The sequence below is a fragment of the Polypterus senegalus genome, chromosome 12 (genome assembly GCF_016835505.1).
Source record: "Polypterus senegalus isolate Bchr_013 chromosome 12, ASM1683550v1, whole genome shotgun sequence".
NCBI lineage: Eukaryota > Metazoa > Chordata > Cladistia > Polypteriformes > Polypteridae > Polypterus > Polypterus senegalus.
The window spans coordinates 124146940-124723655 of NC_053165.1; the positions used below are offsets into that span (position 1 = coordinate 124146940).

Below are 576716 nucleotides of genomic sequence, written 5' to 3' on the forward strand. Positions count from 1 at the left end.
GCAAGTTATTGATCAATCAGGCCCAGCTATGTTCAGACTTTCAGATGAATCAAAGTAGAATGCCATCTGACTCTGCAAAGTAACACTTCCACCCACCCAGAGTACTGAACCCAGGATGTGGATGGACCTTCCATCAACAGATTCAGACAAACCACCTACTAGGCCTGTTGATGTTCATTCTCAACCAGTACCTCAGCAATTATATCACTTTTAAGGGTTAAAAATTTTTTGTAATGAGTTGTTCAAAATACTGATTTTCAATTTGATGGATATTTGTTGTTTATCACGGGAAAGGGAAAAATGTAACATCCAGACTATTAGCACTACAGTTTGCCAATTGTTGATGACTCCGATTCAAAGGTCTAGGGAGGGAGATTTTGAATAAATGTAAAAATTGGCATGTGTGAAACTGCTGTCGGAGTTTCTCTCATTCTCTATATAACAGCAATATAATTAAAACTTCTGCTTTTGTATATACCAATATATTGTATTTATATATAGTACTTTTAGACATTCTAACCTATTTTTTTGAATGAATAAAATCTTCATTCACATTTACTAATACCACAGCTGAGCAGACACATAACAAGATTTTGCTTTTTCTAGTACTTTTTATCCCTGTTTAAAATTTCCACCTGTAAACACTGTCCATGCCTGAAGGACAAATGGAGTCCAGATTAACAGTTTGGAAGCCAGCCAGGCAATCCCAATTAACTTTACAAAACAAAAAAATGTTAACCTGCAGTCTCAAACACACAAAACCTTGCCAATCCAGCCTTCTCAATAAAAATGTATGTGAAGATTCTCATTCATCCAGGTGAAATTATCTGGTAGTTGAGTCAACTGGACTTCTTTCTTGTTAGGTAGGCACGTTTCACTGCTCATCCAAGCAGCTTCTTCAGTCTAAGTAATGTTGTTAGAGACCACAAATTTATCCATCAGGATAGCGTGTCGGAGAAACTCAAAAGCTCAAGTTCACAAAGTCCCACAGTGCCCAAAATAAAAAAGAAGTTGTCAGATATCAAAGTCGCCGTGAAAAGGAGTGTCATATGAAAGCTTATTAGGGTACAGAGAAAAAAAAAGGCACACAGTGGGGAAAAAGCACGAAATGTCAACTTCAGTCTCGAAATTTCCACTTTAATCACGTAGTTTATTTTGTCATTAAAGTAGAACATCATAAACTTCATCTTAAAATCGTTTAATTAACCCAGTTTCTCAAATAACATCGTAATTAAAGTAGCACGTTAAATGCTTTGTTTTGTATGTGTTCTTCTATGTGCTCTATGTGTGTGAATCACTATGTGCTTCTTAAACCGGCTCTCTTCCTTCAACAGGACACAGAATCCATTACTTTCGTGATATTACAGCTCTCTGAATAACTAAAATACTGAGACGTATACGTGATATCATTTTCATGATGACAGGAGTTAAAGCACATTATTAAACATGGGTTTCACGGTGGCACAGTGATTGTGCGCGACCTTCGACAAAATAATTTATTGCAGCAGTACTCAGGAGCGACTCTAGTCTCGTGCTGGCCCTGGGCAGAGAAAGAATCGGTGGCCCCTTCGCCCACCAATGTCAATATGGTATCTTATGCACGGTGGATGGCCACGTCCGTTGCGGACACTGCATAGCCACCTCTTGCTCATGACACAAGCGCTTAACTTTTGCCGAAATTTGCCGCTGCGTTTTTAGCTGTGTTTTTATTTTCTCTTTCTGTTTTATATTCAATATATATTGGCTTGGCGGCCCTGTGCAGGTGCAGTTTGCACATGCCTAAGGCTGCCCCTGCAGTACTGTCTCTTTCAAACGTACTAACCCCCAATTCTTGTCCTTTTTCTTTCTCCAAGTAACCAATCACCACATAATCAGCCCTGTAATAGACGTTAAGCCATCTGTAAGCTTATAATGCAGATTCTTCAAAACTTTTAAGGAACATTGAAATATCTTCGTAGTACATGTTTAATTATTCTATCATTTATGCCAGTCTCAGTGAAGCATACAGTGCGAGGCAGGAACAATCGTGAGCGGAGCGCCAGATCCTTGCTAGCATAGCAACACCGTGTCCTTTAATTATTAACAATATAGATTATTTAAATGAAGTTAAAGTTTTATCTGTATAATATAATAAACATATTTTGCTGCATTTCATCTTAAAAATGATATTGTCATCATATGTAAATACACTCTTTATAAAGTGGCTCAGGTTGTGGAATAGTATAACTGTACTGCAAGTTTACAGTGAGGACTGATTGCGTTTACAGTTCTTGGGATGAAACTGTTTCTAACCGTGAGGTCCGTACAAAAAAGGTTTGAAGTGTTTTTCATATGAGAAGCTGTTCAAATAGGAAGCATGGCTGAGGCAGTGTGTGCTTGATGCTGTATACCAATAATTCTCTTTCCGATCAGCTTCTCTGAGTGGTACAGGGAGAGTAATATGGAAAAAGATGATCCGCTGTGGCAACCCCTAATGGGAGCAGCTGAAAGAAGAAAAAGAAAGTGCAGTGAGAGTAACAACGCTAAAGCAGCTATGGTATTTAGAATAGTTTGACCATTCTGTGGACCATTATATTGTTACAGGTTAATTACAATCTGATGCATTAAACTAATAAATAATATGCGGTTAATTTCAGTGTATTTATAAAACCGCATGAGGAAAAGAAAGGATAACCACACAGGAACAGTAGCACTGTTTTGCCTCTGGGTGCCACCAGTCTGCAAAACTGAGCGGAGAACTTGCGTACGACAGGGTATAAGGTACCGTGGAAATGTGCGTGGCTTTACGGCAAGTTTAGGTTTTATACATCGCGATTTGAACGTGGAAATGTTCTTACGCAACATTTCTGTGCATACGCACCGTTTATACATGAGGCACCTGGAATATACATTGGAGATACCAAACAGCCACTACACAGGAGGATGGCCCAGCACAGAAGGAGTAACACCTCAGGGCCGGAATCATCTGTGTACCTCCATTTGAAAGACAAAGGACATTCATTTGAGAACATTAACGTCCAGATATCGGATAGAGAAGACAATTGGTTTGAGAGAGGGGTGAGGGAAATCAACAACCTCTCACTCAACAAAGGTGGAGGCCTTAGGCATAACCTGTCTTCAATCTATCATGCTGCCCTTTCATCCATCCCCAGGAAAATCAGGCCCAATTCACACCTCCACCAGGTGGACCACTCTTAACGACCCACTCTATGGGGGTAGGAGGGGCTGTTAAAATGTGTGAATATTGCATTTACCCACACCTTCCCCTTCCTTTGTTTTGCTCAACGCGTCTATTCAGGGCAGGTGTGAAGTGAAACTAACCTGGAGGATAAATTTGTGGTTTCTAACAACGTTCCTCAGACTGAAGAAGCTGCTTGCATGAGCAGTGAAACGTATCTATCTAACAAGAAAGAAGTCCAGTTGCCATGACTCAACTACCAGATTATCTCAATAACAATGGCTTAAGGTAATAGCTTGGGAGCTGTGTATTGGCTGACATCTGGGTCCACATTGGGGCGCTACTCTTTTGGAGATGCCCCTTTTATTCTTTTCCAACCAGAAAGGGGGGGGGGCTTTCTCTGGGCACCATGGGTGGGATCAGTTGTTGTTGAGGGATTGGGGAGATATAGGTGGAAGAGAAACAACAGCGACAGTTCAGTCTCTCCATTCAGGGTGGTATCACTTACCTTATCTGAGTATAGTACATGCATTGTCAAATTTGCTTAATCCATTGGCCAGATGCAGCAATGGGGGTGAGATTTGGGGGTTCATTAGTCAACATCAAATCATTGAACTGAGTGAACTACACATCACTTCAATCAATATCCTTTATGAAGTAGACTTACTTCTTAGATACAGTTTGCATGCAAGTCCTTACACATTATCTTTATGGCACTAATAATGCTTTGGTTGTTAGCAAGGTTAATTTAGTTAACAAAAACTAAAATCAAAACTGAATCTATTATTAAAAAACATTTTCGTAAACTGAAATAAAATAACAAAACCAAAATGAAAAAGTAAAACTAAATGAAACTATTAAAGTAGCTGGAAAGACTAACTGAAATAAAATAATAATTTACTAAAATATTTTTAGTTTTCATTTTTGAATGAATATTCTTGCCGTTAGTCTTTAACCCTTGTAAGTTTTAACTTACCCGCATATATTCATCCCGTGAATGGCAGATGGTGACGGAGCAAGCTGAATGAGGGTGCATAAAGCGTGAGAAATAGAAAGCGATTTACATGCTGCCCTTCTTTGTCCATCCATCCATTATCCTATATACAGGGTCACGGGAGTCTGCCAGAGCCAATCCCAGCCAACACAGGGCGCAAAGACAGGAAACAAACCCTGGGCAGAGCGCCAGCCCACTGCAGGGCGCACACACCCACACACTAGGGACAATTTAGAATTGCCAATGCACCTAACCTGCATGTCTTTGGACTGTGGGAGGAAACTAGATTACCCGGAGAACATGCAAACTCCACACAAGAAGGACCCAGGAAGCAAACCCGGGTCTCCTAACTGCAAGGCAGCAGCGCTACCACTGCGCCACGTGCCACCTGCCTTTCTTTGTGCTTGTTGTATATCAAGATGTAATTCAAACTGCTGAAATCAGAATGTGCTGGTCAACAAAACGTTTACCATATGGACAGAAAAATCACGAGTAAGTAGCGTTTCAGTTTATTTCTCAGGTGTCTGCTTTTTGTTGACAGCAACTCACCTGCCACTTCGCACAGGAGAAATTGCTTTTACTTTCTCATATATGAAGGATAGAGAAAGTATAGTAATCATGAAAAAATTCAACCTCGATATTTTTATGAATCTTGATGTTATAGACTAACAAACAATGTGTCCAACAATTCTGTGTTTTGGAATTGTGTGTGTACGCGTGCGCGTGTATGTGTGTCTGTCTGTGTGTGTAAACACAATAACTCGAAATCGCAATTAGAAGGATGAAATTCGGTACTCGGTTGTTACACCACAATTGTAGATCTGTATTAACTTTTGGGCCAAATCCATCACCCGGAAGTGATACTTTACCTGAACACATACTTGATTTTTTTTTTTTTATTTATACTTCTGCAGAGTCCAATTTATTCAAGTTTACTTTTATAATAATTGTTCAATATATTAATTTGATCTGTTGTTGCTAATTCCTTAATGTACATAATATAAAAATATAATCATTGTCTTGCGGTTTACTCCACAACTATATACAAGAAAGTTGAGGGGAGACCACTCCCTGTTTTTGAAAATAAAACAGCACTGATCGAGAGACTGACTAGGTCATCATACAAGATCAGCATATTGTTGCTGACCAATCACTTTTGCTTTAAAAACATTATTTAACAACAAAGCGATACAAACAAAGGTAAAGAGTCTGACAAGTGATGAAAAACTACTAATGTTTTTTTGTATTTATTCCATATTTATTAATTTATCTGTTTTAGTTCATATTCACAATTTAAAATACCTGATATAATGAAAGTGATCCATTAGCAGAATTATATTTTAAAATATGTCTCCCTTTTTTCAATGTTTTTCTCTCTTTCTCAAAACAGATAGTTGAAATATCATATTCTTTTTGTTCTTAACATCAGCTTTACAATACATATTGCATACCAGGGATTTCTCCTGCCTTGCATCCAAATCTGCTTCAGTAGGCTCCAGGTTTCCTGCAATCCTACTCTGGATAAACAGGTTTAGATAATGTATATGTTGTTCTTAATCTCAGACGCTATCTCTGTTACCTGCTCTTGCCCTGCTCATTATGGGTTTACTGTTCTTATGGTGGGCTATTCAAGACTCACCACCCCTAACCTCGATACTACATACTTGTTGTTCTTTGTTTCCCTCAATACAGCTAGGTGGGGTCTGCACACTGATTCAAGTCTAAGGGCCTCGTTCTTCCTAAGCCCCTATGATTTTCATGAGAAAGCATTTTAAAAATTATAAAATTGTTCATATTCAGTGTCTAGTTTTGATTATGCTTGTTTTTATGAGACAAAAACAAAACCAGATAGTAAACCAGGCAGTATAGTAAGCTTCCACTAATTTTAAACTCATATCCAAATCTGTTAAGTGTACAGTTCTGTCTGATTGTGACACAAAACTAACTCCTTAGGCACTCCATGTCATAATTACTAAAACTAAACCTGAAACTAATATATATAAAAATAAAATAGAAATGTTTTTGTGAAATAAAAAAAAAAAACCTAAAACTTAAAATACATGATAAAGTAAAACTAAACTGAATTTCCAGTAAGGTCAAAACAAATATAGAAATAAAAACTAATATAAAAAGGCAAAACTATAATAACCTTGGTTGTTAGTGATAATATTGTTTAATTCAATGTTTAAATCCACTTTAAATGAAATTTTACAACTACTCAGTCACTTACTGTGGTGATTTTAGAAATGTTTTAGACATACAGGTTCTGACTATATCATGTTTATATATTTTATAAGAAGTCCTAACATTTTATAGTTTTCTTTAAATATTTCTGCTTTTTATTATAGTGAAGAAACACTCATTTTCTACTAAGTAGTTTGTAAAAATTATATTAAACTGACAATCTAAAGAAATTAATAAGGCTCTTAATACATGTGTATATAGTGATCTTACTTAAAATATTACTATAATATATTTTCTCACTTTTCTCACTCATTTTTTACTTTTTTACTTTTCAAGTAAAGGTTTATGAAGTAAGTAGTATGCTGACAGAGTAGTAACAATGACCTGAGTGTGACTTTGGTGCAATGCAAAAATACTTGTATAACAAATATGTTTTTCTTTAAATAAAACTTAAATAACATGAATACTTTGTCTTCATTCCCTCTGTGTGTTATCATTAGGAGTCCCAAACACAGCGTAATGGGTGCCAGGCCTCCCATTAAAGAAATGTCTTAATTTAATCAATCTGTCCAAATTAATTCACCCCAAATGCATCAATTTTCAAAAATCTTAACTGCAACTAGAAAGACGCTAAAAATGGGAAGCTGGATTAAATAATTGGGAAAGTCCCAAAATAGAGCAAAATAGAGCAAAAAAAACCAGAAGAAGGGTAACCATAAACCTTTAACTTACAGGAACAGGGCAAACAAAGAATAAAAAAAAAAAATGGATTTATTAGAAAGAATTGAAAAATACAACCAACTTGTTCAAAACAGCCAAAATAGATGAGAAGGAGTTGCCTAAAACACAGTACTACAGCAAACAAGTCCCAATACTAAATCCAAAAATCGCAATCCTATAACCAAGATTTAAGTTCAAGTTCAGTTTATTTGTCATTGCACTCATATCTAAAACAAAAGTGGGGCAAAATTTCATTTTTTGAGACCAGAAAAATAAACAAAAAGGGAAAGGAAATGTTACAAAAAAGTAAAACCACAAAAAATAAACATACAAAGCCACTGCTAAATTCACAAAGTCCAACCAATACCTGAGTTACAAACATAAATAATCAATTAAATACTACAGTCAAAAATAAAAAAAAGTTATGTGCATAAAAACTGGTTTGCTATGTGTATGTTACCGAGAGTTTAAAAGTGTTATTGCCTGTGGGAAGAAGCTATTGTACATTCTGGCTGTTCTTAATTTTATGGAGCGATATCTCCATAAATCACCAGCTGGCAAGAGATCGAACAGTCCATGAGAGGGGTGTAAGGAGTCACGCAGAAAGAAGAGGGCTTTCTTCTTGCATCTATACTTAAAAATGTCCTCAATGGAGGGCAGAGACACCCCAATAACCCTCTCATCCATCCTCACCACATGTTGCAGGTTCTCCCTGCCAGACATACTGCTATTTCCATACCAAGATGTAATGCAGCTTGTCAGGATACACTCAATAGTGCCCCCATAGAAGGTGGTGAGGATGAGAGGGGGGATTCTCACTTGCTTCAGCCTCCTAAGGAAGTGCAACCTCTGCTGAGTGTTCATGGCCTGGTGTGTGGTATTAAGAGTCCAGGTGAGATCCTCAGAGATGTAGACACTCAAGATTTTTGTGCTGCTGACTCTCTCCACAGGAAAGCCACTGACACACAATGGGAAATGTTCAGCCTTTGCTCTGAAATCCACAAGCAACTTTTTTTTCTTGTTGACATTAAGGGACACGTTGTCCCCACACCAGCTCACTAACTGTTCCAATTCTGCTCTGTAAGATATTTCGTCTTCATTACAGATAAGTCCTACTACTGTTGTATCACTTGCAAACTTAATAAGCTGATTTGTCCTGGATTTGGCAGTACACTCATGTGTTACCAGAGTGAATAGCAATGGGTTGAGGGTGCAGTCCTGAGGGGCCCCGTAGTCAGATTGATGATGCACTATATCTTAGTGGCAACATATACTGTAACTGTCTGTTGTCTTTCTGACAAGAAGTCCAAGTTCCAGTTACAAAGTGAGGTGTTCAATGCTAGCAAAGAAAGTTTCACTATTAGCTGTTGTGGGATGATTATATAACATTAAAGGGTGAACTAAAGTCAATAAAGAAAATCCTGGCATAGCTATTCTTTTCCTCCAAATGATATAGTAAGATGTGTAAATGTGATTGTCTCATCTGTGGACTGATTCGTACAATACACGAACTGTAAGGGATCCAGTGAAGGTGACCCATGATTAGTCATTTGAAATACTTCATTATGACAGAGGTTAGTGCCATAGGCCGGTAGTCATATACTGTACTATGTAGGTACAACAATCTTTTTCTTGGAAGATGTTAAAGATGTCTGTGAAACACCTGCTAACTCAGCGGCCCAGTCTTCTAACACCCGACCAGGTATGTTATCAGATTCCACAGCTTTATGTGGGTTGACACTGCTCAGTGTCCTCCTCATGTCAGCAATACAAGTCTAACCCCTTGCTTACCATCAGGGGGGATGCTTTTCTTCCCTGATGTATGATTCAATGCCTCAACCTGCCACAGAACTCATTTAGCCTTTCAGGGAGGGAGGCATTGATGACCTCATCCTGTGGTGTTATTTTATAGTTCACTATGGCCCGAATCCCCTGCCACAAGCGTCTTGTGTCTCTGGAGTCACAAAATCTACCCTTAATTTCTCCTGTGTACTCCAGCTTAACCTTCTTGATGGCTCAGGAGAGGTCAGTTCTTGCCAACCTGAGGGCTACATTGTCCTCTGATATGAAGGCAGCATCTCTGACTCTCAGCCTTCTCCATACCTCTGATGTCATCTATGGCTTACAGTCCTTCTTCAAAAAACACAAGCATAATGATCTGCTGATTTAAGCTACAAACCTGAGGCCTTAAACAAGCCAAGATCAATTAAAGTGACAGTATATACTAAAAATAATAAATGATAAATTAAAGTATAAAAATAACATTAAAACATGAAAAATAATTCAGAACTAACAAAACAATAAAACATAAAATACACAAATTCAAACTAATGCATAACACTCTAGATATTTCTGGGTTGTGGAGCACTCCCAGTTTCATCAGATATACACATTTTTATATTATTTCATTATTTTCATCAGATTTACACTTACATCTGCATCATGGTAGGATAAAACTTGACATAACTTTCAGGAAGCTGTTCACTTGGCATCCATTTTATTATTCATCGTTGTCTATCCAATGGCATAGTACTCCCTGTGCTGCTGGTAATTGCAGTTCTTTTAAGTACTGCTGCATCAAGCCTTTTCTACTTGATTTAACACATTCTCCATGCTTAGCATCTCCATGGTCATCACTAATGTACTATATATGTGCAGCTGCTTGATCCGCTTTTTACTCCTACACATTTCTGTCAATAAGTCTGCATTTTTAGTTTATAAGCGTATTGAGTGTTATTTTCATCTGAATAGGGTGTTCTTTCTAAGAAAGCTGGGAGTGAACTTTATAAAATGAGAGACATAAAATGCCACTTTACAGAAAGCATTCTGTTTAATATTTACCAGTTTGGTGCTCCTACTATGTTGACATTAGCACTCAGATACAAATAATGTAAATGTAGTAAAATAATAATGCTAACATTCTGAAACCTGCTTAATCCTATTCAGGTTCTGGTACCTAACCTATGTTTATTGTAAGAGCAATTATGTGCATTTGAATTAAACAGTGCCTTCTGTGATCCTGGGAAATGTAAACTCACTACCAAATAAGATCGACGAACTGGCTGTGCTGGTGAAAATTGTCAGAACCTACAGAGAATGCAGCTTGCTGTATTTTAGTGAAACGTGGCTAACGTCTCCCATCCCAGATGCTAACGTGGAGCTACCCAGGTTTAGCACAGTTAGAGCGGACAGAGACGCAAGTACCTGCGGAAAGAAGAAAGGAGGAGGACTCGCTATCTATGTCAATACAAAGTGGTGCAACTCAGGACATGTAAACGTTAAAATCTCCACTTGCTGCAGGGACATCAAACTGTTGGCCGTAAGTCTGCACCCCTATTACTTGCCCAGAGAGTTTGGACACGTGATTGCTGTTATTGTTTACATCCCCCCTCAAGCGAACGCGGAGATGGCGAGTGACATCATCCATTCCGCAGTTGCTAAGTTACAAACGCAGCACCCTGAGGCACTTGTGCTAATCGCTGGAGACTTTAACCATGTAACGCTGGACAAAACATTACCTGCCTTCTGCCAGTATGTGGATTGTAACACTCGGGGAAACAGGACTATCGACCTACTGTATGCAAACGTTAAAGATGCATACAGCACCACCCCACTGCCGGCGCTTGGGAAAGCAGATCATAACCTGGTTCTGCTTTAGCCACAATACAATCCAAGAGTGAGGGCGCTACCTACAACTACACGCTCATTCAGGAAGTGGTCCCCTGAGGCAGAGCAGGCTCTGAGAGACTGCTTTGGAACTACAGACTGGGATATATTGCTTGGGTCACATAGTGAGAACATTGAAGAGGCTGTTGAATGCACAACTGATTACATCAACTTCTGTATGGACATTGTAGTTCCAGTAAGAACAGTATGCTGCTATGCTAACAACAAGCCATGGGTTACAAGTGACATCAAGGGCCTTTTGAACCAGAAGAAAAGGGCTTTTAAAGGTGGTGATCAGCATGATCTCAAGTGCGTGCAGAAGGAACTCCGAGTCCAGCTGAGGGCGAAAGAGCAGTACAGGAGAAAGCTGGAGCAGAAGTTGCAGAACAACAGCATGAAGGAAGTGTGGGATGGGATGAAGATTATCACTGGCTGCAGCTCGAAGCGGGGTGCCGCCATCGAGACAGATGTGGAGAGAGCAAACCAAATGAACAACTTCTTTAATAGGTTTGATCACAGTAACCCACTCTCACCTCGGAGTACTGCATCCTCCAACCATCCTTCTGCTGATACCAGCATAGGTGAGACATCCCCACCCACAATTACAGCAGCCCATGTGAGCAGAAAGCTGAAAAGACTTTGTGCCAGCAAAGCAGCGGGTCCAGATGGTGTATCGCCACGACTGCTGAAGGCCTGTGCGTTGGAACTGGGGAGTCCTCTACAGCGCATCTTCAACCTGAGCCTGGAACAGGGGAGAGTCCCAAGGCTTTGGAAAACATCTTGTATCACCCCTGTCCCAAAGGTATCATGTCCTAGTGAGCTGAATGACTTCCGGCCTGTTGCTCTGACGTCACATCTGATGAAGACCATGGAGCGGCTGCTGCTTCACCACCTGAGGCTACAGGTCCGCCACGCCTTTGACCCTCTGCAGTTCGCATACCAGGAGAAGGTGGGAGCGGAGGATGTCATCATCTATTTGCTACACCGATCCCTCTCCCACCTGGACAGAGGCAGTGGTGCTGTAAGAATTATGTTTTTGGACTTCTCTAGCGCCTTCAACACCATCCAACATCTGCTCCTTAGAGACAAGCTGACTGAGATGGGAGTAGACTCAGGCTAGAAAACGATGTACAGGCTAGAAAACGATGTTGGGCTTACAGGCCCCGTGCTCGCTTGGTTCAGTTCTTATTTATCAAATCGATTCCAGTATGTACAGAAATGTGCAGACAGTACTCCATCATTATACACAGAAGTTCAATATGGTGCTCTGCAGGGCTCAGTACTGGGACCTTTACTGTTTTCACTTTACATGCTTCCACTGGGATCTCTCATTAGGAAACATAATGTTAATTTTCACTCGTATGCAGATGACATCCAGTTATACCTTTCATTTAAATCAAATTAAGTTTCTCCGATGCTGTCTTTAATTAGTTGTGTTAGTGAATTAAAGGAATGGATGAATGAGAACTACTTGTCTTTAAATACAGATAAAACAGAGATGTTAATTGTTGGAGGGAATGACGCTGATCACAGCAATATTTTGTCGTCATTTAACTCAGTTGGAATCCCAATTAATTTTACTGAATCAGCCCACAATTTAAGAGTTTTCTTTGACTCTAGCATGTCATTTAAAGCGCATATTACAAAGTCGTCCAAAACATGTTTTTTCCATCTTAAAAATGTTAGGAAATTAAGGCGCTTTCTAAATAAACAGGATTGTGAGAAATTAATTCATGCATTTATCTCTAGTAGGATTGACTACTGCAATGCGGTGTTCACTGGCTGTTCAAACTGTTCTCTATACAGCCTCCAGTTAATCCAAAATGTGGCTGCAAGAATTATTACAAGAACAAGAAAATATGAACACATAACTCCAGTTCTTAAATCTTTACACTGGCTCCCAGTTAAGTTTAGGGCAGATTTCAAAATCCTCCTTTTAACATATAAAGCATTAAATGGCCAAGGTCCGGCTTATTTGTCTGAACTTATCATGACTTACAAACCTGAGCGCACATTAAGATCTCAAGATGCCGGTCTGCTTAGGATTCCAAGGATTAATAAAATAACAGTGGGAGGTCGAGTTTTTAGTTACAGGGCCCCTAAACTGTGGAATGGTCTTCCTGCTTCTATAAGAGATGCCCCTTCAGTCTCAGCCTTTAAATCCCGGCTGAAGACTCACTACTTCAGTTTAGCATATCCTGACTAGAGCTGCTGATTAACTGTACATTCTGCATCTCTGTTGTTAGTCATTAGCACTATAACAAAGTAACATGATAATTATATTTGAATACTAACCCTCACCTATTCTGTTTCTTTTCTCGGTACCCAAATGTGGCAATTGGTGCCACGGCCCACCTGCCAAGTTGTTTGCCTGCATATGGTAAAGTCATCCCTGATGGAGGATCACAGGAATCATGGGAAAGAGGGGTCCTTTCATCGGAGCAACGTTTCAGCCGTGGCATGACCAAATGGGGAGGAAGCTAGATGGATGAGGTCTCCAGGACTCTTAAAATATCCAAACCTAATTATGTCATATCATCTACTGTTAAACCGTACTTCTAAAATTTTTATTATTATGCTGCCTTAAGGAATTGTTCTGTTCTGCATATTGTATTGTATTGACCCCCTACTTTTGACACCCACTGCACGCCCAACCTACCTGGAAAGGGGTCTCTCTTTGAACTGCCTTTCCCGAGGTTTCTTCCATTTTTCCCCACAAGGTTTTTATTGGGAGTTTTTCCTTGTCTTCTCAGAGAGTCAAGGCTGGGGGGCTGTCAAAAGGCAGGGCCTGTTAAAGCCCATTGCGGCACTTCCTGTGTGATTTTGGGCTATACAAAAATAAACTGTATTGTATTGTATTGTATAGACTCACACCTGGTGGCATGGATCGTGGACTTTCTTACAGACAGACCTCAATATGTGCGTCTTGGGAACTGCAGGTCTGACATTGTGTTCAGCAATACAGGGGCGCCGCAGGGGACTGTACTTTCTCTGGTCCTGTTCAATCTATATACATCAGACTTCCAATATGACTCGGAGTCCTGCCACGTGCAAAAGTTTACTGATGACACTGCTATTGTGGGCAGCATTAGGTGTGGGCAGGAGGAGGAGTACAGGAAGTTAATCAAAGACTTTGTTAAATGGTGCGACTCAAACCACTTACACCTTAACACCAACAAGACCAAGGAGCTGGTGGTGGATTTTAGGAGGCCCAGGCCCCTCATGGACCCTGTGATCATCAGAGGTGACTGTGTGCAGAGGGTGCAGACCTTTAAAAATCTGGGAGTGCAGCTGGATGACAAATTGGACTGGACTGCCAATACTGATGCTCTATGTAAGAAAGGTCAGAGCAGACTATACTTTCTGAGAAGGTTGGCATCCTTCAACATCTGCAGTAAGATGCTGCAGATGTTCTACCAGACGGTTGTGGCGAGTGCCCTCTTCTACGCAGTGGTGTGCTGGGGTGGCAGCATAAAGATGAAAGACGCCTCACGCCTAGACAAACTTGTTAAGAAGGCAGGCTCTATTGTAGGATTAAAGTTGGACAGTTTAACATCTGTGGCAAAGAGACGGGCACTAAGCAAACTCCTGTCAATCATAAATAATCCACTGCATCCACTTAACAGTGTCATCTCCAGACAGAGGAGTAGCTTCAGTGACAGACTTTTGTCACTGTCCTGCTCCACTGACAGACTAAAGAGATCGTTCCTCCCCCACACTATGCGACTCTTCAATTCCACCCGGGGGAGTAAATGCTAACATTAATTTTATTTAAATTTTTTTCATTTTTATTACTATTTAATTTAATATTGTTTCTTTGTATCAGTATACTGCTGCTGGATTATGTGAATTTCCCCTTGGGATTAATAAAGTATCTATCTATCTATCTATCTATCTATTTAAAAATCAATTGATCATATTTTAAACATATTTCTCCTTCAACTGGCATCCTCACCACTTTAAAAATGGAGAGTGAGCTTATTTTCACAGCTGGGACAGTTTCCCCATACAATACAATAAAATACAATTTATTTTTTGTATAGCCCAAAATCACACAAGAAGTGCTACAATGGCCTTTAACAGGCTTTGCCTCTTGACAGCCCCCCGGCCTTGATTCTCTAAGAAGACAAGAAAAAACTCCAAAAAAAAAAACTCTTGTAGGGAAAAAAATGGAAGAAACCTTGGGAAAAGCAGTTCAAAGAGAGATCCCTTTCCTGGTAGGTTGGGCGTGCAGTGGGTGTCAAAAAGAAGGTGGTCAATACAATACAGTACAATATACAGAACAGAACAAATCCTCAATACAGTATAAAAATAAAAATTTCAGAAGTACAGAGTAGTATTTAACAATAGATGACATCACATAGGGCGGCACAGTGGCGCAGTGGGTAGCGCTGCTGACTCGCAGTTAGGACACCCGGGTTCGCTTCCTGGGTCCACCCTGCGTGGAGTTTGCATGTTCTCTCCGTGTCTGCATGGGTTTCCTCCGGGTGCTCCAGTTTCCTCCCACAGTCCAAAGACATGCAAGTTAGGTGCATTGGCAATCCTAAATTGTCCCTAGTGTGTGCTTGGTGTGTGTGTGTCCTGCGGTGGGCTGGCGCCCCACCAGGGGTTTGTTTCCTGCCTTGTGCCCTGTGTTGGCTGGGATTGGCTCCAGCAGACCCCCGTGACCCTGTAGTTCGGAAGTAGCGGGTTTGATAATGGATGGATGGCTGGATGATATCACATAATATGATTTGGATTTGTTTAGAGTCCTGGAGACCTCATTGATCAAGCTACCTCACCCATTTGGCCATTCCACAGCTGAAATAGAGCTAATCCGACGAAAAGACCCCTCTTTCCCACGATTCCTGCGATCCTTCATCAGGGATGACTTTACCTTAGGCAGGCTAAACAATTTGGCAGGTGGCCCGTGGCACCAAGTGCCACATTTGATACCGAGAAGAGAAACAGAATAGATGAGGGTTAGTATCAAATTATACCTATCATGTTACTTATGTTTTAGTGCTAATGACTAACAACAGTTAGCAATCTGTACAGTTAATCAGCAGTTAGTCAGGATATGCTAAACTGAAGTTATGAGTCTTCAGCCGGGATTTAAAAGCTGAGACCGAAGAAGCACCTCTTATAGTAGCAGGCAGACCATTCCACAATTTAGGGGCCCTGTAACTAAAAGCTCGACCTACCTCTGTTATTTTATTAAATCTTGGAATCATAAGTAGACCGGAATCTTGAGATCTTAATGTGCGTTTTCATTTGTAAATCATGATAAGTTCAGACAAGTAAGCCGGACCTTGGCCATTTAATGCTTTATATGTTAAAAGGAGGATTTTGAAATCTGCCCTAAACTTAACCGAGAGCCAGTGTACTGTAAGTATTTAAGAACTGGAGTTACTTGTTCATATTTTCTTTTTCTTGTAATAATTCTTGCAGCAGCATTTTGGATTAATTGGAGGCTGTATAAAGAACAGTTTGAACATGCACTGAACACTGCATTGCAGTAGTCAATCCTACTGGAAATAAATGCATGAATTAATTGCTCAGAATCCTGTTTATTTAGAAAGCGCCTTAATTTCCCAACATTTTTAAGATGGAAGAAACATGATTTGGACATCTTTGTAATATGTGCTTTAAATGACATGCTAGAGTCAAAGATAACTCCTAGATTGCTGGCTGATTCAGTAAAATTAATGGTGATGAATGAGCTAAATGATGACAGAATATTGTTGTGATCAGCGTCATTCCCTCCAACAATTGACATCTCTGTTTTATCTGTGTTTAAAGACAAGTAGTTCTTATCCATCCAGTCCTTTAATTCACTAACACAACTAATTGAAGACAACATCGGAGAAACATTCATTTGATCTAAATGAAAGGTATAACTGGATGTCATCTGCATACGAGTGAAAATTAACATTATGTTTCCTAATGATAGATCCCAGTGGAAGCATGTAAATTCAGAATAGTAAAGGTCCCAGTACTGAGCCCTGCGGGACACCATATCTCACTTCTGTGTATAATGATGGAGTATCGTCAGCACATTTCTGTACATATTGGAATCGATTTGATAAATAAGAACTGAACCAAGCGAGCACAGTGCCTGTACGCCCAACATCATTTTCTAGCCTGTGCAGTAAAATAGAATGGTCAATGGTGTCAAATGCTGCACTTAAGTCTAACAACATAGTTACAGTGGAGTTTCCTTCATATGAGGATATCAGAATTTCGTTTACAACCCGCATTAGTGCCGTTTCTGTACTATGACCAGTGCGGAAACCAGACTGAAATTTCTCAAATAAATTGTAATGCGTAAGGTGTGACTGAAGCTGATTGGCGACTACTTTTTCTAGTATTTTAGAAAGAAAGGGTAAATTTGAAATAGGCCTATAATTATTTAGCATGTGTGGGTCTAGGTCTGACTTTTTAATTAATGGTTTAATAACTGACACTTTTAGTGCATCAGGTACTGTGCCATGCAATAATGAACTGTTGCAGCGTTTCTCAACCTTTAAGTATTTGCGACCCGAGTTTTCATAACAGTTTTAATCGCGCCCCCCCCCCAACATTTTTTTTAATATGGAGATGCATATTTTATTTTACCTACTTAACTTTTATCGACATTTATCTAACTCTATATTTATTGTTCTAGTATCAGAATGTAGTTTAAGTTAATTTGTTTTGGTTTCAACACGTTTTTTTTCATATTTTTGATTCTTGTTTTCTTTTTTTCACATCTTTGTGCCCCCCTTTTGTTACTTTGTGCCCCACCCCACAGATTGAGAAGCACTGAACTATTTATAATGCTTAGAATAAGTGCTGCAAGAACATCCATTGAACTTTTTACTAGTTTTGTTGCCACTGGATCTAGGGAACAAGTAGTGGGCTTCATTTTAGAAATTAAAGTTAAGCTTCCTGCTCAGTTACAGGATTAAAATTACTAAAGTGCTGAATGCAAAGTGAGACAGGGTCTGCTAAGCTAGTATTTGGTTTGTACTGTGATGCTGAGATCTGGTATCTTATATTTTTAATTTTCTCATTGAAGAAGTTCATAAAGTCTGTACTGCTAATATCTGTTGGTATTTTGCATTGTAGATCTGAATTTCCATTTTTTAATTAAGCCACTGTTCTAAACAGTACCCAAGGATTTTTATTATTGCTATCTATTATTGTAGAATAGTATTCTGAGTGAGCTTTAAAGAGAGATTTTTTATATTTTTTAACAGTCTCTGTCAATGCAATTTGAAAGACATGTAGCTTTGTTGTTCTCCATCTGCGGTCCAATTTCGACACTCTAATTTAAAACCTTGAGTGTTTTCATCAAACCAGGGAGAGTTTCTATGTGCTTTGATCACTTTTGTTTTAAGGGGAGCCACTGTGTCCAAAGCACCTCTCAAGGTCACATTGTAATGTGATGTTAGCTGTTCTAAATTGTTTTCCACGTTTACATTTGATGTTAACTGATCTAAATGGTTTTCCACAATTACACTCGACTTACTCAAAGTATCTATAAATTTTGAAGCAGAATTACAATCTAGATGTCGCACTGTCTTTGTTTTAATCTGTGAGTGCATTGGCAAGGGCAAGACTAAATCAAATGTAATTAAGTAGTGATCGGAAATAACTTCATTTAATGGAGTAATATTTAAATTTTGAATTTCAACTTTGTAAGTTATAATTAAATCTAATGTGTGGTTATGATTATGAGTTGGACCTTTGACAATCTGACAAAATCCTACTGAATTTAACAAATAAGTAAAACATTTGCTAAAAGTGTCAGTTTCCACATCAATGTGTACATTAAAATCCCCCATCAGTACTATGTGATCATAATTTATAGCCAAATCAGATAGAAGGTTGCTAAATTCAGTCATGAACAATGAATATGGCCCTGGTGGTCTGTAGACTAGCACTATAATTGTGTTGGAATCTGTTTTAATATTTAAAATGAATACCTCAAAGGATGTAAAGTCGCCTAAATGTTTAGACGTGATTTGCATTTTGTTACAATGAATTATTCCAAGGCCTCCTCCTCAACCAGAATCTCTAGACTTATGAAGGAACGAGTATCCATCTGGTGATGCCTCAGCTAGGGGAACAGTGTCACATTTACTAAGCCAGGTTTCAGTAAGAAGACACAGATCAGATTTTGTACTTAATATAATATCATTTACCAAAACAGCTTTAGTGCCAAGAGAGGAATGTTCAATAAACAGCATTTAAAACTGCATGCTTCTTTCTGAACTGGTGATATATTTTTTGTTTTAACTTGAAGTAAATTTCTATTACAGATGCCCCTGGTGGTTTATCTGGTTTTATCCCTTGGTCTAATTATATACCTTATTTTTTTTTTTTATACACCTTTATTTTCAGATAATTTAAGGTTTGCACCAAGACTAAATTTACTGGATGCTCCACAACAGGGATTATGGGTAACGGCTCAGGATAGTACCAGGTGGGATAAACAACAGCCTGTGATTTAAGATCACATGGCTGCGGCCTGGATGGTGCTCTAATCAGTCAACCAGTCAGTTTTGTTGCCATATTTTGGGATAATACATAAGATCCCCTCCAGTTAGGATGAAGACCATCTCTTTTGAAAAATCCAGGCCTTTCCCAAAAATCATTCCAATTGTTCACAAACGCTATGCTTTTATTTGCACACCAGGTTTCTATATAATCTTGGTAAGGGGCCAGATACAACTAAATTCCAACATTTTTTTTTTAGCTTTGGTGCATAGAGAAATGAAGTTCCTCTTTAATATCCCGGATTGCTGTAAATAAATATCATTATTTATAAATATTATTTATAAATATTCGATACAACTGGGGCATTAAACCAACATATCTTGGCAGCACTGGAAGAACATATAATGGGATCAAAATGTAATCGACAATGAACCTAACTGTCAAGTCTTTGGGGATGTGGAGAGAAAATCGGAGTACCTGGAGGAAAACTTTTGTATGGGCAGAATATACAAACTCCACAAGAACAATAGCTGGGCATAGAATTCAAACCCAGGCCATTGGTATTATGATTTGGGGGCCACAGACATAGTGAAAAGGGATGTGATACCACCAATAAGCTGCACCTTACCTCAGACTGACAGCCCCCAAACTACTTCCCCTGGAACAAGCTGGCTTTAAGGTCCAAAAAAGATCTTAAAAGTTCAGAAAATATATAAAAATGTCCTACAAATTAAAGGGTATTCATAATCTTATGCACTGTTGCGACAACACAAAACAAAGTATCTTTGTAATTTGAAAATTGATTGAATAAATCAATACAGGAGAAAGTAGGGTGAAATAACACCTTTTATTGGCTAATTAAATAGATTACAAATGCAAGCTTTCGAGGCAGCTAAGGCCCCTTCATTAGGCAAGGTGTAACCTACTTTCTCCTGTATCAATCTATGGCTAACACAGTACAATACTCTATTGCTCTGAATAAATCAAAAAAGGAACTAAAATAGCAAAAAAAAAAAAAAAATTGCAATCCAGGACAAAAGCAGTCGCAAAATGCAATCAAAATTGCAAAATTCAAGAACATAAATAATAATCCACAAAAATGAAATACATCAAAAGAAAACCATACTCACATTAACATCCTACAACTATTATTGACCCAGTGTTGACCTCAATATAAAGGCAGAGGGAGAACCCAGCAGTATGGATGTCAGAGTGACCGCAACTCCTGAAGTTCCAACCACAAAACTGAAAGGGTAGTGAAACATTTAAAGGCAAAGTACATATATTACACAAATATAAGAGAAATAACATAAAAAACATGAAAAACAATAATTAAACAGAAAATAAGAATTATTAAAAATACATACTACCTTCATGAAAGAGAAAGTGCCAGAAATACACACAACACTAATAATTATAACTACTATTTTTCTATTTCTTTCTTTGAAAAAAACTACTTTTGTGTAAGTTAAGGAGATAAGGAGAAAACATGTTGTGAATTTCCTCTTTTAAATTTCTAAAAAGTTCCAATTTTTATGTGATAATGAAGATATTATTAATCATTTTACTAATGGAATGTCTACTACAAGTGTAAACATTTCAAAAAAAGTTCAGATTTTTGATGTCTTTTCAGAGTGGAAATAACTTACATAAGCTATTCCATTTTAGCTATTTTCTGTAATGGAGCTCTTTAAAAGTGTTGTCACAAAGACTCTGTGGAATGGACTGTTTTGCAAGTTACCTTGATGTTTGACATTTTGTCTTTCAATGCCCATTGAAACAAAGTATGTCATTAAAACAAACTATGAACATAATGTGAACTTATTCACAATGTTTTTTTCCCAAATTATCCTCATTATTATTAGTAGATAGCAATAAATATTGTGCACAAATGGCAAGTCCATAATGTTCTAAATAAAACAAAAAACCCAAATTAATTATTTTTTAAAGCAAATGCCTAAGATGCCTTTCACAATTAAAATTTTACCTTTTATTCAATCTAAACCCCTTACACTTATTGGTATTGTATATACTGCTGTGTCTGCTTTTCATCTAAAATGGCAGGTACACATTTTAAATTAAAAGTAACAGTAGTCATAAAATACACATTGGCCCTATGAATAGATATGATAGGGACTGAAAATTTGAAATGGAATAAGTGTCCAGGCTTGTCACATCATTCTATATCCCTTTAGTGATGTGTTCTTGCTTTCTCAGTCTGATTATTTTGTGAACTCTTTATTTTACTTCTCCCAACCTGTTTTTTTATAGCTTTTAACATATACATCTTTGCATAGCTTTAAAATCAATAAAAGTCTAAATAGTGCATATTGTAATTTAACTTATTTTTCTGTTTTAACACTAGAATCCCTGAAGCCTATGAAAAAACTCGTTATCCTGGGCCACTTCAAATTCCTTTGTACCTCTCTATTAACGTCTTTCCTTTTGCAAATGTGTCGATCAGTGCAAGCAGCAAGCAGCGTACTATCCCATCCCCCCATCGCCGCAGCTCAACTCAGGGAAAAAGTTCTCCCAGCTCAAGTCTTGTTTATTGTGGTGTGAGGTGCCTGGGTAAATAATATATTGCTATTTGTAACAATTGGAACACATGCATTTCATGCGTGTTCCTTGTCTATAATGATCTATTATAGATATAGGATGACCTTAATTTCTATTGGAAATTAAGGTCAGAGCTATATTATCTTAAGTTAAGACTATAAAATGACAACAAAAGTTCAGAAGAAATGTCTCCATGACTGAACAGTTAACTTTGTGAGCTGGAATGTTAAACATCTGAATCTTGAATTAAAGAGAAAGTATTCTCTCACCTAACAGGTCTAAACGCTAAAATAGTATCTTTATAGAAGACCCTCTTATTAAGCAAGGATCAGTTTCGGATGCACAGAGATTAGACTGGCCAAATATTCCATTCCAGCTTTACAAAGAAAACTAGAGGTATGGGAATTCTTATACATAGAACAATTTCATTTGTAGTATCAGATGTAGTATCTGATCCTGAAGGCAGATATATGATCATCATAGGTAATTTATTTAGCTGTAAAGTTATTTTGATAAATATCTTCTCATCCAATGTGGACGATAGTAAGTTCATCCAAAACTTATTTGCATCCATTCCCAATGTGAACACTCATAAAATTATAATGGTTGGGGACCTTAATTGTGTTTTAAAACCAGACCTAGATAGGTCTCCTGTCACAGCTTCTCTCCTCTCTTTCCCACAGAATTAAATTTGAAAGCAAATAGGTATCAGAGCTAATCAGTGAAATTATCAGAATAGATCAAGAACATGCCAGGTGTCCAAATGAGGCACTTCATAGGAAAAGACGGACTCTGCATTTAGAACTCAACCTCTTGACAATTAATTAAACAGAATTAATTTTTAAATCAAGATACAATTACTATGAACATGGAGAGAAAGCTAATAAGATCTTAGCTCAACAAATCCACAAGCAGGAAGTTTGCAATGCAATCCCAGCAATTACCAACACAAAACACGGAGACAAAATCATTTACCATAAAAATATAATGCACACATTTAGAGGCTAATATAAGTCCTTATATTCTACTGAGTTTAAGGAAGACAAGACACAACCTAATGCATTCCTGGATGGCTACCCTGCTGAATTTTATGAAATATTCTACCTCAAACTTTTTGCCAAGCATTAATTACCGTCTTTCCTAAGCAACATAAGGACTTATTACAATGTGTATCATACAGACCAATTTCACTTCTAAATAATGATGTTAAGATACTCTCCAAAATCCTAGCTAGAAGGATTGAAAAAGTGCTTCCATTGGTAATAGCACAAGACCAAACTGGATTTATTAAAGGCAGACATTTAGCTTCCAATCTTCGACACCTGTTTATTGTAATATATTCACCCACAAAGTGTAATACCCCAGAAATATTATTAACGTTGGATGCAAAAAAGCATTTGATATGGTTGAATAGAACTACCTTTTCATAACATTGGAGAAATTTGAGATTGGCCAGAACATTTGTGCATGGTTCAAACTACTGTATATCAGTCCAGAAGCTTCAGTTTGTATTAATCATTTAACATTATTTCAGACTACTTCAAACCAGAATGTGGTACTAGACAAGGATGTCCTTGTCACCACTGCTTTCTTAAATCGCCATTGAACCACTGGCAGTTCTATTCTTTTGTTATTCAGTTCAGTCTCACTGAAGAACGTCTTTTAAGCAAACAACTTAAATTTGCCGAGCCTTGACTGGGACTCAGACACAGGTCATTTCCTTCTTCAGTTCGATCCCATTTCCATGATAAGTTGTGTTATTTCTGTGGTAATGAAGGTTGCATCTGGTGATGTCCTTTGCACAACAATCTATATATTGATCAAATGCAAATGATCTTATGACTGTGTATTTGCATAAAGATTTTTGGTTAAGATTTGGTTTTAATAAAAGATATGGTTCAGTTTCTGGTTTTGACCATTGCATGCTGAGGGTGCCAATAAGGAAGCACAGACATCCTGGCTGGGATAAATGAAGGCTTCATACCCGGCCAAACTCACAATATAAGGCCATAATGAAAGGACCAGACAAATGGGCTTACCAGGAGCAGATCATTCCCACACACAACAGACGGCAGTGTTCCTCAGGACTAAACTTGATTAGGACACCCTCAGGGTGTCATGGGGAGTGGAGTCCAGAAATGCAGCCCTTTTCGGGTTTTTAGGGGCCAACAGATGGTACTACCAGGGAGAAACTGCCCTGGTTTCCATATAACTCAGAACTGCTCTGGACAACTTGGACAGGAGGGAGGAAACAATTCCCAGGTCAACCTTAAAATAAAGCCCACTCCCTCATTTTGGTGGAGTCTGGGTCGGCAGGCAGTGGGCAACACTCTTGGAGAGAGAAGTAGAATTGTCCTTGGTATATACTTTGGTGGTGTTCTTGTTGGAGTCAAATATAAACCCCTTATTTGAGCCAAAAGGTTATCTGGGCATTTTTGTGTATATGGTTTCTGGTTCAGTGATGCCCCCTTATGGTTACATTGGTGTAGACAGCAGGATTTCCTGGCCATTGGTTGGCAAGGTCCTGGGAAATAATTTTTGTAATCAAAACCCAGGCCATAATCCCACACATCTGATACCTGGGACTAGAAATGGCCAAAAGAATTACCAGAACCCACCAGGAACCGGTTTCCGTTAGGCAACTGGTCACAGTTGGGGGATCTTCACAATGTATTAAGACAGCTGGCCAACATACTGGGCTCAAGACTGGGATATGTATACACAGGAAAAATACCTTGCTGGAGGGATGGATGGTCTCTTCGATGGAGCATTACTTTTCACAAACAGAAATGAATTACATACTGTTGAAAGTGTCTCTAACCATGAAAACACCAAGCCTGTGTACATTTAATGCTGCATTAAACTTTGCAAATATCATCTTTCGTTTCTCATTACCATGCATGAACTGAATGATGATGCTTTTTACATTTGCTTATGCCTTCTTAAAAAGCTCCTTGTAGTTAGCATGCAGATTAAAAATGTGTCTGAATTGAGCTGATGGTGTTATTGTGTTCCCTGAATGCAGAGGTGTGGTCACAATAAAAAGGAATAATGGGTCAATTTTTAAAGAGGATTATTATAGTCTGAGATTTTATTGGGCTAGTCAGTTTATTTCAGGGATCTAAATTAAATTTATGCTTTTGTTTTATAGGTCTGTGTTGGTAAGATTATGGTTTGCTTACATTGTCAAAGTAGGCTAATGTTTAAGCTCCCAGCTCAAATACAGATCCCTCTTTATAAGTAGCCTATAGTATACCAATCCTTAAATGCACCTGAAACTGTCTTTTCAACCCAATCCATCCCCATAGTTGCCATATATGATCCTGTAGTAATAAAAGCCTTGATAACCTTACAGACATATAGTATAACTGAGAAAGGGATAAAAGGTTGGAGTCTCCAAGCTTAAGCAGGTAAAATGAACTATAGCATCATTATGTGAATTTCCCCTTGGGATTAATAAAGTATCTATCTATCTATATATCTATCATTATGCTCAATCTCTATGAACCTGAAGGCTTCCCTCTAGACACAAACTATCTGTTGATATAAGTTTAAAAGATTTTTAATACTTGATATTGGTAATTTCTGCTCTCATATCAGCAAAGTGTTTCTGCCTAATCACATACATAGAATTCATTTGATCAATGAAGAAATTCTTGATCATCTCCCAAACAGAGTAACTCAGAACTGTCAACATCTATAGCCGGTCTCAAGGATTACTGTGGTATGTCAAAGGCCACTAACTGCTTTCTAAAGCCTTAAAAGACACTCCATACTGTAGCTAGGTAAGTGAAGTTCTACAATCCTGAAACAGTTAAATTAGTAAAGAAGAGGACCATTAAACTGGAGAAGCCAAAATGTTTTGGGTGTTCAGTGCTAACACTCCATGCCACTATTAACTAATGTACTAATATCCTTCATACTAATTTTCTTTTAGTTAAACTGGAAAGGCTCAGCTATTTTGATCTTTCTTCATAATTCATCTACTGTGGCCCTGGAATCAGCCTAGTTGCTCTTCTCTGGACTTTTCCTGGTGCTGCTATTTGTTTTTGGTAGCCTGGAGACCAAAACTGTACACAATACTCCAGAAGAGGCCTCACTCGTGTGTTACAAAGCTTGAACGTAACCCGCTTGAACTTGAACTCTACACAGTGTGTTATATAGCCTAAAATTCTGTTAGTCTTCTAAAAGGCTTTTGTGTTGGACAATTTATAGTGTTGAGTCAGCTACGACTCCTAAATCCTTCTCATAAGGTGTGTTTTTGATTTTCAGACATCCCATTGTGTATTCAAACAAACATTTTTAATTCCTACGTGTAATATTTTACATTCACTGACATTAAATTTCATCTGCCACAAATCTGCACAAACCTGTATGCTGTCCAAGTCCCTCTGTAATGATTCAACTGATTCCAAATTATCTGCCAATCCATCTATCTTGGCATCATCATAACTTAATCAACATGTTACCTATCTACCTGTCCCAATTGTTATATTTATGTATTTATTTAATTATGATATATATTATATTATATGGGCGGCACGGTGGTGCAGTGGGTAGCGCTGCTGCCTTGCAGTTAGGAGACCCGGGTTCACTTCCCGGGTCCTCCCTGCGTGGAGTTTGCATGTTCTCCCCGTATCTGTGTGGGTTTCTTCCGGGTACTCCAGTTTCCTCCTACAATCTAAAGACATGCAGGTTAAATACATTGGCGATTCTAAATTGTGCTTGGTGTGTGTACGTGCCCTGTGGTGGGCTGGTCCTGCCTAGGGTTTGTTTCCTGCCTTGCGCTCCCTATTGGCTGGGATTGGCTTCAGCAGACCCTGTAGTTAGGATATAGCAGGATGGATGGAATTATATTATATATATTACAGCAGCAGCCCTAGCACTGACACCCATGGAACACCACTCTTAACATCAGCTATTTCTGATGAGGTTCCTCACACCATAAACCTCTGCTTCATGTGTCTCAACCAATTTTCCACCCATCTACAAACATTACTCTGAACTTGCACTTCTTTTAGTATGAAGCCCAATGTCTCACCTGGCACCTTATCAGATGCTTTCTGAAAGTCCAGATAAATATCATATGCTCCACTTTGATTATAACCTTTTGTTGTTTCCTCATAGAATTCCAGCATTTCAGCAAAACATGACCTCCCTCTTTTGAACCCATGTTGACTGATCAGTCCTGTTCTTGCCATGTGATGCTCAATCTTATCTTTAATAATTCCTTATATTAATTTTCCTCTCATGCACGTTAAGTTTACTGGCCTATAGTTGCTTGGAAATGCCTAATTACCCTTTTTATATAACGGGATATTTGCCATTTTCCAGTCCTTTGGAATTTCTCCAGTGTGCACTGACTTCCTAAAAATATGTGTCAAGGATTTATACATGTACACACTAACTACCTTATGAACTCAAGGGTAAATATTATCTGGTCCTGGAGATTTGTTTGATTTCAGCCTATTTAACCTAAGCAGTACTTCTCCCGCTACAATTTCTAAATCACTCAGTACCTCTTTAGAAGTCCCTTATACTGATGGGAGGTTATCTGCTTCCTATCTTGTGAGTACCTCAGAAAAATGCAAGTGCACCCGCTATTCTATTGTCTGTATTTTCACATTCCCTTTTACTAATTCTGATGCACTTCACCTTCTCCTTAACTATTGTTTCACTACTAAAATACTGAAAGAATGTATTTGGGTTACCTTTTGTCTTATCTGCTATATTCCTCCCTAATTGTTTTTTAGTCTCCCTAATAACCTTCTTAATGGTTGCCATCATTTTCTCATATTACCTGCGATTCACATTGGAGTTATTATTTCTTATATGCCTTGCACAGCTGTTTTTTTTCCTTTGTATGTTCTTATTAAACTCTTAATTAACCTAATGCAGAGTTTTCTTTCAAAATTTCTGACTAATTCCATATTCAGGTATGTACCTGCCCTGCATTACATGCATGAATGCACTGCACTAAAACATTTTTAAACCTGCTCCACTACTCATAGACTGTATCCACACTTCTTATCCCAGTCTATTCTCCGTAGACTTTGTTGCTTCTCCTCAAGATTTGCCCTTCCAAAGTTAAACTTAACAGTTTTAGTCTGTTGTATTCACACTCTTCCAAAACACTGAGAATTATACTACTGTATATTACTGTATGGTCACTTTACCCTAGTGGTTCAATCACTTCTACACTCTCAATTCTATCCTGATTTTTACAAAATAGTAAATGTAAACAGGCTTCACCCCGTGTTGAAACTTTAACACAGGGGTTCTCAATGTTGGTCCTGGGGGCCCACTGTGGCTGCAGGTGTTTGTTCCAAACAGCTTCTATTTTTAATTGGACTCCTGGGCTAATTAAGTAAACTGTTATTTTCCATATTCTGTGTTTTGGGAAAATATATACAGTAGATTAGAAAACTAAGTCTGAAAAAGTTTAAACGAAGTTTTTATATTAAAATGTACCAAGCAGTTATATGGGTATAATGAATTTTTGTTTCTTTTTAACAATATTTTCATCTTGATTTTCTATTTTTGCTGGGTGTTCCAATTGTTTAATTAATTCATTATTTTCTAATTAGTGGGTCTAATGCAAAACTAACTGCAGCCTTTGATTATTCAATGTTGTTTGCCTGGCTGTCTGCTTTGCTGGTTGTCATTAGTAAGAATGAAGGGAGCAAACTGCACAGAGAAAGGGCAAAATGAAATCAACAAAAGGGAGGTAGGCATTTAAATCTCTAGCAAAAATAGAAATGTTCCTAAATGTCTTATAAATGTAAAAATCATGCTGTGGTGCTTTCTTAATGTAGAATAAGAAATGAGAAAAAAAAAATACCAGCTAATTAATCAAGATCAGTGTTATCAGGTTTTGTCACTGATTATGAATCTGGTTGGAACGGGACCAACTTTGAGAACCCCTGCTTTAACATACTGTGTTAAAAAACTGTCACTGATTACTTTTAAAATTCATGCCTGTACTTCAGGTCTAAAAGAGCACCAGTCCAGTCATGAAAGCAAAAGCCTTACAAATTACAGAATACATCCATTTTTCAAGTATTATCAAGTATTGATATGCATCTTCAGATATATGCATATTCAAACAATGTGTATGCATGTCATTTTTGGAAATAATTGTGAGATTCAGGTATTTTAAAAGAGGACCAACCATGTATTTCACTTCACTGCTGCTGCAGCAATCTTTTCTTTAACATATCCTTTTCACTTAAAAATATCCGCTACTGTCACTGTTAATAACACATTTTGATATTGCCGTTGACGTGTAAATTGCTATCTCTGTCCTGTAGACAACTACATTTACAGACAAAGGCCACACTTAAAATCACTCACATTTTTTCACTACGTACACGTCATAAAGAAGATCATAGAAATCTGAAAAACTGCCAGCGCTTTAGTCTAGGACCATGGAAAGCAGCTGCATCATGGAGATGATTGAGGATACAGAGACTGGTGAAGGACACATATTACAGGAGATGGCACCAGCAATGGTTTTCAGTCATAGTTTAAAAATCATTCACTTAATTTAAAAAGGTTATGAATCACTACTCAAAACTACTTCTTCATATGGGCTCGAATTAATGTTAAGAAATAAAGGATGGACTGATGCGTGTGTAACAGCTGAGTGTCACCCATTCCTTATATAACATTGGCAATGAGGGTGGAGCCTTCTGTAGCCCGGCCTATCCACTACCTGGTGAAATGATCTCGCCAGCTGGAGTCCTTTGAGACATATACCATAATCCTTGACTTCATAAATGTGAGTACATGCAAATAAAGCACTTCTGATACATTGCCTTGGGACAGACGGATGATGCATTCTCTAAGAATAAGATTATGCTGCTGCCGCAAACCTTTTGTCTTTTCACTTTGCTGCAGCTAAGAGTATCATTGTGAGACAGATTCTATTTCTATTGCAACTTGGTGAGTTGGTGCACCAGTATTTAGCACACATGCATGGACTGCTAAATTTTTGTAATTTCAGCAGAATGCAAGATTAATTCATAAGAGACCAACTCGCATAGCATTCCAGCTGCAGTTGCAGCAAAGGCGTCTAGTAGCCTCTGAAGATCTGATGCTTGCCAAAGCAATTGATCTGATGTTTCAAACCAAATCCACTGTGGAACTTGCATCATCACTATCAAGCTCTTCTCATTCAGTGCTACCTGCTGACATGTGACAAATAGCTTGCACATTTTGTGCAGAGTGCTGATGCTTCAGAGGATGGATCTAATGTGCACCACACACTGCAGGTTCAAGGATGACCACATAAGAACTGTGGCTCCTCTTCATACATTATAAGAGCTCAAAACTGACTGGCACGTGGGCATAGTTATTGTCGCTGTGGGACACAAAATAGCTTTGCAAAAGTCTATTCTTCAGTTCCTGCTTTCCTTCTACATTTTTAGGAGGTTCTGCTATGCCAGCTGCCACAACAATATACTCCATGAATTCTCCATCTTCCGCTTTTAAAATATGTACTGTGGAACTGGGCAATGTACAGTATGTATTCCATTGCTGTTGGATACTGGGGCTGCAGTCTACCTGCTTAATATGGTCACAGTTGAATGTTTTTTCTACATTTGATCCAGCATTGGGATTTTCTTATAGGACTCTACTGAATGTGCTATCCTCACTGTTGGTTCTCCTTGTGAGCAAGAACAGCCCAATTTGTTTGCTTTGCTGGACTGCACTGCACTCCAGCTTTCACCCATCTGCCTGTGGTAAGATGCCCTACTGGCATTACCAGTAAGTAAATAAAATTAGTTAAGCGTCCTCTGCTGGGTAAAGAGGGAGGCTTTTGTATGAGGAAAAAAGGTACAAAGAAAGGAAACTTACCTTTTTTCATTTATATAGTGTAGAAAGACGTCTTCGTTGACGATATTAGCGTCTTTTGGGGAGTGTCACAGCGGGTCTCATGTAGACTGGAGAGACAGCCTTGCCATTGACCGGCCGGGATGGCATTGTCGGTACTCCACTCCTGCACGCGTTTCCCGCGACCTCATTAACTCTAAAAGAGTAAAAGAAAGTGCAAAGCGTCATAGTATTAGTTTACCGCGGTCTAGTAAAGGGATCCCGTATTCGTAGTTGTCTGGGCTGTAGCTCAGGGGAAGTAGAAAAAATGGAAAAGTGCTTACGTTCACTTAAGGCATGAAGTGCAGTCCGTGTCTGAAAAGCCGGCACAGCTATACGCGCGCCGGCTGCTTGATTTTTATAGTAATTGTGTGGGAAAGTAGACACCTCTTTTCGCAAATGTGTTCACGTCATCGCGTACCTCGGGAGGGATGACGTACGGCTGTTTAATTGGTCGGCGCAGTGGCGCTGAATACAAAAGGGAGTCGTGGCCTCTAGAGGGGGTCCTTTCTGACTAGTTCGTTTTGGAGGAAGGTACTGTACTTGGTAGATCTGCGTCTTAGAAGTTACCAAGCATTACGGCTTGTGCATTGTTTTTGTAAATATTTTTTCATATAAATATCTCTTGATTAACTTTGGTGGAGGTATTTATTGGGTTGTGGTTAGTGGTGCACTGTTTATTTTTGTATATACACTTTTTCTATATTTTTGAATATTTTTGGGTGAATCCTGTATTATACACTGTTTGGAGGAGCAGCTTCCTGACTTGGATCACTGTGGAGGAAGACAGCTTCACATTTTGTTTTTGTGTATATATTTGGATTTCACTAGTTTGTGTGTATTTTACTTTTCTTTTGGGACTTTCAAGCAGCACTGTAAATATTGTATACAGTCATTTCTGGGCTCCATTTAATTACTGCTTTTGTGTGTCCTTTGCGCATTGGACTGTGTTTAATATATATAATTCCGCAGGACATTATTTTTGATTATTTTCTTTAAGTGCACCTGTAAATAAAACCTCACTTTATTTTTCAAAAAACCCAACCCTTTTTGTGTCTGTGTCTCCCTGTCTTACACCATCATCCTGGTCACGCTCGGTCCCACATACTAGACACCTAGAGTGTAGGCTGGTGATTCCAATTCCCACTACAAGGGGTGTCACATTTTGGTGGCAGCGGTGGGATCCGACCAGAGGTGGTAAAACGTGAGACAGTATTTTTGATTTTGGAGTACGGATGAAGACAGTTTTGGCAGTATGGCTCCAAAGAAGCTTCAAGGAGTTGGTACTCCTGACTGCAATACAGGAGTGGTCTCCGGAGCAGCACAGGCAGGGGAAGAAGTCCAAGTCACTGGGGATATCCGTACAGTGGAGACACTCTTGTGACAATTCATCACTCTGCAGGAGGACAAGGACCAGCGATTGGAACAGCAATTCAAAAGTCTGCAGCACCAGTTCACCCAGCTACAGGGACAGGTGAATTTGGTTCAACAGTCGCAGTCCTCCAACCCGGATGAATCTGTTGAAAGAAGTAGAGGAGCCTCAGCAAGAACATGGGAATACCCTCGTCTGATGCCCTTCCAGGAGCCCGAGGACATAGAACATTACCTTTCAACATTCGAAAGGGTGGCTACCGTGTGTGACTGGCGAAGAGCAGATTGGGCAATCCATCTTGTTCCTTGACTTACAGGAGGGGCCAGGGCGGCATTTTTGGCCATGCCAGTAGAGGAGTCCCTGATCTATGACTCATTAAAAGCTGCCATTCTGAGAAGTACGAGATCAGCACCGAAGCGTACAGGGTGAGGTTCCGTTCCCTCGAATGGGAGGAAGGTCAGTCTCCTAAAGAACTTCTGACACTGTTGAAAGAATTGTGCACTAAATGGTTACAACCCCAGAAACACTCAATAGACCAGATAATTGACTTTATTTTGTTAGAACAACTTTTGCAGGTATTTGATATTAAAATCCGTACATGGGTAGAGGAGCATCGGCCAAAGACTTCCAAAGAAGCAGCGGAGCTGGCTGAGGTATTCCTGGCTGCCCATCGTCCAAGGAACCTGCGGAAGGAGGATAAAGTCATTCAGAGGCCCAGAACCACAGCTAAGCCCACAGGTATGTCTCAGGGTGAAATGGGTCGTGGTCCTACAAGATTAGTCAACCCACCTGCAAAGCCAGATTATAGGGAGGGTTGGTTGTGTCATGGTTGTGGACAGAAAGGCCATCTAATTAAGTTTTGTCCAAACAAACGTAAGGAGGCAAAATTTTGTTTTGTTCCATGCCCCCTACCTGAGAAGAAGACACCTTTAAGAATAGGGAGAAAATTCTAAGGGTTACTATGGCAGGTAAACTGTACCCTGCATTAATAGATACAGGAAGCACCCAGTCTCTGGTGAGGAAAGACTGTTTGGTCGACCAAGTGGTACAGTCAGGTCAGCAGGTAGTATTGAGGTGTGTCCATGGTGAAGAAGTCACCTATCCTCTTGTCCGGGTGAACCTGGAGATTCAAGGTTTGGGATATGAGTTGCCCATGGGCGTATTAGACAACATGCCTTACCCAATTCTACTAGGGTTGGACGTGCCGGGGATCGAAGATCTCTTACAGAGTACTCTGCAGGCGGAGACTCTGATGGTCACAAGGGCCCAGGCGGCAAGGCTAAAGCAAGATGCCCAGGATGGCTGGGATGTGCTGCCATTTGGGGAAGCTGACAAGACAGGCACGGTCCGTAAAGCCCGTAGTCAGAGAAGGCGTGAGAAGCTCTGGGGCGTTCCCCAGAAGCAGGGTGAGCTCATATTGCCTTTGGATCTCACAGGAAACAGTAGCAACTTACCAAGTGATGTGGCTTCCACTCTGCGGGACGACCCCAGTCTGCTTTGACAAGGCCACAAGGGGTTCGCAGTCTAAGACAGGAGAGAAATTTATTATTAAAGATGACCTCCTGTATCATCAAGATGACCATGGGCAGAGATTGGTGTTGCCATCTAGTCTGAGGGCAAAAGTGTTACAGATTAGCCATAGCATTCCCTGGTCAGGTCATTTGGGGCAAGTAAAAACATCTGATAGGCTAGCACGGCATTTCTATTGGCCAGGATGGACTAAAGACGTAACAAATTATATAAAAGCATGTGCAGAGTGTCAGAAAGTTGGACCAGTGAAGAGAGGAGACAAAGTTCCACTAATACCTTTGCCTGTAGTGGAAGAGCCTTTTTCCAGAATAGCGGTTGATATTGTGGGTCCTGTCGAACGTAGCCGCACTGGACATAAATATATTCTGGTAGTGTGCGACTACGCAACCCGGTTCCCAGAAGCCTTTCCCCTGAAGAAGACAAATGCAAGTAACATTGTGAGGGCTCTAATACAGCTATTTGCCAGAGTGGGGATCCCAAGAGAAATGTTAACTGACCAGGGGTCCAATCTAACAGCAAAATTGATAAGACAGGTGAATAGTTTGTTAGGAATTCGGGGTTTAAGGACCACACCCTATCACCCGCAGACGGATGGGCTAGTGGAGCGATTTAATGCCACCTTAAAACAGATGCTGAGGAAATTTGTTAGCGTGACTGGATCAGATTGGGATCAGTGGCTACCATACCTGTTGTTTGCTTACCGGGAGGTTCCGAGGCATCTACTGGATTCTCTCCGTTTGAGCTATTGTATGGTCAGCATGTTCAAGGACCCCTTTCTGTGCTAAAGGAAACCCTAGAGGGAGATAGAGACAGAACTGAGTCACAAAATGTGCTAACATTTGTCCTTAAGTTGCAGGAAAAATTCGCCAACCTGTCGCAGTTTGTTAAAGCAAATATGGAAAACGCACAAGCCAAGCAGAAAGCGTGGTATGACAAGGCAGTCAGAGACCGAAAACTTACAGTTGGACAGAAGGTACTGTTATTATTGCCTACTTCAGAGAGCAGTCTTTTAGCCAAGTGGCAAGGGCCATACACAGTAGTTGCTCAAAAAGGTCCTGTCACTTATGAGATTGATATGCCTGATCACCCTAGGAAATTAAGGCAAACTTTTCATATTAATATGCTGAAGCCATGGCAGGAATATACTAACCCTTCAAGTCAGCTATTGATTCGTAGCGTTCCGGAGGAAGAGGAATCAGAGGAGCAGTACTTGCCATCGTGCAGAGAAGTCCAAGAAGGATCATCATTGGAACATCTAGAAGAGACAAAAAGAGCAGAAGTACAACAATTGATTCCAGAGGGTCTGTTTGGATCTTTGCCTGGTAAGACTCCTCTTATACATCATGATATTCGCCTTACATCCCCAGGTCCTGTGAGAACATCCTACTGTAGGATTCCTGCACGCCTACAAGAGGTTTTCAGAGGAGCTGGAACAGATGAAAGATTTAGGCATCATCGAACCTTCAGTAAGTGACTGGTGTAGTCCTGTGGTACTCGTTCCTAAAAAGAATGGACAGATGAGATTCTGTGTGGATTACAGTAAGCTTAACGCCATCTCAGCTTTTGATACCTACCCAATGCCTAGAGTGGACGAGCTGGTAGAGCAGCTAGGTCCAGCAAAATATTTAACAACAATTGATCTTTGCAAAGGTTATTGGCAGGTCCCACTCACCGATGAGGCAAAACCACTTACCGCTTTCAGGGCTCCCGGAGGTTTGTACCAGTTCACGGTCATGCCATTTGGGTTGCATGGAGCGCGCGAACTTCCAGCGCCTCATGGACAAAGTGCTGCAAGGAGCAGAGAGGTATGCTAGAGCCTACATAGATGATGTGGTAGTATACAGTAAGACCTGGGAGGAGCATCTAAAACACCTGGCGGATGTGTTTGAAAGGTTAAAAACAGCTGGGCTTGTGGTTAACCCTGAAAAAACAGTCATTGCCAAAGAGGAAGTGCAATACCTTGGGTACACCATAGGGGGCGGTTTGATCCGACCCCAAATTGACAAAATGGCCGCTATAAAGGATCGTCCGTGTCCTGGAACAAAGAAGCAGGTCCGGTCATTCCTTGGTTTGGTGGGGTGGTACAGAAGATTTATCCCCAATTTTCGGATATTGCAGCACCCTCACCGACCTGCTTAAAGGATCTGCACCACGAATCGTCAAATGGACAGAGTCATGTGAAAATGCCTTTCAATCTCTGAAAAAAATATTTTGTACGAATGTTGTATTGCATTGTCCTGACTTTGCGAAACCTTTTACTTTGCAGGTTGATGCCTCGGGGAAGGTTTGGGAGCAGCCTTGATGCAGGGAGAGGGTGACGAAGAGGCCAATTTTGTTTATTAGTAGGAAGCTGTTTGACCGAGAGAAGAAGTACGCTACCTTAGAGAAAGAAGGATTAGCAATAAAATGGGCTGTAGATAGCCTTAAGTATTATCTACTGTCCAACGAATTTATTGTGGAGAGCGACCACTGAGCATTGCAGTGGATCCAAAACATGAGGCATTCTAATGCTCGTGTGGCCCGCTGGTATTTGGCTCTCCAGCCATACAGGTTTCAGATACGTTATGTTGGCAGATTATTTATCCCGCACATATGACCTGAAATCTTGAGGGGGAGGGTGTGTGGTAATATGTCCTACTGGCATTACCAGTAAGAAAATACAATTAGTTTAGCGTCCTCTGCTGTGTAAAGAGGGAGGCTTTTGTTTGGAGGAAAAAATGTATAAAGAAAGGAAACTTACCTTTTTTCATTTATATAGTGTAGAAAGACGTCTTCGTTGACGATATTAGTGCCTTTTGGGGGAGTGTCACAGCGGGTCTCATGTAGACTGGAGAGACAGCCTTACCATTGACCGGTCGAGATGGCATTGTCGGTACTCCACTCCTGCACGTGTTTCCCGCGACCTCATTAACTCTAAAAGAGTAAAAGAAAGTGCAAAGCGTCGTAGTATTAGTTTACCGCAGTCTAGTAAAGGGATCCCGTATTCGTAGTTGTCTGGGCTGTAGCTCAGGGGAAGCAGAAAAAAATGGAAAAGTGCTTACGTTCACTTAAGGCATGAAGTGCAGTCCGCGTCTGAAAAGCCGGCACAGCTATACGTGCGCGCGCGCCGGCTGCTTGATTTTTATAGTAATTGTGTGGGAAAGTAGACACCTCTTTTCACAAATGTGTTCACGTCTTCGCGTACCTCGGGAAGGATGACGTACGGCTGTTTAATTGGTCGGCGCAGTGGCGCTGAATACAAAAGGGAGTCGTGGCCTCTAGAGGGGGTCCTTTCTGACTAGTTCATTTTGGAGGAAGGTACTGTACTTGGTAGATCTGCGTCTTAGAAGTTACAAGCATTACGGCTTGTGCTTTGTTTTTGTAAATATTTTTTCATATAAATATCTCTGGATTAACTTTGGTGGAGGTATTTATTGGGTTGTGGTTAGTGGTGCACTGTTTATTTTTGTATATACACTTTTTCTATATTTTTGCATATTTTTGGGTGAATCCTGTCTTATACACTGGAGGAGCAGCTTCCTGACTTGGATCACTGTGGAGGAAGACGGCTTCACATTTTGTTTTTGTGCATATATTTGGATTTCACTAGTTTGTGTGTATTACTTTTTCTTTTGGGACTTCAAGCAGCACTGTAAATACTGTATATAGTCATTTTGGGCTCCATTTAATTACTGCTTTTGAGTGTCCTTTGCGGTATTGGACTGTGTAATAATATATATAAATCCCGCAGGACATTGTTTTGATTATTTTCTTTAATTGCACCTGTAAATAAAACCTCACTTTTTTTTTTCAAAAAACCCAACCCTTTTTTGTGGGTGTGTCTCCCTGTCTTACACCATCATCCTGGTCACGCTCGGTCCCACATACTAGACACCTAGAGTGTAGGCTGGTGATTCCAATTCCCACTACACGGGGTGTCACACTGCCCTTTGTTAACTCCTCAGTCCATCAAGTTATCCATCCACTATGCCATATTCCTTTGAGGAAGCACATCACAATGTGATACTTTAGTGTACTTTGCTCAGTTTGTATTTAGTTCTTTGCAGGTACCGTTCTTATAATAAAAAAAAAGCACTTGTTCACTTACTGTTGTTTTCCCTCTGGTACACATGGAAGTGGCCACATCCTGTGGAATGGATGGGGTGGCACATGTTTCCATTTGAGGTGCCATTAGGTGGAGACATGTGTCTGCTACCTATTGTGTTTCATACTGGTGCTCTTTTGGTGCAATTGGGGTGTTTAGGAGTTGTGGTACTGCATAGTAAGTATCTGATATATGACGGACAATGGCCACAGATATAAAAAAAAGTAAAGGCCAATATGAAGAACGTCCAACAGTTGCAGAAGGCCTGGTATGATAAGGCTATAAAGAAACAGTGCTGCTGTTGGGACTTTTGTTATTGCTCACTAATGAAAACAGTGTATTGGTTAATTGGCAAGGGCCGTATGAGGTGGTGGATTAGAAAGGTCCTGTTACTTATGAAATCTTTATGCCAGACAGGGCCTAAGAAACAGAAGCAACTCTTCCATATAAATATGTTGAAGGAACAGCATGAAAGAACTGATCCTTCTTTGCAGTTTTTTATTCATAGAGAAATGCATAAGGAGAAAAACAAGGCCCAGTACCTTCTGTTGTGTGAGTAGAAGACTCCTGCATTGCATTTATTAAAACATTTGGAAAAAGAAAGGATCGGCACCCAGAAGGTTATTCCAACTGGACTTTTTGGCAATACACTTGGTAGGAGTAAACTAATTGAACATGAAATACGTTTTACATCTTTAGGGTTGTGGGGAACAGCCCGGACACAGACAGGCAGACACTGATGGTTTACACCCAAACACACGTTTATTCATATTTACTATATACAAAGTACCACGCACAACCCAGTGCCCCTGCACCAATCACCTTTAGTCCAGGACTCTTTCTTCAATGCCTCTCCTTCTGACCGCCTCCGCTCCTCTCCTCCAGGCTTTGCCCTTTTGCACCCGACTTCAGCTAACGAATGGAGGGAGGCGACCCCTTTTTATCTTCACCCGGCCGTGCTCCAGGTGCCGTTTGATTGGTGTGGCGGAAGTGCTGCACGAGCACCCGGAAGCACTCTGGGTGTCCCTGGTTTTCCTTCTCTCGGCACCTCCGGGTGTGGTAGAAGTGCTAACATCCAGGGCTCTTCGGGCATTTGGGTGCCCCCAGGTGGTGACCACGGGGCACTATAGGATCATGGTCTGGAGGAGGCGTAGCCCCTCTTCCAGTCTTTCCAGGTGTCCCAGCTGTGTACTGCCCCCAGCCGCTTGCCACAAGGGTGTATAAGAACTACTGGATGCAGAATACCAGCTAGGCCCCACAAAAGGTTTTGGGATGAGCAGATGTACAGTAAAAAGTAGGCATTTCTGAACCTTTGACCAGCGAATGGTGTGGTCCTATTTTAGTGATTCCAAAAAAAAAGGGAACATTGAGGTTTTGCAATGATTTTTCTTTGACACTTATCCAATGCCAAGGCTAGAAGAGTTTATAGATAGATTAGGAAATGCAAAATATTTGACAATGTTAGAACTGTGCAAGGGATATAGGTAGATTCCACTCTCTGAGGCATCAAAACCTCCAACTCCATTTAAAAGACCAGTTGGATTGTACCATTTCACGGTAATCCTGTTTGGACTGCACGGTGCAGGTGCAAATTTGGAGGGACTCATGCATGAGGCGTTACAAGGAGCAGAGGCATATACTGGGACTTATATTGATGACATGGTGATTTTAAGCAAGATGTGGGAGAAGCACCTTGATTACTTAAGTGACATTTTCAAAAGTGTAAAAGCAGCAGGGCTTGTGGTTAATCCAGCAAAGAGTGTGCTTGCATAAAGAGAGGTGTACTACTTGGGTTATACAGTGGGAGGAGGAATTATCAAGCCCCACCCAGAAACAAAATTGCTGCTATTAAAGCCTGTCCTTAACCCTCAACTAAAAAGCAGCTAAGATAATTTCTGGGTTTGGCTGGGTGGTACAGACAAGTTGTATCATATTTCGCACACAAAGCTGTATCTCTAACAGAAATTAAGAAGAATATCCTCAATAATCTGCAGTGGATAGAAGAGAAAAACTTACTTTTAAGAATGTACAATTAATTATTTTATTATAGGGCACTGTCCTTGTAATAAAAGAAAAAAAGGCACTTGTTCACTTAAAAATTTGGTTCCCAGGTGCACACGGGGAGTGGCCGCATGTTGTCGGACTTGGAATGGACAGGGTGGCACATGTTTCCATTCAAAGAGCCCTCAGGTGGAGATGTGTGCCTCCTACCCATCATGCTTCATCCCGGTGTTCTTCTGATGTAACCATGGTGTCTGTCTACCTTACTGTCCCACTGACTCTCGGTCCTGATATTTCACAGTCATTGAGTTCCTGCTAGATCCTAAGGTAGGGACACTGGAGTATAGCAAATCCTTTGGCCTTCCATGAGAATGTTGTTTCAGATCTTCCAGAAACTGGGATTATAGAACAACTCATTATTGTAAGAAAAAAATCTGAAGGTCTTTGTGTCTGCATTAACATAAGAGTGGTCAATAAAGCAATAACCCCTGACAAAACCCCTTGCCAAAAGTGAAAGAGCTTACTTTAATGTTCCATGACTTGACCTTGTTCAGGGTAATCTCCAGGGGCCTCATGCATGACACTGTGCGTAGAATTCACACTAAAACATGGCATACGGACAAAAGTGGAAATGTGCATATGCACAAAAAAATTCAGATGCACAAAACCATGCATAAGCCAACTTCCATGCACTTCCGCTACATAAATCCTGGTCAGCGTGAAAAGTAACACTCATGCACGTGCCTGTCGAAATAAAAAAGAAGTGGTCACATATCAAAGTCACCATAAAAAGGCAAGTTGTTGCACACTGTCTGAGTGTCATACGGAAGCATATTAGGGTACAGAGAAAAGAAAAAAATGGGGATAAAGTGAAAAAAAGGTCAAAATGTCCTCTTCAATCTTGTAGTTTATTTTGTCATTAAAGTACAGTAGAACGTCCTAAACTTAATCTTAAAATCAATGTTTAATTTAATAGAGTTTCTCAGATCCCATCAAAGCTAAAGTAGTACGTTAAATGCTTTGTATTGTATGTGCTCTTCTATGTGCTCTATGTGTGTGAATCACTATGTTATTCTTAAACGGGCTTTCTCGTACACTGACAGGACACAGAATATATTACATTCATGATATGTCAGCTCTCTGAACAAGTTAAATACTAAGATGTAAACTTGATATAATTTTCATAATGATAGGGATTAAAGCATGCATAAAGCATGGGGCATGGTGGCACAGTAGTAGGGATGAGTTACAGCCCCATCCAGAGGTTGTTCCTGCCCCCTGCAAGGTGCTTGCTGCGCAATGCACAACCCTCAATTTAATAATTTATTGTAGCAGTACTGTCTCTTTCAAACATACTAACCCCCGATTCCTGTCCTTCCTTTTCTTTCTCCCAGTAATCAATCGCCACACAATAAGTTCAGTAATAAGTGTCAAGCCATCTGTAAGCTTAGAATGCTGATTCTTCAAAACCTTTAAGAAATACTGAAATATCTTCATGGTACATGTTTAATTATTCAATCCATCTGTCCATCCAGGATCATGCCAGTCCCAGCAAGTATACAGTGCAAGACAGGACCAATCCCTGAACGGGGTGCCAGCTCATTGCTACCGTTGCGCCATTGTGCCCACAGATTTATTATTGACAGTATATGTTATTAAATAAGGTTAACAAGTTATTTGCATAATGTAATATACATACTTTAATGTATTTCATCTTAAAATTGATATCAAGAGCTCCAAGTAGATGGCTCTTGGAAATCTAAATCGACTTAGAAGCCAGTCGTCATCATCATCCATCAATACATGCCCTCTTCTATTGAATTGAATTGAATTCCTTTGTTATTGTATGGTACAATGAGATTCAATATGCAAATCTCCATAAACTTAATTTACTATAAAATGATAAAATAACAGTAATAATAATAATATTAATAATAATAATAATAATAATAATAATAATAATAATAATAATAATAATATGATACAAAAAATGAAAAATATACACCATGTGCAAAATATGCAGACAGTGAAATGGTTCATAAAGTGGCTCAGGTTGTGCAATATTACAACTGTTGTGCAAGTTTTCAGTGAGGTAATTGTACTTATAAGTACAAACAGTTCTACCGAAAGCACCTGATGGAATGATTGAGTGCATTTGGAGCTCTTGGGATGAAACTGTTTAGCACTTTATTTTTATTATTCAGTTTTATTCTCTCAGTGACATTCACATGGCACAATGAACTCTCCCTCTCTGAGTTGATGCCGTTTATCTTCATTCTTTTCACAAGAGCAGCGATGACCACAGTTGGTACTGTTATTAATGCCTGCTCAAAACTATTTGTTGTACTGGTAATCAAAGATATGTTCTGTGACCACTATCAGACAGGACAAAGGCAGGACCGTAACAACAGACAGCTTCTTCATAGCACTTTCACTGCAATGGAACTCTGCTTGGCACCATAAAGTAAAATGGGACTTCCATGTGCAGGTAAAGTCACTTTGGTATGCGAACAATTTGCCATGCTCGTATTTAGAACTGGCATTGTCATGCTGACAGTGTATGCACCCAAAAAGAAGAAGCCTTTGATTTCAGTCTGTAACAGCTGGTGTAAAGTTTTACTACCTGTAAAAGATATCACTGAAGGGGTGTAAGCTGACACACAAATGCTGGTGAATAATGTTTGCTTAGTATCTTGTTGTCAATTGAATTTTTTGTTATTCAGTTTCATTCTTGAATAAAAGCACACTTGTTTCGTTATACCTCTGAGAAAGTATTTATTTATATTCCAGTAACCACTTAAATGAGATCGAATCTGTCTCTGCCTCTCTTGCGCACACACATACACATTCAAACATGAAAACGTGACTATTTGAAAACGCTATGCCATTTGAACATGAGTTCGCTCTTGCCCATACTCTGCATTATGGTACATGATACTGAAAATGCAGACAGACTTCTTAAAGTACAGCGTTAACCTTTGCAAGTTGCCAAAATTTACACCGGGTGTTATAGACTCAAATCAAATGTATGTTTTTATTATATTATAGTAATAATAATAGCAGCTCCTACTCAAAACACGGAGCGACATGTCTCAAACCAGCAACCTTTCGGTTACAAGGCAGCAGCTCATACCTCTACACCATCCAGGAATATATACTAGCTTTCTGTCAATTGACATTTGAGCTTGGGTTTGTAACTCAGCAACATGTAAATAAGAATGATTATATTCATTTTTTTTTACTTTGGTTATATTCTTGAATAAAAGTGCACATGTTTATTTGATATTTGGACTAAAGCTTTCACACATTATTCACTTTACGTTATCATTAGTATAACATGGAAAAAGTTTCTGCTTGAGGTATGTGCTCAGCATTTCTTACATTTCTTGCATTTCCTTTCATCCTACGCTTACCCAGATCTTTGTAGACACGTAACACACATGAATATGCATGTGTATATTCGAAATAACAATATACCATATTCTTTACCCTATACAACTCCAGGCACATCACACACAGATAAGGAGTCTTGGTTAAGCTGAGAGAAGTTTTTTCCCAAGGTGAGCTCCATCAAGGAGCTTAGCAGGCTGCTTGCTGCTTGTGCTGATCAACACAGTTACAAACAAAAGACGCTGATGGAGAGGTGTGAAGGAATTTAAGGTGTGCTGGGATTACACTTTTTTTGTAGGCTTCAGGGATTCTAGTTTTAATACAAACTACCGTCATTACACTAAAAATGCAATTACCCTTCATTCTATCAGAATATGGAGCTAATATAGGAAGCACTTTAAGACAGAAAAGCTTTTATCTGTTGCTCCTCTACATAACAAAAACCTTTTTCCACCCTCTCAAACATATACACTATTTAATGTCTGGAAAATGTCTGGAATTAAAATGCTTAGAGATTAGTGCATAGATAATGTCTTCTCATCCTAAGAACAATTATGTTGCAAATACAACTTCTCATCAACACAATTCTTTCACTACTTTCAAACTAGAAACTTTGCTAAACAGAACATGCCTAGTTTTCCTCACCTACCACCTTGTTTTATTTCAGAAGAATTATTGATCAGTATTTAAGACTCAGATAGCATCTCTACAATTTATAAGACTATTTTAAAGTCTCTTCCTTTCAAAGACCCACAATACATTGGGGAAAGCATCTGTCACTTAATATTTTAGAATAGGAGTAGTAGGCAGCCATGCACAGAATACACTCGAGCTCCATATGTGCAAAGCATCAATCATTCAACTTAGAACCTTTTATTGAGTGCATTTATCTCATGTAAAATCTTCCAGGGCAAGATTCAACCTGTGAACATTGCAGTCTTGCTCCAGCCTCACTGGGCCTCATGTTATGGGTATGCACCAAATTAACAACATTTTGGAGAAAAATCTTCGCATGTCTATCAGACAGCCTTGGTGTCACAATCACTCCTAACCCATTAACAGATGTGTTTGGTGTATTCCCAGAGAGCCTTAAAGTGGAGAAGGATGAACCAATTGTAATTGCCTTTACTTCACTACTAGCACATAGACTTATCTTGCTTACCTGGAAGACTGCTAACCCACCTCTTTTAAGTCATTGGGTACCTGATGTTATATAATATTTAAAATTGGAAAAAATAAAATTCTCACTTGGAGGATTTGTTCAGAACTTTTTTTAAAACCTGGCAGGATCTAATTATTAACATTTTAGATTAAGCATTTATATTGGGGAGACTCATTTCTTTCTTTATTACTCTCAAAGGTTGTAATCTGGCTATTGTATTTTCCTCTCTAATCAATAACTGTTTAGAATAAACTTCCATTTTGGGGAAAAGGATACTTTTCTTTTCTTGCTCCTTTTATAGATTAGGTTCAGTTTTTGGCTTCTCTCTCTTCCTCTTATGTGGGGGTTGAATTTTGCTTTGATTTGTTAAATTTGACTTGACTATATGAGATGGTATATGTTTCTAATTAAAATCAATAAAATGAAAAAAGTGCCTAAACATTACAACTGAACACCAGCAAAACCAAGGAGCTGGTGGTGGATTGTAGGAGGATCAGGCCCCTCATGGATCCTGTGATCATCAGAGGTGACAGTGTGCAGAGGGTGCAGACCTATAAATAGCTGGGAGCGTAGCTGGATGATAAATTGGACTGAACTGCCAATACTGATGTTCTGTGTAAGAAAGGACAGAGATGACTATACTTCCTTAGAAGGCTGGCGTCTTTCAACATTTGCCATAAGATGCTGCAGATGTTCTATCAGATGGTTGTGGCGAGCGCCCTCTTCTACGTGGCGGTGTGCTGGGGAGGCAGCATAAAGAAGAGGGATGCCTCACACCGGGACAAACTGGTGAGGAAGGTAGGCTCTATTGTAAGCACGGAGCTGGACAGTTTGACATCCATGGCAGATCAACGGGCACTGAGCAGGCTCCTGTCAATCATGGAGAATCCACTGCAACCACTGAACAGTATCATCTCCAAACAGAGATGCAACTTCAGCGACAGACTGCTGTTACTGCCCTGCTCCACTGACAGACTGAGGAGATCGTTCCTCTCCCACACTATGCGACTCTTCAGTTCCACCCGGCGGGGTAAACGTTAACATTATACAAAGTTATTGTCTGTCTCTTATATCTTCATTGTTATCACTCTTTAATTTAATATTGTTCTTTATCAGTATGCTGCTGCTGGAGTATGTGAATTTCTCCTTGGGATTAATAAAGTATCTATCTATCTATCTATCTATCTATCTATCTATCTATCTATCTATCTATCTATCTATCTATCTATCTATTGTAGCAGTAGGGGGCGCTATAGCTCCCTTGAACCCTCAGGTACCACGCCAAACACCAGGTAAAAGTCCAATAATTATTATTTTTATTATAATAATTATGTGCACAAATCACCCACCAATCCACACTACTCATACAATACTTTAATTATTCTACAATCCTCCTCTCCCAGATACTTAGCCACCCTTCCTCCCAGCTCAGCTCACTCGTCTGGATTTCCCATCGTGCTTTTATATCTCCTGACCCGGAAGTGAATCCACCATGAGTCCATGAGATTCCCTATCACTTCCGGGTCAAATACAAAGTCCTTTTCTTCACCCCGGAAGCACGTCATTCCTACTGCTCATGTGACCAGGACGTACTTCCAGGTTATAGCACTCCCCAAGACTCCTGGTGGTCCCCATGGTATCCAGCAGGGCTGTTTATAAAAACTAAAAGGTCCATGAGGTCCTGCTGGTGGCTTGCAGGTGTGGGCTGGAATATATGGCCGGCCATCCTTCACACTATCTATCTATCTATCTATCTATCTATCTATTGTGGCCCCCGGCCGGGGCTGGAGCCCGCCGGGGCGCAGGAGGACGTGAGGAGGGCTTGTGCCTCCTCCAGACCGCGAGGGGGCGTCCGTCCTGGTTTTGTTGGGGGCCACGTGTTGAGGGCATGGAAGCCCTTCCCTGTAGGGGCCCGTGGTCACCGCCAGGCGGCGCCCCGATGCCGGTTTATCCCGTGCGGTTGCCGGTTGGGGCTGGAGCCCGGCCGGGACGCCTTGGAGGACCGGAGGAGGGCGAGTGCCTCCTCCAGACGGAGTGGGGGCGTCCGTCCTGGTTAGGCAAGGGGCCTCGGGTACAGGGCTTTGAAGCCCAGCCCTGTAGGGACCCGTGGCCACCGCCAGGCGGCGCCCCGGTGCCTAATTATCCGGGGCCGGCACTTCCGCCACACCAGGAAGTGCCGGGGGGAAGACTTTGTGTGGCACCCGGAGAGCTGCCAGGAAGACAGCCGACACTTCCGCCACGCTTGGGCGTGGCTAGAGGCAGAAGCACCTGGGGCTCATCCGGGGCATTATTTAGGGCCTCCCTCCAGTGATTGGTGGAAGTCGGGTGGAAGTGGACTGAGCAAGAGGAAGGACTGGAGGCGGCCAGGAAGGCACAAGAGACTGTGGGCCTGGACTTTGGGGAATTCGGTGCAAGAAGGCACTGGGGGTGCACGTGAGCCATTTCTGTAAATAATATAGTGTAAATAAAAGTGTGTTGGGTGAAACAAGGTTGTCCGTCTGTCTGTGCCGGGGCCAGCGTTCACACTATCTATCTATCTATCTATCTATCTATCTATCTATCTATCTATCTATCTATCTATCTATCTATCTATCTATCTATCTATCTATCTATCTATCTATCTATCTATCTATCTATCTGTTCACAGTAAGACAATTGTCAGACCATTACTGAGAAAATAATATCTAGATCCAAGAATGTTTAATAGTTATAGTCCAATTTAAAACATGCTAATTCTTGCTTCAGTAATCTTTACATTGCACCTCATCTTTTATCAAGTTTAGTTTGGGTTTTGCATTTGCACATGTTGCTGTGTTGTCACAGACATTCTAAAGTTGATGGTAATGCGATGGTTATTATAATGAATATGTTGAAATTATTGAACACTCTAGTTTCTAACACAGGCTTGAAGATTATACATGGCTATCAGGCATTGTACTGCATGGCTTAGTTCACACCTATAAATGTCATTTCAGTATGTGTAGAAATATGACAGCACTACTCTTTCATTGTGTTCTGAAGTTGATTGCTATCAGGTGTCCCTTAGGGCTCAGCTATAACTTTCGTTCAAACCAAATAACACTTCTGCTATGGTGTCTGTTTATGGTGATTATTATACTGTATGATCAGAAATAAAAAAAATGCAGACGAGAAATTAAATGAAGTAAGAATTAGATAAATTGTTTTCTGAAACATTAATTGGTTATATTTTTTTGTTGTTTCGTTTTGCTGTGTATTTGTAATATGTGGTGTTATTATTGAATGTTATAATGTAATTTAAATAATTCATTGTGGACTTTAAGCGAGAAGCAGCTTTCTAAAAATAAGCCATTATAACTTCTCAAAGGTTTAGCAATGTTGATAACTTATAAGAATTTCTACTAAGTGCTTTGATGGGTAGGTGGGAGCTGAAAAGTGTAGGACATGTAAGAGGCATTGTTTTAATTTGTATGAGCGTATCTCTCTAGGTAGTAAGCCTGGACTGGAAGACAGGTTTAAGAAGGCAGTTTATGACTTGATTATCTGAGTATTACCTTTATTTCTTATTTATGAAAGCTACATCTGTGCAATTATTTAAACTATGGGAAATCCTGACAGGAACAAAAGTATGCTAGTTTTGATGAGAAGGTGGGCTAGACTGGAGAACAGAAACAGGCCACAGCTGAACTGAGCTGGAATAAAGTGTTGAGACCGCCTGAGCTGAGTCATTGGGGATGACACACTCACTAGTCCAAAAGATGTCAAGGACTGGATAAACATGGTCTATAAGAGCATGCTCCGTCTCTCTCTTTGCCATTTTCCATCTTGAGAAAGCCATCACTCTCAACGGCCATATTCAGACTGGCCATGCTGCCTATTTCTTCCACTCCATCCAAAGGCAAAGCTCTCATCGAGCCAGAGCTCAATCAAGATAATAAGACAGAGAGTCGCCTGGTAACCTATTATTAGGTTGTATTATTTTACCAACACTCCTTTTACCTTGTTATTTTGGGCATATTAACCAAAATGCATAAATAAATGTATAACTTTCAATTTTGACTTTTGCCTGTTCTGGTAATCCATCTAATTGCCTGGGGTTACAGATGTAAAAAAAGGGGGAAGTCTTCAACTATAGTAGCAGTCAAACAGACAATGCAGTAAGAGTATGGGATTTGGAACATTCTCTAATGGTCTACGTAATAAAAAGCATAAAGGGGCAAATAAGGTCACTTTAGGATACCACCATGACAATAGAGTGTCCTTAAGTTATTGTTTCAATTAGATGAAATATTGCATGACGGCTAATTATTTGTGTTTGAATAAAGAAACACTAAAAATGCTATTAATTAGTGAAAATAATAAAGGCAACAGCAACATACTGTCACTTTTTAATTCAAAAGGCCTAAACATTAGCTTTTCTAACAGTACAGTAAAACATATAGGAAAATGAAGATGTTTTCTTAGTATACAGGGTATAGAGAAGATAATTTGTTCTTTCATTTCTAGTGGAATCGACTAATTTACTTGCTTCTTTACTGACTGTTCAGTAATTCTGTGTGTAACTCTAAGTTAATTCAAAAACTAGAAACTACTGTTTCAACTGACTTTTATTTAGTTTAGGCCGATTTCAACGTTTTTTTTTTTTCTAACATGTCAATGTAAACATACCAGAACATCTTCACAATGTTAAAGTGCTTACCCCAACCCCACCAACAAAAGGATTCAACATTGAAAGGATTTTGTGTGAGTTTTACCACATTTTCTCATTGGCAGCTATCAAATTGTAGAATGCCCAGAGGAGCTGGGTGGTCATTTGGCATGGCTCATCAGAACTGTGACTTCTCATGACTGACCATGGACAAACCTATTTTCTAAATAATGTTTTTGCCTGGAGATTTGTTTTAATATATTCAATTAATTAACTGATTGCTTTTTTTGTTGTTCATCATTAAAATGCTGTAATTTACGGTATGTTTACAGTATGTAATTTCCATGTTTATATCTGTAAAAATGATATGGTTTGCAATTTACCATTAATACACTATAGTTGCACAGAATCTTAAGTGCTCTTAGCCTGTATACAGAGTGCTATATGACAATTAATTGAATTGAAGTTTACCATAAAATGCCTTATATTCATCTGTTATTAGTGATCATTTGTATGATAAATCATGACTACATCCTGTATCCTTTTGCTTTTACAACTGTCAATACAACATATGAAAGCAATGATCTACAATTTCCTTTGAAAGAAATACCCTCTGGTAGATTTCAAGCTTGCTTTCAAATGACAACATTTTCTTAAATAGTAAGATTTTTGCTACAAATTGCTCCTGATAATGGTAAAATGCTTTAGGCCAAAATTCTAAATTAATTAATGAATGTATCTAAAACCCATTAAAATGGAGACTGGAGCATTCCATTATTTATACCATTATTTCAAGCAGGCATACCTTTATCCTTAATGTTTAATTAAGAATAAATATTCAGAAATTCTTCAGTGTAGGCTGTCCAATAATATAAATTCTAAGTTCCCATCTGGCACGCCCAGCATTTCTCCCTACCATGAGGCTTTCCCAGTACCCCTGGGGCAAAGATGCTGCCCTTACAGTCACTTCATTAATGTTGGTCTTGTACTAAGAGCTGTCATATTGTAAAGACAATGTGATTATTCATCACCTGTGAAAAATCAAGGCTGCTCTGTGTGACCAGTCCTGTGGCTGCATTAATGGTTTCCTGTTTTATATGTCAGTGACAGTCATGTTTTTGGCCCATTAGCAAAGCTAACATATTAGTCCAACTTATTCTAAGTCAGTGAAAAAAAGTCACCTTGGGTTATTCTACAGAGGTTATAATAAAGCTTTTTCACTTTCAAACCTGCAAACAGAAAAAGTGTAAGGTCTTAAAATGTAAAATAAAACTTTACATTTTTATTGTATAAAAACATTTTATTTTATTCGCCCATATTCTTAACAAAAAAAATAACTTTACATGCAATTACATCTTTCTTTCTAATACATATCAAAATCATTTTTTAATAGAAACTTTTTTCCCATTGCTATCAGGCAATTCAGTGCTTCCAAATAATGTACTTGCTAAGTTCATTTTTATTTGTTTATTGATTGTCTGTATTAGCTGTCCTTTGAGTCTGTACCCTTAATTTTTATGTTCTGGTGCTGTATGCATCTAAATTTCACAATGGGATTTAATAAAGTTTATCTAATCTAATCTAATATCTAAATGTTCAGTAAACCTTTGTGTGTTTGTGTGGCATTGGAGGCAAGAGCAAGAATATGTATATGTCCTTACTGTTTTGGTTTACAGTAATCCCTCCTCGATCGCGGGGGTTGCGTTCCAGAACCCCCCGCGATAGGTGAAAATCCGTGAAGTAGAAACCATATGTTTGTATGGTTATTTTTATATATTTTAAGCCCTTATAAACTCTCCCACACTGTTTATAAATATTCCCCGCACAGGTATACAGCATAAACCCTTTGTATTCTCTTAGATATTAGGTAAGATTAATTGAAATTATGTATGTAAACACAGTTTATATACAGTAAAACCTAAACATTATTTTAAAGATATCGAGCGTCTCCGATATCACATATGTTACAGACATTACGATAGACAGGCCACCAGCAATAAATACGTACAATGCAAGAAAAATTGTATACAGTAAATGTGTGTACAGTGACACTAAACGTACTGTGACAGATAGGGGGTGCTCTCGCTCCCTTGAACCCCTGTCCACGACTCCAGACACCAGGTAAAAGTCCCAATAATGACTTTATTCAATTGCCACAGTGCACAAAGCACCCTCTTCTCTACTATACTCATATAATAAACACAAATTACTAACAGTACACAATCCTCCACTCCCAGACGCGTTGCCACCCTTCCACCCAGCTCAGCCCGCCGACTGGGAGCTCACACAATCCTTTTATATTCCCTGACCCGGAAGTGTTCCAATCCCCAGTCCATGTGACTCTCAATCCCTTCCGGGTCAGGCACAAGTCCTTTTCTTCACCCCGGAAGCCTGTCATTCCCCTTGTCCACGTGTGCTTCCGGGTCATAGGGAAAATACCCGTTATTCCTCCCTGCAGCGTCTCCTAGTGGCCCCCATGGTATCCAGCAGGGCTGCATATAAAAACTACATTGTCCATGATGCCCTGCTGGTCTTCTGGGGACCTCCATACTTCAATTAGGACTCCACCTGGCGGCTTGGGGGTATTGGCCGGTATAAACGACCGGCCATCCACAACAGTATGCACATGTACTAAGTCCTTTAAGTAGAAAATTAATTATGGTTACTCACCAACAATGAGTAACAACAACGACGACTTGTCCGATAACAATGAGTTTAATTTTACTGCCCAAAAAAGGAGAGCGTTACAGCCCTTCGAAAGGAGCCTCTTCAGGTGACTATGTAGCACCGCTGTTGTTCTTCTTCAATCCAAATCCCTAAAGCAGATTCCATCCGGACTACTGCCTTATTACGTCCACTTACAACTCGTTTTGCGCCCTGATTAAAAGGAAACTGCGGCCATAGATCATATATTCTTTTCCTCCTTTTTAAATAAAAAAAATTGTGGACTCATTGATGCCGTAATTGCGTCCTACAGTGGTGTAGCTTTTCCCTTCCTTCAACATATCCAAAACTTTTACCTTTTCGGCAATTGTTAACATCTTCCGTTGGCGCTTGGGCATGGCCCCAGAAGCAGGGGGGAAGAAGGGAAACTCCAAGGTCCATGATGCCCTGCTGGAATTCGGGGCATCTCCACTTTGCAGGGAGGGCTCCACCTGGCAGCTTGGGGTATTGGCCGGGATAAGCTGCCGGCCATACTCCACAATACTCCCCCTTTAGTGAAGAACCATGGTTCAAAGCATCAAGCCCCCCGAGGGTTGTCTTCCTCCAGGAGAAGATTCTGGTCGGACCTTGGTCATTCCGTGTAAAGTATTCCCTGGAGAACCTAGGGGGAACATCATAATAATGAGACACTTTATCCCCCATTCTCCAAGGACAGTTTTGGCAAATATGGCCCGGCCATTGGCAATTATAGCACTGCCTCTGTCCTCCTACTATTTTTTCTCTCTGCGGAACTGGAAACACCTTGGAAAGTCTAGCTCCACCCCTTTTTCCGCTGAGGAGGTTTCCATAGCCACCTATGAGCTCTCCGCTCCCTTTTCTATTTTATTAGGAGACCCCCGTTTCTCATTTGGGATCTCCTTTTTACTCTTGGGCTTGTCCACAGTGTGAGTCTCTCTATGTGGCAGAGAGAGACCCTTTACTGTTTGAACCCCTTTTGATTTGTAACTGACTGGTGGCGGCGTCTTCAGAACCGCATCATTCCGGGTTGTAGGGCTCGCAGAGAATTGGCACCCGCTACTAATCATTCGCGGGCCCAGTTCACTCTGCGTCCCTCTATTATGTACAGTACAGGTCTCGCTTACCTGTACCACCGAATCCATCATTATGGGAGGCTCCCGGCCTAATCGCCGCAAGTAATCTTCTACTTTTTTTAAAGGCGTTCGGCCGTCGCTCCCAGTTCCTCAATGATCTTCTTGATCACTGTCAGTATCTGCAAGAAACTGCTCATGGGCTTGATTAGATTTTCCAGCTCCCGCGAGTCCGTAATATTAATTAAAATGGGCCGGAGGTGGGCTCAAGCCATCATCTGCCCTACCTCCCAGCCGGGAGCCAATGAGCACGCCCGCTACTGGCACGTGCTCGGTTGGGTTGCGCACAGGCTTCTGGGAATTGGAATTCTTTTTCTCTGAGGACTGGGTCGCCATCTTTGGCTGACGGCGATCCACCTGTATTACTTTGTCGGCGAACCGATCAGTCATTTACCGGCCCTCCTTACCTTTTCGTGGGGTGAGCAGTACTTCGCTCTCTTCCCCCTTCTCCTTTGAAAAGGCCAAGTCCATTTTTTCTTGGGCGCAGCCGTAAGCAGCAGGATGCAGACCTCCTCTTTCCCACAATCCTTCGGGATGGGTCACATGTCCCTCACCAGCACCCGACATGCGGAAGTCCTTTGATTTGTTTGTCTTTGTGCTCGTCGGCTCAAATGAGAGCGCACCACCGTCTTCGGGAGTTTCTCCTGTCTCCTGCAGAGCCTCCGGATGATCTTCTCTGAGGTATGTGCACAAGACAAAATGTGTTATTTTAAAGATGTTATCAATTAGTTCGTCGGCACATACCTTGTTGTAGTTATTCTCATATAGAGACCTCTCCTGACCCGTGTAGCCGCTCCGAAGGTCATCCCGAGTGTCAACCATGATGAGCGTGGGACTTCCGCTTGGGCTGTTGCTCTGCTTGGCCTTCTTTTTCCACATAACGGACATGGTGAACGTGGGTTCTGCCGATTTTTCTCTGCGTGTCATGACGCTGTTTTCTTGGGGTATCTGTTCACAGAAATTTTTCCCCAGGTCCTCTGCCAAACCGACAGCCAGAGAATCCTGCCAGCTATGCCACTGTGACAGATAGGGGGCGCTGTCGTCCCCTTGAACCCTCAGACCAGAAGCCAGACACCAGATAAAAGAGCAATAATTAATTTTATCTATACTAATAAAAGGCAAAGCCCTCACTCACTCACTCACTGACTCACTCACTCACTCACTGACTCATCACTAATTCTCCAACTTCCCGTGTGGGTGGAAGGCTGAAATTTGGCAGGTTCATTCCTTACAGCTTCCTTACAAAAGTTGGGCAGGTTTTATATCGAAATTCTACGCGTAATGGTCATAACTGGAAGCAGTTTTTCTCCATTTACTGTAATGGAGATGAGCTTCAACGCCGTGGGGGCGGAGTTTCGTGTGACATCATCACGCCTCCCACGTAATCACGCAGCACATAGAAAACCAGGAAGACCTCAAAAAAGCGCTTAAGAAAACATATAATTGAGATGGCAGCGAAACAATAAGAAGCGAGCGAGTGACATATACAACCATATTGATGAGTTCTGCTACTTCGGAAACAAAGCACGATGTAAACCTACACTTTAAATTAAGTTTATAGACAGGCTGCCGCTGGCGTTTGTAATTTAGTGCCTGCCCATATAAGGCCGTCCGTCAGCGGCAATCCAATAGCAAACTCCCACTAAATATTCACGGGTTAAGGACTGTGCTTATGCAGAGGAAGATGAGATGGTCAGCGTGGTGTTTGGCACAAACTCAGCGAAACTGCGAGAGAAAGTTTTAAGTGCCAGGACTAAGGTAACATTAAATAAAGCTATGGACATAGCACGAGATGGCACCAGCACAGCTGGGAACCTTCGATGCAAGTACACCGAGTGGCTCACGTGAACTGACGCAGTGCACAGATAAAAGGCAACAGTTCCAAAGAGCTGAACAAAACCGAATTACACAATTGAAAAGGCAGCAAAAAATATGAAGCGTCTGATAAGCATATTCATAAATGCAGCTACTGTGGAAACAAAGCACACGGTGGAAAAAGTCAATGTCCCGCTAAAGGAAGACAGTGTAAAAAAAACCCGTGCATGCAGTGTGTCAGGTCTCAGATAAAGAAGAAGACGAGCTGTTTATTGATGCAGTAAGAAACGAATCGATGAATGAAACCTGTCATCTTTACAACGATTGACAAACACGGAATGTAACTTGAACACAACACATCCTACAAATACGAACCTGATTGAAAGAAATAATGATAATCAAATCCTTGATGACAGCAACACTCAGTAACACTCACAAAACAAATACTGTATATTGAAAGTCATGTTACGTTATTTTTAAAATGTTCCCTTTTCTTTTTCTACCTTTTTAACACACTACTTCTCCGCTGCGATACGCGGGTATATATATATATATTTATATATATATATCCCGCTCTACATACTCGAATAATGGATACTTTATTCGCCATCAATGATTGTTTTGGTAAAGCCATACTCAGTGTATTCATTAGATGAACGGTAAAAAAGTAAGAGCGAGGAGGATGACTCATTGAGGCATGCAGGCTGTAGTCTTGCGTCAACTCTATCTGAATTGCGATCACATTTGAAAAATATATCTTTTCAAGTTCTATTTAGCCCATATGTGTCAAACTCAAGGGCGCGGCCACATCCGCCCGGCGTGTAATTATATCCGCCCGAGATCATTTTATATACTGTATTATTGTTATTAAAGCCCGCGTATATGAAGCGCTGGTAACACAATAAACTACAGATCCCATAATGCAGCGCTTCAGCTGCCTTGCCGAACACTTACCACGTTAATCAAGTCTACCTTATGATGTTGCAAGTTATTGCGAAGCTAGAGTTATTGCGCACTGAGTTTGCACGGCGCTTTGGTGACTTTGAAGAACAAAAAAAGTCCGTCTACATGCGGCTCGAACCTTGTGCATGTTTGGTAGCACATATCTGTGTGAGAAGCTCTTCTCAGTGATAAAGACTAACAAAACAGCACACAGGAGTCGCCTCACTGATGAGCACCTGCAATCCATCCTGAGAATCTCCACAACACAGAACCTCACACCAAACAGAAACGAACTTGTGGCCAAAAAAAGATGCCAGGCGTCCAGCTCTAAAATGACATATGAGCAAAGACAACTGAATGATTTGATTTGTTATTGCACGTAAGAGCGGAGTCAACCGTTTTAACAAACAGCGTATTGCACTGATACTGAAATAGCTGTGTGTGTATATATGTAGATATGTATGTATATGTATATATATGTTTATATGTGTGTGTGTATGTATGTATATATATATATATATATTTATTTCTGTGTATATATGTGTGTGTATGTATGTGTGTGTATATATGTGTGTGTATATATGTAGATATATATATGTATGTATATATGTGTATATGTATAGATATGTATATATAGATATGTTTATGTGTGTGTGTGTAATATATATATATATATATATATATATATATATATATATATATATATATATATATATATATATATATATGACAACAACACTCATCACTCACAACAGTGACAAAACAATTACATTGACAATCAGGTTACGTTATTTTCAAAATGTTTCCTTTTCTTTTCATTGCTTCTTTAACACACTACTTCTCCGCCATGGCTGGTATTTTGTTATACTATATAAAAGAAAAAGGCAACTTTCCTTTCTTTACACCTTTTTTCCTTTTATCCCAAACCAAAGCCTTTCTCTCTTAACACTGCAGAGGACACAAAACTAATTTTCTTTAAATGCCGGTAAGGCACATTACCAGAGGCACAAATTTGAATATTCACATAGAAAATGTAATTTCAATGTACCTGTACTTCTTAAAACGTTAATGTTTTACTGTTTAATAACTTATAGACTATAATTTATTATTTTTCCCTTGCACTCAGTGACCAAACCTATACACACACATATAGACACATACAAACATACACACAAGTATATGTATGTGTATATATATATACACACACACACACATACATATATACATACACACATGTATATAATTTGTGTGTGTGTATGTATGTATGTGTGTATATATATGATGTAGATAGGTATGTATGTGCAGTGTGTGCATATGTAGATATGTATATAGATATGTAGATATGAAGATATATATATATATGTGTATATATATATATATATGTATATATATATGTATATATATGTGTATATATATATATATATGTATGTATGTATGTATGTGTGTGTGTGTGTGTGTGTGTGTGTGTGTGTATATATATACAGCAGCAATCCAAGCTGTGAGAAAACAGTAAAAAGGAGGCGTGTCAGACGTCGTGGTACATTTTCTGATGCAGCTACCAAAAACAACTTCGTGACGCTGCCGCCAAATACACAAAACAATTACTTTGACAATCATGTTACATTATTTTTAAAATGTTTCCTTTTCTTTCTCTTTCCTTCTTTAACACACTACTTCTCCGCTGCCAAGCGCGGGTATATATATATATATAGATAGATAGAGAAATATATATATAGATAGATATGAGAACAACACTCATATCAATGACAAAACAATTACATTAACAACCATGTTACGTTAGTTTTAAAATTTTTCCTTTTCTTTTTCGTACCTTCTTTAACACACTACTTCTCCGCTGCGAAGCGCGGGTATTCTGCTATATATATACTGTATAGATAGATAGAGATATATATAGATAGATAGAGATATATATATAGATAGATAGATAGATAGAGATATATATAGATAGATAGATAGATAGATAGATAGAGATATATATATATAGATAGATATGAGAACAACATAGATAGATAGATAGATAGATAGATATGAGAACAACACTCATATCAATGACAAAACAATTACATTAACAATCATGTTACGTTATTTTTAAAATTTTTCCTTTTCTTTTTCGTACCTTCTTTAAAACACTACTTCTCCGCTGCGAAGCGCGGGTATTCTGCTAGTTTGGGCAATAAAGTGCACAAATCACCCTCCACTCCACTCTACTCATAAACAATCACAATAATCAATACAATAATCAAATTCTCCACTCCCAGATGTATTGTCTCCCTTCCTCCCAACTCAGCTCAACCTGCTGGGGTTTCCCATTGTCCTTTTAAAGTTCTCGACCCGGAAGTGCTTCTGATCCTTCAGTCTATGTGATTACCCAATTGTGATTACATCCGGTTCAGGTGAAAACTCCACCCGGATTACTACAGCCGGAAGTACTTTATTTCTTCCGTCCTCATGACTGTGACTACTTCCGGGCTGTATGGAAAATATAAGTCTTTGGGCCTCCCTGCAGTGTCCCCTGGTGGCCCCGACATTATCCAGCAGGGCTGTGCATTAAAACTCCAAATACCATGATGCCCTGCTGGAATTCGGGGCATCTCCACGTTTCAGGGAGGGCTCCACCTGGCGGCTTGGGGGTATTGGCCGGGATAAGCTGCCATCCATAGTCCACACACCCTAACCTGCTGCACATCTTTCCCAGCTTGGTCCCTCTGTCTAGGTAATCGGTACAAGTCCTTTTCTCCCCTGTGGCTGGGTTACATTAGAACAATTTTTTATCCCTGTGCTGATTGGTTTAAATAAAAAAATACAATGATATGGAGATTTGTTGTATTATATCCATACTCTGTCATTCTTACTCAGTTGGTTGAAGTAAATTGGTATACTGTACTAAGGCCAATTCCTTTAAACATGGAATAATACAGATAGCCATTTTTAATTACATTTGAGTAGGTGATTCAAGAAATTTCTTTCTTTACTTAGCATTGTCCACAACACTGCAACAGTACTTCACCCAGATAAGCAAATTCTTTTTTTATGGCCAATAGTCCGAGGTGTGTAACTGAATTGCTTAGGAGCCTTTAATGTAATAGAAATAATCACAGTATTGCAAGCAGAAAACACTCTCCTGATCATCACCCTAATTCCACCTCTTCCCAACTAACTTTGGCTGCACTACTTTGCTGTTAAGTTAATTTCTTGCCCACTCACATTTCAAGCCCAATGGGGTAACATCTTGATAAGGCTGGTTAAAGCCTAATTACCAAATGTGTTCTATAAAAAAAAATTTGAAAACCTGTTTTTAATTGATGTTAATGGGACAGCCATTTGTTAATATTTCTTTTTCTTAAATCGTTATCTCTTTGTTTTCTTTAGTTTTGTTATACACTTTATAAATCATGCTATTAAAAGAAAAATACAATTCAGTAAACAACAATTATCCCTGTGCCTAAGAAAACAAAAGTGGACTATATGACTACAGACTCAGTCTTGCACTCACTCCAGTAATGATAAAATGCTTATGATCTATATATAGTTCTGTATTTAGTAATTAATATAATCTATACTTGTATTTTAACTGAGAATTGTTCACAGTGCTCTGCATCTGCCCTTAGTGAAGAGCACTGTACTAAAATAAGTTGTATTGTATTGCATTAAATTGACTGGTTCTGGGACACTACACACACTATTCTAGAAAGTCATGATTACCTCCAGTTTGGATAGTGTCACAATGAGTTTACAGAGAATACCATACCCCTTGCACTTCATACCATTCAGATCTGAATAATAAAAGCTTTTATGCCAGTGCCCTGTTTATAGACTACAATGAAACATTTTAGACTGTTGCATTGTCAAGGCTAATAACCACATCCCCCAATTTAGGACTTTGTAGTAGCCTCTGCAACTGGATTTGTAACCTCATAAACCAACAAATCTCAGCATGTGCAGGTTGGCAGCATCACAACCTTTATTAATATAAACACTCCACAGGGCAGTGTGTTAAGCCCCCTTCTAAGCACATTGCTGACCTCTGACTGTGTTACCAGAAACAGCTACAACTCCATTATTCAATTTGCTGATGACATCACCATCACAGGCTTGATCACCAACAGTAATGAGATAGTTTACAGAGATAAGGTCAACTAGGCTGATTCAGTGGTGCTAGCACCTCTAATGTCAGCAAAACTAAAGCATTGATCATAGACTTTAGAAAGCATAGCGCAGATTACACTTATATCTTCTGAACATCAGAAGATATGCAGTTAAAAGACAGAGGAGAATATTTTCTGGAGTTGTTATCATGGATGAACTGAAGTGGGCAAAAGAAATGTTGTCTCTTGTAAAAAAAAAGCTTACTAGCGTCTCTACTTCCACAGATATATGAGGTCAGTGGAGCCCTTCCTCACTGGTTATATTACATGCTGAGGCGGCACCTACTCGGCTCAAGATTGTAAAGCACTGCAGAAAGTGGTGAAGGCAGCACAGAATGTTACCTGGAATACAGATGGCTTCTCTTTATGACATACAACACACTCACTGTCTTAGAAATAGGAACAGTGTAAAATCTCTGCATTTTGGCACAGCTGCTTTTCTCATTCTTCTCTTCTAGCAAACAGTACTGGATCATTGGCAGTCACCCCAGTACATTTAGGGACCTAATCAGCTGATCCAAAAACTCTATGCACTAGGACTTGCCCTGTCCATATGCAACTGGTTACTGGATTTTCTCACAAACCGCCCCCAGTCTGTCAGAATGGGCAAACACATCCTCCACCCTTACTCTGAGCACTGCTGTGCCGCAAGGATGTGTACTAAGTCCCCTTCTCTAAGCACTCTTCACCCATGACTGTCAAACCATCCACCAATCAAACATTATTGTTAAGTTTGTGGATGATATTACTGTCATTGGGCTTGTAACAGAGAACAATGAAGCTGCATTTAGGGAAGAGGTTCAGAATCTGACAGTATGATGCAACACCAACAACCTGGTCTTAAAAACAAAAAAGACCAAAGAATTTATTCTGGACTTTAAGACCACTAAAAAGACCAATCACAGTCCGATAACAATCAATGCAGATGCTGTGGAGAGAGTTTCTGGCTTTAGGTTTCTAGGAGTCACCATCTCAGAGGACCTGTCCTGGGCTGACAACAACTTGGCTATAATATGCAAAGCTCAACAATGCCTCTATTTTCTTTGGAAGCTAAGGAGAGCTGACCTCTCCCAGAAGCTTATGGTTAATTTCTATAGATGCACTATAGAGAGCATCTTAACTAACTGTATGATGGCCTGGTATAACAGCTGCACCAAGGCTGCTAAAGAAGCCCTGCAGCAGGTCATAAAAACAGCAGAGGCCATTATTGGGACTGAACTGCCATCACTCGAACTCTTGTATAAGACTCGCTGTGTGAGAAGGACCAAAAACATTCTCAAGGACAAAACTCATCCTGGAAATTCTTTGTTTGAGCTCCTCCCATCAGGAAGATGCTTTAGGTCAATCCGTGTACACACAAACAGACTAAAAAATAGCGTTTTCCCCATCTGCCATAAACTTTCTGAACTCTGAATCTCCTCAGTCTGAGATCATTTTTAATTGAACATGTGCAATAAGCTATATTGGTAATGTGATACAATATATAATATGTAATGTATTATTCATTAACAGGTGCAATAACAATTTATGCTGCTGTACTTTGAGCAATAATAATTTGCTCTGGTTACTTGATCACTTAACACTGTATACGACATATTTGGAATTATTTGACTTGGGCTAATTTTTTTTTGTTTCTTATCTCCCAGGGCTGAATATTTTTCCAAAAACTAACATTTTTTAAAAAAGAACACAAAGCAATTGTTTAACATATTAAATCAACAAAAAATATTTACTTTTGACAAATGTTACTGTCTTGCATGTTGTATGAGCCTGCATACTCTATGATTTCACATACATATCACATACATTTTACACAGCAAAGTCCTGCAAAGTCTAATCTCGCTCAAAGCAGCCAATTTCAGTCATTGCCACATTGCACTGCTTACAATTGTGTTGCTTTGGTGCCTGCTTTTTAATTGTCTGTTGCTGCACTTTCTCACATATATTGTTAGTGTGTACTGTAGAGAGACAAGTCACCCTTTTGCCATCGTGCCATTCCACTGCCACCAAGTTTTCTGCCCGCATGAAAACCGTATTGTCACCTCTTTTCATCTTCTGAAACTTTATGAACTTTATGCATGGCATTATAGCCATGGGATCCCCATGGGATTTGCTTCTGTTTATTACAGAAGTGAATAAAACTTTGCAGCAGCACGTACCTATCACCATGCTGCATAACCTGTCCAAAGCCATCAGGGGACAAAGCACGTTTGGACCAATGCTCCCTGAAGTTATATCACCAGTTCTGTCCCATCTCTATTTGTAATACCACAGCACACTTCATCTCGTCTTTTGTTGTGTGTTTACACTTTGAAAAACGAGAATGCGATGCAAATGCAGCCCGCGATTCAAAAAATTTCTCTGCCTACCTGTTTATCTCGTCTGACGGTAGCTGAAAAGCAGCCATGCCGTCTTGTGAAGTCCAGCAGCCAGATCGGCTATCAACGGATCAATGTCTGTGTATTTATACCACGCAAACCTTGCCGTAGATGCATCGGCAGCGCGAAGGCGCTGAACTGGCAGCAGATCCGCTGGTGCGGCATCGGCTGGTGTTTGATCAGCTGATGCCGGCTTCTCACTCTCTTGCTCGATCTCCTGATCACTGTCAATAAAATCCGATTCTGAAAAATCAGAGTCCGACTCCGCGATAATGCGCAAAACATTGTCTGCCGAGTGTTTTCTTTTCTGCACTCACTTCGCTCCCTTGTCACATGTCGATGTCATCTTGCCATTGTTTACATTTCGCAACCCACGCACACGCTAGGATTAGTTGCCGAGTCAACGAGTCTAGCATTCCTCCAAGCACAGAGGGAATGCCTGTGACGTGACAGTGAGATTTGTCGCCATAAACAGCTGATTATCGCCCTCTATCCCTGGATGTCGACTTTAGTCGACATGCGCCCTCAACCCGCCCTGTCGACAAAAGTCGACATCCGCCCTAAAAGAGTTAAATGCACCTTGGGGCTGTCACAAAAAGTAATTTTGTTGTGTTACACAATGACAATAAAGTGCTTAAACAATTCATAATAAGGGAAAAGTATAAGAATTTGAGTATTTTAAATTAACTGTGAAAATTTGTAGTGCTTGCAAATACATATTGCATATACTGTACAGTATGTATATAATTGTATATCCAGTATATGTTATGTGCAATATGTAATATTTCTAATTATTTTTGAATTATATTTTTTTAATTTTTGTTTTCAGTAAAATAAGCACGTAATAATTTCATTGTACTATATACACGACAATAAACTTGGCTTTGAACTTAACCTTATCCCAGATAGATTTTAAATAGCTTGAGTTAATCTAAGCTATAAAATTGTACTTTATACAATTTTAATATCCAAATTACACTGTGCATAGATTTGATAAGAATCTTGTTGATCACCAAACTCTATTCCTTATCTGAGATTGTAACTGAAATTTGCTGTACTAGTAGTTGCTAAAGATTTTCCTTTAGTGCACTCCTTGAAATAAGTTGATAGAATCTGGAAACATTGTTTATATTGTTATGATTACAAGGAAGTATAGTTCTAAGCCTAGATATTAATTGATTTTTGAAGCATACTTGTTCAAAGGATGTATATATATTGTTTATGTTGTGATCTTTAAATGTCCAAATTCCTAGTTACCCCTGTGAATAAAGAAGGGTTTTTTGTTATAATAATTATTAATTTATTGAGCTAATGTAAAAGGCTAAATTCCCCCCCCCTTGCTAAAAATAAAGTTTGTTCTATCTATCTATCTATCTATCTATCTATCTATCTATCTATCAAAGGCAGTAATATATGATTATTGTGCATGGAAGCAGCTGAGAAGAATATGTAAGCTTTAAAGTATCGCATACAATTATATCATATTTTCGGGCAATGACATATCACCAAATTGCTTGGAAAAAGGTAGTATGACTGGAGCACAAAGCAATGCATACAGAGAAAGGACTTACAATTTCCTTTCCATGTTTATCTAGGCAGATGTGGTTTGCTGCCCTTTATTTTTTTCCATAGTCTTTTAAGATGTACAGTATATTTGTGACCCAGTAATAAAAATGGAAATTACCACAGGTAGTGTCACACTCTCCTCTGCTCACTTTTTAGTATGTGCCATTTTCATATCCCAAAGGAATTAAGTTAAATTTGTATCAAACTTTAAAAAAATGATTTCTTCAACATTGTACAGAGGTCGAGGACAGTACCCCTTGGACTGGCAAACTGGGGTGGTGGTCCCTATCTCTAAGAAAGAAGACCAGAGGATGTGTTACAACATTAAGGGGATCACATTCCTCAGTCTCACTGGCAAGACCTGTGCCAGGGCTTTGGAAAGGCTGCTGGTCAAGCCTTGAATTTAGGAGGTACAATTTGATTTCATCCCAGGTGTTGAACACTGTACCAGCTTTTTACCTGAGTTATATTGGGTTTAAGGGAGTATGCCTATCTAGTCTACATGTGATTTATGGACTTGGAAAACACATACAGTCGCATCATCTAGGGTGTCCTGTACAGGGTTTTTTGAGAGTATGGGCTACCCAAACAGCTGTTGTGGGCTATTCGGTCCCTGCACAACTGGAGAAAAGGCTTAGTTTGCATTGTTAACAATAAGTCAGATTTGGTGCTGGTGGGTGTGGAACTCTGCCAGGACTTCCCTTTGTCATTGATTATGTTCATAATTTTTATGGGCAGCATTTCTAGGCACAGCCAAAAAGTTGAAATTGTTCAGTTCTGCGGCCTCAGGATAGCATCTCTGATTGTTAATAATGATGTGGTCCTTCTGTCTTCATGAAGGCTGTAATCTTAAACACACACTGGAACATTTTGCAGGTGAGTGTGAAGTGGTTAGAATGAGGATCAGAAAGTCTGAGGTCGTAGTTCTCAGCTAGAAAAGTGTCCCTCTCTGGGTTAGACATAAGGTGTTGCCTCTAATGGAGGAGTTTTAAGTATCTCAGAATCTTGATTAGGTGTGAGGGAAGAAAGGAATGGGAGATCAACAAATGGATTGGAGCAGCATCCACAGTTATGCAGATGTTGCACCAGTCAGTGGAGGCGAAGAGGGAACTAAGCTGAAAGGTGAAGCTCTCATTACCAGTCGATCTACTGTATGTTTCTATCCTCACAACATTGGAAAGTGACTAAAAGAATTAGATTGAGGATCAAGTGGCAGAAATTAGTTATTTTCCCTTGGCGATTGGGCTTAGACTTTGAGATGGGTGAGAAACAACGACATTTAGGAGGAGCAAAAAATATGGCTACTGGTCCTCCGCACTGAAACAAGTAGAGAAGGGTTCGGTCTTCTGATTTGAACACTTCCTGGATGCCTCCATGGGGAGATTTTTCAGGCAGATCCAGGGCACATAGGAGATATCATATCTCTTGGCTGGCCTAAGAAGCACTTCAGTTTTCCCCAGAGAAGTTGGTGATGGTGGTGGGAAAAAGGGAATGGATGGATGGATGTAAGGATTTTTATTATATACAGATAATACAACAACATTTACTTATATAGCACATTTTCATACAATAATGTACTGTAGTTTAAAGTGCTTTGCAAAATTACAAAAAAGTTACAAGAAAAGGAAAACAATTAAGATTAGGCAATAACATTAAACAATAAGCAAAAACAAAACAAGGTAAGGTCAGATGGCATGGAGGACAGAAAAACAAAAAAAACTGTAGTTACTCTGGAGAAAAAAAAAACAAAACCTGCAGGAGTTCAAAGCCCAAAAGTCTGCCCAGTCCTGACTAGGCATTCTACCTAATATTTTGCTAAACCAAACCTCTTAGGTGTCATCCTTCACATTAGAGAACTTGATGAATCTCAGGGGGTTGCATGGTGCCTTGATCAGGTGGTGGTGGTGGCACAGATTGCGGGATCCCTGAAGAATATGATAATTCTATGCCCATATGCCCATTACTCTATTAGGAATACAACTGAAACGTAGCTAAGAAAAAGCCAAATTAAAATAATGAGTTTTTAGCAGTTTTTTAAAAATGTTCCACAGTATTAGTCAGGTGAATTTTTATAGGTAAAGTATCCCAGATATTTGGTACATAACAGGAAAATGCCTCCTCACCACTTCTTTTAAGGTTATAACTTAGAATGTAGGAGAACAAGCATTCTAAAATTTAGGATCAAGCGAGATTATTTAAGGCTTTATAACCATTAGTGGTATTTTAAAGTCAACTCTGAATGACAAAGGTAATCAATGTAATGTCTATAAAACTGGTGGGATGTGCTCACATTTTCTTTTTCTAGTTAAGATTCTGGCTGCTGCATTCTGTACTAATTGCAAATCTCTGTCCTAGATGGTCCTGTTAAGAGTACTTTATAGTAATTTAGTCGACTAAAAACAAAATTGTCAATTCATTTTTCAGGGTCATCTAAATTTTTAAGAGGTCTACCTTTTGCTATACTCCTTAAATTGAAAAATTTAATTTTAGTAATTTGGTTAATGTGTGATTTAAAGTTTAGGTCAGGGATCAAGTTTATTTCTAATATCCTTGATATATTCATGTTTGCCAATCACAAACGTTTCTGTTTTTTCCTTATTTAGTTTGAGAATGTTACTAGTCATCCATTCTGAAATACTGCTAAGAGATCAGAGAGCCAAGAACATCAGGATCATCAGGAACAATAGATAAATACAGCTGTCATCTGCGCAACTGTGGTAGCTCACCTTGTACTTTGAAATAATGTGACCTGATGGAGGTATGTAGATGGAAAATAGCAGCTGAGACAGAAAAGATTTCTGTGGTACATTATACATAGTATCATGTATCCCCAAAGTACAATCACCACAACTAACAAAGGATTTTCTACCTGTTAAGTAAGACTGAAATCAATTTATTAGACGGGTCGATCTATTCCATTGAAAACATGTCACTCACTTAAAAGGGTATGCTGAGTTAGATTAATTGGGGGGGGGGTTGTACTATATTATTTATTTTGTGTTTAAAAAATATTGTAAAAGTTTAACAAGTTTCAATGGTAGTTTTTAGGAGGCATTCCATTGAGTGAGCTATATACAGTGGGATGCAAAAGTTTGGGCAACCTTAATAGTCATTATTTTCCTGTATAAATCGTTGGTTGTTACGATAAAAAATGTCAGTTAAATATATCATATAGGAGACACACACAGTGATATTTGAGAAGTGAAATGAAGTTTATTGGATTTACAGAAAGTGTGCAATAATTGTTCAAACAAAATCAGGCAGGTGCATAAATTTGGGCACCACAAAAAAGAAATGAAATCAATATTTAGTAGATCCGCCTTTTGCAGAAATTACAGCCTCTAAACGCTTCTAGGTTCCAATGAGAGTCTGGATTGTGCTTGAAGGTATTTTGGACCATTCCTCTTTACAAAACATCTCTAGTTCATTCAGGTTTGATGACTTCCAAGCATGGACAGCTCTCTTTAACTCACACCACAGATTTTCAATTATATTCATGTCTGGGGACTGAGATGGCCATTCCAGAACGTTGTACTTGTTCCTCTGCATGAATGCCTTAATGGATTTTGAGCAGTGTTTCGGGTCGTTGTCTTGTTGAAGGATCCAGCCCCAGCTTCAGCTTTGTCACTGATTCCTGGACATTGGTCTCCAGAATCTGCTGATACTGAGTGGAATCCATGCGTCCCTCAACTTTGACAAGATTCCCAGTCCCTTCACTGGCCACACAGCCCCACTGCATGATGGAACCACCACCATATTTTACTGTAGGTAGCAGGTGTTTTTCTTGGAATGCTGTGTTCTTTTTCCTCCATGCATAACGCCCCTTGTTATGCCCAAATAACTAAATTTTAGTTTCATCAGTCCACAGCACCTTATTCCAAAATGAAGCTGGCTTGTCCAAATGTGCTTGAGTATACCTCAAGCGGCTCTGTTTGTGCTGTGGGCGGAGAAAAGGCTTCCTCTGCATCACTCTCGCATACAGCATCTCCTTGTGTAAAGTGCGCAGAATGGTTGAACGATGCACAGTGACTCCATCTGCTGCAAGATGATGTTGTAGGACTTTGACTGTTCTCACCATTCGTCGCTTCTGTCTATCCGAAATCATTCTTGGTCTGCCACTTCGAGCCTTAACTTGAACTGAGCCTGTGGTCTTCCATTTCCTCAGTATGTTCCTAACTGTGGAAACAGACAGCTTAAATCTCTGGGACAGCTTTCTGTATCCTTCCCCTAAACCATGATGGTGAACAATCTTTGTCTTCAGGTCATTTGAGAGTTGTTTTGTGACCCCCATGTTGCTACTCTTCAGAGAAAATTAAAGGAGGAGGGAAACTTACAATTGACCCCCTTAAATACTCTTTCTCAATATATGATCCACCTGTGTATGTAGGTCAGGGGTCACTGAGCTTACCAAGCCAATTTGAGTTCCAATAATTACAGTAATCCCTCCTCGATCGCGGGGGTTGCGTTCCAGACCCAAACCACCCACAAACCCCGCGATAGGTGAAAATCCGCGAAGTAGAAACCATATGTTTGTATGGTTATTTTTATATATTTTAAGCCCTTATAAACTCTCCCACCCTGTTAACATTATTAGAGCCCTCTAGACATCAAACGTTTAAACTGTGCTCCATTACAGGACAGAGATGAAAAGTTCTTTCTCACAATTAAAAGAAAGCAAACATATCTTATCTTCAAAGGAGCACCGTCATAAAGGAGCACCGTCAGGAGCAGAGAATGTCAGAGAGAGCGCTTGCTAAGAAAGCAAACAATCAAAAAATCAATACGTACTTTTAAGTATACAGAAGCACCGTGATAAAGCGGCATTTTGTAGAGGAGCGTCCGTGTCCTCTGTGCAAACAGCCCCTCTGCTCACACCCCCTCCGTCAGGCAGAGAGAGTGAGAAAGATAGAGAGAAGCAAACAAGCACCGCGCGGGAAGCATATCTTACAGCATTGAGGAGTTTTAGTTAATATATAATACATGCTCTGATTGGGTAGCTTCTAAGCCAACAGCCAATAGCATCCCTTGTATGAAATCAACTGGGCAATCAAACTGAGGGAGCATGTAACATAAATTAAAAGACCCACTGTCTGCAGAAAGCGGCGAACCAGCGAAAAATCTGTGATATATATTTAGATGTGCTTACATTTAAAATCTGCGATAGAGTGAAGCTGCGAAAGTCGAAGCGCGATATAGTGAGGGATTACTGTAGTTCTAAAAGTTTTGGAATCAATAAAATGACAACGGTGCCCAAATTTATGCACCTGCCTGATTTTGTTTCAACAATTATTGCACACTTTCTGTAAATCCAATAAACTTCATTTCAATTCTCAAATATCACTGTGTGTCTCCCCTATATGATATATTTAACTGACATTTTTTATCTTAACAACTAACGATTTATACAGAAAAATAATGACTATTAACAAGGTTGCCCAAACTTTTGCATCCCACTGTATATCCTAGTGCATGCAGCCCGCATGACAGATCCTAGTTAGCACTGAACTTGTACAAAATGATTACTATCATTTGTGATTGAATCATTCTGCATCTTCGGCATTACTTATTGATTTTTCTTACTTCTACCTTCTGACAAAAGGGCGTTTTCCCATGGCATTACGGTACACAAGGCCGCCATATAAATATTCAATATATATTGAATATAAAACAGAAAGAGAAAATAACAGCATAGCTGACAGCTATGTGGCCGAAAAACATTGTGTTTCTTGTTAATTAGTACACTGTATTTACTAATGTTGCTAGAGTCGGAGCAGTAAGCTATATGTAGTATTATAACGTTCTGCCGTAATGAGAATATCATGGGCCGCCACTTGGTTTTTTTTCAAGTTATGGACATGCGCATATAGAAGCGTGTCATGAGCATGAGGCAGCTATGCAGTGTCTGTAATGGACATGGCCATCCGTCGTGCATAAGATACCATATTGACATTGGCGGGCAAAGGGGCCACCGATTCTTTCTTTGCCCAGGGATGCCACAAGCCTACAGCCGCCCCTAATAGGCTAAAACTACTGGCTGGGCTGCTGATACTGGCCTCTGGGCAGAACTGACCATCACGAGTAGTAATAGCCCGCATATATTCACATTTTTTTGCTCTAGTTTTATGTAATTTTGTGCTAGTATTGTAACAAACAGTTAGTGGAGACTACAGCTGAAGATCTGAAGTGGACACAAGAAGTTGGTGAGTTGTTTATTAACATATTTTTGTGATTTTGAGTTTGTAAAATTAGTATAGGTCAGGTGGCTTTTTGCATATCGGCTTATTTTACAATATAAACTTTGAAGTAAACTTAGTAAAGTAAAATTTCATTTTTGGAGCATTTGTTTTCCAACTAGAATTACTGAGCAATGAATTCAGTGAGCGTTTTCGTGATTTCAGTTCACACGAACAGGACTTTGCTCTGTTTTCTTACAACATTGAGAATATGCCTGAGAAAATCCAAATGGAATTGATTGAATTGCAGTCAGATTCTACTGTATTCTGAAGGCAAAATACAATGAAGTTGGTGTGCTAAGCTTGTATGCTAACTTGCCACCCTCATAAGTGCAGATCCGTAAGTTGGCATCGAGAGTACTATGTTCGGAAGCACTTACCTTTGTGAGAAATTGTTTTCATTAATGAAAGCTACCGAAACCCCACATCGCTCAAGACTTACTGTCGAGCACCTTTTATCCCTCAAAAAGTTGCAGCTGCACAAGATTTCAAGCCTGATATTGACGAACTGGTTCATAACAAGAGATGCCAAGTGTTGGCACAAAAGTAATAGATCTCACACTGTAATACTCCTATATAAGCAATGAATATAATATAATAATATAAGGACCTAGCTAACAGGCTAAGACTCTAATTGTACGCTGTTGTATGGAGAGTGTATGGAAATAAATTGCTTTTCTTTAAACTTTAAGTGTTACATTTTTTAAAGTTTTCAGTATTGGAAAGAAAGCTACAGTAACTTTGTATAATAGTATAATAGTATTTGTTACAGTGCGGCTCGCTGATACACGTATGGCAGTCGAAGCGGCCCACCAATGGTAGTGAGTTTGACATGCCTGTCCTAGAGTGTCTTGGTCTGGAGGTGAGTTACGCTTTTCTGAAGGTTGAAAATGCTCCCTACATAAAAAATGTACTTGGGATCATCCTCTTTAATAAAACCCCTGTGTGTGTCTAGGTGTCCGTGTGTGTGTCTTCTGATGAAGTGCGCATGCGCAGGACCACACGGTACGCTTTCAGTCTCTTCCTGTGCATTCCCACACACACAGGTGCGTGCGCAAGAGAGAGACACACACACACACAGGCGCGCGAGAGACAGACACACACACAGGCGTGTGTGAGACAGACAACAGGTGCACGCGAGATAGACAAACACACACAGGAGTAAGCGAGACAGACACATACACACACAGGCGTGCGCGAGAGAGAGACAGACAAACACACACACACACAGGCGAGAGAGACACACAGACGCAGAGGTGTGCGCTTAAGAGAGAGACACACACACAAACGCGAGAGACAGACACACACACATGCAGGCCCGCGACAAAGACACACACACACACAGGCATGCCCGTGCATTGTTGCAATGTTACTTTTCTTGGTTGATTATTAAATTACAGAGTTTTCAAATGTTCATTTTTTTCCCTGTGCTTAAAACTCATTAAAAAAAGTGTTTTTAGCGAGTGGGTCGTAAGGCTATAGCGCGAACTCTTGCAGTGTTTTTCTCTGTTGTTCAAGGTTTTCTTAGTGTTATTCAATGTTTTTACATTTAGTTTACTATTATGCTGTGCATTCAATGGTATAATTAACTATATTTGTGCTTAAAAACTTAAAAAAATATACATTTTCGTACAGTTCATACAGTCTGGAACGGAGTATTTGTATTTACTGTGGCACCCGGCTGGGGCAGGAGCCCGGCCGGGACGCCCAGGAGGACCAGAGGAGGGCTTGTACCTCCTCCAGACCGCGAGGGGGCGTCCGTCCTGGTTACGCTGGTGGCCTCGGGTAGAGGGCATGGAAGCCCAGCCCTGTAGGGGCCCGTGGTCACCGCCAGGCGGCGCCCCACTTCCAGACCATCATCTGCCACATCTGGCCGAGGCAGGAGCCCGGCCGGGATGCCCAGGAGGACCGGAGGAGGGCCTGTACCTCCACCAGACCACGTGGGGGTGTCCGCCCTGGTTTTGTTGGTGGCCTCAGGTAAGGGGCATGGAAGCCCAGCCCTGTAGGGGCCCGTGGCCACCGCCAGTCGGCGCCCCGCTGTCTGAACAGCCCTGGAGCCCAGCACTTCCGCCACACCAGGAAGTGCTGGGGGGAAGACGACAGGGGACACCCGAACGGCTTATGGGTGCGCAGCCGGCACTTCCGCCACACAAGGGCGTGCCTGCGGAGGAGTGCCGGGAACCAGCTGGAGCCCATCCGGGTTCCCATAAAAGGGGCCACCTCTCAGCAGTCGTGGCGAGAGTCGGGAGGAAGCAAGACGGAGCTGGAGTGAGGACTGGAGGCGGCCAGGAGAGAAAGACAAAAGGACTGTGTGGCCTGGACATTTGGGGGATCGGTGCTGGAGGCACTGGGGTTGGTAGTGCACGATTAAAGACTTGTAAATATTGTAAATAAACGGTGTGTTGGGTGATAAACAAGATGTCCATCTGTCTGTGTCCGGGCCAGCGTTCACATTACATACAATCCTATGGGGGAAATTAATTAGTTTCATGACCAAATCGAGTTTTGGAACGAATTATGGTTGTGAACCGAGGTTCCACTGTATTACTGTCAAACAAAATTACAGGCATTTTACGGAAATACAAACCAGTATTACTGAGAGATAAAATTAAAGGCACACAATACAGTGACGCATATTACAGCCACATACAAGGTCCCTTGCCATTTAATATAGACTGTTCCTACTAATGTTTATGCACTACTGTTCTAGCGCCCGTTATTGTAACGGGCTTAATGTCTAGTATATAATACTTAACTTTGTGTCTTTTGTACTCTGATTACAGTTTACATATAAGAAGTCTTATTTCTAATACTCAGGACTTTTAATATGTTTAACTAGTTTGGGACTTTACATAACAGGTCAAATCCTATTATAGCAAATTCTGAGTCAATGCTCCACTGAGCAGCCGCGTAGGTAGTTGTGTTGTGTGCAGATACAGTTCTATTCTGTATTCATAGCTGTATTTCTGAAGAACACCAGTGGCTCAGAATCACTGTTGTGGCAGACCAGGGGCTTCATGTATAGCAGTGTGCGTAGAATTCACGCTAAAACATGACGTACAGACAAAGGTGGAAATGTGTGTGCACACAAAAAAATTCAGAGGCACAAAACAAAAAATGTCTACAGAACACAACACATTCTGCTCCAACAAAAATGTGCTTATAATGAATACCTTCAATGTTGCATTCTGAAATCTCAGATACTGGACTTTGTTATTTTCTACCAGCCAAATTGATCTCTGATTCCATCTCAGGCACAAGCAATTTATAGACAGAATTTTGCCACCTGCACCTACACACTTTAATTGACGTCATATGAATACTGAAATGATGTCAAGTATACATCTCAGTATTTAAATCTTACAGAGAACTGTAATATCACCAATGTAATGGATTCTGTGTCCTGTCGGAGGAAGAGAACGCCCGTTTAATAAACACGTCGTGATTCACACACATAAAGCACATAGAAGAACATATACAAAACAAAGCATTTAACCTTCTACTTTAGTTACGATGGTAGTTGAGAAACTAGTGAATTAAACGATTTTAAGATGAAGTTTATGATGTTCTACTTTAATGACAAAATTAACTACGTGATTAAAGTGGAAGGGGCGGCACGGTGGCGCAGTGGTAGCGCTGCTGCCTCGCAGTTAGGAGACCCGGGTTCACTTCCCGGGTCCTCCCTGCGTGGAGTTTGCATGTTCTCCCGTGTTCGTGGGTTTCCTCCGGGCTCTCCGGTTTCCTCCCACAATCCGAAGACATGCAGGTTAGGTGGATTGGCGATTCTAGATTGGGCTTGGTGTGTGGGTGTGTGGGTGTGTTTGTGTGTGTCCTGCGGTGGTTTGGCACCCTGCCCTGGATTGGTTCCTGCCTTGTGCCCTGTGTTGGCTGGGATTGGCTCCGGCAGACCCCCGTGACCCTATTCGGATTCAGCGGGTTAGGAAATGGATGGATGGATGGATGGATTAAAGTGGAAATTTCAAGATTAAAGTTGACATTTCCAGCTTTTTTCCCACCGTGGCCTTATTTTTTTTTTTTCTTTTCTCTGTACCCTAATAAGCTTTCATATGACACTCAGACGGTGGGCTATGACTCGCCTTTTCTCAGCGACTTTAACATCTGACTTCTTTTTTATTTTGGGCACTGTGCAACTTTGTGAACTTGAGCTTTCAAGTTTCTCCAACACTCTATGTCACTCTATCAACTTCCTTTTGTTGTTTATACCACTGTTTAAACCAACAAATGGTATGTTTTTCCTTGCCTCCACTTGGTATTTGCTGAAATTCTTCTATTTTTCCCCCGTGCTTTTGCCATTGCCTTTTCACAGATTGTTGAGCTTAAGGGCTATTTATATTGATTTGCATATTCAAAGAGGTGCAATTCTGGGAGGAGTTGGGCAGTGGCAGCAGGCACGTGCATGTGCGTTACTTTTCACGCTGACAGGGATTTATGTAGCAGAAGAACATGGAAGTTGGCGTATGCACAGATTTATGCATCTGGATTTTTTTGTGCATACGAACATTTTTGCTTTTGTGCATACACCATGTTTTAGTGTGAATTCTACCCACAGCATTATGCATGAGGCCCCAGGACTCTGACTGTATCTGGCTTGTCTTACTGCTTTTCTACAATCTGGCTGTGGTTGTACAATTAGCTGATGGACATACATTGCTGTTTTTTATTTACGTTAATAAGCTTGGTTTTGATGTGTTTGAAGAAATCTGTACCCTCATTTGTGACAGTTCTGTATTTAGTGAGTGGTTTAATTAATCTATTCTTCCTTTTTGCCATTTAGTTTGTACTGTTGTATTGGCGATCATTACTTGTGTTCTGTTTTGTGCATTGTATTTACCACATTATTTGTCACCGATTGCACGCGCAACCTTCCTTGGAAGGAGGTCTTTCTGTAATTTTAATTAATTTAAAAGCTTATGTCTCTCCTTTGCTTCTTGCTACATTTCCAAAGGCTGCTCAGAAAATAGAGGCAAGTCTTGTGTCTTTTTTACCACAAACTTGGTGTTGTGTTTTCAATTCAGGTCACTGGATACTTGTAACCTATGAAAGCTGAAGTAATATTTTTGCTTCAAATCCACTGACCCATGATGAAGCTGTTTATTTCAGTCTCCTACAGCCTACAATGAGTTGTTTTTTCATAGTTATATTCTTGGAAAGGTTACTGTCACTGCACCATTCTGTCAGATCTGCCTCCTCCTTCCTTTATGCAGTTATATTGTCATTACTAATTAGCCTAATCACTGTAGCATAATGAGAAAATGAAAGTTGTTTGTGAATGAAGAATGTGCAACATTGTCACATAATTATGTGTCTGGTCCGTGTGCTGTCGTTTATTACTAGACTCTGTGCAAGATATTGCTTATTTGTGGTTGTAAATAATGATAACACAGCTTCAAGGCAATAGTGGATTCCCAGATGAGCTTGAGCTAGAGTTGCCACAGTTACATGAAGAAGAATGGATAAAAAGGTCACATGAGTAAGTCTGGGGTGAAGTTTAAAAAAGAAAAGAAATATAAGAAAAAGTGAACAAATACAATAAATTTTTCTTTATGAACAGAAAAACTGGATCATCACCGGCCGAATGATATTGCAAGGGCAGGAATAACCCTATCAAAGAATCACAAGCCTTTGAAGGAGAGTTTTTTTATTCACCATTTGAATGTCAGTGATGGAAACTTAGAAAATAAGTGGTGAACGTTCATGGAATCTGAGTTATAAATTTACAGGTTTATGCATTCAGGAATGTGCTAAGTAACTCCCTTATTTATTGCTTTTTCCAGCGGTTTTCACAAACCTAACAAAATATTATTACTGTCATGGTTAAGAATAATATTATTGTGTGTGCTGGGGGTTGGGTGTTCAACTCTTTGGAAGGGTTTGAGATTTTATTGTGTATGGTTTGAGGTTACTATTCAGATTTTTTGTCTTATGTTAAATAATAACCAACCTGCTATTTTTAATTCTTAGTGTTACATTTATTTTGGTATTCTGCTTAAGTTAATAGGGAAGGAACAACATACAGTGGCCTGCCTTCCAAAAAACTACTACTCAACTTACACAGTAAAGTGTAGCCAGTTAGCCCAATTGGGAGGCCAAAATTTACAAATGATACTAGCCTTAAATAACCTTGAGGAGTTTCAATGGTTAAAATCTGCAGATTTATCTACATATTTAACTTATTCCTGCCAATTAGGAAATTCACTATCCAATTGTAAATTGACTTGTACATTTCAGAAACATTAAAGAGGAAGCACTTATGCTGAAGGTCTCATTGTAACCAGAAAATATCATCCTCACCAATATGGCCCATTATTCCACATATTCAAGAGCAATGGGATGAACCTGGGGGATGGCATCATAGACTGATCTTGAAATACTTGATAGACTAATGGGACTGAATCTAAGGGTTCCAGAATAGAGTTGGTAATATGGACCATTATGAGTGCTCTGAGAGTGTCTAATGGAAATTGCACTATGTCCAAAATATTTTTAACTTTTTACATTCCACTATGTTTTTCTAGCTATATTTGTACACATTTGTGGTGGTTTAAAAATAGTAAGCAGTTCATAATAATAATAATACATTTTATTTATATAGCGCCTTTCCCATGCTCAAGGCACTTACAGAATATAAGAAAGAACAGCAGGGTATACAGTATATAGCATTGTACAAACCAAATAAATAAATAAAGAAGATTACAACAGTGAATTTAGAGAAAAAAAGGAGAAAAAAAAGCATAACAGACAACATAATTGATGGTCTAGCACACACACATACAGGTTACAAGAGCATCTTGACATAGAGGTAAACTGAGATAAGGGTAATAAAATCAGGTAGAGCTAAAAGCCTTCCTGAACAGATGAGTTTTGAGTTGTTTCTTAAAAGAATTCATGGAGTCAGCTGATCTAGTTAATTTCGGTAGGTCAATCCAGAGTCTGGGCGCTATACAGCTGAAGGCCATGTCACCCATCGAGTGTAGATTAGTGTGGGGCACAACAAGATTGTCAGAATCAGAGGACCTTAGTGGGCAGGCGGGCAGGCACATAGTGATGGAGGAGGTCACTGATGTAGTTTGGCGCCAGGTTATTTAAGGCTTTGTAGGTTATTAGTAGGATTTTATATTCGATTCTGTAAGACACGGGGAGCCAGTGAAGACGGAGCAGGATGGGTGTTATGTGCTTGCTGCTGCTGGTTCGAGTGAGGAATCTTGCAGCTGAGTTTTGAATAAGCTGGAGCTGTGACATAAGATTAGAAAGGGCACCTGCCAGCAGCGAGTTACAATAATCGATGCAGGATGTGATAAAAGCATGGACAAGTTTCTCAGCATTAGAAAAGGAGAGGAAGGAGCGAACACAGGATATGTTACGGAGGTGAAAGTAAGAAACTTTTTGAATGTGATTTATGTGGGTGGAATAAGAGAGGGAGGAATCAAAAATGACACCAAAATTCTTTGCAGTAGAGGCAGGTCTGATGAGATCACCGCCAACATGGACTGGGAAAGAGCTCATTTTATTAAGTTGCATTTTAGTCCCAATTTGTTGCAATTTAATTTTAAAGAGTTCTGCTCCATCCAGGTTTTAATTTCACTAAGGCAGGTTGTGAGCTGAGAAAGTTCTGATGAAGTTCCACTTTTAACATTGAAGTAGAGTTGAGTATCATCTGCATAAAAATGATAACCCAGTCCATAGCTACAGATAATATGGCCAAGTGGAAGCATATAAATACAGAAGAGAAGAGGTGCCGAGCTGGATCTGCTGTTGTCAAGACTAACAAACTCTTGCCTATCAGTCAGATAGGACTTGAACCACTGGAAGGCAGTGCCAGAGATACCCAGCATGTTCTCCATTCTGGATAATAGAATGTCATGTCTGACAGTGTCAAATGCTGCACTGAGGTCTAAAAGAATTAATAGGCTGGTTTGTCCAGTATGCTGCCATAAGCAAATCATTGGTTACTCGTAGAAGAGCAGTTTCACAGCTGTGTTGCACCCTAAAACCAGATTGAAAGGGTTCCATCAAGTTATTATTGGTTAAGTAATTGGTGAGCTAGTAGGCTACAACACGCTCAAGAACTTTTGACAGGAAAGGTAAATGGGAAATAGGCCGGAAATTGTTAAGAATGTCAGCATCAAGACACAACTTTTTTAACATCGGGGTTATAGAAGCAATTTTAAAAGTGAGTGGCACAGAGCCAGTGTCAAGGGATGAGTTTATTATTGTTGTAGCAGTTGGGATTATGGCATGAAGGCAGGATTTAAGTAGTGTGGTGGGGATGGGGACCAGCACACAAGTAGTCAGCCTCATCTTACAAAGCAGGTTATTAACAAACGCAGATGTGACTGGTGAGAACTTAGAGAAGGAGCTGGATGTAGTGGGAAAACAGGGAGAGATATAAACAGTGTGACAGATAGGGGGCATTGTCGCCCCCTTGAACCCTCAGACAATACATCAGACACCAGGTAAAATTCCAATAATGTGTTTTATTAACAAAATAATGTGCAGAAAGCACCCTCCTCTCCACAATACTCATTAACCACAATACAAATCAATACAATAAAAAATCCTCTACTCCCAGACGTGTTGCCACCCTGCCACCCAGCTCAGCTCCATGTCTGGGATCTCCCACAGTCCTTTATAGTACGTGACCCGGAAGTGCTTCCGAACCGGTCAGATCAAAAGTCTTCTTTTCATCCCGGAAGTATGTCATTTCTCCTGTCCATGTGACTAGGACGTACTTCCGGGTTATAGGGCACGTACGAGTCTGTAGGCCTCCCTGCAGCATCCTCTGTTGGCCCCCAAGGTGTCCAGCAGGGCTGTAAAGGAAAACTCCACTGTCCATGATTCCCTGCTGGCATTCGGAGCACCTCCATGCTGCAGGGAGGGCTCCACCTGGTGGCCTGGGAGTATTGGCTGGGATGACTGGCCGGCCATAGTCCACAACAGATGATGTATTTATGTTAGTTGAATTATTTAGATCTTTAATTTTGTTACGGAAAAAGTGGAGGAATTCCTCACAAACTTCAGTAGAAGAGGTAGTTGGGCCAGATGCGGGTTTGAGTAGTTTATTAACTACGGAGAACAAAACCTTTTGGTTATAGTGGCCATTTTCTGTTATTCTACCATAGTGGGTGTTCTTAGCAGCAGTTAGTGCTTCTCTGTTATCTCTTTGGTGGTCAGAGAAAGTCTGGATGTGCATGGTGAGGCCAGACTTACATGACATTCTCTCAAGGCATCGGCCAGCTGCTTTCATAGATCACAATTCTGAATTATACCAAGGAGCTGAACGTTTAAAGGAAACCTCCTTATGTTTTAAAGGAGCTGTTTTATCTAATGCTGAATGAAGGGCTGTTATAGTGGTCAAGAAGACTGAAGACAGTAAAAGGTGAGGACAGTAAAATATCAGAAATGAATCTAGAAATGATAGAGGGACAGGTATTTTTAAGGTTTCTGTAAGAAATTTGTTGTTTACAGGTAAGAGGAGGGAAAGGCAGTGAGACAGTGAAAAATACTGCTTTATGGTCAGCGAGTCCCAAATCAATGCTGTAAATGTTGGCAACAGATAGTCCAGAAGTGCAGATCAGATCCAGTAAATGACCACCAGAGTCGGTGGGAAAATTAACACGTTGTGTCAAGTCAAAACAGTCCAGTAAGGACAGGAATTCATTTTCAGTTTAGATGTAGTACTGTCAATATGGATGTTGAAATCACCGAGAAGGATAATTCTCTGAGAATAAGAGCTTAGGTGGGTTAAAACTTCAAATAGATCAGATAAGAAGGATGCATTGTATTTTGGGGGACAATAAAGAACAATGAGTGAGACAGGACCTGATTCCGTTATTAGAGCCAGGCACTCAAAAGACTGGACAGTAATTGGGATTTGTTTGATATTTAAGTCTGCTCTTATAATTAATGCAAACGCACCTCCTTGTCTAGTGCTGTGAGGTTCTGTATAGAAAGTGAAACCAGGTGGAGTCACCTCCGTGAGAGACCTAAATTTGTTCGGTTTTTGCCAAGTCTCCATTAAACACAGTATATCAAGTTTGGTGTCAGTGATGAGTTCTGATAATCAGAAATTCTATCCAAACATCAAGAAAGGTGATCTGTTGTTCTTGTACTACTAGTGGATTTTATTTTATCTGTGATTAACTGTGTGAAGGATTTTCAGTTTTCCCTATATCATTTCTGTTGTTATCATGTACACCCACAACATGGAATAAACAGGAAACTTAGCACAAATAAACAAGCCAACAATACCAAACAAGCAGAAAGGATAAAACACAAATCAATTATTTAGTATAGAAAATTTCAGTAATCATGCAGTTAATATACATAGAAACAAACACACACACACATATATGTATATATACCAGTAATGGTGGACTGCACAATAGCGTGCAGTGAATACACTTGACTTGATCATTCCTAGTCTTCATCCTCTCTCTGTACATTTGTCATTCGTTTGCTCAGATGTTGATGCGGTTGCTACTTCCTGAGCAGCTCTTCTTTTCTCCATCCTAGCCGCCTGCTTCTTCTCCTCTTCCGTTGGCATCTTTTCACGTTAAAACTGATTAAGTCAGTGTTTGTGTTGCAACTATTTAGTACGTTTTTCTTAATTTTTCACTTAAAGCTGGTACTTAAGTCTTCAATCTGCCTCAAGATTGATTTAAGATATGAAGAGGTAGAGGAAGTGACGACAAAGGTGGTAGGGAATGAGAACAGCGCCCGTACGCATGTGCTGCACAGCCACCCTGCTGCCCGCTACCGAGAGTTGATTCTAAAATTAAATAAAATAAAAAGAGGAATAACCTTGGAGGTCAATCATCACCCCGAAAGCGGATAGTGGACATCACATAGTATATGTGTACCAAATTGCAGGTCAATAGGGAAAACGGTTTGTGAGCTACAGGTGATTTAAAATCCTGGACAGACAAATGAACAGCCACAGTAGCATATTATGTTAGAAGATATATATATTGTAACAGGCACTATATAGCACCTGACCCGACACAGATTGGACACTGGAGGCACGTGTAAAATAAAAGGCTTTTTATTCTTCTTCAGCTGGAGGGCACGTCTTCCCTGTACTCCCCCAGCCACAACACAGTCCCAAACACCAGTATAGCACAAGCACTCTTCTCTGGCACCACCACTACTCCCTCGCAACCTTGTCCTCCTCCACCCGACTCTGGCCGATGAGTGGTGGTTACTGGCTCCCTTTTATAGGTCACCTGGAAGTGCTCCAGGTGTTTGATCACCAAGATCCAGCGGCACTTCCAGGTGTGATGAAGCTGTTGCCCACACGGGCTCAGGAGTCCCAAAAACAGCACCCCTTGGTGGTACCTGCGGGACCCAACAGAGCTGCCCCCAACTCCAATTCCCAGGGGGCCCTGTGGGAAACTGAGGCACTACACCAGCCCAGGGGGGCGGCCATCTAGCGTCCAGGGGGAGGTATTGCACTGTCCAGGGCTGCTCCCCCTGAATACAGTGTGCAGGGGCGTCCCGACTGGGCATGGACGCCAGGCGCCGGTCACAATAAATATATATATATATATATATATATATATATATATATATATATATATATATATATATATATATATATATATATATAAATATATATATATATATACAGTGAGACCTCAATTATCCATCAGTCGATTAATTGTCAGTCTCCATTAACAGTCAGAACCAAAAAAAAAAAACCATTGAACACGTCATTGTATGCCGGTTACTGTATTACAACTACTGTGCAGTACGCTGTGAGCTTTGCATATTGGAATAACTTTCCCTTGTGCTAGCAAGTAGTATTCGTCCCCAGCACCACAGTGTCAGTTAAGTACCTTCAGTTTTAATAAAGTTTTGTAACTTTTCTCTTTTGTTATAATTAATCTGCCATACATTGTTATGGCTGGTTAAATTTATGTATGTGGCATTGGAATTGTCACAAAAATTGAAATTATTAAACATTTATGAAAGGGCGAAAGTGTTTCAAGTTTGTTCAATTTACAGAGTAGGAAGTAGAGTAGTGAATGATATAAAGCATGATGCCGACAAAATTGAAAAATGTGTTGAAAATGGAAACCACTGACGGTAATGTTATTCTGTGTTAATGACAGTGTTCTTCTGTGTTTTGATTTTCTTTTTAAATTCTGTTATATTATGTTTTGTTAATATATTGTGACGTGCAGGCAGCTTGTGATGTGCTGTACAGGAGCAGAAAGGATGGAATGAATGCTGTAAGTGATGGGAATTGGTGAAGGGCTTCTGTTCTGTAAGGGGTTTACACACCTCTCAGAAGATGAGTGACAGGAGTTTTGTGTAGGGAGTCAAGAGTGCTTGTGATATAGAGAAAAAAAGAATTTAAGTGGTTGGAGTTAAACTGATTGTTAGAGAAAGCTTTCTTTTATTGTTTTGGAGGTGTGCTCTATAACCCATAACCCAGATGGCAGTGTATAAGACAGGGCACTGTTTGGTACAGAACAAAAACTTCAAATAAAACATAGAAAACTCCAGTACCTCTAAATTGTATCTGCTTATTACACTGGTCGTTACAATATTATATGAATTCATTAATTTTGTTAAAACTGTATTATATTTTGCTAATATAGTCCTGTTGAACTGTGGAACGGCGTTGGAAAAAAGATGGCCTGATTGTTTCTAAACAGATTTTTAGGACTTCTCTATTCAACTTCCAGGTTGCAGTTAAGAAAGCTAAACATGATTTCTTCGCTGATTTAGTTTCCGGTCATTCTAAGAATCCTAGGGTCTTATTTAATTCAATTAATGTGGCCATTCGCCCTCATTCTGTGATGGGATTAAATAACACTGTTCTTTCATGTGAGCAATTTCTTTCATTCTTTGTCAGTAAAATTGATAGAATTTGCTGTGGTATTGTTCCAACTGACTATGAATTTCCTACTGTTAATCATGGTATTTTATTTGAATCTTTTGATCCTGTCTCACTTTCACAGCTAAAAAGAACTATTGACACCCTTAAACCAGCTCCCAGTCCTCTTGATATTGTACCACCAGCCTCTTAGTGGAAGCCTTTGATATTTTGGGTCCGTCTTTACTAGCAATTATCAATGATTCTATTAGTGCGGGGGTTGTGCCCTCACTTTTTAAACATGCTGCAGTGCGTCCCGGTCTAAATAAGGCAGAATTAGATCCTGGAGTTTTAGCCAATTTTCGCCCGATTTCCCAATTGCCATTTCTGGCTAAAATATTACAAAGAATTATTTATAATCAATTGGTTGATCACCTTAATTCCAATAATTTATTTGAGATCTACCAATCAGGCTTTAGGCATTATCATGGTGTTGAAATGGCCCTGCTTAAAGTCCATTTTGGGTCCTATCTTATTCTCTATACACCTTCACCCTATTGGAGCTATTTTTTTTAGGAAATTTAACATTTCTTTTCACTGCTATGCTGATGATACTCAGGTTTATATTCCCATCTGCAACTCTGCAATAAATCAACTGCACAACTGTCTTTCTGAACTAAGATCCTGGATGGCTAATAATTTTCTTGATCTGAATCAAAATAAAACGGAGGTGCTTATAGTGGGTCCATCAACTAAATCCCAAATTGGTCTTGGACTTCTCGACTCTTTCTCTGTCTTTTGCAAACCTCAAGTCCGCAATCTAGGTGTTGTCTTTGACAGTAACCTCTCTTTTGAGAAACAAATTAATTCTGTAGTCAAGAGTTGCTTTTTCCAGCTTCGTCTATTAGGTAAGATCAAGCCTTTTTTGTCTTCTAGGGATCTTGAGAAAGCTACTCATGCTTTTATCTTTTCTCGCCTTGATTACTGCAACTTGCTGTAGTCTGGGATTAACTGATACACAGGTTACAGTTGGTCCAGAATGCTGCCGCATGCTTTCTTGTTGGAGCAAAAAAGTCTGATTCTGTTTGTCCAATATTAGCTTCTTTACACTGGCTGCTCGTCAGTTTTCGAATTGATTTTAAAATCTTGTTGCTAGTTTTTAAATCTTTACATGGGCTTGCTCCTGCCTATTTCTCCAAATTGTGTGTTTTACACCAGCCATCCAGAGTGCTTAGATTTTCTGGTCAGTTGTCTCTTGTTGTCCCTCGTACCAAGTGTAAAACTAAGGGGGACAGGGCTTTTACAGCTGCTGCTCCTTTCCTGTGGAACTCTTTACCTCGTTACATAAAGGAGTCGTGTACTGTTCAAAACAATATTAAAGACTCATTTCTATTCACTTGCATTCCGTGACCTTCAGTAATACTGATGGTTTCCTTATTGTGGTTATGTAACATTACTTTGAATTATTATTTATTTCTATTTATGTTATTCATGTTAATTGTATGTTTTTCTTTAATTCTATTACTGTAAAGCACTTTGTCCACAGCATTCCTATGTTGTTTTAAATGTGCTATATAAATAAAGTTGACATTGACATTATATATATTTATATATGATACAGAATCTGACGAAAAATACAAAGGGTACACAACACATGTTTTGCCATGATTGGGATTTGAAAGCTGTACGCACGTTTGCATCCCCTTACGGGTATTGAACCTCAGAGGTGAGCGCCTGAAGTGATGCCTCTGACGCTGTCCCATGGTGGCTGGATCACTTATTTGGCAGGGTGAAGAGCAGAGGATTACATTCTTTTTTTGTTAAGTCTGAATCGCAATCTGATTATTAGGTGGTTCTCTACCAGTTAACACTTGTGATTGGTCAGCCAGTTGGCAAACATCCACCACATCCTCTCAAGTTGCGAGAAGCAGCTCATAGATATGTGATGGATCCCTGTAAGGCTTTACCAACTACCAGCTGTACATACTATAAGTGTTACCTAGTAGGTAACCACCTAATAATCAGATTGCAAATTCAGACTTAAAAAAAAGAATATATATACTTATTATTATAAAAAGAAATCCATTTTACATAGGAGTAATACATGCAAAAATCACAACTGACAACTAATAATGAAATTCAATAAGAACCATGTAATAGTTAAACAAATCCACCATTAACATCTAATTACAGTGCAACAGTATTCAAATCCTCTTAAAAGTCATATTTTTTTACATGACAAAAGATTTGTACACATTTATCCATTTAGCATTGTCACAATCTGATTAAATAAGAAAAGGAGGACTTGCAGCTGCCAGGGCCTTTTCTAGTTTATTTTGTTTACTCAGTCTCATATAAATGGAGCACTGTCATTGGCTCTGCTATTTCTGTGCCATGGAGCTCCCTTTCTCCTTCTTTTATTCTCCACTTCTGTCCCCTTTAAAAGGTTTGTCCTCCCCTAACAATTAGAAACCTCCCCTTCCTGAAGACAAGGTTAGAATGTACTACCTTCAAGTTACACAGTCCTCCCCACCACCACCCCCGAGCTCCTTGTCCCCGAGGAAGCACAATATCACTGAGACGGGCTGGCAGCTGTCGCCATCGATGAGGTTATTTTGTTCACAGAGGTTGGTGGGGCGGCCTATTGCCTGTGTTTCTGGTCCACAGAGCAGGCTTCCTCCTTCTTTTACCCTCCACTTCTGCCCCCCCCGAAGAGGTGTGTCTACCCCTTACAATTAGAAATTCCCAAAAGAATTACTTACAATTCCCAAAGACAAGGTTCGAAAGTACTGCCTGCACGTTACAGTATTTTTAATTTGAACTCTTATGCTGTAACAATACATTTTCAAAGTCAACATAAACCATTTTCTGTAGATATTTAATGGAAGAAGAAAAACTCAGAAGTTAGTGATTGCATAAGTATTTAAACCTCCATGGTCTGGAATCTCCAGGTTTACACAAATGACAAAGTAATCACAAATGACACACAAGTGACAGTCATTTGACCATAATTAAACATAATTATGTGGCGCTTGTGAGTCCTTTATATCTCTCCTAATATAAAAAAGCATCCTCAGCAAAAGCCATAGCCCGTAAAAATTAAGACAAAGGAGCATTCTGTTGATGTTAGAAACAAAGTCATTGTAATGCACAAGACAGGAAATGGCTACAAAAATATTGAATAGTTTGAATGTCCTGTTAAATCTCAGAAAGTGGAAGGTACATCACAGCATCCAGACTCTTACTAGGATGGGCACAACTAAACATCACAACAAGATATCGATTGCTGAGAAGGGATACTAAAAATCCAACTGTCACTCTCAGATGTCTGTAATGCTCTATGGCTGAAACTGTAGTGAAGTGTATGGGTCCACAATTTTAAAAGCTCTCCCTAAAATAGGTCTCTACAGGAGTGTAAGCAGGGCTGGATTAAGACCTTTAGAGGTCTTGAGCACTTAATAGATTTTGGTACTTCCATACTGTATATATGGGCTTCACTCAGTTGGTGACTGATCTGGAAAGCTGACATGATCAAGGCAAGAACATAAGCCTCATTGGACAATATGGCAATCACCACATTCTAATTTTGTTGTATTCTCAAGATTAATATACAGTATATCATTAACCTTTTAATAATTTTATTATTGTATATAGAGGTTAAATTCCATTATAGCGGATGCCAAAGTAACAAAATTTCCAGAATAACAAATACTTTATGTAGGCCCAGACAAAAGTATAGAACATCATGTTAAATCAATCTCATTTGAATGAGATAATCTTAGTATAACAAACTTTTTTTCAACCAAAATGCTACAGAAGATAATAATGTGATGCAAAAAATACTTAATGTTGCTCCTTCACTTTCCACCCTGACGCTCCAGAATGCTCTGTAAACAATAAGTCTGGTAAACAATAAACAAAGGACAAAGCCAATAGTTGTCCTCTGCAGGATCAGGGTTTGTCACACAATGTTTAACATTTAACACTGGGCTTTGACCTGGTCTTCCTCACACTCATGTGATCTCTCTTCTCCAGTCCACATCTGCCACAGCGGTGATTCTGAGCCACTGGTGTTTTTCTAATCTGAAGATGGGAGCTAAAGAAGGACAATCGCCATGCTGCGGCTCCCAACAGCTCCTGTTCTGAATAAAGTCTTGAGACTGTACCTGCCTTCTCTATACAGTAATAAAGTACCTGTATTTTCCTTGAAAACCCTGAACTCTTCTTCCTGTCTCTTGTGCAACTCTGTGACCCAAACTTGACAACACCTGTATAAAAAACAGCGCTTTTTAAACTGCAAAAAATATTTTATTTTAAAATGAGATGTTAGATGTAACTTTTTTTTTTAGAGAGATACAGGTATTTAAAGCACAGAATGAAAATGAGATGTTAGATGTCTAACTTTTTTATTATAAATACGGGTATGAACACAGAATGAAAGCGAGGTGTTAGATTTTTTTTTTAAAAATTAGAAATACAAGTATGATTACAGAAGAAAAGTGAGACTTTAGATTTATTTTTTTATATAGAAATACAAACATGAATACAGAATGAAAACGAGACACTAGATGTAATTTTTTTAATAGTGAAAATATAGAATGAAAACAAGACACTAGATGAAGACACAATTTCAAAATGCTTTCTGCAGGTAATTTTTCTTCATTCCAGAATCAACTTTTTCCAGAATAGTTAATTTTTCTTTCAGTGTAAACTGACTCAATTTCTCACTTTTTTTTTGTTTATCTCAAAGAAAACTTTGAGAAGCACTTTGAAAATTGAACAGTACAGTATCTGCACATGATACAACTACCTACATGAGCGATAGGTGGAACACTGACTCAGAATTTGGCTATGTGTATGATGTCGCACCTACAAATGCTTGCCGAGCCTTCCTGAGACCAGACATTTCGCAACAGACTGTCTCTCTCTTTGAGACAACCTGTTGCAGGGCACGTGGTATCCCTGATCCTGCAGAGGACAACCAATTGCTTTGCCCTTGGTTTACTGTTTACCTGATGCAGCAGAGCAACTAAGGAGCTGTTCTTGTGCCGTTGCTGTTAGACATGGCTAATTGCCAGAGGCCATGGTCAAAATACTATATATATAGTTCCCATATTCATTATAGCAAAATTTCCATTATAACAAAATGTTTTTACGGTCCTGTTTTTTTATTTTGGGATTCCACCTATATATATATATATATATATATATATATATATATACAGTATATGTTATTTTTTAATTTAATGTGGGGGACCCTTTTGCGGAACCTGGTTCAGCTGTACCATTTCCCATTTTTCACCATGTGATCCACAGTAAATCTGGCAATTGAAACTTTCTGTGGTCACCACTTCCCCTGATGCCCTAAGCATGTGCTTATTTTACTTAAGGATTAATCCAGCCCTAGAGGGTAGCAAGAAAAAAGCCATTACTTAAGAAGGTCCACATAAAAGCATGTATGGCATTTTCTACAAAGCATGAGAAAGATCCAATGGGAGAAAATTTCATGGTCAGATGATACCAAAATAATAACTTTTTGGCTAGACTTTAAAGAGGTTTGTGTGACATAAAACTAACATTGTCCACACCTCAAGAAACACCATATAGTAAAATGTGGGCTTGGCATCATCATGTATGAGGATGTTTTTCATGTGCTGGGACTGGGAATCTGGTCAGAGTTGAAGGGGCAATGGATGGAAAAAATACCACACAATATTGCAGGAAGATTTGTTCCAGTCTGGTTGAAGATGTATCTATCAGCATGACAATTATCCTAAACATAAGGCCAAAGCAACCCAGGAATGGCTTAGAAACAGAAAGGTGAATGTTATGGAATGGCCAAATCGTTCCCTGATCTTAGGTCTATTGACAATCTGTGGCACTACAGTATTTGAACTGCTGTACAGAGGCACCCTCTCACCAACTCAGATATTCTCTATAAATTCTGCCAAGAAGAATGGGGAAAAATTACTCCTGAACAATGTGCACGACTGGTACATACTTACCCCAAAATAATTAAGGCTGTTATTGCAGCAAAAGGGTTCTCAACAAAGCATTAATATGTAGGGCTTGAATACTTATACAAACACTAACTTTTAGTTTTTATTCTTCAGTTAAATACTTACAGAAAATAGTTTATTTTGACTTTGGAAATAGATTGTTACAGTTCACATTAAAATAATGAATGGATAAATATGTGTACAAATCTTTTGTCATGCAGAAACTTATGATGACTTTCAAGGGGATTGAATACTTTTGCATGCCACTGTATATGTGGTTCCAATAAACTGAAAGCTCTATTCAAATAACCACATGTTGATATTATGTAATCATAACAGAAAAAGAAGCCTTTAAAACATCATTGATCTAAGTTTCTGTCACTGCATTCATATGCTTTTCTGGATCCTTTGTTTTTGCTAGAAAACTATTTTTTATTTTGAGTTTCGTTGCAATAAAGCCTGATGTATTGAGCACATAGAACTTGGTAAGACTGGCAAAAGTTTTAACAGCACTTCCAGGAGGAGAAGCTACAAGTAATACTAAAGCCATAATTAACACAGACAAACACATGGAGTTTTCAGTAGTAAATTTGGTTAAAGCACTATTAACAAATGAAAAAGAGAGTATTAGAAAAAAAATTTTCAAGACCTGGAGCTAAACTGAAATCATCCAATCAGATGTGATGAATACACAAGCAAGCTTTATTGTTGTTCCTGTTTTTATTTATACAGTACAATCCACTTGCACAAAGGCCAGCATATTCAAAATAGAGAAAGATTAAGGACATTTGCTCATTTTCTGCATTATTTTCTTGAGCAGGAATATGCAATTAGGTTACAACTGATGCTTTGATGACTTGTCTCTGGGCAGTTTTGCTCCAGAGTCCAGCAGAGGATCATCATCCTTAGATATATATTACTAAGCAGTTACTACCTTGTGAAAACAAATATTCAGTAGTGGAGTTGGAGTGCTTAGCTGTAAAATAGGCAGTTTAAAGTACTTGTCGGGGAAAGAATTAATTGTAGAAATAGATCATTCGGCATTACAGTGGTTGGAAAAGATGAAAAATTGTAATAGTTGAATTATGCAGTAGTATTCATACATACAACTATGTAAATATTCTGCAGTATCAGCCTGGGAAAATTTGTTTATTTGAAGATTATTTGCCAAGATCTGGTTGTGTAAATTTATAACAGAATACTCTTAAAGAGTGGGGTATGTGATGGACTAAAATCACAACTAATATTACTGATTTATGGGTTAATTGGTTAAATTTTGTTACAGCATTATTGTTATGAATTAGGCACTTTAAGAGTTTTTTCACTCTTAAAATATTCTTTAGAACTATGTATTATATGGGAATTTTGGCTGCTTTTTCTCCAGCACCTTCTATGGGAGTTCTTCATAGTTATGTTTTCAGAATATAGTGATTAATTATTCATGATGCAGCGAAAATATTTTAATTTAAAAATCAACTGTTACCGGCATGTGGCTCCTGGTTACAATGGAAGTTTGAAAGCATGAAACCGCACCTTGCATTATCAGCACAACCTTTTAAATCCAACACAAAGATCCATTCAGATTGGGATAAAATTTCTGCCAAATGAAGCATTTATTCTTTTTCTACTTTCTCGTTTACGATTCTACCATTTCTCTCTCTGACTTTGATTTCTTGTTTAGAAAATTAGAACAGTCTAGACGAGAACAGGCCATTCAACCCAACAAAGCTCTCCAGACTTATCCATCTAATTCTTCCAAAATAACATAAAGTCTTGTTTCGTAAGTCCCTAAAGTTATACTGTCTACCATACTACTTTGTAGCTTACTCATGTGCCTATGCTTCTCTGTGTAAAGACAAACTTCCTAATGTATGTGTGAAATTTACTTTTAACAAGTTTCCAACTGTGTCCTCATGTTCTTGATAAACTCATTTTAAAGTAACAGTCTCGAAACAATGTAGTAGTTTCCTTCAATTTATCAATTTTAAACAGTTCAATCATGTCTCCTCATAATATTATTTTACTTAAACTGAAAAGGCTCAGCTCTTTTAATCTTCATAATTTATCCCTTTAGCCCTGGAATCAACCTAGTTGCTTTTCTCCGGAGGCCAAAACTGTACACGGTATTCCAGGTGAGGTCTAACCAGTATGTTTTAAAGCTTTAAAGTAAACCTCTTTGGACTTGTACTCTACACATTGTGCTAAATAACCTTACATTCTGTTAGCCTTACTTACTGGCTTCTGAACACACGCAGTTGATAGTTTTGAGTCCACCATGACTCGTAAATCCTTCTCATATGGTGTACTTTTGATTTTTAGACCTTCCATTGTGTATTCAAACTTAAAGTTTTTACTTTGTACATGTAATACTTTACATTTGCTTACATTAAATTTCATCTGACACAAATCTGCCCAAGCCTATATGCTGTCCAAGTCCCTATGTGATGATTTAACAGATTCTGGATTATCAGTCAATCAACCTGCCTTGGTATTCTCTATAAACTTAATTAGCATTTTACTTATATTCCTATTCAAATCATGTATATATATTAAAAATAGCAGTGGTCCTAGGGCTGACCCTTGTGGAAAACCACTCTTAATGTCATCCAAGTCTGATAAGGTTCCTTGCACCATAACCATTTGCTTCCTGTTTCTGAGCTAATTCTGTACCCATCTACAAAGTCTACCCTGAACTCCCACTTTTAGTTTAATGGACAGCCTCTAATGTGACACCTTAATAAATACTTTCTTAAAGTCAAGATAAATAATTTTATATTGATTACAGTGGTGTGAAAAACTATTTGCCCCCTTCCTGATTTCTTATTCTTTTGCATGTTTGTCACACAAAATGTTTCTGATCATCAAACACATTTAACCATTAGTCAAATATAACACAAGTAAACACAAAATGCAGTTTTTAAATGATGGTTTTTATTATTTAGGAGAAAAAATCCAAACCTACATGGCCCTGTGTGAAAAGTAATTGCCCCCTGAACCTAATAACTGGTTGGGCCACCCTTAGCAGCAATAACTGCAATCAAGCGTTTGTGATAACTTGCAATGAGTCTTTACAGCCTGGAGGAATTTTGGCCCACTCATCTTTGCAGAATTGTTGTAATTCAGCTTTATTTGAGGGTTTTCTAGCATGAACCGCCTTTTTAAGGTCATGCCATAGCATCTCAATTGGATTCAGGTCAGGACTTTGACTAGGCCACTCCAAAGTCTTCATTTTGTTTATCTTCAGCCATTCAGAGGTGGATTTGCTGGTGTGTTTTGGGTCATTGTCCTGTTGCAGCACCCAAGATCGCTTCAGGCTGAGTTGACGAACGGATGGCCGGACATTCTCCTTCAGGATTTTTTGGTAGACAGTAGAATTCATGGTTCCATCTATCACAGCAAGCCTTCCAGGTCCTGAAGCAGCAAAACAACCCCAGACCATCACACTACCACCACCATATTTTACTGTTGGTATGATGTTCTTTTTCTGAAATGCTGTGTTCCTTTTACGCCAGATGTAACGGGACATTTGCCTTCCAAAAGTTCAACTTTTGTCTCATCAGTCCACAAGGTATTTTCCCAAAAGTCTTGGCAATCATTGAGATGTTTCTTAGCAAAATTGAGATGAGCCCTAATGTTCTTTTTGCTTAACAGTGGTTTGCGTCTTGGAAATCTGCCATGCAGGCCGTTTTTGCCCAGTCTCTTTCTTATGGTGGAGTCAAGTGAGGCCTGCAGTTCTTTAGACGTTGTCCTGGGGTCTTTTGTGACCTCTCGGATGAGTCGTCTCTGCGCTCTTGGGGTAATTTTGGTCGGCCGGCCACTCCTGGGAAGGTTCACCACTGTTCCATGTTTTTGCCATTTGTGGATAATGGCTCTCACTGTGGTTCGCTGGAGTCCCAAAGCTTTAGAAATGGCTTTATAACCTTTACTAGACTGATAGATCTCAATTACTTCTGTTCTCATTTGTTCCTGAATTTCTTTGGATCTTGGCATGATGTCTAGCTTTTGAGGTGCTTTTGGTCTACTTCTCTGTGTCAGGCAGCTCCTATTTAAGTGATTTCTTTATTGAAACAGGTGTGGCAGTAATCAGGCCTGGGGGTGGCTACGGAAATTGAACTCAGGTGTGATACACCACAGTTAGGTTATTTTTAACAAGGGGCAATTACTTTTCACACAGGGCCATGTAGGTTTGGATTTTTTCTCCCTAAATAATAAAAACCATCATTTAAAAACTGCATTTTGTGTTTACTTGTGTTATATTTGACTAATGGTTAAATGTGTTTGATGATCAGAAACATTTTGTGTGACAAACATGCAAAAGAATAAGAAATCAGGAAGGGGGCAAATAGTTTTTCACACCACTGTATATCCTTTTGTTGCTTCGACTTAGAATTCCAGAATGTTGGCAAAACATGGCATCCCTCTTCTGAATCAATGTTTAGTAAAACTCCCATTTTTGCCATGTGTTGCTCAATTTTATCCTTAGCAATTCATTCCATTAATTAACTTGTGATGCATGTTAAGCTTACTAGCTTATAGTTGGTTGGATCTACCTGGTCATCCTTCTATTTAACAGTGTAATATTTGCCATTTTCTAGTCCTTCAGAATTTCCCCAGCGCACAGTGACTTCCTAAAAATTGTGTCCAAGGGTTTATATATGTACTCACTTGCTTACTTAAAACACAGGGATAAATATCATCTGGTCCTGCTGATTTGATTGATTTCAGCCTATTTAATCTAAGCAGTTCTTATCCCTCTACAATTTCCAAATCACTCAGCACCTCATTAGTCTCTTTAACCATTGGAAGGTGACATGTGAAGACATCAGTAAAAATTAGAGCATCTGCTATTTCACTGTCTGTATTTTTTAATTCCCCTTTACTATTCTCCTCCTATTTGACTGTACTCTTACTATTAAAATGCTGAAAGAATCTTTTTGGGTCATCTTTCACCTTTATTGTTGTATTCCTCTCTAAATGCCATTTATCCTTGCTAAACACACCATACTAGACTCTGTCCCTAGAGCAAACCTGCACTTAATGATTGAGTCCACAACTATTACTACCTCTCTCTATTTAGGAACTTGTTTTGAGTTAGCCCGTTGGGTCTTCTCATGCCTGCCTTTCATCCATCCATCCATCCATCCATCCTCTTCCGCTTATCTGAGGTCGGGTCGTGGGGTCAGCAGCTTGACCAGAGATGCCCAGACTTCCCTCTCCCCGGCCACTTCTAGCTCTTCCGGGGGAATCCTGAGGTGTTCCCAGGCCAGCCAGGAAACATAGTCTCTTCAGCATGCCCTGGGTCTTCCCTGGGGCCTCCTCCTGGTTGGAAGTGCCCGGAACACCTCGCCAGGGAGGCGTCCAGGAGGCATCCTGATCAGATGCCCGAGCCACCTCATCTGACTCCTCTCCACCTCCGAATTTTCATCATCCAGCTTCCTTTACCTTGCACCTTGTGGCCGTGACTCACCTATCTCTACCTGTCTGGTCTGGGGCCTCCTCCAGCACCAGCTTAATGGTGCACAGTATCCCTCTAAAGAACATCTGGGGCAGGTCCGCCAATTCTCTACTACAATGCAGACCAGGCATCTCCTCCAGTTCAGCAAGCCTGAGCTTGTGGTGTTGGATTAGTAGGCATCTCATGCAGATATAGTCCTCATAGAAGACTGGTTCCTCCAAAACATTTCTCTGAAAAGTCCAAAATCCAACAGGACATGCATTGTACTAGTGTCATTATTAAAATTTGGCTTTGAACTGACAAAACTACTCAACCAAAAAATGTAAAAAAAAAGATTGAAGAACTGCTACAGTTATTGAACATCTTCTGGCCCCTTAAGCTCCTGTAATAATCTTCCTCTTAATTGCCTGCTGTTTGTCTTTCTCTGAGATTAACTTTACCTTTCTCTCTCTGTTCTCTTAACTTTGCACCCCTTCTTTACTTCAAAGCTACCCACTCACACTATTTGTAACCCTTCAAATTAACCAACCCTTCGCCTTCTTAATTGTTATAGTTTCCTGACTGCTAAGAATTATACAATCTAATACATTTTTTACACACTTTTTCCTTTTACTAAGAAAAACTTGCTTACTGAATATCTGCTGGTAGTTAATTTGTTATTGTTGTCTGCATTCACCTACAGCCACTTGTACCTGATTGGTGCTTTAATTCTAGCCTCCTGCCTACATACTTCTGTTTACCCCTCAGAAGTCAACTGCTACCTGTACTTAAAATAAATACTTTCTTACTTATGAACGTGTGTGCCCTCAATTTACCACTAATATTAATGTTTGACAGTACGAGTGCTTTATAGTGCTCTATCCAATTATTCTTTATATACCCTGACTTGTTTCCACCAACGGATCACCATTACTATTACTTTTAACTATTCATTGCTACAATGCCAGTTATTTACTTACAGAGATGCCAGTGTCAGCTACTGCTGCTTACTACCCTGCCTCACAGATGCTAGTTTGAATACAAATAACAAGTAGAAGTACAACTTTTCCAAACAACCCCCCTGCACTGGAAAAAAAAAGATGAACATGGAATTTAATGTCACAACTTCAGGGGTTTTAACCACTATGCCAAAATTTCAGCCAGATTAATCAAAACTATATGTCAAATCATTGCATTAACGTCTAATCCTAAGGTTCCCAATGGGGGTGGTAACGCCCACCGGTGGGCGCTGAAGAAATCTAAGGGGGCAATTCTGGTTCAAGACATATTAAGGGGGTGTTGAGGGCCAGCCACTGCCCCCTTGGGCAATATTCGCAAGAATGCACTGAAAAGTTTGATTAATACTAAAAATCATCAAACACATGTTTCAACTAATAATTCTAAATGTCCATTAAGAAAGACCCGTGTCAGTATTTAATAGTTGGTATTAGTAAATTATATTTACAAGTTTGCACAAGTCATGCATTCTCAGATCATGCAAGTCCTTACAGATTAACACACATGGAAAGGACCGAATCTATACGTGTTTTGACAGGTTCATTGAACATTACTATAAATATGTGAAAAGTTTTTTATCAATACCAGATTGTTTCGGAATTCCTTCAGAGCAAGTGTAAACCTAAAATTACAGTGCAGCACTCACAGATCACATTCAAAGGATAACGTACATAGACCTACTTATTAAAAACTAACTTTGCCCGCCAACCCCTCTCGCGTATGTGGATTTCATTTTCACCAAACAACAAACCTTTTAATTCTCATGGATACGCCTCATCATTGAGAATAAACACTACTTTTCTCACAGGACTTGAAAGTATCTCACTTGTCATGTCTCGTCCCAGGTTTTAATAGACCGATATATTATTGGCTCAATAACTGTTGCCACGTAGGTAAGTACATATTTTTTATTATTTTTTTATTATTATTATTGTTTTATTTTTACAGATAGAAACATGTCGGATTCAAAGAAAAAAATTTAGACAGTATAATGTTGAATATTTGAAATATGGTTTTATTCAGTCACCCACAAACAAAACATTAACAATGTGCTTGATTTGCCACAAAATTTTTTCAAATGAAGCCATAAAACCTTTGTGATTAGAAGAACATTTGACCAAAATACATCCTGACAGAAAAGATAAAAATGTATTTTACTTTCAAATGCTCAAAGATCAACATTTGAGATATCCAGCTTTGGCTGATATGTTTTCAGTGGCATCGAAACAAGACAATGATGGATTACGTGCCTCTTACAACATTTCCTTTCTTATTGCTAAATCGGGAAAACCACACACTATTGGCGAAGAATTGATACTGCCAGCTGTGAGTTAGGTTCAGAGTACTGTGCTGCACAAGCCACAGTCTGATATTATTAAAATTATTCCACTGAGCAATAGTACAGTGCAGAGACGAATAGACGAAATGTCAGAGGATGTGGGGAGTTCTTTAACTGATTTTTTGAAGACTACCAAGTTTTCTTTACAGCTTGATTAATCTACTTTACCAAGCAATGAGTCTTTACTTCCACCATACGTTTGCTCCATAATAGATGAAAAAATTTGTCAAGAACTATTATTTGCAAGAACATTAGAAACAGACACTAAAGAAAAATCTATATTTGATGTATTGAAACACTATTTTAAAGAAAAAGGTATTCCTTTGGACCCAGGTTTGCTTCCTGGGTCCTCCCTGCGTGGAGTTTGCATGTTCTCCCTGTGTCTGCGTGGGCTTCCTCTGGGTGCTCCGGTTTCCTCCCACAGTCCAAATATATGCAGGTTCGGTTCATTGGCAACTCTAAATTGTCCTTACTGTGTGCTTGGTGTGTGGGTGTGTGTGTGCGTGCCCTGTGGTGGGCTGGCGCCCTACCCAGGGTTTGTTTCCTGCCTTTCGCCCTGTGTTGGCTGGGATTGGCTCCAGTAGACCCCCATGACCCTGTAGTTAGGATATAGCAGGTTAGATAATGGATGGATGGCATTCCTTTGAATAATATCGTCCCCGTTGCTACCGATGGCAATGGTAGGACGCGACCATGGGTTGATTTCATATTTGAAAAAGGTGGTACCAAATCTAGTCGCTGTGCATGGTGTGATTCACCAACATTTGGTTGCAAATAACCTTAGTGCTCGCTACAGTATGTAATTACAGAAGTTAACATGATCAGAAGCAGTGCTCTCAATGATAGATTATTTGAAAAGCTTTGTTTACTATTGCACACAGAAGTTCGTTGGCTGTCAAAGGGCACCTGTCTAAAACAATTTTACGAACTCTTTGAATTAGTTATAAGGTTTTTTGAAAACAAAGATGATTCGTTAAGAGAGAATTTATTGAAATTTAAGAATGATATAGATTATTTGACAGACTTATACAACAAATTTAATGAAACAAATCTACAGCTGCAAGAAGATGATTTGAATTTGATCAAAGAAAAGGCAACTATTTTTGTGTTTATGTCAAAACTTGCCTTGTACAAATGAAATTTAGGTCGAATACAATTTTATCCGTTTCCAAATCTTTTTTCAGTGGAAACTAATGATGATGACATTCTGGTTTATAGCCAGCATTTGGAAACACTTAAAGAAGATTTTACAAATAGATTTCAGGATTTTCTCAACATGATCATTCCAGATTGGGTCATAGAACCTTCCTCAAACCTACAAATAGCAGAATTATCACTGCAGGAGGAGCTGATAGAATTGTCAACAAATGAAGAGTTGAAATTGAAATTAAAAAATGGATATCAAGAATTTTGCCTTCAAAGGCAAATTCCAATATTTTATCCAACCTTATGGGCTCCAGCAAAGACGTTTTTCATTGCATTCCCATCATCATATTTAGCCGAAAGAGGATTTAGCATGATCAATAATCTATTAACAAAGAAAAGAAACAGATTGTCAAAAGTGGAACATTCCGATTTAAGATTGCTGATGACAAAAATAGCACCAAACATCGAAAAATTAGTAGACAAAACAAGATCAGCCCTCTCACTAATAATATTATATTCATTGTTTTAATAATATATATATATATTTAATCATACTTTGAGCAATGCACCAATATTTTTAATATCTTCTAATAAAATAATTTTAAAAATCTGTTCATGTTTTTCAATGTATAGTATAGTATAGTTCAACCAAAGGGGGCGCTATTGAATCACTCTTTGAAAAAGTGGGCTCTGACCCAAAAAAGATTGGAAACCACTGATCTAATCAATATGATAAGAAACTGAAGTCTTTTCTTTATGTGTGAGGCTGGTAGGCCTTCCACAAGTATCTCAGATTGGTAAAAAACTATACTATCTTATTTGTATATTCATGCACTGCTGAAAACCACGTTAGCGAGACCAAATGGAATTCAGATCCATTCATAAAATCCCAATGGTGTTATGAACACCATACATACCCTGTTTTCCTCATTCATGAAACTCTAGTGATATGCTTTCCCTTTGACTAGGAGAGTAAACTAAGAGTTACCACACAGGTTCTGTACATTTTGTGAAATTCAAGTAATTGGATGTCTGTGGGTTTTCTGAATCAGTACTCTGCAGTTTTTGCATACTCATAATCCATCATTCTTTTTCCTTACACAAACAACAGGTGCTTATTATGACAATGTCGTCTTTTGTCGACTATATGATTTTTTTGTTTTTTAATTTTTATTTATTAATTTTATTACAATCCATACAAAGCAATCAAGTTTTACAAAAAAAAGAATTATGTTAAGAACAGATCGATCCCCACCCCTGAGAGAGAGAGCAAGCCAAACGGTGTAAAATTTAAGGCTTGTAAAAATACCTAAATTAATAAATTCTCTGTGCTTTATAAACGTATTTTAAAATATTACTGATTAGATCCTGCCATGTTTTGAAAAAGTCTGTACAGATCCTCTAACTGAGTATTTGATTTTTCCAATTTTAAATAATATAACACATCAGTTTCCCACTGACTTAAAAGAGGAGAGTTTGGATTCTTCCAGTTTATCAGAATAAGTCTGCGTGCCAACAGTGTAGTGAATGCAATCACAATTTATTTGTCCTTCTCCACTTTAAGCCCCTCTGGAAGAACCCCAAACACAGCTGTCAATGGGTTAGGAGGGATTGTGAGTCCAAGGCTGTCTGAGAGGTAATTAAAAATCTTTGTCCAGAATAATGTTAATTTGGTGCAGGCCCAGAACATGTGACCCAGTGAGGCTGGGGCTTGGTTGCAACGTTCGCAGGTTGGATCATGCCCTGGAAACATTTTGGAGAGTTTTAGTCGAGACAGATGTGCTCGATATATAATTTTGAGTTGTATAATTGTATGCTTTGCGCATATGGAGCTCGAGTGAATTCTCTGCATTGCTACTTTCCACTCCTTTTCTGATATATTAATTGAGAGGTCATTTTCCCAGTGTCCTCTTGGATCTTTGAAAGGAAGGGATTGTAAAATGATTTTATATATTGTAGAGATGGAGTCTAACTCCTTGAAATTGAGCAATATTTTTCCAGCGTGGATGAGGGTGCAAGATGAGGAAAATCTGGAAGGTTCTGTTTAACAAAGTTCCTGATTTGAAGATAGTGAAAGAAATTTGTAGCTGGAATGTTAAATTTGGAATGTAATTGTTCATAGGATGCAAAGACGTTGTCTATATAAAGATCTCTAAGCAAGTTAATTCCAAATTTTTCCAGATATTAAAACTGCATATGTTTGTGAGGTTGAAAGAGGTGGTTCTCTTGCAGGGTGCCACAGAAAGAAGCTTCTCCGTCTTAAAATGCTTTCTACATTGGTTCCAGATTCTAAGTGAGTGGAGCACAATTGGGTTATTAGTGTATTGCCGATAACGTGTGTTTATTGGCACAGAGCAAGGAATACAAAGAAGTACTGCAGGATTTTACTTCTATTGCCTGTGTATGTTCTTCTATTTGTGTCCAGGTTCTTATCGACTGTATATTTGCCGCCCAGTAATAAAACTGGAAGTTAGGTAGAGCCATGCCCCTTCTGCCTTTTGTCTTTGTAGGGTCGCTCTTTTGATGCGTGGATGTTTAGAATTCCAAATAAATGAGGTTATTGTTGAATCTAATTGCTTAAAGAACGATTTATTAATGTATATTGGTATGTTTTGAAATAAAAAGGAGCTTAGGAAGAATATTCATCTTAACAGTGTTAATTCTTCCAGCTAGTGTGAGATGAAGGGTTGACCATCTATGCAAGTCTTGTTTAATTTTTTCCATGCAGACGACGAAATTTTGTTGATATAGAGCTTTATGTTTACTTGTGATGTTTACCCCTAGGTATTTAAACTGTTCTGCAATGATAAAAGGTAGGGTGTCTAATCTAATATTATATGCTTGAGAATTCACGGAAAGAGTACACTTTTATTCAGATTAATTCTGAGACCAGAGAGCTTTTGAAATTCTGTGAGTGCTGCTAAGACTGCAGGCACAGAATTTTCTGGGTCCGATATATACAGTACCATGTCATCTGCATATAATGAGATTTTCTGTTCCAGTCCTTCTCTGCTAATCCCCTTTATCTGATCAGTATTTCGACAATGTATTGCCAGTGGTTCAATGGCAATTGCAAACAGCAGAGTGACAAAGGGCATCCTTGTCTTGTGCCACGTTCTAGTTTAAAGTAGTCTGAGCAAATGTTATTGATGCAAACTGAAGCTTCTGGGTTAGTATACAGTAATTTAATCCATGCACAAATGTTCGGGCCAAACCCAAACTTCTCCAAAATAGTAAAAAGGTATTTCCATTCAATCATGTCGAATGCTTTTTCTGCATCCAATGATAATAATATTTCTGGGGTGTTTGATTTAGTTGGTGAGTATATTACATTAAACAGGCGTCGAAGATTTGAAGATAAGTGTCGGCCCCTAATAAATCCAGTTTGGTCTTGTGATATTACGAGGGGAGCACTTTCTCCATCCTTCTAGCTATGATTTTAGAGAGTATTTTAACGTCGTTATTCAGAAGTGAAATTGGTCTGTATGATGCACATTGTAATAAGTCCTTATTTTGTTTTGGAAAGACAGTGATTAGTGCTTGGCGAAAGGTTTGTGGAAGAGATTGGTTATCTCTGGCTTCTGTAAATGTTGCTAATAGGAGGGATCTAGCTGAGCGGAGAATTTCTTGTAAAACTCTGCAGGGTAGCCGTCAGGGCCTGCTGCTTTTCCACCTTGGAGTGACTTTATAGCATCCAGTAATTCTGATAATGACAGAGGTTTATCAAGTTCCTCCACACTAAAAGCGTCAATTTGTGGTATCTGTAATGTATCCAGAAATGCATTAGATTGTATATTGTCTTCTTTAAACTCAGTAGTATATAGGGATTTATAGTAGTCTCTAAAAGTGTACATTATATTTTTGTGTTCGATGATTTTATCTCCGTTCGTGTTAGTGATTACGAGATTGCGTTGCATATCTTGCTTGTGAATTTGTTGCTAAAAGCTTATTAGCTTTCTCTCCATGTTCATAATAATGATGTCTGGATTTGTAAATTAGTTGTTCAGTTTCTTTAGTTGTCAAGAGGTTTAATTCTGAATGTAGAGCCTGCCTCCTCTTATGTAGAGTCTCGCTTGGTAGTCTGGCATGTTCTTCATCTATTTTAGTAATTTCGCTTTTATCTCTGCTACTTTCTTGCTTCGGATTTATTTCTGTGGGAAAGATATGAGATAATCTGTCCTCTTAAGAAGGCCTTAAGAGTTTCCCAGAGTATTCCTGCAGAGATCTCAGGGGATGTATTTGTCTCTAGAAAGAATTTGATTTGTTTGGATATAAATTCAGTACAATTCTCGTCAGCTAATAGAAGCGGTTGAGGCCATCTGCGGGTGAGTGTATGGGGCTTAGTAATTTCAGCTCCAAGATCTTGGAGCATGGTCTGAAATAACAATAGCATCGTATTTACAAGATTTAATCTTAGGCAAGAAGTTATTATCTATAAAGAAGTAATCAATCCTTGAGTAGCAATGATGTACTGGTGAGTAGAAAGAATATGTTCTTGAATTTGGGTTTAAAACCTCCAGGGATCTGATAAGTTGTGATCAGTTATAAACTTTGTAATTATCTTTGCGGTGTTAGTTGCGTTCCCCTGTGGAGGAAGTCTTATCTAAAAGTGGATTTAAACACAATTAAAGTCCCCAGCCATTATAAGTTTATGAGTGTTCAGATTGGGAATGGATGCAAATAAATTTTGTATAAATTCCTTATCATCAACATTAGGTGCATAAACATTTATCAAAATCATTTTACAGTTAGATAAGTCTCCCATGACCATCACATATCTCCCTTCAGGATCCAATACTACATCTGATGCTACAAATGGTACTGTTCTATGTATGAGAATTCCCACCCTCTAGTTTTCTTTGTAAAACTAGAATGGAACATTTGGCCAGTCCAGTCTTTTGCAGCGGAACTGATCCTTACTTAGTAAGTGGGTTTCCTGTAAAAATACTATTTTAGCATTTAGACCTGTTAGGTGAGAAAGTACTTTCTTTCTCTTTAATTCGTGATTCAGGCCTTTAACATTCCAGCTTACGAAGTTAACTGTCCCATCATGGAGACACTGATTCTGAGTTTTTGATGTCATTTTATAGTCTTAACTGGAAGTGAAATAGTTTAGGTCTTAATTTCCTATTCCCCAAGAGTTGTTGCCATGCAGCTTATTATTACGTTGATAGTTATAATTATAAAGATTGAGATGATAGATTAGGTATAGATCAAGCCTGCTCTCTTTCTCTTCCCCCCTTAACCCCCCACCCTCCCTTTTTGCCTCCCCAGGTGAGGCTAAAACCCACTTCACGCAGTCCCAGTCCTCTGACATACCCAGAGACAGAGCACGTCCAAAGCACATCAAGCCCCCATGCAGTGGCGCTTTAGGTTAAAAGATAGAGATATCTGTTACCAATATAGTCTTTAAAAGAGGAAAAAAAAAAAAGAATTTTGCACTTAATATATATATATATATAATCTTCAGCAATTTTAGTGCATTAAGATGATACCCCAGATAATAAAACCCAGGTGATGGTGTTAAAGATGTGTCCAAAATAAGCATAACAAGTCTTAATGCAGTAATAGCAATAACAGTAAACCAAGGGTATGATATTGAACAGTCTCATTTAGGGTACACATGAAATAATTAGAAAAGAAAAAGAAAAAAAAGAGGAGGAAAACGTAATTAAGCACAATAAAACATAAACATTTAGCGCCCTAGTAATACTAAGTAATAATAAGTAATAAGTAAGTAATAATAAGAATATATGAGAATATATGCTGATAAAAACCCGTATTTTAAAACAAATAGATCAGACAGTAGATTATTAATCCTAGCTTTATCATTTACCGCCATGACTCACAATTATGTATCAGAATAGTCCGGGATCAGCTTTCTTAATTCATTTTCTGCTTCTTCCTTGCTAGCGAAGACATAGAAATGACCCTGCCATTCCACTTTCAGTTTTGCGGATACAGGAGGCTGTATTTGACACTGGCTTGCCGTAGCTGTTTAATATTATAGAAGGCTGCGCGTTTAATAGCTGTTGCTGGAGAGAAGTCAGGAAGATACGAATGTGGCTATTTTCATATATAATATCTTCCTTTTTCTGAGGAGTGCCATCACCTCTAGCTTAAATGATAATCGTTCAAAACGAACTATAAAAGATCTTGGTCGGGTCTGGCGGTGTTTGATCCGCGTATGCGGTAAGCCGCTGCTATCTCAGATTCTGCTTTAAAGTCGCCCCGATTATTTTAGAAAAAAGTTCAGTTGCGAATTTCACAGGGTTTGAACTTTCGATTCTCCAGCAGACCTTCAATTCTGACATTATACCTTCTACTCCCATCTTCTAAAGCAGCCAGTCTGTCTCCAAGTTTTTCTCCGAGTTTTTTACATTCCGAACTGACATTTACTGCTCTTTCCTCGGCACTGGCAGCTGAATGTTCGGCCATTTCGATCCGATTCGTGAATGTCTCATTAAGATGCTCCAATTGATCAGCAAGCGTGCTCAGTTTAACCGAGTTTTTCTGAATGCGCTCTTCAATTTTACCCAGCACCTGTCGAAGTTCAAGTTGTACCTCTTGACGCAGCCTTTCATTTGCCTGTTGGATTTCCTGTCGCAGCCATTCATTGGCCTGTTTCATCTCCTGTTTCAGTCTCTCATGTGCCTTTGCCGTTGCTTTCTCATTAGCCTTCTCGCTTTTCTTTATATCTTGCGTGAGCTCAGCGAGCAACACTTTCAGTTCAGATAGCTCAATTGTGCCTTCTTGTACCGTAGATGAAGCAGCAGACTCTGCTGAAGCCGGTGTCCCCGCTGCTCCAGTCCCGCGTAATTGCGTAACTGAAGCTGCGGACCTCCCGGCCTTTTCCAGTTTCAGGTAATCCTCTCCAATCAGCGAGCTATCCACATCTGCACTCACGATCGCACCTTCGCTCCCCTTTTCGCTCTCAGCCAGCGACGATGTAGCGGACCGTGGTCCCGAGGAGTCTGTACTGTATATGATTTTTTACTTCCTCATATAGTGGTGTGGAGTAGCATTATAGCAGTTTTTGACAGGTATGTTGTCTTTGTTGTGTATACTCAGTTTATGGTCTGGAATGCAATTTGTGTCCCAGTCATCATCACCTTCTTATCTTAGCAGTCGTCTACTTTTTTCCTGTTGTTCTAGGGACAGAAGACTCAGATCTACAGGGGGATTCCATTGCTGGAATGGCTTTTTGAAACTAGTTTTAGCCTTTGTTTCCTATAGACTATTATGTGATATAGGTTTTGGTTCTGCAGGTACACAGCATCATAACCATGCTGACACTACCCAAGCCTGAAGTATAATTGCCTGTTTTAATAGCTCGCATTTGGGGATGCTGCCTGTCATTTAAATAAAACATCACAAAGTGTCTCAGTCACAGAATGACCTTCACAATGCAGTATGTATTTGAGTAATGACATGAACTTACTTACAGTATTTCTTTTTCACTGTACTTCTGTGCCTGCCCACAGCATTAGCACTGCTGCTGTCTATTGTGCTTTAGATGCTACCCTGTGTGGTCTATGCTAATATTGTATCAAGGTCTCTTTGTTCTGCTGGAAAATCCAGGGAATGCCTCTTTCACTATTGCCAGTTTTGGCAGGCCTAAAAATCCATATCCATATCCATCAAAAATACTAATTTTCAAAGACAAGGTGCTATATATTACATAGCTTGTACATACATGAAATTACATAACTCAACAATTAAATCACTGAAAGGACAAGGATGTGGCCTGGCAGGAGCTACTTATCATGGCAGCATCATAGGCATCTCTCTGCAAGCCACACTCTCTGATGACACTGATAGTCCTTAGCAGGTCGCCAGATAGGACACTGAGCACCCAGATATAAGCACTATCTGCTGTACCATGAGTGCCTACCTTTGCTACCCACTTCATTCATGACAGCATCAACATACTTTCATTGACCCTTTAGGTCTTGGCATTGTAGAGCATATGAAACATAGCTTTTTACTGAGTTGGGGACGCTGGTGCATGCTGCTCCTCCCTGTTAACAACACTTTTCGTTCTGTGAAGTGCCTTGAGCATAGGAAAGGCACTATATAAATAAAATGTATTATTATTATTATTATTATTATAAGATACACCTACCCCAATATTGTCCAGTTGCTGGATTCCTCAGAAAGGTACTGACACATCCTGATAGACACATGCTGTCTGACATGTCTTTTAATGTTATTCCAGGTCAGGCTGACTTCAGGGTCCTTTTGGTCAATGAAAAGGACATCTTTCTCTGCATATTAAAATCCCTGCCTACTCTGAAGATTACTCACTGTGATATGGTGTGATACTGAATGAAAATGACTGAAGATGCTGACACAAGAACAAAATATCTTTGGTGTATCAGTGTCTCCAGCAAAGAAATTCTGCTAAATATACATTTCTACTTTCCTTCATTTTCTGGCTTTCTGTAAATGATGAATTGCTGGTTCAGATTAAGAATTGACACTTTTAGGTATTTTTATAGTAAAAAGTTATACTTTTCATCATCTATAATAGACAAAACTATGTAATTAAAAAGTGTATTTTGAACAGATACGCATGCTTTATTTTTTGCACCACCCTTCCCTACTGAAAATAATTCAAATTATTTTCTCAGTTGTTTTAAAGTACTGTATACAATTTTTACTTGGGAATGCAGGCAGGTTAAGAGGGTGATTGGTTGTGACTGAAAAGGCAACTTAAAAATTTAACAACCAATGCCTTAGCCACTAGGCCACACTTCCTGTTCATTCATTGTTTATCTGTTCATTGAAATAGATGCTAGACCACATTGTTTAATCAACAAAATTATATCAATGTGCTATGCCCACAGTCTCAGAGAGCACAACATGTTCTAAAAAGGTTATATACTTCCGTGTCTAATGCTTTGGAATTAATAATTATGCTGCTGAAGATAGGATTAAAACTAGAATTCCTGAAGCCTACAAAAAAAACTCATAATCCCAAGCCACTTTAAATTCCTTCACACCTTTCCATTAGTGTCTTTTATTTTGCAAATGTGACGATCAATACAAGCAGCCTGCTATCCCATCCCACACACCAACGCAGCTCAACTCAGGCAAAAAGTTCTCCCAGCATCTTTATCCGGGTGTGAGGTACCTGGAGTTGTATAGGGTAAATAATGTATTGTTATTTGGAACACATGGGGTAGGCAATTTCCTTTTTTATTCTACAATGGAAAACAAAGGAAAAAATACTTTTGTGGTTGTTGGTAAATGTATTTATTAACGTTCATGTCTCTTCAAACTGTTGAAATGATTGTCTTTTATAAATCCATTTTTAAATCAGATAGTTCCAGTGATTCGTCCGACAACGAGCATTTTCCAAGACCGCTTTCACCTGGAGGTGAGTTTTCTCAATTTTTAAATGAGAAACTGTACATAGTTGTAATGTTCAGAGTTTATAAATGAAGTATTTTTTTTATTTCAGAAGGTTGCAGTTTCTGGCCCGTTGATTGCTCAAAAAGTGAATAAATTCTATTACTTTTTAAATAGAAAATTCTCTTTATAAGTGCGTACAAGCTTATTACTTTTTTAAGCAAAAATTCTTTATAAGTATGTACAAGTTTATTACTGTTTTTAATTTCTTTATAAATGCATGCACACTTATTACTTTATATTTATATATTATATATATAGGCCGAACTGTTTTCGTCTTTATATCTAAACTAGCAGAATACCCGCGCTTCGCAGTGGAGAAGTAGTGTGTTAAAGAAGTTATGAAAAAGAAAAGCAAACATTTTAAAAATAACGTAAGATGATTGTTAATGTAATTGTTTTGTCATTGATATGAGTGTTGTTGTCATATCTATCTATTTATATTATATATATATATAAATATAGCAAAATACCTGCGATTGGCAGCGGAAAAGTAAAAAGAAAAGGAAACATTTTAATAATAACGTAACATGATTGACAATGTAATTGTTTTGTCATTGTCATGAGTGTTGCTGGCATATATATATATATATATATATACACATCTATACACATATATATACAGTTATATATATATATACATATACACACATACATATATATACATATACATATATATACACATACTGTATATATACACACACACATATATACATACTGTATATACAACATATACATATCTACATATATACTGTATATACACATATATATACAAATCTACATATATATCTACATATATATATATTAGGTGGGACTCGATTAAAAATTAATCCAATTAATTAGAGGCTGTGTAAGAATTAATCTTGATTAATCGTATGTAATCGCACGTAAATTTGCCCCAAATCGCAAATGTTTTTTTTAATTTAAAACGGTTTTAGTGGGCGACAGAATCAAATAATAGACATGGACATGAATATTGTAAACTGAAGCTGTTTTAATTTCTGAAAAAAGCTTTTAAACTGCATTTGAATTCAAAACAGAAACAAAAATATCATCCCTGGTTAAAATTGGGCAGACTTAAAAAAAGTGGTAGTTTAAGTACTTTAAGTACATTTTCAGAATAGTATTGTCTTTAAATAATAATAACCAAAATTTCAACATAAAGTGCAGTTTTTCTTCTTAAAAAAAATAAGTCAGAAACATAAAAGGTAATTTGACCAGTTTACTCTTTAAACTCTGAGTAACATTAGCCAAAATTATTTTGTACATTAGGCTAAACAGTGTGATCATTGAACATTTTGTAATTAGATGTATTTAGAATTACTAACGGTCACGGAAGTCCAATGATCCCCAGTAAGAGACACAAAGTCCGCTTTCTGTAATGCATCTAATTTTGCTTGCTTTTCAGTGTGTACAAAACCATGCTTTTATCAAGGCTTCGCTCGGGAAGTCGAAATGATCAGTCGTAGGAACGCTTTATTCCGACTCTAACATTTTTGTAGCTGTGATGTGTGCATCAGTGTAATGGATGTACCAGGAAATCATGCATTGACAAAAGTCCCGTTTGCTTGGAATTGAAAGTGTGATTAAATGCGTTATTTTTTAACGCGTTATGGAGTACATGCATCGAAGCTTCTCAGCTGTGCTTGAACTAAGAAAGGGAAAATTTTAAAAATAACGTAACATGATTCTGCGTTAACCTAATATTTTTTCATACGTCCCAAACCAAGGAGATGCGAAGGTAAAATGAAGCGGGTAGCACGCGTACATAGTCAGTACATCCCCTCTCGGGAATCGAACCTCAAATGTCAGCGTTAGAGGCGAAGACTCTACAATTGCGCCACAGAGTGTGGCTTGTCTATGCTAAAGTATGTATTGTAGATCGGGGTATATATATACTGTGGACTTTTCCCGGCAGTTTATTCCGGCCAAGTCCCCCAAGCCGCCAGATGGAGCCCTCCCTGCAGTATGGAGGTGCCCCTAAGACCAGCAGGGAGTCATGGACTATGTAGTTTTATTCTCAGCCCTGCTGGATACCACAGGGGCCGCAAGAGGGAGCTGCAGGGAGGACCAGAGACTTATTTGTACACTATGACCCGGAAGTTCGTCATAGGAAGAGCGACGGACTTCCGGGATGAAGAAAAGTACTTTTACCTGACCCGGAAGTGATACAAGATCACATGGACTGGGGACTGGGAATACTTCCGGGTCAGGGAATATAAAAGGACTGAGGGAACTCCCAGACGGCGAGCTGAGCTGGGTGGTAGGAGGGCAACGCGTCTGGGAGTGGAGGATTATTATTGATTTATTATTGTTATTGATTTATGAATAGTGTGGAGTGGAGGGTGCTTGGTGCACATTATTATAATAAATATAATCATTGTGGCAATTTTACCAGGTGTTTGGCGTGGTACCTGAGGGTTCAAGGGAGCACTACTGCCCCCTACTGCGACAATACATTTATATATATACCCGTGTACCGCAGTGGAGAAGTAGAAGTTATGAAAAAGAAAAGGGAACATTTTAAAAATAACGTAACATGATTGTCAATATACAGTAATTGTTTTGTGAGTATTATTGAATGTTGCTGTCATCAAGGATTTGATTATCATTATTTCTTTCAATCAGGCTCGTATTTGTAGGATGTGTTCAAGTTACATTCCGTGTTTGTCAATCGTTGTAAAGATAAGAGGTTTCATTCATCGATTAGTTCCTTACTGCATCAATAAACAGCTCGTCTTCCTTTTTATCTGTGATGTGACAAACTGCATGCACAGGTTTTTTTACACTGTCTTCCTTTAGCAGGACATTCACTTTTTCCACCGTGTGCTTTGTTTCCGCAGTAGCTGCACTTATGAATATGATTGTATGTATAAGACGCTTCATATTTTTTTGCTGCCTTCTCAATTGTGTAATTCGGTTTTTGTTCAGCACTCTTTGGAACTGTTGCTTTTTGTCTGTGCACTGCGTCAGTTCACGTGAGCCGCTTGGTGTTCTTGCATCGAAGGTTCCCAGCTGTACTGGTGCCATCTCATGTAATGTCAGCTAAGACCCGGCACTTAAAAGTTTCTCTCGCAGTTTCAATGAGTTTGTGCCAAACACCACCCTGACCATCTCATCTTCCTCTGCATAAGCACAGTCCTTCACCCGTGAACATTTACCGGCAGTGTTTGTATTGGATTGCCGCTGATGGACGGCCTTATATGGGCAGGCACTAAATTACAAACGCTAGTGGCAGCCTGTCTATGAACTTAATTTAATATAAACTTACGGTTCACGCCGTGCTTTGTTTCCGCAGTAGCTGTACTTATGAATATGCTTGTATGCATCATTTGCTTCATAATGTTTTTCTGCCTTCTCAATAGTGAAATGGCGTTTTGTGCTCATCGCTGTTTGGAGTTCTTCCTTATTCTCTACGTACTTATGTAGGAGGCGTGATGATGTCACACGAAACCCCCCCGCCATCTCCAACTCAAGACTCCATTACATTATATGGGGAAAAATAGCTTCCAGTTATGACCCTTATGCGTAGAATTTCGAAATGAAACCTGCCCAACTTTTGTAAGTAAGCTGTAAGGAATAAGCCTGCCAAATTTCAGCCTTCTACCTACACGGGAAGTTGGAGAATTAGTGATGAGACAGTGAGTGAAGGCTTTGCCTTTTATTAGTATAGATAGCATGAAGTTGGATGAACTAATGTCTAGGACAGATTGTTTCAGGAGACTAAAAATCCTGTCTGAGGATAGAAAGATAGAAAGAAGAAAGATAAAGTATCCCCAGAGCCCTATAAGTACTGCTTTCACTTGAGGGTTCTGTGGTGTGAAAATAAGGCATTGTGTGTTGAATATATGTGGTGAGACACAAAAATAACCGGATTGTTAAAAAAAATGTATTGATGAATTACAGCATTATAAATATTGACACCTTCTATATACTCCCCCTCCTGATCTCTACACCACTCCATACATATCTTTCATTGTTTGAAACAGTGCTGGAAGTCTTCTTGCTTGACGCTCTTCAACAGGCTTGCCATTTCTGTCTGCACTTTATCAATTGAAGAAAAATTTGTACCCTTCAGGTCACTTTTGATTTTTGGGAACAAGTAAAAATCACAGGGAGTTAAATTAGGTGAATAGGGAGGATGATCGATGACAGGAATGTTTTTGTCAGTCAAAAACTGCTTTACGGAAAAAGCATTGTGCGCGGGAGCATTGTCTTGCCTTGTCTCGCTGTTCGCTTTTTTCACCCGGCATTGTCATGGCAATTAGTGTAGTGATTGTTGTGCAAATACTGACCGGGCTATTCACAGGATATATATTCACAGGATATTCCTAGCCAGTTGGCGTTTTCAGAGGGTGTGTATGGGGGAATATAGCTCTATGATTCACGTCCAGCCGATCTCCAGATGGTTTTCCAGGAAAGCTCCAAGCCCAGTCCGGTTATTTTTGTGTCTCACCTTGTATATAATTTTTAACAGAAACATCAACGCTTTTGAAGATTGGTCATTCTCCAGAAGGTTGCAGCCAACCTCTGGAATCAGCACAAAAACCCTTGGACAGTTTCTTATTGAACATCTCTTTCATGCAGACCGATAAGTTGAGCTAATCGTTCATAGGCGCACTGAATGTTTGTTTTAAAGAACCGCCATCGCCAGGATTACTAACTCAAATACTTCTGGATTCAACGCAGTTTGCATCATCACCTGGCTTTCTTACCCAAATAGTAGGCAAATTTGAAAGAATTGACACCAGGGCTAAGGCTGCTGATCTGAAGGCTGAAATCGATCGAGTTCTGAAGGATTTTCAAAGCTCTTTACAGGACCTTTTACCCCTTTATCCAGAATTATATGAAAAGGTTATTTTATTGTACACTAATGTAGAAAACTTGTTCCCAAAATAATGGCAAGCAATATGAGTTGCAAAGGTAATGTTACAGAAGGTAAAAGCAGGAAAAGACATTCAAGTGAGGGCTTAGACATTGGAAGTGGTTATCAAATTGTCAGATTATTGCACAATATGGTGAATGAACTTAGTTACGCTATTCGACCCTCAAAAATGCCTACTCTTTCTCCACCATATTTTAATGAGCCAGAATATATTAATCAGCAAAATCAAAATATGATCCAGTTGAATAATATAATAGCTACTATGAGAGTTCCTTCACCAGTTACCACTCCCATTGACTTTGACCAGCTTTACTGTCTTTTAGAAATCCTGCATACAGTAGCCAAACAGGATGAATTGTTAACATTAAACAATTTGCTAAAAAAGGTTCAGTGGTTCTTGACCAAAAATGTGAATGTTCAAATGGGTCATGGCTTAACAAACACCATGGGTTCTGCCAATGCTCAGCGTTTTGTTCCAACCCCTCAGAATGCTGTTGTCTTTGCCTCTCAGAGTATGGTTCCCTCAGTTTCAGCTACCTCTTCTGCCACCTCTGTTTGAGTTATAGTATTTGTACCCTCTACTTCTGCCTCCTCTGCCTTTTCTGTTATCCTTTCATCTTCCTCTGTTTCAGTCACTGCATCCTCAGCCTCTGTTTCTGTTTCATTTCCAGTCATGACAGTTGTAGCTATCCCCTCTGTCTCCTCTGCTTCAGTCACTGATTCTGTCATCCCTTCATAATCCTCAGTCATACCAGATATGTCTGGCAGTTCTGTTATGTCTGTTTCGACTACCTTCTCAACCACCTGCACTTCAGGCGTACCAGTTGTGGCTGGTCTCTTGACTGTTTCTGGTACAGACAATCAGAACATTTTTTCGCAAATCGGCTGGCAATCGTTTAATGATACAGAAATAAGACACCCCTTAGATTTCAATGATGCCTATGAACTAGAGTCTTATGAGAAGGTCTTTAGTATAGTATTCATGAGACTCTGCAAGCAATTCTGGACAGCTTTACTGCTACTATAAATTCAAATTATGTTGAAGAGTTAACAGAATCATTAATAAAAGATAGGATCATCTGCGGAATACTAGATAACACACTCAGAGAAAGGTTACTAAGAGAGCTGGATATTGATTTGGAAAAAGCAGTAAGAATATGCAGGGCAGCCGAAACAATCAAAGTACAAGTAAAAGAAATGTGTAATGAAGAAAACACTGTACATGTACTGAACAAAAAAGGAAAGAAAAAAAGCATTTAAATAAATAGGAAAATAAAAGTGGAAATAAAAAAATATACAGCACAAAACAGGCATGTGGACGTTGTGGCTCACATCATGCTCCCAGACAGTGTCCAGCATACAATAAAGTTTGTAAAAAAATGTGGGAAGAACAATCATTTTGCACGCTGCTTTAAATCACAAGTGAAACCCAGCCAAGTGCACACTGCAGAAGAAACTGAAGTTGAGGAATTTTTTATAGATGCGTTGACTTGTCCTTGTGTTATGTACAAAAACAAAAAATACTCACTGTCATTTGTGGCTGTGCCAAAAGATGTTCAGGCAATTTTAGGATTGTCTGCTTATGAGAAAATGAACTTGATTGAAAGAGTGCTTACTATTAACATGGAGGGCAATACTGAATATGAAGCACTGCTCCAAGAATATAGTGATCTATTTATAGGACTAGGTTGTCTTCCTGAGGAACACAAGATAATCACAGACAAAAGTGTATCTCCTGTCATACACCCCTGCAGAAAGGTCCAATTTGTCCTGAAGGATAAACTAAAAAAGGAACTAGACAGAATGGAGAGCTTGCAAGTAATCAAGAACATTAATGAACCTACTGAATGGGTGAGCTCTATGGTTATTGTAGAAAAGAAAGATGGAAAATTAAGAATATGTTTAGATCTCAGAGACCTGAATCAAGCTATCAAGAGGGAACATTTCAAACTTCCAACAAGAGAAGAATTTATGGCACAGTTTGCAAATGTAAACTATTTCAGTAAACTAGATGCTTCTTCAGGATTTTGGCAACTAAAATTGGATGAGTCTAGTTCTAAATTGTGCACATTTAATACTCCATTTGGCAGATATCAATTTCTGAGATTGCCTTTTGGCAAAGCATCTGCGCCAGAGGTCTATCACAAAACAGTTAATGTGGTTTTTGAACATTTAGATGGAGTTGACACCTCTATGGATAATATAATTGTATGGGGATCTTCAAAGGAAGAGCATGATGAAAGGCTGAAGAAAGTGTTGGATGCTACAAGAACAGCAAATTTAAAGTTAAACAAAGGAAAATGTACGATAGGAGTTCATAGGAGATATTCTTAGCAGTGAAGAAATAAAACCTGATAAATCAAAAGTATCTGCTATTGAAAAAATGCCAAGACCTCAGTGCAAGAAAGACATACAGAGATTTATGGGTATGGTGAATTATCTTGCAAAATTTATTTCAAATCTATCAAATATATTGGCACCTGTTAGACAGCTGACAGAAAAAAATGTAGAATGGACTTGGAACTATGAACAAGAGACTGCCTGGAATGAAGTCAAGAAGCTACTAATAAAAGATCCGGTTTTAAAGTTCTATGATCCACATAAACCAATCAAAATTTAATCTGATGCCTCACAATCTGGATTAGGAGCTGTACTACTACAAAAGCATGATGAAACATGGCAGCCAGTCACATATGTATCTAGATCTCCTACTGGAGCCGAGACTAGATATGCACAAATAGAGAAGGAACTATTGAGTATCACTTTCTCATGTGAACGCTTTTATCAGTTTGTGTCTGGACAAGCTGTAATGGTTGAAACAGACCACAAACCATTGATTGCTTTATTTTAAAAAACCTCTTATTGACTGTCTACTGCATATACAACGCATCATGATTAAGCTACAGAGATATACTCTGCAGGTAACATTCACTTCATGCTGATGGATGTTTACAGCCGATACCCTGTCAAGAGCAGTAGATGAAAAGTATAGACATGAAGAAAAGATCTCAGAGGTAATAGAGGCATATGTGGATATGGTGATAACAGCAATGCCAGTGTCAGACAGCAAAACACAGCTTATTACAACAGAGACAGCAAAAGATGAAGCAATGCAGACACTGAAAGAAATAATTATTCAAGAATGGCCAGAAAACAAGCATAACTGCAAGCCACAAGTAAGTGATTACTGGAACTGTTGGGCAGAACTAATTGTTGTTGATGGGATTATCTATAAAGGTTGTAAAATTGTGATACCAATATCATTAAGAAAGCAGATGCTACAAAAAATTCATTAAGGGCATCTAGGCATTGAAAAATGCAAGAAAAGGGCATGAAAGGTAATGTATTGGCCCAAGATTAATCAAGATGTAAGTAATGAAGTGGAAAGATGTTCAGTATGTTTAAAATATAGACCTAGTAATCCTTCAGAGCCTTTAACACCTCATCCTGTACCAGAAAGGCCATATGAAAAAGTTGGTGTTGATTTGTTTATCTGTAATAGCAAAGTGTTTCTGATGGTCACTGATTACTTTTCTGCATATCCTGAAGTGCGTGGATTGAATGCTACAAACAGTGAAGCAGTAATAAAATGTCTGAAAGCTATTTTTTTCAGATATGGAGTGCCAAATGAAGTCTTTAGCAGCAATGGACCACAATTTACAAGTCTTCAATTCAAGAACTTTGTACATAAAACATCAAATCCAAACTTTCCCCAATCTAATGGACTTGTAGAAAGGTCAATTCAAACTATCAAACATCTAATCTCTCTCTCTCATTCTTCCTAGGGCACGAAGCGGAAGCGGAAGCAGACAGTGGCTGACAGTGAGATGAATCGCATTGCCGTCATCATAGAAGAACTCCAGGCACTCGACAAACAGATTCAGAAACTCCTGTTCAGATGAAGATACCTTAGGGGTTTGAAGGCTCAGCTGCTGGATAACCCATCCTCTCCATCTAAAATCGGCGTAACATCAACCCCACATTGTGCCGCTCAAGTAAACTTCACCCCCGTGCCTTGTAGGAGTGACGACAACACCATATTTCAGTTAGAAACCTCAATATCGCATGCCCTATTAGAAAATCTTTTGTTTCTTGTTTTCCTGGTGCTCGTGTCTGAGATGTAATGAGACTTGCGCCGGCAATCTACGAGAAGCACAAGGAGAGGGCAGTTGGAGCAATTGTATTGCATGCCGGCTTAAATGACATAAGGCACCGACATTCGGAAATTCTCAAGGCTGACTTCGCAGCACTAATTAAAGACATGAAGGAGAGGACCCCATCGGGAAAGATCTTCATTTCAGGTCCACTACCTCTCGTCAGACGATCAAATGAGTACTACAGTTGTCTGCTAGGATTAAACAACTGGCTGCATGGCTTCTGTAAGAATCAAGACATTGGAGTACACCCCTTGAACATGGGGCTTAACCAGCACAGCTGGTAATGGGACGACGACTACGATCAAACCTTCCAATGAAGCAGAACCTGCTAAAATCTAGAATGAAAGATGAAGTGCGACAAATTAAGCAAAACCAAAAAAGAAAACGAAAAATATAATATGACAGAGGAACCAGAAATCTCCCAGAACTGGAAACAGGAAAGGAGGTCAGAATAAAGGAGAATTCAGAAAAAACATGGAATCTGCAAGGAACAGTTAAGGAACAAATAGACCCCAGATTGTATATTATTGAAACAAGCAATGGTACGGTGCTTAGAAGAGATTGACAAGATATAGTCATGGATAAAACATCACAAGAACTTTCCAAAGAAAGCACTGAAACAGAAGAAGTGACCACTTCCTTATATTACAGTTTATGTTAACTTATTGTAAATTGGGGATACTCCCTAGAAAATTAAGGAAAGGGATCAGATACATGGCTGACCTGTAAGTGAAGCACTTGATAATTTCATTAGTAAAGTTTTCTTCAAATAAATCTTTCTGTGTTACATTCAACTGTATTGGAATCATATATCACAGAACCCAAAGAATATGTCAAGAAGTGTTGCAATGGGCTTTAACAGGCCCTGCCTCTTGACAGCCCCCCAGCCTTGACTCTCTAAGAAGACAAGGAAAAACTCCCAAAAAAACCCTTGTGGGAAAAAATGGAAGAAACCTTGGTAAAGGCAGGTTAAAGGCAGGTCAAAAAGAGACCCCTTTCCAGGTAGGATGGGTGTGCAGTGGGTGTCAAAAAGAAGGGGGTCAATACAATACAATACACAGATCAGAACAAATCCTCAATACAGTATAAAAAATTTAACAGTAGATCATATCACATAATAGGATTTGGATTTGTTTAGAGTCCTGGAGACCTTAGCCATCAAGCTGCCTCCCACATTTGGCCATTTCACAGCTGAAACATTGCTTAGCCAGCCAACCCGATGAAAGGACGCCTGTACCCCATGATTCCTGCGATCCTCCCCATTTAATTCTTTATATGTTAAAAGGAGGATTTTGAAATCTGCCCTAAACTTAACGGGAGCCAATTTAAGGATTTAAGAACTGGAGTTATATGTTCATACTTTCTTGTTCTTGTAATAATTCTTGCAGCAGCATTTTGGATAAACTGTATAAAGAACAGTTTGAACATTCAGTGAACACCACACTGCAGTAGTCAATCCTACTAGAAATAAATGCATGAATTAATTTCTCAGAATCCTGTTTATTTAGAAAGCGCTTTAATTTCCTAACATTTTTAAGATGGAAGAAACATGATTTGGACAACTTTGTAATATGTGTTTTAAATGACATGCTAGAGTAAAAGATAACTCCTAGACTGCGGGCTGATTCAGTAAAATTAATAGTGATTCCAACTGAGTTAAATGATGACAGAATATTGTTGTGATCAGCGTCATTCCCTCCAACACTTAACATCTCTGCTTCATCTGTGTTTAAAGACAAGTATTTCTTATCCATCCACTCCTATAATTCACTAACACAACTAATTAAAGACAACATCGGAGAAACCTCTTTTGATCTGAATGAAATGTATAACTGGGTGTCATCTGCATACAAGTGAAAATTAACATTATGTTTCCTGATAGATCCCAGTGGAAGCATGTAAAGTGAAAACTGTAAAGGTCCCAGTACTGAGCCCTGTGGGACACCATATCTCACTTCTGTATAATGATGGAGTACTGTCAACACATTTCTGCACATATTGGAATCAATTTGATAAATAAGAACTAAACCAAACGAGCACAGTATACCTGTAAGCCCAATATCATTTTCTAGCCTGCGCAGTAAAATAGAATGGTCAATGGTGTCAAATGCTGCACTTAAGTCTAACAACATGATTACAGTGGAGTTTCCTTCATCAGAGGATATCAGAATGACGTTTTCAACCCACGTTAGTGCCGTTTCTGTACTATGAACAGTGCAGAAACCAGACTGGAATTTCTCAAATAAATTGTAATGCGTAATGTGTGACTAAAGCTGATTGGCGACTACTTTTTCTAGTATTTTAGAAAGAAAGGGTAAATTTGAAATAGGTCTATAATTTAGTATCTGTGGGTTTAGGTCTGACTTTTTAAGTAATGGTTTAATGACTGTGCCATGCAGTAATGAACTATTGATAACGGTTAGAATAGGCACTGCGAGAGCATCCATTGCACTTTTTACTAGATTTGTTGGCACTGGATCTAGGGAAACATGGGTTTCATGTTAGAAATTAAAGTTAAGACTTCCTGCTCAGTTACAGGATTAAAATTATTAAAGTGCTGAATGCAATGTGAGACAGGGTCTGCTAAGCTAGTATTTGGTTTGTACTGTGATGCTGAGATCTGGGATCTTATATTTTTAATTTTCTCATTGAAGAAGTTCATAAAGTCTGTACTGCTAATATCTGTTGCTATTTTGCACTGCAGATCTGAATTCCCATTTGTTAATTTAGCAATTGTTCTAAACAGTACCCGAGGAGTTTTATTATTGTTATCTATTATTTTAGAATAGTATTCTGAGCAAGCTTTAAAGAGAGATTATTTTATATTTTTTGACACTCTCTGTCCATGCAATTTGAAAGACATGTAACTGTGTTGTTCTTCATCTACGCTCCAGTTTTTGACATTGTAATTTAAAAGCTTGAGCTTTTTCATTAAACCAGGGAGAGTTTCTATGTGCTTTGATCACTTTTTGCTTTAACACTCGACTTACTCAAAGTATCTATACATTTTGAAACAGAATTACAATCTAGATGTCGCACTGTCTTTATTTAATCTGTGAGTGTGTTGGCAAGGGCAGGACTAAATCAAATGTAATTAAGTAGCGATAGAAACCCTAAAACATTTTTTATGTTTTTGCATGATAACCATTATTACAGTATTTGAATTTAAAGGACCATCACTGTGAAGGACACTGCAACATTTGTTTTTCTCCCGATTGCAGGCCGATCCCAGAAGAGATTATCAAGTGTGTTGATTGCAACCGTCACTGCCGGTCCCAATTTTGTTTAATACAACACACAGTTCCTAAATTTAACAACAAGACCAACGACATGGAAGTGGCCTGTGACACTGCAAAAATGTGTCTCTTGTTTTACAAAACTTACATGGTGAATGCATCCTCAAAACCCCATAAATGTCGTCCCAAGAATGCCGTGTAAGACCTTGCGTGAGGAATCTTGGCTCAGTGCAGGTGAAGACTGTGAACACCAGTTCTTTGCCAGATACCGTCGACCTAAGTATCAAGGCTATACTGTCATAGTCCACAATTCAAAAGGTTACGATGGCCACTTTTTAATGAAGGATTTGATTGAAAATGGTGTAAACACTCTGGTTAGCACTCAAGGAAATCAGTTGATGTGTTTCACAGATTCCAGTTATCAGTTACGTTTTTTTTGATTCTCTCAATTTTTTTACCAGTGAAGTTCAGTGTCATGCTTAAAGCCATGGGGTTTGAACCTGAAAAAGAGTATTTTCCCCATTTCTTCAATATGACTGAAAACCAGGATTATATCGGTCCCTATTCTGAGTCTGAATGCTATGTGTCAAACATGTTGTTTTTATTTTAAACAGGAGATGGCTTTTTATTGTAAAAATTATGTGGAAATTCTGCCTGCATCAAATTTACAGGCAAGGTCATAAAAATTGACAATATTGACCCATTTCAATGTCTGTGTGTAGCCATGTACAGGCAAAACTGCATGCCATCAAAATCTATTGGTATAATTTCTTCTGACCATTACATTAGGAGCCAGAAAAACTATTCAAATGTCTCTATTCAATGGCTATTATGTCTCTGTGAAACAGAAAAGCTTAACATTCGGCATGCTCTGAACCTTGGCTGAGGTAAAGAAGGGTCCCTGGGTGTGTGCGTGTGCCCTGTGGTGGGTTGGCACCCTGCCCGGGGTTTGTTTCCTGCCTTGCGCCCTGTGTTGGCTGGGATTGGCTCCAGCAGACCCCCGTGACCCTGTAGTTAGGATATAGCAGGTTGGATAATGGATGAATGGAATTCGTTCTTTATGTGGCAGTTCTTTGATTTTAATACATTCAGCAAGGGTGTGCTTGTCATTGCAGAATACACAAGGCTTTTTAAATGCACAGACATCAGTAACAGTCTTTTTGAACAAGGCTTTTCAAGCCCCCTTTTCAGCAATATCAGAAATACTTGGGTAGTAAAAATACCTCCTACTCTGGCCGTACTTCTGTGGAGACCTACCTTTGTTGGTCTTTTCCTTTTTCTCTGTTCTAACTTGTGACACATCTCCATAAAAGGGATCTATTATCATCCTTGCCTGATGATGTAGAAAGGTAATTAGGTGATCAATACCTGCTCTTCTGGCTTCCCTTTCTTTAAATTCAAAGGCCCAACCTCACCACTTATCTCATAAAGAATATGGGAGCTTAGAGATTATTATACGAATATTTGGATTGTTGTTGAATACGTCACGACCCCCTGCATTTGCCATGGTGTCCATACAGCTATCAAGAAAGGTTGCATATTCTGTCAGGGCTCCTCCATCATTCTACTTTAATTGAGGCCACTTCAATGCCTTTTCAATGTATGCATCAGCTATGAATACTTCATCACCATAGTAAATTTCAAATTGCTTTCTGGCCTTTTCATAACTTTGACTTGATGGCAGTTGCACACAGCCTTTAACTAATTCCTGGGCAATACCTCTAGTGAATTTGATCAAATTATCTAATTTATTTTGAGGGTTCTCTAGCACATCCCCAGCAGTGCGATCAAAGGTCCTAATAAAGTCTGCATAAGCCAATGGATCACCTGAAAATAAAGGGACCTGCCTGTGTGGTACTTCACCATGCGGTTCAGGAGGTGCTGGGGCAGGAGCTATCTTTTGTTGGGTTAACGTTTTAGCTATTTCAGTTACTCTCTTCTGACATTTGGCTTGATTTTTCTGACATTCAGCTTGTGCTAGCATGAATATATAATTTCTGGAGCTCTGGGTGTCGGCCCTTGCTCTAGTTAGAGGTTGTCCCTACCTTTCTACTTTAACTTTGAGATCTGGAAGTTTTTGTATGATTCTATTGAGTGTCGATTGTTCAACCTACACTGCAGAAGAAGGTAATGGTGCCACAACGTTTTGCTGGAATAAAGAGCCACATGTATTATCGAGAGAGTGCTATAACTGAGGAGCTCACAGGACTCTGGTTTCTGAGCAATCTCATTCTTGCAATTACATCTCTCCAAATGGATTAACTAGCTGTTCGTCAGATGAGTGTACTAAAAGACTCTTTGTATCTTTCAGCCATTCCGCTGTAGCATCAATAAATTTGTCCCATTTCTTACAGCTTTCTGTGAATGTCCTTTTCTGTTTTTTGATAGCGCCTTCTTTAATTAGCGCAGATATTACACTATTATTCAGCTCTTCAGGCTGACCGAGCATCTCACAAAAGACTTCAAGCTTCTGTGCTACTTCAATGTGGTTTTACGGAATGATTTCAAGGCTTTTGATTTCAGTCTTAAGCTTAGGACCTAGTCAATCTTGCCTTTTCTTTAAGTGATCTTTAAGATCCAGAAGCACATTCTCTGGCTTTGAGTCTGTACTCAGATCACTCCCGGTAACTTCACTTGAGCTATGCATGTTCACAATAAGCGTCTGTCTCTTATGACAGCGCATTCCAAACAAGCCGCTTCATCACAATCAGGACATTCCAGCAAAATAGATTACTTCCTTACAGCGAGGCTTCCATGACACATGCAAAAAACACAAGTAATCGTCCACAATGCCTTATATTATATCATCCATCCAACCTGCTATATTCTAACTACAGGGTCATGGGGGTATGCTGGAGCCAATCCCAGCCAACACAGGGCGCAAGGCAGGAAACAAATCCCCGGGCAAGGTGCCAGCCCACCGCAGTATATTATATCACAGTCTCTTAAATCTACTTAAGTTCAGGTACGGGACCTTGCTTTCATTTACGACCATGCAGAGATAAAAGATAAGAGTACCATACCTTGCAATAGCTCAGTTCTTTCTCTTTCATTGACGAAACCTGGAGCACAAGCATCCTCAGTCCTCAGATGGTAGTTTCCAGTTCAAGTTCAACGCCTTCAGATGGTAAGTTTTCTGACAAAAGAAGTGTAGCTGCGTTTTCCAACAATATTACCTAAGTTCAGAAGCTCTACCATACAAATGAGATTCAGCAAAAGCCTGATGTGTCAAAATGATTCCACAGACAAAATACATATTTTTAAAAGTTTTAGTAAAAATTCAAAGTAAAACAATTCGCAAAAAAAAGAGAAAATTGATATAGTAAAAAAAATTCTTGTAAGAAAACTTTTGTTTAAAGCTTAAAATTCTTGTTTCATTTCTAATCGTTAAAAATCACTTTTCTGAACCATTTCAAAACAGTCAGAAAACCGTATGTCTATCCTATTTCTATGTTGTAAATGGGTCTTTCAGTCCCTGCTAGCACTGGGACCTATTCTAAATAACAACTGACTCAATTGTCACACTGTATCTAAGTTATAGCAAGAAAGTTCTACTGTATCTCTTACTAACTTACAGGGGGTAAAAGGCTATACCATTGTCTATGGCTATGACTAAGCAAACACTAATATGAATTTTAACTTAACTTAAAGCGTTAACTTTCTAAGATTGGCTCTTACACAGAGGATGAGAGAGATTTAGCTTGGACTTGGTGCCGTATGGAAACAGCGAAGGCCATTGACAAAGGTTATAAAATATCAAAATTGCGCGAAATTTGGTATTACCCCAAATGTACTTCTGAACTATTCTCAGACTATATCAGGCTTCATCTAAAAGGTAAACAGGAGGCACAGGTTATCCTACCTGGTGTACAAATTTAGCTTCCCGAGATAAGTATATTATAGAATATTATCAGAAACGGATCATGATAACATTGCTGTAAATCTGGCTAGAAAACAGATTTCAAAGTTGTTTTTAAATTCTCTTTGTGGCAAATTTGGGCAAAAGTCTCTCCATCTCACTACTAGCTTAGTCAAGGATGGAGATGAATTCTTGCAATGTGTTTTCTCCAAACAGTACAATGTTTCTTATTTTGAATTTATTGGCGATGAGATTGCTCAAATACACTGGAAGTATGTCAATGAAAAGAAACACTTTACCTAGTACCGTTGATGTCATTATTACTGCTTCCACAACTACCTATGCCCGGTTAGATTTGTATGAATTACTGGGCAGAGTAGGGGAAAGAATGCTGTACCACAACACTGATATGGTTATTTTTACTTCTCAGCCTGGCCAGCTCAATCCTGTTCTAGGTGACTATTTAGGAGAGCTCACCAGTGAGTTAAATCCTGGTGATTATATTACAGAATTTGTTTCAGGAGATCCAAAGATGTACGGGTATAAAACAGCTCAAGGCAAAACATGTATGAAGGCAAAAACCATTAACCACGAAACCGGTAAAATTGTAAACTTCAAGTCACTAACCAAACTAGTTCAGAATTTTGGGATGTCTCATTAAGCTCCTCCTCAAGAGTCACTGGTTCATTGTAATCAGATCCATAACAATAAAATGCTTCACTTTAGAAAACAGACCACTCAGAAAGAAATTCAGAGTAATATATAACAAAACATAAAAGAAGCTGTTCTGGTTCAAAGCTCTGTATTCTGTAAGCATGTTGGCTAAAATAAGCAGAAACCTACAGCCTCTCAAGGCCTTACTCTGCTGCTTTTGTCGCAACTAAAAATATCTTAGAAATGCGTCTTCTGATGATTTAATTAAGGCTTTGCAAGAAAATATCCTGTAATACTTTAAAAGGCAATATCCCTCTTTCACCGAAGCAGTTTAAACAACACAAGAAGAACAAAACATCTGTTAGAAAAATAAGTGACAGAAAACTATTCTTATAAAAGAAGAAATCTGTTCTAAACCAGAAAGAAGGCTTTTTGGGGGCACTTTTACTGTAAGTGCTGCCATACCCTTTATCACCAGTTTATTAGTGTCTAAAGTATAAACATGGAATATATTTAGCAATTGAAACTTGATACCACAGCATTGAATATCTCATTTTCAGTAAAAGAGTGCTAATGTGAATGATCTCTTCTGCGTCACTGAAACTGAACTAGACAAGGAAATGAGAAACAGCCTGCAACGCCGATATAGGGGCTGATGAGAAGGTGAAGCTTTACACTTCTATTTTGCAGAGATATCTAATGTTAGTTAAGAAAGGCGATAAAGTAACCAACAGTCTGATACTCATGTTACCAAAAGAAGAAGATGCTGAGGGTTAACAGCACAGTTGAGAACAGTTAACGTGTCTGAGGACCGGGTTTGGCAAGTGGTTTTGAGAAGCGCTCCTCCTGTTAAAGCAAAGAAAAATACTGAATTTTTTTTGCATAAAATGTCTGTCAATCCCAATATCATATTTTGGAATAACCGTGGATAGATGTTGTTAGATCCAATATGGTGGATTTAGTACATAATCTGACAGCCTCTCACACAATACCTGAGCCATTACTGGTTTGAACATTCCATTTATTGTTATACCTAATGATGAAACGAGAGAAAGTTTTAAGCCGCCTGCTACCAACATCCCTGCTTATCATTCTGAAGACAGTTACTACTGATGGAAACTGAGAAAAAAAGACAGGAAAGGTTTGTTTATTAATTAATACAAAAATGTTTGTTTATTAAAATCAATTGTATGGCATTACAAAGTGTTGTCATCCTTTAACCGTCTATTAAAATATTTATAGGTCTCTCCTCTTTGCACACAAGGGTACAGATAAAACAACGTCCTGGTGAAGGAAATCAGGATCAAACAAATTTAGATACCATAGCATCGTTATTGTTTACATCATCAGAATACTTTTTTATTACAGAGGCGTATGGAAGTCCTTTTCCTCGCTGATGCAGAAAGAAGAGTCAGTGTTGGCTGCATGTGTCTGAGAACCAACTATAAAGCTGCCTGTTGTTGTAAACGATTTGCTTGCAGTTTTTGTTTAAGAAATGATAAATGTCATTCAGGAAGTAAATAAATTCCGGTGGATTTCCGTAGGAATCAAAAAACTCTCCATTTCTGTCTAAAGTGAGGTAAATCCCCAGCCAGTGTTCTCCATGTTGGTTTTGACGGTGAGTATTCACTACGAACATGGCTGGCACTCCAATATTTTTTTATGGTAGTTGATTACACGCCAGCACCCCGCAGAAATATCTCTCGGTGTAGTGAACTTGGGACAGCAGTTCTGTTAATTGTTTTGTATTCATGGTGTTTATTAGTAGTCATACAGCATATTAAGTCTCTGGTTGTTTTCGATGATGTTGTCAAAGATTTCTTATACTATTAGTTCTGTGGGAGTGGCACACAGAACTGTAATTCAAATCTCATGTCTCAGGCAGAGCTCTTCTAAACCACCCCGAAAATATACCTTCAATACCACCACGATACATTGCAAGGGATCCAGAGAATCCCGGTAAGCCACTACCCACTAGGGTCTGGTAATATTGGATGTAGGGTGTTGGATCCAGGTAAGGCCCCATTGTTTCAGTTGTGCATACAAGGCCTGACGGGTTTGAAATGCAACTTCACTATAACCTTATCAAACTGAAATGGCACATTTCTTTATTTCAAAAGTCACCGTATCAAAATGATTCTTACTGACTGGTGCATAATGAGGTTTTTCGTACGTCAGTTAGTCAGTCATTTTCCAACCCACTATATCTTAACACAGGATCATGGGGGTCTGCTGGGTGCAAGGCAGGAACAAACCCTGGGCAGGGTGTCAGCCCACCACAAGGCACACACACACACACACACACCGACCCACACACCAAGCACACACTAGGGACAATTTAAGATCACCAGTGCACCTAACCTGTATGTCTTTGGACAGTGGGAGGAAACCGGAGCACCCAGAGAAAACCCATGCAGACACGGGGAGAACATGCAAACTCCACACATGGAGGACCCAGGAATACAAACCAAGGTGGTAATTTTATTTGCTTGATCCTCTATATGAACACATCTAAAAAGGGGCACGTAGCTGTTTCCAAATCTCTGATGAGAAACCATGTCACTATACATGTACAAAGTGTAAAAGCCTGCCCTGATGTCAGTGGGGAAAGCAGCCTTGTAAGTTAGTCCCCATGTCTGATCAGGATGCGCTCCTAGTATTCGACCCAGCTGACCTTTTAAGTGTATAGTTTCATCCTTTTTGCCTGGGATCACATGGACTCTTTCCACAGCATTATGACTGAATTTCATAGGACCCTCATTAGGGATAGATCCCACCACTATGTCTGTCATAGTGGGTCCGCTTAAGGTTGTCGAGTTCATAAAAGAAAAGATCTAATATCGAAAGGAATGTAGTAATATTTTTTTATTCCTAAACTTTTGTTATAAGAATATAGTAGATCCAACAATTTATTGATGTAGGTTTGTTGTATTACACGTGCTGAAATATTTCCACATTTTAGAATTTAGTGTGCAATTAAATCTCTCCACGATGGATGCCTTTAATTCATTTCCTATGGTGAAATGTTTTATTCTGTTCTTCTTTTGCAGCTTTTGAAAATCTCAGTTGAAAAACTCTTTCCTCATCATTCTGGAGATTCTTTGGAATTCTACCGCCGCTCAGAATGTCTTGGAAGGCTTTTGCCACTTCTTTACCCGTTTTGTTCTTTAGGGGCCATACCCACACATACTTAGAAAGTACACCAATGTCTATGTCAATTTATTTATATAGCACATTTAAAACAACATAGGAATGCTGTGGTCAAAGTGCTTTACAATCTATACTTATAAAAGGCAAAGCCCTCACTGACTCACTCACTCACTCACTGACTCACTGACTCATCACTAATTCTCCAACTTCCCGTGTAGGTAGAAGGCTGAAATTTGGCAGGCTCATTCCTTACAGCTTACTTACAAAAGTTGGGCAGGTTTCATTTTGAAATTCTACGCGTAATGGTCATAACTGGAACCTATTTTTTCATCCATATACTATCAATCAATCAATCAACATTTATTTATATAGCACATTTTCATACAAAAAAATGTAGCTCAAAGTGCTTTACAAAATAAATAGAAAAATAGAAGACACAATAAAAAATAAACATAAGTCAACATTAATTAACATAGAATAAGTAAGGTCCGATGGCCAGAGTGGACAGAAAAAAAGAAAAAAAAAACTCCAAAAGCTGGAGAAAAAAAATAAAATTTGTAGGGGTTCCAGACCACGAGACCGCCCAGTCCCCTCTGGGCAATCTACCTAACATAAATCAAACAGTCCTCTTTGTATTTAGGGTTTTCATGGAAGGACCTGGGGCCTCATGTATAACGGCGTGCGTAGAACTCGCACTATAACATGGCGTAAGCACAAAAGCCGAAATGTGCTTACACACAGAAAAATCCAGATGCAGGAATCTGTGCGTACTCCAACTTCCACGTTCTTCCGCTACATAAATCCCGATCAGCGTGAAAACTAACGCTCGTGCACGCGCATTTTGTAACGCCCCAAATCCTCCCAGAATTACGCCTCTTTGAATATGCAAATCAATATAAATCGCCCTTAAGCGCAGCCTTCTGTGAAAAGACAATGGGAAAAGCATGGGGAAAATATAAGAATTTCAGCGAATACCAAGTGGAGGCAAAGGAAAAACATACTATTTGTTCAAATAAACCGTGGGATAATCAACAAAATGAAGTTGATTGAGTGACATAGCGTGTTGGAGAAACTTGAAAGCTCACATTCACAAAATCGCACAATGCCGGAAATAAAAAAAAAGTCACATATCAAAGTTGCCGTGAAAAGAAGAGTTGTAAGCCCACTGTCTTAGTGTCATGTGAAAGCTTATTAGGGTACAGAGAAAAAAAAGGCACACAGTGAGGAAAAAGCACGAAATGTAAACTTCAATCTCGACATTTCCACTTTAATCACGTAGTTTATTTTGTCATTTAGTAGAACATTATAAACTTCATCTTAAAATCGTTTAATTAACCAGTTTCACAAATCACATCGTAATTAAAGTAGCACGTTAAATGCTTTGTTTTGTACTTGATCTTCCATGTACTCTATGTGTGTGAATCACTACTTGCTTCTTAAACTGGCTCTCTTCCTCCAACTGGACACAGAGTCCATTACATTTGTGATATTACAGCTCTCTGAATAACTAAAATACTGAGATGTATACGTGATGTCATTGTCATGATGATAGGAGCTAAAGAACATTATTAAACATGTGTTTCATGAGCCTCGTGCTCATGACAAGCATTTATTTTTTGTCGAAATTGGTCGGTGCGTTTTTAGCTGTGTTGTTATTTTCTCTTTCTGTTTTATATTCAATATATATTGGTAGCGCCCAAGAGTCCTTGCTTTTCTTTCCCCAAGTAACCGATCGCCACACAATCAGCTCTGTAATAGACGTTAAGCCATCTGTAAGCTTAGCGCCGATTCTTCAATACGTTTAAAGAACATTGAAATATCTTCGTAGTACATGTTTAATTATTCTATCCTTCACGACACTCCCAGTGAAGAATATAGATTATTTAAATTAAGTTAAAGTTTTATGTGTATAACTTAACAAACATATTTTGCTGCATTTCACCTTAAAAATGATATCGTCATCATATGTAAATACGCGCTTTATAAAGTGGCCCAGGTTGTGAGATATTATAACTGTAGTGCAAGTTTACAGTGGGGTGATTGTACTTATAAGTACAAACAGTTCTACAAGGAGCAATTGATTGAGTGCATTTAAAGTTCTTGGGATTAAACTGTTTCTGATCCGCGAGGTCTGTACAGGAAAGGCTTTAAAACATTTTGCCGTGGCTGAGGCAGTGTGTCCTTAAAGCTGTATACCGATAATTCTCTTTCCGATCAGCTGCTGCTGTGATTCACACTCAGATACAGTGATATCAATACTCTGAGTCATGCAGTGAGAGTAATATGGAAAAAGAGGATCCGCTGTGGCAACTCCTAACGGGAGCAGCTGAAAGAAGAAGAAGGTGCAGTTAGAGTAACAACGCTAAAGCAGTTATGGTATTTGGAATACTATGGCTGTTCCCTGGACCATTATATTGTTACGAGTTAATTACAATCAGATGCGTTACACTAATAAACAATATGCGGTTAGTTTCTGTGTATTTATAAAGCCGCTTCATGAAAATAATGAGTAATCACACAAGAACAGTACCATTGCTTTGACGCTGGGTGCCGCCAGTTTGCAAAACCGAGCGGAGAACTTGCGTACGACAAGGCATGAGGTACCGTGGAAAGGTGCGTGGATTTACGCCAAGTGTAGGTTTTATACATCGCGATTTGAACGTGGAAAAGTTCTTACGCAACATTTCTGTGCGTACGCACAGTTTATACATGAGGCCCCTGATGATGATGGTCACGTAGACTTCTGGCGTTCAGTCCATCAATGTTGGTGCATCATGATGCTTTGAATAGGTGGTGGTGGCGCAGGCCACCACCACAAAGAAACCAGAAAAAGAAACAGAAGAGAGAGTTGGGGTCAGTACGGATTTTGGAGCCACTGTGAATAGTTATTATGAAGAATTGAACATACAGAGTATCAGTATTAAGTTAAAGTGAAGTTATAAAAAGGCCATGTTAAAGTAATGTGTTTTCAGCAGTGTTTTAAACTGCTCCACTGTATTAGCCTGGCGAATTCCTAATGGCAGGCTATTCCAGATTTTAGGTGCATAACAGCAGAAGGCCGCCTCACCACTTCTTCTAAGTTTAGCTTTTGGAATTATAAGGAGACACTCATTTGAAGATCTAAGGTTACGATTTGGAATATAACGTGTCAGGCATTCCGATATATAAGATGGAGCGAGATTATTTAAGGCTTTATAAACCATAAGCAGTATTTTAAAGTCAACCCTGAATGACACAGGCAACCAGTGTAGTGACATCAAAACTGGAGAAATGTGTTCGGATTTTTTTTTCCTAGTTAGGATTCTGGCAGCTGCATTCTGCACTCGTTGAAAGTGATTTATGTCTTTTTTGGGTAGTCCTGAGAGGATTGCGTTACAGTAATCTAATCGACTAAAAACAAAAGCGTGAATTAATTTCTCAGCATCTTTCAATGATATAAGAGGTCTGACTTTAGCTATGTTTCTTAAGTGAAAAAATGCTGTCCTAGTGGTCTGATGAATATGCGATTTAAAATTCAGATTACAGTCAACAGTTACCCCTAAGTTTTTTACTTCCGTCTTAACTTTTAATCCTAATGCATCAAGTTTATTTCTGATAACCTCATTGAATCCATTATTGCCAATTACTAAAATTTCAGTTTTCTCTTTATTTAGTTTGAGAAAATTACTATTCATCCATTAAGAAATACCAGTAAGACATTGTGTTAGTGTATTGAAAGAGTCGGAGTCATCAGGTGCTATTGATAAGTACAGCTGTGTGTCATCAGCATAGCTGTGGTAGCTCACGTTGTAACCTGAGATAATCTGACCGAACAGAAGCATATAGATTGAGAAAAGCAGCGGACCCAGGATAGAGCCTTGTGGAACACCATATCGGATATCATGTGTCTTTGAGATTTGATTACCACAACTCACAAAGAATTTTCTACCTGCCAGGTAGGATTCAAACCAATTTAAGACACTGCCAGAGAGGCCCACACATTGACTAAGGCGATTTCTAAGAATATTGTGATCAATGGTTTCAAATGCAGCACTCAGATCTAAGAGAATGAGAACAGATAAATGGCCTCTGTCTGCATTTACCTGCAAGTCATTTACTACTTAAACAAGTGCAGTTTCTGTGCTGTGATTTGTTCTGAAGCCTGACTGAAATGTATCAAGAATAGCATGTTTATTGAGGTGGTCATTTAATTCAATCAATCAATCAATCAACATTTATTTATATAGCACATATTCATACAAAACAATGTAGCTCAAAGTGCTTTACAAAATAAATAGAAAAATAGAAGACACAATAAAAAATAAACATAAGTCAACATTAATTAACATAGAATAAGAGTAAGGTCCGATGGCCAGGGTGGATAGAAAAAACAAAAAAAACTCCAAAGGCTGGAGAAAAAAATAAATCCTGTAGGGGTTCCAGACCAAGAGACCGCCCAGTCCCCTCTGGGCAATCTACCTAACATAAGTCAAACATTCCTCTTTGTATTTAGGGTTTTCATGGAAGGACCTGATGATGATGGTCACGTAGACTTCCGGCTTTCCATCAATGTTGGTGCATCATGATGCTTTGAGTAGGTGGTGGTGGCGCAGGCCGCCACCACAAAGAAACCGGAAAAAGAAATAGAAGAGAGAGTAGGGGTCAGTATGGATTTTGGAGCCACTGTGAATAGTTATTATGATGAATTGAACATACAGAGTATCAGTATTAAGTTAAAGTGAAGTTATAAAAAGGCCATGTTAAAGGAATGTGTTTTCAGCAGTGTTTTAAACTGCTCCACTGTATTAGCCTGGCGAATTCCTAATGGCAGGCTATTCCAGATTTTAGGTGCATAACAGCAGAAGGCCGCCTCACCACTTCTTCTAAGTTTAGCTTTTGGAATTATAAGGAGACACTCATTTGAAGATCTAAGGTTACGATTTGGAATATACAGTCATGTGAAAACATTAGGACACCCTTTGAAAGCATGTGGTTTTTTGTAACATTTTTAATAAATGGTTATTTCATCTCCGTTTCAACAATACAGAGAGATTAAAGTAATCCAACTAAACAAAGAAAACTGAAGAAAAGTCTTTTCAAGATCTTCTGTAAATGTCATTCTACAAAATGCCTATTCTAACTGAGGAAAAAGATAGGACACCCTCACATGTATTCCCTCTTAAATTGGCTCAGATCTCACACAGGTATATCACACCAGGTGCACATAATTAGTAGATCGTTACTCTGCATGTTGAATGAGGCTTGCCCTATTTAAACCTCAGACATTTAGTTTGGTGTGCTCCTGACTGTTGAAGTGAGAGTGAGCACCATGGTGAGAACAAAAGAGCTGTCAGAGGACTTCAGAAAAAAGATTGTAGCAGCCTATGAGTCTGGGAAGGGATTTAAAAGATCTCAAAAGATTTTGAAATCAGCCATTCCACTGTCCGGAAGATAGTCTACAAGTGGAGGGCTTTCAAAACAACTGCCAACATGCCCAGGACTGGTCGCCCCAGCAAGTTCACCCCAAGAGCAGACCGCAAGATGCTAAAAGAGGTCTCCAAAAACCCTAAAGTGTCATCTCGAGAACTACAGCTGGCTCTGGCTACTGTTGATGTAGAAGTACATGCCTCTACAATCAGAAAGAGACTGTACAAGTTTAACTTGCATGGGAGGTGTGCAAGGAGGAAACCTTTGCTTTCCAAGAGAAACATCGAGGCCAGACTGACATTTGCCAGAGATAAAGTTGACAAAGACCAGGACTTCTGGAATAATGTTCTTTGGACAGATGAGTCCAAAATTGAATTATTTGGACACAACAGCAGAGGACATGTTTGGCGTAAACCAAACACAGCATTCCAAGAAAAGAACCTCATACCAACTGTGAAGCATGGAGGTGGAAGTGTCATGGTTTGGGGCTGCTTTGCTGCAGCAGGACCTGGTCAGCTCACCATCATAGAATCCACGATGAATTCTACTGTGTATCAGAAGGTGCTTGAAGAACATGTGAGACCATCAGTTAGAAAATTAAAGCTGAAGCGGAACTGGACCATGCAACATGACAATGACCCAAAACATACTAGTAAATCAACCAAAGATTGGCTGAAAAAGAAGAAATGGAGAGTCCTGGAATGGCCAAGTCAAAGTCCAGATTTGAATCCCATTGAGATGCTGTGGGGTGACTTGAAAAGGGCTGTACGTGCAAGAAACCCTCAAACATCTCACAGCTGAAAAAGTTCTGCATTGAGGAGTGGGGTAAAATTTCCTCAGACCGATGTCGAAGACTGGTAGATGGCTACAAGAACCGTCTCACTGCAGTTATTTCAGCCAAAGGAGGTAACACTCGCTATTAGGGGCAAGGGTGTCCTATCTTTTTCCTCAGTTAGAATAGGCATTTTGTAGAATGACATTTACAGAAGATCTTGAAAAGACTTTTCTTCAGTTTTCTTTGTTTAGTTGGATTACTTTAATCTCTCTGTATTGTTGAAACGGAGATGAAATAACCATTTATTAAAAATGTTACAAAAAACCACATGCTTTCAAAGGGTGTCCTAATGTTTTCACATGACTGTAACGTGTCAGGCATTTCGATATATAAGATGGAGCGAGATTATTTAAGGCTTTATAAACCATAAGCAGTATTTTAAAGTCAATCCTGAATGACACAGGCAACCAGTGTAGTGACATCAAAACTGGAGAAATGTGTTCGGATTTTCTTTTCCCAGTTAGGATTCTAGCAGCTGCATTCTGCACTCGTTGCAAGTGATTTATGTCTTTTTTGGGTAGTCCTGAGAGGAGTGCGTTACAGTAATCTAGTCTACTGAAAACAAAAGCGTGAATTAATTTCTCAGCATCTTTCAATGATATAAGAGGTCTAACTTTAGCTATGTTTCTTAAGTGAAAAAATGCTGTCCTAGTGGTCTGATGAATATGCGATTTAAAATTCAGATTACAGTCAACGGTTACCCCTAAATTTTTACTTCCGTCTTAACTTTTAATCCTAGTGCATCAAGTTTATTTCTGATAACCTCATTGAATCCATTATTGCCAATTACTAAAATTTCAGTTTTCTCTTTATTTAGTTTGAGAAAATTACTATTCATCCATTCAGAAATACCAGTAAGACATTGTGTTAGTGAATCGAAAGAGTCGGAGTCATCAGGTGCTATTGATAAGTACAGCTGTGTGTCATCAGCATAGCTGTGGTAGCTCACGTTGTAACCTGAGATAATCTGACCTAACGGAAGCATATAGATTGAGAATAACAGCGGACCCAGGATAGAGCCTTGTGGAACACCATATCGGATATCATGTGTCTTTGAGATTTGATTACCACAACTCACAAAAATTTTCTCCTGCCAGGTAGGATTCAAACCAATTTAAGACACTGCCAGAGAGGCCCACCCATTGACTAAGGCGATTTCTAAGAATATTGTGATCAATGGTGTCAAATGCAGCACTCAGATCTAAGAGGATGAGAACAGATAAATGGCCTCTGTCTGCATTTACCAAATCATTTACTATTTTAACGAGTGCAGTTTCTGTACTGTGATTTGTTCTGAAGCCTGACTGAAATTTATCAAGAATAGCATGTTTATTGAGGTGGTCATTTAACTGCATAATGACTGCCTTCTCTAGAATTTTACTTAAGAAGGGCAGGTTAGAGATGGGTCTAAAATTTTCAAAGGCAGAGGGGTCAAGATTATTTTCTTGAGCAGGGGTTTAACTACAGCAGTCTTAAGACAGTCTGGAAAGACCCCCGTATCTAATGACGAATTAACTATGTCCAGAATATTGTCAATTAGCACGCCTGATATTTCTTTGAAAAACCTTGTTGGTATTGGGTCAAGGACGCAGGTGGAGGGTTTCAGTTGAGAGATTATACTATGTAATTCAGGTAAATCTATCCTGGTGAAAGCATTTAATTTGTTTATAATGGAGTACGGGGCTTTGGAGGTTCTGCAGTGTTGGGGAGATATACTATGTTATCTCTAATATCATTAATTTTTGATTGAAAAATACAGCAATGTTCTCACAGGTTTCACTGGAAGTATTCTGGGGGCATTCCTTTGTGTTACCTGGGTTTAACAGACGATCAATTGTAGAAAATAAGACTCTGGGATTACTAGCATTGTTATTTATAATATTAGAGAAATAGCAGCGCCTCTCAAGGCGGACTGTGTTATTGTATTCTGTTATTTTAACCTTCAATATCTCATAATGGATAGTTAGTTTAGTTTTCCTCCATTTACGCTCAGCTCTACGACATGTTCTTTTTAAATCAGACACTCTTTGGGTCTTCCATGGAATAACAATACTAGAAGGTTTTTAACTGTCTTTTCAGGTGCAACTATGTCAACAGCAGTTCTTACTTTAGAATTAAAGTTTTCCACTTTACTATTTACATTATCCTCGCTATTATAGTTGGCATTATAAACGGACTGATTGCTTAGAATAGTTGTAAGTTTAAAGCTGCTGATGAGTCAAAGAAGCGTTTTTTAACAAAATGCTTCTCATGAGTGTTTTCTATCTTTATTTCTATATTAAATAGTAGAAGGAAATGGTCTGATAGACCATATCAATGACCTGCTTTATATCAACTTTAAGTCCTTTAGTAATCACTAAGTCTAACGTATGACCTGCTTTATGTGTAGGCTGATTAACGAGCTGTCTCAAATCAAAAGAGTCCAGGAGGTTCATGAATTCTTTTACTTTTGGTCACACTGATTGTCGACATGAAAGTTAAAGTCGCCGACTATTAAGAGTGCGTCATAGTTTGTAATTAAAATTGACATTAAGTCAGAGAATTCCTCAAGGAAAGACGCGTTATATTTAGGAGGTCTATACACGGATAGTACTAGAACGTGAGAATCTCCATGAATAACAACGGCGAGATACTCAAAGGACTTAAATTTACCAAAACTAACATATTTACATTTTAATCGGCTCGAGTAAATGTTTGCCAATCCGCCCCCCTTTTTCCCCTGGCGGTCTGCACGAGTAAAACTGTAATACGGAGGCGCAGATTCGACTAAAACAGCCGCGCCATTTGAGTTAAGCCATGTTTCATTTAGTGCAATACTATAACTAGCAAAATACCCGCGCTTCGCAGCGGAGAAGTAATGTGTTAAAGAAGTAATGAAAAAGAAAAGGAAACATTTTAATAATAACGTAACATGATTGACAATGTAATTGTGTTGTCATTGTCATGAGTGTTGCTGGCATATATATATATATATATATATATATATATATATATATATATATATATATATATACACACACACACACACACACATATAAACATATACATACACATATATATATATATACATATACATACATATATACATATATATATACACATATATATACACACACACATATATACATATATATACATATACATATCTAAATATATACTGTATATACACATATATATATACAAATCTACATATATATATCTACATATATATATTAGGGGTGGGACTAGATTAAAAAAATTAATCTAATTAATTAGAGGCTGTGTAATAATTAATCTTGATTAATTGTATATAATCACACATGAAAATTTGCCCCAAATCGCAAATTTTTTTTTTTAATTTAAAAGGAATAATTTAGTGCCTGCCCATATAAGGCTGTCCGTCAGTGACAATCCAATAGAAACACTGCCGCTAAATATTCACGGGTGAAGGACTGTGCTTATGCAGACGAAGATGAGATGGTCAGGGTGTTGTTTGGCACAAACTCAGCTAAACTGCGAGAGAAACTTTTAAGTGCCGGGTCTTAGCTAACATTACATAAGCCGTGGACATCACACGAGATGGCACCAGCACAGCTGGGAACCTTTGATGCATGTACACCAAGCGGCTCACGTGAACTGACGCAGTGCACAGACAAAAAGCAACAGTTCCAAAGAGTGCTGAACAAAAACCGAATTACACAATTGAGAAGGCAGCAAAAAAATATGAAGCGTGTGATACATACAAGCATATTCATAAGTGCAACTACTGCTGAAACAAAGCACACGGTGGAAAAAGCCAATATCCCGCTAAAGGAAGACAGTGTAAAAAAAAAAAACGTGCATGCAGTTTGTCACGTCTCAGATAAAGAGGAAGACGAGCTGTTTATTGATGCAGTAAGAAATGAATCGATGAATGAAACCTATTATCTTTACAACGATTGACAAACACGGAATGTAACTTGAACACAACACATCCTACAAATACAAACCTGATTGAAAGAAATAATGATAATCAAACCCTTGATGACAGCAACACTCATAACACTCACAAAACAATTACTGTATATTGACAATCATGTTACGTTATTTTTAAAATGTTCCCTTTTCTTTTTCATAACTTCTTTAACATACTACTTCTCCGATCTACATAGTCTCAAATAGACAAACCACACACCGTAGCGCAATGGTAGAGGCTTCGCCTCTAGTGCTGACGTCCGAGGTTTGATTCCCGAGAGGGGGTGCACTGAGTATGTACGCCTGATGACCCCAAAATTAGGGCGAAACACGTGTCGCATACTCTTTGCATTATTTCACAGTAAAACTATTTCAATATATATATACATACATATATATATATACACACACATACATATATATCAGCGCTTCCCGATTTATTTTACCCTCGCATCCCTTTGGTTGGAAACGTATGAAAAAATATGCGGTTAACGCAGAAAGACAGATCACCAATTGAAGCTTTATGAATAATGGATACTTTATTCGCCATCAATGATTGTTTTGGTAAAGCCATACTCAGTGTAATCATTAGATGAACGGTAAAAAAGTAAGAGCGAAGGGAGGGTGACTTATTAAGGCACGCAGGCGAAACCACAATAGCACGCGGGCTCGATGTAGTGCGCGTCAACTCAATCTGAATTGCGCGATAACATTCGAAATGATATATCTTTTCAAGTTCTATTTAGTTGACACAAATATCTTTGGTTGGAATGTAAAGCGAATTTACTTTTTACATTTCTATGGTGAAGAAAAATTTATGCAATGATGCCTACATTTAACTTACATTCCTACGAAAGATATTTCTGTCAACTAAATAAAAATTCCTGCTATTTAAAATTTAAATAGAACTTGAACAGATATAATAGTTTATGATATCCACACAGACTAGCACGTAAGAGCGGGAGTCATCCATTTTAACAAGCAGTGTATTGCACTGATACGAAATAGCCTGCCCATTTAATTATTTAGGAATGGATAAATAAATTAAGATTTTGTACAAATAATGTTTTTCATTTTTCTTCCTTGATGAATTCTGGCACCCCCAGCAACAGTTGCTCGCACCCCAAAGAGTGTATATATATATATATATTGTCAGGGATACCAGGGGCAACGACCCGGCCGGGACGCCGTGAGGGACCGGAAGAGGGTCAAAGCCCACCCTGGATCACGTGGGGGCCGCCTTCCTGGTTGCTCTGGGGGCCACGGGTACAGGGCATGGAAGCTCCACCCTGTAGGGGCCCAATGCCTTGGGGGACGATTTAGGACGGCACCCGGAGAGCTGCCGGGAGGACAGCGGCACTTCCGCCACGCTGGGGCGTGGCCAAGGGAGAATGCGGGAACACCTGGGGCTCATCCGGGGACTGCATAAAAGGGGCCGTCTCCATTCATTCAGCGCTGGAGTCGGGAGGAGGCAGGACGAAGCACAGAGGAGGTGTGGAGGCAGCCCGAAGAGAGGCATTGTGGCCAGGACTGTGTTTTGGGGATTGTGCACTGAATTGGGTCTGTGTGACCATTGTAAATATTGTGAATAAACGTGTGGTGGTTGAGAAACAACATGTCCGCCTGTCTGTGTCCGGGCCCAGTCCACAATATATATATATGTGTGTGTATATACTGTATTTATATATGTATGTATATGTATATATATGTTTATATATGTCCGCCTGTCCTGACGGTTTCGAGCTAAGGGGGTCATGTCACGCATGCGCGACTAGGAGACCGCGGATAGATCTTAAAACACATCGAAGGATGTTCGCCGGCGGGGAATGGTGGGGTACTAACCTTGTTTCTTTGTTTTCCAGGACTAAAGACGCTCCGCCATAAGACCTTGCCCGCAGTACGTTCACTTCCGCCCTTCCTCTGCCATCTTCTCTGACGTCAGCAGTCCCATCATCCATCACGCCTCCTTCCCAGCATTCCTGCACTTCCAGCTCCTCCCATATAAAAATCGCCGCCGACGCCTAGTATGGCGTTGCACATGAATGTTATTTTCTTGTGTTTTGACCCTGCATTATTTTTGTTACAAAGTCTGGAGTGTCGACAATATAAGGGGCCGGAAAACCCCAAACCTTTTTGTTGTCTCCTATTGAGTCTTTTACAGTGGCGTAGCCGGCAGGATTATTGTCTGAAGGAAATGTCAGAAGGACAGGACTTGAACGCAGTACTCCAGTGGTTGAGTACCCAAATCGTCGCCCTACAGCAAGCACAGGCCATGACCAATAGGGAGCTGGAGCAGTCGAAGGCCCAACTGGCCGAGCATCTTTGAAAGGACGGCCACCCGGAACGAGTGGCAGCGGTCCGAGTGGGCGTCCATCCTGGCGCCCTACCTGAAGGGACCCGCGCAGCGCGCTTATTACGACCTCCCCGAGGAGGAGGCCGCAAACTACGACGTCCTGAAGCAGGAGATCCTGGCACGCTACGGCATAATGCCGGGCCAGCAGGCGGCCGAATGGAGAACCTGGCAGTTCGACCCGGAGAAGCCGGCCCTAGCGCAGGCCTTCGAATTTTGGGGAAAGATGGGACGATGGCTACGGCCCGAAGGCCCCCAAGCCAGAAAAGTAGTCGAGCAGGTGGCCTGCGAAGGCCTGGTGAATGCCCTACCTAGTTCTCTCGCCCAGCAGGTCCGCCGCCATCCATATAAGGATATGTGAGGTCTCCTGGAGGTCTTGGAGCGTCAACTGGCGGCCTACCAATGCGGGGGGTCCGAAAGGCAAGCGCATGGGAACCGACAGGGACGGGTGGCCCACCCCGAGCCCTCTCGACGAGCTGCAGAAGCGCCGCAAAAACCCAAAGAGAAGCCGGCCTCTCCGCGCTGTTGCAAGTGCGGGGAGACCGGTCACCTACTGCCGACCTGTCCACTCAACAGCACAACGGAGTCAATGGACTGCACCTGGGCTTCCAGAGAAAGGTACTGTACTCCGTTACACCCGCTGGCAAGTCCGAACACGGGAGTGGTGCTGATAAATGGGCACTCGGTGGTGGCTTTGTTCGACTCTGGCAGTAACATTACCATTGTTGCTGGCCATTACGTATTACCGCGACAGTGGCTCACGCGACATTTGCGAGTCACCTGTGTACACGGGGAGACCAGGTCTTACCGTTCCGCCCGGTGTTACGTTACCTGGAAGGGGCAGGTTTCCAGTTTGATGGTCGCGGTTTTACCTGAACCCCCCTATCCGGTAATCTTTGGACAAGACTGGTCACAAACTATCGGCGGTAAGATGAACACTGCTCCCGGAGCCTCCCTAGGTCTAGCAATGAGGGGACGAGGCACCCTTCCCGCGGTCTCCACGCCATGCTCAGGAGCAAGCCAAGATGGTGCAGGCACGTCGGGAGTTGTTTCCCGAGCAACGTCCTCTGACCCGGAAACTTACGCCGGGGAAGGTACAAGCCGGGGAACACTTCTGCAAAACCCCTCTCAAGATCCGCTAAGCAACCTGGACCATCAATTCCGGTCCACGCCTGCGTCATTCAAACGAGAACAGTGGAATGACGATTCCCTGCGGTTTGCCCGGAATGCAGTTGTTCTTCCTGGTAGCGCACACGCTGACGGTTCCATGCCACGCAAGCCCTTCTTTGTTCTAGAAAATGATCTGCTGTATCGGGTGGCAACTCACGAGGGTGAGGTGCGGATGTTGCTGCTAGTATCGCGTACCTTCCGGCGGGAGGTGTGTGAATTAGCGCACGCTCACCTCCTAGGCGCCCACCTCAGGGCCGAAAAGACATTAGAGAGAGTCAAACTCCGTTTTTACTGGCCCGGGATCAATGAGGAGGTCCGGCGTTTCTGTCAGTCCTGTCCGGAGTGTCAGATTCGCCAGATTCCTAGGAGGGACCGCGCTCCTCTCGTCCCTATTCCCTTAATAGACATTCCCTTTGAAAGAATAGGGGTTGACTTAGTAGGACCCCTGGAATTCTCAAACCGTGGCTACAAATATATACTAGTCATGGTTGATTATGCAACCCGATACCCAGAGGCGGTTCCCCTGCGCTCCGCTAATACGAAAAACATTGCACGAGAATTAGTCAACTTATTTTCAAGAGTGGGTATTCCCAAAGAAGTCCTCACGGACGAGGGTACTCCGTTCACCTTGGATACGTTCAAAGAGGTTGCGAAATTACTCCGGATAAAGCACCTAAAGACGTCTATCTACCACCCCCAAACAGATGGGCTGGTAGAGTGCTTTAATCAGATGCTGAAACAGATGCTTCGCAAGGTAGTCAGCGCCGATGGCAGGAATTGGGACCAGCTCCTACCACTCGTCCTTTTTGCCTACCGGGAGGTACCCCAGGCCTCTACGGGCTTCTCCCCTTTTGAATTATTGTATGGGCGACAACCCCGGGGACTATTGGACATACTAAAAGAGGGCTGGGAGGCTGAGCCCCTGCCCTCCTCTAATGTATTGGAGTATGTTGCGCAACTGCGCGACAGGCTCGCTAAAATCAGGCCTATCCTAAAAGACCACGTGACTCGTGCGCAGGCAGCGAAGGCCCGGTGTTACAACCGCAACTCTGTCCTCCGAGAGTTCCGCCCAGGGGACCGAATAATGGTACTCGTTCCCACCTCCCATTCCAAGCTGCTAGCTCATTGGCAGGGGCCATACGAGGTTAAGGAGAGAAAGGGACTCGTCGACTATTTGGTTCTTCAGCCTAATCGTCGACCGAGCGAGAGGATCTACCACGTCAACTTATTAAAGCCTTGGAAAGACCGGGAAGAGTCTCCCAATGCTTGTAGGTCCCTCTCCCTATTCGCTGGCATGACCGCCCTTAACCTCGGAAACGAGCTGACCCCCTTACAATGGAGGGAGATCACACAGACTATCCACGCCATCCCTGAAGTGGTGAGCGAGACACCCGGTCGGACCACACTGATTGCACACGATATAGTCACGGAACCCGGAATGATCGTCCGGGAGAGGCCCTACTGACCCGAAGTGGAACTGGAGGTGCAACGGATGTTGGATATGGACATTATTGAGGAAAGTAATAGCCTCTGGTCCAGTCCTATCGTCCTTGTTTCCAAGCCGGACGGCTCCTGGAGGTTCTGTAACGACTTTAGACGTCTGAATCAGGTTTCCAAGTTTGACGCCTACCTGATGCCCCGCATTGATGACCTTCTTGAGCGGCTGGGTGCCGCCAGGAACTTGACTACCCTTGACATGACGAAAAGGTATTGGCAAATTCCTTTAACGGCATCCGCGAAAGAAAAAACAGCCTTTAGCACCCCTAGTGGTCATTGGCAATACAAGGTCCTCCCATTTGGGCTGCACGGGGCCCCAGCGACCTTTCAGCATCTGGTGGACAGAGTGTTGAAACCCCACCAGTCCTATAGTGCCGCCTACCTGGATGACGTCGTCATCTATTCCGACACCTGGGAGGAACAGCTATTGCAGCTCTCAGCTGTCCTCGCGACACTGGCTAAAGCCGGCCTCCATATTAACCCCCGTAAATGTTTCTTTGGCTTGAAGGAGGCCAAGTATTTAGGCTACCTTGTGGGGCGAGGACAGGTGAGACCACAATGCTCCAAAGTCAAAGACATCCTAGAATGGCCCCGTCCGAGTACCAAGAGACAGGTGCAGGCTTTCTTGGGGCTGGCCGGGTACTACCGCCGGTTCGTACCCGTTTCTCCGAAAGGGCAGCACCCTTGACTAACTTAACAAAGAAAGGCGCTCCCCTTCAGGTGGTATGGAACGATACGGCGGAACATGCATTCAGTGACTTAAAAAAGGCCCTAACGTCCGCACCTGTGTTACGGACTCCAGATTTTGGAGCTCCATTTATCCTCTAGACTGATGCTTCGGACACAGGCCTAGGTGCCGTGTTGAGCCAAAGTGTCGATGGTGTTGAACACCCAGTAATGTACTTGAGCCGGAAACTGCTGGACCGGGAGACCCGGTATGCGGCGGTTGAGAGGGAAGCCCTGGCCATAAAGTGGGCCGTGACTTATCTCCGGTACTACCTGTTGGGTCGGGAATTCACTCTGGTGACTGATCACGCTGCATTGCAGTGGATGTCCCTCCATAAAGAGTCGAACCCGCGGGTCACCAGGTGGTTCCTGGACTTGCAACCCTATAAGTTTACGGTCACTTATCGCCGCGGCGGCCTTCAGGCCAACGCCGATGCCCTCTCTCGTATCCACGACCTCTCGGTTCGGTCCGCCCGTCCTGACGGTTTCGGGCTAAGGGGGGGTCATGTCACGCATGCGCGACTAGGAGACCACGGATGGATCTTAAAACACATCGAAGGACGTTCGCCGGCGGGGAATGGCGGGGTACTAACCTTGTTTCTTTGTTTTCCAGGACTAAAGACGCTCCGCCATAAGACCTTGCCCGCAGTACGTTCACTTCCACCCTTCCTCCGCCATCTTCTCTGACGTCAGCAGTCCCATCATCCATCACGCCTCCTTCCCAGCATTCCTGCACTTCCAGCTCCTCCCATATAAAAATGGCCGCCGACGCCTAGTATGGCGTCGCGCATGAATGTTATTTTCTTGTGTTTTGACCCTGCATTATTTTTGTTACAAAGTCTGGAGTGTTGACAATATAAGGGGCCGGAAAACCCCAAACCTTTTTGTTGTCTCCTATTGAGTCTTTTACAATATATATATATATGTATTTGTGTGTATATATGTGTGTGTATGTATGTATGTATGTGTATATGTATATGTATGTGTGTATATGTAGATATGTATATATATATATGTATATATGTATATATATGTGAATGTATGTGTATTTATGCATATATATGTGGATGTATGTGTATTTATGTATATATATGTATGTATATATGTGTGTGTGTACATATATGTGTATATGTTGTCAGGGATGCCAGGGGCCATGACCCGGCCGGGACGCCAGGAGGGACCGGAAGAGGGTCAGAGCCCTGCCTGGACCACGTGGGGTTTGCCTTCCGGGTTGCTTTGGGGGCCACGGGTCAAGGGCATGGAAGCCCTTCCCTGTAGGGGCCCGTGGTCACCGCCAGGAGGCGCCCAATGCCTTGGGGACTTGTTTCCCCAGCACTCCCGCCACACCAGGAAGTGCTGGGGGGAAGATTTATGACGGCGCCCGGAGAGCAGCCGGGAGGACAGCCGGCACTTCCGCCACACTTGGGCGTGGCCAACGAAGGAATGCCGGGAACACCTGGGGCTCATCCGGGTCCTCTATAAAAGGGGCCGTCTCCATTCATTCGGGGCTGGAGTCGGGTGGAAGGAGGACGAAGCAGTGGAGAGTGGAGGCGGCCCGAAGAAAGGCATTGTGGCCAGGACTTTGGGTGATTTGGGGTTTGTGCACGTGACTGGGTCTTTGTGACCATTATTTGGGGGTCTTGGTGACCTTATTATTGTGTAAATATTCTGTAAATAAACGTGTGGTGGTTTTACAACAACATGTCCGCCTGTCTGTGCCCGGGTGCCGTTCACATCTGGCGTAGTCGGCAGGATGCTCCGCCTGTTTCAAGGCGGAGACCTGTTCAAAAAAATATTGTTGTGGACGGCCCGGTGCAGCAGGGGACCCCACCCACGTACCGCGGGTGCTGCGTGCACACACCCCGCTGGGTAAAGGAACCCACGGACCGCCAGGGGTCCGCGGGAGGGCCGTTATTCCCTGAAGCGGGCGGGCGTGCATTGGAGGAGTGCAGCGGGCTCCCACGACAGCGCCGTTGCTGGAGGCGCCCGGGACGGCATGGCGTCCAGAGAGGCCACGCCGAGGACGTTTCCTCGGTTAGACGGGACCTGGGAGGTGAGTTCCCTGCCTATCGGCAGCCGGCCCTTGGGGGCCGGGCGTGTGTTTTGTTTTCTAGGCAGGGACCTCCCGGATCCGCGTCAGTGGCGGGCGATGCTGGTTTGCGGGCTCCGGTAGGGCGGCGGCAGCGCGAGGGCTGTGGAGGAAGAGACGCTGCAGCTCGAAGGTGCTGGCAACAGCAAGGCTGCCGGCAAGCACGCCGCCGCCGCCAGAAGGGGAGCCAAGATGGCCGCTGACCAGAAGTCCCTCCCCCTGACAGGCACGCGATTGGGCGGTGTGTCTTGTGTGCCCGCCGATGACTGCAGAGAGGCGGGACCAAGGAATGTCCATCACGGGCAGGGGGGAGACCCGATTGGGCCGGAGGAAAGGCCCACAGGAAGTGGCGGCGTCCGGAGGCTGACAGACAGGTAGGCTCGCGCCGGTTAACTTCCTGTCTTTGCCGGCTGCTCTGGCGGAGCTGGAGGCGTCCCTTCAGCCCGTGGAGCAGCGTGTATTGCAGGTGCTATGTGCCCTCCGGGCTGAGGTGCTGGAACTGGAGAGGAAGCGCCGCGCGCTGAGAACGCTTCAATCAACAACGGACGGGCGCTGACGCTGGAATCTCCAGCCGGAGAGGTACAGCGGAGACGGTGAGTACAGCCGACTCCGTAAAGCATACGGGAGGGTCTGCTGAAAAAGGCTGTGATGACAACGATCAGTTCCGAGTAAGCAGCCCTCCGACAGGAGGGGCGGCGCCGCTGGCTGTATCGCTGGCGAGGGGGAGTCCGTGAGGACGCTGAATGGACACGGGCTGCTAAGTGCCCGGTCCTAGCGCCCTCGCCCGAGTCGGCTGCGGTCTTGCGCCGCACTATAGGGACGCAGAGACGGACAGAGGCGCTTTTATTCCATAAGGAGTCTCAAACCGTCATGGCGTCCCAGAGTGAACGGAGGAATAAAGGGCTGGGTGCCGATTCCTCCGATATGAAGGGGCCGCAGACGGGACAGGGGCTCGCGTTGGTTATACGGAGTCGCACACCGCCAAGGCGTCCGAGTGAAGGGAGGATTAAGCTGCTGGGTGCCGCTTCCTCCAATAGAGTGAGACGCGTTGCTGGGTGCACGCGTACGGCTGGCCGCCCTCTGAGGGAGCAGAGGGAATCCCTGAGGCCGGGCGGTGAGAGAGCAGGCGGTGCCGACAGTTCCACTATCGAGAGGACACGGAAGCGCGGAGAGGGTGCCGATCAGGCAAGTGCCGGGTGCCGGTTGAGGGGGAACGCTGCCCGTGCGGGCACGAGCTGGGTGCTTGGGCAGCGGTTCTGCCCCTGTATTCTCTTTTGTAGGGACGGACCCCGGGCGAGTTGAAGGAACCCCTTCGTGGCGGAACAGCCCTCTGATGTCGGGCCGTCTGCAGAATGATCTCTGCCGGTGTGCAGGTGCGCCACAGCTGGAGGAGCCAACGGGGGAACAAGTGGCTCGGAACAAAGGGGCGTGGAGGTCCCGGAGGGGGTGCCTACCGCGGAGGCCCCGGGGTGCCGGTAAAGGGGAGCACAACCTGTGCGAGCGCAGGGATGCACCATGGGTTGGTGCTCGGATTGTGTCTCCGCCCCTGTCCCTGCTAGGAGTGCGGGGCCGGACCCCGGCTATCCTCGAGTGGGACCCGTTTCGGGGCTCTGCTGCCCTCGCGGGACGGGTCGCTCTTACCCACGAGTGGTCTTCGCTGGCTGTGGGGCACTGTCAGGGATGCCAGGGGCCATGACCCGCCGGGGCGCCAGGAGGGACCGGAAGAGGGTCAGAGCCCTGCCTGGACCACGGGGGTTTGCCTTCCGGGTTGCTTTGGGGCCACGGGTCAAGGGCATGGAAGCCCTTCCCTGTAGGGGCCCGTGGTCACCGCCAGGAGGCGCCCCAATGCCTTGGGGACTTGTTTCCCCAGCACTCCCGCCACACCAGGAAGTGCTGGGGGGAAGATTTATGACGGCGCCCGGAGAGCAGCCGGGAGGACAGCCGGCACTTCCGCCACACTTGGGCGTGGCCAACGAAGGAATGCCGGGAACACCTGGGGCTCATCCGGGTCCTCTATAAAAGGGGCCGCCTCCATTCATTCGGGCTGGAGTCGGGTGGAAGGAGGACGAAGCAGTGGAGAGTGGAGGCGACCCGAAGAAAGGCATTGTGGCCAGGACTTTGGGTGATTTGGGGTTTGTGCACGTGACTGGGTCTTTGTGACCATTATTTGGGGGTCTTGGTGACCTTATTATTGTGTAAATATTCTGTAAATAAACGTGTGGTGGTTTTACAACAACATGTCCGCCTGTCTGTGCCCGGGTGCCGTTCACAATGTATATATGTATGGATATGTATACTGTATATATATGTTTATATGTGTGTGTATATATATATAAATATATATATGACAGCAACACTCATCACTCACAACAGTGACAAAACAATTACATTGACAATCATGTTACGTTATTTTCAAAATGTTTCCTTTTCTTTTTCATTACTTCTTTAACACACTACTTCTCTGCTGCGAAGCGCGGGTATTTTGCTAGTAATAGAGTAAAAGAAAACATACAAATAACATAAATAACATAAGTAGAAATAAAATATATGAACATAAATAAAATAAATAATAAATAGAAGTAATGTTACTTAACCACAACGAGGAAACCATCAGTATTACTGAAGGTCATGGAATGCAAGTGAATAGAAATGAGTCTTTAAAGTTGTTTTGAACAGTTCAATTGTAGATGACTCCTTTATGTGGTGAGGTAAAGAGTTCCACAGGTGAGGAGCAGCAGCTGCAAACGTTCTGTCCCCCTTAGTTTTACACTTAGTATGAGGGACAACAACAGACAACTGACCAGAAGATCTAAGCGCTCTAGATGGCTGGTGTAAACCACACAATTCGGATAAATAGGCAGGAGCAAGCCCATGTAAAGTTTTAAAAAATAGCAACAAGATTTTAAAATCAATTCGAAAACCGACGAGCAGCCAGTGTAAAGAAGCTAATATTGGAGAAACAGAATCAGACTTTATTGCCCCAACCAGAAAGCGAGCGGCAGCATTCTGGACCAACTGTAACCTGCGTGTCAGGGATTTGCTAATCCCAGAATACAGCGAGTTGCAGTAATCAATATAAAAGCATGAGTAGCTTTCTCAAGATCCCTAGAAGATAAAAAAGGCTTGAACCTACCTAATAGATGAAGCTGGAAAAAGCTCTTGACTACAGAATTAATCTGTTTCTCAAAAGAGAGGTTACTGTCAAAGATAACACCAAGAAAGAGGTTTGCAAAAGACAGAAAAAGAGCCGAGAAATCCAAGACCAATTTGGACTTTAGCTGATGGACCCACTATAAGCACCTCCATTTTATTTTGATTCAGATCAAGAAAAATATTAGCCATCCAGGATCTTAGTTCAGAAAGACAGTTGTACAGTTGATTTATTGCGGAGTTGCAGACAGGAATATAAACATGAGTATCATCAGCATAGCAGTGAAAAGAAATGTTAAATTTCCTAAAAATAGCTCCAATAGGGTGAAGGTGTATAGAGAATAAGATAGGACCCAAAATGGATCCCTGAGGAACACCATATTTAAGAGGATCAATACAGGTTAACAAATATTTACAACCCTGGTTATGCTCAGACACATTTGTCATGTCCACTAAATCCATCTGCCATTGAGAGTCTGTATCGGATACATAAACCTTATTTATCTTAAAATGTATTCTAGCAGGTTTATGAATAGTATAAGAATATTGACCAGATAACCAATCTGACACCTGATGGTCATTCTTTTCTGACCTGAAACCTCAAAGAGTCTTTTCCTCCAAAGCTGCCAGGATTTGCCCTGTTTATGATAAACTTTTTTCATGTAACTCTACATCACGGACAGTGAAAGAAAAATGTCAGTGTTTTAAAAATGAAATGGTTCTTTAGTGGTGATTTTCGAAAACAATATTAAAATTCAGAGATGCTTTATCGGTCATTTTAAAAATATAATATTAGAGTCTTTATGACCAGGTTTACAGAAAACAGCCAGCAATCTTTGAAGTGTCCAACCCAATAAGCATAGTCAGGCTCAAACAAACACGTATGTTGTGTTTGGCTGGGGTGGTCTATTAAACACACCTAAAGGTACTTTTTAGGTACCGCTCAACTATTAAATCCGGCAGAGCAGCAATCAAACTCTTAGCTAGTTCAGAACCTTTCAAAATGTTTCACCCATGGCACCATTAATTTGTTCAAGGTCCATACCCTCCTTGGGCGAGATTTTCTAATTGGCCAAAACTTCTACTTGTTCGTCCATGGCTTCTTCTTGCCGCATTGCCTGAATGGCTATCTCCTTAGCCCCTGCTAGACTCCCTGGAACATCATTATCAGGCACAAAGATGTTTCATACTGCACAGTTCTCCTGCAGGCTATCCAATCAATACATATTATCAGGGCAGGTAACTGAGGCTCAGGCCATTAGATCTGATCAGTTGAAGGCATAAGAAGTTCCGGCCAAGACGGCTGGTCTGGAGGTGAGCTGCTCAGAGCAGAGTACCTGGATCTGGGTTGGATATTGTCAGGCCAAAACATGTAGCTGGCAGCTGCCGTCTGTTACGTAGACCAACATGTCCAATCAGGAGCATAGCCAGAGAGGTGCTGGACATTGCCCGGCCAAAACACATCGTCAGCAGTCATTGTCTGGTCTGGAGCAGAGTAGTTGGAGTTGGTTTGGGCTATTCTGAACACATCAAAATGTGGAGGACTTCTTCTCTGAGTCCGAGAGAAGTGGGAAATGACCGGTCCAGTTATCAAAGGCTTCTAGGAGCTCGGCTTCATTAGTGCAGTTGGTTGAAGACATCTTGAGGTTGGTTTAGGGTAATGTAATCTCTGAAAAAAGGCTGTTGTATTTATTACCACTTACTTAGGGGAGGGTGTTTCCCAGTTTTCTTCCTACTCCTCCACTGAACATAAATTACTCACTATGCAAATTTACACCTCTGCAAACATTGGTTCCAGTTTTGTTTTAATTCTTTTCATTTGGTCAGACATTTTTCCTTTATGTACAACTTCATAAATATTTGGAATAAGAGATCCAATCTCTATATTATAAAAGGAAATCCTGGGACAAGACTCTCTCTGAGATAATTTCACAGTTTCTGTGCTCTCAGCTCCAAGCAAGGTCAGAAATAAAAGACAAAGATTTGAAGACAAAGTAGAATGTCGTAAAGAGCAGGTTTGAGATTATGAAAGTACTAAAATTCAAAAGTCTCAAAAAACTGATAGTAAAGATTGCATTATTACTTGTTGAAATAACAGAACAGTAAAAAGAGATGAAATTTATGGACATAGGTGATATGACAGAAGTATGTAGATATTGTTTGGCTTTAAACTTTAAGTCGGAGACATGCAGATTGTCTAATTCATGTTGCCATCAGGGAACAGTAGTGTTTCTTCCCAATGAAGAGGCCTATCCATGAGAATGAAAAGATTTGCTGTTTGATAAAAGTGAAATCCATATACGCTAGCGGCCCAGATGCAGGCCAAGAGGTTGGCGAGCAAAGCGAGCAGGGGGCAAAGCCCCCTAGTCTGTTATAGAAAAATGAATTTCAGTCACTTCTTCCATTATCTCATTTTCTAGATAGTCTTCTCCCCATTCATGGCTATCCTTTTTATATTCGGGAAGGATAGGTTCTTTCCTGGAAATAAGGATAAGTTCTTTCTTGGAAATTACCACTGTGAGCCATCCCAGAGCATTTCTTTTTACTTCTACTTGTCTCAAAGTACAATTAGAATCATGCCAAGCTGAGCTGAATCGATGGTTTCGTAGCTCAAACATTCTGGAAACCATGCTTGTTTTCATTTTCTTACAAGCATTCACAAGGCCATCCATTTTGCATGTTTTCAATGTCGTTGCATTTTCATTAAATGGGTAGAGTTTTATACAGGGCCTCTTTTGCTTTCTGCTGCCACAGGGTGGTGCGTCTTGCCCCTCCCCTAACCCTACAGGCCGTTAGAGAGACGAAGGCATACCTCCTGGGTGTGTGAAAAGGTAACAGGTCATGATTAGGATTTGGTTTATGAAAATCTCTCCCCTAAAAGGAGGAGTTTAGAGATCATCCATTATAGGAGTTGTCCAACCCCCATATTCCCCCTCCCCACCCATGAGGCCGGGGTAAATTTCATACATCATATTTTCATAAATCATATTTCAAAAATCATATTTTTTGAGAGGGGCTTAAGGTCATCAATCATCCCTTTGACAGTTTATGTGTCATTTACTACTCGCATACACTGCAAGGGTTGGCGTGCGAAGTGAGCCCCCTAGTTTATCAGTAAAAATAACTCTCACGCATGCAATGCAGAAAAAGTCCATCATGTATTTTAGAAGCCATGGAAGTTTAAGGAGAACTATGCAATAGATAAATAATGAGATAAAAAAGCAGCTGTAATGAAAAAACAGTTGTATCAGTTTTAGAAGACAACGTAGTCCAGTCCTAATCACTGGAATAGGAAGTTACAGACAGCCACTACTTCCACATCCTGCCTGGGTAGTCGGAAGGATCTACTACACTTGCCCGACAAAACAGAAGTGACCCATTCAGAAGGGCAGTAATGGTCACGAAGAATGAAAACACCCAGCTCCCAAGGACTGCCTAACCAGGGAAGCCAGAGGATGAGAAACAAGTAACCAGATCCAACTGTTTCCAGTATGCTTTAAGAGTTTGCCATGGAAATACCAGTCAAGGTTTGATTGCCATGAACGGGGACACAGATGGAAAAGTGTTACTCATATGGCATACACCCAAACACCACATGACAGAAACCATGCCTAAAGGTACAGTGAGGTGAACTGAGTGAGCACTTGGTTAGGAATTCTGACTTTTTTTTCTTCCCTTTCTTCCCAATGCACTCTCTACAGCTCAGCTCAAAAGAAAGCAGTGTGAGGAACAAACTGGCATCCTAGCAAGTATAGATCCCACTCTCTTACCTGGTTAGGAAGGTTTTCCTTGCCAGTACCCAGATGTGGTAGGACATTACAATGGCTACATTGGGGCGGGTGACCAAACAGCCACTGAGTGGCACATGGGCTGGAACCTAGAAAGACAGCACATGGGAATTGTGGTCCCATGGGCCTTTCCTATTGTATTCTGTGGGGGCCACCAGGGGGAGCTCTCGGACAGTGATGACACAAGGACTACTGCAGTACTGCCTGATCAGAAGTGCTACCCGGAGGCAATAGATTAGGCATCAGAAGTACTTCCAGGTCTGGAGTTAAAAGAGAGCTCTCTACTCAGCTCTGGGAGTCACAGTCAGGAGAGTAGACAGACAACCTATGTCTGGAGCTAGTGGAGGAGAACAGAAAAAGAATGGGAGTGACTCTCATTACTTTACCCTGTACTGGAGCATTATGGAGCCACTACGGCACAGAGGGAAGGACACCTGTAAATAATACACAGTATTGTGAATAAAAGTATAATATTTGCACCTGGAACTCTGTGTCTGTAGTTGTTTCAGGGGTTTAAGGCTCTGCCATGCTCCCTATTGGTCACAGGTGGAATTCTATGAGGAAGCAACAACTGTATACAATCAGAATGCTATGAATGGTCTGTGATTTTAATTTTTTTCAAATTTATGGAAGACTTCTTTTGGTTTTGTACATGCATGTTGGGATTTTTAGTTGCTGTAATTATTTTTGATATTTTTTTTTTGCTTTGTGCCCTCCCCCACCATAACCCATTTTCTATGGGGGAGCTTTAGATTGATTAAAAATTTTGATCTCCAGTTTTCAAAGTATCTCATCAGTTTCTTGATGACGGTCTAGAGCTAAATCGGCTGGATAGAAAAATAACAAACTTGAAAAGCATGTTATGAGATGACAATGTGCTGAATAGTTTTTGAGCCACATCGTGCAAGAGAAAGAGGCCCTGTAGAGAAACCCTCAAATATCGTAATTCTGCAATTAATTTTGAATTCTTCTTGTCAATTGCTATTGTAATGACCAATTTTATGTTCAGAAAAATCAGCATCAGAGCAGAATAGTTTAGTTTAGGTAATTTGGTTCCTAGGGCATAAAGCCTACTGATGCTCATGTCTGAATTTTTTCTTATAGTTAGAAATATATATATATTTTGTCTTCTGAATCCATTTTGTTTTCCTGTGAGTACTACCATTTTAAGATGTGGTTGTCATACTGTTGTAATTTGAAATGTCTGGTACTGGGTTCCACATCACGTCACTGTCCTGTCAATATAATGGTCTGGTTATCCAAAATTATGGATTTCTCAAGAGAGTGTGTTTCTTTGTGTTAGCTCCATGGTAAAACATATTTGTGCTCTCTCCTTAACATTAACATTCTTCTGTGATAATGCACTAGATTCCTGAAACACTTAGAGGATAGAGTGACTTGATTTTTGAGATGTTCAGTTGCATTTAGAATTTATATTTATTTTTAAAAATACATTTTAGCTTTCCCGAGTGACATGATGTTTTCCCCTTGGCCATCAGCTTGTTGTATTCTTGACCTCAGAACAGAAATTCAGCAGCATAGATTATTACTCCTTGGCAACAAACTGTCTGATCAAATTAAACCAGACAATGGATGCCAATCTTCTTCATGCCTAGTGCAGTATTCTTTCTTCTAGACTTCCTACTCCTGCCACAAAGCTTTGAAAATTCTCTTTGCCAAGTGCCTCTTTAAAGTCTTCACTGAGACCACTTCTAGATTTTGCAAATTCTGTTTTTTCCAGCCACATTTTCCTGGGCTTTCAGCTTCTTTCAAAGTCCAGGAACATAGAATGTAAAGCCTCTACCAGTCAAGTATCTTGATCTATGGCTTGAACACAGCCAACTGTGTGGATCATCCTGACATCATTTCTATTGTAAAAAATGTATTGGATAGGGGGAGTAGAGTTGAAATCACTGTTATCCTTGTGTGCTGGAATAATAGAGGTGGTCACTAAAGCTGGCCATTTTTATTCAAGCAAAAGTATACTTATGTTCCAGCTTATTATTTCTTATGCTTAGGAGTTTGCATGTCTCTTCCAACCTGAACTAAGGTAATGTTTTATTGACACTTAATTATAGGTTTTTATCTGTCTTAGCTCTGCTTATTTTCATGTAGTAGCAATTTTAAATTGTTCTTTGTTTGTTGATAATCTAAATACTATTGATGTCTGATATAAACAATAACAGAGTACTGAGACTGAAGTCAAGAAAAACTTGTTGCACTAAGATTAGACGACGTATTGGAATTTTTTTGGCCAGGAATGAATTAGAGCTTTATGCCAATGATGATGAGACTTTCTAGTCTGAACAAAGTCCCCCCTTCACTCCCACCTCCATTCCCACTTGCTGCTTTAGTCTGCATTCTCATAGAAAACAAGAGTGCCATTCTTGCTCAGTATTCTCTTTAGGACAAAAGAAAACAAAAGCAAATGCCAAAGCAAGGGAAAAAAACACTGCTCTAGTAACATCTGTCCCTTCTTTGCTAAAACAGCCTGTGTGACTTAGGCCATGATGTCATAGGTCTGGGCACTATGCCTGCGCCTGCCTCGCAGCTCACTTGCTTTCTCATCAAAGCGGGGATTGTGCTCCTTTCAATGCTGTACTTCTTTAGCAAACACTGACAGTTGCTTTGTTTAAAAAGTGAAAAAACACCAACTAGTACAGCTTCAGCTGTGAAATGTATGATGTAAAGAAGCAAAAATAAGAAAAGATGCAATCCACAAAAGTGTATTTTTAGCACTTCAGTGTGTAAAAATTTCATCCATCCATCGATCCATTGTCCAACTCGTTATATCCTAACATAGGGCCATAGGGTGTTAAAACCTCAAGGATCACAGTTATGTAAAACATCCAACTGATGGTAACTATGATTTACTACTTCTATTAGAGGTTCACAGTTACACAGACTTGATCCACACAGAGGGATAAAATTCAAAATTAGCACTGGACTTTTTTTTAGACTGGCCCACCACAATTGGCTGAACAACATCCATCCTTGCACCCCTGCCATAATGCATATATATATATATATATATATATATATATATATATATATATATATATATATATATATATATATATATATATATATTATATATATAACATTTCCTATTGATTTCTAAGTTAAGTGGTACCATATTGTCCTTGACACTGCACAGTCCCTACTGAATCTCTCTGATATTCCTACAGATGTGTTTTCCTACTGCCTCTCACCATCTGTGCTCTACAAATACTGCCTTTGGCTGAACCTTGACGAAAAGGTAAGGTGGCAGTCCATCCATAACTTCTGTTCACCGCTTGCTATCTAATGTTAACTAAAATCCCACATGTTTTTTAACTTGCACTGTGCTTTTATCACTCTTTAATTTAATATTGTTTTTATCAGTATGCTGCTGCTGGAGTATGTAAATTTCCCATTGGGGATTAATAAAGTATCTATCTATCTATCTATCTATCTATGTGTTTGAAAGTTGGCATCCTTCTAAAATAAAGAATGAAAAAATTATAATAGATCATTGCATAATAGAGGAAATAAAAACAAAGTATCAAAACCATGATGTTGTCTTGTTAACATCAGACCTTTAATATCATGTTCCTAAGTGTTCAACTTGCCATTCCCCATGGTAACTTACCTTGGTTGCTACATAATACATTATTTAAAGTTTGTATTACTTTTAATATTTTGATGATCTCTCTTCATTTGTGTGACTTTGCAAGTAGCTATAGTAGACAGGCTGCTGAACCAACCACTTCATAACCTTGCTGCAGTCCCTCACTCTGAGGAAGTCTAAAAAAAACATTAATATTCTTACATGTTGCTGCCTTCTGTTGAAGCAATTTTTTCTTGTTTCAGCCCTGCCCTTTCCTTTTCCATTTTTTAAATATGTATTCTCCATCTCTTCTTTATGCATTTCCTAATTTCCCTTCTTGTTTGCACTGGTTAGGCAGTTAGATTAAGACAGTGGGAGATGGTTCATAGGGGTGTAGAGGGAATAATGTGTGGGCCACTAATGTTGTGTATCGATTTCATGCTGTCTTCCTCTCGCTTGTTCATTCATTCTCAAAATTTCTGGGAAGCAATAGTTAAGATTACGGCCTCAGTGCTCAGCACAGTCCACAGAGAGAGTACTGGTCAGGTCAGGTTAGAGAGCATGAACTGCTACAAGCGTGTTGCTGTACCCATGACTGGTTGGCTACCCCGCAAGCAGACACGTGGTCCAGTCCCACCCTCGGGAAATACCAATCTATCTGTTGCAGACAGGTGGTACAAGTGTTTCCCCTTGGCCTGGTCCAGCCACTCGCGTCCTTAACAATTTAACAATGAGTACCCGGTGAGCCGGATCACTCTTGGGGAATTGTGCCATATGGCCATAGTGCCGTAACTGATGCTCCCTCACAAAGTAGGTAATGAGCCTCATTTGGGACTCTATGAGCAACCGCTCATTCAACACAAAGTCAAACTAGCGGTACCCAAAGGTTCTTCGAAGAGACACAATACAAAAGGAGTCCAGTCTTTGCCTCAGGTCACTGGATTGCAATCATATCTTGCAACCATATAGCAGGACAGGTAGCACCAGGACTCTAAAGACTTGGACCTTTGTCCTTTTGCATAGATATCAGGAGCGCCACATACTCCTTTCCAGCACAACTTACACCAGGAATTATCCTGATTATCCATCTCTGTTTACACTAAAGATCCTGGACTAAGGAAAGGAATGGTTGCCACAAATGAAGCATGGATCACCATATGAGTACTTTTCTTGCTTAGTATTTTCATTTCCTTTTAGTTAAACTACAACCAATTCCAAAATTATGTTGATAATCGTTAGAAATAAAAATAATTCAATTCTAGAATAGCAATGAGTTCTATGAACACAGGGAAGTCAGTCAGTTATTTTCCAAACCGCTATATCCATATGTCTGAAATATCAGACTCCTCCTCGAACTGCCACCTTATCATGGTGGAGGGGTTTGCGTGTACCAATGATCCTAGGACCTCTGTTGTCCGGGGCTTTATGCCCCTGGTAGGGCCACCCAAGGCAAAACGGGTCCTAGGTGAGGGATGAGTCAAAGAGCAGTTCAGTAGACCTTCTATGATGAATAAAAAATTTGGACAGCGGTTTCCCTCGCCCGGATGCGGGTCACCAGTGTCCCCCTCTGGAGCCAGGCCTAGAGGTGGGGCTCAATGGCGAGCGCCTGGTGGCCAGGCCTGAACCCATGGGGTGCGACCGGGCACAGCCCGAAGAGGAAACCTGGGTCCCCCTTCCCATGGGCTCACCACCTATGGGAGGGGCCAAGGAGGTTGGGTGCAGTGTGAGTTGGGTGGTGGCGGGGACCTTGGTGGTCCGATCCTCGGCTACAGAAGCTGGCACTTGGGACATGGAATGTCACCTCTGTGAAGGGGAAGGAGCCTGAGCTAGTGCGCAAGGTCGAGAGGTTCCGGCTAGATATAGTCAGGCTCACGTCGACGCACAGCTTGGACTATGGAACCAATCTGCTTGAGAGGGGCTGGAGTCTCTACCACTCTGGAGTTGTCCCCGGTGAGAAGCGCCAAGCGGGTGTGGGCATACTTATTGCCCCCCGGCTTTACCCCGGTGGACGAGAAGGTAGCCTCCCTTCACCTTCGGGTGGGGGGATGGGTCCTAACTGTTGTTTGTGTGTATGCGCCGAACAGCAGTCTGGAGTACCCACCCTTTTTAGAGTCCCTGGAGGGGGTGCTAGAGGGCATACCTTCTGGGGACTCCCTCGTACTGCTGGGAGACTTCAATGCTCACGTGGGCAATGACAGTGAGACCTGGAAGGGCGTGATTGGGAGGAATGGCCCCCCCGATCTGAACCCGAACGGTGTTTTGTTATTGGACTTCTGTGCTCATCACAGATTGTTCATAACGAACACCATTTTCAAGCATAGGGGTGTTCATATGTGCACTTGGCATCAGGACACCCTAGGCTTCAGTTCGATGATCAACTTTGTGTTCGAGTCGTCGGACTTGCGGCCACATGTCTTGGACACTCGGGTGAAGAGAGGGGCGGATCTGTCAACTGATCACCACCTGGTGGTTCAGGCCCGGTAGGCCCAAACGTGTTGTGCAGGTCTGCTGGGAACGTCTGGCAGAGTCCCCTGACAGAAGTAACTTCAGCTCCCACCTCTCGGATAGTTCAACCTCGGATTCAGGAGGAACAGTGTGGTTTTCGTCCTGGTCGCGGAACAGTGGACCAGCTCTACACCCTTAGCAGAGTCCTAGAGGGTGCATGGCAGTTTGCCCAACCAGTCTACATGTGTTTTGTGGACTTGGAAAAGGCGTTCGACCGTGTCCCTCGGGGAATCCTGTGGGGGGTGCTCCGGGAGTATGGGGTACCGGACCCCCTGATAAGGGCTGTTCGGTCCCTGTACAACCGGTGTCAGAACTTGGTCCGCATTGCCGGTAGTAAGTCGAACCCTTTTCCAGTGAGAGTTGGACTCCGCCAGGGCTGCCCTTTGTCACCGATTCTGTTCATAACTTTTATGAACAGAATTTTTAAGCGCAGCCAGGTTGTTGAGGGGGTCTGGTTTGGTGGACTCAGGATTGGGTCACTGCTTTTTGCAGATGATGTTGTCCTGTTTGTTTTATCAGGCCGTGATCTTCAGCTCTCTCAGAATTGGTTCGCAGCTTAGTGTGAAGCGGCTGGGATGGGAATCAGCACCTCCAAATCTGAGATCATGCTCCTCAGCCGGAAAAGGGTGGAGTGCCCTCTCAGGGCTGGAGGCAAGATCCTGCCCCAAGTGGAGGAGTTCAAGTATCATGGGATCTTCTTCACGAGTGAGGGAAGAATGGAGCGTGAGACCGACAGGCGGATCGTTGCGGCATCCGCAGTGATGCGGGCTCTGCATTGGTCTGTCGTGGTGAAAAAGGAGCTGAGCCGTAAGGCAAAGCTCTCAATTTACCAGTCGATCTACGTTCCTACCCTCACCTATGGTCATGACCTACGGGTAGTGACCGAAAGAACGAGATCGCGAATACAAGAAGCTGAAATGAGTTTCCTCTGCAGGGTGTCTGGGCTTTCCCTTAAAGGTAGGGTGAGAAGCTCAGTCATCCGGGAGGGGCTCAGAGTAGAGACACTGCTCCTCCGCATCGAGAGGAGTCAGATGAGGTGGCCTCTCTGCTCAAGCTGCTGCCCCCACGACCCAACCTCGGATAAGTGGAAGAAGATGGATGGATGGATGAAATATCAGAACACTAACACAATTGTGACTAACACAGGCCATTTGGCCAAACAAGCTCATCCACCCTGTTCACTTAGATTGTCCAACATAACATCAATAACATCAAGCTAAACTTCACCTCATTACTTGCAATTTATCCCAAGTGCTTTTGGTTCTTTGCATGAAGAAATACTTTTTAAAATTTGTGCAAAATCTGGCCAAATGTGTCTCTTTGTCTTCTTGCAGAATGTATTTTAAACTAATAGCTGGGTTATGCTGTAGTAATTGCTTTCATTATTTTAAGCACTTTGATCATGTCATCTCTTAATCTCCATGTGCTTAAATTTAAAAGGTTCAACTCTTTCTCTCTCTCCTCTTAGCTCATCCCTCTTAGTCCTGAATTCATCCTAGTCTCTATTCTCTGGACTTTCTTTAGTGCTTCTATGTCTTTTTTTGTAATATGGTGACCAAAATTGCACACAGTACTGCAGATGAGGCCTTGTTAGTGTGTTATATAATATAACTTAAGCATAGCTTTCCTTGATTTGTACTTCACACATCATGATATATGTATCATATGATATACGTATCTTATTAGCCTCATTCATCGCTTTTGTAGTCTGTCTGACGAGTCTACTATGACTCCCAGGCTCTTTTCAGAAGGGTTACCTTCAACTTTCATACTTCCCATTGTGTATTAAAATGTAACATTTCTACTTCCTAGATGTAATACTTTACATTTACTTACATTCAATTTTTCTGCCACAAACCTGGAGTTCTGATGTCCTTTTTACTTTTTTCTTAATTTTTTTATGTTAAAACTGTTGGTCATTTAGTTTATTTATGTGTAAGTATCTTTTTCTATATACAGCAATATGTGATTATTGGGTGGTCTCTCAAGAGTTGGATCTGCCCATCACTGTTAAAAGACTGCCCTCAGGCTGAATAAAACCCATAGTTCCTTGCAGTTCATTGAATGTGCTAAACATATATCAGGAGTTCAGAAACTTCTTTGCAGTTGTAAATGCCTCTTATTAAACATTTGCTGTCTTTGAAATAAATGCTTTGATAAACAATATTCTATTAAGTACAAAATCTGATTTGCACCTTTTCACTGAAACCTAGCTTAGTAAATCTAATAATATTCACGTAGCTGAGGCATCAACAAATGGATACACATTCCTTCATAAACCTAGAGATACAGGTCAAGGAGGTGGTCTTGGAATAATTAATTGAGACAAAATGCAAAGTAATTCTAAAAATGTAGGTGAACTTACATCCTTTGAGGCAATCATTTTAAGTATTAAAACAGATTCCTGCACAATTGTCATGCTAGTCTTCACACCACCATGGCCATATTTATTGTTCATGGCTGAATTTGTCTGCCTTAAATCTGATTTAGCCAAAAACTATGATTTTGTTGTGTTGATGGGGGATATTAATGTGGAAACAAACTTTTAGCAAATGTATTTGTTAAACTCAGGATTTTGTCAGATTGTCAATGGTCCAACTCATAATCATGACCACACATTAGATCTAATTATTACATATTATTATTATTACGAGTTGAAATTTAAAATTTAAACATTACTCCATTAATTTCTGATTCCTACTTAATTGCGTTTGACTTGGTTCTGCCCTTACTGATATATTCAGAGACAGTGCAACATCTAGATTGTAACTCTGCTTCAAAATGTGTTGATATTTTGAGTAGGTCAAGTTTAATCACGGAAAACAGTTTAGATCAGCTAACAGTAAATTATAATATGACCTTGAGATAGGCTCTAGATAAGGTACTTCCCTTAAAAGAAAGTAATTTAAGTGAATAGAAACTCACCCTGGTTTAACAAGAGCACTCAAGCTCTTAGATTAGAGTGTCAAAAACTGGATGGAGAGCAACAAAGTTGTAGGTGTTTGAAGCACCTGCAAAGGATAGTGAAGACTAAAGACAACATTATTAGGGTGCCTCTCCCTTCACTACAGGACATATTTTACAAACACAGTGTCCGAAAAGCCTGCAGCATTGTGCAGGACCCCTTATACCCATCACATGGACTTTTCACACTTTTGCCATCCAAGAGAAATTACTGCAGCATCAGAGCCAGATATGTCAGGCTGCAGAATAGTTTTTACCTCCAAGCTTTCAGACTCCTTAATACCATGCTGCCACCTGGGATCTTCCACACTGCCTCAACCACCTCTAAAAACAGAACTTTTATACATACAAGCCACTTTCCTGCAAAGACTAGTGTGCATGTAGAAAAGAACTGACAATCTCATACTGACCTTTAAGTATTTTGAAATTCTTGATATCGTTCTGGGCGGCATGGTGGCGCAGTGGTAGTGCTGCTGCCTCGCAGTTAGGAGACCCGGGTTTGCTTCCCAGGTCCTCCCTGTGTGGAGTTTGCATGTTGTCTGCGTGGGTTTCCCCCAGGTGCTCTGGTTTCCATCCACAATCCAAAGACATGCAGGGTAGGTGGATTGGCGATTCTAAATTGGCCTTGGTGTGTTTGTGTGTGTCCTGTGGTGGGTTGGCACCCTGCCCAGGATTAGTTCCTGCCTTGTTGGCTGGGATTGGCTCCAGCAGACCCCTGTGTTTGGATTCAGCGAGTTGGAAAATGGCTGGATGATATCCTTCTGCTGTGAAACATTCTGACCTGTCATTGTTTACACGTCTTAAACAACTATTATCAAACACTGATAATTTCTGTATTATCTATATCTTATTTATTATATTACATATCTATTGACTATATTTATGTATCTAGATTGCAAATACCATACATTGCATCAATGTTCATATTGCAATATTGCTGCTACTTCGTTGTCTTGTCTTTGCACAATGTCTTGTCTTGTTTGTGTTTTAATTTTAATTTATTCTATTTTTAATTTATTTTTATGTTGTTACACTGTGTTACACTTCGCAATTTTGTCTATTTGTATACTTGTATATGGTTGAGATGACAATAAAGTTCGCTTTGACTTTGACTTTTGAATTGCATGGGCAGAGAGTGTTAAAAATATAAAGCTTGCTTGGACTACTGTTCTAAAATAATAGATAACAATAATAATATTTAATCCTTGTGCACTGTTTATAACGGTGGTTACTTTAACAATTGGGAACTCAGAACTACAGTGTACAGTATCAGTACAGACTTCTTTGTCTTTGTCAAGATAGTCTTGTTGACCACTATAACACAGCCCTTCATTCAGGATTAGATACAACAGCTCCTTTAAAACATAAGGGGGTTTCCTTTAAGCGTTCAGCTCCATGGTATAATTCAGAATTGCGATCTATGAAAGCAGCTGGCCGACACCTTGAGAGAATGTCATGTAAGTCTGGCCTCACCGTGCATATCCAGGCTTTTTCTGACCACTAAAGTGCTTAGAGAGAAGCACTAACTGCTGCCAAGAACACCCATTATGGCAGAATAACAGAAGGTGACCACGATAACCCAAAGGGTTTTGTTCTCTGTAGTTAATAAACTACTCCAACCCACATCTGGCCCAACTACCTCTTCTACTGAAGTCTGTGAGAAATTCCTTCACTTTTTCTGTAACAAAATTAAAGATCTAAATAATTCAACTAACATAAATACATCATCTGTTAATTTCTTTCCCTGTTTTCCCACTCTAATCCAGCTCTTTCTCTATGTTCTCACCAGTCACATATGCTTTTGTTAACGACCTGCTTTGTAAGATGAGGCCAACTACTTGTGTAGTGGTCCCCATCCCCACCACAACTACTACAAAACTAATCAATACATCCCTTGACACTGGCTTTGTGCCGCTCACTTTTAAAACCGCTTCTGTAACCCTAATGTTAAAAAAGTCTGGTCTTGATGCTGACAATCTTAACAATTTTCGGCCTATTTTCCACTTACCGTTTCTGTCAAAAGTTCTTGAGCATGTTGTAGCTTCCCAACTCACCAACTACTTAACTTCTAATAATTTGATGGAACCCTTTCAGTCTGGTTTCAGGGAACAGCACAGCCATGAAACTGCTCTGCTATGGGTAACCAATGATATGATTATGGCAGCAGACTCTGGACAAACCATCATATTAATTCTGTTAGACCTCAGTGCAGCATTTGACACTGTCAGACATGACATTCTACTGTCCAGAATGGAGAACACACTGGGTATCTCTGGCACTGCCTTCCACTGGTTCAAGTCCTATCTGACTGATAGGCAAGAGTCTGTTAGTCTTGGCAACAGCAGGGCCAGCACAGCGCCAGTCATACAAGGAGTTCCACGGGGCTCTGACTTCAGTCCTTTTCCGTATTGATATGCTTCCCCTTGGCCATATTATTCATAGCTTTGGAGTGGGTTATCATTTTTATGCAGAAGATACTCAACTCTATTTCAATGTTAAAACTGGGACTTCATCAGAGCTTTCTCAGCTCACAACTTGTTTCAGGAAATTTAAACCTGGATGGAGCAGAACTATAAATTTAAGTTGCAACAAAACTGAACTCCGGTAAATTGTGACTAAAGTGCAACTTAATAAAATGAGCTCCTTCCCAGTCAATCTTGGCGGTGATCTCATCAGACCTGCATCTACTGCAAAGAATCTTGGTTATTTTTGATGTCTCCCTTTCTTATTCTGCCCACATAAATCACATTAAGAAACTTTCTTACTTTCACCTCCGTAACATATCCCGTGTTCGCTCCTTCTTCTCCTTCTCTAATGCTGAGAAACTTGTCCATGCTTTTATCGCATCCTGTATCGATTATTGTAATTCCCTACTGGCAGGTGGCCCTTCTAATCTTATATCACAGCTCCAGCTTATTCAAAACTCAGTTGCAAGAGTCCTTACATGGACCAGCAGCAGCGAGCACATAACACCCATCCTGCTTTGCCTTCACTGACTCTCTGTGTCTTACAGAATCGAATATAAAATTCTACTAATAACCTACAAAGCCTTATATAACCTCGCGCCAAACTACATCCGTAACCTTTTCCATCACTATGTGCGTGCCCGCCCACTAAGGTCCTCTGATTCTGGCAATCTTGTTGTGCCCCACACTAATCTATACTCCATGGGTGACAGGGCCTTCAGCTGCATATAAGCTGACTCCATGAATTCTTTTAAAAAAAAACTCAAAACTCATCTGTTCATGAAGGCTTTTAGCTCTACCTGACTTTACTACTCTTCTTTTAGTTTACCTCTATGTCAATCAACATTTATTTATATAGCACATATTCATACAAAAAAATGTAGCTCAAAGTGCTTTACAAAATGAATAGAGAAATAGAAGACACAATAAAAGATAAACATAAGTCAACATTAATTAACATAGAATAAGAGTAAGGTCCGATGGCCAGGGTGGACAGAAAAAACAAAAAAAACTCCAAAGGCTGGAGAAAAAAATAAACAAGTCAAGATACTCATATAAACTGTGTGTGTGCTAGACCATCAATTATGTTGTCTTTTAGGCGTTTTTTCTCTGAATTTACTATCTTACTGTACAATGCTATATACTGTACACTATATAAATAAAATGTATTATTATTATTATTATTTGTTCCTTAGACCCAGTACAAACAAGACTAGTAAAAAAAAACTCAGTGGATGTTTTGGCAGCACCCATTCTTAACATTAATAATAGCTCATTACTGAATGGTACAGTTCCTGATGCACTACAAGTTTCACTTTTTAAACCATTACTTTAAAATGTCATACATAGAACCACATAAATGTAACAATTATGTTTTCAAATTTGTCCTTTCACTCTAAAATACTTAGAAAAAGTAGTTGCCAATCAGCTTCAGTCTCACCTTACACATATTTTATCTGAGAAATTCCAGTCTGGCTTCTGCACCAGTCTTAATGCAGAAATAGCACTAACACTTGTTGTAAACGACACTCTGATATCCTCTGTTGAAAGAAATTCTACTGTAATTATGCTATTAGTGTTAAGCAATGTTTTTGACACAATTGACCATTGTATTTTACTGCACAGGCTTGAAAATAACATTGAGATCATGGCATTGCCCTTGCCTGGTTTACTTCTTATTTATCAGATTGGTTTTAGTACACACAAAAATGTGCTGACAGTACTTCATCTTTATATGCAAAAGTTATTATTTTTACTCATATACAAATGACACCCTGTTTTACCTTTCTTTTTAGATCAAATGATATGTATCCAATGTTGTCCTTAATTAGATGTGCTAGTGAGTTAAAGGAGTGGATGGATATTTGTCTTTGAACACAGATAAAACAAAAATGTTAATTATTGGAGGAAATGATGTTGTTTGCAACAATATTGTGTCATTTTTAACAGTTTTAATAACCACTAGTTTTACTGAACTAGCCCACAATCTGGGCATTATCTTTAGTACTAGCATATCATTTAAAATACACATTACAAAACTATGCAAAACATGTTTCCTCTATCTTAAAAATGTTGGAAAATTCAGGCATTTTTCAAATATGCAGGATACTTTGAAATTAATTCATGCATTCATTTCTAGTATGATTGACTACTGCAATATGGTGTTTACTAGCTATTATAATTGTTCTTTATATAACTTTTAGTTAATTCAAAATTCTGCTGCAAGAATTATTACAAGAACCAGAAAGTATGAACACAAAGCTCCTTTCATTAGCTCCCAGTAAAGTTATAGGGCAGATTTCAAAGTCCTCCTTTTAATATGAAAAACCTTAAATAGCCAAAGCCCTGCTTACTTACAATATCTGAATCTATCCTTATTTACAAACCAGAACACACATTAACCTCTCAAGATGCTGGACTGCTTAAGATTCCAAGGATTAAAAAAATAACAGTGTACTCAAGAATAAATGTTAATCTGATCCTGGTTATTGTTAGAATTCAGCCCATTTAAAGTAAGAAGCACATTTCCCTTTACAATTCCAAAATCATCAAGTGACTCCTTGGCAGTTCATGTTATTGTTGGGCGGTTATCAACTTCTTTACATGTGTAAATCTATAAAAAATTAAAGTTCAGATAGATTTAAGTTCATGTTGCCATTCTCTCACCCGTCTAACCACCATGGGGAGCAGAGCATTCAGCCATTCTGCTCCCAAGCTCTGTAACTAACTACCTATTGAGCTTAGAAATATCAAATCATTTTCAACCTTCAAATGTAAACTTAAAACCCATCTATTTAAAATGTCTTTCTCTATGATTACAGTGGCTTTGTTTGGTTTTAATTTTTATATTTCCTGTATTTTCTGATGGTTTAAGCTGTTTATAAGGTTTTTTTTATTTATTTATTGTTTGTTCAGTGTCCTTGAGTTCTTAGAAAGGCGCCTTGTATAAGTAAAATGTTTTATTATTATTATTTAATTCACTAATTTACTTTACAGATATTTTAATTCACCCTTAACATTCATAATACTTTTTACCTCACCCTTCACTGTCTTATTACTAAAATATTGAAAGAATCTCTTTGGATCATCTTTTGCCCATTCTGCAACCGCCTTTTAGCTTAATATCCTTTTTCATTGTTGCTCTTATAAGACCTAGTTTAGCACTGGAGTCCTATGTGCCTTTATAGTTGTTTTTCCCTTTGTAACTTTTTTTAGCTTCTTAATACTCCATTTAGTTTTTCTCAGTTCTCTACTGCTTCTAAATTTTGGAATAAATTTGTCCCACATTTTATGTAAAACATTTTTAAACATAACTCATATGTCCTCAGCTGTCTCCACCCTTAAAAGCCTGTTTCAATTAACCTTATTCAGGTGTTTCTTCATCTGCTCAAAATGTGTCCAAATAAAATTGAACTTAACAGTTTTAGTTTTTGAATATGTGCTCTGCCAAAACACAGTGAAATGTATTATATTCTGGTCACTAGATCCTAATGGGTTAGTCACATCTATCCTCTAAATCCTATCCTAAATATTACACTGTAGACCACGGCATACCTTTATTGGAGAAGTATATTGGTGTCCAGGGGACGGCACTTAGATGGTTTCACTCTTATTTATCAAATAGAACTCCACGTGTAAGTTACAGTAATACAATATCCAAATTTTCCGATGTCAATTTTCAAGTACTCCAGGAATCACTCCTTGGCCTATGCTTTTTATATTTATATGGTTCCCCTTGGTAATATCATTTGTAAATATAGTGTTAATTTTCATTGTTAAGCTAACAGTACACAGCATATATAACAATTTAAGCCAAATGGCCTTTCCCAACTTCTAAATTTAGATGAATGTCTGTCAGAAATTAACAAATGGATGAGTATGACCTTCTGCTCTAAAAGGCTGATAAAACATTGTTGGTTGTTAGACCATCCAAACATGTCAGAGCTTGAGTATTAATATTTTTTGGCTGTTCTATTTCAGAAAGTTTCACCATCAAAAATCTTGGAGTGATCTGTGATACTCATTTCACATTCCAGTCTCATATCAAGGGTATTATACCAAGACAACATTTTTCATCTTAGTAATATTACAAGAATCTGATCTATTCTATTTTTACATGATGCTGAAATATTAATACAGGCATGTGTTTCTTATAGACATGATTATTGTAATGCCCTTTTCTTTGGTATTGCTAGTTGTGCTACTAGGAGTTTTAAGCTTGTTCAGAATGTTGCAGCTAGAATTTTAACAAAAACAGAAAAAATTGAGAACATAAAATCCATTCTAGCAACTCTTCCCTAGTTACTAGTACAAGCAAGAGCTGATTTTGAAGTTCTTCTTTTAATGTATAAGGCCTTGCATAGACTTAAACCACCTTACTTAGCTGAGCTAAGTACATCATACACATACGTCCTTTTCACTCTCTTAATGCTGGTCTCTTAGTCATTCCTTTAGTTAAGAAAAATCAATTGGTCAAAATGCATTTGCCTACTGTGCACCTTATCTTTGGAATCACCTTCCATTATGTGTAAGAGAAGTACTCTCACCTTATATATTTAAATCAAGTAATTGCAAAATAGCTGGATTCATATCCTGTTTTACAGACTTGGCAACTCACCCATCTTTTTTGATTTTTTTTCCTAAATAATGTGTACCCATTTACTCCTATCCATCTTAATTATTTGGCAGTTGGCTTTATAAGACACAGACACAGATCAGTGTTTGTGATTAGTTATTTCAAATAAAAAGAATTATTGGTACAATAAGGTTAGCTTCTTGAAGAATATCTGTTTTAAGATATTCTTTGGGTTTTGAATTTTTGCCTGTCAAGGTTATTATAGTTTTGCCTTTTTATATTAGTTTTTATTGCTACTAGGGGGCTTTGCACCCTGCTCGCTTTTAAAATAGAATACTGCTACTGGAGTATTTCCACAATATCATTTATCTTGAGCTGTGAATATAAATTAAAAAAATAAATTAATAAATATAGAATAAATACAAAAACAAATTAGCATGTTTAGTTTTCCAACACTTGGCATACTCTCTTTGCCTACCTACTTGTAGTTCTCATTGTTACACAACTTTTTTAAAGCATAAGTGATTGGTCAGTAACAATAAGCTGATCTTGTATGATAAAATAGTCAATCTCCCATTCAGTGCCATTTTATTTTCAAAAATCGTGAGTGGTCTCCCCTCGTCTTTCTCGTATACTCAGATATAGGGGTGGATATTTAAGGAGTAAACCGCAAGACAATGATTACATTTTTATATTATGTAAATTAAAGAACCATCAACAACAAATCAAATTATTAATTTACTGAACAATTATTATAGAAGTAAAGTTGAATAAATTGGACTCTGCAGCTGCATGAATAAAACAAACAAAAAAATGAGTATGTGTTCAAAGTACCACTTCCAGTTGATGGTTTTGGCCCAAAAGTTAATACAGATCTACAATTTTGTTGTAACAACCACATGCTAAATTTCATCCATCTATCTTGCTGTGTTTTTAGTTATCTTGTTTATATACACACACAGACAAAGTTCCAAAAATCTGCTATTTTCAGGCTCAGAAAGCTCTGAAACGTTAAGATTAATAAAAATCTCGAGGTTGAATTTTTCATGATTACTATACTTTCTCTATACTTCGCATACAAGTAAAAATGATTTTTCCTTTGCAAAGTAGCAGGTGAATTACTGTCAACAAAAAGCAACTACCTGAGAAATAAACTGAAATGTTACTCACTCGTGATTTTTCTGTCCATATGGTAAAGGTTTTGTTGACTAGCATATTCTGATTTCAAGCATTTGAATTACATCTTGATATACAACAAGCGCAAAGAAAGGGAACATGTAAATTGCTTTGCATTTCACACGCTTTATGTGTATGTATTCAGCTTGCTCTGTCAGCGCAACTGCTGTGTGAACAGCCACTCTCCATCATCAGCTACCGTTCACTGGATGAAAACATACGGGTGGCTCATGGTGGATGACTTTCTGTTTTAGAGTTAAAAGTTACAAGGATTGAAGACTAATGGCAAGAATATACATCCAAAAACAAAAACTAAAAATATTTTTAGTAAATTATTTTATTTTAGTCTTTCCAGCTACTTTAATAGTTTTGTTTAGTTTTACATTTCGTTTTAATTACTTTATTTCAGTTTACAAATTTCAGTTTTGATTTTAGTTTTCGTTAGCTATAATAACTTTGCTGTCTGCGTAGACTTAAGATTATTTCTAGTGACCTTTGGTCCTCCTCCCTTTATATATAGTTGTTAAAAGATAAAATAACACTAGTGAGGTTTTGTTTATATAGCCCTTTTTACAAAAAATGTTAATAAGTGCTTCACAGGAAAAGAGATTCAGTATGACTCTTGGAATTAAAGAAGAAGAATGAGAACACCATTAATGAAAAATAGCATTAAATAAGAAAGTTTTTAGATTTTTAAAGCACCAAGTTTACCAGCAGTTCTCATGTTTTTGGATAAAGAGTTCCAGAGCTCAGAACCACCAATAACTGAATGTTGACTCCTAAGAGTAACCAACAGGTTGTTATTCAACGATCCAAGCAACCTGGTGGGAGTGAACCGGACAATCCTATGCCTAAAACAGGAAGAAGCTGTGCATATATGCATTTAAAAGCCAATAAAAAACTTTCAATTCTGGTACAATACTGGTAGATATAGGCAACTGGTGAACGGTCTTGTGAACAGAAGACGTGGCATTCTATACTTTCTGAAGGAGTAAAATTCATATCTATTTGGAAGATTGGAAAAAAGAACAGAATAATCCTGTCCAGACTACTGGAAACAAAGGCATGAACAGGTTTCTTGCTGTCAGCCCTAGTAAAAAAACTGTACACTTTAGAAATGAGAATATGCAGTTTTGCAGATATTATTAATATAAGCATTAAAGCTTATATTGCTATCAAAGATGACTCCTAGATTCATGCCTGAGATCTTTGCTTCTAAAGAGAGTACATTAAGCCTGTATGTTTAATGTATGAGCCTCACTGCCAACTATAAGAAATTCTGTCTTTTAAATGTTTAAGATCAAAGGATTATGGGACATCCATCATTTAATAGTATCAATGAAGTCAAACATAAAGAAAGCTAAGTCAGGTACAGGTATCAGAGACAGATATAGCTGAATGTCATCAGCATTCTACAAAATTAAACACGGAACGTTGAATAATAACAGCTATTGTTGGCATATATAGACAAAAAAAAAACAAAAAAAAAAAACAGGTCAAGAATCAATTCCTAGGCAAAACGTCTGGACATCACATAATGTTAACGAAAATCCATACTGACAATTGGTAAATCTAGTGGTTTCTTACTAAGACAGTCTGACATCTGTCTTGAATTACCACTTAAAAACTGTTTATAATTAAAAATAATAAAGATTTCTGCAGCATAACAGGATTCTTACCAGCAAGTATGTGTAAGAAAGCAACACTTCATTGGCCAGGCCAGTTTGTGTTAAGAGTTTCAATTGTGTGACACACCATTATTTACAGTCTTCTTTTATATATCTAGTCTATCACTGGTGCATCTATCATCTCTCCTGAATTTAATGTAGTTTTGTTCCTTTTACTTTCTCAAAGGCATCAGTTAATGTTTACTCAACCTTTGCTTGAGAATCTAATCCAAGCTATGGGACTAGGCACACTGGAGACAAGAAAGAAGGTGTTATTAACAGTTGTTTTCAGAATTAGACCTGCTCTGTTACTTCATATGAGACCATATTTTTAAACAGATTTATGGTTTTATATTTAATGGTCTTTTTGGCACTCTGGGCTATGCAATATAATGTGTAAGTGGTGATCTGAAAGGAAAGTAGCATTGTAACATATTAAACATTATTGCTATAACCTGTGTCTCTTTTTCAATTGGTTGCTCACCGTGACTCCTTGTTGACCTGCTCTAAAACTTAGTTCAATGATTCTGAACTTCCTTAGGGTTCATAAAAAGAGTTCCTGACAGAAAATACTTTTTCATTGTCAGTCCTACTACAATCTGTTTGGCTATTTAATAAGATAAACTACTAAATGCAAATGAGGTAGTCAATGTGTGAATGAATTGTTATGATCAGTGTCAAACTCCATAATTAGGGTTTATCTGTAATTTTCAAACAGAGTGGACAAGCAATTCAGGCACAGATTAATTGCTGATAAAGAGTTACAGAGCAGTGAAAACCTGCTGGTACTTAGGCTCATCTGAATCAGGGCCCCATTCCAAGAGGATCATTATAAGCAAGCCTGAATGCATAGGACAGAAGAAATAATAAAGGGGGCATGGAGGCTTTGTATGTTCAAATGTGTCATACTAAAGGGGCACATGACACAGCTGCAGTTGCTCGCAGTAGGGGACATTTGTCAATTCCATTGATCTTTCAGAACTGCTGTTTGTTTTCTCTGTTAGCACCAGCACTAGATCAACCACACACTGCCTGTAATAGACTAAAAAATGAACTTTTCTGAGTAGAAGATTTTGCAAGCCAACATTCACTTTTCCTTAAAAACCTGTAGACCCTTTATTACATGGTATGGATATTCAAGGTTTAGAACCCTTGAAACAGACTACATTAGAATTGAAAAGTTAGAAGTCTCAACATTTCAAATCATTTTATCCTTGCATCCACAAATCATACAAGAAATTTGTTCATTCACATTACACAGTGTACTGCTTTGCTTCCTGCAGGTTCAATACATAGATCTTACCAGGAATCGAACCTGGGTCCCAGAACTGTAAATCAGAACAGATACAACTGCACTGACATCTGAAAATTAAAAAGTAAATGATGTACCATGATTGCTGCACGTTTCTTATGTGAATTGTGTAATCCATTTTAAACAAACAGACAATGCAAGAGGTTTGAGTTTCAATAAATTGATTTTATTGGTGATCACCAGGCTGTTTCCCTGTTACAATAAGTTTGCAGTAGTTCTATCTTTATTTCAGATTAAAGAGAGATACAGAATATTGCACACAAAATATTCGAGAAACTAAAATATTAATACAGCGCAAAAAGAATAACTATCACAGCGCCTTCTTTACAATACCCCACGGCGGAAAAAGAAGCGCGGCAAGTTAACATGTGCCATTTCAGTACCATTAATACAATTTGCTGATTTTTTTTAAATATATATATTTTTTTCAAATAGTACTTTATTCTTAGTTTCCTTTTAAACTATTACATACAGGATTATAACTTATAAGAGATCACATGCAGAAACAAGCAAGGCTCATTATAATGGTCTGTATGTTTATCCATCAAAAACTTTCTGGTGGATGTTTTTGAAAAATGCAGTTGTAAGCTGATTTTGCACGAGTATAACTGTGAGGTACTAATGTTTTTTATTTCTCTCTTTATTGAGCAAGAAAAATGTCTCTTTAAAGGTAAAGCTTGCTAAAATGATGTATGTAGTCTGGAAAGGTTGATTACTCACAATGGCAGATGGTTTCATATTCTTATTTCTCTCAATGGCAATTATAGTTAATGGATTTTTTTTAAATCTACCTTTTAGGGACAGTCCTAGTGAACCCCATAAACAATGATTTCCATCAGATTTCTGCCTGAAAAATAGATCCAGATAGAGAATTTTCTCAAACATTCTATTTAATATATATTTGAAATATTTATCAGTTTTCTGAAGTATACAAACAGACAACAACTATAAAGTAAAGAATATTTGCACACAGATAGCAAGAGCACTATAAATTAGAATATTTCACATTCTCTCTTATGTCCACCACTGTCATCTTAAACACAGCAGTGTCAAGCCAGTTTTTTTTTTGTTTAATCACTGCATGTGTGTAATTTACTGCTCCAACTTGACAGTTTTTAAAATATTGATCTTTTTATCTAATAACAGAAGAAATGTGTATTGAATGTTCTTTCAGAGACAAATGAGGACGTTGTTTTATTATTAGTGCATTTTCTTATGATCTAGTTTTTGTATATGTTGTAAATTTTCCTTAGTTAACACAAGAAATGACAACCAGATTTATTCAATGTGAGCACGTGCATATCACTGTTAAGGCCTCTGGATGCCCACTTGTTTTAAATTCTTAGCAATACCAGAACAAAACATTCTTCTCTGGATACACAAAAACAATAATACAAAAGACAATGTAAACAAAAAATGTAGGATACAAATTAAATCTGTAAACAATCAAAATGAACTAATGTAATAAAAAATGTGCTAGATAGCCAAAAGCCCCTGCTGGGGCTGTGACACAGTAGCTTACTATGACAGAGTGAGCTTTTCCCAGCAGTGCATTTCATATACTATGCAAGATTTAAATGTACAAAAATTGCAGAAGTCTTTACAGTTATCACGACAGCAATCTCTCTTTCTCTTCTCCTCAATCTCCAAACCTCAAAAGTTTCTTTTTCTCCAATAAATAATTGTGAAATGACAACTATGAGCTACTCTGCATAACACAGAAAGGCTCCCTGGGATAAACAGCAGCTGGACACAAATGTCCAAATCAAATAGCTTTAACGTTAAATATTTTCTAAAGACCTCTGTTACCTCTATAAAGCAGGTATTCTTCAGATAATACCTTAAATAGAAATATTCAATGAGATCTAATGTTATTTCATGCAAGAAAAAGCATATTTTTGATATAAGAAAATTGTGATGGGAAGCCCTTCCGTAATATCCAATGGCACTATTAAAGTTGTGAAACAAATATAAGCAAAACATGGCATCCCAGTAGATTTAAACATAAATGACAAGAAAAATATCTACATCACACTCATGCAAAATTGATAAGGGTGATGTAAATAAAAACAAAAAGGCATACACCTCTAGTAAGGACCTTGTGCTGAATTTGAAAAATGCAGGCACTGAATAAAAATACTGTCAAAAATTAAAAACAAATAAATATAAAATATAAATTAGCAAAATAAAGCATACAACCTACAAAAATTAGTCAAAAGGCTCTAGTGAAGGGAAAGATTGTAAATTAATTATGTACAAATTGCCTTTAGCTGATCCTGACCTTATCAGCAAAAGAAAACTCAAATTTCCCCATCAAACACAAATAGGGAGAATAAATATCATTTTATCATTGTAGAGTACATTACCAAAATGAAAAAGAAACAAAAAATTTAAATAAAACGTTTTTTGAATTGGACATTTTGTGTAACCCAGTCTGCTCTTGGCATCTCATTTGCTTTGAACATAATTGCTTTCTGTGATATTTGTGTCTTTTTTTCAAACATCTTAAATTGTAGGATAAAAATACTTACATGCAGAACAGCAACAGACATTTACTTAATGATTATGCACATGAATCACATACAAAAGTTAGCTTCCCTTGTTTGATCAATGTGAGGTAGCAACTATAAGAAAGTGGACGTGCCATAGGAGATCTGGCTATTGTATTGTCATGAGATCAAGACTTTAGGCTTTCCATTTTCAGTGGCACTGAAAATTATACATGATTCTGCTACAGCTGTGGATAAGGGTTTTCACAAGTATTTTTAAAGTGCTCTAAGATATTGGTATTGATGGAAAGTACTAGAAAGATGGAGTCAGAACCAGTTTAAAGGTACTCCATATGAAATATGTAAAGGTTTCTTAGTTAAAAGCTAGCTGCAGAACACTCCAAAAGGATGACATCTTAAAAGCCCTTTTCTTTTGTCTTTATCAGGGCTAAACTGTTTGACTGGTGATAAAATTTGTGTAGCACTTAATAATATGCAATTCTTGAAATCAGAAGGCAAATATGCAGCCTAAAATCAATGTGTACCAATACACAATTCAGTTTATACTAATTAAAATATCAGAATAGAAACTTAAAGCAGCAAATAAAAAATAAACCTTTGCTTTGCAGCTTTATTAGTAACAAGGCTTTGCTAAAATTCATTTCCATTAATGCTTAATTTACAGAATGAAGCTAGTGATTTACAACATGTCTCATAAAAACAAATAATAAGAAAATAAAAATTACTATTTATATTCCAATTGAAATAAATATACAATTCATGTTGTGTAGATTTATACATAATAAGATCTATATTGAAAAAATAATTTTATTAGTAGTGCTGTTGAATGAAAAACGTATCTGACTAATAGAAACCAATATTTCTAGGTATATGTTAAGGTATGTATGAAATTAAAAAAAAAGTTCATTTTATGTAATACCTATATCAAAAATTCTTCCAACCCATTAAAATCAAGAGAGCAAAGCCCTTATCTAGCTACTCATCTTTACTATAATATAGTTAAGAGAAATTATTGGCTATGAAGGTCATGCCCTTGAGTACTATGAATTGGGTTCACTGTGAGTTACGTACCAGTCTAGTAAAATGTTAATTTTTATTCTTAAAAGTGAAAGTAGGAAATTTTATTTTCTATATATTTTACTGTAAAATCTTGTAGAGCCACAATTAAGGAGTTAAAGAAATATTTTAAAATTTAATTTACAATTATAATTTTACTGATTTAATATATTATCATTGAAATGAGAACAGGCAAAAATATAACGCAATTAGCCAAATTAAATGTAAAGGAAGATCCAGAAATTATGTGTTAATTACAAATGTAAATGATGACTAGACAGGCTTTTTAAACAAGAATGTGAGGTTCATTTGGGCTTGGGAAGTTCAGCATGGAAAAAAAAAACTGTCCACACACACCTTAATTGGATATAACTTCACATCAAAAAGACTTAAACAGCAGGTTTTATGTTAGAAAATGAAGACACAGAACTAGAGAAGACTGTGATGAAACAAAAAATTTCCAATCTGTACAATAATAGTCACATCATCTGATGTATGATATTTCATTTTTTTCCATGGAATATCAGCATGCAGAGGAAAAAAGAAGCAGATTCCTTTGAATGGACTTAGTTATACAAAGGAGCATATTTCTGTGTCATTGAAATGACCAGAATTTTAAAATGATAAAATAACAGTAAAGAATTGGTATTTAATTACAAACCAGCATTGTAATGAAATCTTTCATGCAAAGCATGCCAAAGTAAAAATAACACAGGAGAAAACATGCTTTGCTTCTTTCATCATACAATCAGATGCTGCCTGGCATTATTCTCACTGAGAAACAGGCACAAGGTTGTACGACATGGTACAACCTAACACTACATCAGGTTAATACAAATGTTTCTTGCTTGTTTTGAGTTAAATTATTTCAGCTTTCTATAGTTTACTTACTTATTTTGAGATTAATGAGTTAACATTCCCATAGTTTAAAAAGTGTTTACCTCAACATCAAAACCTTATATTGCATTTACATTTTTTAGTTTCTGACATTCATTTTTTCAAATAAAGACGTGCATATTACAGGACATGGTAATGAAACAAATGGTGGCATACACCTCTGAGCGCTGGGAAAAGCAAAAACAAAACAGTAAAGTCAGTTGCTTTCCCAGTCTGGCTGGAAATGCCTGATTCTGCAACAATTTTCAGTTCAAAATGGAATGTAGATTAAAAACTCAGTAATAAGATGAGGTCATGTGCTTTCAACGTGTAGCTTGGAGATGACACTGTTTTTAAACAGCCACTTGGAGTACACCAATAATTTCTAAATTCAAATGACTTTACCGTACTTGATAGTTGAAGGTATTACTGCCTCTTTTTCTGGCAGTGATAGTGATATGAACACCCAGCCCTTCAAGTGCTGTACTGCTAAGTCAATCCTGCATTACTTGTGCTTTTAATTACTAATCCTCTATTTTTTAACTTTTTGAATTATGAATTACAATAGCCAAAGTACTCCGGTTCTGAAATCTAAAACATGTAATCTAGGTACATTTTCCTAGACAGAGGAACTCCTCTAGTTAAGAGTATATCAGAGCAAGCCTAAAAGGCTCCATGACACAGGATACAAATATACGAAACCTGGATGTAAGTTCACTTATTGTTTCATTATAAGAAAAAAAACGAAGCTCTTGCAAATCATACAAAGAAGACAGCTTGATTACTGGTAGTCCTAATAGACGGCTTTTTCAGTACTCCTTTAGTAAACCACAGACAATTAAAGACTATTACTACAGCAGCGTAACAAATTTGTTTAATTGCTTCTGTGTTAACCATCACACACAGTGTGGACAGATGGCTAAACAGAGATGTGTAGAGACTGTTTTGTTCTGGGATGCTCTGACTTCTTTGGAAGCTTTTCAAAGTCTGTGTGATAAACATAGATCTGGAGACAATTGGCATTCACTTCATCTCGTCTGAATTTTAGGATTCTCAAATCAAGTACATTATTTGGCTAGTTCTTTTGGAAATCTATCCGTGTGAGTTTTTGAGGAATGATATACTTTAGAGGCTGGTCCAAATACAAAGTCAACTGGGATGTGAAAGGTTGAGGCAGAGGAGAGAGGGATTGAGAGAGACAGAAAGAGAGAGAGGAGATAGGGTGAAAAGAAGAATCCATGAGACTCAAAACTCAATCTTGCAGGCAGGGAAGGATTCATCCTGCATGACCACCGTGCTGCTGCTGGCTAGAACCATAATGTTTAATTCTTGTTGTTTCTCATGAGTTTGTTGATACCATTCTCTAGTAACTTCTGTGTCATGTGTTGGTATTAAAGTAACCTGTAGCAAAAGAGGCTATTATTAGTATTGCCAAATAACGATAAATGTATTGTCTGACTTTTTGATATATTTAAAAGCTCCACAATTAATGAATGTAGGCTCTTAAAACACTGACACAACTGTTTCATTTAAAACATACACAAATATTATTTTTGATTCTGCTCATTTATCAATTCAATATTATTTACCTGCAAATTGTTGCCCCACTGAGACTTTCCCTCGAGCAAAGCATCCAGGACACTTCGACTAGGTTCCCCACTGCTGGAATCATTGCCGCTTACTACATAGTAAGCTGCACGAACCCGTTTAAAGAATTCTTGGTCTACATTCTTGGCACTGCAATGATTAGGTATATAGGCCAGGTCAACATATATTGGGGGACCTGGAGGAACACCTGATGCAGACTTCTGAGAACTGGAAACTGAAAAAGGAAACAAGTGACAGTGACATGAGAAAACATTACAGTAGGTAATGAGAAAAATACAACACCAGTGAACAACCACAGAATGTCCTCAAAGGCAGTACAGAAATCCCATTGAATTATTCTAAGTGGTATTTTACATTTTAACTATCGGCTGGTCAAATAATTTACAATATCTGAATATAAAACTATGGGGAAAAATGCTGTTTCACGTTACATTTCCTTTATTTATAAAAACACACGACGAGTTAATGAAAATATTCAAAACTAGCCAACCCGCAGCGTACCAAACGCCACATAATCTGGCCGATTTTTTAATGATTTTTAAGCACTGGGAGAAAATTAACATTTGAAAAATTGGTAATGTAATAAATCAGCAAGAAAAGCAACATTGTAACAATGCATGGAACGAACCAACACACAATCGTCCGTGACTGAAAACTGGCGGACCGCCATCACGCCTTCTCCTGCCAGACGGAGGGATGGGGGTGCATGGCGCTCAGGCATGGAGGGTGGAACGGGAGGAGAGGAGAAGGATGTCTATTCCTCTCCCTCCGTCATGCTAGTCTGCTGATTTTCATTGCTCTGTGCGGTTCTGGCTGCTTTTCTCTATATAATCCACTAAGACACCCGTCTATGGTAGTAGTGAGGTGGGAGGGGTGTGTGTACAAAGGGTAGGGACGTAACCAGTGGAAGCGTATGAGTCGCACTTAGTGGGAATTCCATGGTTTGCAGCCCAAATGGGGTTCAACGGCTTACCTACGCCTCTCTGTGCCGGGTAGACACACGCTCAATCTCATGCATAATTATTTATTGAATGCTAAACACTTCTGGAAAGACACGGTTGTCTAAAACGGGTGGTGTGAGAATAGAACAGTAAGTGAATGAAAAGATGGAACTCTGGAGAGAACAAAATACAACACAATAGTGAACCTGCGGCATAACAAACGCTGCATAATTATTTATTGAATGCTAAACACTTCTGGAAAGACACAGTTGTCTAAAAAGGGAGGGTTTGAGGATACAACAGAAAGTGAATGAAAAGATGGAACTCTGGAGAGAGCAACATATAATTGTTCGTGAGTGAAGAAGACGCATGTTTGTTGCGGATGCGAATCGCTGTATGCAAAACAGTTTGCTATGGTGCACGTGGTCGTGCGTAATAACCAAAAACTCGGTTTTTAAAGACTGCTTACTTCATTGTGTTTTAACCTCAGTTGTAAAGGATTGTTTTAAGGATCCCATGGGATACCTCTCACAAACCATTTTACACTCTGCATATAGCGATTCACCTCCGCGAGAAACATGCCTCTATGAACAGTCAACGTGGCTTGGAGGTGCATGTAGCCTCTACGACAGACGAATATAAATGACGCCGGTTTTTCTGTGTTGTCGCGTCCGAGTTGGTGGGCGTGGCTCTGCAAGTTGTTGTCGTATCCAATGGTCTTGGAGTTGGTGGCCGTGGCTCCTTCCTGCGTGCGCCATAGGTGTCTTACTTGTTGGCGGCTTAGTGAATCCACGCCCCTTCCGGCGTGCTTTCCATGGGTGCCTTGCCTTAGTGAATTATATATATAGACTAGCAAAATACCCGCACTTCGCAGCGGAGAAGTAGTGTGTTAAAGAAGTAAAGAAAAGGAAACATTTTGAAAATAACGTAACATGATTGTCAGAGTAATTGTTTTGCGTCATGAAGTTGTTGTCATCTAGCTGCATCAGAAAATGTACCACGACGTCTGACACGCCTCCATTTTAGTGTTTTCTCACAGCTTGGATTGCTGCTGTTATAATCGGTTTGAGTCTACATACAGTATATATATATATATATATATATACACACATACATATATACATATATATACACATGCATATTTTCATATATATATATACATATATACATATCTACATATACACACATACATACACACAGGTATATATGTGTATATATATATATATGTATGTGTCAATATGTGTGTGTATAGCTTTGGTCACTGAGTGCAAGGGAGAAATAATAAAATGTAGTCTATAAGTTAAACAGTAAAACATTAACGTTTTAAGAAGTAAAGATACACTGAGCACCAGTGGAGTGGTTTCGGGTAAGCTACATTTTAAAGCCGGTATAACATAACAGGTAAGTAGTACTAACAGCAGCTAAAATGTATATGGATCATCTCTTGGTAGTTGATCCCTTTTGAAAGGCGCTACACGACGGCTGTGGTATAGAAATTACATTTTCTATGTGAACGTCCAAATTTCTGCCTCCTCTGCGGTGTTAAGAGAGAAAGGGTTTGGTTGGGGATAAAAGGAAAAAAGGTGTAAAGAAAGGAAACTTGCCATTTTCTTTAATATAGTGTAGAGAGAGGTCTTTGCTGACGATATGAGCGTCACGGTGGGTCTCGTGTAGACTGGAGAGACATGTGCCTTACCGGCATTACCAGCAATTAAAAGAAAATCATTTTTGTGTCCTCTGCAGTGTTAAGAGAGAAAGGCTTTGGTTGGGGATAAAAGGAAAAAAGGTGTAAAGAATGGAATCTTGCCTTTTTCTTTAATATAGTGTAGAGAGAGGTCTTTGCTGACGATATGAGCGTCACGGTGGGTTTCGTGTAGACTGGAGAGACGGCCCTACCATTAACTGTCCAGGATGGCACTGTCGGTCCTCCACTCCTGTGCGTGTCTTCATAATCCGACCTGACGACCTCATAATCGTATATGTGTAAAAGAAAGTGCGAAGCGCCTCAATATTAGTTTGCCGCGGTCTAGAAATGGGATCCCGTGTTTACAGTTGTCTGGGCTATAGCTCATGGGAAGGGGGAAAAAAATGAAAAGTGTTTACTTTCACTTAAGGCAGAAGCGCAGTCAGCGTCTCAAAGGCCGGCACAGATACGCATGCGCCGGCTGCCTGACTTTTGTAGTATTTTTGCAGTGCAGGAAACGCCACTTTTTGCAGGCACGTTCACGTGAGCAAAACTCTCCGCGCTCTTTAGAGGTCTTGCTTTCTCTGCGTACTGCGTTCATAGTCAGTTCACGTGAGCCGCTCGGAGTACATGAATCGAAGCTTCTGAGCTGTGCCTGTGCTATCTTGTGCAATCTTGCGATGTCCACGGCGTTATTTAATGTTAGCTAAGACCCGGCACTTAAAAGTTTCTCGCTACAGCAATTTTAACTCCGTTACAAAGTGATCCAAAGTCTCATTTATACCTCGTGTCTTCTCATTAAACTTGTATCTCGCAAATAAAGGATTCAGCGTTTTTCTTCAGCGATCTTTGGGGACTCTTCCTTGGTTTAGTCCTGCGAAACTACTTGAATAGAAGACACTTTTAAGTCTCATGAGACTACTTGCATGACACACCCTACTTACAAACAAATTCTTGGAGACACTTTTAACATCCCGTGAGACAAAGAAGTGAGATACAGGCTTTTAAACGATCATTGCGCAGCGCAACATGCAGATCACGCAGCACGTCGCAAGCAGCAGTAGCTGCTGTACAGGCTTTTAAATGATCAACGTGCAGCGCAACATGCAGATCACACAGCACAGCACAAATGATAGCTGGTTTAAAGGACAACTGCTGTACAGGGTTTTAAATGATCGTTGCGCAGCGCGACATGCAGATCAAGCAGCATGCCACAAGCAGCAGCAGCTGCTGTACATGCTTTTAAATGAATGACGTGCAGCGCGACATGTAGATCACACAGCACAGAACAAGCAGCAGCAGGCCTAAAGGACAGCTGCTGTACAGGCTTTTAAATGATTGTTGCAGAGCTCAACATGCAAATCACGCAGCACATAAGCAGCAGCAGCTGCTGTACAGGCTTTTAAATGATCGACGCGCAGTGCAACATGCAGATACTGCTGCACGGCACTAGCAGCCCTGGGAGGGGAAGGGGGGGATAACTCACTTACTACAGCTATATTACTGGCAAATATCAAGAAATAAAAAATGAATGAAATGAAAATAACAATCTCTTTTAATTGTATATCCTGATAACCAAATCCCGGGGGTTGGCGAGTGAAGCGAGCAGGGAGAAGAGCCCCCTAGTTTTACTAATAATTGACAAAATGCAGACATGAAGTGTATAATGTATGAAGACTGAAGTCCAAATATCAAATAAACACTTTCACAAAAGGTACAAGTATAACAAAACAAGTGCGCTTTTATTCAAGAATATAACTGAAGATAAAGAAGTTGGCTTAGAGTGCATGCCACTGACACAACTGCTTGGGTGGTGCAGCAGTAAGAGTTGCTGACTCATAATCAAGAAATTGCTGGGTCCACCAGTTACCATTTTGAGTACTGGGCTGCTATTTTTATTTCTATTATATAATAAAAACATACATTTGATTTGAATCTGTAACAGCCGGTGTAAATGTATGGTACTAGTAAAAGTTAGCATTTTTTTTTCACTTTTGAAATGTATGTATGAAAAACATTTGTTTTAGCAACGTGTTTACACAGATCATTATAGGCACGGAATACACATGAAATGTATGTATTTTAAATGAGAATATTTTATTTACACTTTACAATTCTAGGCACCTCACTCCCAGATACTGTAAACCATTTGAGCACTGAAAATATTCTTTGTGACTTAAGCTGCAATGGTGGGGGGAGAAGGGAGGGGGTGCTGTAGGGGTGATGGAATAGCAGGCTGCTTGCTACTTGTGGTGGTAGACACATTTACAACACAAAACATGTTGACGGAGACGTGCGAAACAATTTAAGGAGGATTACAAGTTTTTTTGTAGACTTCAGGGATTTTAGTGTTAATTAAATAACACAACACTCTGAAATCCACTTAATCCACCTAAAGCATGCATGGATCTTGGCAGGCAAAAGGCAGCTCTGGATGGAATGTCAGTCCATCACAATTCCTAATCATACATAAACCTATGTTCCCCAAATAAACTAACCCGCATGCCTTTGAGGATATGGAAGGAAAACTGAAGTACCCAAAGGAAAGTCCATGCAGATACAAGAAAAAGATGCAAACACCCCATACAGACAACAATCAGGTGGATGACTCAAATCCAGGACTCTGGAAACATAATTTAGCTGTGCTAACTACTATACTAACGTATAATCATGAGTAAATAGTATTTTTTGTTAAGTTTACTAAGTCTCTTTAATATATCATAGTTTTGATGCGCTTTTCCACAATTCAAAATTAGATAAGCTGCTCTTTAAATGACGAATGTTAAGGCCTTGTTGCTTTGACACTAAAACATTTTGTTCTTATCAATTTAAAATCCCTTGCCCTGAGAACCAAATGTAAGACCACAGAAAACTTAGATGTAAGATGTTTGCTCTGGCCTGCTAACAAAAACACAACCGTGTGCACTATTTAAGGAGCATATTTACACTGTACATGCAGCTACCATGTTGGTTCTCTGTAAGCTGTTTTAATTTTATTGATTCGTGGACTGCAACAATTACAGTAAAATCAAACTGTTACATAGGATGACTGCTGAAGGTATTATACTTCTACAAGTTTATAAAATAAAGTAAAACTGTGCTACAACCCTATTAACGATAATAATAGCCTTAACTTTAAATGTACAAATGTTAAATTAGCATAAACATAAGCAATCTGTATAAATATAAATGTAAAACTAAGCTCTGACAAATGATGCAAATAATCACTCTGCTTATTTTCTAATTGTTTATAAACATTACAGCAGAAACTGACAGATTTGCTTTGCAGTTTCTCAAAGCACTGTATAATTTTCTGCCACTGTCTAAATTAGGCTATGTACTCCCTCATTATGTTGTTTGAACCTCCCATTCAAGTTTATGCTAAAGTTAACTGACATAGGATTATTGGGCTAATAGTTACCATTTCGAACTGGTCTTAATACTCATGTGAAGCAGCTTGTTCTGAAAAATTAATTTATACCAAAAATTGTTTAAACTGGTCCCATTAACTATATTTAAATTTCAAATTTATTTCTTTAAAATATGATCAATTAAAATGTTACTACAAATCATTTAATATATTCATTAATGTACCTGTGTTATTTTTAATACCATTGACTAGACCACTCCCCAGTTTATGTCCTGGACTTGATCTGGTCACCTCATCCTTGTCTTCACCTCGGGAACCTTGCATGTCAGACATATGCAATGACTTAGAGGTCTTCTCACCATCCTTTTTTCGAGCTGAAGTTGTCCTCGGTGATTTTTCAATTGAGTCTTTAGCAGATTGTGGCTGCTTGGCAGGAGTGGGCGACCTTTTTCCTCTAGTATCTGTCTTCCGACCAGGAGAAGCAGATTTCGATTTGTTAAGTGGTTTTCTCAAACCTTTATTGTTTTTCATGTCTTTTTTTAGCATTCTATCACTGCGATTCACTAAATTATGATCATTTAGCAATACCTCTGGGTCGATCATGCAAACATCAGGGTGTGGAGGATGTGGAAAGGGATCCATTAAAGGGGCAGGTGGAGGATCATGCCCTCTTTCTGACCTGGATACAGATGTGTGGTGATTGCTCCCTCCAATAGCTGCAGACTTGTCGACAGGCAAAAACTCTGCATCCTCATCAGAATCCATGTTTGCATCTGCAGTGATGGAAGGGCACTCCTCTGTTTCTGGAGGGACATCAGAATCTGATTGGGACGGAAGTGACTCACTAACAGAGGTAGGTGGAGTATCTTCCCCAGCTGTTGCCAGACCTGCAGCCATGGCACCTGGAAGATGTTGGCTATCATTATCTCCATGGTGACCATGAGGATGACCATGATAATGGTGCTGATGTAAATGCCTTTTTGAAGAAGAAAGTTGTTTATGATCATCTCCTTCTTGGGACTGTTCACTTCCTTCATCCTCATCATCCTCCTCACTAGACAACCTGTGAGGGCTGGGATTAATGAAAGATGGTGAAAGCTCTCCTTTTCTGTGCTTGTACTCACAAGAGGAAAAACCTATGGATGAAGGAGAGAAGGATGATGTGGCACCCATGCATATATCAGGTGGCTCTTCAGAATCCTCTCTGGGTCTATCTGATGTCTCACTATAACATAATGAGGAGAAACTATGTTCAGCAGAAGAAAGTGAAACTGGACGAGTCATCCTTTCACTTGTCCTTTCCTTGTCTTCCTTACACTGTACTTCACTAGAATGAAAAGGTGAAGCTGGAGGTATTACCTTTTTCCCGTGCTCTACAATGCACACAGAGGCACTGCTTTTCTCTTTTTTCTTTTCATCTTCTAATTTATTTTCAGGTTTTACATGAATATGGGAAGGTGATTCAATGCTTAACACTTCTGGAGCTCCAAAGGGCACTACTGGTGGACTCATGCTTATTTCTGTTGGCCCATTTGCCTGAGAGGCTTGCAGAGATGGTTGCGGAAATGAGGACAGCACATCTGGAAGGTGACTGGATGTATCAGAGCTTAAGCAAGGGGAAGAAATTCCATAAAACCCCTGTGTTTCCTCATGTTCAAGAACATTCTGTTCTACTGGCGCAGTTGGTGGTAATCTTTGGCATTCAACTCTACAAGGCAAGGTGTTGTCTTCAGTCTCATATAGATATGTCTCTTCCTCAGCATTATCAGACTCCTCATAAAAACATTTCATTCTGGAATCGGCAGGCAACAAAGGTGAAACATCAAAAAGACTTCGTGTTTGATCTTCTTTAAAAGAAGACTCTGAATGGACAGAATAAGACGGAATGTTCTGTGATTCAGAACACAAGTCAGATTTTTCACTCCAGTCAGAACTTTTCTGGTGATGCTCTTTTTGTAATGCTGTTGCTTGTAAAGTTCCCTCACATTTCATGACAGAGTCATCAGATGCAGTAAAAGATGAAGGGAAATGTTTAAGCTCTTCAAAAGGACTTGGGTCAGAGAAAGATTTTGTAGAAGCTACCTCCTTGGAAACTTCTAAATACTCATCTTTTAATAAGGCATCTGTACTAGAAATAGGTTTCTCCTTAACAATAAGGTTTTCTTCTGTGAAGGAGGAATATTCAAAACAAGCACTGTCAGTATCTGATTTTAAGACTTCAGAGGAAGTGGTAGGTGGAACTTCAAACTCTTCACCAAATGGTTGATAAGATGACTGAGTGATAGATGCCGATGACATAAAATCATATGCAGAAGTGGAAGAAAAAGCGGCTGAAGATGAATTGTAATCAAGGTCAGAGGATGAAAACAAATCATTCTTGTTTTTGCTTGGAATATTCCCTGTTTCCTGTTTCTCTGTCTCATTCTTTTTGTTATCAAAATAATGATCTTCACTCAATTTACTATGTGAAAAACCTTCTAGATCTGTTGTTTTAGTTTTCGGTTTTTCATAAGATATTCTTGGTTGACATTTTTCACCACCAGCATTATCCTCATTATCACTGTATGAATTATCAATGCCAGTCGAAAGCTCTTTTACGTTACTCTGACAGATGTATGTGTAACTGTCTGGGTGAAAAGATGCTGTGCTGCTAGGGCTAAATTCTGATTTTTGTAAATTGTCTATGACTTCATCCTTTGTACTACTACTGCTACTAAAGTGTTCAAAGCATGATGATGCTGATGTTGGCTGTTCCTGCATTCCAAATCTATAATCTGTCGGGTGATTGTCTTCCATTATTGTTTCTGAATATCTGGCATCCACATATTCTGCTGAGGAGATCTCATGCATATATTGAACTGGGGCATCAGTAACTTTACATTCTTTCTCTGATTTCTCCTTGGCACCTTTCTCTAGATCAGAATCACTTGCACTTTCTTCAGATTCTCTTGGTTGCTCTCCCTCCTCCTCTTCTTCATCCATACCCCTGATTTCCTCTTGTTCTAGAACAGATCCTTTTACGAAATAACTTTCGCTAATACTACAGTCAGCCTTTATGGAATAGTCTGTGGCAGAGACAAGAATGTTGCCATCAATGTGTTGCACTGAAGATTCAGTGTAAGATACAGCCCATCCCTGACTATCTTTTTCTGAGAAGGCTTGATGAGAAACTGGAGGCTTCTCTTCTGAAGATAAGTGGCAGGGTGGAGACTGGGATGATAATGGCTTGTCATTTTCTAGTTCTTTGTGCTTCTCCATAGATTTCTCTGCAAATTCTTTTTCATTTTTCATTTCTTTATCTTCTTCTGTGGCCTCTTTCTCTAGTAGATGTTTTGTTGATATAATGCTTTTGGAACTCTTAGCCTCTACTCCCCATTCCACTAAAGATGTTTCTTTTTCAGTTGGGTTCAGATGTGAATCATCTTCTTTTTTTAAAGGGAAGTCCTGCCTAAAGCCAGTTAAAACTGGAATTTCTGAACTAATATATTTTCTTTCAGGTTCAACAGGCCTCTCTGCACCTGCGCCTGTCTGCACCTCTTCCTTTTCCATATAGTGAATTGGTTGCTTTTCTTGCCGATAGGTGGAACTAGAAGAAAACATATCCTTTTGTATGCTTTTGTTATCATAGATTTCGGTATATGTAAAGCTCTTGTCATCTGGAAAAGGGGTTGGTTCTCTTTCCTCCCTCTCCTCCTCTTCCTCTTGACCCTTTTCACGCTCTTCTTTTAGCTGTTCTGTGTAACTCTTTTGTTCCAAGCTATAGAGTCCAAAATGTGAACCTTTTTCAGATTCTGAATAAGTAACAGGAAGATAATCAACACGATTAAATGATACTTCTGCTTCGTGCTTGGAAGTAGACATCTCTTCCTTAGTTGAAAACTTTTCTTCCAAACAATATATTGCAGAAATATCTTTGTTTTTATCTATGTTTTGAACTGCAATATTCTCATCAAGAAAAATAACTGCTTTCTCATTTTCTGGCTTAATCTCATGTAGACATTCATCCACTTCCTTGGGCATGTTGGCTTTGACATCCTTCTCAACAGAATGTAAAGTTGTATCTTCAGCAGTATTAGCTGTATCTTTGGCAATCTGCACTATATCTTCTCTCTCAAAAATGAAAGAAGAAAAGGTGGAGGAGCTACCAGGAGAGGCCACCTCTCGTGGTGTTTCCTTTTCTTTCTTTGAAAAAGCTCCAGATTCTTCCATAAAATATTCAGTCTCTGAAATTGTTTTTTCTAAATCATAGGTTATTGAGGTTACTTTGGAAGGACTCACTGTATGTGTGTAATTCTTTTCAGACTCTGGTAACTCACTAGTCTCGGGCACTTTGAAAGAATCAGGAAGACCTTCTCTCTGTAAATTAACTGTCATTTCTTCTTTTGAAACATTTGAATTCTGTAAGTCAGGTAATGAAAAATCACCTTCATATTTAGCATAAGATAAATCATGTTCCACTAATGGAAACTGGCAATGATCAAGCTTATTAGAAGCTGGAAATAAGTGAGTCTTACTAGCAGAAAAGTCAATTTTTCCAGTTTCTAGAGATAATGGCCTAGACCCTGCATCCCCAGAACATTTAGCATCTTCTTCCTCATCATTTTCAATCTCCTCTTCATCAGAATATATACCTTTAGAATTACTTTCTTGACCTATGGTGGGTTCTACCAACTGTTTCTCAAACGTAGCGTCGGTTTGAAGGTAAGGAGTTTCCACACCCTTTACATATTCTTTACCTGACAATGACTTTGCAGTTATAGATGCCTCTAGTTGCTGCAGCTTTTCATCCTTTAGTGATCTAGTTTCACATGTGTATTCTTCATCCAGAAACTGACTCTCCTTTTCTTCTATTTCCTTTTTTTTGTTCATTTCAAATTCTTCATCCTGTTCCTCAAATTGCATTTTTTCTATTCCATGGAATAGAGCCTTTTCTTTAGTCAATTCACACACCTTGACATTCCCATCTTTTTCTAATGGTGATACTGCATGAACAATTTCCATGGAAGAGTGAAATTCAACAACATCTGAAAGATCAGGCTTTATGATCTCTTTCCCCGGTTCTGAAGAGACAGGCACGTCTTTATCCGCATGTGTAAAAGGATGCATCATGGTTGAGTCCTCCAATACAGAAGTCATTGAGTCTGAAAAACTATCTCTAAGAAACTCAGACACAGGATAATCTTTAACTCCTTCCTTGTCATCTTTAATAGTTTCATTTGTATTAATATCTTTTTCAATAATATTTTCTTCTCCAATGATGGTCTCATTTTTTTCATCAACTGGGGATTGATGGAAAGGTGTGTGCCCTGCACTAGTTGGACCAGACTGTGTTGGAGATGCCATTTTGATTGTGCTCTCATCTGGGCTAAGGCATCTTTCTTCACCTTCAATAAAAGAGCCCGAATCTAACATTTCATGATGACTGAGAGTAGGAGAAAATGTTTTAGAGGATTCTATAGGAATAGTGTCCTCTATATAGACTGAAGAATCCTTGCCCTCCATTTTCAGAGGGTCATTCAATGACTGACCTAAATTGTTCGTTGCAGTGGGTTGAACTGATATATCAATGCATTTGTCAAAATCAGTTTCTTTTTCTTTCAGCAGCAGTGGTGAACTGTAACCCTCCTGGATTTTTCTAATAGGCATTTCAACATTGGGTGTTTGATCCTCATATTCATCCTCTTCCTCTTCATCCTCTTCTTCATGGACTTGCATTGTCCTCCCTGCTGCATCTCCTTCTGCAGCTATAGGCTGAAACTCCTCAGACGGAGGAGATTTAAAGCACTTGTCTTCTTCTAGTGATGATGTAGGAGAAATAGTTCCAGCTGAAGGTAAGTAATCTCTTCCCTGTGTGGCTTCTGTATGGGAGGAAGATGGAATGCTGTTGACAGTGTCTAACAATAAAGAACTCTTCCCAGTTTCTTCAGTTTGTGGAGCTGTCACTGATGCCATGGACTGGTCTTCCGCTACTGAGGTAGCAAAAGAAGACAGTTTGTCACATTCAGTAATTGAAGTTGCAGATGATATATGCTCCTCTTCTGCCAAGGGGGCAGCAATGATATTAGTAGAATAAATAGCTAAGGTTGGATCCTGCACAACCATATAGCCCTTACTGGCTAAATCAGTTTCTTCCAACAAAGCTGCAGCTTTCATCTCTCTCATTCCATGTATGCTGTCAAAAGAGCCAGCCACATCTGGCACAGAGATGTCATATGAACTAACCTCATAACGAAGATGTGGTATCCTGTCTTCTGTCTCTTCATGTATTTCTTCGTCAGAAATAGTTTGTTCAGTTTCAGAATAACCTGGGATTGTTTCATCCTGGATATAAGATATCTGTTCAGCAGCTGTAGCTCCACGAACAGTTGCACTGATAGCAGTTGTTGGTCCCGCAATATTAGATAAGTGTGCATCATCATCTTCATATTCTTTAGTAATAAATTTCCCTTCCACATTTTTACATTCCTGGACCTTTTCTTTTTCTAATTCTTCAACTTTAACCTTAGTTTGATCTTCACTTATGTCAATAACTTCCTCTGCCTCTTCTAATTCAGCTTTTTCAACAATTTCCCCTTCATCTTCTTCATCTTCCTGTTCAATTTCTCTTTTTTCTATCTTTGCAGTTTTTTCCATATATTTCTGAACCTCATCTTCTTCCTCATATTTGCTATAAACCATTTCTTTTTCTCCTTCCTCCTCTTCTCCCATCCCCATGTCTTCATCTTCTTCTGTCTCCTCTGCTACTATATTGTCTCTTTCTTCTCCTTCTTCTTCTTCTTCTTCATCCTCATCTTCCCCTTCCATTTCTGCTCCTTCATCTTCAAACTTTTCCACTACTGCAACAGGAACATAGGTGTCTTTGGTCCGTGATATATGACTCTCTTCATGAGGGGATTCATTTTCTCCATCTGTAGTAGTAATCCCTTCATCTGGAGACTCAAGAGGTGGAAACTTTGAATCACTCATGCTTTGGGAAACAATTACTTCCTTTGTGTCTTCTTCTTCATGAGGAGGGCTAAGGATCTGGGAGTCTTCTGTAGCACAGCCATTTACTTTAAGAATATTTCCTAATGTTTCTGTTTCAAATTCTGATTTCAACACCTCTTCCTGCTTTAACTCTTCAAAATCTTTAGTAAGGTCTTCTGGGGAGGATACAATAGATCGGTCCTCCACATTCAATTGTTCCCTTGTGTCAGATTCATGTAATATTACATCAGATTCAAGAGCAATTGGCATATTAGGTTTTTGCTCAACCACCTGATCCTTGGAGAGTTTGAGCTTGTTTTTATCTGTTTTAGGCTTGCCAGGTACTTTTGCTTTGTGCAAAGTTTTCCTTACCTCAGGGGTAAATGGTTTTAAATCTGGTTTTGTTATTTTTTTCAGTTCTGGCTTGGAAGTTTCTTTCTTTTTCTCTTCTTTAAGTTTTGACTCTTTTTTATCTTCTTTTTTGGCAGTATCCTCTTTCTTTAGATCCCGTTTTTCCTTTTTGATCTCCTTCTTCTCTTTGTCTTTCTTTTCTCCCATCTTATATACCCTGTCCTTGGTATGTTTCTTGATCAACGTTTCCTTTGATAGTTTCTTCTTTTCTTGTCTAAAAGTATCAACCGCTTCAGTTTTGACCTTGGTTGTCTTTGTGACAGATTTATCAGTATCTTTAATTTTCTTCTCTTCCTTTTTCTCCAATTTGTTTTCTTTTTGGGGCTCATCCTTTGATTCAAGACTTGTTATCTCCTCTTGAACATCCACCTCTTTCTTGGTTACCTTTAATGTAGGTTGTGGTTTTGGTGAAGATTTTAAACTTTCCTTGCTGTCTGCCCTTTGTTTTATTTTGGTCTGTTTTAGAACAGGAGGTGGTACACCTGAAGAAATGTCCTTCTGAGTAGCCACTGGATATCTCAGGAAATCTAAATGCTTCAATTTCTCCAGTCCTTCCAAAATTTTATTTTGTGGAGCATTTCCTGGAAACAACACACGAATAATCTTTTCTGTGGGGCAAGCTGGGAGCCACACAATCAATGCTGTGACGGATGTCAGATAAGGGACAGAAATTTCCCCTTCTTTTCCATTTGGTAAAACGATACCAGTTTTGGCTTTACTGTTACCTGCCCATTTCTGCATTAGGAACTGCATCTCTTTGCTATCCTTAACAGGGTTTAAAACATACATATCAAGTCTGCCTACTCCCATCTTGTGAAACAGAGTGAGGGGCTCAATGGTATTGCTGACAACCCTGTAAAGAGGCTCATATTTTATTCCTAGTCTGCTAAGATACTGAAGAGTAAGAGAAGCTTCTTCAATGCTTTTCTTTACTTTCAGAGTAGATTCTGGCATTCGTAGCTTCTCAGGGACATTGAAAAACACCACCCCTAGCTCAGGTGATATAAGATTTTTCATCCAGTCACTGTAGGTGGTGGAGCCCTGAGACTGCTCCTCATCTTGCTCAGCAACCTTTCTCTGCAGTAGTCCATTAATTCCAGGTAGGTTGTCTGCTCCTATATGGGTAAGGAGGATAGAATCAATCCGATCCAGGTGGCGAACCAGTTTCCAAAAACAAGACTTCCTTTCTGAGCCTCCATCCACCAGAATGTTGAAACCATTAACTGCAAACAAAGCAGAGTCTCCCCTCCCTCCAGGGAAGATATAGCAGCAAGGTTTAGATAGCTTCAGGAAACCACCTGAAGTAGGAGGCTCCAGAAGGTCAAAAGGTGAGGGCACATCAACAGTCTCTGAGATGTATTCTGTGAATTCTGAGACACCCTCCATCACAGGCAGCACAGGGTCAGAGTTTAATCGGAAATCCAGAAATTCCCGAAAGTGCTTGTGCTGCTGTCCAAGGGAGCTCCAGTCTCCTTCTCCTTGACAGGAAACTGTTAAACAAGCACGGTTCTTGTCGTCAGCAGGGAGGAGTGCTCCTACCTGCAAAAAAAAAAAAAAAAACCAGATCATCAATTTGATCCATCTCAAGTTTTACCCACTCATACATTTTCTGTACTATTTTTTTACTTGGAGTTATGAGCAACCAATGTATTTTTCGAACATCATTAACACTAGAATTATCAGAGCCTACGAGAAAACTCATAAATCCTTTCTCACCTCTCCATCAGCGTCTTTTGTCCTGTAAATGTGTCGATAAGTAGCCTGGTATCCCATCCCCCCGCCCACCGCCGCAGTTCAATTCGCAAAAAAGTTTCTCTGCTCAGTGTTTATCTTCGAGTGAAGTGCTGGAACTTTATAGGGTAAAAAAGTACATCAGCATTTGGAATACATACATTTCATGTGTGTTTCGTGTCAACAACAATCTATGCAAAAACGTTGTTAACACAGAAACGTTTTTCATGTTTTAGTATTTAATTAATTGATAAAATATAGACATGAAATGTACAGTATAATGTTTGACGCCTGAAATAAAAACTTTCACAAAAGGTAAAAGTATAACAAAACAAGTGCACTTTTATTCAGGAATTTAACCGAAGAAAAAAGAAAGCAGGTTACGGTAGGCAGTTGATACGACAGCTTGCGTGGTGCAATGCTAAGAACTCCTGGCTTCCAATCAAGAGGTTGTGGTTTCGATATCAGCTGCTTTCCAAATTTACCATTTTGAGTAATGAGCTGCTCTTATTGTTAATATCATACAAGAAAAACATACATTTGATTTGCATCTGTAAATTTATAGTACTTGTGAAAGTTAGTGGTTTTATTTTCAGTTTTTATTCTCTCACTCACGTTCAAGCTCCCACACACACACCACTCCCCCAACAAACAAACTTGTTTTGTTACACCCCCTCTTTATTTGAAAACCGTGTCAGACCTTGTGCATGAACGAGATTGGGAAAACTGTGGACGTAGATATGAGTGGTGTGCATGACTGAGAATGACTGTGGATGTGATTTTTTTTAATTTAGTTTTATTCTTGAGTGTTTCTGCTCATATACATATATATATATACATACAATGGGGGCTTCACCCCCTGCTTGCTTTGCTCACCAACCCTCCGGCCAGTACTACACGCCAGCCACTTCACACCTCTGCCACCCGCATATGTGGATTTCATTTTCACCAAACAACAAATCTTAATTCTCATGGATACGCCTCTTCATTGGGAAGAAACACTACTTTTCCCTTATGGCAACACAAATTAGATGATCTACAAGTCTCCAACTTAAAGTTTAAATCCTTTCGCTGTTCCATTATTTCACAGAGTAATAATTTCCATTTGTTTGCGCTAATGTGATCTTTACTTTTATTTCTTTAAGGCTTTCAAATTTTAGTGCTTTCATTATCTCTAACCTGCTCTGCATGTGTATCGCACCAACATTTTTGAACCTCTTTACGACATTCTACTTTGTCATATACTCTTTGTCTTTTATTTCAGGCCCCGAGAGTGGTTAAATATCTTGGCAGAAAGTCTTGTCTCACGGGACCTGAAAGTATCTCTCTGAAAAAGTTACGTCTCGTCCCAGGCAAAAAAGTCTCTTCTCGTCCCAGGATTTTTTTTTATATAATAGAGAGAGATATATATTATGGCTGGGCAAGGTAACACATTATTATCACGTTAATGCACTAATTAATTAACGCTGACAATTATTTTACCACGCATAATTGCAATTTTTATTATTATTATTTTGAAAGCCTCAGTTTCACTAGTGATCGATAAAGATCAGTGACCTTCTTGTTACAGCGCTTTCGATATGTTTTTGCTAGAAGGAAAGTTAGCTTTGTTGATTTGACCTCAATTCCCTGTGTGTGCATGAGTAGTGAAGAGCAAACAGCTTCTAAAATGGCATGTGGGGAGATACCAAAGTGAATGCTCAAAGCAAAATAATCTGTGGATGACTTTTTTCTTATTATTACTGAATTGGACTCTGATTTGTTGGACCCCAATTTTGATGCAAGTGATCTGGAGATGTAAATTGAAAACGAAAGTGAGGTACCGGCATCAGCTGATCGGTCCCCAGCTGATTGTGGTGCTGAACACATTTGTGTAGCTGATGCACCTATGGCAATGTTCGCCTGGGAGGACAGACACTTACGATGACAAGAGGTACAAACCATAATTTGTCTCACTCCAACTGCCACTCCAGCGCACCTGTCTCACAAAGACAGCTAGGCAGCCACCCTACTGTGCAAACAGATGTTTTATGTTGAGTTATGTGTGAAACCATTGCTTTGTGCACTTTACAGAAAACTGAGTTTTTTCGAAAAAATATTAGCCCTCAAAGAGTTGCTGCTGAACATACACTGTTTATGCTGCTCCCTGATAAAAGAAAATGTTTCTGCTGGTGTCTGTTCAGATAAAAAAGAAAACTGATTTAGAAATGTTAACTTGCTATTGCTTGGAAGGTGCCTGTTATAAAGCTGTGATCATGGCTCTGGAATCTGAGGGTAACTTATTTCTCCATAACAAACTAGATAAAACGTTAATGCCCTGGCAGTGGCAAATAGTTTTGGATTTATATTTGATTTGACTGCATTAATGTTTAAGTTGAGATTTACAAGAAATATTTTAACTGCTACTATGTAAAGGGAATACTTCTGTTAAAAAGCACCTTATTTGTTTAAAGTGTTTGCAAACCAAATACACACAATACACTACTTTTGAGTTCATTATTGAATTTTGCACATAACAATGTGATTGTTGTGATTGTCTGCGATTAAAATTTTTAATTGCTGCCCAGCATTATACAGTACAGTAATCCCTCCTCGATCGCGGGGTTGCGTTCCAGAACCCCCCGCGATAGGTGAAAATCCGCTAAGTAGAAACCATATGTTTATATGGTTATTTTTATATATTTTAAGCCCTTATAAACTCTCCCACAAAATTATTAGAGCCCTCTAGACATGAAATAACACCCTTTACTCAAAAGTTTAAACTGTGCTCCATGACAAGACAGAGATGGCAGTTCTTTCTCACAATTAAAAGAATGCAAACATATCTTCTCTTCAAAGGAGCGCCGTCAGAAGCAGAGAATGCCAGAGAGAGAGAGTGTGACAGAAAAGCAAACAGTCAAAAAATCAATACGTGCTGTTGGGCTTTTAAGTATGCGCACCGCGATAAAGCAGCCGCAAAAAGGGAGCAATGTGAAGGTAGTCTTTTTGCATTTTTTAGAGTAGCATCCATATCTTCTAGGCAAACAGCCTCTGTGCAAACAGCCCCCTCTGCTCACACCCCCTCCGTCCGACGCAGAGCATGTCAGAGAGAGTGAGAGAGACCGAAAAAGCAAACAATCAAGCACCGCTCGGGAAGCACATCGTATATCATTGAGGAGTTTTATTTAATACGTAATACATGCTCTGATTGGGTAGCTCTAAGCCATCCGCCAATAGCGTCCCTTGTATGAAATCAACTGGGCAAACAAAATGAGGAAGCATGTACTTTAAATTAAAAGACCCACTGTCCGCAGAAATCCGAACCAGCGAAAAATCCGTGATATATATTTAGATATGCTTACATTTAAAATCCGTGATGGAGTGAAGCCGCGAAAGTCGAAGCGCGATATAGCGAGGGATCACTGTATATATACTGTGTATATATACTGTGGCACTAGACGGCGCTGTTGCTCCTCCAAACCCGCAGACAATGCATCCAGAAACCAGGTAAAAAAGTACAAGAAATAATTTTCATTTCTCCAATAATGTGCACAAAGCACCTCCACATTTACAATACACAATAAATCAATACAATTAATCCTCCTCTTCTCCCAGCAGCTCCGTCACACTTCCTCCCAACTCCGGATCAGTCTGCTGGGTTTCCCACAGTACTTTAATAGTCTTCAACCCGGAAGTGCCTCTGTCCTTCAGTCCATGATGAGCAGATGAAAACTTTTATTTGTCTTCAGCCCGGAAGTACTTCAGTTTTTCCGTCCCCGTGACTTGGGAGTACTTGCAGGCTATAGGGAAAATAAAAATCCCTGTGTCTCCCTGCAGCATCCCCTGGCGGTCCCCAAGGTATCCAGCAGGGCTGTGAAGCTGAACTCCATTGTCCATGATGCCCTGCGGGAATTCGGGGCACCTCTATGTTGCAGGAAGGACTCCACCTGGTGGTGTGGATGTATTGGCCAGGATAAGCTGCAGGCCATATCTCTCTCTCTGTATATGTATATAGTATGCATTATTTATCAATTGCAATGCATGGAATGCAGTAGTTTTAGTAAATGGCTAGTTGACATGCAAGACCATACCAACTGGCCCACATTTTGTTCCTGAGAATTATTTATTATATTGGGTAGCAAAACAACTAGGAGGAGCCCTGCCATTGGTTGCTTGTTCCTAAAACGTACCAAATAAAATTCTGCATGCAGGTCAGATTGGGCTTACTTTTCCAGGGGACATTTTGAAATGGACAAGCCTTTGGAATGCATTAAGTCACATTTCTATAGGCTGGGGTATATGAAGAGGTGTGGCAGATTTGTGTCATGTGTCCAAGTGCCAGCTCCATAAAATCCTTTTTGGGGGAATTGAGCGTTTTCACTGCTCTTTCCTATTATAGAGGTACCATTTGAGTCGATTGGGGTCAACATCAATGGCCTACTTGAACCATCCATGCACGGAGACAAACACATCCTCATCTTCATCGATTACGTAATCCAATATCCAAGGTTGTCACATTGCAAAGTGGCCAATTTTAAAACCACTGCCCAAGTATTACTAGGGGCCTTTGCATGAGTATGTGTGCATAATGAAATCCTCACAGACTACAGAATACCATTTAACTCTAAAATGTTCAAGGTGTGATTTTTATAAAAATAGTGTGGCTCAGGTTTGGGGGTGTGGGTGCCTGCTAGTAGAAAGCTGTGCAGCTGTGGGGTGTTTAATGAGAAAACTGACTGACTGCTAGTTCACAAATATGATCAGCTCAGCCTAGAATATGAATTTTTTTAAGTCAAGTATTTTGTGGCTTCCCATAGAATGTAAAACTAAAGCAATTAACTTTGGTATACTACTGAAAATTTTTTTCAGGCACTCCTGTAGTACACTATTACAAGCTTTGCAGAAATTGAAATAACTTTTCTTTCAACTTTAGCTGCTTTTTATTTTTTTCCTGTCCATGTTTTCCCCCACAGCTTCAATTATGCTATGGGTAAGCTTCAATTGTATTTACAAAGTTTTTGGGGTTTTACTGTGATGAAAGATAAAGTTGTTTCCAGGAAGGACAGCAGGATGAATCAATATCCATTTATATTTCTCGGCAATCATCTTTCTATCAAAGAAAACAAAATCCACTATACAGGTGCCGGATATAAAATTAGAATATCATGACAAAGTTGATTTATTTCAGTAATTCCATTCAAAAAGTGAAACTTGTATATTATATTCATTCATTTCAAACAGACTGATGTATTTCAAATGTTTATTTCTTTTAATTTTGATGATTATAACTGACAACTAATGAAAGTCCCAAATTCAGTATCTCGGAAAAATAGAATATTGTGAAAAGGTTCAATATTGAAGACATCTGGTGACACACTCTAATCAGCTAATTAACTCAAAACGCCTGCAAAAGCCTTTAAATGTTCTCTCAGTCTAGTTCTGTAGGCTACACAATCATGGGGAAGACTGCTGACTTGACAGTTGTCCAAAAGACGACCATTGACACCTTGCACAAGGAGGGCAAGACACAAAAGGTCATTGCTAAAGAGGCTGGCTGTTCACAGAGCTCTGTGTCCAAGCACATTAATAGAGAGGCGAAGGGAAGGACAAGATGTGGTAGAAAAAAGTGTACAAGCAATAGGGATAACCGCACCCTGGAGAGGATTGTGAAACAAAACCCATTCAAAACTGTGGGGGAGATTCACAAAGAGTGGACTGCAGCTGGAGTCAGTGCTTCAAGAACCACCACGCACAGATGTATGCAAGACATGGGTTTCAGCTGTCGCATTCTTGTGTCAAGCCACTCTTGAACAAGAGACAGTGTCAGAAGCGTCTCGTCTGGGCTAAAGACAAAAATGCTGCTGAGTGGTCCAAAGTTATGTTCTCTGATGAAAGTAAATTTTGCATTTCCTATGGAAATCAAGGTCCCAGAGTCTGGAGGAAGAGAGGAGAGGCACAGAATCCACGTTGCTTGAGGTCCAGTGTAAAGTTTCCACAGTCAGTGATGGTTTGGGGTGCCATGTCATCTGCTGGTGTTGGTCCATTGTGTTTTCTGAGGTCCAAGGTCAACGCAGCCGTCTACCAGGAAGTTTTAGAGCACTTCATGCTTCCTGCTGCTGACAAACTTTATGGAGATGCAGATTTCATTTTCCAACAGGACCTGGCACCTGCACAAAGTGCCAAAACTACCAGTACCTGGTTTAAGGACCATGGTATCCCTGTTCTTGATTGGCCAGCAAACTCGCCTGACCTTAACCCCATAGTAAATCTATGGGGTATTGTGAAGAAGAAGATGCAATACGCCAGACCCAACTATTCAGAAGAGGTGAAGGCCACTATCAGAGCAACATGGGCTCTCATAACACTTGAGCAGTGCCACAGACTGATCGACTCCACGCCACGCCGCATTGCTGCAGTAATCCAGGCAAAAGGAGCCCAACTAAATATTGAGTGCTGTACATGCTCATACTTTTCATGTTCATATCTTTCAGTTAGCCAACATTTCTAAAAATACTTTTTTTGCATTGGTCTTAATTGATATTCTAATTTTCCGAGATACTGAATTTGGGACTTTCATTAGTTGTCAGTTATAATCATCAAAATTAAAAGAAATAAACATTTGAAATACATCAGTCTGTGTGTAATGAATGAATCTAATATACAAGTTTCACTTTTTGAATGGAATTACTGAAATAAATCAACTTTGTCATGATATTCTAATTTTATGACCGGCACCTGTACTATTGACTGAAGGCTTCGGAGAGGCAACTCTTTTGCTGGCATACTGGCATTTTTACGAACAACAATTTGTAGTTTGGACTCAGCATTCCTTAAGACTTTCTGTCACTGATTCCTGCTCCAAGCTTTATTGTCTTTCATATACTATAGTTTACTGCTTGTTGCCTTTCTGCAAGAATGGTTTCCAAGGTGAAACATGCATTACTTTTTTGTATGCTCTAAGTATATATATATTGCTGTTAGATGACTCTGCCAGATGCAAATACTGAAGTACGGTTCATCAAGTATGGAAAGCTTTTCTAGCACTTCCACTGTCTTACACAGTATATACACTACCAGTGAAAAGTTTTGACACCTCAGTTTTTCTTCAGACTTAATCTGTTGAAATACAATGAATGACCTAAAATGGAGAAAAGGTAAACAGTAAACTGCCAGAGGTTTAAATTTAAAGTTTAGGTTAGCCAAAACTGAAAAAAGAAAACATCAGAATATTACAAATGGGCTTTCTTCAGGTTACAGCCTGAAGATGTTCTGCAGCAGTTAAAGCAACTAAAGCCTTGCAAGTTGATGTAAACAATTAGTACAGGTGTTCCAACTTCTATTGATTACTTAAAAACCCTCTGTCTGTCTTAAAGCAGAGTTAGAACTAGCCATGGGCTTCTTGTATAAACAGTGCACACATAAATTGTTAATGTCATTTATGTAACATACCAACCCCCAATTCTTGTCCTTCTGTTTTCTTTCTCCACATAACCATTCACTGTGCAATAAGCATTTGTAATAAATAAGAAACCAGCTGCGAGGCTTAGAACACAGATTCTTCAAAACTGTTTAGGAAAATTGAAACATTTTCATTATACATGTTTAATTATTCCATCCATCCATCTAGGGTCACACCAGTCCCAGCAAGCATTAAGCATATGCCAGGAACATTCACTTGACGGGGTGCTAGCTCATTGCCACCTCTGTGCCACCGTGCCACCACCACATGTTTATTAACAGGTATAGTTGTGTTTGAAAGTTTGTTAATCCTTTAGAATTTTCTATATTTCTGCATAAATATGACCTAAAACATCATCAGATTTTCGCTCAAGTCCTAAAAGTAGATAAAAAGAAACCAGTTAAACAAATGAGACAAAAATATTATACCTGGTCATTTATTTATTGAGGAAGATGATCGAATATTACATATTTGTGAGTGGCAAAAGGATGTGAACCTCTAGGATCAGCAGTTAGTTTGAAGGAGAAATTAGAGTCAGGTGTTTTCAGTCAATGGGATGACAATCAGGTGTGAGTGGGCACCCTGTGTTATTTAAAGAACAGGGATCTATCAAAGTCTGCTCTTCACAACACGTTTGTGGAAGTGTATCATGACACGAACAAAGGAGATTTCTGAGGACCTCAGAAAAAGAGTTGTTGATGCTAATCAGGCTGGAAAAGGGTACAAAACCATCTCTAAAGAGTTTGGACTCCAAACAATCCACAGTCAGACAGATTGTGTACAAATGGAGGAAATTCAAGACCATTGTTACCCTCCCCAGGAGTGGTCGACAAACAAAGATCACTCCAAGATCAAGGCGTGTAATAGTCAATGAGATCACAAAGGACCCCAGGGTAACTTCTAAGCAACTGAAGGCCTCTCTCACATTGGCTAATGTTCATGTTCATGAGTCCACCATCATGAGAACACTGAACAATAATGGTGTGCATTGCAGGGTTGCAAGGAGAAAGCCACTGTTCTCCAAAAAAAACATTGCTGCTCGTCTGCAGTTTGCTAAAAATCACATGGACAAGCCAGAAGACTATTGGAAGAATGTTTTGTGGACAGATGAGACCAAAATAGAACTTTTTGGTTTAAATGAAAAGCGTTATGATTGGAGGGAGGAAAACACTGAATTCCAGCATAAGAACCTTATCCCATCTGTGAAACATGGTGGTGGTAGTATCATGGTTTGGGCCTGTTTTGCTGAATCTGGGCCAGGTTGGCTTGTCACACCGACCCTAAGCACACAAGTCGTTCTACCAAAGAATGGTTAAAGAAGAATAAAGTTAATGTTTTGGAATGGCCAAGTCAAAGTCCTGACCTTAATCCAATTGAAATGTTGTGGAAGGACCTGAAGCAAGCAGTTAATGTGAGGAAACCCACCAACATCCCAGAGTTGTTCTGTACGAAGGAATGGGCTAAAATTCCTCCAAGCAGGTGTGCAGGAATGATCAAAAGTTACCGCAAACATTTAGTTGCAGTTATTGCTGCAAAGGGGTTTCACACCAGATAGTGAAAGCAAAAGTTCACATACTTTTGCGACTCACAAATATGTAATATTCGATAATTTTCCTTAATAAATAAATGACCAAGTATAATATTTTTGTCTCATTTGTTTAACTGGTTTCTCTTTATCTAATTTTAGGACTTGAGTGAAAATCTAATGATGTTTTAGGTCATATTTATGCAGAAATATAGAAAATTCTAAAGGGTTCACAAACTTTCAAGGACAACTGTACTTGTCAATAAACATGTGGTGGCACAGTGGCACAGAGGTAGTAATGAGCTAGCACCCCGTCAAGTGAATGTTCCTGGCTTGCGCTTTATGCTTGCTGGGACTGGTGTGACCCTAGATGGATGGATGGATGGATGGAGCATAATGAAAATTTTTCAATATTCCTAAACAGTTTTGTAGAATCTGTGTTTTAAACCTCGCACCTGGTTTCTTATTTATTACAGACGCTTATTGCACAGTGAATGGTTTATGTGGAGAAAGAAAACAGTAGGATAGGAATTGGGGGGTTGGTATGTTTGACAGACACAGTACTGCTGCAATAAATGATTTAATCCAGGGTCGCACATGTTACAGCAGGTATCTTGTGGGAGGCAGGAACAATCCTGATCAATCATGAAAACGACATCAAGTTATACATTTTAGTATTCTAAAATGTTCAGACATGTGTAATATCATGAATGTAATGTATTCTGTGTGGCAATCACTGCCTGAATACCCGTCAGTGTAAGAGAAAGCCCAATTAAGAAGCATGGAGCAATTAACAACTGGGTTGGGAAACACATAGAATACAAAACATTTAAGGTGTTACTTTAGTTACTATGGGATTTAAGAAACACTAGTAAATTAAACATTGATTTTAAGATGAACTTTACAACATTCTACTTAATTAACAAAATAAACTATGAGATTAAAGTGGAAATTTCGAGTTTAAAGTTGACATTTTGACTTTAATTTCAACACAAACCTTTTTTTTTCTTCTATGTGTCCCTATTTTGTCTTCTCTGTGGCCTTAATATGCTTTCATATGACACTCAATCACTCGCCTTTTCACATCAATGAATGTCACTGCATATTTATCTAAGACATACCTCAATGTCAGAAAAGACCTCCAAGAATTTAATGAAGGTGAAGATCCCACTTTGCAGTATAAGGTCCCCTCCCTGGTCAGAGCTTTGGCCACTAAAAACTATAAGTTTGTGTCTGGCAGGATCAGTGATCAGTGAGCGGATCTGAAAGTAGATAAAGGCAAAAAGTAACTTTTTAAGGATGTGATGCTTCACAAGTCATATACTATTCTACCATATATACAGCATTTAAAGTGTTGCATTTTTATACTGCTATATCAGTTTAAAAAAAAAACAATCAGCATGTATGGATGCACTTGATGCAAAATTGTGAAAAATTTTTTAAAAAGACTTCTGAAACTGCCAATAATTATATAGATTTTGACTGTTATACTATGGAAACATTTAAAATAAAAAACAGTCTGTTTACATATATCCAATACTCTGGTTTTGTAGTAATCAAATTCATACTTTCTAAAAGCATCATATATAAAATATATAATAATGAAAAATACTAAACTATCCATCCAATCCAGCCACAGTGGATGCACAAACCAGTGTGTTTCTTCGTGCCAGTCCCAAGCCCGGATAAATGAGGAGGGTTACATCAGTAAGGGCATGCAGTGTAAAATTTTGCCAGATAAACATGTGGACAACAATATAGATTTCCATATTGGATCGGTCGAGTCCCGGGTTAATAAAGACCGCCAACAGGGTGCTGGCAGAAATTGGGCTACTGTTGTCTGAAGAAGGAGAAGAAGAGGGGGGAGACATCTCCGGAGATATGAGAAGAGGAGGAAGGTAAACAGAGTGGAACTGAGGGTAGGAACTTTGAATGTTGGCACTATGAGTGATAAGGGGAGAGAGTCAATGGATGTGATGGAGAGAAGGAAGGCTGATATATTGTGCGTGCAAGAGATTAAATGGAAGAGGAGTAAGGCTAGATGGATCTGAGGTGGATTTAAATTGTTCTATCATGGTGTGGATGGGAGGAGAAATGGGGTAGGGGTTATTCTGAAGGAACAGTATGTCAATAGTGTTTTGGAAGTGAAAACAGTTTCAGACAGAGTAATGAATATGAAGCTATAAATTGTAGGTGTGATGATGAATGTTGTTAGTGCATATGCCCCGCAAGTTGGGTGTGCGATGGATGAGAAAGAAAATTTCTGGAGTGAGTTGGATGAAGTAATGGACAGTGTAACCAAAGGACAGAAAGTGGTGATTGGAACGGATTTTAATGGACATGTTGGTGAAGGGAACACAGGAGATGAGGAGGTGATAGGTAGGTATCGTGTCAAGGAGAGGAATGAAAAAGGTCAGATGATAGTGGATTTTTCAAAAAGGATAGGCATTGCTGTGGTGAATATGTATTTTAAGAAGACTGGAAGAACATAGTGTGACGTACAAGAGTGGAGGAAGATGCACAGTTAGATTATATCCTATGGAGAAGAGTCAATCTGAAGGAAATTAAAAGACTGCAAAGTGGTGGCGGGGGAAAGTGTAGTTAGACAGCATAGGATGGTGGTCTCTAGGATGATGTTGGAGATCAAGAAGAGGAGGAGAGTGAGGGCAGAGCCAAGGATCAAATGGTGGAAGTTGAAAAAGGAAGACTGCAAGGTTGAGTTCATGGAGGAGGCAAGACAGGCACTGGGTGCCCATCAAGAGTTACCAGACAGCTGGACAACTACGGCAGAAGTAGTAAGGGTGAAAGCAAGAAGGAGTGCTTGTCGTGACATCCGGACAGAGGAGGAGGGAGGAAAAGAAAACCTGAAGATGGAATGGGGAAGTACAGGAGAGTATACAGAGGAAAAGGATGGCGAAGTAAAAATGGGATAGTCAGAGGTTGGACACTAAGGAGGGAGAAAAGGACCTGTACCGATTGGCTAGACAGAGGGACCGAGCTTGGATGTGCAGCAGGTTATGATCATAAAGGATAAAGATGGAAACATACAAGCGAGGAGGGTGTGTTGAGAAGATGGAAAGAGTACTTCAAGAGGCTGATGAAGAGGAAATTTGTAAATTGTAAATTTGGTAACACTTCAGCACACAACTCCAAGACTTTGAAGCCAGTCATCATCATCTATAAATACACGTTCTCTTCTAATTCTTCCATTTGTAATGTCTTCTAACAATGGTAAAGCAGCCAAGGTAGTTGCAATAGTTTGGCCATTCCGTTCACCATTACATTGTTAAAGAATGATTATAATCAAGCGAATTAAATTTGCAAATGATATTGGTGTATTTGGTAACACCCGGACCATGAATGTAAATATGAAAAAGAAAGGGAAACGACACAGAAACTGTAGCACTGCATTGACACAGGGTGCCGACAGTTTGCAAAACCAAGTAGAAAAGTGCATACGCAAGGTGTAAGGTTGCCATGAAAATAGGCATAACTTTACGCCAAATTAAATTTTTATACTCCTTGAAGTGAGTATGGAAACGGGCTTATGCAACATTTTTCTTCGTATGCACCATTTAAACATGAGGCCCCTGGTGTCTGAAGAAGAATATTCCAGAAAAGCTAGCAAAAGCGGTAGATATCAAATGAAGGATTTCTATCAGTAGCAAAAACAGTATATGGAGACATAGAAATGTTTACTGTACTGTAGGGGTGTGCGATATTGGAAAAAAAAAATATCTAGATATTTTCTGGGACTTTGACGATAACGATAATTCCAAGATAATGTAATGTATTATTTGAAATTATATTGAATTATATTTTTGTCATCTATAGCTTTACTTATCAGGTCTTTTTGTATTTTTAAACATCATAATAAATAAGATCAATTTAACCTAAACTGCATTTTATAGAGGAACCCCAAATTAGGCACCAATCGCAATATGAGGCCTATGCCCAAAACAAGGTAGCCTCTTCCAGTTATTAATCCGTAGTGCACTGACAACGTTAGCCCCGCTGTCTGTTGTCATGCAAACCATGCAGTCTTCTCGCAGTGAACATGATGCCAGCGCATCTTTCAGACCTTGTGCAATGATGTCCCCAGTGTGATCTTGTGGGAAGTAGGATGTTTGCAAACAGAAGCTTTGCAGTTGCCAGTTTTTGTCAATGAAATGCACCGTCATGGAAAGGTTTGGCTCGGATGTTCGGCTTGACCATAAATCCGTTGTTGTGGCAAAATGTGAAACCATTTGCAGTTTATGCGTCAGAGTATGGCAACACGAATCATACAACTTAGGCAGAGCTGTTTGACTGAAATATGTTCCTTCAATCTAAAGTATTCAATAGTTGTGTAAAACCATCTCTCTCAACCACTTGAACTGGCACCATATCTTTTGCGATGTAATTGGTGACGGTGTTTGTTATGTCATGCCATCTGTTGCTTTTCTTGTCGTAAGGCACTTTTTTGCAGAATGAGTCCGCTAAAGTTTGCCGAGTGTGTTTTTGAGCTTGTGCCTTGGTTACTTTAGACTTGTGCTGGACAGTTGGCTCCTTAAGCTTTTTGTATTCTTCGTATTCTGTGCGGTGGTTAGTTCGCAAATGGTGAAACATGTTAGTTGTCGAGCTGTCTTTAACGGCAACCAATTTACCACATAGTTTGCAGATTGCCGTCTTTTGAACAACATCAGTCTTTTCAAAACCAAACCACTGCCATGCGAGTGAGAATGAATGATGTCTGGCAATTAACTCTGTTGACGTAGATGGCGTGGCTGTTCTATCATCTGGTGGTGTTTGTTCACTCATTTTGAGGCAAGGACGAACGCTAACTTGCGGCTTGCTGGACGTTCACGCCTACGCAACTCGCTTTGCGCACGCGCAGTGGTCTATACTGTTGTATTTGTGAATAAACTCTTTCTTTATTTTGCAAAGCGAGTTCCATACTCGATAATTTAATTCCGCACATCATTAAAACAGCAATTAAGATATAATCATAAACGATGTATATCGCACACGCTTACTGTACTGTGTCTACTGGTACTTAGCCCCTTACCCTTTGCCTTTGTTTTCTTAAACAAGATATCAAGGTGATGAATTCTGGAAAATATTACAGTAGAGTCTGGCTTATCCAACATAAATGGGCCGGCCAAACGTCGGATAAGTGAAAATGTTGGGCAATGGCAGGTGTTAAGAAAAAGCCTATTAAACGTCAAACTATGTTAGAATTTTACACATTACGAACCTAATAATCATGTTTTACAACAAAACAAAAGAATAAAGTAACTGAAAAAATGAACTTACAATTACAGAATTGTCTGACGTTAAATACAATATGTACTGCACTTAAAAAGTTCAGTCCTGTGATGATTTAAAGACATTTTTGATCGTAGTCTGCTTTCTTGACGAGTGCCGTTTCTTCGCTGTGAAGTCTCGCCATCTTTGCAGCATCATTATGTCGATTCCTGTAGCTTCTTCTTGTTGCTCAATGTAATTAATTGCAGTTTCTAGCCTTAACTCCGTCACTAATATAGTCAACATCCGTACGAGCGTTTACTGTTTACTACAGCATTGTGACTGCGTGTGTGTGTTTGTGCTGTGACATACGAGTCCCCGTCTTGCACCCGAAAACTCGAAGCTGAGTCTCAGTACTTTTAGCAACACCAGCTTTATTAAGCTTGAAACAGCAACAGTGAGGTTATTTAATGTAGCGGGATCTTTCATTCTCCTATACACAGACAAAGCAGTCAGGCAGGGTCGGGGGGAAAGTAATACTGAGCCCAGCGCATTTATAATGTCCCTTGTTCCTTGTATCACCCATCAACAGCAGGCACTTGTAGCATGTCTGCGATCTTTTCGGATTGGCATTTACATCGAACTGCTACAGCGCTGGGAGCTTGCAATTGCTTTTGGACATTCTTCTGTGTGTCGTCCCATTGGGTGGAATCCCACAAGAGTTTAGAAACTCACTCACACCAGCCATGATTCTTTATATTCTCCATATTTACCATTTTAAGTAGTGAGCTGCTCTTATTGTTAATATTATACAAGTGAAGAAAAAAAAAGTTAACTTTTACAAGTACTAAAAATTTACACCAGCTGTTACAGATGCAAATCAAATGTATGTTTTTATTGTATAATATTAATAAAATAAGAGCATCTCACTACTCAAAATGGTAAATTTGCGTGTCACCCAGGATCAAACCTGCAGCCTTTTCATTACAACTCAGCAGATTGTATCGCTGCACCACCGAAACGGTCATATTTCACTTGCACCTTTTGTGAAAGTGTTTACTTCCTATTTGGTCTTCAGCCTTCACACATTATACAGTTCATGTCAATATTTTGTCATGTCTCTCTTTTATACAAAAAATCCTGGAAATCCTGAAAGACGGGACACAATACGTGATCTTAACGTGAAGATCACGGAAGACACTTAAAAGACCCGCGAGACGAAAGAGACTGGCCACGGAGCGTCTTGCAAGGACCTTAAACATGAGACTTGGTGCCAAGAGATTGACCCAGAACCATCTCACGGGGACGTAGAGCATGAGATTCTTGCAAGATACTTACAACCAATATCAAATAAGACCATGGACAGCAAAACAGTCGTGTGAGTGTAAGGATTTGAGCACACACAGATCCAGGGCTCTCAGCGCATATAAAGTGCATAAGGACAATACGTTATAAATGAAAGGTCGATGATTAAGCAAAGAAGAAAGTAGCACAGAGAAAAGACACTCAAAAGCATTGGAGAAAAAAAAGAGCAAAAAAGAAAAAGAATATTCTAGGTGCAAATTCAGAAAATAAGGAAAGTAATAGTCAGCCCGGAACAAGTGGAATTGAAAAAAAAGCACGTACAATTGGGCTCAGAAATAAAAGACAAAGTAGAACTTCATAAAAACGTTGGCGCTATACACATGCAGAGCAGGTAAGAGATTATGAAAGAAGTGGAATTTGAAAGGCTCAAAAAAAAGTTGGCGCAATACAAATGCAGCGAAAGTTAAAGTATATGAAAGCAGGAAAATTAGAAAGAATAAAAAAAAAAGAAAGTAAAGATCGCAGTAGCGCAAACAAACGGAAATTATTAATCAAAAAAAGGGATAATAATCACCACGGACCAGGTGTCATTAAAAAAAAGCAGGACAAAGCGAGGTCAAAAATAAAAGACAGAGTAGAGAACAAACTAAAATGTCATAAAGAAGTTAAAAAACAAGGGGGGAAAACACATGCAGAGCAGGTTACAGATAATGAAAACAGTGGAATTCAAAAGACTCAAAAAAAAAATGTAGGCACGATACACATGCAGAGCAAGATACAGAATATGAAAGCAGAAAAAAACGAAAGTGTCAAAAAAAAGAAAGTAAAGATCACATTAGCGCAAAAAAAGAAATTATTGCTCAGAGAATAATGAAAAGGCGAATAGAGATCGAATATATGGACATAGGTGATATGTCAGAAGTATGTAAATATTGTAAGGCTTTGAAGTTTAAGTCAGAGAATTTCAAAAGGGGTTTACCTCACATGCATTTGTTGGTTACTTTGCAAAAAAAATTATTAACTGCTGATGATGTAGATCGTTTTGTCTGTGCTGAAATTCCAAATAGAGAAACCTATCCTGAATTATGGTACAAAGTCATTAAACACATGTCTCATTGACCTCATTTAAAAGATTCAGCATATTGGGACTCGAAAGATTCCAAATATTGTTTTTAACGAAGTTCTGAAATAAAATTGAAACTAATGAAATAGCAACAATTCAAGGAAAAAAAAATCTTAAAAGTGTGTATTCAGAAAACCAAACACGGGGGTTGGCGAGCGACATGTATGAAATGTATGTATTCCAAATAACAATTTATTATTTCCCCTCTAAACCTCCAGTACTTCACTCACAGATAATTAAGGTTTTTTTTTGTGGCTTTGGTAATTCTAGTGTTAAATCATATTGATTGTGGGAATGAGGAAGGAAGAGGTCAGAAAGAAGATGGGAGTGGTAAAGATCAGTGAAAACATTAGAGAGGCTGTATTGATATGGTACAGACATGTGGTTATGGAAATTAGGGTGAGATCACTGAAAGAGTCTGAGGAAAGCCTGTCATAGCATTCAAATTAAGGGGGAGACAGAGGCTTGGGGAACTGTGTGGGGAGGGATATGAGGAAGAATGGATTGAGTGATGATGACGGGGAGAGAGTCAAGGATGGATGTGGCATATTAAAGCAACTAACCTCTAATAAAGGTACAGAGACAGAGAGAAGGAGACTATAGTGTTGTGTTATCTAATAAGCCTAACAGAATTTAAGCATAGCATATAAGCAGAATGTAAAAGACGAGCTACAGAAAATAAAATTCCACATCTTAAACTGCAGAGACTAGACTAAAACATTATCAGAATGGTAAAGATAAGTGAAAAATCAGAGAGGCTGTATTGATATGGTAATAGACATGTGGTTATGAGAAGTTAGGATGAGATCACTGAAGGAGTCTGAGAAAGGCATGTCATAGTGTGCAAATCCAAGGGGAGACAGAGACTTGGAGAACTGTATGGGGAGGGATATGAGGAAGAATAGATTGAGGGATGATGACGGGGAGAAAGGAAAAGATGGTAGAAGCTTATTTAAAACAACTAACCTCTAACAAAGAAACAGAGGCAGAGAGGGGAAGGAGAATATAGTGTTGTGTTATTTAATAAGTCTAACAGAATTTAAGCATAGCATATAAGCAGAATGTAATAGAAGAGCTGCAGAAAATAAAATTCCACATCATTAACTGCAGAGACTATACTAAAACATTATCAGGGCTGGAAATCTACTTTATTTGCATGGTATCTGTTAAATGTCATCTAGATTGAGGAGTTAATGCATGTAAGGTGAAAAGAACCGAAATTCCTCAAAACTGGTTACAGGAAATGGTTACCTTGCAGTAATTACTCTCTCAGAATTATAAAAATAATAAAAATTTAAGGTTTTGGATATATTGCTGTACTGTCATGGATTTTCATTTTTGCGTATTTTTAACAGTGTTTTCTAATTAAAAAATGTGGGTAGCTAGTATCCGAGCAATAAAGGACACAATTTATTAACCAGTTCTACTTGTGTCCCTAAATACATTTAAGCATGTACTCAGACAGACTGAATCCTTTTAGATTTGCCAGTTAACATAGGCTAAAACTCATGTAAGCATCAAGAAAAAAAATCTAAATGCAGGGTACACAGTTTCTTACATAAACATTAATCCAAGTTCTATGAATTTGCAATACAATGTACTGCTTTATAGCTCACACACTCATTTCAAAAAACATACATATTGAAAAAAATCCATATTTTGTATCAATAGTCTTAGCAGGTTATGTTAAATTAAACTATAACACACATTTTATGGCACTGGTGTACTTAAAATTAAATAAGCTATGAGGATGTTCAACTTAAGCATGCATCTTTGCATACTAGATATGGATAGAAACTGTTTTTAAGTTTTTGCTTTACCTCTAAGACTACCGTGGCTTCTGATGGGTTTACCAATACCACTGTTTCTAGGACATCACTTTTGTGATGAAGAATCCTTTGTCCTAAAAAAGAGATAAAACAAAAGATCCATTAGATTATGTAGCTAGGTGTTGGACATATTGACAGAGAACAAATGAAGCATACACCTGGACAATACAGACATTTTTACTAACTATCCATCCATCCGTTATCCAACCCACTTTATCCTAACTACAGAGTCACAGGGATCGGGAAGCATCCAATCCCAGCCAACACTGGACACAAAGCAGGAAAGAAACTCCGGGCAGGGCATCAGCCTACCACAGTTTAGTAACTATTTATTTATTAAATATAATACATTAAGGACAATTCAGAATATTTATCAGTGTGTTGATGATTGAATATCTCTAACAGATGATAATTATAAAATATATATTTGTTTTTAATGTTTTATGTACTGTAAATCCTTTTTCTTTAGTATTTATGTAATGCTAATTGTCTCCTCACTGGAAAAGCTCCAAATATGGTATTCAGCTACTCCACAGCATCATTGCTGTTTTGACCTTAGTTCTAAATCTAAGCACATATCCTTTTGTTAAAGAATTAACTTAGTAAAATATGACCTGAGAACATAACTCATTTTATGAGAGTAATATAGCAGGACCGAAGATCTCATATTTGCTCTACATTAATCCTCATTTAGTATACCTGAGACAAAAAAAGAATGGTTTAACCAGGATAATGGGATTCGGGAACAAACTTCACAGTCAAATTTCAGACGCAGAAAAAAATTTTTATCCATTATTTAGGAAATTAAAAAAATATTTAATTCATGTGTATGGATCTTTTGTTTCACAGACATAAAGTATATAATTTCCAACTGAATAAAATTCACCACATAAAATGTTAAATAGATATTTATAAAATGTCATATGAAATTAAATGAGGAAGCAGACCAGTTTCTTCGTTTGAAATAAAAAAAATGTTAATAACAAATAGTGCAAAGCTTTTTGACTAAGTCACTTTTTATGGGAACTAAAAGAATGAGTAATTTTTGTTGACAAACATTCCTTTAAATCTTTAACAAAGAGGGCAAAAATCAATAAAAAGAAATAAAGCAGCATAAATAGAGAGTACAATACAATTTTCTCTTTAGCATCAAGAGTCTTCATGGTGTGTTTTTTTCCATGGTTATGCATAAAAAATATTAACAGACGTAACTGTACACTACCAGAGAAAAGAAAAGATAGATTCTTCTTTTTCTTAACAAGAATAACTGTCTTTGCAGCATACAAATTTAAATGCTGCATGCTGACACTTTTACATTACTATTGTTTTGTGAAGCAAATGTCACAGGGTCATTCAATATTCAATTTACCTAGCACTAGTATCCCTAACATTTTAGTTTTTCTTTTAATCTAGATCAATTTGAACTGATACCTATATATTCTAGACAGACTTTATTATTCATTTTCGTGTTGGTCTCTCTATGTAGCATACCACATTAGGGAAGTCTTTAATTAGACAAGCACTTTTGGAATGCACTGGGTAAAAATGCCACTAGTACAGCAATCATTATTTCCATCAATCCATGTTGATCATTATTACTAGCATAAAAGTTCATTGCTCACTTTTTTGCTTTTTTGGCAAATAGCTACTATGTCCAGCATGCAATATGTCACTGTTCACAGAAATGTGTTTTCTGAAGCAAATGATGAAATAAATTAGCAGTAGAAAATACAGTACAAAATACCATCAGGATATTAAATTGAAGTAAATAAAAAGTACTTAAAAATCTGTAATAAGTGGCTTACTATGCATTTTACGTAAAACAGTAAGGTATCTGCATAATAAAAATATTCCTTTTTAATAAAAGCAAGAACTCTAATATTGTTTTGTTTCACTAGCATTTACGATCAACTTGAAAAATATGCCTTTCCAACAGAGGTAGCAGAAGTTTCTAAACAACATAGGCTCACCATCAGAAGCTCCTGGGTATACGATGATTTAAGCAGAAAACAAAACAGCAACTTCAAATGCAGGGCTCTACAAAAATTAGTGTACAGTACAATAGGAAGAGGGCATTGCCAGCTAAAATGCGGTCTCTGATCTGTTTCACACTTAACCATATATATTATATATATATATATTTTAATATATATATATAATACACATATATATTATATATATGTATTATATATACATATACAGAATATGTCTACATTAAATAATCATCTTAATTATTTTTTTAAAAATGTTAAATCTTAAAAACATGGGAATGTGCAGGTTTTCTCAATGTAATTAGCATTTCCCCCTCACTCTCTTTTTCTCTCAGAGATTTTGCCATATCTTAAAGAGACCAGTGCAAAGGCAGAATCTAAATAGCAAATCTCATTTCAAAACACAGCACTTTAAACTCTGGCAATTGCTATAACCCGCCCCTACTCAGTATCAAGCCACTCCCCTGTATCACTATTTGCTGTTCCCATGGAAACATGTCTGGCTGATGCCAGCAGCAGCGTTCCACTGACCTAGTCTTGGAGATCTGCGACGCATTGCAGCATTTCTGTGAGAAGAAAAAAAAAAAAAAAGTGTTCTGCATCCTCAAAGATGCACAGATTTGAAAGAATTGAGATCTGATAAGGAAATGTAACTCCGGCATCAGGCAGACATACTATAATTAGCAAGACATGTCCTTCCAGCTATGTTTAACTCTAAAAGTAGAACAACAGATTTGATGGAAAGTGGAAAAATTTCACTGCATTCCTCTGAGAGCTGACTGGATAGGGATGGCATAAAAAAAGATTTCAGTTTGATACCCTTGTGTAAATCAGCAATGGCACAGGGCTGGATTTTAGCAAACAGCAAGCCAGAATTTAGAGTACAGCTAAGCAGATTAGAAAATGGAAGGTTGGACAGATGAGATGCTATAGACAAAGTTCCCTTAACAGGGAAAGCTTTTAGGGGGATTGGTACATTTGGGCAAGACTTAATAACATTATTTTAAAAATTACATGGCTTGAAAGCAGCACATGGATAAAGATGGAAAAATATATAGTAAAGCGTAATTTATTGTGCGCATCTGTGAAAGTAAATAGACACCATGACCAAGGACTGATTCCAAATCTGTGGATTTACAAATATACTGTGGCTACTATAATACTACTTACTGTATTACAGGAAATGGCACATTTCCCTCTAACTCTGAGTAGAGGGTGAAGTATCTCTGGCATTTGCTTGATTGTTTGCCTGCTGCATGCTTAAGATGCATAACATGTTTCTGCTCAAACCTTCACTTCCTTTTCTCCTGCAATGTTCTCTCTATCTTCTGGACAGTTTCTTGGATTTCTACCTGTCTTATGCCACTGTAATATTGTCCATATCCCTGGCAACCAACTAACCATTCAGAAACCTCTGTGGTATCTGAATATTATTTTTTTAAAGGAAATGTCAGAAAGAAGGAGTAAACCACAAACCGGTATTTGTGATGGTCCCCATAAATGTTCTCCATGCACTAATACTACTAAGCAAATTAAACCTATTTTTCTCACAAGAGCACTGTGGCTGGGAAGTATTTTTGGAGCCTCCTCTGAATTGAACATCTAAATGTCATTGCTAATCGCTGCTTGGTTAGTGATGTAGACTTCTATGCTACACTTACGGAAGATTCATTTAGATGAATGTTTCATGGTAGTATCATAATTTTCGGAATGATGAAATCTAAGGTTCAGAAATAAATTATTGTTGTTTTTTGTTAAACATGTAGAAGGCAAGAATTTTTCTACTCTGTAGTCAAGTATGTCTATAGAAAATTGATGTTTCATCTTCAGTATGAGCAAAATCAGTTCTAAGCAAGTGAATGGTAATTTCCCTAGATGTCTGAAAATCCTGTATGGATTTTGAAACAGACATGGTTTTCTGCTACATTTGTATAATTCAAAGCTCTGAAAGAAAGCATGAAAAACAACTCATGAAAGATAAAGATAAACTCAGCATTTACTATGAATGCTTTTTTAGAAACAACACGTCATGAAGACTTCTAATTTCCACATCTATGATCAGAAAATCTGCAGACCCCCGTGACACTGTAGTTAGGATACAGCAGGTTGGATAATGGATGGATGGATGGATTATCAGAAAATACATCTTTCAGAAAGGATACAAACAGAATTTAGTCCGTCATCATAGCCTATTTCCAGTAATACAACAATAAATAACCATTTGTTCAAATAGTATTAATTCAGAACCACCTTGATTCTAAAACTATTACTTATCTGCAGAACAAAACACTGCACTGTACCATTCTGCCACTGGTGGAGTTAGATGAGCTCCCACAAGAATGTATGAGTGAAAAACAAAGTACATTACTCTCTTCATTAGGGCAATGACTATTTTTAAGTAAACCTATAGAAACTCCTGCTACATTTAACTGACTGGAAAAGCAGGCTGGATTTTGAACAACTTAGCTTCAAGAAACAGTATGTAAACTGTAGATTGGATTAAGATCCAGTTACATTTTCAGATTTTTAGACTGCTGTATTCAGTAAATGTATGAAAGGATGTATTTTATGTTTTCTTGCATATTCAGAAATAAAATGAAACACAAATGGATCTTCCGATTTGATTTTAACCCGTCTTCTTGTTCTTCTTTTGGCTGCTCCCATTAGGGGTTGCCACAGCGGATCATCTTCATCCATATCTTTCTGTCCTCTGTATCTTGTTCTGTTACACCCATCACCTGCTTGTACTCTCTCATTACATCCATAAACCTTCTCTTATGCCTTCCTCTTTTTCTCTTGCCTGGCAGCTCTATCCTTAGCATCCTTCTTCCATTAAACTCAGCATCTCTCCTCTGCACATGTCCAAAACAACGCAATCTCGCCTCTCTGACTTTGCCTCCCAACTGTCCAACTTGAGCTGACCCTCTAATGTGCGCATTTCTAATCCTATCCATTTTTGTCAAACCCAATGCAAATCTTAGCATCTTTAACTCTGCTACCTCCAGCTCGGTCATTCCTCTCCTCTCTAGAGCATATCTCCACCTCTCCAGGGTCTCCTCAACCTGTTCCCTACTATCACTACAGATCACAATGTCATCAGCACAGCAAACATCATAGTCCACGGGGACTCCTATCTAATCTCGTCTAACCTGTCCATCACCACTGCAAATAAGAAAGGGCTCACAGCCGATCCCTGATGTAATGCATCTGTCACTCCCACCGCAAACCTCACCACAGTCACACTTCCCTCGTACATATCCTGTACAACTCTTACATACTTCTGCCACTCCCAACTTCCTCAAATAATACCACAACTCCTCTCGAGGGACCCTGTCAAATGCTTTATCCAAGTCCACAAAGACGCAATACAACTCTTTCTGGCCTTCTCTATACTTACTATCAACACCCTCAGAGCAAACACCGCAAAACCATACTGCTGCTCACTAATCATCACCTCACTTCTTAACCTACATACCACTACTCTTTCCCATAATTTCATGCTGTGGCTCATCAATTTTATCCCCCTGTAGTTACTACAGTTCTGCACATCCCCCTTATTCTTAAATATCAGCACCAGTACACATCTTCTCCACTCCTCAGGCACCTTCTCACTTTCCAAGGTTCCATTAAACAATCTGGTTAAAAACTCCGTTGCCATCTCTCCTAAACACTTTCATGCTTCCACAGGCATGTCATCTGGACCAACGGCCTTTCCATCCTTCATCCTCTTCATAGCTGTCCTTACTTCCACCTTGCTAATCCGTTGCACTTCCTGATTCACTATCTCCACATCATCCAACATCTTCTCTCTTTCGTTCTCTTCATTCATCAGCCTCTCTAAGTACTCCTTCCATCTGCTCAACACACATTTTTCCCAGCTTGGTCCCTCTGTCTAGCCAATCAGTACAGGTCCTTTTCTCCCTACTTAGTGTCCAACCTCTCATACAACTCATCATCTGCCTTTTCTTTAGCCTTTGTCACCTCTCTCTTCACCTTGCACCTTATCTCCTTGTACCCATGCCTACTTTCTGCATCTCTCTGACCATCCCACTCTCTTTACCATCCTCTTCCTCTGTATACTCTCCTGTACTTCCCCATTCCACCACCATTTTTCCCTTTTCTCCTTACTATGTCCAGATGTCATGCCAAAAGCCCTTCTTGCTGTCACCCTTACTACATCTGCTGTAGTTGCCTAACTGTCCGATAACTCTTCACCACCCAGTGTCCGTCTCCCCTTCTCCCTAAACTCAACCTTGCAGTTTTCCTTTTTCAACTTCCACCATTTATTTGACCCTTGGCTCTGCCCTCACTCTCTTCCTCTTCTTGATCTCCAACATCATCCTACAGACCACCATCCTATGCTGCTTAACTACACTTCCCCTGTCACCACTTTGCAGTCTTCAATCTCCTTCAGATTGACTCTTCTGCATAGGATGTAATCTACCTGTGTGCATCTTCCTCCACTCTTGTACGTAACCCTATGTTCCTCACTCTTCTTAAAATACATATTCACCACAGCCATGTCCATCCTTTTGGCAAAATCCACTATCCTCTAACCTTTTTCATTCCTCTCTTTGACACCATACCTACCCATCACCTCCTCGTCTCCTCTGTTCCATTCACCAACATGTCCATTGAAATCCGCTCCAATCACCACTTTCTGTCCCTTGGGTACACTGTTCATCACTTCATCCAACTCACTCTAAAAATCTTCTCTCTCATCCATTGCACACCCAACTTGAGGGGCATATGCACTAACAACATTCATCATTACACCTCCAAATTCCAACTTCATAATCATTACTCTGTCTGACACTCTTTTCACCTCCAAAACACTCTTGACATATTGTTCCATCAAAATAACCCCTACTCCATTTCTCCTCATATCCACACCATGATAGAACAATTTGAATCCAACTCCGATCCACCTGGCCTTACTCCCCTTCCATTTAGTCTCTTGCACGCACAATATATCAACCTTCCTTCTCTCCTTAATATCTGCTAACTCTCTCCCCTTACCAGTCATACTGCCAACATTCAAAGTTCCTACCCTCAGTCCCACTCTCTTTACCTTCCTCCTCTCCTCCTGTCTCCAGACATGTCACCCCATCTTCTTCTTCTTCGGCCAACAGTAGCCCAATTTCCAGTACTGGTGGCGGTCGTTATTAACCCGGGGGCTCGACCAATCCGGTATGGACATCTGTATTGTTGTCCGCATATCGATTTGGCAAAATTTTACACCGGATGCCCTTCCTGACGTAACCCTCCCCATTTATCCAGGCTTTGGACCGGCACAAAGAAACACACTGGTTTGTGCATGCCCTGTGGCTGGGTTTTTAACCCTTCTGTAATATTATGGGAATTCAAAGAGCTGAAGACTATCCTAGCATTATTGAAAGTAACAGAGAAATAAATATATACACACACACAAATTTATATTATATAAATGGTCATCTTAACATATAAGACACACATAAAACACAGTCAGAAGTAAAAACCGAATGGCGTGAATATATTAATATTTTTAGAGCAAAGCAGTGTCAAGAAAACCGGCTACCATGGCAACATACAAATGCTTAGTTTGAGAGGCTGGAATAGACCAGAGATTCTCAAGATGATAAAACAAATATTAACATGTGCATCTCTAGTTGGTAACTTAAAAATGAATAAAGAAAACCTTAACCGAACAATCAGTGTATTTATATGCACACACAAATTCAGCAATAAGGTGAGTAATCTGCTGGGATAATAACTCAAGTATTTTTACTTCAAGTAAATAAGTATTTTATTAGATAACTCATTGTTGTGATGTGAAATTTTGTATACAAGTTGATAAATATTTTGTATGTCTTTATTTGTAATTTAAACAAGAAACTGTAATATTAATATTACATTATTGATAATAACAGCAATGGTTTGATGGTTTAAGAAGTCCTTCCCCCTTTAGGAATGGGTCTCTTTAAATTTTACGATAGGGTTGTCTAGTGCCTCAAACCAGTTTGGCAAGTGTTTCTCTGCTAAAGTCTCTCTCTCAACCCCCACAAAGCCAGGCTGCCTAACTTCCAAACTTTAGCACAACAAATGGTTTTGCGGGGTGGCATGTGTGAAGATGTTTTCTGTTCCCCTATTGGTCTGAAGTACAGTATGGCTGTTTGGAAATGGCTTGTGTCAGAAGCCTTTAAGTACCACAACGCCCTATTGGCTCTAGAGGTTGGACAGAAAACCCATAAATTTGCTTGCTTTACCCAGCTCTCTCTCTCTCACCAAACTCATGAATGACCATCTCACACCATGAACTGAAAAGGACAACACAATAAAGAGCACAGCTCGGCAGCCATACTGAGACAGGCATGCAGCCTGCTCTGAAGAAAGCTGACCAAAAATGAGGACTTAACTAGAGACATTTTAAGTAACTAACAAATCTGTGTGCCGCTTGAAACTACACATCACCATTTATCAGGCTGTATGGTTGCCAATATTCAAATGTACTTTACACATTGTTATTATTTATGAATATTATCAATAATATATTGTTTAAGTTGTAACTTAACTCTTGTCTTTTACTACACCTAATTGCCTGAGGTTATACATGTAGAAGGGAGGTGGGGAGAAGTTATATGGTACAATATCGCATAAACAGTGGTAAGTCTGGGAGATTTAAGGCATTCTGACAAAGGCTACATGTTAATAATACAAAAAAGAAGAGTAATATATTTCTCTACCAAGACAAAACACTCATTAATTTAAAAAGTAATCTTTACTAATAAAAGGCAAAGCCCTCACTGACTGACTGACTGACTGACTGACTCATCACTAATTCTCCAACTTCCCGTATAGGTGGAAGGCTGAAATTTGGCAGGCTCATTCCTTACAGCTTCCTTACAAAAGTTGGGCAGGTTTCATTTCGAAATTCTACGCGTAATGGTCATAACTGGAAGCTATTTTTCTGCATATACTGTAATGGAGTTGAGCTCGAAAGCCGTGGGGAGCGGAGTTTCGTGTGACATCATCACGCCTCCCACGTAATCACGCAGTACGTAGAAAACTAGGAAGAGCTCCAAAAACCGCTGAAGAAAACATACATTATATAATTAAGAAGGCAGCGAAACAATTAGAAGCGAGCGAGTGACATATAAAACTATATTCAGTGGCTCACGTGAACTGACGCAGTGCACAGACAAAAAGCAACAGTTCCAAAGAGTGCTCAACAAAAACCGAATTACACTGCTACGCTCAAAAAGACAAATCACATGCCGTGGCGCAATAGTAGAGGCTTCGTCTTTAGCGCCGGCGTCCGAGGTTCGAGGGGAGGCATTAAGTGTGTATGCGCACTTCCCGATTCATTTTAGCCTCGCAACCCCTTGGTTTGAGACGTATGAAAAAATATGTGGTTAACGCAGAAAGACAGATCACCAATTGAAGCTTTATGAATAATGGATACTTTATTTGCGATCAATGATTGTTTTGGTAAAGCCATACTCAGTGTATTCATTAGATGAACTGTAAAAAAGTAAGAGCGAGGGGAGGGTAACTTATTGAGGCACGCAGGCAAAACCACAATAGCACGCGGGCTCGATGTACTGTAGTGCGCGTCAACTCGATCTGAATTGTGTGATCACATTTGAAAAAATATATCTTTTCAAGTTCTATTTAGTCCATATGTGTCAAACTCAAGGCCCGAGGCCACATCCGCCCGGCGTAATTATATCCGCCCGAGATCATTTTATATATTATTGTTATTAATGGCCCGGGGATATGAAGCGCTGGTAACACAATAAACTGCAGATCCCATAATACAGCGCTTCAGCTGCCTTGCCAACACTTACGCGTTAATCAAGTCTAGCTTATGATGCTGCAAGTTATTGCGAAGCTAGCCCACACAATGCCAAAGAGAAAAGGTGATTCTGAACATAGAGCCTTTAAAAACTGATGGGAGGCTGAGTATATGTTTACTGACATTGCCGGTAAACCCGTGTGTCTCATTTGTGGAGCTAATGTGGCTGTAATTACAGAATTTAATCTAAGACGGCACTATGAGACAAAACATCAAGATAACCTGAAAGACCTGAATGCAATGCACAAGATACAGAAAGCAGAAGAGTTAAAGAAGAATCTGACACTTCAGCAGACGTTTTACCCGTGCAAAATCACAAAGTGATTTCAAGTGAAGCTACTTTTATGGGAGACACAAATGCACCAGTGCAACTTGCCCCACTTTCCCTGTTGCCAAGTAATGTTGAACCAAGTCGGCACTACGGTGTTCCCAAATACGCACTTTGCTGATAAACTGAGCGCACTGTGCACTGAGTTCGCACGGCACTTTGGTGGCTTTGAAGAACAAAAATTAATTTTGAGTTGTTTCGCAACCCATTTGCCGTTGATGTGGTAACTGCACCTGTGCAGATTCAGATGGAGGTGATTGAGCTGCAGTGTAATGGCACACTGAAGGCAAAGTACGATACTGCACGGCCCGCACAGTTTATTCACTCCATTCTGGCAAAATGCTCCAGCTCCGTCTACATGCGGCTTGTACCTTGTGCATGTTTGGTACCACATATCCGTGTGAGAAGCTCTTGTCAGTCATGAAGACTAACAAAACAGCACACAGGAGTTGCCTTTATATTTGCAGGTTTTGTTATGCACCATGTTCATATTTGAATTTGTATAATTTTGACAGGATATTTTTTTATGGAGAGCAAAATCTTTTGGGATATTTAAAATTTAAGTTTAGTTTTTATATAAAATTACATAAGAGTAAAGAAATTTGAATGTTTGTTCTTTTAACGTTTACTTTATTTCTATCTTGTATAATTTAGACAGGATATACAGTACATATATATATATATATATATATATATGACAGCAACACTCATCACTCACAACAGTGACAAAACAATTACATTGACAATCATGTTACGTTATTTTCAAAATGTTTCCTTTTCTTTTTCATTACTTCTTTAAACACACTACTTCTCCGCTGCGAAGTGCGGGTATTTTGCTAGTCGAACCATATAAGGCATGTTACTTTTAATATTACCCGCCCCCAACGCAGCACCCTAGATTGTGCTGCTGAGCTCTACAGTGTATGTTCAGTTTATTAACACAAAGTTATTAATTTCTGAAATATTGAAACACATTATTTCAATCAGGACAATGACTGATGCGAGGAAATCTATCTTATGGACACTTGCACCATTTTCTAACAGTGGCTACTGATAGCCGGTGCAAAGCAAACACATGTGAAGGCAAACTTTTGAACTATGATATTTTATCATCAAAAATACCTTGCTTTGAAATAATTAAAAAATAATAATAATACATAAGTAGCACCTGGAATTGCCCATGTAAGTAATTATAAGCTCTAGTCCATTTGTCTGTTAGTCTGGCTTCTGTCTGTTCTGGTGTTTCACTTGCTATGCGTTATCAGGTGGCACTGTCATTGAAACTGTAATAAAAAGAAAAAAAAAAACACAAAGCTACCTCAAGGGTCAAAATTTTGGGTTAGGACATAGTCTATGGCAGGGCGGTTTGATTACCATTTCAGTTGGGCCAGGTTTTCAAACCAAAAAATTTAGCTGGGCCAGACATTTTCATCGGCCGGTAACTGACAGATACTGACAAATTTTAAGTCAACACAAATGAATGGATTTAAAAACAAGAAATGTTTATTCTTTGTTTCCCTTTTAAATTTGGTCACATCTGACACAGGCACATCAAAAATGTATAAAAAACTAAGAACCTATAACTGAAAAGAATCTGAGGCAGTGGCTATACTTTTTTTACACTTTTAAAATGGAAAATAAACATTTTGCTCACATCTGACCCAGATACATCTCAAAGTGCATAACATCAAAAAAGTGCACAGTATTAGCAATATCATTTGTTTCTCTTTTGAAATATGAGATGCTCCCCCAATTTAAAGGGGTGGTCACAACAGGCAATGGATTTTTTTTTCCACAGAACTATTTCATTCATATGGTTTTATTCACTTATATGACAGAGTTTAAATTTGAGTTCCACAATAAAACCATTCCTGTTGAAATTATTTACCTGCCCTCCAGAAAAAAAACTACATGAGTAAATGTTTAAGAGCAAGGCACCACTTATGATTTGTCTTTAAAGTGTCTGTACAGAGTTCTTGGGTGTCAAGTAATGAAGTAATAATAATAGTAATAATTATAATGAATTTTTACTAAATCTTATTTTTCCATGTTTCTTTAGTAAAAAGCTCCCGTTAAAGGTAAATATATAGTGTGCACGCCAAAACGACTGAAGTAACAACTAACAAAGTTAGTTTACTGTCTGCCATCAATCACAGAGCAACCCTGTAAAACGATCGTAATATACCTTCAACCTTAAAACGCAGACTTCATCACATCGTTGAGAGTGATTGTCTGCTCACACATGTTTACTGACGGACAGGCTGGTATTCTGCATGGAGTATGGGCAAAGCTCAAGCATAATCAGCCACTTATTGAAATTCACGGTTGTCCTGTCAGCAGCACCGTGTACTTGGAAATATTTACCTATGTGCTTCTCCAAGTCTGACATCATTTTCACTGTGACTCCCTCATACCCAGTGCGCGATATAAACTAGCGTTTATATGTATCGACACGTATGTTAATGGAGCATTCACTTAACAATAAAAAAATAGCTTTTATGCATCTGTTACAATATAATTAGTTTAAAGTTTCCATGATTTCATTCACAACCGGCGAATGAAGTAGAAATGCTAATCGCCAAAGCCTATTTCTGGTTGCAATCAAGACCATTTTAGTTAAAGTCTGGAGGCTTGGCGGGACCATGGGCTAGGCAACTTGGAGTTTGCTTCTGGGCCACATGTGGCCTGCGGGCTGCCATTTCAATAGGCCTGGTCTATAGACATCACCTGATGAAATGTGGGAAGTGTGTAAATTTTGGAAGTGATTGGTCTAACGGTGTGGATTTGTATATCAGACATACATAGATACACAGATTTTGAGCTTCACATATTATATATATTTACTAGCTGATTACCCAGTGGCTTCGCTCACTGAGTGCAAGGGAAAAAAATAAAATGTAGTATATAAATTATTAAACAGTAAATCATTAACATGTAAGAAGTAAAGATACATTGAGCAGTACTGGAGTGCTTTCGGGTAAAATACATTTTAAAGGCGCTATAACACAACAGTTAAGTAGCACTAACAGCAGCTTAAATGAATTTGGATCATCTCTCGGTAGCAGATCCCTTGTGAAAGGCGCTACACGACCGCTGTGGTACAGAAATTACATTTTCTATGCGATCCTGCAAATTTCTGCCTGACAACCTTGCACTACATGCCTGTAATTTAAGAGAAAAATTATTCTAAGAAATGTGGACGCTGCCCTTCCATGCTTAATGAGCAGAAGGTCCAAACAATTCCTAAGTCCAAAACTTAACATGAAGTGGTCGGTACATCTTCTTAGATGTAAAACCTCCATCGTCTTAAAAGAATTCATCACAAAAGCAACCTTGAATGTTTCAGGGTTTTAGTGACCTGAACTTGCCTTAAGGGACAGTAAGTACTCGTGCAGCACAATTTACAAAGAGAGTTTTGCTTCGATGGCACCGATAACACTCATTAGGAAAGATTTCCACTCTCCCAGGAACGAAGGGGGACTCGAAGTGTCACAAACAGTGCGAGAAGAGAGGACGCCGCCCGAAAATGCGAAGCTCTGAACCCGACGGAGCAGCCCGACATTCTGTGCCTCCCAGCGTCCACTTTGTTCTCATGACATCTTGCCGCGGAAGGCGGTGTCATCTTCACATTGTTTACAACTCTGCGCAGTTAAAAAGTAGAAAGATGCTAAGCTGTTTTCCTAATCTCTTCTACTATCAAGTACTGCCAATTAAAAAAAAGTTTAAAAAAAAGTTAAAATGTGGCAGTTTCCGCGACAGTCACATGGACGAATAAATAAAACTTCTCTGTCAAAACGCGCCTGGCAGCGGACGGCTCAGCACTGGAGTCTAGAGAGGAGGGCTGGGAGAGGGCAACGTGGGGTGCACTTCTATGGGATAGATCGGCGTGTTTGTGTTTATTTCTTTTCAATATCAGTAAAATAACTCTCACACAAATAATGACAATTCGTAAAGACGATATAAAAATGGCGTCCGCAAATTAAGTGATTAGTTCCTGTATTATACTATGTTCTGTGGTCATAAGTAATTTTCGTTTCAAATGCGAAAACGATTTTATATATATAGATATATACAGGTGCTGGTCATAAAATTAGAATATCATGACAAAGTTAATTTATTTCAGTAATTCCATTCAAAAAGTGAAACTTGTATATTAGATTTATTCATTACACACAGACTGATGTATTTCAAATGTTTATTTCTTTTAATTTTGATGATTATAACTGACAACTAATGAAAGTCCCAAATTCAGTATCTCGGAAAATTAGAATATCAATTAAGACCAATGCAAAAAGTATTTTTAGAAATGTTGGCCAACTGAAAGGTATGAACATGAAAAGTATGAGCATGTACAGCACTCAATATTTAGTTGGGGCTCCTTTGGCCTGGATTACTGCAGCAATGCGGCGTGGCATGGAGTCGATCAGTCTGTGGCACTGCTCAGGTGTTATGAGAGCCCATGTTGCTCTGATAGTGGCCTTCAGCTCTTCTGAATTGTTGGGTCTGGCATATTGCATCTTCCTCTTCACAATACCCCATAGATTTTCTATGGGGTTAAGGTCAGGCAAGTTTGCTGGCCAATCAAGAACAGGGATACCATGGTCCTTAAACCAGGTACTGGTAGCTTGGGCACTCTGTGCAGGTGCCAGGTCCTGTTGGAAAATGAAATCTGCATCTCCATAAAGTTCGTCAGCAGCAGGAAGCATGAAGTGCTCTAAAACTTCCTGGTAGACGGCTGTGTTGACCTTGGACCTCAGAAAACACAATGGACCAACACCAGCAGATGACATGGCACCCCAAACCATCACTGACTGTGGAAACTTTACACTGGACCTCAAGCAACGTGGATTCTGTGCCTCTCCTCTCTTCCTCCAGACTCTCGGACCTTGATTTCCAAAGGAAATGCAAAATTTACTTTCATCACAGAACATAACTTTGGACCACTCAGCACCAGTTTTGTCTTTAGCCCAGGCGAGACGCTTCTGACGCTGTCTCTTGTTCAAGAGTGGCTTGACACAAGGAATGTGACAGCTGAAACCCATGTCTTGCATACGTCTGTGCGTGGTGGTTCTTGAAGCACTGACTCCAGCTGCAGTCCACTCTTTGTGAATCTCCCCCACAGTTTTGAATGGGTTTTGTTTCACAATCCTCTCCAGGATGTGGTTATCCCTATTGCTTGTACACTTTTTTCTACCACATCTTGTCCTTCCCTTCGCCTCTCTATTAATGTGCTTGGACACAGAGCTCTGTGAACAGCCAGCCTCTTTAGCAATGACCTTTTGTGTCTTGCCCTCCTTGTGCAAGGTGTCAATGGTCGTCTTTTGGACAACTGTCAAGTCAGCAGTCTTCCCCATGATTGTGTAGCCTACAGAACTAGACTGACAGACCATTTAAAGGCTTTTGCAGGTATTTTGAGTTAATTAGCTGATTAGAGTGTGGCACCAGGTGTCTTCAATATTGAACCTTTTCACAGTATTCTAATTTTCTGAGATACTGAATTTGAGACTTTCATTAGTTGTCAGTTATAATCATCAAAAATAAAAGAAATAAACATTTGAAATACATCAGTCTGTGTGTAATGAATGAATCTTATATACAAGTTTCACTTTTTGAATGGAATTACTGAAATAAATCAACTTTTTCATGATATTCTAATTTTATGACCAGCACCTGTACAGTATATATGCTTTTAAGATAATAATGGACATGTAATTGTTAATTATAATTGAAATAAATAGAAATGAAATGCAATATAAAGTGTTAATCACATTAGGATGTGTATTTTTATGTATTATATGGGTGGCAGGGTGGTGCAGTGGTGGCGCTGCTGCTTCTCAGTAAGGAGACCTGGGTTTGCTTCCCAGGTCCTCCCTGCATGAAGTTTGCATGTTCTCTCTGTGTCCGCGTGGGTTTCCTCCAGGTGCGCTGGTTTCCTCCCACTGTCCAAAGACATGCAGGTTAGGTGCATTGGCGATCCTAAATTGTCCCTGGTGTGTGTGCCCTGCTGTGGGCTAGCGCCCTGTCCGGGGATTTGTTCCTACCTTGCCCCCTGTGCTGTCTGAGATTGGCTCCAGCAGACCCCGTGACCCTATGTTTGGATACAGCGGGTTGGAAAATGACTGACTGACTGTATTATATACTGTATTAGGTTTATTTTTATTGATAGGTAACTACCCCATAATGGAATGTCCTTTTTAGAATAAAGGTAGTTACAAATAAGTAGGTAGATGTGAGCAAAAGTGTTTAACTGGCAGTGTCTGGGCCAAGTTGATACAAAATACAATATAAAAACACTAAGGATTTGATGGTGTAATAGTATCCATCCTGAAGACGGAAAAGACATGCAGAACCTATGTCACTACTGCTGTTTATTTCTTTTATTTACATACTATTTTTTGTGTGTTGTTTATATTTTAACTATGTTATAGAGACTATTAGTGAAAGCAGGCCAACAAGTTAAAACATTCTTAAGTTATTTTTATTTAATTTTCAATCCATTTGTTTTGTGATTTAATAAATTAAACATTTTAATACTAATTGACATCAGTTTTCATGGGTTCAGGTGTTGGTGTTTGGGTGTTTTGTCAACCTAAGGGTTTTATTGAGGAGTTCAGTGGGGTTAGGGATGTGAACTCCAGGATGACAGGAGCTTCAGGCCTACAATATGTACACCAAAACTATTAAAGCCTCATCATCAGATGGTAAGCTCAGAGGTCTGAAACTCCAAGGTTAACATGAAGTGCCCTAAGGTCACCACTACCTCCACATTTCTCTCCCCTTAACCTGAGAAAGAGAAATGGATGCCCCTCCAGAAAGAGCTCTAGACTGTGTCAATATTTTTTCTACGATAATTTGATTATTTTTGATGCTGAAAATGATGGGAGGACTTGAACCATGGACATACTTCCATTTGTGCAATTCTGCAAAATATGAAATATAACATTATTCCAAATGACTAAAGAACTGTAATTCAGGGTGCCAAGTGGTAAAGTACCAAAATATATTTGTTTACTTTAATTTGTATAAGCTTCAACTAAATAAATTTTACAAACAGAATAAACTTCATTAAAGTAAAAATAATGGTAATCACTCATTTTTCTTTGAATACATTTTCAAATATTTCTATATGTGTGGATTTGTCTATTTTACATTTGAAACCCTATTTTACGGCTGAGTCTGATAGCTTAGTCAAAATTGAGCAACATAAAACTATTAAAATAAAAGCTTACTTTACATTTAAAGAAACACCCTGCAACTTCCCACAAACTTAGTGCCACTTGCATCTTTAATTAGCTCAATGTGTTTACTTTCAGCAATCAATAAAAGTGAGTGATACTATGCTTTACAAGAAGGAAGCTACAGAGAGGTGAATTTTAGAAGAGTATTTTTACTTCTAGTAGAGAAAATTATAATTTATAGACTTGCATTGCTAACAGAAAATATCTATATAAGGTTTAAATGTTAAGTACCACAGATTTCAGGGCCGCTAGTGTACACAAAACTAGAAGTTAACATAACTAGCACGTGCCATTTCTATGGTCCTTAGTCCGATTCTAAGCAGGCTAAATTCACTAACTCTCTATAAAATACTGACCCTCATTTACAAAATAATCTCTGATGTCAATCAAACATCATGCAAGTGTTAGCATTAATTTTATGGGACAGTCTGATTTTCTGGATTCACAGGCAGTACTTTTAAATTCAAATTTTAGGAAGAATAAGGAAGAGATGGAAAGTAATTTTAATGGATTTATTCATTAACACTAGAATCCCTGAAGCCTACGAAAAAACTCCTCTCCTCTTTGATTGCCGGTACTACAAATACTTTTGAGCAGGCATCAACCACAGCACCAACTGTGGTCATCGCTGCTCTTGTAAAAAGAATGGAGATAAATGACATCAACTAAGAGATGGAGAGGCAAGTTTGTTGTACTATGGGAACATCGCTGACAGAATAAAACTGAATAATAAAAAAGGTATGTGTTCAGCAATTATTTCCTCGTATTTTGTGTCATCCTCCACATAACACATACTTTTGTAGATATGGAACACACATGAAATGTATGTATTCCAAATAACGATATATTATTTACCCTATACAACTCCAGGCACCTCACACACTGTTTAAGACGGATTTCAGGGGAGTGGCTGCGTCTCCTTGGGGTGCATTCAGCCCCTCTCTTCACAACGGCGCGTAGTGCTGGTGGGGGGGGGTGGGGGGTGGTTCTGGGGGGTAGGCTAGCAAAGAGAGCAGAGGGCAAAGCCCCCTAGTATTAGTATATTAAAAATAGCAGCAGTCTCAAGACTGATCCCTGTGGAACACCATTCTTAACATTAGTCAATACAGATTAGGTTCCTCACACCATCAGCCTCTGCCTCCTGTGTCTGATCCAATTCTGCACCCACCTCTCATGTGGCACTTATTCAAATTCATTGTGAAAGTCCAGATAAATAATATCATATACTCTACTTTGATCATATCCTTTTGTTGCTTCTTCATAGAATTCCAGCATGTTAGTAAAACATGACCTCCCTCTTCTGAACTCATGCTGATTGTTCAGAAAAACTCCTGTACTGCCATGTGCTGCTCAATCTTATCCTTAATAATTCCTTCCATTAATTTTCATGTGATGCATGTTAAACTTACTGGCCTATAGTTGCTTGGATCAGCCCAGTCACCCTTTAATATAATGAGATATCTGCCATTTTTCAGTCCTTCAGAACCCACCAGTGTGCAGTGACTTCTAATAAATATGTGTCAAGGGTTTATATATGTACTTCCTAGTCTCCTTATGAACTTGAGGATAAATATATCTGGTCCTGGTTATTTGTCTGATTTCAGCCTATTTAATCTGAGCAGTACTTTTCCCTCTACAATTTTCAAATCCTTCAGTACCTCCTTAGTAGTTCGCTGGGAGGTTATCCACTTCCTCACTTAATAATAATAATAATGTATTTTATTTATAAGGCACTTTACATTTGTAGTAAATCTCAAAGTGCTACATAAAAAGTTTAAACAAAGGCAATACAAGTTAAAAACAGAGATAAAACAACAATAATTAGTAGCACTCTTGTTAATATGCTTTCCTGAATAGAAAAGTCTTTAGCTGATTTTTAAAACAGCCCACAATCTGCTGTCTTCTCAGGCTCTCTAGTAGGGCATTCCAGAGCCATGGAGCAGCCACTGCAAAGGCTCGGTCACCCATTGTACGAAGCTTGGTCATAGGGGGGCAAAGGCAGTAGGTATTTGCAAAACGGAGCTATCTTGTAGTGATTTGTAATATAAGTAGTTCCTTAAGATATTGTGGAGCATTTCCATTGATACACTGGAGAGTAAGCAAAGTTTGTATTCAATACGGAGGTGAATAGGGAGCCAATGAAGTGACCGAAGGATTGGTGAAATGTGTTCATATTTCCGCACCCTCATTTGGATCCTTGCAGCACTATTTTGAATTTGTTGTAGCTTTTGAAGGCTCTGTTTGGGTATCCAGATGAGGAGTGCATTATAATAGTCCAGCCTAGAGGAGACAAAGGCATGAACCAGCTTTTCAGCATCACAAAGGGAGAGGCAGGGATGGAGTTTGGCAATATTACAGAGATGAAGGAATGCAATTTTACAAAGGGGATGGACATGTGTATCAAATGACAGATGGGAGTCTAACTTGACACCCAAATGTGTAACTGAGTGGGAGAGGGCAATGGTACGGTCAGAAAAGAAAATACAATTTACAGAGGAATGAAGCTGGTGGGGCAATTAAAAGAGCTTCAGTTCTGGTGCTGTTTAGCTTGAGGAAGTTCTTGGACATTCAAACCTCAATCTCATCCAAGCAAGAGGGCAGTGTTAATGGAGGAGTTAGCAAGGTCGAATCCAGTCTCACATAGAGCTACGTATCATCAGCATAACAGTGGAATGAAATTCCATGCCTGTCAATAATGTGACCCAGGGGTAGCATATAGATGTTGAAAAGGTCGGTCCAAGGACTGATCCTTGTGGGACCCCACAGGTGACAGTGTGGTTACGAGATTTAGCATCCCCCAGGGCCACATACTCAGCCTCAACACATACTATCTGTGAAACAGGACTTCAACCACTCCAGAGCAGTGCCAGAAAGTCCAATTACATAGTGGAGACGATGGAGGATATTTATTATGATCTACTGTATCAAATGCAGCTGTGAGATCTAGAAAGATAAGAAGTGATGGACAGCCCTGGGGCCTCATGCATAACGCCGTGCGTAGAGTATGACATGACGTAAGCACAAAAGCTGAAATGTGCTTACGCACAGAAAAATCCAAATGCATAAATCTGTGCTTTCGCCCACTTCCGCATTCTTCTGCTCCATTAATCCCGATCAGGGTGAAAAGTAATCCACGTACACACGCCTTCTGTCCAACCCTGTCTCCTTCCAGAATTACGCCTCTTTGAATATGCAAATCAATATAAATAGCCCTTAAACTCAGCATTCTGTGAAAAGGCAATGGCAAAAGCAAGAGGGAAAATATAAGAATTTCAGCGAATACCAAGTGGAGACAAAGAAAAATGTACTATTTGTTGGTTTAAACAGTGGTATAATCAATAAAAGGAAGTTGATCGAGTGACATAGCGTGTTGGAGAAACTTGAAAGCTCAAGTTCACAAAGTTACACAGTGCCCGACATAAAAAAGAAGTTGTCGCAAATCACAGTCGCTGTGAAAAGGCGAGATGTAGCCCACCATCTGAGTGTCATATGAAAGCTTATTAGGGTACAGAGAAAAAAAAGGCACACAGTAGGAAAAAAGCACGAAATGTTAACTTCAATCTCGAAATTTCCACTTTAATCACATAGTTTATTTTGTCATTAAAGCAGAACGTCATAAACTTCATCTTAAAATCGTTTAATTTACTAGTTTCTCAAATCCCATCGTAACTAAAGTAGCACGTTAAATGCTTTGTTTTGTATTTGATCCTTTACTCTATGTGTGTGAATCACTACGTGCTTCCGCTTTCTCTTTCTCCGACATGACACAGACTCCATTACATTCGTGATATTACAGCTCTCTGAATAATTAAAATACTGAGATGTATACGTGATATCTTTTTCATGATGATAGGAGTTAAAGAATGTCATTAAACAGGGGAACACAGTGCGTGATTGTGTGCGACCTTCAATGAAATTATTGTAGCAGTACTGTCTCTTTCAAACGTACTAATCTTCAATTCCTGTCCTTACTTTTCTTTCGCCAAATACCCAATCGCCACACAATCAGCTCTGTAATAGACAATAAGCCATCTGTAAGCTTACAACAACGATTCTTTAAAACTTTTAAGGAACATTGAAATATCTTTGTAGTACATGTTTAATTATTCTATCCATCAGTGTAATGTCAGCCCCAGAAAGAATACAGCACAAGGTAGGATAAATCCATGAACTAGCTAGCGCTGCGAAAGCGTGTCCACACATGTTTAATTATTACCAACTAGCAAAATACCCGCGCTTCGCAGCGGCGAAGTACTGCCTTAAAATTTTTATTAAGAAGAAAATTAAACCTTTTTAAACTGAGGGAAAATATACCAATAATTATTTGTTAAGGATCTCTTTGTATACCACATTGTGAGTTCGGCCCTCCGGTTGTAATATGACCAAGCTGTGCGCTGAGCTTACTCTTGAGCATGCAACGTACAGTTGGCCATGTGAACAGTAATCTTGTTTCAAATGTCACAGCTTGGATTGCTGCTGTCATAATCGGTTTGAGATTCATGGTTTGTTTCAATTACGACAGTATTTGTAACACTTGTGTTTAAGAGACATTCGGCATCTGTCAAGCGTTGTAAGTATACAACCGGTTTCATCGATTCACATCCAGCTTTTGAGAGTTTAAACATTCATAAACATCAAAGTGTCCACTACTGAAATCGTCACCTGTCAATCTAAGATGTTTAAGAGGCATTGGCGGTTGTCGAAAGGTGTCAAATATTTGGCCATTTCGATACACTTGAAAGCGACAACCGAACAATTCAGCGGCAGCCATCAAATCACATGCAGGTGCACAGGTGAATGGCTTAAGCATTTCATTCTTATAGTGCTCCTCTGTAGTATAATTATCTCCTGTACTGTCATCAGTCCACACCTTGAACCTGTCCCAGTCATTCAATACATAAGACACAATGTTCCTCCGGATATCAAGAGTGAGCCTGATATGGCCATGCAATATGTAACAAAGAGAATGGAAAAGGCAGGTGTCATCTCTGGGCATGGAAACCACTTGGTAAGTGACAGTTCTTTGATCGATGGTGATCACCTCGATAGACATGTTAATGGGGGTACAGTTGGAATGATAAAGAAAATGGCTACCTGAACAATGTAAAGTAAGTCTAAAATACATAAATAATAACTAAAATCGTAATAAATGAACAATAAAACAGCAGAGAGGCCGTGGATTAAATAAAAAGGCTGTAGTTATCAGCAGGGAGACGTGAATCCCGTGGCAAAGCAAGGAAGGGAATGTAGAGACTGGACCGACGGACGGCCTTACATAGGCAGGCAGCCAACAACGTGGGAGGCGTTGGGATGGGGGAACCCAACGCCGCCTCACATGGTGACCGAGCTGCAAGCTATGGATGTATATATGTACGTAAGTAGGATTCAGTTAGCGTTGGGAACCCGCGCACCAAATTTCTTGAAGATGGGCCCATAAGTAACAAAGACCGTTGAAAAGTTCAATATGGCGGCCGACAGTGGCATCATACCACCGAAATAAGTACCAAATTTCAGCCTTCTACCTACATGGGAAGTTGGAGAATTAGTGACGTTGGAAAGTTCAATATGGCGGCTGACAGTACGTACATTGGTTTCGGTTAGCGCAGGGAAGCCGCCTACCAAATTTTGTGAAGATGGGGCCATAAATAAGAAAGTTCAACATGGCGGATGTTGTTGACCGTTATGACCGTTACGCGTAGAATTTCAAAATGAAACCTGCTTAACTTATGTAAGTAAGCTGTAAGGAATGAGCCTGCCAAATTTTGTTACAGGTTAATTACAATCAGATGCATTACACTAATAAACAATATTGCTGCGGTTAGTTTCAGTGTATTTATAAAGCCGCGTCAGGAAAATAAAAAGTAACCACACAGGAACAGTAGCACTGCTTTGACGCTGGGTGCTGCCAGTCTGCAAAACCGAGCAGAGAACTTGCGTACAACAGGGTATGAGGTACTGTGGAAATGTGGACTATGTACTATGGAAATTTACGCCAAGTGTAGGTTCTTACATCGCGATTTGAACGTGGAAACGTTCTTATGCAACATTTCTGTGCGTACGCACGGTTTATGCATGAGGCCCAAGGTCAGCAGCCATCAGGTCATTGATGACTCTGACCAGGGCTGTCTCTGTATTGTGAGAAGATCAGAAACCAGATTGAAATTTTTCACACAGATTGAATTTTTTGAGGTGATCCTGAAACTGGACCAAAACAACCTTTTCCAAAACCTTAGACAAAAATGGAAGGTTGGAAATCGGACTATAGTTTGCTATCACTTCAGGAACCAAAGAGAATTTTTCTAAATGAGGTCTAATTTTAGTGGTTTTCAAGGCCAGTGGGACTAAGCCGCTCTGAAGAGAGTGCTTAATGATATCAGCAATAAGAGGGCTTAAATCCGATACTTTATCTTTTACCAGAGGAGTAGGAAAACGTTCCAATAAACACGCTGAAGGCCTCATCCTGTGGATGATGCCCTCAACAGTGGACAGTGCTCTAGAGTAGTTTTTTTGGTGTTCTCAATAGGCTAATTTGTGGACTGTTAAACTGGTTGCAAGAAAACACCGCTCAAGGGCTTGCCCAGCTGCTTTCATCTGTTGAAGCTCACTTGTAAACCACGGGGCAGATTTTACAAAAGAGACTACTTGTGATTTAACTGGAGCATGGGTCTCTGGAGCCCATTGTTGTAATAATTGACTAATTCACTGACAGAAGAAAGGTGGGGAGCAATGGAAAAGTTCTTAATGTCAGCATTTTAATCAGTTGAATTTGTTTTTTTCAGGCTCCTGAAGCGGATACAGTGCTGTGGTTTAGATTATATGTGGGTAAATCCATTGAAACAATTTTGAGATCAGAAACACCCAGATCAAATACTTGGAGGTGAGAGATACAGACTGAGTCAGTAATGACTAAATCGAGGGTATGGCCCTTGTTGTGAATGGGGACCTCGACAAGTTGCCTCAAATTTAGGCAGTCCAGAAGCTCTAAGAGCTGGGCAGCAAAATAATTAGAGGGTGTGTCCACATGAATGTTCAGATCTCCAAGAATGAGTACATTTGATGATGAAATGAAAGCAGGTCATTCATTTCCGTAATGAAATCAGGGTTTTGTTTTGGTGGTCGGTAAATAAGAAGTGCCGTTATAGAAATTGATGCTTGCATTTAATTGCCAAGCATTCAAAAGTTGAGAATTTAGGAAGGGGTAGAAGTGATAATTGCAAACCTATACGATGGATTACAGCCAGACCACTGCCATGGCCAGAGCTGCGGGACTTTTCAAGGCAAGTGTTACCAGGAGGGTAGGATCCATTTAAAACTGAGTATACCTTGGATTTATGCCAGGTCTCAGTCAAACAAATAATGTCAATCCCTCGTCTACAATATGATAATAAATTAGACAGGATTTATTTGTTAGAGACTGAACATTAGAAAGTTCCACTTTGATATTTACCGAGATATTGCTTTTAGCCAGAGGATGAAGAAAGCTGAAACCGACTCCAGGCTTTCCGTCTTGCCTGGGCCACCGCTGACTGCTTTCAGTCTCCATGGTGATAGTGCTCGGATGTGTTTGGTCTACAACGGAGCGAGTTGCTGCTGACCACAAAGACGGAATGGAGCTCCCAGTCTTGATATAAACAAACCACCAACCAGACTCCCTATGAACGTAGCGGGGGCGATGGAGGAGTCCAAGTTGTTTAATGACTGTGGTGTCTGATGGAAGGTTGTGCTTGTTGAGCTCCAACAGTTGTGATGGAAGATACCGGAGCATGCCGGCAAGAAGAGGAGATATGATCCCGATGTAAATAGTTGACCGTAGTCCTTATGTTCACAGTTGGACAGCTGTGGTGCAAATTGCAAAGCATTCCAGCAGCAAGACAATCACCAAGATCCCCAACGACAGAGCCGATATCCAGGAAATGTAATAGCATGCAGAACACTGGCAGATGTAATGCGGGCAGTTTGCAATCGACTCCAGAAGCCTTAGTTCAGATGACAACATTAAGAGGTATTCCACAAGAAATCCCAAATGCCATTCACAGAATACTGAAGTGGTATCAGTCAGTATCAGTCAGTTGGAGACCGACAACAGGCCAGCATCAATGACACAACACAAGTCGGCCCAACAACTGCCGCAGGTAGGATTTCTCCCAAAAGTAACGATATTAAACGCTGTGGCGTTAACAGCAAATTACAGACACTAGATACTAAAGTTCTGTATAATATCCAGAAAACAGCTACAACAACATTCAGGTAACACGAATAATCAAATACTTAAATAGTGAATATAACGTGGAGAAGCGCCGAACAGCCAGCGCCTGCGTCCTCTCCCAGCTTCCCCAGCTATTGTGCTTTGTTCAAACTCAACTTGTGAAGTCTTCAGAAAAATGCAAGTTTGGAGCATGTGCTATTTTACTGTCTGTATCTTTTAATTCCCCTTTACTGTTTCTTATGCACTTCACCTCCTCCTTGACTGTTCTTTTACTACTAAAATACTGAAAGAATCTCTTAAGGTCATCTTTCGCCTTATCTGCTATATTCCTCTCCAACTACCTTTTATCCTCCCTAATATCCTTATTAATGGTCGCCCTCATGTTCTCATTTGCTGTACGATTCACTTTGGAATTATTAGTCTTGTGTGCCTTATACTGTACAGCTGTTTTTTTCCTTTATAGCGTCTTTCTTAACTGTTTATTAACGTACTGTGGCCTTCTTTTAAATTTCCCATTAATTATAAATTTAGGTATGTACTTGTCCTGCTTTACATGTAAAATATTTTTTAAACCTGTTCCACTGCTACCGGTCTCCACACTTAAAAGCTTATCCCAGTCTGTCCTCCTTAGACTTTGCTGCATCTGCTCAAAATTTGCCCTACCAAAGTTAAACTTGTGCTCTTCCATTTGCAAGGTTATACCAATTAAAATTCATATACAGGTACTCCTCACTTTACAACCGAGTTCTGTTCCTACGACTATGTCGTTAAGCGAATTGGTCAATAAGCGAGGAGCCTGCGCCGGAAATATAGGATTGAAACTTTTTATGCAATTTTTCCATATGCCTTGCATACACTTATCTGTCACTTCATCCCAAGCTGATTTAATGTTTTTAATGCAATCTAAAATACTGTACAATTTCCAAAAATCATGAAGGGTTACTACTAGGGGTGGGCGGTATGACCAAAATTATATATCACGATATTTTTCTAAATTATCCCGGTTTCACGGTATTTAACGGTATTTTTTTCCCCATGCATGAGTGGATGTTAACCACATTTTCCACTGCAATTACTGGCTAAGAATAACCTATTCCACTGTCAAGAGTATTGTACATTGTACAAAAAAAAACATTTTAATGTGCACACAAGTATTAATACAGTTTTGCATTGCCCCATAGAGTGATAGTTTAAGGGGGTGGCACTAATGGGGAAGGTATCACATTGCATGACAGATGCAGTCAAAATACAGAACCTTTTTATTGAACAAATTTTGCAAAAACAAACTATAATTTTGACAACATATTTTCAACCATACAAAGAGGCATTTAGACTTAGTAAAATATCCAGAAGTGCTTGTCAAAAATTGTATTGCACCGAATATGTCTTAGAAGAGGAATAAATAGTAAATATTTTTTGTAAACCAACTACACTTTTGTTAATGTTAACAATCTCTGTCCACTGACACGTTAAAGTGACTTTTTAAACAACTTTATCATCATTAAACTGCATAATATTTAAACTAATAAATAATAATAAAATAAATAATAGTATTATTACTGATAGTTGCACTATTACTTCAAGACTTCAAGCCCAGGTGCATTACACAGTATTCACCAAATTAAAATAAAATAAAACAAGTGCAACTTGGTGATGACATCTTTACCAACTGAACCATCATTTAGGCAAACTGCATTAATATGACCTTGCTTCAAGCTAAGCTATACTGGGAAGAAAAAAACAAACTATATGTCGAGAACAAAGTCAACATTTCCACTTTATTCTCATAGTTTACTTCATAATTAAAACAGAATGTCATAAACTAAACTTCTTCCTAAAATCAATGTTTAATCAATTACTTCATTTACCCCATCATAAATTAATGCAGCATATTAAATGCTTTGTGTTATGTTCCCCGACCCAGTGGTTAATCACTACACTTTTTAAACTGACTTCCTCCGCACTAAGAGAAGACAGCAATCACCATACAGAATCCATTCACTTCATGATATTCCTGCTTTCTGAAAATTTAGAATGCTAAGATAAATACTTGATATCATTTTCATGATGAAATGCATTAAAGCAGGTATTACACATGCACGGTAGTGAGGCGGTAGTGCTGCTCCCTCGCAGTAAGGGGTCCCCTGGTGTATGTTCAGTGTAGAGAACTTTATGGCAGGTGTGACGAGGCTCCAAAAAACTGGATGTATGAATAGCTATCGCACAGGTTTCACTTAAATATTGTGCAAATATTGGGTTTCTGATCTGCTGGTCAAAGACCAAACACAGAATTCAATGCACGTTCTTCTAAGCAGGCTATCTTTATTGCATGCATGCTGTCTCTATCTGACGTACCAAAACCCCAGTTCCTTTTTCCTTCTTTCCTTTTTCTTTCACCACATAACCAATCACCACACGATAAACATATTTGTGAAATTAAAACTAGTTATAAACTTAGCCCACGGAGTGTTCAGAACTTTAAAAATATCTTCGTTATACATGTTTAATTATGCCATCCATTCAGAGTTGCGCCCATCTCTGAACGAGTCGCCAGCACATCGTAGGATGAATACAAGCAAAACATACACTGACAGGGTCAATATAGCACAACAAAACCCCACATCCTACATGACTTTGAAAGGAAACTGAAGCACGGCGAGTAAACCCACAAGAAAAACATGCAAATGCAAGGCAGGCACACTGCTGTGCCCCCATATGATTAATGCATGCTTTAATGCATTTCACCATGAAAATTAAATATAATTTTCATGGTGAAATGCATTAAAGCATGCATTAATTAAATCGACAAAATCATTTACAGCAAGCCATGGATGGTTTCAACGGTTTTGGTGGAGATTCAACCTGCATAATTGGAGAATCAGCAGTGAGGCGGCAAGCGTGGATGTAGAAGCAACAGAAAAATTTGTTGACCAATTGGATGGAATAATTAAAAAAGGCATAAGTATTTATCTTAGCATTCTAAATGTTCAGGGAGCAGGAATATCATGAAGTGAATGTATTCTGTGCGGCGATCGCTGCCGGCGCCTCCTCTTAGTGCAAGAAGAAATCAGTTTAAGAATCACTTAACACAAAGCATTTAATTTGCTATATTACTTATGATGGGGTTTGAGAAAATCTAGTAAATTAAATATTCATTTTACAATGAAGTTTAGTTTACGATGGTCTACTTTAATGACAAATTACGAGAATAAAGTCAACATGTCGTCACACTATTACACATTACCCAGGTACATTACTCTGTATTGAAAACAAATAAAACAAGTATAACTTGGCTTGTAGTATAGAAACAGTATTTACACATCTGACCTTTTAAAACTAAAGTTATCTCCAGGCGACGGACGTGACTCCTTTTTTTCGGCAAAAGCTCTTCTGTTCATCATGTTCAACTTTACTTTTAGTTTAGTTTCGGAATGCTTTCTGTCCATTTTCACTGCGTGGAATACATAAGCTACCGCCCACTATTTGGTGGTGTAGCAGTGAAAAAGAGCCCTAGTGCAACAAATATGTGTTTAGCGGTGTAGCAGTGAAAAAGGTTCCCACTTGAACAGTTTCCCGCTGGGCCACATTCCGAATGTTGTTTAGGCAATTTAAACCGGTGTTGTGGTATAAGAAAAATCCATAGCATAAAAAAAATAAAAAACAGTTTTCAGTATGAACCGGTATACCGTCCAGCACTAGTTACTACATTGTTTTCTGTTGCTGCTACAGCTTGGGAAAAAGTCGAGCGCAAATAAAACGCTTTGAACGTAGCTATAGCGCCCTGATCCACTGGCTGTAGGACAGCAGTTGTGTTTTTAGGAAGATACACTACCTTTACGTCTGGGTGTAGATCATCAAGATGCTGGGGGTGGCCTGGAGCATTATCAAGCAGGAGAATAATTTTAAAAGGAACTCCCATTTCCAAACAATAATGCTGGACTAAGGGTATGAAGCAGTTCAAAAACCAATCTTAAAATAAAGGTTGCGTCATCCATGCCTTTTTATTTGCACGATAGTAAACAGGCAGACTGTTTTTACTAACGTTCTTTAATGCACGTGGGTTTTCAGAGTGATAGACCAGGAAAGGCTTTTACTTGAAACTAGCGGCATTCCCTACCAACAACAACGTGATCCTGTCTTTAAAAGCCTTGAAACCGGACATTGCCTTAGCTTCTTTATGCATATAGGACCTTTCAGGCATTTTTTTCCACCAAAGCCCGGTTTCATTCACATTGAATCTCTGTTCCGGGCAGTAGCTGCCTTTTTTAATTATTCCATCCAATTGGTCAACAAATTTTTCTGCTGCTTCTACATCCGCGCTTGCCGCCTCACTGCTGATTCTCCAATTATGCAGGTTGAATCTCCTCCAAAACCGTTGAAACCATCCATGGCTTGCTGTAAATGATTTTGTCGATTTTTCACCTTCACGTGCCTTCAAAGTCTCAAAGATACTGCATGCCTTAGCTTGAATTATTAAAAGGCTCATCGGCATATTATTTTGCATCTGGTTGTCAAACCAGATCGCCAATAATTTCTCCATCTTATTAATAAGACCTTTTTGCTGCCTAGTTATGGCTTTAAATCCTGTCGATGATTTCACCGCCTCTTTCACTCTAACTTTATCCTTTAAAATCGTTGAAATTGTCGAATGTGCAAGTCACATGTTATTTCTTTAACCGTTTTACCAGCTTTGTAGTCTTGTATGATTTTTATTTTCATTTCAAGGTCGATAGCTTTCCTTCGTTTCTTAACAATTTCTCCAGATGATGCCATACTTTTTCTTTTCATCAACATCTGTACTATTTTGGGGTTACAAATATGTAAAAAAAATGAGGTTACACAGTGACTGCTTGTAGTAATGAAACTGACTGAAAAAGCGCATAGCATGCCTATAGTAAGCTCAGTGCGCATGTCACCATTCGCCACTGACCGACACTCAAGCTGAGAAAGGGGATTCCCCGAATTGCAGGTCGAAACTCAATTGGTCATAAGTGCGAGTGGTCATTAAGCAAATAGGTCGTAAAGTGAGGAGTACCTGTAATTAAAGGTCCACATGACTACAATATCACCCTGTAAACTTGCCTTATTAATATTACTACAAAGATGTGTGTTGAAATTACTATCTGCATAGGGTGGTCGATAACACACAACTAAAATAAGGCCTCTTCCCTAATGCTTTCCAGGTGAAGCCATGTGTCTTCACTAAGATGGGGCCCATTGTCCAACTGAAGAGGATTTGTATTTAAATTCTGGTTGACATACACAGTAACTCCACATCCTTTTCTGTTCTGTCTCTCCTTCCTGAAAATGTGTATCCCTCTATAGTATACTCATCTCCATCTTTGTTATTTAGCCAGTTTTCTGTTATTGCTATAATCCGGGATTCCATTATTGCTATATGAGCATTGCTGAATATTTTCTCCCTCAGTACACTAGATGGCAGCTTGCCTGGTTTAGAATTCCCACACAGACACACCGCAGGGCATGCTGGGACCTGTAGTTCCATGGGGCAGCCTTGTTGAAAGTACTCCCAGGTCATAGTTAAAAGTAACTGCTCAATCGCAGCCAGATGAGTTGGAGTTGGGAGAGAACCTGGACAACAATCGACTGGGAGAAGTCCAGGAGAATGAAAAAGAAAAAGTTTGTTTTGCTGTAATGTACTGGGCTGTACTAAAAGAAGAAGCCTGTTGAAGTAATTTTGTAAATAAAAACTGCTTATTTGCACCCGGTCTTGTTGTGGTTGTCCTTGGGGGTCACACTGGTTTTAACATTTCTTCCCATACCCAATTAAGAAAATAACCTAATAGGTTAGTTGGTGACCTTTCATGTTAAGTGCACATCACAGGTGATCTAATAATATGATAAAAAAACACTGTTGTATTCATCATGGTACATAATTGTGCTTTACTGGACTGATTGCTTATTTATAGTCAAATATTAAGCAAACATCTACGTTCCTCCACGGCAATTTCGCCTGCCTGCCTGTCCACATGAAACAACTCAGGAATTATGGCAGGAGTAATCCCTGAGTACGACATACAACTCTTCCTTCCAGCCTATCTATCATTCAGGAAGCTGGGGTTTCGGGAGACAATTAGGCAAAGGCTTAAATGGAAGGGAAGACAAGAGACCAAAGAATCAGAGCAAAAATAAAAGGAGGTGTGAACATCAGACAGAGAGCTGATCTGTGTAGGGTTGCTTATAGGTCATTAGGTTTTGTTTTCTCATATATTTATATTTGGTTTTCAAACTGTTCATCATCTCCAGTAAGTGGCTCCTGAACAGATAACTATCAGCACCTTGTACATTGCTCATGTACAATTCAAGGCACCAATGCTCATTATGCACTACTCAAGTCAAATGTGAAGTCTCTGAAAAGTCAGAGAGACGTGTCTATCAGAAATGCAGGTTGTACAATCAGTGCAATGCAAAACACTTTTTAAGAAACCTAGAAAGATAAAAATTAAAGAACTCAATAAGCCTCCAATATGTCATTCTAAGAAAGTTAGCCATACCAGGAAACGCCATAAGTAATGATCTTGTATCAGATACTAGGATTTGTATTTTCAGGGTGGTGCAAATAACTGCACCATTAGTTACATTCCCTTTAGTTTGTTGTTTTTATTATTTAAATATATGTTGCATTTTCTGGGTTGATTCTTGTTTTGCTTTTTCCTATGTATTTCTATTTTTCCTTTGTTTTTTTCTGTATTGATTTTTGAAGTGAATGTTTGTATCGGTTATGTTATTATTACTTGTTTGAGTACGCAGTAATGTTCTGCTTTTTGAAAATAAAAAAAAAATATGTATTGAAAATTAATGTACCTGTTTGATCACACAAAAAATTTTAAATGCACATTTATTTAATATTCCACACTACATATTCCATTCCATTTCTAAAATTTGAATTATAATTTTATATTCTTTTAACATTTATAACTGTAAAAAGATTCATATATCACTGGAACAAAATGTTATACATTTGAATTTATATATGTTAAACTGCTTTGTGCTTCCTTTGGACTTTTTATAGAACAGGAGGAGTACTAACTTGGACATGATCATCAAGCCTACTGTACACTTATGACATTTTCAAGCCTTCTGAAAAATGAATGCATGCAATACCTCGCAAAACTTATGAATTAAGAAATCTTGAAATATCTAAAACATTCAAATATTTTCAAGAACAATTAATATGAACCTACCCTAAAACAGGAGTTATTAAAATGTTAATCGATCACTATTCTAAAGCTGAATGTTAAATTGACAATATACCTAGTTAGTACAGACTATGCTGTACAATGTACTGAGAAAATCACACAACCACAAAGACTAACAAAGATTTTCTTATTCTGTTTAAACAAAATACCACAGAATGCCATTATTCATGACTTATAAGTATACAAGACAAAATACTACTCAAAATACAACTTGTCTTTAGAATTAAATTGTTCATAATTCAGAATAATTGAAATTCATAGGATGCAAAATATGCGTAGAATAAATAAAAGAATGAACTATTTAACAATTAAGAGAGCTTGATTAAATATCATAAAAATAAACAAAGCAAAATACCCAAATTGCATTCTTTGTATAACAGTACCCTTCACCATTGGCTAACCAAGTTATGCTTCTGTTTATTGACCTGCTCACAATACACAAATTATACAGGTGAATATCATGCTTACAATAATTTTACAAGTATTCTACAATGACATTTGTTTTTAAAAATATTAAAAATGCAACCATGACTTAGATTGCAGTGGTGAATCCATTAGTTCCCTTAATATTTAAAGTAAATGCTAAGGGTAAACATTAATCAGCATATGATTTCAAAATCAGAAAATCGCTAGATTGATTGCTTTGATGTTGTGTCCAAGCAGTAGACTTCAAATGTTTATGGCACACCTCACTTACTCAGCTGTTTATCCCTACTGTGAAACTTATTTAAAGTGACTCCCACAAGTTTCTTTTCTTGTTTACACCTAGAGATTTGCTGCACAAGATTTTGAATTTGAAAGGACTGAATAGCTCCAACTGTTGAGTATTATTTAGAAAATGTAGTAGTTATTTTAATATTTTACTGGTTGAATCCAATTGTAAGGCAACCCTGTCATTGTTGGGCAATAACTTTTCACTTTTGAAATATGTAAAGTTTCCATAATGCACTGATTGCAGATAATAATTCTGCATTTATTCCTGAAGATTTTTCTCAAACATAAAACAATGTGTCATTAAAAATATAATTTTGAGTTACAGTGCTTTGAAATACAAATATCATAGAGAACAACATTTCAGCATAGGATTGCTATTCAGTAAAATCATAGAATTGGTTAAGGGTTTGAGCTCTTTTCAGAGGTGTGACTAGAACATCATGTGTGGGTGGGCATTTGGCTAGTCTGGGGGGGCAAAAAATATCCATCCATCCTCATTTTTGTAGGGGGGTCAAATAATAACAACATAGTTTTATATAACATATAAAAGCAAAAATTGTGGCATAAATCATAAACTATTGTTCAATAAAATTAACAGAGGCAATAGAATTTGTATTATTTTTTGTGAACAAATATAGAACTACATCTACAAGGTAAATATCAATAAAGTCAAATGTATACAACATATGAGAGCAAGAACAGAAACGTGGCTCATTGTAGTCATTAGGAAGGCTATAGGATATCAGTTTCCAGTGTTTAACCTGAATATTATCTACAGGATCAGTCTGAGGTTACTCTTGTCAAATTCTGAAATAAATTCATTCATGTCTAGATGTTCTGTGATGTTTTTCTCATGTGCCAGAATGACTAAATTTCTCTTCCTTAAATGCAGCATTGTTCGGCGGAGTGGAGTGAGAATGCAGTTCAAAGTAGAGAAAGTGCTTTTGCAGGCAGCTGAAGACACACCAATGATGAGTGCTGTGACACATAGTGAATGCAACATAGGGAAGGCCTCTTTGTACTGCTGAATGCGTTAGCATGCCTCAGAGAGATTAGCATCAGCTGGCAGTTTATTGATCAACATTGCTTTTGCCACAGCCATTTCATTTTGCAAGCTCATGCTGTTTTGCTCTGTCCCTGCAAGTGGCTGAAGAGGTTCCAGGAGAGAATGATCAAGAAATAATTCTGATTTTGGCAGGAGAAGCGATGTGGCCCTCAATAATTCAACATTTCTCTGAAAGAATCTTGTCTCCATTTCCACAACAGCTCTATCAAGAATGCTGAACATAGCCCTTTTAAAAGTCTGATTAGGAGCAATGTGTTCATCAGAGTCACCATGCCCAAGCGTAGACACGACAATACTATCATCAAGCTGTGAGTTAACTTTCCGTTTCCTTTTGAGCGAATTGGTACGCCTACTTTCACACTGAGAGAAATGCTCCTCCCAGAATGAGTCGCATCTCATCTCCTTCAGTGTGGCCAGTGAAGCTGTCACCACCTCCCCAGCTGTGCACAAATGCATTGCATGTGCCTGTAGAATTGCATTGGCTGGTTTCAGCACACCAAGCACATGAAGGAGGAATTTTCCTGTATTGGAGAAATTCTGCTTTTTCTTTTTTTTTATTAATTTTATTACAATCCATACATAGCAATCAAGTTTTTACAAAAAAAAGAATTATGTTAAGAACAGATCGATCCCCACCCCTGAGAGAGAGAGCAAGCCAAACGGTGTAAAATTTAAGGCTTGTAAACATACCTAAATTAATAAATTCTCTGTGCTTTATAAACGTATTTTAAAATATTACTGATTAGATCCTGCCATGTTTTGAAAAAAGTCTGTACGGATCCTCTAACTGAGTATTTGATTTTTTCCAATTTCAAATAGTATAACACATCAGTTTCCCACTGACTTAAAAGAGGAGAGTTTGGGTTCTTCCAGTTTATCAGAATAAGTCTGCGTGCCAACAGTGTAGTGAATGGAATCACAATTTGTTTGTCCTTCTCCACTTTAAGCCCCTCTGGAAGAACCCCAAACACAGCTGTTAATGGGTTAGGAGGGATTGTGAGTCCAAGGCTGTCTAAGAGGTAATTAAAAATTTTTGTCCAGAATAATTTTAATTTGGTGCAGGCCCAGAACATGTGACCCAGTGAGGCTGGGGCTTGGTTGCAACGTTCGCAGGTTGGATCCTGCCCTGGAAACATTTTGGAGAGTTTTAGTCGAGACAGATGTGCTCGATATATAATTTTGAGTTGTATAATTGTATGCTTTGCGCATATGGAGCTCGAGTGAATTCTCTGCATTGCTACTTTCCACTCCTTTTCTGATATATTAATTGAGAGATATTTTTCCCAGTGAAATTCTGCTTTTTCACTGGGTCAAAAGACCACATGCCTCTATGCAAATGTCAAAAGGGGCAGTGTCAGCCTATGCTACCCTTATAGCTTCCTCATTGCTGACAATGGACTTCGAGACATCATAATGACTGGTCCATCGTATTTCTAGAAGTCTTTTCAGTGCATTGTATGTGTGTGAAACATAATGTCTGTGACAAAATGTGTTCAATGAATTTGACCAGTCAAAGAACTTCTTAGCCAGAGGTTCTGATTCCATTGCATGTATCACTGCTAAATGGAGCTGGTGGTTGTAGCAGTGTACACATGGAATGTACTTACCAGCTTTGTTATGTAACAAAGCCTGGACACCACGCCTTGCCCAGACATGACAGAAGCACCATCAAAACACTGACACACTAAATTGTCTGGGCTGTAATCTAACTCAGAGAGATGTGACTGAATTTGGTTACAAATATATTCAGCATCAAGCTGATTCAGTTCAATTAAGCCAATCAGGTGTTCTTCAGGAATGGAGATCTGGACAAATCTAATCACTACAGACAAATTCTCAATGCTACAGTGATCCCTGGTACCATCACTTTTAATACAAAGTCCAGGAGAGTCAGCTTTTTCATATTTGGTCCTCATATCTTTTACTACCATTTTGGCAAGAGCCTCAATTATTTCATTTTGAATTACATTGGATGTGTATTTTGCATTGCCTGGGATGTATTTTACAATTTCTGCAAGTCTGGCATCTTTTTTGATTGTGTAATCAAAGAACTTAAGGAAAAGTCCCTCCTCCCCACCTTCGTGATTGTGACCACGCAGAGCCAGTTCATTGACTGCAAGGAACTGAATGGCCTCCCCAATGCTTTTCACATAACATCTATTCTTTTCTATCTGGGTTGGACCCAGAAGTTGAACTATGCTTTCACCTGTCTCTGCCCAGCGCCGATACTCTTGCCATGCAGACATGGAACTGACTTGCGGAATACTAGACACGTGTTTGTGGAAGCCACCACCGTCTCTTTCTAGAGCTTTTTTCCCAATTAGTGTAGCCGTGCTTGGTGAATATGTCCTTGTGGTCCGAATTGGAAATACTAAATTTGCGGCACGTAAAGCAAAAGCTGGCATCACGGACAACAGAATATTCAAGCCATGGTTGAGACTGATGCCAGCTTGCACTAAAACATATGAGTGTCTTTCCGAATGCGCGCTTGGGATAATTAATTAAAATGGGCTGGGATGGGCTATTCATATTTAAGTCAGGCAGACCGGACTGTATATTTTGTTGAAGGCAGAGGTTTGGAGTACCCGACACGGGTGCAAAGCTGGAGGATTGTGCAGGCTTATCTACATCTTTTGGAGTTTCAGTTCCCGACGTGGGTGCGCTGTGCTCCGTGTTGGTAGCAGCGGTGCTGTGCTCAACCGTGGAGCCAGCAGCTTGCGGAGGGACAGAGGTTGAAGATGTCTACTTTTAAATAAGCCACCTATGCATAGACTTTGGTGTTACCAACCAGAAAATAAAAGAAGAATGGAAGGTATACGCTGTTTTAATTAAGGAATGTGGTCAACAGGTTCAAAACGTGCTGCAAAGTGAACTTTGAAGATAAAATGTTATTCTTCTCCAGAGTTTTCATTGGACAGACAGAGCATTTCGCAGTGTGGGCACAGCTTGTCTCTGGGGAGGCAGTGCCCACCCCAGCCTCCCCGTGGTCACGCCTCTGGCTCTTTTGCAAGACGCTGTATAATAAAAGACAAACACATTAATCATTTAGGACAGTAGGACAGAAAGAGTAGAAACCTCTGGATGTTCCCTTTCTTCTCTTTTTCTTTATGCCTGCTATATGTCAATTTAAGATAACTACTCATTCATTTTCCATATCTTTTTTTATTAATAAAAAATATTTGTAGGATGAGGGCTACACTATGGACCAATGGCGAACACTAGTACATCACAATCCTAGCAAAGTACTGATTTCTGCCTTGGGTGTCATCTATATGGAATCTGCCAGTTCTGTCCATGACTACAAGGACTTTGAAACATATTTGTTTTGAAGAAGGGGCCTGAGTTGCCTCGAAAGCTTGCATATTGTAATCTTTTTAGTTAGCCAATAAAAGCTGTCATTTTGCTTGACTTCTCACTGCATTGAACTAAACAGTTAAGAATTTAAATTAATTAAATCATTTAATAGATTACAGTAAATGCATAAATATTTAAGAATATTGTAAGAAAAGTTTTGATAAGAACAAAATATCACCAAGCCAAGATTTGAATGTCAACAATCTGCTGCTTATATTTACATTACTTGTTAACATCTTCCATGCATCAACTGTATAGTTTACTATGTCAAAAATCACTTCTGAACCTTTGTGTTGTGAAATTTACTCTTATCCAGCTTCCATCTATTTACTGCAAATAAATCCCTCAGCACTTCAAAGGTGTGAGAAGAAATGGTGGAGCTCATTTTGAAGACCATTGGCCATTCAGAGCATGCATCAACTACCACCAGGAAAGTTGTTCCCATGAATAGTCCTGCAAAGTTGACATTAAACCGCTGCCATTCCCATAAGTTAAGTGGTGCACGATTTGGCTCATTATGAACTATCTGGCAGCCACTGCATTGCTGTGCTAGTTTCATGATGTCTTCATGAATACCTGGCCACCACACAAAACGTCTAGCCAGCACCTTCATTTTCACCACACCTAGATGGCCATTATGGAGCTCCCTTAACACTGTGTCTTAGTTTAGTGGGTTTAACCTCCACATCAAACATTCAGCATTTAAGGGAAATTAATCATGTCTCAGGTAATATGCTGCCAGCAAGGACTTGTGCTGGACTGTCCAGTCATATGATGTGGCAGCATGCACCTGAGAAAGGATCTTCTCATGTTTAGTTTCTGGTTTTACCTTGTTCACTGCGACAGGCTAGCTTTCCATCTGGCTGATGTACAGCACCTCCAAGCTCATCTTTTTCAGCCTCCGGGGTAGTCGTGAGAGTCCATCTGCATTTGTGTGGCATGCAATACACTTGTACTCAATCTTGTACCTGGGTCCACCTAAAATATAGCAGTTGTGACAAGAATTCCTTTGTGCTGGCTAAAAACTGAGGTTTGCAACTGGTGGTTTCTGATAAGGGTAAATTCCATTGCCAAACAAATACTGATTGAACCTTTTGACACCCCATACTAGACTCAATGCCTCCCTAACAATTTGGACACAATTGATCTCAACTATAGACTTTGAGCATAATGGAAAAGCTATTGGCCTCTTGCTCTGTCTTCCATGACATGAGACATTACTGCTTTAAGTCCATATACAGGTGGAATCCCGTTATAAAAAACTCACAGGACAATAAAATTATTCCATAAATATAAATTTCATTATAACAAATATGAGGACAATATGTATATTACTGTGACTGGGGCCACCGGTGATTCACCACGTGTAACAGCAGTGGCACAAGGAAAGTTCTGTAGATGCTCTGCTGCATCTGGTACACAGTAAACCAAGTGCAAAGCTATTTGTTGTTACCTGCAGGATCGGGGAATGTTGCACAGTGTTTAACATTTAACACCGGGCTCTGATCTGCTCTTCCTCACACTCTCCTGATCTCTATTCTCCAGGCCACGTCTGCCATAGTGATGACTCTAAGCTGCTGGTGTTTTTCCTGTGCTGCGGCTCCTAACAGCTGCTATTCTGAATGAAGTCTTGAGACTGTACCTGCTTTCTCTACACAGTAATAAAGTACCTGTATTTTCTTTGAAAACCTCGATTTTGTACTGTCACAGGCAGCACTTCAATAGGCATAACCTCTTCACCAGTGCATATTCTAAGAAGAATAGAAGAAGGGTTCAGCTTCTCCTTCTATAAAAAGCAACTTGTAATTATTCAGTAACATTACTGAAACAGCTGAGCCATTGTTCAATTCCCTCTTTACCATTTGACCATTTGTCTATTATGTTAGCCAGACTGCCTGTTTGGCTTTTCCACTAAGACTATATAATTCCAGACTGGCTAATGTATCTTCACTGTTAATGTCAGAGACTTTTAAAATATTATGCAATTTTTCTTTCCATTGTAATGCATTTTGTTTTTCATTCTCCACTTTGCCTTTCCACTAAAAAACCCACTGAACATGGCCCATTTTGTGGCACTGTCTGCATTCTTTATTTTTAAATTGCCACAGTGAGGGAAAAATGCACTCATGCCCACAGTGATAGCCTGGCCTTTTATTTATTTTGCTCATCTTAGCTGCTGCCATTTTATTGACACAGCTAGTTTTCACTCCTCTTTGTGGCTCAAATGCATCTTTAGCTACAATTTCCATTGAAAATGGCGATCTCCACTGTCCCTTTAAATGTAAAATCTGTCTCAGTTAACAGCCTCTTCTGAATTCTCTCTTGATTGATTCCACATATCATGCCACGTGTTGTTTAGCCCATCACCAAACTGACAATGTTCTGATAACGTTTTCATTTCTGCGACATAATACAATAAAAATTAAATAAAAAATAAAAAAAAGACTTTATTAAAGAGCAATGTGCAATGAGAAAAGAAAAGATTGCATATCAGGAAGAGAAAAGACCAAGCAGCATACAGAGCCAGTGACTAAAAAAGTTGAATTTGAATGAAGTGATAAAAAAGGAACGTAAGCGCTGGGAGAACAAACCAGGAAAAGAAAATCTCATTACTGAAGCTCTGCTATTAATAAAAAAGCAATTAGGAATGACAAAGCATCCATTCCACTGACATAATTGAAGAGCAGGGGTCACAAAATGTTAAAGTTCAGGACTTTCAATGTTTCTACACAATGATTCTAGCATAATTAGAATTTCTTAGTTTTCAAGGCAAAATTAAAAAAAAAACAATGCTCCTTTTTAACTTATACATAAATAATGTGCTACCCAGATATTGCCTAATTAACTGAACAAGCACGATACTCTTCAGTTAATAGGAAAACAATTCACAATTTATTGTCACCCATACTAGAAAAAGTACAGCAAATTACCAACTTACATAGGATTACTAGTAGTTCTGGTGATCTTATTTTACAGGCTTAGTTTTAATTTAGTGCTTGTCGTGATAGGTTGTGTGCACAAAAAGAGTTTGAACTAAAGAAAAACTGTGATGAAATCCACTTATAATTCTAAATCATGCTTGTGATCTGCACACAGATGGTGTCTTGGCCAAGGTATTGGTCATTTTCTCATCATTCTAGACCAGTAAGAGTCAGATACTTCAATGAAAACAAATATTTCATTTTAAAATAATACACAAATAAAACAATAAATTGATATGAACTGAAATTATTTTTTTATTTTACATTTTGAAAAACATCATTCATAATTCTCTTTTTTCTATGGTTTGAAGAGAAAAGGCTAAATAATGTACTAGCAATTTAGCTCAATTACAGCTTTTTAGTTACCAGTTAGGCTTGATGAACACTAGGCTGCAGGATTCTCAGGTATAGGCTAGAAGACCCAAGTAACCTAGGCAGATATATTGTGGCTTTTCCTAAAGTGTAAGAAACGTGAGGTTTTTTTTCTTTGGGGTCTACATGAGTTTTGTTTTTATTTCATCTGCTTCATTTTACCTTTTTGATATTTACCCTGCAGACCCCCGTGACCCTGTGTTCGGATTCAACGGATTGGAAAATGGATGGATGGATGGATGGATATTTACTCTGAAAACCTCCCACAGCTTCTTTTCACCATAGGTCGATCTGATATCAATGCATTTCTGCTCTTCCTCAAACAACCTCAATATTTTTGTTATAGGACAGCCATTCATCTTCAACCAAATAGCTTCAGCATTAGCATATGACATCATAAAACATCAGTTAGTAACTGTTGTATATAACTACTGGGGAGAACATGTACGTTGCAAAACTGAGTATGTGGAGTGACATATTAATTTTGGAAATTCCTTGCAGCTCCAAGGGCCTTGTGGTATTTGTATTTTACCTTCTTTAACAATTCTACATTTTCAAAATATGAATGAATGTTAACTGAGTGTGACTTGTGATGAACTAGTACCTCTTACAGGTTTTATTCATACTTAGTACCCAATGCTGTCAAGATAAGGTCTGTTACCCTGTAAACATGTATTGTAATTAGTGTGTTATAAAAAAAAAAAGACTGATGGGTGTCTACATAAAAAAGAAAATCATGGTTACATTACAACTAAACCAAGGACCCTGGTATTGTGTGTTAACTGCTGACCTATCAAACTTTCAATTAGGTATAAACAATTGTTGAGAGTAAAATTGAAATGAAAATTTAAACAAAGGTAACAAGAGCTACTTGCCACCTATGTCAGTGCAGTAAGAAATTAAGTATAAAACCTGGTGGGCAAACAATAATGCACAAACTCCTGCTGTCCAATAAGTAGCCATTTAACTTGGACACCTCAGTAATAAATGCATATCAGCAGACTGAAGAGAAAAAAAATCTATTTTACAAAGATAATCAGCATATTGATGATCACAGTGGCAGTGTAATGAATGCAGCTTGAAAATTCAGATTTATTTGGACTCAAGTAAGAATCTGTTCATAGTACAGAAAAATTATTTAACAAAAAACAGGATGAAAAGATATTTGATACGAAGGATAGAAAATCTTGCAAAACAGGCCTAGGTATAATGGTCAGTTTTTTGGCTAAAGTTGTATACCATGTCAATTTGTGCTCCAGAAGCTCAAATCTTGATTAGATGTCTAGTTAGCATTAGGTTTTAATGATCTGTGAATATCTCAAAGAATGACAGCTGACATCCCAGTTGACTCACTGATAGATGAAAAAGACTAAATAAAAACAAATAAATGAAGGGTGATATTCAATAATTAGAAACATTCTTAATAATATTAATATAATTAACTCTGATGGTGTAAATAAACCCAAAAATGGAATTTCATGACTATAAATGCAACATAAAATACATACATCTTTTAAGACACACCATTATATACTGCCAAATATGTGCCTAAAAACAGAATTGAAAAGAAATGAGTACTAGTTTTAAAATGTAATAAAATGTCAACCCAATGCCTGACATTTTCCCTCTAATACCTCCCAAAATTTATGTTTTTAAGATTTATTGTACTTGCAAATTGCTTTTTTGAATATTCTGACATTTCAAAAAGAATGAAAAAATTAACATATTTCAAAAAGTATGTTATTATTGGATCTTCTTAAAAAGCTTTATTATTGTGCTTATGGTTGACGACTTTACAAGGAATATATATATATGTATGTGTATTAAGTTGTACAAGGAAGAGATGGCTAACTAAACTCTAGCCTACAAAATGAAAAGCTGTTCATACTTCAAGAATGTAAAAAAAATAAAGCTCATCATTCGGAATCTTAAGTATTAGATGGTTCTTAGTATGTATATGTGATATAAAAATTCAAACCGGTGTTTTACTATGCCTATTGTTTTCATAAATTGATGACTGTCAGGAGGTTTTTGGGTGTTTAAAAACCACAGGCAATAAATGAACATAGTGAAAGAAAAACACATTATTTCAGTATAGTAACAACATCAGTATTGCGACATTTTTCACTTTCAGCAATAAGTTATTCTTTGATCTCACCTACAACCATAAAATAAGGAACACCATCACATGTATGAACATAAAATCATTTGATGTATGGCTAAGAAGTACTGTATATAAATTAATTTACAAATAAAAACCTGAATTGAACTGGTCAGGAACCATAAAGTGAGAATACATGATTAATTTGTTATCATCACATAACATTCTCAAACTCAATTTTAAACCATTCCAGAGTTGCGGGTGGCCAAAGCACAGGGTACAAGACAAATAATCTAGGAATAGGGTGTCAGTGTAGTTCACGGCCTACCCACACACAAAACCACAGAAGGCAAATTTAGAATTACCGATTAACCAATCAAGACTTTGAGATATAGGAGGAACCAGAGTATCTGAAGAAAAACCTGATGACTTGCTAAATTTACACAGGGTTTTGAAGCCAGGACTTTGAATTCCTTAGAGCAGGCAAGTCAAACACACGGCCCACAACAGAAATCTATGCGGCCCGCATGACAGATCCTAGTTAGCACTAAACTTGTACAAAATGATTACTATCGTTTGTGATTGAATCATTCTGCATCTTCGGCATTACTTACTGACTTTTCCTACTTCCGCCTTCTGACAAAAGTGCTTTTTCCCATGGCATTACGGTACCGGATACTAGTATAGTTGAAGTTGCGGCGTCAGCTCCTTGATATCCTAGGCATGACACTACCAAACCGCCTCCCTCCCCCCACATACCCCCAAGCCTTGACCAAAGTTAATGAGCCGTGACGTCGCAACTGAAGTGCTAGGCTGCAGCAGCCTGGCAGGCTACACTACTGGCTGGGCTGCTGAGACTGGCCACTGGGCAGAACTGACCATCACAAGTAGTAATAGCTCGCATATTTTCACGTAATGGAGTGGAAGATCGACAGGCAGATTGGTGCCGCGTCTGCAGTGGTGCGGGCTCTTCATCGGTCTGTCTTGGTGAAAAAGGAGCTGAGCCGTAAGGCAAAGCTCTCTATTTACCGGTCAATCTACGTTCCTACTCTCAACTATGATCATGAGCTGTAGGTAGTGACCAAAAGAACGAGATCGTGAATACAAGCAGAATGTCTGGGCTTTCCCTTAAAGATAGGGTGTGAAGCTCAGTCATCCGGGAGGAACTCAGAGTAGAGCCACTGCTCCTCCGCATTGAGAGGAGTCAGATGAGGTGGCTCGGGCATCTGATCAGGATGCCTCCTGGACGCCTTCCTGGTGAGGTTTTCTGGGCGTGTCTAACCGGGAGGAGGCCCCGGGAAGACCCAGGACACGCTGGAGGGATTACGTCTCTCAGCTGGCCTGGGAACGCCTCGGGATTCCCCCAGAAGAGGTAGTAGAAGTGGCCGGGGAGAGGGAAGTCTGGTCATCGCTGCTAAGCTGCTGCCCCCATGACCTGATCTCGGATAAGCAGAAGATGATGGATGAATGGATGGATATTTTCAAATTTTTTGCTCTAGTTTTATGTAATTTTGTGCTAGTATTGTAACAAACAGTTAGTGCAGACTACAGCCGAAGATCTGAAGTGAACGCGAGAAGATGGTGAGTTGTTTATTAACAAATTTTTGTGATTCTGATTTGTAAAATTAGTGTAGGTCAGAAGGCTTTTTGCATATCGGATTATTTGATTTATTTTTTTTTTATTTTATTTAAGTAAAATTTGATTTTTGGAGGATTTTTTTTTTCCAACTTGAATTACTGAGCAATAAATTCAGTGAGCGTTTTCGTGATTTCAGTTCACATGAATAGGACTTATCTGTTTATGTCACCATACTCTTACAACGTTGAGAATGCGCCTGAGAATATCCAAATGGAATTGACTGAACTGCAGTCAGATTGCTATTCTGAAGGCAAAATACAACGAAGTTGGTGTGCCAGGCTTGTATGCTTATCTGCCACCCTCGTATGTGCAGATCCATAAGCTGACATTGACAGTACTGTCTATGTTCGAAAGCACTTACCTTTGTGAGCAATTGTTTTCGTTAATGAAATCTGCCAAAACCCCACATCGCTCAAGACTTACTGTCGAGCACCTTTCATCACTCATAAAGGTTGCAGCTGCACAAGATTTCAAGCCTGATATTGACGAACTGGTTACTAACAAGAGATGCCAAGTGTCGGGACAAAAGAAATAGATCTCAGACTCTAAGACTCCTATATAAGGACCTAGCTAAGAGGCTAAGACTCTCAGAGTCAGCCCGCATAGAGGTGTTAATAGTCATCCCCACGTCAACACCCTGCCACAGTAAACGCATTGTTGGACGCATTTGTTTTGATTGTAGAGTGGCAGTTGGTTCACTCGAATTGCCGTAGATTCTGCAGTAGTGAGAATTTATTTTTGTAATAAAATCAGGATGGTTCGAGGAATATTTATAGCCATATTGAGCAGTGACTAATCCTACTGCTTCTCTGCAAAAAAATATCAATTAGTTCAAGGTTAAAAATCGCGACAGAAGCTAGGGCTACTTGTAGTGAATAATATAGTCGAATTCAATAGCAACATTTGGCATTCACATTGACTCTTAGTCGGCCAGCTTTTCTAGACCACCCCACAAACATGTTTGACGGGTATCCCAGTGACAGAAAATCGATTTTTTGCTTTCAGATTATGGGGCGGACAGCGGGAGGTACACTGTAATCCGAATTCATCATTCCTAAAGTTCTCAGACTCCATATCCCCTTAAAAATGGCTAGTGCTCCTCCAGCTAAGAGAAAAAGGAAACTGAATGAAGAAGGGCGAGTGTTTCAAGAAAAATGGGAATTACAGTATTTTTGCACAACTGTAAATGGAAATATACATTGTTTAATTTGCAACAACAGCATTGCCACGCCCAAAGAGTACAACTTGAAAAGACATTATGAAATGAGCCATCAATCTTACGATAAACATGTAGGCGCAAAGCGTGTTTCAAGACTCAAGGAATTGAAAGTTAACTTGAGACAGCAACAGACCATTTTTACGAAAATTGAGAAAGAGAATGTTGCTTCCGTTACTGCAAGCTAGGAACTCAGCCGAATTATAGCCATGAGTGAGAAACCTTACAGTGAAGGAGATTTCGTAAAGCATATGCCTTGTAAAAACAGCTCAAATTGTGTGTCCGGAGAAAGCACACTTATTCAAAGATATTTCATTAACCAGGAACACTGTTTCTGAACGATTGTTGAAATGTCAGGTGTTTTGAAATAACAGTTGAACATCAACATTTGAACATTTTTCTATTGCTATTGATGAGACCGTTGACATCACTAGAATAGCACAGCTTGCAGTTTTCATCAGGGCCTGTGACAGTGAATTTAAAATTTATGAACTGACTGAACTGATCCCCATGCATGACAATACAACAAGCCAGGACATCTTTGAGAAAGTCGAGCAGGTTCTGCATGACTATGGTTTGGATCTGAGTAAACTTGCATGCTTATCTACCGACGGTGCTGCAAATATGGTTGGCAGACATAATGGTGTTGCTGCCAAGTTATGAACAAAAATAGAAAACTCACATCCAGATTTATCATTTGCGCATTTTCGCTGCATTATTCATCAGCAAAACTTGTGTTCAAAGATCGTGCTTAGTTTGGTCACAAAGACAGTGAACTATATCAGACGCTGTGTGCTCAACCACTGTCAATTCAGCCAGTTGTTGGAAGATAGGGATAATCAGTTCACCAATGTTCCATTCTACACAGAAGTCCGCTGGTTGTCATGTCACAAAGTGCTGAAAAGATTTTATTTGTTGAGACAAGAAATAATATGTTTTTGGAGATGAAAGGTCAAAACACAGATAAAATAAAAGATGAAAGTTGGCTCCAGGATTTGGCTTTTGCTGTGGACATTACCGCACAACCAACTGATCTTAATTTGAAATTACAAGGTAAAAATAAACTCATCACTCGGCTGTATGACATCATCAAGTGCTTCATTGCAAAGCTAATCTCTTGGAAGTCACAGTTGTCAAATGAAAATTTAGTTCATTTTCCTAAGTGCAAAGAGCTGAAAAACATTGCCAATGCTGAGTCTGTACTTACCTTTGCTAAATATGACAGTCACCTGGAATTGTTATCAAAGGAATTTCAGGAAAGATTTAGTGATTTCTCAACATTTGAACACCACTTTGCATTATTCTCAGCACCATTCACCTTTGATGTTGTCAAGGCAGAAGAAAGCCTGCAGATGGAACTATTAGAAATGCAGTCGGATTCTACACTCAGAGCAAAGTATCTTGAAGTGGGGATACTTGGTTTCTTTTCATACCTTCCTGAAAAGTTTAAAAACTTCAAAAAGTTTGCCACAAAGATTATGACAATGTTCAGTTCTACCTATGTGTGTGAACAGTTATTTTCTTACATGACATCAACAAAAACATCTCAGAGAACAAGGCTGACTGATCAACATTTGTCATCTCTAATCAAAGTTGACCCTCAGTTTGACAAGCCTGCCTTAGAGAGCAGGACTAACTATTTCATCATAGAGCCAATGAAGTATATGACAACTTTTTCACAGTATGACAGTTTAATTTAGGCAACAGGTACATCACATCTATCTCTGAAACAAGCTTTTTGTCAATTTCCACCAGGTGCAGTTTCTTCTTAGTAATGATCCTCATTTAGCAGATTAGATTTAGATATTTAATTACATAATCATCACTTGAACATAAACACTGTGAATAGGTGCCCAGGTGACAAAACCTGTGCAAGTTTTGTGCAAGTATACTACTATGTTTTATATTTAAGGCAGGAAGCTAAGAAACTATCTAGAGACTTAGTCATACTCAAGGCTCAAATGTGCAGAAACAACAGGAACCACTAAAGGGAGGTCTAGCCTGTTTTCACTAAAGTCACACTATAATGGTATAGTGACATTAGATGTCATTCTGGAATGTGTGCAGATGTTCACCTCACTGCATAATGTGTCTGGTTACAAAACCTGAGGAAGTGTTTGAGGCAAATTTTAAAGTAAAAAGAAGGAACAAGCAACTGTCAAGAGAGTATAAAAGTAACAAAGGGCATTCTTGCTATATAGTTATTGATGTGTGTAGTTCAGCAAGCCATCACACCTTTTGCACAGGGCCCAAGTCTTTGTAGTCAGGCTCAGAAAGAGACACCAGTTATTTTTGTTACATTCCTTTAACCTTTATAACTCTTTATTTCTAAGTGTTCATCACTCCTTAGTGTTTATTTTGTTAATAAAGGTTTAATCTGTCTTTATTTTTGGTATTCTTTGCATTCTTCTGGTTTCAGAGGACTACTAGATGTGTCCCCTCATATCACACCATCTTCCACTCTTCCCTAAGTCCGCTCATATGTCAAATTTAATTTGCACTTCGTAGGAATATAACGGGTCACAAATTTGATTTCTGGGTTGCAACTCAGGTTCTGTAGTCGCAATTTGTTTGTTTACTGGTTTATTATGAGAAAAGTGTCAGTAGTTGAACGCTTCATTGAGGGAAAAAACATTTATTTACCTGCATTGTAAAAAATTGCAAATCCAAAACTAATTTCAAACTCAAATATGCTTCAATTTTAAAGTTTTGTAATACCAAAAAATAAAGAGTAAAACTGATTGATGAGGGAATGAACTGCCGTTCAGGTTTATATACAATAGTCACATACCAGCTACACTTCTCAGAATACATGTAAAGGGAAGATGACCACAACAATTATCAACAACAAAAACGGAAGCAGCATCATGAGAAGCACTTTAACCCACCCAGAAATAAAGTTCTGTGCAACTTTCTAATCAAAACCAGGAGTAATGATTCATGGACAAAAAATCGAATGTCATATACAGTATTACATTCAAACTAGGAGTAAAAATATGTTTAGGCAGAGGTGAAACTTTGATATCAAATTGGGAGTGAAGATGTGATAACATGGGTACCCAGCAGTCTATTTAAAAACTTGTAAAGTCCCACACATTTTTAAATATTTTTGCATATTAACACTTATCTCTGCTCTCCTATTAACTAACTAGAAAACAGAAAAAGAAATGTGAATACACTAGGGGAAATGTTTACATTTTTTAGCACTGAACTAACAATGCAATTCCTACCCAGGACACTTTTTTCCATGGAGTTTATTCACCCTACATCTGTTTTTTTTTTTCTCCAGATCCCTGTGATTCTAAATTGGTCTAGTCTAAGTTAATGTGCCCAATGGCTGTTTTCCAGAGCTGATCTCCGCCCACAAACTCTAGTTCCATCACCCCGAAATGGAAATAATTAGTTCAGTAAATGAATTGATGGATGACCAAACTTTAGATATACTGTACTACAAAAACTACTAAAAAGGCAATAACAAAACATATTTGATTTTAATAGTCTTAGTATGCTGAAAATTACCATCTGTATTTCTTGCCTATAAATTAAATGGTAAGTGTGGATTTACATTCATATTAAAATTTCAGACTGACTATATAAATATATGACTTCCATGACTGCTAGACTTCAATAGAGGTAAACTGAATTGGCTATATATCTGTAGGTTTTAAAATTCAAGAAAACCTTTAGACCTACGTACCATGGTCATATTTAAAAGAAAGGGAGTGGAGGAGGCAGTTTGAATAAAAGTTAAGTCATCTGAATCAAAATACAGCAGATCTATAGCAGACTACTTATAACTGCTTACATTGGACAAGCATTGTGTAGAAAGATGTGTCACAGAGCTCAGACTTTACAAACTGATGCTGCCAAAATAGGTTCTGACTTCCCAAAGCAGGTTCAGATGTAATTATTACACAGTGATGCACTTTAAAACATATAAAAAATATATTACATTATGATAGAATAAAAAGACACATAGGTAATAAAAGCCTAAAAGTCATATTTAAGAATATCTACATAAAGAAAGAATCCTATTGGAATTTTAATAGGAAACAGTCAACAGAGTGACTAGCATATTCACTTGCAAGCAGCATAATCCAGTTTTCTATGTGTTTTAATTATTAAGTCTAAAGTCTTTACCTACACAAATCTAGACAGTGATATTCATAAGAAAATATGGAAAAAGTGAAAGTAAAGCTAAGCTGAGCCTACATAAGCAAATGTTCTTTGCCAAATTTGGATGAAGTACAGGACTGCAACTTTCTTTCAATTACCTTCTTGGACAAAAAAAATCAGACTAGGAGAACCACACATTCTTCAGATTATCAAAATAGTGATAAAGATGTACTAGTATAAAAATCTATTATAAACATTACACTGTTGGCAGCATTTACTAAATTGGCTAATTACTTTGAGAAAGAAACATAGCATAGCACAAATTTGGGTCCTTTGGTGTCTGGTTCTTAGCCATTAACAAATGGTTCAGATTTTTATTTAAGATCAAACATCTGCTCTCTTGTAAGCAGATTTCTGACAGAAAGTGGAGTGCTCAGAATCAGCCAGGACACTGATATAACACTCATAATGTACCAGTAATTTCAAATTCAAAATTAAATGTGGAGAGATGATAATACTGGGAAACAGAATGTACAGAAGTGGTAATACTGGGAAACACTCTTTATCAAAAATAAGATTAATATGTTCACTCATATTGCAAATAGTCTATGTCTAATTTAATTTTTTATTATATATTATTACTACATCACCGATGACATTATATATAAAGTTTAAATTCAAAATTGGCTATAAAAGAGCCTTGATCACTTAACAAGAAAATATGTAATTAGTAATTCAATGAATTTACAAAGTATTTTAAATGAGCATTTTACATTTTTAAATTTCAGTTTTAAATGTTCATTTATCTCAAGACATTATATCACATGTATAGTATAATCTACATAAAGTTACAAAGTTATAATCCGGAGGTATTAATAAAGGAAGTTATACCAGTAATATACTTTAAAAACTAATAATAATAATAATTCACATAAACACCACAATAGTCATTTTGATTAATAACTCGCATCAAAAAATCCTTGAAAGATTTTGGTGGTATTTTCCACAATTGAAAGAATAAGAGCACTGCAATTACTTTAAATATTGCACTGGGTTATTTGTAAGGGATCTTGGGCTGCATTGCATTAAGTATTATTTACTACTTAAGCTTCTTCAATTTGGATACAAAGCCTCTGTGGAACAGCTGTGATCTTCCTTAAATAGTTATAGAATACCATAATGTGACTACAAATCAGAGAGATGATCAACAGGACTTTGTGCAATTCTATATTATTTCAAGTCTTATTGTATACTATTTGTCTTTAGAATGACACCTAATATAATCAGTTGTATTCTTTAGTAAGCACTATCAATTTTAGTACCTTTTTAAAAAAAGGTGAAACAATACAAGGACAGAGGCAGATATGCATTGAATGGTACAAATAAAACGTGGCTGCACAACTTTTCTTGTCAGTGATTATAACATTGGGTTTTTAACAAGCAAATTTGCAGCTTCTATCAAAAACAACACTGGATGGCAAAACAAATTAAAAGCGGCAAGAAACTTGAAAACATCAATCATAATACATTAGAATTAACACTTGAATCATAATACAATGTGATAATTATATTATTTTTGTTTTTTAAACATTTTAGTAACAATGCATCACTTTCAAACATTATAGATAATAATATTAAATTACTGTATATTCATTAGTAGAGTAAATAAACACGTTTTAGCAATACCTTATAAGGGCTTGTAGTTAAAAATATGACAAATAGAACTGTGGTGACTCAATAGCTTTCGTAGACAACAGATTCCAATTCAAGTGATATAAAAATTGATGTAAAAATTGCATTGATTATTGTCACATTGTTAGCTGTTGATTGTGGAAGTCTATCTCAAATTCCATTTTTTTAAAGAAGTACCTAATACAGAGTTAAGTCTCTGTTGAAGTCACAAAATAAATTGGTGACTGCTTTAGACTATGATGAAAAACTAGCCTGGAGCTTTGCCAATAAATTATAGTGTCAGAGAAATATTATAATGTGCAGATAACATAGTGGTCTGAAGGTGAAATAAAAGGATCACCAGTAACATAAAAAATGTTAGGCAGTGGGTGTAGAATGAAAAAATGAGACAGAGGTGGGACTGTATCTAGTGGTAGCAGCCAGGTGATAAAAGTCTCAAGTTAACAACAGCAGAGTTAGAAGTTTATATAGCCAACCTTGGAGTCACAACAAGGACCACAGAAAGTTGTTAGTCCTGTCGGTCCTGTGCTGGATCACATTCAAACCTCATGTGGACTACTCGAAAGTTCACTTGGTACCACACTAAAACCACCCTTTCCAAATTGCAAAAGAGTGCTATTGGTGTGTACACATCTAACCTAAACAAACTTTCAGGGAAATTGTTCCATAGTTTGAAAAACACTGGTCCAAATGAACTAGGTGTGAAAACACCTTAAAATTACAAGGTTCACCAGATTGGCTAGACTTATTTGGTTCATTATGAGTTTAAATAACTAACAATGGATATACTCCTCTTAATATTTCCTGTAAAATAAATTAAAAAAAAAACAGTGTGTGCTTATGCTGTCGTACTATCACGTTCTGTTATTTTATTTGAATGACATTGATTTACATTTGAAGTCTAGATGCTTAATCAGTTTTCCTACTTAACTGAGCACTTCATAGTTTGTGTTTGAGGATTTTAATACACTACAAGTAGTCCTTACTGTTCTGCACTTATCTCACCTTGTACTAACCTAAGCTGTCTTACTATGTCTTAATTTTATTAGGCATGATCACTAACTTCAATTCATCTATTTCCAAATCTTCATAGAATACTAAACCTCCACTTAGTAGCTGCAGTGTTTTTGAGAATTATCTTTCACTCAGAGCTCAAATGAATGTATATAGGCAGAACTTTACACATATTGCTTACTATTATTTGCAATTCATATCTTTAAAACATGCTACTGATAAATCATTTGCTGCCTAATTACAACTACTCATAATTACTTGTACTTAGGTTAGTGACAAAAGAAGTGTTTCTCAAATACTTGTTTAAAACATGCTACTGATAAATTCAAAGAAACATCTCACAAAAAGATCTAAAAACACCGAAGCAGCAAACTTTATGAAAATCAATACTTGTGGCATTCTCAAAACTTTTGGTCACAACTGTACAGTATGATGCATGCACTGTTGCTTCTCAGTTACACATAAGCATGTCATGGTCCCCACATATGGGAATTGTTGCAACTTCAAAATGAACAGTGAAGAGATCCCATTTCTTCTTTGCAAAGAAAAATAATGCAAACTAGCTATTAACAGGAATTTAATATCTATTCAAAACTGGTCAAAATACAAAACATTCACAAATAATTTAGGTCTTCAACATCCTATTTTAAAACTGCTGGTTTAATAATCCTTGTAAATCTTTACTGTATGAAAGTGAAAATGAAGTAAAACTCTAAAAGGACAACTTGAACATGTGAGACCTCTTTTTTCCGTTCAGTTGGTATAAGCCATTATATCTTCTGTGACACTTAGTACTCTTCTTACTAAATCCCAAAATGCTCATATATTGTAGATGACGATCTGAAATGCTTTCATTTTTCTGTAATAATATGATTACAAATAAGCAGATATAAATGTATTATTTGCTTTGATGTAAATTGCCATTCAACATCAGTTAAAAGTACAACACAGATAATGTTAAAGAGTAACAAGACTCACATAATGTACAACATCAGGCATCAATCAACATTATTTTGAGCTACATAAATGAATCACTATTTTGCTTCATTTAGAAAGTCACATTATCCATCTATTCATGGATCTACTGTCCTGACTTTGAAACTCAAGCTCAGACAATGTACTTGTTTATCTGCATATTCTCCCTATGTCTTTGTGGGTTTTCCTATGAGTACTCTGGTTGTCTTCACACATCCCTTCGCATTTTAGGCTGACTGATGATATCAAATTGTCCCCTGTAAGAATGTAACGCATTGGCAGAACTGCAGAACATCCTGCGAAAGAAGCTGTTGACCCTCCACAGAGCAGAGTGGCATAGAAGGCGGGGAAAAGAGAGAGTGAGGAGGCGGGCAGCCTTTATTGCCAATCCCTTTGGTTTTCCGAAACAACTGCTAGGAGATAAGCGCAGTGGGCGTCTTGAGTGTTCATCGGAGGAAGTGAAGCGCTTCCTCCAGGACACATTGAGCGATCCTAGGAGGGATCAAGATCTCCATGCCAATAAAGCCCTCATTAACCCTGCCCTCCCAATAACAGCATTCAAGCTGGGGGAGCCAAGTCTGAAGGAGGTAGAGGAGGTCATCAAGGCAGCCCGATCAGCTTCCACTCCAGGCCAGAGCAGCGCACCATACCTTGTCTATAAGCGCTGCCCTGTGCTTCTCCAGCACCTATGGAAGAACTTGAAGGTGATCTGGCGAAGAGGGAAAGTCGCTGACCAGTGGAGGTGTGCTGAAGGAGTGTGGGTCCCTAAAGAGGAGAATTCCAGGAACATCGACCAGTTCCGAATGATCTCCCTGCTGAGTGTAGAAGGAAAGGTGTTTTTCAGCATAATTTCCAAAAGACTGACAGAGTTCCTCCTCAAGAATAACTACATCGACCCCTCTGTTCAGAAGGGGGGGATTCCTGGAGTCCCTGGCTGCCTGGAGCACACAGGTGTGGTAACTCCGCTGATCAGAGAGGCTCACAAGAACAGAGGCGACCTTGCTGTGTTGTGGTTGGACCTGGCCAATGCCTTTGGGTCTATACCACACAAGCTGGTTGAGCTTGCACTACATCGCCACCATGTTCCCAGGAAAATCAAGGATCTGATCCTGGATTATTATAACAAATTCAGGATAAGGATCACTTCTGGGTCAGAAATATCAGACTGGCATCAGCTTGGCAAGGGGATAATAACAGGTTGCATCATCTCAGTTATTCTCTTTGCCCTTGCCATGAATATGATGGTCAAGGCAGCCGAGGTAGAATGTAGAGGGCCCCTGACTAAGTCGGGTGTACGACAGCCCCCGATAAGAGCCTATATGGATGATCTAACCATCACGACAACATCGGTCCCAGGGAGCAGGTGGATCCTACAAGGACTTGAGAGACTCGTCACATGTGCAAGGATGAGTTTTAAGCCTTCCAAGTCAAGGTCCATGGTGCTGAAGAAGGGGAAGGTGACTGATAAGTACCGATTTGCTATTGCAGGAACAGTCATCCCATCCATCACAGAGCAGCCAGTCAAGAGTTTGGGGAAAGTCTTTGACTCAAGTCTGAAAGACACAGCTGCCATTCAGAAATTCACGCAGGAGCTTGGGACATGGCTCACCAAAGTTGATAGGTCTGGTCTGCCTGGTAGGTTTAAAGCCTGGATCTATCAGCACTCAATTCTGCCCCGGGTCCTATGGCCTCTGCTGGTATATGCAGTCCCATTTTCAACAGTTGAGTCCTTTGAAAAGAAGATCAGCAGCTTTCTTCGGAGGTGGTTGGGACTCCCACGCAGCCTCACCAGCGCAGCACTGTATGGAACTAGGAACATCCTGCAGCTACCATTTAGAGGCCTCACGGAAGAATTCATGGTAGCACACACCAGAGAAGTCCTACAGTACAGGGACTCCAAGGATTGTAAGGTGTCAGCAGCTGGCATTGAGGTGAGGACAGGCAGGAAGTGGAGGGCGGAGATGGCTGTGGAGGTGGCAGAGTCACGCCTGAGACAGAAGGCTCTGGTTGGCACCGTGGCAACAGGTAGAGCAGGTCTGGGCTACTTCCCAAAGACCCAGGTCGGCAAGGCCCAGGGCAAGGAGAGAATCCATCTACTCCAGGAAGAGGTCCGAGCAGGGGTGGAGGAAGAGAGAGTGAGCAGGGCAGTAGGATGCCGGCAACAGGGTGCGTGGACAAGGTGGGAGAGTACTCTCCAGCGAAGGATCACATGGTCGGACATCATGCAGGGAGATTTCTTTCATGTCCGGTTCCTGGTGCAGGCGGTCTACGATGTCCTGCCAAATCCAGCAAACCTCCACGTCTGGGGAAAGAGCGAGACACCATCCTGCCCACTTTGTTCAGGAAGAGGCTCTCTAGAACATCTACTCAGCAGCTGCCCTAAGGCATTGGCAGATGGACGCTACCGGTGGTGCCATGACAAGGTGCTCAAGGCAGTTATTGAAAGCTTGACTGCAGCCATCAAGACAAGCAAACTCCTCCACGGCCCTAAGAAGTCAGTTACCTTCGTTAAAGCGGGAGAGCAATCCCAGGCAAAGGCAGTAGCAACAGGCCTCTTACACACAGCCTCTGACTGGCAGCTGAAGGCTGATTTGGGAAACCAACTAAAGTTCCCGCAGCAAATTATAACAACACCACTCCGGCCAGACATGATCATTACATCCGAGGCCTCAAAACAGCTGATCGTGCTGGATTGTATTGTATTCGTATTGAGGAAGCTAGTGAAAGGAAACGTGGCAAGTACCAGGAGTTGGTACAGGAGTGCAGGGGCAGAGGCTGGAGGGTACTCTATGAGCCCATAGAAATAGATTGCAGAGGATTTGCAGGACGCTCACTCTGTAGAGTCGTCACACGGTTGGGCATAACAGGAGCGGCCAAGAAGAGGGCCATTAAATCCACAAGTGAAGCCGCAGAGAAAGCCTCAAGGTGGCTTTGGATGAAGAGGGCCGATCCGTGGATTGCTACTGGGACACAAGTTGGGGAGTGATCAACCCCGGCTGGGTCGCCTGAGTGAGGGTGTATGATGTTGCGAGACCCGAAATGCCTGATGACTTCAGGATACAACATTGATGATGTGTCCCAGTGCATCCAGGTGATGTTTCTTATATAAGTATGTGTGCGGCTAGCTGTGGTGGACTGGCACCTTGTCCAGGGCTATATTCAGCCTTATGCCCAGTGCTACCAAGATAGGTTCTAGCACCTGCAACACTGCTTTGGATTAAGCAAGTTTGAGAACTGACTGACATTACTCATTCATTTCCTGTACATTATTTTAAAAATGTACTACACCACACAAAAATTATAGTTTGGTAATGTCTAAATCAAATGTTCTTGTAAGAATTATTTATGAATGCTTTAAAATCATTTCAGTTTACTTTGTCCGGTGCCTCCTTACTCACCAGTACAAGAAAATCCCTATATATGATATATCGTTCAGCATGTCATGATGTCTGATTATGGAGGACATTGAGCTTTTTGGTGTTCCCGCCTATTTTGGCCCTCTGCACCCCAAAAAACACACATTTTTTGGCCATTTTGGACCACATTCTGTGCTGGAAATTATACCATTATGATAAGAGCAAACCCATTGCTGTCTTTAGCAGAAACGATCAGAAGAACTTGAAGAAGTGTATATGTATTTTCTTAAGTGGGAAAAACTGTATTCATTAAATTAAATTAAATCAGATTGTTATTGACATCATAAAGGCAAAAAGCTGGATTGAAAAACTAACCATATATTAGAAAAGTACAGGGGCAGTATATTTTTGATCAAGAAAAGGTAAGAATGCCTTCATACTTTCAGAATTTAATGACAAATATAACAACAAAGTACATGGTAATGGAATCCCAAGTACAACAATAAAATTGATATTTATTGGGCAAGACACTGTCTGTTCAGTATTTTGCTAAATGGGTATTCAAAATCATCAATATGCTGCAATTTTCCCATATGATACAATTCATAAAAAACACATATCTAAATTAGAACAATGCCTGCTGTCTAGAGTATCCAGTTGGTAGGAGCTTGCCATGGTCATGGTACCATAATTGTGATAAGCAGCAAAAGCCATTTACCCAAAAGGCCTCATAAGGTGAGTGCCCCATGCCAGCTTTGATAGAAAATAGTTTACATAGGATGTGAAGGGAAGCAGGAGAACCCTTACACACCTAAAAAGTCAACATTGTAAAAGAGAAAACGTGTGGGACTCAAGGAGGAAAAATGAAATGTTCCTCTATAAAACCAGAGGACAGTGAGCATAGAATATGTCGGGAGAAACTAAGACAGAGACTAGAAAAGTGAGAAATCATGGAATTGTGGTAGTAAGTCAGACTACCTCCACGCTACTAAAATATAGCAAATGGGTAATACCAACCTTCTAAGCATAAGCCAAGGAAGGGTTTAGCTGCAGCCACTGTAAGGTATAGCTCCATACTAGACAGAAAACGCTTCACATCCAGGCTATCTCATTTATATCACTTGGTTTACTCAACAGGTGCATTATTTGAGTAAGATAAATCTCCCACAATCTTTAACTCAACCATAATGTAACCAGAAGCACTGCAAAACATTACCATTTTGATTGTAGGGGTTATGTGTTTCGTGTCTAGCATGGAGGTCACATTTGTCATGCCTAGAGTGGTGCTCCGCATCTTGTTGCAGTGGGGTGTGGAGGTCACATGTTTCTTATCTAGCATGGAGTACTACAAATTGCAGTGGTTGCAGCCAGATCCTCTTGATAAATACAGGAAGACGTGGAATTAAGCAAAGCACTTCTCACCTGTCTACTACAGGGCAGCGTACAAATTTTAAATAGGACTGATTTGACTCAGTTATCTTTTTGGGATGACAAACAACCTATTTCATTGTGGACAAGTGTCCTTTACAAAAATTGTACAAGTTCATTGGTTTAACTGAACTGAGAGGCCAAGGTTGGGAGAGTAGGGCAGTATAAGAAATGAGAGTGCAATTGGCAGTACTTTGAAGGTAAGTTAGTGGGTTAATCCCTGCACCAGATTGACTGGGGTTTAAGCTATACATTCTTGATGAAGAGGACATCTTTATTATGTTTGTTTGTATTATGGGTTCTCACAGCATTTCCCTTAATCTATGGTAGCTACTGTATGTCCTTTATTTTGAAACCACAATTCCACTGTTTCACATTCCTTATAAATAATACCATACAAATATATTTTGCAAGAAGCTGACACTTTAAGTCAAATTTTAAATCCAATATTATTTCAAAATGAGTTTACTTCCTATTATGATATGTAGTTATGTACAAATATGATGCAACTGACACCTACTCTATGTAGCTTTCGCTTTTTTTTAATTCTTAAAGTACTGTACCTATATGCGCAAATGAAGTGCATTAAACAGGACAAACTGAGCAAAGAAAAGGATAACACAATGGCTACCACAAAATTAGCTGTATACCTTTGCTTTATCAGATGAAATGCTGTGTCACAGGAATCAAACCATTTAAATTTGTTGAGTTTTTTTAGGTAACTTTCCAAATAGAAGATATGGAAAATAAATTTGTGAGATGAACAACGGGCAGCTTAAAAATAACCATTCTGGCTATACTGGAAATAAATTACACAAAGTATGGAAATTATTAGAATCACTGTCAAACATTTTTAAATGAAATTCTAAAATATACCTGATCTGTTTGTTGCTATATAGAAAGTAATTATTTCAATATTTTACTAACAATATATTCAGTAAAATGACATTTCTGGTACGAAAAAGAGCCACGTAAATAATATGTTTATTTGTATTCAAAACATATATATTTTGAATTATCCAATATTAGGGACTCTAACTTTTTTTTAAATATTTGCAAGTACCATAGATTAGTAAGGTAAATGAGAAACAACAAAGAAAAAATGTCAGTCTCCAACAATTTGCAGCTGATGAACTATTTGGCATTACACAGCTTCATATTGTTACCTGTGTCAAGCTATCTCAAGATAGAAAAGCAATTTCTCTATAATAACTACAATGCCTACTGATTAATTACCTAATCAGTTTGGAAAAATAAAAAAGTTAAAATAAAAATGACAATTAACAATCTTCTCTGAACATTTGGACATGTACTTCAAAAAAATTCTGCCTTCCTACTAATGAATATCAGTGTATGAAAATAATGAATTTGGCATCAGCAAGGGAACAAGGAATGATAGAATGTTTCATTGAGAAGCCCAAGGGTGACTCATACTGGATTCCAGTGACACAAGTTGTGGCACAAGGCAAAGCCCTTTTTTTGGATTAAATAAAAAGTAGAGAAATTGCTAAACTTATTAAAAGACATATTGAACCAGTCTGAAGTATGGTGTTAACATTTTGTGCAGGTAGGGGATACATTAACAAAGGCGTAAGCATTTAGTCTATGCCAGGAAATAGTAACTGGTTTCACTGACATAATCAAACACATTGCAATATAAAATGTAAGGGCTTTATGGGAATGTCATTGACTTTACAAAAAACTAATTCCAGTAGAAGATTTAGCACATCAAAATACTGGTAAATCAGAAATAAAGTCAATGGTAAACAAAGATGTGCACATTGTTATTAGCATTTAGATGCAACCTCTTTGGCTAAATACCCCCAGATTATTGATCATTATGCTGTTATATTATTTACATTTACATTTACTGTTGTCTGTCTGTTTTCCTTGTACTTAGCATTTTGTTGATTTATTTGTAATACTGGGCCAAAGTGTGTCCAAAAAAACATTTTAGAATACAAAAATTGTCAGAAATTACAATACCTGCTAACTTAATCCATACAGATGAACGAATGCTTTAGCATAAAAGATCCAAGAAGATCTGTTTAAATACTTTACAGCATACGGTTAAGGTTTTAATTTAAACTTTTATCAAGAATGAATACAGTATGTCACATATTACAAATATAGATATGTTTTGAGCAGAATTCTGTAGCAACAGTGTATGAAATTATTTTTGAAAAAATATATCATTTTAAACATATATTTTAAGGACTTATTTTCATGATCTTTGAAAAGCTGAAAAAATAAAACAATACGGTTTTTTAAAAAACAATTTGCGTGTTCTGTCTTAGTATTGTATATAACTGACCTTGATGGTGCATATTAGTTCTTATCTACTGCCCTATATTTAGAAAAAATGGCATAAGGAATCTTTCTTGTTTTCTCTCCCACTCTGATTTAGACATCACCACAGGAGCTTCAATGAATGAAAGACAAGCTCATCTTGGCACCTCTCAAAAGCTAAAAGATATTACCAGGGCCTTGTTTGAAATTACTACTTGTTTCTAACTGGCCAGCTTATGAATTATTACTCATAATTATTTCACAGGTCAGTTCATCTACTCTTAAATACATTTTGTTTGACAAAAATGTAGCAAATTCCAAAATAAATTAAAATTTGGTTTATGGGAAAGTTAACAGGCACACTGAATAAATTGATTATTTGGTATTATGTTAACACTTTATATACACATTTAATTATTATTGTCTACAGTACACAAAATAATCTTACACAAAAGTGAAATACTAAACTAAAGACAGCATATGTTCCTGTAAGGAGGATAACGGAATTTCTCCTCTGGCCTCCAAATGAGTACTAGCATTATTTGTGGTGATTCGTCAACATTATTGCTTTGACCAGACCGATACGAAAGAGTACTTATTCCATACAATCTACCGTTCTGCCTGGTATTCTACGTTTTTGCTTCATGTTTAAACGACAGCGGTTTTTCAAGCATATATTTTGAGTCCGCATAACTTTAGTCTTGACCATTTCTTTCCAGCCACAAATTTCCAAAATAACTTACATGAATCTTATACTGTATATTGAAACTATTCTAAAATCAATTTCAAGAATCTGTCGGGACTGTTATATCTGTACAGTAGTATCTGCCCAAAACTAATAAACGTACTGAAAATTGAGATGTAAATCTCATCCGTCGCAACCAGACATCTGCCAGACAAGCATCACCCGCTGTCCTACTAGCCTCATACGATCCCTCCTAAATGCTCCCATACTACTATGAAAGTTCTAAATACCCCTTAAATACGTATTAAACAATATTCAATGGTGTATATGGAATTATTTATCAGAAATTATTATAACACACTGTATTCTTAAAATGCATTTTAATCGCTTAGCCGCATTGCTGCGTGTACATACCATGGCCGCGGTCCCGCGCCGCTGCAGCCACCGGGGAGCGCGAACGAGTGCACAGACTAGACGAGAACGCGTGTGGCTTCGGCGTACAAATGGGAGGGGTGCAAAGCAGTAAGAAGCGAACAGCTACTGAGAGCCAGACTAGAAGAGGCTGCAAAACAGACGGAAAGGCAAACACACAGGCTCATGCTTGGGCTGCGGTCCAGGGGTGTGACTAACGTGACATTGCGCCAAGCTTTCGCTCCACCCCACACAGTACAAACCAATCGCCGTTCGGACACCTCCTCCTCTAACGATTAACACTCTTGCTGCAAGGCTTAACCAGGGCAATGCCGATTTTGTAGCATACTTTTATTTTATGATATTAAAGGCTTTTAATCTGTCTGAGTTATACCTTTAAAAGCTGACACGTAAAAGATGTAAAAAAAAGCTTTCATATAAGACGACAGAGTAATAGGAAAAGCGCTAAAAACCGACTGAGATAAAGAATGATGCTGGAATTATCCTTGCATTCAGCCTCTAATGTTGCAAGAACATTAAGTAAATTAGTAAAATAAATATTTTTATTGCAAAAATATAGAGGAAACAGGCATTTTTTGTTTCTTTTTTATTTTTAAAATGCCAGAATCTATCGAAGTATATAGCAGCGTCCTCTCCGTAACAGGTTTGGAAGGAAGACACAACAGGACAAAGAAGTGATTGGCTGAACAGTTTACTCTTAACACTGTAAGAAGAACACACGAATGTAAAACAACAACGAAGGAAATCGAACAGGAACTATTTACAGTTACCTAAAAACCTCTCATTGTTGTGGCCATGAGGGACGCCCTAAAAGAATATCTCCGTTTCCCTACACAGAATCCTCCCCCGAACCGACCAGAAAATCTGTCAGTATTTCCAGCTCCACCGTTCAGCATACCACCCCTTTTCTTCATTCTAGCGTCAATCATTTCCCTGACGGCAAAACTCTCCGCTCCGCTATCTCCGCTGGACTCAACTGTCCTTTAGTCACCAGTCTTTACGCCGGCCGGGATGCTACACTTTAAATTATGCCTACTTTAGTTAAGCTGTATGGCTTCTTGTGCTTATATTTAAAGTCCACTGTACTATGCCGTCATGTATCAAATTGAAGAAAATGAGGGTCCTGGGAGCCATAACGGAAGGATATGGGTGCACAGGCATCCCAGTCGGGTAGTTGTAGATACCCTTCCTGGCCTGTAAGATACAATTGAAGGACAGGGAAGGACTGTCTCTTGAGGCCATGTAATCCCCAAGTACACCAGTGGGCAGCATCCCTCCGGTGGAGCTGCCATTTGAAAACCTGCAGGGCACCTTGGAAATTGTAGTTGGACAGCCCTGTTTTGGGCAAATGGGTTCCACCAGAAGGGACCTGGGTGAAGAGGACTCACAAATTGTAATCATGTGGTATGGGAAGTACTCCTGGGTCTGGCATAAAACAAGCCGCTCAGCCTTATCCAGGTTATTTGAAGTAGGGAGGTGGAGGACAAGGCATTCCGTTAGGATAGTAGTAGAGAAATAATGTATGAATTGTGCTTGTGAGTATTTTTTTGAAGAAAGGACCTGAAAAAGGTATTTTTTATAATAAAATTGACATTATTTTAAACCTTTAGCACCCCTTATCAGTCACAATATATAGCATATTTTGTGTATTTCTGTTACAAAAAAAAAAACTCACTTTCTGACTGCTGATAGGTCCTTTGAAACATGGGCATACATCTATAGACTTGTGTGGTGTGACATATTTCTGCTTGCTCTCTACATGGTTTAGTTTATTGTTTCGTTTTATTAGTTTCACTTTCTCATTTTGGCAGAGCTGAGAGGAGATTTGTAGCTGCAAGTAAGAGTGCAGGAATTGCAAAAAATGAAACTTTCTCTATGGTAGAATATTAATAAATCATTTAATAAATAACCAAGAACATTGTAAGCACTGTATCAGCACTGAAACCACATATGACGTGCTATGTGGTTCTACGGCAAGGGCATAGTATATAAGAGGGCACCCTGTTATAATCCAAAGCAAAAATGTCACAATAAGGTAAATTACTGCAATTGAATATTTGTAATCAATTCCTATGAACAAGACATTAAAGGAATACTCAGAAGGCACAATGTTTCATCTCAGAAGATTAATTTAGAATTTCTGTTATTTCCCCAGAGGCTTAAGACACCCCCACCCTTCTAACTTGGAGATCACTAAAGAGTAGTTTTAAAAAAGATCCATGAGACAGCTAACCCAGTCTGATGATCTGGAATAGAAAAGGAGTAAGATCAAAACTCCAGCCAGTACACTGCTCATGGGAAGGAAAGCAAATACTGTATACGCTTTTACTACCTTATTGTTTCATATAATAAAATAAATATGGAAGAAAAATCTTTCACATGTTGATGTTAAACAAAAGGAATTGTTTATCTGGACAAAGCAAAGTAGAATTTTCTTTGTGCTTCCCCTTGTCTATATAAATCACTTTTTTAAAAAATGAAACCAGATTATATAATAAAAGTGTGTAAAGAAATAGTTATACAATTTTGATTTGCTGCTTACAAATATACTTGAACATATTTGTAATTAAAAACAGATTGGTTGCTAACATTTTCTTTTGTCAGGGAAAATTTAAAAATTCCTGAACTGCCCATAACACAAAACTGTAACTTATTGAACATGTTTTCTGCATACTAAACAGAACCAACTGTTTTTTCACAAAGTTTTCATAAGAAATACAAGAGACTCACAAAAGACTCAGGCACTATTTAACAGTACGTTTCTTCTGCTATTCAGGGTACTAATAAATGTGCAACTGTCTTTTTGCAGCTGTGGGGTGGAGTTCCTCCAAAAACAGTGTCCAGACTTAAAAAAAAGAGTTCCAGAGTCAAATTGTTGTCCTGTGGTAAATATCTGTCATGTAGACTAGTTCATTGTAAAACATTGCTTCTAAATTGTTTTACATTTTTAAAAGAGGACAGAACATTTTCAATATCCAAACATACTGGAAATTTAGGTCCTTTCAAGGAAGACAAAAAGTCTTCTTAAATGTGAAAAGAAAACAATACAGTTCTTTGAGTCTTACAATGCAGATAAACATATTCACAATAGAAGAACAACAACCAAGGAATCAATATTGTGTTGCTGAAATGGCAACACCCACAAAGGCACTGCTGAGAGAGACAACAAACCCCGGGATCAATACCCCAACCTGCATTATTAATCATTCTACCTTCATTATTCATGTAGCACTCTAATAACAATATTCAACTTGCGGTTGAATGCACTTGAGCTTTCAGTCTCTACAAAGATATCTGTCCTTAAATGGTGTATACAAGTTATTTTTATCAAGTTAGCTAGGATACGACACAAACACATTAAACAGTAAAATTTCCCAAGCTTAAAAAACCGGTATCATAAACTTTCAGTCACAATCAAGGCAATCCTGCTATGTAGGTGAAAAAGCAATTTGTTCTTCTCTTCATCAGTTTTAATAAATATTGCATTATGTCTGTAGTAAAAACACAAAATGCAGGTATGAATGCACTCCATGGTGACACATGAAGCCTGTCAGCAGCATGGTCTTGCCCCAATTCATAGAAGACTAAATCTCTTGGCCACTCATAACATAATAAGTCCTCAGCCTGCCAGCTAAAGTCTAAAGTTAACTTTTATGTACAATATGTTTAACGTTTCATATACTTAAGGCCTAAAATGACTAACTTTGGGGTGATCTATGTCACCTGTTCAATCTGTCCCTAAGGCTTCAGAAAGTGCCAGTACTGTGGAAAGCATCCTGCATTGTTCCTGTTCTTAAGAAGGCAGGTGCCTCTTCACCTAATGACCACAGACCAGTGGCACATACTGTAGATTAGATTAGATTAGATTAGATAGATAGATAGATAGATAGATAGATAGATAGATAGATAGATAGATAGATAGATAGATAGATAGATAGATAGATAGATAGATAGATAGATAAAACCCAAGGGGAAATTCACATACTCCAGCAGCAGCATACTGATAAAAAACAATATTAAATTAAATAATAAAAATGAAGGTAAAACAGACAATAAATTTGTATAATGTTAACGTTTAACCCCTCGGGTGGAATTGAAGAGTCGCATAGTGTGGGGGAGGAACGATCTCCTCAGTCTGTCAGTGGAGCAGGGTAGTAACAGCAGTCTGTCGCTGAAGCTGCTCCTCTGTCTGGAAATGATACTGTTCAGTGGATGTAGTGGATTCTCCATGATTGATAGGAGCCTGCTAAGCGCCCGTCGCTCTGCCACAGATGTCAGACTGTCCAGCTCCAGGTCTACAATAGAGCCTGCCTTCCTCACCAGTTTGTCCAGGCGTGAGGCGTCCTTCTTCTTTATGCTGCCTCCCCAGCACACCACCACGTAGAAGAGGGCACTTGCCACAACCGTCTGATAGAACATCTGCAGCATCTTATTGCAGATGTGGAAGGACGCCAGTCTTCTAAGAAAGTATAGTCAGCTCTGTCCTTTCTTGCACAGAGCATCAGTACTGGCAGTCCAGTCCAATTTATCATCCAGCTACACTCCCAGGTATTTACTGGTCTGCACCCTCTGCACACAGTCGCTTCTGATAATCATGGGGTCCAGGAGAGGCCTGGGTCTCCTAAAATCCACCACTAGCTCCTTGGTTTTGCTGGTGTTCAGGTGTAAGTGGTTTGAGTCGCACCATTTAACAAAGTCCTTGATTAGGTTCCTATACTCCTCCTCCTGCTCACTCCTTGATGCAGCCCACAATAGCAGTGTCGTCAGTGAACTTTTGCATGTGTCAGGAATCCGAGTTGTATTGGAAGTCCGATGTATATAGGCTGAACAGGACCAGAGAAAGTACAGTCCCCTGCGGTGCCCCTGTGTCGCTGACCACAATGTCAGACCTGCAGTTCCCAAGACGCACATACTGAGGTCTGTCTGTAAGATAGTCCATGATCCATGTCACCAGGTATGAATCTACTCCCATCTCTGTCAGCTTGTCCCTAAGGAGCAGAGGTTTGATGGTGTTGAAGGCACTAGGGAAGTCCAGAAACATAATTCTTACAACACCACTGCCTCTGTCCAAGTGGGAGAGGGATCGGCGTAGCATATACAGTAGATGATGACATCGTCCGCTCCCACCTTCTCCTGGTATGCGAACTCCAGATTGTCGAGGGCGTGGCAGACCTGTGGCCTCAGGTGGTGAAGCAGCAGCCGCTCCATGGTCTTCATCACATGTGATGTCAAAGCGACAGGCCAGAAGTCATTAGGATACTTTTGGGACTAGGGTGATGCAAGATGTTTTCCAAAGCCTTGGGACTCTCCCCTGTTCCAGGCTCAGGTTGAAGATGTGCTGGAGAGAACTCCCCAGCTCCAGCGCACAGGCCTTCAGCAGTCGTGGCGATACTCCATCTGGACCCACTGCTTTGCTGCACGAAGTCTCCTCAACTCTCTGCTTACCTGGGTTGCTGTAATTGTTGGTGGGGGGAAACTCTCTCCTATGCTGGTATCAGCAGAAGGATGGGTGGAGGGTGCAGTACTGCGAGGTGAGAGTGGGTTAGGGTAGTCAAACCTGTTAAAGAAGTTGTTCATTTTGTTTGCTCTCTCCACATTTCTCTTGATGGTGGCGCTGCGCTTCGAACTGCAGCCAGTGATGATCTTCATCCCATCCCACACTTCCTTCAAGCTGCCATTCGGCAACTTTTGCTCCAGCTTTCTCCTGTACTGCTCCTTCACCGCCCTGAGCCCTGGATTCCTTTTGCACATGCTTGAGCTCATGCTGATCACTGCCTTTAAAAGCACTTTTCTTCTTGTTCAAAAGGCCCTTGATGTCACTTGTAATCCATGGCTTGTTAGCATAGCAGCGTACTATTCTTACTGGAACTACAATGTCCATATAGAAGTTGATGTAGTCAGTAGTGCAGTCAATAACCTCCTCAATGTTCTCACTATATGATCCCTGCAGGATATCCCAGTCTGTAGTTCCAAAGCAGTCTCTCAGAGCCTGCTCTGCCTCAGGGGACTACTTCCTGAATGAGCGTGTGGTTGTAGGCAGCTCCCTCACTCTTGGCTTGTAGTGAGGCTGAAGCAGAACCAGATTATGATCTGCTTTCCCAAGCGCAGGCAGCAGGGTGACACTGTATGCGTCTTTAACGTTTGCATACAGTATGTCAATAGTCCTTTTCCCTGGATGTTACAATCAACATACTGGAAGAAGGCAGGTAATGTTTTGTCCAGCGTCACATGGTTAAAATTTCCAGCGATTAGCACAAGCAACTCGGGGTGCTGTGTTTGTAATTTAGCAACAGCAAAATAGATGATGTCACCCATTATCTCCATGTCCAGCCGAGGAGGGATGTAAACAATAACAATAATGACGTGTCCAAACTCTCTGGACAAGTAATAGGGACGCAGAATTATGGCCAATAGTTCAATGTTGCTGCAGCAAGTGGAGATTTTAATTTTTTCATGTCCAGAGTTGCACCACCTTGTATTCACATAAAGAGTGAGTCCTCCTCCTTTCCGTTTCCCGCAGGTATTTCCATCTCTGTCTGCTCTTATGTCTGATATCATGAAAAACTTTGAGAGACTGGTCCTGGACAGTATGAGACTGTGGACTGTGGTTAGACTACCTGGACTCACCGCAGTTTGCCTATCAGACATCGATAGGAATGGAGGACCAAATTAAATATCTGCTCCAGAAGGCTTATTGTCACCTAGACAATGCACTGTGAGGATTATGTTTTTTGATTTGTCCAGCACCTTCAGTACTATCCAGCCATCCTTGTTAAGTGATAAACTCAGAGATATGTGGGTGTCTGAGTCTATGGTGACCTGCATAATGGACTTATCTGTTGGCCAGCCCACATTTGTGAGACTCAAGGACTTGGTTTCTGATACAGATGTCAGCAAGACTGGAGAGCCACAAGGAACTTCTATCTATCTAACAGTCCTGTCTCCCTTCTTCTTCACTCTGTACACTTCGGACTATAAATATAACAAGGGTCATGTCGCGTGTGGAAATTCTCAATTGATTCTGCACATATGGGGTGTATTGATAAAGGGAATGAGATACAGTACAAGAGTCAGGTGGATAAGTTTGTTTCTTGGTGAAAGAGAATTGTTTGCATCTTAACATCAGCAAAACCAAGGAACTGGTTATTGACTTTCGCCACATCAGAGATCCTCTATGTCCAATCACTATTCAAGGAATGGATGTAAAGGTGGTCTACTCCTACAAGTACTTGGGGGTCCACATTAATCACATATAGGATAGGTTTTGGAACATTGCGGAACTATATAAGAAATTGCAGAGCAGGTTCTTTTTCCTTAAGAGAATATGTTCCTTTAATGTGAGAAGTGACATCCTTCACATCTTCATCTTTAACACTGTGATGGCCAGTGCAATTTTCAACACTGTGGTGTGCTTGGCTAGTAAAATCACTTCAACAGAGGCCCACCGAATCAACAAGCTAATTAAAAGAGCAAGCTCCGTTATAGGATACACAGAGTTAAAACAAAACTTGAGTGTTGCTATGAACAATGCTACACATCCTCTCTCTGACACACTAACACCAAGTACTTTCATCCAACAAATTATGTAGCAGAAGTGTGTCAAGAAATGCTAATGGTGGTCCTTTACACCAACAACAATATGTCTTCCTAATGCCTCACTGGGATTTTGACAGCCAAGTCAGAACTTTTTTTCTTGTAAATTGTTTTGCTTTATATCTATCTATCTATCTATCTATCTATCTATCTATCTATCTATCTATCTATCTATCTATCTATCTATCTATCTATCTACAGTTGTGCTAGAACGTTTGTGAACCCTTTAGAATTTTCTATATCTCTGCATAAATATGACCTAAAAAATTATCAGATTTTCACAAGTCCTAAAAGTAGATAAAGAGAAACCAGTTAAACAAATGAGACAAAAATATTATACTTGGTCATTTATTTATTGAGGAAAATGATCGAATATTACATATTTGTGAGAGGCAAAAGTATGTGAACCTCTAGGATTAGCAGTTAGTTTGAAGGTGAAATTAGAGTCAGGTGTTTTCAATCAATGGGATGACAATCAGGTGTGAGTGGGCACCCTGTGTTATTTAAAGAACAGGGATCTATAAAAGTCTGCACTTCACAACACATGTTTGTGGAAGTGTATCATGGCACAAACAAAGGAGATTTCCGAGAACCTCAGAAAAATAGTTCTTGATGCTCATCATGCTGGAAAAGGTTACAAAACCATCTCTAAAAAGTTTGGACTTCACCATTCCACAGTCAGAGTGTGTACAAATGGAGGTATTTTAAGACCATTGTTACCCTCCCCAGGAGTGGTTGATCAACAAAGATTACTCCAAGAGCAAGGCGTGAAATAGTCTAGGAGGTCACAAAGGACCCCAGGGTAACATCTAAGCAACTGAAGGCCTCTCTCACATTGGCTAATGCTCATGTTCATGAGAACACTGAACAACAATGGTGTGCATGGCAGGGTTGCAAGTAAAAAACCACTGCTCTCCAAAAAAAACATTGCTGCTCGTCTGCAGTTTGCTAAAGATCACATGGACAAACCAGAAGGCTATTGGAAGAATGTTTTCTGGACAGATGAGACCAAAATAGAACTTTTTGGTTTAAATGAAAAGCGTTATGTTTGGAGAAAGGAAAACACTGAATTCCAGCATAAGAACTTTATCCCATCTGTGAAACATGGTGGTGGTAGTATCATGGTTTGGGCCTGTTTTGCTGCATCTAGGCCAGGACGGATTGCCTCCATTGATGGAACAATGAATTCTGAATTATATCAGAGAATTCTAGAGGAAAATGTCAGGACATCTGTCCATGAACTGAATCTCAAGAGAAGGTGGGTCACGCAGCAAGACAATTATCCTAATCACACAAGTCGTTCTACCAAAGAATGGTTAAAGAAGAATAAAGTTAATGTTTTGGAATGGCCAAGTCAAAGTCCTGACCTTAACCCAATTGAAATGTTGTGGAAGGACCTGAAGCAAGCAGTTAATGTGAGGAAACCCACCAAAATCCCAGAGTTGAAGCTGTTCTGTACAGAGGAATGGGCTAAAATTCCTCCAAGCCAGTGTGCAGGGATGACCAAAAGTTACCAGAAACGTTTAGTTGCAGTTATTGCTGCAAAGGGGGGTCACACCAGATACTGAAAGCAAAGGTTAACATACTTTTGCCACTCACAAATATGTAATATTCGATCCTTTTCCTTCATAAATAAATGACCAAGTATAATATTTTTGTCTCATTTGTTTAACTGGTTTCTCTTTATCTACTTTTAGGACTTGAGTGAAAATCTAATGATGTTTTAGGTCATATTTATGCAGAAATATAGAAAATTCTAAAGGGTTCACAAACGTTCAAGCACAACTGTATGTACTGTACTTATTAAATGTAGAGCATTAACCAACAAGATGTTTTCCATTAATGTTCTTATTAGTGATAGGAAAATTGATTTTATTGCATTAAGTGAAACGTGGCATAGCTCTGATGGTGTGGCTGTTTTAATCGAATCTCACCTCCGAATTACAGCTTTGTTGATGTGGATCGCCAAGGTACGAAAGGTGGTGGTTTAGCAAACATTTACTTGAGCCGGTTAAAGTTTAAAGATGTCAGCTTTGGTACATTCAAGTCCTTCGAGTATCTTGCTGTTGTTATTCATGGAATTTCTCAGTCTCTAGTACTGTCCGTGTATAGGCCTTCTACATATAATGTGTCTGTCTTGCAGGAATTCTCAGACTTTATGTCAATTATAGCTACAAACTCTGACACGTTCCTAATAGTTGGTGACTTTAACTTTCATATCGATAATCTGTGTGACCCGAAAGTAAAAGAATTCATAAACCTCCTGGACTCTTTAGATTTGAGCCAGCACATTAGTCAGCCAACACACAAAGCAGGGCATACGTTGGATTTAGTAATTACTAAAGGACTAAAAGTTGATGTGAAGCAGTTCATTGATACTGGTTTATCAGATAATTTTCTCTTACTATTTAATCTTCTTATATAATACGCTACTGTGGCTGTCCGTTTGTCTGTTCAGGATTTTAAATCACCTGTAGCTCACAAACCGTTTGACCTATTGCCCTGAAATTTTGTACACATATACTACGTGATGTCTACAATCACTTTTGGGGTGATGATTGACCTCCAAGACTATGCCTCTTATCATTTTATTTTGTGCGGCTCATGCATATAGGCGCCATTCTCCTCTCTACCACCTTCGCCATCACTTCTCCTACCTCTTCATATCTTAAATCATTCTTACGTGCCCGGTTAAGTGAAAATGAAGGAAAATGTACAAAGTAATTACAACACCATTAACACGAAAAGATGAAAACAAAAGAAGAGAAGAAGTGGGCCGTTAGAATGGAGAAAAGAAGAGCTGTTCAAGACGCAGCAAGCGTATCAAGCAAACAAATGCTAAATGTACAGAGTACAAATATGAAAACTATGAATGCTCAAGTGAAGTGTATTCACTGCATGTTATCATGCAGTGTGCCGTTACTGGTATTGAAATGATAGAAAAAATGAACAAGAAGCATATTGTTAAAAAAGGCTTCTTTGATTCATGTGCAGCCTCAAAGTGTACAAACATTCTAAGCAACCAGTCCGTTTGCAGTGCTTATTACAATAGTGAGGATATGTAAATAGTAAGGTGGAAAATTTTAATACTAAAGTAAGAGCTGCTGCTGATATAGTCATTCCTGAAAAGACAGGTAAAAAATACTCTAGTACTGTTACACCATGGAAGACCCAAAGAGTGTCTGATCTAAAGAGAACATGCTGGAGAGCTCAGCGTAAATGGAGAAAAACTAAACTGATTATCCACTATGAGATATTGAAGGCTAAAATAGCAACATAGTCCATCTTGAGGGGCCGTGCTATTTCTCTAGAATTATAAATAACAATGCTAGTAATCCCAGAGTTTTATTCTTCACAATTGATCACCTGCTAAACCCAGGTCACTTAATGGAATGCCTTGAAAAAACAATGAAACGTGTAAGGCTTTTGCTATATTTTTTAATCACAAAATTAAAACCCAGTACTTCATTTTAAACAAATGAATTTCTTTCACCAAGATAGATTTACCTGATTTATATTAAATAATTTCTCAACTGAGACTATTCACCTGCGTCCTTGACCCAATACCAACAAGTTTTTTCAAAGAAGTATCCGGTGTGTTAATTGATAATATTCTTGACATAGTAAAATCATCATTAGATACGGGGGTCTTCCCAGACTGTCTTAAGACTTCTGTAGTTAAACCCCTGCTCAAGAAAAATAACCTTGACTCCTCTGCTTTTGAACATTTTAGGCCTATTTCTAACATGCCTTTCTTACAGTAAGTAAAATCCTAGAGAAAGCAATCATTATGCAGCTAAATGACCACCTCAATAAACAAGCTATTCGATAAGTTTCAGTCAGGTTTCAGAACAAATCACAGTACAGAAACTGCACTCGTTAAAGTAGTAAATGAATTGCGGGTAAATGCAGACAGAGGTCATGTATCTGTTCTCATCCTCTCAGATCTGAGTTCCACATGTGATGCTATTGATCACAATATTCTTAGAAATCTCCTTAGTCAATGGATGGGCCTCTCTGGCAGTGTCTTAAATTGGTTTGAATCCTACCTGGCAGGTAGAAAATTCTTTGTTATTTGTGGTAATTATACTTCAAAGGCACATGATTTTCTATATGGTGTTCCACAAGGATCTATTCTGGGTCCACTTCTCTTTTCGATGTACATGCTTTAATTACGTCAGATTATTTCAGGGCGTAACGTAAGCTACAACGGCTATGCTGATGGCACACAATTGTATTTATCAGTAGCACCTGATGAACTCAACTCTCTTGGTTCACTGACACAATGTCTTATTTGTGTTTCTGAATGGATGAGTAGTAATTTTCTCAAACTAAATAAGGAGAAAACAGAAATTTTATTGATTGGCAAAAGTGGATATAATTAGGGCATTACAAATAAACTTGATCTATTAGGGTTAAAAGTCAAGACAGAGGTAAAGAATTTAGGGCTAATTATTGACTCTAACATAAATTTTAAATCACATATTAATCAGATTGGGCAGCACGGTGGCACAGTGGATAGCGCTTCTGCCTTGCAGTTAGGAGAAACTCCCTGCATGGAGTTTGCATGCTTTCCCCGTGTCTGCGTGGGTTTCCTCCGGGTGTTCTGGTATCCTCCCACGGTCCAAAGACATGCAGGTTAGGTGCATTGGCGATTCTAAATTGTCCCTAGTGTGTGCTTGGTGTGTGGGTGTGTGTTAACATACTGTGTTAAAAAACAGTCACTTATTACATTTAAAAACTCCTGCTCTTGTACTCCTCCATTTGCAAGGTTATCCCAGTTAGTATTCAGATAATCAAAGTCCCCCATGACTATAATATCCCTCTATAAACTTGCCTTTTTAATATTACTAAAAAGATATGTGTTGAAATTACTGTCTTCATTGGGTGGTCTATATCACACTCCTAAAATAAGGTCTCTTTCCCTAATGCTTTCCAGGCAATACCACATGTCCTCACTAAGATGGGGCTCATTGTCCAACTGAAGAGAACTTGCTTTTAAATTTTGTTTGATATAAACAGCAACTCCACCACCTTTTCTGTTCAATCTAGCCTTCCTAAAATATGTGTATCCCCCTATGTTACACGTGGTAGAAAATTAACATCTTATTAAAGAAACAAACATCCTCTTATCAGGACAAATCAGTAATCAGGAAGGAGAAAAGCTGTTCATTGTGTCTTTTAATTACTCCTTGGCAAAATGCTTTAGAGGGAGCATACTTCAAAAGCAGTTTGTGATAGCATGGTCAGGATGAACAGGGAAACAAATAATAGAGGTTCATTTTATAAACTATTGAATTCACATACAGGCAGAATGGTGGCGCAGTGGGTAGCACTGCTGCCTCACAGTTAGGGGACCCTGGTTTTCTTCCCGGGCCTTCCCTGCATGGAGTTTGCATGTTCTCCCCATGTCTGCGTGGGTTTCCTCTGGGTGCTCCGGTTTCCTCCCACAGTCCAAAGACATGCAAGTTAGGTGCATTGGCAGTTCAAAATTGTCCCTAGTGTGTGTATGTGTGTGCCCTGTGGTGGGCTGGCGCCCTGCCCAGGTTTTGTTTCCTGCCTTGTGCCCTGTGTTGGCTGGGATTGGCTCCAGCAGACCCCCGTATAGTGAGTTGAATAATGGATGGATGGATATTAATCAGATTACTAGGACAGCATTTTTTCTTTTAAGAAATATAGCAACAGTTAGACCTCTTATAACTTTGCAAGGTGCTGAGAAATAGTTCACACTTTTGTTTTCAGTCAGCTAGATCACTGTAAAAAGACATCAATCGATTGCAGCTAGTGCAGAATGCAGCTGCTAGAATCTTAACTAGGAAAAGAAAATCCAAGCACATCTCTCCACTTCTGATGTCACTACATTGGTTACCTGTGCCATTTAGAATTGACTTTAAAATACTGCTTATGGTTTACAAAACCTTAAATAATCTTGCTCAATCCAATATTTCAGAATGCCTTTCATCTTGCACTCCAAATCGTAACCTTAGATCTTCAAATGAGTGTCTGCTTAAAATTCCAAGAGCTAAACTTAAAAGAAGTGGTGAGGCGGCCTTCTGCTGTTATGCACCTAAAATCTGGACTAGCTTACCAATAGAAATTCGCCAGGTTAATATGGTGGAGCACTTTAAAAAACTGCTAAAACTCATTATTTTAACATGGCTTTCTCATAGCTTCATTTTAGTGTAATCCTAAAATTTTGTATATGCATTTAATTATAACTAGCAGAATACCCGCGCTTCGCAGCGGAGAAGTAGTGTGTTAAAGAAGTTATGAAAAAGAAAAGGAAAATTTTTAAAAATAACGTAACATGATTGTTAATGTAATTGTTTTGTCATTGATATGAGTGTTGTTGTCATATCTATATATATCTATATATATATATCTATATATATATATATATATATATATACACACCTATATATATATATATCTATACTAATAAAAGGCAAAGCCCTCACTCACTCACTCACTCACTCACTCACTCACTCACTCACTCACTCACTCACTCACTCACTGACTCATCACTAATTCTCCAACTTCCCGTGTGGGTGGAAGGCTGAAATTTGGCAGGTTCATTCCTTACAGCTTCCTTACAAAAGCTGGGAAGGTTTTATATCGAAATTCTATGCGTAATGGTCATAACTGGAAGCAGTTTTTCTCCATTTACTGTAATGGAGATGAGCTTCAACGCCGTGGGGGCGGAGTTTCGGGTGACATCATCACGCCTCCCACGTAATCACGCAGTACATAGAAAACCAGGAAGACCTCAAAAAGTGCTGAAGAAAACATGCATTATATAATTGAGAAGGCAGCTAAACAATAAGAAGCGAGCGAAAGTGACATATACAACCATATTCATGAGTTCTGCTACTTCGGAAACAAAGCACGATGTAAACCTACACTTTAAATTAAGTTCATAGACAGGCTGGCGCTGGCGTTTGTAATTTAGTGCCTGCCCATATAAGGCCGTCCGTCAGCGCAATCCAATAGCAAACTGCCACGGGTAAATATTCACGGGTTAAGGACTGTGCTTATGGAGAGGAAGATGAGATGGTCAGGGTGGTGTTTGACACAAACTCAGCTAAACTGCGAGAGAAAGTTTTAAGTGCCAGGACTAAGGTAACATTAAATACAGCCATGGACATAGCACGAGATGGCACCAGCACAGCTGGGAACCTTCGATGCATGTACACCGAAGCGCTCACGGAACTGACGAGTGCACAGATAAAAGCAACAGTTCCAAAGAGCGCTGAACAAAAACCAAATTACACAATTAAAAAGGCAGCAAAAAATATGAAGCGTCTGATACTTACAAACATATTCATAAATCCAACTACTGCAGAAACAAAGCACACGTTGGAAAAAGTCAATGTCCCGCTAAAGGAAGACAGTGTAAAAAAAACCCGTGCATGCAGTGTGTCAGGTCTCAGATAAAGAAGAAAACGAGCTGTTTATTGATGCAGTAAGAAACGAATCGATGAATGAAACCTGTCATCTTTACAACGATTGACAAACACGAAATGTAACTTGAACACAACACATCCTACAAATACGAACCTGATTGAAAGAAATAATGATAATCAAATCCTTGATGACAGCAACACTCAGTAACACTCACAAAACAAATACTGTATATTGACAGTCATGTTACGTTATTTTTAAAATGTTCCCTTTTCTTTTACTAGCTTTTTTAACACACTACTTCTCCGCTGCGATACGCGGGTATATATATATATGTATATATATATATATATCCCGATCTACATACTCGAATAATGGATACTTTATTCGCCATCAATGATTGTTTTGGTAAAGCCATACTCAGTATATTCATTAGATGAACGGTAAAATAGTAAGAACGAGGGGAGGATGACTTATTGAGGCATGCAGGCTGTGGGAGGCTGAGTATATGTTTACTGAACCCGTGTGTCTCATTTGTGGAGCTAATGTGGCTGTAATTACAGAATTTAATCTAAGACGGCACTACGAGACAAAACATCAGGGTAACCTGAATGCAATTCAGAAGATACAGAAAACAGCATAATTAAATAAGAATCTGACACTTCAGCGGACGCTTTAACCCGTGCACAATCACAAAGTGATTTCAAGTGAAGCTGCTTTTATGGGAGACACAAATGCACCAGTTCACCTTGCCCCACTTTCCCTGTTGCCAAGTAATGTTAAACCAAGTCGTCACTACGGTGTTCCCAAATACGCACTTTGCTGATAAACTGAGCGCACTGCGCACTGAGTTTGCACGGCGCTTTGGTGACTTTGAAGAACAAAAAAAGTCCGTCTACATGCGGCTCGAACCTTGTGCATGTTTGGTAGCACATATCTGTGTGAGAAGCTCTTCTCAGTGATAAAGACTAACAAAACAGCACACAGGAGTCGCCTCACTGATGAGCACCTGCAATCCATCCTGAGAATCTCCACAACACAGAACCTCACAGCAAACAGAAACGAACCTGTGGCCAAAAAAAGATGCCAGGCGTCCAGCTCTAAAATGACACATGAGCAAAGACAACTGAATGATTTGATTTGTTATCGCTGAAAGGAACACATTTTATTTATATTTCCAGGTTTTGTTATGCAGCATGTTCATATTTGAATTTGTATCATTTTGACAGGATATATTTTATGGAGAGCAAAATCTTTTGGGATATTTAAAATCTAAGTTTATTTTTTATATAAAATTACATAAGAGTAAAGAAATTTGAATGTTTGTTCTTTTAACGTTTACTTTATTTCTAACTTGTATAATTTAGACAGGATATATTTTTATGGAGAGCAAAATATTATAAGTTGTTTAAGGTTTGAGTTGATTTATTCACGAATAATATTCCTGTCTGTTTTTACCATTCCTACAAAAGATATTTCTGTCGACTAAATAAAAATTCCTTCTATTTAAAATTTAAATAGAACTTGAACAAATACGATAGTTCATAATATCCACGCAGACTTGCACGTAAGAGCGGGAGTCATCCGTTTTAACAAGCAGCGTATTGCACTGATACGAAATAGCTGTGTGTATATATGTAGATATGTATGTATATGTATATATATGTTTATATATGTGTGTGTGTATGTATGTATATATATATATGTATTTGTGTGTATATATGTGTGTGTATGTATGTATGTATGTGTGTATGTATTTATGTGTGTGTGTATATGTATGTGTATTTATGTAGATATATACACATATATGAGCAGCAGTAGCTCAGTCGGTAGAGCGGGTTGTCCAGCAATCGGAGGGTCGCAGGTTCGATCCTGGCTCCCGGCATGAGAATGCAGCTGCTGTGTCCTTGGGCAAGACACTTAACCTACCTTGCCTGCTGGTGGTGGTCGGAAGGATTGGTGGCGCCAGTGTTCGCAGCCTCACTTCTGTCAGTGTGCCCCAGGGCAGCTGTGGCTACATAGTAGCTTATCATCACCAGCGTGTGAATGACTGTTGTGTTGTAAAGCGCCTAGGGGGGTTCTTGAACTCTAGTTAGGCGCTATATCAAATGCAGGCCATTTACCATATGTATATATATATATGTGTGTGTAAATATATATATATATATGACAACATCACTCACAACAGTGACAAAACAATTACATTGACAATCATGTTACGTTATTTTCAAAATGTTTCCTTTTCTTTTTTATTGCTTCTTTAACACACTACTTCTCCGCTGCGAAGCGCGGGTATTTTGCTATAGAGATATATATATATAGATAGATATGAGAACAACATATATATATATATATATATAGATATATATATATAGATATATATATATATAGATAGATATGAGAACAACATATATATATATAGATAGATAGATATGAGAACAACACTCATATCAATGACAAAACAGTTACATTAACAATCAAATTACGTTGTTTTTCAAATTTTCCCTTTTCTTTTTCGTACCTTCTTTAACACACTACTTCTCCGCTGTGAAGCGCGGGTATTCTGCTATATATATATATATTTACACACACACACATAAACATATATATATATATATACATATCTATACATATACACATATATACATACATATATATATATCTACATATATACACATACATATACACACACACATAAATACATACACACATACAGTGGTGTGAAAAACTATTTGCCCCCTTCCTGATTTCTTATTCTTTTGCATGTTTGTCACACAAAATGTTTCTGATCATCAAACACATTTAACCATTAGTCAAATATAACACAAGTAAACACAAAATGCAGTTTTTAAATGATGGTTTTATTATTTAGGGAGAAAAAATCCAAACCTACATGGCCCTGTGTGAAAAAGTAATTGCCCCCTGAACCTAATAACTGGTTGGGCCACCCTTAGCAGCAATAACTGCAATCAAGCGTTTGATAACTTGCAATGAGTCTTTTACAGCGCTCTGGAGGAATTTTGGCCCACTCATCTTTGCAGAATTGTTGTAATTCAGCTTTATTTGAGGGTTTTCTAGCATGAACCACCTTTTTAAGATCATGCCATAGCATCTCAATTGGATTCAGGTCAGGACTTTGACTAGGCCACTCCAAAGTCTTCATTTTGTTTTTCTTCAGTTATTCAGAGGTGGATTTGCTGGTGTGTTTTGGGTCATTGTCCTGTTGCAGCACCCAAGATCGCTTCACCTTGAGTTGACGAACAGATGGCTGGACATTCTCCTTCAGGATTTTTTGGTAGACAGTAGAATTCATGGTTCCATCTATCACAGCAAGCCTTCCAGATCCTGAAGCAGCAAAAAAACCCCAGACCATCACACTACCACCACCATATTTTACTGTTGGTATGATGTTCTTTTTCTGAAATGCTGTGTTCCTTTTACGCCCGATGTAACGGGACATTTGCCTTCCAAAAAGTTCAACCTTTGTCTCATCAGTCCACAAGGTATTTTCCCAAAAGTTTTGGCAATCATTGAGATGTTTCTTAGCAAAATTGAGACGAGCCCTAATGTTTTTTTTTGCTTAACAGTGGTTTGCGTCTTGGAAATCTGCCATGCAGGCCGTTTTTGCCCAGTCTCTTCCTTATGGTGGAGTCGTGAACACTGACCTTAATTGAGGCAAGTGAGGCCTGCAGTTCTTTAGATGTTGTCCTGGGGTCTTTTGTGACCTCTCGGATGAGTTGTCTCTGCGCTCTTGGGGTAATTTTGGTCGGCCGCCACTCCTGGGAAGGTTCACCACTGTTCCATGTTTTTGCCATTTGTGGATAATGGCTCTCACTGTGGTTCGCTGGAGTCCCAAAGCTTTAGAAATGGCTTTATAACCTTTACCAGACTGATAGATCTCAATTACTTCTGTTCTCATTTGTTCCTGAATTTCTTTGGATCTTGGCATGATGTCTAGCTTTTGAGGTTCTTTTGGTCTACTTCTCTGTGTCAGGCAGCTCCTATTTAAGTGATTTCTTGATTGAAACAGGTGTGGCAGTAATCAGGCCTGGGGGTGGCTACAGAAATTGAACTCAGGTGTGATACACCACAGTTAGGTTATTTTGTAACAAGGGGGCAATTACTTTTTCACACAGGGCCATGTAGGTTTGGATTTTTTTTTCTCCCTAAATAATAAAAACCATCATTTAAAAACTGCATTTTGTGTTTACTTGTGTTATATTTGACTAATGGTTAAATGTGTTTGATGATCAGAAACATTTTGTGTGACAAACATGCAAAAGAATAAGAAATCAGGAAGGGGGCAAATAGTTTTTCACACCACTGTACATACATACATACACACACACATATATAAACATATATATACATATACATACATATCTACATATATACACACACAGCTATTTTGTATCAGTGCAATACGCTGCTTGTTAAAACGGATGACTCCCGCTCTTACGTGCAAGTCTGTGTGGATATTATGAACTATCGTATTTGTTCAAGTTCTATTTAAATTTTAAATAGAAGGAATTTTTATTTAGTCGACAGAAATATCTTTGGTAGGAATGGTAAAAACAGACAGGAATATTATTCGTGAATAAATCAACTCAAACCTTAAACAACTTATAATATTTTGCTCTCCATAAAAATATATCCTGTCTAAATTATACAAGTTAGAAATAAAGTAAACGTTAAAAGAACAAACATTCAAATTTCTTTAGTCTTATGTAATTTTATATAAAAAATAAACTTAGATTTTAAATATCCCAAAAGATTTTGCTCTCCATAAAAATATATCCTGTCAAAATTATACAAATTCAAATATGAACATGCTGCATAACAAAACCTGGAAATATAAATAAAATGTGTTTCTTTCAGCAATAACAAATCAAATCATTCAGTTGTCTTTGCTCATGTGTCATTTTAGAGCTGGACGCCTGGCATCTTTTTGGCCACAGGTTCGTTTCTGTTTGCTGTGAGATTCTGTGTTGTGGAGATTCTCAGGATGGATTGCAGGTGCTCATCAGTGAGGCGACTCCTGTGTGCTGTTTTGTTAGTCTTTATCACTGAGAAGAGCTTCTCACACAGATATGTGCTACCAAACATGCACAAGGTTCGAGCCGCATGTAGACGGACTTTTTGTTCTTCAAAGTCACCAAAGCGCCGCAAACTCAGTGCGCAGTGCGCCAGTTTATCAGCAAAGTGCGTATTTGGGAACACCGTAGTGACGACTTGGTTTAACATTACTTGGCAACAGGGAAAGTGGGGAAAGGTGAACTGGTGCATTTGTGTCTCCCATAAAAGCAGCTTCACTTGAAATCACTTTGTGATTGTGCACGGGTTAAAACGTCCGCTGAAGTGTCAGATTCTTATTTAATTATGCTGTTTTCTGTATCTTCTGAATTGCATTCAGGTTACCCTGATGTTTTGTCTCAGAGTGCCGTCTTAGATTAAATTCTGTAATTACAGCCACATTAGCTCCACAAATGAGACACACGGGTTCAGTAAACATATACTCAGCCTCCCATCGGTTTTAAAGGCTCTATTTTCAGAATCAACTTTTCTCTTCAGCATCGTGTGAGCTAGCTTCGCAATAACTTGCAGCATCATAAGGTAGACTTGATTAACGCGGTAAGTGTTCGGCAAGGCAGCTGAAGCGCTGCATTATGGGATCTGTAGTTTATTGTGTTACCAGCGCTTCATATACCCGGCTTTAATAACAATAATACAGTATATAAAATGATCTCGGGGCGGATATAATTACACGCCAGGCGGATGTGGCCCGCTGCCCTTGAGTTTGACACATATGGACTAAATAGAACTTGAAAAGATATATTTTTTCAAATGTGATCGCGCAATTCAGATAGAGTTGACGCGCACTACAGCCTGCATGCCTCAATAAGTCATCCTCCCCTCGTTCTTACTTTTTTACCGTTCATCTAATGAATACACTGAGTATGGCTTTACCAAAACAATCATTGATGGCTTTCTGTTATGCATCTAATTTTGCTTGCTTTTCAGTGTGCACAAAACCATGCTTTTATCAAGGCTTCGCTCGGGAAGTCGAAATGATCAGTCGAGGAACGCTTTATTCCGACTCTAACATTTTTGTAGCTGTGATGTGTGCATCAGTGTAATGGATGTACCAGGAAATCATGCATTGACAAAAGTTCCCGTTTGCTTGGAATTGAAAGTGTGATTAAATGCGTTATTTTTAACGCGCTATGGAGTACATGCATCGAAGCTTCTCAGCTGTGCTTGTGCTAAGAAAGGGAAAATTTTAAAAATAACGTAACATGATTCTGCGTTAACCTAATATTTTTCATACGTCCCAAACCAAGGAGATGCTAAGGTAAAATGAAGCGGTAGCGCGCACATAGTCAGTACATCCTCTCGAATCGAACCTCGTAGAGGCTTAAGACTCTACAATTGCGCCACAGCGTGTGGCTTGTCTATGCTAAAGTATGTATTGTAGATCGGGGTATATATATACATTTATATATATATACCTGTGTATCGCAGTGGAGAAGTAGAAGTTATGAAAAAGAAAAGGGAACATTTTAAAAATAACGTAACATGATTGTCAATATACAGTAATTGTTTTGTGAGTGTTATTGAATGTTGCTGTCATCAAGGATTTGATTATCATTATTTCTTTCAATCAGGCTCGTATTTGTAGGATGTGTTCAAGTTACATTCCGTGTTTGTCAATCGTTGTAAAGATAAGAGGTTTCATTCATTGATTAGTTCCTTACTGCATCAATAAACAGCTCGTCTTCCTTTTATCTGTGATGTGACAAACTGCATGCACGGGTTTTTTTTTACACTGTCTTCCTTTAGCAGGACATTCACTTTTTCCACCGTGTGCTTTGTTTCCGCAGTAGCTGCACTTATGAATATGATTCTATGTATAAGACGCTTCATATTTTTTTGCTGCCTTCTCAATTGTGTAATTCGGTTTTGTTCAGCACTCTTTGGAACTGTTGCTTTTTGTCTGTGCACTGCGTCAGTTCACGTGAGCCGCTTGGTTGTTCTTGCATCGAAGGTTCCCAGCTGTACTGGTGCCATCTCGTGTAATGTTAGCTAAGACCCGGCACTTAAAACTTTCTCTCGCAGTTTCAATGAGTTTGTGCCAAACACCACCCTGACCATCTCATCTTCCTCTGCATAAGCACAGTCCTTCACACTTGAATATTTACCGGCAGTGTTTGTATTGGATTGCCGCTGATGGACGGCCTTATATGGGCAGGCACTAAATTACAAACGCTAGTGGTAGCCTATGAACTTAATTTAATATAAACTTACGGTTCACGCCGTGCTTTGTTTCCGCAGTAGCTGTACTTATGAATATGCTTGTATGCATCATTTGCTTCATAATGTTTTTCTGCCTTCTCAATTGTGAAATGGCGTTTTGTGCTCATTGCTGTTTGGAGTTCTTCCTTGTGCTCTACGTACTTACGTAGGAGGCGTGATGATGTCACACAAAACTCGCACGGCCATCTCCAACTCAAGACTCCATTACATTATATGGGGAAAAATATCTTCCAGTTATGACCCTTATGCGTAGAATTTCGAAATGAAACCTGCCCAACTTTTGTAAGTAAGCTGTAAGGAATAAGCCTGCCAAATTTCAGCCTTCTACCTACACGGGAAGTTGGAGAATTAGTGATGAGTCAGTGAGTGAGTCAGTGAGTGAGTGAGGGCTTTGCCTTTTATTAGTATAGATATATATATATATATACCCACGTATCGCAGTGGAGAAGTAGTGTGTTAAAAAAGCTAGAAAAAGAAAAGGGAACATTTTAAAAATAACGTAACATGACTGTCAATATACAGTATTTGTTTTGTGAGTGTTACTGAGTGTTGCTGTCATCAAGGATTTGATTATCATTATTTCTTTCAATCAGGTTCGTATTTGTAGGATGTGTTGTGTTCAAGTTACATTCCGTGTTTGTCAATCGTTGTAAAGATGACAGGTTTCATTCATCGATTCGTTTCTTACTGCATCAATAAACAGCTCGTCTTCTTCTTTATCTGAGACCTGACACACTGCATGCACGGGTTTTTTTTACACTGTTTTCCTTTAGAGGGACATTGACTTTTTCCAACGTGTGCTTTGTTTCCGCAGTAGTTGGATTTATGAATATGCTTGTAAGTATCAGACGCTTCATATTTTTTGCTGCCTTTTCAATTGTGTAATTCGGTTTTTGTTCAGCGCTCTTTGGAACTGTTGCTTTTTATCTGTGCACTGCGTCAGTTCACGTGAGCCGCTCGGTGTACATGCATCGAAGGTTCCCAGCTGTGCTGGTGCCATCTCGTGCTATGTCCATGGCTGTATTCAATGTTACCTTAGTCCTGGCACTTAAAACTTTCTCTCGCAGTTTCGCTGAGTTTGTGTCAAACACCACCCTGACTATCGCATCTTCCTCTCCATAAGCACAGTCCTTCACCCGTGAATATTTACCCGTGGCAGTTTGCTATTGGATTGCCGCTGACGGACGGCCTGATATGGGCAGGCACTAAATTACAAACGCCAGCGGCAGCCTGTCTATGAACTTAATTTAAAGTGTAGGTTTACATCGTGCTTTGTTTCAGTAGCAGAACTCATGAATATGGTTGTATATGTCACTCGCTCGCTTCTTATTGTTTCGCTGCCTTCTCAATTATATAATGCATGTTTTTTTCAGCGCTTTTTTGAGGTCTTCCTGGTTTTCTATGTACTGCGTGATTACGTGGGAGACGTGATGATGTCACACGAAACTCCGCCCCCACGGCGTTGAAGCTCATCTCCATTACAGTAAATGGAGAAAAACTGCTTCCAGTTATGACCATTACGCGTAGAATTTCAATATAAAACCTTCCCAGCTTTTGTAAGGAAGCTGTAAGGAATGAACCTGCCAAATTTCAGCCTTCCACCCACACGGGAAGTTGGAGAATTAGTGATGAGTCAGTGAGTGAGTGAGTGAGTGAGGGCTTTGCCTTTTATTAGTATAGATCATTCATGGTGGCTCCAAAATCAGTACCAACCCCTACTTTCTCTGCTGTTCTTTTTCCGGTTTTCTGTGGTAACGATCTGTGCCACCACCACCTGATCAAAGCACCGTGTTGTACCTACATTGATGGATTGAGTTCTTCTATGTGAAGCCTGAAAACCATGAGGAATGATTAAGATCATTTATGTTAGGTAGAACGCCTAGAGGGGGCTGGGCTGTCTGTTGCCTAGGAACCCCTACAGATTTTTTTTTTCTCCAGCCATATGGAGTTTTTTTTTGTTTGATTTTTCTGTCCTCCCTGGCCATTTGACCTTACTCTTCTTCTATGTTAATTAGTATTGCCTAATTTTATTGTTTATATTTTGTCTTTTTTCTCTTTCCTCATCCTGTAAAGCACTTTGAGCTACATAATATGTATGAAATTTGTGCTATATAAATAAATATTGTTGTTATTGTTGATGGCTACAGAACTACAAGACTGAAACTACAGAAATGTCAGCTCGCCAAACCCAGATAGGGCATATGGCCCACAACTAGCCCAGCCACCGTGAGACGGAAGTTGCAGGAAAACCAAAAGAAAAACACATCTCAGTTCCCCATTGTTTCAAACGTGGTGAACCAGAATACACCATTCTGAATTGGCCCCAGATCATGGAGCCCATGGATTGCAGCTATGTAAATGGTGGAAAGTATTGGGCAGTTGTTAACCCCTTGTTTTGTCCTTGTACAGGAGTGGTGGCAGTGAAAGGGTTTAAAGTAACAGCATTAGTTGATTCCGGCAGCAACATTTCCATTGTTGCTTACCAATATGCATTACCACAAGAATGGCTTAATGAAAAGACCTGTCTGATGTGTATTCACAGGGAGACACAGTTGTATAAGTCCGCCACTTGCGTAACCAATTACAATAGCTCCTTAAAAACCATCTGGGTGGCAGTCATTCAGAATCCACCTTTCCTTGAGATACTTGAACAAGACTGGTCTTACAATAAAAGTGGTTTAACATACATCACTCCTTCACACTCTCTGGGCTTGCTGTGAAATTTTCCATCCCAAACTGTCTCCACGCCATGTAACCAGCCAGCAACAAGAGGTCCCGTGGAAACCTAGTGTGACGGAGTGGAAGCTGGCACATTGCAGGTCAGCTGTGATCCTCTTTAGACTTTCAATTTAGGCAAACACTGGTCTCCTTTAAACAGGAGCAATGGAATGATGATTCTCTTAAATTTTCCAGGAATGAGGTAGTCCCAGGTAACGGCCAGTGCACAGACTTTCCCATGCCCAACGGTCCCCAGTTTGTCATTAATAATGATTTATTATATAGAGTCGCTGAACACAAGTGGAAGGTGGAGTCACTGTTGTTAGTCCCACAGACTTTCTGGTGGCAAGTATGTGAGTTAGCATACACCCACCTCTTGGGTGACCTCTTGGGAGCCAACAAAAGTTTGGAGAGAATTAAGTTCCGGTTCTATTGACCAGGGACTAATGAAGAGGCCCAATTTTTCTGCACTTAGTCTCCGGAGAATCAATTAAGTCAGATTCCTAGAAGGGACTGTGCTCCGCTAATCCCCATTCCCCTTATCGATATACCATTTGAATGAACAGGGGTTGACATCGTGGGATCCCTCAGTACATTGGCTCAAGGACATAAATATATCCTAGTCCTCATAGATTACACTATTTGTTTTCTTGAAGCTGTTCTTTTAAGAACCACCAATTCTAAAACAATTGCACAAAAACTTTTTGGGGTCTTCACATGGGTAGACATCCCTAAGGAAGTCATAACAGGTCAAGGGACACCTTTCACCTTAGAAACGTTCAAGGAAGTTACCAAACTACTCCAAATTAAGCATCTAAAAACTGACAGTTTAGTAGAACGGGTTAATCAGTCCCTGAAACAAATGCTGTTCAAGGTGGTCAGTGAGAATTGGTGGAACTGGGATCAGTTACCACTTTTTTTTTTTGTAAATTGGGAAGTCCCACAAGTGCTCACAGGGTTTTCCTCTTTTGAGTTATTATACAGATGTCAATCCAGAGGGTTACTGGACATCCTAAAAGAATTTTAGAATATATCAAACAGTCACGCATAATAGAAAATATGGAAGAAGCCCAAGCAGTGCAGGCCCAGTGTTACTGTACAACTGGGGGACATTATTATGGGAGTTCATACCTGGCAAGCTTGTAATTGTATTAGTCCCTACCTCCAATTCTACATTGCTGGCACGTTAGAAAGGCTCATATGAGTTTAAGGAGTGAAGAGGTCTTGTAGACTATTTGGTCAAATAAACTAATTGTCAACTGAACGAGTGGGTATACCACGTTCACCTGCTGAAACCATGCAGGGAAAGGGAGACGGACCTCTTTCCTATTCAGCCCCACTCTCTTTTCACTCAGAAATCATCATTATCTTTGGTCACAATTGGACGCCCACATAAAGGCAGGAGCTGGAATCAGTGATCCTATCGATCCTAGAGGTAGTGAGCGAAATACTGGATTTTGCTGATTGCACATGGCATAATTACTGAAGCCAGGGTGATAGTCATGGAATGCCCCTATTGCCTCACCGGTAGCGAAAAAAGCTAAAGTAGTCTTGGTCTCTAAGCCTGAGGGGAGTTGAACGCTTTGCAATGACTTCTGTCAGCATAATCAGGTATCCCAATTCAACGCATATCCTATTCCTCGTGTGAACAACCTGTTTGAGGGAGTAGGCAGAGTGAAATATTGGACTACCTCTTGACATGACGAAATGGTATTGGCAAATTCCTTTAATGGAATCCACAAAGGCAAAAACACATTTAGTGCCCCTAGTAGACACTGTCAATACCATGTTCTTCCATTTGTTTTGCATAGGGCACCAGCCACTTTCCAGTGTCTTGTGGATAAGGTTCTACAGCCCCACAATTCCTATAGTTCCGCCTATCTGGATGACGTTGTCATCTCTTCGACACATTGAAGAAACACCTACAACGGGTTCAGCCTGTGCTTCATACACTCAGTTAAACTGGCTTTCAGATTAATCCCAAAAAATGCTTCTTTGCACTAGCCGAGGCCAAATATTTAGGCTACTTGTTGGGCAGGGGTACAGTATGTTCACATTGTGCCAAGGTTGAAGCCATTTTGAAGTGACCCCTTCCAAAAATGAAAGGGTAGATCCAAGCCTCTCTTGGGTTAGTGGGATACGACTGTCAGTTTTTGCCCCACGTCTTAGTGAGAACGCCACCCTTGATAAATTTGATGAAGAAGAGAGCTCCGAATTTTGTGGCATGGGATAAAAACACAGACTCTGCATTTTATGAAGCAGGTCCGGTTCATCAGCACCTGTTTTGATTACTCTTATCTTTTCTCTCTCTTTTTTCCTCCGACTGAAGCTTTGGACATAGTTCTTAGCGCTGTGTTGAGCCAAAGCGTCAACAGTGTTGAATACTCTGCTGTGTTCCTGTACCGGAAACTGATGGACAGGGAAACCAGGTATGTGGCAGTGGAACGAAAAACCTTGGCTATTAAATGGGCCATTAAACAACTTAGGTATTACCTACTAGGCCATGAGTTCACCCTTGTCACTGACCATGCTGCCCTGCAGTGGATGGTGGTTTACAAGGAGAAGCCCACGTGTCACAAGGTGATTTTTTGACCTACAGCCTTACAGGTCTCCGGTCATTTATTGCAGAGGCTCTCTTCAAGACAATGCCAGTGCTCTTTCTTGGGTTCATGACCTCTCATTTTGGACTGCCCGACCCAATGGGTCTGGACTGAGGGGGAGGCCATGTCATACATACGCACCTGGGAGACATTTTATTGGCTAGAATACATGTATGTTCCTGCCAGACCAGGGGTTGGCATTGCCCACTAACTCTTTTTCCTCTTTCCTTGCAGACCAGCTGACGAACCCTCCTCCTAAAGTTACTTTCGGTTCTCAAAAACCAGCCTATACCATTCCATTTTCCAGTCGTTAGAAACGAGCCAACATCACTTCCTTTTCTGGTCCTCAAGGTCCCACCCTCACCTGATGTCATTTCCGATTCCCAGCATTCCATCATCCCATTATGTCGTTTCCGGTTTATCAGCTATACATGGTAGCCATCTTTCATTTACTTTAGATCTGTATGGAGCTCACATTTGTAAATAAATATTAACCCAACCTTTTTTCAAGTATAAAGGGTGGATTCCCAAATTTTCCCTTTCTATCCACTGATAGAAACTGAAGTATCTATTCCAGAAAATTTGCAGGAGTGTTTTCTATCAGAATATACTAGATTTATGTCTACTAACCTATGTACACTACCAGTCAAAAGTTTTAGAACACCTCATTTTACAAATGGGCCTTCTTCAAGGAACAATTAATAGGTTACAACCAATAGATGTTCTGCAACAATTAAAGTAAACTAAGTCTTTCAAGTTGAAGCAAACAATTTGCACAAGTATACCAATTTCTGCTGATTACTTAAAAACCCTCTGTCTGTCTTAAAGCAGAGTTGAAACAGACTGTTATTACACCCTCTGAAGTACTACTTGGACAATATTACACTGACGATAGATAGATAGATAGATAGATAGATAGATAGATAGATAGATAGATAGATAGATAGATAGATAGATAGATAGATAGATAGATACTTTATTAATCCCCAAGGGGAAATTCACATACTCCAGCAGCAGCATACTGATAAAAACAATATTAATTAAATAGTGATAAAAATGCAGTGCAAGTTAAAAATGCAAGGTGGAGAGTGCAAGGCAGGTATAACAGACAATAACATTTTATAATGTTAAAGTTTACCCCCCCTGCAGGTGGAACTGAAGAGTCGCATAGTGTGGGGGTGTGGGGGAGGAACAATCTCCTCAGTCTGTCAGTGGAGCAGGACAGTACAGCAGTCTGTTGTTGAAGCTGCTCCTCTTTCTGGAGATGATACTGTTCAGTGCATGCAGTGGATTCTCCATGATTGACAGAAGCCTGCTCAGCGCCCATCGCTCTGCAACTGATGTCAAACTGTCCAGCTCCGTGCCAACAATAGAGCCTGCCTTCCTCACCAGTTAGTCCAGGCGTGAGGCATCCCTCTTCTTTAAACAATGGCAAATAAAAAATAAGTCAAGCAATCATTTGTAATATTCTGAAAATTCTTGTTTTCAGTTTTTTCTAATCTAAATTTTACTTTTAAACCTCTGGCAGTTTACTGCTTAACCTTTCACCACTTCAGGTCATTTTAGGTCATTAATTGCATTCCAAATGATTAGATCTGAAAAAACCAATGTGTTCAAAAATTTTGACTGGTTGTATACATAAAGTTAACCTAATTTTAATATAAAATAACAAAAAAGAGCTGAAAGAATAAAAATGCAGCAACAGAATCTAAAAAGCTTGTGGCTCTCAGCTATTATTCAGAACAGAATTAACACATATAAAAAAGATATAAAAAAGAAGCACTTGTCAGATCCAGTCTCAGTTTAAATTCACTGCAGTCTAAACCAGAGGCCTGTTATTTGCACTTTAAATTGGCAGTAGGTATGCTTGGATGGGGCTTCATTGCTTAGCAGTTAAATGTGTTGATAGAACTATTATGCAGTGAGATAAACTGCATAGTAATTGGAGTACAGGATTTCATGGGAAGAGAGAGAGAGAGAGGTTGGGAGCACGCATTGCCACACCCACCACTCGACAAACCAACTCAGGATCCAGATTAAGACCTGAGTGCAGCCATGCAACAGGTCACACCTCAACACCACATTATTTCAGAAGGAGTGGAACCAATTCTGCCACCAACCCCCAAGTTTTTCCTACATGCAGGGCAGGATGCAGATTAACCTCATACCCCAGATGGAGCAATTGCAGGTTAAGGGCCTGGCTCAAGGGCCCATCAGAGCAGAGTCCCTTTTGGCATTTATGGGATTCGAGCCTGCAACCTGTGGCCCTACCACTTCTTCATGGGAAGAAAGACTTTAAACAATATAAAATCGTTCCTTATTACTCCCATCTAGGTCTGTGTTATGCACTCTTTAAAAGGGTGTCTTTGGTTATTTTTATATCATTACAACCTAATGCCATCTCTTTGGTCTGTGCACCTGTGGTGCTCTTATTGTATATGTTCAGGATGATACGATTATATTCAACTTATGCTCTTACCCATGTGCACTACTTGCTTTTGCTTGGCCACTGCAACTACATTACATTGACTTTTCCTTCAAACCTGATTGTTATAACATTTTAAATTGTCCCCTTGCACTGACTCATTGCTCGGTTATCAAGTCAAGTTATTGGTTCCAGGGTTTTGAGGTTCTTCTTGTTTTTTTTCTTGTATTTTTGGTAATTTTACTTAGCATTTTGTTCATAACTTTTGCCTTACCCTGTTCCTATTGTTTTAAAGCAATCTATACATTTTTTCACATGCGTCAGACCATATTCCCTAAAATGCAGTTTACATTAAAAGTGCAAAGACGTGCATTGGTGGTGCTCTCCAACACAAAAAGCTCTTCATGCTATAACCCATTGCTTTTAGCATTTAAGGCAATTTGGTATCCATCTAAACACTGTGTCCTGAATTGCCACTTCATAGTTTGAGCCATAACCTCTCATGCTGTACTTGATCAAACACCTTCTAAAATATATAGATAATATAATCAGATTGTATGCCTTTGTTGCTTCTTCATTGAGTTCCGGGTTATTAGTGAAGTTTAATTTTCCCCATTTGAACTCAGACCAACCTTATTAAATAAATACACCTTTTCTTGACTTGTGCTGCTCAAAATATCCCTTTAAATTGCTTAATTCACCTATGATGCATATTAAGCGTATTGGTGTATATTAATTTGCATCCACCTAGATCACTTTTTATGTAATGGGTTAACACTTTCTAGCTTTCAGTTCTTAGGAATTTTCCTGCTGTACAGTTATTTCTGAAAAGTACACATCAAAGGTTTATAGGTTTGTCCAAAAAGAAACCAAACTTTTTAATAGGACACCAATGAGCCATTATAGCAGACTCACAATAGTGGTGTTGTGTAATGGTAGACTTCACTGTTAAAATCCCTACTTGCTTGATCACTCCACGTCTATTAGACATTGAGTAAATCAGGGGTGCTCAAGATGTTGATCGCGATCGACCGGTAGATCGCAAAGGTAGTGCAGGTAGATTGCATTGCATTCAAAAATTTTTTTTTAAATGTTAGTCTATCATATATCCTCCCTATGGCATTTGCCACTTGATTGACATACAGAGCGGCCTGTCTGAGATCTCTTTTCTTGTAACAAACTGGTCATCCAGCACACACGCTCAAACACACAAGCTACTGTAAAACTCTGGCTTCCAATTTATATCGACTAAAGAAGGGATTTTAAAAAAAAAATTTTGGGGGAGAGTATAGGCTGGATGTGGAATTGGAAGAGGATTTTTTTCTCACAGTGTCACAATCGAAGTGCGTTTGTCTGATCTGTCAATCTATCATTGCTATTCCAAAGAAGAAAAATGTGGAAAGGCACTTTTGAACTGCGATCTGAGAAAGAGAAAGGAGAGGGAATTAAAACCGCAGTTAATCAGACAGCCGTCATTTTTCACTTGGCTGAGTTCAAAAGCAAAGGCAGACACACCAAAGCATCGTTCCAGGTGAGTCACTCGATCATTAAGCATAAGAAGTCCTTCCAAGAGCTACCCCCTTGACTGCATTATTCGGCTGTACTTATTTATGCCTTTTCCCACATAAAGATTATTAAATCAAAATACTGTAGTGACCATAAATGCATTGAATTGTCATTGGGCCATAATGGTTATTCAGTTATGCAAGGTATATTTTATTTATAAAGTATATATATATATATATATATATATATATATATATATATATATATATATATATATATATAGCATTTTTAATGTAGGTAGATCATTTCAACCTGGTCATTTTAAAAGTAGCTCGCAACCCGTAAAAGTGTGGGCACCCCTGGAGTAAATGTAATAGAGTGAACTTGTCTCCTGGGCCTTTTTAGGTTTTTAGCAAGTTAAAATAAAAGGGGTCTTGATGAGCAAACTGTTTCAGTAAAATTCTGTGAGAAACTGACAAAAACCTTTACCAAGACTCTTCAGATGTTTCAGCAAGCTTATGGAGAGAATTTTTTAAGCTACTCACAATGTTACAGGTGTTGAAACATGGGTGTACAGTCCCTACTGACTTTTATGTTTCCAAAGTTGAAATCTGCCCTGAACGATCATCAGTTTCAAATAATAGAAAATGCACCTATGCACCATTCCACAAAACAAATTCCAGGACTCATTCCAGAGATGGAAAAACCACTGGGAGCAATGTATAAATAGAGGAGGGGAATACTTTGAAGGAGATAAGTCTGATTAATTTATAAGCATTTAAATTGATGTTTTTGTTTTAAAAAAAGTGTGGTTTCTTTTTTGGACAGATCTTGTATACTCATTAACCATCTTAAGCACTCTAGGATAAATGTTATCTGGTCCAGGCAATTTGTTTGATTTCAGCCTTTTTAATCTAAACACAACTTCTCCCATTACAACTTCCAAATTAGTAAGCACCACCTTTGTAGTTTATGTAACTGTTGTGATATTATCAACTTGTTCACATGTGAAAACATCAGGAAAATAATTTAGTGCTGTTGCTATTTCACTGTTTGCACAGTATATTTTAATTCACAACTACATGTTCCTAATGCAACCTTCTTGCTTCTTTACTGTTCTTTTACTACAAAAATACAGCAATCTTTGGGAAATGTTTTGCATTTTCAACTGTATGTCTCTTAAACTGCCTTTTAGCATTTCTCATATCTTTTTTAATCTTAGATGCTCTCATAAGCCCTATGGTTAATCATAGAGTTATTTGCCTCATGTGTCTTACACAGCTGTTTTTTTTTTCTTTGCAACTTAATTTTCATCTCCTTATTTATCCATAATGAAGTTCTCATTAATTTTTTACTGTTTCTAAGTATAACAGTGAACCTGTCCTGTAGTGTACATAAACTCTGTAAAACATTCTCCATTGTTTGTTAAAAGTTGCCATACTTAAAAGCTTATCCAAGTTTATCCTTTTTAGATATTCCTGCATTCACTTGAAATTTGCCCTTCTAAAGAAAACACAAGTTTGCTTTTTGAATATGTTCAGTTCCAAACATTATGACATGTATTATATTATGATCTAATGCATTAAACTACAGCCACTTGATCTTGCAGGTTCAATCACCTCTTATCCATTAATGTTACCCTGTTTGTTACAAAATACCAAATTTAGAGAGGCTTCTCCTCATGTTGGTGTTTTAACTTATTGTGTTATAAAAATGTCACTTATTACATTTAAAAACTCTATCTTATGCTTTTCTATTTGTAAGATTATCTCAGTTAATATCTGAGTATCTGAAGTCCCATGACTACAATATCACCAATATACCAAACTTTCTTTTTAGTATTATTAAAGCTATTGTTTTAATAATGTCAAGCTAACCAATGTCAAGCCTCTCACTGATGTTTCCTAGTTTATTCCAGATATTCTCCCTAAGATGTGGCTTATCACCCACTTGAAGTAGACACACATTTACATTCTATTTAACATTCCCCAAGCTTTTATATTTTGCATATATTTTTAAAAACGTCTAACCATCTACTGTATGCTATACTCATCCTGATCTCTCATATTCATCCAGGTTTCTGTAATTGCAATGATACCATAATTATAATTATGTGTAGCTACATATAACTCCATCTCACTTGTTTTATTCTTTAACTCCAGCATTAGAGTAAGCATTTTAATGTATTAGTTATTATATTTTGGCTTTTTAACTGTTTACTAGAAATTTCAAACCTACAGTATCTTTTATATTTGTATTAACGTTACTGTCCATTCCTTTATATATTATAAATCTTGCCTGTTGAAACTCTCTGTCCCCCATCCCCTAACTTAAACAATCTTCAACTAACCAGCTCATACATGTCTCCAGCATATTGACTACCTTTGTAAAGGTAGGTATTCTATGTAGTTTTTGGAGCATAAGAAAATAACCAGGGGCCTCATGTATAAACGGTGTTTATGCACAAAAATGTTGCGTACGCCCATTTCCACGTTCACATCGCAATGTATAAAAACTAAACTTGGCGTATAGCCACGCACATTCTCAAACCATAGTGCACGCAAGTTTTCGGCTCAGTTTTTCAAACAGTTCAAAAACAGCTTTATCCCAAGAGATATAAATGCACTCAATCAGTCCATCAAGTGCTCCCGGTAGAACTGCTTGTACTTGTAAGTACAATCACCTCACTGTAAACTTCTGATAGTTATAATATTGCACAACCTGAGCCACTTATGCTTTCATATAGTATTTTTCATTGTGTTTTATCGTATTATTATTATTATTATTATTATTATTACTATTATTATTATTATTGTTTTTGTTGTTGTTATTTTACCATTTTATAGGAAAATAAGTTTATGGAGGATTTGCATATTGAATCTCATTGTACCATACAATAACAATAAAGGAATTTAGTTCAATTTAATTCAATTCAATTAGAAGAGAGCGCATATTTACAGATGATGACAACTGTCTTCTAAGTAGATTTAGATGTCCAGGTACTATCTTCTTGGAGCTCTTGATATCATTTTTGAGATGAAATGCAGTAAAGTATATATATATATATTACATTATACAGATACTTTTTCAACTTCATTTAAATAATGTATACTGTTATTAAACGTGTGGACACGGAGGACAGTGGTAGCATTGAACTGGCGCCCCGTTTAGGGATTGTTCCTGCCTTACGCTGTATGCTTGCTAGGACTGGCGTGACCCTTGATGGATAGATGGGTGAGATAATTAAACATGTACTATGAAGATATTTCAATGTCCCATAAAAGTTTTGAAGAATCAGCGTTCTAAGCTTTCAGATGGCTTGACATTTATTAAAGAGCTGATTGTGTGGCGATTGGTTACTTAGAGAAAGAAAAGGAAGGACAAGAATTGGGGATTAGTATGTATGAAAGAGATAGCAATGCTGCAATAAATTATTTCATCAAAGGTCACGCACGGTGCAGCAAGTATCTTACAGGAAGCAGGAACAATCTCTGGACAGGGCTCCTGCTTGTCGGTATCTTTGCGTCACTGTGGCCCCATCTATACATATAAAAGAGAGTTGGGATCGGAGAGACTGTGTTTGTGTGTTTGTGGAGGGATAGAGAGTTAAGGCAGGTGGGGGAGTCACGTGATCATCTCCCCTCCCATTCACGTCATTTTATTCACTTCATTTCGCTCCTAGCTGAGCTCCGCAGCTGACGCAGTCTTGCCGTTCTTTTTCCTTACTGTTTAGTCCTCTCTACTTTACTGATTTATATAAAGGAGAGACTGTGTTTGCGTGTTTGTGGAGGGATGGAGAGTTAAGGCGGGTGGGGGATTCACATGACCATCTCCCCTCCCATTCACGTCATTTCATTCACTTCATTTCGCTCCGAGCTGAGCTCCACAGCTGACGCAGTCTTGCCGTTCTTTTTCCTTACTGTTTAGTCCTCTCTACTTTACTGATTTATATAAAGGAGAGACTGTGTTTGCGTGTTTGTGGAGGGATGGAGAGTTAAGGCAGGTGGGGGATTCACATGACCATCTCCCCTCCCATTCACGTCATTTCATTCACTTCATTTCGCTCCGAGCTGAGCTCCACAGCTGACACGGTCTTGCCGTTCTTTTTCCTTACTGTTTAGTCCTCTCTTCTTTACTGATTTATATAAAAGAAAGACTGTGTTTGTGTGTTTGTGGAGGGATGGAGAGTTAAGGTAGGTGGGGGTGTCACGTGATCATCTCTCATCCCATTCACGTCATTTCATTCACTTCATTTCGCTCCAAGCTGAGCTCTGCAGCTGACGCGGTCTTGCCGCTCTTTTTCTTTACTGTTTAGTTCTTTAGAGCTGTAATATCATGAATGTCCTGTTGGTGTAGGAGAAAACCAGTTTAAGAAGCATATAGGGATTCACACACAGAGTACATAGACAAACACACAAAATACGAAGCGTTTAACATGCTACTTTAGCTTCGATGGGATTTGAGAAACTAGCAAATTAAAAGATTTTAAGATGAACTTTTAAACTTTTATAGAACTTATGTTCTACTTTAATGACAAAATAAACTCTGTGATTGAAGTGGAAATTTCGAGATTAAAGTTGACATTTCGAGCTTTTTTTCCACTGTGTCCCTATTTTTTCTTTTCTCTGTACCCTAATAAGCTTAGATGACTTTGATATCTGACAACTTCTTTTTATGTTTTTCATTGCCTCCACTTGGCATTTGCTGATATTCTTCTTTTTACCCACGCATTTGCCATTGTCTTTTCACAGAATGCTGAAGTTAAGGGAATATTTATATTGATTTGCATATTCAAAAGGTGTAATTCTGGGAGTCTGGGAGGGGCTGCAGGCACATGCACAAGCATTATATTTCATGCAGATTGGGATTTATGTTTTTAGAGAAAAATCTAACATTAGGACACCCAAAGCTAACTGTGTCCAATTTTCTTTCATAGGCAGGACAAACTGATTCACACTGTCATGTGAATGCTTCATGATATGTGACCGCCATTGGATATAGTAACAGGAAACATTATGGCTATACCCATAAAAAATGGCCACAAAAAGGCAGCAACCATCGGGAAAAAGAATGGGGTTAGGGTAACATCACCCTGATTCTTCTTCTTCTTCTTGTGGCTGCTCCCGTTAGGGGTTGCCACAGTGGATCATCTTCTTCCATATCTTTCTGTCCTCTGCATCCTGTTCTGTTACACCCATCATCTGCATGCCCTCTCTCACCACATCCATAAACCTTCTCTTAGGCTGTCCCCTTTTTTTCTCTTGCCTGGCAGCTATATCCTTAGCATCCTTCTCCCAGTATATTCAGCATCTCTCCTCTGTACATGTCCAAACCAATGCAACCTCTCCTCTCTGACTTTGTCACCCAACCATCCAACCTGAGCTGACCCTCTAATGTACTCATTTGTAATCCTGTCCATCCTCGTCACACCCAATGCAAATCTTAGCATCTTTAACTCTGTCTCCTCCATCTCAGTCTCAGTCTGCTTTCTGGTCAGTGCCACAGTCTCCAACCCCTATAACATAGCTGGTCTCACTACTTTTCTGTAGACCTTACCTTTCACTCTTGCTGACATCCGTCTGTCACAAATCATCACTCCTGACACTCTTCTCCACCCATTCCACCCTGCCTGTACTCTCTTTTTCACCTCTCTTCCACAATCCCCATTACTATGTACTGTTGATCCCAAGTATTTAAACTCATTCGCCTTCACCAACTCTATTCCTTGCATCCTCACCATTCCACTGACCTCCCTCTCATTTACATACATGTATTCTGTCTTGTCCCTACTGACCTTCATTCTTCTCCTCTCTAGAGCATATCTCCACCTCTCCAGGGTCTCCTCAACCTGCTCCCTACTATCACTACAGATCACAATGTCATCATCAAACATGGTCCATAGGGACTCCTGACTAATCTATTCTGTCAACCTGTCCATAACCATTGCAAATAAGAAAGGGCTCAGAGTCGATCCCTGATGTAATCCCACCTCCACCTTGAATGCATCTGTCACTCCTACCGCAGACCTCACCACAGTCACACTTCCCTCATACATATCCTGTATAACTTTTACATACTTCTCTGCCACTCCCGACTTCCTCATACAATACCACAACTCCTCTTGAGGCACCCTGTCATATGCTTTCTCCAGGTCCACAAAGACACAATGCAACTCCTTCTGGCCTTCTCTATACTTCTCCATCAACACCCTCAGAGCAAACATTGCATCTGTGATGCTCTTTCTTAGCATGAAACCATACTGCTGCTCACTAATCATCACCTCACTTCTTAACCTAGCTTCCACTACTCTTTCCCATAACTTTATGCTGTGGCTCATCAATTTTATCCCCCTGTAGTTACTACAGTCCTGCACATCCCCCTCATTCTTAAATATAAGGGGGTACCAGTACACCTGCACCAGTACACTTCTTCTCCACTCCTCAGGCATCCTCTCACTTTCCAAGATTCCATTAAACAATCTGGTTAAAAACTCCACTGCCATCTCTCACAAACACCTCCATGCTTTCACAGGTATGTCATCTGGACCAACAGCTTTTCCATTCTTCATCCTCTTCATAGCTGTCCTTACTTCCTCCTTGCTAATCTGTTGCACTTCCTGATTCACTATCTCCACATCATCCAACCTCTTCTCTCTCTTGTTCTCTTCATTCATAAGCCTCTCAAATTACTCTTTCCATCTGCTCAACACACTCTTCTCGCTTGTGAGAACGTTTCCATCTTTATCCTTTATTACCCTAATCTGCTGCACATCTTTCCCAGCTCTATCCCTCTGTCTAGCCAATTGGTACAGGTCCTTTTCTCCATCCTTAGTGTCCAACCTCTCATACAACTCATTATACACTTTTTATTTAGCCTTCTCCACCTATCTCTTCATGTTGAGCCTTATCTCCTTGTACTCTTGTCTATTTTCTGCATCTCTCTGACTATCCCACTTCTTCTTTGCCATCCTCTTCCTCTGTATACTCTCCCCATTCCACCACCAGGTATCCTTTTCCTCCTTCCTCTGTCCAGATGTCATGCCAAGCACCCTTCTTGCTGTCACCCTTACTACATCTGCTATAGTTTCCCAACTGTCTGGTAATTCTTCACTACCACCCAGTGCCTGTCTCACCTTCTCCCTAAACTCAACCTTGCAGTCTTCCTTTTTCAACTTCCACCATTTGATCCTTGACTCTGCCCTCACTCTCTTCCTCTTCTTGATCTCCAACGTCATCCTACAGATGCTGCTTAACTACACTTTCCCCTGCCACCACTTTGCAGTCTTCAATCTCCTTCAGATTGACTCTTCTGCATAGGATGTAATCTACCTGTGTACATCTTCCTCCACTCTTGTACGTCACCCTATGTTCCTCCCTCTTCTTAAAATATGTATTCACCACAGCCATGTCCATCCATTTTGCCAAAATCCACTATCCTCTGACCTTCTTCATTCCTCTCCTTGACACCATACCTACTCATCACCTCCTCGTCTCCTCTGTTCCCTTCACCAACGTGTCCATTGAAATCCGCTCCAATCACCACTTTCTGTCCCTTGGGTACACTCTTCATCACTCCATCACTCCAAAAATCTTCTTTCTCATCCACTGCACACCCAACTTGCAGGGCATATGCACTAACAACATTCATCATCACCCCCCTCTTCTTCCCCTTCTTTTTCTTCTTCAGCCAACAGTAGCCCAATTTCCACCAGCACCATGTTGACTAACAGTATTGGTGGCTGTAATTGTTAACCCAGGGCTCGACTGATCCAGTATGAAAATTTGTATTGTTGTCCGCATATTGTTGTCCGCATATAATGTTGTCCGCATATAACCCATAATGTGTTTCTTCGTGCCGGTCCCAAGCCCAGATAAATGGTGAGGGTTACGTCAGGAAGGGCATCCGGTGTAAAATTTTGCCAAATCAATATGCAGACATCACCCTCATTAAGATTATAATAATAATAATAAAAAAATAGAAATACATGTATAAAATTCCAAAAGCATAGTGTAAACACTTAAGAGAAGTCATGGCATAGTTTCATGACACTTTTAATCACTGCTTTTCCAGAATCTCTTCTAGCAACATTAATTGTTTTGTTAAAACACAAACTGTGTGTGACATTTTCCATTAATCAACTCATTTTTTTGGTCAAACAATACAGCGAATTACCTACTGGTGAGTACTCCCGCAGCCTAACAAAGAAGAAAAACAAATGATTAATCAACAAACTTGTCTACTGACATAGACCATAGATGAGAAATACACAAAAAAAAGTAGAGCTTAGGTATGCCAAATGAGAGAATTAAGAAAAAATAATACGTTTAATTTTTTTAAAGATTGCTTTGGCTAGGCAATAAATGGTAAATTGAGTTGAGTTTTCCGTTAAGATGTACAGTTTATCTTCAAGACATTACTAACCAGTAACCAAATATATGGGGGCATGAAGCACTTTATTCAGTGAGATTCTTCTTGAGTTAGAGGCTCACTCTGGAAACAATAAATATTAGAGAATTCCTGCAAGAGTGGATACAAATCACAAAAGTTTAACAAGAAGGCAAGACTATATATGATGATTTTTACTAACAAAATTATAAGCAAAATTACAAGGGCTTCAACAAAATACCCTACTCCTTACAGTATTGCCATGCCGACTGACTCCATTTACACATGCACCAGTTTTATACATAGCATATGCGCTGTTGTATCACTACTCACCAAATAGTCCATCACATTACATTTACCTTCCTTTAAGCATAGGGATTTACTTAAAGATATATTTAGCTACATATGTATTTTATTGTTTCAAACAAACTTGGCAATCCTCGCTGCAGTATTTACCCATGCCCCAGTTTTAATGATAAACAGGTACAGCATATACGTCAACAACTATTTACCTAAGAAACATTGACAATTATTTCAGATTGACATATACATTAACAAAGTCTTTGTATTGCAAAGGCACTCTCACAATATTCCCTCTTGATGCTTTCCGACCTGGTACCTCTTGTTTATCAAATAAGTCATCTCCATTTTCTGGTTGGCTTGTTTTTATCATGCCAGCTTCATCTTCCTTTTCAATAGGCTATACAATGGTTGGGGGCAGGAGGTGCAAGTATCTGTTGCTCCTGGAAAGAATGTCACTTTCTGTCTGAATCAGGTAAGATCTTGGAGTGGATTACTTTTGCAGGTGCTGCCCAACACTGTTGTATGTCAAATTTATCCAGGACCTTATCATCATGTTTTAATTCTGAAAGATGAACAACATTATGACATTTATTAATACCGCTCGTAGCTAGCTTTTGGTCTTTGGTCATTAATTTGAACTTGATTTAGATCTGGTCACTGTGGATGCAAGTTCTTTTCAAGAGTTGGGATGAATGTCTTCAGGTGACGCTCAAGCATTAATTATGCTCAGCTAAATACAGTTGCTTGGAGGGGTGTAGCCCTATAATTCAGCAATACAAGAAAAGGGTCCCTTTGTTTCAGGTTGTGTTTGACTGTTTGTACAACTCTTCTGGCCTCTCCATTGGCATCTCTTAAGTTAGGGCTTACAGTGACATGTTGGAAGTCATAGTTTCTTGAAAATTCTTGAAGTTCTTGCCAAAAAATTGAGGGCCATTATCTGTCACTAAGATGGAGGGACATCCCTGTCTTACAATCACATTACTTAAACAAAACTGCACTGTCTTACCTAACATGTTTGTCAAAAATGCCACCTCTATGTATTTGTAGAAAAACTCCATTACTATAGGGTAATTATCTTTATTAACTACACAGATATCAGCAGCAATTCTCTAAGAAGGTCAGCTTAGAAGGAATGCTGTGATGAGTGGTTCTCTGTGTCTTGTTGTTTGACAGTCTCTGCGGGTTTCAACAAACATCTTAGTATCTTTGCTTATGCCGGGCCACCAGACACTGTGCTTGGCATGTTCACAGCACTTTCCAATTCCCTGCTGACCATCATGAATTCCTTTAATGATTTCAGCACATGGGACTTGTGGAACTGTGATGTGGTCACCATGTAGTAGTAATAGTACGCCTTTGGCTAGAAAGTAAGCCTTAATGCTGTCAGGCACTTTAGAAATTTACTTTGGCCATCCTTTGCTAACTAACCGTATAACTATTTGTAATACAGGATATTCTTTTGTTTGTTCTCTAATTTTGTCAAGCTGTGCTTCATGTGTTACTTCTTCCTGGGCTTTAATGACATCAGTGAGCTCAACTGTTTCTATCTGAAAAGTGGGTGAGGGATACTGTGAGAGTGTGTTGGCTACAACAAGGAGCTTTCTAGGAACATATTCGGCTGGAGGATTGTACTTCTTCATGCGCATCAGTAAATGTTGCCATCTCTGAGGCACAGTGTCAATGTGTCAATATCCTTGCTGTTAATCATTGGTATTAGAGGTTTATGATCTGTTTGGATTGAGAACTGAGAAACTTTAAAAGCCATACAAGTATTCTGAAAACGTTTCAAATATACAAACAGCAGCTAGGGATTATTTTTCAATTTGGGCATAAAAAACTTCCACATTCCACCACCAAGTCCTTAGCTGCTTGCATCAGCACTCATTTATAGAAGGCAAAAACTGGTGCCCCTGACTCCAGCTGTTTCATATCTCTAAAGGCTTGCTCCTGTTTAGAACTCCATATCCCCACTGTATTTGACTTTTGGAAGTCAGTTGGGTGCCAGGTCACATTGGGGAGGTAGCCACCTAGGTAATGACTTGTCTCACTTCTGTTATATTCTTTGGTTGAGGTATACTGGCGATGGCTTCCACTTTCTTGCTGTTAGGTTTTATGCAATGCTTCTCCACACAGTGCCTCAGGAAACAAAGCTACTTTTGCCTTAGCATACATTTTTCCTTATTGAGTTTTAATCCAGCCTTCTCAACTGTTTCAAAAAGTCTTCTGAGTATTCTCTGCATTTCTCGCCGCACAACATTCAAATTGTTACTGTTGCCTTCCACAGAGTGTACATTTTCTATCAACTGAAACGAATACAATAGGCTGTCTCTGTCCTTGTTTCTTAGTGGTTCCATGTTTTTTTTATCCTATTCCTTCTTAAATGCACCTTTTGTTCAGCATTGTTGTCTGTCTGTCACCTCAAGTAACACTGCGCTTGTGCTGTGCTCTGAGATTTGAACTTTAATTTGTTCAGACTGGTACGCAAGTCTCAGATATTTTGTGAGTGTCAGGTCTGACATCATCTGCATTTTCTGTGACAACTCTTTGTCCAGAATACTGATTACCAACCTATCTCTAATATTTTCATTCTTCATATTATCAAAAGTGCAAATGTCTCTAAGATCGTGCAGAAACCATATGCATTCTTCTATGCTCTCTTCCTGTTTCTGAATGAGCTGGTGGAAGTGTGCCCTCTCATGTATTACATTAACTTTCAGTATGAAATATCTATTCAGTATATCAAGCACAATATCGTATTTATTTTCATCACCTTTGGCAGCATATGTGAATGTTTACATTATTTGTTCTGCCTCTCGCCCCAAGGACTACAGCAACATGTACCTCGCCTGCACCTCACCAGGTTCTTTGTCTAACTTAGTTGCAATACAGTACTTCTGGCATCGCTGTCTCCATTCAGGCCACTGCTCCGGATGGCTACAATCCAAGTTGTCTGGAGGAAGGAACTTCATCTTTGCAGTACTTTTGACACCATGCAATGGTCAAAGAAGCCAAGCAGGCAAAATTATACAATACAAGTGCTTCAACAAAACTGACTATTCCTTACATTACTGCCGTGCCGACTGGCTACGTTTATCCATGCACCAGATTTACACAGTACATAGCATATGTACCTTAGTATCACTACCCACTAAACAGTCTATTACATTACAATATGCAAATAAATATCTGAATGTTATTTATTTCAAAATAGTTCATGTAGGAACTCATTTGTATACTGTTATTTGCGTGCACACAGGGAGCTGCTTAAGGTTTCTATTGATTGTAATTACCCACTGTTCCAGAGGTTGGCACTGTGTTCTAATACCTTTTCTATTTCTCCTTCAGTACTCTGGATAATTGACAGTTGTAACACCTCTGATTTCACTTCCGGTGTCTTTCCACTGGGCCCTTCTTCCTGCCGAAAGGACATATGACTGGTGGGGTTTGGTCATTTTGAATTCAGTTCACTGTGGAACTCCTATCTGAAAAGTTTTTTCTTTTTCCGTTTACTGCTCGTTTCTTGTTCCACTGCATTCCAATTATATGGGGTCATCGGGTTGTGCCAACTTTTTATCATGGTCTGTTTAATCTCTTACAATGCAAAACCAGAATAAGATAGAACTTATTTGTCCCCATGGGGAAATTAGTTTTTTTTACAAAAGGTCCTTAAAAATGCACAAATAGATGAATACATTCATACACACACACACACACACACACACTCACTATACTCTGAACACACACCATAATGACTAAAAAGGAAGAACATTTAAAAAGAAAGAAAACTTCTGACTTGATAGTTACAGTCACAGTTAGACAATATACAGACATATTGCTTTTCGTATAAAGGAGCCTCAGTAGTGTTTCTTTACACACTTCTGCTCAATTATTCATTGGCTGAAAGTACTCAGTGTTAGTGGGTCAGAGAGAGGATGTGCAGCATTTTTCATAATAACTGAACCTGCCTCCGTTAATTAGTTTCTTTTTTTTTGCTGGCTTTCTCTTGAAGAGATGTTACCAGCCAAGCACACCACAGTGTAGAAAATCAAAACCAGATGGCTGTCACAACCACTGGCTGTCACAGAGTTGTAGAAGATATGAAGGATGTAAGTTCCAACATAAAAAGTTTCCAGAGAAGATGTTTCCTGAAAAAAATAACCTGTTCTTCCTTTTCTTGTATAGTTCTTCTGTGCTTCTGTGTTATTTTCCTGAAGCTGTTACCCATAATCCCTGTTGTGGGGCATCCAGTAAATTTAGTCTTGAAACAAACCATAAATTAATTGATAACCAAAAAATAAGGTGTATAATTAGACCAAGGGATAAAACCAGACCCTCCACCAGGGGCATCTGTAATAGAAATTTAATTCAAATTAAAACAAAAAATATATCAGCAGTTCAGAAAGAACCATGCAGTTTTAAATGCTGTTTATTGAACATTCGCTCTCTTGGCACTAAAGATGTTTTGGTAAATGATATAATATTAAGTTCAAAATCTGATCTGTGTCTTCTTACTGAAACCTGGCTTAGTAAATGTGACACTGTTCCCCTAGCTGAGGCGTCACCAGATGGATACTCGTTCCTTCATAAGTCTAGAGATTCTGGTCGAGGAGGAGGCCTTGGAATAATTCATTGTAACAAAATGCAAATCACTCCTAAAAATTTAGGCAACTTTACATCCTTTGAGGCATTCATTTTAAATATTAAAACAGATTTCAACACAATTATAGTGCTAGTCTACAGACCACCAGGGCCATATTCATTGTTCATGACTGAATTTAGCAACCTTCTGTCTGATTTGGCTATAAATTATGATCACGTAGTTCTGATGGGGATTTTAATGTACACATTGATGTGGAAACTGACACTTTTAGCAAATGTTTTACTTATTTGTTAAATTCAGTAGGATTTTGTCAGATTGTCAAAGGTCCAACTCATAATCATAACCATACTTTAGATTTAATTATAACTTACAAAGTTGAAATTCAAAATTTAAATATTACTCCATTAAATGTAGTTATTTCCGATCACTTCTTAATTACGTTTGATTTAGTTCTGCCCATGCCAGCACTCGCAGATTAAAACAAAGACAGTGCGACATCTAGATTGTAATTCTGCTTCAAAATTTATAGATACCTTGAGTAAGTCGAGTGTAATTGTGGAAAACCATTTAGATCAGTTAACATCAAATGTAAACGTGGAAAACAATTTAGATCAGCTAATATCACATTATAATGTGACCTTGAGAGATGCTCTGGACACAGTGGCTCCCCTAAAACAAAAGTGATCAAAGCACATAGAAACTCTCCCTGGTTTAATGAAAACACTCGAGCTCTTAAATTAGAGTGTCGAAAACTGGAGCAGATGGAGAACAACAAAGCTACATGTCTTTCAAATTGCATGGACAGAGAGTGTTAATAAATATAAAAGGCCCTCTTTAAAGCTCGCTCAGAATACTATTCTACATTAATAGATAGCAATAATAAAAATCCTAGGGTACTTTTTAGAGCAGTGGCTAAATTAACAAATGGGAATTCAGATCAACAGTGCAAAATACCAACAGATATTAGCAGTACAGACTTTATGAACTTCTTCAATGAGAAAATTAAAAATATAAGATCCCAGATCTCAGCATCACAGTACAAACCAAATACTAGCTTAGCAGACCCTGTCTCACATTGCATTCAGCACTTTAATAATTTTAATCCTGTAACTGAGCAGGAAGTCTTAACTTTAATTTAAAATGAAGCCCACTACTTGTTCCCTAGATCCAGTGCCAACAAAACTAGTAAAAGTGCAATGGATGTTCTTGTAGCACCATTCTAACATTATCAATAGTTCATTATTGCATGGCACAGTACCTGATGCACTAAAAGTGTCAGTCATTAAACCTTTACTTAAAAAGTCAGACCTAGACCCACACATACTAAATAACTATAGGCCTATTTCAAATTTACCATTTCTCTCTAAAATACTAGAAAAGTAGTCGCCAGTCAGCTTCAGTCACACCTTACGCATTACAATTTATTTGAGAAATTCCAGTCTGGCTTTCGCACTGGTCATAGTACAGAAACGGCACTAACACGGGTTGTAAATGACATTCTGATATCCTCTGATGAAGGAAATTCCACTGTAATTATGTTGTTGGACTTAAGTGCAGCATTTGACACCATTGACCATTCTATTTTACTGCACAGGCTAGAAAACGATGTTGGGCTTACAGGCCCGTGCTCGCTTGGTTCAGTTCTTATTTATCAAATCGATTCCAGTATGTCCAGAAATGTGCTGACAGTACTCCATCATTATACACAGAAGTTCAATATGGTGTCCGCAGGGCTCAGTACTGGGACCTTTACTGTTTTCACTTTACATGCTTCCACTGGGATCTCTCATTAGGAAACATAATGTTAATTTTCACTCGTATGCAGATGACACCCAGTTATACCTTTCATTTAAATCAAATGAAGTTTCTCCGATGTTGTCTTTAATTAGTTGTGTTAGTGAATTAAAGGAATGGATGAATGAGAACTACTTGTCTTTAAATACAGATAAAACAGAGATGTTAATTGTTGGAGGGAATGACGCTGATCACAGCAATATTTTGTCGTCATTTAACTCAGTTGGAATCCCAATTAATTTTACTGAATCAGCCCGCAATCTAGGAGTTATCTTTGACTCTAGCATGTCATTTAAAGCATATTACAAAGTCGTCCAAAACATGTTTTTCCATCTTAAAAATATTAGGAAATTAAGGCGCTTTCTAAATAAACAGGATTGTGAGAAATTAATTCATGCATTTATCTCTAGTAGGATTGACTACTGCAATGCGGTGTTCACTGGCTGTTCAAACTGTTCTCTATACAGCCTCCAGTTAATCCAAAATGCGCTGCAAGAATTATTACAAGAACAAGAAAATATGAACACATAACCCCAGTTCTTAAATCTTTACACTGGCTCCCAGTTAAATTTAGGGCAGATTTCAAAATCCTCCTTTTAACATATAAAGCATTAAATGGCCAAGGTCCGCTTACTTGTCTGAACTTATCATGACTTACAAACCTGAGCACATTAAGATCTCAAGATGCCGGTCTGCTTAGGATTCCAAGGATTAATAAAATAACAGTGGGAGGTCGAGCTTTTAGTTACAGGGCCCCTAAACTGTGGAATGGTCTTCCTGCTTCCATAAGAGATGCCCCTCGGTCTCAGCCTTTAAATCCCGGCTGAAGACTCACTACTTCAGTTTAGCATATCCTGACTAGAGCTGCTGATTAACTGTACATACTGCATCTCTGTTGTTAGTCATTAGCACTATAACATAAGTAACATGATAATTATATTTGAATACTAACCCTCACCTATTCTGTTTCTTTTCTCGGTACCCAAATGTGGCCATTGGTGCCACGCCCACCTGCCAAGTTGTTTGCCTGCCTATGGTAAAGTCATCCCTGATGGAGGATCACAGGAATCATGGGAAAGAGGGGTCCTTTCATCGGAGCAATGTTTCAGCCGTGGCATGGCCAAATGGAGATGCAGCTAGATGGATGAGGTCTCCAGGACTCTAAAAATATCCAAACCTAATTATGTCATATCATCTACTGTTAAACCGTAATTCTAAAATTTTTATTATGCTGTCTTAAGGAATTGTTCTGTTGTGTATATTGTATTGTATTGACCCCCTACTTTTGACACCTACTGCACGCCCAACCTACCTGGAAAGGGGTCTCTCTTTGAACTGCCTTTCCCGAGGTTTCTTCCATTTTTCCCTACAAGGTTTTATTGGGAGTTTTTCCTTGTCTTCTCAGAGAGTCAAGGCTGGGGGGCTGTCAAAAGGCAGGGCCTGTTAAAGCCCATTGCGGCACTTCCTGTGTGATTTTGGGCTATACAAAAATAAACTGTATTGTATTGTATTGTATTTCAAGATCAGTCCAAACTGTCATTTATGTGGACCCCCAAATACTTGTAGGAGTGCACCACCTCTACATCCACTCACTGGATAGTGTCACAATTTAGCAGTCCACTACTTAGATCATTGACTAAGAATCTTTCTTTCTTGCCTGGTTTCTCTCCCTGTTATCATAGTTTATAATGTCTGGCCCCCAATCTACCTATTCTGTTACATTTTTCCCTTGAGGCATGTCAAATGTAGACATTCGAATATAAGTTTAGCCTGCTGGAAATTATTTCAATATTCATTTAAAACAAATAATTTAACTAGCCTGTTTTGGAAGGTTTAATTTAATATTAAATTACTGTATCTTTGAACAACTAGAAAAGCATGGAAACAAGTATAAAAGAGTAGGGATGTATAGTGGGGTTCTTACACTGGCTGAAATGTTCTTTATTTCGCCTTATACAATTTCTTGTATTAGGAATTTGTTAGTTTTCGCATACCCCTTGGGGGCAGAGCGCAGGGTCAGCCATTGTACAGCGCCCCTGGAGCAATTGCAGGTTAAGGGCCTTGCTCAAGGGCCCAGAAGAGTAGGATCTCTTTTGGCAGTGACGGGCATTCGAACCGGAAACCTTCAGGATACCAGTGCAGATCCTTAGCCTCAGAGCCACCACTCTGCTTTTTGTCTCACTGCCTTCTCTCGCGTGATGTTAAAGTGTCTCTCGCGGGACGTCAAATTATATTCCAAGAAGATCACATATCGTCTCCTTCCTAGTCTTCCAAGATTTTTTTTTATAATAGAGAGACAGGAAAAAAGGCATAAATAAGCAATTTAGACTGCTACACCTATACAGGTCATATTAAACATTTTGAAAGGTCTTGCTGTTAAGTTGGCAAAATATCTTGTCTATTAATGAAACATAATCAGCAGTTATGGAAAACCATTTTTTGCTAAAGTTGTAAATCTTATAATGTCTCTGCCGTTAGATTCAAACTTCCTGTAAAATGAAACAACCTAGAAATATATAATGGGGACAGAATACTCTACTGTAAAAAAATTCTGCCACACAATGTGTCCCTTATAATCTTTTGAACTACTACCAACCAAAACATTTCTGTACATCTCTGTAAAAGATTTCAGCATTTTTGCAGACATAGTATAAGCTGAAGTTAATGTTTTATTGCTAAAGAATATACAAGTAGTACATTGGAGTTTTACTGAATTTGGATCTATTAGCAACAATATGACAACAATGTTAATAAACAGATTAAAAACACAATGTGTTTATGTAGATTGTCTGGTTTTTTTGAGACATTGTGGATTCAGTGTTTTAAAGGGTACAGTCAATTGACTTTGTATGAGGTTATCTGGAAGGGTGTGGTTAAAAGGAACTGCCTATCTAATCTGAATACAAGTGATGAATTGATAGTAAACTCCTGTGCTAGTCATGAATCACCAATAATTAATGAATGCAAATGGTACTGGCTGAGGATCAGCTTTATAATTGTGCCATCTAATTTCTGGCTACATGTTCTAGACACTAGTTGAGTTACAGAATCCAAATAGAGCAATATGGATTTTATCAAGGCTGTAGACAAGTTTATCATCTTTTTTCTTAAATGGGTGTTGAAAAGATCAGAATAATTTAACAATCATGTGCACAGTACATGTGTTTTGTGGACTTAAAAAACCTTATGAACATATATTATGCTCTATCTTGTGTAAGACATTATAGGTGTATTGGTCTTTATAACTGCTATTGTATGTCATTTGGTGTAAATATTTGCAGAGTGAGGGTTGTATTTGCATACTTGACACCAAAGGGAATTTGCAATTTACAGTAACCTATGCATGTTAACATTTTTCATATAATAAAAGTATGTACAGAATTTATTAAAATATAAATAAAATAGGCACATTCATGACCTATTTAAAATGAATATACCAAAATGGTAGAAAACAAAGGCCTAGCTAGGGAATGCGTTTTAAAAAGTCTTGCGGCAACAGAAATTGCACCCAATTACTCTCCCTGCAGGAGTGTAGTAAAAAGATTTTTTTTCTGAAGGTAAATGAAAGGTTGATCAGAGTGTCATGCACAAGGTGTAAGACATTGTTAAAATTATTGTTCTCCTGGTTTGTGTCTCCAGCAAGTCCAGGAGTAGTTCATAAAACAGGATGAGCTTTCTTTGTTAACTTCTGAAATCTGTCAGTATCTACTTTTCTCAATGTATTGTGTGTATAATGTTATAAACAAACATAATTGTGTAGTTGATGGCAAATTTTGTTTTTAGACAAAATTACACATATATCTTTGTTTTTAATTGTAAACAAGTGCTTTAGGGACATTATCCTGAAACATTCTGTACATCAGAATATACAGTATACATTGCACTACAGTCTTGTCCTGTAATGTTTGTTTCTTGTTTTTGCTTGATGATACAGCTGTGGAACTTTGTGATTTTAGGACTGGATGATGCAGATTCAGTAAAGGAATGGTATATTAGTGTTTTGAACTTTGTTATTTTATGCATTATCTTAATTAAAATATATTACAGTGTGCATTACACACTGTACATTATATTTTGGTATTTATAGAGATTTCAGCTTGTAAATAAAAGTGTGCTATATTAGAATTAATTGAAGTAAACTAATGAGAAAAAGGCATGTGGGCAATGAGTTTAGCATTTGTGTCTTATAGATCTATCACAGTGAGTTCAATTTGAATTTGCATGGTATTTAAGTACTCTCACGTTCCAAAGACATGCATGCTATTTTAATTAATGGCTTTAAATTTTGAGTGAGTATAAGTTTTTAAAACCTATTTACATAATTCTATTAATTAATATTAGTTAAAGAACTTCTTTATGGTCTGCTAATTTTTATCATATAATGGATAAACTGAATATTTCTTGCTTTGGATGGAATTTTTGTTTAAGCTTCATTATTTTATAATTACTATATGTTTAATTTAACTGCAACAGCATTTAGATTTTTTTATTGGTCAAGGCTGTTTCTATAATGCATCTTTAGATGGTGTGGCCACCACAAGTCAAGTACTCTGATGTTATTACGGAGACAGTATTAAAGTCAATGCTGCATGTGGCATCCAAGATTGTGCATTAACTTTCAAAATTTCTATTCATGGATTAACGATTGTTATTCTTTCTTAAATGGCTTGAGACGCTGTGCTTAATGTTTAATAAAGATGTTTATTTTTGGAAACATTTGGCTTATTAAGTTTAAAGGCATTTGATACCAGTTATTTTTCAGGTTTATATTTCTGCCTCATCTCCTGATACTGTCCATGTTTTTGTCTCTCTCGTCAGATTAGTAACTCAGGTTTATTCCCGCCCTAATGTCTCCATAAAATTCTTTCTTGAATAGGTAGGTTTATCAATATGAAGCACTACTAATACATGTTTTCAAATTTGAATATTGAAAAACGAGTTATGATCAGTGACAAAGTTAATATCCCAGTTCAAAACTGAGGCCTTTGCATTATGTTTAGGACCATGATGACATGTACAAAACTTTATTTGATTTAGTGCATTTTATTAGTCACATACTCTACTTTCTGTCCTGTTTGTGTAAGAGTATATATGCTGTGATATGCAAACACATAATTTGGAGACAAAGAAAAACTTTCCTGTCAAGCCTTCATTTTGTTGCACTTTTTTGGCCACTGTTTACCTCATCATGGGAAAAGGAGAATACTTAACATTATCATGCGCCCAAATTGCTACAGAATTATTGCACTTTGGCTTTACTGCTATTAGTCCAGTGACTTTACAGGCATCACAGGATAATGTCATTGACAAGCTAAGTATATATTTCATGGAAATCTGAATTGGGTTTACTACTGTCTCAATGAATTCTATCAGACCAAAGATAGGCATTCAGTTTAATTCCCACTGGTTCAGTTGTGAATTATTCAGATCCATAGTAACTATAGAAGAAAGTCAGCAGCCATTTTGACATAGCTGTTCAAGTGCATCTTTATTTTATTTTGTGCAGCAAGCTTTCTTCCTGTTTTCATGCATTTTATCAGAGAGTTATTCTTTGCAGTTCAGATAAAGTAAAATCAAGCATGTTTTTTTCCAGAAATATCTTTATTACCACAATAGCTTATGATAAACCTGGACGCACTCATATAACTAAGACATCCCTAAAATCTGTTTCCACTGCAGATAAAAACAGAAACTTAGTATAAGACCTGCCTGTAGTCATCAAAAATTAAAAATAATGCAGGCTTAACGAGAAGAGTTTGTATCTGCAGCCATTATGTATGAAATTAGGTTGTATTTACCTAAGTGTCATCCTACTTACCATTTAAAATGTCTGCATTTTAAAACAGAGTATAGTAGTACAGGGGACAGATCATAAAAAAGGATCTCTGTAATGTATCAGGATCAGCAAAGAACCCTAATGCTTAAGGCATAGTAAAATTAGGCACAGTTGCAATCAGGTTTTCAAAATAGCTCTTCTCACAATTTTTGGAACAAGACAATAGTAGAGAAGTTACAATGTTTAAGTTTCTTTCAGACCAATCAGTGGTTAGAAAGCCTTAAATAATATTGCTATATCTTTGCCATTCTCAGACAGAAGAAAATACAAATGTCTTTTTTTAATGGTACTGCAGTGAACAAATTAACTGAAAAACTGAGACAACAGCTGAGTACTTTGTTAAAATACAAAAGCCTGCCTCCTGGGATATAAAAACCACTTTGAAGAACGTAGGGCACTTCCCCCATCTCTCTCATCCCCTTATATCCTAGATATGTGGCATGCAAAAGGGGGTGGGGAGTTATCCTAAAGGTCACGGGTCACTGCCTGCCTGCTGACAGATGGGAATAGCAGGTGAAGGTGTGCCTTTCATTTGCTACTATGGCAGCAGAAGGCTCTGATACTATAGCAACAGAAATACGAGGGAGGCTGAACCAATGGGAAACATTGATGAGCAACAGCTAAGCAGAAATTCCTTGTACAGCAGAGGGTACTGAAGCAAAGTATTATTATTGAGAGAATAAGAAGCTGAGTTCTGCTCACTTAAGAATGTGATGTTAGAGAAAAAAGGGCATCACAGCATCTTCTTGTCTGTACCATGGTGAACAAACCTTATACTGGCATACTATGGCAAGGCAATTACCTATATATACAGTGGTGTGAAAAACTATTTGCCGCCTTCCTGATTTCTTATTCTTTTGCATGTTTGTCACATAAAATGTTTCTGATCATCAAACACATTTAACCATTAGTCAAATATAACACAAGTAAACACAAAATGCAGTTTGTAAATGGTGTTTTTTATTATTTAGGGAGAAAAAAAATCCAAACCTACATGGCCCTGTGTGAAAAAGTAATTGCCCCCTGAACCTAATAACTGGTTGGGCCACCCTTAGCAGCAATAACTGCAATCAAGCGTTTGCGATAACTTGCAATGAGTCTTTTACAGCGCTCTGGAGGAATTTTGGCCCACTCATCTTTGCAGAATTGTTGTAATTCAGCTTTATTTGAGGGTTTTCTAGCATGAACCGCCTTTTTAAGGTCATGTCATAGCATCTCAATTGGATTCAGGTCAGGACTTTGACTAGGCCACTCCAAAGTCTTCATTTTGTTTTTCTTCAGCCATTCAGAGGTGGATTTGCTGGTGTGTTTTGGGTCATTGTCCTGTTGCAGCACCCAAGATCGCTTCAGCTTGAGTGGACGAACAGATGGACGGACATTCTCCTTCATGATTTTTTGGTAGACAGTAGAATTCATGGTTCCATCTATCACAGCAAGCCTTCCAGGTCCTGAAGCAGCAAAACAACCCCAGACCATCACACTACCACCACCATATTTTACTGTTGGCATGATGTTCTTTTTCTGAAATGCTGGGTTCCTTTTACGCCAGATGTAACAGGACATTTGCCTTCCAAAAAGTTCGACTTTTGTCTCATCAGTCCACAAGGTATTTTCCCAAAAGTCTTGGCAATCATTGAGATGTTTCTTAGCAAAATTGAGACAAGCCCTAATGTTCTTTTTGCTTAACAGTGGTTTGCGTCTTGGAAATCTGCCATTCAGGCCGTTTTTGCCCAGTCTCTTTCTTATGGTGGAGTCGTGAACACTGACCTTAATTGAGGCAAGTGAGGCCTGCAGTTCTTTAGACGTTGTCCTGGGGTCTTTTGTGACCTCTCGGATGAGTCGTCTCTGCGCTCTTGGGGTAATTTTGGTCTGCTGGCCACTCCTGGGAAGGTTCACCACTGTTCCATGTTTTTGCCATTTGTGGATAATGGCTCTCACTGTGGTTCGCTGGAGTCCCAAAGCTTTAGAAATGGCTTTATAACCTTTACCAGACTGATAGATCTCAATTACTTCTGTTCTCATTTGTTCCTGAAGTTCTTTGGATCTTGGCATGATGTCTAGCTTTTGAGGTGCTTTTGGTCTACTTCTCTGTGTCAGGCAGCTCCTATTTAAGTGATTTCTTGATTGAAACAGGGGTGGCAGTAATCAGGCCTGGGAGTGGCTACGGAAATTGAACTCAGGTGTGATACACCACAGATAGGTTATTTTTTAACGAGGGGGCAATTACTTTTTCACACAGGGCCACAGGGTTTGGATTTTTTTTCTCCCTAAATAATACAAACCATCATTTAAAAACTGCATTTTGTGTTTACTTGTGTTATATTTGACTAATGGTTAAATGTGTTTGATGATCAGAAACATTTTGTGTGACAAACATGCAAAAGAATAAGAAATCAGGAAGGGGGCAAATAGTTTTTCACACCACTGTATATATATATATATATATATATATATCAAAATAAACTTTTAGGTATTATTCAAATACCTTTTAACCTAATTTAATAATTTTACATTTACCCTAAATAAGTGTCCAAATATTTTGTTGTGAAAAGACTTCTTAGCAAAATTGGAATTAAGACTGGACTTCAAATATATTTTCAGTTATGTGTCCATTCATTTATGAACTTCCTTAATCCAACTCACTCTTGGTTTGGCAGTGCCTATCTCAGCAGCACTAGGTCCCAGGCAAGATCCAATAATAGACAAGGTACCAGTCTATTACAAAGATATTCTAATTTGCATTACCATAGTTGTATTATAGTGTTTTTTAAATTATTGTTACTAGGAGTTTCAAATAAGGATACATGCATTGCAAATATATACAGTACATCATCAATCCATCCATCCGTTTTCGTAACCCACTTATCCAGGGTATGGTCATGGAGCAGCATCTAGACAAGATAGTCCACCGCAACAAACATGAACAAACACATATACACACCATCAACTAGGGCCGATTTATATGCATATTGTCACTCACATGCACATGGGAGGCAGAAAAAGGGCTTAAAAACAGGTAATTCCCAGTCAGACCAGAGGGTGGTAGAGTGCATTAATCCTTTCTCTTATCTTACCATAGACCAAATGCAGGAAATTCCATCTGGTTCCCAAGACGTAACTTCTGGTATCACCCCAGAAGACATTACTTCCATACCAACAGAAGAGCCCATCTATTAATGACCTAATTTCCAGTTCTGGTCCCAAGATCCCTCCTCTTCCTGCTTTTCAACTTTATATTTGCTGTTCAGTTCTGTTCTGGGCTCTTGTCTGTAAAGACCATTTTTTTCAACCTTTTTGCATTTGCAGCCAATTCTCAAGTATATGGGAGGCTGCCCCAAACCTCTTTGTTGTGTCAAGGCTTGATTAATTACCACTAAATATATATATACTAGCCAACCTGCTGCGTAGTATACGCCCCATAATTATTTATTGATGGGTGAACACTTCCTGAAAGACACAGTTGTCCAAATGGGGTGAGTTTGAGGATACGACTGTGAGTGAATAAAAAGATGGAACTCTGGAGAGAGCAACATACAATTGTCCGTGACTGAAAACTGGTTTTGGCAGATACAGGCATATCTTTTTGAAAGTTTGGCCCAGTGCCTTATTAATTGTCATTGCAAAGGTCAATCTAACAAGAAAGTGTCTGCATGTAAAAGTAAAAGGCAAATTTGAATCTGATGGGGTCTGGGAAATCTGAGGAATAAGGACAGTTTGTGAGGTAGCAGCTGCAATAGTTTTACACTCCAGTACATTGCGGTGAATGCTGGTAACAGAAAGTCTAGTTCCATTTTTTAGAGACCTTTTACTGGCATGAGGTTTCTGAGAAGCATGACGACTGAACCAGTTTTAATTTTGAGTTTATGCGGAGGCATGCCAGTGGGAGTAAGACTATTAAGAAATTGTTTGGGGAATGAAAGTTGATCTGCACGATCGTCTGTGACGATGGAGTCAATGCTGGTGAACGTTACTTCGTTGGTAGGGATAAGTCCTCGAAAGCGAGGGTGGACTTGGGAGGAGGGTTAGAATTGGCGGGCGGGCTCTGTTGTGCGTTCCCCATGACGCGGGAGGAGGGTCAGAGTGGGTGGGCAGGGCTCTGTCGTGCGTACCCCATGGTCAGACGACTTGGTCGATTATATATATAGAAAAGCAGCTGGTACCGAAAAGAACAATGAAAAGTCAACGTGGCTCAGAGATGCATGTGGATTGTAGCAGAAATTAAAGCGACTGAGGCTGTGTTTGGTGAGGTGTTGCGTACGGGCACATGAGCAGGGGGTGCGCATGCCTTGAGAGCAAGGGTAGATGCGGGAGGAGGGTTGGAGTTGGTGGGCGGGGCTCTGTCATGCGTATCCCATAGTCTCTGTTGTGCATACCCCATGATCGGGTGACTTAGTCAATTATATATTATTATATATATATATATATACACATTTGTGCTTGAAAGTTTGTGAACCCTTTAGAGTTTTCTATATTTCTGCATAAATATGACCTAAAACATCATCAGATTTTCACTCAAGTCTTAAAAGTAGATAAAGAGAAGCCAGTTAAACAAATGAGACAAAAATATTATACTTTGTCATTTATTTATTAAAGAAAATGATTGTATATTACATATTTGTGAGTGGCAAAAGTATGTGAACCTTTGGTTTCAGTATCTGGTATGATCCCCCTTTGCAGCAATAACTGCAACAAAATGTTTCCGGTAACTTTTGATCATTCCTGCACACTGGCTTGGAGGAATTTTAGCCCATTCCTCCATACAGAAGAGTTTCAACTCTGGGATGTTGGTGGGTTTCCTCACATTAACTGCTTGCTTCAGGTCCTTCCACAACATTTCAATTGGATTAAAGTCAGGACTTTGACTTGGCCATTCCAGAACATTAACTTTATTCTTCTTTAACCATTCTTTGGTAGAACGACTTGTGTGCTTAGGGTCGGTGTCTTCCTGCGTGACCCACCTTCCCTTGAGATTCAGTTCATGGACAGAAATCCTGACATTTTCCTTTACAATTCTCTGATATAATTCAGAATTCATTGTTCCATCAATGAAGGCAAGCTGCCCTGGCCCAGATGCAGCAAAACAGGCCCAAACCATGATACCACCACCGCCATATTTCACAGATTGGATAAGGTTCTCATGCTGAAATGCAGTGTTTTCCTTTCTCCAAGCATAACGCTTTTCATTTAAACCAAAAAGTTCTATTTTGGTCTCATCCATCCACAAAACATTCTTCCAATAGCCTTCTGGTTTGTCCATGTGATCTTTAGCAAACTGCAGACGAGCAGCAAATTTTTTTTTGGAGAGCAGTGGCTTTCTCCTTGCAACCCTGCATGCACACCATTGTTGTTCAGTGTTCTCCTGATGGTAGACTCATGAACATGAACATTAGCCAATGTGAGAGAGGCCTTCAGTTGCTTAGAAGTTACCCTGGGGTCCTTTGTGACCTCGCCGACTATTACATGCCTTGTTCTTGGAGTGATCTTTGTTGGTCAACCACTCCTGGGGAGGTTAACAATGGTCTTGAATGTCCTCCATTTGTACACAATCAGTCTGACTGTGGATTGGTGGAATCCAAACTCTTTATAGAGATGATTTTGTAACCTTTTCCAGCCTGATGAGCATCAACAACTCTTTTTCTGAAGTCCTCAGAAATCTCCTTTGTTCGTGCCATAATACACTTCCACAAACATGTGTTGTGAAGAGCAGACTTTGATAGACTCCTGTTCTTTAAATAACACAGGGTGCCCACTCACACCTGATTGTCATTCCATTGATTGAAAACATCTGATTCTAATTTCACCTTCAAACTAACTGCTAATCCTAAAGGTTCACATACTTTTGCCACTCACAAATATGTAATATATCATTTTCTTCAATGAATAAATGACCAAGTATAATATTTTTGTCTCATTTGTTAAACTGGCTTCTGTTTATCAACTTTAAGGACTTGAGTGAAAATCTGATGATGTTTTAGGTCATATTTATGCAGAAATATATAAAATTCTAAAGGCTTCACAAACTTTCAAGCATAACTGTGTATATTGTCAGGGATGCCAGGGGCAACGAAACGGTCGGGACGCCTTGAGGGACCAGAAGATGGTCTATGCCCACCCTGGATCACATGGGGGACGCCATCCTGGTTGCTTTGGGGGCCACAGGTAGAGGGCTTGGAAGCCCAACCCTGTAGGGACCCGTGGTCACCGCCAGGGGGCGCCCTAATGCCTTGGGGACCCTGGACCTCAGCTCTTCCGCCACACCAGGAAGTGCTGGGGGGAAGAGGAGCAGGGACACCTGGAGAGCTTCCGGGAGAACAGCTGGCACTTCCGCCACACTGGGGCGTGTCCAGGGAGGAGTGCCGGGAAACACCTGGATCCCATCCGGGATGAAATAAAAGGGGCCATCTCCCTTCATTCGAGGCTGGAGTCGGGTGGAGGCAGGACAAGGCAAGAGAGAGAGAGTGGAGGCGGACCGAAGAGAAGACGCTGAGTGGCCAGGACTTTGTGGGGGTTTGTGTGCATGGACTTTGTTCTGTAAATAGTTGTAAATGAACGTGTGGTGGTGAATTAACAACATGTCTGCCTGTCTGTGCCCGGGCCGCGTCCACAATATATATATATTGATGCCAAATGTGCTGGTTCCAGCATCTCAGAACAGAACTTGGCACACATTAAGCCTACTGATACCAACTCAGCATTTTTTTAAATGTTTCTTTTCATTGTTGTGTTGGTTTAACACAAATTATAAAATGTCATTTTAAATTTTGTTTTTTTTTTATTTATTTGCAGATTTTAATTCTCAGAATGATAAAGATTTAATTGATATTCAATTGCCAAAATAGAGTGCCAGACCTCCATAAAACCCTTTACAGGATCAATACCAAGTAAATTTTAATTAGGTTTCAGTTAAGAATTAAGAATTCATTTAAAAAACATCCAGCTGCAGCCTCCCCTTGCCAGACTCTGGTGGCCAATGCAGCTCTGGTATAAACTTCAAACAAAATGGAGAAACAGAACCAGCAACATAAACGGGACTCAAATCCAATCTGGGTGGAGTACCTTGTCCTGCTGGGGGAGAATAGTCAATCTTGAGGGTCCTCCAGTCATCATCAAGTGAAATCCTTAAGGAAGAAAACTGAAAATTGCAACATGGAACATAAGAGGAATTAATGAGCCAAGCTCAGTATTCTATAGGCAAATGTGACTGGGTTTTCCACCCCTTCTTAAATTTATGAAAGATAGAAAGCTGAGACAGAAGCATTTCAAGTAACTATAGGTTAAAATGGAAGAGAACTGGTGCAGTCATCAATCAATATATGAAATGAGGTAGCAGGCATGGCAGTCCAGGCCCAGAGTGCATCCTTTTTCAGAAGCTCATGCAGTGGGGCAGTAATAACAAAATATTGTGTCAGGAAGCATAAGTAGTGGGATTGCATGCTCAAAAAATAAGCCACTTTTACAAATGAGGCAGGTTCAGAAAGTTAATATAGAGCATTTACATTGGACTGCTAATGGTTAACAATGATGTTATAGCAGCTTTTAGGTCCGAGAAGGCTCTATCACAGGCATCATTCAAGACAACACTATGATTCTTTCTGCCTTTTGTCAAGTCAGTGAGGGGTGCAAAGTTGGGAATGAACCACATGTAGTACCCTGCAAGCCTGAGGAAGGCACAAACCTGCCTCTGTGTTTCTTGGCGTGGATATGCAAACACCTCCCCCACCTTGTCCATTTGAGGCTTGAGCAAACCCTACTCCATGGAATATATCAGATAATGGGTTTCCGACATACCCAGCTTGCACTTCTTAGGGTTAGCTCTCAACCCTGCTAGCCGTAAAATGTCAAGTACCGTCTGGCCAAAGATGGACAAGATGAGATTCCCAGTCATTGCTGAAAATGACAACATTGTCAAGATAGGCACCAAAGTACGCGGAACGGGGACGCAGGATCTGGTCCATCATCTGCTGAAAGGTCAATGGTGCGCCATTGAGACCAAAAGGGAGTGCCGTAAATTCAAACAGCCCATCTGGAGAGGCGAACATGGTCTTCTTGCAACTGGACTCCTCCAGTAATCCTTCATGAGGTCTAGGGTGGAAATATACAAGACCTGCCTGCGCTTCTCCAACAACTCATCCACACGCAACATCAGGTATGCATCAAACTTGGAAATCTTATTCAAATGCCTAAAATCAATACAGAATGAAACCAAACTGTTGGGCTTTGAGACAAGTACGATTGGGCTCCGCCACTTGGTTTTGCTTGGACTAATAACGCCTAACTGAAGCATCTGCTGAACTTCTTTACATATCACCATCCTTGTCGCCTCTAGCAAGTGATACAGGTAACATCAGGCAGTGTTACAATCTTTTGTTCCGCAATTTTTGTCTGGCCAGGCATGGCCAAAAAGACGTTGGAGTTCCTCTTGATCACTGATAGCAATCCCTCTTTCTGAGTGTAAGTTAAATCCTCACCTATAGCAACTTCTGTTTGAGGAACTGCTGCGGAAGTAACCATGACCTCACATGGTTCGGGCCACTCCTTCAGCAAATTAATTAGTAAAACCTATATGGGATACCACTGCACTGGAATCCTAACTTTATAATTCATGGAGGATATGTGCTCTTTGATGACTGCCTGACCTAACCGCTCAGCCTGGAATTCCAACAGAACCAACACCTGCATCCAACAGAACCAACACCTGCATCCGATCCCCCTTCTTAGCCCTAATCACATTTCTGCACCTCCTGCTCATGCTGAAGATGTTCCACCGCAATATGCGCGAACATTTCTGAAAGTGCTTTTTCAACAGAGCAGACATCTGCTTACCGCAGCACAGTCACTTCTGGGTATCTTGTGGCATTAATTAACTAACACAAGCATATGATGGCGATGGACAGGTTGACAGATGAGATTAGACAGGAGTCCCTGTGGACTATGATGTTTGTTGATGACATTGTGATATGTAGCGATAGTAGGGAGCACGTTGAGGAGACTCTGGAGAGGTGGAGATATGCTCTGGAGAGGAGAGGAATGAAGGTCAGTAGGAACAAGACAGAATACATGTGTGTAAATGAGAGGGAGGTCAGTGGAATGGTGAGGATGCAGGGAGTAGAGTTGGTAAAGGTGGATGAGTTTAAATACAGTATAGAGTAATGGGGAGTGTGAAAAAGAGAGTACAGGCAGGGTGGAATGGGTGGAGAAGAGTGTCAGGAGTAATTTGTGACAGACGGATATCAGCAAGAGTGAAAAGGAAGGTCTATAGGACGGTAGTGAGACCAGCTATGTTATATGGGTTGGAGACATTGGCACTGACAGAGACAGAGCTGGAGGTAGCAGAGTTAAAGATGCTAAGATTTGCACTGGGTGTGACGAGGATGGATAGGATTAGAAATGAGTACATTAGAGGGTCGGCTCATGTTGGACGGTTGGAAGACAAAGTCAAAGAGGTGAGAGGTGGTTTGGTGATGCACAGAAAAGAGATGCTGAGTATACTGGGAAAAGGATGTTAAGGATAGAGCTGCCAGGTAAGAGGAAAATAGGAAGGCCTAAGAGGAGGTTTATGGATGTGGTGAGAGAGGACATGCACGTGATGGGTGTAATAGAACAAGATGCAGAGGACAGAAAGATATGGAGGAAGATGATCCACTGTGGCAACCCCTAACAGGAGCAGCCAAAAGAAGAAGAAGACACTGAAAGCCACTTTTACTCTTGAAAAGCAGGCCAACAATATCGAATCCCACACTCTCAAAGGGGACGTCTAGGCGGAATGGTAGTTCTAAGGCTAGGGATCTGCACTGGCAAACAGAAGGTTGCTGGTTTGAATCCCGCAAATGCCAAAAGGGACTCTGCTCTGTTGGGCCCTTGAGCAAGGCTCTTAACCTGCAATTGATGAGTGTTTTGAGTAGTGAGAAAAGCACTATAAAAATGCAAAGAATTATTATTAAAATAGGCATCAGTACAAGGTGTGCCCTGGCAGGTCAGTGAGCAGAAACTATTTGACAGTCGGGACAGGCCTTACAGAATTGCTCCGTATCCTGGCCCATATTCACCCAATAAAAGCATTTCAAAATGTGTTCTCTCATCTTTTCCAGCCGAGGAGACCCTCCAAAACGTGACTGTGAGCAATTTTTAAAACCTTATCCCTATGCTCACTTGGCACTACTAAGTGCTCGATATGCCCATCATCCATGCAATCAGAAATCATCTGATACAGAAAACCATCCTTAAGTAAAAAATGTGGTGTTTTAAAATTCGTGTCTTCTCTTTCCAGATAGTTAGAGTCATTTGTGACGTGTGCTTGTCTGAATGTAAAATCCAAGTTGCTATCGACATGGTGCAAGGGAGCAAACACTGTTTGGATTGCAGTCTCTGCTTCCTCTTTGTTCTCACTCACTTTCCACTGCTACTTCATTTTTGTATTGAGAGTCTGGTCTGGGGAGGCTGTTGGTGCGCGCAATGGCATGGAAAAGTCTGCCAGCTGTCCCAGATCTTCACTTGAGGATTCATCCCCCACCTAGCTGGACAACTTCAGTTCAATTCAGTTCCTTGATTGACATTGTCTGCGGTGAACCCATCTCTGTCCACTATGTTGGAAGGCACTCTGCAGGTGACCAAGATTTCCTATTAGGAGTAGCCAGGGTGAGGTCTGATATGGCAGTCCAAACCTTAAAGTTCTTCCCTTTAAATTTCAGAGGGAGTAATATACAGTAGTCTTGTATGTTTTAATGTCCCCAAGGACGCAGTGGATGTTCACTTTGTCTGTGGTCTTATAAGGGGTCTGCTGGAGCAAGTAATGGCAGACTACTCTAACATATATAGTGCAACATTGCCGAGAATTTCTGTCCGGCCAATGTAACAGAGACCTTAAAATTGTCTTCCTTTAACATCTTGGGGAAACTCATGGGCTGCATACCTGGGCCAGACCTACAGCCATTGTTTGCACAGGTGGGAGATGACACTTCAGAGCCAGTTGTCCCAGGTGATCACAGTGAAAGCAGCTGCATTCAGTCCATGCTATGGTGTTGCCACTATGGTGTCTTCCACTCATGGCGCTGGTGACCCTGGAAGTTTGTGCTGGCTGGATCAAAATTGGGGTTCATCCTGGGTAGCCCCGTTGTTTCCAGGTGGTTTGTGCACCCTCTAGTCTGTGGGTTAGATCCAGCAGTGCGTGGACGTCATTCCGTAGCATTTCATCACAAAGGCTCTTCTCTATCACTGACAGGACTACATCAATAGCGAGCTTCTCCACCATTCGCTCGAAAGTGTCTCTGCAAATCCAGCTTTGAATCAGGTTCACTAAGCTCGGGATCTGTCCTTGTATGGGGCAGTCTGGATCAATATGCCACAGACGAAACTGGTGCCCCTTGACCACAGGCTCACAGCCACGCAGAGGAGGATCTGTTGCTTCAAGAAGTCATAATCATTGAGCCTTTCGGGAGGAAGGTTTTGCATGACATGTAGGGCCTCCTCAGTTTAAAAACAGGGCCAAGGTAGCCAGCCAGGTGCCTCTGTCTCAGCGCATCAATGTTGCTGTGCAGTTGAATGAAAACAGGAAACACTGTGGATCATCCAAGGGAGCACATCCAGCACATCCCTGGGGAGCTTGTAGACTGGAGTGCCCGCAGGAGCCTCATTTTGCTCTGCTGGCATTGGGATATCATATGCCTCTTGGGATTGCATTGGTGCAAGATCCCACTTTTGGTACTATGTGATGCATGAGTCACTGTCTTGCACCCCAAAACACGAGGCTGAGTCTCATTACTTTAGCAAAACCAGCTTTATTCAACTTGAAACAGGGACATCAGGGTTATTTATTTCAGTGGGAGCTACCACTCTCCTAAACACAGACACACCACATGTCGGGGCCAGGTCAGTGGCCTAGTTGTATGGTTGCCTGTATTTAAAATGTCCCTTGCATCACCCATTGGTGACAGGCGCGTATAGTGTGATTTCGATCGGCTCGTAGTTATTTCTGTGGAGCTCAGCTGCTGTACTGCGAACCTGTGGTTGCCTTGGCAACAGACAATCAGTCCTGCACAAATAAAGCAGTTGCATGTCCATGTGCCATTCTGTTGATGTGGGGAGTTTAGGGTGGGTATGTGGGGACCTTAAACAGTAACCTCACAATGCATACTCCATGAATCCTAACCACAGCAACAACATTATTTTCTGGAAATAACTGGTTGCTGAACCGAGTCCAAATTGTATACAAGAATAACAGTACACCCCAAAGTATGTAACAAATACAGTAAGATCCTTATTATCAAGATGTAGTGGTAACTGCAGGTATTTCTGTTTTAAATCCATTTTAGTGAAGACAGTGGAAACATTAAATTGAGAAGTAATCTCCTCAGCTGTGGGCACTTGGTATCTGCCTGGGACCAATTCCTTGCAGACAGCACAAAGGTCAACACAAAGACACAGTCCACCTGAATTCTTATGTGCAATTAATAGATTAGATTATTTAGTGTGAATCACTGAGTGGTTCTATAATCCATTCAGCCAAAAACTGTTCCAGGTGTTTGGTAACCATCATCATGCAGAACTAAATGAGTGTAGCATAGAGGCTAAATAACTGGAGTCATAAATGGATTATGTCTGCACTTGCATGCCAATTTCAGCAGACTTCCTAGACCATTACAAGAGAGCTGGTCACTTATGCATCAATGTAAAAATAATATGAAGAATTTTCATCATTAATCCTGAGCGAATCCAAGTCTGAGAAAAAGGCCAATATTAAGAATGTTGGCTTCTTGCATTGTTACCTGAAAGCAAATTCAGGAAAGAGACCTAATTCCAAAACAGAGGCATAACTGTAAACTTTCAATCTCAGTGTGCCCACAACTAGCCATAACTCTGAAGAAATACAGTAAGTGTGAAGACAAACAGCTTTTATGCAGCAAAATTGAGGAAGGAGAGTTTAACATACAGTATACCTGTATATCTAAGAGCAAAGGGATGCACACATCTTATATATAAACTGCACATATCTTGAAGTTGGGAGAACAAGGTTACATTGCATGGATGAATGCTGCTGTTGCACTTGAAGGTGATGTCATATTCTTTAGGTTCTGTGATATATGATTCCAATATACTGTAGTTGAACGTAATACAGGTCAGCCACATATCTAGTCCTGTTACTTAATTTTCTAGGGAGTATCCCCAATTTACAATAAGTAAACATAAACTGTATTATAAGGGAGTGTTTGAAAATTACTTATCTTGACATCTTCCCTTTTTTTTTAAATAATAAGAATGCAATATTCTGCTTGTTCTGTGAACAAGACCTATACATGGTTTTCATTTGTTACAAACATCAATGCAATTTTCAGTAACAACTGACAACTATACACATTACATTCTTACGTGTGCTAGTTTAAGTGTCCCAAAAGCTTATTAACATTTAGCATGTCTCTATTAGCCTTGTTGGTGGTTGTGTCACTCTTGGTGATCTTCTGAGAGTCTCACTTTATTCTCTGCCCGATTCTGCCATTCTGCTGGATGATGGGTAATTTCTTCTGTTTCAGTGCTTCCTTTTGAATGTTCTTGTGATGTTTTATCCACAACAATATCTTGTTGATTTCTTCTAAGCACTGTACCACTGCTTGTTTCAATAATATATGATCTGGGTTCTATTTGTTCCTTAACTGTTCCTTGCAGATCCCACATTTTTGCTGAATTCTCCTTTATTCTGACCTCCTCTCCTATTTACAGTTCTGGGAGAGTTCTGGTTCCTGTGTCATAGTATATTTTTTGTTTTCCTTCACTTTCTGCACTTCATCTTCAATTCCAGATTTTAGCATGTTCTGCTTCATTGGAAGGTTAGTCGTTGTCCCATTAGCAGCTGCGCTGGGGAAGCTCCATGTTCAAGGGATGTACTCCAATATATTAGAAGGCTTTTATAAAAATCACTTCCACTCTCTTTAGATTTCTTCATTAGATGTTTGATAGTTTGAATTGACCTTTCTACAAGTCCATTAGATTGGGGAAAGTTTGGACTTGACATTTTATGTACAAAGTCCTATTCCTCTGCAAAGTTCTTGAATTGAACACTTGTAAATTGTGGACCATTGTCACTAAAGACTTCATTTGGCAATCCGTATCTGGAAAAAATAGCTTCAGACATTTTGTTACTGCTTCACTGTTTGTAGTTTTCAATACACACACTTCAGGATAGCAGAAACGTAATCAGTGACCATCAGAAACTCTTTCTGGTACAGGATGAGGTGTTAATGGCTCTGAAGGATAACTAGGTCTATATTTTAAACATACTGAACATCTTTCCACTTTATTACTTACATCTTAATTAATCTTGGGCCAATACATTACCTCTCGTGCCCTTTTCTTGCATTTTTCAATACCTAGATGCCCTTCATGAATTTTTTGTAGTATCTGCTTTCTTAATGATATTGGTATCACAATTTTACATCCTTTATAGACAATCCCATCAACAACTGTTAGTTCTGCACGACAGTTCCAGTAATCACTTACTTATGAGTTGCAGTTATGCTTGTTTTCTGGCCATCCTTGAATAATTACTTCTTTCAGTGTCTGCATTGCTTCATCTTTTGCTGTCTCTGTTGTAATAAGCTGTGTTTTGCTCTCTGACACTGGCATTGCTGTTACCACCATATCCAAATATACCTATATTGCCTCTGAGATCTTTTCTTCATGTCTATACTTTTCATCTACTGCTCTTGACAGGGTGTCGGCTGTAAACATCCATCTGCCAGGAGTGAATGTTACCTGCAAAGTATATTTCTGTAGCTCAATCATCATGCATTGTATACGAAGTGGACAGTAATTAAGAGTTTTTTTAAATAAAGCAATCAATGGTTTGTGGTCTGTTTCAACCATTACAGCTTGTCCAGACACAAACTGATGAAAGCGTTCACATGAGAAAGTGATACTCAATAGTTCCTTCTCTATTTGTGCATATCTAGTCTCGGCTCCAGTAAGAGATCTAGATGCATATGCGACTGGCTGCCATGTTTCATCATGCTTTTGTAGTAGTACAGCTCCTAATCCAGATTGTGAGGCATCTGATGGAATTCTGATCGGTTTATGTGGATCATAGAACTTTAAAACCGGATCTTTTATTAGTAGCTTCTTGATTTCATTCCAGGCAGTCTCTTGTTCATAGTTCCAAGTCCATTCCACATTTTTTTCTGCAAGTTGTCTAACAGGTGTCAATATATTTGACAGATTTGGAATAAATTTTGCAAGATAATTCACCATACCCATAAATCTCTGTATGTCTTTCTTGCACTGAGGTCTTGGCATATTTTCAATAGCAGATACTTTTGATTTATCAGGTTTTACTCCTTCACTGCTAAGAATATCTCCTATAAATGTTAGTTCCTAAACTCCTATCATACATTTTCCTTTGTTTAACTTTAAATTTGCTGTTCTTGTAGCATCCAACACTTTCTTCAGCCTTTCATCATGCTCTTCCTTTGAAGATCCCCATACAATTATATTATCCATAGAGGTGTCAACTCCATCTAAATGTTCAAAAACCATATGAATTGTTTTGTGATAGACCTCTGGCACGGATACTATGCCAAAAGGCAATCTCAGAAATTGATATCTACCAAATGGAGTATTAAATGTGCATAATTTAGAACTCGACTCATCCAATTTTAGTTGCCAAAATCCTGAAGAAGCATCTAATTTACTGAAATATTTGCAAACTGTGCCATAATTTCTTCTCTTGTTGGAAGTTTGAAATGTTCCCTCTTGATAGCTCAATGCAGGTCTGTGGGATCTAAACATATTGTTAATTTTCCATCTTCCTTTTCTACAATAACCATAGAGCTCACTCATTCAGTAGGTTAATTAATTTTCTTGATTACTTGCAAGCTCCCCATTCTGTCTAGTTCTTTTTCTAGTTTCTCCTTCAGGGCAAACAGGACCTTTCTGCAGGGGTGTATGGCAGGAGTTATGCTTTTGTCTGTGATTATCTTGTGTTCCCCAGGAAGACAACCTAGTCCTATAAATAGATCACTATATTCTTGGAGCAGTGTTTCATATTCAGTATTGCCCTCCATGTTAATAGTAAGCACTCTCAATCAAGTTCATTTTCTCACAAGCAGACAATCCTAAAATTGCCTGAACATCTTTTGGCACAACCATAAATGACAGTGAGTATTTTTTGTTTCTGTAAACAACACAAGCTACACATTGCCCTTTAACAGGTATTTGCATTCCTGAATAGCCAGTAAGTTTTATTTCTGTTTCTTGCAGACATGGTCTCGGCTGCATTTTTCTATATTCCTTTTCGGGCATGATGTTCACTTGTGTCCCAGTATCTAATTTAAATGAAATAACTGCACTGTTCACTTGAACTGGCAGAATCCATTCTTTCCTTCTCACATTTACTTCAGTCAATGCATCTACGAGGGCTATCACAAAAGTAAGGTCTCCAAAGCAGTGTGGACGTAGAGAAACTGTTTGTACGGCTGTTGGCCACACTGTTGTGATTGGTGCTTCCTCCACTCCCAAACAAACATGTGCGGCTTGACTGGAATGCTCAATTTTGACTTGGCAGCCCTTGAAAATGGAGCTCCCATTGAACGCTACCGCCAAGTGCGAAGTTCATGCAGTCATTCAATTTTTGAACCCAAAAGGCGTTAAACCAGTTGAAATTCATTGGCAATTGACGGAAGTGGATGGACAGTCGTGCATGGATGTCAAAAACGTTCGCAAGTGGTGTAGAGAGTTTACAGCCGGTCGTACTGAAATTCACGACAAACAAAGGAGAGGGAGACTGTCAATTTCTGACGAGACTGTCGCGAAGGTTGAGGAAAACATGCGTGAAGATCGATGGATCACTCTGGATGCTCTCTACATTTTGGTTCCTGAGGTTTCCCGAAGCACCATCCTCAGGATTTTAATGGAAAAGTTGCAATATCGGAAGGTGTGTACAAGATGGGTACCATGTATGCTGACAGAAGACCACAAACGGCAACGAGTTGATTCTTCCCATGAATTTCTTCACCGCTATGCAAATGAAATAGACAACTTCTTGGACTCGATTGTCACAGGTGACGAAACCTGGGCGTTCCACTTTACACCTGAGACCAAACAACAATCACGCGAGTGGCGGCATCCCTCTTTGCCCAAGCCGTGAAAATTCAAACAAATACAGTCTGCCGGTAAAGTCATGGCAACTGTGTTTTGGGACCGGAAGGGGGTATTGTTGGTTGACTTTAAGCCTGCTGGGACCACAATAAATGCTGGCAGGTACTGTGAAACACTGAAAAAACTCAGAAGGGCAATTCAGAACCGGAGAAGAGGAATGCTGAGCAAGGGCGTAAGCATTCTCCATGATGTTCGTCCACACATCGCCCGTCAAACCGTCGCTCTCCTGCAAAAGTTTGGTTGGAACTTCATCACCCACCCACCCTATAGTCCGGACTTGGCACCCAGTGACTACCACCTGTTCCCTAAGTTGAAAGAACATTTGTCCAGATGGCGATTCTGCTCCGACGAAGAGGTGAAATATGAGGTTCAATGCTTCCTGAAGGACATGGCCGCAAGCTGGTATGACATGGGCATTCTAAAACTGCCACAGCGTCTACAAAAATGCATTGACCGAAATGGCGATTATGTAGAAAAATAAATAATTCTTCAACTTTTAAAATGATTATAGAAAATAAACGGTTGTTTGTATGTCTAAAAAAATAGGAGACCTTACTTTTGGAATTGCCCTTGTATATAAAATCCCTCAACTTCAGTTTCTTCTACAGTGTGCACTTGGTTTTACTTGTGATTTACAGCAGTGTGAAAAATGGTTGTTCGCCCCACATTTTTTACAAACTTTATTGTATGCTGGACACTGTCTGGGGGCATGATGTGATCCACAATGTCCACATGCCTGTTTTGTGCTGTATATTTTTTTATTTCCACTTTTATTTTCCTCTGTATTTAAATGCATTTTATTCTTTCCTTTTTATTCAGTACATGTACAGCGTTTTCTTCATTATACATTTCTTTTACTTATACTTTGATTGTTTCGGCTGCCCTACATATTCTTACTGCTTTTTCCAAATCCATATCCAGCTCTCTTAGTAACCTTTCTCTGAGTGTGTTATCTGGTATTACGCAGATGATCCTGTCTTTTATTAAAGATTCTCTTAAATCTCCAAATGCACACGTGTGTGTAATTCAGTAACGTACTGATCAATCGTTTCACCTTGCTTCTGTATACAAGTAAAGAACTTGTGTGTTTCTTTTAAATGTATCCAGTATAACGTCTAACTTCATATGTTCTCCCTGATCAAATTGAAAGTTGTTATAAATCTCCAGCATTTCCTCCCCAATTATATGTAATAAAATGGACGCTTTCATTTTGTCGCTTTTTTTACCCACACCAATTGCCGCTAAATATACTTTGAAACGTTGTTTAAATCGTTTCCAGTTCTCGGCAAGATTACCAGAAAGCTGAAGGCTAGGAGGTGGGTGTAGCTTCTCCATTTTAACAACGTCTTCTTTCTCTTTTCTTTCTTTCTTTTCATTTGGAAAAAGTTATTTGCACAACACGTATCTACTTCAGCTGCACCGCTTCTGAGACCATGTCATATTCCTTGGGTTCTGTGATATATTGTTCCAATACCGTTGAACGTAACACAGGAAGTTATTTAAAGAAAACTTTACTAATGAAATTATCAAGTGCTTCACTTACAGGTCAGCCAGATATCTAGTTCCGTTCCTTAATTTTCTAGGGAGTATCCCCAATTTACAATAAGTAAACATAAATTGTAATATAATGGAGCATTTGAAAATTACTTATCTTGACAGGTGAGGATTGAGAGGATGCTGGCTAAATGAAACAAACAGCAGCATCCTGCAAATTATTTAGATTGTAGCTTTTTTCTCACTCTTCTCCTCATGCAATACAGCTAGAATCCTTATACAACTTTTAGTTCCAAAATTACAACAATATCATTCCAGTATAGTGATCTATTTTCATGCTTGCATGACAGGGGCAGCTGTTTCAGCATCCACATTCTTGAAGAAGGGGCTGCATCTTCTGTACTGATAAAGCAGGAGCTGTCATCATCAATGCCATGCTCAACACTGCTTATTCAATCTGGTGGGTAATCTCTAGTGCTTTTTCTAGTGTCTGGCCATTAGATTCCATTAATAATCTCTCCTTCACTGGTGTACTAGATGCTTTCTCAATAGCTTGATCTTATAGCATCTCATTTTCAAGTGCACTGTATTTGCAGAGTCATTCTAATCCACATAATATGAACATATATTGTGGAAACTGATACTGCTGTAATACTCATATACATATATTGTTGAAGCTGATACTGCTATGATAGGATGTGCAGCGTCCCAGATAATTGCTGTATTGTATGAATTATTTCAGTTCAACATGTGAAGAACATAGGCGGAGTGGTAGCTCTGGGGCTAAGGATCTGCGCCGGTATCCTGAAGGTTGCCGGTTCAAATCCCCATCACTGCCAAAGAGCTCCTACTCTGCTGGACCCTTGAGCAAGGCCCTTAACCTTCAATTGCTCCAGGGGCGCTGTACGATGGCTGACCTTGTGCTCTGACCCCAAGGGGTATGCGAAAACTAACAAATTCCTAATATGAGAAATTGTGTAAGGGAAAAAAAAAACAAAACATGCTGCCCTTCTGTGCCCAGTTAATGGAGTAAGATATTCCACTTGTCAATATCAGATATGGAATCCAAGCCAAGAGCAAGCACATACATCTGGAGGGATTTCAAGCAGCAAAGGAGGTTGTGAAAAAGCTATTCTCATCCCCAAATATTTTGCTTATGAAGTTCACACTTTTTCATTTGCCAATACGCTCTTTATTTCTGTGGTTGTTATATTGAAAACATGGAAGAATCCAAAAGCGCTCTTTTGGCACATGCACCATCACAAACTCACTCACCAATGGGCTTATACGAGTATGTGTGTACAGACCATTTTTATTATCTACATTTGAAAATAAATAAAAATAAATAAAAATCAGGTGCTTGGTCAAACCTTTACCAAAGAAATCTCAGCTACTTTAATACTAGTTGGCTCAGTGAATAATGCATGTACTGGAATACACAACAACAAACAAACAAAACCTACTGTTTACACCATGTTTAAAACATTTCTCTCTATTATAAAAAAAAAATTTCTGAAGTAGATAAGACATGATTTTTTCGGAAAGAAAGTTATACGTTCAGCGAGAAAGAGATTTAACCACGCCTGGGGCCGGAAATAAAAGACAAAGAATAGATGACAAAGTAGAATGTTGTAAAGAATTCTAAAATATTGGCACAGTACGCATGTGGAGAAGGTTAGAGATAATGGAGTACGAAAATTACTAAGTCTCAAAAAAAGGATAGGAATGATAACATTAGCGTAAACAAACGGAAATTATTACTCTGACATAATGGAACAACATAAAGAGATCAAATATATTGCTCGAATTTAAACTTTTAAGTCAGAGACTTGTAGATTGTCTAATTCGTATTGCTATCAGGGAAAAAAGTAGCGCTTCATCCCAATGAAAAGACGTATCCGAGAGAATTAAAAGATTCCAAAAACATTGGCGCAGTACACTGTGAGAGATGGCCGGCAGTTTATCCCGGCCAACACCCCCAGGCCGCTAGATGGAGTCCTCCTTGCAACATGGAGATGCCCCGAATTCCCGCAGGGCATCATGGACAATGGAGTTCAGCTTCACTGCCCTGCTGGATACTGTGGGGGAAACCTGAAAAAATGTCTGCTGGTTCATTCTAGAGCAGGGTTGGGCAACATGAGTCTTGGAAGGCTGCAGTTGATGCAGGTTTTTGTTCCATCCCAGTTGCTTAATTAGAAAACAATCCTTGCCAATATTTTAATGTCATGGCTTGTTAGTGCTTTAACTCTGCCATGTCAGGTCCTTCTCATTTTCTTTTCCTTTCTAAGAATATCGGTCAAATGATTTGAAGTCTAAAATGGATGAGTAATTCCCAGTCCTTCAATTTTTTCCCTTCATTTTCCTTACAAGTATTTAATTAAACCCAATAGTGCAGATAAATCCGCACAAGAGAAATGCTGCTTTCTTTTGTCATTTGCATCTTATTGCTGATAAGGTGCAGTTAAAAAAGAGAATATGGCTGTTTAAAACTAAAATAAGCAGTAAGGGTTCAAAATCTTAACGAGTAAGACGACTGCAATGAAACAGGAATGTAACTTGAGCAATAAGTGCTTTTGGGTTGGAACAAAAACCTTCAGCCACTTCAGTCCTCCAGAAATGACTTTGCCCACCCCTGTTCTAAGGCATCAGTTTTGTTATAATTATTTTGAATTATTTTTCTTGTGGTTATTAGTATTGTTTTTGGCAATATTCACTTCACTATATTAATTGTATTTTGTTCTTGTAATTGCCCCACTGCTGTAATATAGTCACATTTTCAAATGCCGATGTTTAAGATATTTAAGATGGCAGCATGATATGTGCAATGTCCAAGCTTTTTGATTAATGTAAAAAAGAAAAAAATGTTAATGAGCAATTATTTTGCTAAGGTAATACTTCTTAGCTTTCATCACAATTTAGGAAACAACTTAGTTCTGTGATTTCTTGGTATTTGCTTTCGGATATGGTAGCTGGCTGATTTTCACTACAGCTTTGTTTTATGAATTTCATGTTTGTTTTTAACCCCAAGACATTTTCTATTCCTGTCCATGCATTGCCATGTTGTCACCCTTAGCCATAATAAATAACACCTATCCTAAACCACTTAACACTTAAAGTCTTAAAGAAGAGTTGTTCAGTCAGGCATGACCACAGTAGTTCCATGTTTTCTCAGCTACCAAACACTTACTGTAATTAATGTCCTATTCATAATTTATTTTTATGCATTATAGCATTGATACATAATGTTTTCTATTTTCTTAAAAGAGAATACTGCTTTCTGTCACATCAGAAAATTAATGGAATTCTGTTTGAGAATAGTTATTATACCATGTATGATCAATAAGCACAGCTCTCTAGTATACAAACTAATGACAAAAGGCTAGAATGTACAAAAAAGATTTATCCGATTTTAAATACGCTCAGGGGACAAATAAACCCAAGGAGTACATCAAAGTACTAACAAAATTGTAGCTTGTCACACCAGGCCTAAGTACCACAGGCATAGTAAACTAGTCCATGTGGTAAAGTAATACACATACCTTAAAGTAACATAAAACTGAACTTACCCCATTTTATATCTACTGTCTCTGTTCAACACAGTCCACTCCCACCATTCATGTGCTTATCTCTTCCAAACTTCTGAATGCAAACTCAACTAGCCTATAACAATGATGCATCTTTAATCCTCCAACCAGCGTCACTTCTTGCTATGCCCAGAATTATTTCCAGTGTCAGTGGTGGCTGTAAAATATCCTGGGTGTGGAGTTATCAATAATTCTATGTATTTTAAACCTGTATGATATATGTAAATGCAGGATCAATAAGTAGAGCAATTTCAAACAGGCATAGTGGAACTTAACTGAATCCTGTATGAAAGCAATTTAGAAAGTTTTCTGACTGTTTAAGTTCAGATTCAGACCTTATATTTTGTTTTTACTTTTGGTTCTGGAATGAAAAAGATTTGTGCATGTCCTGGGCCTGTATTTTGTACAAAAGTGAGAATGTTCTTTATCTGTAAAAATGCAAAAAGGAATACAGTATTTTGGAGAGATAACAGAATGATAAAATGTTACAGACAACTCTTCAATGTGTGATTACATTACACATCATCACTGACAGATTTAAATAGCATAGTAGTAAAAGCCTGGATATAATTAACCAAAATGTGTAAAAGTGATTACTGGAAACAAAAATACAGTGGCATAAGGGGGCTGTGAATATACTATGTAGATTCAGGAAAATAATTAGGGCACTTTACTGTGTCTAGCTTTTAAGTGAGGTTAGCTCAGCAGATAAACATAGTTATCACTTGCAAATACAGTATATACTTTAGAGTTGCTACACACTTTTGTTACACTTTTGAGTAACAATAGTATAAGAGGCTTTGCAATTAATAAAGAAATTAATTTTTAATTCTAGTTATATTCAATGAGTGAAAGAAGATTTAAAATTGAATCTAAACGTATAACTTTATATTCCAAAGTCAGAGAATTCAGGTCCAAGTTGTAGGCTACTTGAGAGAGTGGAAGTTTGATTTCCTGTGACAAGCAGCAGTTAATGTAAATGTAATTTCCAACAGGGACTCTCCCTCTGGGGCCTTGCCAGCATGTATATACACTGAAACACAATCACATTACTGTGGCAGCCCACACCAAGCATTTTGAAATTTTGTCACTCATTGAAGAAAAATATAATCAAATTCAAAGACAGCTTGATATTTAATATGTCTTTCATTTGTGAATTTGCCGTTTCTTTTTTGTCCATTTGACTCATGTAATGTTCTTATTGTCATTGTTGACTGGGATTCTAATGAAATGTTTCTGCCCTCTTTAAATAAACCCATTCTGAACCACAATGACATTGCGGGTATTGTAATAATCTCTGTATTGAGCATTGTGGCAGCTGTTATTAATCACATAGATTTTGTATGTTTCAGAGCAGAAAACATTAGAATGACTACAATCAATAAACCACAAAGTGATTTTATAAGACATTTAAACAGATTTACCAAAAAGGGATGAATATTCACAACAGGGAAATCAATTGGATAGATCACCAAGAAAACAACTGGAAACATAAAACAAATGCTGCCAATTGAACAAAATTAAAGAAACAGACCTAGATATAAAACGTCATCAACTAGAAGTGTTTGGGTGCAATTTAAAAGTATATGATTGAGTTACACTGTAAAAACTTTTAAGTTTAAGTTGAAGATATTATTCAGAAACTCTAATATGTTATTGGAACCACATTAGAAGTTGGGGTGTTGTGGTTTATTTTGGTCACTACATGCTACAGGAAAAGACATAACACTATAAATTGTACGGAGAACAGCAGTCAAGTGCAAGCTTGCAACACTTTTTCATACAAATGGTCATTGTGATTTTTACAAACTACTGAGACCTGTATTTGTGAATATGTGAATTTCCCCTTGGGATTAATAAAGTGTCTGTCTATCTATCTATCTATCTATCTATCTATCTATCTATCTATCTATCTATCTATCTATCTATCTACGTATCTATCTATTTGAAGTTGAGATGCTGATCCCTTTTAAAAAAAAAAAGTCTAACCTTTAGCTAACCATACAAATTTAAAATGTTGAATAGTCTAAATTAATTTGCAAAGCGTCTAATACTGTAAATGTTGTAATATGCTATTAGTTTTCTGCTATATTATATTCATTGGTTTTCAAAACACTATTATGTATGTAGTTTCATGATGGCCAAATGGGAAATCAAAGACAACGTAGATTGTTTACCGTTATGGGTGCTGATCTACAGAAATGTCAAACTATTGATACCATTTCCTTTTCTAAAAACGGTGGCACAATATACGACTTCCACTTAGAAGCACTGCCAATGCTAATGATTGAAGATGCTAAGAATAGAATACATGAAAAGAAATCATAGGGGGATAACAAATTATGCCAGTCCGTGATGACTATCTAGCACCATTTCACATTCCCAAAGTATCACAAGCTCGCCCATTTTTCTGACAGCCAATAACATGCTGCTTGACAGAGCCAGTGCTGTGCAAATACTTTATAGGTATGACAAGTTCAGCTGCAATATCAGCACTTTTTTCTCTTTTTAATTCTGTTATAGAGCATAAACACAAGACATCAGTCAGACAAGCTTCATTTGCAATGCCCTTATTCCTCATATTTGTATCATATGCATTGTACTTTAGCTGAGAGTTTATTGGTTCTTAACACTTGCACACACATAACCCACCCATTTATCTATTTGATTTTGTTGGGGATAGTCACGGACTGATTGTCTAGATTGTCAGACTACACAACTGGATATGCTTATGTGAAGTTTGTGACTGAAAATTCGTATAAACGTTGTGTAATGTTATAGGACATTAAGTAACATAATTTTCAAAATCTCCCTCGTTCTCTGATTTTCTCAAATTATTCATTCCTGTAAATCTTTCTTGTACTGTTAGTTTTACTAATCCATGTTACTCCTCAGGTCTTGGTGTGCAATTTTCAATTAACTTTATAAGAATGTGAAAGATGATTCCTTCTGAAAACAAACTCTGTCAGGGAGAATTGACTAAAATCCCTGAATGCAGCAGATCAGCAAAGAATGCTGACAGGGTGAAATATAAGGGATATGCTTGTAAGTAAGAGCAACTTATTACTAATTCAACAGAATGGAGATTGCATTGACCAAATGCCTTATTTTACTAATAAAAGGCAAAGCCCTCACTCACTCACTCACTCACTCACTCACTCACTCACTCACTCACTCACTCACTCATCACTAATTCTCCAACTTCCCGTGTAGGTAGAAGGCTGAAATTTGGCAGGCTCATTCCTTACAGCTTACTTACAAAAGTTGGACAGGTTTCATTTCGAAATTCTACGCCTAATGGTCATAACTGGAAGGTATTTTTCTCCATTAACTGTAATGGAGTAGAGCTGCAAAGGCGTAGGGGGGAGTTTAGTGTGACATCATCACGCCTCCCGTAATCCGTGAACTGACTGTCAGCGCGTGCGTAGAAAACCAGGAAGACCTACAAAAGCGCTTAAGAAAACATGCATTATATAATTGAGAAGGCAGCGAAACAATAAGAAGCGAGCGAGTGGCATATACTACCATATTCATGAGTGCTGCTACCTCGGAAAGAAAGCAAGGTGTAAACCTAAACTTTAAATTAAGTTCATAGACAGGCTACCGCTGGCGTTTCACATGCCCACAGGTAATGCGGGATACAAGTTTAATGAGAGGGCGCGGGATATAAGCGAGAGTTTTGATCACTTTGTAACTAAGTTAAAATTGTAGGTGAAGGGGTGTGCTTATGCAAATTCCGAGACTGTGTTTGTGGGGGATTGACAGTTAAAGGCGGGTGGGGAGTCACGTCATCATCTCCCTTCCCATTTACCTCAAGTTAATACACACGCTGTCTCTAGAGTTTCAACACACTGAATCCTCCAGGCACTACTTACAAAAGGTCACATTGACAAGCGTGTTCGCTATTTTTAAAATCTTTCCTTTTCTTAGCACAAGCACAGCTGAGAAGCTTCGATGCATGTGCTCCATAACGTTGAAAAATAATGCATTTAATCACACTTTGCATTACAAGCAAAGGGAGCTTTTGTCAATGCATGATTTCCTGGTACACGATTACATTGATCAAGCGCATCCCGATTCATTTTACCCTCGCACCACCTTAGTTTGAGAAGAAGTATGAAAAAATATGAGGTTAACACAGAAAAACAGATCACCAATTCAAGCTTTATGAATAATCGATTAAGCCATCAATAATTGTTTTGGTAAAGCCATCCTCCTTCCATTTTATAATTTTTCCGCCACTAGCCATGATTAAATGAGCGGTAAAAAGTAAGAAGCGAAGCGAGGGTGACTTATTTAGGCAGGAATATATATGATAGCAACACTCATGACAATGTCAATCATGTTACGTTATTATTAAAATGTTTCCTTTTCTTTTCATTACTTCTTTAACACACTACTTCTCCTGCGGCGGGTATTTTGCTATATATATAATATATGAATTACCTCCAAAGCGCTGAGACTTTTGATATCATGAGCGTGTGTACAAAGGGGTCTCCTGCCCAGCAAAAGTCGAGCAGCCAGCGCGCGTGCTAGCTGTGCCGGCCTTTGAGGCGCTGACTGCGCTTCTGCCTTAAGTCAAAGTGAGCACTTTTAATTTTTTCATCCGCCCCTGAGCTATAGCCCAGACAAGTGCAAACACGGGACCCCTTTTCTACACCACGGCAAAATAATATTAAGGCGATTCACACTTTCTTTTGCGTATCGATTATCAGGTCCTCAGCTCGGATTATGAACACACGCATACAGTGGAGGACTCACAGTGCCATCACAGCCGATTAATGGCGGGGCGTCTCACCAGTCTACACAAGACCCACGCGACTGTCCCAAAAGGCGATCATAGCGTCAGCGAACACATCTCTCTATACTATATAAAAGAAAAGGCAACTTTCCTTTCTTTACACCTTTTTCCTTTTATCCCAAACCAAAGCCTTTCTCTCTTAACACGGCAGAGGACACAAAAATAATTTTCTTTAATTGCGGTAAGGCACATTACCAGAGGCACAAATTTGAGCGTTCACATAGAAAATGTAATTTCTATACCACAGCCGTCGTGTAGCGCCTTTCAAAAGGGATCTACTACCGAGAGATGATCCATATACATTTTAGCTGCTGTTAGTTACTTACCTGTTTTGTTACACAGTCTTTAAAATGTAGTTTACCATAACCACTCCAGTAGTGCTCAATGTACCTGTACTTCTTAAAACGTTAATGTTTTACTGTTTAATAACTTATAGACTATATTTCATTATTTTTCCCTTGCACTCAGTGACCAAAGCTATACACACACATATAGACACATACAAACATACACACAAGTATATGTATGTGTATATATATATATATATATATATATATATATATATATATATACACACATACCTATCTAGATTATATATATATATATATACACACACACACACACACACACACACACACACACACATACATACATACATACATACACACATATATATAATTTGTGTGTGTAGATATGTATATAGATATATGTAGATATGGAGATATGTATGTGTATATATATATATATATTATATATATATATGTATGTATGTGTGTGTGTGTGTATATATATATATGACAGCAACAATCAAGCTGTGAGAAAACAGTAAAAGGAGGCGTGTCAGGCGTGTGGTACATTTTCTGATGCAGCTACGAAAACAACTTTGTGGCGCTGCCACCAAATACACAAAACAATTACTTTGACAATCATGTTACATTATTTTTAAAATGTTTCCTTTTCTTTTCATAACTTCTTTAACACATGACATCGCTGCTGAGCTGGTATTTTGCTATATATATATATATCACAGCGACACTCATAACAGTGACAAAACAATTACATTGACAATCATGTTACGTTATTTTCAAAATGTTTCCTTTTCTTTCTCTTTCCTTCTTTAACACACTACTTCTCCGCTGCCAAGCGGGTATTTTGCTATATATATATATATATATATATATATATAGATAGTTATGAGAACAACATAGATAGATAGATAGATAGATAGATAGATAGATAGATAGATAGATAGATAGATAGATAGATAGATAGATAGATAGATAGATATGAGAACAACACTCATATCAATGACAAAACAATTACATTAACAATCATGTTACGTTATTTTTAAAATTTTTCCTTTTCTTTTTAGTACCTTCTTTAAAACACTACTTCTCCGCTGCGAGCCTTGGTATTCAAACCCAACACCTACCCTGCACTGACAGATGGAAACAACATGTTTTATATTTAATCAGAAATTGACAGATACATCTTTTGTTTGTAAATAACACATATAACTCATATTAATATTTTAGCCATTTGCTGAAGGTAAGTAATAAAGAATAACAAACAAGTCATTGTATATTGATTTGATTTCTTTATGAATATACTGTATTGCAATCACAGAAGCCAAATTTCCTTTGGATCTTACAATTGATCTGATTTTATTTCCACCAGATTTTTATCAAAGCTGTCCAGTCAGTTCATGAATTACAAAAGAAACATAACTAAATAAATCTCCAAATACAGGATCAGCTGCCTGAAGATTGCATAACAAAAAAATCAACTGAAAATATCATTGATAGCCAACACGATTTTTTTTCTCCAACTGAGCACTTCCGCACTTTGGAATCACCGCAGGCAAGTATGAGGAACATCATGCCAAACATTATATAAGCAAAAATAATTAATAGACTATACCAAAGGAGAAGGTGTGCTTATTCCACATGTTTTTTTCTGATATCAATCAACATACTCAAGTTTAAGTGACTTGCAATATCAGTGTGAATTGCATTTTTAGGACTATATATAAGGGTTAATGGCAATCATTTGATACAGCAGGCATTAACTAAAAAAATAATGCTTTTACATGAACACATGCAAATTATGTTACTTGCTTCAGCTTGTGCATACCTAAAAATGTATTCATTTTCATATCAAAAGCATTATTTATCAAAAAGTATTGCAATGGCCAATATTAAATCCAGCAATACTAAGTAAATATGAAGCAATTAGACAAATAATTTAAATTTTACCTTATGTAAATTAAAAGAAAAACCAATATAAATAAAAGTTTAATAACTTAATTTGAGTTACGTAATCAATTAAGTTTAAGTTCCTATAAACAGTTACAACATGTTTGAACAACCATGTGAACTTAAAAGATAGTGTGCAAATATAAATTTAATGAATTTGCACTGTGTACATTGGTTTTGCTCTCCAATACCTGAGGTGTCTGCCCTAGGTTAGTCGGAGCCTCTAGATTGAACTGATATCAGTGTTAGTATATGAATATGATCTGTAATCAGCTAGGGTCAGTTCCTTTCTTCTGCCTGAAGCTGCTGGGATAAAGAAAGGCCATCTATAACCTTTAACTTGGATTATAAAATTGGTAAATGAATGAAGTATTAATGGTCATGTTGTGAGAGCTGAATGACTGATACATTTTGTCTACAATGTCATTTTAGACTTCTGCTAAATTTTAAATCAAATAATTTCTTTTTAATGGCAGCACCTTTGAAAAATAAAAAATGGTGTCAGAGGAGTTGTACAGATAATTTAATCACCTTAAAACTAACGAAAATACAAATGCTACATTTGAATTCTTTGGGAATCAAAACTCTACAATTGACATGTAACTTTAATTTATATGCCTAAGGATACACAGGAAAATGTAAATAAAAATATTGATCATAAAATGTGGTGCGTTCTGTATTGAGTTTGCACATTCTATATTCATTTGAGTGGGTGTCCTTGAGAAGCTCTTGTTTCCTTCAACAGCTTGAAGCTTGCAAGAGTCTCAAATGTGTGTAGGTGAAGGTTTGATATAATGAACAAACATATTGCTCAAATTTGGTTTCAGTCTTGTGTCCAGTGCTACAGGATGCTTGTAGTGTGGGCTTTAACAAGTAAAGAAAATACATGGACTTGTTTACCTCAGGAAGATTTTTTTCAACAGCTGATATATATTGTCTTGTTGAAACAATCCCCAGGATTTAATTATCTTAGTTTCTAGCACACCACTACTAATGCTGCTGTGCAGTATATGTTTTATTTTTACAGTACAGTAGATTTTCTTTATTCCTGTTCTTATTATGTATTTGGAAGGTGGTGTTGTGTATTAACTGCAAATAGCTCAAAAGAGGTTTCACTTTGACATTTTCAGTTTATTTAAATATGCTAGTACATAACAGAAATTTAATTTATGATTAACTTTAATGAATATAATGCCAATATTTCATGGGATAATCTTTTATGAATAACAATGTAAAAGGGTTTGTTAAATGGTACAGAGCAGTGGCGGTAATGGGAAGTCTAAAACAAATCATACGTATAATCAGTAAAGAAGGGTAAATAATCTTTGGTGTGATATTTCCAGGAAGGCTAGCACTCTGTCGGGAAGTGAAAACACAATTATTCAAGGGAGCCATGTCTTCACAAACTAACAGGCTTTAAATTAAAGATCGAACACTTAAATTGTGACCAGATTAAATTGGGAATTGTGATCTACTTAACTAATTTAATTTTTTTTTTTTTTTGTTTAATAACGTGGCATTTTCTGCCTTATTCTCTTCTGAAGCATGATTCGTCATTTCTAACTTAACACTCATACTATACAGTTAGCTTGATATTTATAAAGTGATAAGTTATTTAATACCAACTTTTCTAGATTTACCAGTAATTGTGTAATTGTGCTTAGTACTAGAAAGTGATATTTATGTAAAACCTTCCAAGCATTTAACAGTTGTATCTGTCTCTGTTTCAACACCAGCCTTCTTTATACATAGCCACAATCAGTTTTCCCTTCCAGTCTATAAAATCATCCCAGAACACAAAAAAACATGAATGCTTCTTTTACAAAAATAAATTCCTCCACTTATTTCGAGGTGCCCAATTTGCAGGTGGTCTTGGGATAATCAGTTTGTAGCACAACGTAATGTCAGATTATTGTTACCATAGTAATATGGATACAATTATCTATCATACTGTGTGCAACAGTAATCAAATAATGCATATGTTTAGGTTTATTAGGTCATTACTGCCACATTCACAAAGTACAAGGAATATATAAAGTTATATTTCTGTTATTGAAGTGAATAAATATATAATACAGACTTCCCAAACTTTAAAAATTTCTTTTAAGTAATGTGCTTGATCCAAGAATTGATTTATTTAGCAGTCATGTGGCTATATATATTACACTTTATTAATCAACTAATACAAAGTACAGTGTAGAGAACTGCAGAGTGCAATGGACTAATTGTGATACTAGCTGATATAAGTCTGAAGAAATTCTGCAGATATTCAGAAACAGCACACAATAAAGAAAATAGGTTCATCAGCAGTACTGTAGTGGCTAAACTTGAAGGCTGTGAATTTGGGAATTCCTGAAACAAGAATATCTGCATTCAGTGCTGAAAAAAATGTGCTTTTACTGCTGCTGCCCAGTATCCATGAAATAGTTATTGGTCTATATATATATTCTTATATTGAGTAATCCAGGTAAGACAATGGGTGGGTGGATGAAGGGATGTATGCATGGATAGATGGACAGGTTAGAGACTCAAACTTATGTAGGTCTAGGAAATAAGGAGAAAAAATGCTGCATGCCATACTGTTAAGACCAGATTATAAACCATGAGACAGAACCAGGTGTTAAGTCAGTGCCTGGAAAGGTCACAGTAAAAAATTAGGGTCTTAGACGTAGATCAGGATCATCACACTGCTTACTCACAGTCTGTACTGAGTTTATTTCCCCTACAGTTGTAGGTATTTTCCTCCCACATCCCAAAGACATGAATAACTTGATAACCCTAAATTCACGCAAAGAGTGAGTATGGGTGTATGCAATAGTGTGTCCTCTGAAGGACTAGCATCCTGTTGTAATCAGGTAAATTTTCTTCATGCAGCACAGGTATAGAGAATCAAGAAGTAGCAATACAGATGTAATGATGTCAGCATTTTTGTGTTTTTCTCTTTTTCAACTTAATTCAGTTTCTGCAGTAAAAGTAATTCACGTTGCATCGAGTTAGCTTACCTAGTCCATTTTTAATCACTATTACTGTTGTAAATAGCTGCCCCACTTTGGCAAAATAATCCTTTCCAGATAATGTGCAATGTGCATCATTGACTGTCAGTATTTACTGTACAGTATATACTATATTTACTTGTGTTTTACTTTAGATATTTAGACAATGTTAATCACAAATGATGAGGGTGTTTATTTCATCTAAAATGCAAAACAACTTAACAGAGTTAAAGTGCACACAATTTGCTATACTCTTGTAATCTGTTACAGATGTGTCCTAGAAAGCTCCATACAGCAAACTGAATGTAGAGTTACTGAGAAAATAATACGCGGGGGAGTCAAGCTAAAGTCAAGCTAAAGTCAAGCTAAAGTTAGAAAGTGGGATTTATTAGAAAATAGAACAAACCTTAACAAAACTGATAATGTTATATCTCAAAGTAGTCTCCATCCTTCTAAATGCACTTGTGCCACCTGCCTGGAAGTGCCAGGATTCCAGCAGAATAAAAGGTTTTGTCTTGTCCTTGTGGAAGCAGAAAAAGTGCTGAGAGGTTTGTGTTCTGAGGTCTGAGAGTTAATTAAAAGACGAATGTCAAAACCAGAATTTCTGTGAACTAAGCTCGTAAAGAGGAAAGGTAGGGATTTGGGGCATTGTGTATAAACAGTACGCACAAAAAGGTTGTATACACCCATTTCTACTCTCACATTGCGATGTATAAAAACCAAACTTGGCCCAAAGCTACGCACATTTTAACACCAGCTAAATCCTTGGTGTACTCAAGTTCTCTGCTCGGATTTGCAAACTGGTGGCACCCAACATCAAAGCAGTGCTTTTCTTCCAGTGTGGTTTCTCTTTTTTTTTTAGATCCACATCCCTGATGCGGCTTTATCATATACACTGAAATTAACCTCATATTGTTTATTAGTTTATGGCATCTGATTGTAATTAACCTGTAACGATATAATGGTCCACAGAATGGACAAACTATTCCAAATACGATAGCTGCTTTAGCGTTGTTACTCTCAAGTATTTATCCCAATGTATCTGAGTGTGGAATCACAGCTCTAAGGCAGCTGATCAGAAAGAGAATTATCGGTATACAGCATCAAGCACACGCTGCCTCAGTCATGTGCTATTTGAACTGCCTCCATACAGCAAATGCTTCAAAGCCTTTCCTGTAGGGACCTCGCGGTTTAGAAACAGTTTCATCCCAAGAGCTCTAAACACAATCAATCATTCCATCAAGTGCTCCTTATAAAACTGTTTGTACCTAGAAGTATAATTACCTCACTGTAAACTTGAGATAGAGTTATAATATTACACAACCTGATAAAGCGCATATTTTCATATGATGACAATATCATTTTTAAGATGAAATGTAGCAAAAAGTTTTTTACATTATACAGATAAAATTTTAACATCATTTAAATAATCGATATTGTTAATAATTAAACATGTGAGGACACTGTGTTGCAGCGTTAGTGACAATCCGGCAGCCCGTTCAGTGATTGTTCCTGCCTCGTGCTGCATTCTTGCTAGGACTGGCGTGACACTGGATGGACAGATGGATAGAATAATTAAACATGTGCTATGAAGATTTTTCAATGTTCCTTAAATGTTTTGAAGAATCCGCGTTCTAAGCTTACAGATGGCTTGACTTCTATTACAGAGCTGATTGTGTGGCGATTGGGTATTTGGAGAAAGAAAAGGAAGGACAGGAAATGGGGTTAGTACATTTGAAAGAGACAGTACTGCTGCAATAAATGATTTCATCAAAGGTAGCGCATGGCGCAGAAAGCATCTTGCGTGAGGCAGGAGGCAGGGTGAAATGAGTACAATATAATATACATTTTCTTAGTGTTTTGGAGGAGTGCATATATAAAGACCAAAACTGTTAGGAATAACTTTGGCAGGGCAAATTTTGAGCATATGCGGCAAAGTCTAAGGGAGATGAACTGAGATGAGTATTCAAGTGTGGAGACAGTCGAGGAACAGTGGAACAGGTTTAAAAATGTTTTACATATAATGCAGGACAGGTAGATACCTAAATTTGTAATTAGTTGGGAAAAAAAAAAACTCAGTAGTAGTATAATGAAGAAGCTACAAAGGAAAGAACAGCTGTTTAAGTTTTATTAAACTAATAACTCCAATTTGGATTGTAGGGTGTATGACAACATGATGGCAAACATTAAGAAGGTTATTAGGGCAGCTAAAAGGCAGTTAGAGAAGAATATAGCAGATAAGGAAAAACATGACCCTAAGAGATATTTTAGTAGTAAAAGATATTTTAGTAGTAGAAGAGGCAAGGAGGAGGGGAAGTGTATCAGGAATAGGAAAGGAGAATTAAAAAAAGTAAGATAGATGCTCTAAACATGCATTTTCTTCACATATGAAGTGCATAACTGCCTAGTGGTAAAAGGTACTACTAAGGAGGTACTGAATGATTGGGAAATTGTAGAGGAGAAGTACTGTACTGGAGTTTTTTTTTTGTTTTTTCTGTCCCCCCGGCCATTGAACCTTACTCTTATTCGATGTTAATGTTGATTTATTTTGTTTTATAATTGTGTCTTTCATTTTTCTATTCTCTAATATGTAAAGCACTTTGAGCTACTGTTTGTATGAAAATGTGCTATATAAATAAATGTTGTTGTTGTTGTTACTGCTTAGATTAATTGGACTGAAATCAAACAAATTACCAGGACCAGATAATATGAATTCTCGAGTTCTTAAGGAGTTTCATGAGTACATATATTAATCCTTGATGCATATTTTTAGGAAGTGACTACTGTATGTACTGGGGAAATTCTGAAGAGCTGGAAAATGGCAAATATTTTCCCATTATATAAAAGGGTCATTGGGCAGATTTGTCTAGTAAGCTTAATGTACATCACAGGAAAATTAAAAAAGAAATTATTATGTGTTCAGAAGAGAGGGGTCGTGTTTTACTAACATGCTGGAAAGCAATGAAGAAGCAACAAAAGGATTTGATCAAAATGGTGCAAATGATATTATTTATCTTGACTTTCAGAAAGCATTTGATAAGGTGAGAGTTTGGGTATCAAACTAAAAGAAGTGGGTGTTCATGGTGTAATGTGTAGATGGGTGCAAAATTAGCCCAGACACAGGAAGCAGATGGTCATGGTGCGATGAACCTTAGCAGAATTGAGTGATGCTAAAAGTGTCAGTGCTAGAGCCACTGCTCTTTTTAATATATATAAATTATTTGTATAGCAATATAAATAACAAGTTGGAATAGTTTGCAGATTATACCAAGCTAGGTGTATTGTCAAGATAATGTAGAATCTTTTGAATTGTTACAGTTGGACTTGGACAGCATACAGTCTTGGGCAGGTTTAGGGCAAATTAAATTTATTTAAGTACATGTAAAGTATTACATGAAGGAAGTAAAATTGTTAAGTTTGAATACACAAGTACATCTTATGTGAAGGATTTAGAAGTTGTAGTGGACAATGTGCAGAAGCCATTAGGAAGGCTAACAGATTGTTAGGTTAAATAGCTTGATTAGTAGAGTACAAGTCTAAGGCAGTTATGCTCAAGCTTTATGATGTACTGGCTAGGCCTCATCTGGAGTACTATGTACAGTTTTGGTCTCCAGGCTACAAAAAGACATAGAAGCACTAGAAAAAATATAGAGAAGAGCAACTAGGCCAATTCCAGGGTTATAGGAAATGAGGTAAAAGGAAAGATTGAAAGTGCATAGCCTTTTCAGTTTAAGCAAAAGGTGATTATGAGAAGATATGATTGAACTGTTTAAAATTATGTAAGGAATTAGTACAGTTGATCAAGACTATTACTTTAAAAGGATTTAATCAAGGACACAAGGACACAGTTGTAAATTTTGTACAAACATGAGGAGGTTTTTCTTCACAAAGAGAACAATAGACATATATGGAATAAGTTACCAAGTAGTAAGATAGACAGTAGAACTTTAGTGACCTACAAAATTAGACTAAATATTATTTTTTAAGAATTAAATGGAGCTTTGTTGTTTGTTAACAAAAAGCTGTTAAGACTTTTAACTATTTTAGCTACAAGTAATATTTAATCTGATTAAGATGTATATTACATAGGTAAATGATACAAAATAATGAAGATGCAAGTAGTAGACATATAAAAAGAATTTTATGGTCTTCGTGGTGATTAAGTTCATGATTATGGGAAATACTGAAGAATAGGCCAGACACCCCAGCAACATTTCTGAAAGAACCATGAGCTATCATGCATTACATGAGAGTATCTGTAGTACTTGCAGAGTTCTGAATTATAAAGTTTGTTAGAGCAAAATCTTTCTAGAAAAAGTAGTACAGCCAGCTACTATATGTGGGGAGAGGTAAGAAGGAAGCATGTTTTGCTGTTTTGTAGTTTGAAAGTTCCTCAGCCCCATAGGAGGTGCCATTTTACAACAGGTTGCATAAACCAAGGACTGACAAAATACTGCTTTAGCTAAGTGTGAAAGCATGCTATCATGAAGAGAGACTTAAGATCTATTAACATTTAACCAATGGTCAAGACAAGCTTAGTGCCCGGACTGATACTGTTCTCTGGGCCCTTCTTCTCACACCAATTTAACAAACTATAACATTCAAACAGAAATGTATTTAAATTCATATAATTTTGATATCATATTGACGCAAGTTCAGTGCCAGCAATCATAACACTTTCCAAACACAGAGTTTTGTGTCATAAAATTTAAGCATATTTTTCTGTTTGTAGGTTGATGGCTCAGTGCACACATGTAGTACATCTAAAATTACAACACATTCGGCAGCTCATACTGGCATTATTAATTAAAATTGATTCCTATCTACTTAACATGAGATAATTTGTTGTTACTAAGGAACACATTCAAACATGGCTTCTTTTGCCTCTTCAACTTACTTTTCACTAGTTAGAAGTTTGTATACTCCTAATAAAATCCAGCAAATTTGATCTATTTAATCATGTAATTGTTACAAAATATTGTATGATTTTACATAATATGAAACCTGTCTTTATAAGTGAAATGCACAGTAATTAACTGTAGATGATTTTCTGTAATGGTCCATGCATTTGTTCTCTGAATTAGTTTATTTCAGTATATAATCTCTAGTAGCTGAAGCTTATTGCAAAACAATTGGATGTCCATGACATCTACTATACAAATTATGCTAGCCGATTGTAGTGTACACTAATTAGAACATCAGAACAGTCCAGACAAAACCTGTCAGTCCTATCCACTTAATTCTTCCAAAATAACATCAAGTCTACTACTCTGTACCACTGTACTTGGTGACTTATTCCATGCATCTGTTGGTCTTTGTGTGAAGAAAAACTTCCTAATGTTTTTTTCGAAAATTACCCTTAACTCTGTCCCTGTGATGAATTCATTTTATAGTAACAGTCTCAATCCACTGTACTAATTCCCTTCATAATTTTAAATGCTTCAATCATGTCTCCTCTTAATCTTCTTTTGCTTAAACAGAAAAGGCTCAGCTCTTTTATTCTCTCCTCATAATTCATCCCCTGCAACACTGGAATCAGCCTAGTAGATCTTCTGTGGACTTTTTTGGCACTGCTATGTCCTTTTTGTAGCCTAGAGACCAAAACTGCACACAATGCATACAAAGGGTGTAGAGGTAATTTAACTACTTATTCAAAGTGGGATAATTTAAACACGCTTATTAACTCAACAAACATGTTTTCCATGTATTCAGAAAGCTGGAGTAATCTGGAATATCTATAAAAAGACCACTTGGAAAAGCGAGAATAGAGAAATTTTACACAGACAATAGCTTGGCCAGGCCTTGCATCTACAGTAAGTTTACAGAGTTGAGACACAGCAGTGCTAACTAATTTACCAATGTGACACTTAACTTCACCAAATATTATTTGCAACTAAAATTTATTTTTGGATATGTTGTAATTTTAAACTTGCCCTCAACTGAATATAAATTGGAAGTTTGATCTTGTGGTTAATTACTGTAATGTGTAAAAGCAAATCACTTCACGTGCCCATATTACAAGTTCTAAAATATTCTTTTTATGACATTCCAATTCTTATCTGCATTAAATTAAGTAATTTTATTGATGAACGGATGGATACATGGATAGTCTTTTGAAAAATATTCAGTATGAAAGTTGATATTTTAAATCAGATTTACCATGTTTGGGAGTTAAAACTGACTTTCACTTGGAAGGAAAGCTTCACCACAAACAAACCTGGTATTTTATTTTTGATTTTTAGTGTTTTCATTTGTAAATTTTATAATTTCCCCTGCTCCCTTCTTTGTTCACTTTTTATATTCTTGGCATGTGTATTTTTTCTATTATCCTTTTTTCCCACTAACTTTCAGTTAAGGCCTTGAAAAGCTATATTTAAACTTCCTGTTGCCACATTTCCATGCTGTGGTATTAACTTGTTAACCTGTGCTCTTTGGATCCCTTTTTGTGTTTTACTTCTCTTCCTTTAGGTAAATACTTTGGTCTTTTGACCATTTTCATTTTCTCTGTTTTAGCTTTTGAATCTTATCTTTTGTCCTTGTCCTTTTGTACTTCTCTTTCATTATTTTGTACATTTGCTTGGTTAGTACTGAACTACCCTTTTTCCTTATTAGCGTTTAGTGCTTATTTTGGATTTTTATGCCATTAATATTTTGTTTTGTAATTGTTGAATTTCTTGTATTATATAACTTTTTAGATTTTTGAATTCTTATGTTGTGCTTTTTTTAAATAAATATAATAAATACTGTGTATTTGGACCAATGTTTTGGAAATTCCCCTTTCTCTTTATGGGCTTTGCTTATTAAGGCCTTTTTGGAGTTTTCAGGGCTTAGGCATTTAATCCTAAATCAAAGCATATGGGCAAGAGTAGATAAAAGTTTTATACTATTGATTGTTCCATATATTCACTGAGATAATGGATCTATGAATACACAATTATCCATTTATATCCTGGACTCATTTATAAACTTTCTACTCTTTTATTCTTACAAGTAATAGCTGCTCATGTCTACTGATATCACAGTGGGAGAAAAAGGCTAAGCGATTTATAGATTTAACTTCATCAGAATTGCAACGACTGGATGTTTTACTACCATCAAGCACTTTAAACCAATGTATTGGTCACTCTTGGTTCTAACTGTAAGTCTAACATTTCAATCTTTTGTTTGTCTGTTGTCTTCCTTTTTTCTCTCATTCCCATCCTCTGGTCTACTATGATTCACTATACCTTGCTTATTTAATCCAGATGCAAAAATATCAAGGAACTTTTCATCCCCTCAATATTTGCCTCAGCTGATGAAGTGAGTCCTGCTTGATTTAGTATTCATGGGTTGCCATGGTAATGAGATCTAGCAGGAGCCCCACAACTCAGGAGGTACTGGCAGACTTTTTTTTTTTGTCAAGAATCTTTTGTTCTGTTTTTAATCTTTACTGATACAAATAAACCTACCTAGATTGGTACATTGCACAGGGCTGTTTCCCATCTTGTACCTAGTGATGCAAGGACAGGCTTCAGCTCCCTTAATTCTTTTATTCAGTTACATTTGGTATGTTGTTAGGATGGGCTTCTAGTATTTGCTTACAGAAGGGCCAGCAGCTCATCTGCTCATGTCATCCATCATTTCTTCTCCTTGATTTTAGTGTGGCAATATTGTGCAGGCTATGATAAGCACAGTGGAACAGTGTTGAGTGACAGCATTTATTGTCAGGGTTTCCTTAAAGGACCCTTAGGCTTTTGTCTTTATAGAGATTTGGAATTATGGCTGAATCAAGACAATACATACTGGATTGGCACTAGTGTATATGCAGGAAATGATAAAATACTAATAGGTCCTTTAGTCAGAATAATCTATGATTTTTAGATGAGTGAATGTAAATAAATATAAAGAATTTTTGAAATGGAACCTGTGATACACCACTTAAAAGGAAAGTCTTGCAGACTAGGTATGAGTAGTTCAAACACAGTTTATGTACTCAACCCCAAAAAGCAATGTGATAAATTACAATAAAAGAGCTTTACTGCTTCAAAAGAAATGAATAAATGCTGACAAATTTTGAAAACAATATAATTTCCCATTGTTTTATTGGGCACTCTGATTCATTTATTTTTTTATAACTCTGAGATGCTTTAAAATAAATCTGCATATAGAACACTTTAATCAAAAGAGTAGAACATGATATCAAAAATGCTACAGCACTAAATTATACATATTAGTGCCAATGTAAAATCCATGTGCTAAATGAAACAGACTCAGTAAATATGCCTGAACCCTTAATAACTAAGGTTAAATTAAACAAGTACAGAGTTAACCACAGAACACAATGGGACGGTGATGTTAAAAGATCTTCCGCTTTTGTTTTATTTGAACATATTTAATTCAGAACTAAATTTTTTACCAGCATGTTAATTCCACATAAAGACTACAGTGTAAAGAAAAACTTATAGCTCATGGCCAAACATACGTCAACATAGAAAACATGTTAGTGGATGAGTTTTCTAAAGCATTCCTGGGATTTACAAACTAATGCAGGAAGGACAGCAGGGGCCACAAAGGGATGGTAGACTGTGTCAGATATAGTGCCTTAAAGGTGCAATGCACAGGGGAAATGATAGATAGATAGATAGATAGATAGATAGATAGATAGATAGATAGATAGATAGATAGATAGATAGATAGATAGATAGATAGATAGATAGATAGATACTTTATTAATCCCAAGGGGAAATTCACATAATCCAGCAGCAGTATACTGATACAAAGAAACAATATTAAATTAAATAGAAATAAAAATGAAAAAAAAATGATAAAGGAAGAAAGATAGAAAGACCATGGAGGAATGGCAAACAATTAAAATGTGTCTTAACTAATAGAGAACACTATGCTTTTCTAGGTCATGATAGTTGGGACCATGGAGGGCCGCTGGGATGTCTGAAATACCTGGTCCTTAAAGAGCTAACCAGAGCTGCTTAGCTAAAAAAAACTCTCAGAAAGTCAATGCCAGGCCACCCGTTTTTTTTTTTTTGTTGTTTTTTTTTTAGCCTCACTGTGGCTCATGAGCTGTGCCTGCAGACAGACTTCACAGTTGCCACCACGCGGTTGAGTGAAAACAGCTGAGAAGCGTAAGTGCCAATAGTCTCAGAGCCTTTTTTGAGAAAGGCAACATGACAATAATGTAAAATTTGATGGACATTATGGCACCACTTCCTTTAGTGCTCACAACACAGAGACATAACCAAGGCAAAACATATAGAAACAAACAAGAAGACTAATTCTATGATTTAACAGGAGAGGTTAAAGGAATCAAAGATTTTGAGTGATAAGAAAGCACAGAAAAGAAGATTTCATTCATTACATGCCAAAACTGCAAACATTTCTGTGTGACGCATCAGGCAGGTGGGAGAGAAATTGTTTCTTTAAAAAGAGCAAACAGTATTTTGGTAAGAGCTTCTCCCTAACAACAGAGGCCTTGTGTCCCACTGAGCCATTCTCTGTTCACCTCTGTCATTTCACCTACATTTCTGCTTTTTACGCCAGCAGGGTTGTTGACAGCTGAAATTTTAAAATCGGACAAAGTAAGTACCTAGCATATTAATGTATACTATATACACCTATATTAAATTATATAGGTCTTATTTATACAATTGTGCTCATCCTCATATGCTGATACCAATGCTGCATAAAAAATGTGTTACACATCACATGTCTCTCTTCATAAATGGCTGTCTCTTCCCACACAATTATCCTACTTCTCACCAGCTGATGCTCTTCCATTTCCAACCAGATGCAGTTTCACTGGGATAATAAGGTATTGCCATTCATGGCTACCTTGTTAGAAAGTGGCTCACTCTGGGCACTATATGAGGTTCATCCAATGAAAAGTGCAGGATATGTGATTCTAGGAAACATTCTATAATAAATATATAAACTAAAAAACAACAATGCTCTGCTTTTCATTCGGCTGCAAAGAAGACACAATAAGCATTTTCTTAAATTGCAGTGGTAGGAAGGGTCAGGTCGCTGAGTGTTTTTCAATAGGATTTTATACAGCAAGCCTTTCTTTTACAAATAGTTGAACATAATCATCTAGTGCAGCTGTTCAGAGACATTTCCTAGGTACAGAAAATGTATTAGTAAAAAATTAAAATATTGTGGCTGAATAAAGTATTATAGTATTTTGGCCATCCAGCAAGAAAGAGAACAGCAGAAGTATACAAGTAGCTTGAAATGTCACTGGATTGAGTACATTTTTTTTGTGTTGAAATTGAATGATTCACGGTTTGGCAATTGTTTGAATTATTTACTTTGTGCTAAGATTATTCACGTTTGTTTTAAATTGGATTTTTTATTTTATACACAGTTAATCTTATTGCATTTTTTTCTCTATGTAGTATTTTTTTAGTTAGTTAATTGACGGATTAATTTTTGATTTCTCCCAGGTGACGTTGGGTTAGGGTATTAAATAACAGCTGAGCAGGAAGACAAAAGGGAGAGACCAGCAAATGAGGCTGGAGGGGGTGAAAAGTATAGCGAAAAGGAAGTGCTGCTGGGGTGCTTCAGTTGTTATACTGTTTTATTTTTCATTTTAATGTTTTAGCTCTTAAGATTTTAAACCTTCGTTTATACTTAAACTAGCCAGTCTTGTGGAACCTTAATCGAGTTTTTCATTTTTATTGAGAAAAGGACTCTGGTTGGCAAGGTGAACTACAAAGGGTTGGACCCTGGTTTACCAAGAACTGAAGAGTCGTGGAGGTTTTCTTGTACTATGTTAAGGAGCAAGATGGTGGAGAACACTGAAGTGGAACCTGGCTGAAGGAGAAATTCAGTAAAACCTGTCTGGCAACTTCTAATTTAAGCTAATTGCCTTGTAAAGTAGGATCCTGACCTAACCTGTTGGGTATGGTGAGCTCTTTCCAGTTCCTAAAGGAGAGTAACCACAGCAGATTCAGCATCAAATTGTGTCAGAAATTTTTACTAGTCTTTGTTTTTTAAATTTTTTTTCCCCAAGGTTGTATATGGGAATCCATAGTTTCAATGTGTGGAACCTGAAAAAACCTGTTTAGAAATAAATCCGAAAATATTTTGCTATAGTAGAGTCCTGGTGCTCATTGTATTATCACTAGGTGGTGCAGTCAGCTTTGCTGAAACACATTTTTGGTTACATTTATTTTGTAAGACTTTCAAAGGACTTTTTGCTTTGACTAGTCCATGTCTAACTGCGAGTTTAAAGGAACAGATCCATCCATTAACATATTAGTAAGACCACTAACAGGCATGTTACAATCCAAATAAGAGAACACCAATGCAGATAGTAACTATTGTGCTAATCCCATCCAGTCACTTGTTGCTGCTCTGCACCCTTAGAGACCCTCTTGAATTGTCCTTTTCCAGAGGGTGCAACTAGGTAAATAGTCCACATGTAATGAACCTTCGGTCAGGAAGGAAGAGTAAGAATGATCATACAGTATATATTGTAAGAACTATAACAATTATTATGGATTGCTATTATAGACTGTTTTATCCTATATGACCTGTTTATCTTGCAGCTCAAACTAGAACAATTGCTAGTTGACTAAACCAAAAATGTCAGACGTATCTTTACCAGATGTTACTTTCCCTTTGTTTTTCTTCTTGGTGTTCTTATGTAGCACTTGGTTATCATTATCTCAGCCAAGCTTCTACTCCTAACCATAAAACAAGATATCAGTGTTGTTGAAAACTTTTGATGTCAATCATTCAACACAGGATCTTTCACAGGATACCATGGTTAAGAACTCTAGCATGTGCCAAACTATGTTGTATGATCCTGTAGAGTGATATGTTGACCACTGTCATAAAGGACAGTGGACCACTAGAGGCTTATTTTAACTACAATTTTCATTTTCCTCTCCTGCACTGATAACTGGTCATATCCCCAGTTGGTGAAGTTTTGCTTTCATTGACTTTTGTTCTTTCTATTATCCCCTCCGAAAGCAGATGTTACAAACTGTTATGAATCTCCATAATACTATATACTGTATTTATACAGGTACTATGTTTACTGATGTTTCTAAATGTTGTATATTTAGGTTACTGATTGATACATGCAAATCAGTGTAAGCATTGTCATCAGTGAAGACAGTTATATAAGAATAATAGAACTGAATTGAATTTTAAAACACTTTCTTAGGATTCCACATTCTACTCAAGCTCATTCAGTTCTGGAATACACCTTCACTCACAATCCGGCTTTTTCTTATGCTGTCTTACTAAGGTTGTTATATCTACTGTTTTTCTTAAATCAATAAACACAGCAGAATGCCCCATATGTGACATGTGTGTCACTTTGCCATACGCCTAAATTGATTTATAAATGCAGGACAGATGGATAAGAAAATAATTTGCCTGGAGCACGTTTTCCTGGGTCATTGTGGTAGTGAGCAAGGAACCTTTCCAATGAGTACATTTTCAGTCATTAAAATGTGAAGTCTTTCTCTCATGTTTAAATAGTGTACAAACAAAATTAAAATTAAGCACAAGTAGAATTTAACAAAGAGTCTGGCACAGACTGAGATGAAAGTGCCTTCTGTTGCTAGGACAACCACATCAATGCAAATACTTTCATTGTTTCTATGGGGCACCCCTGGGACTTCAGCTAGTAATCACAAGAGTTCAATAACAGTATGTGTTGTTTTGGATGCAGTCATTTACAGCATTTGTACGGTAGGGAAAGAACACTGAAGATGAAATGCAAGCCTCCTGCGAGAGGAGAGCAAACACAGAAGTGCTCTCCAAATATACTAAATAGTTGATGAGCAAGTTCACCTTCTTGCGCACCTTAATTTGGGGGTCACTGTTGTCAGGTATAAGACTTGGATTAAAAATCAGTGACCTATCTAATAATTTTTCCTAAGAGCAGGATAAGATAAGTTGCCTGTGCAGAGAGGTTCTCATATCCTGTTTGATTAGCTGATTATATGTTGGTAGTGTCCTCTATTATAGTCAATATACTGTAGCCTGTTGCCTAGTTTGCATTACTTTGAAATTGTACTAGTGGAATACCAGCTTGTAGCACATGCATCATTGCAAACTGTCTAATTTGATGGCAGATTTTAGAGAAGGGTAATGATCTGGGAACATATTGGGAAGATTTCCTAAAGAGACAACTAAGCTGGATTCAGCAGACTGCACATCACAAATCTCTGACTATTTGTATTTTGATACATTTTCAAAACATCACAAAAGAAAGATGTTATATTTTCTCCATTTTGAATTTGGCTATCTGTGACCTAGAGTTATGCATGACCATCTGTGGGTCCAAGGATGATGACTTAGAATTTATGCAGAAAATAATTTATCTGTGTGTATGTGTTTTAGCTTTAATCTGTCAAGTTTCAGGAAGTCTGTGTTGTAGCTAGCATCCTAATGGCCCACCATAAAGGGGCTGATAATCTGGTATCAGCTAACTGCAAAGTTTGTACTAAAATGTTACCAACCAACAGCTCAGATTTTGCTGAAATGGTTTTTTTTTCCAGCATCATTTTAATTTGTGGTAGTTATGTCTAACTTTCTTGAGCATGTTGTGGCCTCCCAACTTACCCGTACTTAATTGTAATAAGCTAATGGAACCTTTTCAGCCTTGTTTCAGAGTTCAGCCCAGCAGTGAAACTGTTCTACCTCTAGTTACTAATGATTTGCTTATGGCAGCAGACTCTGGGGAAACCACCATATTAATTTTGTTTGACCTTCACATGATATTTTTCTGGCTAGAACGAAGAATGTTCTGGGTAACTTTGGTTCCGCCCTCTAACTGGTTTAAGTCCAATCTAACTGATAGGCAAGAGTTTGTTAGTCTTGGCAACAGCGGATCCAACTCAGTACTAGACACACAAGGAATTCCTTAGGGCCCTGTCTTTGGCCGTCTGCTGTTCTGTATCTACAAGCTTCCCTTTGGACATATTTGTAGGTTGGATTGGATTATCATTTAAATGCAGATGATACTCAGATTAATGTTGGTGTTAAAAGTGAAAGTTCAGAGTTTTTTAGCTCACAACTTGACTCAGTGAATCCAAAACCTGGATACAATACAGGTCCTTAAAATTAAACTATAACAAAGCTGAAGCCATGTTAATTGGCTGTTAAGTTCAACTTAAGAACATGAGCTCCTTCTCAATCATCGTTCCTCTGCTAGGAATTTTGGTGTAATTTGTTTTTAATAAATTTGCAAAAACCTCAAGTAAACTTTTTTCACATTGTCATTATGGGGTCTTGTGTGTAGAATTCTGAGGAAAAAAATGAATTTAATCCATTTTGGAATAAGGCTGTAACATAACAAAATGTGGAAAAAGTGATGCGCTGTGAATACTTTCCGGAGGCACTATAGGCTTCCCCAACACATTGCCTTATAATACACACCCTTCTTCAGCTTCAGCTGTAAGAACAGGTTCCATCTGTTCTAAAAAGGAGTCCCAATGCCCCACAAATTTATACATTTCTATCCTGCGCCAAGATTTGAGCCGCACATTAAACCTTCTAATCTCACTTTCACCTGGACTACCTTGTTAGTTCAGTTCCTCAGTATGGCACCTAGCTCTTAAAATTCGAATTGCAGAACTGACAGATTACCCTTAGGTAGGGCATTTGTTCCACATGGACATTGACAACTGGATCCACCCACCACCCTGGTCAAGAGCCTATCAACCGTTAGAAGGAGGTCTCCCACTTATGCACCCAGAACAAATCACACAATGCAAGAGTTTCTGTCTCTGGAGCAAACCTGCACTTCAGTCCTCCTTAATGTTGAGTACCTCACCTTTACATCCTCTCTCTTCCAGGGTAATGGTTTTGTGGTGGCCTCTTGGGGCTGCCTACCATCTCAGAATCTTCAAAGATACCATCCAATGGATTGATGCTTCAAATTCTGGGGTTGATGCCCCTGGATGGTGTGCAGCATTTGCCTTTCACCTTGTGACTGTAGCCCACCTACCTCTACCTATTTTGTCTCTTCTTGTGCCACCTTTGGGATGCACACTATCTCCCTGGGTCAGTTTCACCAATTCTCTACTACATCACAAGCCAGCCAACTCCTCCTTCAGTTTAGTGACCTTAACTGTGAGGTGCTGGATCAGCTGGCTTGTCCTGCAGGTCCTCCAAACCATACTCCAAAAAGTTTAACATGTAACAGGACTTGCATTGCACTGTTAAATTGTTTAAATTTGGTTTTGCATTATTAAAATTTTTTTTAAATTTAACTTGTGAATTAAATTATTAAAGTAAAAATATTAATAGTTTAAAGAACTAAAATAGTTATTTTACTTATTTCATTCCCTTTCTTTGAAGTTAACTTTACTTTTCCCTTTCTGTTTTCCTCATATGCACTTCTCTTATTACTTTTTTACTTTCCTGCCTACACCATTTCAACTACTATTTTGTAATGAACCGGTACACTGTCATGGTTGCCCTCTTAATTTCTCTACATTCCTGACCGCTAAGAAATGTTCTATGAAGTAAAACTTTCACACTACTCCTTCTTACTAAGAAGACTCACTTAGTTTATATTGGCCACAAGTTATTTACTTATTCGCTGTTTGTTCTACAGACACTTTTACTTGATTGGCACTTCCTTGCAAGAAGTCTGCCCCTACACCACAGAGCCCCTCTCTTTAACAGTTACAAGTCGACACTCTACCCTTACTTAAGCACATTCTTGCTTATTGAACAAGTGTGCTGTCACTTTCTATTAGTGTTTACAATTAACTGTATGAGTACCATATGGTGCGATATTTGATTTATTCTTTATATGTCTTAGCTTCTTTCATCTAAGGAATCACTGTTACTTTTAGCTGTTTGTTGCTGCAACTCTGGTTATTTCCTAACAGACTTGCCAGTGTCAGCTACTGCTCAGTTACCACTTTCTGCCTTGTCTCACTTCTCCTCATTTCGTTGAAACTAGTTTTCAATACAAGTACAAGGAACAGGTAATTTATTCAAAATGTTAACGATACTCTCAGCTTCTTTGGCTCCTGTGCAGATGAAAAGAAGCAAAAAACAACTTTAAAGAGAAAAAGAGCTTTAAAATTTCCTAAAATTGTACCTTAGTGGCAACCAAAACAATGTTTCCAGGAGCAAAATTTTTATTTTAATTAACTTTTACACTACAGTAATACAATGACTCAGCACTTCTTTATCCAATTGTAAGAATGATGTCAGCAAGTCAGTCCATCTCAGTATCCAAACAGTTCTCCAATTTGAACAGCATGAACAAAATAATCAATAACTCAAGACCCCAACACCCAAGGTATAATGGGAGAAGATAAAGTAAGTTATCTGTCCTGCATCCTGCGTGTTTTCTCATCTGTTATCTTGGTTTTTTGATCCATGTATTTCCTGGCTTAATTACAGGGGCAGTATCAGACTTATAATTCTTGGATTTGCCTTGGGTTTTGCTTTCTAAGTGAAACCTACTTTTTGTTATGTTTTCTTACCTTGATTTTTCTGTTCTTTTTGTTAGGAAATACAGGACTTGTGTCATGTTTAAATAAGGGTTCTTCCCCTGGCATATGTTTCAACTCTGTTTCTTTTGTTCATTTTTGGTGCTCATTTACTTTTGCTTATGCAAATATTTTTATGTATTTGTCTTGTTAATTATTATAGTGTATATCAATATATATTTTTTATTTTATGATTTAGTTGCTATGTGCATGTTTATTCTGCCATGTTCTTGTATTTTCTGGGTAAGTTTCCAACAGTTGGGGTCACCCTCACCTCATCTTTAGGAGATTGCCTCTAGCCTTACAGTATGTTCAGACTGGACAAGTATGCCCCCATGGTTCATCTGACCGAGTTCTTTGAAGATTATTGCATTGTTTTTCTTAGATTTTTTTTCCTTAGATTGTGGTTTTGGGACTTGTTCACTTTAGGATTACCTTTAAGGCAACAATTATTTTCTCCTTTGAGCTGCTTCTTGAATTTTTTTTGCCTTTTGTGAATAAATATCCTCTTTTATGAAGATTCTTGTAGACTTATCTGTTTACAAGCCAGAGTTTTCTTTTTTGTTTTTTCTTTTTTTGGTACTTTAACAGCTTTTTTTCCCATTTTGGGAGGGCAGTCTGGCATAGGGATATCTAAAGAACCAATACTTTCCTTAACCAGTTGATACCAACTTTACAAAAACATAACGGTTGTACTTTTTTTTACAGTATTTGTAACACCAAATAGTCTGTACTGTACTCATGCTTGTCTGCACGTAGACAAATTACTCCAAAAGGTTAAATAATATGAGAGAAAAGCATAAATAAGAACTACAAATAAAAATGTCTCACAGGGATGATAATACAGCACCGCATCAATACAACTCCAAAGAAAAACAGAAGTCACGTTTGTCTTCAAGATAGGAGAATTTCAACATGTCACTGTGGGAATCATGCTTATTTTTAAAAAAGGCCAAAACACAATCTTAAGCTTTCATTATTACCACCTTTATCCTATTACTGAGTTAGTTCAGATATACTGTAGTTGCATGCATGCTTTGTTGGTACAGTGATGTTACTGATTAGATGTGAGATATAATTGTTCAATTTATACTGTTTCTATATTGTAAGTGGAGAGAAGGTGATGGGCTGAAGAGTCGCTTTTTAATACAGACCCTAAAAAGGAATGGAAGCTTTGTGTTCAGTCTCTGATTACATCAAACACATCCACAGATTTGCACTTAAGAATTAATCCATTTTCTAGCTGGGTTATACAGTTTACGATGCATGCATCATGCATTGTGCATATAAAACTGTGAGTGTTGGCAGTGTGAACAGCTCCAGCAAATAAGTCAAGACAAGTTTCAGATGAATTGACTATTTGACTTGCCTACACTGGCAATGAAATGAGCTGCTGCATTTAATACAAAAATAAAATGTATTTAGTGCTTTGAAGTGCAAAGGTCAGGTTGGGGAGCCACATCCACCACATGACAAAACAGTTTGTGATCTTGGTTGGCAACCCAGTAAGCAGACATGAGGTCCAGCACCACCCTTCAGAAATAACCCTCTATCTGCTGCAGCTGCTGCTGGTCCAGCCCCTCAGGTCCTCAACAATGAGGATCTTGTGAGCCAGATCACCCTCAGGGAATCACGGCACATGGCTGTAGTGCCGCAGCTGATGCTCCCTTACAATGCAGGTAATGTGCATCATTCAGGACTCCATCAGCAACCACTCATTCGACACAAAGTCAAACCAGCGGTACCCAAAGATTCTCTGACGAGACACAGTACTGAAGGAGTCCAGTCTTCGTTTCAGGTCACTGCAATTATGCCAGTTAGCAGGATGGGCAAAATGATATATTTCATTGCTAAATAAAGACATGCAAATACTAAATTTGCATCATTTGTTTGGTTTTTGTAAACAAATGATTAACCGTTCATATAATCGCCCAAACTGTGACAACTGTAGTGGAAGTGCATATGTCATATATTTGAAAGGTACATTGGTGAGTGTAATACAGTCTACCAGTTAAACCGCAGGTCCAGTTAATTTTACTTCTGGATTTGTACATAGACTAATCAATAAAGTCTGATCTCTCATATAAGATTCTTTGAAAAACCACACAAGGTTTTTTACAGGACTTCATCAACAATGGATTGATGTAAAGGTGACAAGTTTAATTTCATGCAGGAAATTAATGTTTGGACAGATGTAAAAAAAAAAGAAAAATATAAGTAAAAGGAGGGACAAATTAGGTAAATTAAAGTTCCATGATGATTTGGTCACATTTTCAAATTGAATCAGTTTCAGTTATCCATTATTCTTTAGCTTGTTTTTAACCAAATAAGGATACAAACAGAAATCTATAAAGCAAATGTTACAAACCTAACAGAGTGATTTTCTGAGGCCAGATTTTAAAGTTTTGTTGTTACAAAAATAGCTGTATAGAGGTTATTTAAATTAATTGATCCTAAATGAACTTGAAATTCACTGATTCAAAAATGCAGACATAATAATGTTTGAATTTGTATGTTTAGTGAGAAGTATTTTTCAGTTATTGGACAGAAAAGGTGAGCAAATAAATTTGGAATGTGCACATGGTAATATAACTTGGGTAGTCAGTGGTGATATTATCCTTTATAAATCCCATGCCGAAATCCTCTCAAGATTATAAAATGTCCTGCATTTGTTATTACAATAAGGTGAACCCCTATGTCCATCCACACATTACAATTCAAGTACTGCATTGTATTTTGACATTTATGAATGCCAATTCTAGTTTACCTACTGGAGGGTTGAGTAACTTCTTGATGGCTATACCAGTATTTTAAAGCTGCTGTTACTACTGTGTCATTGTGGCATAGTATTTTTGCATGCAGTGTGGTGTAATGTTTAAGGTTCTGGACCTCAGTCCCTGGGGTTGTGGGTTCATATCCTGCTACTGGGCAGTGTAACCACAAGCAGGTCACTTCACTTACCTAGGGTCCAATTTGGAAAACAAAAAAAATGGAACCAGTTGTATCTCAAATGTTGTAAGTCACCTTTACATATTTTATATTAAAGAAAAAGGCACAATTTTGTTCACTTTAATAATGAAGACACTTTTAACAAAAAGCAGCTGAATGCAATTGAATGGGATTGGTATTGAGCATTTTAGAATTTTACTGGTATTGGTATCAAATACTAGAATTCTGATATTGTGACATCTCTAATTCAGCCTGAAAATTCCTAATCATCTGGAGTCAGACTATACTGGGCCTGTATTTTTTTGGGGGGTGGAGGGTCTTATCTTCTTGAAGGTCTCATCCGTTGTTGTTATTTTGTGGTGTCAGAATCAACAAAACTGATTATAAAAGAACTTTGTTTGGTTTGGACTTGCTCTAGAGGTTTTGCAGTTTCCTTCTGTTCTTGTGATCTTCATGCTATTTGTGGGTATTTTTTAACTTTAACAGCCTTATCCTCATTTCTGGGCCAAGGTTTAGGCTGCCTCCAGTCGGCCCAGACATAGGTTTAGGGCTGCTTTGGCCTTTAGTGTTGCTTTAAGGCCTGCTCCCCTTATTGTGCATTGTTTGGCAGTAGAACACAATACCACCCTACTATGACCCTGAATGGGATTAAGCAAGTTTGTGTCATACAGGAGTTATAAGTAGAATACCATTTTGTAAGGTTAAAATGAAATATAATGAATTATGCAGTATTTTTGCTCAAGTGTTCTAGTTGTTCAAATTTTTGGACAGACCCTTCTATCAATGGGTTACACAAGAACTGATATGACATTGTGAAGAAGAGCAGTGAAAGGCTCTTAAAAGAGACAAGAGCTGATATTTGTTATGCAACTTGACAAAAAAAAGAATCCTCCGTCCATAGTACTTCAGCACTGTGTGTTGTGTGTTTCTGATTTGAAACATGGCTGTTATTTATTTGTGTTTGGATTTCTGGCTTTGGACCTGATATTCTACAATTCATTTAGGTTTGGTTAACAAACAGGTTATGTGACTTCTGTCACTCTAGCAACCTTCAAGAAATATTACTATATTTTGAGTACATTGTGACAGTAATCTTTATGTGACTGAAAGATAGAAGCTGGGTGGCACGATAGCGCAGTGGTAGTGCTGCTGCCTCGCAGTAAGAAGACCCGGGTTCGCTTCCCAGGTCCTCCCTGCATGGAGTTTGCATGTTCTCCCCGTGTCTGCGTGGGTTTCCTCCCACAGTCCAAAGACATGCAGGTTAGGTGCATTGGTGATCCTAAATTGTCCCTAGTGTGTGTGCCCTGTGGTGGGCTGGCGCCCTGCCTGGGGTTTGTTCCTGCCATGCTCCCTGTGTTGGCTGGGATTGGCTCCAGCAGACCCTCGTGACCCTGTGTTAGGATACAGCAGGTTGGAAAATGACTGACTGACTGACTGAAGATAGAAGCTGCACATGGAGAAAGAAACATCTAGGAGAATCCTGCTATTAATTAGAGTAGCCTTACTCAAAATGCCACTTGTAATTAGAGGAGAACTGCAAACATCATAGTATAAGGCAATCATTGCTAGGTAGTCTGAATGAAATTGGAATGCTGAAGGTGTCTTAGCCAGTGAGAAGCTGAAGTGATTTGGAAATATCCATTCCATTCATTGACTTATCAAGAATGGCTATTAGAGGTACTAGTCTTCAGAAATACACAGCTAAATAAATCACAGAAATGAAATGTGTAACGTGAAAGAAGAGGTTCAAAGAGGTGGGCTCATTAACAATTTAAAGCAAATCATTCTAGCAGAAGTAAAAACAGGACATAGAGACATCACAAAAGTAAAAGGAATGGCAATACAAAAAATTTAAAACTGAAAAACAGTAGAAAGTGAAAATAGATGGGACTCATTTGAATACTACTTTATCTCTGCAGCATTGCTACCAAGCGGCAGTCTTATCCCAACTCAATAAATATTAATGTCTAGGCTGCAGTGATACTTTGTCAGAAAGTCCTTAGGGAACAACGAACAGAGCTGCTTAACTCTCTGCAGTTGCTGTTGCAGCAAATACAATAGCTACAAGAATACAAATCTCCCATCTGACTCTTGCCTCACTTGCCCTCAGGTTTCATTTTACAGGAGGATCCCAGGCTGTAATTGCCCAGTGTTTTAATTCTGAGTGCAAACAAAATGATGCTTCACAAGATGTTAATGTGGGTGTGTTGTATTTATTGAGAAGAGTTTCCATTGAAAACTGAAGCATAAAAAAACTAAAGCGTAGTTTTATTTTCTTCCATTGAGACCAATGGATTATTTATTAAGACCAATAGTGAATGTTTATTTATTAGACAATCCAAAATGAGGTATTTTAAATCACAAATCTAGTTTACGGTTACAGTCATTTATATATGTTCATGAGAACTGCAACATAAAGCCATACCCGTGGAAGCATGGGGGTGTTTAGGAGAGATGGCAGTTGAGTTTTTAAGCAGGTTGTTTAATGGAATCTTGAAAATTGAGAGGATGCCTGAGGAGTGGAGAAGAAGTGTACTGATGAGCCACAGCATGAAGTTATGGGAAAGAGTAGTTGAGGCTAGGTTAAGAAGGAAGGTGATGATTAGTGAGTAGCAGTATGGTTCCATGCCAAGAAAGGGCACCACAGGTACAATGTTTGCTCTGAGGATGTTGATGGAGAAGTATAGAGAAGGCCAGAAGGTGTTGCATTGTGTCTTTGTGGACCTGGAGAAAGCATATGACAGGGTGCCTCGAGAGGAGTTGTGGTATTGTATGAGGAAGTCGGGAGTGGCAGAGAAGTATGTAAAAGTTATACAGGATATGTATGAGGGAAGTGTGACTGTGGTGAGGTCTGCGGTAGGAGTGACAGATGCATTCAAGGTGGAGGTGGGATTACATCAGGGATCGACTCTGAGCCCTTTCTTATTTGCAATGGTTATGGACAGGTTGACAGAATAGATTAGTCAGGAGTCCCTATGGACCATGTTTGATGATGACATTGTGATCTGTAGTGATAGTAGGGAGCAGGTTGAGGAGACCCTGGAGAGGTGGAGATATGCTCTAGAGAGGAGAAGAATGAAGGTCAGTAGGGACAAGACAGAATACATGTATGTAAATGAGAGGGAGGTCAGTGGAATGGTGAGGATTCAGGGAGTATAGTTGGCAAAGTTGAATGAGTTTGAGTAATACGGATTGTGGAAGAGAGGTGAAAAAGATTGTGCGGGCAGGGTGGAATGGGTGGAGAAGAGTGTTGTGAGTGATTTGTGACAGGAGGATATCAGCAAGAGTGAAAGGGAAGGTCTACAGGACGGTAGTGAGACCAGCTATGTTATATGGGTTGGAGACAGTGGCACTGACCGGAAAGGAGGAGACAGAGCTGGAGGTAGCAGAGTTAAAGATGCTAATATCTGCATTGGGTGTGACAAGGATGGATAGGATTAGAAATTAGTACATTAGAGGATCAGTTTAAGTTGGATGGTTGGGAGACAAAGTATGAGAGGCGTGATTGCTCTGGTTTGGACATGTGCAGAGGAGAGATGCTGGGTATTTTGGGAGAAGGATGCTAAGAATAGAGCTGCCAGGCAAGAACAAAAGAGGAAGACTAAGATTTTATGGATGTGGTGAGAAAGGACACACAGGTGATGGGTGTAACATAATACGATACAGAGGACAGAAAGATATGGAAGAAGATTATCCACTTTGGCGACCCCTAACTGGAGCAGCCAAAAGAAGAAGAAGACTGTAGAAATCTGATTTGGGTCGAAAACTATTTTCGTGCTGAATAAGAAATATATCACCGGCATTATTTTTGTAAACTGCTTTGATTTTTATCTCCTTAATGAATAACAACACTTTATAGGACACCTTTTTGACAAAGTCTAAAATATCAAAGTAACATGCTCATTACTGTACCAGATGTAAAAAAACTGGAATGTATTACTGGCAAACATTATGATGACCTTGGAAAAAGACAGAGAAACACGGGCTTGCCATTTGAAAAAACTAATTGAAACAGGAAGCTGGACATATTAAACTTTTGCAGCGTCCATTTCACAAAATAACACATTAGAAACATGTCTATATTGTAAAAGAAAGGTAATGAAAAAGAAAAATAACAACTGATGGAAATGTAACAACTGATGGAACCATGGACCTTGAAAATGAACTACCACTGACCTGGAATCATTAGCTTTTATAGCAAGTCTTTACGACAGTGAAAAGACAAGTGCCAGAAGATCTTAGTTATCTAAGTGTGCAAACAAGTATGCTAAAGTGATAAGTTAATAAAAGCTTTCTAATGTTCTTGTTTAAATTTGTCCAAAATATTTCCAGGGGAAGATCCAACCTGTTTACGTTGAAACTGAGCTCCAGCCTCACTACACCACATGTTTTGGGTGTGTACCAAATTAACATCATTCTGGACCAAAATCTTTAAATGCCTTTCAGACAACCTTGGTGTTGCAATCTCTTCTAACCCATTAACATCTGTGTATGGAGTACTCCAAGATTGGCTTAAATTGGAGAGAAGGACCAACAAACTGCAATTGCCTTTACTTCACTGGGTACCTGATGTTATATACTATCTGAAATTGAAAAAAATCTAATTCTCACTTAGATGATCTGTTCAAAAGAGGAGAAAGACTCTTTTGCCTCATTTCAACTCTCAGACTTTTACTGTGGCTGTTGGCCTTGCTCTCCTTCTCATAGGTGGGAGCTGATTTGAATTTAGCTTTGTACTTGCTTTTAATAAATTGAATAAAATGTAAAAAAAAAAAGAAAAAGCTTTTGAAGTACAATTTTGTATATCCCATGAAGCCAAGATACTGTATATGTAGATATAACACACTTACAGAGTTTGACAAGTTTCTAGAAGCTGCCCTTTCAAAGTTTTTTTTTTTTTCATTTCTGTTTTTTTTTTTTGCATTATAAAGTAAGACAATTAAATAAAGAATTACAGCATTCCAGACAAGAGGTGAGAAAGGTATGACCCAGAACTGCAGCATCTGTCAGGAGCTAAAGATAGATTCTTACAATGCTATATAGGGATTAGAATGAAATCTTTCTAGTTGTGAAGATGTGTGAGTTAAACTTCAAGTTGCAAAACTCAGTTTCCAGAAATAATCTAACAATATTCATAAAGCAACCTACTTACAGAAAGGAGGTATTTCAGTTACATTGATCCATTAGGATTGCCCACTATCACTATATTATGGACCAAACTGCATGTAAGAATAAATCAGATGAATATTCAACACAAGTTAGTGAAAACGTCTTACATTTTACTTTTATTTTCTACTTATATTTTCCAGTTCTTGAACCTCATGTTGCTGATGTCATCATTCCCACTATTTTTGTGTACTCATAAATGCTTGTATGCAATGACATATTACCCATCGTATGTAAGGCATTATTTATTGACTGCTGTATTGTCAAATGGAAGACCTTATGTTAAGAAAAACATTTTCTGTAGTCATTTTCTTTTTCAAGTCTGTTTTAGACTTTCAGGTTTAACAATGTTTTGCTTACAATGCCAAGCTCATCTGGTTAATTTATTTTGCTTGTTAATTTCTTAGATGTTTGTAAATCAATCCCATCTCTGTCCAAAGTACTCTGTTTGATTCTAGATCCAACAGTCAAACTACTTCAGCATGAGACCAGAATGTAATTCTTGTTTTGACCAGGGTAACTGTTTTGTGTCTAGATTTTGGAGGCAGTTCACCTTCCGGTTATTGTACAGTTTTGCATGTAGAGTTTTATGGCAGCTTACGTTCAGGTTGTTGACTTCTGACAATTCTCGTTTCAGCATTAATCAGTTTTTACACGTTGGTTTTAGCTATGGATTTTCTGGTTTCCAAATCCATTCTCAAAATAATTTAGTCTTGTGCTCAAAGTATTTTATTTCTTCTGGTTTGCTATTTATAGTATTCCATTTCTCAGCTTTGTTTATGGTTTTGTTTTGACTTCTTCTTACATTTTCTTCAGTTTTTAGCAGTGTTTTAGTTTTAGACATTAACTTTCACTATAGTTTCTTGAAAGATCCCCACTGCATTCAAGTTCTGGTTAACAATGTTCTTGCTGTTGCCCACATTCCATTTTGCCAGCAGACAATTCAGGGATGTAACAAATAAAAGCTGGTGGGGTCAATTTACCATCTTTCAATACTCATGACTAAAACAGCTTTCCAGTGTCCATGTCTTTAACAAAAACCAACTCTAAGGGCCGGTTTATACTTCACATTCAGAACAAGTACGTGCCCGCATCATGGCTGCCACGTGTTCCCAGCGTTCATTTCACACGTCCTCTGAGCAGGTCCTCAATTAACACGACGCGTGTGCGAGTTGCAGTACCAGCAAAAAGTCGGGGGGGTACAGTGTGCTAAAAGTCGGAACATGACTTCAGAGTCTCTGCTTACTATCTACATGTGACAGAAAACCTCTATACAGATCCTATAGGGATCGATGTGCGTGCTTCGCTGTTTGATGAATGGTTCGATGTGGTGAAGCAAAATGTCAACATAAAGATGCATTCGTAGTGCTTTTATATTAAAGCGTCTAATATTCCCAATCGTAATGACACTATACATTTTAAAAATCTCCCATACCATCTTTTGTGCCGTCGTTTTTTTTTGCAACTTCACAACAGCTACATAATGTATAGCACTGTATTTGAGCAACTGAGAAAAAAATAAAGGACACAGTGAATTTGTATGTAAGTGTGCATTTTGTGATTAAAGTGGAAATTTCAGCTTTAATCTCAAAAGGTCCACTTTAACCTAGTAGTTTACCTTATCATTAAAACAGACCATCGTAAAAGGTCACCCCAGTTTTTAATCGCTACGAGCTTCTTGGACCTGACAGCAGCCGCAAGTATCAATAGATCACCACACAGAACAAATTAAATGTATGATATTCCAACTCTCTGCACATTTAGAATCTTTAGATTTATACTTGATATCACTTTCATGATGAAATGCATTAAAGTGTGTATGTTACATTTTACATATAATTTCATTTAAATAATGAATACTGTTAATAATTACACATATGGGGGAATAATTACACACATGGGGATGACACGGTGGCGGAGCGGTAGCAGTGCTGTCTCTCAGGGAGTATTGTTGCTGGTATTTCCTGCTTGTATTCCACACTGTGCTCCGGTTTCCTTCCAAAGATATGCAGATTTGGGGATTTGGTGCCGCTGAAATGACGTTAGTGTATGTGTGTGCTTGTATTCACCTTGTGATGAGCTGAGGCCTCATCCAGGGATTGTTTCTCACTCGTGCCCAGTGCCCACATTTCTCCAGTTTTGATATCACTACACTGGTTACCAGTGTCTTTCAGAATTGACTTTAAAATTCTGCTTATGGTTTATAAAGCCTTAAATAATCTCGCTCCATCGTATATATCGGAATGTCTGACACCTTATATTCCAAATTGTAACCTTAGATCCTCAAATTAGTGTCTCCTTAGAATTCCAAGAGCAAAACTTAAAAGAAGTGGTGAGGCGGCCTTCAGCTGTTATGTACCTAAAATCTGGAATAGCCTGCCAATAGGAATTCGCCAGGCTAATACAGTAGAGCAGTTTAAAACACTGCTGAAAACATACAGTATTACTTTAACATGGCCTTCTCATAACTTCACTTTAATTTAATCCTGATACTCTATATGTTCAATTCATCATAATAACTATTCATGGTGGCTCTAAAATCCGTACTGACCCCTACTCTCTCTTCTGTTTCTTTTCCAGTTTCTTTGTGGTGGCGGCCTGCACCACCACCATCTACTCAAAGCATCATGATGCTCCAACATTGATGGACTAAAAGCCAGAAGCCTGCATGACCGTCATCATCAAGTCCTTCCTTGAGAACCCTAAATCCAAAGAGGACTGTTTCATTTATGTGAGGTAGAATGCCCAGAGGGGACTGGGCAGTCTCATGGTCTGGAATTCCTGCAGATTTTATTTTTTTCTCCAGCCGTCTGGAGTTTTTTTTTTGTTTGTTTTTTCTGTCCTCCCTGGCCATTGGACCATACTCTTATTCTATGTTAATTAATGTTGACTTATTTTATTTTCTTACTGTGTCTTTTATTTTTTTACTCTTCATTATGTAAAGCACTTTGAGCTACATTTTTTGTATGAAAATGTGCTATATAAATAAATGTTGTTGTTGATGTTGTTGCTGGAATGGACACATCCCTGGATTGATGGATTTAATCAATAAACATCCTTTGTCAGAGATATTGCTGTAAGGTGTCATCGGAATTTAATAGGTGTTCTAGACAATTCACAACACAGAGAAGCCGAACATGTTCTCACCGTGATAATATCTCACACTGCCACCTGGTGGATTTCTCCAGATTTACGTAAAGTAAACACACAAGTATAAACACTACTACGCTTTCGTAGCTGGAGCGTCCGCTGCAGCATGCGTTGCGACGCGTGAAATATAACTCCGGCTTAAGTGTTCGTCTTAGGCTGCCACATTTGGAATTCATGAAAGGCTAGGTTATGCAGGCATTGAATTTTGCTTGTTGTGAATGTGATTCAAGACACATACAAATTTGCAGAAGTAAACAGACTTCTCCAAATGCCTCTGAACATCACCAAGATGCTCCCATTTTGCAGACTTCCATAGAGCATGAAGGCTGCCTTGTTTGTAAGTTCTGATGTTTTGGAGTGTACCATGCTTAGGACATGGAAACATTTCAACACCTTAAATTATTGCTGTCCTTCTTTTTTCTATATTTAAAGATAACTGGCCTGAAAAACATGTGGACTACACAGCTAATTCAGGAATTTGAGGCAAAAGAACATTTCTAGGCTTATTGTTTCTGCTTGCTGTACTCTTTCTTAAGCCTCTGTTTGGTAAAATGCCTCAAGGCGAGTATAATTCCAAAATGGATTACACAGAAAATTAGTTATTGATTCACAGGCTGAATGGTTGATTTACTGACCCACTGATTGACCAAATGAATTTTAAATAAGAGTGAGAATACCTAATATTTTTCACTTGTGCGCATTTTCATTTCCTTCAGCAACCTACTTGTCCACATGTCACCTGTCAGTAGCAATGACCATACAGAATGATTAAGCCAGAAATGAAGTGGCAAAACAATTAATCAGGTAAAAGACAGCATACAAAAAGAGACAGATAAGAGGCTCTAGGCTTAGGGTGGCTTACCTTAGTCTTCTTTCAGCTACTGTATTAACACCTTACAATGCAAAAAGGTAATAAGGCACTGGATAACTAATCACAGTTTAGTGTCCAGTCACCTTTACACATGTTAAATCAAACTTCTTCAGCTCATTTACCTAATAGGCTTATTTTTTATCATTTTATAAATCTAGCAGAAATCAATTTTTAGTGTTTATAGTATGAACTCAAGAAGTCTTTAAATGGTTATTTGTGCATGTCATGGACTTTTACTTCCCTACTAATGTGTTAAGCTCGTTAAGCAATGACACATTGTTAAAGCATATGAGGCTGTCCATGGGGTGCAAAATACAACATCTAATCAGTGAGAATTTCTTTTAAAATTCAGATTTATTGAAGAGAAGAGATTGGTGTTATCAAGTCTCTTAGAATAGAGTTCAGCATGAAAGATATACTAAACACTATTGGACTTACAGAGTGCCATGAAAGAGCTGTTTTAAATACAGTGACATGAATGTGCAGAGAGTGGATGTAGCAGAGCAGTATGGAATGAGCCATGAAATATCGAAGAGTTGGCAGTGGCAATGGAGGATGGGCAAGGAAGAAGATGGTGTTGAAATTCTGCGGTTCACAAAGTATTAAGCTACCACCAATAGAGATGATAAAATCTCAATGGCATAATGCCAGAAAAACTGCACAGATTGAGGATCAATTAACACATTATTTTGTCTTACATTACAACCACCGAGGAACAATATTAAAATACCATATATCTCAAAATAAACATGAAATGGTCAACATTTAATGTAGAAATGCAAATGCCTGTTTATCTTAAATTGTTATTTATTATTTTATTTTATTAAAAAAAGTGATAAATTGTATTAATCATAAGGAATAAATGTAATATTAATGATAATTATTACAAAACATTAAGATGTGCAACTTTTTGTACCATTTAAATCTTGTCATAAACAATTAACAAATTTCTTATATGGCTCAAGTCTTTAAGCCACAAGGCAGAAATGAAAGATTCCTGCTGATCATGCACACACATAAGTAAAGATCTGCCTAGAGCACCACAGGGTCAAAACCTGAACCCCATCAACCCACAAATAGGGTACTGATGGCAGGCACAAAGAAAATTCCTCATACTCCAAAAAGACATATTTTCTAGTTAAGAAATCACATTGAGCATATCATGAAAAATGAAAAAACTTGATTATGTTGACCAAGTTGTTTTTGCCATAAACATTACAATGACAAGTTACATTAATGAGCCAAGTTTGCTACTTATTTAATTTTTTTGGAAACAGCGCCACATGTCCCATGTGATCTTAATTAAGAGATGAAATTTCTCTTGACTCAAAAGATCTTAATTTTACTTTAGATCAGTCCCTATAAAGTTTTAACATTTCTGCATTTTCTCATACAGCTTTGTCAAACTGTGAAAAATTGCAAAATGAAGCCAGTTTTTTTTTTACATGGGGGTTTTTGGAAAGCTCTTTCATTCATTCAATGACTGTCTGGTGATCAGGCTATTTGAATCATTCATTACTAGTGTACAGTTAAGTAGAGACACAGCAGCAAAGACCATGACTACAACTTACAAGCATGTCCATATAGTGTAACTGAAGTTCTTATATCAATTCAAGAGCTTCCAGTTATGTTTACAGCCAATTTTAAAATGCTTCTGTTCACATAATAAGCTGTAAATCACTTCCCTCTTTTTTAGGTTATTACTACCTCTACTCCAGGGTGTATGCTGCAGTCTCAGTTCAGACCTACTTAAAATTCTGAGCACAAGTAAAACTAGCACAGAAGAAACAACCTTTAGCCTACCAAAATCCTGAAATGATCTACGTGCCAATGGCAGAGAAGCCCCATTGGTATTAGCATTTAAAGCAAGGATGAGGTTTCATTATTTTAGTACAGAATGTTTTTGTTAGAGCTACTAATGCATTTTTTCATAATGTTCTTGTTTTAATTTTCAATTAATTGCAACAACATTTTGATTGACCATTATTAAGCATTTGCCATTTTTCGTCTTTTCAAAAAATAGTTCAAATATGATATTTTTCTGTTTTTGTTAAAACACTGTATTTTTTGATTGTTTTACATTTATTTTTATATTGCACTAGCTGTGTAAGCCTGTGCTGTAAATAGCCCAGTCCCCTAGAAACTATTAAAATCTTCAGAAAAAAAAGTGAAATGCAGAGTCAGCAGTTTCATTTTGCAGACGTGCTCGCCCCCCCTACTCTATTAGCAGCTAAGTGTGTTTCTCTCTTGTTTGTCTTTCCTTGGTGGTTTCATTTTGCCAATGGAGTCACTTTCTTTCAGCTTCATGCTGTAGCCCTGTACTTCTTTCTTCTTCTGACTCATTAACTTGGGGCCACCTTACCGGCTGTTTGAGCTTCATGCTGTAGCCTCGCATTTCCGGGCTGGACAGACAGACATACATACTTCCATTCATAGATGTTTATATATAAGATTTCAAATTGTTTTATAGCTTGTCGGCTCAGAAGCAGAAGTGTATTTATTGTGCAATGGAATGAAGATGATGGCTGGCTTTCACACTAAATGCAATAATCTTGCTGAATTGTCAGGAGCATAGGTTGGCCCAAACATTCAATGAATTATATTGAGGGTTTGAGACACAGGATTTTGATTCAGAAATTAGTCAGCAAAAGAAAAGTCTTGGAATTGGAGCTAGGGGTCAGTCCTTCTTTGACTAGAATAATGTCAGGTAGATCCTTAAACAAACCAAAATAAAAAAAAAAGCTTGGATCCAGACAGCAAAAATAAGTGTCTGCGTCACTTCATATTTAAGATGTCTCTAGATTTACAGCAAATGTTCAGTCTATGGAAACAGGCAAATGTCATCCCATTAGCAAAAACTACACACCTAAAAGCATTAAGTAATTTCAGAACAGTGGACTTAAATTCTCATATCATGCAATCATTCGAGAAGTTAATTAAGAAATAACTACTAAATGAAATTCTGAATTTGTTGTATGAGCACATGGAAGGATCAAAAAAATATGCACGGTTGCTGTTTATAGATTTCTCATCAGCTTTTAATACAACCCAACCCCACATTTGGACCCTTAGTTGGTGGGGTGGATTCTGGACTTTTTAACTAATGGAATACAAAGAGTTTCAAAGGCTATTTCTATGAGACACATCATTAAATTTTGAGAAGGCTCTGTCGGTCAGCGTGTTTACATGTGTTTAAATAACTCGGTTATTTGCAGATTCCTGGTTTCTAAAATGCCATGTAAATCCTTATTCTGGTTAGAGAAACAGGGTGTTTGTGTCTGTAAAAAAATGGATAAACAGTTAAATTTCCTTGTCAGTAACACAGTTATTCTGGCATGTAAATCCTTACCTGTCATTTAAGTACTTTGTAGTCTGTGCATATCTGTTGTCCTCTGTTAGTCTGTGCATGTACTAGCTTTGCACATGCTTTCAGCAACCATAGGAAAAAACATTCACAAGATAAACTATCTGAGGAAAATGCTTGGGCAATTTAATTACTCCTTCAGGTCATGATGGGGAGCATGCACTGTTACAGCATGTTACTGCACCCAGCACATGATGAAACAGTTGGCAAAGCCCCAAGCAGACACCCGGTTCGGCTCAACCCTCCGGAAATGGCCCTCTATCTGCGGCAGCCAGGTGTTATGTGGGTGTTTCCTTGGCCTGGTCCAGCCACTCGGGTTCACAGCAATGACAGTCCTACGAGCCACATCACCCTTGGGGAATCGCACCACATGGCTGTAGTACCGTAACTGACGCTCCCTCACAATGCAGGTAATGTGCCTCATTCATGAATCCATGAGCAACCGCTTATTTGACACAAGGTCAAACCAGCAGTACACAAGGATTCTCTGCAGAGACACAGTACCGAAGGAGTCCAGTCTTCATCTCAGGTCACTGGATAGCGTCCATGTCTCGCAACCAAAATGCAAAACAGGAAACATCAAGACTCTAAAGACTTGGACCTTCATCCTTTTGCATAGATATCGGGAGTGCCACACACACGTTTCCTGCGACCTCATGACCTCCCATGCTCTCCCAATCCATCTACTGACTTCATGGGAAGAGTTACCAGAGACATGAATGTTATTGGCATCGACATAAAGGTCGACACTCTCTACACAGACAGACACACTACTGATGGCTGTGCCTAAGCGCTCATTAAAGGCCTGCTTCTTGGTTTTTATTCAGGACACTCACAAGCCCAGACACTCAGACTCCTCGCTCAATCTCTCTCGAGCCCCCATCAGAGCCTCCATTGACTCCATGAAGATCACAACATCTTTCTTCGACAACAGATGCCCCACAGCCGTGGGCACCACTACCTTGCCCAACACCCAGTCCATGCAAGCATTGAACAGAGTAGGAGCAAGAACACACCCATGATAAACTCCAGAATCAATTGGGAAAAATGCAGAGGTTCTTCCCCTACTCTGCACAGCACTCACAGTACCAGTGTACAGGCCAGCCATGATATCCAGCAACCTTGAAGGCATCCCAAGAAGTCTCAGGATGTCCCACAGGGCAGCTCAATCAACTTAGTGGAATGCTTTATGAAAATTAATAAAGGCTACAAAGAAACTCTGCCTATATTCGTGTTTGCTCTCTATGAGAAACCTCAGTGTCAGGATGGTAGACTTCTTAGGCGTAAAACCAGACTGCTCCAATCACTGGTAGGTGAGCAAGTGATCACGGATCTTATTGAGGACAACTCCAGCAAGCACCTTACCCACCACCAAGAGCAGTGTTATCATCCCTGTAGTTGCTGCAATCCAAGTGATCACCCTTCCCTTTCCAGACAGGGACGACAAGTCCCATTGGCAATTTCTTGGTTGAAATATTGTTTCAAAAATGTTCAATGTTTCAAAAAAATTACCAAATTTATGTTGATTAGCTGAACGTACAGTGCTAAGCTCAGAAATACTATCTTGCAATGTTACGGCTAATGTATTAAAAGTAACCTTACACTATAGAATTAGAACAATCTAGACAAGAACAAGCCAATCAGCCAAACAAAGCTTCCCAGTCCTATCCACTTAATTCTTCTAAGAAAACATCAAGTCTAGTTTTGAAAATCCCTACAAGTCTTACTGTCTACCATGCTACTTGGTAGCTTATTCCAAGTGTCTATGGATCTCTGTGTAAAGAAAAACTTTGTAATGTTTGTATGAAATTTACCCATAACAAGTTTTCAACTAAGTCCCCTTGTACTTGATGAACTCCTTTTAAAATAACAGTCTTGATTTACTGTACTATTTCCCTTCATTATTTTAAACACTTCAATCTTCACCTCTTAGTGTTCTTTTGTTGAACTGAAAAGGCTCAGCTCTTTTAATCTTTCTTCATAATTAATTCCCTGTAGCCCTGGAATCAGCCTAGCTGCTCTTCTCTGGATTTTTTCTAGAGATGCTACGTCCTTTTAGTAGCTTGGAGACCAGAACTGCAGGCAGTACTCTAGATGAGGCTTCACCAGTGTGTTATAAAGCTTGAGCATAATCCTCCTTAGACCTGTACTGTACACACCGTGCTATATAACCTAATATTCTGTTAGCATTCTTAATGACTTCTGAACACTGCCTGTAAGTTGATAGCATAGAGTCTACTATGACTCCTAAATTCTTCTCATAAGGTGTACTCTCTATTTTCATACCTGCCATCGTGTATTCAAACCTAATGTTTTTACTTACTATGTATAATAATACTTTATATTTACTTACATTAAATTTCATCTGCCACAAATATGCCCAAGCCTATATGCTGTCCAAGTTCCTCTACAATTATTTAAGGGATTCCAGGTTATCTGCCAATCCACCTATGTTAGTATCCTCTGCAAATTAAACCAGATTATTAATTATATTCCTATCCAAATCATTTATATATATTAAAATTTGCAGAAGCCTTAGCACTGACCCCTGTGTAACACAACTCTTAACATCAGCCAATTCTCATAAGGTTACTTGCACCATCACCCTCTGCTTTCTGTGTCTGAGCCAATTCTGCACCCATCTAAAAGCATCACCTTGAACTCCTACTTCTTTTAGTTTGATGCACAACCTCTCATGTGGCACCTTATTTGGACTTGAAGAAGGCATTTGATAAATAATATCATAAACTCTACTTTGATCATACCCCTTTGTTGCTTCCTCATACAATTCCAGCATGTTAATAAAACAACCTCCCTCTTCTGGACCCATATTGACTATTCAGAAAAGCTCCTGTACTTGCCACGTGCTGCTTAATCATATCCTTAACACTAGAATCCCTGAAACCTTCAAAAAAACTTGCAATCCCGACCCATGTTAAATTCCTTCATACCTCTCCATCAGTGTCTTTTGTTTTGTAAATGTGTTGATCAGCACAAGCAGTAAGCAGCCTGCTGTCCCATCCCCCTCCCTTGATAGAGCTCAACTCGGGTAAAAAGTTCTCTCAGCTCAAGCCAGGACTCATTATCTGCGTGTGATGTGCCTGGAGTTGTAGAGGATAAATAATACAGTATATCATTATTTCGAATACATGCATTTTATGTGTTTTCAAAAATCTGGGTAAGTGTAGGATGAAATGAAATGAGAGAAATGCAAGAAATATGTTAGGTGGCAGCCCCCATGGGTTGCATTGGCGTCTTGGACTCCTGCAGGGCTCCATGGGAGCTGGAGTTTGTTGCAGCCCTTTTGGGTTCCGTGGGCACTGCCAGGGATTGCTGCCGGAAGTAGACTGAGCACCTTGGGGGCCAGAGTTGGGTGGAAGAGGACAATTTTTGCCAAGAGGACTGGAGGCAAACAGAGAAGGAAAAAGGAAGAAGAAGAAAGTGTGCTTTTGGCTGTGCTGTGATTGTGCTGTACATGTGGGAAACGGGGGAAAGTGTTTCCCATGGGAAAAAGAAAAAAAAAGTGCCCTGAACTTGTGTCCCACATCTGTCTGTGACGGGTTTGGGCAGCAGTACACCCCTTGGTGCATAGTCTGCAGAATTCCTGACCATCTGCAAGGCAGGGACCTGAAATTTTATTCTTGTGGTGACTCAACACAGCAGTGCGAACAGCATACACACGGGTCTTCAGCAACATGCACTGAAGCCGCCTAGAGAAAAAAATAAAAGAGAGGCGTCCCTGCTGGGAAAGGGCCTCGGCTGTACGCCACATTTTTTAAATTATTAGACTATACAATTATACAAAAAGATTTATTTATTGATGCACTACAGTGGACTGGCACTCCATCCAGGGTTTGTTTCCTGCCTTGCGCTCTGTGTTGGCTGGGATTGGCTCCAGCAGACTCCCGTGACCCTGTCGTTAGGATATAGCGGGTTGGATAATGGATGGATAGATGGATGGATAATGGATGAATGGATGGATTTATTTATTGATTAATTTTATCATAAAAAGTGAATTTGAGTTATATTACATCTTTTTAATACAAAAACAGACCAAAGTCAGATCTCATAACTGAAGATTTCTGTGAAATGGTCTTCCATTTTCGCTCTTACCCTAACTTCACCAAAAGAATAATGTGAATATCATTACTTGAGGACCCTAGTACCAACTCCAACTATTTCAATGTACAAGTCTTGTAAGCGTACATACTGTTTAAAGCCTGCAATTGATCAGTTTTCAAAATGGATCCATTTTATGGTGCCAGTAATGTCTAATGACTATAAAATATTTTGGAACCAATAATATCAATGATGCTTATTGAAAGGTAAAAGCTGTAATGGAAGCCAGGAGTCATATCCTTTTATGAGTACCTGTTTCGCTTATCCTTTTATGAGTACCTGTTTCGCTAACAGTTACCTAGCCTAGTTAATGGTTTTTGAATCTCTACATTGGCTTTCAATTAAATTTAGTGTTGATTTCAAAACCTTTTTCACAGTTAAAGTTTTATGTCTCAGCGCTGCAAACATGCAATGCATATAAGAAGGGTATTCATGTGCAAAGCAATAAAGAGAAGAGAAAAACAGGGATGGGAAGTCAGATTTTATGAAAATTGCAAAACTAAATACAATTAGGTAAGAAGGTCAAGCTTTTTCCTAAATGACACAAATGGGGTGAATCCAGACTATCTATACTAATAAAAGGCAAAGCAAGCATGCACTCACTCACTCACGCACGCACGCACGCACGCACTCACTCACTCACTCACTCACTCACTCACTCACTCACTCACTCACTCACTCACTCACTCACTCACTCACTCACTCACTCACTCACTCACTCACTCACTCACTCACTCATCACTAATTCTCCAACTTCCCGTGTAGGTAGAAGGCTGAAATTTGGCAGGCTTATTCCTTACAGCTTACTTACAAAAGTTAAGCAGGTTTCATTTCGAAATTCTACACGTAACGGTCATAACGGTCAATAACGGTCGACAACGTCCGCCATGTTCAACTTTCTTATTTATGGCCCCATCTTCACGAAATTTGGTAGGCGGCTTCCCTGCGCTAACAGAAAACGATGTACGTACTTATTTCGATGGTATGACGCCACTGTCGGCCGCCATATTGAACTTTCCAGCGTCACTAATTTTCCAACTTCCCGTGTAGGTAGAAGGCTGACCCCATCTTCACGAAATTTGGTAGGTGGCTTCCCTATGCTAACCAAAACCAATGTACATACCTATTTCGGTGGTATGTTGCCACTGTCGGCCGCCGACTTTCCAACGTCACTAATTCTCCAACTTCCTGTGCAGGTAGAAGGCTGAAATTTGGCAGGCTCATTCCTTACAGCTTACTTACAAAAGTTAAGCAGGTTTCATTTCGAAATTCTACGCATAACGGTCATAACCGTTGACAACGTTCGCAATGTTGAACTTTCAATTTATGGCCACATCTTCACAAAATTCGGTAGGTGGCTTCCCTGCGCTAACCAAAACCGATGTATGTACTTATTTCAGTGGTATGATGCCACTGTTGGCTGCCATATTGAAGTTTCCAATGTCACTAATTCTCCAACTTCCCGTGTAGGTAGAAGGCTGAAATTTGGCAGGCTCATTCCTTACAGCTTACTTACAAAAGTTAAGCAGGTTTCATTTCGAAATTCTACGCGTAACGGTCATAATGGTCAACAACGTCCGCCAGGTTAAACTTTCTTATTCATGGCCCCATCTTCACGAAATTTGGTAGGAGGCTTCCCTGCGCTAACCAAAACCAATGTACGTACTTATTTCGGTGGTATGGCTCCACTGTCAGCCGCCATATTGAACTTTCTAACGTCACTAATTCTCCAACTTCCCGTGTAGGTAGAAGGCTGAAATTTGGTACTTATTTCGGTGGTATGATGCCACTGTCGGCCGCCATATTGAACTTTTCAACGGTCTTTGTTACTTATGGGCCCATCTTCAAGAAATTTGGTACACAGGTTCCCAACGCTAACTGAATCCTACTTACATACATATATACGTCCATAGCTTGCAGCTCGGTCACCGTGTGAGGCGGCGTTGAGTCCCCCATCCCAATGTCTCCCACATTGTTGGCTACCTGCCTATATAAGACCGTCCGTCACTCCAGTCTCTACATTCCCTTCCTTGCTTCGCCACTGGATTCACGTCTCCCTACTGATAACTATAGCCTTTTTATTTAATCCACAGCTTCTCCGCTGTTTTATTGTTCATTTATTACGATTATAGTTATTGTTTAGGTATTTTAGACTTACTTTACATTGTTCAGGTACCCATTTCCTTTATCATTCCAACCGTACCTCATTTAACATGTCTATCGAGGTGATCACCATCGATCAAAGAACTGTCACTTACCGAGTGGTTTCCATGCCCAGAGATGGCACCTGCCTTTTCCATTCTCTTTGTTACATATTGCACGGCCATATCAGGCTCACTCCTGATATCCGGAGGAACATTGTGTCTTATGTATTGAATGACTGGGACAGGTTCAAGGTGTGGACTGATGATGGTACAGGAGATAATTATACTACACAGGAGCACTATAAGAGTGAAATGCTAAAGCCCTTCACCTATGCATCTGCATGTGAGTTGATGGCTGACGCTGAATTGTTCAGTTGTCGCTTTCAAGTGTACCAAAATGGCCAAATATTTTACACCTTTCGACAACTGCCAGTGCCTCTTAAACATCTTAGATTGACAGGTGACGATTTCAGTAGTGGACACTTTGATGTTTATGAATGTTTAAACTCTCAAAAGCTGGATGTAAAGTTATCGATGAAACCAGTTGTATACTTGCAACACTTGACAGATGCCGAATGTCACTTCAACACAAGTCCTACAAATACTGTCGTAATTGAAACATACCATGAAACTCAAACTGATTATGACAGCAGCAATCCAAGCTGTGAGATTTGAAACAAGATTACTGTTCACATGGCCAACGCTGCAACAATGCTCAAGAGTAAGCTCAGCGCACAGCTTGGTCATATTACAACCGGAGGGCCAAACTCACAATGTGGTATACAAAGAGATCCTTAACAAATAATTATTGGTATATTTTCCCTCAGTTTAAAAAGGTTTAATTTTCTTCTTAATAAAAATTTTAAGGCAGTACTTCGCCGCTGCGAAGCGCGGGTATTTTGCTAGTCTTTACTAAACCTTTCTACATCATAATACTTGATACAATGACAGTTTCCGTATTCTTCAGCTCAACCATTTTCTCTTTTATACAGCATATTATTTTTCGATCACCACAAGCTGTTAGACGCATTTTGGAGACATCATACCATACACCAGAAAATCCAATGCTTTCCTTTCACTAATATCTCATGTTTAAGAATGAGAAGAAAAGAAACAGAAATAGTGATACATTTGTTCAACAGCCTCTCACAACTGTCCATAACCAGCTAATTTCAAACTTGCCTATTATATATTATAGCTATTATATGACTGTCTGGTAGTTCTGCCTTGTCAATCCATGGGTTGAAATATTTCTTTGGACTTGGCTGTCTTTTTCATAATCATAGCTTAATGAAGCCTAATGTTTCTTTCTCTGTCTGAAAAAATAAATGTACCATTATGACACAATAAAATTGAGATGCATTGAAAGTTGTTGAAATCTAATATATAGCAAACATCCAGCATATCTGCAGTTTGCACAATGAATGTAGAGAATGCTTTTTAAAACTGTGGAGAATGTAACCTGGTTACAATGGGTACTGGACTTCCTACAGGATAATCAGGTAAACCCACTGATTAAAGTTAGTACACTCAGACATGGATGGTGGAGAATGTCACTTAAGTCATTAAGCCCTTGAAACATATTACATTTTGGGGGTCATGAAGCAGAAATTCTTACTCTTACCCACTTCCAACAAACGTTCTTTGTGGGCCTAAAAGAAATGTGGAAGCTTAGACCACTTTGAGCTACATTATTTGTTTGAAAATGTTTTTTTTTTTCTTTTAAAATGTTTCCAACCATCCATTTTCCAACCCGTTGAATCCGAACACAGGGTCACGGGGGTCTGCTGGAGCCAATCCCAGCCAACACGGGGCGCAAGGCGAACCAATCCCAGGCAGGGCACAAACCCACCACAGTTGTTTGAAAATGTGCTATATAAATAAATGTTGTTGATGTAGGCAGCTCTATACATAAAAGTAACACTGACTATTTTGGCGGTCGGCTGGGTCCTATGCCCGGCCGGGGCGCCCCTTCTACTTATGTTCTGGGGGAGCAGCCATGGGCTCCTCAGTATCTCCCCCGGGACGCTTGGTGGCAGGCTCATTGGTTGACGATGGTGCCTCAGTTGCCTGCAGTGGTATATGGGAGATGGAGTTCTTCACAACCCTGTGGGGATCTGGGTTGGCCGCCAAGGGGTGCTGAATGGGTCCCGGAGCCAAATGGACACCTATACACCCCCGCCTAGAAGTGCAATTAGCAACAGGTGATCAAGCACCTGGAGCACTTCTGAGTGGGCTATAAAAAGGGCCAGCATAGACCACTCAGGAGCTAGGATCGGGAGGAAGAGGACGAGGTTGCCTGGGAGGAGTGGTGGTGCCAGAGGAGAAATGTTTTGTGTTGCCTTTAGTGCTTTTGGGACGGTGTATTGCCTGTGGGGTTCACGGGGTAGACTTGCCCCACAGGTGAAGAAAACTAAAAGTTTTTGTGCTTTTACACGTGCATCTGGGTCAGTCTGTGTCAGGTCGGGTGCAATATAGCACCTTGTACCACACTATCAAATGACAAATGAGTTTGTTCAGACAAAGCCTTATTAGGTGTATGCATTTCTGATATCAGACAGTTCTAATATGGATGTTTTTAGCTGCAACCAACATTAAAAGCCTTTAACTTGATAAAATCCATTAGGAACTAAAACAAATGACACAGGAGGTTGAAGATTGTCTGATGTAGCCAAAAAGGGAGTTTCATGGTTGATGTTTTCTCTTTTATACTGGAAAGTTCTTGATATATTTTATTTACAAAAGGTTTAAATAACATTAATACAAATGGAAAAATACTTAGAATACTTAATGCTCTTAGAAAAAACATGCAAGTTTGCATGTCTGAAAACAATACAGTATAAGTGTGCTTACAGGTGTACACATTGGCTTGGGTTGTACTATGTTAAAACACATTTAGAGAAGTTATTCTCACAACAATGGCAAATCCACACATCTACTGTATTTGAAGAAACTGTCCAACCATCCATTTTCCAATAGAGTGAAATGGGAACAAAAGTTTATCTCAAAAGAAATTAATGCAATGTATGAACCATCCCTGGATGGTTTACCGATGCATAATATTGCTCATTCAGGCAGATATAGCTAATTGAGAGTCAACAATAAAACTTACCTGTATATCTTTGCTACTAAGAAAAGGTCCACACAGACAGAACATGCTAACTCAAGAGACTGAATGAAAACTAATTTTATTTTATTTTTTGGGGGGGATTTGATCTCTGGTTCTTCAATGCATGAAGCTAAAATGCCACTATACCATATTACTCTATTACTCTACAAAGAAACTGAAAAGGCCAAGAGATTTTAGTTTATTTCAGACTTTCATGTTTTTGCATAACTACATTTTAAACAAAGATATAGATAGCCATTTGTGCATACGTATGTGTGTGTCAAAGGAGGTTATGCTCAACCTTTATAATGCACTGGTGAGGCCTCATCTTGAGTACTGTGTGCAGTTTTGGTCTCCAGGATACAAAAAGGACATAGCAGCACTAGAAAAGGTCCAGAGAAGAGCGACTAGGCTGATTCCAGGTCTACAGGGGTTGAATTATGAGGAAAGATTAAAAGAGCTGAGCCTTTACAGTTTAAGCAAAAGAAGATTAAGAGACATGATTGAAGTGTTTAAAATTCTGAAGGGAATTAGTACAGTGGATCAAGACTTGTATTTTAAAATGAGTTCATCAAGAACACAGGGACACAGTTGGAAACTTGTTAAGGGTAAATTTCGCACAAACATTAGGAAGTTTTTCTTTACACAAAGAACGATAGACACTTGGAATAAGCTACCAAGTAGTGTGGTAGACAGTAAGACGTTAGGGACTTTCAAAACTCGACTTGATGTTTCCTTGGAGGAAACAAGTGGATAGGACTGGCGAGCTTTGTTGGGCTGAATGGCCTGTTCTCGTCTAGAGTGTTCTAATGTTCTAATGTTCTAATGTGCAGAATGCAAAGTGGATTCATCTAAAGAAAGAGTGTGTATACATGTTTTAGGATTTTGTACTAGTTCACATCCTACAATACAATTATCTATAATTTTTTAAGACCTTTATACATTTAGTATTGAACTGTGATATACTATGACTTTGAGATATTCATTAACTGATCTATAACCTCAGAATGACATCTGAATGTCAGAAAAACAGTTACAGCCAGGAGTTCTGTTACAGTAATGTATTGATTTACTCCATGAATACTATCTCAAGTGAAGTCTAAAAATGACCAATGGCCATTACTAATCTTCAAGAAGGCAAAATTTGATACCATATTGCTGTATAGAATTCTCATTTTGCAGAAAATAGTGATTGCTACCAAATAAGTGTTTTGTGAGTCCTCTTAATTTTCATTCTTCAATGTTGTCTATTTGCGGTGGGCTGGTGCCCTGCTCTGGGTTTGTTTCCTGCCTTGTGCCCTGTGTTGGCTGGGATTAGCTCCAGCAGACCCCCGTGACCCTGTAGCCCTGTAGTTAGGATACAGCGGGTTGGATAATGGATTGATGGATGTTGTCTATCATTTTAGTCCGATATGTATAGCTACTTAGTGAACCAGCTAATGTAAGTGATCTGTTTTAGTATAACACTGCAGCACATTGCAAAACAAAATCAGGATGCTAATGAAAATTGCAGCACACTCACTTGTCACATTATATTTTAAATATGTTTTAAACAATTAATATCAACATGTTTCTTCAAGTATCCATATGGTTACATTCCAAAGGACAGTGGCAGTAGGTGATGGAGCTTAACCATTTTAATGTTGGTTTTCTCTGCTGGAGTTGTTAATGCAATCTTTAGTTAGCTCTAGTGACTATTGTAGCTACTGTGACAGCTAAATGTCAGCTTTTCATTGAGCGAACAGAGAGTATTTTCCAGGTATCCAGGGACCATACACCACAAACATTCATATGTGATGGAAAAGGCTGAGAATGAGATTTTTACAAAGAAAAACCACCTTTTAAATGTTGATTCTAAAGTAGCACAAAATGAACATTTATTTTGAGTACAAAACTGGATAAATAATATATTTTGCTAGTGTGGCATGATACAGCTCTAACATGAGAGTGACGCATCTACTCAATTCATAAATTTGTTCAATCCCTTTAAGAAATATAGGTTACTAGTAGAAGCCTGCCATAACATACAGCGGTGTAAGAATAGGAAAGGAAAACGGTGAGAAAGGAATTCAGTATAACAAAGGCTTAGAAAACCACTGTCAAGGTATAACGAAAATAGCAAGGAGCGAAACCAATGCCAATGGTCGAGAGAGTACCTTCCTGTATCGGGCTAAGGAAAACATAGACATATATAGATAGATGCCGCATTCACTGTGTTGCCCAGTTGACACGATAAGCTAGCGCGTCCGCACTATTGCGAATGGTAAAAGTGTCATTTAAACTAATACAGGTAGACGTGGAAACTGGGTTTTCTGATGAAAAAACAATAACATTTTAAACAGTATCGTTTACATACAACAGATTTTGGTGAATTGTTTACATGCAATTATTTATATCCATTTATACACTAATAATGGCAATTATTAAATAATAATAATAATAATAATTATTATTATTATTATTATTATTATTATTATTATTATTATTATTATTATTATTAAATAATTCCTCCCATATAAGTAACATTTCTCGGACTGCTTTCTTCCATCTCCGAAACATTTCTAGACTTCTTCCTGTTCTTACGCAACACAGTACTAAAGTACAGTATTGGTTAATGCCTGAGTCACCTCACGTATAGATTACTGTAATGGTATTCTATCTGTCATCCCACAAAAACTTATCCATCGCTTGAAATTTATTCAAAATTCTGCTGCCAGGATAATAACCTGCTGTTCTAAATCCACTGAACATGCTACACCTATTCTCTCTCAACTTCACTGGCTCCCTGTTAACTACAGAATACCATACTAAATAACGCTCTTAATATTTAAAGCTCTCCACAGCCTCACTGATCTCTTACAGACTGACACTCATCTCACTCACTCTGATTCTCATCTGCAGCTGTACTTTCTGTACCACACATCAAAATCTGTGCTATGGAAGCTCGAGCATCTCTCATAGTGCTCCTCAACTCGGGAATTCTCTTCTCTCTCATATACATCAGCTCAATTCAATAATACATTTTAAAACTACCCTCAAAACTTTTCAAACTGGCATACCAATTGCGAATTTTGCACTGCTACTGCCAGTTATCTTTGTTTGTTTGCTAATTATTGTTGTTTGATCGAGAGCGACGGTGGACGCAGAAGTAGGAATAGAGATGGCGGACAGGGCTCTGTCGTGCGTATCCCATGGTCTTAGAGTTGGTGGGCAGGGCTGTGTGAGTTGGCGGGCGTGGCTCTTTGTCTTGCGTGCGCTCTCTGTCTTGCATGCCCTTAGTTAGAGTTGGTGGGCGGGCTCTGTCGAGCGTATCTCTTGGTCTTAGATTTGGCGGGCGTGGCTTTCTGTCTTGCGTGCGCTCTCTGTCTTGCGTGCGCTCTTTGTCTTGCTTGCGCTCACTGTCTTGTGTGCCCTTAGTGAATTATATATATAGATTTGAGTTTTTTCCAGCAACACTAGGAGCATAAGCAAAGTGACAAGAACAAATGTTTTACCCATGAAAGCATGGAGTGTGAAAAAGAGAACACGACACAAATCCTTCAACTTCTCACCCACTGTCTAAACTTGCAAATCAAACATATAACTGCCAAAACAGGAAAATAGCTAATTGTGTAGAAGTCTCTTACTTACTGAACACACTGTCCACACCAAAAGCAACAGCTTAACAGTCTTAAAGGAACTTTAGAAGTCCATATTATAAGGTAAATTACAAAATGTCAGCTCTAAACTCATGCAAGCTTTTTGCTAATATATTATTCACACTAATACATTTTAAGCATTGAGGTGTGACCCCAGCTTTCCTTTCCTTTTTTTAAACATTTTATTAATTTTATTAAAATCATACAAGCAAGTCAAGTTTAATAAAACTAGTTTCAAAACAAATCAACCCATAAGAAAGAGAGCTAGGCCAGCAGAGTAAAACTTTAAAAATAGTGAAAATATGTAAATAAATAAACAAATCTAAATAAACAGAATAAAAAATGGGAATTAATCCACTTCCTCAATTTAAATGCTTATTCTAAAATGTTGTTGAATAGATCCTCCCAAGTTTTGAAAATGTTTTGTACAGATCCTCCAAGTGAGAATTTGATTTTTTTCCAATTTTAGATAATATATAACATCAGATACCCACTGACTTAAAAGAGGTGAGTTAGCATTCTTCCAGTTGTGCAAGATAAGTCTACATGCCAATAGTGAAGTAAAGGCAATTACAGTATGTTTGTCCTTTTCCACTTTAAGCCCATCTGGAAGTACACCAAACACAGCTGTTAGTGGATTAGGAGGGATTGTGACACCAAGGCTGTCTGAAAGCCATTTAAAGACTTTGGTCCAAAATGATGTTTATCTGGTGCAGGCCCAAAATATATGGCCCAATGAGGCTGAGGTTGGATCTTGTCCTGGGAACATTTTGGACAATTGTAAATGAGACAGATGAGCTTGATATATAATTTTAAGTTAAATAATCGTATGCCTTGCACATATGGAGCTTGAGTGAATTCCGTGCATTGCTACCTTCCACTCCTTTTCTCAGATGTTGAGTGAGACATCTTCTTCCCACTGTACTCTGGGATCTTTGAAAGAGAGGGACTTTAAAATGTTTTTATATATTATGGAGATCTTGTCCAAGTCCTCAAGACTGATCAATATTTTTTCTGGAATAGAGGTAAGTTGGAGGTGAGTAAAATTGGTCAGGTTTTGTTTAACAAAGTTTCTAATTTGAAGGTAGAGGAAGAAATGTATTGCTTGAAAGTTAAATTTGAAGTGTAATTTTAGGAGGACCAGGGGCCTCATATATAAACGGTACGCACAGAAATGTTGCGTAAGAACTTTTCCACGTTCAAATCGCGATGTATAAAACCTAAACTTGGCGTAAAGCCACACACTTTTCCACGGTACCTCATACCTTGTCGTGCGCAAGTTCTCCGCTTGGTTTTGCAGACTGGTGGCACCCAGAGTCAAAACACTGCTACTGTTCCTGTGTGGTTACTCTTCATTTTCCTGACGCGCGGCTTTATAAATACACTGAAACTAACCGCATATTGTTTATTAGTGTAATGCATCTGATTGTAATTAACTTGTAACAATATAATGATCCAGGGAATAGCCATCGTATTCCAAATACCATAACTGCTTTAGCATTGTTACTCTCACTGCACCTTCTTCTTTTTTTTCTTTCAGCTGCTTTAAGGGTTGCCACAGCGGATCATCTTTTTCCATATTACTCTCACTGCACCACTCGGAGTATTTATATCACTGTATCGGAGTGGGGAATCACAGCAGCAGCTGATCAGAAAGAGAATTATCGGTATTACAGCATCAAGCCCACACTGCCAAAGCCACAGCAAAACGTTTCAAAGCCTTTCCTGTACGGACCTCGAGGTTCAGAAACAGTTTCATCCCAAGAACTATAAACGCACTCAATCAATTGCTCCTTGTAGAACTGTTTGTACTTATAAGTACAATTACCACACTGTAAACTTGCACTACAGTTATAATATTACACAACCTGAGCCACTTTATAAAGCACGTATTTACATATGATGATGATATCATTTGTAAGATGAAATGCAGCAAAACATTTATTATATTATACAGATAAAACTTTAACTTCATTTAAGTAATCTGTATTGTTAATAATTAAACATGTGAGGACACGGTGCCGCAGCGGTAGCAAGTTCACATTTTGTTCCTGCCTCGCACTGTATATTTGCTGAGGCTGGCGCGACTCTGGAAGGATAGATGAATAGAATAATTAAACATGTACTATAAAGATATTTTAATGTTCCTTAAAAGTTTTGAAGAATCATCGTTGTAAGCTTACAGATGGCTTAACGTCTATTAGAGAACTGATTGTGTGGCGATTGGGTATTTGGGGAAAGAAAAGTAAGGACAGGAATTGGAGGTTAGTACGTTTGAAAGAGACAGGACTGCTACAATAAATTATTTCATTGAAGGTCGCGCATGGTGCAGCAAAATCTTGTATAAGACATGAACAATCACTGCGCAATCGTGTTCTTAATAACATGCTTTCATTCCAATCATCATGAAAATTATATCACGTATACATCTCAGTATTTTAATTATTTAGAGAGCTGCAATATCACAAATGTAATGGATTCTGTGTCCTGTCGGAGAAAGAGAAAGAACATTTAAGAAGCACGTAGTGATTCACACACATAAGAGCACATAGAAGATCAAATACAAAACAAAGCATTTAACGTGCTACTTTAGTAACGATGGGATTTGAGAAACTAGTAAATTAAACGAATTTAAGATGAAGTTTATGATGTTCTACTTTAATGACACAATAAACTACGTGATTAAAGTGGATATTTCGAGATTGAAGTTAACATTTCGTGCTTTTTTCCTACTCTGTGCTTTTTTTTTCACACTGTACCCTAATAAGCTTCCATATGATACTCAGACAGTGGGCCACGTCTCGCCTTTTAATGGCGACTTTGATATCTGACAACTTCTTTTATATGTCGGCACTATGCAACATTGTGAACTTGAGCTTGTTTCTCCTGACACGCTATGTCACTCAATAAACTTCCTTTTCTTGTTTATTCCACTGTATAAACCAACAAATAGTACGTTTTTCTTTGCCTCCACTTGGTATTCGCTGAAATTCTTCTATTTTCCCACTTGCTTTTCCCATTGCCTTTTCACAGAAAATGGAGCTTAAGGTCTATATATATTGATTTGCATATTCAAAGAGGCGTAATTCTGGGAGGAGACGGGGCGGACAGAAGGCGCGTGCATGTGCGTTAGTTTTCACGCTGACCGGGATTTATGTAGCGGAAGAACGCGGAAGTTGAGATGCGTACAGATTCCTGCATCTGGAATTTTCTGTGTGTAAGCACATTTCGGCTTTTGTGCTTACATAATGTTATAGTGCGAATTCTATGCATGGCATTATACATGAGGCCTCAGGCCCCTCATGGAACCCGTGATCATCAGATATGACTGTGTACAGAGAGTGAAGACCTAAAAATACCTGTGAGTGCAGCTGGATGATAAATTGAACTGGACTGCCAATTCTGATGCTCTGTGTAAGAAAGGACAGAGCCGACTATACTTCCTTCTAGAAGGCTGGCATCTTTCAACATCTGCAATAAGATGCTGCAGATGCTCTATCAGATGGTTGTGGCGAGCACCCTCTTCTACGCGGTGGTGTGCTGGGGAGGCAGCATAAAGAAAAAGGACGCCTCATGCCTTGACAAACTGGTGAGGAAGGCAGGCTCTGTTGTAGGCACAGAGCTGGACAGTTTGACATCTGCGGCAGAGCGACAGGCACTGAGCAGGCTCCTGTCAATCATGGAGAATCCACTGCATCCACTGAACAGGATCATCTCCAGACAGCAGGGCAGCTTCAGCGACAGACTGCTGCCACTATCCTGCTCCACTGACAGACTGAGGAGATCATTCCTCCCCCACACTATGCGACTCTTCAAATCCATCTGGGGGGGTGGGGGGGTAAACTTTAACATTATACAAAGTTATTGTCTGTTATACCTGCATATTTATCACTCTTTAGTTTAATATCGTTTTTTATGTATGCTGCTGCTGGAGTATGTGAATTTCCCCTAGGGATTAATAAAGTATCTATCTATCTATCTATCTATCTATCTATCTATCTATCTATCTATCTATCTATCTAATTGTTCGTAGGAGCAAAGACGTTGTCTATGTACAAATCTCTGTGATTTAGTGCTGAATGTTTTCCAGACATTAAAAACTGCGTACATTTGAGAGAGTAGAAAAGGTGCCAGAGGTAAAAGCTTCCCTTTCTTAAAATACTTCCTATATTAGTTCCATATTCTGAGCGAGTGAAGCACAATTGGGTTGTTAGTATATTGGTGATGGTTTGTATGAATTGGGGTACAAAGAAGGAATATAAAAAATTACTGCAGGATTTTATTTCTATTGCAGACCAATTTGTGTCAACGTCCATTACAGCTTTTTATAGCTTGTATATTTGCCGACCAGTAATAAAATTGAAAGTTTGGTAAAGCCATGCCACCTTCTGCCTTAGGTCATTGTAGGGTCGCACTTTGGATATGTGGATGTATTGAATTCCAAATAAATGAGGTTATGGTTGAATCAAATCTAAGGTTTCCAATCTAATATTGTATGCTTGAGAATTCACTAGAAAGAGCACAGTTTTATTCAAATTAACTTTGAGACCAGAAATCTTTTGAAATTCTGTTAGTGTTGTTAGAACTGCAGGTACAGTATTTTGTGGATTGGATATAAACAGTACCACATCATCTGCATATAGAGAAATATTCTGTTCAAGTCCTTCTCTGATAATCCCCTCTATCTCATAAGCATTTCGACAGTAAGCTGCCAGTGGCTAAATGGCGATTACAAACCACAGTGGTAACAACAGACATCCTTGTCTAGTACAACGTTCTAATTTGAAGTAGTCTGAATTAATGTTGTTAATACAAACTGAAGTTTCTGGACAGGTATACAGTAGTTTGACCCATGCACAAATGTTCTGGCCAAACTCATATTTCTCCAATATGGTGAAAAGGTAGTTCATTGAGCCATATCAAATGCTTTTTCTGGATCCAATGATAATCACATCTCCAGGGTGTTATACTTTATGGGTGAATATAATACATTAAATAGGAATTGAAGATTCAAAGCTAAGTGTCTGCCTTTAATAAATCCAGTTTGGTCTTGTGATATTACCGAATGAAGCACTTTCCCAATCCTTCTAGCTAAGACTTTGGAGAGTATCTTAACATCATTATTCAAAATTGAGATTGGTCTGTGTGATGCACATTATAATAAGTCCTTATTTTGCTTAGGAAAGACAGTAATTAAAGCTTGACGAAAAGTTTGAGGTAGAATTTTATTGTCTCTAGCTTCTGTAAATGTTGTTATTTAAAGGGGAGCTAGCTTAATTGAGAATTTTTTATATAATTCGGCAGGGTAGCCATCAGGGCCTGCTGCTTTCCCACTCTGAAGTGAGTTTATAGCATCTAGTAATTTTGATAGTGCCAGAAGTTTATCCAATTCCTCTGCACTGAAAGTATCTAGTTGTGGTATCTGTAATGCATCCAGAAATGCATTAGGTTGTGTCTTGTCTTCTTTAAAGTCAGTAGAATATAAGGACTTATAGTAGTCTCTAAATGTGCACATTATATATTTATGGTCAATGATTTTGTCTCCGTTTGTGTTGGTAATTGCTGAGATTGCATTGCGAACTTTCCGCTTATGTATTTGTTGAGGATAAAATCTTATCAGCTTTCTTTCCATGTTCATAGGAATGATGTCTCGATTTAAAAATGAGTTTCTTTAGTTGTTAAAAAGTTGAGTTCTAAATGCAGAGCCTGTCTTTTCCTATGAAGTGCTTCATTTGGAGTGCTGGCATGTTCTTGATCTATTCAGGCAATTTCACTGATTATCTCTGATACCTTCTCAGTTTCCAATTTATTTTTGTAGGTATGAGATAATCTTCCCTCTTAAGAAAGCTTTCAGAGTTTCCCAGAGTATTCCTGAAGAAACCTCAGAGGATGTATTTGTCTCTAAAAAAATCTATTTCCTTGGATATAAATTCTGTACAGTTTTCGTCTGCTAATAAAAGTGGGTTAAGTATGAGATGAGTATGTGGGGCATAATGATTTTAGCTCCATGATCACAGGTGCATGGTCGGAGATAACAATAGCATCGTACTTAAAAGATTTAATCGTAGGCAAGAAATTATTATCTATATAAAAAATCAGTTCTTGAGTAGCTGTGATGCACTGGTGAGTATAAGGAATATGCTCTTGAGTTTGGTTTTAGACATCTTCATCTGAATTTAAGACACAATTAAAGTCACCAGCCATTATATAATTTTATGAGTGTTCATATTGGGAATGGATGCAAATACGTTTTGATAAAGTCCCTATCGTCCACATTGGATGCATAGACATTTATCAGAATCACATTACAGTTAAACAAATTACCCAAATCCCACATATCTCCCTTCAGGATCAGATACTACATCTGTTACAACAAATGAGATTGTTCTATGTATAGGAATTCCCACACCTCTAGTTTTCTTTGTAAAGCTGGAATGGAATATTTGGCCAGTCCAATCTCTGTGCATCTGAAACTGATCTTTGCTTAATAAGTGAGACTCCTGTAAAAATACTATTTTAGAGTTTAGACCTGTTAGGTGAGAGAATACTATCTTCCTCTTTAATTTGTGATTCTGCCCTTTAACATCCTAGCACTCAAAATGAACTGTTTGGTCATGAAGATAATGCTTCTGAACTTTTGTTGTCATAGTCTTAACTTAAGATAAGACAGCTTTGACCTTAATTTCCAGTTTTTCCAGGAGTTATTACCATGAAGCCTAATGTTACATTGGCACTTATAAGAATTAAAATGATAGATTAGAAATAGCTTGCTCTCTTTCTCTCCCCCAGTCCCCTACCCCCTTTTGCCTCCCCACGTGAGGCTAGACCGCACCTCAAAAAATCCCAGTCCCCTGACATAACTAGAGACAGAGCACATCCAAAACAAACAATTCACGATTCTCAGGGAGACCTTCGATTCTAATATTATTCCTTCTGTATCCATTTTCCAGTGCAGCAAGTCTGTCTCAGAGTACTTTGCATTCAGAATTTGCAGCTGTTGCTTTTCTGTCAGCTGTAGATGTTTCGATATAAGTCATGAACATTTGCTTAACATCTTCCCACTGAGTGCCAAGTGCTTAAAGTTTATTCTCAAACTTAAATGCATTTTACTCTATTTGTTCCTCAATTTTTTCTAGCATACCTTTAAAAGTTGCCTCAAAGCGATTATTTAAATGCTTTTCTTGGTCTTAAATATCCCGAAGGAGCTTCAAGTTTGTCTAGTGTATGTCCTTAATTTCCTTGCTTTTATTTCCTTATATAATTTATTTCTTTCTTTATAACTTTAGCTGTCTTTTCTGTTTCTATCTGAACCCTTTTTCTGGCGGTCATGTTTATATATGCTTGCATATACAGTATGTAATTGAGTCTCCTCAGGTTCAGTAAATACAGGATACCTCAGGATGATAAAAAAAAGAGAAAAAATAACACCATTGCTAACGGAGTTCCGCTCATCTCTTGTGAAGGACAATACCAAAAAAATCCTTTCTGATCATAACACTAGCCCAAACTATTGTTAGGGGTTCCCAATCTACTGTAGAGTTCCCACAGCATTTATAATTTCCAAAAAATCAGTTATTCTGTGAAGTGACAATGAATACACTGGGAGGGAAAAGACACAGTAAATTCACTCTTTTAATTATATTGTGTATAACATGCAAGTAATATAAACCTTTGTGTCATACAAAATTTGCAGACTCTATTCAAAATTAGAATAAAATGGAAACCAAAAGTACTTGATGTTAGCATTAGTTTTGATTGCACAAGAGTAAAAGTTTCCCTGGTGGAAATACAAAGCAGATACACTTGAGACTGAACTGTTCAATGTGAAGCTGTCTAACTGAGTAGGTCACACTGTAGTTGCTAAGTAAATATGGCCTATTTGTAGTTTTCAACATTCTCCCTGTGGCTGTCTGAGTTCCCATAGGACAGGCCAGTTTTATTTCCATATCCCAAAGCCAAGCATGTTATTTTGCTTTAAGATTTCATACCGGCAATTCCTCTAGTAACGATGGAGGTGATCATGAAAGGGCTTAGAGAAGGAGTACCCTGTCCAGGACTGGTTCTTGCCTCGCACCTGATGCTACCAGGGTAGACTTCAGCTCCCTGCAACACTGAACTAGATTAAGTGGGTTTCACAATTGTATGTTATATTATGCAATTTTCTGTCCTTTAACATCTTATCCATCCTTTTTATTTTGACTTTTTCTTTCACACTTTTAATCTCTTCCTTTGTCAATTGGCCATAGTTCATCAATTAATTAATGGACAGCTATTGTTAGTTTCCTTTTATATTTAATCAGTTTCTAACTTGTTCTCCATGTGTTTTAACAAATCTGTATTTTTATGTGCATTAGTTCTTTATTTAGAAATTAGTCTAATCTATACATGTATTTGAACTTAGAATTGTTTGCAGCGCCCTATGCCTGCAATCAGTGAAGAGAACTATACAAAAAATAGGTTGTAAATGTACTTGCATTTCATTGTGATATTCTCTCTATATAAGCACTTCAACCAAAGAAGGCCTAAATGTTATGGGTTTAAATACATGGTTAGTCAGTAACACACTTTGAAAATATATTTTACATCAGGGATAGGCAAAAGTAGATTTACCACTGTGAGTATCCGAAGCTGACAGTGTGAGCACTTACAAAATTGTATCAAACTGCACTATGCCATTGTTACATTCTTTTGAGCTAGTAAAATTAGTAAAGCTATTGAGTTAATAAAATTATTGCAATAACCATGCATGTCTTTGACTATACAAACAACTAGTGAAAAGCCAAGCAAAATGACACCATTTATTGGCTAACTAAAAAGATTACAATATGCAAGCTTTCTAGGCAACTCAGACCCCTTCTTCAGGCATCATTTTGCTTGACTTTTCACTACATTCATAATGGCTAACACGGTACAACACCCTAGTACATGCAAACAACTGTAAACATACTTTTGCCCACGCAAAGACAGAGGAACAAAGACACACACACACACACACACACATACAAATATATATATATATATATATATATATATATATATATATATATATATATATAGACAGACAGACAGACATTTGAGGGAATCATCAAAAACTGAAAGATGACATATCAGTCTTAATTCAATTGATGGTAAGACTAACCTGAAGATGTTTTTACCTCTTTTGATCATAGCATAACATTTTCAGAAATGTAATTCAGGGACACAAGAGGCCAGGGCCTAAGCTAGCAACACTAGGCTTAATGTATAAACCAGCCATAGATAGGGTTCCAGTTCAGTGCACTCACAAACACACACAGACACACACACCAGAACTGAGCCTAAATACAAGGTACCAGTTATCCTAAAATGCATAATTTGAGGATGTGAGAAAAAAATACAGAATACCTCAAGTAAAACCTACAGACAATGACTAGGCACTAGATTCAAACTCAGGACAATAGACCTGTAAAGCAGCAGTATTAATTACTGCACTACCATACCATATGATTATGAAATGCACACATTTATGAATCAAGTTAAAAGAGATTGCAAATATGTTTGCTCAGAATAGAAAACTAAAAAAATTACATGTTTCTCTTTGTAACACAACATGATAAAATAAACAATAACTCCACTCCTGATGAACATGAAGACTTTAAACTTTACTACTTTTGTCAAATGACCCAGTGGTTTAGACTATCAAAAATCATTATGAAAGTTCAATACTGTTCCTGTTTTTGTGGCAGCAGATATTACAATCTGGGCAGATAACTGTGCTCATTTTTCGAATTAGGGGATTAGTGCTTCCAGGAAACAGCACTGACACTTTACCAGTTTATTGTGGTCACAGAACATATAACATATTTAATTCACATTAAAGAGTATGTGCACTCCAAACTCTTTAAAGGATTACTGGAATTGACTGCAGGATTATATGAATGTCTTACTTGTCAATACCATGCTTATAATCTAGTGAAGAAGAATATAATCCTAGTGACAGGCCAATCACACACACTTTGAATTTGGGTAATCTATTTGAAAAAAGTTAGCCACAGATGAAATAATGAAACTGAAGAGACAAGTTTGCAGGTTAAAATCCATTAGAATGAGTCCTTCCATGCTGCTTAGAAGTCTCTAATGTGCCAACACTGAATTGATGAGTGAGTTGAGTAAGCTGCACAAAAGGCAGTAATAGCACTTGAATAATAGTGGAGTAGGAAAACAAACTGAATATAAAGGAACAAAACACACATAGAAACAACAGGTTAAAGAGTAAAAACTTTTCACAAAAAAAACTCTGAAATATTCAGATCACTTAAAAAATATCCCTTCTAAATTTTGAAAAACCTGAAATTAAAAACAAATTATCAGACAACTACTTCTCATTCTTTGAATCATTTCAACTACACATAAGGACCTTGCTTTGATATGAATGCACATTCTGCACTCCAACAAAATTTTGCTACTGTGGTGATGCTTTTTGTTAAAAACCATCTGGCACTTTGATGAAAAGAATTCCCATAGTGGTTTGTGTGAGTATTGCATATGATAGAGTGTTTTCATCAGTGGAGATGATTCCCATTTGCTTCAGCATACTTTGGCATACTGTCTGGATTTTTTTAAATGATAACTTTTCAGGCCACTAAACTAGACAATGGAGCTGAAAGTGTTTGTTGATTGTATCACACTGCAGTACAAGGGCAACATGAGCTCTCTGTCCACTTTCAACAGACTAAGTTTTCATCCAAAGGGGATACAGATGGATAGTAGCTTAAAACAACTACTGTATTGGCTTTAGAAAGAAGGTGGCAAAAATTTCACCTAAAAACTATTCATATGAGACTATTACAATATAAGTCATGCTTTATATTTTGATTGATGTAAGCTTGCTTCTAGATGCTTTACATCAGATGTAGATAACAGCAAATCCAGGTAAGATGTATCATAGGATGAGACTTTGAATTCAGAGATGTACAGAATAGTCGGTCAAGGTCAAAAGTAAGAGGAGAGCAAGAGGTGTATGCTATACATGGGCATCAATCCCAGAAATAAACGTTTCAAATTATTTTTGAGTAGGATAGTTACTCTGATACAAAAATAATTGGGTGGATGATAATTACTTGTCTTTGTTGCAGTTTTAGACATGGCCAGTGATGCAAGAAGCGTGGGGCCATTCTAAGTGGGTAGACAATGAAAAAATGTCCGGGCATGAACAGTAATCATTCCATTGTAGTACAGTTTCCAATTTGGACAGATTTTAGATCACTAAATAAGAGAAGGATTCTCAGAAGCTAATGTAAATCACATGGAATCAGTAAATGCTATAAACCTGCATTTACCTGAAGTTTTCACATGTGAAGAAATGGATAACCTATTAGAAATAACAGGAACTACTAAGGAAGTATGGATTTGGAAATTGTATAGTGAGAAGTACTGCTTACGTTAAATTGGCTAAAATCTAATAAATTACCAGGACCAGATAACATTTATTCTTGAGTGCTTAAGAAGGTTAGTGAGAGCTTTTAAAAAATAGTGACGCATATTTTTTGAAAGTCACTGCAAACTGGAGAAATTCCTAAGGACTGGAACATAACAAATATTATCCAGTTATATAATAAGGGTGATCATGAACATCCATCTTACTATAGGTCAGTAAGCATAATGAACATCACAGGTAAATTAGTGAAGAAATTGTTCAGGAAAATATTGAGCTTCACATGGGAAAATAGGAGTTAGTGAACAGTCAGCATGGGTTTAGACAGGGCAGGTCATGTTTACTAACATTCTGGAAATCTATGAGAAAACAACAAAAGAATACAACAATAGAGGTTCCCGGGTCCTCCCTGCATGGAGTTTGCATGTTTTCCCCGTTTCTGTGTGGGTTTCCTCTGGGTGCTCCGGTTTCCTCCCACAGTTCAAAGACATGCAGGTTAAGTGCATTGGCGATCCTAAATTGTCCCTAGTGTGTGCTTGTTGTGTGGGTATGTGTATGTGTCCTGTGGTGGGTTGGTGCCCTGCCTGGCATTTGTTCCTGTCTTGCGCCCTGTGTTGGCTGGGATTGGCTCCAGCAGACCCCCGTGACCCTGTGTTAGGATATAGCAGGTTGGATAATGACTGACTGACTCTTGTTTATATAGTGTTAATTATGTAAAGGGGTAGGGCATAAGTAACATTACACATTGCAGTAACAGGTTTTTACAGTAGTGTTTTGAATTGATCACAGCATGGTGTAAGGCTACGTTGTAGTGTATGTGTTTTTGAGGTCTTTTGTGTGATGTCTGAAGGCAAAGTTTGGTTTTGATATATGATTACATGGTTTTGAGTAGAGAGTTTGGTTTTGACCTGGGAGTTTTAAGTTTGGGGACTTGAGTGTGCGGCTATGGCATTGTGCTTAGAGTTTTGAAAAACAGAAATCATTTTTAAGAAATGTGTCTAAGCAATTGAGAAAACCTGTAAGTACAGGTATTCTTGTGAGTATTTAACATAGGTTTATATGACAGAATTTATATTTCTACTATATAAATTTGTGAGTAGGCAAAATTTGCATTTCATTTTCAAAAAAGCTCATACTAAACAGGGCATTTTCACTCTTCTTACATGAACTCTTAGATTCTCACCTACTGATCAAATCACAATCCAGTTTTATTAGTTATAAAATCATAAACAAATATATTGGTGTAATTGAAGTGGTTAAAGAGATACTACTTCTATTCTTTACTTTTTCAGACCCTGAGCACTTTTCTGATGCTGATGGCTGGCTTAAGGGCACAAAATAGTCTGTGTGTGAAAGGCCTCTATCTAATTATAACTATATAGTCGATGCCCGCTGTAGTATACGGTGGTGTAAAAATATGAACGGAAAACGGTGCATTGCCTTCGTCAACCGTTTGTGTCAAGAAATAACCCACTGATAGGAACAGGCAGTTGCCGGATCCCGGAATACAGATGACGTTGTACAAAAACCTGTCGAGAGAAAAGATACTGTCGTTCATTTTATAACAAAGGCTTAGGAAACAACTGTTGCAGTATAACGAAAATAGAAAGGTGTATGGGAGGCCGCAGCCAGCGTGTGGAAGGGTTTGTATGAGGACGGATAGGAATCAAGAAATGCTGTGTCGGCTGCATGTGGGCGGGATCGATTTTGAAGAGGAAGGAACAGGATAGTCCAAAGGAGGAATAGGAATCGAAAAAAGCTGGATGGGGGTATATGGGAGGCGGCAGGCTGTGTGGGGAAGGGTTTGGAAGAGGACAAATAGGAATCGAGAAATGCTGTGTCAGCTGCATGTGGGCAGGACCGGTTTTGAAGAGGAGCCACAGACATCGTGGGGAAGGGTTTGGAAGAGGATGAATAGAAATCAAGAAATGTTGTGTCTGCTGCGTGTGGGTGGGACTGGTTTTGAAGTGGAAGCATGACGAACCAGAAGAGAAATATATATAAGAGATGTCTTTAATATGGTGATATGATAATTCTGTTAGCTTCTATAAAGTCATTAACCTATTTATTACTTGATTAAACCATTATAGCGAATGAGAGTTATGTTAATAGCACAACTAGTACTTTGGAATTATTTTTTGATTTATTTCAGTTTATATTGACTATCAAACAAATTTTGAATGTGTGAAGGCAAGGGAATACTTTTGTAGTACAGACCACATAGGGGAAGACGTAAACAAACTCTTCTTATATCAGAGTATTTAATACTTACAAACTACCAGAGATGTAAAAAGGCATGTTTGCTTTTAACTTTATTCATATTAAATAAAATAATAGATATTTTCTTATATTGCAGTTTCAGTTTCAGTTTAGATTTTAAACACAGTATGCCCATTATATTTTCAAAGATGTTTCAGTATTTATATTGTGAGGGACAGCTGGTACTCTTGTCTGGCCAGGACACCCTCAACACAGAAGGACAGGGGAGACAGCATGCATGGGGTGCTGTCTAACCCGGACTGCTATATGGTAGCACCCCTAGGTTGCGGCAGTGCCACGGTTTCCCAAAGTGCATAATAGGAGCAGGAGTTCTTAGGCTGAGCCCTGTTGGGTTCTGTTGGTGCTGCCAGGGGTTTCTGGGGGGATTATCAAGCCATACCTTGTTGTGCTCCTGGACCACAAGTATGGGACACAGGAAATACTCCCAGGTTTCATATAAAAGGAGCTGCCTGCCCCTGCTCGAAAAGTCAGAATCAATAAGAAGGAGGATAACACATGTGTGGAGGATTGGAAGCAGTAACTAAGATAGAGAGTGAAAGATAGAGAAGAAGCCAAAGAGTTGATGTTTGATGCTTGTGCTTTATACTGTATTGTGGCTGTGGTAGGAAAAGCTTATAAATGATGAGTTTCCACAACAAACACTCTTGTTCATTTTATACTTGTGTCTGAGCCTTTGTGTTGGGTGTCAGGGAGCCACTATATATATAAATATATAAATATATTTTATGGTCCATTATAGCTGAAGTGTTACCTAGTCATTTATTCGTCATTAAATTACCCAACAAAGACCCTGTAAGTCTTGAAAAATGTAGCTGCAGTTCACACTGACCTTTGACCTCAGACGAAAACTGTGCAGAGTGGCGAGTCACAAACAGATGTAGTTGCTGGTTCAAGTCACAAACAGAAAGGTCAATATCCCAAGATCGAAGTCCTGTAAATTATAAATGAAAAATGTTTTTACATTAGTGTAGAAAAAAAGAAAATTAAAACACAGCATCAGTTATGCACACACAATCTTTACAGTATAAACACATATCTAACATTTATGCCTGTTTTTTCTGCAAATAAACATAAGTAATGACTGAAATTAAGTTTGACTGTTATTTGAAATTGTCTTGTTGTTTACTGAAATTTGGCAGTGAATGATGAGTGTTAATATAACTGACTGCATTCATTAAGTTATATTCTTTCAGGGGTAATAATTTCAGTGTGGACAGTCATAGCTACTGTATTCTGTAACTGAAGAAAACCTGTGACTTTCATTAAAGTATCTGTACAGTGCCTTTACAGGTAGTTATCTAATGTCAGATCCATGAAACCTGGCAAAAGCACAACCCTTGAAGTGGTTCCTGGCCTTTGTTAAGGTATTCTGAAGTGTAGCCCTTTCAGAGAAAGAAATCCAAAAAGTCCAACACATCTGTTAATCCTGCCAGGAGTGTGAAACATGTCATAATACACGAGCTGGGATGAGCGTGGGCAAGCACTTAGTTGGTGGGGTGAGTAGACACAAAAGTCTTGACTGGAAGTGAAGGAGACAGAAAGAGAGGTAGAAACAGGAACTGAGAAATGTTCTTGGGTATGGTACTGTGATAGGCAAGCTATCATGCTGCCCCACCAGGTAGACAAGGAAAGACTTATAAGTTAAAATGGCAGCAGGTTTATTCTTTTCTGTTTATTTTGTATTATTATCTGTTTCTGATAGGAAAAGCTATAGCATAGCAGTCCAAAAACCACCACACCTTCCTGCTCAGCAACTCAAAACAGTGTTTATTTGCAACAGATTAAATTTAAAATAAAATATTTATCTAATATATAAGTATGCAATACTGTACAGGAAAAGTAGTTTCTCATTTAGAATAATTAATAGAAAACAATAATGGAAATACACATGTACATTGGCTTAATGTATTTCCGGCGCCGCATCCGAGTGGCAGCCTTTCCAGCAGCTCCATATATGACTTTATCTTTTTACCTTTTTATCTCTATTTTTCTCTATTTCACTGATCACTTCTACCACTTTCTTTTATGTGGAATTGCTCCCTGGACACTTTTTACTATTTTACTACTTGACATGGATTTTAACACTCCGAGAATCGCCTATTCAAGTAGTCAGCTTAAAGCAAGAAGAAATGCTTATGCCGGTGTGGTTCCTTATTTACTTGACGAAGTAAGAAGACGATATCGGGGCAGCCAAGCCAGCGCAAAGATAAAAGATGAGATTAAATCGAGACAACTTGAGAGAAAATGGCGTTATAAACCGTCGGTGCCTTCTGTGATCCTGGGAAATGTGAACTCACTACCAAATAAGATCGACGAACTGGCTGTGCTGGTGAAAAATGTCAGAACCTACAGAGAATGCAGCTTGCTGTGTTTTAGTGAAACATGGCTAACAACTACCATTCCAGATGCTAACGTGGAGCTACCGGGTTTAGCACAGTTAGAGCGGACAGACGCAAGTACCTGCGGAAAGAAGAAAGGAGGAGGACTCGCTCTCTATGTCAATACAAAGTGTTGCAACTCAGGACATGTAAACGTTAAAATCTCCACTTGCTGCAGGGACATCGAACTGTTGGCCGTAAGTCTGTGCCCCTATTACTTGCCCAGAGAGTTTGGACACGTGATTGTTGTTATTGTTTACATCCCCTCAAGGGAACGCGGAGATGGCGAATGACATCATCCATTCCGCAGTTGCTAAGTTACAAACGCAGCACCCTGAGGCACTTGTGCTAATCGCTGGAGACTTTAACCATGTAACGCTGGACAAAACATTACCTGCCTTCTCCCAGTATGTGGATTGTAACACTCGGGGAAACAGGACTATCGACCTACTGTATGCAAACGTTAAAGACGCATACAGCGCCACCCCACTGCCTGCTCTTGGGAAAGCAGATCATAACCTGGTTCTGCTTCAGCCTCAATACAAACCAAGAGTGAGGGCGCTACCTACAACTACACGCTCATTCAGGAAGTGGTCCCCTGAGGCAGAGCAGGCTCTGAGAGACTGCTTTGGAACTACAGACTGGGATATATTGCTTGGGTCACATAGTGAGAACATTGAAGAGGCTGTTGAATGCACAACTGATTACATCAACTTCTGTATGGACATTGTAGTTCCAGTAAGAACAGTATGCTGCTATGCTAACAACAAGCCATGGGTTACAAGTGACATCAAGGGCCTTTTGAACCAGAAGAAAAGGGCTTTTAAAGGTGGTGATCAGCATGAGCTCAAACGCGTGCAGAAGGAACTCCGAGTCCAGCTCAGGGCAGCGAAAGAGCAGTACAGGAGAAAGCTGGAGCAGAAGTTGCAGAACAACAGCATGAAGGAAGTGTGGGATGGGATGAAGATTATCACTGGCTGCAGCTCGAAGCAGGGTGCCGCCATCGAGACAGACGTGGAGAGAGCAAACCAAATGAACAACTTCTTTAATAGGTTTGATCACAGTAACCCACTCTCACCTCGAGTACTGCATCCTCCAACCATCCTTCTGCTGATACCAGCATAGGTGAGACATCCCCACCCACAATTACAGCAGCCCATGTGAGCAGAGAGCTGAAAAGGCAAAGCAGCGGGTCCAGATGGTGTATCGCCACGACTGCTGAAGGCATGTCCGTTGGAACTGGGGAGTCCTCTACAGCGCATCTTCAACCTGAGCCTGGAACACGGGAGAGTCCCAAGGCTTTGGAAAACATGTTGTATCACCCTGTCCCAAAGGTATCACGTCCTAGTGAGCTGAATGATTTCCGGCCTGTTGCTCTGGCATCACATCTGATGAAGACCATGGAGCGGCTGCTGCTTCACCACCTGAGGCCACAGGTCCGCCACGCCCTCGACCCTCTGCAGTTCGCATACCAGGAGAAGGTGGGAGCGGAGGATGCCATCATCTATATGCTACACGATCCCTCTCCCACCTGGACAGAGGCAGTGGTGCTGTAAGAATTATGTTTTGGACTTCTCTAGCGCCTTCAACACCATCCAACCTCTGCTCCTTAGAGACAAGCTGACTGAGATGGGAGTAGACTCACACCTGGTGGCATGGATTGTGGACTATCTTACAGACAGACCTCAATATGTGCGTCTTGGGAACTGCAGGTCTGACATTGTGTTCAGCAATACAGGGCCACAGGGGACTGTACTTTCTCGGTCCTGTTCAATCTATATACATCAGACTTCCAATATGACTCGAGTCCTGCCACGTGCAAAAGTTCGCTGATGACACTGCTATTGTGGGCTGCATCAGGTGTGGGCAGGAGGAGGAGTACAGAAAGTTAATCAAAGACTTTGTTAAATGGTGCGACTCAAACCACTTACACCTTAACACCAGCAAGACCAAGGAGCTGGTGGTGGATTTTAGGAGGCCTAGGCCCCTCATGGACCCTGTGATCATCAGAGGTGACTGTGTGCAGAGGGTGCAGACCTTAAATATCTGGGAGTGCAGCTGGATGACAAATTGGACTGGACTGCCAATACTGATGCTCTATGTAAGAAAGGTCAGAGCAGACTATACTTTCTGAGAAGGTTGGCATCCTTCAACATCTGCAGTAAGATGCTGCAGATGTTCTACCAGACGGTTGTGGCGAGTGCCCTCTTCTACGCGGTGGTGTGCTGGGGTGGCAGCATAAAGATGAAAGACGCCTCACGCCTGGACAAACTTGTTAAGAAGGCAGGCTGTATTGTAGGAGTAAAGTTGGACAGTTTAACATCTGTGACAGAGCAACGGGCATTAAGCAAACTCCTGTCAATCATGGAGAATCCACTGCATCCACTTAACAGTGTCATTTCCAGGCAGAGGAGTAGCTTCAGTGACAGACTTTTGTCACTGTCCTGCTCCACTGACAGACTGAGGAGATCGTTCCTCCCCCACACTATGCGACTCTTCAATTCCACCCGGGGGAGTAAATGCTAACATTAATTTTTTTTTTTCATTTTTTTCATATTTATTACTATTTAATTTAATATTGTTTCTTTGTATCAGTATTCTGCTGCTGGATTATGTGAATTTCCCCTTGGGATTAATAAAGTATCTATCTATCTATCTATCTATCTATCTATCTATCTATCTATCTATCTATCTATCTATCTATCTATCTATCTATCTATCTATCTATCTATCTATCTATCTATCTATCTATCTATCTATCTATCTATCTATCTATCTATCTATCTATCTATCTATCTATCTATCTATCTATCTATCTATCTATCTATCTATCTATCTATCCACCAGCACAGTTTCAGTGTAATTTTGCCTTGACAGTTGCATAGATTTATGTCCTACAGCTCCACCCTGGTATCCCTCTCTTTACTGGTTTCAAAGAATTTTGCTAACATACACCTTGAAATTACTGAGTTCTATCTCTGTGTTTAATCTTTCATTTAGAATCAATATGTACATATGTGTGACCTTAGCCATTGTTCTTCATGTAACATCAGCAAGATGAGCAGTCTTCATCACCGAATGTCGTAACAAAAATTAATGCTCCCTCTCAGTCAGTGAAAGTGCTTATGTTATGCCACCCAATGCAGTCAGCAAGTGAATCTCTACAACATTTTGATACTTGGCATCAAACATAATAGAATGTCTATTGCTTAGTTACATTGATCTGAACGCTGCAGAGACATATGTTTTCAATATAACCTCTTACTAAAATACAATATTTCCTTTATGTTTTCACTTTTATAATGCTAATACTCTCTTTGTAACTTTAAATTATTCTGGAGCATTATATGATTCTGGAGCATTATACTGTATTATGAAGTAAGTGACAATAAAGCCATGAAATAGAAAAGAAAATAATATGTTTAACAGGTTTATGAGGTTTTCCTTTTTAATTTATAAGGCAGACATTGGATCCATTTGTTTATTATTGGTTACCTGCTTCATAACTTATTCTTGCCGAACTGAATATAGCACATAACATATATAGTACAGTATAGTATGGTACATAACATATTGAAAAAGAAACTGTGAGAAATTAAGAAAGTATTTCTTTATAATGTTACCAATGTGCCTACATACAGAATGCTTCATATGTTTGCAGAATTACCTTGCAAATTTGCCACAGTAAATGTCTGCCATGTACTGTTGATGTAGTTGATGTGCATAAGTCACCATTAAGCCTACTGACAATAGCATATGTTTGCAGCTCTTTGACACTTATCGAAAAAAGATGTGTTAAATAATTCAGTCTGCAGAAGCATATTACTAAGTTCAGTTTTCACAAATTGTGTATGAAAAGTATCAAGGAGAAGAGGAGAATCTGAAACCACAAAGAAAGGAGTTTACTACAGTGGTGAGAGTATAAAAGTACTGTCAGAGTATACATAAGATGTTTTCTTTTTTTGTAAACAATTTTTCATTTATTTTTAAAGAAAAAAGGGAAACAGCTAAATGAGATAAGTGGCAAATCAAAAAAAAAAAGAAGGTCCCCAACTTGCTGGTCCGCAACTCATCCCATTCATAGTTAGCTGGGAAAGGATGTAGAGAGAGCAAAAAAGGCAGTGTGCTTGCCTTGCATGTCACCCTAAGACTAAAATAAATGATTTACATTTTTTTTCTTTTTTTCTAAAGATGATATTAGAACATAATGAAAACTTTTGATAAGAACAAGCCATTCAGCCCAACAAAGCTTGCCAGTCTTATACACCTCGTTCATCCAAAGCATTATGTAGTCGAGTTTTGAATGTACTTAGAGCTCTAATGTCCATCACACTATTTGGTAATTTATTCCATGTGTCTATAATTTTCTGTGTAAAAGTCTTCCTTATGTTTATCCAAATTTTATCTTGTCAGAGGTGCCAGGGGCGACGACCCAGCCGGGACGCCATAAAGGACCAGAAGAGGGCGTGCGCCCGCCTTGGATCACGTGGGGGCCGCCACCCTGGTTGGTTTGGGGGCCACGGGTTGAGGGCATTGAAGCCCAACCCTGTAGGGGCCCGTGGTCACCGCCAGGGGGTGCCCCAATGCCTTGGGAACCCTGGACCTCAGTACTTCCACCACACCAGAAAGTGCTGGGGGGAAGAGTAGCAGGGACACCTGGAATGCTTCCAGGAGTACAACTGGCACTTCCGCCACACAGGGGCGTGTCGACAAGTGATTGCCGTGGAGCACCTGGAGCATATCCGGGTGAGGATTAAAGGGCTGGAGTCGGGTGGAAGAAGGACTAAGCAGAGGAGAGTGGAGGCGGCCTGAAGAGTGGAGGCATTGTGTGGTGTTGGCCAGGACTTTGGGGACTTGGGGTTTGTGTGCACTTGGACTGTGTAAATAATAGTGTTGTAAATAAACGTTTGGTGGGTGAAAAACAACATGTCTGCCTGTCTGTGCCCGGGTAACGTTTACAACCCCTAACAAGTTTTCAACTGTGACCTGTGTTCTTGTGAACCTATTTTAAAGTAACAGTCTCAATGCACTGCACTCAATGCACTCAGCTTCCTTTCATAATTTTAAACACTTTAGTTATGTCACCTCTTAATCTTCATTTCCTGAAACTTAAAAGGTGCACTTCCTTCAGTTGTTCCTCATAACTCATCCCCATGCAGACCTGGACTCAGCTTAGTTGCTCTTCTCCAGACATTTTTTAGTGCTGCTGTATCTTTTCATAGCTGGGAGACCAAAACTGCACATAGTAATCCGTGTGTGGCAACCCTAGTGTGGTATAAAGCTTAAAAATAACCTTTTGACTTGTATTGTATACATCAAGGTGCTATATAACCTAACATACTGTTAGCCTTCTTAATGAATTCTGAACAATAATAGTAATAGTCCACTATCAATCCAAAGTCCTTCTCATAAACAGTACTTTCAGTTTTCAGACTTTCCATTGTGTATTCAGATTGGAAATTCCTACATGCAATTACATGCAATACCTTATAAAATTACTTGCATTAAATTTTATCTGCCACAATCCATGCTCCTCTGTGATGTTTCAATGGATTCTAAATTATTTGCCAATCCTCCTAGCTTGGTATTATCTACAATCTTAACCAGCTTCTTATTTATATACCCATGGCCACACACATGCGATTGGGAGGCAGCTAAAAGGCCCGAATAATGGTAATTCCAGGTAAGACCAGGGGGCGACAAAGTGCACTGTCTTTCCTTCTCAGTCCCTTGCAGGCCATCCATGGGAAATCCCACACGGTTCTGGCGCTTCTGATGACGTCACTTTCCATCGCCTCTGATGGCAAAACTTCCGTTCAGGTCCTTCTAATGATGCCACTTCTGGTCCCTTTCAGTTCCAGGCCCTCTGATGATGTCACTTCCGGGCTCTCCAATGACATCACTTCCTATCTCGGCAAATAAAGCTGCCATCTTTGACAATCTTCCTCAGTTCTGTTTTGGACTCAAAACTATAGGCAACTCCTAAAAATTACCCATTTGCAGTCTGGGAATATTATACAGGTGGCTGCCCCAAACCTTTCTTGATGTTTTGGTTTCTTCTTGCGACACCATCCAGATTCAGATCATAATAGCATTCAGTTCTGATAAGGTTCACCCTCTGCCTCCTGTGTTTTAGCCAATTTTGGACCCATCTACACATATCCTAAATTTCCACTTCTTTTAGTTTAACGTCCAACCTGTCATGTGGGACCTTATCAAATGTTTCCTGAACATCAAGATAAACCATACCATATGCACTACTCTGATTGTATCCTTTTGTTGGTTCCTCAAAGAATTCCAGGATGTTAGCAAAATATAACCTCTCTAACTGAACCCATGCTGACTGTTCACTAAAGCTCCTGCCATGAATCTTCTTCTTAATAATTCCTTGCAGTAATTTACCTGTGGTTCATATTAGGCTTACTTCGCTTATTTGGATCTACCCCATCACTCTTTTATATAATGAAATAATATTTGATATTTCCAGTCCTTGGAATTTCCCCATTGGGCAATGACTTTCTAAAAATATGTTTATAGAGATTTACATGCACTCAATAACCTCCTTAAATGTTATGTTATCCTGGTGACTTCCTTGGTTTCAGCCTGTTTAATCTAAGCAGTATTTCTCCAACTACAATTACCAGATTGCTCAGTGCCTCATTAGTCATAACTGCTGGGAGACTTTCCACTTCTTCACTTATAAAAACTTCAGAAAAATACATATGTAATGCTCTTAACATTTCACTGTCTGTATGTTTTAATTCCCCATTACTCTTCCTGATACACTTCACCTTTTCTTTCACTCTTCTTTTACTATTAAAATACTGAAAGAAACTGTTTGGGTCATCTTTTGCCTTATCTGCCATGTTTTTTTCTAACTTCCTTTAAGTATCCCTAATATCTTTCTTGATGATTGTCCTAATGCTGTCACACCCTCTACAATTTGCATTAGTCATTTCTGCCTTATACAGCCGTTTTTTAATTTGCAGCATTTTCTGCATTACCTTATTAACCCATTACAGAACTTTTAAAATTTCCTACTAATTCTACATTATTACTAGTCCTGCACTATATTTAAAATGTTTTTAAACCTGTTCCACTGTTTCTCAACTTTTTCAACAATTAAAAGTTTATCCCATTTGATTCCATTTCAACACATCTTTTCGAAATTTGCCCTACCAAAATTAAACATTTTTATTCTTTGTATCTACAATCTATGATCCAAAACACTAAGAACTGTATTATATTAAGGCCCCTTGATGCTAGTTGGTCAATCATCTTTACACCCTCAGTTCTATCCAGGGGCCTCATGTATAAACAGTGTGTATGCACAGACATGTTGCATAAGAACGTTTCCACGTTCAAATCTCGATGTATAAAACCTTCACTTGGCGTAAAACCATGCACATTTCCATGGCACCTCATACCTTGTTGTATTCAAATTCTCCACTCGGTTTTGCAGAATGGCGGCACCCAGCGTCAAAGCAGTGCTACTGTTCCTATGTGGTTATCCTTTCCTTTCCTGACGCGGCTTTATAAATACACTGAAATTAATCGCATATTGTTTATTAGTGTAATGCATCTGATTGTAATTAACCTGTAACAATATAATGGTCCAGGGAATAGCCATAGTATTCCAAATACCATAATTGCTTTAGTGTTGTTACTCTCATTGCACCTTCTTTTCCTTCTTCTTCTTTCAGCTTCTCCTGTTAGGAGTTGCTCTTCATCTTTTTCCATATTACTCTCACTGCACCACTCGGAGTATTTATATCACTGTATCTGAGTGTGAACCACAGCAGCAGCTGATCGGAAAGGGAATTATCCGTATACAGCATCAAGCACACGCTGTCTCAGCCACGGCAAAATGTTTCAAAGCCTTTCCTATATGGACCTGGCAGTTCAGAAACAGTTTCATCCCAAGAACTATAAATGCACTCAATCAATTGCTCCTTGTAGAACTATCTGTACTTATAAGCAGAACTACCTCACTGTAAACTTGCACTACAGTTATAATATTGCACAACCTGAGCCACTTTATAAAGCGCGTATTTACATATGATGACAATATCATTTTTAAGATGAAATGCAGCAAAATATGTTGATTATATTATACAGATAAAACTTTAACTTCATTTAAATAATCTATATTCTTCACTGGGACTGGCGTGAAGGATAGAATAATTAAACATGTACTATGAAGATATTTCAATGTTCCTTAAACGTTTTGAAGAATTCTAAGCGTTCTAAGCTTACAGATGGCTTAACGTCTATTACAGAGCTGATCGTGTGGCGATTGGTTACTTGGAGAAAGAAAATCAAGGACTGCAGGGGCGGCCACGCCAATATATATGGAATATAAGACAGAAAGAGAAAATAACACAGCTAAAAACACAGCGGCAAATTTCGACAAAAGTTAAACGTTTGTGTCATGTGCACGAGGCGGCTATGCAGTGTCCGCAACAGACGTGGCCATCCACAGTGCAAAGATACCATATTGACATTGGCGGGCGAAGAGGCCACCAATTCTTTCTCTGCCCAGGGCCACCACGAACCTAGAGCTGCCCATGAGTACTGCTGCAATAAATAATTTCATTGATGGTTGCGCACAATCGCTGCCCTGTGAAACCCATGTTTAATAACGTGCTTTAACTCTTATCATCATGAAAATGATATCACGTATACATCTCAGTATTTTAGTTATTCAGAGAGCTGTAATATCATGAATGTAATGGATTCTGTGTCCAATCGGAGGAAGAGAGCCGGTTTAAGAAGCACTAGTGATTCACACACATAGAGCTCATAGAAAGCATTTAACGTGCTACTTTAATTACGATGTGATTTGAGAAACTGGTTAATTAAACGATTTTAAGATAGATTTTAAGAAGTTTATGATGTTCTACTTTAATGAAAATATAAACTACATGATTAAAGTGAAAATTTCGAAATTGAAATTGACATTTTGTGCTTTTTCCCCACTGTGTGCCTTTTTCTCTGTACCCTAATAAGCTTTCATATGACACTCAGAAGGTGGTCGAAGACTCGCCTTTTCATGGCGACTTTGATATCTGACAACTTTTTTTTTTTATTTCCGGCACTGTGCGACTTTGTGAACTTGAGCTTTCAAGTTTCTCCAACATGCTATGTCACTCGATCAGCTTCCTTTTGTTGATTATACCATGGTTTAAATAAACAAATAGTATATTTTCCCTTTGCCTCCAGTTGGTATTCGTAGAAATTCTTATATTTCCCCCCGTGTTTTTCCCATTGTCTTTTCACAGAAGGCTGAGCTTAAGGGCTATTTATATTGATTTACATATTCAAAGAGGCGTAAATCTGGGAGGAATTGGGACGGGACAGCACGCACGTGCACGAGCGTTACTTTTCACGCTGACCAGGATTTATGTAGCGGAAGAACACGGAAGTTGGAGTATGCGCATATTTCTGCATCTAGATTTTTCTGTGCATAAGCACATTTCGGCTTTTGTGTTTACATCATGTTATAGTGCGAATTCTACGCACAGCGTTATGCATGAGGCCCCAGGTTATTACAAAATACTGAATCTAGACATGCTTTAACTCGAGTTGTTACTTTAAAATATTGTGTAAAAAAACAGACAATGATTACTCTGATCTAAAAACTCGCTATTTATAAGGCTAGCCAGTTAATTATCGGGTAATTAAAGTCCCCAAACATTATAATATCCCCTGTAAATATACACTTTTTAAAAAATTTTAAAAGATGTGCATTTTAAAAATTGTCTCCGTTGGGGGGGGGGAGGTTATACTACTCCTAAAATAAGGCCTCTATCCCTACTGTTCATTCACTGATTTATCATTCTAAACCTGGCCTGTCTTAATCCTTCTCCCCCATTCCCTAGTTTAAAAAAGTTAACTGGCACGTAGCACAGGAAGAACTTCAGAGAAGACTACCTTGTTAGTTCTGCTCCTCTGCCTGCCCCCTGAATCTTTAAATTTCAATTGCAGAACTGACAGCCTGTCTATATAAACAAAAACTGGATCCACTTCTGCCCTGGCCAAGAGCCTATCAGCCCTTCCAGTGTGGTCTCCCACCTGTGCACCTGGAAGGAGACTCTGTCTCTAGAGCAAACCTCACAATTGAGTACCTCACTATCACAACCTGTCTCTTTCTAGGGACTGGTTTTAGGTGGCCCAAACATAGTTTCCAGAGACACCGTCCAGCTCCACAAGGACCTGAAAATGGTTAGACTCTTCCAGTTATGGGGTTTATATCCACATGCAGTGTACACACTTTACCTTGTGCCTTGTGACCGTGACCCACCTATCTTTATGTGTCTGATCTAGCATCTCATTCTGTGCCACCCCACGGGTGCACACTAAGGTTCTAGATAGATTACATCACAATTGAATTTAACTTCATAAAAAAAGATTTGCTGATATACAGTTGTAACCCCCTTGCACCACCCTTCCTTTAATCAGCATGCAAGGCCCTGAGCTCTTTATTATGGTGTCGCCACCTCTATTATTGGCATGTACAATATATGTCACCTTCAGTCTTTGAACACATAACCAAATCACAGTTTACTCCAAATTTAAGCTTTTCAATACACTGTATATTTCATGTTCCTGTTAGCGTTTTTCTATTGCTTCTTTCTGTCTAATCAGTTTAGCATGTTGCTTAATCTTTCTCTTCTCCCATCTTCTCCTTTTATGTTTTTAGGCGGTTTGCTAAAGTTATTTCAAATTTCTTTTCCCATCTCCTTTTGCCATTCTGCCTGAAACTGTCCTTTTTTCCTCCTTCCTCATTTAGGCGTTCTGCATCAAACCGTTCTTTCATTTTCCCTTTTTGTTGTTTCGGCATTCTGCCTCAAACCATCCTTTCCTTTTTCCTTTTTGTCATTTCGGCATTCTGCCTCAATCCATCCTTTTATTCCCTCCTTGTTTTGGCATTCTGCCTGAAACTTCTTTTTTTCCTCCTTGTTTCGGCGTTCTGCCTGAAACTGTCCTTCTTTTGTCCTTGTTTCGGCATTCTGCATGAACTGTCGATAGGCCAATCAGAGGACACTTAACATATCTAGCTAAACCTTACCCAACCCCAACAACTTGTACCCCATTTTAGTCAATCTACTTTATTAGCACAAACTATTCGGATATTCTTTTTTTTGTTCTTTTTAAACTTAGCCCAGGTTGCACAGTATATAGGGATGATCTGAAACAGATACAATGTACAAGCTTTGGAACTATATTCATTTTGACAATCTCAATTCTTCTAGCTATCTACTAACATCCTGTTTTTGATGTTTTGCATCATGTTAGCAAAGTTGGAATGAAAGAGATGTTCGTATTTCTTGGTAATAATTATTGACAGGTATTTAGATTTAGATATAATGTAATCAGTGAAAAGGTATCCAGTTTTTTTTTTCAAATGACTTTAATCCTATGAAATTCACCTATTACATTTAAACAGATAGGAGATATAAAGCACCAAATCATTATCAGCTAAAATAGATATTTTTTGGTCAAAAGAGTTTAGAAACCTTACATCTCCCCTCTCACACCAGTGTGGGCAAAGCAACCATCCAAGCCAGGCTCAACTAGGTGGGAGAGAATGTCAAAATTGGTGTGTGCAGCCCCGGGACGGTGGCAAACATCAAAAGCAAAAGCTTGCAAACTAATAGACCACTGAGTGAGCCGGGCATTCGTATCCTTCTGTTTGTACAGCCATTGTAGTAGGGCGTGGTCAGTCACCATGGTAAACCTTTATCCCCGGAGACAGTAATGGAGGGCCTCCACCGCCCACTCAATCGCCAAGCACTCCGTTTCAATAGTCGAATAATTACAGTCCCTGGGTAGCAGCTTTCTGCTGAAAAACATGATGCTCTTCCCCCTCAAAACATTGTGAGAGCACCGCTCCTAAACCGAAAGAACTTGCATCTGTTTGCAGAACAAATTACTTTGAAAAGTCAGGATTGCACAGAACCAGGAATGATGATGAAGCAGCTTTTAGGACCAGGAAAGCTCACTCATAGGCGTCAGTCCAGACAACACTACGATTCTTTCTGTCCTTTGCCAATTCAGTGAGGGGGCGGCCCAATGTGCAAAATTGGGAATGAACCGCCTGTAATACCCCATGAGCTTGAGGAAGGCACAAACCTGCCTCTGCGTTTCGGACGGGGATATGCAAGCACCCCAACCTTGCCCATTTGAGGCTTGAGCAAACCCTTCCCAATGGAATATCCCAAATAATGGGTTTCCTACATATCCAGCTTGCACTTCTTAGGGTTGCCCATCAGACATACACTGTCAAACACCGCCCAAAGGTGGACGAAATGAGATTCCCAGTCATTACTGAAAATGACCACATCATCAAGATAGGCATCTGCACACGTGGAATGGGGATGCAGGATCTGGTCCATCATTCACTGAAAGGTCAGTGGTGCACCATGGAGACAAAAAGAGAGAGCAATAAATTCAAACAACCTGACTGGAGTGGTGAACATGGTCTTGTCACAACTAGACTCCTGCAAGGGGACCTGCCAATAACCCTTCATGAATTCAACGGTGGAGATATATGAAGCCTGCCCGGGCATTTTCAGTAGGTCGTCCACATTGGGTATGTATCAAACTTGAAAATCTTATTCAAACGCCTAAAATCAATATAGAATTATTGAACTACAATTGGACTTTGTCATTCGCCTTTGTTTGGCCAGATAATGCCGAATTGGAGCATCTATTCAACTTCCTTGTTCATCAGTTTCCTTGTTGCCTTTGGTAGGCGACATGGGGACAACTATATAGTAACACTGGGTGGAGTAACAATCTTGTGTACTGCAATTGTCGTCCAGCCAGGCATTGGCAAAAAGACATCCAAGTTCCCCTCGATCAGTGATAGCAATTCCGCATTCATCCCCAAATGCGACCGCGGTTTGGGGTACCGCTGCGGCTGTGATCACAACTTCATGACGGTCGTGCCACTCCTTTAGAAAATTAACATGCAAAATTTGTACGGGTTTCCGCCTCCCAGGAATTCTAACTGTATAATTCACTGGGGACAATACATTCTTCTATCACTGTTGACCCTTGCCAGTCGACCCAAAGTTTATGTGGATCAGACAGGATCAACATAATCATGCAATCCCCCTTCTTAAACTCACGGAGTTTACTCGTCCTGTCATAATTACGTTTTTGTGCCTCCTGCTCACACTGCTGATGTTCCGCTGCAATAGAAGACAATCTGGCAATCTGTTCTTGTAGCAAGATGACTCAGTCAACAAACCTCCCACCAGGGGTTGTCTCACTAGTCCTCATCAATTCTTCCTGAAAAATGTCTAACATCCTGCATGGTTGCTGGCCAAATAATAGTTTGAAAGGGCTTATCTCAATGGACACTTATGGGGCTTCCCGGACAGCAAACAGGAGGAAAGCTACTACAGTATTCCAGGAAGTTGGATCGTCATGGGCTACCCGCCGAATCATCTGTTTTAGGGTTTTATTAAATCATTCAGTCAGGCCACTTGTCTGTGGATGATAAACCATGGAGTGTAACTGCTTAATTTTGAAACTTTCACATAGCTGCTTCACGATGTGACACATAAAGGGTGTGCCTTGATCAGTGAGAATCTTGCAAGGGATACTAATACATGTGAACATATCCAAGAGTGCTTTTGCAATAGTTCGGCATCCACCTATCGCAGCACTGCTACTTCTGGGTATCTTGTGGTGTAATCGATTAACACAAGCATATACTGAAAGCCACTTTTACTCCTGGGAAGTGGGCTAACGATATCTAATCCCACCCTCTCAAAGGGCACTTCTAAAATAGGCATCGGTACAAGGGGTGCCCTGGAGGGTCTGTGACCAGAAACTATTTGACAGTCAGGACAGGCCTTACAAAATTTCTCCAAATCCCGGCCCATATTCACCCAATAAAACCATTTCAATATGCATTCCCTCATCTTTTCTGCGCCAAGGTGACACACCCAAAATGTGGCTATGAACAATTTTTAAAAGCTTCTCCTTATGCTCACTTGGTACTACCAACTGCTCGATACGTCCATCACCCATGCAATCAGAAATCACCCAAAACAGAAAAGCATCCTTAAGTAAAACATGTGGTGTTTTAAAATTCAGTTCCTCCCTCTCCAGATATTAAGAGTCATTTGCGATGTGGGCTTGTCTGAATGTAAAATCCAACGTGTTAAGGGCTCATTGTAGGCGAGCAAACTCCGCCTGGACGGCAGTCTCTGCTTCCACTGTGTTTGATGCAGCATCACACTCACTTCTCACTACTATTTCGTTTTCGTCGGGGTCAATATTGAGTGTCTGGTTTGGGAAGGCTGTTGGTGCATGATACTGTGTGGAAAAGTTTGCCAGCTGTCCTGGGTCTTTACTAGAGGATTTGTCCCCCTTCTTGCTGGACAACTTTAGTTCAATTTCAAACCTGTTTCCTTGACTGACATTGTCTGCAGTGAGTCCCTCTCTATCCACTACGGGGGTAGGTGCTCTGCATGTGGCCAAGACCAGTGGAAAAAGGGCATTCCTTTTTCCTATTAGGAGTTGCCAGGGTGAGGTGTGTGATATGGCAGTCCAAACCTTAAAGTTTTTCCCTTTAAATTTCAGAGGGAGTAATATAGTCTCATATGTTTTAACGTCCCCATGGACACAGTGAATGTTTACTTTGTCTGTGGTCTCATAAGGGGTCTGCCAGAGTAAGACACTGCAGACTACGCAAAGGTCGCTAACAGAGTCCAAAAGTGCAGAGAATTCCCATCCAGCCAACATAACAGAAACCTTAAAATTGTCCTCTTTTAACATCTTGGGGGAAATTTGCAAGTTGAATACCTGGGCCAGACCTAGATATGTCCTAGTTGATCATAGTGGAAGCAGCTGAGTTTAGTCCACACTATGGTGTTCACACTCTGGCGTCTTCTACCCGTGGTTCTGGTGACCCTGAAGGTCTGTGCTGGCTGGATCAAAACCGGGAACAAGCCTGGGTAGCCCATTTTTTCCAGGTGGCTTGTGAACCCTCTAGTCTAGTCTAGCCTCATCTTGCTCCGGTGTTGCTGTACTTCTTGGGGACCCATCGGTGCAAGAACCCCACTACTGGAACTATGTGACGTGTCAGTCCCAGTCTTGCACCCCAAAACATGAGGCTGAGTATTTTAGCAAGATCAGTTTTATTCAGCTTGAAACGGGAACTGCAGTTATTCATATACACAGACACAGCAATCAGGCAGGGTCGTGGCCAGGTTAGTGGCCAAGTAATACTGTTCCCTGCATTTATAATGTTCCTGCACCCATCGACGACAGACACTTATAGCTGAATGTGGTCAGCTCAGATTTGCTTTTGCTGCAAGCTGCAATGACGTTGGAAGCCTGCCGTTGTCCCGGCAATAGACAAGCTGTCTTCCACAGACGCGGTGATCGCATTTCAGGACACTCTTCAGTGTGTCGTCCCACTGAGGGTGTGTCCCAAAACAGTTTAGAAAATGTACAATATTTTTGTGCAAAATCTTATTAGCCTTTCCTTTACATGTCTGTAGTGATGGCGATGTGGCTTTAAGATAAGCTGTTCTGTAACTTTTTTATTCAAAAAATAAATTTCACATGTAGCGCTACACCTTTTCTATTTAGTAATTTCAGTTCTAGAAACTTTGATAAATATTGTGTTCGCAAGATTTAATACAGGGTACTAACTTATTACTGATAAAAAATCAATTCTTGAGTAACTGTTATGTTCTAACAAGAAGAAAAACATTATCTCAGATTTGCATATAGAAACCTCCATGGATTAGAGAGATTGTGATTTTTAATAAACTAATATCATGGCTGGCCTGTACACTGGAATGAGTGCTGTGCAGAGTAGAGGCACAACCACTGCATTTCTACCAGGTGATTCTGGGGTTCATCAGAGGTGTTCTCTTGCTTCTACTCTGTTCAGTGCTTGCATAGACTGGGTGTTGGGCAGGGTAGTGGGGACCAGTGGCTCTGAGGCATCTGTTTGTGAAGAAAGATTCACCAATCTTGACTTTGCCAAAGATGTTGCAATCCTCTCTGAGTCAATGGAGGCTCTGATCGGGGCTCTCAAGAGACTGAGCAAAGAGTCTGTGACTGGGTTTGTGTGTGTCCTGGATAAAAAAACAAGATTCAGGCCTTTAATGACTTCTTGGACATAGCCATCAGGTGTTGTGTCTGTCTGCAGGGAGAATGTCGACCTTAGAGAGAGGTTTACTTACCTCTGCAGTGACATGTCTCTGTCTCATGTCTCTGGTGACTCTCCCTATGAAGTCAGTAGACAGATAAGGAGAGTAATGGGGTCATGATGTCACTGGAAAGGGATGTGTAGCACTTCCCATATCTCTGCAAAAGGACAAAGGTCCAAGTCATTAAGAGTCCTGGTGCTTGCTGTTTGCTATATGGTTGTGGGACATGGATACTATTCAGTGAATTGGACTCCTTCGGTATTGTGTCTCTTCAGAGTGGGTGTCAATGATTTGACTTTATGTCAAACGACCAGTTGCTCATGGAGTCCCAAATTAGTCACATTACCTGCATTGTGAGAGAACGCCAGTTATAGCACTTACAGCCATGTGGAATATTTCCCTCTGGTTGATTCAGCTTGCAGAATCCTTATTGTTGGGGACTCAAGGGGCTGAAGTATGCCAAGGAGATGCCTGGCTGTGGCAGATAGTCATTTCCAGAGGGTGGGATTGGACTGTGTGTCTGCCTGGGGAGTTGCCAACTGGGATCCCACGCTATTTCGTTGTGTGGTGGGTGTGGCAAAGCCCTGTAGCAGTGCATGCTCCCCTACTTGACCTCACCAGACCTATCTGTGTCTGGGTTATATATACAGTTAAAGTCTCTGCCCTTGTACATTCTTGATTGCTCATACTGAAAACTAATGCAAACACTTTAAGCCATGAATTCACTTTCATACATATTTGGCCCTTATAAATTACCCAGATTTAATTTAGATTCATATAGATACTTCACTAAAATATATCACCATTTGAAATCAACCACTGCTTCAGGTCTGGTTTCCTCAGTACAGTTATAATGAAAAATTTGACCAAACCTGTTTGTTTTCAGCCAAAACTGATCCTTACAAATATTGTTTCAGCTATTAAGGATGTGCACTTTTCCCTATTTAAATTGTAATTAGAGCCTTTAACGTTCCAGCCTACAGGTTTGATTGATCAGAATTATACTGTTTCTACCTTCTACATGAAAAAGAAAGATTTGGTTTAGGTTTTAGCTGTACCACAAATTTTCAGTGCTGGGCTTTGTAACCAGTAAACTAATATTACAGAATAAGACATAAAAAAACCAAAACATAAACTACTCTATTTCATTCTCTTTAAATTTCTCACTGTCTATATGCTAAGAGATATGGTAAGCCCAAAACATGCAAAATTCCCTCCGTCAGTGGTGAACTAAAGGCTAAACTCAAATATCACCAGTTACAAATCTTAATATTAATACAATCCAGGTAGAACAGGAAAAGGTTAACAATCACTATAATAAAAAAGAGAAAAGAAAAAGGCCAGACAAAGACATACCATATCACCCGCTATACAAAGTAATTTGTAATTTAAGCATTATATCACGGTTAAGATTCCAGGGGAAATAAGGAGAAAGAAAAATATAATTTAATTTTGCATAATTTTGAATATTCTTAAAGAGAGTAGTAGAGCAAACTAAAAAAGCTGAGATATCTGTCACTAAAACAATGAAGCACTAATAGTTTAAATAAAGGAAATAATTAATATAATATAATATATTAATTATATATAATATATAATATATAATGTGTGCTCTTTTTTTAAACTAATATATGATAATACTAATTATTACAAATATATACAACATATAAACTATATGCTATACTGCATATATTATATGCTGCATATATTCTGCTTACACTATGTTCTATAGGTACCATTATTATTATTATTATTATTATTATTATTATTATTATTATTATTATTATTATTATTATTCCACGTCCCAAGAGCCAGCTTCTGTAGCCGAGGATCGGCCCACCAAGGTCCCCACCTTCGGCCACCACCCAACTCACACTGCACCCAACCTCCTTGGCCCCTCCTACAGGTGGAGTCCCAGGAGGGGGTGCTAGAGGGCATACCTTCTGGGGACTCCCTCGTACTGCTGGCCAGTGAAAGAAATGACCAAAACAGAAACTAGAAATAAACAATAGACAGTGAAATACCAGGGCACAGCTGCAGGGAAACGAGAAATTGGCCAGACAGGAGTAGAAGGGAGTCAGAGGAGAACAGCAAATGAGCTAATTGAACGAGGTCAAAAATGATAAGAAATTGTTATATAACCTTCAATTGCTGAACCGTTTAGGGCTCAATCTCATTCGGCCGAATTGGGTTGAGTCTGTGTTGTTGATTTATTGCAATAAAGCTTTAAAACTCTGTCTGTCTATCCCGTGTCCTAATAGCCTTTATTTTTAGGTAAAAAGCCTTCTGATGATGAATTTTTCACCACAACACAACTCACACCTCCGGCAGAACTTCGACCACGTCCTGAGGGAGGTGGGGGACATTGAGTCCAAATGGGCCATGTTCCGTGCCTCTATTGTTGAGGCGGCTGTCCGGAGCTGTGGCTGTAAGGTTTGTCAGTGCCTGTCGTGGCAGCAATCCCCGAACCTGTTGGTGGACACTGGCGGTGAGGGATGCCATTAAGCTGAAGAAGGACAGTGCCTCAGGATTGGCAGAACGGGGTGGTGGTCCCCCTCTTTAAGAAGGGGGACCGGAAGGTGTGTTCCAACTAAAGAGGGATCACACTCCTCAGCCAACCTCGGATTAAGGAGGAACAGTGTGGTTTTCATCCTGGTCACGAAACAGTGGACCAGCTCTACACCCTTAGCAGGGTCCTGGAGGGTGCATGGGAGTTTGCCCAACCAGTCTACATGTGTTTTGTGGACTTGGAAAAGGCATTCAACCCGTGTCCCCCGGGGGAATCCTGTGGGGGGTGCTCCAGGAGTATGGGGTACCAGAACCCCTGATAAAGGCTGTTCGGTCCCTGTACAACCAGTGTCAGAGCTTGGTCCACATTGCCGGCAGTAAGTCAAACCCGTTTCCAGTGAGAGTTGGACTCCGCCAGGGCTGCCCTTTGTCACCGATTCTGTTCATAACTTTTATGGACAGAATTTCTAGGTGCAGCCAGGGTGTTGAGGGGGTCCGGTTTGGTAGACTCAGGATTGGGTCACTGCTTTTTGCAGATGATGTTGTCATGTTTGCTCCATCAGGCCATGATCTTCAGCTCTCTCTGAATTGGTTCGCAGCTGAGTGTGAAGCGGCTGGGATGGGAATCAGCACCTCCAAATCCGAGACCATGGTCCTCAGCCGGAAAAGGGTGGAGTTCCCTCTCAGGGTTGGGAGTGAGATCCTGCCCCAAGTGGAGGAGTTCAAGTATCTCGGGGTCTTGTTCACTAGTCAGGGAAGAATGGAGCGTGAGATCAACAGGTGGATCGGTGCGGCATCAGTCTATCGTGGTGAAAAATGAGCTGAGCCGTAAGGCAAAGCTCTCAATTTACCAGTCGATCTATGTTCCTACTCTCACCTATGGTCATGAGCTGTGATTAGTGACCAAAAGAACGAGATCACGAATACAAGCGGCTGAATGAGTTTCCTCCGCAGGGTGTCTGGGCTTAACCTTAAAGATAGGGTGAGAAGCTCAGTCATCCATGAGGGGCTCAGAGTAGAGCTGCTGCTCTTCCGCATCAAGAGGAGTCAGATGAGGTGGCTCGGGCATCTGATCAGGATGCCTCCTCGACGCCTCCCTGGCAAGATGTTCCGGGCACGTCCAATCGGGAGGACGCCCTGGGGAAGACCCGCTAGAGGGACTATGTCTTCTGGCTGGCCTGGGAACACCTTGGGATTCCCTTGGAAGAGCTAGAAGAAGTGGCCAGGGAGAGGGAAGTCTGGGCATCTCTGCTCAAGCTGCTGCCCCCGCGACCCAACCTCGGATAAGCGGAAGAGGATAGATGGATGGATGGATGGATTATTATTATTATTATTATTAAATGAGAAGGATTATATTAATCAGATTAGATGTTACAGGTGTGTAAGGTTTAGTCAAACTTTCTCACATTACTGTGTTTTTTTCAGTCCCTTATATAAAGTGTCCAATGGCGACTTCATACAGCCCATTTGCAATATTGCTGCAATTCTTAAAAGGTCTTTGTAATGTTTTAAAAATAATAATAAATATTTGTAACTATTCTTCAACTTCATATTTACCCTGAATTAGACAAATAGGTTAGAAGTGGATAAATTAATGGATATATCAGTGTTTGTTTAAATATTGTCAGCTTTTGAAGTATAGTTGCATGACCCTGAAAGTGATATAACCTGCATATGACTGACATTATGTCATTATTGATGTTTGGGGATCATCTAAATGTAAGAAAATGGCTGCCAAAAATGCAGTATTGCATGAACTTAGCCATAATGAAGTCTCTGAAAACATGATTAAAAATCTTAAAGTTAGATCCTGGTTTACTGTTTTGACTTCAGTTTATGTTGCCTCTTTAATTTTTATAATTATTAGATATGGAACAGAACAAACACCACACTTATATGAACTTTCTGTACTTACCTACTTAATACTCATCTAGCACACACACACACATGACCACAATGACTCATCTAGTTCCATACTGCATCATTCTCACATTTGGAGAAGACAGTTATAATCAGTTTCAGAACATGTCCATTATGAACCTAAATATATAAGACCTTAAGATCTGTTACTGTACTTCTGAAAAAGTGATCTAGTTTAGAGAGTAAGACATTTTCCTTTGCTACCTAAAAGGATAAAATAATTAATGAGAGTGGTAAATTTGTTAGAGGGGCAGGTTTCTAATGCATGACAGCAAATCATTTTTTTGGTTTCACATGATTTTTTAGATGTATTATTTTTGAGTTGTGCTGTGTTTTTCCTTGTCTAAAAACAGGTAGTAATGCTCATTGGATCTATTATTAAATTGCTACTCATTTTTGTCACTATTTTTTCTAATTAGCTTACCTAAGTAGTGCTACAGTGTATATCTACATTGTCAGTAACTATTTCTATGTTAAAATGACTTTAAAAAAATCTACCATTCCTACATCAATTTGTGGACATGTTTTTGTTTCCAAGAAGACAATATCTCAACTTTATATAGTTTTTTTCTTAGTCTTCTCTTGTGTTCCCTATTACTTATTTTTCCTGTTTTTGTCATTTTTCCATCTTTGTCTGTTTGCAAAAACATAAACCTCCCCTTCCACCTGTGCTTTATTCTACTTCCTATATACTTTATTGTGACTGGAGAAAACATTTAAAATGTAACTTGCACAGTTTTAATGGATATTTTATTTCAGCTGCTCACCGCAGACATGGAGCCCTGCCAGTTTCCATTTTAAGGTCATAGAAGTATTCTTCAAAACAACAAAGTGATAAAAACATCCACCACCAGGTATCTCTCATCTGTCATATTTTTACCGTTTATGTCATGCACTTTATGACCATTTTTTTATCTTCAAATTCTACTGTACTCCCCTCCATTCCAGAACCCTTTAGACATCTAAAGGACATCTAAAGAATTTATGTTTATTGAAACATGAACTGTTTAATTTCAATATACATTGCTTCAACAATTTGTATTTTTTTATCCTTCCATATTTCTCTTACCAAAAATCCTTTCAGAAACCTAAAGGTGATATAATCATAAACCTCAAAGCAATATTCTAAACATCAATGAGTTTTAGTTAGTTGACATATCTGCCATATGTCCTGAGGATGTTTCTATGTTAACAATAATAATCTCTCTGTTATAAAAAAAAATCCTGGGGAGAAACACAAGGGTGTCGAGACATGATCTTCACGTAAAGATCACGGAAGACATTGTAGAAGGAAAATTTTTTATTAGCATAAGAAAATAGCAAATTAACATATAGACCCATAAAAAGTAATTAAAAGCTTCTAAAACATTAGATTAAGCATAAATTTGAATATTAAAGCAAATATGATAGGTCTAGCAAATAGTTAACTAAAAAAATCAGTTATATTGCATTATTTTGTAGGCCTACATTAAAATTTCCAAAGTAAGAAAATAACAGCTAATTGATACACAGAGACCAGTTTTGGACAGGATAAGAGTTTGAGAACACCTGTGATTCAAGGCTAGGAAGTGATAAAGATGGCTCTGAAAGCAGCTGGGCTGATGAATCAGCAGAAAGGCAACAAACGCTGACCTAATGCGTGAAGAGAAAATCTTAGTAAATTCAGGCATTAACAAAAATATTAGAAGAATATATTAGCAATTAACTTTAGTGTAGAAATTAAGACAAATCAAGCATGCCAAGCAATGATCAAATGAAAGCACATACTATACTTCTTTTAAAAGCTTAAGCTTCAGGTCACTATTGTAAAAAGTTTGGAAGGCTTAAGAGAGGAAACGATGTGAGGAAACCCATATATGGAATTGAAGCCTTGGCCAGTTAGAGAAGATGGGAACAGCATAGAAAGATTACAAATTCCATAAGGGGCCAGTGATAGGAAAAGTAAGGAGATAATAAGGGTTCCCATGGAAACTCAAGGTCCGGCCAGACAGGAGTAGAAGGGAGTCAGAGAAGAGGCTGGGAGGAAGCCATCCACCCAGCCTTAGACCAATCAAAATAAGCCGAACAGACACCAAGAGGAACAATGGACAGTAAAACCAGGTGCAGAATGAGATAAATTAATGAGCCAAAATGATAAGAAATTGTTATAAAAACTTCAATGGCTTTAATGATCAGGGCTCAATCTCATTCGGCCGAATTGGGTTGAGTCCGTGTGGTTGATTTATTGCAATAAAGCCTTAAAACTCTGTCTGTCTATCTCGAGTCCTAATAGCCTTTATTTTTAGGTAAAAAGCCTTCTGATGATGAATTTTTCGCCACAACAGATACATTTAAAAGAAACCATGAGATGAAAGAGATTGGCTACAGAGCGTCTCGCAGGGACCTTAAACATGAGACTTTGTGCCAAGAGATTGACCCAGGACCATCTCATGATGACATGGAACATAAGATTCTTGCAAGACACGCCCTACTTACAATCAATATCAAATAAACCAAGAGGTAGTAAAACATTCAGTCGTCTAAAGGATTTGAGCACACACAGATCCAGGGCTCTCAGTGCATATAAAGCGTATAAGGACAGAGCGTTATAAATGAAACATAGACAACTAAGCGAAGAAGAAAGCAGCGCGGAGAAAAGAGACTCAAAAGCGTTGGAGAGAAAAAAGAGCAAAAAAGAAAAATAATAATCTAGGTGCAAATTCAGAAAATAAGGAAAGTAATTATCAGTCCGGAACAAGGGGAATTGAAAAAAAAGCACATCCAATCCAGCTCAGAATTAAAAGACAAAGTAAACAACAAAGTAGAACTTCATAAAGACGATCACAAGCATTAGCGCTATACATATGCAGAGCAGGTTAGAGATTATGAAAGTAGTGGAATATGAAAGGCTCAAAAAAAAAACGGCGCGATACACAATTATGGAGAACATTAAAGGATTTGAAAGTAGGAAAATTGAAAGTATAAAAAAAAGAAAGTAAAGATCGCAGTAGTGCAAACAAACAAACTGCCTCATTTAACTATGCACCTGTCTAACTTTGGATTTGCACAATAATCACTGCACTATTGCACCTTAACACTTAATTCTACTTTATTCACATAATTTTACTTATTTATTATGTTTTACTATACTGTTATCTTTCAGTCTATGACTTTTGGTTAACCTAACTGATATTCTAACTTTGCACAGTTTTTGATAAGCACTTCAAGATGCATACACTACGTGTCCTGTATAACTATGCATGTGACAAATAAAGAATCTTGAATCTTGAATCATGAGAAGTTTAGCTCACTTGCATTTATTGGTTACTTTGTAAAAAAAATATTAACTGCTGATGATGTAGATCATTTTTGTCTGTGCTGAAATTTCAAACAGAGAAACCTTTCCTGAATTATGGTACAAAGTCATTAAACACATGTCTCACTGACCTCATTAAAAAGATTCAGCATATTGTGACTCACAAGATTCCAAATATTGTTGTTACAGAAATTCTGAAATAAAAGTGAAACTAATGAAATAGCAACAATTAAAAGAAAAAAAATCTTAAAAGTGTGTATCCGGAAAACCAAACACGGAGGTTGGCAAGCGAAGCGAGCAGGGGGCAAAGCCCCCTAGTAATAATAAAAAAGAAGAAGAATATTTTAATGTTCCTAATCTTGGAATGGATGCATGATAAAATAATAAAAACCTTGCCAGTTCTTTGCAGTATTCTTCTGGAATCTTTATCATTATACAGTATATTATTAAACAGTGTAGAGAAAAGCCAAGCAAAATGACACCTTTTATTGGCTAACTAAAAAGATTACAATATGCAAGCTTTCGAGGCAACTCAGGAAACAGTGTAAATGGTGGGGTTGTTTGGCCAGTTGGCCATAGAGTGTTTTGAATTTACAGAATAGATTTTTTTCTTATTTAATACTTTGATAAACATCCATCCATTTTCTAACCCGCCGAATCCGAATACAGGGTCACGGGGGTCTGCTGGAGCCAATCCCAGCCAACACAGGGCACAGGGTGCCAACCCACCGCAACTTTGATAAACATTTTTAGCAAAATACATACAATGCTGATATACTGTACATGTACAGAGACGTTTCTGCATTAAGGTACGATGGAGCAAACTCCCACCAAATGTTATGCAAAATAAGTAATACACTTCTCTAAATAATTTAACTTGTTATTAAAATATTTATATCAAACCTCAACTTTGTCTTCTTTTTAACCATTTTTTACAATTGTCCATCATATACTCTATGTAATTGCCTATCTAAGAAAATATTACTTTTTGTAGTATGTGAAACTGACTTTATGCCAGATGATGAAAACTTGTTTCCAGCTCATGGGGCTTGCTCTACTGGATCTGCAACGTCCATGTTTACCCTTTAGTGTCTGCACATGTGCAACCTGAAGGCTACAGCCCATTTTTCTCAGCAATAAAAAGAGGATTTGTTTACTATTTTATAAATTGTGTGATTATATGGTTTGAGCTTCTGCTTATCCTTAGAGTCAAGGTGCTGACCAGCATCTTGAGCTGCATCCACCACTGAGGAGGACCGGCTTATTGCACTAAATTTGAAAAAGCCACCAAGGAAGTCATACATGTACTATATTCACTCCCTCTGGGAATTGTGCCAAATGTCTGTAGTGCCGTTACAATACAATACAATTTATTTTTGTATAGCCTAAAATTACACAAGAAATGCCGCAATGAGCTTTTTAACCAACCCTGCCTCTTGACAGCCCCCCAGCCTTGACTCATAGAAAAAACCTTGTAGGGGAAAAAAATGGAAGAAACCTTGGGAAAGGCAGTTCAAAAAGAGACCCCTTTCCAGGTATTTTGGGCGTACAGTGGGTGTCAAAAAGAAGGCGGTCAATACAATACAATACACAGAACAGAACAAATCCTCAATACAGTATAAAAATAAAAATTTTACAAGTAGGGAGCAGAATTTAGCAGTAGATGATATCACATAATATGATTTTGATTTGTTTAGAGTCCTGGAGACCTCAGTCATCAAGCTGCCTCCCCCATTTGGCCATTTCACAGCTGAAACAGCACTGGCCCAGCCACTCCGATGAAAGGCAGGCAAAACAGCTTGGCAAGTGGGCTGTGGCACCGAGTGCCACATTTGAGTACTGAGAAGAGAAACAGAATAGGTGAGGGTTAGTATCCAATTATAACTATCATGTTATTTATGTTTTAGTGCTGACTAACAACAGAGATGCAGTCTGTACAGTTAATCAGCAGCTTTAGTCAGGATATACTAAACTGAAGTAGTGAGTCTTCAGCTGTGATTTAAAAGCTGAGACCGAAGGGGCATCTCTTATAGTAGCAGGCAGACCATTCGATAGTTTCGAGGCCCTGTAACTAAAAGCTCGACCTCCCACTGTTATTTTATTAATCCTTGGAATCATGAGCAGACCAGCATCTTGAGATCTTAATGTGCGCTCTGGTTTGTAAGTCATGAGAATTTCAGATAAGTGAGCCGGACTTTGGCCTATTAATGCTTTACATGTTAAAAGGAGGATTTTGAAACTGGGAGCCAGTGTAAGGATTTAAGAACTGGAGTTACTTGTTCATATTTTCTTGTTCTTGTAATAATTCTTGCAGCAGCATTTGGGATTAACTGGAGGCTATATAAAGAACAGTTTAAACATTCAGTGAACACTGCATTGCAGTAGTCAATCCTACTAGGTCACTGGATAGCGTCCATGTCTTGCAACCATACAGTACAGCAAAACAGAAGGCACCAGGACTCTAAAGACTTGGACCTTTGTCATTTTGCAAAGATGTTGAGAGCCACACTCTTTTCCAGTGGCCTCATGACCCCCCTAAGCTTTCCCAGGCTGTCTGCTGACTTCATTGGAAGAGTCATCAGAGAGATGAATGTTGCTACTGAGGTAAGTAAACCTCTTGAAAAGGTCAACACGTTTTACGTAGACAGTGATGTCTGTGCCCAAAAGGTTATTAAAGGCCTGGATCTTGGTTTTTATCCAGGACACTCACAAATCCAGACACACAGACTCCTCGCTAAGTCTCTTTAGAGCCTCGATCAGAGTTTCAATTGACTCGTAGAAGATTACAGTATCATTGGCAAAGTCAAGATCAATGAATCTTTCTTCACTAACAGCTGCACCACAGCAGCTGAAACCCCACAGCCCTGTCCAACACCCAGTCCAAGCAAGCAATGAACAGAGTAGGGGCATCCTAGCTAGGACCTTACCAGGCACTGAGAGCAGCATTTACCCCCTGTAGCTGCTGCAATTCAGGCGATCACCCTTCCTTTTCCAGATAGGGATGAAAAGTCCAGTTTTCCAATCATCTGGGATGATGCCCGTTCACCCTGGATACCACAGATCACTGCAGCCTTCCCTACCTTCAGCTGGTTCACCACTAGTTCAATCTCAGTAAGACTGGTTGGTTTACAGCTAATTGGAGGATCAGCCTCAAGAACCTTGGATCCAGGAGGATCAGCTTTAAACAACTGTTCAAAGTAGCTAACAATTGTAGCATCATCTGTAAGGATCATTCCATCACCTGCCCTCACTGCGACTCTCCAAGGAATAGAGTCTGCTCAAACATCTCTACAGACTGGTATTTGATTATTGTTTCAATTTCTTTCCCTTCTGTGTTTATAGCAGCAGTGTATTCTCTTACAATAGTTTTTTCAGTAGGTTTATGTTTCATGCAAAAAAAGAATAGGAATGTTTTGGAATGGTTCAATGAATGCAATGGTGAATTCAGTTTAATGCATTGACCTCTAATAGTCTCCAAATACAAAACATAATGGCAGAAAACACAATCTATGTTTAAAGCACCACCCCCCAATTACTGTGTACAGTTAAGACTTACTTGCCTGTAAAACCAGCAGGTAAATGAGAATAAATATTCCACAGCTGAAAAGTAGCATCTTCAAAATCAAACAAAAAGCAGTTAAAAACAACACAAATGTGGAAAATTTTCAAAATAAAAGAAAATGTATGTGCAAAATCTGCTAAGGAACAACAAGGTGAGAATAGCTGAAACTTTTATCACTGTGCAGGTTTCCATTTATAATGAGGGAACCACATATGAAATCAAGCAATCATTTCATAATTACACTCATGGTATTATTTTATGATTGCCTCTATGGATCTCTGCAAACACATAAGATAACTGTTAATAAAAATGATGTGGTTCATGCTGCACCTGGAGCAAAAGTCATGGATCATCAAAGTGAAGTGTAGAGGAATCAAGACACAGCCTTTGGAGACACCATTGCTCATAAGGATGATATCTGATGTATTGTTTCCAACCTAGACTGTTTGTCGGTCAGGAAGTTTAACAACTGTTGCTTGCAAGGGGTGCTGGGTTCCAGGCTCAGTAGAGCAAGCTTGTTCATGAGGTGCTGAGGGATAATTGCACTGAATGTGGAGCTGAATAGTCCAAGAACAGCATCCACATGTATGCATCCTGACTCTCTAAATACTTCCACTTATTTTAACTGCTCTTGGATGTGTCTTTTTTCAGTGTTTGTTTTAATTCTATTATATCAATAGTAACTTGATCGCTGAATTTTGTTTTAATGTCCCAGTTGTTGATCTAACTTTGGTTTGAAGAGTTTGGTTTTCATTAGGATGAAGCTTCATGAAAAATCTTTTAACTTTACCCATAATTCAGCACAGTCAGCTCATGACACTGGAAGTCACAAAAGCCATGTTTGAAGTTCTGCCTGCTTTTCTTGACAAATGCCCGGGTGCACTTTTGCAAAATAGCAGTTTCTCTGTCCAGTACAGCTATTCTGAATCCTTTTATGATGTTGATAAATATTCCTTAAGGCAGTTGTTCCCAAAAACTGGGACGCAAACCGGTACGGTGCCATTGATCATTTTATACTAGGCTGCACCGAAAGAATAAAAAACTTTTTTTTTTTTCTGCAGTGTGTTTTATTTTGAAAAATGACCAGATCATCTCCCCATTTCTTCTGTTTGTGCCCCTTTCCCACACTTGCCTCTGTCACAGTTTTAATGCCAGATAAATTAAGTCCATAAGCTAACTGTTGTAGGTAATGAAACACATAATGTAGTAAAACTACCTCTTTATTTTTTTTTTCTTCCCTTCTACTTCTTGCTCCACTTCCAACCCCCATCCATCCCTTTTTCCGTTTTAACCCTGACACAACAGCAACCAAAGCTAAAATGAGTAAAAAAACAATATCTCCTGAGAGCTTCTTTGAAAAAGGGGAAAACACAATGATGAGACAGCAGAAGACTCTAAGACTGCCAACAATACGGAATTGCATTTAAAAGAAAATACCAAGAGTCCTACTTAAATTACGGGTTTATCGCAACAGATGATTGATATGCTTCAAATCCACTCTGTTTAATATGTGGCAACTGGATATCCAATGAGGCCATGAAGCCTTCAAATCTGCTTCGCCACACAGAGACCTAGCACCCTGTATTAAAGACAATCCTTTGGAGTTTTTTGAAGGAAAAAAGTCAATCAATCAATCAATCAACATTTATTTATATAGCACATATTCATACAAAAAAATGTAGCTCAAAGTGCTTTACAAAATGAATAGAAAAATAGAAGACACAATAAAAGATAAACATAAGTCAACATTAATTAACATAGAATAAGAGTAAGGTCCGCTCCAAAGGCTGGAGAAAAAAATAAATATTAAAAAAAAAAAGTGAACACAAATGACAGATGCAGTTATTAAAGGCCACCACATCATAAAATCTGTCTGCACTGAGAGCATCATACTTAGTGGCTAACCATATTTGTTAAGGCTAAGAAGCCTTTTACTATTGGTGAACAGTTGATGCTGTCTTTAAGAGAGACTGTAATTAAAAGGGTAGTATAGGTTCCTCTCTTGGATAGCACCATCACAAAATGAATTGATGAAACAGCAGAGTACACTAAGGCACTATTTTAAAGAGGATTAATGAGTCACCATGGTATACAATCTAGTTTGACAAGTCTACTTCTTTTGACAACAAGACAATAATGCTTGTCTGTGTGCTATATTTACCCACTATATGGACAAAACTATTGGGAAGCCTGACCATTACATCAACAAGAACTTTAATGACATTGCATTGAAATACATAAACTTAAAATGTAATTGGTCCCCCCTTTGCAGCTATAACAGCTTCAACCTTTCTTGGAAGGCTTTCCACAAGATTTTGGATTGTTTCGCATTATGGCGAGTAGTATTCATTATGCACTTTATTATGCTTTACTATGCAAGCACAATAGCCAGCCCATTACATGAAATATACTGTCTTATATGAAACTGGTCCGTGGTGCAAAAAAAGGCTGGAGACCACTGCCTTAGTGTTAATGTAAGCTAACAGAAATTTGAAACAGGGACAAAATGTCTATTGATAGAAATAAGAGTGTTGTGGGTTTAATGCATTTTATAAATGAAGATGCATTCTTCTTTTCAATTAACCCTGCTTGGGATACCATTCTAAAGAATATTATATGTAATATATCATAAGGGAAGAAGTTGTTAACAAAATGTGTGTTGGTAATCTGAATACTAACACATGTAGCTATTTAACAAATGAATAAAATTAATTAGCCCAGAGGACATAGCTAGGAAACTTCTATAAGTCACACCTGCTAAATCAAATTGGTCTGCATTTCATAGCCCCACTGCTTATTTGGTCTTTAATATAATCCTATCAGGAGAACCTGAAAGTTCATCAAATAAGAACACTTAACAGCTGTAACACATCTGAAGCCATTTCTGGTGTCTGTCCACCTCAACCCGCCTCTTCCTGACAGAAGGAGTTAAGAGTGGAAGATCCACCAGCTTAAGGCAGATCAATGGGAAACTTGCAACTGGAAAGATGTTTTCATGATTATTGCATGCAAGTAGTCAACTTAAAGTGCTGAGAACAAATGCCTGCACCGGTGTGGTTCCCTATTTACCTGACGAGTTAAGAAGGTGGTATCGTGGCAGCAGAGCCGGAGCTAAGGTAAAAGCGAAGCAGCTTACAAGAAAGTGGCGTTATAAGCCTTCGGTGCCTTCTGTGATACTGGGAAATGTGAACTCACTACCAAATAAATCGACAAACTGGCCATGATGGTGAAAAATGTCAGGGCCTACAGAGAATGCAGTTTGTTGTGTTTTTGTGAAACATGGCTAACAACTACCATCCCAGATGCTAACATGGAGCTACCTGGTTTTAGCACAGTTAGAGTGGACTGAGACGCAAATACCTATGGGAAGCGGAAAGGAGGAGGACTCGCTCTCTATGTAAATATAAGGTGGTGCAACTCTGGACATGTAAACGTTAAAATCTCCACTTGCTGCAGGGATATCGAACTGTTGGCCGTAAGTCTGCGTCCCTATTACTTGCCCAGAGAGTTTGGACACATCATTGTTATTATTGTATCCATCCCTCCTCTGGTGGACGTGGAGATAGAGGGTGACATCATCCATTCCAATGTTGCTAAGTTACAAACACAGCACACTGAGGTCCTTGTGCTAATTGCTGGAGACTTTAACCATGTGATGCTGGACAAAACATTACCTGCCCTCTCCCAGTATGTGGATTGTAACACCCGGAGAAATAGGACTATTGGCCTACTGTATGCAAACGTCAAAGACACATACAGCGCCACCCCACTGCCTGCGCTTGGGAAAGCAGATCATAACCTGGTTCTGCTTCAGCCTCACTACAAACCAAGAGTGAGGGAGCTACCTACAACCACACGCTCATTCAGGAAGTGGTCCCCTGAGGCAGAGCAGGCTATGAGAGACTGCTTTGGAACTACGGACTGGGATATCCTGCGGGGATCATATAATGAAAACATTGAGGAGGTTGTTGACTGCATATAGTGAGAACATTGAGGAGGTTGTTGACTGCACTACTGACTACATCAACTTCTGTATGGACATTGTAGTTCCAGTAAGAACAGTACGCTGCTATGCTAAAAACAAGCCATGGATTACAAGTGACATCAAGGGCCTTTTGAACCTGAACAAAAGGGCTTTTAAAGGCGATGATCAGCATGAGCTCAAGCATGTGCAGAAGGAACTCCAAGTCCAGCTCAGGGCGGCGAAGGAGCAGTACAGAAGAAACCTGGAGCAGATATTGCAGAATAACAGCATGAAGGAAGTGTGGGATGGGATGAAGAACATCACTGGCTGCAGCTCAAAGTGGAGTGCCACCATTGAGAGAGATGTGGAGAGAGCAAACCAAACGAACTTCTTTAACAGGTTTGACCACCCTAACCCACTCTCACCTTTGAGTACTGCATCCTCCATCCATCCTTCTGCTGATACCAGCATAGGAGAGACATTCCCATCCACAATTAAAGCAGCCCAGGTGAGCAGAGAGTTGAGGAGACTTCATGCCGGCAAAGCAGTTGGTCCAGATGGAGTATCGCCATGACTGCTGAAGGCCTGTGAGCTGGAGCTGGGGAGTCCTTTTACAGTGCATCTTCAAACTGAGCCTGGAACAGGGGAGAGTCTCGAGGCTTTGGAAAACATCTTGCATCACCCCAGTCCCAAAGGTATCACTTCCTTGTGAGCTGAATGACTTCCGGCCTGTCGCTCTGACGTCACATGTGATGAAGATATGGAGTGGCTGCTGCTTCACCACCTGAGGCCACAGGTCTGCCACGCCCTCGAACCTCTGCAGTTTATATACCAGGAGAAGGTGGGAGTGGAGGATGCCATCATCTATATGCTACACTGATCCCTCTCCCACTTGGACAGAACAGAGGCAGTAGTGCTGTAAGAATTGTGTTTCTTGACTTCTCTAGTGCCTTCAACACCATCCAACCTCTGCTCCGTAGGGACAAACTGACAGTGATGGGAGTAGAAACATACCTGGTGGCATGGATCGTGGACTATCTTTTAGACAGACCTCAGTATATGCGTCTTGGGAACTGCAGGTGCGACATTGTAATCAGCAACACAGGAGTGCCACAGGGGACTGTACTTTCTCTGGTCCTGTTCAGCCTATATACATCGGACTTCCAATACAACTCGGAGACCTGCCACGTGCAAATGTTTGCTGACGACACTGCTATCGTGGGCTGCGTCAGGAGTGGGCAGATGGAGGAGTATAGGAAGCTAATCAAGGACTTTGTTAAATGGTGCGACTCAAACCACTTACACCTGAACACCAGCAAGACCAAGGAACTAGTGGTGGATTTAAGGAGACCCAGGCCCCTCATGGACCAACGTGATCATCAGAGGAGACTGTGTGCAGAGGGTACAGACCTATAAATACCTGGGAGTGCAGCTGGATGATAAATTGGACTGGACTGCCTATACTGATGCTCTGTGCAAGAGAGGACAGAGCTGACTATACTTCTTTAGAAGACTGGCATCCTTCAACATCTGCAATAAGTTGCTTCAGATGTTCTATCCGACGGTTGTGGCGAGCGCTCGCTGCTACGCAGTGGTGTGCAGGGGAGACAGCATAAAGAAGAAGGACGCCTCACACCTTGACAAACTGGTGAGAAAGGCAGGCTCTATTGTAGGCATGGAGCTGGACAGTTTGACATCCACGGCAGAGCGATGGGAGCTGAGCAGGCACCTGTCAATCATGGAGATTCTAATGCATCCAGTGAACAGTATCATTTCCAGACAGAGGAGCAGCTTCAGCAACAGACTGCTGTCACTGTCCTGCTATACTGACAGACACAGGAGATCTTTCCTCCCCCACACTATGTGACTCTTCAATTTCACTCTTAAACGTTAACATTATACAAAGTTATTGTCTGTTTTACCTTTTGCCTGCATTTTTATCACTCTTTAATTTAATGTTGTTTTTTTATCAGTATGCTGCTGCTGGAGTATGTGAATTTCCCCTTGGGATTAATAAAGTATCCTATCTATCTATCTATCTATCTATCTATCTATCTATCTATCTATCTATCTATCTATCTATCTATCTGTCTGTCTGTCTGTCTGTCTGTCTGTCTGTCTGTCTGTCTGTCTCTTTTATACCACTATCTATCTCTTTTATACCTATCTAGCTACATTACCTACCTACCACTTTTATAGCACTTCAATTATACAGGGTCACCAGGGTGGTGCTCCAGCTCTTTATTGTGGTCTGCCTGTTATCTTACCTTATGTTAATATACAGAATGGTCCATGCAGTATTTAATAGTGCTGCTTTTATAGACATAGGGCTCTGTAGTTGACTTTTCAAACCTTGGTTTGGGAGGGTTGCTTGGTTATTTTTCATCTGCGCAACAATGGTTTAGTAAAGACATAAGATTTGATACAGCATAATTTGTCTCTCATAATTTCAGAGAGTAAGCCCATATTTTTCTGTTTTAAAGATTTTTACCATTCATTTTAAATCTAAGACTAATAGTAGTAGTCATTTAGTTTACTCTGTGTCTCTGAGACCTTGACATTAATGTGTATTGCACTAATGGTATTTTGTGTAGGCCGGAACCCAAAAAACCTCTATCCAAGAAGTCCCCATCCTCCATTTATTAAATTAATAAAGCTTAAACAAATATTCTTGAAAAACAAAAGTAAATATGAATCATGTATGCTTCAATGACATAAAATATTTTCAGACCTTAAACATTTTTCAAGGACAAGAATTTTTAAAACAAATCTTAGCAGCTAATTGTCACATAAATATTCTCACAGACAAGCTTTAGGCAGATTGGCAGAACACCCTTAAAACTGTGTGGCAATCCACCTTAAAAAAGACAAAGTGTGTGTGTGTGTGTGTGTGTGTGTGTATGTATGTGTGCATATCTGTGTGTCCATCTAATTGCTATGTCTCTGTTATATGAAATTTGGTATGGGATTTGTAAAACCAGTACTAATGTTTGTGATGAGCCATCTTTTGAAATGAAAAGCGCAATATATTTTATTATTACATGCATTACAATATACATTACAATATATGGTGCATTGCAAGTAATAATGCTGAATACGTCCAACAGAGAGTAACTTCCAGATGGACAGAAGTCAGCTTATTAGATAATAACCCATCGTAGACTGGTAGCAAAGGTAGTTTCAAATAAGATTGCACTACAATGTCATGCATTGCATGGTATGGGTACCACATGACTAACAACATACAAGGATATAGTGACTAAGCTCTTGAAATTACAACAGTCATGACATCACTTTAAGAACAGTAAAAATAGAAACAAATCAATGCATTACTTTGGAGATTCATTTCTTTAATATAAACCCATTGTTATATATCTATGTGTTGTTTGATTGTACATGTTAATATACAGTCAGTTCCATATGTATTTGGACAGTGATACAATTTTCATAATTTTGGCTCTGTATGCCACCACAATGGATTTGAAATAAAACAACCATTGTGTGATTGAAGTGTAGACTTTCAGCTTTAACTTAAAGGGTTTACCAAAAATATTGTATGAAGCATTTAGGAATGAAAGCCATTGTTTTTGCGTAGCCCCCCACCCCCATTTCCAGGAGCTCAAAAGTATATGGGTATTTGACTGACAAACTGTTCCATAGGCAGGTGGGAGCAATTCCCTTATTATTTCATTAACTGTTAAGCAGGTAAAAGGCCTGGAATTAATTTAGTGTGTGAAATTTGCCTTTGGAGGCTGCCAGTGTGAACACTAAATATGTGGTCCAAATAGCTGTCCATGTAAGTTAAAAGAGTCCATCATTAGCCTGAGAAAACAAAAAAAAAACCCTTTAAAGACATCATGAGGAGTGGTCAAATCAGCCATTTGGTACATAGAAAGAAGGAACGCACCAGTGAACTTAGCAACACCCGAATGTCCAGAAAACTACAGAAGAAAACTGTTCTGGTAGATTGCAGAATTCTGTCCTTAATGAAGAAGAACCCCTTCACAACATTTAGCCAAACTAAGAACACTCTCTGGGAGGTAGACTTATCATTGCCAAAGTCTACAATCAAAAAAGATTTCATAATGAAAGACAGGGGGTTTACCACAAGGTGCAAAACACCTTGACTTTGCCAGAAAACAATTTTCTTTGGACAAAGGAAACTAAGATAAGAGTTTGGAGAAGAAAAGTAATAGCTCATGATACAATGAATACCACATCATCTGTGAAACATGGTGGATACAGTTTTATGGCATGATCATGCATGGCTGCAAATGAAAGTCAGTCACTAGTGTTTATTGATGATTATGATTGATGGCAGAAGTAGCAGGATGAATTCTGAAGTGTATAGGGCCATACTATCTGCTCAGATTCAGCCAAATTCTGCAAAAACTGATAGGACAACGCTTCATGGTATAGATGGACAGTGAGCCAATACATACTGTGAAAGCAAACTAAATGCTTTTCAATGCAAAATAGTGGATTATTCTTCAAAGGCCAAGTCAGTCAACTGACCTCAACCCAATAAGACATACATTCGACTTGCTGAAGATAAAACTGATGGCAGAAAATCCAACAAAAAAGCAGCAACTGAAGACAGCTGCAGTAAAGCCCTGGCAAAGTATTAATAGGGTGGAAACCCAATACTTGAAGATGGCCATGGACTTCAGGTAATCATTGACTATAAAGGATTTTCAACCAAATATTAACAATGATCATTATATTTATGATTATGTTAGTTTGTTATGATTATAATTTATTATTATTATTATTATTATTATTATTATTATGCTATTCAAGATTTTGAGCCCCTGAAAATAGGTATCACATGTATAAAAATGTCTGTCTTTTTGTTAAACCTTTTGAATTACACCTGAAAGTCTATAATTCAATCACATCTTGATTGCTTTGTTTCAAATCTACAGAAAAAATCAGACACCAAAAAGAAGCTCAAACGTACATCTTATGTAAATAACAATCACAGTAAATAACACTAAGCACAGCATTATGTACACTAGAAGAAGATGGTTGAATGCAGACAGTTTTGTCACATATGACAGTTGAGCAGTCTTATTACGAGCCAGCAGAAATTGTTCCACTATCTTACAATTCTGGTGTTAACAGTTCTATAGCATCGGCCTGATGGAAAGAGGAAAAAAAATATCCATGCAGGGTGACTGGGGTCCTTTATGATTCATATGGCCTTTTCTAGACAGGGCTTGTTCTACAGAGATGGTATCTATGTCCCAGTGATGATCTGTTCTATTTCCACTACCCTCTGCAATGAATTGTGGTCCTTAGCTGAACTGCTTTCATACCAGCACACCATGCCACCTGTCAGGATGAACTATACAGGGCATTTATAAAAGCTGACAACAGCTGCTGGAGACATTTGAACCGTCAACAAACATTTGAGAAAGTACAGTCACTGATGTACATTCTTGATGACCACTGTAGTGTGTTCTGTAAACTTAATATCAATGGTGATGGTAACCCCCAGACATTTATAACTGTTAACTCTTTCTACAGCCTTGTTCCAAGCATAAATGGGGTTTATGTTGTACCTGCGTCTTCCTGAAATCAATGCTCATCTTTTTAGTCTTTCTGACATTGAGAGGTTATTGTCCTAACACCAGAACCGAAAGGAGCCTAATCCCCTCTCGGTAGGCTGAATCATCATTGTCTGTGATCAAGCCTATAATGGCGGAATCATCAGCAAACTTTATGGTGGTATTGGAGCTACTATATATCTGACCATACAGTCTTTGGTGAATAAAGAGTAAGACTTGTTGAGTTTGTTGAGCTCCAACAAACCACAGTCACAGCTTAATTTTTCAGAAAGTAAATGTTTCTCTAAGAGTGGATTACTTGAGAAATCTCTTCAAGATCAAAACAGTAAAACTTTCTATGAAACCAGAAAGAACTCCTAAAACCACTTCTATAAACATTGGGCAGAAAATTGAAACCACTAACATAAGAACACAAGTGCTTACATGGGTTTGCCAAAAGTCTTGTGCATAATCTTAAAGACTTCTGTTATTTATGAAAAAAAACTAATATTGCAACCTACCAAACCTTATAATATTGGTCATATATGTTGGTGTTAGTGTTATGATTTTGGATGGTTTGCTTCATCAAGACATAGATGAAATGCAGTCATTCACAAAACAATAAATTCTACTCTGTATTAGAGGATTCCACCAGAAAACATTTGGTCTTCGAAAGTACAACTGAGTAAGACATCCATCCATCCATCCATTATCCAACCTGCTGTATCCTAACTACAGGTTCACGAGGGTCTGCTGGAGCTAATCCCAGCAACAGACCAAAAACTCAAGGAAGTCTATATCACAAAATTTGAAGAAAATCAAAAATAGACTTTCAGAATGAAATTTAAGCCCCATTAATATGCAGTGGCAGGTTCTGACACAAGCAGTTCATACTAGAAAACACACTCATGTTATCAAATTGAAGGTGTTTTGCAAGGAGGAGTGGGTCGAATTTAATCCATGACACTCATCAAAACCTTAACAAATCATTGCTTGTACACTGAGCAGGTGTACAAAGGATGACAACAGTATTAGAACACCTCAATTTTTCCAGTTTTTCTTCAAATTGAATCAGATGAAATGCAATAAATGACATAAAATGGTGAAAATGTAAGCAGTAAACTGCCAGAGGTTTAAATTTAAAGTTTAGGTTAGCAAAAACTGAAAAAATGAAATCTCAGAATATAATAAATGGTATTTCTTCAGGGAACAACTATAGGTTACAATCTACATATGTTCTGCAGCAATTTAAGTAAATTAAGCCTTGTAAGTTGAAGCAAACAATTTGCACAGATGTCCCAACTTCTGTTGATTACTTAAATACAAAATCTGAAATATATGAAAATGGAAAAAAATAAAATTCTCACTTACAGGATCTGTGCAGAAATTTTTCAAAACCTGGCAGGATCTAATCAATAACATTTTAGAATAAGCTCTTAAAGCACTGAGGAAGCAGATTCTCTCCCCATTTCTTTTTCTTCTCCAATTATCTATATCCGCCTAATAAACTCATCAATTTATTCATTTTTACTATTTTTAAGTTTTAGCCTGCTGGCCATTCTCTCTTTCTCAGGGACGGGGGATGATTTGTTTCCAATCCTATTTTTTTGTAAAAATTGATCTATCTGTATTAAATAATTATTATAAAATCAAACAGATTAAATTCAAACAAACAAAAAAAACCCTCTGTCTGTCTTAAAGCACAGTTGGGACAATTACTACATCCTCTGAAGTAATACCTGGACAATACTACACTGTAGAAAGCTGTAAATACTGGTGACAATAGCAAGAAAAGGGTAATTAGCATATTAAATGAGATACAGCATGATTAACCTTAGAAGTGTAGGCCTTTCGTTTCGTGAAATTACAAAAAAAGGTGTCAGTGAGTATGGTGTCTTACACAACCCAAAGGCAATTGGAAAGTGGAAGCATTCTGATAGGAACAGATATGGTAGATCTGGCAAAGTCACCACCCAATCAGAAGACATGTTTCTGAGGGTCACCAGCTTGCATGATACGTGCCTTACAGCACCACAGCTGGTCAAAAAAGCAAGTCTCAATTTCTACTGTGAAGAGGAGACTTTGTGCTGCAGGTTTGACAGGGTGAGTGGCAGTAACAAAGCCATTCCTAAAAGGATAAAATAAAGTCTTGAAATACTGGCTGTGGACTACTGCAGTCTGGAAAAAAGTCTTATAGATGGATCAATACAAATTCACAATTCAGGGTGTTTACACACCACTGAGTTAGTGAAACAATGGTTCCTCAGTGTGTGACACCAACTGTCAAACCCAGAGAAGGAAGTGTGATGGTCTAGGGGTCTATTGCTGGAGTCAGACTGACCTGCATTATGGATCAAAAGGGTTACCACAGTCTGGCTGTTATTCATCAAAGTAGCCATCTTTTGCTGATATAAGCAATTTGAATAAAACTTAATGATTCCTTGACTTTCTTTATTTGGCATTGTTTATTTGTTCTATGCTTTGATTTCATGAAACATTAAAACATTAAAACATTAAACGGCATGCTTTTCCATAAAATCTGAAACAAATAAGTTTTTTTTAACTTTTGACTGACTAAGGAGCTATTCAATATAAATTAGCAATTATTTTTATATTGAATACTGCATAATATTTTAATAAAAAACAAATATCCCATGTCATTTGTTTTCAGAGTCCCTTTTGAAGCAATAGTAAGTTTCAGCTGAAAATCTGTTAACATTGTCTGTGAAAAATAAATAATGGTGCACAAAAGGAGGTCAATACTTTTTTATGGCATACTTTCTACATCTTATCATATAATATATTCAACATATTGTCAAACAATGTTTGTTCCTAAAACTGGTGTATTTATGAGTCACTGTAACAGCATTAATGCAGCTGACTAATCACAGAGCTCAGATTACAATGGTTTGGATAGCTATAATCCTCTGGGTCTGATCCACATGAGAGTAACAAGATCCTGTGGAGTGAAAAGTGCAGTTATTTAATTAAAATGTGGAACAGTATGACTAGTTAGAGTTATACAATGATGATATGTAAAATTGCAGCATTGCACCGTTCAAAACCCCCTTTCCTTCTACTTTTCTGGTTTCAGAAATATTTTGGAATCAGTATTTAGAAGAAGCTTCTTTTGCCTTGATCTCTGTTAAGTGTGGGGTTGTTTCTGATTAGAAATATTAAAACATTGTGTATCCACTGGGTGTTACACTAGTGTTTATCATTTTGGCCAGCAGAGATATATTTAAATTTGAATTAAAAAAAATAGTGAAAGAAAAGTCAAATATGTGATTATAAGACTGCATACACTACAAAGAGCTGTTGCTAGCTATGTGCATTAAGGCACTTTTTAGGTTTCAGCACAAAGTCATATCACAAGTTACTATAATTGTCAACTGAGGCAGAAAACTGCTGTCCACAATGATTCTATTCAAAACCAGAAACAATAAAGTGCTCCCATAATTTCATAATCATTTCAGTGATATAAGACTACTACTGGTAGTGGAATACAGGCTAGTATTTAATACTATTGCCCCATCAAATCTCATCACCAAGCTTCTAGACATGTTACTTGCTGCCACCTTATGCAACTGTACTCTGCACTTCCTAACTTGCAGATCCCCGCATTTGCAAATGGGACCCTTATGTTCTCCACATTGATTGATCCTGAACATAGGTACAGCAAAGGGTGAATTCCATGATGTACTACTTATTCACCTGTGACTACATTTTACATTACATTTAATAATGATACCACCATAATAGGCCATAGATATTTGTCATCTGATACTGTAGTGCCATGCCAAAAATATCTCCCCTAATAACAGAAAAACAACAAAGATGGCTATAGACTGATGAAGCAGGAGGCAGACCACACTTGCATCTAACTTCAATGGGATGCAAAAGTCATCAGCTTTAAATTTTTTGAGTTACTATCACTGAACATAAGAACTGGCACAACGCCTATTGTAACATAGGCACACCAATGCCTGTTTCCTCAAATGTCCAAGGAAAACCCAAATATGTCTATTTATGTTCTCCAGCTTTTGTAGGTACACAGTGGGGTCTGCTCTCATTGGTGTGCTGAGGATGCAAAAATCACTCCTGAGAATGGAGAAGTCGACATAGAATATTACTGGTGCATGGCACCATTGTGTTGACATATACAATGTACATTTCCTTTGAAAGGCAGACAGTATTATCAGTAAACTCTTACAACCTCCACAGTCACTTTTTGCCTTTCTCCATTTTGGTAAATTAAGAAGGACATTAGCGCTAATGCCACCAGGCAATCTAATTTGTGTTTTCTACTGATCAAAATGAGGTTTTGTATTTTACAACATGCTTGTTTATCATGGTGCCTGAGAGTGGGGACATGTTGGATGTTTGTTGGTTGTGCAAGTAAGAATTTCACTGTACTCTGCATATATGGCAATACTATCACCACTATAATCAGGGATTGGTGTTATCCATGGGTTATGTGGCTATTCTTCAGTCAGACATACTAATAACTGAATGAGTGTTTCTTGTGTTTATTGTCAGATAGTATCTTTAAAAGATTATGTTGTATTCACCATCTGTAGTTGGTACTTTTGTACTGCCTCTACTCTGTGAAGGACATATAAATATAAACTTCATTGTACTATGTCCACATGATAATAGATATGTAGCTGAACTTGAACATTCCACGATACACCATTCTAAACAAAGAAACGGCAAACATTACTATTTACTTGATGTCACTGGCCTTCTGACATTCGTAACTATTAACCATTTTAATTTTCCCTGTTTTTATACAGTACATGTTTTCTGAACATTTAAGCCTTCAGACCCAAGCAACTCAATATTATTCAACTATTAAATCAGTAAGTCATCAACACTCGGCACTTCCTAACTCATCACTGTCCAACAGCTTAATGCTACACACAGTAAGCTCAACTAAGCACAATGAACTACTACCAGATGTCACTTCTGATGGGACAAAAGCAGAATAAGTATATATTCTACCTCCTAACAGAAAGGCACATTTGTTCAACAGATACATTTCAAAAGGTTTGTCCAGTTAAATAAAAAATATGCTAAAACAATAAGTTGTTTTATTCAGTGATTAGTCATGTTGGAAATGGCAAACACAACAGATTTTATTTTTTCCAGACTATTGTGAATTAAATTAAAATGAAGATGAATTTCGGATGATGATTCTAATTTTCATTTACGTCTTGTTTTCTTACATCAAATATGAATGTGCCTTAAAACATGATCTAACATTTATAGTTCTGCGTATCTTAAGTAAGCTCGCTCCATCTTATATATCGGAATGCCTGACACGTTATATTCCAAATCGTACCCTTAGATCTTCAAATGAAAGTTCAAAAAAACTAAACTTAAAAGAAGTGGTGAGGCGGCCTTCTGCTGTTATGCACCTAAAATCTGGAAGAGGTTGCCAATAGGAATTCGCCAGGCAAATACAGTAGAGCACTTTAAAACACTGCTGAAAACACATTACTTTAACACGGCCTTTTTATAACTTCACTTTAACTTAATACTGATACTCTGTATGTTCAATTCATCATAATAACTATTCACAGTGGCTCCAAAATCTGTACTGACCCCAACTCTCTCTTCTGTTTCTTTTTCCGGTTTCTTTGTGGTGGCGGCCTGCGCCACCACCACCTACTCAAAGCATCATGATGCACCAACATTGATGGACTGAAAGCGAGAAGTCTACGTGACCATCATCATCAGGTCCTTCCATGAAAACCCTAAATACAAAGAGGACTGTTTGATTTATGTTAGGTAGGTTTCCCAGAGGGGACTGGGCGGTCTCGTGGTCTGGAACCCCTACAGATTTTATTTTTTTTCTCCAGCATTTGGAGTTTTTCTTTTGTTTTTTCTGTCCACCCTGGCCATCGGATCTTACTTATTCTATGTTAATTAATGTTGACTTATGTTTATTTTTTATTGTGTCTTCTATTTTTCTATTAATTTTGTAAAGCACTTTGAGCTACATTTTTTTGTATGAAAATGTGCTATATAAATAAATGTTGATTGATTGATTGATTGATTAAGTAAGCAGTCTTCGTTGTGTGTTTCACTGCAGGTTTCAGCTGCTTTTTAGGCTGTAGTGACCAGCCAGCAGATTGCAGTTTACTTGAATACAGTAAGCTTATTGGTCTGTTGCAATGGAGTTTTCTTCTGTTTCCTCAGATACATACATGGTTTGGCAGCAAATCCCTCTATTTTATTTTGTACTGCCTCCCCCTTCTGCCGCAGTCTTGCTGAAGTCAGCATCTACCATTGTGCCTGAGTCACTGCCAGCATAGCATTTATTGAGCTTGTATTCATGAAGCTAGTAGAGGAATAGGAGAGAAAATAATGGAACAGGAGCACCCCATTACATTTAACTAGAACCTGCATAGCTAGGTCAAATATGCATTAGCCCTGATGTAAATGAATATTCTTTTTTGGGTGCTGTGATTAATTGTAAATGTTTAACAATGACCCTGTAGTTAGGATATAGCATGTTGGATAATGAATGGATGGATGTTTAACAATGATTGAGACTTTAATATACCAGAAGACTGCTTAACCTTACTGTAGAGGGATTTGTCCTATTTATTTTATTTTAATTATTTAACAAGGTAGGTAGATGAAAACAAGTAGGAGACTGAGTTCAAATCCCCATGAAGTAATGCCTGCTTATGCCTTGTACATTTTAACCATGTCCACATAAAATGTATCTTCCAGATGCTATGGTTGTCTTCTAGTATACCTCAAACATGTATTCTAGTTGTACTGGTGACTCCAAATTAGCCTTTTCTGAGTGGATGTGGTAGAGGGCTGTGTGAGTTCCAGGATGGAATGGTGCTCTCTTTAGGGCTAGTTCCTCCCTTTTGTTCAATGATTTCATGAAGATGTCCTAGTCTCCATAATGTAATCCATAATTTAATTATTGGGTTCAGAAGAAAACTAATGAAAAGATAGGAGGATGGGACTTTTGAGAGTATGAATGGATCAGGTTCATTGCTGAAACCTTTATTTGTACATTTTTAAAGTCAGTTCATAATGCAGGGTGTTTGTACACCACTGAGTTGGTGAAACAATGGTGCCTCACCAACTTTGCAACCGGGAGAAGGAAGTGTGATGGTCTAGGGGTCTATTGCTGGAGTCAGACTGATTGGCATTATGAATCAAAAGGGTTACCACAGTTTGGCTGTTATATCAGTAAAAGGTGGCTACTTTGATGAATCAGCAATTTGAATAAAACTTTGTGCACTTAATGATTCCTTGACTTTCTTTATTTGTCATTGTTTATTTGTTCTATGCTTTGATTTCATGAAATATTAAAACATTAAATGGCATGCTTTTCTATAAAATTTGAAAAAAAAAGTTTTTTTTAAACTTTTGACTGACTAATATCTTTGTTGTAAGCATAATTGCTAGTAACCTGCCCTATGATGGTGCTATCATTATCAAATTTAATGATGGAGGTGGAGCAGTGAGTGATCACAGTCACAGGTGAAAAAGCAATACAGTATATGGCTCATTGTTATTGTCATACTGGTATGGCAGCTGTTCAGCTCAGGACTGCACAGCATTGCTGAGAATAGTCATCACATAATTATGCTAGCACACAGCTCCCTGTTGTTCTGAACATATATGATGCATATTGCGTTAGTGGATAGCATTATGAAACATATCAAACAATCTCTAAGGCCACTTTTCCCCCTTCTTTATTTTGGCACAGGACTCGAGCACTTAACATGACCAGCTACACTAATTTGTGTGCAAAATGAATTAAAATGAAGTTCTGTATTATAACATGTTCTTGTTTATCATGGAGCTGGAGAATGACAAAGTGTTGAATGTTGATAAGAAATGCAAGAATTTCACTCTACTCTTTACATGTGACAATAATACTACTACTACTATTATTATTACTAATAGGATGCTCACTCAAACATGATCTATACATATACACTCTACACTGTGATATACTGTATTTTGCAGGTTCATCAAAAGAAATTAACAAACAAAAATACAAAAGTGAAACACCTTTAATCTAATATAACACTTTCCAACTCTCAAAACATGCTTCCCTGCTGCCATTTATGTATACTGGAGAAAAGGTTATGGAAACACCACATTTTCTTTTGCTATCTTGTTTTATTTAAGGTTACTGATTTATTAGAAAATTATATTCAATCAAAGGAGATAAGATAAGATGCAGAACTGCTTGAAAGAAACCATTGAAATACTACATATAAAATAGAAAATGACAACAAATACTGCTTGTCTCTAAGACTTGAATCCATCTGAGAGAAGGTTCAAGTTCTCCCATGAAGACACTATGAAATCAGTTACGGCTGTGCTAAGAATCTCTAAGAATATGCATCTCTACTATTTTTATTCTAAAGGGCACAGATAGACTCAAATATAGCATACAAGGAATCAACAATCTATTTTCACAAATGTTCTCAGCTTTATATGCTCCACATTTTGCTTACTGTTTTTGAAACTAATTAAAAAGAAGTGCTGATCTAACCTGGGTAACATATTTACATTTATACTAGTCAATTTTGATGACTACATGACTCTGTAAGTTATTTATATGTACAAAAAAATAACCTTTTATAATAATGAAGCAACTATGTAATTTTCTTAAGATACTGTTTAGCACTTTGTTTCACCTTATCAAAGTAGTAGTAAGAAAAAAAATATTAGAGATGAAAAACAAAAATGTAACCCTCTGCAGTATATATTGCAGCTTTTGAAGCCAAAACTAATTCAATGCAAATTCTAAATACAAAGTGGTTATTACTAATAATGCAAATTATGATTATGTTGTATGCAACAACAAGAGTATGAAGAGCAAACAACAACATTATTTTTAAGCTCTTCAAAAAGTACTTTATTAGCAAAAATAATTATGCAATTTATCTTAACAGATAGCAGTAGGTAAAAATGTTAAAGAAATGTTCTTAATCACAAATGATTTAATGCAGATTTATAAGTATATTGCTAAATCTTTCTTTCAGTTTTCAATATAACATTTTAGTGTTGAATTCCTAGCACAGAAAAGTGTGTATCATGATACTTTTGAAATTTATATGTTGGGCTGACAAGCATTAATTCAAACACCCTGTACCTAAAGAGACTTAAGTTGATGCTTGTTCAATGTGCCTATCATCTTGGCATTAACAATAACGAATGCCAGCACCCTATCCAATAAAAGATGTTGAAAGATCTGTTTCAGGACTATACCTACCTGTGAATAATAAAAGGAATGATATTATATTATTTTTGGAAGCAAAAATAAAATGTAATAAATAAATGTGCATTAGATAATTGGGATCTTGATGTTGCAATGATCTAAATTCCCAGTTGTCAATGTTATTACAACAAATGTAGCTGTATGTAGTTTTATATTTTCATTATTATTCATTTTAAGTACATTTCATCTAGGCATTTGTTGTGCAGTTGACAGACGAAACACTTACCCCGGCTGGGATACCTTCGTAATGGAAGGACCAAGTGATAGAACATGCACAGGGCATTATCTCTCCTGAATCACTAGGTGACAGTCCTCCGGTTGCTACAGTGCCACGGATTCCCACAGTGTACAAAGGGAATTAGAGTTTGCTAGCTCAGACAGGTTGGGTTCTGGGGGTGCTGCCAGGGGGCGTTGCAGGGACTGCTGAGCCCACTTCATCTGGGTCCCACCTTACCCTGAAGTGCTTCTGGACCATGCTTATGGGACATCAGAAGTGCTCCTAGGTGTGACATAAAAGGAGCCCGCTGCCTCAACTCTTAGAGCCAGAGTCAGGAGGAAGGAGGATGGAGCTTGTTGGGAGAAACGGAGGAGGCAGTGAGAGAGGGGAAGAGAAGAAGAGGTAAAGGGTTGCTTGTATTTTCTTCAATTGTGTTGTGGAAGCACTTGGGGAAGAGTTTCACACAAACAAAAATCCTCATTTTATTGAGACTTGTGTTCAGATCCTTCCTGTGTCGGGTTGGGGGAGCTCCAGTGCCCCCTACAGGCCTCAGTTGTTATTGCTATGATCCCTATAGTACATGACTCAGCAACAGAAAATGTCATTGTCTTTATTTTTCCAATGTAAACAACGTGAATATACTGCTAAAAAACTCAAAGCAATTTCAAGGAGACCTTAATGTTTACATTATGCCTATGGACTTACTGTCAGTACACATTAGGGCACATGTTCTCAAATGTAAATGTGTTTGTGTGAAATGCTTCAAACTCTTTATAAGTTGTAAGGAAAGGGGACTCACTGAGGAGTTGTAGTATATAGCTTTTATTTTTGTTAGAATAAGATAGCTGCCAACCTTCGTTTCAAGGGTTTTAAATGATTTCTTCTTAGTTATAATTTAGCAGTGATAACTTCACCTGAATCTGTGCTGTCGTGAAAGCAGGGATATAAATAACATCCACTTTGGTTTTATTGCCCGTTTAATCAGAAAAAATTAGACACCAAATGAATTGCAGCTTTAGTAAGTGTGCGTTTAATCCTGCAAAAGGACGGAAATACAATGCAGAATCTCCATGTTGTGATCTCTTGGCAGCATTTTCAGAGACTGCAAGGTGAGTTGTACTTGGAAATCTACTGCAGCTTGAAAACTATACGCCGAGTGCACGGCATTGGTATTACACGATATTTGTAGCAGGGACATATTTTCGGTCGTAATGTTAATGTCACCATCCGTAGGTCACAATTTTCAGTATAGCTGCCATTGTTACAGCAAGCAAGAATTAATATAGGTAAATGGTTATCTATGCTGAAGCAAACATGTTAGAACTACTCAGGTTTGTATTCAGCTTTGTGACAGCAAAATCAAATATTGCGCTTTTCTTAACTTAATCTATGGTGTAACCGTTGGCTTTGCAGCGTTCATTTTAATCACTGATAGGCAATTTTAATTTTTACCTTGTTTTCTGCACGCGATGTAAGGTAAAATTAAATCGCTGAAATAATACTCAAAAGATTATGTAATTTATTGCCAAAAACATATTCTGATATTTAGAATAAAACAGAAGGATAAAACCCGCATTAGGGTTATAGCTTTAAATAATGCTATCACTGGCCAAAAAAAAAACATTACATTATTCACCACGTCCGAAAAACTCAGCCTGCAAAAAAATGACGCTCTGCGTATTTTTCTGTTTTTGTACAGCTTTATGTAATCGTACTCCGCTGAACATAGACATCCTTATTGAATGTAACGTGAGATCTTTGTTAAACGATTAAATTAAGCCTCTAAATGTGTACACCAAAGTGATTAACATCTAATTCGGACACGGTGCTTCGTGTGCTGATTACGGAACAGTTCAGATGAAGAAGTGCACTGCGGATAAATTTGTGATTGTGGGTTAGAGTTACAAACAAGCTTGCTCAATTACATTTGTGTCTAGCATTTGTAAACTAAATGAAAAATACTGTAATAATCTTTTTAAACATATTTTGGTTACATACCGTACATATACTCGATCTAATATAACCACATATGCCGCAGCTTCTTAACAAGCACATAAAAGTGCAGGACAAACACGCATAAGCAAACTTAAGTACAGTATAATACGTGTAAACGTTACTGCAGTGAATCCTTAAAACAGCGTAAATTCAATGTAGCTTTGACCTTTTTGGCTTTATGCATATATGAAAATGTTACATTAAAACCTGACTTGAAGAAAATCTGAAAGAATGATTTATCAAGGATTTAGACATGTTACTGTTCCACATTCGCCAACCTCATCAACTGCCAGAAGTTACATCTCAAGTATGGAGACAACTAGTCATTAATTGAAAGAACTTTGTTGTTATAGGTAACCCGAGTGTAAAATAGTTTACCAAAATCTACAGAAAAAATACTGTGTAATGTATTAGAGCTTACTTTAACACGCGTTTTATCCAACAATATGTTTTCATTCCTACTTCGCCGTCGTTTTAGCAAGTGCGCCAAAAGTACGTGTTGCGCATTTATGCAACTTTTTCCGTCAGCACATTTACTGCAGACAGATGCGCTGTTCGGTTCTGCCCGCGATCAGATCAGACTCACCCAGCTCTATTTGCTTCCTGGTGGCTTCTAGTTGTTCATCAGAGTCGAGATCTCCGATGACGATCAAAATGTAATAACTTCCTTTGTGGATCTCTGCTCTAGCCAGTCGCCGCTCTCCGTGGTGCTGAACTACTTGCTGCTGCAGAGACTCTGGCTCCTCGGTTTCAGAAAAGATCTCCATGGCAACAGCACAGCGAGCCGACGCCGGCCCGACCTCCGTCTCCATGACAACTGCTTCCACGAGCTTACCCGTGGAAGAGAAGGCAAGAAGGAGGACTGGATCAAGTTAATAGAATCTCGACGTGTTCTTAAAGGATCCATGACATAATTCTCATTGGTGGTAGACGGATCTGGCCACCTGATATCTCACTAATCCAATAGCAATGTGCAGTACGGGATAGTGCTGCTAAGACCTAACGTGTTAATGGCTGTATACGTCACTAGCAATGGTGCTGTGTAATACATTGTGGCGCAGGGCTGAAAGATCATAACAGAAAGGCATGGCTTAGGTGGATCAGATTTATCTGCATTGTGTGGGTGTGCCCTCTTGCCCCCCTCCCCCACCCCCTATCACTACCCAAAACACCAGTCACGCTTTCTTAATGCAACTCTTTTTTCAGGCTTGTGGTGCTCGTTCCTCGGGGAACAAATGCAGTAAAGCCAAAGTAGTTAACCAACTGTGATTTAATTAGTTTCGATATAGAATGAATTTTAACATATTTTACATATAGTGACCTTCTTATTGACAAAGTCAGAGCTCATTACTCATATACAAATGGGCACAACGCCAAGCTCAATCATATGGCATTGATAAGAGATTGAGAAAGGGAAAAGACATAAAAGTGACATGTAACTGGGGTAGTATTTGGAACTTTTTTTACTGCTTACGTAAATCCATATCTCTCCTTCATTTACAATTTTAAAATATAATAGAATATAAAAAGGTGAAGAGAAAGTCACTCGTTCCACACAGCCTTTCCCGGTAATTCATGTCTAAATTAATTTCTGGTTTCAATGTCATAGCACTGCGAGTATGTAAATAGGAAACAAACTGTATAAATCTATGAGTATTTAATAATTTAAGAAAGAAAATGTTCTAAAATACTAAAATAATGGCAGAAATACCAGCAGTAAAGATTATCAGAATATTTCACTAAAGAGTGAAAGAACAGGTAATTTCTTCTTTTTTAATTTTATTGATTTTATTTGAAGAAAACAACATTCCATACAATCAAGTCAAGCTTAACAAGCCATAATTCAACCACTGCCTGAGAGAAAGAAAAGAGAGCCTACAACAAAATCAAATATGTAAAAATAACAAAGAAAGGAGAATGTTCTTTTCCCCAATACAAATGATTATTCTAAGATTTGATTACTTAGATCTTGCCATATTTAAAAAAAAAAGTTTTGAACAGGTCCTCTAAGTGAGAATTAGATTTTTTCCAATTTCAAATAGTATAGAACATCAGTTTCCCACTAACTTATAACAGGTGGGCTGGGATTCTTCCAGGTGAGAAAGATCAGTCTGTGTTGTAGTAGTGTGGTAAAGGCAATTACAATCAGTCTGTCCTTCTCCACTTTAAGTCCATCCGGGATTACACCAAATACAGCTGTGTTTGTGATTGTGACACCACAGCTGTCTAATAGACATTCAAGGATTTTTGTCCAGAATTATGTTAATTTGATACATGCCCATAACATGTGGCCTAGTTATGATGGAGTTAGACTGCAACATTCACAGGTTGAATCTTGTCATGGATACATTTTGGACAATATTAAATGAGATAAATGTGCTTGATAAAATATTTTAAGTTGGATGATTGAATACTTTGTGCATATGGAGCTGGAGTGTATTCTATGCATGGCTGTCTTCCACTCCTTTTCAGAGATGTTAAGTAAAAGATCCATTCCATTCTTTCAAAGGAAGAGACTTTAAAATGTTTTTGTATATTGTTGAGATACTGCCTGAGTCTTCAAGACTGATCAGTATTGCCTCTGGAATAGAAATGGGTGGGGGGTGAGAAAAACTAAACAGGTTTTCTTTTATCAAAATTTCTAATTTGGAAGTAGTGGAAAAAATAGCGTTGAAGTTAAATTTTAAGTGTAATTGTTCATAAAATATGAAGACATTACCTACAGTATATACAAATCTGTAAGAGTTTTAATCCCAGATGTTCTACAAATATTAAATATTGTGTAAGGTGGAGAGGGCAGGAAAAGGTGATTACCATAAAGATGCAACAGATAAGAGCTTTTCTGTCTTAAAGTGCTTCCTACATTGGTTCCAAATTATGAATGAATGATGGACATTTGTATTATCAGTATATTGCTGATAGTTTGTGTTTACAAATTCGGGCAAAGCAGTGCATATAATGAACTACAGCAAGATTTTATTTTGATTGTAGTCAAGGCTTGTGTATATTCATCAAATTGTGTTAATGTCCAGGGGTCTCATGTATAAACGGTGCGTACGCACAGAAATGTTGCGTAAGAACTTTTCCATGTTCAAATCATGATGTATAAAACCTACACTTGGCATAAAGCCACAAACTTTTCCACGGTACCTCATACCTTGTCGTACGCAAGTTCTCCACTCAGTTTTGCAGACTGGCAGCACCCAGCGTCAAAGCAGTGCTACTGCTCTTGTGTGGTTACACCTTATTTTCCTGACGCGGCTTTATAAATACACAGAAACTAACCGCATATTGTTTATTAGTGTAACACATCTGATTGTAATTAACTTGTAACAATATAATGGTCCAGGGAATAGCCATAGTATTCCAAATACCATAACTGCTTTAGTGTTGTTACTCTAACTGCACCTTCTTCTTTCAGCTGCTCCTGTTAGGAGTTGCCACAGCGGATCATCTTTTTCCATATTACTCTCACTGCACCACTCGTATTTATATCACTGTATCTGAGTGTGAATCACAGCAGCAGCTGATCGGAAAGAGAATTATCGGTATACAGCTTCAAGCACACGCTGTCTCAGCCACGGCAAAACGTTTCAAAGCCTTTCCTGTACAGACCTCACGGTTCAGAAACAGTTTCATCCCAAAAACTATAAACGCACTCAATCAATTGCTCCTTGTAGAACTGTTTGTACTTATATGAGTTCACCCCACTGTAAACTTGCACTACAGCAGTGCTTCTCAATTATTTTCTGTCATGCCCCCACTAGGAAGAAGAAAACATCTCGCGCCCCCTGCGCGACTATAAATAGTATCATTTGTCTATAAAATTGTTATAAGTACACCTCTGCATAACACTGTATCCTTATTAACGTATAAGAGAATAAAAAAAGAAAGAAATATGGACCAATTTACAACAAAGAATAGCTTTATTAAATGTAACAGAAAAGATTTAAAGTGCATTCTAAATTCAAAAAAAATTTAAAAGAAAAATAAAAAAGCATGTTCCCCGAAGTCAATCGCGCCCCCCCTTGACGGAGCCACGCCCCACTATTTGAGAAGCACTGCACTACAGTTATAATATCGCACAACCTAAGCTACTTTATAAAGCGTGTATTTACATATGATGACAATATAATTTTTAAGGTGAAATGCAGCAAAATATGTTTATTATATTATACAGATAAAACTTAATTTAAATAATCTACCTGTATATTCTTCACTGGGAGTGTCGTGAAGGATAGAATAATTAAACATGTACTACAAAGATATTTCAATGTTCCTTAAACGTTTTGAAGAATCGGCACTCTAAGCTTACAGATGGCTTAACGTCTATTACAGAGCTGATTGTGTGGTGATTGGGTATTTGGGAAAGAAAAGCAAGGACTGCAGTGGCGGCTACGCCAATATATATTGAATATAAAACAGAAAGAGAAAATAACAACACAGCTAAAAACACAGCGACAAATTTTGGCAAAAGTTAAATGCTTGTGTCATGAGCATGAGGCGGCTATGCAGTGTCCGCAACGGGCGTGGCCATCCACTGTGCATAAGATACCATATTGACATTGGTGGGCGAAGGAGCCACCGATTCTTCCTCTGCCCAGTGCCACCACAAGCCTAGAGCCGCCCATGAGTACTACTGCATTAAATTATTTTATCGAAGGTCGCACACAATCACTGCGCCGTGAAACTCATGTTTAATAACGTGCTTTAACTCCTGTCATCATAAAAATGATATCACGTATACATCTCAGTATTTTAGTTATTCAGAGAGGTGTAATATCACGAATGTAATGGATTCTGTGTCCAGTTGGAGGAAGCGAGCCGGTTTAAGAAGCAAGTAGTGATTCACACACATAGAGCACATAGAAGATCAAATACAAAACAAAGCATTTAACGTGCTACTTTAATTACGATGTGATTTGAGAAACTGGTTAATTAAACGATTTTAAGATGAAGTTTATAATGTTCTACTAAATGACAAAATAAACTACTTGATTAAAGTGGAAATGTCGAGATTGAAGTTGACATTTCGTGCTTTTTCCCCACTGTGTGCCTTTTTTCTCTGTACCCTAATAAGCTTTCATATGACACTCAGACAGTGGGCTTACAACTCGGCTTTTCACGGCAACTTTGATATGTGACTTCTTTTTTATTTCCGGCACTGTGCGATTTTGTGAACGTGAGCTTTCAAGTTTCTCCAGCACGCTATGTCATTCGATCAACTTCCTTTTGTTGATTATACCACGGTTTATTTGAACAAATAGTATGTTTTTGCTTTGCCTCCACTTGTTATTCGTTGAAATTCTTATATTTTCCCCCATGCTTTTCCCATTGTCTTTTCACAGGAGGCTGAGCTTAAGGGCGATTTATATTTATTTGCATATTCAAAGAGGCGTAATTCTGGGAGGGGTTGGGGCGTTACATAATGCGCGTTCACGAGCGTTAGTTTTCACACTGATTGGGATTTATGTAGTGGAAGAATGTGGAAATTGGAGTACGCACAGATTCCTGCATCTGGATTTTTCTGTGCGTAAGCACATTTCGGCTTTTGTGCTTACGCCATGTTATAGTGCAAGTTCTACGCACGGCGTTATACATGAGGTCCCAAGTCTTTATAGTTTATACATTTGCTGCACAGTAATAACATTGAAAGCTAGGTAGTGCCATGTTCCCTTCCCTTCTGCTTTAGGTCATTGTAGAGTTGCCCTTTGGTTGCGTGAATGTTTCAAATTCCAAATAAATGAGGTTGTAATTGAATTTAATTTCTTAAAGAATGATTTGTTAATGTATATGGAGATGCTCTGAAAAAGAAATAGAAGCTTGGGCAGGATGTTCATCTTGATAGTATTGACTCTCCCTGCTAATGTGAGATGGATGAAAAGTAGACCATCTGTTCACATCTTGTTTCATTTTTTCCATGAAAATAGCAAACTTTTGTTGAAAAAAATCTCTGTATTTACTTTTGGTATTTACCTCTTGGTATTTGAACTGATCTGCTAAAATAAATGAGAAGGTGTCCAGTCTAATAATGTGTGCTAAAGACTTTTATTCAGATTCATTTTGAGTCTAGATATCTTTTGGAAGTCTGTGCATTGGGGACTGAGGGTACAGAGGTTTGTGGGTCTGATATATATAGTACATTACCATATCATCTGCATATAGTGATATTTTATGTTCAAGTCTTTGCCTGGTAATCCCCTTTATCTCTGATACATTTTGAAAGTGAATTTCCAATGTAAGAGTTGAATTTGGACCCTGGTCCAATGTACACCTAGCATGTGTCTGGGTCTCATATCCTTCTGAGCTTATGCTCAAAAGCAGATGCTGTTATTTTATTATTCACTATGATAAATGCATTTCTTATTATTTTTTATATAACACTTAAGAGAAAAACTTATATTTTCAGGTACAATCATTGTTCTATTGTAAAAGTACAAAGTTTCCTGTTGATGTACCCAGCTGGAGTATAAATTAGACCATTGTTTTGAAAAACCATGAGAAAACAGGATGAATGTGTAAAATCTCACACATCTCTTAAAATAATACATTTAAAAAGTCATGTATATGCTAAGCTAACAGGACTTCCAAATCAACCTAGTGGACGGGGTTAAGTGAGGTTATTTAAAGTATCAACATTTGTCTTGTCCCGTTAGCAACTGGGTGTAACCAATTATGTTAAAAGTTTTCTGATTATGTAATGAATTCCTTTTGAGTGGTGATCTAATCAATGAATTGTATAAATATAGTGCAGAGGAAACTCTTTTCTTTGCAATGCTGGCTAATAAAGTATGTCATTGTCTCTTGCAAGATTTAGTTGAAGAGTAATGATTGACAATTTCTCCTGCCTGTGTTTTATTGCTGAAATCAGCGCATTCCAGTGGGTGGTGTCTGTTTAATAATTTTCTTCCACACCAATGGCTCAATGTCAATTGCAAAGAGCAGTGGTGATAGGGGGCATACTTGTTGAGTACCACGTTCTAGTTGTAAGTAATTTGAAATAAAGCAGTTAATACAGAGTCAACAACAACAACAACAACATTTATTTATATAGCACATTTTCATACAAACAGTAGCTCAAAGTGCTTTACATATTAAAGAATAGAAAAATGAAAGACACAATTATAAAACAAAATAAATCAACATTAACATCGAATAAGAGTAAGGTTCAATGGCCAGGGGGGACAGAAAAACAAAAACTCCAGACGGCTGGAGAAAAATAAAATCTGTAGGGATTCCAGACCATGAGACCGCCCAGTCCCCTCTGGGCATTCTACCTAACATAAATGAAACAGTCCTCTTTGGATTTAGGATTCTCACGGAAGGGCTTGATGATGATGATGGTCACGTAGACTTCTGCCTTTTAATCCGTCCATCATTGTTGGAGCATCATGAAGCTTTGCGTAGGTGGTGGTGGCGTAGGCCACCACCACAAAGAAACGGAAAAAGAAACAGAAAGGAGAGTAGGGGTCAGTACCGATTTTAGAGCCACCATGAATAGTTATTTTGAGGAGATTGAACATACAGAGTATCAGGATTAAGTTAAATTACGATTAAAATGAAGTTATAAAAGGCCATGTTAAAGTAATGTGTTTTCAGCAGTGTTTTAAAGTGCTCTACTGTATCAGCCTGGCGAATTCCTATTGGCAGGCTATTCCAGATTTTAGGTGCATAACAGCAGAAGGCCGCCTCACCACTTCTTTTAAGTTTTGTTCTTGGAATTCTAAGGAGACACTCATTTGAGGATCTGAGGTTACGATTTGGAATATAAGGTGTCAGACATTCCGATATATAAGATGGGGCGAGATTATTTAAGGCTTTATAAACCATAAGCAGAATTTTAAAGTCAATTCTGAATGACACAGGTAACCAGTGTAGTGACATTAAAACTGGAGAAATGTGTTCTGATTTTCTTTTCCTAGTTAGGATTCTAGCAGCTGCATTCTGCACTAGTTGCAAACGATTTATATCTTTTTGGGTAGTCCTGAGAGGAGTGCTTACAGTAATCTAGTCGACTGAAAACAAACGCGTGAACTAATTTCTCAGCATCTTTCAGTGATATAAGAGGTCTAACTTTACTTATGTTTCTTAAGTGAAAAAATGCTGTCCTAATGATCTGATTAATATGTGATTTAAAATTCAGATTACAGTCAACAATCACCCCTAAGCTTTTTACCTCCGTCTTGACTTTTAATCCTAATGTATCCAGTTTATTTCTAATAGCCTCATTGTATCCATTATTGCTGATCACTAAAATTTCAGTTTTCTTTATTTAACTTGAGAAAATTACTATTCATCCATTCTGAGATACTAGTCAGACATTGTGTTAGTGAATCAATAGAATCAGGGTCATCAGGTGCTATTGATAAGTACAGCTGTGTGTCATCAGCATAGCTGTGGTAGCTCACGTTGTGCCCTGAGATAATCTGACCTAACGGAAGCATGTAGATTGAGAATAACAGCGGACCCAGGATAGAGCCTTGTGGAACACCATATTGGATATCATGTGTCTTGAGTTGTAATTCCCACAACTAACAAAATATTTTCTCCCTGTCAGGTAGGATTCAAACCAATTTAAGACACTGCCAGAGAGGCCCACCCATTGACTAAGGCGATTTCTAAGAATGTTGTGATCAATGGTGTCAAATGCAGCACTCAGATCTAAGAGGATGAGAACAGATAAATGGCCTCTGTCTGCATTTACCCGCAAGTCATTTACTACTTTAACAAGTGCAGTTTCTGTGCTGTGATTTGTTCTAAAACCTGACTGAAATTTATCAAGAATAGCATGTTTATTTAGGTGGTCATTTAACTGCATAATGACTGCCTTCTCCAGAACTTTACTTAAGAAGGCAGGTTAGAGATGGGTCTAAAATTTTCAAGAGCTGAGGGTCAAGATTATGTTTCTTAAGTAGGGGTTTAACTACAGCAGTCTTAAGACAGTCTGGGAAGACCCCAGTATCTAGTGACGAATTTACTATGTTCAGAACATTTTCAATTAGCACGCCTGATACTTCTTTGAAAAACCTTGTTGGTATCGGGTCAAGGACGCAGGTGGAGGGTTTTAATTGAGAGATTATTTTTTTAAATCAGGTAAATCTATCCTAGTGAAAGAGTTTAATTTGTTTATAACAGGATGCTGGGGTTTAGGAGGATCCTTAGTGTTGGGGAGATATACTATGTTATTTCTAATATCATTAATTTTTGATTGAAAATACAGCGACAGCCTCACAGGTTTCACTGGAAGCACTTAGGAGGCATTCCTTTGAGCTACCTGGGTTTAGTAGGCGATCAATTGTTGAAAATAAGACTCTGGATTACTAGCATTGTTATTTATAATCTTGGAGAAATAGCAGCGTCTCTCAAGACGGACAGTGTTATTGTATTCTGTTATTTTGACTTTTAATATTTCGTGGTGGATAGTAAGTTTAGTCTTCCTCCATTGACGCTCAGCTCTACATGTTCTCTTTAAATCAGACACTCTTTGGGTCTTCCATGGTATACCAATGCTAGAAGATTTTTTCACTGTCTTTTCAGGTGCAATTTTTTCATGTCAACAGCAGCTCTCACTTTAGAATTAAATCTTTCCACCTTACTATTTACATTGTCCTCGCTATTATAGCTGGCACTATAAACGGACTGATTGCTTAAAATGTTTGTAAGTTTTAAAGCTGCTGCCGAATCAAAGAAGCGTCTTTTAACAATATGCTTCTCATGAGTGTTTTTATCATTATTTCTATATTAAAAGTAGAAGAAAATGGTCTGATAGACCAATATCAATGATCTGTTTTATATCAACTTTCAGTCCTTTAGTAATCACTAAGTCTAATGTATGACCTGCTTTATGTGTAGGCTGATTTATGAGTTGTCTCAAATCAAAAGAATCCAGGAGGTTCATAAATTCTTTTACTTTTAGATCACACTGATTATCTATATGAAAATTAAAGTCGCCAACTATTAGGAGTGTGTCATAGTTAGTAATTAAAATTGACATTAAGTCAGAGAATTCCTCAAAAACGCGTTATATTTAGGAGGTCTATACACGGATAGTACTAGAACTTGAGAATCTCCATGGATAACAACGGTGAGATACTCAAAGGACTTGAACTTACCAAAACTGACATCTTTACATTTTAATCGGCTCGAGTAAATGTTAGCCAATCCGCCCCCTTTTCCCTGGCGGTTTGCCCGAATAAAACTGTAATCCGGAGGCGCAGATTCGATTAAAACTGCCGCGGCATCTGAATTAAGCCACGTTTCATTTAGTGCAATAAGATCTATTTTTTTATCACTAATAAGATCGTTGATAAAAAACGTTTTGTTAGTTAAAGCTCTACTAACTCCTCTGGACTAGTATGGAGTAATTTGATCCATGCACATATATTTGGGCCAAACCTAAATTTGTGCAAAATGATGAACAGGTAGTCCCATTCAACCATGTCAAATGCTTTTTCTGCGTACAAAGATAATATGGTTTGTGTTGTGTTACATTTTATGGGTGAGTATATTAGATTAAACAAATGTAGAAGATTAGAAGCTGTCTGCCTTTAATAAATCTGGTTAGATCTTGTGTTATTACAGGGGGAATATTCAGAAGTGAAATTGGTCTGTATGATGCACATTGTAATAAGTCCTTATTTTTCTTTGGAATTAATGCTTGGCAAAAAGCTTGAGGTAGAATGTTTTCTCTAACTTTTATAAAAGTTGCTAACAGTAACAGAGCTAACGTATTTGAACTTTATTTATAAAATTCCACTGGGTATCCATCAGGACCTGCTGCTTTCCCACACTGGAGTGTCAGAGGTTTATCCAGTTCCCCTGCAATAAGTGTGTGCTATTTGTAATTTATTAAAAAATTAATTAGATTGTGTCTTGTCATCTTGAAACTGGGTAGAATATAAGCATTTATATTCCTCTTTAAACATATGAGTTATATTTTTAGGGTCAATGATTTTATCTCCTTCTCTGTTGGCCATTTCTGTTATTGTGTTGCAAAGTTCATGCTTGTGGATTTGTTGAGCTAAGATCTTATTAGCCTCCCCTCTGTGTTCATAGCATTGATGTTGTGCTTTAAAGATGAGCGGTCCAATTTCTTTTGTTGTCAAGAGATTACATTCTGATTGTAAAACCTTTCTTTCCCAATAAAATTCCCCATTTGGAAACCTGGCATATTCTTGATCTATTCTAGTAATTTCATTGATTGGCTCTGACACCTTCTTGATTTCCAAATCATTTTTGTGGAAAAGATATGAAATAATCTCTACTCTTATAAAGGCATTCAGAGTTTCCCATCGTATTCCTGCAGAGAGGAATTAAAGTCTCCAGCCATCATAATTTTTTGAGTGTTCACTTAGGAAAAGATGCAAATGCATTTTGGATGAAATCTCTACCATCCATGTTAAGTACACATACACACACATATATATATATATATATATATATATATATATATATATATATATATATATATATATATATATATATATATATATATTTTTTTTTTTATTTATTTATCAAAATTACTTTAGACTGAAATAAATTATACATCAACATGATATATTGCTCTTCTTGATCATATACTACATCTAATGCTACAAATGAGGTTGTTCTGTGTATGAAGATTCCAGACCTCTAGTTTTCTTTTTATTTCTGGAGTGAAAGATTTGGCTAATCTCATCTCTTTGCAGCCAAAACTGGTCCTTACTTATTAAAATAGTCTCCTGTAATAACACTATTTTGGCATGTATATATGATAGGTGAGAAAATACTTTTTTTCTCTTTAAATCGTGATTGAGACCTTTGACACTCAAGTTCACTGTGTGGTCAGAGAGACTCTGATTATGGACTTTTAAGGACATTTTGTAAACTTCAGTAAAGGTAGTACACTGTTTCATACAATAGCTTTCAAATTGTATATTGTTGCTGAGAATTATGGCTGCAGAGCCTATTATCACATTGGCACTTAAACGTGTTGAGATAAAAAGGACAGATATGAAGTAACTTGCTCTCCCAAACCCACACTGAGCCATCTCTCATTTTGCCTCCCTAAATGAGGCTAGACCACACTTTGCAAAATGTGACATACCTAGAGACACAGTACATCCCAAACAAAACAAACCTTCAGCAGAGGAGTAGTAAAGATTAAAATTGAGCTATTGTGTGATAGCACAGTCCAGATACAATAAATCTAGAGTATGATGTTAATAGTCTCCTTAGGTGAGGAAAAAAAGTCTAACAAAACTGTAAATAACTAGTTACTTAGTGGTTATCAAAATATACACATATATAATTAAAAAAAATTAAATATTGTAATAGAAAAGAAAAAAAATCTAAAAAGTGTCCTAAAAGAAGATAGAATGTATAGTCAGTCAGTCAGTCATTCTCCAACCCGCTGTATCCTAACAGGGGGTCTGCTGGAGCCAATCCCAGCCAACACAGGGTTCAAGGCAGGATATTTACGGCAAATGTCGTATTACAAATAAATCAAACTGCAAGCAGAACCTTCTTTGCATTACCAGGACACAACATGGCTCATGTTCATGGTTTAAATGATGTCAGGATCAGTCTTGTTAGCTTTTTCTTCTTCTTTAGGAGAATTGAAGATGTAGAATTGGTCATCAAAAATCGCATTCAATTTAGCAGACATTGCGTAAGCACTGCTTACTTGTGTAGAATGTGTCTCATTTAGCAGCTGTTGAAGGAAAGATATCTGGGAAAATACAAATGCAATTATTTTAAAATATAATCTCTTCTTTCCATTTGAGAATTAACATATTCTTTAACCCGTGGTTTGTCAAAACGGACAATCAGGCTACTTTGTTTTGAGACATTCATTCCACATATGCGTTAAGCTGCTGAGATGTTGATTTCTGATTTAAAGTTCTCTTCAATTATTTTAGAGAAGAGTTCAGCTATGACTTTCACTGGGTTTGGACTTTCACAATCTATTTTTTAAACCTACCTTATCCAAGTTTAGTGTCAAAGGTAGTTGGAATCTGTTCTGGCATGTTCTATTTGGCATAAATTATAAATCAATTGTGGATGAAATACCAGTTTACCCCAAGGCATACACACATACACACACACAAACACACCCACCCCTAGCCAGTTTAGAGTGGGAGACTAGATGAAGCACTTGGATAAAAAACCATTTGGTTGCAGGGTGAACATGCAAACTCCACACTGTGACTCACCATGTCTCTTGGAGCTGTAAGGTTAAAACAGTGAACCACCATACTGCCAACTGATATGAATATCAAAGGGTAAACAGTAAAAATGCCAGGCTAGTAATGTAGTATTAAAGGTAGCTTTACTTTAATTCCTATTAAAATTATATAAGTTATATGACCATATATTCAAGCATAGCAATGCAGGAAATGTTTTAATGTTTTAAAAATGTTTCAATAAAAAGGTACTTTCAGACCAACATAGCTCATCTTTTTGGCTAGGACTATAGTGGAAGAAAATTAAAAAGAAAGAAACACATCTGACTCGGCTGTTCCTCTCATAATAAGTATGGTATAAAAGAGCCCCAGTAGTGTTTCCTAACATATCATTTCCAGTTCATTTGCCATTAGGAAAATTAAAGAGAGGTTTTGCTGCAAACCTGAATTTGCACTCCTGAGAATTCTACAGCAACACTTTGTCATATTAGGAGAATCAACTTAGCCATATAATTGTGCATATAGTATGAAAAGATACTGAAAAACAATTGAATTCAAAGTGCATTAGTTAATTTATACCTCTACTATAATGAAATGTGTCTTCTTAACATACAGAATATCTGGAATCATGTAAACCACATCATGGTGAAATTAATTCACAACATTTTTTCAAGACTACATCCCACCAGGATTCAAATCTTGAAAGGTTTCAAAATTCTTCTGGGACTTCCCCCAAACGGGACAACATGCTGAAGAGTGTCCTGAAACATGATCACCGGTTTTGTGGAAAACAGCTTATCCATTGCCAGTACAACCGCAGGCTCCTAGCACTACAGCTGCTTGCTACAAAGGCAAATCTGAGCCAAACACAGTTGTGCTACAAGTGCCATCGTCAATGAGTGATGCAAGGAACATTATAAATGCAGTATTACGTGGCCATTAACCTGGCCAAGACTTTTCATGATTGCTGTGTCTGTCTGTAGGAGAGTGGAAGATCCTGCTACAATAAATAACTGTGCTGTTCCTGCTTCAAGCTGAATAAAGCTGGTTTTGCTAAAGTACTAAGACTCAGCCTCATGTTTTGGGGTGTAAGACAGGGCCTTACATGTCACAATGTAAACATAGCCACAATATTTTTTACATTCAGCTTATTAGGTTATGTCAATTACATTGTCTTTTGTGATCATAGTAAAATATTATAAAATAGCATTTTTAAACCTTTTTTAAATCTCCTAAATCCAATTCAGTTTGGAGGTGAGGGCCTATCCTGGAAATACTGGATATAAGGCAGGAACTATTCTAATACACAATTATGTTAAATCAAACAAAGACAAGAAAGAGAACAATTACACACAGTTTTAAACCAATAATTATAATAAAAATAAGAACTCCCATAACTACTCTATGACAACATTCTGAAGAGATGTCAGAAAAGTAAGTGTGACAGCGAAACCGAGTCTATCCCAGACTAGGAAGCAACCCTGGATAGCAATAGTCTACTACAGAGCACCACTCACTCACTTACTCCCAGAACAGTTAATAGACTCCAACTATACTAGCATACATCTTTGTGATGTGGAAGGAAATAAAAGGGCCTCTTGAAAATTAATGTTGACATGGGGGAAATTGACTTGGATGATGATCAAAACACAGGTCACTTAACTGTTAATTTCTTTTGATCTCAGAGAAGAATGAGAAAATGATATTTCCATTAGAAGTTCAAGTAAATAATTAATTGATTACATTCCTTTCTTAAGTTGTTGATAGTATTCTAAAAGTAGACTAAAAAGACGGTATCTTACACAAATATCTACTTTATAGCTGTCTAAAATATATTCAGAACAAGATCTCAATTAGGAGTGCTCATTTCACTAGTTTGTATATTTTGGGAATTTTTAAAACATCTCTTAGAAAGCCTCATAAATAAAATGAGTCCTAACCCATAACCACAATATGTGGTGTAACACTAAATGGGATAACATTATGCAAGGAAAAAAATCTATTGTGGTAAAGCTATACTACACTCCTTGTGTGAATACTTATTTTGCTTAATTGGATGAATCTTAATCTATGTTTCATTAGTGGGAAAGTGATGTTTTATGTTATTTTAAGCATATAAATAAAATTCTCTCTCTCTTAGCAATGGTTCAAAAGGGTTTTTTACTGGGAATTCGTTAATTATATTATAAATTATCTGCCAGGTTCTTTTCTTGACATTTGCTGCTGTTTTAATGTATATGAGGAACACAATGGGTGTTTGGTTAGCATATAATGTGAAAATTACCTACCACAATTGCCATGTCTGTCTGTTTGTCCATTTGCCAGTCCACATATTGTCACACGTTAAACGTCAGAGGGTCAATCTCCAGTCTTATCTAAGTTATATAATACTATCCCAGGACGAGACAGTTTGCTAGTGCTGATCATGTCCTCTTCCCTTCCCTCCTCAGTGCCGAAAGGTGCACAGTGAGGGCAGCAAACTCTGCCCCTTCCAGTCCATCACCTATAAGTTCCAAGGCCACTGAAAGCATGAAAACTAGAAAAATTATGCAATTATTTTACACAAATGGTAATTTTAACAGTCCTTTACATAAGGGCCTAAAGTTGTATTTTTCCAGTGCATAGTGTAATATTATTTAATAAGTGAAGCTCCACCTTTATGCCCTATTCTTTATAATAAAAGGGTACTTGTATTTAGACCTCACCTTATTGCTTTCTACCAACACTGGCTCATAGACCTAAGTGGAGAAGGTCTTTAGCTAAATTTACTTTTATTATTAAATTTGGGTGGGGGCTGAGCAGTCCTTTGGCCTTGGAACCCCTTAGTTGGATATTTTTTTAGTGCCTTTAAAAATGAAAGTGGTTGAGTTCAAAGAAGACACTTGTTTTGAATATTTTAAGGTTAATGTCAGTATAGCCATTTATCTACCACATTTGATAATGCAGTCTAGAAAGGGAACCCAATTAGACTGACTTGTGCAGGTAGCAATGCTATTCTTTTATGTGTTTTATTTTGTCCTGCGTCTCTCTATTTTCTGACATAGAAGCTTAATAGTTAGCACTGCAGACAAACAGCAATGGGAGACAAGGTTCAAATCTGATCACCGTCTATGTGGCGTTTACATATTCTTCTTATGTCTGCATGAGTGTTTTTTCCAGGGCACCCTAGTACTCTGGTTTTATAAGGCGATATTTAGGACTAAATTATTTTTTAACAGAGACTTATTTGATTATTACTTTAACTTGACACTGTTAAATATTTTGACTAGTTGTTCTAAGAGAACGAAAAGCTTGGAATTTGAAGGAAAACTTTCTACGCTTTATCTTTTCTGTGTAACAGGCATTCCAAGATGGTATTAGTGAGATTGCATGTAAAAAGATGTAAAAGGATGCTAGTCATTTTTTTATAGTGTGAGATGGACCATTCTATTACTTTTCTTGATAGATCTAAAATAAGGAAATATAGTTATACAACTGATATGCAAATTATCTCAGTCTTTTTAAAGTTCAGTTTTCCCATATTTGTATAGCATTTCTCATAGTGAATTGAGGTGATCATATGTCATTGCTCCCACAGATCTGTTCAGTAAAGAGTGTCTATTAGAAATAGTGCAAGTCTGATCATAGCTGTTATTTAAAAGCAAAATCTCTAACAAGTGTATATACAATTAAAAATGATTTATATCTCAAATGGCACATAATAAAGATTTGCTTCCATATCTCATGTTGTCTTCATGCTAACTGTAGATAGTTAATTTTCCTTTTGTGAGTGTGTGTATGGGTTGGGCTGGAGTCTCATCTAGGTCTTCTCTCTGTTTTGATCCTGATAGCTCTAGTCTTCCATAATGATCAATTGGAACACATATGCTTGAAACTTTAACAAGAATCTAAAATTGCAAGTGTTTTGAATTTAGCCCAGTTTTAAAGGATCAAATGCAGTAGTTGTAGGAAAGGAAAACATGTTTTGTGTTAAAGTGTATTGCTTTAACACTTTACTTTCATAGCTATGCACTCAGTTAAATCAGGACCATCACTGAAATGTGTCATAGGACTAAACTTTCTCCATAGTATATCAGAATATCAGAAGAATGTGGCACAAAGCAAGGTCCTGAAACTATAGTTGCAAGGTGACAATCATTGTCTGTCTTACAAACTTATTAGCTGTAATGTGATAATTAGTATTTTCTCAGGCAGTATGTACCCATGTAAAATGTGCTTGGATATTTTAGTTATATAACTTATATTTGAATTTGTTGTAATTGTATTTATTTATCATTACATTCTAATATGATATGTGTTGTTTTGCACATGTTTGTATCTGCTTTCAAATACACTTTGTGATGATAAACACTACGAAATAAAATGAAATCTTATTTTTATTGGTGATTCTAAAGTGGTCCATTGGGGGTGTGTGAGTTAAATGAATAGAATGAAACAGTCCTATCTGAACTCTGAAATCAGGTATCAAATGGCCTTACTGTTACTGAAGAGATACATTCATCTTTCTCCTTATGTTGCATCTAACACTTTTTTGTACAAAAACAACATAATAAATAACTTTACTTTTACAAATATGAGATACATACAATAACTGTTAGATTTTGCTAATGAATATGTTAAAAGTATGACTATGCACTGCACTTTGTATGCAGTGAAATGAAGCAATTTCTCCCAAAAATTATGAGCTTTCATGAAATCTGCCTCACAGAACGGATCACAAAAGCGCATGATACAGACTGCTTTTAGGAAGATTTTTGAGTGTTACAAACTCTGTCCAATTACACGCTGTGCCGAAGCTTGTTTAGGGAGACAAAAAGTGTGCAGCAGATGGCATCCCTTAATGTCTTAAAAGACATTTTATCAGCCACTGTCACCACCTTAGTTCCACGATTACATATAGACAAAATGGTCTATGATACATAAAAACTGACCACCTATCCTCATGAAGATCAAAACTGAGAACGTACCTAATTTGCTCAATTGTTAATATAGATAAGATCAAGACATTCTTGTCCTGCTGCAATGGCAGGGCAAGCATCCTGATGTCATCTCAATCTAATCACATTTTTGTCTCTCTCTATTACACTTAACCTTTCATCCAAGATATTGCAGTGTGACCCTCTATTCCTATTAGGAGTCAGGCCATGTAACCTATCAGGTTATCATTCTGCAAAAGACCTTTAAACTAGAAAGTTCATCTTCAATTTCCATCAATCCTCAGAATTAACATTACTAAGAAGGGAAAAAGAGCAAGTTAGATTTCTAGAACAAATTTTGGCTCCTTTGTTCATTTATTGTGCTTAGTATAGCATATCATTCTTCATTGTCAAACCACAGATTTAAATTTAACCTAGTACGAGTAATCCATCCATCCTCTTCCGCTTATCTGGGGTCGGGTCGTGGGGGTAGCAGCTTAAGCAGAGAGGCCCAGACTTCCCTCTCCCTGGCCACTTCTTCCAGCTCTTCCGAGAGAATCCCAAGGAGTTCCCAGGCTTGCCGGGAGACATAGTCCCTCCAGCGTGTCCTGGGTCTTCCCCGGGGCCTCCTCCCGGTTGGACGTGCCCGGAACACCTCACCAGGGAGGTGTCCAGGAGGCATCCTGATCAGATGCCCGAGCCACCTCATCTGACTCCTCTCGATACGGAGGAGCAGCAGCTCTACTCTGAGCCCCTCCCAGATGACTGAGCTTCTCACCCTATCTTTAAGGGAAAGCCCAGACACCCTACGGAGGAAACTCATTTCAGCCGCTTGTATTCGCGATCTCGTTCTTTCGGTCACTACCCATAGCTCATGACCATAGGTGAGGGTAGGAGCGTAGATCGACTGGTAAATTGAGAGCTTTGCCTTACGGCTCAGCTCCTTTTTCACCATGACAGACCGATACAGAGCCCGCATCACTGCAGATGTCGCACCTGTCAATCTCACGCTCCATTCTTCCCTCACTCGTGAACAAGACCCCGAGATACTTGAACTCCTCCACTTGGGGCAGGATCTCCCCCCCAACCCTGAGAGGGCACTCCACCCTTTTCCGGCTGAGGACCATGGTCTCGGATTTGGAGGTGCTGATTCTCATCCCAGCCGCTTCACACTCAGCTGTGAACCGATCCAGAGAGAGCTGAAGATCACGGCCTGATGAAGCAAACAGGACAACATCATCTGCAAAAGCAGTGACCCAATCCTGAGTCCACCAAACCAACCCCTTCAACACCCTGGCTGCGCTAGAAATTCTGTCCATAAAAGTTATGAACAGAATCGGTGACAAAGGGCAGCCCTGGCGAGTCCAACTCTCACTGGAAGCGGGCTCGACTTACTGCCGGCAATGCGGACCAAGCTCTGACACCGGTTGTACAGGACCGAACAGCTCTTATCAGGGGTCCGTACCCCATACTCCCGAGCACCCCCACAGGATTCCCCGAGGGGCACGGTCGAATGCCTTTTCCAAGTCCACAAAACACATGTAGACTGGTTAGGCAAACTCCCATGCACCCTCCAGGACTCTGCTAAGGGTGTAGAGCTGGTCCACTGTTCGCGACCAGGACTAAAACCACACTGTTCCTCCTGAATCCGAGGTTCGACTATCCGGCGGACCCTCCTCTCCAGAACCCCGAATAGACTTTTCCAGGGAGGCTGAGGAGTGTGATCCCTCTATAGTTGGAACACACCCTCCGGTCCCCCTTTTTAAAGAGGGGGACCACCACCCCGGTCTGCCAATCCAGAGGCACTGTCCCGATGTCCATGCGATGTTGCAGAGACGTGTCAACCAAGACAGTCCTACAACATCCAGAGCCTTAAGGAACTCAGGCGTATCTCATCCACCCCCGGGGCCCTGCCACCAAGGAGTTTTTTGACCACCTCGGTGACTTCAGTCCCAGAGATGGGAGAGCCCACCTCAGAGTCCCCAGGCTCTGCTTCCTCATTGGAAGGCATGTTAGTGGGATTGAGGAGGTCTTGAAGTACTCCCCCACCGACCCACAACGTCCTGAGTCGAGGTCAGCAGGCACCATCCCACCATATACGGTGTTGACACTGCACTGCTTCCCCCTCCTGAGACGCCGGACGGTGGACCAGAATCTCCTCGAAGCCGTCCGAAAGTCGTTCTCCATGGCCTCTCAAACTCCTCCCATGCCCGAAGTTTTTGCCTCAGCAACATCCGAAGCCGCATTCCACTTGGCCTGCGGTACCTATCAGCTGCCTCCAGAGACCCATAGGACAAAAAAGTCCTATAGGACTCCTTCTTCAGCTTGACGGCATCCCTCACCGCCGGTGTCCACCAACGGGTTCGGGATTGCCGCCACGACAGGCACCACCACCTTGCGGCCACAGCTCGGTCAGCCGCCTCAACAATAGAGGCACGGAACATGGCCCATTCGGACTCAATGTCCCCCACCTCCCTCGGGACGTGGTTGAAGTTCTGCCGGAGGTGGGAGTTGAAGCTACTTCTGACAGGGGACTCTGCCAGCCGTTCCCAGCAGACCCTCACAACACGTTTGGGCCTACCAGGTCTGACCGGCATCTTCCCCCACCATCGAAGCCAACTCACCACCAGGTGGTGATCAGTTGACAGCTCCGCCCCTCTCTTCACCCGAGTGTCCAAGACATATGGCCGCAAGTCCGACGACATGACCACAAAGTCGATCATCGACCTGAGGCCTAGGGTGTCCTGGTGCCAAGTGCACATATGAACACCCTTATGCTTGAACATGGTGTTCGTTATGGACAATCCGTGACGAGCACAGAAGTCCAATAACAAAACACCGCTCGGGTTCAGATCGGGGGGGCCATTCCTCCCAATCACACCCTTCCAGGTCTCACTGTCATTGCCCACGAGCATTGAAGTCTCCCAGCAAAACGAGGGAATCCCCAGAAGGTATGCCCTCTAGCACCCCTCCAGAGACTCCAAAAAGGGTGGATACTCCAAACTACTGTTCGGCGCATACGCACAAACAACAGTCAGGACCCTTCCCCCGACCCAAAGGCGGAGGGAGGCCACCGTCTCATCCACCGGGGTAAACCCCAATGCACAGGCTCCAAGTCGGGGGGCAATAAGTATGCCCACACCTGCTCGGCGCCTCTCACCGGGGGCAACTCCAGAGTGGTAGAGAGTCCAGCCCCTCTCAAGGAGATTGGTTCCAGAGTTCAAGCTGTGCGTCGAGGTGAGTCAGACTATATCTAGCCGGAACCTCTCAACCTTGCGCACTAGCTCAGGCTCCTTCCACTTCAGAGAGGTGACATTCCACATCCCAAGAGTCAGTTTCTGTAGCTGAGGATCAGACCGCCAAGATCCCCGCCTTCGGCCACCACCCAACTCGCACTGCACCTAACCTCCTTGGCCCCTCCCATAGGTGGTGAGCCCATGGGAATAGAACGAGTAATGTAACCAATAAAGCATTACTGATGGTCATGAGCACTGAGATCACAGAATGATTTAAAAGCTTCAATAAACTGCTATCAAACATGCAATGTCTGGCTCTGAGAGTTTAGCGTAATAGCCTATTTGCAGTACAGAGAAATAACAAAGGCCCACCTGCTTAAATATCTGTTAATTTGTCATTACATAAAGTAACTGGAAGTGAATTGTTTTCATGAAACTTTTGGCTGATCAAAAACACATTGGAAATCACAGTTGCATTTGCCACATCCTTACTGAGTGCAAGGAAGCAGTGATGTAAAGCACTGATATCAATTAAATATGGAAAATAATGCAGAAATATTTAAGCATGTTTGATTTAAAATATTTGCATATTCAGATATCATTATTTACATAGAACATAGATGTGAAATGTTGTAGCATAAAATATTTGCCATCAGTATTTTCTACATTACCATGAAGAATAACAGATGTCAAAGTAAGAGAATTAGATAAATGTCTTTAATCACAGCCAAATAATGTTGGAAAGATTAATCACTTTCACCCACACACACACCTACTTCCTCTTTCCCACTCCCTCCTACCCTCTGTTACAATTGTACAGAATTTTGGTGGCTTGTTAGAATAAATAAGAATTTTTATAGTAATTTAGGTAGCCAATTATCAGCAAAGCAGATCTATACTGTTTACTCATAGAAAATGAACTCGGTATGTAAAGAGCTATTGAGCCTGCACAGTGACTGAAATAATTCCCTAATAAGAACTGATGCTGGTGACACTTAGGAAAACACCTAGGTAGTTTAAATCTATTCTTATAAAATTACTAGATAAAAACTTACCAGAATGAAATCTTACAGTGTGCTCCATTAAAATAAAATATTTTCCCCTAAAATGTTATTAACATTACATTAAAATACCTGTATATGAATTGCTGAAATAAATAATTCACTTAAGAACATGCTTAATCTTACTTAGAAGACAACCTAGAACAATGATTGCAATACAATATTTCATGCTGTAAAAGGATTCAGGCCTATTGCAGCAGTCACACTTAAGCAACTTCATTGTATCAGTAACCAGTTAGTGTGACATGCATTAACTAAGGAAGAGGATGTTATATTATTTAAAGTCTTGCTAATCCACTCACTTACAATCTCACATCATCCTCAGAAATCCCAAAAGAGCTAACAGAAAATTTTCTCTCTTTATAGCAGAAACTCCACAATATTCTACAGGGATTACTGTAGAGCCAAGTGCTTCACCGGCTGTATGTAACATTATCAATAGATTCTGCAAGATATCTGTAAATTATTTTCTACATGATATACAGTCAAGCAGGATGCTAGATGTACAGTAGAACATAGCAATGCACAGTATGTGTCATACACTCTCTGATAGACTAGCACCCTCTCTGATATTGTCTCTGCTTTTGCTGTTGGGGTAGGCTGTGGCCCTTCAGCCCTGTAATTGGATTAACTTGGTTTGAAAATAGTTAGGAAATATTAAGGGAACTGATTTGTCCACTATATATGGATTTATAGTCAGGAAGTTTACAGCTTTTTGGTAAATTCTTTAAATATGTGAAAAAAGTTCAGTAAAGAGTCATACAATATAATTTCTTCGTCTAAAGTTTTTAGTTCGGAAATATCAAATTAAATATTTTTGAAATACCATTAACTATAGAAGACACCTAAATAAGAAAATTAAGAACTAGAAGTTTTCTGATCAGTTTATTTAAGGAAACATCAGAACTTCTTCATCATTACATTTGGTTTTTCTGACAACACGTGGAAGTGCAATATGAGGACGGAGGTGAATGAAAAACATCAAAGAAACAAGACACAAGCACTTGTTTAATGATACTGTATTACTACAGTGCACACACTTACAGATCAGGATCCATGTCTTCAACTTTAACAGAATCAACCGTATACAGTGCTCTCAGAAATGTACACAAAGTAGTGGTATCCCTCGCAAAATTTTGACTGATCAATGCATTCCCTTTATGTCTGATCATAAGGCAACTATATGAAAGTTTTGCAATTAAACAGTTACACCTCATTTATCATCTGCAGATGAATGGCCTAACTGAGAGATGTAATAAAATCCTAAAACAGATGATTCTGCAGGCTGCCCATGATGACCCAACCTTCTGTGATACAGTACTGCCTTTCCTCCTGTTTGCTGTTTGAGAGTCCCCTCAAGCATCCACCGAGGTGAGTCCTTTCGAACTATTATTTGACCACCGACCATGTGGGGTGTTACACATTTTTCAGGAAGAATGGACAGGGACTCATGAGACACCCTATGAGGGAAGATTTATTGACTGAGTCATTTTGCTGCAAGAACAGGTTGCCAGATTGTCTTCTATTGCAGTGCAACATCAGATCAGTTTTCCTTGTAAGTGGCAATGTCTTTTGTTGATGGTCACTGCAAAATGAAATTTACAGTAAGATGTATTATTTGGAATTGAAACAGGTAATTTGTAGGAATAATGGAAATTTTGGATATAAATATATTTCATCCTGTAGCACATTTGATCTGTAATCTTGTATTGTTACACAGTTTTGATGGGTTTAGATCAAAAGCAAAACACCCTGAATTGTGGTGTTACAATAAATTAAAATTATAATCAATGTACCAAAAAGAACAGATGAAAAGAAATAATATTGTAAACTATGTACAATGTCCAACTCCTCCAAGTTCTGTCCATAAGGGATCCTCCTAGTAATCTGTTCAAGCATTTAAACTGATCATGGCATGCCGCTACTCATGGCTTGTGCTGTGCAAAGGGCTGGAAGTGGACTGTATCGGCACATTGTGGTCCAACCTCAAAGTGAGTACACTAGTTCTCCACAAAATTGCATGTCTTTCACCACCAAGGACCCTCATTGCATACACTGTACATACCCAAGGACAGAACTCACTAAGTATGCTTTCTTTGAGCTTCACAGAAGCTCAAAGGAACTTTCATCCTTCCATTTCAACCTTAAATTGCAATGAAACAGCACCCTAACTTCTCTACAAGATTCCTTCTCAGTGCTAGGCAAAAAAGACACTGTGTCTCAGAATGGCCCACTCACTACAACATTACTATCAACAAATATTGGCAAATAAAATAAGCTAATTTTCATTTTTCTATAGTATCACCAGATTTCAATCAAAATAGTCAAAGCATTTTTGTGATTTTAGGGTATCTAGCTTTTCTATTGCTGTGGGGGTTTAACCCCTAAATAGTGACATATTTTGATGAGTGAGTGAGTGAATGAATGAGTGACTGAGTGATTCAGCCAACTCTGCATTATGTACATATACACACACACACACACACACACATATATATATATATATATATATACATACAGTGGGATGCCAAAATTTGGGCAACCTTGTTAATAGTCATTATTTTCCTGTATAAATCGTTGGTTGTTACGATAGAAAATGTCAGTTAAATATATCATATAGGAGACACACGCAGTGATATTTGAGAAGTGAAATTAAGTTTATTGGATTGACAGAAAGTGTGCAATAATTGTTCAAACAAAATCAGGCAGGTGCATACATTTGGGCACCGTTGTCATTTTATTGATTCCAAAACTTTTAGAACTAATTATTGGAACTAAAATTGGCTTGGTAAGCTCAGTGACCCCTGACCTACATACACAGGTGAATCCTATAATGACAAAGAGTATTTTAGGGGGTCAATTGTAAGTTTCCCTCCTCCTTTGATTTTCTCTGAAGGGTAGCAACATGGGGGTCACAAAACAACTCTCATATGACCTGAAGACAAAGATTGTTCACCATCATGGTTTAGGGGAAGGATACAGAAAGCTGTCCCAGAGATTTAAGCTGTCTGTTTCCACAGTTAGGAACATATTGAGGAAATGGAAGACCACAGGCTCAGTTCAAGTTAAGGCTTGAAGTGGCAGACCAAGAAAGATTTCGGATAGACAGAAGCGACGAATGGTGAGAACAGTCAGAGTCAACCCACAGACCAGCACCAAAGACCTACAACATCATCTTGCAGCAGATGGAGAAGTAGTGTGTTAAAGAAGTTATGAAAAAGAAAAGGAAACATTTTTAAAAAAACATAACATGATTGTCAATATAAGTGTTTTGTCACTGTTATGAGTTCTGCTGTCATATACTATATATATATATATATATATATATATATATATATATATATACAGCAAAATAATAACCGCTTCGCAGTGATGTCGTGTGTTAAAGAAGTTATGAAAAAGAAAAGGAAACATTTTAAAAATAACGTAACACGATTGTCAAAGTAATTGTTTTGTGTATTTGGCGGCAGCGTCACAAAGTTGTTTTCGTCTAGCTGCATCAGAAAATGTACCACGACGTCTGACACGCCTCCTTTTTACTGTTTTCTCACAGCTTGGATTGCTGCTGTCATAATGGGTTTGAGTCTACATATATATATATATATATATATATATACATACATATATACATATATATACACATACATATCTTCATATCTATATACATATATACATATCTACATATACACATATATATATACATACCTATCTACATCATATATACACACACATACATACATACACACACACAAATTATATATATATGTGTGGGTGTGTGTGTGTGTGTGTATGTATGTATGTATGTGTGTGTGTGTATATATATATATATATATATATATACACTGTAATGGATGGCCGGCCATTTATCCCGGCCAATACCCCCAAGCCGCCAGGTGGAGCCCTCCTTGCAGCGAGGAGGTCCCCAGAAGACCAGCAGGGCATCATGGACATTGGAGTTTTTATGCAAAGCCCTGCTGGATGCCGTGGGGGCCACAGGAGGGAGCTGCAGGGAGGACCGAGGGGCTTCGTGCCCTGTGACCCGGAGGTTCGTCACAGGAAGAGCGAGGACTTCGGGTTGAAGAAAGGGACTATTTACCCTGACCCGGAAGGGAAAAGGACTTGTGGACTATTGGGCAGAAACACTTCCGGGTCAGGGATTATAAAAGGACTATGGGAACTCCCAGACAACGAGCTGAGCTGGGTGGAAGGGTGGCAACGCGTCTGGGAGCTGGAGGATTGGTTTATTGGTTATTATTATTGTTGTTAATGAGTATTGTGGAGGAGAGTGTGCTTTGTACACTGTGGCAAGAAAATAAAGTCAACTTAAGGACTTTTACCTGGTGTCTGGAGTCGTGGACAGGGGTTCAAGGGAGCGAGAGCGCCCCCTATCGTTCACAGTGGCGTAGCCGGCAGGATACTCTAGCGTCGTTTGCAGAGGACCTGAATCAAAAATTTCTGTGGGAAACGAACCCGAGAAGACTGCGGAGTCAGGAATCACCACAGCATCGCCAAAACCCGAAAAAACCGAGTCCAAAATGGGAAAAAAGAAGGGCAAGCAAAGCGACAACGCCAGCGGGAGTGCCGTAGGTGCAATGGCCGACGCTCGGGAGGAGTTAAGGAGAGGCCTTACAAGTCCGGAGAAACCTCCAGGAAGCAACGATCCCTCTAAGGTATGCGTGCGGGAACGACTTTAAAAATCCTTTTATTGTTTCTCACCTTGTCCTGTGCATGTACCTTGGAGATGACCACCTGGAGGCTCCGAGGGGTAAAGGAGACTGCCCCGAAGACGACGGCCTTCTCTTGTCGAAGCCAGAGCAACTAGAAATCGACTTCCGCATGATGGCAGCCGACAAGGGACACGGTAGCAAACCCGTGCAGTCTGGGAAGGAGGAGCTCCAGCGTCCTGCTGTTTGCACGTTCAAGCCCGAAGAAACGGACTTGGTCTTTCCAAAGGGGAAGGGGGAGGCGAGCGAGGCATCGCTCAAACCACAAGAAGGTAAGGAGGGTCGGAAGTAGCTGATCGGGATGTCGCTAAAGTATTAAAGACAGACCGCAGTTTGCCGAAGAAGGCAACTCGACCCTCTGAGAACTCCAAATCCCAGAAGCCTCCAGATCCCGCCAGAGCACGTGCCTGAAGCGGGCGTGCTCATTGGCTCCCGGTCGGCAGGTAACACGAACGAGGAAGTGAGTGTTCTGCCGGTCGAAATAAATAATTATATTAACTTACGGGAGCTCGAAAAACTAATCGAGCCCGTAGCGAGTGTCTTGCAGGTCCTGGCGACCATTGAAAAGATCGTCGGGGATTTGGGAGCGGCAGCCAGAGAGCCGTTGGAGAAGGTGAGGGCCTACGTGCGGCGATTTGGTGAGGAGCCTCCCGTAATGAATGATGCGGCGATACAGGTGAGCGAGACCCGTATCGTATATAATAGAGGGACGCGGTGTGATCCGGGCCCGCGTTTAATAAGTAGCGGGTGCCAATACACGCGTACCCTACAAAAGAGGTCGGTACGTTAACGAGTGGTCGGCGGAAGGGCTAATCGATCCGGGGCAGCTAGACAGTGCTGACTCGGGCGAGGTAGCCCTGAAGACGCCGCCGTAATTTATAAATCAAGAGGGTGCAGACAGTAAAGGGGCTCTCTTCTTGTAATAGAGACCCAGACTGTATATAAGCCCCAGATTAAACAGGAGGGCTCTAAGATAAAGCGGGGGTCCCCTGACAAGAAAGAAAAAGAGACAGAAAAAGTGAAAGCACCGTTAGAGGCGGCAAGTGTTTCTCTCCCAGCACAAGGGGCGGACCTAACGTTTCCTTATTGTTTTCAGTCCCGTAGGGGAAGAATACCAGGAGGACAGAGGCAGTGTTACGGGTGCCGAAGGTTGGGCCATATTTGGGAACTGTCCTTGGAGAGAGGGGACAAGAGGTCAATTTGGAATAATATTCCCCCTAGGTTCTCCAGGGACCAAGATGTTCGTTTTAATCAAGGCTCAACCAGGACGTCCTCTTGGAGGAAGACTTCCCTCTCGGGGCAGGCCGCTCTGAATAATAATTCGTCGCTGGGGGGGGAATACTGTAATGGATGGCCGGCCATTTATCCCGCCAATACCCCCAAGCCGCCAGGTGGAGCCCTCCTTGCAGCGAGGAGGTCCCCAGAAGACCAGCAGGGCATCATGGACATTGGAGTTTTTATGCAAAGCCCTGCAGGATGCTGTGGGGGCCACAGGAGGGAGCTGCAGGGAGGACCGAGGGCTTCTTCGTGCCCTGTGACCCGGAGGTTCGTCACAGGAAGAGCGACGGACTTCCGGGTTGAAGAAAGGGACTATTTACCCTGATCCGGAAGGGAAAAGGACTTGTGGACTATTGGGCAGAAACACTTCCGGGTCAGGGATTATAAAAGGACTATGGGAACTCCCAGACAACGAGCTGAGCTGGGTGGAAGGGTGGCAACGCGTCTGGGAGCTGAAGGATTGGTTTATTGGTTATTATTATTGTTGTTAATGAGTATTGTGGAGGAGAGTGTGCTTTGTACACTGTGGCAAGAAAATAAAGTCAACTTGAGGACTTTTACCTGGTGTCTGGAGTCGTGGACAGGGGTTCAAGGGAGCGAGAGTGCCCCCTATCGTTCACAACACATACATACAAACATATACACAGGTATATATATGTGTATATATATGTATGTGTCTATATGTGTGTGTATAGCTTTGGTCACTGAGTGCAAGGGAAAAATAAAATATAGTCTATAAGTTATTAAACAGTAAAACATTAACGTTTTAAGAAGTAAAGCTACATTGAGCACTACTGGAGTGGTTGCGGGTAAACTAAATTTTAAAAACGGTGTAACAGAACAGGTAAGTAGTACTAACAGCAGCTAAAATGTATATGGATCATCTCGGTAGTTGATCCCTTTTGAAAGGCGCTACATGACGGCTGTGGTATAGAAATTACATTTTCTATGTGAACGTTCAAATTTCTGCCTCTGGTAATGTGCCTTACCGGCATTACCAGCATTTAAAGAAAATTAGTTTTGTGTCCTCTGCAGTGATAAGAGAGAAAGGCTTTGGTTTGGGATAAAAGGAAAAAAGGTGTAAAGAAAGGAAACTTGCCTTTTTCTTTTATATAGTACAGTAATCCCTCCTCGATCGCGGGGGTTGCGTTTCAGAACCCCCCGCGATAGATGAAAATCCGCGAAGTAGAAACCATATGTTTGTGTAGTTATTTTTGTATATTTTAAGCCCTTATAAACTCTCCCACACTGTTAACATTATTAGAGCCCTCTAGACATGAAATACCACCCTTTAGTCAAAAGTTTCACACAATTAAAAGAATGCAAATAGATCTTCTCTTCAGGAGCAGAGAATTTCAGAGAGAGAGAGAAGCGCTCGCAAAGAAAAGCAAACAATCAAAAAATCGTGTGCTTTTAAGTTTGCCGCGGCATTTTTTAGAGGAGCGTCAGTATCTTCTAAGCAAGCAGCCTCTGTGCAAACAGCCCTCTGCTCACATCTCCTCCGTCAGGCGCAGAGAAGCGTCAGAGAGAGAGAGCGAGATTAAAGCAAACCATCAAAAAATCAATAAGTGTGCTTTTGGAAGCAATGCGATAAAGCGGCATTTCTTAGATGTGCATCCGTATCCACTAGGCAAACAGCTTCTGTGCAAACCGCACCTCTGCTCACAGCCCCTCCGTCAGGCGCAGAGAATGTCAGAGAGGGTGAGATAGAGGCAGAGACAAGCAAACAATCAAGCACCGCGCGGGAAGCATATCGTATATCATTGAGGAGTTTTAGTTAATATGTAATACATGCTCTGATTGGGTGGCTTCTAAGCCATCCGCCAATAGCGTCCCTTGTATGAAATCAACAGGGCAAACAAACTGAGGAAGCGTGTAGCATAAATTAAAAGACCGATTGTCCGCAGAAATCCGCGAACCAGCGAAAAATTCGTGATATATATTTAGATGTGCTTACATTTAAAATCCGCGATAGAGTGAAGCCGCGAAAGTCGAAGCGATATATAGCGAGGGATTACTGTATAGAGAGATGTGTTCGCTGACGATATGAGCGCCTTTTGGGGACATTCTCGGTGGGTCTTGTGTAGACTGGTGAGACTCCCTGCCATTAATCGGCTGTGATGGCACTGTCAGTCCTCCACTCCTGTGCGTGTCTTCATAATCCGAGCTGACAACCTCATAATCGTATACGTGCAAAAGAAAGTGCGAATCGCCTTAATATTAGTTTGCTGCAGTGTAGAAAAGGGGTCCCGTGTTTGCACTTGTCTGGGCTATAGCTCAGGGGGAGAATGAAAAAAAATTAAAAGTGCTCACTTTGACTTAAGACAGAAGCGCAGTCAGCGTCTCGAAGGCCGGCACAGCTATGCGTGCACGCCGGCTGCTCGACTTTCGCTGGGCAGGAGACCCCATTTTTGGCAGACTCGTTCACGTGATCAAGTCTCAGCGCTCTTTGGAGGTCATTCATATATATATATATATATATATACTGTTCAAAAGAATTAAAGGAACACTTTTTAATCAGAGTATAGCATAAAGTCAATGAAACTTATGGGATGTTAATCTGGTCAGTTAAGTAGCAGAGGGGGTTGTTAATCAGTTTCAGCTGCTGTGGTGTTAATGAAATTAACAACAGATGCACTAGAGGGGCAACAATGAGATGACCCCCAAAACAGGAATGGTTTAACAGGTGGAGGCCACTGACATTTTTCCCTCCTCATCTTTTCTGACTGTTTCTTCACTAGTTTTGCATTTGGCTACAGTCAGTGTCACTACTGGTAGCATGAGGCGATACCTGGACCCTATAGAGGTTGCACAGGTAGTCCAACTTCTCCAGGATGGCACATCAATACGTGTCATTGCCAGAAGGTTTGCTGTGTCTCCCTGCACAGTCTCAAGGGCATGGAGGAGATTCTAGGAGGCAAGCAGTTACTCTAGGAGAGCTGGAGAGGACCATAGAAGGCCCATAACCCATCAGCAGGACCAGTTTCTGCTCCTTTGGGCAAGGAGGAACAGGATGAGCACTGCCAGAGCCCTACAAAATGACCTCCAGCAGGCCACTGGTGTGAATGTCTCTGACCAAACAACCAGAAAGACTTCATGAGGGTGACCCAAGGGCCCCATGTCCTCTAATGGGCCCTGAGCTCACTGCCCAGCAGCATGCAGCTCGATTGGCATTCGCCATAGAATACCAGAATTGGCAGATGCACCACTGGTGCCCTGTGCTTTTTACAGATGAGAGCAGGTTCACCCTGAGCACGTGACAGAAGTGAAAGGGTGTGGAGAAGCCATGGAGAACATTATGCTGCCTGTAACATCATTCAGCACGAGCAGTTTGGTGGTGGGTTAATGGATGTCTGGGGAGGCATATCCATGGAGGGTCACACAGACCGCTACAGGCTTGACAAAGGCACCTTGGCTGCCATTAGGTATCAGGATGAAATCCTTGGACCCATTGTCAGACCCTATGCTGGTACAGTGGCTCCTGGTGCACGACAATTCCTGGCCTCATGTGGTGAGAGTATGCAGGCAGTTCCTGGAGGATGAAGGAATTGATACCATTGACTGGCCACCACACTTTCCTGACCTAAATCCAATAGAACACCTCTGGGACATTATGTTTTGGTCCATCCAATGCCACCAGGTTGCACCTCAGACTGTCCAGGAGCTCAGTGATGCCCTGGTCCAGATCTGGGAGGAGATCCCCCACAACACCATCTGTCATCTCATTAGAAGCATGCACCGATGTTGTCAGGCATGTATACAAGAACACAGGGGCCATACAAAGTGCTGCGTACAATTTGGGCAAAATGGACTAGCCTGCCACATCATTTTTTCACTCTGATTTTTGGGGCGTCTTTGAATTCAGGGCTCTGTAGGTTGATCATTTTCATTTCCATCAAACGATGTGGCATCCTTTCGTTCCTAACACATTACCCAGTCTATATCAGTATAGATATCCAGGAGGATTTCTTTTTCCCATTGAGATCTGATGTGTTTTCAAAGTGTTCCTTTAATTTTTTTGAGCAGTTTATATATATAGCAAAATACCCGCGCCTTGCAGCGGAGAAGTAGTGTGTTAAAGAAGTAATGAAAAACAAAAGGAAACATTTTAATAATAACGTAACATGATTGACATTGTCATGAGTGTTGCTGTCATATACAGTATATGCCTGCCTGAATAAGTCACCCTCGCTTCGCTCTTACTTTTTTACCATTCATTTAATCATGGCTAGTGGCGGAAAAATTATAAAATGGAAGGAGGGTTACACTGAGTATGAATCAAGAAGAAAAGGAAACATTTTAAAAATAATGTAACATGATTGTCAATGTAACCTTTTGTAAGTAGTGCCTGGAGGATTCAGTGTGGAGAAACTGTAGAGACAGCGGGTGTATTAACTTGTGGATTTTTCTGTGAGTATTTGGTGGCAGTGTGGCGAAGTTGCTTCGGAAGACGGCGTTAGCCGCGGAGCTCAGCTCAGAGCGAAATGAGGTGAATGGGAAGGGAGATGATGACATGACTCCTCCACCGGCCTTAACTGTCAATCCCCCCACAAACACAGTCTCTCGGAATTTGCATAAGCACAGACTTTGACCAGCAATTTGAACTTAGTTAGAAAGTGATCAAAACTGTCGTTTATACCATGCGTCCTCTCATTAAACTTGTATCCCGCATTAGCCGTGGGCATGACAAACGCCAGCGGCAGCCTGTCTATGAACTTAATTTAAACTTTAGTTTTACACTGTGCTTTGTTTCTGAAGTAGCTGCAGGCATGAATATGCTTGTAGAGTATGTGTCACTCGCTCGCTTCTTATTGTTTCGCTGCCTTCTCAATTGTATAGTGCATGTTTTCTTCAGCGCTTTTTGGAGCTCTTCCTGGTTTTCTACGTAATGCGTTGACAGTCAGTTCACGTGATTACGTGGGAGGTGTGATGATGTCACACAAAACTCCGCCCCCGTGGCCATCGAGCTCAACTCCATTACATTATATGGAGAAAAATAGCTTCCATTTATGAACATTACGCGTAGAATTTCGAAATGAAACCTGCCCAACTTTTGTAAGTAAGCTGTAAGGAACAAGCCTGCCAAATTTCAGCCTTCTACCTACACGGGAAGTTGGAGAATTAGTGATGAGTCAGTGAGTGAGTCAGTCAGTCAGTGAGTCAGTCAGTCAGTCAGTGAGGGCTTTGCCTTTTATTAGTATAGATATATAATGTCACAAAAACGAGACATAAACAGATAAAGGTTTGGGGCAGCCACACGTATAATATGGTATCCCGGCTGCAAAAGTCATTTTTATCAGATAACCGGCACTGAAGTATATACAACTGAGTCCAGAACAAGACTGAGGGAAAAGGGAAAGGGCAGGCTTTTAAAGGGGAAGACAGGAAGTGAGGTCATAAGGATCGGGCATGGTCTTCATTCATTGGATCAAGCCCGGACGTGACGTCAGAGAGGCCGGAGCTGGTAAGGTCTGCTTCCATTGGCTCGGTCCCGGAAGTGACGTCAAGAGAGCCAGGTGGAATCTCCCAGGAATGGTCTACAGGAAAGGGAGAAAAAGAGTCAGTGCACTCTGCCACATCCCAGCATGCCTCAGAACTGCCTTCACTCAAGCCCTTTAGCTGCCTCCGATGCGCACGTGTGTGACAATATATATTGTGGTCTTTGGCCAATACCCCCAGGCCGCCTGATGGAGCCCTCCCTGCAGTATGGAGGTGTCCCGAAGACCAGCAGGGAGTCATGGACTATGTAGTTTTTATACAAGACCCTGCTGGATACCACAGGGGCCACAAGAGGGAGCTGCAGGGAGGACCGAAGACTCATTTGTGCCCTATAACCCGGAAGTGTGTCAGAGGAAGAGCGACGTGCTTCCGGGGTGAAAAGAAAAGGACTTGTACCTGGCCCGGAAGTGATAGAGAAGCACGTGGACTGGGGATTGGGAACACTTCCGGGTCAGGGAGAATAAAAGGACTGTGGGAGCTCCCAGACGGCGAACTGAGCTGGGTGGAAGGGTGGCAACACATCTGGGAGTGGAGGATTGTTTATTATTGTTATTTGTGATTATTTAATGAGTATAGTGGACGAGAGGGTGCTTTGTGCACTGTGGCATTTAAATAAAGTCAACATTTGGATTTTTACCTGGTGTCTGGAGTCTTGGACAGGGGTTCAAGGGAGTGATACAACCCCAAACTGTCACTATTATATATATAAGTAGATCAAATACAGTAGATCTGGCAGCAATCAAATTTATAGCCCTTTACCACCCAATCCCACCACTCCCATGAAATGCAACTGTTAGCTCCTTGCACTACAGTTTTTTTCTTAGCTAACATTAAATATAATATTTTGGTGAAGAAAAACATCTCAGTTTTTTAAAACTACCACAAAGTAAATATTGAATCAAAAATATCTACGCAATGAGTTGACTAGATTTTATTCATCAGTTGTTATAGCTATATTTATGATAAACTCTTGTCATTTAATTTCTGTTGCCACAGAATCACAGAGAAGTCTTACAGTAAATCTGATCTTGAGACTCTATTGAGGCCTGAGGCTTCCACGTTATACAATAGATTTGGCAACAGCACAATGTACTCTGTGCTGTGCTTTACTTTGGTCATTTACTCATAAGACAAAATATTTCTAAGTTCAAATAAATACTAAGATCATATGAATAATGTATTAGACTGTAATAAGAGAGTGTTTTCATTTTGAAGGATGAAGTTTATGCGGCCTGAAGTGATTCAGCATTTTTGAAGAATTTTTTCTCTGCATATCATATAATTAAAACATTCATTGCCCTCTGCTGGCAGGTTGGCTCATTAGCAAATGTGGTGCCAGGATGTAGAAAAAAAATAACTGTAGTGTATAAGAAGAAATCAAGATGTTTAGATCTGTATAATTGCTAAGGCATATTTTTCTCAGCATTAGTTGAAATTAAAAGATAATTATGAAATGGGAATAATGGCAAACATAAATTGCAATTGCATAATCGTTTAACAACAGGAAAATATGGGACTGAATTACATCTAATCAAAAAGTTAAAGAAAACAGAGAGTTATCCTTTAAGTTCAGGTAGGATTACATGAAGAATTAACCATAATACAATACAATACAGTACAATTTATTTGGAAGCCTACCACACTATATTATATTAATGACAAATGAGTACTGCTTGTTTTAGATAATAAGAAAATACATATTCCATATTTCCTTTGCAGATATTGGGTTGACATATAAGTATGTTTTTTTGCCCCCCACATTTTATACAGAGGACTCCTTTCACAATCATTCCTTTACTTACTCCTAACATTTTAAAATTGGCCTTTTTATATCTTGCACAGATGCAGTTGTGCCCCTTGTACCCTTGTAAACTAGCCTCATTTTAGTTAATTTTTATATGGACATGGATATGCTCTGGAATAGATATACTGTGGTCAGTATTGTAAGTTAATAATGCAAACAAATAGTAATTCCAGTATTAGGAGCTGAGTATGGGGAACATACATTTTAACTGTACTCCGTAAGATATAGAGATGTGAAGACATTAAAGGGAAATTGAAATCAGGGAAGTTCACCATTCACTCAGACTCTTTAGAACATTAGAAAAATGTAGATCAGGCTGCCCCTTCACTGAGGACACTTTTCAGAACACTTGGTGGGTGAGGCTTTGCAGCGGCACTGAGAGAGGAGAGAGACCGAGGTGAGAGAGTATTACAACAAAGTATTTTTATGGTTCTGACAGTTTCCCCATATGACACGAGTCTATAGAAATCTTGTTACTACAAAGTACATTCAACAGATACTTTCATTACAAAAAAGTGACTTTGAAATGCTTGAATGAATCATCCACAGAGCAGTTAGTTCTGTGATTGCAGCTCAGTTGTGCACATTTGCACAACGATCTCCAAACAGAAGCATTGTAAAAAATTTTCTTTCTTCGAGCTTTCCTAATGCTGTTTTTGTTTTCTGTGGTTTTCAGTGATACCTTTTGCTTATTGCTCGTCAACATTTGAAAAACATCCACTGGAATTTAACTCATTGTCACCCTCCTATAGAAACAGCAGACACGAAAAAATGATAACAGTGTTAATATTTGTGATGTGCAATTTGTTGGAATGACAAATGCAATGCATATGTTTTTGTTATATGCAAATAAAGAAATAAAGAAGAAAATGTTTGGGTTGCAAACATATGAGAACTGCTGCATTTGAAGACAGTTTTTATGTGGCTCAGTGATGCTTGTTCAAGAAACATTCTATTAATGCGCCACTCATTCATAAAATGTGAGGTTTCTAAACTCTCATGGGACCTCCATCAAAGGCAAAACACACAAAAGAGCATCCCGAAGAGTGATCACCATGTCTTATTAAGACTATTTATCTGTTGCCGGGGCAACAGCAGGCACTGAGCTCTGCTGCGTCTCTCCACCAAAGCACATAGAAAAGATCTCAATGAGTGATTCAAGGAACATTGCAAATGCAGGAAACAGGATTACTTGGCCACTAACCTGGTCACAACCATGTCTGATGCTGTTTCTGTTTATAGGAGAGTGGCAGATCCCTGCTACAATAAATAACCATGCTGTTCCTGTTTCATGCTGAATAAAGCTGGTTTTGCTAAAGTATTGAGACTCATTTTTTGGGGTGTAAGACAGGGACTTATAGCGCGACCACGTTCTTTTAGGATTTGCTTCTGTGGCACTTCACTGCAGCTCTGTGAGCCTGCTGTTACCCTGCTCCTGCAACGAACAAACAATCTTACACAGATGTGGCAATCGCGCTTCGGGACGCACTTCAGCGTGACGTTCCCGTTTATGCATCCCAAAAGAGTTCAGAAACCTCAAAATATGAACAGGCATACAGGCACTATTGGGTACCCCACCTTTATCCACCTTTACCCACTCTGCAGACTCAGTATCCAGCCAGGCTGGAGGAGTGCTGGAGGGGCCTGAGGAGGAAAATCTGAAGCAGCGGTGGAGCAGCAGCACGTGGGGCAGAGGCAGAAGATACCCATTGTTCAAGTTGGCAGATAAAGTGGCTGCATTCAAAGCCAAACTTGATGTATGGGGCAGATGAGTGAACATTGGGATTTTTGATATGTTTCAAATGTTAGTAGAGGTTATTAAAGATACCAAGCCAGGGCCTTCTTTCTTCCAGCTGGTGTATGATCACCTGTCTCAGCTTTAACAGAGTTTGAGCATTATTCCCAATCATAAAAGACCCCTGAAATGGGAAGGAATGGATCTGTGACCAATTTGTGAATAAGCCAGGTGAATCAACTTTGTCTGTGCTTGAAGAGGATCAACTGCTTGAGGCTGCAAATGATGGTGGCCTTAAAAGTATGTTTGAGACAACTTCAAATCTCTATACATTTTGGATTAAAGTCAAGGTGGAATATCCTGAGGTTTCCACAAAAGCACAGAAAAGTCTGCTTCAATTTCCAGCATCCTATCTTTGTGACGCAGCATTTTCTGCAGTGACAGCAACCAAAACGAGATTACGGAGTAGATTGAACATAAGCAACACAATTTGCGTGTCAATGTGTTCCATCATCCCCAGATGGGATCGTCTGGTTGCAGGAAAACAAGCTCAGGGCTCCCACTGATTCTGCATTACAGTAAGTTGTATAATTTCTATTAAGATATTATAACTTAATAATAATAGAAATGTAATGTAAATTGTGTATAAAACTGCCCTACAAACCCGCCCCGAATCCTTCTCACCCCCACCGGTCCCTGGAAAAATTTGCTTCTAGTAAAGCGGTCCTTGGTGTCAAAAAGGATGGGGACCACTGCTTTAGTACCTCCATAGTAGTCCTATTTACCGCCTGGAGGTTATTCACTTTCTCACTTGTGATTTTTCCTTTGTGGCTTTTTTTTAAATCTCTATTAAGCCCCTGTGGAGTTTTTTTTTTAATTCCTATTAATTTCCAATTTAGGTATTGTAAGGTTTCCAAACTCCTTTGGGACTCCCCCCAATGGGATGACATGCCAAAGTGCGTTCTGAAGCGCAATCACCATGTCTGTGGAAGACAGCCTATCAGTTGCCAGGGCAACTGCAGGCTCCCAGATCTACAGCAGTTTGCCGCAAAAACAAATCCGAAAAGATCACGGTCATGCTATAAGTGCCTGCTGTTGATGGGTGTGGCAGGGAACATTATAAATGCAGGGAACAGTATTACTTGGCCATTAACCTGGCCACGACCCTATCTGATTTCTGAATCTGTGTATAGGTGAGTGGTAGATCAATACAATAAACAATCGTGCTGTTTCTGTTCCCAGCTGAATAGAAAGCTGGTTTTACTAAATGCCTGAAACTCAGCCTTGTGTTTTGGGGTGGAAGACAGGGATTCACAGATCGCATAATACCAGGAGTGGGGTCCTTACACCGATGGATTCCCAAGAAGTACAGCAAAACCCAGACCAAAATGAGGCTCATTAGGCTGCCATGAGATGTGCTGCTGAAAATCGCTCCCTCAGATGACCCTGAGTGTTTCCTATTCTGCTTTGAGCATATAGCAACATTAATGCACTGGGACAGAGGACTCTGGGCAGCTATTTTGGCCCCATTTTTTTAACCAGGGAAGCCCAGTAAGCTGTACGTAATCCTCCTCCTGAAAGGCTCAATGATTATGACTACCTGAATCAACAGATCCTCCTGGCCAGATCCGCATGGCTGTGAGCCCAGTGGCCGGGAAAACCAGTTTTTGCTGTGGCATAGTGATTGCCCTGTACAAGGACAGATCCAGTGCTTACTGATTCAAAGCTGGATCTGCGCAGATCTTTTCGAATGCATTGTGGAGAAGCTCGCTATTGATGCAGTCCTATCAGGACTGAGAGCCTTTGTGAAATGCTACATAACGACATTCACTTGCTGCTGGATCTGACCTGCAGACTAGAGGATACACAAGCCATCTGGTAAAAATGGGGCTACCCAGGCTTAACCCCGTTTCAATCCAGCCAGCACAGACCTTCAGGGTCGCCAGTACCATGGGTAGAAGATGCCTGAGTATGAATACCATAGTGAGATAAAATGCAGCTGCTTTCACTGTGATCAACTGTGACATCTGGCTCAGGAGTGTCACCTCCCATCAGCATAAAAAATGACTATCAGTCTGGCCCAGGTGCGGTTCACACATTTCCCCCAAGATATGAAAGGAGGACAATTTTTAAGTGTCTATTATGTTGGCTGGACAAGTTCTCTGCACTGTTGAACTCTGTGTAGTCCGCCGTGACTTGCTCCGACAGACACCTTATAAGACCACAGATAAAGTAAACATCCACTGCATCCATGAGGACATTAACACATACAAGCCTATATTACTTCCTTTGAAAATTAAAGGGAAGAACTTTAAGGTTTGGACTGTCATATCAGACACCTCACCCAGGCTACTCCTAATTGGAAAAAAGAATGCCCTCTTCCCACAGGTCTTGGCCACCTACAGAGCGCCAACCCCTGTAGCAGAAAGAGAGGGGCTCGCTGCAGACAATGTCAGCCAAGAGAGCGGGTTTGAAATTGAACCAGACTTGTCCAGCGAGCTGGGAGGTGAATCCTCAAGTGAAGATCCGGGACAGCTGGCAAAATTTTCCATGTTGCTGCATGCACCAACAGCCTCCACAGACAGGACAATCAATATGGACCTAAACAAATACTAAATTGTGGTAGAAGGTGAGTGCAATGCTGCATCAAACATTAAGTAAACAGACTGCCACCCAGGTGGATTTTCCTTGTCTACAACTAGCTGATAACAACTTGGATTTTGCATTCAGGCAAGCCCACGTTGAAAATGACTCTTACTATCTAGGGAGAATGGATTCAAATTTTTAAACACCACATTTTTTACTTAAGGGTGTTTTTCTGTTTCGAGTGATTTCTGATTGCATGGGTGATGGACGTATCGACCAGTTGGTAGTACCAAGTGAGCAAAGAGAGAAGGTTTTAACAATTGCTCATAGTCACATTTCAAAACGCTTTTCTTGGGTGAATATGGGCCAGGATGTGGATACGATAAGGCCTGTCCTGACTGTCAAATAGATTATGCTCACAGACCGGCCAAGGCACCTCTTGTACCGATGCCTATTTTAGACGTCCCCTTTGAGAGGGTGGGTTTAGATATTGTTAGCCCGTTTTCTAAGAGTAAAAGTGGCTTTCAGTATATGCTTGTGTTAATTGACTCTACCATAAGATACCCAGAATTAGCACTGCTGTGACAGGCGGACGGACGCCCAAACTATTGCAAAAGCACTCTCAGATATGTTCATACATATTGATATCCCTTATAAGATTCTCACTGATCAGGGCACACCCTTCATGTCTCGCATCATGAAGCAGCTATGAGAACGTTTTGGAATTAAGCAGTTACTCTCCATGGTTTATCATCTGCAGATGAATGCACTGAATGAACAATTTAATAAAACCCTAAAACATATAATTCAGCAGGCATCCTGTGACGATCCAACTTCCTGGGATACAGTTGTGGCTTTCCCTCTGTTTGCTGTCTTGGAGGCCCCACAAGTGTCCCTTGGGATGAGTCCTATTGAACTACTATGTGGCCGGCAACCTCGTGGGGTATTGGGCATTGTTTGGGATGAATGGACGGGGGCTCATGAGACACCCCTTGGGGGGAGGTTCGTCAACTGAGTCATTTCGGTGCAAGAGCAGATTGCCGGATTGTCCACTATTATTGTGGAACATCAGCAGTGTGAATAGGAGGCACAAAAAAGTAAACTCCACAAGTTTAAGAAGGGGGATTGCATGCTGGTGTTGATCCCATCTGATCCACATAAAGGCCGTCAGTTATAGAAGAGTGCATGTCCCCAGTGAATTATAAAATCAGAATTCCCGGGCATTGGAAACCTTTACAAATTTTGCAAATTAATCTTTTAAAGGAGTGGTAAGACCATCACGAAGTCCTTTGTCGCGGCAGCAGCTGTCCCCCAGACTGAGGTTGTTATTGCAGATGATTTAACCGACACCCAGAAAGCGGATTTACTATCGCTGATCGAGGGGAACTCGGACGTCTTTTCAGCAACAGCTGGCCGGATGATGATTGCAGAACACAAGACTGTCACTCCACCCGGTATTACTATACAGGTGCCCCCATATTGCCTACCAGAGGCAACAAGGAAAGTGATACACAGGGAAATCCAATAGATACTCCAATTAGGCATTATTTCACCAAGCAAAAGCGAATGGCAAAGTCCGGTTTGGTTAGGTTCTGTATTGATTTTAGGCATTTGAATAAGATTTCTAAGTCTGATGCATACCCAATGCTGCGTGTGGACAAGCTGTTAGAAAAGCTCAGGCAGGCTTCATGTATCTCCACCCATGATCTCTGATTATTGGCAAGTACCCTTGGAGGAGTCTAGTTGTGAGAAAACCACGTTTGCCACTCCAGATTGGTTGTTTAAACTTATGGCACTTCCTTTTGATCTCCATGGCGCAATGCTGACCTTTCAGCGAATGATGGACCAGATCCTACATCCCCATTCCAACTACACAGGTGCCTATCTTTACGATGTGGTCATTTTCAGTAATGACTGGGAATCTCATCTTGTCCGCCTTTGGGCAGTGATTGACAGGGCTAATGGCCAACCCTAAGATGTGCAAGCTGGGTATATCAGACACCCACTTTCTGGGATATTCCATGGGGAAGGGTTTGCTCAATCCTCAAATGGACAGGGTGGGGAAGCTGCTTGCATATTCTCATCCCAAAACACAGAGGCAGGTTTGTGCCTTCTTCAGGCTCGCTTGGTATTACAGGTGGATCATTCCCAATTTTGCACATAGGGCCACCCCACATCATTCCCGGTACTGTGTAATCCTGACTTACCACAGGAATTTTTTCTGCAAATGGATGCTAGCACTTTCAATTTAGGAGTGGTTTTGATGGAGAAGAGCACCCCATCACGTTTCTCAGCAGAAAGCTGATACCCAGGGAGCATAATTATTCAAGTATTGAAAAAGAGTGCTTGGAGATTAAGTGGGCAGTGGAGGCCCACCATACTTGGCCACTAACCTCACCAAAACCCTGTTTGATTGCTGTGACTGTGTATAGGAGAGTAGTAGATTCTGCTACAATAAATTTCTCATTCAAGCTGAATAAAAATCTGGTTTTGCTAAAGTACTGAGACTCAGCCTTGTGTTTTGGGGTGCAAGACAGGGACTCACACGTCACAGTATGTACGTGTTGTGCATTACATGTAAAACATTTTTAAACCTATTAATACTTCTCCTCGACTGTTTTCATACTTAAAAGCTAACCCCAGTCTATCCTCCTTAGCCTTTGTCATGTCTGCTCAAAATGTGCCATACCAAAGTTAAACTTAACAAGTTTAGTCTTTGCATTTGTAATCTTACAAAACACTGAGAACTGTATTATATTATGGTCACCCAAGTTGTTCAATCACCTCTACATCCTCAATTCTATCCTATAATAACTACATTTAGGCAGGATTCACCCTGTGTTAGTGCTTTAACATACTGTGTTAAAAAACAGTCACTAATTACATTTAAAAACTCCTGCTCTTGTACTCCTCCATTTCCAATGTTATCCCAGTTAGTATTCAGATAATCAAAGTCCCCCATGACTATAATATCCCTCTATAAACTTGCCTTTTTAATATTACTAAAAAGATGCGTGTTGAAATTACTGTCTTCATTGGGTGGTCTATATTACACTCCTAAAATAAGGTCTCTTTCCCTAATGCTTTCCAGGCAATACCACATGTCCTCACTAAGATGGGGCTCATTGTCCAACTGAAGAGAACTTGCTTTTAAATTTTGTTTGATATAAACAGCAACTCCACCACCTTTTCTGTTCAATCTAGCTTTCCTAAAAAATGTGTATCCCCCTATGTTACACTTGTGGTAGAAAATTAATATCTTATTAAAGAAAGAAACATCCTCTTATCAGGACAAGTCAGTAATCAGGAAGGAGAAAAGCTGTTCATTGTGTCTTTTAATTACTCTTCGGCAAAATGCCTTAGAGGGAGCATACTTCAAAAGCAGTTTGTGATAGCATGGTCAGGATGAACAGAGAAACAAATAATAGAGGTTCAGTTTATAAACTATTGAATTCACATATGGGCGAAATGGTGGTGCAGTGGGTAGTGCTACTGCCTCATAGTTAGGAGACTCGGGTTCACTTCCCGGGCCCTCCCTGCGTGGAGTTTGCATGTTCTCCCCATGTTTGCGTGGGTTTCCTCCCACAGTCCAAAGACATGCAAGTTAGGTGCATTGGCGGTTGTAAATTGTCCCTAGTGTGTGCCCTGTGGTGGGCTAGCGTCCTGCCTGGGGTTTGTTTCTTGCCTTGCACCCTGGGATTGGCTCCAGCAGACCCCCCGTGACCCTGTAGTTAGGATATAGCGGGTTGGATATTGGATGGATGGATGAATTCACATATAGTGTCAATCAATGCATACATTTACTCTCATTGGTTCATTGTTTTATATAAAATATAAGTCTTATATTATTATATTATTTTATTCTTGTATTCTTGTTCTTCATATACCTTTGAGTTGAGCCACCACCCTTGAAAATTTCTGTGCATATTATAATTGTCCATTCTGGTTGTTTTACAGGGAATCTGCTGATTTCTTAGTCGTCTTTTGGTCATCTTTCAGTACATTTTGTTGTTCACTTGACCTTTATTTGGTTTGTTTCCGACATTTATTAACCCTTTATGTTATTTCTTTAAGATGAATGCTACTCTAAAATTATTCTTCCACACACTCATCTCCGTCTTTGTTATTTAACCAGGTTTGCGTTATTGCCATAATATCATAATTATGCTTTGCTACATACAGCTCCAGGTCACATTATTTTTGATTCTTCTAGCATTAAGGCAAACTATTTTTAATGTGTTACTCCTTCTATATTTAAATGTTGAATTAAAATTTACTTTACTACACATATTTATTTCTACATTTTTGCTTGTTCCTCCACCTATAGTTCTAAACCTGGCCTATCCTAAACTTCCTGCCCCTGATTCCCTAGTTTAACCAATCTTCAACTAGCCTATTCATACAGCTCCCCAATACATTGGTGCCCCGCCAGTGCAGATATAGCCCGTCACAGCAGAACAGGTCCCATCTGATCCAAGAAACTTATACCCTTCACCAAGATTTGAGCCACACATTAAGCCTTCTAATCTCCTCAGCCTTACCTGGACTGGCACGTGGCACAGGCAGAATTACATTGTCAGTTCTGCTCCTCAGCCAGGCACCTAACTCTTTGAATTTGGATAGCAGAACTGACAGACTAGCCTTATGTATGTCATTTGTTCCAACATGGACAATGACAACTGGATCCACCCCCACTCTGGTCAAGAGCATATCCATCCTTCCAGGGAGGTCCTCCACCTGTGCAGCCCGGAGGCAACACACCGTGTGAGACTCTCTGTTTCTGGAGCAAACCTGTGCTTCAATCACCCTAATGACTAGGCAAGAGTGCAGCCGAGCCCCCTGTTCTTTTGTATAGATTTTATCTTATGTGACCATTTGAGTTTGCATCCAGTCCTTCATAGCTGTCTACCAGCAAACTCCCTTCAACTCACCCCAGGTAAACTTTTTGCATAACTTTCTAGCAACTGTGACAGAGTGATGAAGGTCCTCAACAGCCCCTATAAAGTTTTTAAATGTAAAGCTTCTAGTTCAGGTTCAACTTATACGATATACAATTAAGAGAAGTAAAGACACAGAAGAACTTGTAAACTCCAAACACAAATTAACTAGCTGTAGTAAAACCCAGAAAAGAATCATGGACAATTCAAATTCTCTTTACAGCTATTCTCTCGTTCCAGTTATATTTCTGACATATACATTATAAGTTATATAAATCAAAGATGTTAGTTCATTTTGTCATATAAAACAATTTCAGCAAACTATATGATTAATTCCATATGACATTTATGATATTCTTCAGGAAAACCCAAGCACAATTTCCACAATTTCTATTTTCTTTGAAATAAATAATTGAGTTAATTAGAAAAAAGCTGTCATCAAAGATGAACAAAGTTATAGAGCACCCAAAGATGACGTAAATAAAAGTGCTGGGTGTGTCTCCTCTACAAAATACACATTATAAATAAAGAAACCACAAAATTTAAATGCTAACTTCATATAAAGGGGATTCAAATTACTTCCTGGTGTGCTTATTGTACCCACAATGCCACTGTATTGAGAACATTGGTATACAAGTCATTTTCTAAATGTGGAAGATCCAGGCATACAAACCTTAGAAATCTTGCAGATATTAATGTTTATGTCTCAAAACCTGTATTAAATCAAATATTGCAGAAAGAGGTATAAACACCTGCAATGTGAATTTGGATTAGGTATAGTAGTTCTGCAATAGCAGCTGCCTTTGTTTTTCTGTGATAAGTTTTGTATTAAAACAAGTTAGAGGAAGGAAAAGTGGCAACAGCTTTAAAATTCAATATATAAAGAGGAAATAGACCCCCTCACAGTGGTATATGCCTGATAAACCAGTCCTGTGATGACAGACTTGTAGCTAAAAGGGGGAAAAGAATGAGCCAGAACAGAGAGGGCAGTGGTTCAAATATCAAGTAAGGAAATAAAGGGGTAAAAAGAAAATAAAGGTAGAAAACGAGATCCATATGTCCATGTGTACACCAGCCTGCTAATCGTTTATGTTAGAGCTGAATAAACTGTTAATCCAAATCACAGTGAATTCAAGAAGTACCAGATTGTAGAAAAAATAGGAAAAGGGTTTTAAACTTCCAGAAAGTAGAGTTAACTTAGTAGCAATAAATGCCAACAAGAAATGTTTTTGTTGGACAGTCATGAGAGTTGGAGCAGAAAGATACATACTGAGAATTGGGAGAAAAATTGATGATAATGAAAAGAATCAAGGAAAGACAGTCAGATACTAAAGCATGGAGTGAGCTGATAGGGGTTCAATTCCAAACATATGGAGAATACTGAGATGGCAGTAAATTCCATAATATCACACCTGTGGAGGGATAGTGGAATCCCAAAAGTCCTGAGAACTGACCTCTGAGTTTTTTTCTCTTTTTCATTAGATTAATGACATGGCACAATGCGACAGGATCCATTTTATTATTTTTCTTAAATTATTACTCTAGCAAAATATTTGGAACACACTGAACAATAATTGCTATGAAGAAAAACAGTTTAGTATACTCACTCAAAAGCCATAATGCATGATGGGATTACTTTAATATTGATTATGTATTATGTCTTTTGGTTAATGAGGTTCACAGTGTTACAAAGCAGTGCTGGAGAAAATAAAAATATGAAAATACATTTCCAAGGACAAATGTGTCTATTCAATGCAACAAATGTTTGGGATGGAAATTTGACTGTCCTCGTTGATATACAAAGTCAACAAAAACCATGCAGGATGGCGTTCAAAAGGGAAACTGAAAGGCTGCCCAGTAACACTAGGGTTAGTTCAGTTAGCACAATTAGAGTAATTATGAACAGGCTGTGGGGCTCTTCTCCTTAGGTTGTTTGAACCAGAAGTGACACCTCCTTCTAGGCAGCTTGATGGCTCAGGGCCCAGAAAGGGGGGGTTTAGGGGCAGTTGCCCTCACTGGGCACTTTCTCTTTACTGTGGAGGAAGAATATGACAAGGAGGTTGCAGCAGCACCCCCTCTTGGCTCAGGGTGGTAGCACATACCTAGGAAGGACTTGGAGGATAACCGTCTAAGGCGCATGCATGACACAATAATTAAGCCTATAGAGTTTGAAAGGCTTTATAGAACATTTTCCTACTATTCTGCAGTTTTTGAGTATGTGAGAAGTGTTAATGTGGGTTAAATATATAGTCTTCAAATATCGGAATTATATCAGAGAAATAAAAAAAAAATGAAAAAACTGTAATTATTATAAGCCAACTGACTGCGCAAACCTCAAAGAAGCTATATAAGCACCAAACCATGTTCGTCTGCAATAGGCAGTCTAAATTAGCTCTGAGAGAATCTGTTCTCGGGGCGGCACGGTGGTGCAGTGGTAGCGCTGCTGCCTCACAGTTAGGAGACCCAGGTTCGCTTCCTGGGTCCTCCCTGTGTGGAGTTTGCATGTTCTCCCCATGTCTGCGTGGGTTTCCTCCCACAGTCCAAAGACATGCAGGTTAGGAAGATTGGTGATTCTAAATTGGCCCTGGTGTGTTTGTGTGTGTCCTGTGGTGGGTTGGCACCCTGCCCGGGATTGGTTCCTGCCTTGTGCCCTGTGTTGGCTGGGATTGGCTCCAGCAGACCCCTGTGACCCTGTGTTCGGATTCAGCAGGTTGGAAAATGGATGGATGGAGAATCTGTTCTCCATAAGCATATGTGTTATAAAAGAAATATACAGAGAGCCTGTGCTTCTAATGGTCAGGAGTAAAGTAAAATATTATCAAATATCAAATTATCAACCCAAAATGGTATCTTTGAAATCACCAGTGTAAAATATCTTTATTATTTCCAACCCAAATGTTTTTGTTGTACTTTAGCTTGAAGAAAGAGCAGGTTTTGAGTGTGAAAGAGATTTTGTATCAATACAAAATCATCCTTGCCAATTACAATTTTGCCTGTATAACAAACACAGCAAGTAATATGGCATTTGTTATCTGTAATGCAGTGCATTAATTGCAGATTATCTATGAACAGTACTGCATGAAGCATTTCGACCAACAATACAAAAAGCTTAAGTCAGAAACATACTACATTTTATACAAAGTCCACTCTATCAATACGTACATACGCAATGTGTATTCTAACATAGGGTTCCAGGCTGCAATGGTTAAACAATCTTTATGGATGTGAGGCATTTTATATTGGATTCGGATTGGGGGATATCTAAGTGGGTAGAGGGAAATGTGTATTTATTGGGGGTGGGGATTTTGTTTAAAGGGGGTAGGTGGACAGTAACTGAGTCATTTGGTGTAATGGCAGGGAGAGTGCTGGTTGTGGATGCCAATTGGACAGGCACAAAATTCTGTTTTATAAATGTTTATTCTCCAACTGATTTCAAGGAAAAGACATACTGTTGGGGGTTTATTGGGAGACGTTTTGGTGACTGATAAAGTGATTGTTTGAGGAGGGGATTTCAATTTAGATTTGGAGAAGAGGATGAGGGACTATACTAGAGAAGCACTGCAAGGGGGGGATTAGACATTATTGACAGACTGATTCCTATAGGAGTTTGCATGACGGGGGTGAAAGTTTTACATGGCGAACTATGAGGGAGTGAAAAGTAGGCTAAATTATCTGTTTTTGTCTGATAGCAATGGTTTGGAAAGTTGCATGGTCACACCAAGTGAAGTAGCCTTTATTGTCATTTCAATTCTATATAGGTACAGTTAGCACAGTACACAGTGAAACAAAACAACATTCTTCCAGGAATACGGTGCTGCATAGAACATAGGGCAAGAGAAAAAGCTATGCATTACAACATAACGTGCATGTATGCAAGTGCTGTATCTACAAACATTTCAGGACAGTGCAACGACAGACAATGGCAAAAATGAGGAGAGTGCAGTGCCAATAAGTACACATTTATTTTATGTAAAGGTACCAAAAGAAGTAGAAGTTAAACAAAGCACAGGTGGAAAAAGTCAATGTCCAGCTAAAGACAGTGTAAAAAATGTGGTAAATTGAACCACTTCGCTAAAGTTTGCAGGACTGGGAAAGGTAAACCCTTGCATGCAGTGTGTGATGTCTCAGATAAAGAGGAATACGAGCTCTTTATTGATGCAGTAAGAAAAGAACAACCCTCTGAATCTGAACAAGCCTTTGTAGACATATCATAAGGAAAGCAAATTGTAAAGCTTAAGCTTAAATTAAGTTCATAGACATGCTGCTGCTAAATATTCGCAGGCAAATCCACAACTTAATACCAGGAATGCCTGTTAAACATCTTAGATTCACAAGTACCGATTTGGGTAATGAACACTTCGATGAATGAAACCTGTTATCTTTACAACGGTTGACAAACACGGAATATAACTTGAACACAACACATTCTCCAAATACGAACCTGACTGAAAGAAATAATGATAATCAAATCCTAGATGACAGCAACACTCATAACAGTCACAAAACAATTACATTGACAATCATGTTACGTTATTTTTAAAATGTTTCCTTTTCTTTTTCATAACTTCTTTAGCACTCTACTCCTCTGCTGTGAAGCGCGGGTATTTTGCTAGTAGTAAATATAAGGACATGATCTAGTTGAGTGGGAAGGTGTGTGTGCGTGTGTGTGTGTGTGTGTGCACTATCAGTCTGGTCCCTGAGTGTTTAGTAGTCTTATATCTTGAGGGAAGAACTATTACACATTGTGGTAGTGAAGACCCAAATGCTTTGATACCATTTACCAGTTGGCAGGGAGGGTGAATAGTTTATGTGAGGTGTGCGTCAGGTCCTCCACAATGCTGGTGGCTTTACATGCATTTAGATACATTGTGTTTCATAAATGTCCGCGATGAGGGGAAGAGAGATTCCAATGATCTTCTCAGCTATCCTCAGTATCTGCTGTAGGGTCTTGTGATCTATGACAGTCCAGTTCCCAAACCAGATGCTCAGTATGCTCTCAATAGTCCCTCTTTAGATGGTAGTAAGCATGAGTGGTGGGGGATGGACTTTCTTCGGCCTTTGCAGGAAATAAAGACACTGCTTGGCTTTCTTGTCTATGGAGCTGGTGGTGAAGGATCAGGTGAGGTTCTCCACCAGGTGAACACCAAGGAATTTGATGCTCTTGACGATCTCCATGATTGAGCTATCAGTGTACAGCAGACAGTGATTGTTTCTAGTTCTGCTTTGTTTTGTCTACATTCAGAAACAGACTGTTGGTTTTGCACCAGTCTATTGACCGCTGCACTTCCTCTCAGTATGCTGACTCATCATTCTTTCTGATGAAGCCCACCACAGTTGTGTCATCAGCAAACTTGATAATATGGTCCAAGCTGTGCACAGTCGTGAGTCAGTAAAGTGAACAACAGCGGACTAAGCAAACAGCCCTGTGGAGTACCACTGCTCAGTGTGGTGGTGCTAGAGATGCTATTTCCAATCCTGATTGTCTGAGGTCTCTCTGTGAAGAAATCTAGGACGGGGCTCTGCCCAATACACGTCAGGAATGTTTGTGAAAACAAGATCCAGCAGGTTCACCCCTCTCATTGCAAAGTCCACATACTGATAGAATTTAGAGAACACTGACTTGAGATTCAGAAGTGACAGAAACAGTCCATCTAGATAAGCATTCTGCAGTCCACTTATAGCACTGTACAGTTCACAGAGCACTTCCTTACCATTTACAAATGTAAACTCCAACTATGAGCATAATATTGAATTCCCATGGTAAATGAAAATGTCTGCATCAAACAGTCACAAACTCCACCAACGGTGAGCAGTAACTAGACACTAGCACAGACTTCTTGAACCATTCTGTGCTGATGTAAACACACATGCTGCTGCCGTGAGCCTTATTGCACTGAGCAGCATTTTAGTCTACACAAAACACAGCTCTTCCATCCAGATGAACCTCAGCATCTGGAACATTGTGGTGACACGTCTCTGTGAAAACAAGGATGCAACAGTCTCTAAACTCACGTTGGGTAGTCTGCTGAAGTTTGATGTAGTCCAGTTTATTGTCCAGAGAGTAGATATTTGAGGGTAGAATGAACAGTAGAGTTCTCCAGCTATAGATTGCTATTTGCCTTGCATGGACTCCCGCCTGGTTTCTGCACTTCCACATCCTTGCACAGAGCTTTTGTGTCACCCTTCTACTGCCCTCTATATCAGGCGATGCCAAGGACTGAAGGTCTGATCCTCACAGCAGTCCGAGTTTGCATATAGCTTCTCCAGCAGATCATCATTTGGGCTAACATTTAGTCGATTTCTGTACAACAAAAGTGTCTGGCGATGTTAGACAAGAACACCAGTTGTTCCGATGTCTGTTGTCACGCTTGGGTTACACAACTGCACCGTTTCATTCAGGGTTTTCTATAAACATAAACTTTATTTGTAAACAGCATAATAAAGCATAAAGCAGAGGATGTCTAGGGAGAAGTAAGACAAGGCGATAAGCAAAAAGGACAGGTGCTGTACAGGCTTTTAAATATATGAAGCGCTGTGCGAGAAGCATATCACTCGACACACCAGCAGCAGCAGCCTAGCATCTACTGGAGCAAAGAGGAGGTAAACTGTATTTGTTCCCATTGTATCAGTGTTTAACAGGGGGTTTCTGAGGAGTGACCACATCTTCTAGGGGTGTGTACAGCCCTCTTCTTCACACTGTTTACCACAGAAGGTCAGGCTAAGACACAAAATAGTATGAAATAGCATTATTTCGGGTCTGGAGAGACTGGTTTTTGGCAAAGGCTTTTGGAAGCTGAACTGTGAAACATTTACAGGAAGAGGATTTCATGAAGAGGATGAAGATGCACTTAAAGTGGTGGATACTTTTATGAAGGTAGGAGTGTTCTGTGGTAGATTGGTAGGAAGAGTGCAAAAGGAAGATTAGAGTTTTGGCTATAGATTATGGAAGGCAGAAAGTGTGAAGGAACAAGAAGGATTTCAAGAGTTTAATGGAGGCTTTGGAAAGACATGATAGCATCGCAAATAATGGTGGGAATTTTAACATTAACAAGGTTGATGTTTTGAAAAGGAATATTAGTGATTTGGTGAGAAGGAAAGCAGAAACTTATTTTGTTAATGCAAGGCAGTTTTTAAAAAAAAACAATGCAACTATGAATGCATTCTTTTTGAGATTGCTAAGGAGATACAAAATAAAACAGTTCTGAAAGACCTGAGAGATAAGACAGGGGAGCCTAAGATGGAGAAAGATGCCATGTTAGGGGTGACTGAAGATTTCTATGGGGATTTGTTCTTTGAGCATGCAGGGTTAGAGGGTTAGAAAAAAGCTAGATAAGCAGTTATCTTCTCTATAAAAATGGAGACAAGTCTGATTTGAGAAATTGGAGAATAGTAACTTCACTGTGTGTTAATTATAAATTGATAGCATGTGTTTTGGCAAATTGATTGAAAAGGGTGTTGCTGACTGTTATAAATCAGGATCAAACTTGTGGATTGCAAGGTAGGAGAATAGATTGGAATTTGCCACTGTTGAAAGATGTTATTGATGGGGCAGAAGACAGAAATATGCATATGATTTTGGTTAATCTTGGCCAGGCAAAGGAGTTTGATCAAGTGAATCACAAGTTTCTGTCCAAGGTGATGGAAACGTTTGGTATTTGAGACTCAGCTCTTTGGGCATGCATAATGCATAAGAGCTCGTTAAGTAAAATCTGTTTAAACGATCACCTCAGTAGATGGATAGCACAAGGAAGAGGAGTGTGCCAAGGCTGCTCACTCTCCCCTTTGCTTTGTTAAGTATATATAACCACTGACAGAGTATTTCAGGAAAAGGGAGGATATTGGAAGCCTAGTCTTGCCCGGAGTGGAGGAGTTAGGCTGAAGGTAGCTCAGTATGCAGATGATATGTCCTTATTTCTTATGGATGATAGAGATTTAAGATTTGTGATATTTTTGAGATTTCACCAGAGACAACAGGTTATGATGTAATTTGGTAAATAGAAAGAGGGAGAGATGCCCTTTGTGGACTCTCAGTTAACAAGACGTATAAAGATCTTAGGAGTTAATTTTTACAGGACAGGAAGCAGCAAAAGAAACTGGGAAAAGAAAAGAAAAATGATTGAACATAGACCGAATTTGTGGAAAGGAAGAAATCTGAGTTTTATGGGTAAGGCCTTAGTGGTGAAAACAGAGATACTGTCCTCATGTGTGTATTTCGGGAAGGTTTTTCCTTTGCCTTGTTATTTGGGGGTTAAAGTTAAAATGAAAAAATGGAGGCAGGGATGTCACAATCATTCAACTAAAGATGGACTGTGCTTTTCATGCAACTTTGGGCAAGGTTTTGCATGCTCTTTTGTACACAAATTGCAATTTTTGGGGGGGCTCAGTGGTTCACATCATTAATGAGGACTTTGACAATGTAGTCGAATTTGACACTAAAGGCTGAAGAGAGACCAGGAGGGTATGAATATGCAGCAAAATTTAAAATGAAGTAAAGGGGATTTGCAGACGTTAAAGATTTGGCTGTCATGTGTACAATGGAGGAGGGGCAGGGTCTGATAATAAAGTCTAATGTGAGAGTGTGGACAGTTACACAGCCAAAAGGGATAGAAACTAAGGATTTTTACTGGATGATAGTGTGGGTAAGATTATGTGTGACAAGAGAATGTATAGGCAAGGTTTAGGATTAGGTAGACTTTATTAACCTAAAGGACTAGGTTGTTGTACCATGTTAGCCATTATGAATGTAGAGAAAAGCCAAGCAAAATGACACCTTTTATTGGCTAACTAAAAAGATTACAATATGCAAGCTTTCGAGGCAACTCAGGCCCCTTCTTCAGGCAAGATGATCTTGCCTGAAGAAGGGGCCTGAGTTGCCTCGAAAGCTTGCATATTGTAATCTTTTTAGTTAGCCAATAAAAGGTGTCATTTTGCTTGGCTTTAACCTAAAGGGAAATTTGTTTGCAGCACGAAAATATAAAAATATACAGGTACAATACAAATTATTTTTATATAGCCCAAAATCACACAAGGAGTGTTGCAGTGGGCTTTAACATGCCCTGCCTTTTGATAGTACCCCCAGCCTTCACTGTCTAAGTAGAACAGGAAAAATTTCCAAAAAAAAACAAGTAGGGAAAAAAAAATGGAAGAAACCTTGGGAAAGGTAGTTCAAAGAGAGATCCATTTCCAGGTAGGCTGGGCATGCAGTGGGTGTCAAAAAAAGGGGGTAAATACTATACATTACACAGAACAGAACGCACGCAATCCTTAATATAATAGTGCAATAGAAATATTACAAGTACAGAGCAGAATTCAACAGTAAATTATATCATATAATAGGATTCAGATTTGTTCAGAGTCCTGGAGACCTCGGCCATCAAGCTGCCTCCCCCTATTGGCCATTCCACGGCTGAGTCATTGCTGGGCCAGACAATCCAATGAAAGAACCCCTCTACCCGATGATTCCTGTGATCATCTGAGATGACTTTACCTTAGGAGGCAAAACAACTTGGCAGTAGGGTAGTAGCACCAAGTTCCACATTTTAGAGACCAGGATAAGAGAAACTGAGAGGAGAAACAGAATGGGTGAACGTTATTAACAAATTATAATGATCATATTACTTATGTTTTTGTGCTAATGAATAACAATACAGATGCAGTCTGTACAATTAATCAGCAGCTTTAGTCAGGATATGCTAAACTGAAGTAATGAGTCTTAAGCCGAAATATGAAAGCTGAGGCCATTCCAGTTTAGGGGCTCTGTAACTAAAAGCACGACCTCCCAATGCTATTTTATTAATTCTTGGAATCATAAGCAGACCCGCATCTTGAGATCTTAATGTAATAAGTAAGCCGGACCTTGCCTATTTAAGGCTTTATATGTTAAAAGGAGGATTTTGAAATCTGCCCTAAACTTAACCGGGAGCCAGTGTAAGGATTTAAGAACTGGAGTTATGTGTTCATATTTTCTTGTTCTTGTAATAATTCTTGCAGCAGCATTTTGGATTAACTGGAAGCTGTATAAAGAACAGTTTAAACATCCAGTAAACATTGTATTGCAGTAGTCAATCCTACTAGAAATAAATGCATGAATTAATTTCTCAGTACTGTATACTGTTTATTTAGAAAATGCCTTAAGTTTAAGATGGAAGAAACATGATTTAGACAATTTTGTAATGTGTGCTTTAAGTGACATGCTAGGGTCAAAGATAAATCCTTGATTGCAGGCTGATTCAGTAAAATTAATGGTGATTCCAAATAAATCAATGAGTTAAATGATGACAAAATATTGTTGCAATCAGCATCATTCCTTCCAATAATTAACATATCTTTTATCATTGTTTAAAGACAAGCAGTTCTCATCTATCCACTCCTTTAATTCACTAACACGACTAATTAGAGACAACACTGGAGAAACTTAATTTGCTCTGTTCGGTTCTGTGGGGGCTGCCTGGGGGAGATTTAGAGACCTATATTGGGCTCTCACCACACCTGGGAGTGATTGTGTTTCTGTATGTTCTGTATGTTGATCCTGGCATCAGCGATGACTGCCTGTGATGGAAGGTTCGCTGCCTTTGGGGCTCGCTTGGTGTTCCTCATTGTTTGAGAGCGGTACTTCTGTGAGCCTTTGGAGGCTTCTTAGTGTGTGCTGTTGCCATGTGTGTGTGCCTCTCACTGCTGGGCTGATGCGTGTGTCAGGTTCGCCACAAGAAATTTTTATATAATGGGTTTATGCCAACTGACAGCCAGGAAGCCTCATCTGGGATGCCACTTGTGAAATACTGGGCTTTGTACAACTGCCCTAACTTGACACAGACAGGCAGAGATATGAATTGCCACACAACATGTGCTTATTTACAGCTTGGAAGCATTTCCTTTTCACTCCCCAAAGTACAGTACAGTACATCCAGCACCACAACACAATCCTTTCATCAGCTGCTAGTTCCCAGGCCTTCCACCTCCATTCTTTCCTCACAAGTTTTGTCCTTCTTCCTCTCAACTCTGGCTCCCCGAATGGAGTGAGATGACTCCTTTTATTATGGCCCTGGGAGTAGTCCAGGTGGCTCATTAATCGGAGCTGGAATCACTCCCAGATGTGGTGAGAGCCCAATGTAGGGCTCTGCAACTCTCCCGGCTGCTCCCATGAAACTAAACAGGACTGTGCCAACCTCCAACTCCCAGCATGCCCTGTGGGAATCCATGGTGCCACAGTTGCCCAGGATAGCTGCCCTCTAGCGTCCCAGGAAAGATATTGTGCTGCTGATGCTCTCTCCCCCATTCTTTCCATGCAGTTGGCATCCTGGCCAGGTTATGGCAGTGGCCGCCCGTCACAGGGTCTAGGTCTGACTTTTTAAGGAATGGTTTGATGACTGACACTTCTAGTCCATCAGGTACTGTGCCATGCAATAATGAACTATTAATAATTTTAAAAGAATAGGTGCTGCAAGAACATCTATTGCGTGTTTTACTAGTTTTGTTGGCACTGGATCTTGGTAACAAGTAGTAGGTTTCATTTTAGAAATTAAAGTCAAGACTACCTGCTCAGTTACAGCATTAACATTTCTAAAGTGTTGAATGCAATGTGACACAAGGTCTGCCAAGCTAGTATGTGGTTTGCACTGTGATGCTGAGATCTAGGATCTTATATTTTTAATTTTCTCATTAAAGAAGTTCATAAAGCCTGTACTGATAATATCTGTTGGTATTTTGCACTGTAGATCTGACTTCCCATTTGTTAATTTACCAACTGTTCTAAAAAGTATCTGAGAATTTTTGTTATTGCTATCTATTATTTTAGAATAATAATCTAAGCGAGCTTTAAAGAGAGCGTTTTTATATTTTTTAACACTCTCTGTCCATTCAATTTGGAAAACATGCAGCTTTGTTGTTCTCTATCTGCACTCCAGTTTTCGACACTCTAATTTAAGACCTCAAGTGTTTTCATTAAACCAGGGAAAGTTTTTATGTGCTTTGATCACTTTTGTTTTAAGGGGAGCTACTGTGTCAAAAGCATCTCGCAAGGTTATATTATGATGTGATGTTAGCTGATTTAAGCTGTTTTCCATGTTTAAATTCAATGTTAACTGATCTAAATGGTTTTCCACAATTACACTTGACTTACTCAAAGTATCTATAAATTTTAAAGCAGAATTACAGTCCAGATGTCGCACTGCCTTTGTTTTAATCTGTAAGTGAGTTGGCAAGGGCAGAACCAAATCAAACATAATTAAGTAGTGATTGTAAATAACTTCATTTAATGGAGTAATATTTAAATTTTGAATTTCAACGTTGTAAATTATAATGAAATCTAATGTGTGGCTATGATTATAAGTTGGACATTTCACAATCTTACAAAATCCTACTAATTTAACAAATAAGTAAAACATTTACTAAAAGTGTCAGTTTCCACATCAATGTGTACATTAAAATCCCCCATCAATACCTTCATGATCATAATTTATAGCCAAATCAGATAAAAGGTTGCCACATTCAGTCATGAACAATGAATATGGCCTTGATGGTCTGTAGACTAGCACTACAATTGTGTTGGAATCTGTTTTAATATTTAAAATGAATGCCTCAAAGGATGTGAAGGCGCTTAAATTTTGAGAAGTGATTTGCATTTTGTTACAATGAATTATTATGGCCTCTTCCTCGAACCAGAATCTCTAGACTTATGAAGGAATGTGTATCCATCTGGTGACACCTCAGCTAAGGGAACAGTGCCAGATTTACTAAGCCAGTTTTCAGTGAGAAGACACAGGTAAGATTTTGTACTTAATATAAAATCATTTACCAAAACAGCTTTTCTTCCAAGTGAGTGAATGTTCAATAATAAGCATTTAAAACTGCATACTCTTTTCTGAACTGGTGATATATTTTTTGTTTTAATTTGAACTAATTAAAACTATTACAGGTGCCCCTGGTAGATGGGTCTGGTTTTATCTCTTGGTCTAATTTATACACCTTACTTTTTGGTTATCAAGTAATTTAAGGTCTGTATCATGACTAAATTTACTGGATGCCCCACAACAGGGATTATGGGTAACATTTTCAGGAAAGTAACAGGTGGGATAAATAACAGCCTGTGATTTAAGATCACATGACTGTGGCCTGGATGATGCTGTAATCAGTCAGCCCGGCAGTTTTGCTGCCATATTTAGGTATAATAAAAACAAATCCCCTCCAGTTAGGAGGAAAACCATCTCTTGTGAAAACTCCAGTCCTTTCTCAAAAATCATGCCAATTGTTCACATAGGCTATGCTTTTATTTGCACACCTGGTTTCTAACCAGCAGTGAAGGGAATGCAATCTATTATAAATCACATCCCATCTATATAATCTTGGTAAGGGGCCAGATACAACTAAATTTTGACATTTTCTGTTAGCTTTGATGCCTAGAGAGATGAAGTTCCTCTTTAATACCTCAGATTGCTGTAAATAAATATCATTAGTGCCGACATGCAGCAATAAGTTAGATACTTCATTGTCAGCGACACAATCCAACACAGCCTATATGTCAGAAATCTTCACCCCTGCAAGGCATTTAACATAGTTTGGAATTCTAATATTCCGCACTATGGAATTGCCAATTATGAGCACTTTGTTGTTCTCAGTATCTATAGAGGTGCGCTGCAGAGTGCTGAGAATCTGTTCTAGATCCGAATTGGTGACCTGGGTGCTGAGGGACTATATTTTGGCTTCTTAGACCCTGTCTTACTGTTACCCACTCGCCCTGTGGCTGAATTGGTGCTGCTGATTTTGGCCACACACTGACTACAGTGGGACCTGGAGAGAATGAAGCCAAATCAGAAGTAGCCGAATTGTCTAAACAAACCGAGTCAATCCAATTTTCAGTTTACCTAATTGCTACCTGATTCCTAACATGGTCCTCCAATTCACATATTTTCCTGACCAACTCTAAATTAACTAAAAACTTTTGGCAGGTGAAACTGTCTACATTGTCGGCTGGAAAACCGGAACTGTACATTCTGCAGGACACACAACATATAAACATGCCGTAGACGGGCAGAGAAAAGATGGAACTTAAGTTTGGCACTGATATTATCTTCTCTGTTTCTGTAGTAACTTTGGTGCTCTCTGCGCTTTCCGCATTCGGCTGAATCACTAAGAGACCTTTGGCTTTAAGTTTCCACCACCCACTGGGCGATCGACTTCAAGTACTCACTACCGGTTATTTCTCTTGGTAGGCTGTCGGTTTTATTCCGAGTGAACTTATGCGGGTGTTTGCGAAGGGCTACGTGCCTGTGGGAGCTGCCGTTGCTCTGTGCTTCTGCTTGCTGCTGCTCCAAAGAGGTGTGGCCTGAAAGAGAGAGAGAGATCATAGAGAGAATAGAGAATTCTACAGAAGAATCATGAAGCTCCATTGTCATAGCAGCCCCTCCTTCCAGGGAAGCTAGGAATCAGGCAAATAACTCAACTAGAGGATACTGCTGATGAAATTCTGCACAGAAGATGGTGTTTTCTGCCTCACTCCGCGCTGTTCGTGCAACATGGCCGCAGAAGAGCTTAAACAACTCAGCACATCCATATAAAACGACAAGGGGCGAGCTTTCTTGAAGGCTTTTACTGGACGTACCTCATTGTAAAATGAAATATATACAAAGAAACATACAGGTATATACAGGTGTACAACCAAAGACAATAAAGAATGATTTACAAAGCAATACATAGAAGACAGTGTACATTAAACAAGACTAGCAAAGGATTATGCCTTAAGTATAGGGTGGTCCAGATCTAATTATGCAATTTTCATTATGCTATAACTTATTAAGTTTTTTTACATTGAGAATCACCCAAAAAATCCCGGACCATAGAGAAGTGAACGAACTTTGTCTTTGCGCCGAACTGGAATCGTCCCCACATAAATCAAAGTCATCCAGACGATCTGGATCTGCATAATTAGATCTGGACCACCCTGTACTTGTCTATGTTTTACCTAAAACGCTGCACTCTTTAAACGCTGCCAGTCAAGGACATCTCAAAAGGAGGTTACAGTATATTTTGCCAACTTTGTCTTGGTTCAGTTTACCTAGGAATTTCACTTTTAAGTTCCACGCAGGCTCTCTGCAAATTTCATTGCCTACTGACTCAGTGTGCAGTGAAGGAGATGCAACTTTCTCTCTTGCTGTTTTGCTGAATTTTCCATGGCCCTGGCCTGCTCACTTTCATGTAGCGCTCCATATTACAGTATTGCAGAAGGGTTTGAAAGTCAAAGAATAGAAATGTCTAACAGACTTTTAGATTTATTGAGCAAAACTATTTATTGCATTGCCATTGCTGATGATGGCAGTGACAGTCCAGAGAAATTAAAGGATGTGTTTGCAAGACTTAAACATGCCTATGAGAACTATAAAGGACATATTATGCCTTTCTATTAAACATTAACATGGAAGAAGCATTACAGGAGTTAAATAGCATCACTCTCCTTGATCAGCAAAAACACATCATATTTCTTGAAGTCAAGTCAAGGTTAAAAAACAGGATAAGGCAATTACTGTACATGATACCACATCCTGCTGTTCTGTCTCATCTAAGCATTCTAGAAAATCATTTAGATTGTTACAATCATACTCCCAGAGATCAGACTTAAGCAGCCACCTTCTTTTGGCCCGTGCAGAAGCAGAGGCAGCTAAGATCCAGACTGCCTGCATTAAAAAAGGAAACAGCCCTGAATGCAGAAGCAGCCCATATGCAAGCAGAAGCAGAGGCTTGGTTAAAGGTCCTCCCAAAGGAATTAGTGGAAGGAGCAGCTTTGGCTAAATAAAGTAGTGGGAAACAAGATATAGAGGAAGAAGAAGTCAACCATCCCCTCAGTTTGACCACCTCAGAAGATCCTGCAAAACAAACTTACTGACAATGCCTTTAAGCCCACTGTTGAAGACTTTACACACAATACCCCAGCATATAACCTGCCAGTAGATGCCACACCACTATGTGGTGAAGACCACTCCAATGTACCTCCGTTGTTAGTGCTATGAATCCTCACAAGTCTGCAAAACCCAAACCACCTACTCATGCACTGCCAAGACCTTTCCCAGATGCAGATAATCAGAATTTCGTTAAAGCTCCCAGGAACCACCATATACTTCCAGAGACTTTCTTCAATGAGTCATGTCACAAGACACCCAGGTATCAGGCAACTTGAACTGAATCCATCTGCAACTCCATTTACCCCGCTAGTACCTAAGCATGATCCACTAGATGCCATCAGCTACAGTAACGTCCAAGGAATACCTGTGGGCATGAAATCTGAAAGCTGAAATATCAGACTTTGCAAGGTACATGATCCACTGAGAACTCATCAATACCAATCTCACAAGTTTCGACGACCACCCAGAAAACTATAGGGATTGGAGATCCACATTTAAGACAGTAATCCACGACTTAGACATCTCGCCCATGGAAGAACTATAGAGCTACGGGTTAGATTGCTTGGACCCTAATCAGAATATGCCAAAAGACTTAAAAATGTTCATGTAGACAATCCATTCACAGGGCTCACAATTGTCTGGGATAGACAAAACCAAATGTATTGAAGCTTGAAGTCATTGAGGTTTCCCTAATCAAAAAACTACAGGGCTTTTATAAACTGTCCAACAAAGATGACTGCAAGCTTTTAGTCTTGGTCTCAGTTATTTAGATGCTGCTAATGTTTTTAACCCCTTGGTGGAAAAACCACCATGCCATCATCAAGAGAAATGGACTTTGGCGAGTTCCAAGTACTGTACAAGCAGCAGCATCAAGTATCTTTTACACCCTTTTCCTTTTTCTCTGAATTCGTTAAACAGATTGCTAAGGCCAAAAATGATCCAAGTTTCTCAGTGAACGAAGTACATGTGCCAAGCTCAACAAATGAGAGGTATGAGAATTTGAGTACTAGACATAAGGACTTAAGGGGTACTATTTCTATTCTTAACACAAGAATCTCAAACAACATATCAAGTGCCACCAAGGATGTGACAAAAGAGAAAGTTCACAATCCCAACCACTACTGCCCAATACATAAAAAAAACCCTAAAGAAGTGCCATGCCTTCAAAGAGAAACCCATACGAGAGTGCAAGGAATTTCTTTGAAGGCATGTAATCTGCAACAGGTGTTGTGCTTCGACAAAGCATTTTGTCAGAGAATGTAAGGCCACTATTCAATGCTCTGAGTTTGGCAGCAACCAGCATGTTACTGCTCTCCGTCTAGATTCCCAAGAGGACTCTATCTCCATTTCCAGGCTTGGCGAGGAGAGTGCTGAACAAGTGTCAAGACCAATATCATCTAAATGTACCAAGGTATTTGGAGAAAGACTTTGTGGAAAATCCTGTGCTAAAATATGTCTCCCAAAGGTGCTCCATAAGGAACAACCAGAGAAAGCTATTATGATGTACTGTATGCTATCTTAGATGAACTGAGCAATCGTTCACTTGCAAGTCTAGAGTTTTTTGACCTGTTTCATATAAAAGAGAACTCTTCACCCTATACTTTAGGAACAGATGCAGACCTAGTGAATACCACAGGAAGAAGAGCGAATGGTTTTATTGTGGGAGGGATGCAAGGCAACACACAGTTTTCACTTCATATGCTGATTGAATGTGATCAGTTACCAAGTGGCAGGAAGTAGATCCCCACAACCAAAGCATCAAGGTGCTATCCTCATCTGAAGCATATATCCAGCTGTATCCCACCTATTGACAAGAATGCTAACATCTTACATTTTGCTGGGCAGAGACATTCTAAGAGACCAAGTAAGTCAACAGTGTAATGGCCCTAATGATGCCCCTTATGCCCAGAGACTTGATATAGGATGGGTCATTGTGGGGGATGTCTTCATAAATAAAACTCACAGAACCTGCAGCATCCATTCTTACAAGGTAAATGTGGTTGGAAGGGGGCATGTTTCTTCAGGCAATGCCCATGCCACTATTACATGATACAGAGACTGAATCTGTAAACAGAGATGCTTAATAGCATACAAGAGCTCAGTATGGTTATGCCTGAAGACAACCTACGTCATACAGTTTTCCAGACCACCAGTGATGACAATAAGGTAGCCCCTTCTATTGAAGATAAGGAGTTCATCAAAATCATGGAGGAGGAATTCTGTAAGAATAGCTCTAACATTTGGGTAGCTCCATTGTCCTTCCACACCCCAAGGCCCATTCTTCCAACTAATTATGAGCAAGCAGTGTCAAGACTTGCTTCACTGAAGAGTACACTGAAGAACCAATCAGAGATGAAAGAACACTTCATTGCATTCATGCAGAAGATACTGGACAACAATCATGCCGAACCAGCTCCACTATTGAGGGAAGGTGAAGAATGTTGGTATCTTACATCCTTTGGTGTATACCATCCTCACAAGGAAGGACAAAATAGAATAGTTTGTGACTCAAGTGCACAGTACAGAAGTATATCTTTCAACAATGTTTTTTTAACCTAACTAACAACCTTATTGGAGCGCTTACATGGTTCAGAAAAAAAACCCATTGCAGTGACAGCTAACATCCAACAGATGTTTCATTGTTTCATCATTAGGGAAGATCACCAAAACTACTTCAAGTTGCTCTGGTATCACAACAGTGATATCAGTGACAAAGTCATAGACTACCATATGAGAGTCTATGTTTTTGGAAACAGCCTATCCCAAGCAGTAGCGACATATGGGCTTAGAAGAACAATTAAAGAAGGAGAGGAAGAACATGGCTTTTATGCCTGAAAGTTTGTAGAAAGATACTTCTCTGTAAATTATGGACTTAAATCCTTGCCAACAACTGAAGAAGCCATTGATCTGTTCTTATTTCAGGCCAACCTTAGGCTTCATAAGATAACATCCAATAGTAACAATGTGATGAAGGCCTTCCAACCTGATGACCATGCAAGGGATTTGAAGGACTTAGACCTAAGAGTGGAAGTACCACCTGTGCAACAAAGTCTTAGCCTACACTGGGAAGTGACTTCTGATACATTCACTTTTCAAGTTTCAAAAACTGAAAGGCCATTCACAAGACGTGAAGTGCTGTCTGTACTAAACAGCCTGCATGACCTCCTAGGTTTTGTGACTCCAGCAACCATTCGAGGAAGACCAATACTCTGGCAGCTCACTGATGGGGTAAGAGACTGGGATGCACCATTACCAATGGACCTAAGGCCAAAATGGGAGATGTGGAAAGTATCCCTAAATGCTTTAGAACAGCTTTACATCCCATGTTGTTATTTATCTGCTTCACTGACAATATGTCAGAATAGAGAAATCCATATCTTCTCAGATGCATCCATGGAAGCCATAGCTACAGTAGCCTATCTTAGGGCGACTGAGCCTGAAGGACAATCCCATGTAGGTTTTCTGTTGGCAAAAGTCAAATTGGCTCCAAGACCCATGCATACCATGTGTAAAGAGCCACCAAGTATGTCTGAACTTGAATGAGCAGAGATAAACATCATCCATCATGTACAGGAGGAAACCTTCACAGAAAACCAGAAAGCAGATATCCAAAGGAAGCCCTCTCTTTAGACTGAATCTCATGATAGATGACCCTGTCATGCTGAGAATGGGTGGTCATTTGAATGGAGCAAGCTTTCTTGGAAAGTAGGAGAGCCCTTTAACAATTCCAAATAAACATCACTTGCCCACCCTGCTTATTCAACATAATCATGAGCAAGTTTCCCACTAGGGGAGACACCTCAATGAAGGTGCCAGTAGAGTTTTGGAATTGTGGATCATTGGAGCAAAAAGACAGATTGCCACCATCATAAAAATGTGTGTCAAGTGCCAAAAAGTAAGGCGTAGGCAACAACATCAACAAATGGCTGACCTACCAGTCAATATGCTAAGCACAGAACAGTCCTTTACCTATGTTGGGCTTGATGTTCTCAGACCATGGACAGCTGCAGCACAAATAACCTGTGATGGGCAAGCTAGTAATAAAGGGTGGGCACTTGTTTAAGTGTATGAGTTATGCATATTGAAGTGATTGAATCGGTAGATGCCTCAAGCTTAATTAATGCTTTCCAAAGATTTTTTGCCCTCAGAGGACCAGTAAAGATTTTAATGTAAGATTGTGGCACAAATTTTGTTGGCGCATGCAAGGAGTTACAGATTGATTCCAACCATATTGAGAACAACTTGTGCAGTCAGGGTTGTGAATGGAAGTTTAATCCACCATATTCTTCACATATGGATGGAGCAGGGGAAAGGTGATTGGAATGGCAAGATGGTTACTGGATTCCATGTTAGTTGATGTGAACCCTTCTCACTTGACTCACAAGGTGTTAACCACTTTCCTTGCTGAAGTGACAGCAATAATTAACTCAAGACCCTTCAGCTCAATTTCTTCAGATCCAGAGTCTCCAGTTATTCTGACCCCAGCTGCCCTTTTGACACAGAAAATTAGGGTGATTCCAACCCCACATGGAGTCTCTAATAGCCACAACCTTCACAAAAGCCAGTTGAGACATGTTCAATACCTTGCCAACTGCTTCTGGAAAAGATGGAGAAAAGAGTATCTGAACCTTCTACAAGACCACAGAAAATGGCATGTACAAATACCTAACCTACAAGAAGGGGATTTCATTTTACTGAAGGATCACCAAGCTCAGATCAGTTGGCCCATGGGTCTCATTGTAAAGACCATGCCGAGTGATAACGGAAGGGTCCTGCAAGGTTGAAATGAAGACTGCCAGTCATTGAAATTGTCCTGTTGCTGGAGACAGACCAATCCAGTCCTACCGCAGCTGATGTAACCTGAACCTTCAGAGGTCACACCAATCTACACCATCTTCAGTTTACAAAAATATTTACTAGTGACTTTATTGAATTTGAGAACTCATTTAATGTTTATTGTTGTTTGTGGCTGTTTCTCTTGTTTTTTAGGTTCCCAAGCATAGATTCTATATTATGGACTTGTTACTGAAAATTGTAATGTTAGCATTCAAGGTTAATAGAGGTATCTGACGATACCAGATGTGGAGTGTGCGGCTACAGCAGCCTGTGTTAACATTATTGTTCACCAGTTTGGTACATTCCTACCCACCCCCCTCCATTTTTAATCAAATATATATTGGTATGTCCCTAGCTCCCTCTTTGCTACTGGCGCTGCTTTAGTCTTAGGTTTACCTCCTGCCATATTGTATTTTAGGTTAAAGTAATTAGTCTTTTTACCTTCAAGTTGTCAATGATTATCACATCCTAATACTTTGTATGACTTCTCATCAGAAACCTACATTAAAGTATACAGAATTTCAGCCTTGACTTTCTTGGTGAGTAAAGCTATCTGTTCATGTTCACTACAACCAGCGGGGCAACACACATTACGTACGGACTGGGTCTTTAGGAAAGAAGCCTTACTAACACGGTGTTCAGGGATGAAATATAAAGTGTGCGTTAGAAAATTACTATTTTACAGTTTTATTTGTGGAATAAACAGCCCAGATCATAAAAGATATATATGTATAAAATTCCAACTGAAAGATCAAAAGCAGCCCCTAGTCCTTTAAGTAATATGTAGGTTGATACAGTGTATATTCATTTTCTTAACAAATGATCACTTGCTGGTAACTTTTAAGATAAATGAGAGTGAATTTTTCCCCAAGTTCATACCATAAAAACAGACTTAATTATTCTATTCAATTTCCTTAAACGCCTGCTATTTCAGTATTTCTTGAGGCACACTCAGTTTGTTCCCTGGTATGAAAAAATTCATGGAGTAGTTTGTTTTACCCAGAACAAACTATGAAGCAGCCAGATCCTTTATCAGTGATGCATTTTCCAGCAGAAGCACATTACTTCTTAAGTTTCCTCAGTCAGTATTCTTTCAGTATTCTTGACTGTGGGGATAATGATGTCATCTTGACCATTCATGATAGCTTCACACCGAGTCTTGTTACAAAAAGATTTTTCATAATACTGCCGGTTTCCAGCTGATGGTTGCTTAGCTGCAGATAATAATTTGCACTTCTCAGAGGCAATCACAATTAGGCATTTGCTCCTTTTAATATATAAGCCAGAAAGTCCATGACTGTCTCAACATTAGCACATAACTGGTTGAGAGTAATCTATAGTTACAAAAAATCAAAAATGTTCCTTGCCAGCTGTATGAACCACAAAGAAACAGGAGAAATAGACGTCCATTGCTATGGAAACATGGGTGATACCACAAAGAAAAAAATAAGAGCACTCTTGCTGAATCCTTACCTCTCCCAGTTAGAATGTCATAGATTGGAATTATCATAATTCGTAAGAAATAAAACATATATACTTTAAATATTTAAACTAGATGTATTACCCAGCTTTGACAAGGAGATTTTCTAAGTCAATGAACCTCATTTATAGTACTGTTGTTAATTGGATATATCAGAAATACTAAATAAGGACTTAATACCTAAATCCTTAGTAATACTTAATAATAACTAAATCTAAATAAATAGTTTTCTGTATACAATATTGGTATTTTTATTTTGCCGGAGACTATAGTATTAATTTACTTGAGCTGTTTACTGTTGTACATGCTGCATACAATTTCTTGTGTGGTGCTGGTGTGAAAAAGATTGCAGCACACCTCTTAAGGACGTCACCAATAGCAGCATGTTTCAATAAAGTTGATTCATTCAAAGCAAAACATTGCTAAAAAATCTCAACCCTGCATTGTCCCGCGAATGATACTGTGGGTTTGAATAATATCTAAAAAAAAAGTTGCTAGGTACTTCATATCACTCAAAAGCACGGTCCTGTTCTTATCACATTCTGAAAAACAGCATATCCATCAGCTAAAGAAAAAAATCTCTCTTCATTCTGTTTATTTTGTTAATATAATATTTTTCCTTCTTGTTTTTTAACTTTAAAAAGTGCCTAAAGCTGATCGTTGATTGATTTTGCCAACTTAATAACGATATGCAGGTCAACAATAGTGTTTTGCTTTCTCAAAAATGCAAAGATATGCACTGATAAAAAATGTAGTGTAATCGGTTTATCGCAGGTTTACTGTCACTTATGGTGGACACAGCAAAATGAAGTGAACATGTCATGCCGCTACTGAAATTTCACTTCGTAGATGGTCAAATATAACAATAGGCAATGATAATTAAAACAGTCGAGTTTCCTTTTGACTACATTGCATTTCACTTTTGAGTTTACAATGGCAAAACATACTAAACAGGTATTTTTAGTAAGGACGCTTTTTTAAAATAAAATAAAGGAGGATTGCTCTGGGTTGCATATAGAGTTCAGATCAAAATAAATGGGGACAAAGTGTCTTTTAAAGTCATGCCTAAACACAATCCAAGATGTGACAAACACAAGTACTATAAAATAAACATCATAAACCAGTAAGACAATTAAATACAATTAAACTGTTATCCCAAAGTGGCTGAGAAAAACTGCAGCACTTGCTACCTTTGATAACATGCTACGTTTGTCAATGCTCTTATTCAGGGATGCCCACACTTTTCCGCTTGTGAGCTACTTTTAAAATGACCAGGTCAAAATGATCTACCTACAGTACATTAAAAATGCTATATATATATATATATATATATATATATATATATATATATATATATATATATATATATATATATATATATACTGTGGAACCTCGGTATACGTCCTTAATTTGTTCCAGACCCTTTGACTTATACCAAACAGGACGTATACCAAAAAAAAGTTTCCCATAAGAAATAATGGGAAAATGATTAATCCGTTCCCATGAAAAAAAAAAATCCTATTGCTATTGGCATATCATACATTGATGGGGTTGTATAAAATAATTTAAACACTGCTTAATACTAAAATACATAAATACAAAAGCAATTAGATTAAATAAATGAAAATTTTACCTCACTTTACTTTTTAATAACATCTTTGTTTTTCACAATCGTAGATACCGTCGTTCTCGGCAAATGGTATGCAACAGCCATGTCCCGGATACGCCTGCCACCTTCATACTTTTCAACAATCAATTCAAATTTACATGAAAAAAACACAAAATCACATGACGATGTGGGTTTGCTGTATGCTCCCATCTGCTGCCGGGGAGCCCTTGAACCCTACACGGTCGGTAATGTGCCTCACTGCTAACCTCATTGGTAACAACAAAGCAAGGGGATGGTGAAAAAGTGCAAAGTGCTTTTATTAAAACAATTAACAAAACAAGGTGTTCAAATTAAAGTGCAGTCTCCAAAGTTCCAATAAATAATCCATAAAATCAGAAGTGAAATATGGAGGTTAAAAACAATAGAAAAAAGTCTTCTTAAAAACAACGAAGTTAAAATAGAGCAGGAAGCATTCTTTAAAAAAAAAAAAAACCAAGAAGAAGCCCGGTGCCTTTTTACCTGACGGCCCCACTGCTTCCCAACAGGGGGGTCCCCCTACTTGCAGCTGACGTTAACTCTGCCTACTTCAGCTACTTCGCTCTCTCTCTCTCTCTCTCTCTCTCTCTCTCTCTCTCTCTCTCTCACTCACTCAACCTCCCGTCCGTTCTTTCTTTTTCCTCCCCTTCTCGCCGACTCACGCTTCTCTTTATCAAGATAAGCAGCCCCAGGAACAATCATGAATGCGGACGGTCCCTCACAAGTGCACTTTGGTGAGAAACACCCACATTGCGAATTGCACTGAGAACCTTCAGCCACATAACCACCATGCCCCCTCACCAAGCTGTGAGCGTGGTGATTATTTATTGGATTATTATTAAGGTGGACTTTGACAGGAGCTGTGGACCCGCTATACCACACACGTGAAAGTTCACAGAGAGTTATAGCGCGGGTTGTTCACTGAATGCTAGCAACTGGCGCACTAACGCTCGTGGGCAGTTGTGGCTTTGTCTCGAGAGAGGTAAACAAGGTTAGCACGCAAGTCGTATTCCAAACAAAGGTCATTTACCAAGCAAAACTTTTCATTTCCAAACAGGACATATACCAAGTTCGACTTATTCCAAAGCAGACGTATACCGAGGTACCACTGTATATATATATATATATATATATTGTGGACTTGACCCGGATACAGACAGGCGGACATGTTGTTAATCCTCACCACACGTTTATTTACAATATTTACAATATTAATAATGGTCACTCAGACCCAGTCAGTGCACAACACCCCAAATACTCAGTCCTGGCCACACAAATGCCTCTCTTCGGGCCGCCTCCACACCTCTCCTGTGCTTTGTCCTTCCGCTTCCCAACTCCAGCCCTGAATGAATGGAGACGGCCCCTTTTATCCAGTTCCCGGATGAGCACCAGGTGTTCCTGGCATTCCTCCCTTGGCCACGCCCCAGCGTGGCGGAAGTGCCGGCTGTCCTCCCGGCAGCTCTCCGGGTGTCATCCTAAATCTTCCCCCCAGCACTTCCGCCACACCAAAGCATTGGGGGCGCCTCCTGGCGGTGACCACGGGCCCCTACAGGGTGGAGCTTCCATGCCCTGAACCGGTGGCCCCCAAAGCAACCAGGAAGGCAGCCCCCACGTGATCCCAGATGGGCGCACTCCCACTTCCGGTCTTCCAAGGCGTCCCAGCCGGGTCATCACCCCTGGTATCCACGACAATATATTGTGACGGACAGCCGGGTCCCATGCCTGGCCGGGACGCCTCTGCTGCATACGTCCCGGGGGAGCCACCATGGATTGTGCAATACCTTCCCCCGGGCACCTGGGGACAGTCTCCCTGGCCGTGGGTCCTTCCTCAGTCTCCCCCGTGGCTTCATTGGACATGGATACATGGATACATTTGGCATGGATACATGCCAGAAAGGCTTGTATATAGTGTGAGTTTTGTGCTTTGGGACTGTGTATTGCCTGTGGGTCACGGGAAGACGATACCACGGTGAAGGAAAAAAGAATAAAGCCTGTGTGTTTTATACACGTGCCTCTGTGTGGTCTGTGCCAGGTCGGGTGCTATACAGCGCCTTTTACAATATATATATATAGAGAGAAAGAGAGAGTATACTTTAGACATAAAATATATGTTGTCGTACCTTGCATAACTGAATAACCTTTATGGCACAATAACAATTCAATACATTTCTGGTCACTACAGTATTTGGATTTAACAATCTTCATGTGAGAAAAGGCTGACTCGCATAAATAAGTAGAGCTGAATAATGCAGTCAAGGAGGTAGCACATTTCTTTATGTTTGGGTACTTTTCCTTTGTGAGTAAGTTCCAAAACTATCCAAGAGCCCCAGACTTCAGCTGAATGTCATCCTGTAGTGTCAAAATCTCAACCTCCACTGTAGAGGAGTTTTAGGTGAAACAGTGTTGCAATTTTTGATGCGGGTGAATCACCCTCAACGTCTTCCCTAAATGGATAGCACTTAAATGTAGCGATTGGCTCAAGCAAAGCTGAGTCTTGAAACCGTCTGTCAAAGTCTGACAGGCAATTTTCAATCTGCTCTGTGTAGCGAATGCTGTCAAGTTGTGCACACGCCTTCCATTGCGTCTCCAGCTCTGAAACGAGGTTTTGGATGTTCCCCAAATCAAGGTGCTGCAGCTTTGAGGACAGATGTTGCATATTTTGTTTGAAAGCAGTAACTCACAGCAAATCACCTAGTGTTAAATTTCTAGTGTTAGTGTTTAGAGTTGACTTCTGAGAGTTGTATTTTCATACCTTACACCAGACAGTGTTAATTCATTTCCGAATAAAGTGTTATTTTGTAGTGTGGTTAAAATACACTTTCACAGTGTGACGTACAATTCCAGGAAGTAGTACTATGTTTGGTCTGCTCTACTCACTGAAATGGCAGCTTCACCCATGTGTATGGAAGAGGTGACATGTTGTTAGTGTACTGATTTGGATTTTGATATTTTAATTTAAAGTAAATTTATTGTAGTTAATATTTTAGTCAAAACTATGTATATTTGTTAACACTGACGCATTGGATGTTATTTTAAAAAATATTTTTGAACGAAGATCATTTTGGTAAACGTTTAACCATAACGTAATTTTAAGATGCAGAGTTGAAATTGTATCAGTAATAATCAGAATTATTATTTTTTAAAGTGGGCATAATTGTATATCTTCTTAAATAGTTTTACAAACGAAGACACCATATTGCAGCAAAACGTGCTTTTTCTCTTGGTCATAGATAATTATACTTCTGTGAAGATGAATGTGAGTGATTTCTGAGAGACGGTAACTGGACATTTAGTAAGCAACATGTGACAGCTGTCCAGTCACACTTACAGGTAATCTAACTTAAACACCGTTAACATATTCGACTACGCCATCTAGTTTTTAGAGACTGGGAATTATTTAAATTTACCGATAATAGCACACAAGTTTGTTTAAATAGGGCGGTGAGTAAACACACAATGAAAGACACAACAGTAATTTCAGGAAATGCAACACTAACTTCTATTACACAAGACAATATAAAGTATATTTAAAAGATAAAAGAACATAACACAATCTAAAAATACCAGGAACCAATTCCCTTTTTTTAAAAAAAGTAAAATACACAGCCCACACTTAAAAACAAGAATTGGAGGATACAACCTTTAGTGGTGCAGAGTCCAGTTTGCGCAGTGTTACCCCAACAACTAATCTTCCAACTGTCCATGTTTAAATTTCCTTCAGTCCCTGCAATTATCAGTTCTGAACAATCAGATTAAACAATGGCACATCTAAATTTCCTGGGTTTAACAAATAATGAAAACACAAGATAACAAAATGTATTGTTACCAACTATCAATGAGTACACAGCTGATTAGAAACCAATATTCTCAGACATATCTCCAAGTCAAGTAAATACAAACATCCTCCAAGGAAGGAGCGGGTCTGTTATCACAACTTTGTATTGTTTGTATACTCAACAAGCCAAACTTCAAAGCGGTGACTCCTTTGGAGACAGCAAATACTTACATCCTACAGACAGCCCTGACACAATTAGTAACTGGATTACCCAGGAAATTGAAAAAAAGGTCCCTTTCTGACAAACAGAATAAAAAGTTGTGGAGATACTCATTAAAGTTCAGTATGAGAAACAAAAAATATATATTAAAGTTGGCGAGGATGGATTACACTACACTGATTTTATTAAAGAAGGTGAGTAAAACGCAGATTCTTTTTGTATTTATTTTTAATGCATAACTGTTTTCAAATCAAGCGAATGTAAAAGTTGTGATTGTTTCTTTCACTTTATATCATTAAGTTTTGAAAAAGTTTGGGCCAACAGAAGATCTAATTATGCATGTTTGTGATGACACTGGAACAGAAATCGACGAAGAAGTGTTGGCGAAATAGTCAAGTTAAAGCCAGAAATGTGTTACATTGTGAAAGATGTTGGCGCTGCTAAGTAGAGTCCTCTTGGTGTTCCCACAGTAGAGTCTTGCGTCTATCGGCCTTTATTTATCACTGTACTGCGACAGCGTCTCAAGATGATGCATTGTAAGAGGCTAGAAATGCCATTAGTGTATCGCGGCCACAAACTTTTGTGAAAATTTGACCGTCAGGCTATTTAATTACACAATTCTGATGTTTTAATAATGAGTATTAAATGTATTATTGTAAAAAAAGGTGGAAACGCTTTGAGTACAATGGCTTTAAAGTATTTGAATTTTCTTTTTTCCTATTCCAAATAACAATAATGCACATAGTACTCGTCTCTGCACCCCCGAAACATTAAATATGGCACTATTAAATGTTAGAGCTTTAACTAACAAAACGTTTTTTATCAACGATCTTATTAGTGATAAAAAAATAGATCTTATTGCACTAAATGAAACGTGGCTGAATTCAGATGCGCGCAGTTTTAATCGAATCTGCGCCCGGATTACAGTTTTACTCATGCAAACCGCCAGGAAAAAGGGGCGGATTGGCTAACATTTACTCGAGCCGATTAAAATGTAAAGATGTCAGTTTTGGTAAGTTCAAGTCCTTTGAGTATCTCGCCGTTGTTATTCATGGAGATTCTCAAGTTCTAGTACTATCCGTGTATAGACCTCCTAAATATAACGCGTCGTTTTTTGAGGAATTCTCTGACTTAATGTCAATTTTAATTACTAACTATGACACACTCCTAATAGTTGGCGACTTTAATTTTCATATAGATAATCAGTGTGATCTAAAAGTAAAAGAATTTATGAACCTCCTGGATTCTTTTGATTTGAGACAACTCATAAATCAGCCTACACATAAAGCAGGTCATACATTAGACTTAGTGATTACTAAAGGACTGAAAGTTGATATAAAACAGATCATTGATATTGGTCTATCAGACCATTTTCTTCTACTTTTAATATAGAAATAATGATAAAAACACTCATGAGAAGCATATTGTTAAAAACGCTTCTTTGATTCGCAGCAGCTTTAAAACTTACAAACATTTTAAGCAATCAGTCCGTTTATAGTGCCAGCTATAATAGCGAGGACAATGTAAATAGTAAGGTGGAAAGATTTAATTCTAAAGTGAGAGCTGCTGTTGACATAGTTGCACCTGAAAAGACAGTGAAAAAATCTTCTAGCATTGGTATACCATGGAAGACCCAAAGAGTGTCTGATTTAAAGAGAACATGCCGTAGAGCTGAGCGTCAATGGAGGAAGACTAAACTTACTATCCACCACGAAATATTAAAAGTCAAAATAACAGAATACAATAACACTGTCCGTCTTGAGAGACGCTGCTATTTCTCAAGATTATAAATAACAATGCTAGTAATCCCAGAGTCTTATTTTCAACAATTGATCGCCTACTAAACCCAGGTAGCTCAAAGGAATGCCTCCTAAGTGCTTCCAGTGAAACCTGTGAGGCTGTCGCTGTATTTTCAATCAAAAATTAATGATATTAGAAATAACATAGTATATCTCCCCAACACTAAGGATCCCCTAAACCCCAGCATCCTGTTATAAACAAATTAAACTCTTTCACTAGGATAGATTTACCTGATTTAAAAAAATAATCTCTCAATTAAAACCCTCCACCTGTCCTTGACCCGATACCAACAAGGTTTTTCAAAGAAGTATCAGGCGTGCTAATTGATAATGTTCTGACATAGTAAATTCGTCACTAGATACTGGGGTCTTCCCAGACTGTCTTAAGACTGCTGTAGTTAAACCCCTACTTAAGAAACATAATCTTGACCCTCAGCTCTTGAAAATTTTAGACCCATCTCTAACCTGCCTTCTTAAGTAAAGTTCTGGAGAAGGCAGTCATTATGCAGTTAAATGACCACCTAAATAAACATGCTATTCTTGATAAATTTCAGTCAGGTTTTAGAACAAATCACAGCACAGAAACTGCACTCGTTAAAGTAGTAAATGACTTGCGGGTAAATGCAGACAGAGGCCATTTATCTGTTCTCATCCTCTTAGATCTGAGTGCTGCATTTGACACCATTGATCACAACATTCTTAGAAATCGCCTTAGTCAATGGGTGGGCCTCTCTGGCAGTGTCTTAAATTGGTTTGAATCCTACCTGACAGGGAGAAAATATTTTGTTAGTTGTGGGAATTACAACTCAAGACACATGATATCCAATATGGTGTTCCACAAGGCTCTATCCTGGGTCCGCTGTTATTCTCAATCTACATGCTTCCGTTAGGTCAGATTATCTCAGGGCACAACGTGAGCTACCACAGCTATGCTGATGACACACAGCTGTACTTATCAATAGCACCTGATGACCCTGATTCTATTGATTCACTAACACAATGTCTGACTAGTATCTCAGAATGGATGAATAGTAATTTTCTCAAGTTAAATAAAGAGAAACTGAAATTTTAGTGATCAGCAATAATGGATACAATGAGGCTATTAGAAATAAACTGGATACATTAGGATTAAAAGTCAAGACGGAGGTAAAAAGCTTAGGGGTGATTGTTGACTGTAATCTGAATTTTAAATCACATATTAATCAGATCATTAGGACAGCATTTTTCACTTAAGAAACATAAGTAAAGTTAGACCTCTTATATCACTGAAAGATGCTGAGAAATTAGTTCACGCGTTTGTTTTCAGTCGACTAGATTACTGTAATGCACTCCTCTCAGGACTACCCAAAAAGATATAAATCGTTTGCAACTAGTGCAGAATGCAGCTGCTAGAATCCTAACTAGGAAAAGAAAATCAGAACACATCACACCAGTTTTGATGTCACTACACTGGTTACCTGTGTCATTCAGAATTGACTTTAAAATTCTGCTTATGGTTTATAAAGCCTTAAATAATCTCGCCCCATCTTATATATCGGAATGTCTGACACCTTATATTCCAAATCGTAACCTCAGATCCTCAAATGAGTGTCTCCTTAGAATTCCAAGAACAAAACTTAAAAGAAGTGGTGAGGCGGCCTTCTGCTGTTATGCACCTAAAATCTGGAATAGCCTGCCAATAGGAATTCGCCAGGCTGATACAGTAGAGCACTTTAAAACACTGCTGAAAACACATTACTTTAACATGGCCTTTTTATAACTTCATTTTAATCTTAATTTAACTTAATCCTGATACTCTGTATGTTCAATTCATCATAATAACTATTCATGGTGGCTCTAAAATCGGTACTGACCCCTACTCTCTTTTCTGTTTCTTTTTCCGGTTTCTTTGTGGTGGTGGCCTGCGCCACCTCCACCTACTCAAAGCTTCATGATGCTCCAACAATGATGGATGGATTAAAAGGAAGAAGTCTACGTGACCATCATCATCATCAAGCCCTTCCGTGAGAATCCTAAATCCAAAGAGGACTGTTTCATTTATGTTAGGTAGAATGCCCAGAGGGGACTGGGCGGTCTCATGGTCTGGAATCCCTACAGATTTTATTTTTTCTCCAGCCGCCTGGAGTTTTTGTTTTTCTGTCCCCTGGCCATTGAACCTTACTCTTATTCGATGTTAATGTTGATTTATTTTGTTTTTAATTGTGTCTTTCATCTTTCTATTCTTTAATATGTAAAGCACGTTGAGCTACTGTTTGTATGAAAATGTGCTATATAAATAAATGTTGTTGTTGTTGTTGTTTTTTGCGTTTATTTAGAATTTCCTTTGGCACACTCATCCCCCAGCTCCTGCAGTGACACACTTTCAGCCACATATGCTAAAGAGGTATAGCAACATATTCATTTGTTTAATATGTGATCATAATATTTTATATGTTCATTATGTGGTTTCTCATTGTAGAGTAGTATCTTTAAGACCTTTACTTTTTTTTCATTACCCCTGACTTTTTTTAGCTTGTTAAAAACATTCAATAATGCAGGAATACTGGGAAAAAAGGACGCTCAGTGACTGCACAAGGAGACAGCTCATCAACATGTTGGTTGCATATATGACAGAAGAACAGCGGTACAACTATATCTTGTTACATAAATATATACTTAAATATAATGCCCTGGATAAGTGGGTCAAGAAAATAGATGGATGCATGAATGAGTGGATGTAAAGTAATGTCCGTAGATTAAACAGTTCCATTTAAATGCAATATATTGTATATTTTATTTGGGTTTAGTTTTACAATATTTCTGTTAGAATATATACTTAAAAATTCTGAAAGTTCTCCACTTCTGTGGGTACTCACAGTTTCTTCCCACATGATGTGCATGTTAGATTAATTTTCAATTCTAAATTAGTCTATATTGACATGTTCGAGCATGCCACGTGATGCTTGGCAAATGTCTGCCATGTATCCAGTAAACCAGGATAGGTTATGATCCCTTGCATTCCCAAATTGGATTTAGTGGGTTTGATAATGGATGGATAGATTAATGCGATAATGTGTGATCAACTATAAAGGATACTTTTTTTTCTTTTTAGATGAATTCCAGCAAAAGAAATAAGAGAAAACTATGCTTTAGGGATTGTTACTCTTTTTCCTTCTCTTAAGGATCCCTTTTCTACAAAAGGATATGTAAGTGACCAAAATCTTTTTTTTTTCTTACTGTCATACAGTTTAAAAATGAAAACAATGAGCTGTAGAATAACCTTTTAAAATTTCACTCATCTATCAGTTTTATACATATACTCTGTAGTCATTTGATTTCTGTGTAACCTTTTATTTTAGTCATTGTCATCTTGAAAGCATATGGTGTGAAATAATTGTGAAATGTAAAATTTGAATGAGAATTTGCAGATCTAATTTAAATGTGTTAAAGGTAAATCAAGATTTCAGTCTTTTATTTGGCTCTGACACATCTTCCAAACTGCTTGAGAAGTTGGATACCTGCTTTAAGTTTAAGATTATTAAAGAAGCAAGATCTCTGACAGGTCAGATGGCCGATTTGAATATTCTGCTGAAGTGTGCGGAATCTACCTTTGATTGTGAAGATCATGAATCATCAGGGTTTATTGGTGAGTAGATGAATGAATAATGATTAGTGAAATGTTGGGGTGCTGTAGCAAACATCACCCCAACATCTGGAAATTAACCAAAGTATTCACTTTAAATATGTTTAACACCCAGTTTTATATACTTGAGCATTCATATTTTTACTGTGGTATTTTTAAGAAACTAATAGTGTGAATTTTAAAACTCCATAAGTTGGGATGCAGACATGGCCTCAATTTTATTATTAGTCTATCTTTTGCCACCACCAACTGGAGGAAAAAAAGTGCCAAAAATCACCTCTAGTGGGGCAGTTGACCATATGGTACAGTTTCATAAGGTATTTTCTATTTTTAATGTTAATGAATTGTAATGCATTATGTCTATTAAGTTAAAAATAATTGCTTGTCTTTTTTTCTGCCAGTCATGCTGCAGTATTGATGAAGCCAAAATGAAGGTCACCAGCCATGCCTTCTGGTTGTAGGAACAACAAAGACCAAGATCCATTACTTTTATATTGTCCTGGACAAACAGCTTATACCATGTCAGGCAAGAAGTTCTTTGGGAGCTTTTTAAAGCTCATTTTGTATTCAGCATTTCCTATGATAAGGCCTTAATCAATGTATATACTATACATTCTTCCATACAACTGTTTACAACATTGATATTGGACATGTGAGGGAATCACCAAGGGTTAAAGAATTAAATATTGAATAATGAAACTTATTGATTGTTGTTCTATCATCATAATGACAAATATGTTAAAGTGTGTTTCATGTTTGTTGTCATATGCAGATAGTAATGCATTAGGCATTTGAAATAGCTCATGGATATTACCCTGGTAAAAATTTAAGTCTTACATGTACTCCAGAAGGATGCTATCGGATATTTTACTCATATGCTGGATTTAGAAAACATCTCAATGTTCCCCATGTGAATGATACAAGACAATGTGTATACCCTGAAATTGCACACACATTGAATTCTTCTGATGAAAACCAATGTGTTTCAATCAATCAATCAATCAACATTTATTTATATAGCACATATTCATACAAAAAAATGTAGCTCAAAGTGCTTTACAAAATGAATAGAAAAATAGAAGACACAATAAAAAATAAACATAAGTCAACATTAATTAACATAGAATAAGTAAGGTCTGATGGCCAGGGTGGACAGAAAAAACAAAAAAAAACTCCAAAGGCTGGAGAAAAAAATAAAATCTGTAGGGGTTCCAGACCAAGAGACCGCCCAGTCCCCTCTGGGCAATCTACCTAACATAAATCAAACAGTCCTCTTTGTATTTAGGGTTTTCATGGAAGGACCTGATGATGATGGTCACGTAGACTTCTGGCTTTCAGTCCATCAATGTTGGTGCATCATGATGCTTTGAGTAGATGGTGGTGGCGCATGCCGCCACCACAAAGAAACCGGAAAAAGAAACAGAAGAGAGAGTTGGGGTCAGTACGGATTTTAGAGCCACTGTGAATAGTTATTATGATGAATTGAACATACAGAGTATCAGTATTAAGTTAAAGTGAAGTTATGAAAAGGCCATGTTAAAGTAATGTGTTTTCAGCAGTGTTTTAAACTGCTCTACTGTATTTGCCTGGCGAATTCCTATTGGCAGGCTATTCCAGATTTTAGGTGCATAACAGCAGAAGGCCGCCTCACCACTTCTTTTAAGTTTAGCTTTTGGAATTATAAGGAGACACTTATTTGAAGATCTAAGGTTACGATTTGGAATATAATGTGTCAGGCATTCCGATATATAAGATTGGGCAAGATTATTTAAGGCTTTATAAACCATAAGCAGTATTTTAAAGTCAATCCTGAATGACACAGGTAACCAGTGTAGTGACATCAAAACTGGAGAAATGTGTTCGGATTTTCTTTTCCTAGTTAGGATTCTAGCAGCTGCATTCTGCACTCGTTGCAAATGATTTATGTCTTTTTTGGGTAGTCCTGAGAGGAGTGCGTTACAGTAATCTAGTCTACTGAAAACAAAAGCGTGAATTAATTTCTCAGCATCTTTAAATGATATAAGAGGTCTAACTTTTGCTATGTTTCTTAAGTGAAAAAATGCTGTCCTAGTGGTCTGATGAATATGCGATTTAAAATTCAGATTACAGTCAACGGTTACCCCTAAATTTTTTACTTCCATCTTAACTTTTGCTCAGAAATTACAAATGCTTTTAATTTGTATAAAGTTTTGGAATACCTGCTATAATTCAAAAATTACCTTGTATAATGTCAAAATTATTGTCAATCGGTGGTCTTTGTTCTATATAGAAATTGTTAGTTTGTTCATGATATGACATTTCAGAGTTAATTTCTGCATGTTAAAAATACATGGTTTGGTTTAATATTACTGTACATAATAATTGGGATAGTTCATTTTTTTGAGGAAATAATAAGGCATATTGATGGTTGTTCATGTGTAACTTAAGTCTTTAGTTAACGTTTCAAATAAGATAAGAGTACTGGTGTGAATAAAAACTGTTATGGTGTAGGCCTTTTTTTACTATTTCTGTAGTTACTGTGAAAACCATTATTCTATGCACCAGCAAATTAGACATACTAGTGAAAGCATAACTATGTTTTGATACAAGTAAAAAATTAAAAAAAAAAACTCACAAAACTGTACAAAACTTGTTATAGCTTTTGTTGGACAATTCCTAGTCCAGTGTATATTGGCATTATTGATGGAAATCGCTTGCTTTGTTAAATACATTGTTATTGTATTTCATCTTATACATATGTAACTATTGTAAATAGGATGGTGGTCATATAATATTTTGTTAAACAAAATGTGTTAAGTTAAAATATGTCTCTAGTGTGGTGAAATGTCTTAAAATTAAGAAATATTCTTGCTTACACATATAAATACAGTATATCGCTCATCAGTTCTCCTGGAATATGAGAGTTTGGAAATAGATCATTATTTATTCAGATATATAAAACAGTATGGTGGGCTGGCACCCTGCCCGGGGTTTGTTTCCTGCCTTGCGCCTTGTGTTGGCTGGGATTGGCTCCAGAAGACTCCTGTAACCCTGAAGTTAGGATATAGCAGGTTGGATAATGAATGGATGGATATATACAATACAATACAATACAGTTTATTTTTGTATAGCCCAAAATCACACAGAAAGTGCTGCAATGGGCTTTAACAGGCCCTGCCTTTTGACAGCCCCCCAGCCTTGACTCTCTGTGAAGACAAGGAAAAACTCCCGATAAAAACCTTGTAGGGAAAAATGGAAGAAACCTCGGGAAAGGCAGTTCAAAGAGAGACCCCTTTCCAGGTAGGTTGGGCGTGCAGTGGGTGTCAAAAGTAGGGGGTCAATACAATACAATACACAGAACAGAACAATTCCTTAATACAGCATAATAATAAAAATTTTAGAAGTACGGTTTAACAGTAGATGATATGACATAATTAGGTTTGGATATTTTTAGAGTCCTGGAGACCTCATCCATCTAGCTGCCTCCCCATTTGGCCATGCCATGGCTGAAACGTTGCTCCGATGAAAGGACCCCTCTTTCCCTTGATTCCTGTGATCCTCCATCAGGGATGACTTTACCATAGGCAGGCAAACAACTTGGCAGGTGGGCCGTGGCACCAATTGCCACATTTGGGTACCGAGAAAAGAAACAGAATAGGTGAGGGTTAGTATTCAAATATAATTATCATGTTACTTATGTTTTAGTGCTAATGACTAACAACAGAGATGCAGTCTGTACAGTTAATCAGCAGCTCTAGTCAGGATATGCTAAACTGAAGTAGTGAGTCTTCAGCCGGGATTTAAAGGCTGAGACTGAAGGGGCATCTCTTATGGAAGCAGGAAGACCATTCCACAGTTTAGGGGCTCTGTAACTCAAAGCTCGACCTCCCAGTGTTATTTTATTAATCCTTGGAATCCTAAGCAGACCGGCATCTTGAGATCTTAATGTGCTCAGGTTTGTAAGTCATGATAAGTTCAGACAAGTAAGCCGGACCTTGGCCGTTTAATGCTTTATATGTTAAAAGGATGATTTTGAAATCTGCCCTAAACTTAACTGGGAGCCAGTGTAAGGATTTAAGAACTGGAGTTATGTGTTCATATTTTCTTGTTCTTGTAATAATTCTTGCAGCCGCATTTTGGATTAACTGGAGGCTGTATAGAGAACAGTTTGAACAGCCAGTGAACACCGCTTTGCAGTAGTCAATCCTGTTTATTTAGAAAGCGCCTTAATTTCCTAACATTTTTAAGATGGAAAAAACATGTTTTGGACGACTTTGTAATATGTGCTTTAAATAGCATGCTAGAATCAAAGATAACTCCTAGATTGCGGGCTGATTCAGAAAAATTAATTGGGATTCCAACTGAGTTAAATGACGACAAAATATTGCTGTGATCAGCGTCATTCCCTCCAACAATTAACATCTCTGTTTTATCTGTATTTAAAGACAAGTAGTTCTCATTCATCCATTCCTTTAATTCACTAACACAACTAATTAAAGACAACATCGGAGAAACTTCATTTGATTTAAATGAAAGGTATAACTGGGTGTCATCTGCATACGAGTGAAAATTAACACTATGTTTCCTAATGAGAGATCCCAGTGGAAGCATGTAAAGTGAAAACAGTAAAGGTCCCAGTACTGAGCCCTGCGGGACACCATATTGAACTTCTGTGTATAATGATGGAGTACTGTCTGCACATTTCTGTACATACTGGAATCGATTTGATAAATAAGAACTGAACCAAGTGAGCACGGGGCCTGTAAGCCCAACATCGTTTTCTAGCCTGTGCAGTAAAATAGAATGGTCAATGGTGTCAAATGCTGCACTTAAGTCCAACAACATAATTACAGTGGAGTTTCCTTCATCAGAGGATATCAGAATGTCATTTACAACCCGTGTTAGTGCCGTTTCTGTACTATGACCAGTGCGAAAGCCAGACTGGAATTTCTCAAATAAATTGTAATGCGTAAGGTGTGACTGAAGCTGACTGGTGACTACTTTTTCTAGTATTTTAGAGAGAAATGGTCAATTTGAAATAGGCCTATAATTATTTAGTATGTGTGGGTCTAGGTCTGACTTTTTAAGTAAAGGTTTAATGACTGACACTTTTAGTGCATCAGGTACTGTGCCATGCAGTAATGAACTATTGACAACGGTTAGAATAGGCGCTGCAAGAACATCCATTGCACTTTTTACTAGTTTTGTTGGCACTGGATCTAGGGAACAAGTAGTGGGCTTCATTTTAGTAATTAAAGTTAAGACTTCCTGGTGAGTTACAGGATTAAAATTACTAAAGTGCTTAATGCAATGTGCGGCAGGGTCTGCTAAACTAGTATTTGGTTTGCACTGTGATGCTGAGATCTGGGATCTTATATTTTTAATTTTCTCATTGAAGAAGTTCATAAAGTCTGTACTGCTAATATCTGATGGTATTTTGCACTGTTGATCTGAATTTCCATTTGTTAATTTAGCCACTGCTCTAAAAAGTACCCGAGGATTTTTATTATTGCTATCTATTAATGTAGAATAGTATTCTGAGCGAGCTTTAAAGAGGGCTTTTTTATGTTTAAAAATATATATATATAAAACTATATATATATATAAAACTATACATATATATAAAACTGTGTCATTTCTATCATCTTATTTTATCTTAAATATCTGCCTACAGATATTTAAGGCAGCTATTAAATGTTATTTCTACACTAGAGAGTGAAATATGTAGCACCTAGAAGTATCAATGCCACACTAAGTTGTGTAATTTCTTAACTCGGTATATTTACTATAAAAGATTGCTATTTCTACACTAAACAGTGTTCAAAAAGTTATACTTTGATGGTGTGGAAAATGCTATTTCTAAAGTGTTAATTTTACACTTTTCAGTGTGGCACCAAATGTACACTGGAAAAGTGTACATTTTTACACCCATAGTGTTGATTTAACACATTGATTTACTGTGCTGAGCTAATCATATTGACCATGGAGTTCTCTTTTCCTTGCAGCTGTAAATTAACATCATTCAACATGTTGGTCAGATCGGAAAAAAAATGCCAAGTCTAGCAGCCATTGATCGTTATTAAGTTGCTTGTATTCTGCATGTTTAATGTCAAGGAGGAACTCATTTTTCTCTGGCCAGGGGTCTTGAAATCTCAGCAGGAATTTCTCCCTAGCCATCTGCCTCAACGAAGACCTCTTTTATCATCTCTCTATCTTGGAAGGACTTCTTAGGCTTAATGATCGAGTGACTCACCTGGAACGATGCTTCGGTGTGTCTGCATTTTCTTTTGAATTCAGCCGAGGGAAAAATGACAGCTGTCCGATTAACTGCGATTTTAGTTCCCTCTCCTTTCTCTTTCTCAGATTGCTTTTCGGAAGGAAGTCAGTTTCGTAGTTTTTATGAACAGTTCGAAAGTGCCTTTCCACATTTTCCTTCTTTGGAATAGCAATAATAGATTGACAGATCATACAAATGCACTTCAATTGTGACATTGTGAGAAAAAAAATCCTCTTCCAATTCCACATCCAGCCTATACCATCCCCAAACAAATTTTTTTTTAAAATCCCTTCTTTAGTTGATATAAATCGGAAGGCTGATATGAATTGGAAGGCTAACTAGATCACAGCCGGAGTTTTGCAGTAGCTCGCGGGTTTGATCATGCATGTAGAATGACCAGTGTGTTAGAAGAAAAAAGATCTCAGACTTGCCGCCCTGTATGTCAATCAATTGGCAAATGCCATAAGGAGGATATATGACAGACTAACATTTAAAAAAATATTTTTTTTGAATGCAACGCCATCTGCCTGCACTACCTTTGTGATCTACCGGTCGATCGCGATCGACGTATTGGGCACCCCTACCCTTATTTATCCACTGTGAGCTGTGTTGCCAAATGATAACTGAAAACTAGCCTGTTTAAAATCCATTGTACTCCAGTTCACAAGAGCAGCACTGGGTGCAAGGAAAAAACTAACTTTGTACATGATGCCAGATTCATCATATTAGCTAAAACTTTTTCAACCTGGTATTGGATCAGATACAGATGGTGGCAGAATTTGAAAAATGTGCAAATGTTGATAAATTTGACAGTATTCTGTATAGAACCAATGAATCTGAAAAAAAAGCCTCCAAACTTAATTACATTTTCAATAAACTGACTTCCCCTTATACAGATTATTTCTGTCAAAAAATATGTAGCAAGATGCATTTGATTCTTGGGTTCACTTCCCGGGTCCTCCCTGCGTGGAGTTTGCATGTTCTCCATGTCTGCGTCGGTTTTCTCTGGGTAGTCCAGTTTCCTCCCACAGTCCAAAGACATGCAGGTTTGATGCATTGGCGATCCTAAATTGTCCCTAGTGTGTGCTTGGTGTGTGGGTGTGTTGTGTGTATGTGCGCGCACTGCCCGGAGTTTGTTTCCTGCCTTGCGTCTTGTGCTGGCTGGGATTAGCTCCAGCAGACCCCCATGACCCTGTAGTTAGGACATAGGTAATGGATGGATGGATGGATGTATTTGATTTAAATATGTAATATAGCACAGAAAGTTGTCCAGTTCCTGTCTTGTGGGTATTCTGTTTGAAGACTGCATGTTTTCAGCATATTCTTATTGACTTTTTATGAAACATCTAAATATATTTTGGCCTGGTGATCTCTGCATTCTACTAGGTTTTGTTTCGTTAGGTTACGGCTATTTATGATCTTGTACTAAAAAGATAAAATGGAAATATAAATAAAATAGTTCTGGACCATTCAGAAAGAACTTAAATTATGAAAATTAAGAATGAGCAACACTTGGAATATATAGTTTTTCTGTAATGAAATACTTTTCTACCAAATAAAGAAAGTTATAAGAACCTACATGATAAATAAAATGAAATTAAATTGCAAAAGAAAAACAATACGGAATAAAACACACAACCACCAATTGTTCTTGGGGTATGTTGCTATTACTCACTAACTTGAATTTACTTTAAATAATTGGGAGTTGGTCTCGTCCGATGTGAGAGATGGACGTCTGAAGTGGAGCTCCGCTAGCATCGGTGTTATTTTTCATATTACTTGCTTATTATCCTGAGATATCCTGTATCTGTTCAACCCAAGGAGACTGCTACAGTATATGTAAGCATATATAAACATGGCTAACAAGAAAGGGGGTCCAAAAGAATCGAAAACTAAAGCTGCACCCAAGCTTAGATCAGCAAGCCCTAGTTCAAGATACAGCCTCTCAGAGACAGACCTGGATCAGATGGGCGAAAGTACAGACTCCTCGGGACCACGGTCCGCTACATCGTCGCCGGCTGACAGCGAAAAGGGGAGCGAATGTATGATTGTGAGTACAGATCGGAGAAGAACACCTGAAACTGGAAAAGGCCTTGCAGTCCGCAGCTTCAATTACTCCACGCGAGCCGGGAATAGCGGGGACACCGGCTACGGTAGAGCCTGCCGCTTCACCTACGGTACAAGAAAGCATAATTGAAATGTCTAAACTGTGTCGTGGCGAAAAATTCATCATCAGAAGGCTTTTTACCTAAAAATAAAGGCTATTAGAACTCAAGATAGACAGACAGAATTTTAAGGATTTATTGCAATAAATCGACACAAAAAATAACAAAGACTCAACCCTATACGGCCAAATTAGATTGAGCAAAGAACATTACAGCCATCGGGGTTTTTATAACAATTTCTTATCATTTTAGCTCATTTATTTAATTAATTCTACACCTGGTCTTACTGTCTATTGTTCCTCGTGGTGTCTGGTTGGCTTATTCTGATTGGTCTTAGACTGGGTGGATGGCTTCCTCTTTCCATCTTTGGACTTTCCTGATGTAATTTCCTATCTTTTCTGGCCTTGCTCTAATGAGCTGGTTTGCTTACCTTCGCTGACTCCCTCTTACTCCCATCCGACCAAATCTTGAGCTTCCGTGGGAACCCTTATCATTTCTTTAGACTGGTCTGCTAGTGGAATGTGTTTTCTTTCTATTCTGTTCCCATTTTTTCTAACTGGCCATGGCTACTAATCCATATATGGGTTTTCCTCTCTTAGGCTTTCCAAACTTTTTACTATAGTGACCTGAAGCTTAAGCTTTAATTAAAAAGAAGTATAGTATGTGCTTTCATTTGATCATTGCTTGCCATGCTTAATTTGTCTTAATTTCTACACTAAAGTTAATTGCTAATATATTCTTATAATACTTTTACTAATGCCTGCATTTGCTAAGGTGCATTATAGTGTGACCTTGTTTGTAGTAAAAAGGCCTTTTGTTGATTCATCAATCCAGCTGCTCTTAGAGGCCTTCTTTCCATGTTATCTCTTCCTAGCCTTGACTCACAGATGTCTTCCACTCTGATCCCGTCCAAGACTGATTTCACTGCATCTTTTAGCTATTCTTTTCATTACTTTGGAAAATTTGCTGTAAGCCTATAAAATAATGCAATATAACTGATTTTTTAGTTAACCATTTGCTAGACCTATCATATTTTGCTTTTATATTCTAATTTATGCTTAATCTAATGTTTTAGAAGCTTTTAATTACTTTCTATGGCTCTATATGCTAATTTGCTATTCTCTTATGCTAATAAAAAATTTTCCTTCTACATTCCTCCCTTTTGAGATTTAATCAAACCTCAACATCTAACCTGATTCCAAAAAAAAGGAAGGGGATGTTGATTCAATTCTTCTTCAGACCCCAATACGGACCCCTCACAGTTCTCAATACTTCAACACCCATACCCCTCCTCTGGTGGCACAGGAGCCAAACATCTCCCCCATCAATCAACTAAGAGGAGTAAAAGACTTCCTGGGGGGACCCTAACAGTCAAACATATGCATAATCAATCATAGGTGCAGATAAATTTAAACATCATAGGAATGTCAAATAATCCATGTAAGTCACAAAATAGTGTTATTATAAAACAGAAAATAATAATAATAATATTAATAATAAAACAATTGTCCATAATAAGTGTTTTTCTTCGCTTGGAGAAATATTTTTCCAGTGAAATTACAATTTTTTCTTCAGCCCAGGTACTTTGCGCACCGTAGAGGGTCACCTCCCTGGGGAGTGGTTACTAGCACTTCACCCAAGGAGTTTCTTCTGATTTGGTATTTCATCATTCACATTGTCATCAAGAAAAGAATAAAAATCTGTAACTGAAGATGTCCATGGTTCAAGAAATTGGATGCACACTTGTTTGACAGCAACTCTAGTAATAACTAATTAGAAAACTGGTAATAAGCAACATAATACCATTCAAATATATAACAATACCATTAAAAGAGTAATTTCTGCTTCACTAACATGAACCCCATGATTCCCAGGTTCAAATAAAGCTAATACTAATTATATTGGTTTTACCTTTCCTTTCTAAGATGGATTTACACTAAACACATAATGTATGTCCCAATTCCTAAATATGGTGAAATAACTATTTAATGTACCTAATTCTTTGTGTTCATCTACAATCAGAACTATAAATAATATTGGTGGTGATACAGATGGCATAAATATTTATCTTAAATAACTCAAAAGTTCTCAGTTTTAGGTTGCCACCGCTGTGCACAATGATAATCAGAGATAAAGTCCTTACACACCTCACCATGCTCACATCTTAACACACTCATTCATAAAATTGCCCAAATATACACCCAGCTGTGGTCTCAACCTTGAGCCACCTGTATCACATTAATTCAGCCATCTTGTGGACAGTAGGTGTCAATCCTCCCTTCAGAAGACGTCAGCACTACCTTCCAAAATGCAAATCACTGGGTCATTTTTGAGGTCACATTCATTTCAATTTCAATTTCAAGGGTTATACCCAAGCTTCTTATTAAGGATTCATATCTTCAGAGATCTTCATCTGGGCTTTTAATTCACAGACCACACATTCACCACTGTATGTATAAGACACTCCATCTCCTATGGGCCAAATTATTACTTCATTTCACTGATTTCTATAACATATATACTCATCAAGCCATGATGTTAATCATTTGACCTGTATCACCATCAACATGCTAGCCTAAACTGTTTTATCCTATTCTAAAAGTTATGGATGTTCTGACCTATAGTATGTGTCCCTTATCCCCAAAATACTAGTTATGTGTGTCATCCCATATTCTTACTATTATTCTTTTCAATTAAATAAATGTACCTAAATGTAAAGCTCTATATTATTTGCTATAGTACTACAATTAATAACCTAGAATATCTAAACTGGACTGACCCTAACTAATAATAGTGGATTGTCTCTGCAATGACAATCACTTAACAATCTCTAATAGATCCCTTATGTTAGATTAGACTCAATTCTGATTAACTTTACAGATAACAAAATCATTGGTCCTTAAAGGTAACTTATTATCTCATACTAAATATCAGAAGGCATATCAAAACATTTATCTAAAAATATCTATTCTTAACCACTATGAATTCATAATAATCATATAGTATTCCCATTATTACAAACATTCATTAAACACATTATTTAGGAGTCCCTATATTCTGCTTTGCTTACAAATAATTAGCTTTCCCTTCTATACCTTTCATAACTTTACAGTTCAAATACTTTTAATTTAAAAGATGTTGCTATTTGTCAAACAAGTGGACAGTCAAAGTAGGCTCCAGCAAGAACATTGAGCCCTGCAGAGTAAAAGTGTGACAGATTTTCTTCTCTGATAAGGATTAAAGCAGGTGTTGGGGTCCAATATCCCAGGTAAAAAGGACCCAAGTAGGCAGATGTCATCTATGATTCAGAATCCACGATGATTTTTTGGGCTCAAACATCACCAGCATAGTTGAGCTCTTGGCAGCAGGTATCCATGATGCCTGGAACTGGAATCGAAGTGCGTTGTCCAGTAGTCAGCTGATCGATGGCCTGATTCATGACTTGATTCCCTCTCTGGTATGGCTGGGTTCTCCTTGGAGTCAGATGATTAGTTTATCTGCAGACCTTTATCACAGCCCAATCTCTGGTTCAACTTCAAATGCTGTCATCTACGATGCACTAGGAAAAAACAGCTTTCACCTGCAGATGTAAAGACTTAAAACGCTCATTTAAATAGTCAGCATATTAATTCTTCATTGGTAGCTACTTATGGATCCAAAAATAATATGTCATAAGATGTCAGATCTGTTTCATTGGGGGTACCCCTATTAAAAATATTGCTAGCAGTGAAACAAACGGTCATTTCAATCCAGTCTGTGCTTGTCTAAGTCAATTTGTCTTTAAACAGTCAAGAGTAAAAATTTAAATTGATAAGCACAAAGTTCAAGTCCTCCTTTATAGCTGTTTCCAGTTTGGCTGCGGTTACAATTTCCACTCAATTAAAAACATGTCCCAAGTCATTATAAAATAAAGTCAATCAATGTATTACAAAGGGAAAATGTACTCAATAATAAATCATTAAAAAATTTGTCCCAATAATATTGACATAATATTCAAATTATCTGCATTTGTTCCATAATAATTAAAAAATAGTTCCAAGATTTAAACTGGTTTCAAAATGTAAAATTTAAACAAAATTAAACATACTTATACCAATACTTATTATACCAACCCTTCCCCCCTTATTGACACTTGTGTCAATATTGCTGTTTTCATTTTTACAAGTAGGAGATGTGGAGCAAGAGGGTAACTAAAACTGATCCCATTAATATAATAATAAAAGCCAAATTTTATAGCTCCCTTTACAGGGAAGACAAATACGTCCAGGGATAGAGAACAAACAAAACCAAAGAGAAGGTTGAGTATTTATTAGTTAAAGAGCCATGCTCCGTGGAGGTTGGTGTAAAAATCAAGAAGACTTCAGTCAATTATAATAAATTTGTCTTAGTGTTCATTGTACCCCTCCCTTATATGATCGTCAAGTATACCAGCAACCTCCAGAGAACATCTCATAGTTAGCATAGCAAGTAGAGTCAAGAAAGAAATCCACAATCTGGACGGGTAAATTCTTAATCTTTTTCCTTTGTGACATTAAATATAACAAAAAATAGTTAGGCTCCACATTTCCTCTCCCATGTATCTAATTATAAAGCATTGTTCAAATGTACAAAGTCCTAAAAACATTTTTCTTTTTACACAAGGTGTTCACATTTGAGTATATTTGGACCATATCTAAGATTAACAAGGTCAGTGAAGTAAAATATTTTATCCCTTCCCACTCAAAGGCCCTTAAATTATTTCAAAGGTTATTTAGCAGCAAAAAATAATCTTGGACTTCATCTCTAACCCCTTATAAAAAGCTTAAGGTTTCTATACATGTATCCCAAATAATATTTCTTTCTTTCTTTTATTACTAATTATTTAATTAAAATACCACATACATTTGGATCTTAGTTTTTTAGAATCTTAATAAAATTATTATTATTAAAATGTCTCATTCAATATTTCATTAATGCATCAAAAATATAAAAGTGAACCTTCCATTAGTTTTGTTGTGATACCAGTATCCATCACACAAACATGTCAATATTACACACAAAGGAAATGAGGAAAGAAATCAATATATCAGAATGCCCTATAATGCAAAATGTGCCTTTATTTATTTACTATAATGAGGCCCTCTAAGAAATTTGCACATTTCTACCCATTTTTAGAATGAAGAACCCACTTCTTTATCAGGTAAATTTTTCCCAGAATCTCAAACTAAGAAAATACTTTAAATCTACTTCAGTTCCATACACTGATCTCGTGTCCTCATAACCTTCTGTCAAAGATAGTTGATCTTGCACATTCTTTCTTTATTATCTTTCAGATGTTTATTACATGTTTTTCAGAATGTTGACTCCAAAGAGCACAGTCTGTTTTTCTCTTAGTTAACCCCCCTTTTTCCCTCTTTTTTTAGCATATTTTAGCATGGAACACTACCTGGACTGGAAGCCACTGTTTTTCTTCAGCTTCATTTACTATTTTAAAGAATGTCTCCTTCAATTGAATTTTTATTCCTTTTAATTCAAATCCTCCCTTATATCAGAGTCTGGCCAGTACTCAAATGAAAGGGGTGCTCATATAATATGCCTAATCTGGAGACTTTTTACACCACCTGTTCATATCTTTTTATTTTAATTTAGAATTAAGAGCTCTTTTAATTTCAACATTTACATTCACATTCTCACACACATTAATATCAATTATTTCATCCTTGCAAACAACACCACATATTTTTACACATACTCTTAAACACACTGAAACTTATTTAACATGCACACATAGGGATCCCTTTAATACACTATATAACATACATAAAATCACCCAAACCATTGTTTTAATACATTCAACCTTACCCCAGTTTTGTTACTTATTATTACTTATTATTTATTGTTACACACTATATTTGGAAACAATGCAGCAAAGGAATTAGACAGAGAAAATGAATTCTGAAGAAGAGAAAGTTCCATTCTCACTTAACATTACCAATCAGGACAAACGAATATAAAACAGCCTCTCATGACGTTAGCTGGTGTTAACCCTAGGAAACATAACACGATCCTACTCAGCTCGAAACAGCGCTGGTTTCTAGATCAAGGAGACTCCATTGGCGGAATGACTCAGCGACAACGAGGAATTGCTTCCGTGGCGATCCTATTCCTGCGACAATAAGGGCAAATCCAACTATCGAGAAATCACGCGGTTCGATACCACAGCAAGACGGCACTCCCAGCAAAAAGACTAAACGGTCATTGAGAATATTAACTCAAAACAAGTAACATGTAAGCTTCAACACAAATCACAAATAAACTCGAATCTTAGTATAAGTGCTAACCACTGTGCCACCACACACTCCACTGTAATATTCCCTATAGAGCACAATTTCACATACACACATCACAAGAAAATGAAGAGGACAGAAGGAAATTGAAAGTCATTGTTTCCCTTGAATGTTATAGTTATCAAAAGTGCACTTTTCCTTAAGACTTGATCAGGGTCCGAAGGAAAGATGCCTCGCATATTTTATAAACATTATTTATTATTAAAAGTGAATGCATTTTTCATTTTATCAAATGTTACAAATACTCAAATTTATTTTAACCCATATTTACTCAGAGCTCTTGAAATTTATATGTACACTGCAGTTTCAGCAAATCATAATTGAACTACATTACCCAGAAGTCCATGTTTCGTTTTCTTACTCCCAAACACACACACGCACACCCACAGAACAAACAGCACGCACGCTTACACATTTTTAGCACAAACATATTTACACACACACACACACATACACATACATCACACACTTTGAATAAGTCCAGCACAGACATATTCACACACACAGACATTAGCGAGCGCCAGGTACCTTTGAAGTTAAATACAGTGCACTTTTCTTTTTTCGCGCATGATATTCTTTTCAACGCTTGTTATTCTTTCCCCACAAATATAAGTACAGATATATACATATTTACACACAAATCTATATACTCAAACATTTTTCTATCGCTTAATTTTTCTTTTGGTGCTATTCTCCTACATTTTTCTGAAGGCTGCTTTACTTATCAGACTGTAAAAATGACTTGTTTTTTTTAACAGGGGCAACATGAAGCACAACTATTTAAATCAAGTTAACCTTTTCAAAACTTCACATTTAAATATCCGAATTCTTATTATAGTACTTTTCTAATTTACCAAAAGCTCGCACTTCTTCTAATTGTCTATATTTACGTTAATTATGCTTTCTTGATAATTTTACGAAATCCTACTGCTGCAAGGAAGGAAACCCATGCCAACCAAAAGTACTTAAATCATGGTATTAAATTTATTTTTAAGAAATTATGTCATTTGATCTACGTTAATGCTTTTCTGGATATATTTTTGTAATATATTCTTTCTCTGATCTTTTAATTTATTTCCTCTTAACTCACTAATTTGGCTTTCATATATTTATTTGCTGCACCTCCTAACAGTGATACCATTTTGATGAAAATCTTAGATGTCTCATCTAACTCTGCATTTCATTCTCAAGCTGCTCCAAGGGGAGACTTTTAGGGAGTTCCCTCCAAACAGGTGTAGTCATTGTTTGACCAATAAGCTTTTCATGTGGCGGTAAATATGTCGCTCTGTCATTCTCCGAACGATAAAACATTAAAGCCATTGGCATAGCATTTTCCCAATTAAGGCCAGTGTCTTCGCAGGTTTTAACCATCATTTGTTTTATAAACCTATTTCTTCGGCCCACCATTTCCTGTGTTAGGGGGTGGCACCCACAGCCATATATTTGTATTATTCCACTGTTCCGTGTCTGCTGCTGCCTTGGAGCTGATTTGATCTTTTGTTTTTTCAGTTTGTCCTGTACTGTTTCTCTCTTTTCTCCTAACTCTTTCTCCGCATTTTTCATCTCTATTTGCCCTTTAGATTTTCTTTTTTCTTTTGTCACTGGGAACTTATATGACATACCTAATATCAGTGTTAATGGGGTTCCACCCCCTATCTCTTCGCTATCAAAACACCAACTCGCTCCTTCTAATGTGTTTCTTTTCATAGCTTCCCCCATAAACATTTGCATTATGTTCAGTTCCGTTTTCCTCTTATTTTCCCTTTTTTCGCTCACATCTTCTATTTTATAATTTCTTACGTGCTCTATCATTTCTTTGCACAACTCCAGATTAAATGAACCTTCTTGTGGCCAGCAGCTTTTAAATTTTTTTGTTCTCTTATGCCATTTTTGAGATGAGTTTTCAATAAGGTCTTTGTGGAGGGGATCGTTACGCCCCAATACATCCACAGGCAACTCGCTGGCACTCATTTTAACCCCCTGTAGCCGTGGGTTTCCTATCGCCAATCTAAACTTTGAATTTCTATTTAAATTAGGTTTGATTTTACACAGGACCTTTCTCACTGTAACTGCTGGCAGCACAAATCTTCCAACAGCGTTTTTCGGACACCAATTTACCCTTCTTGCTATTATACGGAGTTCAACACTAGGATTTCTTAGTATTTTTCCTGTCTTTCCTTGCCTTCTCTTGAAACCACGATTTATTCCCTTCTGTAAATATGGCTGTAAGTGTTTTTTGAAGGGAATCTCAATAAAGTAAAGCTTGTCTGACTCTATTAATTTTTCCAAAGTAGCTCCCAACTTTCTCACTGACCAGTTTCTTGCAATTATAGTTCCCCAATCTATATAGGGCCACTCTTCCTGTACCTCATCTAAGTTTATTATCTCGATGATTGCTTTCAATAAAAAGTTTTTAGTACCTTCTGCTAATTTGTGCGGTTGTCCTGCTGCGTTTATGTAAAAATCCTCTTTCCAATAGTGAGTATGCACACCATGGGTTATATGTAGGATCCTTTCTTGTGCCATAAATTTTGCTTTTTAACTTTTCCACCACTTCCAACCACAGTAATAAATCTTGTACTATCCTTCTCCTGAGTGTTAACCTTCCAGTATTTACACAGCACTCTTCCTGTAATTCGATCTACAGCTCCTGCTATTTTTCTTGTTTCTCCTCAATAATCTGCAATATTTTTATTTCTCCTCCTTAAGAATTTGTAATATTCTGATCTCTATTCCACTGTATATATATTCATCCACTTTTTGCATGGAAGAAATGTTTGTTTACAAAATCCCACTTACACCCTTTATGAGCTTAGTACTTTACTGTGTTTTTTGTCTGCATTGGAGTTTTTCTCACATTCACACTTGTCTCTGCTCTTGTGGCTTATTTTATTACCACTAGGTGAACACAGAGCTCACGTAATTACTCACACAATTATTTATTTGGTGCTGGTCTATTTGAAATATTTGTGTGTCTACACTTCACCTAGCTATGTTTTCGCTTATATATATATATATATATATATATATATATGTATATATATATATATATATATATATATATAACTTTCTTACAAATGCAAGATCTAATTCGTTCCACTGCACTTGTACATATGGGTGATTAGACCAAATCTTGACTCCCATTAACCATACTTCTACTACTTTTATTCTTCTTTGAATGCAAGTTGTAAAAATGTTCAATCCTAGTTTGTCTTTTTTATTTCACAACTTATATCTTCCGTAACAATATTTTCTCCATACACGTCTCCGAATGGTATATAAAATCAAAACTATATAGTATATCTAAATAAAAGACCTCTTTCTCTATTCCTTACCGAGTGTCTTAGCTCTACACTTCCTCCTTTAATTCTATGATATTTATTTACAGCTACTTTTATACGCTTAGGTTTCTCTGTCTTCTCTTAATCAATATAGTTTATTTTACACATAAAAAAGTTACACCCTAAAAATCCACATTCATACTTAATCACACTTTTAGCACCTAGTGTACTAATCCCTAATGCCCTGTTTTGCCCTGAAATAGTTTTTGTACCTTTGTACCATTCACTCTTTTCCAATCTGCACCTGCGTGCTTCACTCACCACGTCGCTTTTTTAAAGCGCTCCAAGCATTCTGCGCACCTTTATGTGCTTCAACGATTGCCGCGACGCTTTTTTCTAAAAAAGCGCTCCATTCACACAGCACTTGAGTACATAGTACTTGTGTGCCTCCCTAACCTACCCAAAAGAGAAATCATAAAATAAAATAAAGTTCTAATTCCCTTATCTGTCCCTTGTACTAGCACACTCACTCCACCTGTTACCACACGGATCCCTTTCACCAGCTCTCTATACGAACTTGAAAGCGTTTATTCGAACAGGAATTTCTGCCTATACGTTGCCAATCCCCTTCTCTAATTCAGGGCAACAACGATAGGTCTCCAAGCGCACCTGAATTAACTCCTTACTGTGGCACAATCAGAAGGAACTGCTCTCAGCGTTTCCCAAAGATTGGCTCTCTCTCGAGACAAGCAGAATTTTACGACATCTCACTCATCACTGGAGAACATACAGCCACAGCAAGAGATGCCAGCTCAGGAATTCCACACCTATCTATACTCGGAAAGCCGTCGTTACAGCAACTTTAGTATACTCTTGGTTCACCGTTACTAGGGCAATCCTCGTATTGGATAGGATTTCAACACCACCCGTTACAATGCAGGCCTCCGTCCCTCGGATCGGAGGGAGCTATATTCTGCACCGTGCAGTCCCCTGTCCCCCGGATTAGGGCGTTTTCTTATTAATAACCAAATACCAATAAAAAACTCAAATTCTCATTACTGTAAAAACTCATTCCCATTATTTATACTGCATTTATACACACATTATTTATACTGCATTCATATAACTGCTCAAATGTACAGTCTCAATCATACCATTCACACATATACATTCATATAAGCTACACATTCTATTGAAGTCTGTCTGCCCATCCTTTATTCCTACCTGTTCGTTTTAGAAAGGCAAAATGCTGCTTGTCTCCGTTGAAGGGGCAGATGCTCTCTGAAACTTTACACAAATTAGTATAGCGAAAATATCGCTTACCTTATAGGTGGCCACCAACTGTGCCCGTTTCGTAGACCATTGCCCCTGGCTCTGGATTCACGCAGCTGCCTTATTAGTCTATCACGTCGGGGTCACCAATATGTCGTGGCGAAAAATTCATCATCAGAAGGCTTTTTACCTAAAAATAAAGGCTATTAGAACTCAAGATAGACAGACAGAATTTTAAGGATTTATTGCAATAAATCAACACAAAAAATAACAAGGACTCAACCCAATACGGCCAAATTAGATTGAGCAAAGAACATTACAGCCATCGGGGTTTTTATAACAATTTCTTATCATTTCAGCTCATTTATTTAATTAATTCTACACCTGGTCTTACTGTCTATTGTTCCTATTGGTGTCTGGTTGGCTTATTCTGATTGGTCTTAGACTGGGTGGATGGCTTCCTCTTTCCATCTTTGGGCTTTCCTGATGTAATTTCCTATCTTTTCTGACCTTGCTCTAATGAGCTGGTTTGCTTACCTTCACTGACTCCCTCTTACTCCCATTCGATCAAATCTTGAACTTCCGTGGGAACCCTTATCATCTCATTAGACTGGTCTGCTAGTGGAATGTGTTATCTTTCTATTCTGTTCCCATTTTTTCTAACTGGCCAAGGCTACTAATCCATATATGGGTTTTCCTCTCTTAGGCTTTCCAAACTTTTTACTGTAGTAACCTGAAGCTTAAGCTTTAATTAAAAAGAAGTATAGTATGTGCTTTCATTTGATCATTGCTTGCCATGCTTGATTTGTCTTAATTTCTTCACTAAAGTTAATTGCTAATATATTCTTATAATATTTTTACTAATGCCTGCATTTGCTAAGATGCATTATAGTGTGACCTTGTTTGTAGTAAAAAGGCCTTTTGTTGATTCATCAATTCAGTTGCTCTTAGAGGCCTTCTTTCCATGTTATCTCTTCCTAGCCTTGACTCACAGATGTCTTCCACTCTTATTCTGTCCAAAACTGATTTCACTGCATCTTTTAGCTATTCTTTTCATTACTTTGGAAAATTTGCTGTAAGCCTATAAAATAATGCAATATAACTGATTTTTTAGTTAACCATTTGCTAGACCTATCATATTTTGCTTTTATATTCTAATTTATGCTTAATCTAATGTTTTAGAAGCTTTTAATTACTTTCTATGGCTCTATATGCTAATTTGCTATTCTCTTATGCTAATAAAAAATTTTCCTTCTACAACTGCAGGTGATGTTTGCTGAGCTCATGCAAGATATAAAGAAAAGCGAGAAGGCAAATGAGAAAGCAAGGGTAAAGGCACTTGAGAAACTGAGACAGGAACTGAAACAGGAGTTGCAACAAGCAAACAAAACGCAGCGGCTGATGCTGCAACAGGCAAATGAAAAGCTGCTGGGTAAAATTGAAGAACACATTCAGGAAAACTCGGCTAAACTGAGCACGCTTACTGATCAATTGGAGGATCTCAAGGAGACATTCACGACTCGGATTGAAATAGCCGAAAATTTAGCTGCCATTGCCGAAGAAAAAGCAGTAAATGTCATCTCCGAATGCAAAAATCTCGGAGACAGACTGGCTGCTTTGGAAGATGGAAGCAGAAGGTATAAAGTCAGAATTGAAGGTCTGCCTGAGAATCAAGAAAGTCCAAACCTTGTGAAATTCGCAGCTGAACTTTTCTCTAAAATAATCGGGGAGGACTTTAAAGTAGAATCTGAGATAGCAGCGGCTTACCGCGTACGCGGATCAAATACCGTTAGACCCAGATATTTTATTATTCGCTTTGAAAGATTATCATTTAAGATAGAGGTGATGGCACTCCTCAGAAAACAGTAAGATATTATATATGAAAATAACCGCATCCATATCTTCCCTGACTTCTCTCCAGCAACAGCTACTAAACGTGCAGCATTCTACAACATTAAACAGCGGTTACAGCAAGCCAACGTCAAATACAGCCTCTGGTATCCGGCCAAACTGAAAGTGGAATTGCAAGGTCAATTCTATGTCTTCGCTAGCAAGGAAGAAGCAGAAAAGGAACTAAGAAAGCTGATCCCGAGACTATTCTGATACATAATAGTGAGTCATGGCCGTTAATGATATAGCAAGAACTAATAATTTACTGTCTGATCTATTTGTTTAAAATACGAGTTTTTATCATCATATACTGTAACTTCCAGTTTTATTACTGGGCAGCAGATATACAGGAGATAAGAACCTGGACACAAATAGAAGAACATGCACTAGAAGTAAAATCCTGCAGTACTTCTTTGTATTCCTTGCTCTGTGCTCCAATAAACACACGTTATCGGCAATATACTAATAATCCAATTGTGCTCGACTAACTTAGAATACAGAACCAATGTAGAAAGCATATTAAGACGGAGAAGCTTCTATCTGTGGCACCTCTGCAAGAGAACCACCTCTTTCAACCTTTACAAACATATGCAGTTTTAAATATCTGGAAAAAATTTGGAATTAACTTGCTTAGAGATCTTTATATAGACAACTTCTTTGCATCCTATGAACAATTACATTCCAAATTTAACATTCCAACTACACATTTCGTTCACTATCTTCAAATCAGGAACTTTGTTAAACAGAACCTTCCAGATTTTCCTCATCTTGCACCCTCATCCATGCTGGAAAAAATATTGCTCAATCTCAAGGACTTAGATGCCATCTCTACAATATATAAAATCATTTTACAATCCCTTCCTTTCAAAGATCCAAGAAGACACTGGGAAAAAGATCTCTCAATTAATATATCAGAAAAGGAGTGGAAAGTAGCAATGCAGAAAATTCACTCGAGCTCCATATGTGCAAAGCATACAATTATACAATTCAAAATTATATATCGAGCACATCTGTCTCGACTAAAACTCTCCAAAATGTTTCCAGGGCATGATCCAACCTGTGAACGCTGCAAACTAGTTTCAGCCTCACTGGGTCAAATGTTCTGGGCCTGCATCAAATGAACATCATTCTGGACGAAAAGTTTTAATTACCTTTCAGACAGCCTTGGTCTCACAATCCCTCCTAACCCATTAACAGCTGTGTTTGGGGTTCTTCCAGATGGGTTTAAGGTGGAGAAAGACAAACAAATTGTGATTGCATTCACTACACTTTTGGCACGCAGACTTATTCTGATAAACTGGAAGAACCCAAACTCTCCTCTTTTAAGTCAGTGGGAAACTGATGTGTTATACTATTTGAAATTGGAAAAATCAAATACTCAGTTAGAGGATCCGTACAGACTTTTTTCAAAACATGGCAGGATCTAACTGGTAATATTTTAAAATAAGCTCATAAAGCACAGATAATTTATTAATCTAGGTATGTTTACAGGTTGGCTTGCTGTCTCTCTCAGGGGTGGGGATTGATTTGTTCTTAACTTATTTTTTCTTTTTGTAAAAACTTGATTGATTTGTATGGATTGTAATAAAATTAATAAAAAACAACAAAAATAAATAAATAAATAAATAATTGGTTATTTAATAATGAGGTTGTGATTAGTGATCAGGGGCCTCATGTATAAACGGTGCGTACGCACAGAAATGTTGCTTAAGAACGTTTCCATGTTCAAATCGCGATGTATAAAACCTAAACTTGGTGTAAAGCCATGCGCATTTCAACGATACCTCATACCTTGTCGTACGTAAGTTCTCCGCTCGGTTTTGGAGACTGGAGGCACCCAGCGTCAAAGCAATGCTACTGTTCCTGTGCGGTTACCCTTTAAAAATACACTGAAACTAACTGCATATTGTTTATTAGTGTAATGCATCTGATTGTAATTAACCTGTAACAATATAATGGTCCAGGGAATAGCCATAGTACTTCAAATACCATAGCTGCTTTAGCGTTGTTACTGTCACTGAACCTTCTTTTCTTCTTTCAGCTGCTCCCGTTAAGGGTTGCCACAGTGGATCATCTTTTTCCATATTACTCTCACTGCACCACTCGGAGTATTTTTATCACTGATCTGAGTGAGGAATAACAGCAGTAGCTGATCGGAAAGAGAATTATCGGTATACAGCATCAAGTACACGCTGCCTCAGCCACGGCGAAACGTTTCAAAGCCTTTCCTGTACGGACCTCGTGGTTCAGAAACAGTTTCATCCCAAGAATAATAAACGCACTCAATCAATTGCTCCTTGTAGAAGTGTTTGTATTTGCACAACCTGCGTCTTTTTATAAAGCGCGTATTTACATATGATGATGATATCATTTTTATGATGAAATGCAGCAAAATATGTTGATTATATTATACAAATAAAACTTTAACTTCATTTAAGTAATCTGTGTTGTTAATAATGAAACATGTGAGGACACGGTGCCGCAGCGCTAGCAAGTTCACGTATTGCTCCTGCCTCCTGCTGTATATTTGCTGAGGCTAGCGCGACACTGGAAGGATTGACGGAACGTTACGTTAAACACGTACTATGAAGATATTTCAATGTTCCTTAAAAGTTTTGAAGAATCGACGTTGTAAGCTTACAGATGGCTTAACATCTATTATAGAGTTGATTCTGTGGTGATTGGGTATTTGGAGAAAGAAAAGTAAGGACAGGAATTGGAGGTTTGTACGTTTGAAACAGACAGTACTGCTACAATAAATTATTTCATCGAAGGTTGCGCATGGCGCAGCAAAATCTTGTGTGAGACATGAACAATCACTGCGCCACCGTGTTCCCATGTTAATAACATGCTTTCATTCCAATCATCATGAAAATGATATCACGTATACATCTCAGTATTTTAATTATTCAGAGAGCTGTAATATAACGAATGTAATGGATTCTGTGTCCTGTCGGAGATAGAGAAAGAACGGAAGCACGTAATGATTCACATACATAGAGCACATAGAAGATCAAATACAAATCAAAGCATTTAACATGCTACTTTAGTTACGATGGGATTTGAGAAACTAGTAAATTAAATGATTTTAAGATGAAGTTTATGATGTTCTACTTTAATGACAAAATATACTATGTGATTAAAGTGGAAATTTTGAGATTAAAGTTGACATTTTGTGCATTTTCCCACTGTGTGCCTATTTTTTTTTCTCTGTACCCTAATAAACTTTCATATGACACTCAGATGGTGGGCTACAACTAGCCTTTTCACGGCGACTTTGATATGTGATTTCTTTTTTATTTCGCGCACTGTGCGACTTTGTGAACTTCAGCTTTGAAGTTTCTCCAACACGCTATGTCACTTAATCGACTTCCTTTTGTTGATTATACCACTGTTTAAATCAACATATAGTATGTTCCTCCTTTGCCTCCACTTGATATTCGCTGAAATTCTTATATTTTCCCCCGTGCTTTTTCCATTGTCTTTTCACAGAACGCTGAGCTTAAGGGCTATTTATATTGATTTGCATATTCAAAGAGGCGTAATTCTCGAAGAAATTGGGGCGGGACAGCAGGCATGTGCGTTACTTTTCACGCAAACCAGGATTTATGTAGCGGAAGAACGTGGAAGTTGGAGTATGCACAGATTCCTGCATCTGGATTTTTCTGTGTGTAAGCACATTTTGGCTTTTGTGCTTACGTCATGTGGCATTATGTATGTGACCCCAGATGACTTGAAAGTTTATTTGAAGTGTGAAAATAACATTTCTATAAACACTTTTGTTTTACTTTTAATTGATAGGAAATTAGCATGTAATGCATGTGTACAATAAACATATTTAATTTTTTTAAGTTAAAATATTGTAATATGGTTTAATAAAACTGTTTATGCTTACATGTATTAGGTAAAATATGTCTGAGTGACTCAAATAAATTATATTCACCTAATCCCTTCCACTATTTTTACATTAACCCATTTTGATAGTGTTAGGATAACCACAATGAACTGAGTTTGAATTACTTAATTCATTATCATGAAATTTGTACACTTAATTGAATTAAGTTTCTTTCAAAAATATTGTTGGATACAGCACTGTGGTGTACTTCACTCGGAATAACAATATTGAATACAACATTACCCAAGAGAGAAAATATGGTCTGACCAAGCCTGCACTTGAATTTACATGTCCATTCTTGAAGCAGTTGACTTCATTTAACAGGTAGCCCTTCTAGTTGCATGCAATATGACTACAATCAGAAAGTCTTGCTTAATGAAACTTTTTCAAATGCCAGCTACACAAAAGCCTTTAAAATAGCCTTATAATAATACAAACTAAATGTTCATTTTATATGTCATAAGTGAATTTGACGATGCATGTTTTAATAGATATAGTTCTTCAACAATGAACACTACCTCAAAAATCTTTATAATACATTAATTCCACAGATGGTCCATAATTACTTTAATTGATTTACTCCAGGTCATGCAGGAATTACGAGAGAGACATTGATTTGGAAATCTTTTTGTTTAAGTACCTCAGTTACTCACAGTCTGGGTAATAAAGTATAATCTGAGACAGGCATCGAGGGATTGGTGTGGCCGATAACTTTGCTAAGATCAGGAGATAGAAAAGTGTTGGACGGTCCACTGAGGAACTTGTAGTAAAGCAAATAGGTGTTATAAACGATATTCCCTTTTTTGTCTAATCCATTTGTATATTTCTTTGTGCAGCTTCATAACAGAAGAATGAACTATTCCAAACAATCTACCTTGCTGCAAGGAATTATATAATAAGATCCTCAATGAAGGGTGGCACAGTTGCACAGTAGGTAGCGCTGCTGCCTTGCAGTTAGGAGACCTAGGTTTGCTTCCCGGGTCCTCCCTGCGTGGAGTTTGCATGTTCTCCCCGTGTCTGCTTGAGTTTCCTCCAGGTAATCTGGTTTCCTCCCACAGTCCAAAGACATGCAGGTTAGGTGCATTCGCAATCCTGAATTGTCCCTAGTGTGTGCTTGGTGTGTGGATGCATGTGTGTGTGTGCGTGCTGTGGTGGGCTGGCGCCCTGCCCGGGGTTTATTTCCTGCCTTGCACCCTGTGTTGGCTGGGATTGGCTCCGGCAGACCTCCGTGACCCTGTGGTTAGGATATAGTGGGTTGGATAATGGATGGATGGATGGATCCACAATGACATCTAATTTTTATATTAGATGCTTACTGTGATAAAACGCATCAAGCATTATGAACCAACCAAATGACCCATAATTTGTCAAATTTACTAATTACTGCCTAATTTAGAACTTTAGCTTAATGTATATGTTTTCATACGAGAACACTTGCAAAATGGTACTCATATTTTTATAGTTCCAGAGTAATTTCATATTACTTTTGCTGTTTCATCCTGTAAGTGACGTCAGCATAGCGCATGTCTTCAATATGGATGCTTGATGGCCACTAAAAAGCCGAAATCACGTCAAACATTTAAAACCATCCGGTGATGGCTTACTTTTGCATCCTAAACAATAAAGTAAAAAGCAGAACTAGAACTACCGTATCACAGGGGGAAATGCTTCATTTGTAAATAAAGAACAACAAAGGATTTGAGATTGGTCATTTTAGCAAATTTGTTACCAGCGCTTAGAGTTATTTGAAAAATTCTCCAGATTAATTCGACTGCAAAGTCTTTCAACTCGGCTTAGATGAAAAACTCGAGTTTAGTTTTGAAAAAGTACAGCAAGGAAACTCAAGTTGCTGAGGAACCAAACTGGATTGCGAAGAGCTGAAGACAAGTCCTTAATTCAATTTAATTCAGTTTATTTTTGTAATGTTTATTACATTTACTGAGTGCAGGTACAGACAGCTGTAAAGTACTGTACGTTAACGGGTTCTACAGGCGAGTGTGAAGATAACTATTTAAGCAAAACGAGAAGGGACTTTGAGAGTAGTACTGAGAGATTTAATAACGAAGCTAAAATGATTACATGTTACAGCACCTAACCTATACGAATGGTTCGCGTAAAGATTGTAGGTATATCTGAGGTAATTTTTTTAATCACCTGTAGGCCTACATTCTGCAATGAAAATCTTCATTTGCATATCTCCCACAGAATAATGGCAGTGATAAAACCAATAACAGACATACTGTTAACGGATAAGTTTAATTTAAGGATCTTGGAAATTAGAAAGCCATCTTTTATTTTTAACCTAATACCGAGGCAGATCATCAGATGGGTGCTAAATTTGCACAGCCATCGTCTTAATACTTGGAGGCTGATGCAGAATAATTACCAACGTCGCATCTTCTGTTGCTGCGCACATTTATATTCTATTTAGGACAACTTCACAGCATTATTTTAAATTAAGGTCGCATTTACAAATCTATTCAGATGCTGTGTTACTTGTATTTTTTCTTACAAATAGACGTATGCAAGTTCTGGTCAGGTTGTGGCTTTTAAAGCTGAGAGGCGGGTCGGGTTGGCTTCATAGGTTTTATAGAGTCATGGTTGCGAAAACCACAGTTAATTTGCTGGCCGCAGAGTGACACTTCAGCATTCAGCTTTAATATCCGTAGCATCCTACGATTCTGTTTTTTCTTTATTTTTTGATAATTAACAACCCTGCGTTAAATACAAGTAGCTTCTGATGACTGTTTTCCAATAACAAAACGCCGTTGTATCTTTAAGTGTCATCCATGTTATTTCACACCCTGTCATGCAAAGCAACTTGAAGACAACGCGAGGACAGAAAGCACTTTCCTTTCCGTGCTGTGGCGACTGTTCTTTGAGCGTAGCAGCATACGACTACAGCGGCTACTCGCGCGACCTGGCCTTTCAGCTGTGAGTATGTGTACAGTTTATCTGCAAAGTGAAACGCACACTGGCTGAATTCACGTTTCGACGAGTTGAGGTTATTTGGCTGAAATTGTGTTTAGCGATCATTGTTGTGCCCTTCGGAATTTAAACTACTGGTAGAAGAAAAGTACTAGCTTGAGCTATTAGGCATGTGCAAGATTAGCGTCGCCGGCTGATAAAACGGTTAGTCGTTTTTCTGTTTTCTTGTGTTACTCTTGAGATACACTGCAATCCAATTATTTTAATACCATATCAAATAGCACTCTCTGTTAAGTTATTATTTAATATCACAATAATTGGTCCCGCTCAATCGGTTAATTTTAATTACACCCGTTATATTCTAAAAGAGTAAACCCTTTCACGAATGGAATTATGATGATGGTGCGTTTTCTGTGACTGTCAATTTGGAGCTGGGCGTGTTTAACTTTAACAAATCTCCCCGAGCGAGCTGTTACGCTTACAATTTACACCCGTAATTAAATTAATTGTAAACACACTCTTTCACTATATCAGAAGCTCTTAATTAACTGAGAACTGTGTTTATAAAATAATTAACTTTTATAAATATTATTGAAATGTGATAAACACACATACTGATAATTGGCTACATATTCGAGTGTTCATCAAATTAATTATTTTACAAACGACCTTATTCTGAAAAAAATCCTCTATTTTCTGTCAATACAGAATCGTCAGTTTCATTGTTAATTTGTTTTTGGTCACTACTAGGAGTCTAATTATGCCAAACAATCTTGAAAGGATTTATCTCCACCTTTTCACTAAGTTTTCAATAACTTGCTGATTCTTTTTGTCAAGAGTTTCTCCATAATTAATCCTAACTCCTTCCACTGTGATAATTTCCAAACATAGGCTGCACTGAATTCATTCTCAAATAATTTACGATTCAGTTTCCACCACATATTGAATCCAGAATTAAAATGTGAATGAATTTTGTATGAAAACAGTCTGCAACAAAACAGTACAGGGTTTCCTTGGATAAAGAGCAACCACGATCTCAACATTTACCACAATCTCAATGGTTTTTCACCATTTGGTAGAGTTTGAAAAAAACACTTGCATGTAAGTTTCATATTTTGCCATTTGACTGATGTACCTTGACAAATAACTGAAACAGAATCTAAATGTTGAACCCCAGATACACCTTGATGTACCAGTAAGATTAAGTCGTTAATTTTGCTTGGCCAAGGACCGGTATCATTTAAGTCAGCATACGGAATGTTTAGTTTGTCATTCATTTCATCGCTTGAAGATAAAGAACTAGCTTTCTTCACGACTGAGATATTTCAATAATGTCCCTTCATTCTTTTTTTAATACCTCTTCCCTCACCTTCTTTTTTCCAAAAGCAGCACCGCTCTCTTTTGTTCACTTCATCTTGAGATTGAAGGGTTCATCTCTTTCAGTCAGAATAAGTTGATGGAGAGAGTCTTTGGTAGGAGTACAGTACATCAGCAAACTGGTCAAGATTCACATTTGTAAAATAAAACTTTGCAACATATGTATTTTTAACAGTTTTTAAACATTGAAATATTTGACATAGATAACACATTTTAGCTTGGATGAAACAAAATTGTTAAAGTCTAAAAAGTCTAGTAGTAAAGGTTGTTAATAGGTGCCACCACTAAAAAAAGTACCATCCAAGCGTGGACCACTCCCTCTGCCTCCATGACCCTTAATCAGGTTAACCAGTTTTGAGATGTTTAAAAATAATATGATGTAGAAGCTGCCAACAAGCATTGCCATCTCTTAACACTTAGACTCTTGTTGGATTCTAGGCTGAGATGCTATGTAAATTTGTATTTTTTCCATATGTTTTTTTACAAAGTTTATAGCTGATTCAACACTAAATTTTCCTGCAAGTTTTTTTTCTGTAAGTTATTAACATTGTGTGTGGTTGTTTCTTGTTTCTTGTCTTGCATTTATGCTGGCTAAAATAGTCATGGATGCATCATCAACCCATATTGGGGAAAAAACATACTGAAGAAAACAGATTGATGTTTATTTGTTTCATGGGATAGTTTCTGACGCTTCAACACCTTATACTGAAAAAAGCATGTTAAAAAAAGTGAAATGATATTGATTTTCTTTCATTGAGTAAATATTCGATAATAAGCACCTCTTTTTTCATTATGAATTGAATTATTGTTTGATTTTTACAAAAATACTTTGTCCAGAAATACATAATTATGAAAATGGAATTATACTGCTCATGTAATTGGCTTGGAAGCATTAAATCAAGTACATTACTGGCATTCACCATTAATACATTACCCACTGAAGCACTTTTAAGTGTGGCCTCTGTGCAAAAAATCT

The 576716-nt window shown here is 38.9% G+C and overlaps 1 protein-coding gene across 4 annotated transcripts; it reads right to left on the reverse strand.

The window, feature by feature from the left end:
- Nucleotides 1-172189: 172189 nt before the first annotated feature.
- Nucleotides 172190-469013, reverse strand: map1aa (microtubule-associated protein 1Aa). 4 transcript variants are annotated; one of them, XM_039773371.1, is made up of 7 exons: nt 468731-469013; nt 418131-418232; nt 211636-211718; nt 203283-203423; nt 184315-193006; nt 178077-178309; nt 172190-177888 (listed from the first exon to the last, which is right to left on the reverse strand). In XM_039773371.1, exons 1-7 carry the CDS (start codon nt 468954-468956, stop codon nt 177733-177735), a joined length of 9633 nt encoding a protein of 3210 aa, XP_039629305.1. In that variant the 5' UTR covers nt 468957-469013; the 3' UTR covers nt 172190-177732. The 4 variants fall into 4 exon arrangements, with proteins under 4 accessions (XP_039629305.1, XP_039629307.1, XP_039629308.1 ...); XM_039773373.1 differs by having other exon boundaries at nt 184450-193006; nt 468731-469012; XM_039773374.1 differs by lacking the exon at nt 203283-203423.
- Nucleotides 469014-576716: the final 107703 nt, after the last annotated feature.

What these genes read in the sequence shown, in the direction of transcription:
- map1aa (XM_039773371.1), bottom strand. Translation starts at nt 468,956, where the DNA reads ATGGAGACGGAGGTCGGGCCGGCGTCGGCTCGCTGTGCTGTTGCCATG. An exon ending in GTTTTCGTCTGAGGTCAAAG is followed by an intron (nt 211,719 to 418,130) that starts GTCAGTGTGAAC and finishes TCTCTTTTTTAG; the next exon opens with GACAAAGGATTCTTCATCAC. An exon ending in TGGTATTAAAAATAACACAG is followed by an intron (nt 178,310 to 184,314) that starts GTACATTAATGA and finishes TTCCTTTTTCAG; the next exon opens with TTTCCAGTTCTCAGAAGTCT.